Source organism: Stegodyphus dumicola, chromosome 6, assembly GCF_044657685.1.
Source record: "Stegodyphus dumicola isolate Sdum_Otavi_A_Nest chromosome 6, ASM4465768v1".
Taxonomy (NCBI): domain Eukaryota; kingdom Metazoa; phylum Arthropoda; class Arachnida; order Araneae; family Eresidae; genus Stegodyphus; species Stegodyphus dumicola.
Window position 1 is genome coordinate 175,542,266 of NC_140773.1, and position 576,716 is coordinate 176,118,981.

Below are 576,716 nucleotides of genomic sequence, written 5' to 3' on the forward strand. Positions count from 1 at the left end.
CACGCAATTTTCTGTACAAAGTAATTAAAGTATCGTTGTCGCGAGCAACTCAACGATTGTATAAATGTAATTTCTTTAAAGGTTAAATTTTTACGGTTTGGAACCATTGTATCGTTTTTATGTTTTTAGAATAAAGCAAAAATGCACCATGACTTTGCATTAAGGTGGATTGCCTGTTTTATAGTGAATTAATTAAGGTGGATTGCTTGTTTTACAGTGAATTAATTGGGTGGATTGCCCGTATTACTTAATTATAATTTCTCTTTACGTTTCTTTTAATGGAGTACCGACTGAATGAACAAAATTCAGGTAGAGTCTCGTAACATGGTGACCGTATGACGTGATATTAAAGGTACGTTATTTTGAATTACCTATTATTCTGAAAATGGAATTGTTAAAAAAAAGCTCTCTTCTATAAGAGCTAACTTCACAGATTTATCAAAGGCAGATAATGTTAAAGAAAAGAGCATTAGATCTAACTTTGCTAATTTACGTAGAATTTATTATCAGCTAACTGAAATAGATCAGGAAATAAGCTCTTTATTATTAGAAGATACAGACGATAAAAAGTATCAGAACGAGTACGCGATAATAGAAGAATATAATGAAAATTTCGTAAAAGCGGAAGTAAACGTAGAAATGTATTTAAATAGAATTTCTAAAACCGAAAGTTTTGTTGATTCTTCTCCCGTACGAAAACGAAAGTTAAAGTTACCAGAGATCAAACTTTTGAAATTTGACGGGGAAATCAAAGATTGGCTTGCCTTTTTGAGCCAATTCAAAAGGACCAAGGAGGATCAAGGAAGGGTTCTATTACGGGGCACTTAGGCATGTAGCCTTTATCCCCATATCGTCAAAGAATTATCTTTATCTCCAAAAAGAGGGTTCCGCAAAGAGGTAAATTTAGTGCCAAAATGTTAATTTAACAAAAAGAGTTACTGCCTTCCACAGTGGAAAAAAAAAAAAAAAAAAAAAAAAAAAGGTAAAAACACTGAAGGACTTAATTTAGTAATTTTGGTGTCGAATAAGGGCCAGAATCAATTTGAAGGGGTTACATCATGAATTTTGAAAAGCATCTATGTTTCCTTGATCAATGGTCATGTGGTGTTAACAATACGAGAGCAGAAACACTCGCGAAAAGCTTCATGTCGCAAGTGCTTCAGGTCTGGGGGAGGCGAAAAGCGGGAACTCGCTAGGCGAGTTTGAATTAAAGAGACAGGACCAGCAATGCCTCTGAGCAGAAACTTTTATAAATATAATAAGATTGCATTAACTTTAAGTGTTATGATAACTAATGAAAAAGCATTAAGTTCTCTTACAGAGATTAAATTTAAATTAAGTAATCCTTGCACGAGAGCCCTTTTAAGAAGGGAACAAAGATGTGCTTAGCGCCTGATAACAAACCCTTACGGTTGAAAGAAGTAAGATTGCTCGATTACGGGACAAAGACAGAGTGACCCTGAGAGAAGCTGAAAGATCAGCAAATTCACTCAGGCGGGTGGGAGAAGCGAACGAGCGTATTGAAACCTTCGAGGCGCCTCGTCTCCATAGCAACCCCTCTTGGGAAAAAGAAGCGCATTATATGCGATCTCCAGAATAGCTCTGGGTATCTTTTTTGCCGATGCAATTCCCGGATGATAAACAGGGAGGCTGTGGAGTACGGGGTTTCCGATGGAAGAAATCTTTTGGAAAAAGTTAACCGAAAGTCGCTGTATAAAGCGATTTATGGGGAGAATTTTTGCTGCATTACGAATGTCCTCTTTCGTAACAAACCAAGGAGCTCTATAAATTTGCCGTAGCATAATGTTCTGAAAAATTTGGATATGTTTCCTCTTAGTAATTGCTGCTGCGCCCCAAACCGAGCTAGCATATGTCAGAATTGGCCTTATCATTGATTTATAGAGCAAAATCCTGTTTTTCGTGGATTTGTCGCTATTTCTATCGAAAAAAGGCAGTAATTGGGTTTTGACAACCTTCGCATTGGAAATTGTTTTTTGAATGTGAGGTTGCCAAGTTAATTTTGAATCAAGTATCACTCCTAGATAGTTATAGGTAGGAACCCAGGGAATTGGTTCTCCGAAGAACTGCAAGTTAGGTAAATTTGGGAAAGTACTTCGGATAAATAATGTGGCAGCACATTTAGCCACATTAATTTTGATCTTCTACAGTCCGAGCCAGAGCTCTAGGCTTGAAAGATAATTCTGCAGTGCAGAAATTACCGTGGAGATGTTGGAATGTTGGTTCATGATGGCTGTGTCGTCCGCATCTAAAACTAGATCGACATTAGGTGACTTAGGTATATCCTTTACGTAGATGTTGAACATTTGAGGTCCGAGCAAACTTCCTTGTGGGACCCCAGCACAGATCGGGTGAGGAGTTGAGTATTCATGGCGAACTCGCACCTCAAAGGATCTACCCGTCAGGTACGAGTTGATAGTTTTAATGACTTGTGCCGAAAAACAAAGCCGCATGAACTTGTAAATAAGCCCGTCATGCCAAGTCCTGTCAAAGGCCTTGGCAATGTCAAGATAGACAATTAAAGTTTTCTCTCGTTTACGAAAGCCCTCGTGAATGAATTCCACTACACGGAGTAACTGGTGTACCGTGGAGTGTTCAGGCCGGAAGCCAAATAGTTTCGGGATTATTAAATTTCGATCACGGCAGAATTCATTCAGGCGTTTAAGTATAAAAAATTCATATATTTTTGAGAGAGATGATAAGAGGCTAATGGACCTGTAGTTGACGGGGATATTTGAATTTTGACACGGTTTTGGAATAGGAATGACTGCGGCAATTTTCCATCAGTCAGGGAAGTAACACCTTTTAAGCATAAGGTTAATCAAGACCGTTATCCATACAATATACATAATGGGGAAGTTTTTAACCATGCGATTCGAAATTTGATCTATGCCAGGTGCCTTCTTCAGTTTCATTTTATCGATGAACTCCAGCACTTCAATTGGATCAGTCGGCTTGAAATCAGGCGTGATGGGTTGTGTTAAGAAATGTTTAACACGTGAGTGTATGCGTCCCTGTGTAAAGGGACGGTTACAGTAGGCGTCGTTATTTGGACTGAATTGTGTAGCAAGGCTGTCAGCAATAACTTCAGCCTTTTCAGTGCCTGTAAAAGCTATCTGGTTAGCATTGGCCGTTTCAAGGGGCGGAATGTGTTTATATTGTTTGCGTAGTCGGGCGGCAGCACGCCAAACCGACCAGTCGTCAGTCGTTAGGGACTCAATGTAGTGTTTCCATTCCGCTGGTTTTTGCAAGCGGGTTTCAGACCTAATATCGTTCTGTAGTCTGCGAAATTGAGCACGGATACTGGGATCACGTGTTCTCTGCCAAAGTTTTCGCAGGTAGTTGCGCCGCTTAATTTTGGATTTAGTATCCGGCGGGAGCCTAGCGCCATGATGTGTGATAGGTTTCGAAGCCTCGGCTCTCGCTTCTTTCAGTAAAGACTCCATGTTTTTGATACAACTGTCAAAGTCCGCATTGCTGGAAATTTTGATAGGGGGGTAGCTGTACGTTCCCAAATAAACCGAAAATCATCCCAATTTGTTGAGATTGCTCCTCTAATTTTGAGTATCGATTTTGAATATCTAGGGTAATCAAAACAGGGTAGTGATCAGAATCTAACTTTTGAATCACTTTAATTTCATGCCGAAAGTAAACATTATAAAAAGCGGTCAGATCAAGAACTGCGGGGAACCCTCTTACAGGGTAGTAAGTCGGGACAGTAGGAGCTATGATCTGTACCCGAGAGCTCTGAACCCATGAATTTAGACTAATGCCAAACCTGTTCTTATTAGGACAGAACCAATCGGTATGGCGTGAATTTAGATCACCAGCAATAATTAGGTGGTTTGAGATTGCGAGAAGTTTATCAAAATCACTGACAGGAAAAACATACCTCCCACGAGCAGCTAATAAATTCAAAAGAATACATGACGATGAAAGTATTGCGAAAGAAGATAAATTTCAATATTTAATTCAATGTATGACTGAAGGCTTTAGAGGTGGCGATATTGTCGATAGTTACTCACCGACATGTGAAAATTATGATAAAGGTATTGCCTGTTTAAAATCAAGATTCAGCAGGGAGGAATGACTAACTGAATTGTATATACGCGAACTTTTAAATCTTGTTGTAAAAAATGTTACCGAAGAAAAAAGAAAGTTAGACACGTCGAAATTATATGATAAATTAGAATCGCATTTAAAAGCGTTGGAGTCCATAGGCTTAACATCCGATACATATTCAGCTATACTTTTCCCTCTTGTAGAATCGTGTATTCCGGAAGACATTTTTAGAGTTTGGTTAAGAAACCCTATAGTTAACACCAAATTCGATTCTTCTGAAGAAAATGCTTATGGAGAGAAATTAAGAAATTTAGTATTTTTCCTGAAAGCTGAAGTTAAAGGGGAAGAACGTATTCGTTTAGCAAAGGGATTTGTTTTTAAGGAACACAAATTTCAGAAGGAAAAATACTGCGTTCTGTTCCCAGTAATTCACCGACCGCAGCAGATTTGTTTGCGGGAACAACAGAGAATAAAAGAAAAAAATGTTTCTATATTTTGTGATAAATTGCACGAAAGTAAAGATTGCTTTTCTACACGTAACTCAAGTTTCAAGAAAAACAAGAAATTTTAAAAAACAAAAAGGCCTGTTTTGTCTGTTTAAAAATTGGGCATCGTTCTATATTTTGCAAGTCCAACATCAAATGTGTCCTTTGCAATAAACAGCATTCGATTTTGATGTGCCCAGAACTCCGTGTAAATAAGAAGAAAGGTGACGTACAGGAACTTCGACGTTGTCGTCTGATGTTAGTTCGCCTAACTTATGCACTTCTGATGAAATATTACTTCAAACGTTACAAGTGAAACTGAAGACTAAAGGGAAAGAGCTACAAGTACGTGTACTTATTGACACTGGCTCACAACATTCTTACATTCTTAAAGAAACAGCTAAGAAACTAGGTTTGAAACCTAGTTTCTTAGCTGAAACACAAAAAAGAGAATCTTAATTCACTCTCTATTTGGGGAAATTACAACTGAGAATAGGGAGCATTATGTTTATGACGTTAACCTGATATCTTTGAAAGGAGACTTCTCCTGTAACATAAAGGTTCTGGTTCAGCAGATCATTTGTGGCAACATTCCTTGGTTGAGAAGAGACCTTTATACGTCTCTAAACTTTCAGCAGGTTCAGCAGATTCTGGTTCAGCAGAACTTTTCTTAAAATGATAAGAGAAAATAAAATTTGGCTCACTGACTATGGAGAAGCTTGTCCTGATATTGATCTGTTAATAGGTGCAGATTATTGTGGTAATATATTTACAGGAAGAATATTGTTTTAGCCTCCTCGGTGATTGCGGTGATTTGTGCCCAGAGGGCGCACCGCACAAAAAGTTAGTTGCGTTACAGAACGTAAGGGAAGCGGACACGTCAAAATGTCGGGCGTATTACCGCTAATTGAGGTAATTTCATTGTATCTGTCAGGTGGCAGAAAACTAGTATGATGTATCAATTCACATGCCAGGTGGCAGAATATGTCTATCATGTACATGCCAGGAGGCATAACGCTTGCAAACATGCCAGGTGGCATACGACTTGTAAATAAATTGTAAATAAATGTACAGTAAAATATCTTGGTGCAATAGATCAAGTAACAAGCATCAACAACCTTCTGATCATTTGGATACGTAATTTTGTTTTTTTTTTTTTTTTTTTTTTTTTTGGTGACACCGGACTTGATTTGTGGAGATGAAGAATGGACGAAGAAAATTAGTGAGTTCATGACTGAAAAGCCAGGATTTAACGAGAAGAAATTCGAGGTAGGCCCTTTTTCATTTTTCCAGTTTTGAATAGAATTGTTGAATAAAAATCTTGGTGATTATTATAGTTGATAGAATCTAATGGTAAAATGGAGGCTATGAATAAGGCAAAGAAGTTGCGTACGGTGACGCGTAGCTTAACTACTAAGTTGATGAGTAAAATAGATTCTGCATTGTTAGAAGAGGGTGAAACTGCGGATGAGAAATTAAAAGAATTACTCGAAATGTTACTTGAAAAATCGCAGTTGTTGATACAATACGATTCTGAGATTGAAAAACTTATAATTACGGAACAGGAGTTGGAAACAGAAGTAATTTCCGCGCAGGAATATCAGGAAAGAATTATAAGTTTTAAATGTAAAATTCAGGAAAAATTAAGAAAAAACGCGTGTAAAGTTGAATCTAGAAATTCTAGTGAGGAAACTATTTCTCCGAAGTTGAAAACTTGTGAAGTTAATACTTTAAAATTGCCAAAATTAACGATTACAAAATATTACGGTTATCCTTGTTCTTGGCTTGAATTCTGGAATCAGTTTAGTAATTCCATTCACCAAAACGAAAGTCTCAGTTCGGTTGACAAGTTTTGTTATTTAAAATCGCTTTTGGGAGGTTTAGCTTTAAACGCTATTAGTGGATTAACATTTACTAGTGAAAACTATACGGTGGCTGTTGATATACTAAAAAATCGTTTCGGCAGAGATGACCTGCTAATTGATGCGCATATGAATAAATTGTTGAGTTTAGAACCTGTAAAATATTCCGGAAATACGGCTTCTTTGAGGAAGCTTTATGACGATATAGAAATACAAATAAGGAATTTAAATTCTTTAAATGTTACTAGTGGTTCTTATGGACATTTATTATCCCCTATTTTGTTAAAGTTAATACCCGAGAATTTAACTCTAGAATTCACTAGGAAAAGAAGTGATAAACAAAATTTCGATGTTAATGAACTACTAACGTTCTTGAAAACTGAAGTGGAATGTAGGGAAACATCAATGATGTTAGCGCGTTCTAAGAATTTTGATGTAAATGAAACATCAATACGAAACAAAAGTTCCCATCAAGGTTATCAAAATAAATCTTACATGCATTCTAAAAGAAATGATTACAGTACGAATAAGCAAGGTGCTTCAGTATTAACTAGTCAAAGCGAAACTCCCTCTAAATACTTTCAAAAATCACATTTTAATCCAAATCGAAAGTTCTCTACCCCGCCTAAGAATGAGAATCAACATGTCTGCATATTTTGTGTATCTGCTTGTCATATGAATCATGATTGCGCACTTGATTTAAAGGCTCGACGAAAGGCATTAATGGATCGAGGTTTATGTTTTATTTGCTTTTCGAAGCTATTCGAAGCTTTCGAAGCTATTCGAAGCTTTCGAAGCTATTTGCTATTCGTTTTCCAAGGCGTTTCTGTGCTCATAAAGATGAAAAATGCAGACTGTGCAATGTCCAAGGTTTACATAATTCGTTAACATGTGACGCCGCATCGAAAGGTTTAGAGACGGATACTTCCAATCAGACAAAACAAACGCCAATATCTGAAGCTTCTCTTTCGCTCTTATGTAATGAAAATAATAACAAAATTAAACCACCGACTTCCGTTCTTTTACAGACGTTTTCGGCAACAGTTAGGTGTAAAGGGGGAAACGAAAAGGTATTAGGTTGTATGCTAGATTCAGGATCAAAAAAGTCATTCATCTTACGAGAAGTGGTTGATTTACTGGGGTTGAAAATTATTCATAAAGAAGCGCTTATTATTTTCACATTTGGATGCAAAGATGCAAAAGAGCGCTTGTATGATATCGCAGAAATCGTATTGCAAAATGTAAACCATCCCAATAAAAAGATAAAAATTAACGCAATAGTCATTGATTCTATAACACTAGGGCAAGTAAAAGTTCCTTCTCGGTGGATACTAAAGATGGCGTTTGAGAAGGGAATAGAATTAGCAGATGCTGGTACGAGTGACGAAATTCAAGTATTAATAGGTTCGGATTATATTTGGAAAATTTTAGGAGAACGAAACGTGAAGATTTGTAAAAAATTAGTCGCAACAGAAAGCACTTTCGGTTTTGTGATTCAAGGCAAGGACTGTTATATATGTAACTGTAATTGTATCTATTATTATCTTTAACCATAACTGTAATATAGTATGAGTAATGTCTAATAAACGATGTTTGTGTACGTCTTGTAATCATCACTGAGCACGTACCCAACACATATAAAATACAACACATGGCGCAGCCCGTCGTTGATTAAAAAAGAAAATCTTTTTTGAAGAACCATGCAGCCTCGGTAAAGATGTTCTAAACAAAAACATCATGGGAAGTTGTTTACTGTGAAATCGAAACTTATATCGCTGGTAAGTGAGTTGTTTATTTTTATTGGAAGTGGCTAAAAATACGTATATATAAACTATTTAAAGTCCTAAATTAAATATGGATGGATTAAAGCCACCAAGTAATCTAAGTTTCGAAGGAAATTTAAGCGAAAATTGGAAGAAATGGAAACAAAAATTCCAAATTTATATGTTAGCGTCTGGTGGTATTACTAAATCACCTGAAATTAAAATAGCTATTTTATTGCATATAATTGGTGAAGAAGCACTTGAAAAATTTAATACTTTTAATTTAAGTGAAGAAGATAAGAAGGATGTTGACAAAGTAATTGAAGCTTTCGAAAATTTTTGCATACCGAAAGCAAACGAAAGTGTTGATAGACATATATTTTTCTGTCGAACACAACATGTAGGTGAATCGTTTGATGATTTCTTAACCGATTTAAAGAAATTAAGTAGCAACTGTGGATTTGCAGAATTAAAAGATAGTTTAATAAGGGATAGAATAATAAGTGGAATTCTAAATAAAAATCTCAAAGATAGATTATTAAGGGAAGATCAGTTAACATTGGAGAAATGTATTAAAATGTGTAAAACTTCTGAATTAGCAGAATTTCAGCTGAAAACTTTAACTGAAGAAAATAAAATAGAAGCTATCAAACGTAATAAATTTCGACCTTCAGAGGAAAAAAGTCAGCCTTGTAAGAAAGACTTTCATGTAAAACAAAAGCAACAAAGTACTAAATCTTCTTCAAACTATCAAGGAAATAAGTACAATAATCCAAAACCCTGTAGAAAATGTGGAACTTTTCATAAGTTATACAACTGTCCTGCTTATAATAAGATTTGCTTGTACTGTAAAAAGAAAAATCACTTTTCTAAAATGTGCACTTTTAAAAATGTTAATGTTGTACAGAATAATTTAGAGCATGAGTTACATAATAATGGTAATGAATATATTTTAGGGTCAGTAGAAGATATAAATCCATTTTCTAAAAATAAGACCGAATGGTTTGAAAAACTAAAAGTAAACATATCTAAATATTTGTTTGTTAAGTTGGATACTGGAGCTCAGTGTAATGTGCTACCATTGCCTAAATTTAAACAATTAAATTTAAGAGAGAAATGTTTGACTAAATCAAAAGTCACTTTAGATAATTACAATGGTACTACAATTGATGTAGTTGGAAAATGTAAATTATTATGTGAAACATCGAAAGGGAACAAGGATGAAATAGAATTTCAAGTTGTAGCATGTGATAAAACTGTTCCAGCTATTTTAGGTTTACCTACATTGCAAAAATTAAACCTAATACAAAGGATTTGTACAGTAAATCCTGATTCTAATGAAAGGTTACCAGAACTTTTAAAAGGATATCAAGATTTGTTTAAAGGAACTGGGAATTTAACTGGATATGCATATCATATTAAATTAAAACCAGGAGCTATTGGTAAAATAGAACCCTGTAGGAAAATTCCACTTAGCTTATTAAATCCATTAAAAAAGGAATTAGCAAGAATGGAAAAAGATGGTATAAAGAAAGTTAACCAACCAACAGAATTCGTGAATTCATTAGTGGTAGTAAGGAAAAAGGATGGAAATTTAAGAGTGTGTTTAGATCCTCAGCACCTTAACCAAAATATACTGAGAGAACATTATCACATACCAACCTTTGAAGAAATTTCATCTCAAATGACAAATGCAAAGGTCTTTAGTATTTTAGATGCAAACAAAGCATTTTGGCAAATTAAACTGTCAGATTCAAGTTGTGAATTTACTACATTTAACACTCCGTTTGGTAGATATTGTTTTTGAGGTTGCCATATGGACTGAGTTCATCACCAGAAGTTTTCCACAGAAGTTTTCTGAAATTTTTAGTGATTTAGAAGGAGTTCAAATATATATAGATGACTTATTAGTTTGGGGTAAAGATAAAAAAGAACATGATTCAAGATTAAAGAAGTTGTTGGACAGAGCCAGAGAAAAGAATGTTAAATTTAATTTAAATAAATGTAAATTTGGGCTGAATGAAGTGAAATATATGGGACATATATTTTCTAAAGATGGTTTAAAACCAGATGAAGACAAAATTAAGGCTATTCTAGATATAAAACCACCAAAAAATGTGAAAGAATTAGAAACGTCGCGTTTGCTTACTAGAACTTTACTTCCACGAACGCCCTCTGGCGAAAGAGACTAAAAGTAGTCAGTTGAACGGCTGACGCGTCTAACAGATGTATAACGATAGACCGTCTCCGTATAAATTATGTTTGTAATCATTATAACTTGTAAATATTTTGTAGATATCTTTCATACGAATTAAAATTTCTTAAAAAGTTTATAGCTGTGTTTCGAAGTTCATCATAGAGACGGATACCTACAAGAAGGAAAAGCAGGCAGTTCAGGGCAGCCCTATTTAGAAGGTAAGTGAACTTTCACTTATCTATTTAATGATCAAAAAAATTTTAATAGTACAAAGTTGATAAAATTTTTTAACATGGCGCCCGAACAGGGACTGCCAGTAACTGCTGTTTTCCTAACTATTGAAACTGTCTAAATTGATATCAGTTATATAGATAATACATAAGCATAAATAATTAGTGAATTGCTGATACTTGTTGAATTGTTGAATATTAAACAATGACGGAATTCATGGATACATTGAAAAGGAAACGCGGCCACATAAGGGCTGCCGTTACAAAATTAATTGGCCGAATCGAAACTGAATTACCAAAAACAGAAGTGAATGCAGAGGAACTAGAAATTTCCTTAGAACTCTTAAATGAAAAATCGAACGAGTTAAAACAAATAGATGCCGATATAGAAAAATTAACAGACATAAATTATCTTGACCAGGAAGTAAACGGTGTTGACGAATATCGTGAAAGAATAACTACATTTAAATACAAAGCTAACAAAAAATTGAAAGAAATTAATATAGAACAACAAAAATTTAATGTGTTACGAAGCACTGAACAGTTAAGTGAAAGTATTATAGAAAACGTTAAAATCGAAAGTCATAATGTGAAGCTTCCTAAACTTACGATTCCGAAGTTTTATGGCGAAAGCTGCGAATGGCTGACATTTTGGAACACTTTTTCATCAACCATACACCAAAATAAAACGCTTGACGCTATAAGCAAATTTAATTATTTGAAATCCTTTTTGGGAGGCACTGCTTATAACACCATTGACGGTTTCGATTTAACCGAAGAAAATTACGAAACTTCAGTTAAACTCCTCACAGAAAGATTTGGAAATAAAGATGTACTGATCAACGCCCATATAGATAAATTACTAAAAATAAGACCTCTAAAGGATTCTAATGACATTCAAAATTTCCGTAAGTTATTCAATTATATACAGAAACATATTCGATGTCTTGAATCATTAAATAAGACGGTCCAGCCAAAGGCGGCGCCGCAAAAGCATAACAAACTGAGTGAAACCAGACCTATTGCGAAACACACAGCTTCGGAGTTGACGAACGCAAGTTTGCGGGGGGGACAAATATCATGTGTTTTCTGCGACTCTTCTGATCACGAGTCTATAACGTGTAAACAAGCATCTTTATGGTCTACTGAGAAAAAAAGGGAGAAATGCAAAGCGAAATTAATATGTTATCGCTGTTTACACCCACGGCATCTTAGTTTTAATTGCACTTCTAGAATAAGGTGTGAATTATGTAAACAACGACATGCCACTATAATGTGTTTTAAAACCGAAAACGGAGAAATTAAGGAGGAACAAATTGAAAATAAGGCCTTAACGAATAATTCATCCTATGAAAGCGTAATCTTGCAAACTTTAATTGCCAATGTTTACGGAGATGGTGAAAGCAATTTTATACGAATAATTCTGGATACCGGAAGTAGCAGATCATATATCAGCACATTTCTTGCGGAGAAATTAAAACTAAAATCTTTAGGTCAGGAAAGTGTGACTCATGGGCTTTTTGGAGGAATAGTAAAAAGGGAAAATCACAACAAGTATCTGATTAAGTTAAATAATCCAGAAACAGGATTCACATGCGAAATGGAAGTTTTGAGCCAAAAAACCATATGCTCACATATTCCAAAATTGGAGGATAGGGAATGCTTAAAGAAACTAAGAGGTTCCCAGTGATGTAACTAATGAGAATTCTTGTTTATTTGAAAAACACCCTAACGAAATACACGTGCTTGTAGGAGCAGATTATGTCGGAAAACTTTTTACAGGGGAAGTAAAACACGTAACGGAGAGTTTAGTAGCGATGAATACACACCTTGGTTGGACTATATTAAGGAGAACGAAGGTAAAGGGAAAGAATTTTAATGAAATTCTTTTATCACTACACATTAGTGACAGAAAAATTTGTGACTTGTGGTCTCTTGATTCTATCGGAATAACTGAACCAGCTCTTTCGCAAACAAAACAAGAAATAGAAAAGGCTACAGAAAATTATTTTATCCGTACTTTAAAAAGAGATGACGCTGGAAGGTATCAGGTGTCACTGCCATGGCTTCAAATTCATCCTGAGTTGCCAGATAATAGAATCCTTGCAGAAAAGGGTCTGAAGTCTTGCGTGAAAACCCTTCAGACAAAGAATTCCTTAGAAGCCTACGAAACTGTTTTAAAGGATTGGGTAGAAGAGGGAATAATTGAACCTATCGATATTTCGGAGGCAGAAAAGATCAAAGGGCATTATCTGCCACATAGAGCAGTGTTTCGGGAAAATTCGACTACCAAAATTCGACCAGTGTTCGACGCATCTGCAAAGGAGAAAAATTCGGTATCTCTGAACGACTGCCTGGAAAAGGGTCCTAATTATCTTGAATTGATACCTAAAATTTTGACAAAATTTCGAGAGGGGAAGTATGGAGTAATTTCGGATATAAAAAGAGCATTTCTTCAGATAGGTGTGAACCCAGCGGATCGAGATTTTCTCCGGTTCCTATGGTGGGAGAAAGGACAGCCTGAAAAACTGACTATATATCGGCACCGAAGGGTTGTATTCGGCGTAAACGCCAGCCCCTTTTTACTCGCTGCCACGAGTAACTACCATTTGGAAAATGTACCAAAACATCATCAGGAAATAGCTTCAAAGCTAAAGAAAGCCATGTATGTGGATAACTGCGTAGCGAGCGTGGAATCAATTGAAGAATTAAACTCATTTATCAAAGGATCTCGAGAAATAATGGCTACTGCAAAATTTGACCTAAGAGTTTGGAAACATAATAGACTTAAAAATGAAACTTCAATTCTAAACCTTTCTGATAAAGATTATGAAGATGTGTCAGTATTGGGATTGAAATGGGACTTGTTTGACGATACTTTGTCTTGTCACGTAAAATATGAAGAAAACCCTGTATTGAGCAAAAGATCTGTTCTTTCCGAATTGAGTAAAATCTTTGACCCAATTGGGTTTACTAGTCCAGTTACTCTCATGCCTAAATTGATTCTGCAAGAGTGCTGGAAACAGAAAATTAACTGGGATACTAATCTGCCGAACGATCTAGCAAGGAAATTTTTCATATGGTCATCTCAGTTAAAATATTTGAAAGACATCAAAATTCCTAGATTGCTTCCTAAAATAGACGAAAGTACCACTCTGCATGTATTTTCGGACGCAAGCAAGGACGCGTATGCGACCTGCATTTTCCTTAGACACAGCGGTGAGAGTGGAGTCACTTGTCAATTGATACAATCTAAAGCAAGAGTTGCTCCGCTAAAAGCACACACCATACCTCGACTAGAGATACTCGCTTGCACTATTGGAGCCACGCTCTCTCATACAATAAGAGAAGACTTGAAATTAAAAGAGGTTCCAGTTTTTTACTGGACGGATTTGACAAATGCTCTTTTTTGGATAAAACAGAAAGAAAATTGGTCCACTTTTGTAGCCAATCGAGTAAATGAGATTCGAAAATTGAGTAACCCAGATCACTGGCATCACATTCCCGGAAAGTTTAATCCTTCGGATTTGCCATCACGCGGTTGCTCTGCAAAAGAATTGAGGAAATCCGAATGGTGGAAAGGACCAGATTGGATTTATCGACCTCCAGAAGAGTGGCCTATTGTAGATGGAGAACATCCTGACTTCGATATAGTAAATGGAGAGAGAAAACGAACTGTGGTTTCAGCCAGCAATAACACGAATACAGATAAATTTAAACTTTTTGACAATATTTCAAAATTCGAAAAGATCATAAAGGTCGTATCTTGGATCTTTAGATTCGTTAAAAATGCTACAACACCACCATCTGAAAGAACTCATGGCAGAATTTCAGTCGAAGAACTAAAAGGAGCTGAAACAGTGGTTTTCCGACTCATCCAACGAGAATCTTTCGAAGGATTGAAAGATCAAAGAATACGTGCTCTAGAACCTATCATGGACTCCAATGGCCTTATAAAAGTGAAGACACGTATCTTTCAGAGAGACGATGATGCTGACTTTCGTTACCCAGTTTTACTTCCCTCAGAACATCCATTAGTCTTAAAACTGATCAAATCTGAACATGAAAGGCTAAGTCACGCTGGAGTACAATTCGTTATGTGCGCTTTGCGTGAAAAATATTGGATCATAAAGAGTAGGAAGACAGTACGCAAGGTTATCCAAAACTGTGTACGATGTCGAAGGTTCGACTCTGATTCATATAAGATTCCTCAAGCGCCACTACCTGAAGACAGAATAAGAGATGCTTTAATTTTTGAGATTATTGGTGTTGATCTGACGGGTCCCTTATTTTTAAAAGGAGGCCAAAAAACATGGATCGTCATTTTTACTTGCGCAATATATAAAGCAGTTCACTTAGAGCTAGTCTCATCTCTATCAACCGAAAGTTTCCTGCACGCGTTCAGGCGATTCATCGCTCGAAGGGGTAGACCTGTCACTGTATACTCTGACAATGGAGCCAATTTTGTTGGATCAAATAATTTGCTTAAGACCATAGATTGGAATTCTATCTTAGAAAATGCAACAGTTAAGAAAATTGAATGGAAATTTATCCCCCTTCCTCGCCATGGTGGGGAGGGTGGTGGGAAAGATTAATTGGAGTACTAAAGAGAATTCTTCGAAAGGTACTAGGAAAATCTTCTCTGAACTACGAAGAATTGTTGACAATCATTTGTGACTGCGAGAGCATTATGAACAACCGTCCTCTCACGTATTTGTCAGAAGACGTAAAGGATTTAAGAGCTCTCACACCAGCAATGTTTCTAACAGAAATTCCAGAGACTGGAGTTCCTGAATTAGATCTTTTGGATTCTAAATCCATCAATAAAAGATACCTTTACAGAGCCAAATTGAGAAAAGATTTACGAAAAAGATTTCGATCAGAATATTTAGGGCAACTAAAACAAAGCTCAAAATTCATCCGCGAACCATCTTCTGTGAAAGTTGGTGATCTTGTAATTGTGTCCAACAACGAAAAAAGGATAAACTGGCCCTTAGCTAGAATCGTGGAAATTTTTCCATCCCACGACGGACACATTAGATTAGTGAAACTGAAAACTGCACAAGGGGAGATTATAAGACCTACTAAGAACCTCATACCTCTTGAACTCAACTTTACACCTGAGTCGGATATGCAAGTGAGGTACGGAACTCGACGTGTGACGAATACTCAAAAGACTTGAACTACAGGTCAGTTGAGGTCCATGCTCTGTTGATACTGGACCTCAAGGTGGGAGTGTCGCGTTTGCTTACTAGAACTTTACTTCCACGAACGCCCTCTGGCGAAAGAGACTAAAAGTAGTCAGTTGAACGGCTGATGCGTCTAACAGATGTATAACGATAGACCGTCTCCGTATAAATTATGCTTGTAATCATTATAACTTGTAAATATTTTGTAGATATCTTTCATACGAATTAAAATTTCTTAAAAAGTTTATAGCAGTGTTTCGAAGTTCATCATAGAGACGGATACCTACAAGAAGGAAAAGCAGGCAGTTCAGGGCAGCCCTATTTAGAAGGTAAGTGAACTTTCACTTATCTATTTAATGATCAAAAAAATTTTAATAGTACAAAGTTGATAAAATTTTTTAACACTTTCCTAGGAATGATTACATATGTTTTTAGATTTATACCTAATGTATCAGAATTGACATCATGCTTAAGAGATTTGTTGAAAAAACAAGTTATCTGGAACTGGAATGCAACACATGAAAAAGCATTTAGAAGACTAAAAGATGTCTTGGTAAATAAACCAGTTTTACAGTATTATGATATAAACATGCCAGTAGTTTTATCTGTAGATGCATCTCAAGAAGGACTAGGAGCAGTCTTAATGCAGAATAATTTACCAGTGGCATATGCATCTAAGGCATTAACAGATACACAGAAGAATTATGCTCAAATTGAAAAGGAAACTTTAGCTATTGTATTTGCGTGTGAGAAATTTCACCAGTATATATTTGGAAAAAATATTACTGTGGAACGTGATCATAAACCACTGGAATCAATTTTTAAAAAGCCATTAAATAAATGCCCTGTAAGACTACAAAGAATGCGTATAAGATTACAGCCATATCAGTTTGAGATAAAATACAAACCAGGAAAAGAACTTTTTATAGCGGATGCATTATCAAGATCATTCACTGATAAAGGATCTGATTTCTTTGAAGGAGAAATAGAAGCTCATGTTGGATTAGTTGTAGAATGTATACCAATGTCTAATGGTAAAATGGAAGTTTTTCAACTGGAAACAGAAAAAGATGAAGAACTATAAGTTTTAAGAAAATTAATTAAAACTGGATGGCCAGATGAAAAATGTATGGTTCCAGAACTGGCAAAACCATATTTTAACTTCAGAGAAGAACTATCAGAAGCAAATGGATTAATATTTAAAAATTCCTGCGTTGTTGTACCAAGAAGTTTACGAAAAGATATGTTAAGCAGAATTCATTATGGTCATTTAGGAGTAGTAAAATGCAAGATCAAAGCAAGAGAAATATTATATTGGCCAGGAATGTCCAAAGAAATTGAAGATTTGGTACTGAATTATCAAACATGTTTAAGTTTACAAAAAGCTAATACTAAAGAACCAATGATATCTAAAGAAATACCTAATGGTCCATGGGAAGTATTGGGAACAGACCTCTTTTACTTTCAAGGAAGGGATTATCTTTATAGATTATTTTAGCAAATATGTTGAAATTGGACTTTGGAAGATTTGTCAAGTGTAGCAGTGATAAAGCAATTGAAATCAATTTTTGCAAGACATGGTATTCCTAAAATAGTGTATTCGGATAATGGTCCAGAATATAATTGCAGGAAATATAAAGATTTTGCAAGAAGATGGAATTTTGAAACCAGAACTTCAAGTCCAAAATACCCACAGTCTAATGGAATGGTTGAAAGACATATTCAAACTGTCAAGCGAATGTTAGAAAAAGCTGTAGTTGACAACAAGGATCCATATTTAGTTTTACTGGAATATCGTAACTCTCCTATTTCAGATGAAATTAAGTCACCTTCAGAATTGATGTTTGGAAGAAAAGTAAATGGATTGATGCCTATAAAAGAGAATTTTGTCCAAGCTAAACGATATGAAGACCATAAACAACATTTACTGAAGAGACAAACCTTACAAAAAAGTTATTATGATAGGAATGCGAGACCATTAAAACCACTGAAAACAGGAGATCATGTTTACATAAAAGAGAAAGGGAAAAAACTAAATGAAAGAGGGAAAATTATAGAAGAAGCAGAAAGACCACGTTCATATAGGATTATAAGGACAGATGGAAGAACTGTAGAAAGGAATAGAAGAGACCTTCTTAAAGGAACTAATCAGGAAGAGTTTTCAATACAAAACAACTATGAGAATGAAGTTATAGATGAACCCGACATACATGAAAATAGTAGGAGCACTACAAATTTAGATGTGCCTGTAAGTCCTTCAAAATCTAACAGAAGTGTTGTGTCACCAAATAGCAAAAGAGGTATAGTATCATCAAATTTTTCAAATGGACATAACTACATCACTCGATCTGGTAGGACTGTTAAGAAACCTTATTATTTAAAAGAATATGTTTAATTTTACTACTATTATTATTTTTTATAAAAAAAGGGAGATGTTATATATGTAACTGTAACTGTATCTATTATTATCTTTAACCATAACTGTAATATAGTATGAGTAATGTGTAATAAACGATGTTTGTGTACATCTTGTAATCATCACTGAGCACGTACCCAACACATATAAAATACAACACAAGGACGAAGGATCAAAGTGTAAGGACGAAAGAGTTAATCATATAACCGTTGTAAATGAGGAATTAGATTATGAAAGAGTTAAAAAATTATGGGAATTAGAAGCAATTGGGATAAGTTCAGATAAAGAAATATCTCTATCAGATAAAGAAATTTTAGAGTCATTTGAGCGAAATACAACTTACAAGAATAAAAGGTATGAAACTCGATTATTGTGGAAAGAGGCTGTTGAAGGTTTAAATAACAATTATGAAATCGCGAAACAGCGTTTACAATTTTTAAATAATAAGTTTCAGAAAAATAGCGAGCTATATTTAAAATATAATGAGATAATTAATGAACACTTGAGAGATGGTATAGTGAAACGGGTAGATACGTATTTAAATGGTAATTTGGAAACGGGGTATTACATGCCTCATCACGCGGTAGTGCGCGAGCAGAAGGATTCTGCAAAGGTTCGAATAGTTTTTGACGCTTCTTCTAAAAGTAAGGGAAATTTATCACTTAATGATTGTTTGGAAAGCGGACCTAATTTAAATCCTGATTTGCTAAAGATTATCATTAAGTTCAGGGTACATTCAATTGCGTTTTGTGCCGACATTCAGCGTGCATTTTTAGAGGTAGGCTTAGCTAAAGAAGATAGGGATTTTTTAAAGTTTTTGTGGATAAATGGGGAAGGGTCAAATCTCGATCACAGTAATTCCAACTTACAAGTTCTCCAACACAATCGAGTTCCTTTCGGGGTCAAGTGCTCACCTTATTTATTAACAGCTACAGTAAGACTGCATTTAAAAAAGTATGAAGATGCCGACGAAGAGGCATGCAGTATGTTAAAAGAGCTTTACGTAGATGATCTAATTTCTGGGACAGTTAATGTAGCAAAGGCCTTACATTTAAGCAAGGACATGATTTTCATTCTTAACGAGGCCAGTATGAATCTACGTAGATGGGTTTCAAACTCACCTGAGCTGAATGAACTATGGAAACTTAATGGAATCGACTCTCGTGAAACATCTGAAGACTCTTTGGTACCGTTGAAAGTTTTAGGTCTTATCTGGGACAGTGTCAATGATAATTTGAAAATAGATGTATCTCAGTTTAAGAAGTTACAAAATCTCAAAGTAACTAAACGCATCATTTTAGCAGCATGTGGTATGCTCTTTGATCCCTTAGGAATTATGAATCCATTTACTGTTCGAATTAAACTCTTAATGCAAACTATGTGGGAAAAGGATATTCAATGGGACGAAAATGTTCCTTTGCTACAGAATTCATATTTCAGGAATGGTTAAAGGAAGTTGAAAAAATAAAGTTTTTCGAAATTCCCAGACAGTACTTCAGTGATATGTGTTGGAAGTTTATAGAAGTTCACATATTTTCTGATGCCAGTCCCAAGTGTTATGGTGCCGTAGCATATTTTAGATTTAAGAAGAAAAATAAATGTAAAACAAGTTTCATAGTGTCGAAATCCCGTTTGGCTCCATTAAAAAGGGTAACACTCCCTAGGCTTGAACTTTTGGGAACATTAATTTCTGCAAGATTAGGTTCGTATTTGCAATCGATATTTCCGCAGTTGGATAAGGGAAATATATTTTACTGGACTGATTCCCAAATTTGCATTCACTGGATCAAGGGATCTGCCAACGAGTGGAAACAATTTGTTAGAAATCGTGTGGTAGATATCAAGGAGAAAACAATTTTAAACAACTGGTTCTTTTGCAGTGGGAAGACAAACCCTGCTGATAAACTTACGAGGGGGATGGATGCTGAAGCTCTAATTAATGATAGTAATTGGTTTTCTGGGCCACCCTGGCTTCCAGAAGTAGATATTCGACATCACATAAACGAAATGAATACCGAAGCTGACTTGCAAAACGTTAGTGAAGAACGTAAATGTGTTACTTTGAAAACACTTGTGGAATCTACAGAACCGTTACTAAATCTTGAACTGTACGGAAATTTAACCAAAGTACTGGGAATAATGGCTTATGTTCTGCACTTTGTGAACAACTGTAAATCCGCTCGTGAAAAGCAATCTGGTGTGCTTACCGCCTATGAGTTACGGAAGGCTTCAGAATTTATTATAAGAAATGTTCAACTTAAGGAATTTTCAGAAGAAATTAAGGCTTTAAAGAGAGAACAACCGATTAAAACTAAAAGCAAAATCATTTCACTTAATCCATTTCTAGATGAAAACGAAATTTTAAGAGTAGGAGGTAGATTAAGAAACGCAGAAATTACCAGAGAAAGTAAACATCCCATTATATTGCCAAATAATAATCACTTCACAAAATTAATAATACAGCATTATCACGAAAAACATTTACACGGAGGGTTGCATTTAATGTTATCCGCAATAAGACAGACATACTGGAAAATAAGTGCAAAGAATGAAATTAAAAAATGCATAAAATGTTGCAGAGTACGAGCAGTAACATCTATTCAATTAATGGGAGAACTACCTGCAAGTAGAGTGATTCCAAGGAGAACTTTTTCAAAGGTTGGCGTTGATTATGCCGGCCCATTTTCTGTGAAAATGAAAAGGGGAAGAGGTATAAGACCAATTAAATGTTATGTCTGTATTTTCGTTTGTTTAGCTACAAAGGCTATCCATTTAGAGATTGCTAGCGACTTATCAAGTGAAGCATTCCTAGCTGCTCTAAAACGATTTGCTTCGAGGAGAGGAAAACCTCAAGAAACAAGAAGTGATTGTGGAACTAATTTTATAGGTTCAAATAAAATCCTCAAGGAAGCAGTTTCATCTGTCCAGTCAACCTCAGAATTTCAAAGGTGGTTAGCAAATGAAAACATAAGGTGGATATTCAACCCGCCAGCTGCTCCACATCATGGTGGTATATGGGAGGCAGCTGTTAGATCTATGAAGCTGCATCTAAAGAAATGTGTTGGAACTTAAATTTTGACTTATGAAGAGTTTCTAACTCTAATTGCACAAATTGAAGTATGCTTAAATTCGAGGCCAATAACACCGGTCTCCAGTGATCCCAGTGATTTGACAGCTTTGACTCCTGGACACTTTATTATAAGGACTTCTTTAACAGCTGTTCCGGAACAAGATTTAACCGAAGTACGAGTGTCTCCATTGCAAAGATGGCAACTAACACAGCAGATGTTCCAAGGGTTTTGGAAGCGGTGGTCTAAAGAGTACCTGTGCCAGCTACAGCAGCGTAGCAAATGGAGACAGCCTAGCAGAAATATTCGTCTAAATGACTTGGTTCTCATTAAAGAAGATAATATGCCTTCATTACGTTGGAAACTCGGGCGAGTAATAGAAGTGTTTCCTGGAAGAGACAATAATGTCCGAGTGGTTAGACTAAAAACTGTGCACGGGGACATTAAACGTCCTATTACCAAACTGTGTCTTTTACCAGTTGAAGAACATTAACTTAAGTGTTTGTTTCATATTGAATATGTTTTATTATTATTTTCATTTCTTATTGTACTAATAATTTTATTTCTTTGTTCTAGTTTAATCCTCATAGTTAACGTTTCAATATAGTAAGATATAAGATGTTTTGCTAGAAGATTGGTAAGTGTAACATGTAGTTTTATACTTTTTGAAGGTTTTTGTATGTTTTCAGTTTCTATATTTTTCATTTACTTGTTTGCATATATTGAAGATTGTATTAAGATGAATGTAATTCATCGGGGGGAGGACGTTTTGGCCTCCTCGGTGATAGCGGTGATTTGTGCCCAGAGGGCGCACCGCACAAAAAGTTAGTTGCGTTACAGAACGTAAGGGAAGCGGACACGTCAAAATATCGGGCGTATTACCGCTAATTGAGGTAATTGCATCGTATCTGTCAGGTGGCAGAAAACTAGTATGATGTATCAATTCACATGCCAGGTGGCAGAATATGTCTATCATGTACATGCCAGGAGACATAACGCTTGTAAACATGCCAGGTGGCATACGACTTGTAAATAAATTGTAAATAAATGTACAGTAAAATATCTTGGTGCAATAGATCAAGGAACAAGCATCAACAACCTTTTGATCATTTGGATACGTACAAATATGTACATTGAAATCCAATTTGATTGCATGTGTAACTTATTTAAGATGGGTTATCATGGGAAACATGTCCGAAGAAAAGTTTGACGAAACTTCATCCCTCTTAGTGACATCTTTACAGATTAAAAATTCTTCTGTGGCTGATTTGAGGAAATTAGATACTATAGGTATAAAGGATCCTACTGAAATAAGAACTAAAGAAGAAACGGAACAGTCCATTCTTCAGTATTTTCGAAAAACGTCCAGAGAAATGAAAATGGCCGTTACATCGTCAAACTACCTTGGTTAAAGACGTACGAGACGTTAAGTGAAAACAAAGATATAGCTGAAAAAAGATGCATAACTACTACTCAGGAACTTCTTAAAGAAGGAAAATACGATGACTATGAAGCTGTATTTAAGGAATGGTTACAGGAAACTATCATCGAAGAAGTACCAGATAGTGAATCGGGAAATCCTTGTCATTATTTGCCTCATAGAGGTCTTTTTAAAGGAAATTCTACTATGAAGGTACACCCTGTATTTTATGCTTCGTGTAGAAGTAAGAATTCACTTTCGCTCAACGACTGTCTAGAAACAGGACCAAATCTTATCAAAAAAATTCCTCCATTACTTATGAGATTTCGTCAGGAAGAAATTGGTGTAGTTTAGGATATAAAAAAGACCTTTTTACAGATATCTGTGGCCAAAAAAGACCAAGATTTTCTTAGATTCATATGGTGGGAAGATTATAAGGAAAGAAAACAAAAAATTTATCGTCACCGACGAGTAGTGTTTGGACTTACGAGAGCCCTTTTTTGCTAGCTGTTGTTCTAGATTACCCTTTGGGACAAAATGAAAGCTATTTTCTTGAAACGGTAGAAAAGCTGAGGAATGCATTCTATGTGGATAACTGCAAACTTCGGTAACTAGTCAAGATGAACTTAAAAAATTCATTTTTGAAGCAAAACAGATTTTGGCTACGGGTTGTTTCGATTTAAGAGGTTGGGAACATTCCAGTCTAACAGGTGAAGAATGTCAAAAAAAAAAAAAAAAAAAACTTGTCTCTATTCTTGGATTATTATGGGATAAAACTAAAGATGTTCTGTTTTGTGATCTTGAAAAAATTGATTTCAAGCAAAAATCCATTACTAGAAGGTATATTCTTTCGACAGTTCACAGCATCTTCGATCCTATAGGAATTCTGTGTCCAGTCGCGATTCGTTTGAAACTGTTAATACAGAATAGCTGGAACCTGAAGATTGGTTGGGATGAAACCTGTCCAGAAGATATTCGCCTTGAGTTCAATAAATGGCTTGAAGATTTACATCTGTTAATAGAGATCAAAATTCCAAGATATATCCAAAGCAATGACCCGGAAGAAAAATTGAGTTTTCATACTTTTTGTGATGCGAGCAATTCCGCCTATAGCGCAATCGTATTTCTACGAAGCAAATGTAAGAAAGGGGTAAAAGTGCATTTGATTGAAGCTAAAAGTAGAGTGGCTCCTTTAACAAAGATAACGATGCCTCGATTAGAATTGTTAGCATGCTTGATCGGAGCTCGTCTCACTGCAACAGTGAAAGAAGCGATGGATTTAAAGGGAATATCAAGTACCTGTTGAACTTACTCCTCTACCGTTATATTCTGGATCAAGCATGAAGATAACTGGGGAACATTTGTACATAATCGAGTGAAGGAGATAAGAAATTTAACATCAAAGGAACAATGGAAGCATATTCCAGGCAGCGACAATCCGGCTGATCTCCCATCCAGAGGATGTACCGCTGGAGTTCTGCTCAGATCCAGATGGTGGGAGGGTCCACCGTGGCTTAAACAGCCTAAAGAAAATTTGCCCGTCTCTGAAATTAAATTAAATATGGAATACGTTTCTAAAGAAAAAAAGGGAATAACTGCCTTAGCTACCTCAATTGCTCCTAAAGAAAAATGGTACTTGCACCGTTTTTCTAAATATTCGAGAATCATTCAGCTGATAGCTTGGATTCTGCGATTCTTTCATAATTCTAGAAATTCCGATCACAAACTGAAGGAAGAATTATCTGTTCAGGAAGTAGAAGCAGCTGGGAAAAGGCTTTTCTTAATTGTTCAGAAAGAATCTTTCTAAAACGAATCTGCAAAATCAAAGTTGAAAACTCTTTGCATTTTCACTGATAAAGAAGGTTTAATTAGACTGAAGACAAAAATCCTTAGAAGAGATGATACAGATTATTTCGTGTGTCCCATACTTTTACCTTCTGATCATCAAATTGTAGAAAAGTTAATTTTCGAAAGACATACAGTACTTTTACACGCTGGAGTTCAATTTGTTTTGACGGATATTCGTCAACGGTTTTGGATTTTAAGAGAACGCAAAGCAATTCAAAGGGTAATCGCAAAATGCATTCGATGCAAAAGATATAATGCAAAAAAAAAAAAAAAAAAGGAACAGTTCCAGCCCCACTGCCTGAAGATAGGGTCCGAGACGCTCTGGTTTTTGAAGTAACTGGAGTAGACTTATCTGGACCTCTTTATCTAAAGGATGGAAAGAAAAGCTGGATACTTTTCTTCACCTGTGCTGTTAATAGGGCCATACATCTTGAACTGATAAAAGGACTTTCCACTGAAGATTTTTTTGTTGGGCTTCAGGAGGTTCATAGCCAGACGTGGACGACCAAAAACTATGTATAGTGACAATGGTACGAACTTTGTTGGGACTAACAGCCTCTTTCTTTCAAAATTATATCTTTCAAGAATGTTCTATTTTGAAGATTACATGGAAGTTCAATCCCCTCCACAGCTGCGTGGTGGTGGTGGGGGGTGGGTGGGAGCGTATTATTCAGATAGTTAAGAAAATTTTGAGAAGAATATTAGGAAGAGCCTGCTTGAGATATGAGGAGCTGTGTACCATTCTCTGCGATACGGAAGCTGTAATCAACGTAAAGCCGTTAAATTATTTGTCTGAAGATCCTGAAGGTTTAATGTCTTTAACACCCTCTATGTTCACTCAGGATATAAGAACGGTGGGAGTTCCAGACTTAGACCATATAGATGAAGTCAATATCACTAACAGATATAGATATCAACAGAAATTACGACAAGATCTCAGAAAAAGGTTTAGAGACGAATATTTGAGTCTCCTAATTCAGTCAGGAGATAATAAAGCTACTCGAAGACAAATATATTTAGGAGATGTGGTACATGTGGGAAGCGACAACAAAAAAAGATTGGACTGGCCATTGGGTCGAGTTATTGAACTATTCCAGAGTCAAGATAATTGTGTTAGAGTGGCAAAGGTGAAAACAGCTGCAGGTGAATTGAGCCTTCCTGTGCAACGACTGTATCCTTTGGAAATGATGGACGATGAGAACTTGTTTTTACCTAAACAAAACCAATTTAACATTCCTGCTAGTAAAGAAATTAACTTTAAACCTCCTGATAAGATAATTAAAACTAGATGTGGTAGAACTATTGTAAAACCTTCGCGTTTTAATTAGTTTTTCTTTCCTTTTATCATTATACTAAGTATTCTTTAGCCTCGTTATTAAGTATATTGTATTTTGATTTATGTTCCGCCCACCATAAATCAAAAGGTGGGAGGAGATGTCGCGAGGAACTCAACGATTGTATAAATGTAATTTCTTTAAAGGTTAAATTTTTACGGTTTGGAAACATTGTATCGTTTTTATGTTTTTAGAATAAAGCAAAAATGCACCCTGACATTGCATTAAGGTGGATTGCCTGTTTTATAGTGAATTAATTAAGGTGGATTGCCTGTTTTACAGTGAATTAATTGGGTGGATTGCCAGTATTACTTAATTATAATTTCTCTTTACGTTTCTTTTAATGGAGTACCGACTGAATGAACAAAATTCAGGTAGAGTCTCGTAACAATCGTCGATTGCTTCTGAAACTTTTCATTGCAAAGTTAGATCAAATATAGGCAATTTTGAAGATTTCACTACCTGGTTGAAATAAATACAAATACATGTTAGATACTTCGCAAAAATATCAATGTGAAATATTACTTAATAAGTGGTAAATAAGATTAAGGAAGAAATATGTGATAAACATCTGAGCCCAAATGAAATCTTTACATAAAACTATGCGTATGAGAAAACTATTTACACCACTTATACATATTAAATAGAAGTCAGCACTTTTTATTGCAGTCTATATGAAAAAGATGTTCTATAATAATAACCAATGCAGAATTTTATTCCAAGTGACTTTACTAATTTGCATTCGTATACATTTAGTGTTTTAAATTTTACATTTAATAACTGCTGACTCTTAAATGTACTGTCTACACAAAAAATACTCATCAAACAGAGTGAACTTATCTTATTCACAGCGAATATATTCAATTTATTTACATATAACTTTTAATGTTAGCAATGGATATAATCAGATCATATGTATTCTGAATCTTACGACTTAAAAATCCAAAGAATGCTAGCACTAAGGTAAGAAAACACTAGATTCATTGCAACATTCATTGTATTGATTTTAGTCATTCTCAGCTCAATTAAAAAAATGTACACTTGAAATCTCTTAATCCACATAATATGCCGTCAAATTCAATCCAAATATTAATGTGTGATAAAAATCGCAAAAGTTAAATGTCAGCGATTAATTAAACTCAGAAAACAAAAGCACTACAAGATTTCTACTATTATGCCATATATTTATGACTGCGAAACAAATGCAAATTACAACATAAACAACATATGCTCACATGCACGAAGATTTAGTCACAAGAGAAATAGCTGCTCATTGGTCCATTTTCAAAAACTCCCTCTCTCAGTGGCTACGTTGATGTGCACTTGTGAAATATGCTAACGGTGGCTGCCTCTAAGGCATCTCCCTAATAAAAAGCCCACCTCTTCCGGCTTAGTAGTGGCGAAAGCCTAAAAATACAAGCCATAAAAAAAGTTCAAATGAAATACCCCTTTTTACTCTTTTTTTACTTGACCGGCAGACACGTACGTACAGACAGAATAAAAGACTCTTTTTTTTTTCCAAAATGAATTTCAAACGGATTCAAAATGAATTTTTTTCATGACTTCTGTTACCTCACATAACTCAAAAATGATTAGTCGCAGAACGTTGCAATTTTGTAGAGGAGACTGCCATAATATCTGGTTGTGCACTTCTCTTTTGTACTGCAATCGGCAGTACCAAAAGTATTTATATGTAAAAGTATATTTGGTATCGCACCAAATACGAAGTTAACACAAAACAAAAAACGAGACTGTGTTGCTTGAAAACAAAGTGGATTTGGCAATAACTCTTTTGGGGACGTCATGACCCACACTTTCTCTATCCATGCGGCCAGTTTCGATTTAACTAATGCTACTATAAAGGGTAACTAAGGCATCTATAAAGCCTAGTAGCTCTAGACTTAACCGACCAGGCCAGTGAGGAGTACTACATCAGTGAACGAACACATGCAACTGCATTCTGCCGGAAAAATGTCTGATATAAAAATCAAATAGCGAATCAACATTAAGTCTCTAGTGAAACTTTAGAAATCAGCGACGGAGGAAATATTGTCTCATACACGTGTGTTTGAATGGCATAAGCGGTTTTCAGAGGGAAGGGACAGTGTGGAATATGACGAACGTGCTGGGCGCCCAATTCATCATGATTGAATCGGTTCTCAGTGGTCAAACTGTTAATCAATACTACTACATTGAAGTACTAAAAAGACATTAAAAATAAGTGAAAAATTTAGGAAAAAAAAGGCAACAGTTGTGGAGTGATGGATGGCTGTTGCACCAGGACAATGCACCAGCTCACACGGCCCTATCTGTCAAGCAGAGATTCTGACCAGCAAAAACATTACTGTGATGGACCATCCTCCTTATTCAACAGATTTGGCTCCACGCTACTTTTCTAATTCCTAAAGTTAAATCTTACTTAACTCTTTATTTACCCCACGGGATTTTCCCAAGTCCCAGCAATAAAATCACTCATTTGTGTCCCAATGGGAATTTTAAGCCCCAATTAGAAAAAAAAAAGCAATGAAAAACTTGTAACATTTTTGTAAGTTTAATGTGAGCTATATCTCATGTACAAAGGAATATAATAAAAAACTTACAAACTTTTTAAAAAAAATAAGGTAATTTGAGACATAAAGGGTTAAAGGGAACAAATTTTACTTCAGCTGAAGAGGTTCAAGCAAAAATGGAGAATCTCCTGAAGGACCTTCCAAAAGCCTCTTTCCAGAACTTTTACCAGTAATGGCAGCATCGAATGCAGAAGTGTGTGAATGCCGAAGGGAACTGCTTTGAAGGTGATAATGTCACGGAGAACTGCTTGTGTAAGTACAATGATTTATTGGACCAGTCTCGTTTTTTTGTGTCAGATGTTAGTAGTAATCACAGGTACTCAGTAGGCGGAAGTGACGTCACAGAAAAGGGGGCGTGGCCTCCGCCATTTTGAATTCCTCTGGAAGTGACGACACCAGCGCCATCTTGTATCACGTGATGGAATGATGTAATCATGCATAGTTTCGTTTTGATTCTGTGGCAATGATCCTATTTTTCAAAGTTTTTATTTTTTGTGGCAAGGACAATTTCTTTTTGTTTTTGTGACAACGGTATCTTGAACCACGTGTTTGGAATGACATCACTTTTAATTTATTATTTTTAATTATTTACGCTTTTTAATTATTTAACACTTTATTAATATTAATTATTTACTCTTTTTAATAAGTATTTTAATTATTTAGTATGTCATTATTTTAATTACCTTTAATTAATTGTTATTCAATTTAATATTATTTTCCCTGAATTTTAAAAATAACTCCACCAGCGGGATTCGAAGCCGCCATCTCTGAGATGAAAGACCTGAACGTTACCACACAGCTACCCGGTGGTCTTATCAGACTTGTTATTTGAAACCAAGGAGGTTAGAATAGAGGGAGGGAAGGTTCAACTCAAACGGTGAAGCTTGGCGGCCATGTTCCTGTTATCGCTGTGACTTGTGCAGGGAATTCTGTAACTGCAATATTTTTTTTTCTTTTCTTTTTGAAGGATTTGAGCTTGTGTTGTATATGGATGCACAAACAGATTTCGAAAAAGATTCCTGGGATTACTATTCACGCGTAAGTATTGGTTTCCTTTTTTTTTTTTTATGTAATTTGATAACTTAGGTAAAAAATATCACAATGCCATGTTGTTTCTTTCCAGATGTGAAAAAAAAGGAGTTAATAATAATCAAAATATGTTAAATACATTTTAATGTTTCTGTTTATAGCTGGCATCTTTGTTCGTTAACATACAATGATGTATGCTAGGATTGAAACTGTATAATTTGAACGTTTTAGGTAATTCGTTTAATAATTTTCATGAAAAGTAAGACACCAATTGTTACTAATTTTATGAATTATAAGGGTGTTAAACAAAGTAATGCTTTTCTTTATGTATTAATTATTATTTATTTTTAAGTTTTGTGAACTGTTAGGAATATAATTTGTGCATTTGATCAAGATAATCTAACTTTTCTGTTGCTAATTTTTTTTTCATAAATTTGTAAGTAAAATATTTACACAACTGAGCATGTGGAAAGATGTATCCAAAAATATAGGTATAATTGAACTTAATTCAAGGCAATTTCTTTGAGATTCATAAATATGAAACGCGGATAAACTGAAATCACTGAATTCACATAAATTTGTTTAATTTTATTAATATTTATTTTCTTGTTGTTATAAGGTTGTTGGTTGTGAAAAGAATCTATTTAAAAGTTTCATTTAAAAAAAAAATGCAACCTGTGACTATTTTTTTAGATAATTATCTGCTATTAATTTCAGGTTGCTAGTAAAAGCTAAACAAATTCTTGAAATATGCAGAAAAATTATTTTTAAAGGCTTTAATATTATGCACATGCATTTAGATTTCGAACTATTTCTTAATGATTTTCTGTACGTAATAAATTACGGATATCATCTTTATAACTTTAAAACAAAAAACTAACAATAGCGAAGCATTTCATTATAAATTTTACATATTTTTAGTGGAAAATACATGCACGGAACAGCTTAAAAACACGTACGTTTCACCGCTGTAACGCAATGTTTTGAAGTTACAAACATGGACGCCGCTTGTTCGGTAGAGTTTCATTCCCCGATAGTGGAGGAAACTGCGAACCCTCCCTCCTTCTATTCTAACCTCCTTGTTTGAAACCCTCTTTGTCCCTTTGACTTATTTGCACCATTGATGTCATAAGGCTGAAAGTCTGCGCATGCGCTTTGACATGAAAACCGCGTCACACATTTGTTTTTACACGACGGCTAGGATTCTTTTGGCTTTTTAATCATTATTTTATTCATTGCTGTTTTAAATGTAAGATTTTCGCACAGTTTAATTTTTTTTATTATTAAGATATTTTTAATTGTTTTCATTTTTCATCTCATTCTTACTATTTTTTATGTTATTAGTTAATTTATTAATTTTTGATTTAATATGTTTTTCCTTTCCCAAACATAAATTTTATTTTTAACTTTCGCAAATTGACGTTTATTTCTACAAAAGTGAATTTACATTTTCTTTTTACTTTGCTAAAGTGTTTTTTTTTTTTTTCAAATTTATTCCTTTTCGTATTTTTACTTTTTTTTTTTAAATTTAACTTTCTTTTTGGTTTTACAAAAGTAATATTTATTTTTACAAATTGAATTTTTACTTTTCACTTTTTTATTTTGCAAAAGTTCTTTTTTTTTTTCCAAAATTTATTCCTTTTCGTATTTTTACTTTACTTTATTTTAATTTTTTGTTTAAACTTTTTTTTTTTTTTTTTTGGTTTTACAAAAGTAATATTTATTTTTACAAATTTAATTTTTCCTTTCCGCTTTGTATTTTTTTTAAAAAAAGGTGTTACTACATTTTTAACTTTATTTTTTAAACAAGTAATATTTAGTTTCATAATTTTAATTTTTTGGAGATTTTTGTTTACACAAATGCAGTTTTTTTTTGTTTTTTCCCTTACGCATTTTACTTCCAAAAGTAAATTTCATTTTTTTTCCTTTCCTTTAAAATTTTTTGTTACATTTTTATTTTACCCTTAACTTTTTCCCCTTGTTTTAAATACAATATGATGTTACATTTCCATTTGTCCAAAAGTAAACTTACCTACATTTTTCTGTCTTTGAAATTTTAAGCTGGAATTTACATGCATATAACTTCACTAGATAATATTTTCTGTAACTTTAAACCAATATACACAATGCTCATTAATGCTCATTCTATATAGTTTAACTGGAATACTACATTTCTTACTTTTTTAATACTAAGTTGGAGATACTCAGAACTTTTCCTTCTAATGTATTGTACTAACTATTAATGACTGTGTTAACTTTTTGGCCAACTATAAAAAACTTTGTTGATTCCCTTTTACACGTCTTACTTTTATTCAAAGGATTCACCAAACTATGTCTGACAAATGTAATTTTTACACTTCCCATTTACACATTTACCCTATTAACTTATAAAACATATTCATGCTGTATTTCTGATTCCTTTTCCCCATAATAAATACAAACTTACACATATTTCTTTATTGTAATTCCTAACTGACTTTAAACAAATCTTATAAGGAGCAATAAATTTTCATGGTATGAAGCCCACTCAAACCAATGCATGGAGCATTTCTACCCAGTTAAGTTTAGATACGTACCAATAGTACTTCATTTCTTCTTATTTTACTCTACAGACATTTATACATATATATCCAGAACACTCTCTTTTATTCAGTAAGATTCATTTATACTACTAACACAAATTTTGCTAACTCTTTGAAATATTTTACAAAAACATCTTGTATTTTCTTGCACACATCCTACTTAAATCACCGAACATACACTGAACCTTGATTTTTTCTTCACGTGAAAACGTCACTCGGATTCTTAATATGATTCCACCATTTACCGCAGAACTTTATAAAAACTACTCTATTTGAACTTATCACAGCCTTACTCTCTTAACAAGGTACAGAAGATTGAATTATATTTTAACTACAGAGAAGAATATCCACATTGTAACGTATTATTTTAAATTTGAATTATAGTCACATTTTGTGAAGGAGAACTTAAAGTCTATAATACACATGGATATGAAACTTTATCGCCTTTTTCCCAACTTGGAATATAAAAATTTGTTAACTTGGAATATTTTTAACGTATTCATTGTAACTTAAGTGAAAAATACCCATATTTCACATTGTCAATAATTTATTTAGCACTGAACTCTTACAGCCTTTTGAGAACGAAATTTAATTTATCATATCTGACAAATGACTCCTACAAAGTTATGATACATTACACGAAATATTGAGTAGAGTTCCAAATAATGATCTAACATTATAATTAACATAAAAGACCTAACACAAATACTTTTAAGATAGAAATTTCAAACTGACATTGCTTAATAATGAACTTTTACAGCTTTTTTGACATTTAACTTCTCATAGATAGTAAATAAAATTACACACAAATAATTATACAAAATAGGTAATAATGACAGAAAGTCCATATTATGAACTACTATAGCCACCAACTTTAAAAATTTTAACGCATTTTTAATATGTCATAAGAAAGACCACACTTTTTTGAAAAGCATATTTTTAATTAAACAATGGAACCACACAGTCCTGCGCACATGTTTAACATTTTTATTTATCATGAGTATGACACATAATAAGTAAATAAAATTTTCACAAAGTACGAAACACATTTCTCTTTTAACTGAACTGTACTCTTAAGAAAAATGCAGTATGGAATGCTTAGAACACTCAGTGCCACAGTTCCTCATTTCCCCACGCATTGACCAAAATATACATGTACTTTAAAATCAGTTAAACAAATTCAAATGTTAGTATTTAAACAGGAATACTTCACAAATTAGATAAAAGAGAGGTACACTATGAACTTGAGTGATAAATACAGAAAAGCATGTAAGGACCGAGAAAAAGGTGGAGAACTTTTTAAGATAAACTTGCTCTATTTTTGCACATGGGTTACATTTTGCACTTCAGATTAAGGAAACATTTAAGATAATTCCTGTATAACTAAAAATTTTATTCACACTTGTTAGTAATGTAATTTATTAGAACAGTCGCAGATATATAGGACAAGTATGCCATTTCCAAGGAAAACAATTTCGTCAAGCCAGACTTTAACAGTGAAATATAAAATGGAATAAGAAAATCTCATATTTCCAACAAAATTAGTATCTGAGTATGCAAAAACATGAACAAGAAACGAATATTTTTTCTCAAAATGTTCCGAATGCGATAAGTCAGGACTAGTTTCATGAACAGAGCATGAAAAATAGTGATGACTTTTTAATTTCATCTGTCTGTAATACATTTACTTATGCTAAAATCTTTCATTTGGTTGACTGTACTCTACATTTAGGCACAAATTGATAAATCAGAGTGATTTTGTGTTTTAGAGCTTCAAATTCAGAAATACTACAACTCAAAAGCAAAAAGATTAAAACGACAAGATAATATACTGTAGGAAGCAAACGTGATAAATGACTTTTTGTCGCTGATTTCCCTGAATTCATGGATCGGTAGTAAAGTTTTAATGCACTGTATATGAACAAATATATTACGGTCACTATTTTCCATTTACATAGACGTTAAGGAAACATTTCATGTTAATTTACCTTTATTCATGAGATTTATCTACGTATATACTTAATTTTTGCATTTTGTTTACAATTATAATACCGAAAGAACACAAGAAAATATTTTTCCTGAAAATGTCCATATTTTTTTTCCAAACGTTATTTCTTTCATGACTTTGAAGTAACCTATTAAACACATAGTTATCTTGTATTGCCCTGACAGCCGTTGGTCTTGCCAATGTCTGAGGGAAGTCACGAAGCTAAAGAATTTAAGTAATATTTTACCAGTGCGGAGAACTTCTTACGGCGTTTTTGATGAAAATTGACCGAATTTAGTAGTTCATTACTAACCTAGGAGACTTTAACGATTTTTATTCGAAAAAAACACACTCAGAAATTGTCATCAAGATTTTCCATATAGATATATTTTTTCTACTTTTCATTTCCAATGCAATTTGATTCATTGCCAGATAGTTAAATGTTTTTTTTTTTTCGCATATGAATGCATTTCGTATCTCACATATGCTCATTACATATGATTTAAACAAAATTTTAAACGAGTTAGAAGTTAAGTGAATATTTCATGAAATACTGTGCATTTCATATCAAAAAGTTTACATGAGTATCTTCATTTTGAATCCTTTAATGTTTCTTTTCCTGCATCCAAAGTGAATTTGGAGTAAAAAATTTTTAGTTTGGACGAAAGTTATTTACGGATGGCTGTGATGTATTCGTGTTTTCATAAACCGTTTTTTGTGAAGTACCTTATCGATAACCTTTTGAACACTTTGAATATTACGGCCACTGCAAATCATTGAATTTTCAAATATTTTCTTATTTATCTTTTACAAGTCTTGTAAAGATTTGAGAACAAATTTTTATTAAATAGTTATATTGTATGATTTAATAACTTTTTACACGTTTGGAAGATTTAACTTCAACAACACTACCTCACTGAATCAGAAATTAAGAAAAGAAATGGAATTTTTTATCTTAGTATACTACAGGATTAGATTAATTTTCTCAAGCACTGATGTATTTGAATGTAGTAGACAATGGAGACTTTTAACACAGATCATACAGACTTTGAATATTTTCTCTACGTCACAAAAAATTGCATTGTCATAGATTTTTTCTCATAAAGTCTATTTCTTTCTTAAAAGAAGTTTATATACCAATTTCATTAGAAACATATCTAAGACAATATCTCACATTCATAAGAAAATCGGCGCTTGTTTCTTTACCAAATTTGTACTTTCTGACTTCATTCTACTGAAACGAAAACATTTATAACTTATTGCGAAGAAAAATGTTATACTTTTTGATTAATACCACAGTATTATCTCCGAAATTTTTTTTTCCTAGTCCACTGCTAATATATTGCTAATTTTCGTACGTGACAAAAAAAACTCAGTTTAGAAACTTTTTTAGTTAAAACCTTGTATTGCATTGCTGAACCGGCGCCATGCTTTCATTTTTATTACATATCATAAGAATATTTTTAAAAAAGCATATTTTTTCCTTCTGTTAGCACAATTTTAACCAACATTTTACTATTACAGAGACTTCTTTAGTAAAATCTCAAGTGTTAAATCGAACGTTTCATTACTTCATTACTACTGAACATTCATTACTGTACTGAGCCCACCAGCGGCCGAGCGGTAAAGTCGCTGAACACTGGTAGTTCGGTCCGAGGTTCGAATCCCGCGAACGGGCTGGCTGCATGGGTGTTTTCGTGGTTTTCCCCATGTGTAACGTGTATACGAGCCAGTTTCCCTTAGAAAGTCCTCCACGAAGGCATCCCTCCCCTTAGGCAGATAGCCATCGAGGCTTTGCTATAATCACACACACACACACACACATTACTGTACTGAACATATGTGTCTTTTGGAAAAAGCGGAAAGTAAATAATCATTTCGATACTTCACTAGAAATCAAGTGTTATAGTTGAACAACGATTTAAAAATTAACCAAAAGCACAACGAAGTACATACATAAATTATTTTGATAATCGGTTATGAACTTTTAAGTAGGATATATCCAGAATCTTCAAAATTAGTAATGAAAATTCAAAATTAGTAATAAAGGGACACAACTGCGCATGCGTGAAATATCTGTCGCAAAAAAGTGCCAAAGCTCGAAGCTCATGTCGAAGTTCGAACAGGTTCGACGGTCACGTTTATCAAGAGTTTAAATCTGCGTAACTGCATTTCCCCCCCCCTACATATTGACAGATATAAAATCAGACGTCAAACTGCGATCTGGATAATACAAGTTCAACTAGTAAAGCAAAAAAGCACAAAAATTCGAGTTTAAATTATCGCGAAAAGTCAAAGAACGATTCATCTTAACCCGTCTTCCTCAATTTCCTGTACACGTGGCGAAAGTGGAAAATCTTGGCTAGGTACATCCAAAGAATCTTACAGAATTAAAGATTCTTTGATATGCTAACAGGTTCCGTTGCCAAATCCCTTGGCGAATTATCCCTTTTCTTTCTAGCGGCGTAGAAGACAAACTGGTTTACATTACGTCTATGGAGCCTTTCCTTCTTTACATAAACTGTCTTTGGCCAAAAGAATCCTAGCCGTCGTTACTGGATCGTATTTGGAATGTTGTCTAATTTTTGATACAATATTAGTAATTTCAAAAACCACTTTTAAGAATATTTATAATTAATTACTAAGAAACATTTTAATGAAACAAACAGTTAAAAGAAAGCTAAGTACATCCGAATACGACTGTAAAGATAAGATCAGAGAGAGGACAATCGAGGAACTGCAGGCGTCACTGACAAGGACGACCCTGTCCTCGAGGCTCGCGCCTCTGCCAACTCAACACAGCCTAAATATAATAGATCTAGGGGGGGGGTGTTGACCAACCTCATCTGATTTTTCACTGCCGCTCGCTTGTCCTCCCAAAAGGGATTATTGCCCCTTTTATGCAAGCTCACTTCAAAATGTCTTGCCCGATCGTATACCAACTTCGCGGAATTAAATGAAGCCCTCCTCAGTTCCCTAAGGAGGTAAGAAAGCAGGTTATTTCCTACCTCCATGCAATTCTCCTCCGCAACTAACAATAGTCAACTTTTCAGTCCCTCACTTTAATGTACAAAGGGTGACACACAAAGAAGAAACTATGAATTACGAACGAATTACTTATACTCATAATTATATTTTTATAATAAAGAATGATGAGTCAGAACTTGTTTATGCTCCACATGAATTTAAAAATTTTCAAGTTGCAACATTTAGCTGCTATATGTTATTTTTGACAATTATATTTTTTATGACATTTATTATAAGAAATTTGGGACTTAAGTAGTTAAAATCTTGGAAAGCGATAGTTAATGTACTAAAATATTATCTCCCAATTCTTGAAATTAAAAGTGGTCAATTAATGTCAGAAACTAAATAGGAAAAAATTGAAATTAAACTGAGTTATCGTGTTTCTTAAAATTACCATCCATATTTACTGATGTAATTTTAAGAAGTGTAATAACCGAGTTTAATTTGAATTTTCTCCTATTTTGTTTTAACATTACTTGTCCACTTTTAACTTCACTTTGGAGGTAATGTTTAATATATCCGTTTTGAGGCATGTAAACCAGATAAATTAATGAACCTACAATAAATTGATACATATATCTACTATATATATTAAATAAACCTATCAAATATCGGATTTAAGAGAAGATACTACAGTACTAATATTAATTTATATCGCAGTTTAAATTTTTTTTTTGTTTGTTTAGATAAATATTTATGAATTTTCTTATATCTTAAATTTCAAATTCAACATTTTAGATAAATAGTTCTAATCTAATTTTAAAATTCTTTTCATTGAATCCCAAAATTCGGCTTGTTAAACGGTTCTAAATTCATACAAATATTGTTATAATATATGTCATATTAAGCCGTTATTTACTTTTCCAATTTTTAATCACTGAACTTGAAGTTACTTAACTTTCTTACAGACTCCATATTTTAAGAAATATAAGAAATGTTAAAAAATTTATTTTGTTTTCCAATACATCTCTCACCGATATGCAATGAAACACATTTAATTTAATTAAACACATACACGTTTAATTAATCATTATGAACATATAAACATGTTCATAATTATACAAAAAATTTCTAACTTCCTTCTATTCATCGCTTAAAATTTTTAATGTCCTGTTAACCCATTTATTTTTAAACTTGCATTATATATTTCTTTTTGCTATACATTAGAATTTGTATATTGTTGTATTGTATTCATCCAATTTGTATTTAAATGATCATTTTTAGAAAGTTCTGCATCATAACTCTAGTTAACAGAAGATGTTTCTAACGTCTTCGTGTTGATGAATTGTTAGTATGCATCTTATTTTTCAGTTTAGGTTTAGGTTTCAATAAAACTAATTTTAAAGAGAGATGACGCTGAGTTATGCTAATAATATCTCTAACTGTCGCTATTTATAATACAAGTTAACGTGATTAATAGTAGAGCTCATTTACAATTTTTATAAAAATTTCCAGCCATACCGGAAATAATAGCAAATGCTCCTAATATTTTGATTACATTTTCTTCTTCCTTTATATGTTTGTGATGTAATGTTTCATGATTGCATACAGATAAATTTAATTCATTTACCAGATATGTAAATCTATATTCAGCGCACTTTTGCGTTTACTATTATTGTACCTTCTGTGTTCTTTAATATATTGTTCAACACACAGCATCTCACAAGACTAATTTCAAAAGTTGTGCGTTCACCAGCGATCAAGCGGTAAAGTCATTAAACATTGGTATTTTGATCGAAGTTTCAAATTCAAGAGAATGATTTGGCTGCGTGACAGTTTTCGTGGATTTTCCTTATATGTAACGTGAGTACGAGCCAGTTTATCTTGAAAATGTGCTCCTACTAGTGACCGAATTGAAAACCGCTGTACGCTAGGTTCAATCGCAGGCGAACAAGTTGACTAAGGCAGATATCCTTCGGGTACCTTGCCATAACATACAAACCAAGAGCTCTTTCTTTTGTGTGAATATGTAAATATTTATACTGTTATCGGGTTGTGTGAGGACGATAGTAGAGTTCTTGAGTAGTCTACATAAAGCCATTATAGTGAAATGAAATTTTAAATTTCTAGGTTAAAATCATTGTTAATTTCGAGAAATTGGTGTGTTAATTACTGAATCCATTGCATTCGTGATTTGTAACTTGTATATATTTGTTTCAGATATTAATTAGTAATGTGTCATTCCTATTTTTTGTACTATGCTGAACTGCTTTAGTATTTAGGACTGAATCATTTTCCATTAGTTTGGCTAGTTATTGTTGTAAATATTTCAAAACTGCATATTTCAGAGAATTTCTATGTAAATTTGATTATTACAGTGCAAACATAGTGTGAATATGTAAATATTTTGAATATATAAATATATGTTATCGAGCTGGTTTGTTATATTATCGAGCTGTGTGAGGACGATAATAGAGTTCTTGAGTAGTTTACATAAAGGCATTATTGCGAATTTTAACGTGCTAGGTTAAACTTACTGTTAGTGTAGAGAAATTGGTATAAAATTATTCAGTCCATTGCATCAGTGATTTGTAATTTGCTTATATTTGTTTACATGAAATTTTTAATTATTTAATAATGTGTGATTTCCATTTTTGTACTGTGCTGAACTATTTTAGTGTTTTGTATTGAATCGTTTTCTATTAGTATCATTTATTAGTATGAGTAACTATTACTGCAAATATTGAAAAAATGCCTATTTCAGGGAAAATGTAAATTTGATTATTTCATTGCACCGGAGAGACAGCTGCATTAGAAGGGTTCCCGAGGTTTTTATCCGTGTAACTTTTGATATGTATGTCAGGCCTCCGCCCACCAGCGGTCGAGCGTAAAGTCGCTGAACACTGGTAGTTCGGTCCGAGGTTCGAATCCCGCGAACGGGCAGGCTGCAAGGGTGTTTTCGTGGTTTTCCCCATGTGTAACGTGTATACGAGCCAGTTTCCCTTAGAAAGTCCATCACAAAGGCATCCCTCCCCTTAGGCAGATAGCCCTAGTGTGCTTTGCCCTAATTAAATACACCGTATGTCGGGCCTTCAGCGGCTGAGCGGTAAACTCTGAACACTCGTAGTTCGATCAGGGGTTAGAATCCCGGCGAATTTGCTGGTTCCATGGGCGTTTCCGTCGTTTCACTCATGTGTTATTTGCATACAAGCCAATTACTCTTCGAAAGCCCTCAGCGAAGGCATCTCTCTTCTTAGGCAGATAGCCCTCTTACGCTTTGTTGTAAGTAAAGAAACTAAACAATTTATTATGTATATTTCTTTTATAACAAAAATGGCACATAAGGAATTTCTTTCTATAAAATGGATTTTACATTTTATCTCAAACCCTACCTATTTCTGTGTTTATTAAAAGAAAATTGAAATTTGTTAGAGAAACTTAAAGGAAGATAAGTGAGGGCGGCAGTTTTAAGTTTTTGCCCCGCCTAGGAAAAATGCTAAGTTCGGCGCTGAGGGACAAAGAAGGTTTCAAATAACAAGTCTGATAAGACCACCGGGTAGCCGTGTGGTAACGTTCAGGTCTTTCATCTCAGAGATGGCGGCTTCGAATCCCGGTGGTGGAGTTATTTTTAAAATTCAGGGAAAATAATATTAAATTGAATAACAATTAATTAAAGGTAATTAAAATAATTACATACTGAATAATTAAAATACTTATTAAAAAGAGTAAATAATTAATATTAATAAAGTGTTAAATAATTAAAAAGCGTAAATAATTAAAAATAATAAATTAAAAGTGATGTCATTCCAAACATGTGGTTCAAGATACCGTTGCCACAAAAAATAAAAACTTTGAAAAATAGGATCATTGCCACAGAATGAAAACGAAACTATGCATGATTACGTCATTCCATCACGTGATACAAGATGGCGCTGGTGTCGTCCCTTCCGGGAAATTCAGAATGGCCCCTTTTCTGTGACGTCACTTCCGCCTACCGAGTACTTGCGGTTACTTCTGACGCTGTATATATATATATAGAGAGAGAGAGAGAGAGGAGAGAGTGAGATTATATATATATATATAATGTTGTATGATCTTAAATTCATTTAGTGCGAAAACAAGTTACTACTACTTGCGCAATTTTTCAAAGTTAAAAGTTAGTTAATAATAATTTATTTCCTAAACAATATTGATTAATTGATTATATTATCTCCTAAGTTTAATTATAGTAGAATTATTTAAAAAAGTGAATCCAACTGGTAAGTTATATTTTGAAAGATGTTTTGAAGTAACTTGAAAGTAAAATGTTAATAATGTTTTAACGGGGACTGGAATTAAATCATCATGAAGAACAAAATTTCAATTGTAAAAGGAAAAATTAAATTAAAAACATGTAATCATTGTCATTGATCGGAAATTAGTTGACTTTTCAAGGGGAACAAACCAACTCCCGTTCAATGAACAATAATTAATAAAAATACGTAAATACGAAGGTGTTTCGTCTTTACTCGAGTTATAAGGTAAAGCCAAAATTTCCGCGAATAGAAGGGATCACGAACCAATGCTGATACTCAAAGAACTTATTCTTATGAAGCATTTTAGCCAATTCAATTTGGAGTAAAAAGCAATGTCTGTAGAGAAATTCGAAAAAACTCGAGTAACCGTCCCCGACACCCTCATGTTTATGCATTTGAGTTCTATATTATTGGCAAAAATTAAACATTGGAATTGTCATTATGAAATAGAATTCAAAGTAAAGTTGAAATAAACATAGAAGATTACAAAATAAGATAAATAATGCAAACTTTGTAAAGACAAATAAAAAATAATATAAAAATAATATAAAAAATATAATAAGAACAGTGAATGTACATTAAGATATAAAGGCCAGAAAAGGTATTAAGTAACTTACATTCTTTCTAGTGAGGACTTGGCTTTACCTTATAACTAGAGTAAAGACGAAACACCTTCGTATTTACGTATTTTTATTAATTATTGTTCATTGAACGGGAGTTGGTTTGTTGCCCTTGAAAAGTCAACTAATTTTCGATCAATGACAATGATTACATGTTTTTAATTTAATTTTTCCTTTTACATGTTTTTAATTTAATTTTTCCTTTTACAATTGAAATTTTGTTCTTCATGATGATTTAATTCCAGTCCCCGTTAAAACATTATTAACATTTTACTTTCAAGTTACTTCAAAACATCTTTCAAAATATAACTTATCAGGTGGATTCACTCTTTTAAATAATTCTACTATAATTAAACTTAGAAGATATAATCAATTAATCAATATTGTTTAGGAAATAAATAATTATATATATATATATATATATATATATATGTAATGATACTTTTTAAATCAATTGATTAAATTAAATTCTAATAATATTGCTTAATAATGTGTTGGCGATTCTCTACCTAAACTGCATCCCTGTTCCTAAATTTTGGCGAAATCCTTTCTTTAGTATAAAATATATTAACCTGTTGGCGCCCGCCAAATCGCCAAACTCATAAATCTGTCATATTACATAAAGTCCTTAAGAACACTCCTGATGAGAAGATAGCGTCACCTCGTGATTTCAATTAATATCGCTGATTGGATGAGCCTCGTGACGCACACATAGGTATAAATAGGGCTTCTGCTCAAGGTACAAAAGAAACGCTTGTGAGATGGATGCTAAAATAAACCTACCACTTTATATTCCAAAATTTGTCTCATTCCTGTTGCCCCGGCTGCACAAAACAAATAATGTATAAGAAATTACATTTCATATATATATATATATATATATATATACAAGATAAAAAATATGTAAATCAAAATTATAATTTAAACTAACGGTAAAACTTTAATTCTCTTTCTCTGTTTTAAAAATCGTAATAACTTCTCTGGATCGTGTCATTTCTAGATCATTCTATTGCCTGCGCAGCTCTTATGACGTAATAATTGGGAATCAAAACTTTTCTCTTCCCGTGCTTCCATATTGCATCACTACGCACTTTAGTTTCGCTCTTTGCTCTGTTAGGATGTAATTTCGCTATCTCAACAATATCAAAAATGTAAAGTTTTTTGAACAGGAACGACTCGGGTGCCAACTGATTGTAGCCACAAACGTCAACTGAAAAATAAAAATAAAATTAAAACTGCCTCGACTGCCAATATTTTTAGATATTACGAAGTCAACATATTAACATACTACGCAATCAGAATGCTTCTTCTCCAATATGGATTGACGATCTATCTTATCTGGGTATTACGCATCAACACTGTTCCTTCTTTTTGCTGCTACTATGTCATATATATATATATATATGTATGTATATATATATATATATATAAAGACCTTACACGGCCTGTGCTCAAAGGAAATCTTAAAAAAAAAAAAAAAAAAAAGAGAGAGAGGGTAAGAAATCAGAACTATGCAGAAGAGACTACCTGTCAATGGTTGTTCTGAATAGAACCTTAATATATACATAAACTTTAAAAATACTTTGACGCAGTGAGTCTACTATCAGAGTACCTCTTTGCAATACACCATCAAAATTTAAAAGAGAAATATACTTCATCTACCTCGATGGTGCACCTTTTTGACGAATAACATGCTTTTGACGAATAATAAATGAATTTTTGACGAATAGCTTAATTTTCAGATGACGCTATTGAGCACTAGTTTCACATTCATCTGGAATCAAAATATAAATTTCCCAATGGGATACTATCAAAAAACAGAAAAATGAGAACTAATAGAATTTTTATATTAGTTCTATTAGTTCTATATAGAATTTTATATTAGTACTTTGTATACTAATATTATTTATATTAGTATACAAAGGACCGAGGCATAACAAATCTGATGCCATCTTTAAAAAATAAACAAAAGAGCTTCAAGGTAAATCAACAAAGTTCGAAAGTTTAACACCCCACTCCCTTTGGTGTCTTGATTATTCTTCAGCTTTCGAGGAGCTGCTGGTTGCTGGTGGGGCATTAGCAGGATTTTCATCTCATGTACTGATATTTTCTGATAAAATTAACTTCCAATAATTAAATTTTTTGGACTGGACGAACGAGGTGACCAAGGGAAGCTTTCTTTTAAATCTTTGTCAGATGTGCCAGCTTTTGCACGAACTGACCTAAATATTCATTCTGGTACCTCTGTGAAATTTCCGTGCAGCTTCGGTAAAAATGTTCTCTATTTACCAGTTTATTCCGATCTAAATGATCAAGATCAGCCTTTCCAATTTCCTTTAAAACTTGTAAAAATTTGGATGGTGTCAGAGGAATCAACGCATCTGCATCGTTGGGGAGATGTATGTTAGCGGGCGGTTGTTCACAATGGCATCTGCGTCGGAAAGAATTGAGAGCAGTTCCTCGTTGGTAACAGACGACTTCCCCCCCCCCGTAGAGTGTTGCCATTGCTCTCTTTTAAATCGTTGAGTTTGTTACTCAAAAGTTCGTTAAAGTTTTACAATATCTGAAATCGATCATAAAACAAATTCCAAATTTCAAATTTGGTCATCCACATGCCCATATTCGTAGGAAGATTACGTCATTTCAAAATCGATGGCTCTATGTACCGTTGTTTTATCACAGTGCGAGAAATATACATACATTTAGGCAGATTTTTCATTATTTAATTTCTTCAAATATAATGCAGGACCAGTGGCGTAGCGAGGGGGGCAAGGGGATGTATGATGCCCGGGTGCCGGTCGCAGATGAGCGCCAAATGGTCTCCAAATAAGATTTTCATCATATCATAGTGTTTTTACGGGGGGCGCCAGTTATGCTCGTTATTCCACTGTGCAGGATTCTTAACATTTGGTGGCACCTTTACCTTTTCATCAGATAGACGTGTCACATATCTTATTTTTTCATCGTTTAAATGTTGGTTCTGCTATCTTCTTGCATGGTTTAAATATTGGTTCTACTAACTAACAATTAGCAGAGGGAGTATAAATAAATTCTTAGAGGAAGCCATAATTCTGGAACTACACTGACTACCAATAAGTATTTGGACATATATGCAAATGACGATATCTGTAGTCCTAAGTTACGTTCCGGACTCCGCCGGTATATATCGTGTAGGAAACAGCATCGGCTTTAGTAGCATGCAAGATGCCTCGCAGTTCGGAGCTCTCTGATTTCGAGAAAGGTATAATTATCGGGTATCACAAATGTGGCCGATCCTTAAGGGACATATCTAGCAATCTGAAGTACCCAAAATCGACAGTGGCTTATGTGATTAACAAGTGGAAGGTGAGCGGTGATTGTCGGAATGTTCCCCGAGTCGGCAGACCAACGAAACTGGGAGATAGAGACCGACGAGTGCTGTCCAGAGAAATTCGGAAGAACCGCACCCAACCGATGGCCCTTATCCGCGAGGAGTTTCAACAGGCATCCGGGAGTATTGTTTCAATGAATACCATCCGTAAGGAAGCACATCTGCTTGGTTTTCATGGTCGTGCTGCTGCCCATAAGCCTTTGATCAGAAAGTCCAACCGCGCTGCTCGGTTAATGTGGTGCAAAGCACATCGAAATTGGACCGTAGATCAGTGGAAACGAGTTCTTTGGAGTGACGAATCAAGGTTCACCCTTTACCGTTCGGATGGCAGGGTCTGGGTCTGGCGTCTACCTGGAGAACGTATCCTGCCAGAATGCATTGTGCCAACAGTCAAGTTCGGCGGAGGTGGAATTATGGTCTGGGGGTGTTTCTCCTGGTATGAGCTGGGACCCTTGGTCCCCATTCATTGTAAACTCAACTCCGATGCCTACCGCACTATTTTGGATGACAATGTGCTTCCTACGTTGTGGCAGTTTTACGGGTTGGACCCCTGTTACTGAGGACGACAATGCCAGTTGTCATGTTTCGACGTTAACCAAGGCTTGGTATGGTGCCAATGGAGTTCATCGAATGGACTGGTCTGCCCAGAGTCCAGACCTGAACCCTATCGAGAACCTCTGGGAAGAGTTGCATTGCCGAATTCAGGGGTGCACTACCCGTGCAAAATCTATGTCTTCTCCAAGCCAAGTGGAAGAAAATACCACTAGCTGTCATACAAAGACTTGTGGAAAATATGCCTCGAAGGGTCCACGCTATAATTACCTCTCTTGGAGGCTCTACCAACTATTGATTTTGAATAAAGTTAGTTTTTCTTTTCTATCACAGGTGTCCAAATACTTATTGGTAGTCAGTGTATACTTTAAAGATCATTTACTTTAATTGCACATGCATTTTATTACACTTTCAGATATTAAGCTATTTAAGGCTTTAAACTGTATAAAAATAATTACTTCAGTTTGAATTATTTTGTAGGGATACTTAACATTTTAATTTAATTCAAAATACTGAATTTAATATTTAAAATTAAAATATCAAAGTTATAGAACTACTGAAAAATGCACCTTAAAACACATCTGCCTACAGTATATATATAGATATAGATGCACACTTATTTAGTGTCTATTTTTTTACGACTTATTGTTGCATTTTAAATCTAACATATTAAGTTTTTTTTTTTTTTTTTTTTTCCCTTCAAGAAACTAGATTTAGCTGTGCTCTCGGCAGGATTCAAACCACGGATCTTCTAATATTAGTTGGAAGTGATAACGATTTATACCAAGACAGCATGTACAGAGAGATGCAATTATTCTTTACATTCTCCCCATTCAAAGGGTAACTGGGAAGAGATAGGAGACCCAGTCGATCAAACCCAAGTAATTATGAATTGTTGTGATGTCATTTTAGTTCGTAATCCATTGTATAAGACGTTTTTTGAAGCAGGAAAACTATATCAACCTAGCAAATTATCAGTTAGCGTAAGATAACTTGTACGGTTCAACGGTGAACAGCAATAAGGAAAGAAATAAGTTATTGTTCGAAATGGTAATTAAAATGTCGTTCCAATAGCTGCTTCTCCTGTGATTTCCTCCCGTGATAGGCTTTATTGCTAAGCGGAGTTTTATTCCTTGAAAAATGAATGGAAAATTGATTAAATATATATATATATATATATATACCTATGAATAACTGAAATATTTTGGAATACTGCAAAGTAAGAAAATAAAAGGAATGCCATGTTTCTCAAAGGAAGCTAAAATGACCGGAATGTATAAGTTTTTTTGGCAAATGACAAAAATTATATTAGTAAAGCAATCAATAAATCACTTCTGTTAGTAGACAGCAAAGTGTAGCAACATTTGTTAGAAAATTCGAGGCAAACTTATCCCATGTTTCTGTTATCATATAAAGGGGGGGAGGAGGGGAATCATGCCACTAACTGCCATTTTTGTATAAACTTCTAGTTAGTTCAATCATGGTATTTGCCGTTCGGTCAAGAGTTTGTTATCGAATTTTAAAGTTCTTCCTGACAAGCTATCGAGTTTGAATTTTGTATACTCTGTGTTTGTGGATGGCAATACAATGTGGTAAAGCGATTTTTTCAATATTTGTTTTGAATTTTTTAAAATTTAATGTTGAAACAATTTTTCGCACATAGCTTCATTTGAGAAACAATCTAAAAGATAATTTTATTGTATGTACCGTCGGCTAGAGCTGGAAAATCTTTTAAATGAAGCTCTTACGTTACTAAATTTGTTGTAATTATTAATAAAGGCTATCATGGTTGATTACTGTCAATTAATCGTCTACAAGTGCCACTTTCTGGATAAAGACTGCCTGCAGTGCAGGCCTTGTACAGCCCCTTTCGCCCACCCTGATCATGACTACACGAGATAATAAATTTTAACTCCATCTTTTCTGAAAAGAATCTGTCCTGATAATACAGAAATTGTTGCGACTTCACTTGCGGAAAATATTTTCTACAAACCTCGTGCATAAGTGATCTATGAAAAGAAATGCCCAGCTAGGCATATTGATTCATTTTCTTATTAAGTACCTGAAAAAAGTCTCCAATTGGCGTTAATTTTTGGTAGAATGATATCGTAACAAGTTCTCTTTTCTATCTTTTCGCACTGCTATTTTGAACAGCTTCTTTTAAGCACATGATTTATGTTCTGTACCTCTTATTTCTGGAGATGATAAGACTATCATAACTTCCACTTCAACTAAGCATTATTTAACAACAGAAGCTGCAGGTGTAAACTTGGATCAAAATATGAAGATTAGATTGCAATTCGTTTTTTCTTTTCAGTATCAGAATCGATTCCTTCAGCGGGCATAATCTCCCATACCCTCACTTAGAATATCTTTAATACGATTTCTAGCAGTCTAATACATATAGAATTGAAATAATACTACAGTGCTCATTTATGTTTATTTATAAATATGTACATCAGCGTGCGAATCCTATTTAAATTAATATTCTTTTATGAATAGGACTGATCAATTGAAGCCAAGTATTTATATAAAACAAGGCTTCTTACACTTTTTTCAATCGCGACCACTTTTTATCACTGAGTTTTTTTTCCCGATAGCCCCAGATATTAAATATAAAATAAAGATATAAAATTAAATATCCTTCCTTAAATAATTTACTTCTTTGGTAAACAATATACGTATAAAAAGACGTATTTTCGGATTTATTTTAAGCAAACAAAAATTAAAGAAAATTGTAGTGAGACAGATGTGCTCGTTTTCTGCTGTATAACAAATTAAATGTTGGTGCGATATTTGACATTGCTGGACATAAAGCATCTTCAACATGTTTCAACATTGAACGATATTTGGTTTTAATTAGCGTTAAAGCTGAAAAAGTAGGTTTATAAAAATATGTGGTGCTAAATGAGGGAACAACATTTAATGATATTTCAGAAATAGTGAGAAATTTAGTTCTAACTCCAATCCAGAATTCATCAAGGATTTTTATGAAAACTCAAGTTTTAAGTTTGAATCGCTAGATAGTTTTACAAATTCCTTTTGCACTCTATACAACAGGTAATTAATCTCATTAATATCAGTTAATATAATGTCTTTAAAAGTCTAATTTCATTAATCTCAATTAATGTAATTCTTTAAAAGTCTTATGAAATGCAGTTTCTTTAAAATTCAACTATCGAATTCCATTTTCGCGACCCCAAAATTTTGATTTGCGACCCATAATTTAAGAAACTCTGCTGTAAACCTTTAAGCATTGCCCCAAGATGTATTTAAAATAGCCGCTGCTAAATGTGTAAACTTTATTTTCCTTTCAAGACATATTTAATATTTTCCTAAATCTGATTGCTAAAATAGTTGTTCAATCTCGCAAAGAAACGAAACATCGTTGTGCCACGAATTATTATATTTTCGAGTCCACTCGTTTGTTTGTTTCTCTGTTCAATGACATGCGGCAAAGTCCAAAACGGCTATGGGAAGGGAAGCCCGTCGTGAAACACTTTATAAGGAAATCTGACTTAAATTATTCGAAAAGAAAACTACGAAAGCATTCTGCAACCAGTTCGGTCGGAGGTATTCGAAACCACTTCAAACTCTATATTCTATCTCTTCGAACTTCATTTCTAGCAATCTTACGCATTCGGCCACCGGCGGACAAGGCTTCTTTGCACGAGGATAATAATTGCAGTTCTAAAGTGCGGAGAGAAGTGAGAATACAAAATGTGCGGCAAGAAGTCACAATAATAATAATACTTAATATTTAAACCTTTTCTCTCTTAAGCAGAAATCTAAGTTTTTGTTTTATTTTTCTAAAACCGATATTGATCATTTTCGAAAACTGCGTAGTCAGAAGTTGTTTATTATAGCGGATTTGTCTTTTGATTATTTTTTTCTTCAATGCTGCATCCAAAAGTATGTTTGCATCATGTCTTTAAAACTGCTATGAAGTGTGTTTTCAAGCAATTTAAAAGAAAAAAATAGAAATTGCTATTTTGAATATTATTTCTTGCATATTTGTATGCATTTCTGCCTCTGATGAAAAAAACTTTTAAAAACGATAATATGATAAAATAATTTGTAGCCTTTCCATTGCAATTTTTTTAATTCAAAATAAAGTTCACTGTGAGAAAAATGCAGCATATCAAGGAAACTGCTCGTAATTTCTTATTTAGTTAATATTAAAATGCAAAATGCACATTTTTTGCAACAAAGGCGACTCACTTTTACGAGCAAATTGTCAGTTCATGTAAGATACGATTCAGTGGTGAACAGCAGTTAGGAAAGAAGAAGTATCTCGTCGAAATGTAATTAATATGGCGTTCCAAATAGCTGCTGCTCTTAAATATAAAAAGATTAAAGGGTAGTACATGAGCGTGATTACATGATCATAAATATTAAAACAGAGCAGAAATCATTTGTCTTCCCTCTCACACGTTAGGCTTTATTGCTATTGCTAAGCGGAGTTTCATTCCTTGAAAAGAGAAGAAAAAAAAAAAACTTATTAAATATACGCGTATCTATGAATCATGTAATCAATGAATAATTAAGATCTTCTGGAACATCGCAAAGTGAGGAAATAAAAGGAATACCATGTTATTCAAAAGAGATAAAATGATTTGGCTGAATAACGTTTTATGGTAAATGACAAAAATTATTCCCATAAAACAATCAGTAAATCACTTTTGTGAGTAGACAACAAAAGTAACGGAATGTTTGTTGGAAAACAGTATGAAAATTTATTCCACAATTCGTTATTACACAAACAGGGGGGGGGGGGAGAACTAGCTACCATTTTTACAATTTATTTAGTTTCGGTGTTTCACTATGAGTGGAATCTTACTATTGATTTTTAACCTACTTTCTGATAAGCTATGGAATTCAAATATTGTTCACATACTATTTGCGGATGACAATGCGATGCGGTGAAGCGATTTTCTCAAAATTCATCTTAGATTTCTTTTTAAGTTTAATGCACAAACGATTTTTCGCATATATTTTTGTTTTACGAACAAATTAAGTATATCAGAAATTTACTATTTGTACTATTGAATGCGTCGGAAAAAGATCCTTTCAGTGAAATCGGTATGAAATTTTTAACTTAATTTTAAAATTGTTGGCACATTTTTTAAAACTGTTCGATTTTTTAGACTATGTGACGTTTATAATATTAAAATTTCAACATCTAAAAATATATCAAGTACAAAATTTTGAAATTATCACACATAATGAAACTATCTTTTCGTCCTCTTTTAAAACACGAATGATAATTGGGCGATGTTCTACAATTTTTTAAGCGATACAGAAGTGGAAGTGTTGCTTCTTCCTTGGGAATCCACGAAACGTAGTTTCAAGTTTACGTTGTCATTGCATCATACTGTTTTTCTTGCATCTATATACGTTTTTCTAAAATTGATTTTATTTATTTATTAAATCATCGGACAGAGGTAAAGGAAACTTTATATTATATTTCTATGAGATTTTTAACATAATTTCTGATTTTTTGACAAAATCGCTGATTTTTTAGATCATTTGACGTAGCCCAATGCTTCTTAACCTTTTTTGCTTCATGTCCTCTTTTCACCATTTCTATACGATCATCCCTCCTTTCTAAAACTCGAAGAAAAAAGCATATACATTTATTTCAGTTTGGGTTATTTTTATTTGTGTTTTAAAAATTAAATAGTAACTAAAAGTACAGAAAATATTGATAAATACCAAAACTTGTATAAAAGCAGTTTTTATATAAATAAACTAAAATTAAACACATAACAGGGAATTAAAAGGTTGACAAGCTATCGTCGTCTCTCTGAAACTGTTAAACTCCCTTTAGTACCCAGGAGTTGTGAACCCCTGACGTAACAAAACTGTCGAAAGTAAAAGTGATTTTTCATTGTTGAGAAACGACTTTTAATTGAATAGTTTGATTGCTAATGTATCGTTGAGACTAAAAAGATGATTTTATAAAATAAGCTTTTATTTAAAGTTTATAAAGTGATTAATGAACGAAAAGGAGAAAAATAATTTATAATGGAAGCAAGAAATTCAATAATTCTGTTTGCAAAATTAATCTAGAATTTTATATCAAGAATAATAAAATCATAGGTGCCTAAATAACAAAATATATTAATAAAATTTAACTCCATTGTCAGAAGTACAAGCCATTATCTTCATATCTTTATCAAGGTCGTCCCATGCTTTTAGTTTTCGTGATATGATATTGTAGATGGGTTATGTAAAGAGGATTATTTAATCTCTTCTTCCCATTAAATTATAAGATAAATTATTTTTCTCCTTTTAGTTCATTATGAGTTTTAAGTAGAAGCTTATTTTACAAAAATAATTTTTTTAAATCACTTTCTTTTTTTTTCACCCTGAGACGTGCACATTAGGATTACATAATTTTCAAAAGCTCACCCGTCGTCTTCCTTTCTCATTCGCCACTATGGAATTAAAATTTTGAGCAATTTTTCTAATAAGTTTTGAGCTCAGTCTCAATAACTCTCTTTCAGAATGAATTACTTAGCTAATTTAGAATACAGAAAAGATCATTAATCTTTATTACTTGCTGCAGTAAAAAAGAATAAAAAATACTTTATTTGCATAGAAAAATATTTCATACAGAAAAACAGAACAATATTAAAATATATCTGGAATGCATCCGCATAGTTAAAATTCAAATTAAATTAATTTTTTTAAAGAATGTTTCTCTTTTGGATCGGTTCTTGGAAATTAAAAACTTCATCCGAATTAAGTGTATCCGGAACGGCGAGATGAGAATGCAGAGAAAGTGCAGCTGCACGTTGCCCGGCATAGATGCAGTGATTCGGTTCCAAGCCTAATACGATGCTTGCAATCATACCCGCAGCAAAACTGGAATTGAAAAAAGATATAAAAAATAACTGTAATTATTATGGAAATAAGTAATTTAAATAAAGTAGTAACACATTTTTGGGGGGATTATTGGAAATGCATTGATGTTTTTGTGAAAATATGCATTTTATATTACGATATGAAAATACATCTTAAAAAAGTCTTTAACTTATGGGAGGTAGTTTAAACAGTATTTAACTCATGCACTTAATTAATTTCAATTGAAAGTAGTAGATATAAATAATGTAAATAGTCATCGATGAAAAGTTATACATGTATGAATAAGTGTGTACGATGAAGTGAAATATCGTAGTGAAAATCATTCATTTTGCTTATAATCCATGTGGTGTCCAGAAATATTTAGAATAATCGTAACACATTGATGTTCGAGGAAGATTAAAAAACTTAAGTGTTTGTAAAAGAAATTCAAAAGTTCTTATTGTTAACTTTAATGCGGAGTTAAAAGACTTTAATTCACAATGAGAACGGCGGAATTCATTTGTACTACATTAAAGAATTGGAAAGGTGACAAATAGGGCTGTATTAAAATTACTTCTGAAATTCAGATTTCCAAAATGTAAAACGAAGGAGGAAAAAATAGAATAATAGTTGCAAATGGACAGGAACAATTACAGTTATAGGATTTTATTACATTAAGATATTCTAGAAGCATAAACGATTAAGGTTATTTGAATATGTCGAAGCATATGAGGGCTATACGCCTAACGAGGTATGCTTTCGTAGAGGCATCCACATGTATGTGAAAGTAAGGAATGACGCTCTCTTCTCATCCACTGTTTTTGTAGGTAGCATTATCTTCAATAGGCAACACAGTCATGTAAAAAGGTCTGCGCTTATATCAGGTATAATTTCAAAGTATGCCAGAACAATAAAAGTGATGTTTTTGATTAAAGAAGTAAGGAATTATATGTTAGAATTGCAAATGCGAATTTGTGGTTTTGTTTGGAGAAATGTTACAGTGAACATACCTGGGCTGTTATATCTCCCCAAGCTGCAGAAAATTCTCATTTTGCACGCATTTTCTAATTTATTTATTTTTTCGATTTTTCAAAGCTTTTATTTGACCATGGTCAACCGCGGACATTGAATTTGCGCATACAAGGTCATAATTATGTTTTCTATAAACCAAAGCATATATTTACTATAAGAATTCATTCTGTTGACTTAATCCCATTTTCATAACCATATCTGACTGCCGTACCGAAAGGCCCGGGAAAGGCGTTAACGTTTGTAAATGTAGAGTGTATGTGAGGCACAGGGTAGCCTAAATGGGGCCAGCCAAAAGTCCTCTCGAAAGTTTGGTGTTAGAGGAAGAAGGGTGAGAGACCCTCTTACTCGTCCCGCCCCCGAGATGTTTCCATCAACACTAATGGAGGCGGAACTGAGCAAAGTACCTACATAGTGCTTAAGGCTCTTGCCAACGACCGACGCAGTCTTGCACTCCTTGCCGCAATGAATTTCGTGGGCTTGTTCTGATGTTACTGTCAGACAAGTGAGACAACTCACAACAACAACATTACCACAATGTATGTTATGTGTTGTTCTATTGCTATTTTCTGAATTCTCTTGGTAGTTTCGTTCTTCAGGAAACAAATGAACCCCTTATCCACAGTGTGATTGCGTTATTTTGACAACTATCTATAATGTCATTCCCCCAATTAAGATATGCCACTAAGTTGCAAATCTGAGGGATCTATATTGAATAAAAGTATTCATTTTCATAACCATATCCGGAAATTTCTTGCCGTAAGGCACATGTTTAAATAGAAAAAAATCAAAATAATAATAAAAAAATTTTTGGAACGAATTTGATTTTGTTCAATGTCGACCAGTAACTGATAGAGATAAACAGCCGACAGCCGCCAAGTCAGCATATCAAAATATTTTAACAGCTTTCAAAATTTTGCTAATGTTCACCCTTAACGGTTAACTCTTATTTTAAATAGGCGAAGAGCAAACCACACAACGTACTGGAATACAACAAGAATCATGTCAAAAATAAAGGCATAATGACACGGTGAATGAAAATGAGATCGAGAATCTCTTCTTGACGGTTGAAAGAATTTAGAAGCTGCTGTAATCCCTGAATTCATCCATTCAGAATTCTTCATGCTTTGCATCTGGTATTTCAAAAACTAAGTTAAAAACAAACTCTAGAATAAGAAAAATAATAATAAACTTGAATAGAAAAGCAGTCACATACCAGTCTCCAGCCCCTGACACGCTAATCAGATTCTTAGTTCTGGGAGCAGGATAGTATACCGCCCGCGGCTTAGTCTGTAATTAAAATAGTTAAGTTACATTATTGCAAAATATGAATTCAACATTTACATACATTTTAGCAAAATTAAATTAGAAATTTAGGACAAAATATTCTCCTTAAAAAGAGTTTTCCTAACGCTTCAGAGAACAATTATTTTTTCAGGACATGCCAAAAATCGTGTTGGTTAAAATAAACGCCTTATATAGGAAGTTGTTAGCTTCACAAGATCATTCATTTGCCTTGGCAGGTATATAATGTTTTCCAATGTAAAGAAATCAGCCATTTAAAGACGTATACTTCTTACCCTATTTTGGTATAGTTTTAACTCCCAAAAAATTTTTAACAAAGTTCTTTAACTGCGCTCTTTTTCGGCAATTAATATGTTTTTTGTTATTTGCAAAGATTATTATTTTATAAATATTGATATTATTAACATAATTACCAAAAGACGTTTTTAAAACTGTATGCTATGTACACCGTTTAGACACTTTTCCTTTAATTCTCAGTGTACAAAGAATCGGATTAATAAGTGGTTGTGCAGGTGCTTTTTGAGGCATTAGACTTAGTGAGATGCCAAATACAATAGTTGTCAAAAACTTAATGCAAGTAAATGCATAATTAGGTTTCCTTATAATGCATTAATGGGCTCCATCGATAATCTCTGCCTGCGACACAGAAATGTCATCGTAGATAACGATGTCGTAATGCAGACAGTTTTGTCCTTGAGAGTACTTTACTATCTGCATAAAAAATTCAACTTTTCAAAGTTAAATAAAATAATTGTAATCTCATCACGTTCCAAATTACTAGCTTTAGTAACTTGTTAGTAGATAGAAAATGGGGGTTCTGCGACAGGTGGATCAGTGGATCAGGGGGCGTGGTCAATGACATCACAGAGGGCGGGGCCAAAGGCAACGTCATCACACTAGGAGGCGTGGTTTCGAGTGGAGTTGAGTTGTTCGTAGACTACTGATTGAGTTATAGACCTCCTGCTTTTCATTAAAAGTTAGTTTTTTTTAATTTGGCAACGGAGTCATGGCGTCCTCTAGGGACGAAAAAAGAAAATAATGTATTTAGGAATTGCTTATGGCGTCCTCTAGGGATGAAAAAAGAAAATAATCTATTTTAGAAGTTTCATTTTTTTAAATGTTCTATGATTCAAAATATAGGATTGAACCCTGAAACAAAATATCTCACCAGCTGAGTAGTTTGAAGATTTTAACCACTAAGCTGACGGGATACATTCAGATTAATGGTAAAAAAGCCTATATAAGAAAATGGAATTTGAATCAGCTCATCAATTGCAATTATGCCTGCTCCAGGAGAAGCCACCGTTGCGATGTGTTTATACACTGTTTTATGTGTTATTTTATCATCCATCTATATTTTTACAGAATTTCATAAAATTCCTATTGATTTTACGCTACGTCTTAACGACAGTGGGAACTTATCATTATCCATATAAAGAATAATTCAATAGGTTATGAATATGAATTTATCGTATCAGGATCCGGCTCATGTTGCAAGTTTTGGTGGTGTTGAAGCTTTACATCGTGCTGCAGGAGGTAAAGTTTCCAGGAAAGAGATTCAAACATGGTTAGAGGGAATAGATGCGTACACGCTTCACAAGCCAATTAGCCGAAAATTTCCAACGAATAGAGTAATCGTGTATTCTATAGATCAACAATGGCAAGCTGATTTAGTGGATGTTTCACATTTACGTGATCATAATGATGGTTATCGATATATATTAACCTGTATTGACATATTATCCAAATATGCATGGGCTATTCCTCTGAAACAAAAGCGGGGAGAAGATATTGTGAAAGCGTTTCAAAAAATAATGAGTCAACGTAAACCAAAATTCCTTCAAACGGATCAGGGCACCGAATTTAAAAATAAAGTGTTTATAAAATTTTTAAAAAGAAATCAAGTTAAACTTTTCAGTACATTCAATACTACTAAAGCATCCGTGGTGGAAAGGTTTAATCGCACTTTGAAAACAAAAATGTGGAAATACTTTACGACTCGAAATACATATAAATATGTAGATATCTTGGACAAATTAATAGAAAGTTATAATGCTACTTTTCATTCAAGTATAATGCGAGCTCCCATAGAAGTCAATTCAGAAAATGAGAGTGATGTATGGTTTACCTTGTATAAAGATCATCCTTCTAACGTTTCTAAATGTACAGGGTGATTATAATTAAAGTTTAAGTTTCAAAACGCTATAGAAAAAGAACCACTCATGAAAATGACGCCAAATTTGAAAGGAATGTTATTGAAGAAGGCGGAAAGCGTATGGCAGAAGAAAAAAATTAGTTTCAAAAGTTAGCAACAGATGGCGCTGCAAGCGGAAGAAGGCAAATTAAAATGTTAGTTAAATTTCAGTGTTATAAAGCCGCCAGGTACCAGGCTGTTCCTCATTTCGCGTCTCAGACGTTCGCCATGGGTGTTTCACTGCAGGACCGCGGTCTGCTGGTAAAGCTGTATTACAAGAATGATGATTGTGCAAGAGTAGCTCTGCAAAAATTTAGGACACTGAAGGGTATAAAAGAAAGCGTTGGTCCAATGAGTGTCGTAGGTCTAAAGAAAATGATGCAAAAATTCGAAACGACAGGTTCGTTTGATGTGCAATCTGGTAGAGGGAGAAAACGAGTGCATTCGACGGTAGTTGAAGAAGTGGCCACAGCATTACAGGAGGGGTCGGCCGGTGGTGTGCAACCGTGCAGTGCACGAGGAATTGAACGAACATTGGACAGGCCTACGAGCACGGTGCTGAAAATTGTACGAAACATCCTGCAATGCTATCCGTACAAAATTGGCCATGTGCAGGAATTGCTTCCGCCTGACCTGACAGCTAGGGAGACGTTTGCGTTAGAATTCCTGGCTCACATGGAAGTGGATAATGAATGGCCGTGGAAAATTTTGTGGAGAGATGGAGCCCATTTCCATCTGACAGGATACGTGAATACCCAGAATTGTCGAATATGGGCAACAGAAAATCCACTGGCAACGCACCCCGTACCACTTCATCCTGAAAAGGTCACGGTATGGTGTGGCTTTACGGCATCATTTATCCTAAAACCATATTTTTTCGAACAGACGGGTGCTTCCGGTCCTGTTACTGCAACCGTCACTGGTCAGAGGTATGCGTCTCTTTTGCGCAACCACGTGATTCCAGCTCTGCAACAGCGTGGATGTGTGGATGAAATCATTTTATGCAAGATGGCGCTCCTCCGCACATTGCACATCCCGTGAAGCAGCTGCTGAGGCGCCATTTCGGAAATGCTCGAATTATCAGCCGTCATTTCCCTACAGCCTGGCCGTCCCGATCGCCTGATCTTACTCCGTGTGATTTCTGGCTGTGGGGATATCTGAAGGATGTTGTGTTCCGTGCTCCAATTGCAAATTTAGCGGAATTAAAGGCACGCATTTCGCAACACATTCTGAACATCACCCCGGAGACACTGCGATCCGTTGTGGAACATGCTGTTTGTCGCTTTCAACTTGTTGCACACAACACCATATTGAACATGTTTTGTGCCAGTCTCGCGACAGTTCCGAACTTCTTTGATGAATGGTTCTTATGCGGTATGTCAACGCAAAACTCTTGAAACCGATTTGTCCCTTTCGATGTGATATGTATAGTCATGCAAATAAAATTATTCAACAGTTCTAATTTGTCAATGCATTTTAATGTGTAACTTCCACCTTAGCCATTGTTTTACGAATCGCTTCTCGTTTCTCGTCGTGATTTTGCCGCTTACAGCGCCATCTGTTGCTAACTTTTGAAACTAAATTTTTTCTTCTGCCATACGCTTTCCGCCTTCTTCAATAACATTCCTTTCAAATTTCACATCATTTTCATCAGTGTTTCTTTTTTTATAGCGTTTTGAAACTTAAACTTTAATTATAATCACCCTGTATATTCGCTGTAGGAGATGTGGTACGTGTTTCCAAACTAAAGCTTACTTTCGAAAAAGGCTATGAAACCAATTGGACGGAAGAACTATTTGTGGTGACAGAGTGTGTTAAAAGACATCCAGCTGTGTATAGAATTAAAGATTTACTTGGAGACTCAGTAAAAGGAACGTTTTATGCACAAGAGTTGCAGAAAGTGAGACTGAAAGAGGAATATCGCATTGAAAAAATTTTAAAGAAACGTATACATAAAAATCAGACAGAATACTTTGTAAAATATCGCGGTTATCCCGACAAATTCAATCAATGGATTCCAGCTTCTAATTTACTCTCGATATAAAGTGTGAGAAAATACTGTATCCGAATCATTTATGAAAATGAGTTTCTACGTAACACTTCCGAGCGATAGCTCTATGAATTATTTCCCCGAAAATAAAATTTCACATTTTATAACACGTTTACCTGTTCCCATTGAATTAAAAGGTATGTGGGAAGTTGGTTTGGTTGAATTGCTATATCCGCACACATGGCACAATGTGAATGCAGACAATAACTTAATTGGATTTGTTTTAGAGAAAGATGGTGAAATGTTAGGTCGTAGATTACCTCCAGGATGTTATGAAACAGTACCTGATATTTTAAAAGCTATTTATATTAAAGAACATCAAAACAAAATAATATTTAATTATAACCCAGTAACAAAACGAGTGAAAATCAAAGTGAAAAATAACGCTAAAGTGATTTTACATGATGGGTTAGCACAAATGTTAGGTTTTGAACCTATGGAAATTACATCTACAGATGATAGTTCCGAAACTGTTGTAGAAAGTCCTTTTGCAGCCGACCCCTGTGCACATTATCGTGTATTAATGATATATACGGATATTGTAGAACCTCAAATCGTAGGAGATGTTTTAGCTCCTCTTCTTCGAATTGTAAGAGTAACTGGTAGCGATGGAGAAGTGGTGAGTGCACTATTTGATAGACCTCATTATTTACCTGTGAATCGGAAAATGATAGACACTTTGGAAATCGATATAAGAACGCATATGGGAGCATTTACGCCATTTGAACGAGGAAGGTCATACGTGAAACTTCATTTCCGTCAAAAATACTTGTCATAATGTATGTACTTTATCAGTGTTGTCAAAAATCTTTTGAAGATTATTATGTACAACAAACAGGACATGGATTGAATTATTATCAAGGTAATCTTTATCAGAGAGGATACGGATTAGGGGGTCTATTCAGATCCTTCTTTCGCGCTGCCGTACCTCTTATTAAATCAGGAGCCAAAGCAATTGGAAAACAAGTATGGCATAGTGGACTGAATTTGTTAAATGATGTATCACAAGGACAAGATGTAAAAGAGGCTGCTAAGCGTCGACTGAAAGAAGCCGGAAATATATTAACAGATAAAGCTGCTACTAAAGTGAAGAACATGATTGGTTCTGGACGAGTTAATAAAAAGCAGAAACGTAGGAAAAAGCGTACCATTTCTCACCGATCAAAGAAGGTGAAAGCACAGGATATTTTCTCTTAAAAAAAAGTATGACTTCGTATATTCATCGAGACTCTCCCGTTTGCGTCAAATCTGAATTAGATTTATTTTCCATTCCTCCTACCAAACAGCTATAGAAAAAGGACAGTTTGTGGAATATCACCCTCTCGCAAATATACGAGATGGAGGACCTATCGAATTTAATATTTCTGGCAGTGGTGAAGACTATATTGATCTAGCTGCTTCTTATATACACGTGAAAGTTAAAGTAGTTAAGGCAGACGGATCCAATCTAACAGACAAAGAACCGGTTGCCCCTGTAAATTTATTTTTACATTTTCTCTTTTCGCAAGTAGATGTAAGTTTAAATGAAAGAAACATTTCATCAGCGACAAATACCTATCCTTATAGAGCCTTCATCGAAACATTATTGAATTATGGGGAAGATGCAAAGAAAAGTTTACTCACCTGCGAAGGATTTTTCCAAGACACTTCACCTAATAAAATAGATGTCTTAGCTCAAGATGCGGATGCTGGACTAAAAGCTCGCGGTGAACTTATAAAAAACAGTCAAAGTGTGGATTTGATAGGACAATTACATTGTGACATTTTTCAACAAAATCGACTCATGTTAAATTTAGTTGATGTGAAAATTAAAATGGTGCGTAGTAAATCTGCTTTCTGTCTAGTTTCTACTGAGAAAGATGCCGATTATAAAGTGATCTTGGATCATGCTTCTTTGTTTATTAGAAAAGTAAAAGTAAACCCTGGAGTCTCCCTCGGACATGTAAAAGCGTTGGAAAAAAGTTCTGCTAAATACCCTATAGATCGAGTATTATGCAAAACATATTCAGTATCTAAGGGAAGTTGGTCTTTTATGCAAGATAATGTATTTTTAGGATTGATGCCCAAGCGAGTCATTATTACTTGTGTAGAAAATGCTGCAATGAATGGACAATATTCAATGAATCCTTTTCTGTTTGCTCATCATCATGTCAACTTTATATCGATTTATGTAGATGGACAACCCGTTCCATGTAAACCAATGGACCTTGATTTCGAATCTAATCATTATGTGCGTGCTTACCACAGTTTATTTTCTGGATTTAATCGCGACAAAGGCATCTATTTATCTCGAGAAGAATTTGTGAAAGGACATGTGTTATATGCTTTCGATTTAACTCCAGATATGTGTGATGGATCTCATTTTAACTTACAGCATCAAGGCAATTTGCGAGTAGAAATTAAATTTGCTAAAGCTCTCTCTGTGACTCTCTCGGTGCTAGTCTATGCAGAATTTCAAAACGTGATTGAAATAACAAAATCTCGTCATGTACTATGCGATTTTGCTAATTAAGCAATGGACAGCCTTGAAATAAACAGAGCACTCTCTCAGAATGCAAAGACACGAAAAGCATTTCTGGGAGTTTTTGCAAGTGATCGACTCCCTATCGAGATCAAGAAATATCCAAGTTGCTTTATAGCTAATGTAGATTGTGCATCTGAATCCGGTAGTCACTGGTTAGCCTTTTACATTTCATCCCCACAGCATTTAGAATTTTTCGATTCCTATGGACATGACCCATCCTATTTTCCTGGACCGATAGCCAAGTATGCAGAACGATTTCCACAGATGGACTTTAATTCGATGACTCTCCAAACTAATGTAACAGCAGTATGTGGTCAATATTGCATATACTATTTACATTGTAAATGTCGTGGACAATCTCTCAATGATATATTGTTATCTTTCATACCTCAACATATATCTAATGATATTAAAGTATATAATTTTGTAATCAAGAAATTTCATGTAAGATCTTCTTTCTATCAATAAATACATTTAAACTTTATACATTATGTGTCTTGTCTCATTTAATATGGAATTTCCAAAGCTACAACATCCTTTCACAATGGTGATTTCGGGACCCACTGGATGTGGGAAAACCTATTTTGTACGAGAACTGTTAAAGTATAAAGAGGAAATGTTTTCAACGATTCCCAATAAAGTAGTATGGTGTTATGGAATTTACCAACCTCTGTATAATGATATACCGAATGTTACTTTTGTCGAAGGTTTACCAATTAAATATCAAGAATATTTAGGTTCCAACACATTATTCATCATAGACGATTTGATGAGCGAGTGTGGGAATGATAAACGTCTGACTAACTTATTTACAAAAGGAAGTCATCATTTAAATTTAAGCGTTATTTTTATCACACAAAACTTTTTTCACAAGGGAAAAGAAATGCGTGAAGTGACTTTAAATGCACACTATTTGATTTTGTGTAAAAACAGAAGAGATGTCAGTCAAATCGTACATTTAGGAAAACAGCTCTTTCCGCGTCATTTAAAGTTTTTTCAAGAAGTATATGAAGATGCAACCAAGAAACCTTTTTCTTATTTATTCATTGATCTGCGCAGTGAAACTCCGGAAGAATTACGTTTACGCACCCAAATTTTACCTAACCAAGTACAGTATGTTTATCAAATGAAACATTATTAAAAAATAATAAAAACAACAGCTTTATAAAATGCATCATCATTTTATAAAATGACGCTGGTCAAGAAACAGCTAAGACAGTTACAGCTGTTAAACATTTGTCCGTTAAAGTTACGGAAACAGCTATTAAAGAAAATTAATATCAATTGCATAAAAGCTATATGCGAATGTAGTTTAAACATACTCAAAGGAAACGTTCCATTGTCAGAGCAACAAAAGAAGTCTCTCTGTAAGCATAAAACAACTTTACGAAAATTAGGAAATCGTAAGATTTCTCTTGTGAAGAAACGAAAATTAATTTTACAAAAAGGAGGTTTTCTAAACGTTTTGATTCCTGCTGCTCTCAGTGTTCTTACAGGACTAATCAATGGAGTTCACTAAGAAATATGTGTTAGTTCCAGAAGAGATGATGACAAAGCATACCATTTCTGATAAACAGTTAAGTGAATTGGATAAAGCCATGATGCATATTTTAAACAGTTCAGTTGACGATCGTGAGAAATTAGTGCGTTATTATGAACTTTTACAAAAGAAATTGAACTTAAAGGAATACAATTCACCCTTTAAACCTCCTAAAGATGACTCACAAAATTCTTTAGACGATTCAGCTGAGATGAAGAAAGTGAAAGAGGAAGAAGAAGCCCCCTCATCTGTGACAGACGGCGACAAACAGATGACTGTAACTGATTATTCTACTGTTATCTTAGACAGTGTACCTTTACGAATGAGAAGAAAAGTACAAAATGCATTAGCTATTTTAAAGCGGCATCCTGATATTCTTAAGTGGAATGATAAAGGCGAAGTACTTTATCATAACGAAAAAATTAAGCATTCAAATATTATAGACTTATTCAACATCCTTTTTAAAACCAAAAAGAAAAAGATTAATATTCCTGCTAAAAACGAATTTTTAAAAGCCTTGACTGAAATCAACATGCCAATGGACTATATCAAAAATGAAAATTTACAGAATCATGATGTTAATATGAAAAAAAAAGTATTGCATGTTAAATCTGTAAAACATATATGTTCTCCACGAAAATGGGAACCTTATTAAATGAATAAAATTATTATTTTTACATATAGACTCTTTCTTCTCTCTACAATCAATATTTGTTTTACATCGTTTTTAAATGTTATGAAAAACATTCATTTCACCAAGAAGCTTTTACCTTTCAATACATTTATTTTCAAAGAATAAATTTCTGTATTATACATAAAATATACTTGGAATTTTCTTTCATTAGTTAATATCAAATTAACATCAATATCCATTTACTGACATTTGATATACACGTTTGCTTTAAAATTAAAACTAAAATTTCAATATATTTCTATTAAAAACATAAGGAAAAAAATAGTCATAACATCAACCAAACACAGAAATTTAAATAGAATAGCTGTACTTATATTAATGCATTTTTATAATCTTCATAACATTTCGATTCAAAAAACCTATCACAAAATAAATGAACAATTTTTTTTCTGTTTTAAAGAATCTCTTATATTTTTAAAATTAATACATAAAAATATATCTTCACCAATATAATTCATCAACACTTACCGTAATACATTCTTGCCTTGTCTTGTTTGGGAAGGACAGTCTATAAGGCGTCATTATATTATTGCGTTATCATGGTAAGATAGGTTAATGGAAAACTCTGATAATCACTGAAAACTTATTTGAAAGAGTTGTTATTCTTAAGTTTGACATTACTTATACATATATGCATAAGGGTAATCTTAAAAGCATCATCCACTTATCATGATAGAGTAATGGAAAATTTCTAAAACTCTGATAATCATATGTGAAAGAATGTATTATCTTAAGGTTGTTGTTGCTATTCCAAGTTTGACAATACATACAGAAGTGAAGGAAGATCCTTGATAAGCGTTGTAGACTTCACGTTATGATAAGGGTTAATGGAAGTTGAAATCGTATTCGAAAGAAAGGGTTATCATAATGTTGTTGTTGTCCTGGTTCAGATTATACAAATCTGAAATGTTTCGAGAACATTCTTTAATCCCTATAAAAGGTGTTTCAGAAATGGAAAAAGTCAGTTCACTTCTCAACCTTGAAAAGAGCAAGTCTTCCTGATTTGATTCACAGAGTTTAATATTTTTTTTGCGATGGCTTTCGAACAAGATCACCAATCTGTTTCTTCCAATGTAAGTATTAGAACTGTTATATATTATTTTAATTATTATTTTTTTTTCAGACTAGATGAACTTTTTAAAATGAATTATAATCAATCTATTTTTTAATGCATGATTTATATGTTTGCTTCAAGTATGATTTGAATTCAAAGAGCTTTTAATAGCCTGCTTTTTACATAGTTTAGAGTTCAAAAAAAAATTTTTTAAAGCATTTGTAAGAGTCTGAAGGAAATCAGTCGAGTTTGTATATCATTGCATGATATTTTTAATGCATGAATGAACTATTTTTTATGAGAAGATGCTTTTATTTTGAATCTTTATTTTAAAAGTATATTTATTATAAGATAATGAATGAAGTATACTTTTAAACAGCAGTCATCATTTTTGAATATTCTAAAAAAAATATTTTTTATTAACACAGTTTTTTCTCTTTTTTTTTTTTTTTTCTTAGTTTATCGAGTTTGGATTTCAGGAGGAAGAATTCAACTCTCTAACTTCTGAAAGAATGGAACCTCAACCAAGTACAAGAGAGGTAACTTTTTTTTCTTTTTAATAGTCACTTGTATATATATAGTTATTTATTCAATGGTTCTCTTTCCCTTCAGTCGTTGTTGTACAATGTGTGATTATTAGGAAAAAAAGTAGTGAGAGAGAGATTTTTAAACTAAACTAAAATTCTTTAAACGTAAAGAGTTAATACTAAACGATTTCTAAAATGATTTATGTAATTAAATTTTTTTTTTGTGAGGGATAATTAAAAATGAGTAATTTTATAATGAGGAAAGCATGCATATTGAAAGCCGCTTTTCTATCTTTCACAGGTTTGCGACATATGTGGTAAAAGTTTTAGCAATAAAAGTAATTTAGTTCGTCATTCGAAAACACATGAGGGAAAAATCTTTCACTGTGAAGAATGTCAGGCTCAGTTTACGAGAGCAGATAGTTTACGAAGACACATGCAAAATATTCATGTTAAAAAAAATACCTTTTCATGTGAAAAATGCAACGACGTGTTTAGCAGAAAACATGATCTAATGAAACATAACCGTACTCAACATGGTACTGTTCAAAGTATTAAAAGGAAAAGTAATAATCCCCATCCATTAAACAAGCGAATGAAGCGTCGGCCTTAAACGTCTTCAGTTCTTTTACAATTATCGCCACCAAAGAAATTAATCAAGATCTAGAAATATTTTTAAATAATATCAAATTCAATATTATGTCGAAACTCGAGGAAGAAATCAATGAGAAAAAGGCTTTAAAATGGTACATTATAGTAACAGCACAGTTCTCTAGAATAGGACATGATGGGGACGAAGAGGTTATTAAATCACATTTTAGATCTACCTGCCTCACAAATTTAACAATAGAGAATGTTGAAGAACAATTGAATGAGGCCTATAACAAGATAAAAAAATCGTTTGAAGAATTTTTACAAAATGGCTCGGGATGGACATTAGATAAAATTGAAAAATTAGAACTCTGCACAGCTCGATATCATCCCTTAGCCGCTAGTAGTTATATACCTCTTCCCAAAGAACTTGCCATGAAAAAAGCCATTTTAAACATTCAAAATGAGGATCTAAAATGTTTAGTGTGGTGCTTACTTGCACACAAATATGCCTTTTCAAGAGAAAATAAACCAGAACGAGTAAATCGTTATAAACCCTATGAACATGAAATAAAATTAGGAAATATTGAATGCCCTGTTCCTATTACAAAAATATCATCTATTGAAAAACTAAATAATCTTAGAATAAATGTATTTGGATATGAAGAAAAAGAAGTCTTTCCCCTCTACATTTCAAACAGAAAAGAAACTGATTGTATTAATTTACTTTTAATCAGTGATGACACTAAACAACATTATTGCTTAATAAGAAATATGTCCCGGTTATTAGGTGATCTCACAAAACATCGTGCAAGCACATTCTATTGCATGAGATGCTTGCATAGATTCACCCGTGAAAACCTGTTAGAAGAACATACAAAATACTGTCAACATCAAAACATACAGAGAATTAAAATGCCATCAGAAGAAGAAAAAATATTAGAATATACCAATTATCAATATGAAGAGTCTATTCCGTACATTATTTATGCTGATTTTGAAGCTTTAATTGAAAACATAGACACTTGTACACCTGATGTAGCTACTGCGTCTTTTACAGAAAAAATACATCATCATAAAGCTTGTGGATATGCTTACATAATTGTAGGACCTGATGGGAAAAGCGTTAAACCTGTAACAGTATATAGAGGTCCAAATGCAGTAGACCATTTTATACAAAATATTTTACGTGAAGAAGAGGAAATAGCCGAAAAATTATATAGTATTGTACCTCTTTCCATGACATCTCAAGATGAACAAAATTTTAAAAATGCAACTCATTGCTACTTATGCAAAAAAAATTTGAATAATGATCGTGTAAAAGATCACGATCATCTTACGGGAAAGTATAGAGGAGCTCTGCACAATAAGTGCAATTTGAAATTTAAACTTCAAAAGAAAATTCCTGTCGTATTTCATAATTTAAAACACTATGATGCACATTTAATCATGCAAGGCATCGGCAAAATTCAAAACAGGGAGTTTCATGTTATACCTAATAATATGGAAAAATATATTTCTTTCAGTATTAAAAGAAAATGGAATAATCTAAGAATATCTTTAATTTTTATTGATAGTTTACAGTTTATGAACGCGTCTTTGGAAAAACTTGTATCTAACTTGCCTGAAGAAAAATTTAAGATTTTAAAAGAAAATTTTCCCAATGATCAAAACATAAAATTATTATTACGGAAGGGAATATATCCATATGAATACATCAACTCTTTTGATAAATTTAAAGATACTCAGTTACCATCCATAGAGAACTTTCGAAGTACTTTAACTGGTGAAAGTATATCTTCGGATGATTACATTCATGCTCAAACTGTTTGGCAAGCTTTTCATATTCAAAATTTAGGTGAATATCATGATTTATACGTAAAAAGTGATGTTTTACAATTAGCAGATGTGTTTGAAAATTTTAGACAGCTTTGTAAAACTTACTATAGTTTAGATTGTGCGCATTTGATGACTGCACCTGGATTAGCTTGGCAAGCCTGCTTAAAAATGACTGATCAAGCTTTGGAATTATTAACGGATGTTAATATGCATTTATTTATAGAGCAGGGCATTCGTGGAGGTGTGTCCATGATTACCCAGCGTAAGTCTGTAGCAAATAATAAATATCTGAAAAATTTTGATTCAACTAAAGAAAGTAAATATATCTTATACCTTGATGCAAACAATCTCTACGGGTGGGCTATGAGTCAACCCTTACCCTATGGAAGTTTTGAGTGGGTTGAACCTCATAAGAATGTCATAGAAAAGATTTTGACTTTATCAGAAGACAGTTTGGATGGATACATCTTGGAAGTAGACCTGGAATATCCCAAAGAACTTCATAATGCTCATAACGATTATCCCTTAGCTCCAGAAAAAATGAAAATAATAGCTAATCATCTTTCACCTTATGCAGTCAGTGTACTGAAAAATAATAAATTTATCTCGAATACTAAATTAGTTCCTAATTTAAATCCTAAATTTAATTATGTCATCTATCATAAAAATTTACAGTTATATCTCTCTTTAGGTATGAAATTAATGCATGTTCACAAAATTATAAAATTTAAACAAAAAGCTTGGTTACAACCTTATATACAGTTTAATACAGATCAACGTAAAAATGCACAGACAGGATATGAGAAAGACTTTTTTAAACTAATGAACAATAGTGTGTACGGTAAAACTATGGAAAACGTGAGGAAACATGTGATGTCCAATTAGTCAATACAGAAAAAAAAGCGAAAAAATTGGTAGCTGCACCAACCTTTCATAATTTCAGAATTTTTGATAATGATTTGGTTGGAGTACAAAGGTTGAAAAACTGTGTTAGTTTAAACAGGCCCATATATGTAGGATTTGTCATACTAGAACTTAGTAAATATCATATGTACAATTTTCATTACAATCATATCAAAAAACAATATGGAGAAAGAGCCAAGCTACTTTTTACTGACACAGACTCTCTCACGTACGAAATTTTAACAGAAGATGTATATCAAGATATGAGTTTTCATACGCATCTGTACGATATGTCAGATTATCCGAAGACTCATGCTTTATACAATATCAATAATAAAAAGAAAATTGGATGTTTCAAAGATGAAATGAATTCCGAACCAATACTGGAGTTTATAGGACTGAGGGCGAAAATGTACTCTTTACTGTTGGATGAAAGTGAGAAGAAAACCGCGAAAGGAGTTAAACGAAGTGTTATTAAAAGGAAACTTAAACATAAAAATTATAGAGATTGTTTAGAGAAATCTATCTTCACCAGAGAATTACAATATAATATTCAGAGTAGGAACCATCATCTTTTTACCATGGCTATAAATAAAATCGCACTTTCAGCTTTTGATGATAAAAGATATATTTTAAAAGATGGAGTACACTCCTTAGCCTATGGGCATATCAATATAAATAATGTTTAATGGAAAACAAAATGGATTTTTTTAATGTGGTCAATGACTTCACAGTGGAGTTATGGGAAGGGGCTGGCACCTGGGTATTCAAAAAAACCCCATGACTGTGAAACTGTGAAGAGAGACCCTCAGGTGTCAGAAAGCTGAGGCTTTCGATAAAAGCCCATGTGTGTGTGTGTGTGTGAAATTTTAATGAGTATTATGTTATTCTTTCCAATATTTTTAACAGTTATTCCTTTCCAGAAAAGCAGATATTTTGTTTCAGGGTTCAATTTTGAATCATAGAACATTTAAAAAAAAGAACCTTCTAAAATAGATTATTTTCTTTTTTCGTCCCTAGAGGACGCCATAAGCAATTCCTAAATACATTATTTTCTTTTTTCATCCCTAGAGGACGCCATGACTCCGTTGCCAAATTAAAAAAAACTAACTTTTAATGAAAAGCAGGAGGTTTACAACTCAATCAGTAGTCTACGAACAACTCAACTCCACTCGAATCCTGGAAACTTTACCTCCTGCAGCACGATGTAAAGCTTCAACACCACCAAAACTTGCAACATGAGCCGGATCCTGATACGATAAATTCATATTCATAACCTATTGAATTATTCTTTATATGGATAATGATAAGTTCCCACTGTCGTTAAGACGTAGCGTAAAATCAATAGGAATTTTATGAAATTCTGTAAAAATATAGATGGATGATAAAATAACACATAAAACAGTGTATAAACACATCGCAACGGTGGCTTCTCCTGGAGCAGGCATAATTGCAATTGATGAGCTGATTCAAATTCCATTTTCTTATATAGGCTTTTTTACCATTAATCTGAATGTATCCCGTCAGCTTAGTGGTTAAAATCTTCAAACTACTCAGCTGGTGAGATATTTTGTTTCAGGGTTCAATCCTATATTTTGAATCATAGAACATTTAAAAAAAAGAAACTTCTAAAATAGATTATTTTCTTTTTTCATCCCTAGAGGACGCCATAAGCAATTCCTAAATACATTATTTTCTTTTTTCGTCCCTAGAGGACGCCATGACTCCGTTGCCAAATTATAAAAAACTAACTTTTAATGAAAAGCAGGAGGTCTACAACTCAATCAGTAGTCTACGAACAACTCAACTCCACTCGAAACCACGCCTCCTAGTGTGATGACGTTGCCTTTGGCCCCGCCCTCTGTGATGTCATTGACCACGCCCCCGATCCACTGATCCACCTGTCGCAGAACCCCCATTTTCTATCTACTCTTGTTACATTGTCTTCTGACAGTCCGTAGCATGATATTTGAAGGTGCAATTGTGATATAAGTAGACCTGTTGCACTAAAAGTCAAACTTATGAATCACAACGACAGTCAGACTCCAAATTTGATTTGCATATGTGGTATTTCTATCATTTACAAGAGATTTTTTATTATACGAAGAGTGTACGAGTGAATCCCGGTGCAATAAGTAGGAAGGGAGCAAAGCTTCAAAATAGCAGTTCGCATCAGGTTTGAATAACCCAGCTTGTGGTAACCCGCTACTTGGCCTTTCCCCCAGTGAGCAACGCTATTTTGAAGATGGCTTTCGATGGTGCAGCTGTATCATTTATGGAAGTACATGATTGCTGTAGTTTTTATTATTCTTATTATGCTGTAATTCTCATTTATGCGAGTACTTGATGGTGAAAGCTTAATATCTTAATATGATAGCTTAACCTATCATATTTAGTTTGTGAGCGTCGGTGGCACGGAGTGCTGAAGGTCTAAAATGACGTTTGAATAAACTCGGTACATTAGAGTTGTGTAGAAAATCAGTATAGTTTCAAAAGAACAATTTGCATTACGTCACCTCTGAGTTAACTCCGCATATTGAAAGTGATATAAGTTCAGACCCTTGAAATATAAAGTGTGTAGCCCTTCAAAATTTGAATATTTTCTTTCCTCTCAATGAGGCGAAATACATGATAAAGAAACTATATAGAAATTATAGATTCCGAACTGTCAAATCAAAATTTGTTGAAAATCATTCCAACAAAAAATCATGCAAATCACTTTCAGCTTCTTTTTTTTTTTTTTTTTTTTTTCAGCTCTTTTAACGTCAAATAATACTCACTGTTATCGTTTAATAAATAAAACTGAATAATAATACAATTTTGAAGTAAACTGCTATATTCTATACCAGTGGTATTCAAACTGTGCGAACCTCATAAAAATGCAGATGACTCCCAAAAATAATTTCGTGACTCCAGTCAGAGGATAGACCCTCAGTTATATACCATCAATTCGGATTTTATTCATTATGCGGCCCCACTATAAATTTTCGCAATTCCAAATGAGGTCGTCACCCATAGTTTAAATACCACTATTCTATACAGTTTTTTTTTTTTTTACTTTATTGAAACGTAAGGACATGTTTTATTTGTTTATTTTCATTTCTAAATAAATATTTATATGAATATGATTTTCGGTTATCTTGTACTTTTTTAACAAAGACTGACTCTTAAAATTCGAAATGTTTACACTTCGTAATTGGTTTACATAAAATTAGAAGCAAGATAATTCTATTTCATTTTGAAAAAAGTTAGAATTCTTTTTTTCTTCCTTCGATCCCTCAAAGTCTTTTTCCTTTTAAAAATCTGTGTATCATAACTTTTGTAGGAATAACTATTTCTCATTACCAAAACATGCTCACTTTCAGTTTATTTGGCTTTAGGCACATGTTTTACACTCTGAACTCAGAAGACATAATTTTATGTAAACTATGTTAAATTGGAATCTGAAGGAACAAATAGTAAATTTTGTTTTATATACTATTATTTTATTTTCATTTGTTTGTTTATTTATTAGTGTTTTGTTTTTCATGAAATGTTCTTCAAAATTTTAAATGAATCTTCTAGTTAGTTCATTGCTTACTTGTGATCATAGTTTAATTCACATGTGTACTGACCATCTTCATTTTGCTGATAATCTGTAAGTTAGACGTTATCATACTGTCAGTGCACTATCACAGTATTTTAAAAACAACAGAAATGAATAATGAGTACTTTGAAGTGAACAATAAAATATTTTAAAAGTCACTCCTATTATGGACTCGGCTTTTGCTATGCGCTTTTATGCACATTCCTGTTATCTCTTGTGATTACACTTTTATATTTCGCTTTATGTGGTCTCTGCGTTCCACTTCAGGCGAGGCACAGATTATTTTTATTTATTCGATTCTCTAAAAATTCCTCCTAAAACGTAAGAAAGATATAAAGGAGTTTGTGCAGCTAGGAAGAATTGAAAATAAATTGAGTCTTTGCACTGAGTCGAACACGGGATGTGTAAATAACTGGCTTGATATTTTAATTGTTGCACCACAAACATGGCATGAAGTGCGTGAGAGAATATATTTAATTCTTTACAAGTAGACTAAAATTAATACCCTGCTTAAGTTAAGAAAATAGAAATGAAATAATTTGTGACCCAGATTTAAAGAAACAGTTAATTCTTAAAACAGATTAGAAATACGATCACGGCAAATGAGAAAGAATAATGAAAAAGGGGAAAATATCTCTACAGTGTCCATCAAAAAATGCATGCACTTTAACAAAAGAAAATGTTTTACTGTGTGTGTTAGAACTGAACTTACTTATAGGTTAATATAAACATACATAACATCGTTTACGTTAGGTTTAATATAATCTTCCTGCACCTGTTCTCGTTGTTCTGTATATTTATTTAGAGTGCTTAAAATATCAGAGTAGTGGCCATTAATGGCCACATACATAGAACAACGTCCAGCGGTTACTTGAATAAACTTCGTCATTGCGGTGCAGGGATTACTGCACTGTAATTTCTTGAAGAAGAACATCCAGCATAAGTAATTTTCTGCGCTACACGACGGCCATCAGGATCCTAAAATGTCATTCCGATTCATTATCATGCTTCATTATGTAGCATGTTACAGTCATGAGAATACCAAAATGTATTGAACAGATAATTCATTTCCACTTCGGAATCAATACGTAAAACCACCTGTTTAAGAGTGCAAACATTTTTCTGGTGGATCCTGTGTAGTCTAACCGGGACTCTTAGGCTGATAAATTTCAGATTGTAACCAATCCCTTAACATAAACTGTTGGACTAACTGTGACAACAAGGCTGCCCTCTGGTGAGTAGCCAGAGAAGTACTTTAGTAAAAGCCAAGCGTTCCACTTGATAGGTTGTAGCAGACTCTTGTTCTGTAATATTCTTAAAGTTAAATGTAATGTCTGTGTGTAACTTAAACCTGCTAATAAATACTTGCTACACTATACAGGACTCTTCTATGACCCTATCTAAAACGACCCCTTTACAAAGTGGCGCCCAACGTGGGGCTCGAACCCACGTCCCCGAGATTAAAAGTCTCGTGCTCTATCGACTGAGCTAGCCGGGCGTGAATCAATCATGGGAAAGCACCATGATGACCCAATGGCTGGACTTTATGGAGAGGAAGGAACATTCCAACGAATTGCCAGACGCTATTATTGGACTGGTATGAAAAAGTATATATCCGACTATGTGAAAAGCTATCCTGAATGCAACCGCTACAAGGCTACCAACCAAAAGCCAGCTGGACTGCTAAGAACCCCTGTCTATTCTCAACGTTTTGAGATCATATCTATTGATTTGTTTGGGCCACTGCCAAAAACCGACACTGGAAAACAATGCATCTTCATTGTCGAAGACTGTGCTACGCGATGGGTTGAATTATTTTCTCTTGCTCAAGCTACAGCACGCGACTGCGCTATAACCCTCATCGAAGAAGTATTCATGCGGCATGGTATATCACGAAGAATCATCAGCGATAACGGCACCCAGTTTATCAGTGCAGTCATGCAACAAGTTTGCTGCACATGAAATATCAATCAAAACTTGATACCAGTTTACTTTCCTCAATCAAATCCTGTTGGTTAGTTGGTTGGTTTTTTAAATGGCACAAAACCTCGAGGGTTATTATGCGCCAGACAAATGGTGAGTAAAATTCAAGATGCCTAAACAAGTACCAAGTGAATTGATGAAATGAACGTGAAATACTGATGAAGGCATGGAGAAATGACTTTAAAATGTCCAGGCAGAAATGACTGAAAAATGCTCTAACAATAGGTAGAGCAGGATAAAATGTAGTTAAAATCATATGGTATAATCAAATCAAATCCTGTGGAACGGGAAAAATAGAGACTTCAAACCTCGTCTTGCAATCCTAGTAGGAGATGGGCATGACAACTGGCATTTGAAACTAGACAGTTATTCGCTTCGCTATGAATACGGCCGTCTGTGGCACTACAGGCCATACACCAGCATTCCTAATGTTTGGAAAAGAGCTGAGGACTGTCGACGACGTTGTTCACGATTTCAAAGCTGTGATGAAAATGAGAACTTTGTTCCTGAAATCACCCCTTATCTTAAACGATTCGCAACTATTACAAAGGACATACGAAAGCGTATCTAAATAAAGCAAGATCAACGTAAAAAGCAATATGATAAAGGAAGGCGACAAGTGTTTTATTCACCAGGTGATAAGGTATGGGTCAATTTACATCCCGTTAGCAATGCAAAAAACAAAAAGACTTCAAAGTTCATACCAAAGCTTGACGGTCCATACTTGGTAATGACACAGAAATCACCTACCTCCTATGTCCTTTCAAGCCTTCATAAACCATCAGAACCCTTAAGAACTTACCATGCGTCTGCACTAACACCTTTCAAAGTCCAAAGTTTTTAACTCGTCCACTCGTCAAAGTTTCAAAGTTTTTAACTCGTCAAAGTTTCAAAGTTTTTAACTCGTCCATTTCTCCCATTCTTCCGCTCAGGAAAAGAGGTAGACCGTCAAAAGTTACCTTGCATTCCCGAAATAATCAAGAACTTGTGGTTCCGGCGGACAGTGCTTCAAAAAGAGATCATCTTGCCCAGGAAAAAAAAAAAAAAAAAACGTAGACTAGAGACAATGTTATAAGAGCTCCCAAATCCTCAAGTTCTGTATCCTGTCGGCGGAGCCAGAGGGGGAGTTTGTAACCAATCCCGTAACATAAACTGTTGGACTAACTGTGACAACAAGGCTGCCCTCTGATGAGTAGCCAGAGAAGTACTTTAGTAAAAGCCAAGCGTTCCACTTGATAGTTGTATTAGACTCTTGCTCTGTAATATTCTTAAAGTTAAATGTAATGTCCGTGTGTAACTTAAACCTGTTAATAAATACTTGTTACACTATACAGGACTCTTCTATGACTCTATCTAAAACGACCCCTTTACAAGATTGATTTATATTCGGCACATGGATTGTTAAATAGATTAATGCTAGATATCTAGATATCTAATTGATATAATTTTTAATATTCCTTGTTAAAGTGGCCTTGACGGCATCTGAAATTTTTACCGAAAACCGGGCATTGAAATTTACCAATTCTGGCTACTAAACGTAGTGGCTGCTTTAAAAGGAAAGTATCTCATAATTGTTTCCTGAGATCTACAACGTTATTTGGTTAAAAATAAATAAGAAAGAAAAAAGATGAGAAAAATTTAGATGTGATTCATCGGCAGTCACAAGTAAAATTCAAGCTTTAGAGTAAGTAACCTAGGCAAAATAAAACTAAACTTAAAAACGAAAAGTCGTTGAATATCGTCTAAAGTTATCAGGGAAAAAACTGTAGACTGGAGTCAGGACAGTAGCCGCTGAATATTCCTGAAGTATCATATGACCTATTATTTTTGAAAGCAGAGAAATACCAGAATATCCACAATTTGCTTTCTTCAGAGAGAATAGACTGCAATTCAATCTTTAACGAAAATGAAAAAACATTAAAAAAATTAATTTAATATTTAATTAATAAAACTCAAATAATAAAAATAAAAAATCTGAAAGCTTTCAGATTTTACATTACGCCCAAAGGGACTTTTTAACCTTTTGTGTGCTACCTTTATTTATTAAATGTCATGTTCTTTGTACTTAAACCGTAAAATTCAATTCAACAGCAATATCGCAAAATGATTTTAAAATGAGCATATCTTTAGAATTTCCGATACACAGTCTCGCGAGCTGGAGATCTTTTTTTTTTTTTTTTTTTTTTTTTTTTTTTTTTTTTTTTTTCTGTACAATTTTGCCATTGCTCGCTTTGAAATCGTTGAGTTTCTTAATTAAAAATTCGTTGAAATGATACAAAATATGAAATCGATAATAAAACAAATTTCAAAGTACAAATTAAGACTTCCAGATGCCCATATTCGGTGGAAGATTACGTTATTCAAAATTCGATGGGTCTAGAAACGGTTGTTTTATCACAATGCGAGAAACTTACATACATTTATGCAGATTCTTCATCATTTAATTTTTTTAAATATTACACAGGTCGATAATATTTTGTGGCAACAACTTAAAAATTGATTCGCCGTTTACAGTGAATCGACGCAATGCCAAGACAAGATTAACAGCCCTTCTGGGCTATAAAAAATAATTTTGCAATAAAAAATATTTTATTTTAACATAAAGACTTGTTTTATCTATCTGTTTTTTAAGTTGAAACAATCTCAGAAACAGCTCGAACGAAGTCTGCAGGACAATATTAAAATATAATTATGATTGCTAACCTTTTTTTTTTATTGCAAAGGCAATTGATTATCAAGGGTGGTTATAATTAAAGTTCCACTTTTAAATAGTCATAAAAGGAAAACTGCTGGACCAAATGGGTTATGAAACCTGATAATCGTGTAAATGAGGTTATGGGAATTTATTTTCCGAGGGGGGAAGAGAGGGAAAAAACTCACCACCAGGGGGCAAATGGCGCTGTATGCAATATTTTTAAACGAAATAAGGGTCGGAACCTAACTTAACCTTTTGTTAACCGGTTTAACAAGTTGTACATCCTAAGAAGCATTGACCTAAGCAAAATTACCATTTAAAGGCGTTAAAGGTGTTAAAAGTGGAATGCGCCATCCGTGTAACGGAGAAATCCGTTGATGAAAACCGCAAATTGGTGATTAGAAAATGTGAGACCGCAAATCATTCGAAAACGTGTGCGCATTCCGGAAATCGTTTTCTTACAGATCGCTAATTTGTGATTTTTGAAGCCGGAATTCGGTTGTAAGACATGAAGGCTGTTTATGATGATAATCTAAACAATTTGGCGGAATTGAAAGATGCGATACACCGATATGTCCGTAACATTTCTCCTGATATGCTAAGAGCCGCTGTTAAGAATGCAGTAATGCGACTTAACTTGCTTTCGAAAAATGGTGGATGCCACATTGAATATGCTTTGTAACACGTTACAGAAACACATTTTAAACCAAGGTCTCCATGTCTTATTTTGGTTTATTAAATTGCATACAGTGCCATTTCCTCCCGCTGGTTTGTGAGTTTTTGAACGTTTTTCGCGAAATAAATTTCCATGACCCCCTTTACACCATTGCCAAGTTTGATAACCATTTGGTCCAGTAGTTTTCCTTTTATGACTATTTCAAAGTGGAACTTTTCCACTACGTACATCATTGGCCCCAAAACTGCCAACGTAAAAATAATACCAAATTTTCCAAAATAAGTTTTTTAGATAATATGTCATTTAGCGGAATGATTGTAAAAACTTTATCTCATAATTCACCAATATAATCGTATCTGAACATGTAAGTATTTTAAAGATATTTGGTTGATCTTTACAATATGGTAACTGGTAGTTTGGCGACATTTTGGAGGCGATAAAGGTTACTACCTGGGACTTTGGTAATAATGTGAGCAGTACTCAGTTCCGATTACGCATTATTTTGTGTGGGGGAAATGAGAGATCATGGGATATGTCATGTGATATTAATGGACGAATTACGGTTCTTTAATCGGAAAAGGGGGGAATTTGGACAAGTATCTGTGGATGTATATTATTTTGTATTAAGCTTCATTGTGTGTTGTGTGAAGTAGGGTTGAATAATTTTGGGATTGTATGGCGCTGTCTAAAGTGAATTGTAGATGTGATAAAGAGAAATTTTTTTTTATCAAATTCTATCAAATTCGGAAAAAAAATCGTTCAGTAATTTTATTGAATCCATAATAAAAGTGTATCCACCATGTAAGGAAGATTCGGAAGAAGATTAGGTTAGTTAGACTTTGTTAAGAATATGAGTAGTATTCAGTTCTGATTACGCATTATTTTGTGTGAGGGAAATGAGAGATCATGGGATATGTTATGTGATATTAATGGTCGAATTACTGTTCTTTAATCGGGGAAAAATCTGGCAATTTTGTATTTGGCTTTATTCTGTGTTGTGTGAAATAGTGTTTGTGAATTTTTGGATCCCATGGCCGTAACTAAAGTGAATTCGAAATGGGTATTTAGTGGTATTGAAAAGGATAGTAATAAATGTTTTTTAAGGTTGTGCGAGAGAGAAATAAAGATGTTTTATTATGTTATTTATTTTACCTGGTATCTTGCTTTGAAAGATAAGTATGATTTTAAAGATTCTGAAACAGAAGTAAGAAAAGTGTATCCGCCACGTAATCAAGATTCTGAAGAAGATTAGGTAAGTTAGTATTTTTAATTATTTGAGGATATTATTTTTATGCATTGTTGTAAATGTAAGGTGGAAAGGAATTTGGTATTATTGGGAAAATTGTTATTAGCAATGATTTAGTTTAAAGTAATTAGGATTGTAAGGTAATTTTTATTAATTTAATGTATGTGCTCATTTATATTTTAAGTAGTGTTTTTGAATTTAATTATATTTTAATGAAATGATAGTTATTTTGTGATTTTATGTTTGTAGGAATTTGGTATACGTTTAAGTTGAAATAAACGTGCATGGAAATAATTTAAATATTTGATATTAAGTATTTGTAATGCTTGAGGTATGAATTCGTTGGTGACGTGTATAATGTAATAGATGATTTAGAGGTAAAAGTTTTTGGATATTCTATTTATTTTATATGTGGAAATGTTGATATTTGTAAAGGGTAAATACTTTTTCGCGATCATGTAATTTCATATATGTTCTTTTTACCGGGTTTAAAGATTGAGAAAATTGTCATGTATTTTCGTGAAATTTTTCTAATTTATGAGGAAAAAGCAGTGTACATGGATATAGTGAAGAGTGTGCGCAATGCCATTTTTGTGCAATTCTGGGATGTTTTTTTAAGTAAAAATAAGTCGACGTGTACATGGTTTAGTGATATTTTAATGAAATGATAGTTATTTTGTGAATTTTATGCTTGTAGGAATTTGGTATACGTTTAAGTTGAAATAAACGTGCATGGAAATAATTTAAATATTTGATACTAAGTATTTGTAATGCTTGCGGTATGAATTCGTTGGTGACATGTATAATGTAATAGATGATTTAGAGGTAAAAGTTTTTGGATATTTTATTTATTTTATATGTGGAAATGTTCATATTTGTAAAGGGTAAATACTTTTCGCGATCAGGTAATTTCATATATGTTCTTTTTACCGGGTTTAAAGATTGAGAAAATTGTCATGTATTTTCGTGAAATTTTTGTAATTTATGAGGAAAAAGCAGTGTACATGGATATAGTGAAGAGTGTGCGCAATGCCATTTTTGTGCAATTCTGGGATGTTTTTTTAAGTAAAAATAAGTCGGCGTGTACATGGTTTATGTGTATGTGTTATTTTGAAAAATGTGTAAGGAGAATGGTATTGTGCAGTTTTTCCTAATTTTGCAGTGAATATTTGTCATGATTAAGCAGTTTTGTTTGATAAAATTTCTAGCATAAGTGTAATTCGGCTAGTAGATTGTTGGAAGAAGTGTTCAGGAGATAAAAAGAAAAGAAACATGTCTTTACTTCGTGAAGACAAAATGGCGGCGGGGAAAAAAAAATGGAGGGTTGCTGTAGGAGAGTTGGTCGGTAAATTTTCGCCAAAAAGTTGCCAAGTTACCATAATGTAAAGATCAACCAGATATTTAAATGTCTATTAAATATTTTGATTTGTTCAGTTGAATCACAAAAATTCGTTAAAACATAGTGAAGTTTCTAGCATCAACCACCTGTCTATAATGACTGCCTCTGAAAAGACCATTATTTCCAAGACTATAAATAAACATTTGTATTAAATATCACCATTCTCAGGTGACCACTTCCACAAAAGGCCAAAATTATCTTAAGTCGTAAGCAGTCGTCCCACAGCGAGTTCACTGAACTAAAATATTTCTGTCGTTTTTGTAAGATTTCGTGCTTTCTGAGGGGAAAGAGAAACTGTAATTGCTTTACAATATCCCGGCAGTAGTTTTGAATACCCTGTGTAATGTTACAATAAGTGAATAATAAGAACAATTACTTTACTTAGAATTTAATATTTCTTAAGAATATTTATATTATTTTAAGACCTGTTTAACTTGGAATTCATTTCTTTGACTATGAACTACAAAGGATGCAGTATTAAGTTAAATATCACACAGAGCGTTATAGAATTTTTTCATAATTATTCTTTTTGTATGCAATGTAATCCAGTGTCGATGCTGCCACTTCTGCAATACATGCTTGATGATAGTAGCACCAGTCTCATGACAAGCGTAAAGGATTTTTCCAAATGCTACACACCAGTAATCTTTTCTGCTCGAACCAAATCTTTTAAATAACACCAAAGATATTAAAAAACAATAGAGTTATGTCCGAGTTTTGAAAAGACCAATTCACTAAGTTCTAAAAGAATTTAACCAGTGTCATGAACACTGTCTATTAATCTTTCTGATGTTTGACTTAGGAGATACCTCGCAATTTCGCATTAAAGAAGTACCATTTTGTTTTGCTGTCAGACAGAGTTATTATCGACTTACCACTTCCGCTACAGATTCTTTAGTGGGAAAAGGTGATGAAGCGGCTAGAGTTGTGATGAGAAGAACACCATGAGCTCCGAGCGTTACGACAATACTATGCAATTCGTTCGTCAACAAAGGAAGTCCTAGGCATAAACTTTCTTCAATCACGTCATCCAAGCAATCATTGGATCCTAAATTATTGAACATATTTCAGACAGTTTTGCCATTTAGGTGCATTTTAAAGTAATTTTTAGTTGTTTATTTAAATAAGGTTGCAAATATATTTAGCAGAAGGTTTCGGAAAGAATGCATGACGAAATATATTCTGAGTGATTAGCTGTAAGTTCATGGTCCCAAAGTCCCTTACAGCTTTCTAAACCTTAATTTTTGGAAAAAATTATATTCAATTAGCCAAATAAATGTCGAAATATAAGTATACAACAATAAGACCCTTGTCTTATCTGCATAAGAAATAAACTTCTATATTCTCTGACATTAAGGTATAATATATGACAGGAATTTATGCTTCTAATATTTCTTTTTTAAGGAACAGAAGTAGAATACTATAAATCTCACGTTACAAAATTCTGATACTCTAATATACGAGTATAATATATAATACTGCATAAAATTGTGATTTAAACAACTAAATAATATTAAAAATAAAAAATTCTTTTAAATCAAGAATTATTAGCATTAAAAAAGAGTGAGCAAACGTAAACATTGTAGCTATTAACCCTTTCCGCCACGCTACCTTTTAAAGTCGGATTTTGATTAAAAAGAAAAAGGTAGGCAGTGTAATTAGGCCTAGAGGAGTACACAAGTAAAATTTTGTGAAGATAGCACTTATCGTTTATTTCTGTGGCTGTGCTCGAAGAGGGCACACTGATTGAGTAGAGCTTCGAAAAGAGTGCTGAAGCAAGCATTGTTGTCAATGAACTGACCGATGAGATTCGGAGAAACAAAGAATACAAACAAAACTCTCAGTTGTCCTAGATTATCGGTGAGCCCGGTCTGGGTACACCTAGGGTTCACCGTTTGATTTTAGGCCAGATTTCAAAGTAAAAATTTAAAACTAATATATAATAAGGAGATTAGCATATAGCTAAAAAATAACACAGAAATTTCTTTTCAAACAATTCCTTTTATACCCTAAAAAAATCTGGTAGATTTCTTTGAAAAATGAGGGTCTTAAAATAACTAAACATGGCTAAAATATATGGACTGGTTTGTGTTGAGCTGCCATCTACTGTAAATAAAGAAGGTTCAGAGTAACCTATAGTAATCTACACTGGTGTGCAAAAATTAAGGACGAAGTCAAAAAATTAGCATATCAGCTGAACGAAGAGGCAGAGCGGACAGAAAGACCAATCAGGAGATTAAGTAAGATGATGTACGGTAGCACATGCGCAGATATGCAGGTAGACGTAATGAGGGAGTGTCTGAGTAGTATAAAGCATGTTGTCGGTGTAAGATCAGTATTTCTGGCAAAGAGATTGCACGCCGTATAGCAGTTAAAATCACACCGAGTTGCTGCCTCAGCGAGAAATGGCGAATAATCAATCTGTTAAACGACATCTGGATGCTTTTACCCGAGGTCGAATCATTGGGAAGTTGGAGGAAGGCCACAGTGTGACAAGTGTGGCTGCAGAGTTCGGAATTGCTCACAGCATCGTTTCACGACTTTGGAGACAATTTCAAAGTACAGAAACAGCTATCCGGGGGTTTAGTAGTGGTCGTCCACAAGGAACCACACCCGCAGATGACCGGTATATTGCCTTACAGGCCAGAAGAAACAGGCGGCAGACAGCGGGAGAAATCGCTAGACACACGACACAGGCGACTGGACGACCGATATCGCGTATTGGAGAGACAATGAATGGGGACGAGTACTCTTTACAGATGAGAGCAGATTCAGTCTGAGTAGCGATTCTCATCGCATACTCATCTGGAGAAAGAGGGGAAGCCGCAATCATCCCTCGAACATCATTGAAAGGGACAGGTATGGAGGTGACGGTGTTCTCGTTTGGGGAGGTATCATGCTTGGTAGTCGTACAGACCTTCACATCTTCGACGTATGTTCAGTCAACGGGCCCCGTTATTGTAACGAGATTCTTCTTCCATATGTGCTTCTTTTTAGAGGCGCTATGGGTCTGCAGTTCCTTTTCATGGACGACAATGCACCATGTCATCGCACAGTAGCTGCCGAACAACTCTTAGAGAGTGAGGATATTGAACGTATGGATTGGCCGGCACGATCTTCGGATCTCAATCCCATCGAGCATGTATGGGATTTTCTAGGCAGACGCTTGTCAGCTCGTACCTTACCACCAGTAACGATTCCGGAGCTTCGATTGGCGCTGCAAGACGAATGGGCAGCAATGCCTCAACAACTCATTGACACCCTCATTCTCAGCATGGGCAGACGCTGTGAAACCTGCCTAGCAGTCAGGGGAGATCATATCCCCTATTAAAGACCGGATGTTTCTTGCTGGACACCCATCACAGGGATGTTTCGGCCTTCAGTCGCATTGCGCTCCATGCTACTTTTTCAATAAAGCTTCTTTTTATCCCTCTGATTTCTCTCTTAGTAAGTTTTGCTTATATTACTCATGTCCTTACGTATTGGGGATCTTACGGTATTAAATGTGTTGATTTGGAAAGCTTTTGTACAAAGTTATATTGAAAAAACCGTCTCGTCCTTAATTTTTGCACACCAGTGTATAAATCCTTTTTCATTCAATTTTTCTGTGCGTACAGAAGGAAATTTTTAGGTGTGTCCAGACCAGCCACACTGTACTGCAAAGGATTAACAAAAAGCATTGCTCATGATGTAATAATTTTTGTTAATCGAAAGATTCAAGAAAATACTAAATAAAAGAAACCGATGATGATTTTTTGATATTATTAGACATTTAAATTTACTGTATCTTACATTTGTTTTCGGACACATATATTTTCCAGTTTTATCTGGAAATATTAGTTACTAAATGTTAGTGAAATGACTTTATTTTTCTTGCAGATATATACTATTAATTACCTTTTTTCTTAAATGTACTTATTAAAAAAAGTTATTCAATATGTTTTCAGAAAAAAAAGGGGTATTAAAATTTTTAGAAATCAACTCACATAAGTATACGAATAGTCTGAATAAACAGCTTTATATTTAACAAAAACAAGAAACTAACATTAAATATTTCCTTAGCTATCCTTTCGCTAAAATTACACTTTTCATACGCTTTGGTATAGATTCCACAATTTTGTTCGTATAAAAATGTTCTATTTATTCCATTTTCCAGTAAAAATTGTTTTTAACAGAGGTTTCGAAGATTTAGCATGTTTCCTGATTCTTTTCGCCAAATCACTCCAAATATTTGATTGGATTTAAGTCCTGAGAATATGGAGGAATTTTGATAACCTAAGGACACTAAGGATAGTTGTGTAAGGGTGTATGTTTAAGATCGTTATCCTGATAGAATACATATGTGTTTCACATTCCAAGTTTTCATTCAGATAGTATCAAGCTATTATTAAGAATGTTCATATATTTATTCTGATCTATATTATTTTCTATAAAAAGGAAATTTTTCATCCTAGGAGGAGCTAAATTTCCAAACCATTATGCCTTCATCCCCGTGCTAAAAGTAAGCAATAAGATTTTCAGATTTAATTCTTCGTTCGACTTTCACCACATAGTATATTGATCACTGAATCTAGTTATATAAAATTTTTAGTCGTCTGCAAATATAATATTGTTCCAATACGGTAAATCTTTGCTTACCTTGGATTTTGAGAAAGCCGGAGTATTTGCCATGGTTTATTGTCGGAAAATAATATCCTTCTTGCTTAATCGTCCATTGTAGCGTGGTTTTTCCCCATGTGTAACGTGTATACGAGCCAGTTTCCCTTAGAAAGTCCTCCACGAAGGCATCCCTCCTCTTAGGCAGATAGCCCTCGTGTGCTTTAGCCATAATTATTTCCAAACAGAAAACTGTGTGTGTTCACTTTTGTAGGAAGCGAGGTCTCCATCCTGAGCCTGAGTTATATCTGAATGGTACAATTATTCCAGTTACGCCCGAAGTAAAATTTTTAGGAGTGACGTTCGACCGAAAATTGACCTTCCTTTCTCATGTTTTAAACCTCAGAAAGAAGTGTCTAAAAACACTAAATATCTTAAAAGTGTTGGCGAACACCTCCTGGGGTGCAGAGCGTTGCTCCATGCTTCGCATTTACAGAGCGCTCGTCCGCTCTAAACTGGACTATGGCTCAGTTGTTTATGGATCCGCTCGGCCATCAGTATTGTTAAAACTGGATCCTGTTCACCATCAAGCTCTGCGCATTTGTTCATGAGCTTTCAGGACCTCTCCCGTCCAGAGCCTGTACGTTGACTGTAACGAACCGTCACTTTATCTGAGGCGTGAGCAATTGTCCCTCTTGCAATATTTTAATATTCTGTCCCAACCTGAACATCCCTAAAATCTGTGCATACTCGATGATGCGTGTAACGTTTTATTTGAAACGCGTCCATCCTGCGTTCCTACCTTTCCTTTAAGAGTTCGCCCTGTCATTGAGGAACATTCCCTCTCTGATATGCGCCGCCAAGCAGTACAGAATTTCGAAATTCCACCTTGGGAAAATTCACGGATTCAGCTTCTTGATGTTTTCAAACATCACGTGAAGGCGAGCACTAACGAGATAGTTTACAGACAACTCTTTGCTGAGCACAGGCAGAAATATAGCAGTATCCGATATACACAGATGGATCAAAGTCAAATGATCATGTCGGGATGGCTTTTGTATTTGAAGATTACATTGAGGGCAGATGCCTGCACCATGCTTGCCAAGTCATAACATCTGAATTAACTGCAATATATTATGGTCTTTTGTACATCTCGAAGCTCTGCCACAAAAAGTTCATAGTTTATACAGACTCGTATAGTGCTCTGAAATCTTTGGAAGCTTTTCCCAACACTCAGAATCCTGTGGTAGTGGATGTTCTCAAAATTCATATAAACTTAACGATTCGAGGATATGAAATCCTGTACTGCTGGGTTCCTGGACATGCTGGAATAAAGGGAAATGAGCTTGCAGATATCGCAGCCAAATCTACTGTTGAAGTGTCTAGTCGTCTTATCCCTTTTAGAGATATCTGCTGTGTCATCAAAGGAAAGGTCTGAAAAAAATGGCAGCAAACTTGGGATGTTCAGCTTCAAAATAAGTTAAGACAAGTAAAACCTAGAATTGAGCATTGGGAATCTACCAAAAATCGTAAGGAGGAAGTCCTTTTGACTCGCCTCAGAATTGGTCACACTAGAGTGACACATAGCTACCTTTTAAAAGCTGAGAATGACCCTGTTTGTTCAAATTGTAATGTTTGTCTATCTGTCCGTCATATTTTAATTGAGTGTCCATATTTTAATAATCTTCGTCAGAAATGTTTTAATGGCTGTGACTTACCTCTCGACAGTTTAATCGGAAGAGAGGTCAATTGTAATTTATTTTATTATTTAAAAGAGACTGGCTTTTATTACCAAATGTAATTTGTTTTGAAGACTGTGTTTTGAATTTTAATGTGTGCTTTTAACTTGTGTTTATATGACTTCATCCTCTGGATTTGATACATTTGTCTACTTGTTTTTATTTATTGAATTTTAATGTCAGCATTTGTAATCATCTCATCTTATGTTTGGCGCGGTATAATCATTTTTGGTTTTTGCGCCATAATCACTCACTCACTCTTTGCCATAATTAAATACACACACACAGACATACACACGTCCATTGTAGCCACGTGCTTTAAAGATTCTTCCAAGAATTTTGGGATTAACTTTCATTACAAACTTTCTTTTAACCCACTGCAAGTTTTACAGCACTAATTTGTGGATCTTGTTTGAATTTTCATAGGATAAATATTCAATTCTCTGGTGCTAGTTTAGAAAGTAGTCCAAATTGCAGCGTATTTTCAACAATTTTACGCAATTTCAATCAAAGATAGTTGAACGTTTTACATCAAGGATTTTTTGAATATTTTAAATACTTCTGCTATCTTTAAAATGGTGAAGAATTAAATTTCTAACGCAATTTATTGTTAATTTGTAGAGTCTTGCCATGTTCACTTCAGATATTGAACCGTTAATATATTTTGCTAAACAAATAACAATAACCAAATGCAGATGATAATTCCCGGAATGTATTTTCATTTCAAAAAAACAATTATGATAAGAGGCATTGTTTGCAAAATCATATCAACAAATCTTTCGAGTCTCGGATGATAGGCACTGATTAATACTTTTTGAATAAATTATTATATCACTAGGAATATTTTAATGATATTTATTTGCAACAAACAAGGTTTAAAATGGAGAAAAAATAATATGCTAGATTATTTGCAGCAAGCAAAGCTTAAAACGGAGAAAAAATAAAGTATTAGGGAGAAAAAATGAAGTCTATATTGCAATATTTGATGCAAGAGCTATGCAAATAAATTTCAAAAAAGTATCCGAAAACAAATATGAGCCACTATATTTTGTTTGAAATGGGAGACAAGGAAATGGTCCTAAGTAGAGCCATCTGATTACAAACTTTGCACCTGCATAATAATAATACGTTTATGAAGTTTTCCGGTTGATGACCTTTGAATTAATCTCAGAACTCAACTAAAAGGCATATGCTTAACGTATGTCATCGTTACAGATTTATTTTGTAATAACTGAATAGGCTTATATTTCCCCGAATTCGAAATATCATTTTTAACATTATAAATATTAATTTAACTGGAATAAATTTACATGTAAGATTCGTTTACAATTTTTGCCTATTAGATGATAGAAAAACTGCTTATTATTAAACAGATATTTCATACAAAATATATCATTTGAACATAAAACATAACATGGTGAGCTCTGCCGCATGCTATTACTTATGCATAGTCCAAAACGATGTTTCCCGGTTGTTGTTCTGCGGAATTTGAAAGTCTTCGAAACGAAATTAAAGGTTCAAAAACATCCTAAGAATTCAAAAAATTAACTCTTTTGTGTAACTATTTTAAATCTCAAACATTAAGAGTTAAAATTGTTTAAGATATAATTTTATCTAGGGACTGACAAAAATATTTAGATCAGGTACTTTTTTTGCACAGCCTGTGTATGAGACTGCTTTCGTAATTATAATATAGAACTCGTATACATTACATTTTGATTGCATACAAGCACTAAACAATTGGTAACAAAGGGTAAATGGCTGTGAGTGAATAGGTCGTTATTAGGTTGAGTAACATTTATTTATATACATTTTTTAATACAACGCTGTGAAAATAGCGACATTTCGTCAACAAACGCTTGTTAGGGATTAAATAGAAGGCTATACTACTATTTTTATGTTATGGAGGAGTAAAAATAATGATCATAAAATCAGCTAAACATCGTTAAACATATAGCATCGCAATATATTATTAAAACAGATCAATCACAAAATATTATTAAAACAGATCAATAATAAGCATATCCGATTCTGTATCTGCATAACAGTGTGAGAAAAAGAAACAGTAAATAAGAAAAGATAACGCAGTATCAATATACAGCAGATGGTTCCAGACAAGTTTGTAGGATTTGGATCGGTTTTGGATCAAAAAATAAATTATTTTCTAATGTCAAATTAATATCAAAATCTTAAATTAGATCTTTATTTAATTTTATCCACTTGAATGTATTTATGTTTGATACACTTGAAGTAAAGTATATATAAATAAATTATCTTTTATAAAGAAAATATATCATTAAATGTAGTATATAAAAGTTGTAAAAATATATTTATATTTTATATGTTTATTAATTTTCTTATTTTATTCTTAGCCTTTTTTAAACTTCTTTCTGCTATTTCTTTATAAAAGCAGTGGTTTTTGTGAAATTTTTTTTAAATTTTGTAATCTTTTTAAAAAACATTTTTATCACATATTTCCATTCGTCTTCAATTTCATTTTTTTTTGGAATAAAATAAGAGATAATTTTGTTATACAGTTATGCTAACATGGTTTTTATCTTGGAGATTTTAAGAGTTTAACGATACAAACTTTTCCAAAAATTACTTTCAGAAATTTCGACTGTGAATGGCATCATTACTACGAAACTGAATTCTAAAAATTCTTTCAGCAGAAGAATATTTTTAAAAATTAAATTTAGATGAAGATATTTTAAAAAGATACCGTTTGAACTGTGTTAAATTAAAAATAAATCTCATAAAAAGAAATTAGAATTCCTTTTCTTTAATCCGTGTTAAATTATAGTCATGGAATTAAAAAAAATACAATTAGATGTATATAAAATTACATGTGTAACTTGAATGAACATTAATACAATCTTAAAAAATAATCCGACTAGAATTATCCGAAAAAGAAATCTTGCAAGAATAATCCTTAACAGAGATTTTCCGATGTTATAAATATTTTTCTACATGTAAAAATATCGTCCAACCGGTGGTTAGCGACGCTGACTGTCGTAGAAGGGCTCGGGTTCGAATCCTGGAGAAGACATGGATGTTTGTAAATGTATATAGTGTCTGTACGGCATGGGGGAACTCTAAACTTTCGGCGAGCCTTAAGTCCTCTCGAGTGGTTGGTGTTAGAGGAAGAGAGGTGGGAGAATTCTGAATCCTTCCTTTCTCTCCCCGGTGTGCTCTCCTTCAAAACTGGGCTCGGAACTGAGCAAAGGCGTACTCTCACCTGCATGGTGCTCAAGGTTCTTGCTTACGGCAGGTGAAATCTTACATTAAATTTCGTGGGCTTGTTCTGATGTTACTGTTAGACAAGTGAGATAAGTCACAGCAACATGTAAAAATTGCTTTGTTTGAGGGAACTGCTTTTTTTTAATTATTTAATATATTAATAGTATCATCAGCAGTAAAACATTCTAAAGCTTACGAAATGTCATTTAGTATTTATTATTTAGTCATTTATCATTTCATATTTATTATTAGTCATTTAGTAATAAATGTCATTTAGTAATATTTGGTATGATATTCAAGTTAATTGTTACATTCGAACAGAAAAGTGTGACATTTATTATTTTATTATTATTTATGTGTTCCGTCCTAAGGCGCTACACGGAAGGGACGGGTGCCTTTTTGGAAGACATTCTAAGGGAAACTAGCTCGTATTAACACGTTACATATGGGAAAAACCACGAAAACGCTATTGCAGCCCGCCCGTTCGCGGGATTCGAACCTCGGACCGAACTACCAGTGTTTAAGGACTTTACCGCTCAGCCGATGGTGGACTAAGTGAGACATTTGCAGTTGAAAATGCTGTAGCGCCTTCTGGGTTTGTAGACATCTCTTTAATAACTAACTACTCTTCTTAACACGCGGTAAATATCGCAGATAGCAAACTCACTCACAGATCAAAGTCTAAAACTTAGTTTCAGTCTCAAGATTTTGAATTAAATCACTCTGTTAACTGATTGATGCCTCCAAACGCGGAAGTATTTCTGGAAGCTTCGGAAAAATCGCTCTAGTTTGTTATTTTCTTCTGAACTAGCAGAATGTCGCCAAATTCGCGAGAAATCTCCTAATGTCGTTAAGGTCATTAAAAAGCTATCTTTTAATAAAGCTATCAACAAAATTCAAACGTTGATCGATTTAGAATTACGACACCTACAATAAAATACACAAACATACAAACATACACATAAATTCGATTAAGAGAAAATACGCAATCAAATTTTTACATAAAATGCAGCAAATAAATAAATGAAAAACGATACATAATATCTCCAAAATAGACTAAAAAATAAAATAAATCAATTAAACAGAAATATTTACGTAAAGTTTCAACAACACGAAGTTTGAAAATAAAATATCATCTATTTAAAAGGAATAAAAGACAAACTTACTGCTTGGAGATACCACAGACTTTCCCAAAATAGCGTTATGCATAATTCTTAGTTCGTTGAGATTGGGTGAAGCATATGTAAGAACAGAACGCCAAAGAGATGATGCTTGAAACGGTCGATGAGCTTTGGTAATGTCGGTAGGCTCAAACCATACTAAAAATCAGAAAAACAAATATATTTTTGGGCTTTATATATATATATATATATATAATTTATCAAGCAAAGCAGTAATAACAATTTTTGAAAAACCAATTTTGGTCAAGAAAACATCTTGCGCAATATGCTGCAAAATAAGTAAAAAATAAAAATTGTAGAAAGCTCGCCTAAAAGTTACCAAGAGCTGCTGCTCCAAAAGGTTTAAGACGTTTTCAAAAATTAATACACATGAAAAGCAAATCATTAGACATGTAAAACATAAATACAATAAAATTAAAAAACAGAAAAAGTTAAAAAGTAAGCGGAAAATGGTAAATTAGCCCAATTCGACATCCAAACAGGCTTTTCAAGGGAAATTTCATTTATTTGAACGTCGAATCAAGCTAACCCCATTACGCGTTTCGCCGAAACAGACAATTGAAACTTTTTCGTTAAAAATTTTTTTGACAAAGTGTCTTGGAAATTTTAATAGTCTCAATTCTCTGTTCCAATTTCCCGACGCGTCCGCTCAGAATGACACATTAAGGTGTTAAAATATGTTAATCAAAATCAAACTTTCTAAATCTAGTCTAAAATTAAAATCAAAACGAAAATAAATAGCGATGAGCTATTAGTCCTAAAAATACAAATACATTCGGGCTGGGCCTGCAAGCTTAAAGATTAACAATTTTATTTTTAAAAAATAGATTTTATAAAACTGTAAGAAAACCTATAGTTAATAATCAATATAAAATAAAAAAATTGAGAAAAGAACAACTCAGTGGGTCTTGCTAAGACCAAGAAAAAGTTGTAACAAAAGAAACAAAAAACTGACCTTTGGCGATGTAAAGCTGTCCCTCTGAAAACATGCAGAAAAATGGCTGCTAACTTCTAGCGTCTTATTTTGGATGACGTACGTAGGGGGGAGCGAAGTGTTGTGGGCGTTTAGCCAATGCGAAGTGATTTTCGTTATCTGTAACTCGTCTCCTATTATCGGAGGGGGCCGGAAACCTCGGAAACCGTGTGAAGAGCTCAAAAAATGGCGCTTGGCTTGTAGTAGGATGGAAAAATTTTTTCGAAGTGAAAATGGCAAATTCAGCTAAAACTATAAAAACTTGGCCATTAAAGCATGAGAAAAAGGAAAAAACAGTAATTTGTTAAAAAAGTCGTAATTCTTCAAGCTAGCGGGCGATCAAGCTACTATGAAAAATGAAAAAAGCCCGATTTGTTAATAAAAGCAGTAAAATTGGCCACTTAAGAAATTTAAATTTAAAAATATGTACATAATAGTATTTAAGATTAAAGTGCCAAAAATTTTTTGGAGGAAAGAGAATGAATAAACAAGCATTTTCTGTACATTTTTACAATAGATTCTCTGAATTAGTCATCCTTCTTAAACCGTCCGTAGCTTTAGGTATAAAAAATCATTATCTAATTCAAAAAATCTATAATTAGGTAAGGTTAATGCCAGCTTTGGTAAGGGAATTTTTAATTATTTTATGTGGTATTTGGTTACTTTTTAAAATAGTTACGAAGTATAGTATTTCTTCTTGTAAGTGTTCCGCAGTATTGCAAATTCTTTTCATTCTAAGTAGCTGTGAATAAATTGTGTTGATTATTACTCTTTTGGAAATATTTGAATTCCAGTTAGTGAGTTTAAGTGTGGAAAAATTAAATTCTCTTCTTTTATCGTAAACTTTAATAAAACGGTAATCAATAATATGTAAATCAAGGTAGACTACATCATGCTGTTCTGTATTGGTTTTATTAAGTTTTAAGCAAGCAGGGTAGATATTAGCGTTTTCTATTTTGTTGTAGTTATTAAATGCTATGACATCATCAATATATCTATAGATGTGTTGGAAAAAGAGACTTTCTTCCGTTCTGAGTGAACGTACATAGGTTAGTTCTTTAGTGAACAGGAATAATTCACAAACTGAAGTTGAAAAATTCCCGCCCATGGGTATTCCCTGAACTTGTTTATAGATGTAATTGTCAAATTGAATAAAATTATTGAAGAGAACGCTGGTAAGGAATAGCTGCCATTTTTCGTTGCTGAGAATGGTAGAAATTTGTGGAAATAAATCTGGAAGAGCAAGTAAACTTGTAAAAATTTCTTCGAGTGGTAGAGAAGTATAAAGGTTTTCAAAGTCGTAGCATTGGATATGTTCTATTTGAAGTGAATTCAGAGTTTTAAGAACTTGTTCATTACTAGAGATCATCCAGTTGCAATGCAATCATCCGTATTTCAAATTTAGTCATCCGTATTTGCTAGCCAACCATCCTCACAGCTGTATATGCGGAACTTCCTTTCTCATCCGCAAAAAATTAGTAAGTTCGATTTTTTCCCTTCGTATTCCAAATTAATCAGCTGTCATAAAAAGTATGGAAATTTCTACTGCAAGTTTTATATCGGAATTTAGGAATTATTTCAATGGCCCATATTGAATGGGTGTTAAAAGTTTCTACTTAATTATCTACAAGTTTAAAGAGACTCTACTGTTATATGTAATTATACTACAATATAATACATAATTTCTTAAGGGAAAATTAATTTTTGTTTGTTTTGACAATACGCAAAATAATGCAAAAAATATTGTCTAGCTCAGACGTTAAAATGCGGCTTATTTACAGCTATATATGATTCATCAAACACATATGATACACTGTGAACGAAAATTTAAAAAAAAAAAAAAAGTTTTACGGAAACAATTGTCATAAAATACAAAAATTAAAACGTAGCGAATATACATCTGCAGTTTCAATATACAAATGAACCAAAGAAAAATGATAAATAAATAGACATATAGCATCGCGTTTCTGATTCTAAAAGCCCCCGAAAGCTGAAATAAACTTGTATCTTTGCAGTGTGAAATATGCCATCAAAACGTCTGATGTGACGAGCACATGACCTCCCGCCAATTTCACAATTAAATAGCAAGGAGCTTTAAATAAAATATCACTGCAGGTTGATAGATTGTAAACAAAATCTAATATGTGTTCCAATAAATAGAAACGAGTGTAACAAGAAATTTTGGATTATACACTGAAATGTCACTGAATTAGGGATAGCTAGTCAATAACGAGTTGGGCCTCCTCTGGCCTTTATAATGGCTCCCAAACGACGAAGCATAGATTAATAAGTTTCTGTAAGCATTCTACGGGAATGGCTTAAAAAAAATCGGATAGAGCTGTCTATAATTTAGGAAGAAGCGCTAGTGTTGTGCGATAAGGTTTCAAACCTCCAAAACGTCCGAAAAATGCTCAGTAGAGTTTAAGTCAGGGCTTTTAAGTATCCAGTTTATGACAAAGAAGTTAGAAGAACGCTCATCGAACCAAACAGTAACCAACCGGGACCTGTGATAGGTTCAGTTATCTTGCAGGGAATCATATTGAGGAAGGTTGGAACAAGTACCAAAGATCCCAAACACTGTCAAGAGAAAACATTCAAGACCATAATTAAGCCACCAAGGCCTTGTACAGTTCCAATCTGCCATACAGGGTTCATAGATTCATGAATCTGACGCCATATTCTCAGCCTCCCGTCGGTACTAATTAGTCGGAATCGAGACTCATCACTCCTTGCTACTCATTTCAAGTCCACTTGCCACACTACTCTTTTTGCCTGGGCAGGAAAATACAGAGTCTATTCTCTGTATTTTTCTGCCCAGGCAAGAAGTGCAGCTCGATAGCATGCATTCAGTAAAGGTACTCTCGTAGGTCTACGGCTTCCGAAGCCCATATGGTGAAGCGCGCGTTGCACAAACCTTTTATTGACTGTACGACTGTCGCCCTGATTCAGCTGGGTGGTAATATAAGCTAATGTCTGGCTTCGTTGACTGTGTACAATACGGCTGAGCCGTCTCACACCATCTTGTTCTAGGTTAATTCTCCTTTGCAATTTGCCCGATAGGCTAGTTCTTCTTCTCACCGTCCGTGTATTCTCGGTATAATCTTGACACTGTCGACTTTGAAAATGCTAACCCGCTGAGGATTTTGGAAATTGAATGGCCCATGCGTCGAGTGCCTACTATCTGTCCGATATTAAATCAGAAGTCTTAAATCAGAAGTTTTACCCATACTGGCAATTGAAACGACTGATTAACGACAACCATAGTACTAGCTGTATGTGCATTTACCACAACTTCCTCACGTAAGGACAGATGCCGTACAGCGCTATAAAATTTGCATAGCCATGTCTATCCTAATTCAGTGTATTTCATTAGGTATAGTTGGTTATGTGTAAAAACTGGTTTTCCTAAATTTATACCAACATAATCAAATGTTTGTCCTTTATTTTATTTATAAAAATTATATTTTATTGGGCAGTTGAATAACATATATGTTAATTGATTTGTAATTAAAGAAATTTAAGAGTTTATAATATGTTTAATATAAATTCTTTGAAACGAATACCGTAGTTTAATATTCCTCTGTGTCATTCCAATAATATTAACAAATCTAAATTCATTTTGAACTGTACGTACATCTCTGCAATATTTAGGTATCTATGAACAAAGCTCGTTCAATTGCAGCAATATGTTTATGGTTTATATACCTTTTTAATCTATCTAGTATACGCAACCATATGCTAAACTGATTGATGCAAAACTGTCAAATGCTTTCAAAATCTAATCAACTCTTTTTCTGAATGCAGAAAGCTGGAAAAAAAGTTAAAATAGTAAAACCAATTAGAAGTAGTAAAAGTAGTAGAAAACGGTATGCGTTACCTCGGCTTTCTTTCCAAGGTCTTATGATCTGCCCGATAGCATAAGACTCCATTCCATTCATTTAAGTTCCTGTTTGATTTTTAAAATCGATTTCATTATTACTTCAAATTTTGGAGCTTTTATCAATGAGATTAAAACTTGTCAGTCATTGTTAGCAGTCTCATTGATAGCTAAAAAACACAAAAGAACGTTCGAGGGAAAAAAAAAAAAAAAAAAGATCTCGCCAAAATTCTGTAAACTAATGTTAAACTTTCTGAAACGGATTTTAATTGGAAAATTGTTTTCTCGTCTGTCTGATGTCGAAATTCTGCTATGATTAGTTTTATTGCGAAACAAGAGTATATGAGAAAAATTTAACACTTATTGAAAAACATTTATATAAAAAAGTTAATACGCTACTACGGAGTACTGTTTTGACATAATAAATTTCAAGAACATCGTAGCGTTAAAAAAGGATTAAAGTTTAATTTCAGCATCTGATCAAATAAACAAGCTACCGCCGAGCAAACAAACAAACAAAAATAAGTAAATGAATAAAGAAAATAAAGTATAAAGCTGTAATAAGAATAAGGTATTTTCATGCAGTTTAGCTGATAATCATTTGTAAATCTAAAATATCGAATGATAGCATTTTTGTCACATTTCGTTGCTTAGATTTAATCAAACTAGAAGTTTTCCTAATAAATAATATATGTAAAACTAAGTAAATTCTAACTTAACCCAGCAAAAAAAAAAATTCTTTTAAAAAATGTTAATTCTTTTAAACTTTGGAATTATGCTGCTATTGCTACAGGTGGAATTGTTAATACTCATCTTACTAGACGCATTTTACATTCAATACTTATGATTAATGCGAGAAGACTGTTGTGTCTTGGGCCATCGATTTCTTTGGTAAATATATGAGGTATTTTCTTCCTCCTTTTCGCATGCCTTAGTGGTGTAATAGGAAGCGTACTCGACACGTATTCGAGAGGTTCAGGATTCGAGTCAAAATCGAGGGCATTGCACATTTTTCACGTCTCCTACTTTAAAAAAAAAAAAAAAAAAAAAAAAAAAGATTTTACAAACACAAAAACTAAACTGTTTTCTGAATTGAAGATATTTTATTTAATTTCCAATCATTAACTAATTAAACAATTCGATGTAATTTTAATTCGTCAGTGACCAATAAAAATACATTTCTAATAATACCATTTTTATTAGAAATATTAAGGTTTCGTTGTATTATTAGTATTGAGAAAAATAGGCTTTTACTACAAAAACATGTAATGTAAAAATGATCCGCTTTGATTATTCTGCTATGTCATTGGGTCGAACTTGAATCCCGAAGAAGGCATATAACATCTATCTTTGCAGTATGGGAGCACATAAAACGCTTTCGAGATGAAAGTCGATGCTCTCAAGAGGTTGATGATAGGAGAAGAGAACTAGAATATCCTCGGATACTTCATATGTTGACATTCTTCACTAAAATTAGGATAGATTTGAGCATTACTCGTGCAATCATTTATAAGATCTTACGTCTTAGCCAAAACAGACACTACCTTCTCCCTTTCGGATCACGACAAAATTCGTACGTCTGATCTGGAATCAAGTTCAGGAGGATTAGAAATAACAAATAATAAAAATGTGAACGAAGCCAGCAAACTTTTGCCCTACTTCAGCTGTTGTTCAACTTGTTGCACGAAATGTCCTCCCGAAATGTTAAAATAGATTATAAGATCTCTTAATAGTCTCCCCATCTCTTCTCTTCTTTTCTTCTCTGATGAAGTTTCTGGCAAAATTGCATTGGCTTTTTTTCATGTTTATAAAACAAATAGAGATATACTTTTTACTGACACCTTTAACACATCTCAAACATCTGAATATTTCACAGTAGCATGCGGGAGATCATTGACTGCAAAGGACAAAACAGGCGCATTTCAACTTCTTACAGATAGACTTACCAGACGGGGACTGCTTTGATCGACACTGTTCCGGTTTGATATGTGGTCCTTGCGTCCCAGTCAGTTTGTCTCCCTCCAGGTATTTGGTAAAATTTTAAAAGTGCCGATTATATGCCTTTAGTATCAGAACAATTCTACAAGATTATTATCAGATTATCCTATAAAAGATTTAAAGTATTTTACGACAGATATCTTTCTTACATTGAGCTATAGGAAAACAGTTTTGGTCGAACAGCATCTTTTATTTGGATAAACAAAAGCGGATTAACATGGACTGAAACTGAAGTTTCAGGTAAAAAGTTAATGAAACTGTGCAAATAATACAATAAACATGAATAAACGTTTGAATGAAATAGCGGTTGAAAAAGTGTTTTAGTCAGCTAATTCTAAAATTTCGAAAAATTAAAGTTGTGAAAAAAAACGGATACAATTTTTCAGTCAATTCATAGAAAAAAAAAAAGCATTTCATTGCCCAATCTCGTTCAAATAATAGAGTGCATTATCATCATGCCAGGCACATCGGTAACAGTCGAAAGAGTATTCTCAATAACAAAAATCGTATGGTCTGAAGAAAAAAAGCAGAATGGCTGAATGAACCGTAAAATCGTTACTAAGCTGTTGAATTAACAGTGAACTAAATTGCAGCGAAGTTTTCGATGCAATTTAAAATAACACACAAATTTTTGAAAAAGGTTCGCACTAGTAATAAATACTAACTTCGTTCAGTTGCGTTATTAAAAATGTCGTTTAATTCGTTATTGTTTTTTGCTAACTACTTCTTTACTTAAACCTTTTCAATCATAAAAACTTATGCTTGTAGGTTTTATTTTATGCTGTGAATATTTTCTCAGAATTTTCTTCGTTCAATCAAAAATATTAATTAATAATGCATAATTATAGTTATATATTCGAATAAATTCACATTAGTTGGAAAAATACTACATCGAAAATATACATTACATGCTTTTAATCTAACGATTCTCATGGCCAATCCTCATTATTCCCACCTTAAATGGGCTTAAGAAAGCTCAGAAGATTCATATTAGTCTGAAAGTCAATCTGTTATATTCTAAATAGCACCTCATTTAGTTATCAGAATACTTCAATGATAGTATTAAGCAGACCGAATGTATTGGTACATACTGTTAATCTAGGTAGCTGAAAATACGCTAAACCTCAGGATGTTAGGAGTATTATTGAAATTAGATTAATATATAAATGATAGGGATACTGCAGTAACTAGCAAGTGAATTTGCTTCTCTTCTGATAAAGGGTGAGAATAAATGATAGAAGGTATAGCAGCATCGGTATTTATTGAGCATTAATCTTCTGTTCTTATGAAGATACCTAATTTTAGCCGTATCATTTGCATATATGAGCATCTTGTGTCTGATTACCAATCAGCATCTTACGTGTGTATGCTGTATGTATAATACTGTACCCCAGATTGGTAATCTGAATGAGAGAAAAAAATCAAAATTCGACATATGTTTCTATTGAATAAATATCATCCTCTCCATCATTAATGTGAAAATGTTTTGAGCCATTGGATATCGACTGCTACTTATATCAACATTCCTATGATCTAGTAACTGCATTGTAAAAGTTTAGCAGTGAATTAAATACAAAGGAACAATTTAAAAGTATCGCTTATTAAATATGAGTTTATAAAGAAAAGGTACATGTTTATTATTATAGAATAAAAATTAAACTTTTTCAACAGATGAAATTAGATAAAAGAAATCAACGAAAATGGTCGGATTGGCAAGAAAGTAATTTCGGTTGTTCAGTGTGAAATAAAGCTCAGTTTTTGTTCTATACAAAAATGAACTTTAATCAGTCAAATATCCTCCATTCTTGTCGTGGTGGACCACGAGACCTCTGCGAGTTGACTATTTTGGCCTTTTCTCTTTTATTACTTCCTCTAGTTTCATATATTGTTGGCAATAAACAGGTTATATGGAAGCAGCTCAATGTACATAACACCTTTGTAATTCGACCAAATTGACAGCCTGATCTTTATCTGATCCAATTTAGGTTTCCATATGATTTTTCCGACTCATTATGCTTGGACCATGATCTTTCGATTAATGTTATTGTAGACGAACCATTTTTCATCACCAGTGATAATTCGTTTCAAAAAAGGGTCGATTGCATTCCGTTTGAAATGCGTATCGCAAATACTGATTCGTTGCGTTAAGTGAATTTCTTTCAATTCGTGCGGAACCCCAAATATCAAGTTTCTTAAGGAGTCCAAGACATTTTATGTCATTTTCAGTTGCTGTGTATGATACATGTAACTTATTTACAACCGTTCGCACAGCTATATGAAGATTTGATTCAATTATGGCTTTAATTTTATCACCATCAACTTTAGAAGGTTGGCCGAAACGTTGGTCAAGTGAAAATTTCTCCGGAACGAAATTTTTTAAAACAATTTTAACACTTGAGCAACTTAAAAGTGTCAGCTGCCAGATCTCAAAAGAAAAAAAATTATAAGCTTTTAAAACGAATATAACGTTATCTATTTATATCGAAACGAATATAACGCTATCTATTTGTGCAAACCGAAATTACTTTCTTGCCAACCCAATATCTTGGATTCGACTTCGATCGATCATATACTTTTTAAACATTTTCCAAAACTGTGAGATTGATTCAAAAAAGAGATATCACAATTTTTTACATAAATTGAGAACTTAAATTAGATGATTTCCTCTTTTCTTCTTCAGAAAAGAAAATTTCTTAGCAAAAATGTATAATATCTTAGATATAACAATCCTTTTTTTTTTAATCCTCGTTGCTTCCCGAGTGTGTAATACCGCTAAAAGAGGTAGTTCGCCCCGGATTCAAATCTTAGCGAATGGTCTGGCCTCATCGATGTTTTTATGATTTTTCCTTGCTCAACATAATATAATGCAATTTTCCTGAAATATTCTCCGCGAAAACACCCTTTCCTTAAGTAGACTTCTTTTGTGGGCTTCTTTAAACAAATATCTTTCTTAAAAATAATTCTGATCTTGGAAATATAAATTTTACCGGAGTTTTTAAATATCAGTAACAGAAAACAGATATTTAAATTGCATTTCGATATCTGATATCCTAACATACAAGCATCCAGTATTTCGTAAATGATTTTACTTTAATTTCTGGCAGATAGAAAGGTATTTGTAAAACATTTATTTATACATCGTAGGTTTGGTTGGTTTATGTGATTACCATATACCCTTGAGGGCTATCTGCCTAAGGGAAGGGATGCCTCTGTGAAGGTCTTAATGAGAACTGTCTCGTATACACGCTACACACGAGAAAAACCACGAAAACGCCTATGCAGCCAGTTCATTCGCGAGATTCGAGCCTTGGACCGTACCAGTTGTTCAGCGACCGCTCGTCCGCTGGTGGGGTTATGCATTGTAGAAAAGATATATTATATTATATGTAAGTGTCTGATAGCAACAGCTTGAACCTGAATGATGCAGTCTCAAAGGACTATTGGAAAGGAAGCAACTGGTGGTGGTGGTGTGGGGGGGACATTGTATTTGTATCAGAAGTTTTATCTTTTGATAATCAATTATTTTTCCTCTTTAGTTCTTCGCGTAAACAATATTTTTTTATTAGCACCAGAGGGGCTATTAGATTGACGATCCTCGCTTTTGTGTCTGCATCAGTTTTCAAATCAGAAATCGATTTTATATATACGTATAGAATTTGGTCAGACCTGTGCTAATCGCTAACAGAACCTCTATGATTAAAAATTTCTGTAAATAAATCTATATAAATAGTTTCTGCATGAATTTCTTCAAAATTTTATCAATAACGTTGATAACGCATATACCTTTTTTTTAGTCCAAAGGGATTTGAATCCCGAAAGGACTATTAGTTTCGTTTTGGCATTTTGCGTCGGACGGATAAATGTCGGTTCACTTTTCAAACTGTTGCCATAAAATGTTAGAGTCCTGCATTATATTTGAAGAAATTAAATAATGAAAATCTGCGTAAATGTATGTATATTTCTCACATTGTCATAAAATAACGGTACACAGAGTCATCGAATTTTGAATAACGTAATCCTCCAACGAATATGAGCATGTGGAAGACCAAATTTGAAATTTGAAATTTGTTTTATGATCGATTTTCTTTAAAACTTTGACGAATTTTTGATTAACAAACTCAAGGATTTCAAAGCGAGCAATGGCAACGTTGTGCAGAAAAAACATTTTTATCTCCAGCGCGTGAGTCTCTGTATCGGAAATTCTAAAGATATGCTCGTTTTAAAACTATTTTGCGATATTGCTGTTGCACTGGATCTTATGGTTTAAGTGCGAGGAACATGATATTTAATAAAGAAAGGTAACACACAAAATGTTAAAAAACGCCCCTTTGGACGTAATTTAAAATCTGAAACATTTCAGATTTTTTTTTTTTTTTTTTTTTTTTTTTTTTTTTTTTTTTAAGTATATCGCTTCGTTTCTAACTTACCCTCATTTTTTTGCGTCAAATCACTTTTCAAACAACGCTTTAAACTTATCTTCATTTTTGCGGTGTATAACTTCCTTTATACCGCTTATAACTTATTTTTATAACGCTTACAAGAGTCTAGCTCAAAAATTAAGTTTTAGTTTTCGGACTATGATGTATATTGCTTGTAAAGCTTATAAAGCATGTAATGGTTATAATTTATTCTCACTTTTGCGCCGAATCACTTTTCAAATAATGGTTTGGTTTGATTTATTTGACTATGGCAAAGTACTCGAGAGTTATCTGCCTAAGAGCAGTGAAGCCTTCGAGAAGGACTTTCAAAGGGAAATTGGCTCGTTTACACGTTACACATGGGAAAAACCACGAAAACGCCCATGCAACCAGCCCTTTCTCCAAGATTCGAAACCCTGACTGAACTACCAGTGTTCAGAGACTTTACCGCTCGGCCGCTGGGGAAGGCTCCTTTTGAAATACTGCATGAACGCTTAAGATATATATATATATATATATATATATTGTTTAGTAAATAAATTATATATATGGTTTGAAAAGCCTCTGGTGCGACTTTAAAATCTGAATCATTTCAGTTTTTTTTTTTCTTCTTTTTTAACTTTTTTGCTGGTATGAAAAACTGCGTCTTTAAATTGTGGGGCTGCATTACAGATTTGCGTTTAAAGGTAAATAAAAAAATGTTCGCATAATGAGTGAAATTTAGGGTTAAAAACTTCAACCCCAAATTTCTTTACTGGTTTTTCTTCACTTCACGAGTTCTTCATTTCTCTTTTATGCAAAACTGATGTTTTTCAGTTACTTTTGCTTTGTTAAATTTATACGACTGCATTCAGAAAAAATACTTAATGAAGATTCTGTAAAACCTACAGCAATTCAAAAACTGTAACAAAAGCTTCAAGAATTAAGCGCAGAAATAATCGAAAATAATTTCTCTAGCATAATATTATTTAGAAATGAACATGTCTTACGAGAGGGAGCAAGAAACCAGGACTACCGTTTAATCAGCTAAAGTGAGACAGCAAAAGATAGCATTACTTTGCAACTACCCCCTCCCAGTGATAGAGAGATATTTTCTTACTTGTCATTACTTCTAATCACCATAGTAAAACTCGACCTTATAATTGCTAGTATCATCAGCTTGACCTCTTTTTTCGTCACGCAGCCGGCAATCAGTGGAGCAGAAAGAAGAACGAGAAGGGTTTCGCCCTATCTTTGAAAACCTTGTCCTACTATTCACATTCACACATTTATAATCTCATAATAAAATATTACCTAAATGATTCTAAATGAGCTAACTTGGGCTGGACAAGGTGAATGAATATTTCACTTCCTTCGATATTTTTCATTTCACGGTCATTATGCTTCTTTCAAATACGAAAATAATTTTTCTTGGAAAGAGTTCCTACAATCGATCGGTATTCGCGGCACAGGGCAGCTGTGATTAACTAATCTCCACCCTATCTGTATTTGTTGCTAACTTCTTGCGTAGATCTTACCCACAGAGAACAATGAGGTTCTCAGTAAGCGAGCAGAATTCAGTGCCAAGCAATGACAAATACCGAAAGGTCATTAAGGACCACTTCCGGCGTTAAGGTGACTCGACAGAATGAATTGTATTCGTAATTTGCAAACATGAAAGGAAACAGTATTGTTGCAATTGTGAGGGTGTTGACGTAACGGTATTTGGGGGGAGAGACACACACCTTGGCATTTTCGATATCAGACACTGGTGACACAAAGTGGTAGCACACGCTTTTGAATTTGCTCCTCATCATCCGGATCTTGTTTCTATTTCAGGAGACGATGTTTCAAAGAGATTCACCAACATTGTGAGAGATCCAAGGGCTGTAGTTCACCGCTATACTCATAAATGCTTATGCATGTAACTTCGCATTAAATTGCCAATCAAAACAATCTTCAATTTTAAAACAATATTTTTGTGTTTTTCTAAACAGGACTAAATTTTCGAACAGTTAGTATCGTCTGCTGCTTCAAATATAATAATTTGTACGCAGGCTGAGTTGGCCTTGTGAGGCAATTTTGTGATTGAACAAACGTTCTTCTTCTCCAGTAAAGAAAACCTTATAGTTAATCCGTAACGTGTGCCATACTTTTGAAGATAAAATCTTTTGAACTGTGGACTTGTAAATATTTATTTCCCGGAAGTTTTCTTCAAATTAAATTTGAAAATTTGCGACTCCAAATCTTCATTGCTGTGGTAATCCTAGTGGTCTGTTATTTCTACAAATACACAAAACTGGAACACTATAATCATTATAAAAATTTTTCAGAATCGCGTTTTTGAACAATTGGATTTTATCGCATTTGTACAGTCCTGGGAAGACAACACATTGATTTTCCAAAATTTGATTTGCGATTTATGTTGCAAAAGAATTTGATTTTTCAAGATTATCAACAGAATATCTTTTTGAATTATTTTTGAATAATTTAAGTCCATTAAATAACATTTGGAGGAGAAGTGTCTTATTTCAACTGAATCCTAAGTATCGTACCAACTTGACTTCAGATTCATAAATCATGGCTGGTGCCAGGGTAGGGGCCCGCATCTTCTTCTTGGTCTCCCTCATTTTCATCGCCGTTTCTTTTGCTACTCCATATTGGCTCCAGTCGGACGGATTGCTACCTTATCAAAGATTCCATAAAGTAGGGCTATGGGAAGTTTGCTACACTACATACCAAGAATCTGCCTACTTGCGCTACAATAATAACTTTCGCAACTGCAGATGGATTTTTGACAAAGATTACTATTATTTAATAGATCTGTTCGAAAAAGGTAAGTCCATTTCTTGCAAATCGTTATTTCAATTTAAATATTCTTTTTATTATGATTACGAGAAATAAATTAAGTACAATGTATTATAAAATCTTTTTTAAAGTTATATAAATCGATATTCAATCGTCCTAGACATTTAACTTGTCTCTTAAATGTTCAGTTTTAAGTGGAATTCTTCCAGCACAAATTTCTAAATATGCATTTTCAAAATATTTATCTTTTTCTGCATTTTTATATTAAAATATTGTTATGGTTTATATTTTTGCTAAATTAGCTCATCCACGTTATACTAATTACATCGCTTTTAAAATAAATATTGTTCATACTTAAGTTATTTCAGATTCTAATACACCATGTTTTCATGTAAATCTTGAAGACACAAAATACAGTTTTCAGAAGTAAAGTAAGAGTTGCATTGCTAGCAAGATTACTTTTATTCAGAGTATAGCATTAACTCATACATATAATTTTTCATTTTTCTTAGAACTTTAAACTTTTAGTAAATAGTTTAAAATTAAAGGTTAGTTTTAGTCTTAAAACATACTGTTGCTGCCGTACCTTTTGTCCTTGGTGAAGAATTGTCCTTGCTACCGTACCCTTGATGTAGAATCATAATAGGAAGAAAAAGAAATTCTGTTAGAGAAAAAGTACGTGGCGCTAACCTGGGCATTTAAAAGCGAGGGTATGACTTTTTGTTTACCCAACAACATCCCAATTTTGATATTTCCGCCTAAATATAGCACAAATAGAATCAAAGAGTTTTTTTATATTTATACCATCAATAATATGATAGGATTATTCAAACGACAGATTTTATGTGCCCCTATACATTGTGGATATGATAATCACAAACGTTTATACGTTAGTAGGTCTCGAACCGTTCCCCATCAGGTTTGGATCTACCTTTGTTAATCATCACATATCTACTCTAACGTATTGTATGTTATCATACTTATTAAATGTACTGTATCTACTAAGCATGAATTATCTGGAACATCTTGTCTTGAGCTAAAGATGCAGAGATGACCAAGGATGAGATGAATAATTTTAAACTGAAGTCAAAATGAAACAACTGTTGCTTTCTTCATTTGACTACTGGCGTTCCAAAGTAGAAGTTTACTTAAAGCATAGTAATTCCATATACCTATATTGTAATGCAATTTAATTAAGTTTAAAACAAATTTGATGATGTATGCGAACATAACTTTGTTGAATACTTTTGACACACAAAATATAATTTCCGTTTATATATATATCAAAATTGCGAGTTCATTTGTAATTTATTGCAATTTCAAATGAATGATAAAATGAACAACGTATGATTCAAATGAATGATAAAATGAACAATATGAACAAATCTATTTTAGGTGTTCTCCTTTGCGGCTCGAAGGAAGCCCTTGAGTGCTTTCTTGCAAGTAATTAATGGGCTTAGGATTAACTAACTTTTTACCATAACAGGTTTCAGTAATCTACTTTATCACAAGGATTAAAAGATATTTGCATAAATTGCTCACTGACCATTATAGTTATCAGTTTTTATCTTCATTTTTCTTGCATTTTCATGCGCATCAGCAGATGGAATCTTCCAGCACGTAAAATGCAACATTCGTGAAATATCTGATGTTTCATAAATGTTATAATATCGAATACTTTTCTCGAATAACAATATTATGTCCCATCTATAATTGTTAGGCGCAGGTATTGCTTTCATATCCAGGGTACGTTCAGGAGTACATAGATATCTCTAAAAGCTTATAGAAAAGAAGCGCGTCAATCGGAATTTTAAAAATAAACGAAACGACAAATTAGGACATTTTTTTTTTTTTAATTAAGTCTCAAAATTTTAAATTGGGAAGTTTTCAGTGCTTAATACTTCTTAGTAAAAAATGTGTAAAACTTAAATTTTTATATGGGTCTCATGGGAAAAAGTGAAAATAAAAACAAGTGTTTTTCATAGACTAATTAACTGGAATGAAATATTTTCACCATCATACGATCAAAATTACTCGAAACAACATCAACTACATTTTTTTTTGGGGGGGGAACAGTATCAGATATTTGTAAAGCCCAGCTCTGGTACTTCTCAGTTTTCGAGTGAAATTGTTATTTTACCCGCAGTGCTAAATAAGATGAGCTTCGTTATTTTAATTTATGATATATTTATACGTCATTAATTTAATTTATTGATTATCGATTTATCTCTTTGCTTTGAGTCATATAATCTTAAAATTACTTTTGAACTAATTTTGCACATTAAGAGGAAGATATTAAAAAAATAGTAGCGAGATAGGATTTATTAATTGGAACTTTCTTTGGCCCGTATAAAAATTTAAATTTCTAATGAAAATACTAAAACGTATCACGTGGAAAAAAAGATTTATAAACTAGTTTATTGGATTTATTTCTCATATGATAACTACGGATCTGCGACTCATTTAAGAGTAATTTAGCATACCATTTGTGAAAAGCATAGTATACAGCTCTCTCTATATTAGAATTACAAAACTGTAATTATAGGAAAAAAATTGCAACCGCAGTAAGCGTTAAATGGTATTTACATTGCTGAAACCAATAAACCAATATATTAAAAATCTTTTGTTACAGCATTATGTAACTTGAATAAAACATTTTTATCTCCAGGGGGAGAGACTATCTATCGGAAATTCTAAAGATACGCTGTTTTTAAATATTTTAAATCCAAAGAGGCATTAGCCCAAATGCTCTCGAAAGGTTTGTAAGTGAATAAAACGCCCCTTTGGTTGCAATATAAGATCTAGAAGCTTTCAGATTTAGTTACAGTTTATTTAGTTATTTATATTATAACAGTTAGTTATTTATATTAGTTTTATAAAATTTTATATAGTTATTTATATTTTTTTGATATTGAGTTTTATAAAATTTCATATTTATCCTATAAGGTATTTCTCACGCCTTCTTAGCATGCCTTCGTGGTGTAGTGGTCAGCACATTCGGCGCGTATTCGAGAGGTCCGTGGTTCGAGTCCCGACGAGGGCATTGCTCATTTTTCATCTCTCCTGCTTTCAAAAAATACCTAATGTCTCTACTAGCCTACCTGATGCAATCGCTTAAATCATAGTGAACAAGTAAGAATTGCATATATGTAGGTATAACTTGAGTAAAAAGACAAAGCGATAAAGCCATGTGTGCTACGGAAGCGAAAATCCTTGCAATATTTCAGTTCAAACTCTCTTCGGATTTTAGGATTTAGCTTTTTCTTTTTTAATAAAAGAAGCTTTTCACAATTTTTTTCTAAGCAAATTAAAATAATATTTTTTAAGATACACTGTATTGCTATTAATGACAGAAACACCTTTTGAAAGGATAGTAAAATAGCCGATACTTTACTAAAGTATGCCTTTAAAATAACAGTGTATTCTTAATACTGTTAGCGTTAGTTGTATGACAAGAGCTAAATAAGGCTAAAACGTCGGTGCCTAACGATCCAGTCATTCCAACTGGAAAAAGACTTCTGATAAATGCAAGGCACTCTTTGGTGAAGTGGTGGTGAAACAAAAACGTAAGGGAGTTACAGAAACCCACTCTAACTCGGTAAGGCAAAAAATTGACATGTAGGGAAAGTCGATGCTTCTGATGTGTGGTGAAGTCAACTCCACAAGCATCGTTAGAAACCGTGGCTCAAAAAGGAATCATAAAAGAAATTTTTCAGGACAAGTCTGCCTGTTGTAAAGATGAACTGATACAATGTATTTGGGGATGCAGTTTAGGCTATTATATACTTTAAGGGTACACAGATGAGTTTCAGTTAATGGATGGGAGTTCTGACAGTGATGACGAGTTGCACTGAATAAATGTTCATTTCAATAATTTCGCGTAATATTTTTTTATTAAATTGTAATCTAGCAGGCTAATAAAAACCTGGCCCTCAAACAAATAATTCTTTATTTTTTTTTAGTTATTAGTCCAAACGGATTTGTCGCTGAGAGACTATTGTTTTCGTTTTGCGATTTTGCACTCTGAATCTCTCCGAATCTGAATGTCCGTTTCACTTTTCAAACTGTTGCATCAAATATTATCGCCCTGTCGGATCCCCGGGGTCGGGATTTATATCTGACATAAATTCAATAAAGCTATTGGGCAAAAGCCTTTTCTCATTCTGCTGATTACACCAAAAGGCAAATCAATAATATAAATAGTATCTTTTCAAATATTACCTTTTTTGTTTGCAACAACAAACAAGCATGTCTTTGTTTCCATAGCGATAAATTTGTGTCTCTCTTTGCATTTAGAATAGATGAAGTTAAGTAACGTGAGGAAAAGGAATGAATGCTTCGGCTTTTAAATTGATAATTGGATGAAAAATTGAATATGAATATACAAATTTATGGATAAAGTTTGAAACCTGTACTATAGCATTCAAAATATGTTCTTAAATTTTCTTAATTAATTTACAGAAGAATTAAACATGAATAAGTAGAAGATTCATATGCTGAACATATTGATTTATATTAACATTTTACTTAACTTTACAGGAATTTAAACTTATACACTAATGTTCTTAAAAGCCGAACATCTAGAATAAATGTAGCCACAATCTTTATATTTTCAAGCTGTGTAAATTAGGCAGAACAGAACAGTTGATTTTCGTCAAACAAAACATTTCAAAATGCGAGCAAGAGGAAAAGCGATATATATATTACATACAGAGATACATTTAGGATTCTGTATGTCCATCTCTGGCTCGTAGTCCTTATTTTATAGCATTTATTGACAGGCTAAAAAATTAAATTCCTTTTCTTACCTTTACAACAAACAAAACTCTTCGACATTCATGAGCAGCAAATTATCAGCTAATGAGAGTTCTGCCACTAATAGCTACTGAGGTGAACGGTCGATTTAGGTTTTCGCCAGTAAGTACATAGCGAAATAAAGAGAGTTAAAGTCTTTCCGGTCAATAATTGGCAGTGGGGAAGAGAGAATGTGGATTAGTAGGTTTCCGGTACGAAAAGTGTTAAAACTGCTCATTAGTATAAATCATGGAAGAAATTATATTCCCTCTTAAAATAAATAAATACAATGAACCCTCTTTAAGATGAACACCTAGACAGTCACACCTAGTCTTGTGTGAAAGTAGCGGTCTTGGACTGTTAAGTTTTATTATCGATGTTTATTTGTGTTGTTAGAAACACTGTTCACTTTTTAGAAGAAGTCATCTGAAACGATTTCATTGTTGAAATTGTTGAAACAATAGTGTTTCTACTTTTAAGTAGTTTTCCTATTCTTGCAATTATTTTTAAAAGAGCTTTAAGGGTTTTAGCATATATTTAGCATATACACAGGGTGTTTAAAAAGGGTAGTTACAGGACTATTTGTTCAAATGTTATTTTTTAGATATAATATTAAATTATTTAGATACGTTCTTTAAGTGATAAAATTTCTCAGTATAAGGGAACGAACTTTATTAAAATAGTGTCAGCATTGAAGTAAAAGGTTTATCAAGTACAAAAATCTAACTTTCCATATGATCCTTATGGATCAAAATCCTACATTATCAAAGTATTCATAATGCTTTTCCATTCCATACCCATATATTTAATCGATATATTTCATATGCCATATTTTTAGTTGAAAAAACTGAGAAGATTTTCAAAGGAAAAAAAAAATTGGTTTCTTTACGGTAAAGGCTTCTAGGCAAGTAATGGGTTTCTGAGATCATTTGATTGTGATAAAGCCACTAGATCCTCGATCTAATTAAATAATGAACAAGTTAAATGACAAAGAGATAAATCATTAGCAAACAGAAATCATTTTAAGTGCTATAAAAAGGAAAATATGTTAGTGAAAGCTCAGGAAGATAGCAAATGAAGCATTTTCTCATTTGCGAGATGGTGTACAGCTATATGAGTTTCAACATGATATGGAGTCCTGTATCAGCAAGACTTTGGTTTCCTACTAAAGACTGTTGTTAAATGGATAAATTTTGATATATTTATTGCATGTCTATCATAGTGCCTAGTTTGCTATCATGATTTGATACTATGGTAGGAATAGCTACTAAATCATATTGAGAGAAGAGCACTACATCGTGATCATTACCGATCTTGTGTATAATTTTGTAAAAATTTTGTAAAAATGAATAGTTTCATTTCTAAAAAAAAGTCCGCAATTGTCATATAAAATTCATTTTTCACTGACAATCACAATGCGTAGAAGAAATACTTTCGTTATTCCTGTTTGAATCACTCTATGCTGTATCTGACCTCCTGCGATATCCATATACAGAGTTTTTTTTTTTTTTTTTTTTTTTTTTTTTTACGACAACGGGCGAAAGCAACTTGAACAATCAATCAACAGACATTCTGTATGACTCCAGTACAGATTGTCACGGTTTCGATTCATTCGAGTTTTATAATTCGGCGCGATCTGTAGAAAAAGCATAGGCAAGAATCTCGTTTTGCGAATTCGTGGCTCTTGATTGAAAACCTTACGAATCGATGATGAAAGCAACAATATTTTTACTAAAACTCACTAAAATGCAGTAATAATTTTGAATGTAGTCCTTAGAGCATTGCCAACCATGAAAGAAACAAAATCGCAACTATTTCTGTAGTTGATTTTGTGTTAACAGTTTCAATAGCTTTCATATATTCTCTGAAGCTTATAGCAGCTATAATTACATTACACATGTTTATATCAGAAATTTTCATAAATAGCAACGAACAGAATTCGCCCTAACTTTCATTGGCTATATCATTTGCAATCTCATACATACTTTTTTACTTCTTTATACAAAGTAAAGAAAGTACAGTAATAGGGAAAATTTTCGGTTATTATATTTTGAAGGAAATATTCATTCTGACCGTTCTCGAATCCATTTGGACTATTTTTTGCGTGACGCCTGCACGTACTAACTGAAAAAAGTACTCTCTTTCCAAAATGGATCTTATAATGGTTTTAAAAAGGATTTTTCGTGACGTTTGTACGTACTTACGTACCTATATGACTGGTCGAACTTCACTGCCAGTTGAGGCTTAACAGGCCTTAGTGGAGCTATTTAATTAAAGAAACATTAAGATCTAAAACAAGGCCTAAATCAGACCCATTAAGCAGTAGAACTACCACCATACTACTTGAAATAACTTTAAATAGAATAAACAACTAAAGTATGAACTTAAAGTCTAGGAGCTGGTGAGATTTACCAGCTAAACCAACAAAAGCACATTATTGCATACTTTTACATGCATAAAAATATGGTACTTACATATACAAAGAAATAAAATAACAGAATATCATAAACATTCTAGTTTTCCTTAAAACAGACAGGGAAATTTCAAACACAATCAATATATAAATTCATTTAATTTACAGATACATATTTTATGAAATTTGACAATTTCAATTTAGTCACCTATTTTTACTTAGATCCTTTAAAGTATTAAATTTAGGAATATCTGGAATAAATCTTAGAACAATATTTTTTATAGAAGAGCACCTAAACAACAGATGCTCAATATCAACATTACTCATGCCACATGGACAGGCACAATTTTTTATTAAAAACTTATTATAATAAAAGGGAAAGTGTCCATGATTAGTTAAGGCTAGGTTTAGATACTTGTCACTTAGGCATCTTTTCTCACTTATAGTTGAGATTAAATTATATGTGAATCTTCCTTTAGAATCTGGGTCATTCCACTTTGCTTGCCATAAGCTTCGTTCAGACGGGGGCGTAAAGGGCATAAGTGGTTAAAGCGAGCTCCGTTGCCAAGGCAAACAGTCCGTGCTACGTCACAAAATCTGGTTTAGGACTCGTGGCATAGGGTTCAAAGTTTTCAACTTTACGCCGAGTTTGGGATAAGCGTCGACCAATCAGAGCGAAACTAAAACGAAGCGGCGTTCTACAGAAGATTTCGCTGTCACAAAACAAGCAGAGCGAACGCGGGAAATCAATCGAGCAGGAGAACAGCGCGGTAAAGTTGTAGACACATCCACGCATGCGCAACTTTAGCTTTGGCCACGCCTTACACTCCGTTCTCGCGGGTGTGTACGGAACTCCCGTATTTTATGCCCTTATGACTATGCCTCTATGCCCTTTGCGTCGCCGTCTGAACGCAGCCATAGAGTCAAACCTTTTCTTTTCAACAGGGATTTCAAATTGTCAAAGGAAGTCTGCACTTCAAAATCAATAATTTGATTTTCAGTGGCAGCCTTTGCCAATCTATCTGCTAACTCGTTACCAATGGCACCAATATGACTCTTCGTCCAAAAGAGTTTAATATCTAAGCGCTAAGAAAGAGCGCTAAGAAAAATGAGCACGTCTTTTATCTGTTCAATTAGATCGTTACTTGGACAAACAACCGTAATTGAAACAATTGCGCTTCCACAATCCCTATAGATTTTTACAGGATCAATCGCAGAATTAAAAATAATCCAATATAAGGCCTTTTGCAGGGCCACTCTGCCTGATAGGTAGATGCATTGTCAGAAAGTCTATATTTCCTTTGTAAGCTTAGTTTCTCATCTGAGAACACACAAAAGGTTGCCCCCTCATGACCATTTAATATAGATCCATCGGTAAAAAGCCTGTCATCTGTGTAACCTGTCATATTGGGGAGGCCTTTATGCCAATTCAACCGTTTCAACAAGCTTTCTCAAAGTAAAAATCTCTAGTTGAGAAGATCTCACTGAAATAATCGACAACTTTATTATCAGCTTTTAACTTAAAGATAGCATATTCTTTTTCCGCTAAAATATTGTTTGGAGGACATCCAGCCAAAATCTGAAGAGCTACTGCGGCTACAACACTTAGTAATCCCAAATGAAGCGATTCTTTGAATTTGCAAAATGTTGTTACGCATTCGGACCGTTCTAGTCCACCATGCGCCACATCATACAAGATCTTTCTCTCAATAGCTCTTTTATATAAACTCTCAAGAACTTTACCTTGGAGATTCATTTTACTAAGTCTATTAAGAATATGGGTGCATTCGATCTTTATTTGATCTATGTGATATATAAAAGTGAGCATTTCATCGATCGTAATGCCCAAATATTTGATTCTCTTAGAAACTCTAATTGATTGTCCATACGGTTTGCACCTAGGATGTATTGATCTAGTATTAATTTTGACAATACCCAAAAGAAAGCTCTTCTTTGGATCAAATTTGAGTTTAACATAAAAAGACCACTTCTCCAATTCTTGAGTGGCGAAACTTAAAGCTTTACCAATAGTATGGCGACCACTTCACGTGGCCAATAAAACAAAATCGTCAGCATAAGCTTGTATACTAACATTTTGCGTTAAGGTTATGTTTAAAGCTATATTAGCAATAATATTCCACAAAAGTGGACCAGAAATTGAGCCTTGGGGAACAACCCCTTTGGTAATTTCTGGGATGCCGCTTTTTACCATAATATAAGGAAACTTTTCTTTCATTCAGAAAATCACATATTAATAAGGAGATGTTTCTTGGACATTTTATATTTTTTAATTCCTTTAACAAAATTGGCCACCAAACATTGTAGTATGTTTACCATTCCTTCTATTTCGAAGGATGTCAGAAATTAAATTTACTATAGCCTGGGTAGAACTTTTACCGAGCATAAAAACAAACTGATTTTTATTTAAAAGATTATTTGATAATAAAAAATATTGTAACCGTTGTGTCATGAGTTTATCCAGCACCATGCCCTAGGAAGGCAGTAAGCAAATGGGACGAAAAGAGGAAGGAACTTCTTTATCCTTTCTTTCTTTGTTGAACAAAACCAAATCAGTCTCTTTCCAACATTCAGGGAAAATGCCCCTCCGAAGATATTCATTCAGAATAGCTACAAAGAACTTTTTATTACATTCAAAGATTTCTAAAATAATATCCATTGTAAGGCCATCTTTAACAGGAGCTTTACCTTTATTTAACTTTTTAAGAGTAAATTCCACTTTATCCAAAGTAAAATCGTAATAATTTACGGTCTCTGGAGGTAACCTACAATCTGATCTAACTTGATAATGACATGATAGCTCTCCATAAGTAGAATCACAAGGAAAGCGGTGCCTTATAAGAAAATACCTAAGTTAATAAATATTATATATTATTTTGGAAGTGCATTAAAACAACATTATATTGTAAACAATATTTCGTGAAGAAATTGGGAATTCAGTTTGTAAGTACACTTTGTATGATCGTAAATTTCATTCATTAAATAAATGATTACTTTTAAAACCATAGTTCACAGCTTACAAGTAAATAAATCTCTGCTAAGCTTTGTAGACTTAATATTAATTAAGAAAATTATTATGATTGAACTTTACTTCTTCTTTCCATAGTTCTCATCAATATGAACCAATTATTTGTTGCCAAATGTTTTAAAGCTTCTAAGTTTCTAAGTAAATTAAAGTTACTTGTTGGCTAGATCTTTACTTTAACTGTGAAACGACTATTCCCTAAGTTCAAACTGTATCAATAGAAAGACGTACGAAGAGTAAAAAGACGCTTTTATTCAAGAAAGGATTTGGAGGCCCACCAGCGGCCGAGCGGTAAAGTCGCTGAACACTGGTAGTTCGGTCCGAGGTTCGAATCCCGCAAACGGGCTGGCTGCATGGGCGTTTTCGTGGTTTTTGCCCCATGTGTAACGTGCATACGAGCCAGTTTACTTTAGAAAGTCCTCCACGAAGGCATCCATCCCTCCCCTTAGGCAGATAGCCCTAGTGTGCTTTGCCATAATTAAATACACCAACACCAAGAAAGGATTTATAGTCGGCACTTCTTGTGCTTATAAACTAGGCCAATACTTTTGGCTATAACTCAGAATAGAAATGTAAAATTAAAACTAACTTTAATAATCAGTCAAAGCCGCATAGAAAAAAATTAACGTGAACTGGTTGATAGCCCTACCAACGACGTGCAAAACCGGCAATTAATATACACGGTCGTAAAATAGCAAGCTTTAAATATCAGCGAAACAACGTGGCCAAAAGGCAGAACACATTCTGTCTGAAGTAACTCAGACACCAGCTTAAATAGTAGTTTTTTATCCTACTTTGCATGACGCGCGAAACTGAAATATCGTTCTGGAAGGAAACGGAAATGAGAGAAAATAGAAAAAGTAATTTAATTGAACAAAACTGGTTAGTTTAAAACTAAATAATTCATTACAAGCTTCTCCCAGCCTCCCGTTTTAGTTACGAATTACTGCCAGTTCTGCCAAAGTTTTACTCCGTCTTGAGCATCTTGCTAGCTGACGTTTAAAATACACGCTGTTAATTATCTTGAGCCAGCTCAAGTAGTCTGTTGTGGTGTAGTCTCAGATTTGAATTTAGCTTTATGTTAATTTAAACACCCGCAATTAGCGGTACAAAATACACCCGCAAGTAGCAGTCATTTGTAGCAAAAGTTATGCCGTCTGTTTATTTAAGAATTAAATAAAAATAGGTTATTTTAACCTTCTTACATCTTGGTCAGTTGCTTCAGACTAAAGCGATAATACGTTTCCCAGTCTGATAAGATCTGTAGGACATTGAGACAAGCTTATAGACACAGCTGAACCCTATAACTTCGTCAGTATTCTTATAAAAATGGCAGATTCAAGCATATAATAAGCATTAAACGTACACAATTAGAGGTATTGTACTAAAAATGAAATATTACAGCTAATTGAAAACAGCTGGATTAGAACTAAATATTTCGACACACGGTATTTCAATTTCGTACACACTTCTTTTATGAGATTTCGCCTTGTGACTATATCTTTGCTTTTCGTAATGCGATTGTTTCGCTGTATTGTAACAATATATTGTTTATCTGTGCAACAGAGAGAGCGAGAATGTTGCTTAATAACATTTTGATTCATCTCAATGGTAGCTAGACAGCTGATAAAGTACTTACTAATTGAACATTAAAGTTTTTTTGAGGGGGTGTTATGCATGAACATTAGTAATGTAGCTATTTAAATTCCTTACATGGTTTTCTATAAAAATTAAAAAAAGAAACGAAATTATACCTCGAATAATAATGAAGCTGCCATAGCACGGTAGGGAAACTTTGCCCTTATTTTTATAACAATAATTATTTGTTAAAAATTAAGTATATATATCTCAAATACATTTTGAAATTCAAAATTTGAATTTAGGTGTCATATGTTCGTTATGTGATGATATAAGTTATATAATTTATTTATATAATATTTATTTTTATAAATTTATACATGGAAAAATGAATTCCGATATTTTGTAATACCCGATTTCTTCCCCTTTTGTTTAATTCAAAGAATTAAGCATATAAATCGCATATTCATTTTTCTAGATAACGCTTCATCAAACATCTAATAAATTATAAAGATGGGATTTTTTTATTATTATTTGTCTTCATCAGCAGAAACCGTTATGTGAATTAAATAAATATTATTAATAGATTCAAACAAAGGATATTCGAACTTTCACCGTTCGACTTTGGAGCAAGGTGATTAAAGGCCAATACATGCCTGTAAGGGTCAACACGTGACTGCATCTAGCACGCATCAGACAATGAGTGATTCAAGAAATTCCTCTGACGCAAGAGCTCGTCTGGCTAAAATAACTTTTAAAATACGTGTCAAATGAGCGGTGTCTCAAAGCATGAAAAAAAAAAAAAAAAAACATGGCCGAAATTCTTAGACATAAGTTTAAATCAGATATCTTAGATACTTCCCGCTCTCCCCTCCCGCCCAAAAAACTGCAGTAATCAAGTAACCGTAACGGATGGAATATCTGCCATCTTCATATGCACATCTGACATCTTGATAACGTCATGTTTTTCACTCAGTACAAATTAAATTCATAATTACGCCGATGACAGAAAAATACGAACAAAAATTTATTGATGAAATTCCCAAATCAAATGCTTTTTGTATTTCGCTCGTTGTTTCAAACACTTTGATTTTTCAAACCAGTTTTTTAGTAATAAGAAACTTACTAAATTAACATGTAGAGTCATTAGGTACTTGAATCCTCGCTCCCTGTCTTTTCAATATATTTATAAATGACCTCCCAAATCGCTTGGATTCCAAGATTCTGAAATACGCCGACGACACGGTCGTACTTACGGATTCTGTCAGCCCGCCTCTTGCAATGGAAAAACTGCAATTCAAAGTAAATATCGTTACGAAATGGTGCGAGGATTGGAAAATCAATTTAAATTCTAGTAAATGATGTGTTGTGCTTTACAGACTCTACAGGCAGAATGTAATTGTTAATACGGATATCAAAATTAAAAACGATACAGTTCCGATGGCAGCCTCCTATAAGTATTTAGGAGTTATTATAGATAGTACGCTCACCTTTAAATACCATGTTACAGCCGTAGCGGAAAAAGCGAATGCTGCGTTCTGTGCCCTTTACAGCTTGATTGGCAGGAAGTCTAACTTATCGATAAAAATCAAAAGAACACTGTATCTGTCCTTAATCACACCGATTATGTTATACGCAGTGCCAGCATGGGCGACAGCCAACAAGACTGAGCGTGCTAAACTAGACATAATACAAAATAAAATACTTAGAGCGATTGTGAACTCACCGTGGTTTGTGAAGAACTCTCAAATTCAGGAGGATCTGAATGTGAAGGCCATGCATGATCACTTCACATAATTTCTTTGAAAGCCTTAGAACCTCTTCCTACGCTTCTATTAGAAGCCTGGGCAATTATGACCCTACTGTTGAATATGTGGTCAAAAGACCCCGTACCATACATCACAACCCGTCTTGGTAGTTGTATTTATGTAAATAGTTTTCAGCTTTTTTCTATGTTTTATAAATACGACTTTTGTTATTTTTGAATGCAACATTTGCCACCACGACCAGGTATGCCAGTCCCAAGCTCTGAAAGTTTTTTACTCCTCCGGGTGACAATGTACCTAAAGTACCGGGTGATCAAAAAGTCAGTATAAATTTGAAAACTTAATAAATCGCGGAATAATGTAGATAGAGAGGTAAAAATTGACACACATACTTAGAATGACATGGGGTTTTATTAGAACCCCCCCAAAAAATACTGTTACCGGGCCTTTTTTCTTCGAGGAAATGCGTGATTCTGGTTTTGTAACTGCTACCGTGACGGGTCAGAGGTACGCCGATATGTTACAGAATCGCATCGTCCCCAGCCTGGCTGATAAACACCTGCTGGAACGTACGATTTTTATGCAGGATGGCGCTCCATCCCATATTGCTAGACGCGTGAAAGATCTCTTGCGCGCGTCGTTTGGTGATGATCGTGTGCTCAGCAGCCACTTTCGTCATGCTTGGCCTCCTAGGTCCCCAGACCTCAGTCCGTGCGATTATTGGCTTTGGGGTTACCTGAAGTCGCAAGTGTATCGTGATCGACCGACATCTCTGGGGATGCTGAAAGACAACATCCGACCCCAATGCCTCACCATAACTCCGGACATGCTTTACAGTGCTGTTCACAACATTATTCCTCTACTATTGTTGAGGAATGATGGTGAACATATTGAGCATTTCCTGTAAAGAACATCATCTTTGCTTTGTCTTAATTTGTTATGCTAATTATTGCTTTTCTGATCAGATTATTGCTTTTTTAATTATTGCTTTTCTAATAAAACCCCATGTTATTCTAAGTATGTGTGTCAATTTTTACCTCTCTATCTACATTATTCCGTGATTTATTAAGTTTTCAAATTTATACTGACTTTTTGATCACCCTGTACATCTCTTTTATTTTACTACCGTGATTGGCCTTTGGAAACTCTGAACTTTTGGTAATAACTCTGTGTAGTTGAAACCAAGTGCGATCGAAAGCAATTGGAATTGGATTAGGTACTTGAAAATGTGCAATGCTCGAACCTGAACCTCTCGAATACACGCCGAGTGTGAAACCATTACACCACGAAGGCATGCTGGAAGGAGGGAGAAAATACCTTATAAACATGAGAAGCATTTTGCCAAGAATTCTTTTGATCAATTTTTAAATTCATCTGTTCTGATATTTTTTAACAGCGATAACTAAAATTCAGTTTTTATGATCACCAAATGATTTCTATGACTAGGCTATTCGCTAAATAAATGTTTCTAGCTATGTTTTGCTATTTCTTACTTATAGCTATACAAAAATATTTGCAGTACACCCTCATCTTTACTTTGCTAACTTTATTTTGAAAGGAAATAGCTTCTTCATATAACTTTGCTTGTAGGAAGTAGTGATATTCAAGAATAACTTTTTTATATGAAAAAGCTTGTTCTGGGAACAAACAGCTGTACTTCGTAAGAAAGTAAAGTTTAAATTTTAGCAAAATATTACAAAACAGCAGAAATAACAAATTTGAATTTATTTATTAATTTGAGCTTTTGTTTACTAACACTTATACACAAATTTTAAATGGAAGCTATGATTCTAAAAAACAAGTTCTTATAAAAGCAAATTACTCCTCGATAATTCCACGAAATGATCTCAAGTTGCGCACATTCATTGTTATGTTTTATAGACAAACTGTTTCAGATTTTCTGCAAACTCATGTTTGTGCGCTTAATTTCAATGTTACTATATACCAGTGCTCCGCAACCGGTGTGCCGCGGCACACTGGTGTGCCATGAGTAGGATATAGGTGTGCCGCAATCAAATACATGTATTTGACATTTTGCAATTTTTTATCATGTATTTAATACACAATGACAATTTTTTCCCTTAATAATGTCTATTTTAAATGTTTTTATATATTTCACTGTTGTGTGGTTGTGTGTGTGATTGTAAGTGTGTCAGCATTTGAATTTTTTCGGCACTTTCTTGATAACTCGAAACTCAAAAATATATAACTTTTTTTAAGCGCAGGTATCACATTGATAATTATTATGATTGCATATAAATAAATATGTTATGGTTTTATAATTGTATATTTTTCAAATTAAAAACAAAAATTTATTGTAAATTTTGTGTATAAATCAATACATATATACATTAGCTTTTGGCGTGCCACGAAATTCCAGAAAGATTTTTTGTGCGTCGCAGGTGAGAAAAGGTTGCGGAGCACTGCTATATACGAACCGATTTCATATACCTTGTTGAGTTCATGCCACGTTGAGTTGCTGCACTTCGTCGGGCAAAAGGAGAACCGACAAAATATTAGGAGGTATCCCATGACTTTTGTCACTTCAGTATAATCCCTGCAGTAAACACCCATTAGCAGCAAAAGAAGAGCCCGTTAGTTTGAATACTGTAGAAAAAGCTGTGTTTTAAGAATGAAGATGCATCTGTTTACTTTGTAATCAGTTTAAGAGCCACTGCATGAAAATCACTTAAAATACATTTTTTTAGGCAGATGGTTATAAAACTCTCGTTGCAACATTAATACTCATATTTACATTAAGAACTATCGTATAATACAGCACATCCAAATTGCTCAAGAGTCGAAATGATCCAGATTTCTGGATTTTTCAGGTTCTCAGAAACATTTTTTACGATTAAAGAGTAAAAATATATGAAAGGATAAAAAATAAATAATGATAATGTTTTTGCTCCAAAATAATGTAGCATCATTTAATTATTCTGATAAAGACGTATTTGTGTCATTCCTGTTCGCTGAATTTTCTTCAAACAGTTCGCAAAAAGATTAATTGTACACTAGATACTTCCCAAAAAATAGAAGGGGTACAAAAGAATGATATGTGAAATTAAAGACTAAACAATTACTGTTTCAATCTGATAAACTAATGCACATCTCTAAGTATATTTGTGGATGAAGCACTTGTTCCATTCCCAGAAATCTTACCAATTTTTTTTTTCCAAATTTTCATTTTGTTTTAATATGGTTTATTTCCATTTACAATACAAACTCTATATTCTGTGTTAATGGAAGGTCATGAAAAGTTTTATATATTTGTAAGTGATTTTACATATGTATTAATAGACATGTTTTTCTCAAAACAATGAATCATCGTTCGATGATGCTTAAATCATCGCTCAAACAGAGTCCCTCGAAAAATGTCATTCGGCACATCAAACAGAATTCTGTAATATGCGGAAGTCCAACAGACCATATAATCCACAAAAGTTTATTTATTTACTGAATGCCGATGCTCAGGTTACAGAAATTTAGAATTCAGACCTTGCCATATGTGTTACATGTTTTCTCATCGTAATTCAAAATGAAATGCTATTTAATGACTTTTCTGCAGTAATTGATTATTTCATGTTATGGTTAAAAAATGCTTATTCATGTATATCTAAAATGGGTATCTGTACATAACAGTCCACAAGCTTGAAAATAGCCTACATCTTTTAAATAGAAACAATTTTCCCCATTTTTTTTTTTTTTTTTTTTTTTTTTTTTTTTTTTTTTTTTTTTTTTAATTATTTAAATAGCATTTCCCGGTAACAAAACGTTAGTTTGGTCTAATAATAAATTACTGGAATTTGAAAATTTGTCTAAAATAAAAATCTATGTATATTTAAAATTGCGTGAAATGGCTATGTCAGGAAGGTACTAATAAGGAACGAGCAAATTCCGTGGGTGTGTGTGTGTGTGTGTATATGTGGTTTCAACTGAATCTGTTTAGTTAAAACTGAGAGTCAGGTTCTTCCGCAGTATTGGAATAAATTTTAACTTCATTCTAAAATTATTTGTCTTTTTGCTCTAAGTGAGTTTTCTCCAGATTATTAACAAAAAGGAATTGATTGTTTATATTTATATGTGTATGCAAGAATAGTAATTGTAAGAAAGACTATAAAAATAGTTACCTTTCAAAAAAGGAAAGTGATGAGTTTTGTTTATATATATATTTTAGTGACACTGGGAAACATACATATCGTTTCGCCATTTCCTTTAGCTTCAGAAGTTAAAGGCCAAATATTTAAGAGTCAGAAGCAAAAGAACCGCTTGAACTATCATTTATTTTTTTCTGTAGAAGATATTCACAATAAACATTTTTCTAAATTACATCGAAATTATTTTATCAAGAAGGAAACGTTCCGAAAATTCAAAATTGTGAATCGACCATCCTAAAGATACATAAATTTCAGCAGTACTACGTCTCTATAACATGAATTCGATAGGAAAATACGAAATTTTAAATTCGTCGACCATAATGGAGGTACGAGCTGCTTTAGTTAATCAAAGGAAACAAAACATATCGGAATACATTAAGAATTTCTTGCTAAAATGCACAATGTGCAATGATACAACAAAAACTTGACGCTGATATTTTGAAGAGTCAAAAACTTATACTCGAGATAGTATCTTAATTTTCCGATATGTAATAAAATTATCCTCAACTTCGTTAAAAAAATCATTTTTGTTATAGAAAGTATAACATTGTGCATAGCGTATTTTGATTCATGTAGTTTAAAATGGGCGTTATATGCATTCAAATGAACCAGATAATGTAGCATTTTTTTATTCATGACTGCCATTTTGTTTTTTTGACACGTTTTTTTGACACGGCTAAACGTCTGTAGAAATTCACACACACACACAAACCAAAAAATAAATAAATAAATAAATAAATAAAATAAAAATTAAAAAAATAATTCTTTGTTTAAAGTAATCGGAATATTGTAATCTCGAAAAATTTGGGGTATCGTATTTCAACAAAAATATCCATTTGATCACTATCGAATGCATTTAGACGATTTCCTTGCGTGACATCTATTCGTGTCACGCAAAGAAATTATTATTTATTATTATAATTATTATTTATTATTTTAATTATAATTTATTTTTTTCCAAAATGGATTTAAAATGGAGTCAGAAGACTTTTTTCCCAGCGTCTGTACTTACATACATATCTCGCATCATACAATTATAATTATTATTTATCATATGCATTACTCGCACAACTCAAAAACGAATAGCCGTAGAGAGGTTGAAGTTTTGTATATGGGTCTGTTATAACATCCAGCTGCGCACCTCCGTGTTTCGTTGCAATCGTCCTCACCAGACTTATGTAATATATTCCCACTCAGTTACCTGGCTCGGAGAGATCAGTGTTTTTATTCTTATATGTTGGTAACTACTATGTTGTACTTATGTTCCGGTTAACTTTTTATGCATGCAGTAATTGTTGATTTATCAACAATTTAAGAGTTTAAGCGGCGTTAGGCCTAACGAGGCCGCCATTTTTTCCATTTGGAACTCTTAGTAGAATAGCGAATTAAGTCAATTTCTGCATCAACTTCAATGTCTATTTGCCGAGTGGAACCGAAAATTAACTTTCAATTTTGTCATCTTTTTTTTTTCCAAATTTTTATCTTAATAATTTTATTTTTCTTACAAATTTTTGAAATTTTCCATTTTTAATTATAGAGCAGGATTTGAGATGTAGGAAATGTACGAAATATTTGATTCAAGCTGTGTTTTACGTAATTTGGAATTCATTCAAAAATATAAATTTGTTCGATTAAGAATAGGATCACGAACCCAGACACCCTGGTGTCTAATACCGTTCCACCGAGGAACAATTCCAATTTAACTTTAAAAGGTTTAATATAAGCATGCATATCAATGATATGTGTATCCTTTCCTAGCAGCTCTTTATTGAGAATATTTAAATGTCCAATCAAGTCAACAAAAAAGCTAGATCTGTTTATCCATGTATCATTTTATAGCTCGTGGATGGTATTATTTATTTATTTTGTCATGAAAATTTTGATTTAAATTTTTAATCAAAAAGCTGTTTTAATAGAGCTTTCTGACATACTACCTCCCCATGTAATACTAAATAATTTCGTTGCATTCTCTTTTAATTTCATCAAACAATGCAATAGACTCGACAACTATTGCAATAAACTAAAACTCGTCCGAGGATGAAAATTACTATTTCAGTTACTGTGGTCAGTCTGAGTTACTGGCCTATCATATTAAGGTATAGTGGCAAAAGTGAAGCTTCAACTTATTTTTTCTTTATTTATTTCCTTTAAAAGATGTCTCGCACATAGGCTCAGACCGTATCTATGCACATCTAAAACTATAAGCATATAACTTACATAAATTATATTAATATATAATTTGCTAGCATATAATTTACATAAATTAAATTAATATATAATATGCTAGCATATAATTTACATATATTATATTAATATATAATTTACTAGCAGCTACGCTGCCAGTCTTCGTCTGGCTTTTAAATGTACCGGAAAAATGCCTGAAGGGAACAAACACCAAACGTTAATTTAAAAACTGCGCAGAATTTTATTCCGCAGAACAATTTCATAAAAAAGGGGGGGAATTACATATTACAAAACTACAATGAAATAAGCATTGTCCTTTAATACAACTATTAATTATCCTAATAAATAAATTAACCATCTTCCCGTTGCCTTCTCTCAACAAACGCCCAGTATCCAAGAGAAACATTTAATTTAAAAACTGAACAGAATTATCGCCCTCATTTTTCCAAGTAGCAATAGTGCTGATTTTCAACAGTCAGCAGTCCAATATACAATTGAATGAAAAACTGTTGCCCAAACCACATTTCTAAATGAATGCGACATTATTCAAAATGATGAGATAAAATCGAAAAGATAAAATAAAAAAACATCTGATTCGAATTTTGAAAAAAAATCGCTTCGAGGTGTACTGGCTCTTATCTAGATGCATCTATATCGAAATTTCGTAGCCCTGGGTCTATTAGCTTACGCGCAGCACGAACGAAAAGACACACAGACTCTTTCTTTTATATAATTTACTAACATATAATTTACATAAATATTAGCATACAGAATACATTCCTTGTCATGAATATGGTATATAACATATAAATAACTGAAATATTTTTGCGTGCAATGTAAAATTGCTTCGGGGTTCAGATGCGGCCCCGGAGCCGTCACTTTGAGACCACTGATATAAATCACCGTTGCCTTCATTTGAAGCGGATGTGCAACATTCATTAACTTTGCTTCATTTCTATTCCTTTTACTAGAAACCTTAAGTATTTGGTTTCGAACCAGCATCAATTAACTTACATTTGGTTACTATTTTAGACAATATAATGAGAATGACTACAAAGAAACAACACACCTAATGGATGACATTCACAATTACTTCACCGGGGCTCTTTTGACCCTCTTTAACTTTTATTGTTGTTGTTTTGCTATGATTCACGTAATTCTCTGCAGATATTAATCAAACTAATTGTCCTGGATGGTTGGATATTACCGTACAATTTAAAAATGCCTTGGAGGAACAGAAATTAATTTCAAAAAATAGAATTTGTCCTCCAAAAAATGTCTGTATAAGAATTCTAATTAAAGGTCCCAGTTTTCGGTCTGTCTCCTATATTTTCTTGCGATAGTCTTCAAAACTGATATGTCATTTTAATTCAAAAATTTTTAATTTAAAATTGGAAATTTTTATTGTTCTTGAACGATACAAAAGACAACTGTGAGAATTCAAATAATGCCAATTGTGGTATAATTTTAAGAAAATGTATGAAATATTCCGCAGTAGCAGTGAATGTATTGATTAGATAAAAAATTTTAAATATACAGAAATATTCTGGAAGAAAAGAGGCCAGCTTATGAGATGTAGTCACTTCCACTGAAAAGGTAAATTAATGTTGTCCTTTTCAGTGGAGAATACAAATAATGCCAATTGTGGTATAATTTTAAGAAAACGTATGAAATATTCCGCAGTAGCAGTGAATGTATTGATTACATAAAATTTTTAAAATATACAGAAATATTCTGGAAGAAAAGAGGCCATCTTATGAGATGTGGTCACTTCCACTGAAAAGGTAAATTAACTGAATATTTAGAGACATGTAACGGCTATTGGTGGAATCTATTTTTAATATAATAGTAATGGGAATGTTTGATACAAAGCAAGAATCACTAAAATGGGGCTTAAAGATGCAAAGCAACCAAATTTCACTGGTATAAAACAGAGCATACAAAACAAAAAACAAAAAAAAAAAAAAAAAAAAAAAGATTGGCTGAATCTTATCCTATACTCTAGTTTGTTTGTTTTTTTAAATTACAATCTGAAAATTTTCGATTACAGTCTAATACCTCGATATATTTGTCTTTAAAATTTCAAAAAAAAAAAAAAAAAAAAAATGTATTCAAAGAATTTTGAATTCATTTTTTAACATTTATTTTAAAGTGTAAAAATCATAAAATTAAAAAGAAACTGAGATTGTCATACATATGTCAGTTTCACATATGGAACAGTTTTCAGTTAATCAACTGAGATAGGTCTATTAATTAAGAATGGGTCCCTCCCGGATTTAAACACCCCTAGCATAAAATATTCAAAACATGTCATTCAAATGGCAGATGTAAGAAAAAATTCTGTGCTATTTAACCATAAATTAACACTATGTGAAGCTTCGGACACGTATTTAATGAAGAAAAGGTTTACTTACTCACGACATAACAAAGTATTAATTTCACTGGATTCCTCCACCCAAAACTTCCTCCAAAATGGCAATATTTTTTATTCTATCAAAATACGAAATTTGCTTACTGTAAACAATAAGTACGTCTCTGAGATATTTAATTATTAAAAAAACTAGTTGCAATTATTACTGTTCTTTGCTACACTGTCAAGTACACCAACACATCCAAAAAAAGAGGGACAGTTCAAAATCTCTCGTTGTACAGGGCCGATTGACGAAATTTAACTCGCTTTTTTATATCTCGAAAAGGGCAACTTAGGATATATATTAGATTTATATACAGCACTGCTATAACATAAGTATTTCGACACAATATCTGACTTTTTACTGAAATGATATACAGATTTTTTACATATTTTGTTTTTACCACTCAGATTATGTCAAAGAGCTAAGTTTTGTAAAACTCCCACGAGTAGTTTTTAAAGAATTAGACATCAGAATTTTAGCTCCTCAATGTTAATCGAATATGGTATTTTATGTTTCTCATTAAATTACAAAATTTAACAATTAGGCATAATCTGAGTCGTAAAATCGAAATGTGGAAAAAAGTCGCTATGTTATTTCAGAAAAAGATTTTGTGTCAAAATACCCATGTTAGAACAACGCTATTTATGAATCTAATATATATCCGAAGTCGCGTTTTTGAGATATGGAAAACACAAGTTGAATTTTGTCAATCGGTCTAGTACAGGGTTTCTTAAACTTTTTGGTGTGGGGACCCCATAATATTTAGGAAAATTTTGTGGGACCCCATAAGCATTGCGCAAATCCGACACACGCGTGACTTGCCATAATCTCACGTGCTTTGCCATAATCAAAAGAAGTAAAATAATGATTTTCTAATTCGAACGATAATACTTTGTCGGCAGTTTTTAAGACTCTTAAAAACTTTTAAAATGCTTTAGATCTATTGATTATATATTTAAAATAAATGACTAGGACGACGATAGATGAAGTGATGGAGGAGAGAAATGGGTAGGGTGATAAATTTCCGGTCCGGCATAGTAGGGTAAGTATTATGTCCTTGGCCGACTAACCTTCTTCCTGTCAGAGGGACAACAGGAAGTAATACATAATTCTGGCAGTCGAAGCCGAAGCAAATGTTAACGCTACCAATACGAATAGAAAATTATTCGTAAAAGTAGTAAGCAAAGCAGAAATTTTCTTTTTCAGGCTGTGATCGATGCAGACTTCTCGAGCAGAATGACCCATAATCATTACACATACTAATGCTTAAATAATAAGAGGGATAAAATGTTCTCAGGGCACAAATATGCATTCGACTGCAGCACTTGCAACGCTTTCATTTCTAAAATCAGAAATGCCTGAACCCTGCGTATGGCCATTATAAACAGCGAACAAAAGTAAATTAAATGAAAATATAATTAATAATATAAAACTAATAGGAATGAAATTAAACGCAAAAAATAAATAAAAGTATTAATAAGCTAAGGATACATTTTCTAGTAATACTGCAATTTATTTATAGAACAAAATACTGCAGCTCATTTGATCTGAGATTCCGGAAGGACTTAGATCCGCTCAAAAACTGAGAATTACCAGAGACAGTGGTGTCTAGCTGAATTTAAGCACATGATAGATTGATTGGCAGATTAATAATTAATTACTCTTCAGAAAATTACGGAAAAAAAGTTCCTTTCCAGATAGCTCATATGGACTTTGCTAAAAATTCATTATTCTTGTATGTATTTTCACTGCTGACCATTGAAATTGCCACACCAGAAAAGAAAGCAAATGGCAGAATCTTATTACATATACCGGGTGATCAAAAAGTCAGTATAAATTTGAAAACGTAATAAATCACGGAATAATGTAGATAGAGAGGTAAAAATTGACACACATACTTAGAATGACATGGGGTTTTATTAGAATAAAAAAAAAATGGTTCGGTATGGGTTGGATATACCACATCTACTGTTATCGGGCCTTTTTTCTTCGAGGAAATGCGTGATTCTGGTTTTGTAACTGCTACCGTGACGGGTCAGAGGTACGCCGATATGTTACAAAATGGCATCGTCCCCAGCCTGGCTGATAAACACCTGCTGGAACGTACGATTTTTATGCAGGATGGCGCTCCACCCCATATTGCTAGACGCGTGGAAGATCTCTTGCGCGCGTCGTTTGGTGATGATCGTGTGCTCAGCCGCCACTTTCGTCATGCTTGGCCTCCTAGGTCCCCAGACCTCAGTCCGTGCGATTATTGGCTTTGGGGTTACCTGAAGTCGCAAGTGTATCGTGATCGACCGACATCTCTGGGGATGCTGAAAGACAACATCCGACCCCAATGCCTCACCATAACTCCGGACATGCTTTACAGTGCTGTTCACAACATTATTCATCGACTACAGCTATTGTTGAGGAATGATGGTGAACATCTTGAGCATTTCCTGTAAAGAACATCATCTTTGTCTTAATTTGTTATGCTAATTTGCTTTTCTGATCAGATTATTGCTTTTCTAATTATTGCTTTTCTAATAAAACCCCATGTTATTCTAAGTATGTGTGTCAATTTTTACCTCTCTATCTAGATTATTCCGTGATTTATTAAGTTTTCAAATTTATACTGACTTTTTGATCACCCGGTATAATAATGGGAGAAAGACAAGATTAAATTTGTAGGTGGCTTTGGGATACTTAGTGCGCATGATTCACAGTACACATACCTGCCACCTCTGGCAACAACAAACTGCTCTAATTTGGTTGGGCAGTGAGTCGAACTGAGCTTGAATGCCAAATACGGGTACTTCGTTCCACGATTTCAACTCTATGCCAGATTTTATCAATCGTAGTGGCTGTCGGGTGGTGGTGTGCCAGCCAGGACAACAGCCGAATACTCTCTGTATTGAGGAAAATCAGGAGAGCACAGGAAATATCCGGTCGTGCAATTATTTTCTTGAAAGATAATATCACACAGGCCTCGAAAATAAGGCTCAGCCACGTGCGATAACACGTCAGATATATTATCAACTATGTGAACAAGAGGTCACCAGGATGTACGCCCAATGGCATTCGATACCAGCATGCCAAGTGTTGGGCAGATATGACGATGACAGTTGTAAACTGGTGTTCTCCTCAGTGCCTCCAGGAACGGATACATCCATCATGATGCTGTGTACATAGAACGGGGATTCGTCTGAAAAGACAACGTGGCGGCAGTCTTATGTCCAGTATCATCGTTCGTCACACCACTGGTTTAACCGCAACAGTGGTCGCCGTGCTGACAATCCGTGATGATTAGACGTTGTGACACTGTCAGTGCAGACAACCGTCAAGTCATTAGTGTCGTTAGTGACGCAGATTGCCGTACCGATGGGCCCTGGGTTCGAATATGGGAGCAATGATGCCAGAAATTTTTTAGCTATAGCAACAACAGAAGAATCAAAAAGTCGCAGAAAGTAACACATGACATCAGTGTTCACGTGATTTTCGTCCTGTTATAGGTATGTCAGCTCACATAGCCATAAGTCATCAGAAATTCAATCCCTGTATCGGGGATGTATATTAAAAACTGCATGTTATCTGTATGCTGCGGACTGTAATTTGATGCTTGGCCATTTTATTACTTAGTTTTGACAAAAATCTTAAAATCAGATTCCAAATTTTTGGTTGCTTGAGTCTCCATTTTTTCTTTTAATTAGTTCTCAAGTTTAGACTAATATTTTTCGGTTAATTTGTCCATATCCATTGTTAGATGCTTTCTTTAGATTCGGCTGGTTAACTTACTAATTCTTTTGAGTTGGTGGTTTGGTTTTTATTTACGTGTCCTCAGTTCAAGTTTACGTAGCTAATAAGCTTTTGTTTCGCCTATTTTCAGTCTTTCTAACCAGTTCTCTAACATAGGTATTTTAATCCAAGCATTGAAAGGTGGTGCTGAATATTTTCAAATTACTCTAATTCATAATTTGATTAACACAACAGCCATAATTTTACTCTGAAATCTTATTCACAGACACCACAGTATTAAAAAAACAATTAATCAAACACCCAAAACACTAGCGACTAGTGTTTAAAACCGAGTACACATAGACTTAAGGGTTACTTCCAGCACCCAACCAATATTTAAGCCTAAATAAATTATTACATTTTACTGTAAATTAATCTTCAATCTTAATTTCAAAAAAGCATTCTATAATAAAAATTTGTTCAAATTATTTAAAAATTAAAAATACAAATTTTAAAAAAATTGAAAGGGTTAATATTTTAAAGATCGCCCGAAAGGATTTGTTAAGATTTTTTACGCTTTCCTTGAACTCGCAGTCTACCAGTCTGCTATTGCATTCACTTCTGCTAACCCATTTCATTTTGTCTTTTTAGTTTTATTATTAATCATCATTTTCTTCCCACTTCCGCAGTATACAATTCAACAGGAAAATCACAAAAAATTCAAGATTCATTATTAAATGCTGGCATGCATTTTTCTACTTTTTTTAGTCTTTTCTCAGTTTATCGTATCAATATTCAGTTTTCTTAGTAAGATAGTTGCAAAACTTTTTTTGTCTTTTATTATTAAAGTTTTCATTTATTAAATATTCTGTTCTTCGTAGTTCGATCAACATTAAGTTCAATCAACAGCAAAAAAGTGTTTATGTATTTAAAAACAGCATATTTTTAGAATTTCCGATATACAGTTTGCTGTACCGGTGATAAAAATATTCCGTACAGTATTGCGACGGCTTGCTTTCAATCGTTGAGTTTGTTGATCAACGATGATTTGTTGATTATAGTTCATTAAAAGTTTGACAAAATATGAAATATAAAATTCGAAATTCAAAATTCGGGCTTCCAGCTGCACATGTTCGGGTGGAGGACTACGTTATTCAAAATCTGATGGCCCTGGCTACCGTGTTTTTTTTCCACAGTGGAAGAAACATACATATATATAAACCTGCAGATTCTTCATTATTTAATTTCTTTAAAAGTAATCGAGGGCGATAATATTTGATGCGACAATTTGAAAAGCAGTACAACTGTTTATAGTGAATGATGCAAAATTCCGTTTCAAGACTAATAGCCCATTCAGGCTAACGCCCTTTTGGGCTAATGATTTACTTGCTCCACATACGGTTGCAAAGATTTCAAGATTTTAGTTATTTAAAGTCCGAATTTACAGTATTTTCATTACTACTAAATATAGAGTAACAAACCAGAAAATCTATACACTGGGATAATTAATTTCTAGTGTGCTAGTTACCTTATTCAAAGATTTTAAAGATACAGATTTGATTGGCTTTTATTCATACCTTTCAAAAAATAAATAAGCTCAGGTACGAATAATTGCACTGAGAATAATCTCTTTATATAGGAATAGATTTTTACGTGAACAACATTTTTTCAAAGCTGAAAATTAATTTAAAAAAACTCATTTGACCGGGAACATCTGTGATATGAAATGAAGATAATTTCTAGTAATTTTTCTCTAGTGCACGGACATAGTACAATGAATTTTATATTTACATAAAAAATGTATAATTGCTTACGTGCAAACACATGTATTTTAATTTATATGCTGAAAATTTAATAAATATTAGAGACTAGGATAAAAAGAGAGAAATTATTATTCATTCTCACGTTTTGTCCCAATTGAAAACTATTCTCTGAAAACTTAGAAAGTTTTCATAGTTTATTTATTTTTAATTTAAACTAAATTCATTAAGCGTACTAATGATTAATTAAGCGTATTAGAATGATTTGAAACAAATGTCAGTATGAAATATTAATATTTAACCCTCAGTATGTTTGAATTACAAAGTGTAACCAACAAAACTGTCTTGCGTGCACCAGATGGAAAACAAATACAAATTTGAATTTTTTCCCCCTTTGAGCTATTATTATTAATGTTTGTGAATGTTTTCATAAATATTTACGAATTCGAAGTGAAATTTAAAATTAAATTATTTTGTTTTTTATTTTATTGATAAAAATTTTCATTTTTCTAAAAAGAATGTAAAAAAATTCTAGCCGGAAAGCAGTTTTCAGAACGTGCCTTCGGCGCGCATCCAATCTCAGGAGACCACTGTGTTAACAGATAAATAATTATAATTTGAATGCTATGTATTTAAATTTATTTTCATTTTAATAAAAACTGCATTCCATATTTTATGGTACAATTAGTAATTACATATTAACAGTAAAACAGCTTCCGTAAATATATTTAGGAATATTTAGCTTCGTTAATATATTTAGGAATCGACACCTAAGAATAAATGTGATAAGTTTTGTTTATTCTGTAAAGGGAAATTTAAGCTCAAAAAGGAAAAAAATTCGAATTTGTATTTATTTTCCATCTGGTGCACGCAAGACAGTTTTGTTGGTTACACTTTGTAATTCAAACATACTGAGGGTTAAATATTAATATTTCATATTGACATTTGTTTCAAATCATTCTAATACGCTTAATTAATCATTAAATAACTTAAATTTTAAAAAATAAATAAACTATGAAAACTTTCTAAGTTTTCAGAGAATAGTTTTCAATTGGGACAAAACGTGAGAATAAATAATAATTTCTCTCTCTTTTTCTTTTTTCTTTTTTCTTTTTTTTTTTTTAAAGAGCGGAACTTAATTTTTAGCTTCTGTAACTTCAACGTGAAGGACTGAAGGACAAATAAATCTTACGGTTGTTTTCTCATTATTGTAATTACTCAACGTTCGTGAGCTGAAGGGCACAAAATGAACAATAATTCATCCGGAAGTCCAAGACCGTCAGACTTGTATTTAGACAAATCTGTTGTTGTTGAATCGAGGGATGAGTCTGAGGGTCTCTCACCCCTCTTCCCCTATCACCAGCCTCTCATGTGAACTTTCTGCTCGCCGCATATTTAGAGTGCCCCTATGCCGCACAGACACTATACATTTACAAACATCCATGCCTTCTCCGAGATTTGGACCCGGATATTTCGGAACGGCAGTCAGCGTCACTACCCGAGACAAACCTAAGTTAAGTTTAAAATATGCACTAGATGTATCAAAGTGTCAATTCGTCTATCTACTTTTCTTGTGGAATACCCTTGTTAGCATCATACAAAATTTCTCTTTAGTATGACTAATTTATTAATACATTTTTTTTTCAGCTACTGATTTGTTACAGTCATTCAGCTTTTTCACCTAAGGAAACTTTCAGCTAAACGTAGACTAATACTTAGCTTCTTATTAAAAACTGTTTAAACTCTTTTCAAATCCTATTGTAAACAATGAGAGTTTTAAATGCGGTCCATTCCGCTTAGTTCAAACGTAAGCTGTACGTTATATCCTCTTACGTAGGATGAACAAAACTTTGCTCATGGCTATTCAACAGAAAGTAGTATACAACTCTCAGCATTAAATTTTTCGTTACTTATTTACTGAAAGGCTCATGTTTCGTTAAATGAAATTTTGAATTGAACTTATGATAATTTCATGCATGAGAAATGGACAATAGCTTTTGGTATTTTTTGTTAACTAAGCATATTATTATTATATTATTATTATTATTATAAGGGCACAGCCCCGATCCTCCTAACCGGCACAAGTCGATCGTATGATCAAAAAATGGGACTGCCCAGAAACAAAAAAAAAAAAAAAAAAAAAAAAACATATAATGTCCAAAATCTGAGTCTCAATTAAAAATTCTGAAATAAAGTGGCTTTTCTTTAATGAAGTTTATCTTTTTTATAACATCACCAAATATCTTTTGTAGTTCGTTACCAACAGATTTTGACATCAAGACTTCTCTATGAATAAAACAGTGTGTGAAAATAACATTGGCATTTTTTTTTTTCTTTTACAACAATTTTTTTCTTTCTTTTTCTTCAAATATGCAGATAAAATATTAAATATATTTTTTCCTCTGGTTATCTCAAGTAATTCTTTCTAGTAAAGGAAGTTTTTTTGAATTTCTCACTCATTAGCAAATCGTACAAATGTTAGAAATAACATTTGTTGGTTAAATCAATTGACTCGTTAAATCTGTTTAAATCTGTTATTTGTTAGTTAAATCGCTACTTGAATTGAAAAATTGCCATTTTAAATTTATTTTTCATTTTATCACTCAAAACCTTTTTAACATCATGTGAAATATTATTAATTCATCTATTTACTGTATTGTTCGAAAGTGGAAAAATATGTTCAGTTTTCCTTACTTGTACCTTCTCCCACTTTTTTTTCTCACCATAATTTTACGTGCGGACATTATCAAATTCTCACCGACTGTGTGACTTTTCCTTTTCTGTGCAATAAGCTCTGCTACCAAATAACTTGCCTCCAGAACCTTTTTACTAACTGTGAATGAGTTTACAAAAGTTGTACTCTGTTTATTTTGAGATTTCAAGAGAATTTTAAATCAATCAACGATTTTATTTTTCATGTTAGTATGATTTGTCGTGAAATGTCTGTACGATTTTGTTGGAGCCCTTTGTTGTATTCAAAAGTTTTTGATCACAAACGAGACACAATGGAAAATGACATACTCGATCACCGGTCCATATACAATAAAACTCATTGATAAATTACTTTCTTTGTAATGACGAACCTTTTTCCCACCGATGTCCTTAATCAGTCTTTGAAATTTTGCATGAGATTCTAAATCTTCATCACTAGTGTCAGCAGAATTATCTGGATTGTTCGTCTTCAAATATCGCTACATTTGAACCGTTAAAATCTATGGAATTAAAATATAAGAAACCCAACCGAATAAAATACTAAAAAGGTAGTAAAATAAAAAGTACGTGTTAGCACTCTGTTTAAGCAGTCACATGATTCTACACTTCTTGCATCACTAATGCATACACATTCACACTAGATTCTAGTCCGTGACAATTGAAAAGCTGCCTTTGGTTGTTCAGCTATGCTGGGTTAGATTTGTGTTGCACGCATAGTCTTGCTATGCCAATGTGCAGTTTAACGGAAGTTGCTAAAGAATAAAAGAATAAGTTAATCTCACACACACAAATAATAATAATAATAAATAAAAGTAAAAAAAGAAAAACCTTTTTAGTCAAAAAGGGGCTATTAGTCTTGAAAGGGGATTTTGCGTTGGTTTATTATAAACGGTGTATCACTTTTCAAATACTTGTCACCAAATATTATTATCGCTCTGTATTGTTTTTAATGAAATTAAGTAATGAAAAATCCGCATGTATATATGTATGTATGTTCCTCCCATTTTGAAAAAAAAAACGGCGGTTCCTAGACCCATCAAATTTTGGATAACTTTGTCCTCAACCCGATCATGAGACCCAAGAAGCCCCAATTTTGAATTTTAAATTTGTTTTGCTTTTTATTTTATATTTCCTAAAATGTTAAAGAATTTTTGAATAGCAAACTCAAGGATTTGAAAGCGAGCAGTGGCAACGCTGTACAGAACAACACATTTTTATCTCCAGCGCCGGAGACTGTCTATCGGAAATTCGAAAGGTATGCTATTTTAAATATTTTTAGCCCAAGCAACATTGGCCCAGAAGGGCTATTAGTCTCAAAACGGTATTTTACGTCGGTTCGTTATAAATGGATTATTACTTTTTTAATTGTTGCCACCAAATATTATCGCTCTGTATCGAATTTAAAGAAGAGAAATAATGAAAATTCTGCATGAATTAATGTATGTTTCTCGCATTGTGAAAAAACAACGTTAGATAGAGCAATCAAATTTTGAATAACGTAATTCTCCACACGAACATGGGCACCTGGAAGCCCGAATTTGGAATTTCTTTTATTGTCTATTTCATATTTTGGAAAGTTTTAACGAATTTTTGATTAGCAAACTCAATGATTTCAAAGCGAGCAATGGGCAACACTACACGGAAAAAAGATATTTTGGATACGGATATAGACTGTCTTATAAACGGATAAAGACTGTCTGTCGGAAATTCTAAAGATATACTGTTTTTAAATATTTTGTGATATTACTGTTGAATTTTTATGTGGTTTAAGTCCGAAAAACGTGATATTCAATAAATAAAGGTAACATACAAAATGTTTAAAAGACACTTCTTTTGGCGTGATACAAAATCTGAAAGCTTTCAATTTTCCTCCCTGATTTTTTGTAACATTGCTGTTGAATTGAATTTTATGTGGCGTAAGTGCGAAGAACGTGGTATTTAATAAATGAAGTTAACACATAAAAAAAGTTAATAATATTTTTTCACCTAATGGCGGGCACTTGCCTATAACGGCATTGGCCACTCCTAAAGCCAGAAGTGATGGCCATTTTATTGTGGAGGCACCTAATAGGCGGCCACCGTTACCTCCTATGAAGGGACAGACAGTTTTACAACCATGTCTTCTGCGAGATTCCAGCCCGGGCCATTCGGTATTGCAGTCAGGCTCCTTTAACCACAATACCGTCTGAGCAGCTACTTAATAACAAATAGACAAAAACTTTTTTTTTTTTTTTTTTTTTTTTTTGTTAACCATCTTACTAAGAAAACTGAACAGTAATATGATGAACTGAGAAAAAACTGAAAAAGAAATATTAAAATGTGTGCCAACACTTAACACTACATCGGGAATTCTAAACATACGCTTTTATGAAGCTTTCAAAAAGTGTGTGATTTTGTTGTTGAACTGTATGTGGCGTAAGTGCGAAGGAAACTATGCTTAATAATAAACCTTAAAAAAAGGGAGGGGTTCAGCAGAAGTGAGTGCAAGAGCAGACTGGTAGACTGCAAGCTCAGGTAGAGTGTAAAAAACTTTAACAAACCATTTTGAGCGACAGTTAAAATCTAGAACCTTTCAGATTTTTTTAAAAACAATTGAAATGCCTATACAATGCTAATTTCTGATGAATTTAACCGAGCATAGCCGAATAGCCAAAAAAGTAGCTTTTCAGTTGTCATCAGGTGGACCCTTGTCACAGCCACATCTGCCTCCCCCACCGAACTTATGAGAATACAATACCGAATCAAGCTGAAAAAAAATTTCCCCTTTTATGACGCGCCTGTTATTTTCCTATTTGTTGCGGAAACCTTATTTATGTATGGCAGAATCTTGGTTAGGAAACGACGATCTATGTATCCGATGATTTTGGTCTTCTAGAAAGGTGGTCGTCTGAGAGAAATGATCTTGAATAGTAATGTTCATTTTAAAGATACTTGTATCTTTCAGAGGTGGTAGCCAGAAGCGGATTCACATGCTGAAATGTGAAATAATTATTAATATCGATATCATATTGCAAAAAAATCATCTCAGCTGTCTTGAGCTAAATCACTAAAGATTATCAACGAATTTTATTAACATTTGCTTATTTTCACAATTGAATACGGAAAGCGCAGGAAGGCCATGTTGTCTAAGGGTAATGATGACGATATTGATGCACTGAAAAGAAAAAATATGATAAGATATAACGGAAACCGTGGAAAAGCAGTTAATTCGTTCGCCAGTATTGTAACTACAATAATGGTTCAGTTGTCTGATATATTCAGCTATTTACTAGCCAATTCATCATTAACGAATGATAAAAGGCATCTTACACAGGATAATGTAACAAGTATTCTAACTGTCAATATTCAAAAAGGGAAAATTCGTTAAAGAAAAAGGCTTATCAGTTCAAGTTTTTTAAAATCGTAAGCAATGTGCATTTTTGTAGCATTTTGTAAAAAAAAAAAGCTTCTTAGAAGAAGAAATAATCATCACAAAATTTTAACAATGAACTTTGTACTACATGTTCTTCATTCTCTCTATCTCTTCCCATCATTATCTCTACGTGGGTGTAACATGAGTAAGATATTTGTTCAATCGAAGGTCTTTTCTTTAACTAGGATTTTTTTATTTTATTTTTGGGTTTAGAGAATAATATATGTTTATTATTTACATTTACGACAGCAGTTATTTCTTTGATTAAAAATTTCATTTGTCAGAATTTATTTCACTCAGAATGGAAAGCATTCTGATAATCCACATAAAAATTACAAAATCGTAAAAATGAAATCTTATCCATTAATATTAAAAACTATAGCTTCTAATAATAATTTCTCGAAAATGAGTGCATGCTGGCAGAAATTAAGAACTCTGTCGATAATGATGAACTGGCGCCATTGTGACACTTCTTTTGCTTCTGTTGGTCTAACAACACACACAGGAGTAGGCCATGGCCTTCTTTAGAAACTTCTTTTACTTCGCTCTTCTTTTAGGCAGAGGCCCATTAGCTGCCGAACGGTAAAGTCGCTGAACACAGCTAGTTCGAATGCGGTTCAAAAGGAGGCGAAAGGGCTGGCTGCATGGAGTTTTCATCTTGTGTAACGTGGGTACAAGTCAGTTCCCAACTAAATGTACTCCACGAAGGCATCCTCGCTTTAGGCAGATGGTCCTGGTGTGCTTTGTTATAATCTAATAAAATCCATATCCATTTAGGCAAAGTTTACCTCTCTAACTGATAATTTTAATAACGTTACTCAAGTCACTCTCGATAAAGTTCAACCATCGAAGCTTGGGCCTTCTTTTTGCATGTTTTCTGTTGGTTTAATTAGAAATTATAAATATTAAAGAAAAATTTATTTGGAAAATGTAACCAGTAAATTTTATGCAGTGTATGTGATAATATAATTTTCTGTATGCAATTTACATAATTCGTTGTTTCATCTACTTCGTGACAAGCCGTCAATGTTTATAGCATCAAAGATTTTTCTTAGAACTTTCCTTTTAAAAACAGCTATATGAATATCTTGTACCTTAGTCAAGATTCGAATTTCCAAGCCACATGTAAATATACGTCTAGTTATAGCCTTACATAAAAGTAGTTTCGTCCCTCTGGAGATACATTAGGTTAATTCGGAAGCAGGCAAGATGAAAAATTAGCAACAGCCTTTGCCGGAAATCGAACCACGGACTTCTGGAGTACCGGCCCAGCGTGCAGAACCACTACACCACGAAGGCACGCGAAGAAGGTAGGATAAATACCTTATATACCCTCCCCTTTTAAAGGGCGACTGGGGTTTTTGGGAGACCCAATCGCCAAATCCTGGGTGTGGAGAGTCATGATCCATCACCCTTTTAGTTCGGGCGCAACTTGCAAAACCTATCTCAGTTTATTCAAAGCGTGTTTCGCTAGCCAAGCGCACGTTTCGTTGTTATTTCGCGGTCACGCTAGTAAGCCTCTTCGCCTTATCAAATTAGTATCTCGCCAGTTAGATTTCTGTGAGTCCACCTCTTAGGCGTAAACTTAAGTGCGCTCTTGCACTAGTTATTTCAGGTTTGACTTGTATTATATTCTAAATTTTAATTCCCACCGCAAGTGGACGGTGTTTTTGTAATGCACGAAGTCCGTGCCTTTCTGTTAAATTAGTTTGACCCAATAAAGAGTTATTTTCACCCTTCTTCTGCGCTGGTAATTTATTCACGCCTGTGCGAGAATTCGCCAGGTTCATTGTAGAATCTAATTTAGTTTATGTGGAATAACAGAGATAGAATAGTTATCAGCGCTTGACAAAGGTATGCCAATTATTTGTCAATTTCTGTATTAATACTGTTTGGAGAGTTTACTTGAGTCAAAATAAACAAAACTATTCATTTATTCAAATTCATGATTTCCCATGCTAGGATATGATCTTGCCTAACACTATTTTTAAGCTAAATATATTCAGTTAGGTTTCCCTATAGCACAAGCTCTAAAAATTATAAATACTTACAGTTTAATGGTGAAAATGAACTTTTCTCACAACTACTCAAATTAAAACTCTTCTTTTTATCTACCTAATTTTCTTAGATATCATTCTGCTCATTTAGAACTGTAAAACTGTGAATTATATCTGTTATATATTATAAAATGAATTATAAAATATGTTCAGTACTCGTCAAGCTTAGATAATTTAAACTTTATTATGCCATATGATATCTCAGATCATCTTTTATAAATTTTAATTTTATAAATGAAAATTCCTCTTTTTCAAACAAAAATTCGACATTTGTCACTTCTTTTCGATTTATCTAAATCGAAATTTATGGGTTAAGTAATTGTCTAAATACATTACTACAGCAGACCGCGTTTTGCGTTTAAGATAAATATGCACTGAGAAAACACAGTTCATTAATAAATTTTGTACTGATTTAAAAAATTAAAATTTAATTTTTTAAAAATAGTAAGCTATTTTTCAACTAAAACTCATTCAACTCATAATTTAAATGTACATGAATTAGAGCAAAAATCACTCATTCAGAACCTACTTTTCTAGTTGATAAAAACTAGAAATATTGAGAAATTGAAAAAAAAAAAAAAAAAAAAAATCTTTTAAATATAACGTTGCTGAATATTTCTAAAAATTTCATTTTTTCTCATTTAATTTCAGAATTAAAAAATTATGAGTACACTTTATAAATAGAAATATTACTCTACCGCTATGCTTACTTTTCGCAACCTCGCAGTTTTTGCAGAGAGTTTTCTTTAAGATAAAACAAAAAATAATATCCGAGTATTTTTCATATGAAAATATAAAAGTAGGCAGTTTAAAATAAAGCCATCTATCTAAGTGAAAATTGTTCGAAAATTATGAACAGATATAACTGTGATTCCTTCAATGTTAGAGTCAGTTGACGCTTCAATTATAAATCTTTCAGCAACAGAATTCAAAATTTTAATGCAATAGATGGTACTGAAGCAACCACTGCTTGTCATTTTGCGGTATAACGGCCAGGTTTGATATGTGAATGGATCTTGAAAGCATAGTGTGTGTGTGTGTGTGTGTGTGTGATTATGGCAAAGACTCGAGGGCTATCTGCCTAAGGAGAGGGATGCCTTCGTGGAGGACTTTCTAAAGGAAACTGCCTCGTATACACGTTACACATGGCGAAAACCACGAAAACGCCCATGCAGCCAGTCCGTTCGCGGAATTCGAATCTCGAACCGAACTACCAGTGTTCAGCGACTTTACTGCTCGGCCGCTAGTGGGCTCTTGAAAACATAAAAATTAACTGTATTAATGATAATTGAAAGAGAAAACAAGACTGTTGCTTCCAACACTTTGGATGTTTTTGATTTAATTTTAATCTGGCAAATGGCGACCGGTTATAGCCCAGCTGCGCGGATCAAGGGGATACATGATCTATTTGCCCGAGGAATTTGAAGCGAAAAGAAGTTTTTGTCTTCCCTACAGGGTGTTTCACTCTTTCCGAAAAAGACATCTAAAACGATCCCCTTTTTCAGCTACACCACTGACTGCACTGAGGACAGAAAATCAAGGATATCAATAAGAAATAAAATTTTAACAAATTTGTCCTTAGAAGGCGAGAAACATTAAGCTGATGAGCAAAACAACGAGAATTTCATGTTTGATGTTTTTAGAAAAATGCACTGGTATTCTTTATCTGCAAAATAGAACGATGCTTAGAGCAACCGCCAAATTTTCTTGAATGCATCAATCTCGGACAGCTACGCACAAAATAGTTCAGTTTTAACAAGTAGCGTTACCATTATTTTCCTATACTTTCCTTTTGTTGTATTCCAAATTTCATCGGCTCTTATAGATAAATCGTGATGATTTTCATTATAAACTTAGTTTTGAAAAATGTTCTAGTGCGATCTGCCGACAGTGATAGAAACTGGTTAAATATTTGCAGAAATACATATATACAGAAATTAGCTGTAAAACTATTAAAGAAACAATGCTTTTGAATCTAAAGTGATCACCACGAAATTTCCATCGAAACAAAAGTAACGAAAACTCGTATGTAAAAGATTTTTTTGATTATCTTCGAGATAAATACCTAATTATTGTAATATTAAATAGGTAAGCAATAATACGCATGAATGTAATAAATAAATTTTTGCTATTAGAAATCATCATAATTTTTCCTTCTGTAAAATAGCCCACCAGCGGCTGAGCGGTAAAGACGCTGAACACTGGTAGTTCGGTCCGAGGTTCGAATTCCGCGAACGGGCTGGCTGCATGAGAGTTTTCGTGGTTTTCCCCATGTGTAACGTGTATACGAGCCAGTTTTCCTTAGAAAATCCTCCATGAAGGCATTCCTCCTTTTAGGCAGATAGCCCTCGTGTGCTTTGCCATAATTGAATAATCCAATCCAATCCATCTGTAAAAAAATCGCTAAACCTATTGCCCTAATATGTGAATACCAAAAGATCAATATCCTGTTTACATTAAAAATATATCTATGTTTAATTTTAGAATATTAAACATGTTTATAAAATCATGACTTCTAATAATCAACCTTCCTCTAGTGTACTATTCTGTTATTAGGACCGGATTCAGAAATGCATGTGTGTATGCATGGATGTACGTGTTCATTTTTGCATGTATATATGTAAGTACAAATGTATGTGTTTATATACATATGCACATACAACACACGTGCATGCATTTATACATTTCTGAATCCAGTCCCGATAACAGAGCAGTACCTAAATATCTCCATAGCTATGAAAAAAATCTTTGTGTTTATGCGCCGATGTTTGATTAATAAAAATGACGAAACCAAAAGTATGAAAATGTACAAAAATTGCACTAACGATACATTACTGAGATTTAGGATATCCATGGAGAGATGGCGCCACATAACAAGTCAGTTGAGAATCATTCAACCGTTATATACAATTTCGCGTTCCATTTCCCACGAAATTTTAAAACTACTGCAGTTTCTTCACCATGACTTTCTGATAATATTCTAATGCGACACATTATAAAAATTAGGAACTTAATAGGGGAAAAGATGTCTCAGAACAGTCCAGTTTGCCATTTTACCGAGATTATTCTACGTTTATTTTGAAATTATTAATTATCAAACATTTAATAATGAAAAGAAACAGAAATATATGAAATTTTTTTTTAATTCATATAGAAAAAGACGCAAAAAATGTTTCATATAAAGAATATATTTCTGATATAAAGAAAAATTTTTGATATGTAAGCCTTTGATATGTGAGTCGAGGATTTCCTCTCCTTAAAAGTCTCAAGGTTTGTCCCCTTGAGACAGGATTACAGGATTGTATTCAGAAGTTAGAATCGATTTTTAAGGCATATGTTTAATTAAAATAGCATTTTCTCCGGTGCGCTCTGGATAAAATTACGATTTATCTGAAAAACAGAGAAGTACCGGAACCGGGCTCCGGCGCTCTTTAAGCTCTGCCTAGATTTATGGCCCACTAGCGGCCGAGCGGAAATGTCCCTGAACACTGGTAGTTCGGTCCGGGGTTTGAGTTCCGGCAAATGGGTTAGATGCATGCGCATTTTCGTGGTTTTTCCCATGTGTACAATCCAATTCTCTAATAAAGATCGAAGGCATCCCTCCCTTAAGCAGATAGCCCTTGAGTGCTTCGCCGTAATTAAATAAACCAAACCTACAGCTATTCGGATCATATACCTTATCATATGCGCGGATCCGTATACCTGATCAGCTGCAAAGTCGCAAAATTTCTGGTCTTCCAGATCTGGGCAGGGAATCGGGTAAGGGAACTGATAACTACATGTATGATTAAAAATGTTAAAGGATTTTGAGCAGTTTCTCAATCAGTTTGGGTACAATGAGAGAATTTTACTTCCAGTGATTATGCTTGGATCTACTATTAAAAATTTTCACAACTGGGATTTTGCGATTCTAGGAACTAAGGATTCTGTAAGGTTCGGGTTCCGAAGTTTTAGGAACCGCAAGTAAATGCTGCTGAATAAACGTTACATATGTTACAGCTAAAGGATATATAATGCAAGTATTTTAGCATATGATGTTTGTATGGGTTCTCCTGTAACATGAATATTATTATTTTATAAATGTTACAGAGATAAAATGGTAAATAGATGGAGGGGGGAAAACTGGCTTATTTTTTTCCTTTGTATTTCATTAATAAAAATTTATCAATTAATATTAAAAGTCTTTATTTTGATGTTATCCGAATTACGTTATAATCATTTTGTTATAGTCATAGTTGTCATAGTAAATTTGCGCTGTTGCAGATTTCGGCGCCAATTCGCGTTATTTCGCCAAGCTCACCGCGCCGCCCATTCCTTACAGCTGAAGTTCGATTCACACAGGTGCTTGTGCAACCCGGTAGTCATAGTAATGGCGGACGCGTGTGTGTTGTTTACGTTGCGGTTGCAACTTCTTCGGTCACGCCCTGTATGAGACTTTTCGTTGTTTTATTTTCATAAGTGGTATGAATGTGGTATTTTCAATAAAAAACGCAATTCCGTCCAAAAGTATACCGGCGAGAGTGTGAGGTTTTTAAAGAAAAAAATGGCAAGATTTAAGTCCAGTTCTGTAAGAATAGCAGCTAATTGCTTTGCTGGGTTTTGTTTCGTGAGTATTTTCATTGCATTTGTAACACCATATTGGCTAAATTCTGATCGAAGATATTATGGTGCAGTTTTCCTAAGACTTGGTTTATGGGAAACTTGTTTTAGAAGTTTTCATGATCCAAATGATTTGGCCATGCGAAAATATTACGCGGGATGCCGTTGGATACTTACAGATGAGTATCAGAAATTAAGAGGATTTATTGAGCAACGTGAGTATTTATTTACTGTGTTTTCAAAATTCCTTCGTGGAGCTTCGTTTGTTGAAATTTTTATTTCTTTTATTCAACAATAACTACTATCATATTCTTTGATTTAAGGAGCGCTCGTACATAGCAGTTTTAAGGTCTAAGAATGCACTTTTCTAAAAGAAAATTGATACTATTTTTCCATGACTTTGAAATACTGAAATAATAAAGTAATTAATTCTTTAATTTTGAATTTAGCAAAGTAATTAATGCGCGTACCATAATGGAAATATTAACCAGTTTTAGGTATCAGTTAATATTTTGTTAATTTATCTTTTTCTGGTATTATTTTATGAATTTTGCTAACTTTCAATAAAACGCTGAAATTTACATAATTTTAGAATTGCTATTATATACGAAATATAATCAAATAATCAAGCACATATCTTGTACTCTCAAGTTCTTCATGTAGAAAAAAAAAAAATTACACATAAATCTTTTCTTTCCAAAACGATTTTGATTATGCTGTTATAGTCAAATGATTATCATGCATAACCACTTACATCTTTAACTCCAATGTTGTATGGATTCAAAGTGGAATTTTTAAATTTTGTGTAGAAGAAATTGACTAAAGATCTACATTTTTCCTAATTTTAGATTTTGATTTTTAACTAAACAAAATTCTTAAATTCAGATTTATCTATAAAGTTACACATATTTAAAAATCTCCAGACAGTATCTCCACTCATTCATAAAGTTATTTTTCTAAACCAAAGAAATTTTGGGTGTGTCTTTAATCCTCTTGAAAAATTGCTATCAAAACAACATCATTTTGTAATTGTAAGTAAGGTGAAATATTTATTGCTTCCCAGATATGTAATATGATAAATTAGTAAATGGGCCAATGGCAAAAAAATTAAATTAAGTACTATTTCAATAAATAATGTTGTGAGAGATACCTTAGCAAACTGCCATTTTGAAGGACATTTTAAAAGAAACTTATTCATATTTCCCTCATGTTTAGTAAATAATGTAAATACTCATGCAGTCATGCATTTTACTGTATTCACATAATAGCTATCCATTTAAAAAAATGTGATATTAAAATTACCTTTATTAATAATTTCTTTTCTGGATGACTGTTAATTAGTTTTGCCCTGTATGATTTATGTAATTCATAATTGGAAACAAATAGCTGAATTAGGTTTTGGAACTGCTCGTTTATATAGCTTCTATTAGCTAAATTTGTATAATTACTTATATTAGTCTTTATTTTCATAAGTTTCCATTTGATGACATTTACATCATTAAAAAAAGTTAGGTGAAATCCTAGTATACGGTGCAGCCTTGGCGCGACTTTGAAAATTATCGCCAACACCAAAAATGATCCAAAGAACGTCTATATATATATACTATACACTATATACTATGTGTGTATATACATAGCATATATACTATATACATAGTATATACTATGTTTAATTATATATTTTCTTTGAATGACCCGTTAACTACTCATCGCAATGTCCGGTTTTTACTGCTCATCATAAAGTCGTCTAAAGTAGCCAAATCCCGTGTGCACCGGATACTAGGATTAAACCGAAAGTTAAAAATAAAATATTTATATTATAGGCTAATATACGCCACGTAACAAAAAAATCCTGGACAGATTAAAGTTGATGCCATGTAGGAGTTGAAGCGCATTGGAAATTTTAAAGCCTATTATTAAAATTAATAACAGGAAAAGAGTAGGAACTTTCAATAAGCATTCTTAATACATCTTTTAATTTAATAGTAAAAGTTCTTAAAAACAATTTGAACATATTCTTTTTACTCAAATTTCTTCAAAGTTTTTACATTCATAATTTGTTTACAATATTTTAAAAATTATTTCAACCTTTCTTGCATAAATCTTATTGAGAGATATGCACATAATATTTTATGAACAATTTGAGTATAATTTTTTAAAGATTATACCCATATTGTTCATAAAATATTATGTACTTTATGAACAATTTTTCTGCTGCATTATAACTAAGTTCTAGTAGTTTAATCAATTCTTACTTGTAACTATCGGCTTTAAAAATATCAATAATAATATTATCTGATTGTTGTATTTTTATATGCATCGGGTTATATATGCTAATATAATTAAGTAATCCTAAACTTTTCTTTTTAGCATTTTTCATCACTGTGCAAGTATTCTTTACCATTGGTTTCACTGCATTATTAGTGGCTTGTGTTTTGATCCTAGCTGTGCACTTATGCATGAGTCCTGAGCAAGATGTCGTATTTGTAAGAGTCATTGCAACACTAACCTTAGTAGCTGGTAAATATATTTTACACTTTATATAATTTTAAAATTCTTATATTGTGGAAATTAGTGAATATGATATATACTTAAATGTAACGTAAAAATGAAGAATTTATGAACCTTTAAAATTTTCTGAGATTTATTAATAATTGGTTATAGAGATGTCTGTAGTTTAAATTATATCATTTGAAGGAAATATTAGTGTATAAAAATAGAAGCGGTGAAATTTATCTAAAAATATTATCTTTAACCCCTTCGTGCCGACTGTCACGTATACGTGCCAGCAACGAACACACTTATCTACCGGCCGACACGCAGGCGTGCCAGAGCATTGTTGCGTTCTCTACCGACTGTCACGTATTTGTGCCAGTACCTTGGAACGTTTTTCAAACTATAATTTCTGCCACAACATGGCACTGTATGTCCATATGGTTTCAGATACATGTACATTAGACCTTCTACTCAAAATGAGAGAAGCATGACTCACATACACGTGTTTTTGATTATATAAACAAACGGGGAACTAAATGTTTCCGAATGGCGTGATTTATGATGTCTCTTTAAATTGCACTTTATTCGCACGTGTTAGTTGTTTATTGTAAGTAGAAGTTTTATATGCGCTAAAGCGTTGAGTATTTCTGTTTACAGTTCAGTTTTTAAAAAATAATTAGATCTTGTTAGATGTGAATTCTTTCTTTTTTATCGTTTCAATGTCGAAGCGTCGAAAATGTTTAACAGAGCATGAAATAGCAGAAATGATGCAAAATATTTCAGATATTGATTCTGAAATTCTGATATTCTGATATTGATTCTGAAAGATTAACTGAAAGACATTTTCCAAAACTTTGTTCAGAAGAGACTGATAAGAAAATGAGACGACGATGCTTCGTTTGTTCACATTCCCGGAAAATTCCTCCAAAACGGCAAATGAGTTATTACGAGTTCAAGGAATGTAACGTAGGATTGTGTGTAGGTCCCTGTTTTCAAATTTTTCATACGAAAAGAGAATTTTAAGTAATATATTTAGTTTTCAGGTGTATAATGTTAAAAGTCATAAAATGGTGAGTAATTAAAATAAAATGTGTAAAATATGCATTTAAACAAGAAATAAGGTAATTAACGTATATATATATATATAAATATCTATAAAGCATAAGCCGTTTAAATACTCTATAGAGCATTATTAAACAATGCGTTGATACTTTGGAAATTTCATGGATTTAGGCTTAGTAGCAAAAAAGCCCCCGGCCCTGGAGAGACGCTCGCGGAAGACACTGCCGGCTTCCGCGATAAACGTGCGTTTTCGCTACTCGGCTCGAAGGGGTTAATAATAATACACTGTTGGCCACCGTAAATGCAACATCCTGAAGGAAGCATGCAAATAACATGAAATTTACAACATGCATTAGTGGAGGTGAGATATGCAAATGATTATAATTTCAGCGCAGACGCACATTACGTGTGCCGTCACTTCGAAGCGCTATTTAAGGCTTGAAGTGTTTGACGATTTCAAGTTCGGCAATTGTGTTTTTCTTGTGGTTAAAAAAAAAAAAAAAAAAAATTATGCCTCGTAGTAAACAGCGGTTATTGTTTGATCAAGTATCTGAGTTTGATAGAGGAAGGATAGTGGGGTACCGAGAGTATGGATTATCTTTGAGAAAAATCAGTAGTCGTGTTCGACGAAACCAAACAACAGTAATGTGGATATGTGACCGTTGGATGCAGGAGGGTACGATGGACCGACGTGTTCGATCGCATCTACCTCAGTGCATCACTTCGCATGATGACAGTAACATTGTGCAAATGGCATTGACACATCGCTTAGTCACATCAAGAACCATAGCACAGCACATTCAGTCTGTAACGCATCATCCAGTGTCTGAGTGTACCATTCGATGTTTACAGCAGAGTGGTCTGTCCGCAAGACGTCCATTGCTTCGTCTACCCTTGACGCAGACCACAGACGTCTCCGCTGCCAATGGTGCGATAAAAAAAGGATGTGGACGGGAGAATGAAATGAAATTGTCTTTACTGACGAGTCGCGCTTCTGTCTGCAACACCTTGATGGTCGGATTCGAGTCTGGAGACACCATGGAGAGAAGATGCTTAAACAGCTGCGTTATGCACTGGGTATTATGGTATGGGGCGGTATTGGATATCACTCTCGTACTCCTCTAGTAGGCATTGTTGGTACTTTACGCTACATCTGTGAGGTGTTGGAGCCGGTTGACCTTCCTTACCTTCAGGGCTTGCTCACAGCCATATTTCAACAGGATAAATCATGACCACATGTGGCAAGCATTGTCCAAGGGTTCTTCGTTAATCGCCAGATTGAATTGCTTCCCTGGCCGGCTCACTCTCTGGATCTTTCGCTGATAGAAAACATGTGGTCCATGGTTGCTGAATGATTGACCTAGATTATATCCCAAGCTGCCATACCAGGTCAACTTTGGTAACGTGTGGAAGCTGCTTGGTCTGGTGTATCCCAAGAACACACCCAAAATCTCTTTGAATCAATGCCGAGGCATGTGGCAGCGGTGATGTCCAACAATGACGGCAACTCTGGCTACTGATTCTGGAAGAAACCACGCTTCACAGAAGTCTATAAATTCAATCATTTGATACTTGGTCAACATGTTATCTACTAAATAAATTTTTTTGTGATATCTCTCATCTTGCTTGGTGTTGCAGTTTGGAAAGCCAGCAGTGTATTATGAAATGAATGACAAAACCAGTTATGAGACAACAGGAACAGCTGAATTCTCCATCTCTACAGTAAAGGGAGTGTGAAATACTCTTCCATTTCTGAAGAATGGTTGTATAAATTTTGAGAGTTTCATTTAAATTGTTTAAGCAAATAAATAAAATGTAAAATAGAACTATTACACATTTAAAAACCAAATTTGTATAAAGCCTGTTTATTTTTGTTTAAAACAAAGGTCCCTTTTTTATTCATTTTAATAGCAACTTTTTGTAAAATGATTGTTATATATGCATTTAAAAAATGGGGGAGGGGATTTTAGCAGAAACTGACAATTTCTATAAAGGGCTCATGCAGTGTTAAAGATTTGTATTACTGGAGCAAGAAATCTTTTTCTATAATTTGCATATTTTAACATTTTTAAGCCAGATTGAGCTCAGTGACTTGGTTGCATTATATTGATGTCAAGAAGCACATCAGGTTACAACATAGTTTAAAGCATATGCTTTGTCCAACGTCTGTATGAAGACTGTTCATTGGCAGTTGGTGCATCTTAGATATAATAGCTAACAGTCATCTCGAGCTCTAACGCTAACATTAAAACAGTGATAGCTGCAGCTGCAGTTTGTCAGATTGCACTGAAACTGGATGATTTAACCCTGGAAACATATTGTCTGGTCCAGTGAACTGAGATTCTATTTGCTGCATGCAGGGGCGTATCTAGAGGGGGGTAAAGGGGGCATCTGTCCCCGGGCGCAGAATCCAAGGGGCGCCAAACTGATGTTACTACATTTTAGAATTGTTTTCCATCCTTGGCAAGCAGTATGTGGCACAAAATCTTCAGTTGTCCCTGGGCGCTGAAAACCCTAGCTACGACTCTGGCTGCATGTGGATAATAGAGTTTGTGTGTGGCATAAACCATGCAAAAGATTGCATGTCAAGCAAATATCCTGTAGCTCTGTGATGGCAGTATAACTGAATGAGGCACCTTTACATAATCCTCGTTAGGTCTTGTCATCAATATCAGAACACTAACAAACTCAGTCTACATTAAGCTGCTGGTTAATCATCTATATTATCCCTTCATGTGTCCATCAGTTATAGTTGCACAGGAATGATTCAGCAAATATGTAGGAGTGAGATTCAAATACTGTCCTGGCTTCCAAGGCCCCCAGATATGAATCTTCTCAAGCACCTGTGGGATTGCCTGCAATAGTCTATTTACTCCCTGAATGCATCACCATGCTTTGTGACAGGTTTACTGTGAAAACGGCTACATTGGTGATTGATAATACCACTATCTCTCTTTCCACACGTAATCAAATCCCTTCTCAAGTGTATTGGTGCTATAATCTGCCCAAAAGATAAAGCAACATAATTTTGAACAGTGTGTATAATAATTTTTATTTTACAGTGCATATACATATTAAGGCTACAGCCTGTCCCATGTATTTGAAAATTCCATATAATTCAAATATTTTTCATCCATAAGCCAAACATATATTTTATGCAGTGTGGTGAGACAGTTTTATTTTTTATTTATCATTTTTTATTCTAACAATGCATATACTGTTTTATTTATTTAAAACATATTTCTATTAAAAAAGTACACTTTGGCCAAATTAAAGAAAGACTTTATTTGCCTAAGCATATAACTCATTTCTATGTAAAGTAAAACATTGAAATTAATTTTTATGCATTCATGGTGAATGAAATCTTTAATTGGTCCATTTAAGCTAGTTATGCACTTTCTCTTAACAAGTGTTATATCTTTTTAAAATTGTTTTTTCTGTGAGTCAACTGAAACTGTATTTGATTATTCAGCTTGTATAATTTAAAATTAAACTAAACTAATCTTTTTTGTACGATATGAAATAGTTTTACTGGGCTTTAATTATGCTTATTGGTGCATATACAAAAGCAATCCTGAAGGTACCACAAATCTAATTGGAAGAGAAATACATCAGTTAAAAATTTTAAATTAGGCAAAATAGCAACTTTAGATTGACGTTACTGAGAGACTGAAAATAAAACTGTTATTAATTTTCAGACCAATCAGTCATAGGTCCCTTTTCATCATCAGCAAAAGAATTTTTGCCTCTAAAACAATAAGAGTTTTATTTAAAATCTAAATCAATATTAGGTTGCTATTTTGTATAATTTTAAATTCCAAAGGTACTTTATTATAGTGTACTTTTTTTAAAGGCACCATTTGATTTAAGATAATACAGATGGATAAATGTTCTGTGAAAATACTAAAGTATCTGTTATATATACCAATTTGCTTATAAATTATTACTCGGTATTATACTAATTGCTCTTTTATAAAATTGTAGAATTAAAAAAAATATTGTATAATGTAAAATAATAGAATATATGTAGAATTTGCTACTTTTATGTTAACACTTATTAATTTTTACTGAAATTTTTTTTTTTTTTAGCTGTATGTTGCACATTGGCCATTATTGTCTTTGGCATTCATGGAGATGGTCGAGACTGGATGCCTGATCCAGACCATAATTATTTATCATGGTCATTTGCTCTTGGAGTTGTTGGTTCATTTTTCACCTACATCAGCTCAATCTTATTTTTCATTGAAGCCAGTAAAGCGAAGAAAAGGGAAGATGCATTGAACCACCATGTAGCATATCATATGGAACAAACTCATACTAAAGTTTAGGATGTTCATTAAAAAAAAAAAAAACATTATCATTCCTGTCAACTATAATTCAGATGGTACTTTTTTATCATCTAATGTTTAGCATCTGTTTATTTATGAAAGTTGACAAAGATGAAAAATGTCAGAGATGAATTTCTAACACATTCCAGTATTTTGCACATAGTTATATCTATTTTTATAATGATTTTTTTACAAAATAGTTTTCTTGATGAATCTCTTGTATTTTGTTTTAAAGTACAGAATTTATACTTTCAGTGTTGTGTATATATTTTGTTAGATAAAGAGTATTACATTTATTGTTAACGCACTTAGCTGAAATATCTCCGTCCATTTATATTAAATGTATAATTATTTGAAAAGAAATCTCTGTATTTGTTTGTTAGAATGTGTCAAAAAATATTTATCATTTATATTTTCTTTTCTGTAGTGTTTAACTGTTTTATCTGAAGTAATGTAAATTCAGGAATGTAGTAATTTTTTTATAAACAATCTAAGTTATATTAGTGATTTTAATAAACAAGATTTTAGAAATATTAATGGGGAGAACTTAGGTTTTAGTTATGGTTAAAGTTTTATATTGTTTTCATTTTTTTTGTCTGTTTATATTTTATCGTCTTTGCATATTGGGAATCATATAGCAAAAGAATTTTTATTATTTTACTAAATAAAATATTTATTTAAAGCTATGTCTGTGTTGTTTTCTTTGTAATTTCTCTTTAGAAATGACTTTTAAACCATTTTAAGATAAAGTATTTGATATTAATAATTTATGGAGATTAATGGTAATGTCCTTTAATATTTAAAACAACAATGTGGGAATATATAAGCTTAATTAGTATCACATGTGAGTATATGTAATGTATACAAAGTAACGAAGTCTGACAAATTTGCAAAAGTACTTCAAAATTTTAAATGAAACAAAGATAACATAAGGTATGAGATAATATGGAAACAAGCATTATGATGTAAAAAAATTCTAAAGTTAAGAAAATGTTTAACATTTAGTCAATTTCATTAATTGTAAATGTGAAGAAATATTACTATTTTCAATTGAGAATCAGAAGAAAAGTTACACTTTGAAGAGATGTTACTATTTTCAACTAGCAATAAAATCTTGTGAATTACAAATTAAGATAAGAAACATTAAAGGGTATTGTTACCATTTGATAAGTAAGGTCTTTTATTTTCTTATATTTTCTTTATCACTTATCTTGTATTGCTGATCAAGATAGAAGAGTAATTTAAAAAGCTATCTGGACTTCTTAACATTTTGCAATTTATTTTTCTAACCCCTTATAACTGGCTGATTGCAAAATTTCTAACTGTACTTCTTGTGTATTCTGCCATCTATATTCAAAACAAAATCAAATAGTTATAGTTATAGTAATAGCATAGACTCCAACTACTACGAATTCTCCGTAGTTTCTACGGAAATTCATGAAAAACTATGAGCTACGGAAAGTATGGAAAAAACTACGGATTTTACAGAAACAAGAGCAGGAGAACCAGTACGCAAAACGGAACCAACTAATTCATCCGATGATTGGCTGAATACTCGTGTTATCATATATCACGTGTTGAGTGCGTTCCTAGTTTTGAAGAATTAGCCAATCGTAGATCAGTAACTCCAACCGTTAACGACTTATCAATAGTTCCACCCAATTGTCTGTCTCCCAGGTTCCTCGCTGATGCGTGTTTAGGCTGCATTGTGTAGTTTACGGCGAGAGCTTAGCGTGTGTCTTGTGAACTGTGAATCAGGTGAAAGATTTTTAATCATAATGCTGCCTCGAACGAAGAAGCCAAAATTATCAAAGCAGAAGTTTAAAGATTCATATTCTTCAGAATTTCCATGCATTAAAGCGTCCGAAATTTCTGTGAATCACGCACACTGCAGTGTATGCAACAAAGACTTCTCAGTTGCTCATGGCGGAAAAGATGACTGTAAACGGCATGTGTTTTCTCAAAAGCATATAGAACTTGGTGCCGTAAAGTCTAAAGAAATAACAAATTTCTTAATAAAAGATGATGAAACAGATCCTATAAAAGCCGAATGCTATTTTGTTCGTTTTTTAATTGAACATAATCTACCGCTTTCTGTTTCGGATCATTCCAAAGAGCTTTTCAAAGCAATGTTTCCGGATTCTGCCATAGCAAAAAAATTTAGCTGCGGTCATACCAAAACTGCTGCTATTGTGAAAACACTTGCAGAAAATACTGTTGCTGATATTATAAAATCAGTGTGCAGTACATCATTTTCTCTAAGTACTGATGGAAGTAATGATAACAAACTGTACCCATTGGTTATAACATACTACAGTAAAGAAAAGGGAGTGATAATTACTTCATTGATTTCTATTTTAGAATGCACGAATAATACAGGAGAAGGTATTTTTAATTGTATAAATGAAAACTTTAAAAACAAAGGTTTAGAATGGAAAAATTGCTTATCATTTTCTTCAGATAATGCTAGTAATATGATTGGAAAGTTTAAAGGTGTAGCATCATTTATCAAAATGCATCAACCAAGTATAATCACCCAAGGTTGTCCGTGCCACCTCTTGCATATAGCTGCAAAAAAAGCTACTGAAAAATTAATTGGCTCAGAAATTGAAATGTTGATAATAGATATATATTTTTACTTGGAGAAAAGTTCAAAACGGAAGCATAGCTTCAAAGTTGCTCAACAAATTTTGGGACAGAATGCAAAATCTCATAAAATTTTGAAATATTGCAGTACGAGATGGTTGTCTCTTTTAGAATCTATAACAAGGATTTTGGAACAGTGGGATGCTGTGATAATTTTTTTTGGAGATAAACCAGATAACAGTGAGAATGAAGGAAAGAGATTGCAAAACATTAAAAAAATTTTACAGTCACCGACCACCAAATTGTACTTGTTATTTTTGAAAAATACTTTGCCTTTGTTTATAACAGTAAATATTAATTTGCAACAACAACTTTTAATGAATTTATTTGTTAGATTCGTAAAACCATCAGTAATTTCTAAAGAAAATGAAGATGTTACTCTAACGTCTATTCCATTTCAGAAGTATAGTAAACAAAAAGAAAATGAAAATTTAGTGATTGGTGCGGAAACAAGACTATATTTAAAAAATGCCAAGTTGAATGAAAGTGAAGTGAAATCATTTTTCAATTCTGTGCGAGCTTTTTTTGTAACTGCATGTTCATATATAATTGATAAATTTCCACTGAGTGATCTATTTCTAAAACATGCTGAAGTTGCTGACATCAACTTGAGAACTGAAGTCTCATTTTCATCTGTTCTTTACTTGATGAATACTTTTCAATCCATTATTGATGAAAAATGTCTTAATCAAGTAGAAATTGAATTTTCCATGTATCAAGTAGATGATTTGAAAGAAATTGTAGATTTGCGTATTGATATAGCATGGGGAGAAATTGCCAAATTAAAAAATATGAATGGGTGTATCAAATACAAAGTATTGCCTTCTGTAATGCTTGCTGTCTTAATAATACCTCATTCAAATGCAGCTTGCGAAAGAATTTTTTCTATTGTTAAAAAAAATCAGACGGAATTTCGACCAAATTTAGGTCTTAAAACTCTTGAAGCAGTTTTGATTGAAAAAAAAAATATGCAGGCAAATGAAGAACTGTGTTATAAAAAAACATTCTCAAAATCAAAATTTAAGCTTGCTAAGCATGCTACATATAAATCTTTGCATTCATAAATTATGCGTATTTTGTTTAATACTTATATGTATCATTCTTGGTTATTTAAATTTTATTTCCCTGTAGAAATCATATCCAGAATAAAGATATGATTTATAGCTTCTGATTTTTTCTATGATTAGTAGTGATTTGAAGTACTTTTTATTAGTGAATGCTTGAGGAGTTAAAAGAAAATTTCTAATTAAATGTGCATATAATTTACAAGGTATATTTTTAATTATTCAGTTTTATATGTATATGGATTTTAAATGTAATAAAATTGATTACAATTAATTATTAATTTAAAATTAATGAATGGTTAATTACAACATATGCTACGCGCACATTTTCAAAGTTGTAAAAATGTCGTTCGCGCGTTGACTACTGACAAGGTTTGCTGAAGGTTGGAGTCTATGTAATAGTTTTACAGTAGGGTACCCTTAAAGGGTGTTTTCTCAAAACTAGAACTGAGCGAAACAGTAGTGAATCTTAACAGCAAACATGCTAAATGGCAGTTAACCAGCCATTCTATCGTTGATGCAAAAGTAACATATAAACTGCAAGTTTCTAAATACATATATTTTTTAAAATTTTGTTTAAATGGTTATGACCTTTTTTAATTTTTTGATATTTTTCTATTATGCAATTTTACATTAAAAAAAGAAATATAAATAGTAGAGCTTTTAATATGCTTATGTAATTTTATTTAACATAAGATTAACATTAACAAAGATTTGAACATTTATTTAAACAAAGAAAGAACATTTTATTTTACATTAACAAAGATTTATTGCTATGAGCTACTGGTATCAGCTGGTGACATTTTTGTGTAATAGAAGCAAAATTTTTATGTGATTAAAAAAAAAAAAAAAAAAAAAAATATTTCTTAATTGGAGAAAAAAATACAGGAGAACTGTTTTTACTGGGTTAGATTTTCTGAAGCTTTTGTTATACTGAATTGTGTAACTGTTTTAATAAAACAGACCCAACTGCTATGTGTGTGTCAATTGGGCTAAATTTTTAATGAAAGAGACCAATATTTATTAAATCCAACTGACAGGACTTAAGTTATTTAAATATATACATGACATATATCCATTGTGTTTAATTGAATAGACTCAGTTTATAAAGCTTTTTAAAGAAAAACTTAGACCTACAGTATTTTTGTTATTACGTACTATAAACTTTTTATTATCTATAAACAATTAGTTTGTTTTATCTTATAGCCAAAAGCCGATGCAATATCAGTTTCTATTAACATAAAAAAATATTGTTCTCATTAAAAATTTTTAGGTATTACTGCGTACTTAAGAGAGAATACAGGAGAAATAATATTTTATAATTATCTAATTAATTAGTTTGTTTGATTATTGCAAAGCACATGATGGCTATCTTTTCTAAAGGGAAGGGATGCTTTTGGAGGATTTTCTTAGGGAAACTGTCTGGTATCCACGTTACACATTGGGAAAAACCCATGCTAAATGGTTTTTCAATGTAATTCAATGCAGCTCGTCCGCTGGGTTGAATTACGAGCATTTAATGACTTATTACTCAGTGGCTGATGAGCCTTTTTAATTAATTAAAAAGCACATCCACATTATCAAAATTTTTCTGGACTGTTGAAATTACTGAGTCCATGATAAACATATATTATGAACTAAATTGTAGCATTGTCTAATGTTTTTTATCTGCATATTACTGTATGATAATGCTTAATTTTCATTTTAGTTGAATTGGGTCTTTTAGTTGAAGTTGGGTATAACTTTGTAATTTGTTGGAATAGGGTTGTCTTTAAATGCTGCACAATAAAATGAAAATATCATTAACTCTGTAAATGACATTGAAATAAGGAAATGTCTTAAATTAGTATAACTAGTAAAATGAAGTTACATATATAAACAGAGTACTTTATTTCATTCACTGATGTTCAACTTGAAGATGATGTAAATATAATAAGCTCTTTTTAAGACTGTCATGTACTATTTGCAAATGATTTTGACTTTCTGTGAAAATTGTTGCCCTAGAAAACTGACCTACATCACTGTCCAACCTCATTATAAGGTAACACGTCTCATGGACTTCTCCGTATTTTAACATTAGTGTGCATTCATGACTAATTTACTTCATGCTTCTCTTTCTTCTTCTCTATCTTATTTATTCCCATAATTATATCCTTTTTGGTACTTACGTATTAACGCAACCAGGCCAAAATTCGCATAAATTGCCAAATTTGGCGACCCTACTTACGGCAACCCTACGTGTTATACGTAGTTTTTCGTAAAGAAATTATTTTTCTTACTGGTTAGATTGAATGCCTTGAAATACTTTAACTATGGGTATTTGGGATCTGCCTGCGAGTGAAAAAGATGCTGTTGAATTGTTGCAGGGATATGGAAATATACCGAACGAACGTACTTGTAAATGAATGAATTGAATGTACTTGTAAAATGAAACTGTATTTTGGAAAGCAAATCTTCTGGAAATGTAACGTCGAAGAGTGCAATCAACATTTGGGTGTTGAACTGCGGTGCTTAACCACCAGGGTGCCTGGGCGCCATAGCCCTACCCCTCATCGAATAACATGATAAAAGTTTCGAATTATGAGAAATATAACTGAATGTGCTAAATAATTAAATGAGCAAGAGTTTAAATTCATAATTGCTAATAGTTAAATACATATTTTTTCCTTAAGTACCTAATTACTAATCCATACATAATTAACTATTTATTAACAACTATTTCACAGAAGAATACATGTACACACAAGAGAAACAAAATACGAAGTGCGACGCCTTAGTGCCACTAGTAAAAACAAAAAGCAATCAGGAGGAAAAAAGAACAATATACAATACAGAATCTGAGCAACAATTTGCATAACACATATACAAAATTACACATTACTAACATTTAGGATCGCCCTTGGGCGCTTACTGAAATTGAGGTCCCTAGTATCATAACAATAGTTAACAACCACAGGATTGTCCAGAAGTTCCTGTTTATCATAAAATGCCCTAGATAGGCGGCAATAAAAATCACAAAGATCCTCTATTCTTAACTCTTTACGAATTTGGCTATTCCGAATGTACCAGGGGGCATTACATATCATACGCAATACCCCGTTTTGGGCAGCTTGTAACTGCCTTCTCAAACTTTTGCACGAGTATGCCCAGACGGGGCATGCATAACTAAGAACTGGACGCAACATGGTTTTGTAAATGAGCAATTTATTATCAATAGATAGAACACTGTTTCGAGCAATTAAGGGGAAGAGTGAAGCTTTACTAGCTCGAAACTTCCTGAGAATATGTGTAACGTGTGGGTTCCATGTAAGAGATTTACTGAGGATCACCCCAAGATAAGGGACCTGCTTGACCCAGGGAATGTCTACACCATACATTTGCAGGTGAGTCGGGAAATTCTTCTTAGTAGTAAACAGTATGGCATGTGTCTTGTCGACATTCACTTTGACTTTCCATTTGGTCAGCCAAGTCTCTAGCGAGTGGATGTGGTGTTGTAGCTGTTGTATTGCTGAACTAACAAATGCACTTTGCGTAAGGATCGCTGTGTCGTCTTCATACATGGCTAGTGTTGTGTTGTGTGTAGTGGGGATGTCGTTCACGTAAATATTGAATAGGGTAGGGCCCAGAAGGGATCCATGTGGAACACCAGCCCGTATAGGCCGGTTTGTGGATAATGAACCAGAAACATGAACGACAAAGTGTCTACCGGTTAGGTAGGATTTAATTATGTTTGTGATGTAGCCTGGGAGTCCCAGGTTGTGTAATTTGTATATGAGGGCATACAGCCATACTCTATCGAAGGCTTTGGCGACATCTAAGAAAAGTCCACCAGTGACACGATGTTGTTGCATCCCACTGCTTATTAACTCAACAACTCTGTAGAGTTGATGCGTTGTCGAGTGCTTACGCCTAAACCCAAACTGATAGGGTATGAGGATCTTCTGCTCATCCAGGAAGATGTTTAGTCTATGTAGAATAACTGCTTCCACGATTTTGCTAATTGAGCTTAGCAAACTGATTGGTCGGTAACTCTCAGGAGCAGTCGCAGGCTTGTTGGGCTTTAGCAGAGGGACAATCTTGGCAGTTTTCCAACAAGTTGGGAAGTATTGCCATCGTAGTATGATATTCACTAACTTGGTGAAGTAGAGTATTATCTTGACAGGGAAGTGCTTGATCATCTCATTTGTGACACCGTCTACTCCAGGGCTCTTCCTTTTCGCAATTCGCATGATATAGGGACAGACCTCCGATGGCATGGCTGAGATAATGTTGTCTGTGCATGGCTGTGTTGTAAGATTGGAGTGGAAGTCAGCAATAAGCTGTTCAGTGTCTGAGTCTGAAATGTTGTTAATGCAGAACTGAGATTCCAGATGCTGAGCTAAAAGTTCTACTTTCTCAGTTCCGGTGTAATGGATCCGTGAGAACCGGAAATTGGTTTGAAGGTAGCCGAATTTCATTTGTGACAGCGGTGCGCTTCATTTATTGTTGGTGTAAAGAGTTAACCTCAATTAAATTTTGTGCAGAAGAGATGGGAATTGCTGACAAAACTGTTATAGATTGGAATTATATGGCGCCAAGCTCAAGCTGTTAATGGCGAAGACGGTTTTCAATCAGTGCTAAAAGGAATAGCCAAAAGATTTCCGCCGAAAAAATAATTCTGCAACTTATTCAAATTCGAAACCGGAAGGGTTTAATTGCTATTTTGTATTTTAAAACAAAATAATATAAAAAACTGTATTAAAAATTATCTGTAATTAATAAATGTACATTTTTTTCTATTCATACTTTTTTACTCAAACTTACAAATCGCGCCAACCTGGTTGCGATAATACGTAAGTACCATATTTTTTTCCCTATATATACTATATTTCTCTATTATTTTTTCTTCTTTTTTTAAAAAAAAATCGAATTAAATGCTTCGAAATTATTTTTCTCTCAAACAAATTTTGCACCTAAGCTTGATTTTTCTCCCTATGGGCAGAAAGACTAAGCGAGTGCAAAATAAGACATCAGTATATACTGTCTATCTGTCTATATATTACAAATGTAAACATTGGCCGTGTGTAGTTTGTTATTTATTCCGATCGATCGTAGCAAGCAAAAATTAGCCATGAAAATTGTTGTCTGTGAAATTATGTAAAATGAAAATGAGGTCTTGGTCAAGTTTTCGAAACTGCAAAACTTCGCCGTTTGCAATAAGCGCTTTTGTTTTCGCAGCAGTAGCTTGTGCATGTTTAATTATTGCATTAGCGAGCCCTTATTGGCTAGTATCAAAGCAAGATTCAGATTTTGTTCGAATGGGATTATGGCGAATCTGTTTCAAAAACTATCAACATCCTTCATTGCAGTATGATAACGTATTCGATGGTTGTTACTCGATACACGGCCATAAATCTGAAAGTATTAGGAACTGGTTACAACCAGGTATAATGTTTTCTGGTCTTAGTTTCATAGATTCATAAAAGTGCTGAGAATTTGGTAAGAAAATCCAAACTGCTTTACTGCTTGCGGGACTATACATATAAATACATCTATGCTTTTATTTTTCTTCCTGGCATGGTATGAGATCTTAAAATTTTGTGAAATTACTGTCATATGAAAGTTTTTTGTGTTGAAATAATATATGGTTTAAAAAAAACAGGTATTTGAAATTATGAAATTAAAAGTTTTTATTATTTTTGCACTAGTGTTTCCCACAGTCTTATAAAAATGCCAAAATAGTGGTTTGGTTTATGGATTTTTTTGGCTCATAATCTATACACTAAACTCATGGGCTAAAATAGTGTGTCTGATAACTGCTATTTCTGTTTACTAAGGGACACATAGACTTGTTTGTTATTTATTTGCTAATAAAAATTAACGTAAATGTAAAAAATATACATAATTTCATCATATTTACATATTTAGCCATATAATTTTTCTTTAAGCACTATTTATTACTGAAGAAATATTTCATCCACATTTTTACCATGCATTGATGAATGATAAAATGCTTATCATTTGGAAGAATTTTTGAGATGGAAGGCTGTTATTAATTGCAAAGCAGACCAAGAAATATGATTAACAACAGAGTACCAAACGGGTACAGCATAGACCTACAGATCTGCAGATTGTCAGTTCGATATTCAGTGGGTAACGACTTTTGGAAGTACTGGTCTTTTACACTTCTACCATTTTCTCGAACTTAACTACATTATTACGACGTTTTGAAACTAAATCGTGGAAACATGTCAGGTTGCAGGGAAGTACTGCTGTTGCAGTAGAAACCCTGCATAATCATGTTCGTATCAAAGTATCAAATAGTATTAAATGTTTTAACGCAGTGCTTGTCTCATGGAAACAATATAAGACTCCAAAATTATAGTTAGGAAGTTAGGACAGAGTCATCAAAGAAAAACAATTGGTAAGTGGTCACTGTTTGTGAAAACTTGAAGAAGAATTTTAGAAGTTATTTAGCTTTTACAGTTTAAATTTGGAGCATAGAGCCATAACTAGAATTTTTATATTACAGCAGTTTGTGTACAGAAGGTGTGTTAAGAAAAACCTTTATGTTAAAAAGCCAGTGGTTTGTTTTTAACTGACTTGAGAACAAAAGAAAGTATGCTTCAATTGGTACAGGAACTGAAGAGGCTGCAAAAGTTAATTTTCTGTTCTTTTCAGTTACGAGTTAAAACTTATTTTAATGTTTGATTTTAAGCATGTTTACATTTCAAGGAAGCCAGGAACATGAAATATTTCCGTGTGAATCTATTTGTAATAATAAACAGATATAGGGAGTCAAAGTCCAAGATCCAGACTTGTCAGGTCTTTGGCAATTTTTGATTTGCAATTTTTCCAGATATTAGATGATCAGTTTGTGATTAATGAAATAAAGCATTTATGACCCTAAGAAAATCAAAATTTACAAATAAATAAATAAATAAAAGCTTGATATTTGTTTTAAAAATTGGGCTAATCTTTGGAATATGGTAAGAGGTAGTTTGGCAACATTTTGGTAAGGCGATAAAGGTTACTAACTAGGACTTTAGCAGTGTACATGGATAAAGTCCAGAGTGTGCGCAATGCCATTTTTGTACAATTCTGGGATGTTTTTTTAAGTGAAAATAGGTCGACGTGTACATGGATACCGTGTATGTGCAATTCTTAAAAACGCGGCAAGCAGTTTGCGATTCTGCACTTTCTCCCAATTTCGCAGCTAATCTACGTCATGATTAAACACTTTTGTTCCATAAAAGTTCTAGCATAAATGTAATTCGGCTAGCAGATTGGTGGTAAAAAATGTTGAGTAAAAAAAAACACTTTGTTAAAACAAAATGGCGTCCAAACAAAAACTAGCAGGTTGCTGTAGCATGGTTGGTCGCCAAAAAATCGCCAAGTTACCATAATCCAAATATGGCTTTCAGTGCAAGAAGTTTAATTTACTGCATTTTGTATTCTAATACTTTCTCTTTAATTCTGCAGATAGACATAATTTCTTGTTTAGTTACAGAGTTCCACTGTTCGAGTTATGTAGTTGCTGCATTGAGAATTCCCTTTAAATTGTCAATCAAGACTTTTTGGTTGATCTTTGGATTATGGTAACTTGGCGATTTTTTGGCGACCAACTCTGCTACAGCAACCCTCTATTTTTTTTTTCGCCGCCATTTTGTCTTCACGAAGTAAACACATGTTTCTTTTCTGTTTATTTACTGAACACTTTTTCCAACCATCTACTAGCCGAATTACACTTATGCTAGAAATTTTATGTAACAAAACTGCTTAATCATGACAAATACAGTCAAAAGTCGTTAATCCGGACTCGTCGGGACTTCGGCGATTCTGGATTATAGATAATCAGTTTAAATCTGGTAAGATGGCATGCAGAAATTACAAAATTAAAAATATGAAACCGTAATTTATGAAATAAAGAACAATTATGATCAAAATTTACAAAAAGAAAAAGCTTAATATTTATTTCTTTACTTTATTAAACATTTCTTTCAATGTAAGTTAGTTCGTTTCATGTGATACTTTCTCTTTAATTCTATTAAACAGACATAATTTCTTGTTTAGTTACAAAGTTCCGCTGTTCAAGTCCTATAATTGCTGTGTTGAGAATACCGACTAATTTGTCAATCGAAATGTTTTCGTTTTCAATAACCTGTGGGTCACTTTCTTCACTATCGGAAGCGAATTATAATGACGAGGAACTTGATTTAAATCATATCAAAGACGGAGTACATCCAGATGAAATACTACACTTAGTAAGGAATTATAAGCCAAATAAAATAAAAACATCTGCCCTGAAGATAAGGATAGTGCTGACAGATCAACTTCCAATCCGCGGCATGAAATTGATAAACAAATTTCGGATTTCAAAACATACTTTCGGTTTGTAGATACAAATTACATATTAGTAAATATATATCGGAAATTCTATTTGACATAATCGAAAGTTCAAGCTTACTTTTATGAAATTGCTCTAACAGTCCGCAAAAAATAATAAGCCGGATCCAATTCGAAGATTAAGGAACAACGCAATCTGCAACATTAACTGAATTAAATAATTTTTGCTTAGATTATACCGTCCGTTACACATTAAACGCGCATGCGCAAAAACATATTCGCATCCGTAAAGGTCTTACGCGCACTCGTAAACGCCTGTGCGCATGCGTGAATGCGACGCATGCGCAGAAAGTTTGTAGCTTTGAGGTCCGGATTATAGATCATTCCGGATTATGGGTATCCGAATTAAGGACTTTTGACTGTATTAACTGCAAAATTGGGAAAAAGTGCACAATCGCAAACTCCTTGCGCGTTTTTCAGAATAGCACATACACATAAACCATTTACACGACGACTTATTTTTACTTAAAAAAAATCCCAGAATTGCACAAAAATGGCATTGCGCACACTCTTAACTTTATCCATCTACATTGCTATTTTCTCATAAATTACAAAAATTTGCACGAAAATGCAAAAAAAATCTGTGAATCTTTAAACTCAGTAAAAAGCACATATATGAAATTACCTTATCGCGAAAAAGTATATACCCTTTCCAAGGATGAACATTTCCACGTATAAAATAAATAAAATATCCAAAAACTTTTACCTCTAAATTATCTATTATATTATAAACGTCACCACCGAATTCATACCGCAAACATTACAAATGCTTACAAATACTTAGTGTCAAATATTTAAATTATTTCCATACACGTTTACTTCAAATGAAACGTATACCAAATTCCTACAAACATAAAATTCACAAAATAAGTATAATTTAATTAGAATATCACTAAACCATGTACACGTCGACTTATTTTTACTTAAAAAAACATCCCAGAATTGCACAAAAATGGCATTGCGCACACTCTTCACTATATCCATGTACACTGCTTTTTTCTCATAAATTAGAAAAACTTCATGAAAATGCTCAACGTATTCCAAAATACTACAAACATGTAACTCACAAAATCACGATCATTAAATTAAAATATAATTAAATTAAAAAACACTACTTAAAATATAAATAAGCACATACATTAAATTAATAAAAATTAGATTACAATCCTAATTACTTTAAACTAAATCATTGCTGCTAATAATTTTCCAATAATACCATATTAACTTATTTACACCTTACATTTAGAACAATGCATAAAAATAATATCCTCAAATGATTAAAAATACTAACTTACCTAATCTTCAGAATCTTCATTACGTGACACGCACACTTCCACTATTTCACACAACACACAATGAAGCTTAATACAAAATAATATAGTACTACAGTTTTCCAAATTCCCCCCCCCCCTTTTCCGATTAAAGAACTGTAATTCGTCCATTAATGTCACATGACATATCTCATGATCTCTCATTTCCCTCACACAAAATAATGTGTAATCGGAACTAAGGACTTCTCACATTATTGCCAAAGTCCTAGGTAATAACCTTTATCGCCTCCAAAATGTTGCCAAACTACCAGTTACCACATTCCAAAGATCAGCCAACTTTTTTTTTTGGATGTAACTCTGGCTTAACAGTACTTCATGGCAATTCATTTGGAGAGAACCACTGCCTTTTCTGTTTTGGATTATCATAGAGGACCCATTTTTCATCTCTAGTGATCAAGTGATTAAAACAAAAGTTTCTTTATTAAGCCATTGAAGCAATAAGTTGCATGTGATGGATTGGTTAACTTTGTTTACATTGGATGGGATCCAAACACCTGCTGTACTTAACTTTACCAATCTGCTGCAAATGTTCTTTTATGGTCAGCCAGGTTGGTTAAGAATGTCTGACAGTTACTGGATTGTCTGACACAGATTTGCTTCTGCATTTACCCTTAACATGCCATTGTCTAAAGTTGTTGGCCATCCTGATTGATACGAGTCAGAAAGAGGACCAAAAGGATTAAAATTACCAGATCTGAACTTAGAAAACCATCTTGGGCGTTTACAAACATTTAATGCATTTGAATAAACATCACAAATATTTTTAGTTGCTATTACTCCTATGAAACACAAAAAGCATACAACACCTCTTCTGGTATTTGACTGGCCATTTCACCCCCAATTTTTTTTTTGGGGGGGGGAGAAAGGAGATTTAATTTTTTAGAAGGCACTCTATCCTTTGCATTGAATGTGATGATAAATGATAAACAAATACTGGCATGCACAGAAATGATATTATTTTCCAGTCCCCTTTATACAGTTTCATTGTATTAATGTGTTATGATGCTCTGTATTGCTCCACATAACTTCATTCTATTTCATTAAATGGTTTATGAAAAATCTGCATTTTGTGCTTATAAAGATACTTTCGATTATCACTATATCTTCTTGCCAGCAAATGCTGTTTCATTGATAGTCATTTGATCAATAAGCTATGTCTACATTTAAAACTTATTACGCAAACAACACAATGGGTGAAATATATCAATGAAAAACCTAATAAATCTAATGCAAGAAAGCAGAAGATCTCTATACATTTGAACTATACATATTTTTCATTTTGGACTCATTGCAACAAGAATGCAATATACATATGCATATATTGATTGATGTACATTATCAAAATACAGTCTTAAATTTATAAATTAGTGTTAGATTTTAATGTATATAATTTTCTCTATAGATTTGAATTATACATATTTTTCATTTTGGATTCATTGTAATAAGAATGCAATATACATATATTGATTGATATATATTATCAAAATACAGTCTTAAATTTAGAAGTGTGTGTTAGATTTTAATGTATATATAATTTTATCATTCAGAGTTCTGTTAATTAAGCAAAGATGCAAGGATTAACTACCAAGGAAGGGTCACCTTCATGGAAGATTTTCTAAAGGAAACTAGTTCAATTCATGTTACAGATGGGAAAAAAAACTATGAAAATAGTTATTGCAGCTCATCCTTTCTCCAGGATTTGAACCCACAGATATGCTAGATATGGATATGCTGTTGTTAAGTGATTTTATTCACTCAATCTTCAGCTAGTTTGTTTTGAAGAACTTGGAAATTCTTGAAATCAAGCTGTTAGGAAGAACCTCAAATTAGGAACTGAAAATGGTGCAAGCATATGAAGTTTTAAAATCTTTAAAAATGGAACAGAATCTGCATTATGCATTTGCAACCCAGTGCAGTTTGTACAGCTTTTAATTTCTGCTGCCCATTGCCCCCCCTAAATTTAAAAAAAAAAAAAAACTTTGTTACCCTTAAATTCTGCCACCTGATAAATTTGCACTGGCTGTGGTGCCATTCCTGAGATTGAAGAAGTTAATGAGAAATAGCTTTTTTGCTGGATCGATTTTGAAATTATACACTTCGTAAACGTCTGTAAAAGGTATTTAATCGTATTTAGAAACAGAAAGTGAAAATAACTAAATTGAAAAGAAGACTTAAGGAGATGCTACAAATTACAGCCAAAATTGTATCTTGCTCATTTATATGTATATAGATCTTCAGAATGCCGGCACAGCTTTGAAAATTAAATGATTTGACATGTTAAAGGTAAACAACAGAATTTCTGTTGATATCGCATCAGAAAATTATGAAGCTGATATCTTATTCTCAACTGAAGTTATATATACTAAGAAATGTACATACAATAAACCCTTTCTGTGATGGCCATTAATGGTTCCACATGATTATGGTCCTCTGTTAAAGTAGTTGACTTAAGTAATGTTTAATGTTAGTGTTTATGTTCTCAGAAATACTGGTCTCATTCAAAGCACATACTGTTTGGCATTCTTAAGATGGTTCACTGCTTTGCATTGTCCAAATATAAAACAATCCTGCATTTTTAGTAGGATATTCTTAATAGAAAATTTGGATTTAAATTGAGTAATTTTTTTAATTTAATTTTTATTTTAAATCATACTGTTTCTTTCTAGGATGGTTCATTCTGGTCCAGTGTCTAGTAACTTGTGCTACTCTGTTAGCAGTAATTTGCATCTGCCTATTTGTGTATGTAAGCTTGCAAGTGGAAATAGAAATAAAAATTTTTGTCTGTGCATTTATGTTTGTCTTTGAAGCTGTTGCAGGTAAGTTGTTGATACTATTTTGATATGATATAATTTTGTGTTAGTATTAAAAGCTTTCAAATACAAGAATAATTTTAGTTTTCTCATATTACAAGTTGTTGGTAAGAAAAGATGAGTATTAGAGACAAGAAGTACAGAAGATTGAATACTTATGTATTTTCCAGTCAGGCATGAAAGCTGGTACAAGATTTTGCCAAATTTGTGCCAGTCATTGTAAACATGGTGAACCGTTATTGTCCACTCTTACTAACTATGTAAAATCAAATATCCATGCTATCCACAAAACTGAATGTTTATTGAATTACATATACTGGTACAGGTTGAAGCAAGGCCAGCATCTGTATATATCTGTAGGTATTATCTGGTCTTGCTAACTATTAAGAATTTGCTCCAGTTTAGAGGGAGATCTCAAAAGGGCAGTCCAGGGGCCTTCCACCTCTTTTCCTCTAGCACCAATCTCTTTAGGCCCATATCACACGGCGTTTGTTTCACACGAACAACTGTTTCGGACAATTTTTCTGCCTGGTTTACTATTGAAAGAAAGACACGCGACTTTTTCCTTCCTTTCCTAAAAAATTGTAGGTTGTTTGTTTTCAACCAATCAGCTATCAGCTTGTTTGTAGTGGGGAACCAGTTTGCCCTGCGTAAACCCCAAAGCGATCTGTTTTGATTGGCTGTCGAGACAAAGCAGAAAAATTGTTCCAAACAGTTGTTCTTCCGAAACAAACCGACATGTGATAGCAGCCTAAGAGAACTTTTAGCTTGCTGTTTATTTTGTGTGCCCCCCCCCTTTGCTACAGACACTATATACATACAAACATCTATGCTTTCCCTGGGATTCAAACACGGGCTCATTAGGCAGCAAATTACAGATACTACAGCATGGAAACAACTTTAAGAAGGAAATGTAATGCTACTCAAATTCTCATTTTTATTCTCATTTGTTTCTAGCTATAGATTACATGTTCAGTCATAGGAACAATGGAAATGGTATACTTAACGTTACTTTTTTTTCCATTATAGATATAATGGAAATGTTATACTCAAATGATAGATTTCTTCAAGACCAAACTTATGGCTATTCTCAGTTGTTTCTGCCGGTTATTGGGATCTATAAATTATAAAATTATATTGGTGGTTACCCTTAAAATGTTCAAATTCTACAGCTCATTCATTAATTTTTATAGGCCTTCCAAGAATCCTAAAGAGTTGTAATTAAAAAATGAAGTTGGTTGAATATTTCCTTGCTGCTTTATTGAGAATTAATCAGAGTTATCTAAAGCCAAAGCAAAGACTTAATGAATATAAGTTATGACATCAACCATTATTGGCACTAAATTGCACTGCTTGGCGAAAACTTTTATTTCTTAAAAATAGTTTACAACAAAATAAATAAATTCTTGGTTTCTTTCTGATTATTAACACCTTTTGATTCCAATGTATAATACAATTGCCATTTTTTGGCATATTTTTGAGTATACATGCAATAATAGCTAATCCATGCATTCACATTTTTTAATATATGTTGATTTAAATGCTTTATATTTAACCATCATTATACTGAACAGTATCCACCAGTTGTAAATATTGCCCATATAGATTTTTGTTTTTGTCTCATAAAATTTCTCATTTCTTATGAAATGTTTCTTTTTATTATATGTACTTAATGAACAAAACAGTCCCTATCAGGCCTGCGCCGACAATAGATGCAAGGTCGTGCGGTGCATGATGGCGCCGAGTCAAAAGGGCGCCGTCAAGCAGTTTGTCTTGCTGCCTGTTCGAAAAGGAAAATTCTTGTCTTATTTGAAGGCTTCTGTGGGGGTCGACTCAGGTAAGACCTGAGAAGCTACTGATCTACTACTTTAGGATCTACAAGACTACTTTAGGATCACTTTTAGAAACTACTTTAGGATCTGGCAATCTCGGCATGGGCTTAAAATCAGTCTCCACAGGACTGGAGTCGTCACCAGCGATGGCTGTTTCAGGCTCGGCAGAGACCATGTGGTACTGTCTTGTCCCTTCCGTTGATTGAGGTGGAGCTATATAGTCAGATATTCATGGTTGTCTAAGGCGAAACAACCCCGTCGATGGAGTTGGCGAATTCAGCGAGCCTTTAAACTGTTTGAGGTTTGCAGTGCGCCTGGAGCCTCAAAACTGCATATTCATATCCTTCCTTGGTTTCACCCTGGGGACACCTAAAGTCAACATCTGTATACAATGACGTAGTGTTAGCAGGCTGGATTGTTGGCCCGGTCTGTCTGACAGTGTTTAAGTGACTTCGTTCTGCTGTCTGGGGTTGGGGCCCCTGTTGATGGCACATGTTTTTAGCATCCTTCCAGAACAGGAATTACTGAGTATTCCTGTTGTCTCAGCTTAGTCTTAGCTCGTCGGCTGGACCGATAGCTTAGTGGCATCTTGGATTGCCTCTAGGGATTAAGGCGTTTAACTGTGTTAAGGGCAGCCTCGAGCTTGCCAGGTCTGAGTACCCCTTCCTTCTAGCACACTGTCTTATTTGACAAAAAGTTATAACCAGGGCAGGAGTTCGTCTCTGATGTTGTCTTCTTCTTATTTGAACATGAAACTACTTGATGCCGATGCGTATGTAAGGGTGGACACATTCAATAAATTGCTTAATCCTTATTTTGTGTCTACTGTTGCAATCGTAATAATTTGTGCAATATTTATCTTCTTTTTTTGTGATTATTGTCATTGTTTTTCTACATAAAAAAGGTAAGTGCAGTTACATATTATGTTCAACTTAGATTAACTTTTTTAATTTGGAGAAGTAATGATTTGAGCATAATTACTCGAAACCCTTTTACCTCTCATGTTTGAACCATTGTCGTGTTCTTGGCCATGTAAATTACTAATATCTAAACCATTTTCCAATAAAGTCTTTAATAAGAATATTATTTGTCCTTCACCATTCATATCTGTTGTAATACAAAATACTAAAAACTTTTCTTCAATACTCATGCCTGTATTTTCTAAATTAAGATACCTCATACAAATTGATATCTGCTCTTGATGGCTGGCATCAGGAGTACAATCAAGTAAGATAGAAAAATGCTTTGCCTGTTTGACCTTATTTAAAGTAATTTGCTTTATATTATCTCCTAATAAGCTAATTACTTTATTTTGAATTTTATCTCCAAGGTAAAGAAGCATATTTTTTTTAGTTTTAATTTTATTAATATATACAGACATGATAGGGTTAAATATTGTTATAATTTCTATACACTTTAAAAATTATTATTTCTTTCAAATAATATGTTGCTGGAACTACGGAAAAATTTGGGCAAGTTTTGTTTGGCTAAAAACTGAATGGCATAGATAATTCTTTCAATAACATCACGCCAATGCTTAGTCTCTCTCTCTCTCTATTTTTAAAATAAAATTTGAAATTCCGAATTAACAGGTTTATTATTTCATAATCATTCTAAGAAATCGGATTAACTCTTTCATTGTTTGGCAAGATTCAACAAAAATACATCTAAAAAAATTTACTTCCATTTTTGTCTTTTGGGAAACTGGAGCTCGAAACCAGGTTTTGGTAATATCCAGGGCCATTTTCTGTTAAGGCTTGAACTTGGGATGGCAGTAATGGACTTGGGCATAATTCGGAATCACCAGGCAAATGCGTATCTACTGCAGAATTTGTAGATTCCAATAGCATTTCTTCTGTATTTTCGACAGGCTGCACTGAAGTTAAAGGTAATTCCCGCGTGAAAACACTTTCTAAACTCTTTCTGATTGTTAGGTTCTTTTGGTAATTTCAATGGTAGCTGAAACATTGATGGACAACTAGTGCTAGTAACGTCAGCTTGGGTATTCTTTGGGTTTGGAAAAAACTAATTAATTTGAAAGTCCATGCTTATTAAATCAGAACTCGCTTATAAAGTCTGGCTTATTAAGTCTTATGTCTCACCTTCCTTTTTCTTCATTACATTCTGATACTCAAACAATTTTTTCTGTTTTTCTTCCGACATCTCAGGAAAAATGAAAACAGAAAAATGGAAGTAAAGATAAAAGTAGAAAATAACTGTTATAAGAACTATTGTGTAAAACACTTCTTAATACTCAGAAAGTCCCTGTTTGAAATATTTTACCTTACGTCTGAAAAAGTGAGTATATCTTAAACCATTGCTTGGAAAATATATGAATTATTAGATAAATACCAAATAATTCAAGGAGGTGGTGTACTCTTTTGTTTATTTGAGTAAATAAATCAAATTTAAAGTATTTATTTAAGACGTAATGTTATTAATAGATGTAATGTTACTTATGTTATTAATTTTAATCTATCTGTATTATTTTATGAGTTATTAAACATCAAAATGGATCCAGGACTTTATAAACACCCTGTATAATAGTAACATTATTTTCACACAATCAGCGCAAAAAACGACAAATTTGGTGAACCTTTGGCGATGAATAATTTGTAAAAAAATCATCAGAAATAGCATATCATAAAATATTGTTTACTCTGGAATTTCCATGATTATAAATTTAATGAATATATAAACATTTAAAAATGACTTGGACAGTTATACTACAACAAAACAGCAATATATATGCAGCTTTTTCTTCAATGCATATTTCTGTATACATATTTTCTTCAATATGTATTTCTTCAATTAAATCGGCATTTATTTCCACCTCCATGATTTCACAACAAGAGCCATCGCCATATTAAAAATTACCCGTGAACCTTCAGAAGCAGAATTTTTGTCTGATTGGTTGAGCCTACGTGGAACATGACTCCAGACGGAACATTTTCAGAAGTTTCAAAATGTTTGTCATAGCCGGGACATATTGCGCCTAGCTAGAGGCAACATTTTTTGGAAACCTCCCGTTTAAACCAGTGCTACTAGAATCTCGCTTCTTGGAAATGTCCCGCCTAGTCGTACACATTGATAGAGAAATTATAGCCCTTTTACATACGCATCAGCATCTGATATTTTTGTTCACATATATTTACAGGTTTGTCAAAAACTGCAAAAAGTATTAAGTGATAAAAATCAACAGGATATAAATAGTATAGATCTTATGTATGAACTGGGCTTTTTGCAAACTTTTAGAGGAAATGTTGCATCGCCGGTTGAAACTCTTGAGTTATATCGTTGTCAACAGAAAAGAATTTTGGAAATATTTCTAGATAACATCCCTAGAGCATTTTTTGCATTTACATACCTTAGTCATTGCATATTGCATTTGACATTGTGATTTAGCTCAGTTTCATCCCCAATTTTGATGGAGAGCAACCTGCGGGGACAGGTCCGAGCGTCTCCCACACCTGTTCCCTAACCACCAACCTTAGGAGAGTGCTCTCGCTTCACATATTTGGAGTGTCCCCATGCCACACGGACACATTTACAAACATCCATGCCTTCTCTGTGATTCGAACCCGAACCCTTCGGCATGGCAGTCACCAATGCTAACCACTATACTGGTTCAGTGGCATTTTATAACATAAATTTATGTATAATTCTACAATAAGTATGTTTGAGTGCAGTTTTTAAGAAACCACAAAATATTTGCATATTTGGACAAAAGATAAAATGCACGTTTTATTATTTTTCATATTATTATGTTACGAATGCTTCATTTTAATAGCAACGTCCCTTTAATATCGTCACTACAGAAAGGCGCTCGCTAGACATTTGCATGATGGCACCGATTAGGTTTGGTGCGGGCCTGGTCCCTAGGAGTCTAAATGTCCAAGCAAAAATTTTTCAGCAATTCAAAGCTACCAGTAAGTTGATGACTTTTTAGGGGTTGGTGAAAGTAATCACAAAGTGCAGAAGATTGTTACTGAACAATCAAGAAAAGATCAGAGAAAATAAGCAGCAAGGACCAAATCTGAATAAAATTACATTTGCTGTATCCTTTAATAAAATTTAGATATAGTTTGCAAGTTGACAATTAAATATTTGTTAGCAATTAAAATTTTTTTTACCCTTATTTACTTTTTTACATCATGGAATTTTTTACCCTTATTTACTTTTTTTTTATTAGAATGTCTACAATGAGGGGGAAGGGAAGGAGTTTTGATTTCTTAATGTGGTTAAATTTAGGGTACTAGGATTATCTTAAATTGTACCTCAGTGCTAGTTGAATGAATTACTTTACTTTATGGCAGTGGTCTCAAATTCAGATTGCATGTGGGCTGAATCTATGATCTAAAAACAGCTGACAGGCCACTTTCTCCCTTTTTTTCTCACAAACAAATTCATAATTTTTTTTGACCAATGAAAACACTTATTAATAAGATAAAAAATATTTAAAATAAATTTTAAATTTCACTTTCTAAATATTTCTTAAAACATGTATAAATAATAAAATTAATAATGCAATAGAAAAAAATTATGTTTATTTTCTATCTGAAATCTAATGTTTGGTACTTGTAAGACTCTTTTTTTTTGTTGGTTAACTTTAATAGTGAAATATATTGACAGCTAAATATTAAATTCTTAGACTGATATTTCTTTCAAATAATTCTAACACATTTAATTAATCATCAAATAATTTAAACTAAAAATATACATTTGAAAGCTTTTTAAGTTTTCGGAGAAAATTTACCAAGTGGGACAAAATTTGAGAATAAATAATAGCAACCGCTCTATTATTTATTAAATTTTTTTGCCACATAAATAGAAGTACATATGTGTGTATGCAAATAATTATAAACTTTTATCTCTTACTATGGCTTGACATTTGATGGCATTGTTATCTATACATATTTCATCAGTTAATCTGGCTCTTTTCATATAATTTTGAGTTGTGAAAAAAGGCTGTTAGCATACTAATATATTCCCAAACAAAATGATTTTTCTCAATGCAAAAATTCGTTACCAAGCATATTTATATTTGACAAGTATGGAAAAAAAGTTAATAAAATTTGCATCCTCAAATTTTTAAATATGATTTTTACCACACTATAAATTAATTAGTTCTATTTATAGATTTTCTGGTGCATTATTCATATTTTATTTTAATGGAAGTGAAAATAATGTAAACTCAGACTTCAAAAAAATAAATTCTTGAAATCTTTGTAACAACATATTTGCAAAAACTATATAATTGAAATGTTTTCGCGGGCCACATAAAAATGCTTCAGGGGGTTGTCAATTTCAGACCACTGCTATTTGCATTCAGTATATAGGCATCATTCTTCTTTGTAGAATACACTGTCTTTTGTAGTATATAAAAAGACACTTTGAAGATTTCTTTCTTTTCTAAAAAAATGAAAGGTCTTTTTATTTTTATATGAAATAATAAAATATCAGTAATCTGTAAATCTCACTAATATGTTTACACTTTACTCCATGTTTTGAAAACTGTTTTTTGGAAATTTGCATTATTTTCAGTCGAAGAATTCATACAGGCTGTGGTAGGGAAACTACCTTAAAAATGAATAACATAAATAGTATAAGTGATATCAGCTAAATTTTTTCCAAGTTATAGAGAGACACTTAAAGTTTTTTTTTTTTTTTTTTTTTTTTTTTTTTTTTTGTTACGGTTTAAAAATAATATCATTAAGGTGGCCTCCATTCTGGTCAGTGCATTTTTGAAGTTTCTTTCAATTTTTACCAGCATATTAATGGGTATGTTGTTGATAGCAGCTTGAATATTGTTTTTCAGTTGAGCCAGGATCTTTGGACATTGGAGATTTCAGATAGCCCCACAAAAGGAAATTGCACAGGGCTAAATCAGGCAAGCACACTGGCCATTGACAATCGTCTCATAAGGAGATAAGGCGTCTAGGGAAATGTTCTCCAAAAAATCATGGTCTAATGATGCTTATTCTGCACAATGCACACCAAACAGTCACACATTCTGTATGGAGGGGCTGCTCATGAAATTCTCGGGGTTTCATGCCACTCCATTATCGCATGTTTTGCTTAATGCATACTGCAACCGGAAAGATGAAAATGAGCCTCATCGCTAAAGAACACAAGGGCATCATGAGGCGTATTGGCAAGAATGGCTTTGCATGCAATTTTTCGTGAAAGAAAATAGCGTGGATTAAGTTTTTTCACCACTGCCAATTTATATGCATGAAAATGCAATATGTTGAAAGGTATGACTCCACAGAGAACATGCACTCCTCTCTCGTCTCTTTGGCAGGAGGGGGGGGGGAAATAATTCCAATAGAAATTCATATAATGGGCGTTTCACATGTTTGAAGGGAGCAGATTTTGGCCTTTCTCTGTATGAAAGAGTGAAAAGATATTTTTTCATCATTTAATGTTATCACTCAAGGTTTTCATCAGTAACAACCATGAAAGACTATGATCATACTTTAGTGCTTAGTACTTTACTTAAAATTCATTGTATAACTGTAAGAAGAAATATATAATAAATCATTACAGCATTTAAAGTTATGCCAGATTCTGTATTTTGTCTTGTTCTCTTAAAAAATATTCTGTATGAAACATTTTAATCTTTAAAGACACATAAGTGTTGTTTACCATATCATTAATTTTTAAAAATCTTTTTCAGCACTTCTAGCATTCCTTGGAGTTTGTGTTTTTGGACTAATGTGTTTTGAACGATCATGGATCAAATTCCCCAAAAATAATATCTTGTCTTGGGGGTATGGATTCTGTGTCTTATCAACTCTTCTGCTTAGTTTTGCTGCAACTGGTCTGCTATTCCATATATTTAGGCTGCGAAAACAGTTGCATAGGGGCATTGTAACTTACCATGTTCCTCTCTCAAATCGGCAGATGTCGGCATGCTCTGATTCGTATGTTTAGAAATATATTTATTTGTTTAAAATTAATTTATTTGTATTAAAATAATAATGAATGTATTTATTTGTATTAAATAATAATGAATGTATTTATTTGTATTAAAATAATAATGAATGTATTTATTTGTATTAAAATAATAATGAATGTATTTATTTGTTTTAAAATTAAGAGTGTAATAATGTTGTGACAATAAGTTGTAATTATCACATTCTTAATTTTTTATAGTACTTTCTTTTAAAGTTAAAAATGTTTTAAAAAATGAAGCACATTTTTAATGAAAATAGTGTTAGTTTGCAGTTAGTTCACATCAGTTTGGCGAACCTAGCCTCTAAAATATTTTTAGGTCAGTGAGTAAAATTTTGTACTGAATTGTAATATTCATTAGGGCACTTTATAACCACATGGTAACTAATTTTATTATTTATTTAGGCAGCAAAACAGTTCTAAAAATTTTGAATCTCACCAGTATATTGTAGTTTACACATGGTTCAGAAGAGAGTATTTTTTAGAAATATTATTTCATATATAATCATGGGCCATTTAATATTATGATATATAGAAAAATCATATGGCTATTTATTTACAGAAAATATTTTATTAGTGGATAAGTACTTGAAAAGAGATTACTTGCAGAAAGTTCCAAAGTTCTTTTATTGTAATTCATTTTGAGTTAATGGAAAACAAATGTCTAACTTGTGTCATAAACAAGAACTACACGAAATGAATAAAGATTACTTCTCTTCACACAAAACAGATTGCTAAAACATGTATAGGTACTCAAGTATTCATGCAACCAGCTAGGTATAATTGGGTGATTTTTTACAGATGAAAAGGTAAAAGCTACTTATCAGATGCAGGTTAGTGATTTTTTAAAAAGGTTCCCAATCTATCAATATTTATCATAAGTTGGCAAACAGAATATGAAAACAGAATTTAACAATAAGAAAACAGATACTTGAGCATTTTAAAATACAAATTATTAAATAAGAATTACTTAAAACATTAACCCGCGGGAAAGCGCGTGGGGTGTATCATAACCCCAACCCTACATAAAATTGGAATATTCCTAACTTGTGAAACTGAAATTCTGTGCTGCTTTCAGTAGCTGAGTTTCTAGTTGTGGTTGACTTTCTGAACCGCTTTTTCTTTGCCTGTGTGTTTCAGAAAAAGATTTATCGGTATTCTGTTGGAATTGGGGTATGACACACCCAACGCGCCTGTTTGTGTAAGTGTTTTTCTGACTGAATATTTAGTTCAGAAATTTATTTCTAGAGTGTAACAATAAATATTTCTACTCGCAAGTGATTTTAAAGTACTTGAAATTAAATTCTTTAAAATTTCTAACTGCATTATGGTAAAAAGAATGAGTCCCTATGAACTGGAGATGCAACGCCTGTGAGATTTACTACAAATATTTGAAAGTGATGAAGATTGCATTTTGGAAACTGAAGATGAAACTAAGAATATTTTCTACAATGTTTTGGATTTGAAAAAGATAAAACATTAATTCCTGATGTTCCTAAAAAAGGAAAAACTGTTCTTATGCTTTCATCATTATATAACGATCATACTATAGATGATACTATTGGAGAAAATAAAACACCAGAATTATATGTTTTAATAATATGACTAAAGGAGCAGTGGTTATGGGGGATGAAATGTCAGCCAATTATTCAATTGCCAGAATAACAAGGAGGTGGCCAATGGTAATTTTCTTTCCTGCACTGAATGTTGCTGTAATAAATGCTTGAATTATATTACATTCAACTGCTAATCCACCAACCAGAAACAGAAGTCTCTTTTTGAAGGACTTAGCATTACAATTAATGAAACAAAGTATTGAACAAAGATCAGAGATTAATATTTTTCCAAGAAGTTGACTACTGCATGAAAACAAAAGCAGAAGTTTCGACAAAGAATTAAAACGAATACATGAAATTCGAAACAACTAAGTATGAAAGATGTAATAATTTTTTTGCCGTCGCGCCAAGGACAGAAGAACGTGAAAGCAATGTTTAAAATGTGAAAACATTCTGTGCCAAGAACACATGAATGTACAGTCAAAAGTCGTTAATCCGGACTCATCGGGACTTTGGCGATTCCAGATTATCAATTTTTCCGGATTATAGATCATCAGTTTAAATCTCGTAAGATGGCATGCAGAAATTCTAAAATTAAAAATATGAAACCGTAATTTATGAAATAAAGAACAATTATGATCTAACGTGTATCAAAATTTACAAAAAAAAAAAAAAAAAAAAAGCTTAATATTTATTTGTTTACTTCATTAAACATTTCTTTCAATGTAAGTTGTTTAAGTTGCTTCATTTTATGTGATAATACTTTCTCTTTAGTTCTATAAACAGACATAATTTCTTGTTCAGTTACAAAGTTCCGCTGTTCAAGTCCCGTAATTGCTGTGCCGAGAATACCGACTAACTTGTCAATCGAAATTTTTACGTTTTCACTAACCTTTCTGTCACCTTATTCATGTCTTTATCCATTTTTTGCAGCAATTCCACTTTTTGTTTGATGGACATCGAAACATACTTTCATTTTGTAGATCCTTTGGAAGCTCCAGCATCGGAAATTCTATTTGACATAATCGAAAGTTCAAGTTTACTTTTATAAAATTGCTCTTACAGTCTGCAAAAAATAATAAGCCGGATCCAATTCGAAGATTAAGGAACAACGCAATCATCAACATTAACTGAAATAGATAATTAGATAATTTTAGCTTATACCGTTCGTTATACATAAAATGCGCACGCAAAAACGTATTCTGCGCTTGCATACATGCATATGCGCAGTCGTAAAGGTCTTACACGCACGCGTAAACTCCTATGCGCATGTGTCAGCGCGGCGCATGCGCAGAAAGTTTTTAGCTTTGAGGTCCGGATTATAGATAATTCCAGATTATGGGTGTCCGAATTAACGACTTTTGACTGTATTTTGTTCAAAGGGTTAAGAAATAAAATAAGCATGGTGTATCAGAGATGCAATGAAACTTGGAGGCATGATGTTTTTTTTTTCATTTATCTTAATTTTAACTCCAAGATTATTTCGGAAATTAATTTTTTGAAATCCAATTATTATTCACTTAATTTATTTATAATACACAAGAACAAAAAAAAAAAAAAAAAAAAGTTTTAAAACTAAATAATACTATTTTTATTGTATTTTAAATATTGGGGTATGTGATACTCCACACGCCCACTCTAGTAACTTTTCTTGGTGCGACTTCCGCCGGGTTAAAAATAGAACACTTAATTATTTTCCAAATATTTTTGTAATTTTTTTTATTTGCTATTCTTCTGTCCAAGTACACAGTAATGGGAATTTCAGAGACTCTATAACAGCATCTGTCTACCAAATGCATCTCTTCCTAGTTCCCTTTAGAATTTTTTTTGCAAAACGTTCTATTCCTGCAAAAATTTTGGTACTATTCGGTTTTGAGGGCCGTAAAAAATCGCCAAACTATTGTTGATGCCAGTGCTGCCAAAAATAATTGCGGCAACCCTAACGCAAGAAAGGAAGTATAATAGTAAATAACTATCTAAGATTGATTTTTTAATTTAGATGAAAGGTTAATTTCATATAATACTTTTTATTATTATAATTTATATAAAAAAAGACTAAAATTGGTTATTCTTTTAAAATTATTTTGAATATTATATTGCTTTATTTAACATTTTGAAGGTAACTATAAAGTCACTGGTTTATTAACAGTAAATTGCATTAAAAAGTCTCATGCATGACTGACATTATCATATAGGATTCAAACTGTTCTTTGATATCTGCTGCATCTTTACATAATTTACTTTTATATCTACTTTGCTCATTTTCTTTTCACTTTGGAAATTAGCTGACTCTTCATCCACTTCTTGTTCATAATTTTCTTCAACTGTGTGGAACTCATGAATTTGAACTTATGAATTGTGATTTATGTTATGTATAACATTCGTCTTTCAAAACAACATTGCACCTTCAGATGCTTTACTTTATTTTTGTACTTCATCTTTTTCTTTAATTGGCAAATTGTACTTTGCAGAAACATAATCAGTATCTGCTGAAAATATCCCAGCTTCTATGAACAAATTCCATTTCAGAACATTAATTTTAGGAATTATTTCTGTATGATTTCCATATTAACTTTTTTAAATTAAAAAACTAATTAAATGAAATTAATTTTTTTAATTAATTAAATTTTTGAGTTAAAATTGAAATAATGTGTTCTAGAAGCTTTAATTATACACGGATTTATTGGCTCTTATTTGCTCAAATAGTTTGCTGACAGAAACATTATTTTGACGTTTTTCAAATAGTAAACTTGCCCAAAAAATTCTTTTAAAAAACTTTTCAGGAAAAAAAAAATTTTTTTCTATAGAAAGGAGAGGGAGGGACAGTAGCAAAATTGTTAGTAAATATCATGTATTTGATTATGATTTTTAAAACTTTATAGCTTGAGAAGGTGTTAACTTTTGTAAAATGTTATCATTGGATCTAACTTTAGTTTTACATTTGAATTTTTAGACTAATGAAAACATGCATTACATCAGGAGAGGAGTTCTAGTTTTAGAAGTTGTCAAGTTTTTTAATCAAAAATAGAGGATTCAGAGAAATATTTTTCCAAAGATGAATTTTTTCCTATATTTACAAAAAGCTTGTAAAAATAATTATCTTTTTGAATATATTATTAAAAATATCATTATAGTAGCCTTTTTTCTTTTAGTATGCATATCATATTGGTCTTTTGAGAATAGGTCTAACTAAGAATGTAATAATGGCAGGTCACTGGTTCCTCGCTTTCACTGATAAAAATAATGTTTTGATGTGACTGTAGAAAACATTTCAAATTCAGATATTTCAGACATTTTAAGCTTTTATATCAAGTGCATTCAATGCTTATTTGAAGAAGTTGCAATATGTGTTTCATTTAATAGCACTATGTCAAAACTATGTATTCTTGGTTTTGATACAGTGCCATTTATATCAAAATAGATAATACTGTGAATTTTGTTACTGCTTTTAAATGAATATTAATAAAATATTTGCACTTAATAATATAAGAAGAGATTTTATTAAATTTCAAATAAAAATATGTTGTTTAGTGTAGTATGTTAATAATTGATACTTAAATCAGTAATATGTTTTAGTAATTATTATTTAAAAATGTTTATAATCATATGAGGGCCATTCAGTAAAAAAAGGCCAAAAAAGCTGTATTAAAAAATCATATGTATTACTGAAATTATCATTTGTTGGATATATAAGGCAACAATCTTGAGTTACCAATAAATGATTACATCATATTTGTTGCATGGAGAGAGATCTAGTAAACAATTCAATGATTCTAATGTGGAGGATTCTTCTTGTCTAGATTCAGCATTTATAACAGCCAGCAAACACAGCTTTGCAGCCAGCACCGTATTCTGGAAAACTAGATTAGTCATAGTCAAGGTAACTATTGGGTAATAATATTGGATCATCCTGCCCATTCATAATGAACTGAAGTTCTATAAAATGTGCACAAGGGGGTTAAACAAGCAGATGACATCTGAAAGGAAAGCCATATGTTATTGATGCTTCTTAAAAGCTTCAGCATAATGTGAGGTTCATTTCTGCAATTTCATTTTAAGCATTTCTGCAGTTTTATCACTGGAAATGAGAGCTGGGTGTATTTTACAAGATATAACAAAAGCAACAGAGTACGGAGTGATGCTGTTCATCCCCCAAACCAAAAATAGTGAGGCATAAGATTCAGTTAATTTTCTTTCATAATTCAGAAGTTGCTAATCTTAGTGCTCTACACACACAGTCAAAGAAATATATCCAGTAAACGCCATTTACCCAGACCTGCTGAGAGAAATTCTGTCAGTTGTTCTTCAAAAAGCACCGAATGTTATAGTTTAAATGTAATATTATGTGCTACTCGCTGAATCTTGTACCTTAGGATTTTCATGTCTCCTGCCCACTGAAGGTTGCTCTGAGTAAAATAAATTTTTGAGGTATCAATGATGATAGGTCAGCTGTGCATGAATAGCCGCACATTCATCCATATGAATTTTTTTATCATGGTATCTGTGTATTTGTCATGCACTGGTGTAAATGCATTGAACTAGAAGGTGTTGTATTAAACTGTAATAATGTAATTATTTCAGGAGTTTCATTATATCCTTTGTAAAAAGTACTGGTTTTTTATTTAAAGCACCTTATATATAATTTATATTTTCAATGTATTTATGTTTGTATACTTTTTCCTTTCAGTTTATAAAAGTGGTCCAGATGCACTGTCAGAAGATAATCACCATATATGTCTGGAAAATGCCATGTGTTTTATTCAAATTACTGCTGTATTTGTGAAAAATATATATCTATACAAATTTATAAGGAAAACCAGAAAACTATTCAGTCTAAATACCAATTATATATTTATATATACATATATTGTTATGTTTTGATAGTGATTTGTTAATATTTTGAGCTGTTGTGATTAGCTGATATATAAGTCTGTGTTGCTTTATGTATGTCAAGTACTTGTTTATTGTAAAGAGCAGCTATATTTTTGGCATCTCAACAAAACTTGTTTTGTTTCTTTTATTGTGATATATATTCACACATTTGTATATATTTTTCATATAAGATATATATACATATAATAAATGTATCTATATTGCCTGCCTTATATTTTTATATGAAATTTGAGTACATGTCTAAACTAGAAAAAACTTCTTTGCTTTTAAATGGATTTTAAATTAGTAAATGCATTTAGTAAACAAAATTTTAAATTTAGTTAAAAATATCTCTTTCATTAAAATAGGTTTTCATTTTGATTTTAAAAAATGCTGCTTTCATTAGATCACGCATTTAACTCGAATGGAAACCTGTCTTGAGGCATAACTGAAAGAAATGGGACATTTTAGAATGTGTTACAGTAGCCTTTAACAGGGTAATGTTGAGCGAGATAGGTAGTGTTGAATGGTTATACTGCCGGCAACATCTTGCCATTTAGTAATGACAAAGCAGTGGAATGGTGTCCATTGTGCATTTATGGTCAAAGCTTATTACAAGAATGGTTGTGTGAGAGATCATGTGTAGAGAGTTTTGTTGTCATTTCAGTATAGAATGACTATGATCATACACCCCATTACTGGATTGAAATTCATCATTTGCATACTCAGCACTATTAATAAACACAAATATATGATTTTAATGTATTTACTCTCTTCCATTAATCTCCATTCCAAAATTTCTAATTCTTTCAGGTCGCCTTGTATAGTTAGTTTATTAAATAATTAGCAGTAAGTTCCCATTATACTTGTTTTAATGAGAGTTGAGATGTCATTCTTTCTAAACATATATTTATTCTTTCCCTTTTTTTTTATTTTATCATTTGGTCATTTAATTTTTCTGGTCACTGTATGGATGCACTTTGTACAGTGAAACAGTCATGGAGATCAGTTCTGAAAGTGACCAGTATTACTTAAAATATAAATAAATATTAATCTTGAAATATACTTCTCTAAGGCAATCATCCCTATAGAAGTTTGAAAATATCTGGAACTATAGGCCAGGAATCATCTTTGTAATACTTGACTGTATCATTAAGAACACACTACAAACTGGTAAATCACAAATTGATACCACATTTTACCTGGTTACTTTAAATTATTATGACATTTTTTAAAATTAGAAATTATTATGTTATGTTGTTCATTATGGCATGGTAAATAATATGCTATTTAAATTTGCATTAAAGATTCCACATGGTTGGCAACATTCATTAATTTCATGTACTATTGTTTTCTTTCTTATTTTTTTTTTTTTTTTCTATGATGAAAAAAAGTTTAGGAATAATTTTAAGCTAAGTATTTTATATACACAGTTCTATATGAAATAAATTCATTTGTAATTTTATTAATCCTCCAAGGGTTATGGACTTACAATTCATCATGGATAGATGGCTTCCAATTCATGACACACAGAAATTTCTGCCATCTCCTAGTAGATCCGATTTCGCATTGAGAGTATATTGAAAGAAAAGGAATCAAATTACAAAGCCAGAGGGCTCTTTGGGAATTACAATTAAAGTATAATTTATTCATGACATTTTGGAGAACTTTAGGATTTCAGTGTCAAACTTGAATGCTCAAAGAGTTAAACATTTTAAACATTACATTTTGAAATAAATTGTAAAATCTCTGAGAAACCTCCGCACCACCTGATAAACTGTGTATGTTCAGGTTAGAATTTTCTTGATGTATTGTCAAGTATTTTGGAGTAGAATATGTATGGATATAATTTATTATTATGGGCCTAACAGTGGTCAAGTGACTAAGATGCACATTAGTTTGACCATACTTTCATGTGGATTTTCCCACGTAGATATGAACCAATACCCCTTAGAATGGCTTCCATGAAGGCATGTTTTCCCTTAGGCAGATATCCCTATTGTGCTTTGTCGTAATCCAATAAATAAAATAAACATACTTTATTATGTGCCATTATGGTTCTGGGACCATGTGTCAGTATCTCTATTAACATAATGATTAAAATCATATTTTAAAATTGCATTTGTATGAGAGCATTAACAGAACTTTTATACCAATGCATATAAAAATAAATTTTAAAAGTATAAATACTAATAGCTTTATATACAATGATTGGTTTCTGAAGTAGTCTGTCTTATATCTGTTGTTTATATTACTTTCATTGAAGTTTGACACTTATTTACTTGACTTAAGTATCATTTCTTTAAACTTTGATTGAAAATTATTATATAACACTCAAAATATTATTTTCAGAAATTCTGTAACTTTAGCTTATTTAAAAATGAAAAAGAATTACTTACCAGGAACTCTGTACCTTATGCATATTTCAAAGATGTGATCCATAGTCTTTTTTGGTATATTGCCATCAATGATAACTAAAGGTGCACTAGATATGATTTCATTATGCGTATCCACCTATAAGTCGAAGATTTTTTATTTGCATTCACCTTTATAGACAATTTTTTTTAAAAATAATAATTATTTAATTTAATCAAGAATGGTATCATAATGTGCTAAATGAAAAGTGTGCTCCATATTTGTGAAATATAAATTAAGAAATTCAATAATGGAAAATGTGACTTAAACTTTGAACACTTCTATATGTTTTTAAAGACTAACAGTGAAAATTAAGCATTTAGATCAATTGCTAAAAGGATTTGTATCAGAGAAGAGAATATAAAATAAAATGAAATGTATTGATATAAAATATTATAATTAATAATTTGATTATAAACATATTAATATAAAATGTATTGATTATTATTAAAAATATTTATAAAAATATTTTTAATAATAATCAATACATTTTATTTTTTATTCATAAAAGAATAAAAAATAAAATGTATTGATTATAATAATTATAAGGTTCTATTGCACAGTGAATATTTTTGTCTTTATATGCTATTCGGAAACTGTCTTAATGGATATATTTCTAAGATATAATAGCGTACTCATGAATACGTAATAATGAATATGAATTATAATAATTTCTGTGGCTGATTAGCTTATTTGACATATAATTTCACATCTGTATGCTGCAGCATTTTCCCCTGTGCTGGTGAAAGATGATAAGTATTCCATATTTCTGATGTTAATAATTTTATAGGTTGTATTTGCATTAAAGTTGTTTTAGCATTTTATAGCAATTTATTAAGTCTGATTATACTTTTGATATGTGTTTGAAGTCTTTTTTGGGGTTTTTTAATGTTTAGGTTTTGCTATTATTTTACATTTAGATAGTTAAAATTTTTTTCTCATATGTACACTTATTGGCAATATGACTATTAATCCCCCACCTCCAATTTCTTCGTATGTCTTCACAACACAAATATCAATCTAAAATCTTAGAACCCTCACCTAATGTATGTATCTGCATAGAAACTTATATATATATATAAAACATCCTTTAATATAATAAAAATGATGATATATTTGTGTTCCTACTCTAAATATATTGTTTTTCTTAGAATGGAATGTTTTGAAAGTATTTTTTATTTAAATAACTTATTTTTTGAATTTTATATAATAATTCATATATATCAATTGTTACTTGGCATGCTTTTCAAGATAATTTGTTGTATCAAAACAAACAAACAAAAAAAAATTATAGTAAACAAACATTTTTGGGCATTTTCTATTCAATTTTTTGATGCAAACGAAAATGTCAAGTAAATTAAAAATAAAAGTATGGTGGAGATCAGATTTATAAATATACTGTGAAAAATACTTTAATTATATATTTATGGGATTATATGTAGGTATTGTCTTATAGGAACATAAAAAGAATAGAATTTTAGAATAGAATTTTTTTCTAGATAAATAAGGATATTTCTTATTTAACTTATTGGTAACAGAATAATAATATTTGCTCTTTCCCCCCAAATATGACAAGATTTTAAATATAACTTAATACAATAATTAAATGATTAATATTTGAGGCAGTTTAAATATATTTAATACTCTGTTAAAATTTTCAACTCTGCCAAAATTTACTTCTTTTTTAACATAATTCTTGAAATATCAGATCAAGTAATGAGTAATTTTATAATTTTATACTGGACTTTTGATTAGATTAATTGAATTATGGTGAAGCTTAATAGTTCTACTTAAGCTGATGGGTTGCCTTCGTGAACGACCTAAAGGAAACTAGCTCATGCTTAAGACACAATAACACGCCAAATAAATACTAATTCAGAAGTCAAACAACAAAAATCAGCGTTATATTTACAAAATTTTCACAGGACTAGTTTCTATGCTTTTACCGAACCACCATCCTCAGCTGCAAAACCGCAAATGAACAAGATAGGAAATAATGATTAGATAAGATAAGAACGTCTGGACAAGAATAAGCAAGTGGCGCCATCTGTTGGTAAAACCAGAACCAAAACATAATTTCTTTAAAGGCCAAAGGCAAATTTGGATTGGAATTAGGATCATTAACTAGAACAGAAAGATTTTTATGAATGTGAAATGACTCTTGAAAATCCAGTTCTCCAATGGAAGATGTTTTTTGAATAATTTTGGCAGCAGAGAAATTGAAAGTGTGATTTTCGGACCAACAATGTTGAGCAACAGAAGACTTCTGTGTTTCCTTTTTCCTAACATATGCCTCATGTTCCTTGATGCAAAATTTTAAGGCTCTCTTAGTTTGGCCAATGTAAATTAAAGTTGCACATGTTTTGCAGAAATTTAACTTTCGGGTTGTTTATTCTCCCATCAACAAAATTCCGAGTTCCATACTCAAGGACCCCTTTCCGGATAGGAATTCCTGGGGTATTTATAGGATTCCTTGCCAGTGTGGTTTAATTTACTTTGGCCAAACTAAGAGAGCCTTAAAATTTTGCGTCAAGGAACATGAGGCATATGTTAGAAAAAAGGAAACACTTTTTTCTTGCTCAACATTGTTGGTCCGAAAATCACACTTTCAATTTCTCTGCTGCCAAAATTATTCAAAAAACATCTTCCATTGGAGAACTGGATTTTGTAGAGGCATTTCACATTCATAAAAATCTTTCTGTTCTAGTTAACGATCCTAATTCCAATCCAAATTTGCCGTCGGCCTTTAAAGAAATTATATTTTAGTTCTGGTTTCACCAACAGATGGCGCCACTTGCTTATTTTTGTCCAGACGTTCTTATCTTATCTAATCATTATTTCCTATCTTGTTCATTTGCGGTTTTGCAGCTGAGGATGGAGGTTCGGTAAAAGCATAGAAACTAGTCCTGTGAAAATTTTGTAAATATAACGCTGATTTTTGTTGTTTGACTTCTGAATTAGCTCATGCTTATTTTAATTCCTGGCAATTCAATGAGCTGTTTATATTAGTTTCCGCCCATGTCATGTAATTATTGGTCAGTGTTTTAAAAGTGTTATATAAAGGAATCTTTTCCCTTGGCGAATAGCCTTAGTATAGTTTGCTATAGTTAAATAATATAATCAAAATGAGTTTTAGCGCATAAAAACCGGATTTCAATTTTTTCTTATTGGAGAATCAATTACCTACTTAGAAATCTTTTAAAAAAAGCTTAATGATCATTTATGCTCCAGCAATTATCAAACAAATATGCTAAGAGTTCTTTTAATTATATTATTAAATTAAATTTAGAAATGGATACTTTTTGACCAAAAATATTGATTTTGAATCTTCTTTTTATTATCATTGGAGGATTCCTTTTTTGTTTCATGTATCAAGAAATTGCTATTTTCTTACAAAACGTAACTGTTCATCAAAGAAAGTTGGTTATGAAATCTCTCTTTCTGTCTTTTTTTAGAAGATTTCTTGGAATTTTTATAAAAATGTTAAGTTTGGAAGTATATTTAAGCAGTATGAAAACAAAAATTACTTATTTATATTATTATTTATATATAACAAAAATTACTTCAGTGACACTCATATAAACCCTTGTATAATTAAGCAGTTTTCTTCTTCTCCTGACGCTAATATGCCTTTTTTAGCATTTAAAGCTGTTTTATATGTAATTCTGAAATGCATTTAAAGCTGGTTTATATGTAATTTTGAAATAAAGCAAAGCCAGTCAATGCATTAGTGTAGTTTGGAAGTTTTTGAGTTTTAGTACCATAATAAAATCTTCCATTGAGATTAACCCAACAAACAATTTCTGGTTAGGGGGAACAAACCTTTTTAACATCTTCACCCGTAATGGTGTTTCATTCCAAATGACTGGACATTTGAAACTTAATGCATTCATCAAGAATAGTCAAAAGCTATTGGTCATTTAGCTGTCTCAACACCAAGAACATAGTTAAGTTGCACCACATGAGACTACCAAATTATACCTGCAACGAGTGAGAATTTGCAGTATCCGAGAGTCTTCTCCCTACCAACAACCTCTCGAGAGGACTTTTCAGCTGACAATATTTTAGTAGAGAGATATCACGCACTTACAAACAAACACCGATGCTTTCTCTGAGGATTCAAACCCAGGCCCAAGGTTAAGCATCTAGTTTCCTTACCATCATCCCAACAGGGTGATGTCTGTGTAATTTTAGCAATTATTAGTAGAAACTGCTAAAAGTAAAACCACAGCAGCATTATTGAGCAATGAATTTATTGATTTCTTAATATGCTCCACTTTCCATATGGTAATAAGTCAATGAATCTATGTAATAATAATAATAAAAAGAATAGCATCTAGTTGCATGAATTAGCATTTCACAGATGAGGAAAACTTAGGATTTAAGTAATTTAAAGGAGATCATCACTAAATTAAATAGTTCATATTCACATTATCAGCAAATCACATGGGGTTATTAAAATCATTTACAGAACAATTATGGCTATATCTGCTTCTATTTTTTTTTTTTTTTTTTTTTTTTGGTTTATTTATTTGATTAAGGCAAAGCACATGAGGGCTATCTAAGGAAATGAATGCCTTCGTGAAGGGCTTTCTAAGGTAAACTGTTTCGTAGCTATGTTACATATGGTGAAAATAATGAAAACTCGCAAGCAGCCGGCCTGTTCGCCTGGAATCGAACCCCGGTTAAACTACCAGTTTTCAACAACTTAACCGATTGGTTGCAGGTGGGCTGTTTCTGCACTTTTTATGATTTAAAATTTTACCCAGTTAAGATGGTTTCAGATTGTTTGTGAGAGAGTCACTTAAAAATTGGAGTAAAGTTGCGGAGAATTTCAAAGAACATAAAGGAAAGAAAAATAAAAACAAATTAGTTTGATTTAGTGGACAATAAAAGCGATTACCAAAAACTTACGAATAGGAAGGGACTGGCTGCAAATATTAAAAAAGCAAATTAAACTAAGATTTAAAATAAAATTGACTAAGATTTGTATTTTAAGTTTTTATGTGTATAAATTTATTGTAGCAAGACAGTATCAACATGTCCATTGAGGCACATATCCAAGAAAACAACTGTATAAGCATTAAGGCATTTTAGTGTCTTCTTTAAAAAGGCAGTACTTTTTTTTTTAAATTTGTGGTAAATAATAGTTACCTGTTCAAGCGAAAGACGTTCGTGGATATTCATGTCACCAACTACAAAGAGACATTCTCCTTTACTATCAAGAATAATTACACATGTTGCAGTCCTTGCATCTTGTATTATCTTTATTCCGCTTACATCCTTAAAAAGAAATATTATATGATTTACTCTGAAGGTAATTGTCCTTAAATTTAAAACATATATTTTTAATATATAGAGATTTCTTACTCGGATATTTTAGCAAAAGTTGTGATAAATCCAGGAAGGGAGAGAGAGGGTTGAGGTATGTATGACACACTATTTTAGTTATAAATGTAAGAATGTTCAATAAAATAACATAAATGTTAAATAAAAATAAATGCTTCTTTAAAATTAGGTAAATTTCAATCTTAGATTGCCATTAATTTAGAGAAATGCTCTGCCTAATTGGAAGGAGTATGACTCAGATTTTCCTTCATCAAGGAAAGATAATTGTTTTCCATCCTTCTGCCAAATTTCTCCTATTAAGGAAATGAAATAAATGATAGTAAAAAGCAATAGTAACTTCGCTGTATCTGCTGAACCAAATCGAAGAAGCGAATTAAAAACATACAGATAAGTATACTGCTGACCATTATAATTGCTACACCATGAAGGGGAGCAATAATAGAAATCATATTTATTTTGCTAATACATAATAATGGAAGAATGAAATGATTAAAAACTTCATGTAATTTGGAGGTACAGAACATGCAGAAATTAACACTTCAAGCATCCATCCCTGGCAATAACAGCTGTTGTACAGCCGGGCATGGAATCGAGATTTTAAATGGCAGCAATATTGCAGTTCATGCAACTTTAATTTTATGCCACACAAGTTCATCTGTTGCACACGCCAATAAGTACTAACATACAAGTTTCTCTGTAGTAATTTAATAGACGTTTTAAGTTGGTGAGAAATCTGAAAAATACAGCGTCCCTGGCAGGAGTCGAACACTCCGCATGTTAAACATTTAACCTCTTCGTCGTCTGTAACGCATCTAGCGCGTTCAAGTGAAACTTCCGCAGGGCGGTCGTAACGCGCCTCAAGCGTTCTTCTACATTTTAAAACTTTTAAACGTTTAAAACGTTTTCTAAATGTTAACTTGTTTGAGTTTTTGTTTGTTCTAATACCTCCTAGAGGGTAACACTAATCAGGCATTCTATTTCTAATTGAATTTGCCCCGGGTTTTATGAATATTCGCGCCATTTTACATAAGATACAATACAGTGAGAGATGGCTTCAACGTCTACTCAGCAGAAAAAGAAAAAAAATGAGGTTGCGAATTGGAAAGACAAGAAGGATATACGTTTGAAGAGTACAGTCGATGATTGATGTTGGAACACGGAAAAGAAAGAATAAAAAAACCAATAATTATAAAAGATTACAACAACAAAATGGGAGGAGTGGACCGCCTAGATCAGATGTTATCAAATTATCCTGCTGTTAGAAATAAGCAGAGATATTATTATTTTTCCATTATGCTTTATTTCCTTATAATTTTACTTAATATTCATTGACATTCATCCACTACGAAAGTCATGTATGGAAAGTTATGATGTACAGAGAAAACAAGTAAACAGTATATTATAAACTTATAATTGTGCTGCAAAAATTATAGAAATATTTAGTCTTCTAAAATTCATTTCCCTTTACTGTCTCCACATACGGCCTAAGCAAAAGTGAGGTTCCTCAGAAAGACAAGTCATGCCACTGATGCGTCCAAGTGCATCGCTGAACGTCCCACTGTATGTGCTGTTGGGACGCAAAATCTGTTATTTTAAGCACTGGTGAATGGGAATTGCGTACCTCACTTTTTATGGCCCGTCTGAATCTATCAGTTGCAGATTCTTGTAACAGTCATTGGATCTCGAAGAACGTGAGCAATAATTAATTGTACGATTCCAAATAATCCGCACTAGGATTTTCCTGCGATCGAATTCTAAGACATGTTTATAAGAGTTACTTTTTACAGAATGCACAACACGACCTCCAACAACAACAACAAGAAGAAATTAGCACTTTCCGAATCAGAAAGCATTGATTATTTTAAGGAGTGGGAATTTAATTTTTTTATAACTTGAACACCGTATATTTCTGCGTATAGGTCAAGGACTTTTAACGCATTTTTTACAGGTTAAAAAAATTTACAAATAATTTGATCACAAAAGTAATATTATAGATTAAATAATTGAAAACATATTTTTTTTATTTAATCCTAAACATTAATCACATTTTTTAATATCACTACATGACTTTGAATCTTCAAGGAACTCTGCGAAGTCCTTGTTTGAGGCAAATTCGATTGAATGTCATCGTCCTCCACTTCATCACTAACATCGCTCTCACGTATCTCTTAAATAAAATCATCTTTAGTTCAGTCCATGGCATTGCTCATCAAAGTGATAACTTTTAATTTCAAACTAACATAATAGGTAATCTCTTTTTTTTTTTTTTTTCCAACTGACTGAGAAGAAATTATTGCGATTGCTTGAGAACTGAGGAGCAAAGTAAAATTTGCCTTTCTTTTGTCAGAATGCTAAATGATGTGCATGCCTGAAAGTTGGAAAAATTGAGAAAGAGATTTTCGGCTCCAAAAATGCTCTTCCTATCTAGCCGTAATTTTCGAATGGAAGCTGATGGTAAATTGGTGCTTACCTCTAGCTCATCTGATAGTCAAGCTAAATTAGATAGTCAATTATTTGCATTTTTGGCGATTTCTATATAATTGGATTTATAGAAGATTTCAAATTTGGCTTATTCACAGGTTTTCAGTTTTGGCTGAATTTTTTATGCGAAATCTTACTGCTCAGGCAGGTCGAATTATATTCGAAAATATGCAGTATATTGTATTGTTGTTTGTTAGATGGTCTAAATTAGCAGGCAAAAAAAAAAAAAAAAAAAAAAAAACGTCGTTTAAAAACTTCATCCTTTGCTAAGTTTCAAAACAAAACAATTACCATTGGCAAAGAAATTAACAAAAAAATCTTTAACCGAGGAACGAATATGACAAAATTAATCTCTAAACTACAAAATCATCTGCGATCGAAAATTCGAGGTGTCGAAGTTCAAGAAACGCTAATTACAAGCGGATGAGCTAAGGCTGAAATATACTGGGTATCTGAATTCATTTTCTGAACTCAAAACATTGGCTTTTAATAAAGGTACTTTTATTATTCCTTCACGAAACGAAGAAAAAGAGAACCGCAAGACGTATTTTTAGTTTGGTTTGGTTTATTTGATCATGGCAAAGCATGCGACGGCTATCTGTCTAAAGGTAGTGATGCCTCCGTTGAGGACTTTCTACTGGAAACTAGCTCGTATCGAACGTTACACATAGAGGAAACGCACACGCAGCTTAGCTCATTCGCATGTCAAACTACTAGTGTTCAGTGACTTTACTGTTCGGCTGCTGGTGGGCCTAAAATTTTGTGGGAAATCTCTTAGAGCGTTACTGCGCTCATAGGATCTCCTTTCATGAACATTCCTGAATATTTCCAAATTTTGCGGTATTTACTTCACTGAAGCCAATTAGACAAAAATTCTTCACCCAAGCCTAACATATTTTAACACAGGATATCTCAGATTCTACTGGAGCTGTTTAAAAAAAACTTAGCGCTTATTTCCACAAAATTTAACACTCTAATATCTAATAAATTAATTAAACACACAAAAATGCAATAATCAAGGGAAAATAAAGCGAAATACATAAAGTTACCATCAAATTGTTAACAAAAAGTAACACAAAATACACAGTACTAGAAAATGAATAAAAATTAACATAGTACACCCACACATTTTCTTTTTTCTGCATAATTCTGAATAAATTCGATAAATTCACAATAGTACATTACTTAATATCTTTTCTCCTTATTTTTTAAAAGTATTATGCAACCTTAAGATCGGAAGATATTTAATTGGAAAACACTGTCTTTTAAAATAAATATAGTAGTTACGATTATCTCTTATTATAACACGGGAAATGGCTCTTTACTCTATAAGGCCATTAGACTTATTTTAAAAGTGAAGAGCTTACAATGAAAAAATCCGATATTTGCACAGAATTAAGAAAATTATGTCTAGTTATATATTTAATACAGAGAAATCCAGAAACTATTCTTAGGCATGTGATTAAAAAAGTTATGAAATAATAAGCAACAAACAAAATAAAAAAGGACAGAATACAAACAGTGTATAAAAGTAAATGCACACTATGTATGTATGTATGCATATATAAATTAAAATCCCATCATGTATATGTGATTTATTAAGTTATTACAAAAAAATCGAAAATTTCAACCATTATTTTATTTTCACACTTTTGTACAATTAAAGACTGTAGCGTGAAGATCGTATACAGCTTCCGCAAACAGAGGTTCCTTTTCACATTTACAGACGTGTGCAATACGTGTACACATTGCCAGTGCGTGATTTTGAGGCACCATTCTTCATAAGATGAGATTTCATGGATGCTCGAAGAACTATAATTTTATTGCATAGGGGATTATTCCATTGTGGCACTAATTATTCCCGGCCAATTGTTTACTTGTGGTTTAATGCAATGCCTATGTTGTCATCTTTTCTGACTGAGAAAATGGGATATTTTTGTTAAGTCTGACTGATAAACTGATAAACCTCATTATTGCCAGCAACTATATTAGTGAAAAAGAAATAAATAAAGTTTTATCCCCCATTAATAACAATATGAAGAAAATTATAACATAGCTGTATTCTATCGTAATTGTAACTTTTACACTTTTGTCCTGCAAGGAGTTTTTACACTGCAAAGAATGCACCTTCAGAATATTCCATTTTTGTTGCATATCATCCCATAACAGTCTCCGAATTTGCAATCTGGAATATTTCAGACACGTCCTAAGGGAATATGTTTTATGATTTTTAAAAGGAATTGTTTGAAAAGAAATTTCTATATTCTTTTCTTGGCTGTATGCTGATCGCTTTATTCTATATTAGTTTTAAATTTTTACCTTGAAAACTTGCTCCTAAAATTAGAACGATGGACATCTGGTGTGCCAACAGTGGGATCATTGAAACACCAGACCGAAAACTGTATCGCTGTTACACTGCAGAATTTTCTATAGTGAGCACACAACAGAAAGGTGGGTGAGCAACTATGTTTCATTTCCTTTTTTTTTTTTTTTTTTTTTTTTTTAATAGTCCAAAGGGGCTTTGTTTTCGTTTTGCAATTTTGCGTTGAATCACTATAAACGGCGAATCACTTTTCAAACTGTTGCCACCAAATGTTAGAGTCCTGCATTATATTTGAAGAAATTAAATAATGAAAAATCTGCATAACTAAGGATATTTCTCGCATTGTGATAAAACAACGGTACATAGAGCCATCGAATTTTGAATGACGTACTGGACGTAATCCTCCAAAGAATATGGGCATGTGGAAGACGAAATTTGAAATTTGGAATTTGTTTTATTATCGATTTCATATTTTGTAAAACTTTAACGAATTTTTGAGTAACAAAGTCAATGGTTTAAAAGCGAGCAATCGCAACACTCTAAAGGACAAAAAAAAAAAAAAAAAAAAAAAAAAAAAACTTTTTATCTCCAACGCGCGGAACTGTGTATCGGAAATTCTAAAGATAGGCTCATTTTAAAATTATTTTGCGACATTGCCCTTTTGAACTGAATTTTATGGTTGAAATGCAAAGAACATGATATTTAATAAGTAAGAGTAACACAAAACGTTAAAAAAACGCCCCTTTGGATGTAATTTAAAATCTGACACCTTTCAGGTTTTTTTTTTTTTTTTTTTTTTTTTTTTTTTTTTCCCTGGGGGGAAGGTTTGATTATCAACCTTCCCCCCAGGAATTGTTGGGGTATTTTCTTGAAAGTCAGGGATAATTTTATAAGTTAGCTCTTTGATTTTCACTAGAGTAATTATCTTTTTTTCTCTTGCTTTCGCTGAAAGAAGGTTTGTTAGTTCTACGTTTTGATAGTTTTTAGTTGTAGATGTTTATATATATTTTTTATAGTTTAGATTTTCTTAATTGTAGAGGAAATATTAGTTATTTTTTCTGATTGTTAATTAATTTGCAAATGATTTGGAGAGGACTGACTATTTCTGAAGCGCTGAAAATACTAAACGAATTACCATCAGATAGTGAATCTGATACGGAGAGCAGAGAGATACTTTTATGGGGATGTACAGTAGTAGGCTTACTCGTGGTGCACCCTGGTCAATGCTAATTCTGCTACGGTAATCAGAATCTAGTGCTTTTTTTAATCGCACGAAAAATCTTTTACTCTATTACCCGCTTTTCAGCACACACCTACAAAAATAAAACGGTAAGTGCCATCCTTACGAAATTTTACATGTGTTTTCCTCTAGGCTCTATTACATGGCTTACCGTTTCTTTTGTTGAAATTCCACCTTTAAAAGGTAGCGTGCTGAAAAGGGTTAACTATCTTTTCTCGTAATTGAAAAAAAAAAAAAAAAAAAAAAAAAAAAAAAAAAAACTAATCAGCTATTTTCGTAACTAAAAAAGAAGGAGAAATTTTAAAAAGGACAAATTAGAATTTTAAATAGAAAAAAATGAGATTTAAAATGTTTTATTTATAGTATTTTTAATAGTATTCAATATTATACTACATAAAATCAACGTACTAATTTAATTATCTAACTAAATTTTAAAAGCAATATAATTTAGGCCCACCAGCGGCCGAGCGGTAAAGTCGCTGAACATCGGTAGTTCGGTCCGACGTTCGAATACTGCGAACGGGCTGGCTGCATGGGCTTTTTCGTGGTTTTTCCCATGTGTAACCTGTATGCGAGCAAGTTTCCCTTAGAAAGTCCTCCGAAGGCATCTCTCCCCTTAGGCAAATGTTACGTGCCTAAGGGGAGGGATGCCTTCGTGGAGTGCCATCCCTCCCCTTAGTGTTCTTTGCTGTAATTAAATAATCCAAATAATCCAATCCAATATAACTTAATTATCTAACGAAATTTTAAAAGCAATAACGGATATGTAGCCAACAATGTCCTCAGCATTATTTTTCTTTCGTGTATGGGAAAACATTTGACATGTGGCAATAATGCAAAAACACTTTTTGGATCTCCTTATTAGGATACTTGATGAATTACAAAGGTTCTAATGTCCCGCACCTTCGTTTTTAAAACCTCTGTCAGCTTGTTTCCAGAAACTCGGATATTACTTTCACAATGAGCCTGAATCTCAAACTGTCAATAGTACAGAATCACTATAAATGGGCTTCATCATTAATGACTTGAAAGCATTCGTGTCGCAGAGAAACTGGACAAGGGAGCGGCTGAAATGAAAAAAGGCTTTGCCTCTATCGCAGGAATTTTTCTGCGATAGAGTAGGAATATGCAACTTGTTTTGTATGCGAATTCGCTTTCAACTAACATTTGGGCAGTTTCGCTTTTTCACATTTCCTGACGCTGCCTCTCTGAAACTATGCACAAAAAAAAGCTGGAACGAAAGTTAATGTTAAGGGACTGAAACTAACGAAGTTATTTCTTGAAGATCTCTCCTACTTTATGTTATCGGGACTTGAGCTGTAGCTGCTGATAATCTTTGACAAACTTTCCTCCAAATCGAAATTCTAAGGTACTGATTAAGCTGTCAGTATTTGATGTTTTTTACCGGGAAATGTATGAAGAATGTCTGTTGTTTCACCTCATAAAGCAACCCCAAATATAAGACTTTGGAGACGGATTCCCACTGATTCGCCTGCTAAATCATTTCATACTGTGTTTTGTATACATTTCATCACGATTTCCCGTTATATCCGAAAAACTTGATTATGGGACGAGATGAATCTGCCGGAATGTTACTTATTCCAGAAATTTCTTATCTAATCTTCGAATTTTTCACCTTCGGATATATAGTTTACTGCAGAGGTTTTCTTGATTAACCCTCTTTTTCATTTTTTTAACAGTGGCTACTTTCTCATTTATAGCATTCCATAAATTTCAGGAGCAGCGATGCTTTCCTTCATGTTCGATATAGCAATAGAGTAAGGTGACCAGACGTCCCGCTTTTGGCGAGACAGTCCCGATTTTTAACAATTTGTCTCGCGTCTCGCGACGTTTTAAAGAAGTCCCGATTTTTGGAAGCACGACAAAATATATTTTTATGGATATATATACACTGTGCTCGTTAAAAAAGAATCTTCAAAAATTTGGCTAGAGTTTGTACACAATCAAGTAGCTTTTTTTCAAAATGCTATAAAACTTATTGCAGGTGACAAAGTTTCGGTGAAGTAGGAAATGAAGTTAATAATTTAAAATTTCAGTGTCAACAGCAGTTAGAAAATAATTTTCTTCCGTTAACTTTCCGTAATGGTATAAACCAGATAGAAGAACAATGTGCAATAAATTGTGCAGATATCATGAATCACATTAAAAAGTTCTATAGTTACTGCATAGATTATTTAGAAGAGTGGACGGTACATTACAATGAGACTAAACATTTATTTTCACTGGGTTACATTAAATCAAGAAATTAATTGGAATGATGTGCAAAAACCATTCAATCATATTACTCAAAATTTCCCATATAGCAATATTTCCGAAAATGATCTTTTTAATGAGGTACCATTATTAAAAAAATATATTGATAAGGAAAAGGTTAAATCTTGGGCATCAGCAAAAATCACACTGAGAACAAATGGTTAGAAATATTTCATCATTTTGAAGCAAACCATATTCCCTACAATAATGCACTAAAAATTGTGGAATACGCTCTGTCCTTACCAGGAACTAATGGTGCGACTGAAAGCGGTTTTTTTTTTTTTTTCTTTCCTACTGTAAATAAAGTATGGACATCAGAAAAATCACAATTTCGTGTCTACACTTTAAAAGCCATTTTATATGTGAAATATAATTCAACAAATTCTTGTGAAAAGCTTCATGACTTTTTAAACAACGACAGCAATTTAATAAAAAAAATTCACTCAAATGAGAAGTATGCCAAATAATAAAATAATACTATACATAATTTTTAAAGTATTATTTGTAAATTGTACTTTTGTTGAAATTAAAAAAAAATATATATTGCAATACTATTTCTGCGTTTTATGAAAATTTTAGTTGCTGCATGTAGACCAAATTTTTAATCAACAACTACCCCGCCCCGGTCAATGGTGTCCCGCTTTACCAATATTAAAATCTGGTCACCTTACATTAGAGATCATTTCGGCACTGGCTTCGATGAAATCCTTCATCTCGAAAAGAAAAGTGGCGGTGGATTCAGCATTCGCAGCTACCTATTTATTCACCCCAGTGCCATTTGTTTCAATTCTGTTTAAAATCTACGTCCTCATTTCAGTGGCATTCATTGCTGCGTTTTGCAGAATGGCAGCAATAATTTCCATTAAAGCTTCTGGCTGCTGATTCAACCTTCTGATATCTTCTGATTAGGACAGATCCCACCAGTTACTCCAGTTACTGGTGGCGGCGGGTATGTGATCATCATTTTAAATAATCATTTCAGATGAAATGGATAAACAATTTACCCCGATTAGTATTAACACATACTATGTAAACAGCTGTAAATAATTTAAATAGAAAGTAGATATTAGGCAAATTCTGCTTAATAAGTTTTGTTAAACAGCTTATTAAATAATGGTCAGTGGCTAGGTAAAACCACTGTCGCAGCCAGCCATATAAATTAGTACTATAAAAAGAAATATATATATATAATGCTTTTAATAAATCCAACTAGTTTAATTTCACGAGTTAAGTTAGTAATTAATAATAACAGAGATTAAAAAACTGCGTTTATTGTTTTTAAATCGCTTCGTTTGTTAATTAATAACGGATTAAATTTAATTTGTCAGATGATTAATTAAGATTAAATTTAATCAGTAATAGATTAAATTTTGAAAGAAAACTTAAATACCTTACACTTTCCCTAGTGGCAACAAACTAGCGCGCTAAAAATACTTTATGTCGGGCAATGGCAACTCATTTCTTTTAAACAGCTCAGTTTTTTTTAATCAAATTTAAAAGACAAATATCTTACGCTTTGCAGAATGGCAACACACTGCTTTTTAATCAACAAGTTTATTAATAAAGAGTTAATTAATTTAGCTCAAAATATAAAATAAAACAAAACTTGAAATTTAAAATTCCGCCTTCGAGGTGCACGTGTTCGAATAGGACTATGGATGTTCAAAATTTGGTGAATTTAGATGTCACTGTTTATCTGAAATATCAGAACATACATACAGACTCTTCATTGCACTTCTCAAAAACAGTTTTGAAAGAATCTGAGCAAAAAGATGTATTAAACAAATAATGCGTAGAGTTAAAAACATTTAATAATTCTACCCATTAAGTTAACAACTAACCAAATGTGTAGAATTAAATTTAGATGAAATTTAAACTAAAAAAACTTATAATTTAATATTTCAGAAAATGGCGTTATTATTTTATTTAATTTCAGAACGTTAAATTCATTTATAACAGCTAGCAGAAAATTAAAAGCTCTCTATCATTGTAAGATGTGCAGCAAGAACAGAAAAATTAATGAATTTTATTATCAGCATCTTCAAAGCCGTAAAAATGTCACTTAGGCAAAGTCACAGTTGTTTTTAGTAACGAAATGAGAGTAATGACAAGCTAATTTATTACATCATTAAGACGCAACAGATAAAAACCATGGAATATTTAATTTTGAGCTGTCAATTTCACACACACACACACACACACACACACACACCAAAAAAAAAAAAAAAAAAAAAAAAAAAAAAAAAAAATCGCATGATTAACAAGAGCCTGTACATTGTCAGGAACATAAAATAGCACGTGTCTTTAAAAATATTTAAAATTATACCAATAAAAATAAGTTAGTAATTTAGAAAACGATTAATGTAGGACGACTTTTTAAGGCTTTGTTAATTAATATAATGTTCGAGGCATCTTAATTCTCATTTTAGAATTCTTTTTGTCTCTGGATGAAATGAAAGTTAATCCCAAAACTTATGACACCATTAAGCATTTATTACTTAAAAAATAAAAAAATAAAAAATAAAGCAGTTTCGTTTTACTTCAACCGAAGATCATGACAACCCAGCAATTTTTAAAAACTTTAATTCGAAGTGAGGATTTGTCCGTTTTTATGCTGATAGCTGTCTATTATGCACGACAGACGCGTTCTTAGACTGGTATAAGGAGACACAGTTTAAGAATATTATGAGTATTATAGCAAGTAATATACGGAAGCTGATTTTCGATTCGAAATTAAAGCAATATTTTTGCTTTTTAGCTTAAGAAAGAAGTATATAAAGATGTGGCACAAATTTTATATTGCTGGGAAAATTTCTTATTCAGATAATAAATTAAACAGGCTGAAGAAGGATTAGTATGCTTTCTAATAAAAATGCATGTTTTTTTTTTAAGTAGGAGATGTGAAAAATGTGCAATGCCCTCGTTGGGACTCGAACCATAGACCACTCGAATGCGCGTCGAGTATGCTTCCATTTACATTACGAAGGCATGCTGAAAGGAGGGAGAGAATACCTTGCAATTGTTAATAAAACCAGAACTGACAATTTTACCTCTTTCTTTGCCAGTCCTCAAATTTAAATTAACCGTACTTAATAAGAAATGCGTAAAACTAAATTAATTTCATTTTGGAATCGGTACTTTGATTTTAATATAAAATTCCTTAAAGCCTTTTTTGAAGAATAATAGATGATCCAAGGATAGTAAAGCCCACTAAGCTTTACCATGATTCGATAATATGGTGGTTCACTGCCCTAGCACGATAAGAAAAACGCAAAATTTAACGATATTTTATTAAAACGTATGATAACCCGATTCAGCCCCAAAGACGCTGAATTAATGCTGATTTATTACCATCAGCATTCCTTAAAAATGTCAACTATCAATAAGAGTTTTAACTATCAGTAAACAGATACTGAACGGCTTGAAATATCGAATAATTTCATTTAACTGAATGATGAGCATTTTCCAAGTATCAAATTAATGAGAGTTTTTGTTCGATAGTACAAATAATGACATTCCATGAAAATGATATTCACTGTGGAAAGAGAGATATAAATAGTCTCTAAGAAATGCTTTTATTGAAAAAGGTAGCGAAAAATGCTTGTAGTGGCATTTCTATCTAAAATGTAAAAAATCATTACCCAATGATGTTTGAAGTAACTGTTTCACTGAAACATTTACACTTGCTCCAGAGCTTCTGGCATTAGTAGAATATCTGTTTTGGTACCTATAATAGACTGGGCGTCGTTTCGTTCTGAGCCTCATTTGCCGTATTAGTCATAGAATGAGAAATTTGACAAATAAGGTGGTTGAGGCCTGACAGGAATCTCTTTCTGCTAAACAACTCATAGTGCAGCATCGGACCGAAATTCGAAAGACATTTTAGCCAAAGAATATGTATTATTAAGAAGGGAAGCTTTGCAGCAGCAGGAGTGGCTCCCTCCGAACGAAAAGGGACACAACTGCGCATGCGTGAAATATCTGTCGCCAAAAAGCACCAAAGCTCGAAGCTGATGTCGAAGTTCGAACAGGTTCGACGGTCACGTTTATCAAAAGTTTAAAGCTGTGTGACTCCATTTTTTTCCTACATATTGGCAGATATAAAATCAGGCATCAAACTGCGATATGGATAATACAAGTTCAACTAGTAAAGCAAAAAAGCACGAAAATTCGAGTTTAAATTATCGCGAAAAGTCAAAGAACGATTCTTCTTAACCCGTCTTCCTCAATTTCCTGTACACGTGGCGTAGGTGGAAAATTTCGGCCGGGTACATCCAAAGGATGAAATTCTCGCCAACAGGTTCCATCGCCAAATCTCTGGGCGAATTGTCCCTCTTCTTCCTAGCGGCGTAGAAGACAAAACTGCCTTTCCTTCTTTACATAGACTTTCTTTGTTTTAGCTTCGTTTGAGCTGGAACATCAACTGCACTGTCCTAAATGCTATCAGACCATATATTTTTACGACGCAACTACATAACAATGAGCGACGCATTATGCAAATATTTTAATCAGGAAGGTCTAAATTGTTTACGTCAAAAATGTGAGAAATATTTTAACAGAGAAATATACCAACTGCAGCACTTACATTTAACGTTCTTTTCAGATTATAATACGAATTTTAAGTATTATAAGCCTGCATCTACTGTATACAAAATATCTAATATTTTATGAAGTTTGAAGTTTTTGCAATGCATAAGTAACCATTGAAAATTACACGAAGCAGTGCCGTCAAGAGGAATATTTTTTTTAAAAATTTGTGCGGTTAATTATATACAGAGTGCCCAAAAATGTTCTGTTTCCAAAAATATTTAACACAGACATGAACATTCAGTTAAGCAGTTAAATTTCTTAAATTAATGAACTAAATTCTTTTGGGCTCAGCATCGAATAACATCGCTAAACATCAATAATTTGACGCGGATTCAAATTCGGGGAATGAATTGGCCACATGTGAGTTTTTGGCATGTGTAACATGACTACGAGACAGATTTTGTTACAAAGTCCTCCTCGAAGGCATCCCTTGTAGCAAGCAGACGGCTTTAGTGCACTTTGCAACAATCTAATAAATCCAATCTAACAGAAATGAGACAGTTTCAAAACAGTCAGTGGTAGGTTTTGTGAAAATAAAGCCTAAATTTTTATGGTGTCCCCGTAGAAACATTTCAGTTAGTAAAATATTCATCATGCTTCAATTAATTAAAAAAAAAGTTCTGTTTTTTTACTTGCAGAATTCACAGAAATATGTTCCATTAATAGCTTTTAAATGACTAGCTATAAATGTGATAAAGAAATCGTTTTAATCAAATGAAAATTGTTTAATATACAGAAGAGTTTTTAATTTTTTAATTATAGCTGTTGTCGAAAATTTTGAATTATGTTATAAATAATCATGGAAAAGCGACTTATGTCAGTAAATTAATTCTCGAATAAATCTGCAAATTTTGCATGGAAAAGTAAGGAATTTTTTTATTTTTAAGCAATTTTAAAATAATGAATATTTTGATAATTAAAATTTTTGCTATGAATGAATGAATTCCCATCTATCCCCAGCATCGCCAGATACCCTGCTAGTCAAGCAAGCATTCATCGGTAATGGCTGAATTCAGCCGTCTCATCAGCAAGATCGCTACCCAAGGTGACCATAGTATGGTGCGGCTGAATTACAACTCCGAGAAAGGTTGAGTACTGTTCCAGTTTTTTTACAAAAGTGGACAAAAGTTTCACATTTTTCTTTTTGTATCCCCAACTATATGCTTATCGGTAGGGCTTTCGACTCAGTAATATTTTAATACTTTCATGCTGCAACGACACTACAGCCAATTATGTCTTTTCTGGTGTTCGACTCTGGGTTCCAGGACTACTCAGCTCTTCTACCACCATACCGACAGAGCAGCTTAAGGAGAAATAACAAGTTAGATTTCCCTTTAACACGTTACATAACAATTTTTTGTTTTTCGCTGGTGTAATGAGAACACGGGAGCAGGCACCTAGGCTGATGTGTAAGCTTCATCATTGGTTGAATAGGTGAATATAAAATATATCTTTTTTTAATAGCATAGAATAGTTATATTTTCCCCGTTGAGAAAGTTCAAAGTGATGGAGATAGTTGAAGGTAAGTGACAGCAATTATTGGTGAAATATGGCATAGAAGTTGAATAAAGTCGATGAGTGAAGCAGTGCGTGCTGCTGATAATAAGTTAGACCACCACACCGACAGAGCAGCTTAGAGAAAAAATAACAAGTTAGATTTCCCTCCAATCCTGGGGTTGAAATTGTTTTCATAAAATTCTGTATCTCATGTTAAGTATGCAGTTGGAAGTAGACCTGGCTTGGTTTGGTTTATTTAATTATGGCAAAGCACACTAGGGCTATCTGCCTAAGGGAAGGGATGTCTTCGTGGAGGACTTTCTAAGAGAAACTGGCTCGTATACACGTTACACATGGAGAAAACCACAAAAACACCCATGCAGTCAGCCCATTCGCGGGATTCGAACCTCGGACCGAACTACCAGTGTTCAGCGACTTTACCGCTCGGCCGCTGGTGGGCCCAGACCTGTCTTGGAACGATATTAAAGGAAATAAAGACTGCGGTTATTTTTTAAAAATACTCTGCATGCATACAGATATAAAGTAAACAGTATTTCGTTTCTTTTTATTCAGATTGTAAGTATAGCTTTCCAAAGATAAAGAAATAAATAAACTAATTACAGTGGTTAGAATAACCAAAGCACGAGCGCTATCTTTTTAATACCATAAAAACACACATTTATAATGAAAGTGTAAACATTTAATTACTTTACTCAGCACAAAGGCATCATTACGTTTGATCAAGCAGCTTATTTTTGTAAAAAAATATTTGCTTCCATACCTAGTAAATAGACACAAATAAAAAATCTAAATTTTTTCCCCAGTACCTTTTTTTTTTTTCTCTTGAGTGTGTGTCATTAAAAGAGAGTAAACGTGTTCACCCTGAACTCGACGAGGTAATCTATTTTCACTCGTGCGTGTATTTCGAAGAGGGGGAAAAATCCAAGAAATTGAGTTTGCGATCAATATCGAATCCCTTCCAACAACAAAGGCGCATTTCGATTAAGAACACAAACACGAAGCAAGTGAGCCAAGGCATATAAATTCTATAATAAGAATGATATGGTAAATGATAAAGGTAAGTTCTATATTTTGCACTGAGTTCCATTCGATAAAGAAATGTCAATTTGAACATTTGAAGTAAAAATGGTTAGGTGTTGTCGAAACGGAAGGCGCGTTAAATATCACTTGTGCATTTTTATATGAGTTACTTATTTAGATTCATTCTGCAAAAGCCTTACCAGTGCCGTAAAAATTCAACTAATCCAGTTTCCAGAAATCCGAAGCTCTAATGATTCGGCAGCTGTTCTTTTTTTTCTAAGCTAAGTAGAATTAAACAAATTGCTGTTTTTATTTTTTTAACTGTTCTCGCTAATAAGACAAAAAAAGATAATACAGTGTAATTTATGTTTAAAGAAACTATTGTATTAATTTGAATGAATACAAAGCGGAAGGTCTACAAAATCGGCAATTATTTTTTAGCCTATGAAAAATATATACTATATTATACACAGGTTTAACGTTCTTTATTAATTCCACGAATCATTGCTTAGTCATATGAACAGATTCTTTTTTAAAAATAGAGTAAACATATATGGTAATGATATTCCAATTTATTCTCCAAGCAAGAAAATTTATCTTACATTAATGCAGTATAAATGCAATCTTTCACCTTTTTTAGTATTGTGATGTGCACTGAGTTGTTTCTGTGCGTGTCATGTAATCTTTAGGATAAAGAATTAAAACTAATACAATCTTTCCACTTTACAGAAACGACTTGTTTCAAAAAAAAAAAAAAAAAAAAAAAAAACTTTTATTTTTAATAATTTTTAAAAATAAAATATGACAAACAAAAAACAAAAACAAATACCTTAATACCTCAAATACAGTAAGTATACACAGGGTGTCTAGGAACCAGGGTTCTACACTTATAAAAGGGATAAGAGTGCATTCAGACGACTCGAAATAGCATAGTAATGCAAGGTCAAAAACGCTTTTCGGATGTTATTGGCGTTGGTTCAAGCATCCCCACAGGGAAGCTTCATTTCACGCACGAACGTAGAGGAAGTATAGTGATGGGCAACTTCGGTACATTCTTGTACCCGGTACAAGAGTAACGGGTACAGACAAGTACCCGGTACAAAATACCTGTTACTCAAGTAACCGTTACTTTGAAAAGTACCGAAAACCGATTTCAAGTACCGAGTACCCAAGTAACGATTTGGAGTACCGAAGTAACGAAATACCGGAGTAACGGTTTGCTGTACCGTAGTACCCTAGTAACGGTTTGCTGTACCAGAGTACCCTAGTAACGATTTGGAGTACCGAAGTGCCCTAGTAACGATTTGGAGTACCGAAATATGCAGCTAACGATTTTGCACACTGAAGGAACTCTGCCACGTCACCACGTGTTTGATTTTATCTGTACGGAGTAAGAATTTGAATATCAGAAAACATGTCAACTACGGAAGTGTCTGAGGAGCAGACCATTCATGGACACAAGGAGCGCATATCACCATTTCGCAAATACAACCAGATACTACTGTCCTCGTACCAAAACCGAAGTGAGCTGAACCCTCATCGATCCTCCAGTAACGAATACCGAAATACCGAGAAGAGACGCATATTTTCGTTACAAAGTAACGAATACCGAAAAGCACACGTTTCGGTACAGAAGTAACGAATACCGAAAAGTACCCGTTTCGGTACAGAAGTAACGAATACAGAAAAGTATCCGTTTCGGTACAGAAGTAACGAATACCGAAAAGTACCGATTTCGGTACTGAAGTAACGGGTACTTGGATGTACCGATTTTCAGTACCCGTTACAACTAAGTACCCGTTACAAAATACCCGGTTCGGTAGTACCGACTCATCACTAAGGAAGTAGGACTCTTTACATCACAGGATAGCTACATCATGTTCCTTCTAATAAGTTGAATCGTTCTAATAAGTCGGGAATGATTGGCATGGACAAAGACATTCCGCGTCAAGGAATGAATGTTCCTTCTAATAAGTCGGGAATGATTGGCATGGACTCTGGATATCAAGGAGACTGTTTATGTCTGATTGATATCCAGAGTTATACACAGGGCATCTCTAATTCGAGTACCGGAGCTATAGCGTATAACATTTCAGGGTTTCCTGCTACAGCGTCAGGAGAATTAATAGAGAAAACGATATGCAATCGTATTTCGTCCAGAGCATGCAGTCACTTCAACCGGATGAATCTGCTTTTCGGATTGGTTTTACACAGAAATTTCTGCAGCAACTCCAGATCCCCTTTTCTCTGTTTCTGTGTTGTTCACGGATGAGTCCTGTTTTACAGAGGATTGCATCTTCAATTCAGATAATGACCATACATAGGCGGTGGCGAACCCCTGCATAAAGTCATAGAGCACTGAACGTTTTGCGGTAAATGTTTGGGCCAACGTTATGGGGTATGACCCCCTCAGACCTTAGCCGTTGTTTCTCGTTCGAACTGGTAGCAATTACAGACGTATTTACGTTGCATTTTCCCCAAAGTATCTGGATGATGAACAGCTTTCTGCATGGATGCAACTTTTATTGTGGTTTCAGTACGATGGGAATCAGCACGAGATTGGCCCTTTTAAGTCTTCATGATTTAGAACGATTTAGATACTAATTCAAAAGTCAACCAACAAAAATCAGCGTTATATGTTAAAATTTTCACAGGACTAGTTTCGATGGTTTTACCATCCACCATCCTCAGCTGCAAAAGCGCAAATGAACGAGATAGGATATAATGATCAGATAAGATAAGAAAGCCTGGACAGAAAATAAGCTAGCTTAGCTAAATATTTAGTTTCTAAACTTTCAACTCTATTGGACAATAACATTTACACCATAAAAAAATTCATTAGAGTTTGTAAAAAAAGGTTAAAAACATTTCTCATAGAAATTTACTCATTGTTTCTTTTGATGTAAAATCATTATTCACCAATGTTCCAGTGGAGGGTGCATGTCTAGAAACCAGACTTCGCGAATTTCATTTCTCTTGCATCGAAATTGATGAGCTCATTTCTTTCACTCAACTCTGTCTGAAACAAACACATTTTGTTTTCCAAAATAAATATTACAAGCAAACTGAGGGATTAGCCATGGGAAGACCCCCTCAGTCCCATCCTGGCTGATATCTACATGCATTATTATGAGTCAAAATTGTTTGAAACTTTAAACTTCCCGGTATGGTTCCGCTACGTAGACGATACTTTTAGCCTGTTTGAAGGCAATAAAGGCGATTTAAATAAAGTTCTTTCAACAATGAATTCTATTGATCCTGCTATTCAGTTCACTTTTGAACTTGAGACTTGCAATTCTCTTCCGTTTCTCGACATTCTGGTTACACGTAACACATCCAACTTCAGTACTACGGTTTACCGTAAATCTTCATCGGTTTGCCTTCCACTACACTTTAAATCATGTCATCCGACTAAACAAAAGTTAGCTTCATTTTATTCCTATGTTTTCCGTGCTCTTCAAGTTTGCTCCTCCAAACTATCTCTTGATGAAGAAATAAATTATTTAAAAGCAATAGCTATTGACAGAGGCTTTTCATCCAACATTATTAATCAAGCAGTTAAAAAATTCTCATCTCAACACACTAAAAGGCACACTCTTGTTTTAGGAGATTATAAAAATTCTGTTGTCATTCCCTTCTTTCCATCAATTAGCTATAAAGTTGCACATATTTTGCAGAAATTTAACTTTCGGATCGTTTATTCTCCCATCAATAAAACTCCGAGTTCCATACTGAAGGACCCCATTCCAGATATGAATTCCTGGGGTATTTATAGGATTCCTTGTCAGTGTAGTTTAATTTGCATTGGCCAAACTAAGAAAGCCTGAAAGCCTTAAAATTTCGCGTCAAGGAACATGAGGCGTATGTTAGAAAAAAGGAAACTCAGAAGTCTTCTATTGCCCAACATTGTTGGTCCGAAAATTACCCTTTCAATTTTTCTGCTGCCAAAATTATTCAAAAAACATCTTCCGTAGGAGAACTGGATTTTCTAGAGACATTTCACATCCAAAAAAATCTTTCTGTTCTAGTTAACGATCCTAATTCCAATCCATCTTTGCCTTCGGCCTTTAAAGAAATTATGTTTTAGTTCTGGTTTCATCAAAAGATGGCGCCACTAGCTTATTTTCTGTCCAGGCTTTCTTACCTTATCTAATCATTATATCTTATCTCGTTTATTTGCGATTTTGCAGCTGAGGATGGTGGTTCGGTTAAACAATCGAAACTAGTCCTGTGAAAATTTGAAAATATAACGTTGATTCTTGTTGTTTGACTTCTGAATTAGTATTTGTTCGACGTGTTATTGTGTCTTAACGATTTAGATGTTAACTCCCGCTAACAGTTGATCAAGCGTGGTGATATGGTGCATTAGCCTGCTAGACCTATCATGTGTTTGTTACTTCTTCTGGAAACAGGAAAACACTTTCACCATGAAAACATTGGTGTAAAACATTCCTGTTGGCAGTATCAATGAGCTGGTTGCACGCATAGCAATAACTACCGGGGAAGTCTTACACATGCCCGAAATCTTCTAAAATATTCGAAATTTCATTCTTCGGATATGTGAAGGCTGTATTACGGCTCTTGAAGGACATTTCGACCATCTGAAGGAACACGCAGAACATTGTTTGTGATCTAAACGTAGTTAACTAACGATTAAGCAAATATTAAAATAAAATAAAAGTTTCTTACTCTTTAAGAGACAACCCACACTACAAATATGAGAAATACAATTAGAATGTAGCAACATATTTATTATTAGCTGTAAAAAAGGAAAAAAAAATATCGCTGGGTGATACAAATACTGCTTTCCATCTGTGCAGTATAACAAATTATGTGAGAGACAGTTTCTGTAGGATCAAGTCTATGTTCCACTTAAAGATAGGATTTGCAGCTTTACAGCTTCCGTTTCCAGTAGCGACTCTGAAATCCCCAATCCATGAGCAGTGCTATTCTGAACAAGTCTAATTCTTTTCGATAAAAATTCCAGGCTTTGGGAACATGTCTGCATACATTAGTTTGCTGTTGCAGTGGTGTAATTTAACGATCGCTTGGTTTTGTAAATAGCAGGCATAGTGACATTTTACATTGATGTGTTTAGTGTAACAGCTTCCTTTTTCTTATCTGGAAAGACTTATGTAGGAGCTATTGTTCTCGAAAACAAAGTTAGCTTCCCGTTGAATGAAACCTAGGTCTTCCAATAATTATTTGTTCAATTGTAGCTCCTGAAAAATTAAAGCTAGAGTTATGTATTCATCTTATGTTGAATATAAGGCAACACAATTTCGTTTCTTGCTTGTCCATGATTCTATACTGTTTTCTATTAAATATATATTCCGATGTGGATTTTCTGTCAGAAGTATCTCCTCCCCAGTCAGCGTTGCTGTAAATTGCTGCATTGTTGACTGGTTCACCATTTGTTTAGATGTAATTTGTAATTTATTGCAACTCTTAAATATTCTATAACTTTAGTTATATCGTCTCAGTCCGATGTCGATGGATTTTCTTTCCTGCTAATCCCAGCAGAATTTGCTATGTCAGTTCTTGATACTGATGCTAAAGATAAAAATGCTCTCACTACTTTTCCGCATTTTTGGTTATGGGGAAAACTGCTCTCTTTTTCGTTTTCGCTTTTTATAAATTTGCAGTCATGGGTTCAGTTTCTTTTCTGATTCTCTGTCGAATTTCTCGATTGTACGCCTAATCTTATTAGCCTGATGAAATTAAAGGTTCTGTCTTTTTCTCTTTCAGTTTTGATTCATAGATACGTAGCTACTTCTTCCAAATTTCGAATGTCAGAAAATTCTTTGAGAATTCGTTCAACATTTTGAATTGATTTCACGCTTTCGCTGACGACTAATGTGTCATAAACGTATACGATTAAGGTTCTTGTATTTTCCTTGCTTAATGAAGGAACACGGATCAGACTTTCTTTGTTTGTATAACATTTCAGGCGATTCCAGTTTCTGGTTGCCTGTTTTAGTCTATTGATACTTTTGCTTAATTTACAGAACTTGTTTTATTTTCTTGGCGAAACGTAACCTGCTGATTGTTTCATATATATTTATTCTTTTAGGTCTCCGTAGAGAAAAGTTGTTTCACATCGAAATGGTTCACATGCAGATTTTATTGAGCTGCTATTGCCAAGATAGTTCTTACTTTAGTATATTTTAAGACTGGTTCAAATGTTTTATCGTAGTCATGCTCAAATGCTTGGCAATATCCTTTAGCAATTTAGACGAGCTTTATATTTGTTCACAGTTCCTAAAGTTCGGATTTTATTTTGAATGTCCATTTATTTCCAATTGCTTTCTTTCTCTTTCGAAGATCAACGAGTTCCTATATTTTATTTCTCTTTTCCTATATATCATTTCTTCTTTTGTGGATTTCAAAGATAATTCGTTTTCTTTAGTTGGAAGAGTTTGCAATTTTTTCTAATCATTAGGAATTTTGATTTCTTCATTCCTTGCTATACATGAGAATCTGCTTGGCGGGATTCCCTTAATCGTTCTTTGGTATCTTCTCGGCAATTGGGAAGTTTCTTCTGTTTCTATTACACTTTCTCCTTCTTTTGTAGTATGTGGACATGACTCTGTAGATTCAGTTTCCTTAGCAGTCCACTGCATTTCTTCATTTGGACGAGGTACTGCTTCCCTTTTGTTTTCATTATATATCACATTTCTCTGGATAGCACGTTGTTTATAAGTGGCATATAAATTCTATATCCCTTAAGTACGATCACTGTATCCAACAAGAATTCCTTTTTCAGCTCTCTCATCCAGTTTGATACTTTTCTACTTTGTAACTAGGCAATAAGTTAAGGTGCAGGAAAGTCTAGTTGGCTTATTGTTATTCCAGAGCTCGTACGGCATTTTATCCATTGATCTTGATGGCAGTGTGTTTTATATATTGCGGCTGTCATTACAGCTTCGCCCCAAAATTCTCTTTTGAGTCTCGAAATGAGTAGTAGATTATCTTGTTATTTCCACTTTGTTCTGTTCAATCGTTTTGTTGTGATGAATATGCTCTAGAGGTTTGATATTCGATTCCCTTTCTTTTAGATATTCTTCAATTTATTTGTTACGTATTCTCCTTCAGTGTCTGTTCTTAAGACTTTTGGCATCTTTCTAAACGTTTTTTTATGATTACAAATTGCTTTAATTCAGAGATAGCTTGATCTTTTGTAACGAGCAGGTAGACAGCTGAATATCTCGAAGGATCAGTGATGAAAGTTATGAAGTATTTCTGTCCTCTTGTTGATGTCATGCCAATCGATCAGCAAATGTCCAAATGTATCAAATCCAGAATTGATTTTGTTCTGCAGTTGTTTAGCTTGAGATACGGTTTTTAGGACATTTTACTTATGATGTAATATTCGCATTCTTTTTCTTTTTCAATTTCCAGGTCCAATCTTATTCTGGTTGCCAAGTGATCATTCTTCAGCCTCTTGAATGCTTTATAATTTCTGTGTCCTAGTCTTCTACGCTGTTTTCGTTTTTTTTTTTGTAACTGAAATTTTGGCATTTTTTTTTTATTCGATTATCTTATATAAATTTCCTTTTGTTTTAGCAATTCCTACAGTTTTGTTTTCCTTATTCTCCAAGAATCTTCTTCAAATTCAACAATAAACCCTTTGTTTGTGACTTTTAATATGGATATTAATCCTCCTAGCTCAGGAACGTATAAAAGGTCTATTTTATTTCTATTTCAATATCTTCGTCATTTATACAGTAATGTGAACATTCGCTCCTACAACTCAACCGCCTTTTCCTAAATCTGGCAACAGCTACAGCAGCGAGATACTTCTTCAAGCTGCGTGAAGAAAAGAGACTTCCATTCCGATGAGGTTATGACGTGGCGATGGATGGAGCTGAACTATGCCGCTCGAAAATATTGCTTGATGATGTAATTCCGTTTCATGATGAATCAAACTTTTTATCTTACTTCCTTTCACTCTGTACAAACCATAATCATGTTTATTCTTTCATTATTAAATACCCTTAAAATGACACTGCCTTCCTCTATTTGAATCCTAACCTCATCCCACATGGGGCCTCGGCCCCTGGAACTCTTCCACCGTTTGAACTAACCACCATAGACACCACTATATAACTATTAATAATGGAATACTTTGGAAACCTGTGGAATAATATCGCAAGATTCCCGTTGTTGTGATTCGTCAGCACGTAAGTAGAGCTAGTTTTATTTGATGAAGTAGTGCTAATCAGGAAGTAATATTCTTTAAAATTATGAATATTTGATGACGTATTTTTATGAAGTTTATTTGAAGAAGCGAAAGACATTTGATTTTGATGAAAATTCATTTTGTTTTTAAATGATTATTACTTTGAAGAATTAACACTTCCGTTTTCGAATTTGATGTTCATGACAATTAATTAAACAGTGTTGATGAAGTTTAATTGAATAAACTAAAAGTGACTTTGAAAATTTGACTTTGATGAAAATCCATTGCCGACTATTTAAAGAATTGTGATGTATTAAAAAAAGTTACTTTGAAGAATTACTTTCGTTTTCGAATTTAGTGCATAAATTTCTTATTTCTTGTGATGCCTATATTTTCCAAGGACTGTACAATATTATTTAAAGTTATTAATTTTGATATCATATCTTAACGTGAAATTCTATTTTCCATTCTTAACATAGTCTTATATGAAGATTTGTTTGACGATATATTTTACCATTTGTTTGAATCATATGTTCACAATTTCATTTATGATTTTTGAATGTTTTAAGATCATTATTGTGTAAGAAGAATTAATATTATTGTGAAGAATACGAAACATTAAAAATATACTTTGTTATGATAATTTCTAAAAACGAAACTGATAAATAATGGCTATACTTAACGATTATCCCAACATTGCACAGTCATTAAAAACCGCCAGTACCAAGCATTTCAAGCTTTTACATCGTTTACTTTTTGGCTCAGATGGTGATCGGCAGAATCGTGCTAGGTTACGCAATTTTACTGGTTTTTTCCAAACCATTTAACTTTGAAGAAACGAAAGAAAAAATCCTTAAAGAATTTTCTCTTGCGGAATTAATTGCCATATGTAACTTACTGCATTTAGAATTTTCCACCGATATTGAAAACTGTGCTAACAATATTCTTACGAATCTAGCTGATGTCTCATTATTAAAATCAGATTCCGCTGACCACAGCGACCTTGAAGAAGAAGTTTTGGTGCAAAGTTCACCCTCAACGCATAGCGTCGCCCAAACGAACATTAATCACACTCCAGATGAATCTTTATGTAAACAAATGGAGGCAAAAATCTGTCTTGAAAGCGCGCCTGGAACTTTATTGCTTTCACAAACACAGACTGTTCCGTTTCAATGTTTCGGCTTAAAAGACATTGTTGATTTGATCAAACCCTTTTCCTCTCGGGATAATTACAGCGTTGAAACTTTTATTTCTGACATAGAAGATATTTTTAATCTCTATGAGATCACGAATCCTGTACACCAAGTAATTTTTGTTAAAAAATGTCTTACCGGTCCAGCTTTAACATTAATAAGATCAATTCGTGGAATTACTAATTGGGAACAATTAAAACACCATTTATTAGATGGATTTTCGGATAAAATTAATAGCCTTCAATTACATAAAATAATGGAATCTCGTCACATGGGAACATCTGAAACCTTACAAGAATATTTTTTAGCTATGAGAGACCTCGCATACAAAGGTTCTATGGATGATTCTTCTTTGATTGAGTATGTTATAAATGGTATTCCTGATTCATCAAATAACAAAATAATTTTGTACGGTTGTAACTCCATTCCTGAATTTAAAGAAAAACTGAAGATTTATGAAAAACTTTTTAACAATTTAAGACATTCGAAGCAAAATACCCCAAAGAAATTTACAAATTCCTTTCCCAATGTTAAAATTGATGCTAAACGTACATCAGACACTCAACCAGTATGTTATTCTTGTGGTTTGAAAGGCCACAAAAGCAATACTTGTCCTAATAAATCTAATGGCAAATTATGTTATGGCTGCCACAATTATGGTCACGTTCATTCCAACTGTCCTAAACGTTCTGGTACTTCTACCACGGAATCTTCTAATTGTTCTACATCCGATAGTACTGTAAATGCACTTTCTGCTCAAAATATTTCTAAACATCCGATGCATGTTGATATTCAACTTAAAGGAACTCAGTTAACTGCTCTCTATGACACTGGATCACAAACAACGCTAATTAATGAGCAAGCATACCGCAAAATTGGTTCTCCACCATCATTCAAATTCAAAACATTATTTTACCTGCTACAATCCATGTAGTAAAAGACTATATGATTCCTCTTGATGCCATTATTGGAATAGACTTTTTGCAACAAACTCGATTTACATTTGATAAAGATGGTATTCATTTATGCAAGAATAATAATGATCAAATTTTTGTTAATGTTACTGATGATCACACATTTCCACCTTCACACATCTCAAAATCAGAAATTCTCGAAGAAGTTCAACATATCATACTCCTCACAAACCACATGAAGTTAACACTGCTATGGAAGATTTTCAGAAAATAACAGAAAATGAAATTCAGTTGAAGAAAACTGTTAAGGAAAATGATAATGATGATGCACATGACGATTCAGAATTGGATTTAGATGATTACAATTTGGATTTGGATGATTACGATGACACAGATGATGCTGATACCAATCATGGAGCTCATGACGATGATGTTGATGAAGATGGTGGTGACGCAGACGACGACATGGATCAAGATCATGATATTGATGATGACGACAATCATAACGCTAGTGGTGCTGATGATGATGATGGCACTCCTGAAGCTAATGAAGATGGTGATAATGATGTTGATCAAGATGACGTTGCTGTTGTTGATGAAGATCATGTCAATGAAGATGATGTTGATGACAACGAGGATGATGATGACAGTCATGAAGCTAATGATGATGATGGTGTCGATAATGATCCAAACGTGCAGAATACTGAAGAAACTGTGAAATATCAACTGAATCAGTTTGAAAAACGTGTGCTGATCAAGCAAACGAGAAAACACCTGCTAAAAGTGCAGAAACTCCCAAAGAACAGAAAGCCTGAAAGTATAAACGAAGAAAATTTAAACGAACTTCAAAGACAATGAAATTGCTGACACAGCATGATGATGACAAAGCTGCATTATGCATTGAAGCTCAACGGAACATCCTCCGTTTTGCAGCAAGCACATATACGACAGTATAAGAAACGTTGCAAACCTGCCTGCAAATATAAACTTGGACACCAAATGCCAATCCAGCCTGAACTGAAACTTCCACTCGGGCTGAATCTTCGACTTAAACTGAAACTTGGATTTAAACTTCGTCCCAAATTCTTCGGTCCTTATGAGACAGTTCATCCCTCTGATTGCTACGAAGTACGAAAGATACGCCATGAAGGAACCATTATGATATCAACCTGTACTGATAAGATGAACCGGTGGTGCACAAAGCTAACATTCGTCACCTGGACATTGATTTTTTTCACTTTCTCTGATTTTTGTTTTTTTTTTCCTTTCTTTTCAGATCAACCCCCAGGCGAGGATGCCCGGCAAGGCAGAATGGCCGTGTGGTCATTCGCTTTTACAACTCAACCGCCTTTTCCTAAATCTGGCAACAGCTACAGCAGCGAGATACTTCTTCAAGCTGCTTGAGGAAAAGAGACTTCCATTCCGATGAGGTTATGACGTGGCGATGGATGGAGCTGAACTATGCCGCTCGAAAATATTGCTTGATGATGTAATTCCGTTTCATGATGAATCAAACTTTTTATCTTACTTCCTTTCACTCTGTACATACCCTAATCATGTTTTTTCTTTCATTATTAAATACCCTTAAAATGACACTGCCTTCCTCTATTTGAATCCTAATCTCATCCCACAGTAATAAGTATCCTTCTCCGATATCTTCAGATTTCAATTGATTACTATTAGCAATAGTTATTTGCTCTGAATTAATTTCATGAAAAACATTATATTACTGGTCATATGACACTCAGCGTCTTTCTTTGCTAACTTCGAATGTATAATTCTCACTTTTTCCATATTTCTTATTCTTATTCTTATTTTCCTCTTCGTGTGTAGCCTCGTTTACAGCAACTTTCATTTTTGCTTATTTCCTCAATTTCCTTTAGACACTTGCTTTTCGTTCTTAAAAATGGATTACTTTCGTTTTTGTCTTTTCCTTTGTAGTTATTTAAGAATCTGCATTCGTTTTCTAAATGTTTTAATTTTTTGCGATAATCGCATATTTATTGATTGAAATGAACTGGCGATGTTGAAATTTGTTTTGAAAGTAGCTGTTTCTTCTGTTCGCATGCCTTCTATTCTTGGACCATTTTCGTCGACCATTTTCGTTTTTACATTTCCAGCGTCAGTTCTGGGCAAGCTTCTAAAGCTGTAATATGATTTTCGTAGCTATTTGGTAAGCCGCTCAGCAAGATTTGCTGCCATATAACTGTCCTTTATTTCGTCACCGATTCCTCGCAGTTCGTCTACAGTCTCGAGCCTTTGATTAATATCTTCTTCAAGCTTGTATTCGTTTCCTGCTTTTAAGGTATACAGCTTTTTAAGAAGATAAAGTTTACTGTACAGATTTGTTTTGTGTGTTTTTTTTTAAAATTTGTTCCATATCTCTTTAGCTGTTGTTTTATTTCTTACATGCATGATTTGATTGTCTTCTGCGAGTAGACATTTATGGTAGCTTGTGCTTCTTCATTTCATTTTGTACACTCAGCGGTGCTTTCTTTTAGTGTAGTATTCCCAATTAAATACCGTAAGTACTTTTTCAGAATCATTTCTAGTTTGTATTTTAATAGCTGATATTCTTATTGTTTAATTCGGCAACCGAGTGCTTATTTTCGCAGTTAGTAGCAATTTTGCTTGCGTATTTCAAATGCGTAGTACACAGCCATATTAGTCTTGTCTCGCTTATCGAAGGCAGGCGTTTTCAGATTATCCAGTGGTAATTTATGAGAAATTTTCTTTTCTACTTTTAGTTTTATTCCTAATAGCGTATCTTGGTATGTTTTATGTATTCAGATGAAGTAAACGTGCATTCAGTTTCATAGTCGAAAACTGAAGGAAAGAGCAGTTGTTTGTCAACTAAACGCAGTTAACGGAAGATAAGCAATTACTAAAATAGAATCAAAATTTCTTATCTCATTAAGGGATAAACCAAACTGTGAAACAAGAAATACAATTAGAATGTAGAAACATATTTATTATTAGTTATCAGAAAGAAAAAATACTGTGTAGCGATACACGCACCATCAACTCTCTAACTGCGGAGTACAACAAGGTTATGCAGGAGTGAGTTTCTGTAAAGTTATTTTTTCATGGTGAAGAGGGTGAAGTAGCATCGGATAAGCAGCTTTACCGCTTCCGATTCCATTCGCGATTTTACACGATCAGTAAAAAAAACCTCTATTAGTTTCGTGAATGCGTGCTTTTACGTTGGTGCCCTTTCATTCCTGTACCCAGTACCGCACGGACATATAATTTTCGACCCTATATTGCTACGATTCTGAGTCGTCTGGATGCAACCAACCCTTTCTGTAAGTTTGTAACTGTAGTACTCGTACACTCAGTAATTAGTCTACAGAAGGGTGGGATTATAATAGATTTTTCGAATATTCAGTTTTCCGATATTTTTGAATCGGGCTGCGGTCCCAGTTACTCCAGATATTTACTGTAGTTATAAAGTTCTGCTTTGCTTAAACTTTCATTATCTTCCACAAACTGAGAAAGCGTTTAATGGCAAATTTAATTATAGAAGAGATTAAAAAATTAAGTAAAATGTAAATAAAAATTATTTAACATTTTAAAAACTTTTCAAAGGAAGTATAAAATTAAAGTTTACCATTTGATAAAATATAAAAAGTACTTTTGAACTGTATTCTATATATCAGTGGTCTGAAACTGACTTTGCATGCAGGTCGAATGCACAGTCTGAAAACAACAGACGAACCAGAATATATATATATTTTAAAACAAAATTAAAGTTCTTTTATTGAAAATAAAAATATTTTAAACAAGTTTTACATTTCGCTTGCTAACTATTTGTCAAAACATACATAAACAATCGCAAAAAAAGAATTCAAATTTATATTTGTTTTCTATCTGAAGTCAAAATTTAGTAGTGTAAGACATCTTTGTTTATTACAAATTTGTTATTCAAATATATTGATACCTAAATACTAAATTTTCAAACTGAGATTTATTTAAAATAGTTCTGAAATATTTAATTAATCAATCATTAAATAAATTATTTTAATTTAAATTGAAAATGAACAAATTACGAAAACTTTTGAGAGGAAATTTTCCAAGTGTGAGAAAACTTGAAAGTAAATAATGACAATTTAGCTTCTTTCTCTTATTTATTAATTTTTTGCTTCGCCCCATAAATAAAAGTACATGTGTTTATATGGAAATAATTATAAACTTCTATATTTCTTACGACAGCTTGACACTTGACGGTGTTTCGATTCTGATCAAATTTATAGCACTGAAGAGAAATTATTAATTATCTTCACGTGGCTAACAAATAAGGAACAAAGCTAAAACGAAATTCACGAATTTTACAAACAATTTAGTAGAATTTGAATCACTTAATTTTACTAATCATTGATCTAACATAGAAGGAATGTCCGTATTTAATGCCAGATCTTACAGCATGAATTGTTTATATCTTATACAACACACTTCCTCAACTTTATCTAGTTTTTCAATCCCTTCAAAGCATTCTAGCAAAATGATAGTGTTGTAAAGTTTTAAACTTTTCAGTTCTAATGTACTGTTTAGGAACATAGTTATCATTATCACAGATTATCATTATTTGTATAATTAACTAACATTATAATAATATATTTAAACTAGCCTAATATTAAGCTTTAATGCACTAGTTTTTGAACAGATCGTAACAAATATAAATATGAATGCAAATTGGCAGATGAAAAAAATAAATGTTGTCATACATATGTATATTTAATTGCAACCCATTTCAAACGAATGCACAAAATTATTTCAGAAACACTTCAAAGAAAACAATGGATAATAAATAAGTTAATTTCTAATTAAAGGCAGAGCCATTTTTACTGAACTATAAGTCTTCTTTCTAATTTTAACTCATTATGCTTGTTAACGCATACCTTTCTAATCTCAAATCTTTTCGTTAAAATGTACTTTTCTAGACATATCGTAAATGATGTTTGCACAGTTTTTTAGTCAAAAATATTAAGGATTCGCTTTTAAACGCAAATATTTGCTGTCTGTAAGTAATGCAAAATCGCTTTTATTGGTTTTCTGCTGAATAATTTTACAGCCATTATCGATTTTGCGCTTCTTCCAGGAATACATTTCTTTCAGAGCAGTCTAATCTAAAATCAAGAATATTATGCAAAATGATATGGAGGCGCAAGCGTTAATATTAGCATTTCGCAAGAAATATTAATCCAAATTGTTTTTAGTTTTGAGTGAAAGTTTTATAAATAACAGCACAATTCTCTATTCACAGAAAACTAATTAATAAAATATCATAGGAAATGGAATTTCGCTGAATTCTTACTAATATTTTTTCCTTATTTGCAAATCGAAAGAGATCAGTAGTTTTCAGTAAATAAGCCCTTATAGAAAAGTACTGACAGATCCAGCTAGTACGTTCTGCACATTTTAACATTTCATCCAAGTTTTACTTTTCGGTACGCATAATAAGATTAATATTTATGATCTGGCAAAATACGAAGTTGTTCCCATTAGGAAGAAAGATTCCATTTTAAAACTGAACAGATCGAGTTATTTTAAGAATCGACGTATTTTTCATAATAATGCCACGGGCGGTTCCTATTCTTTTCACTTGTTTGAAATTATTTCTATTTATTTATCTGCGAGTTGCATGAGAAATACAAATCACAGCGCTATAAAATCATGTTATATCATGTTCTTACATGCAATTACTATTTTCCTCACATAAAGGTTTGGAAGAAATTCAACAGCAATTAGAAACCAAAGAGAATATTCAAGATTAAGTTACCGACGAATGGCAATCGCAAAAAAATGAAAGAATTCCACGAATATTTTGATATTGTTTGCAACTGACAAAGTTATGAATTGTAGCAGCTTTAGCTGCATATTAAAATTCCTGTTGTGATTATTAAGGGGTATCAGAAACCCCTATACCGACAATGTTAAATTGGCCATTTTCGATGTACCTTTTCTCAAAATCTACTGTAGATACAAGCTTGAAGTTTTTTCTGTAATTAAAGTATACCTACCTGATTATACTCAAATGAGCTTTTGAAGCATTTTGAATTTTAGAGTAAATTACAGAATATTTTGTTACAGAATATTTATATAATTACAGAATATTTTTAAGGCACAGTAAAATTTAACACTTTTCTCACACAAAAAAAATTAAATATTTTTTTTTATTTTACGTTTATTACAAAAAGCTCATTTCAGTAAATATTAGGAAACCTAATAAATAAGCCGTAAAAAGTTTAGATACATGTGAGCAGTAGTTCCTGAGAAAAGGTACATTGAGTATAAAAAAATCACGTTTGGAGAAAAACGCGTTTTTATGTAAAAATCCTCATTGATGAAAGCAGTAGATGACAAATTAAAACTAGATTTTTTTTACAGTTCTAACTTTCATAGAGATTAAAGAATGGTATTTTTAGAAAGATAAAAGTGTGGAGATTTTGAAAATGCAAAAATCCGAAATCACAATTTTTTGAAGATTTTGGGGTTCCAACAACCCTTAAAATTAAAATTACGTAGTTATTTTTGCGATGTTAGAGAATGTAGTATATTAATATCGTATCTGTATTTATGTGAAAAAATATGGTACAAGGCGCAGTTTAGGTAAACAGGATACTTTAAGAGCGTAAATATAAATTGAATCGGAAGGTATAAAAACGAGCCATGTAACAAAAGTTAAATTTTACAGGAGCGGCAAGAAACTAACCCATTCCTCACAAGGATGTCAGAAGTTTCAAAAAGCCTGAATTACATAGATCCTAGTTATTATTGATCTTATCATTTTTTATTGTTGACGTCTGACTTTCTTGTGAGAAATAGGATAGTTTTTATTGTCGCTCCTGAAAATTTTGACTTAAACGATGTAACGTAACCCCTTTTTACATTTTCCGATTCAATTCGTTCTTTGATAAAGAGAGTAATAAAAATGGCTCATATCAGAAAAAAAATCCTTTGAGAAAAACTTATTATATAAAAATAAATACCTTACTAGAATACTCAATGGACATTAAACTTCGCTGGTAATACGATATCTACCCAAGAAGATGGGTGATATAACTAGCAATAAATAATTTAAAACAAAGAACTCAAGTTTAGTAATTTCTTCCAACCAATACTAAACCTATGCAAAATTTTGAAGTATCACAAAGTTTTACTTAATGCTGCCACAAAAGTTTCATTAAATACCAAGTAATATTAAAAAAATGAAAGGGTTCAGAATTTAAAGGTCGCCCAGAAGGGTTTTTAAAATTTTCCTACACTCTCGCTTAGCTAGCAGTCTACCAGTCTGTTGTTGCACTCACTCCTCCTAACCCCTTTTTTTATTTATTATTTTTTTGTCGTTTTAGCTTTATTATTAAGTATCCTTTTCTTCGCACTTACGCTATACGCAATTCAACAGCAAAATTACAAAAATTTTAAAAGCAGCATGTGTTTAGAATCCCCAACAAAGTGTTAAGTGTTGCCATAATATATTTTTCTATTTTTTTCAGTCTTTTTCTTGTTTAACACACATTTCTTAGTAAGATGGCTTGCAAAACCTTTTTTTTTTTTTTTTTGTCTTTTTAAATATTAACGTTTTGCGTGTTAAATTTATTAATTAAATATAATTTCCTTCGCACTTATGCTACATAAAATTTAGTTAAAAAGCAAAATCACAAAATATTTAAAAACAAGAATATCTTTAGAATTTCCGATCGACAGTCTCACGCGCTGGAGATAAAAATGTTTTAACCTGTAGTGTTGCCCCTGCTTGCTTTCAAATCGTCGAGTTTGTTTATGTTATTGTGGAGTTAATTTGTTTGTTGAGTTGTCCCCATATTCGTAGGAGGATTACGTCATTCAAAATTCCAAGGCTCTATGTACCGTTGTTTTTTCACAATGCGAGAAATATGTATACATTTATGCAGATTTTTCATTATTTAATTTCTTCAAATATAATGCAGGACTCTAATATTTGGTGGCATCAGTTTGAAAAGTGAAACGGACATTTATAGTGATTTAACGCAAAATCGCAAAACGAAAACAATAATCCTTCAGGAACAAAGCCCCTTTGGACTAATAAAAATAATTCTAAAAATATCTTTAACAATTTTTTTCCAACCTTTATTAATGGCTTGTAAATTCAAAACTAAAAACGAATACAAGATTCTTATAATCTTGTTGAATTTGCATTTTTGGCATTTTTGATAAGTAGCATGAAAAAGCAGCAAAAATGTCTGGGTTTTGGCTATATAATGTTTATATAGTCACACTGAGATGTTAGTTCCTCTGAAAGAAAACAGACATCTGAAATAGCCTTCTCGCAAAAAAGCAAGCCTCAACCATCATCCAGTGATAGAAGATCGGATTATGTCAAAATTTTCGGAAAGGTTTTAAAAGTTTCGAAATATTTGGCTTCCATTTTTGTGACAATTCTTATACGAATAAAACTGCTCTAGCGTATTTAATGCAGATGGCTTTTCCTTCTTTTTTGTGTCTACGGATGTATCAAAAGGAATGGTACTATGAGTGTAAAACTAAAAGTAGTTATTCGGAATAATTGTTTAACGTTTGTTAATGTTCAGAGAAAGAAAAATTTGTCAAAAAATTAAAACCATCAAACGAATATCAAGCATGCTCTGCCCAGTTCTTAATTAATCTAACTATGTTAAATTACTATTTAGAAAATTTTTCCTATTAATTTGCTAATTACTGAAAAGCTACAAGATGCTACAAATTTTAAGACAATAGCATGAGTCAGGCTGAAAAAATGCATGTGCGGTTTTCTTATATCTTATCTTAAGATAGCTAGTGAACTTTGAAATTTCAAATTCTACAAACATTCTGCTGTTTGAATTTAGGCATCTGTATAAAGATCTTAAGTAGCACACAACGTCCGTTCGCCTTAGCCGTTACCAAAGGCAGGTGCAGTCGCAACCACGGTTTGCAGCAACCACGTTTGCGACTGCAGCAACCACTGTTGGCGACTGCAGCTGCGCAGCAGCAGTCGCAAACCGTAGCAACTGCAGTCGCACTAAAGCGACTGCAGCTGCCACGGTTCTAGCAGGCCTAATACCTCTCCACATTAGGGCAGTCATAGAGTCAGCAATAACAACCGTCACAATGCTTAAAAGACAGGCAACTTACAGAGATCTTCACCTTAATCCAGCCGACTGAGCGCAAGAGGTCGCTGCTTAATGTACATCCAGCGCAACATGGAGCAGGTATTCATGCTCACCCAATGATGTTCAATTGCCAAAATATTTTGGAAAATGCAATTTGCATATATACAGACGGTTCCAAACTCGATGGAGGAGTTGGATGCAGTGCTGTAATAAAATGTAACGATGAAGTTTTACAAACATGCAAAGGGCACTTAGAACCAGGAAATACGGTATTTCAAGCTGAAGTGGCCGCAATTAGGCTTGCCATCGCGGTGACGGAACAATTTGATGGGCACGCATTCCGCATCTTCACAGACAGCCTTTCTGCTATTTATTCAATCCGCAATCCCTACCATTCCTCTACTCAGATAACTGATATCCAGGCTTTGCTTAGAGAGAGCGAGAGTCGAAGGACTATTCATATCTCCTGGATAAAGGCACATGCTGGATACCAGGGGAATGAAGAAGCCGATGAACTCGCCAAAGAAGCAGCAAGAAATATCAATAGCCCATTCTGCTACCTAGATCTCATCTCAAGAGAGAAATCTGGAATAAGGCATTAAAACAATGGCAAGAGGAATGGGATGCAGCTCCTCAAGGTAGAAGAGGTCATGTATTTTATGATAAAGTTTCCACTGATCGGCTTATCTCGGCACCCTTTGTAACAAGATTTGTAACTGGCCACGGCCTCTTTCCAGAGTATTTCTGTAAAAGGGAATTTGTCTCATCTAACCTCTGTGTGTGCGGTGAAGCTGGTACTTCAGACCATTACATAACAGCATGCCCTCTCACAGAGACGTGGCACATGCGGCTACCAGCATGAACCTTATAAGAGATAGACTAACTCAGTGGGCGGAGCGTGTGTCACCCACATGTCCGCAAGAAAGAGTAGGGACGATCTAGCTTACTTTAACACGGAAACCTATGTCGTTTGTATCACATAACTGTTTTAATTATTAAATGAGATACGTTGTATAAATGATGAGATTATGAAAGTCACAGTTTTTGCAAATAAGATTTAATATATCTCATAAAAGCACTTTTTACTGCATTTTGCGCATTTTTTTCAAGCGTAATTCTTGTAAAAATTTCTTTACTTTAGTAAAACGGTAAAAATTCTAAACGCAAAACATATGAACTTATTTTTGTGTACAAATAAAGTAAAATTAAATAATACTGATAGCACATGATGCTTTGAAACAAATAAGGTAAAATTAAACAAGATATGATAATTTTGTTCGATTTTATGTGCATTTTCAGGCAGTAGTTCTTAAAATTACTTTAACATAACAAGATAATCATTTATTTTATTATATGATCATTAATTATTAACATTACAAGATGATTATTTATTTTAGTAATTCATAAAATTCGGAGCATAATTGTTTCGGAGTATAATGAGGAAAAAAAGAAATAAACTCAGATTTAATTTTATATTACGCCCAAAGGAGCGTTTTTTGCAATGTTTTGTGTGTTACCTTCATTTATTAAATATTATGTTCTTCGCAAGTAAACGACATAAAATTCAATTCAAGAGCAATATCACAAAATATTTGAAAATGGCATATCTTTAGAATTTCCGCGCTGGAGATAAAACATATTATTTCCTGTACAGGGTTCCCATTGCTTGCTTTGAACTCGTTGAGTTTGTTAATCAAAAGCAATCTTATTTGTAACTATTTAACTAATCATATTTTGTAACTTTAACAAATCTTTGTTAAAGTTACAAAATATGAAATGGATTAAAAAAATTATAAATTAGGCCATTCGGGTACCCATATTCGAGTGGAGGATTACATAATTCAAAATTTGATGGCTCTAAATTCCGTTTTTTTTTTTTTTTTTTTTTTTTTTTTTTCAGAGTTCGAGAGAAACATACATGCATTCACGCAGATTCTTCATTATTTAATTTCTTTAAATATAACACAGGGCAATAATATTTGGTGGCAACAGTTTGCAAAGTGAAACAGACATTTATAGTGAAACAAAGCAAAATGCCGTTTCGAAACTAATAGCTTTTCTGAACTGCCGCCCCTTTGGGCTAATAAAATGAATTCATAACAAATAAGAACACTCATGCAGAACTAGAAATAAATTAAAAAAATAATCACTATAAAGTACCAGCACAATTAATTATTACAGTTAAATACAATTTTTAACATTAGAATAAATGCATAAAAATTATTAAAGTGTTAAAAGTGTATCACTATGATGTATTATGAAATATTTTTGAAATAAAACTCCCTTGTAGAATATTATGCTATTTAAAAAAGCAGTACAGTTAAGAATTTTAAACAAAAACTTTCAAAAATCCATTTTTTTTTATTTTAGTATTTTAGTATTTTTACTTCCTTGTACGAAGTAAAAAGGAAGTATTGTAATCTCGAAAAGTTTCAGGCAGCATATTTCAACGAAAATATCCATTTTGGTTATCGAATGCAATTTAACGATGTTTTTGCGTGATATCTGTACGTAAGGACAGAATAAAATACTCTTTTCCTTCGAAAAAATTATAAAACTGCTTTAAAATGAATTCTGAAGAGAATTTTTCGTGGCGTCTGTACGAACGTATGTACGTACGTGCGTGCGTACGTACGTATCTCGCATAACTCAAAAACGAGTAGCCTCAGAACGTTGAAATTTTGTATATAGGACTGCTATAACATGTAGATGTGCACCTCGTATTTTGGTTGCAATCGGCCGCACCAAACGTATATAAATATATTTATATATATATCCACTCTATTACCCGGCTCAGTGATCTCAGTTTCTTTACTCTTATATGTTTGTAAATTGTACATTTTTTGCTTTAAAAATGATTGAATTATAAATCTAGTTATAACCACGTGCAGAGCTGATAAGGACCACGTGTTTCTGTGACTCCTTCTCCTTTATTTTCTTCTTTCTAGGTATTTCTTTCTCCTGATGAGGAGGGACCTCTAGCTGCCTTCGAAATCGATTGAGTGTTTCATTATACCTACGCTAAATACAAGGTTGTTTTTACGATTTTGATTGTCACATTAGCGTGTTTCTCTTCTAGTCTAGTTTGTGCTATCAACCGGCATTTTCGAGAATATTTTACTGTTTATTGTTTTACCACGTGCACCATTTTATTTACTTTTTTCGGATTTGGTTTATGCTATCAACCGCCATTTTCGAGGAAGTTCTATTTTTTTTTTTTTTTATCGCTTTACCACGTGCACGATTTTGACTTTCGTTGCTTCTTTCCACGTGGCTATTGGTTTTCAGTATTGGATGTTTCTCTCCTTTTGGAATGTTTTTGTCATATGTTGATGAAAATTGTCTTCATTATTTATTGGTGTTTTTTCATTAAATAATTACTTGTTTGGACATTCGGAATTATATTTCTTTTGTTCACTTGTTTCTTGCTTGTGCCCTTTTCACAATATGTCCACTGACAGGAACCGATTTTGTAAGTTACGCCTTAAGCGTACGAAATTCTTGAATCATCTACAGTTTCTACTTAAATGCAAACATCCAAAATATCATTCCCAAATTTATACATGTGAAATGTAGCCTTAAAGCTTCCGTTCACGTTTCAAAAATTTTGCATAAATTCAAATTGGCACTTCTTCGTCACATTATAAGGGACACACGCAAACGTTTATCTAAAATTGAATTTGAATTATATTACCTCCATTTAAAAATTGCTAATTCCACTGAAAATTTTTCCTCATTTGAACATACATCCTGGTCTAGAACCGATACCGTTTGTGAACGGCATAAAAATGTGCTTATTTCTAAATTCCTTAAACTCACACACCAGTCGGATAGTCTCAACTATCTAGCTGATCTTCCCACTGTAAACGTTAACCCCATCGTTAATATATCCAATAGGAATCTTTCGGAGGATCAGTTAAAAGTATTAAAATATAATTTAAACTTTTCAAAGACATCTAAACCTTCAATTCCTCAAATCATCGCCCCTATAGAGAACGCCTTTAAATTCTCCAAAATTTAGGAAACGCAGAAGGATACAATCCGCCACCTAATTACTCATAACGTTAATTTTAACAACAAATCTTTGGGTTCGAATCTTAGCAAAAAGAAAAATGAGATCTTACGTGAAATTCATTCTGATACTAATATTATTATCTCTAAAGCTGATAAGGGTGGACAGCTCGTTGTTATGGACAAACACACATATATTACTGGAGTCTTTAAACTGATAAATGAAGGCCCATACTGCTCGATCCCTAAAGATCCTTCAACTTCGGACCTCACGAAAGTTAAAAAGTGCCATTAAATCTTCCCACATTCTGCCAACTCAGTTGAAGAAATCACTTATTCCACCTATTACTAATTGCGCTAGACTTTATGCTCTTCCACAAAACCGGTAAAGTCCACAAAACCGGTATTCCTTTTCGACCAACTGTTTCCAACATAGGTACTGCTTCATATCCTTGGCCAAATATTTAGTTTCCAGATTTTCTCCTCTACTTGCTAACAATATTCACACTGTAAAAAATTCTGTTGAAGTCATTGATAAACTTAAAAATATTTCTCCACTTCGTTCCTTTATGGTTTCATTTGATGTCAAATCACCATGAATTCACCATGAAACACCAAAATTCTCCATGAATATATTTTACAGCATCCGGTCGCGCTACATGCCCCACCAGAATACACGCGGCTTCATAATAGAATTAAATTTTCTGATATACTAGACATTGCAGTCACTACAACGACTATCCCCGTTGCAATGGAAGTATTTCATGAATTGTCCTCTGACCACCTCCCCGTAATCGCAACATTAGGAGTGACAAAAACTTCTGAGTTCTCTACTAAGCGAATTACAAATTGGAATCTCTTCACCAATATCATGAAAAATTCACCTCCTCGACTGCAAAATCTCAATATCAAAAAAGGCATAAACACCGTAATTAATGCCTTAAGTGAAAGCATTCAAGGTGCAATTAAGGAAGCCAGTACTGAAATTACTAATCGTGATAAGGCTTTCAGACTGCCACTTAATATACGACAGCTTATGAGAGAGCGAAATAGACTCAGGAAATGTTATCATTTAACGTGGGACACGGCACTTAAACGTGAAATAAATCGTAAAAATAAGCAAATTCAGAAGGCCATTAAAACCTTCAAAGAAGAACTATGGGATGATAAAATGTTAAATCTGGATTCTAGAGAAGGTCCATTCTGGTCTTTAATCAAAAATTTTAAAACTTCCTTCACAAGTAATCGACCCCTCTATGACAGAGGTAATATTGCCATCTCCAATCAGGAAATAGCAGAAATCTTCGCAGCACACCTCCAAGAACAGTTCTCGCCAAATGATTGGCCAAATGACTCTGATTTCAAATTAGAGACCCTCCTACGAGTGAGGGATTGGCTCAACGCCCCTTCAGTCAGACTTCCGATTAAATATGCCACTCCTACTGAAACGATTAATATTATCAAACACCTGAGACAAAAGAAATCTCCAGGAATTGATGAAATCAGCAATACAGCAATTAAAAATTTACCGCCTAACATCATCTGCAGCCTGACAAGTATTTTTAATGCTTGTCTTGCTCTTTCTTACTTTCCAACACCTTGGAAAATTGCTAAAATTATTTTACTACCTAAACCGGCTAAAGATCACACCCGACCAGACGGATATCGTCCTATTAGTCTACTGCCGGGCTTAGGCAAAATTTTTGAGAGAATTATCCTGAATAGACTGAAACCATATTTTCAGCATCTTCCGCCGGAACAATTTGGGTTCCGTGCTCACCTCTCAACAACGAAGCAACTTGTCTGAATAACCGAATTCGCTGGTGCAGCTCTGCACTGCAAACTTAATGTTGCTATACTCATGCTAGACGTGGCGAAAGCATTCGACCGCGTCTGGCATGAGGGCTTAATTGCTAAATTAATTGACCTTCAACTGAACAGAGAACTCATTCTGCTAATCCATTCTTTTATCAGGGATCGGACATTCAGAGTCTCGGTAAAAAATGAATTATCCAGCACTAAAATAATGACTAGCGGTGTTCCACAGGGTTCTGTGACTAGCCCTATACTCTATCTATTCTACGTTTCAGACTTTCCGAGATTGCATTTAAATCATAATTCTATGCTAGCCTGTTATGCAGACGACACTGCCCTGGCAGTGAAGTCTGCTAACATCAATCATGCTATTCGGAAACTCCAAGACACTATTCCCTCCATAGAACAATGGTGTGGATATTGGAAGATACGAATTAACGCTCAAAAATCGCAGCTCCTACTCATAAGGAAAAGGAAGAAAAATGTTCCGATCAGGCAAAGTGTTTATCTTTTTAACGAGGCTGTGCCTATCGTGAAACAAGCCAAATATCTGGGCATCACCATCAACGACAAGCTCACATGGCAGCATTACATTCAACAAATCAGGGATAAAGCGATTAAAGTCATGAAATGTTTATATCCCATGATAGGGAAATATTCAAAACTTTCGTTGGACAAGAAACGACTTATTTATCTAGCCACAATCCGACCCATCATGACGTACGCTTCGCCAGCATGGACTACCGCTACGAAGGGTGAAATCCAAAAATTACAAGTTGTGCAAAACCAGTTTTTAAGAATTATCACAAATGCACACCCGTATGTGAAGAACAAACGTCTCCATGAAGATTTAAAAATGGATACAATAGTGGAATATTTAAGAAGAACTAACACGGCATTTTATGACGCCGCTAAGGAGTGCCAACATATGGATAATTTCAACCTATTTCACTATAAAATTTTACACGAGAACAGGCACCTCCGTCCATATGCCGCTTTTCTACTCAGTGGAAACCAGGATTTTCCAACATAATTTGTGTTTTTAAGTATGTAGTACTCTGAAAAACTTATTTGACTTGTAAATAATGATGTTTAGAAATCTTAGCCGGATGATCATGTGACACACACAGCCACGCCCACAAGATATTACTTATATTTTTCTTGTATATACTATTTTACTTTTTGGAATCGTATTTTATTTTCTGCATTTATGACTGCAACACACACCTTTTATGAACTGATTTAGTACTATTTTATGTATAACTATTGTAAAACTTCAGATTTACAGCGCTACGATGCCTGGATACCTCATCGCCAACCAGATGTCTTATCGCTCATCACGTGACATTGGTCACACCCCCTGCATCTGCTATCCTGTCTCCACGAGAACTACGTTCGGCATTTCCTTACCTGCAGCGCTCCTTGAAGCACCAAAGTTCGATAGCCGAAACACAACCTGCAATTTCGCAGGTTAATCGCGGCAAATAAAGCAAGTTGGAGTTGGAGCTTTCCATTATTTGAAGTTCAGATTTTGAGCGTAAGGTGCATTTGCCCCTCGCTCCCTATTTTAACTTCGCTAATTTTTCATGCTCGATCAGATAGCCTGGCTCAGTAAAAGTAGGCGGCCAGTGCAACTCTGATTAAAAATCTAGTTATAACCACGAGCAGTGCTGATAAGGACCACGTGTTTCTGTGACTCCTTTATTTTCTTCTTTCTAGGTATTTCTTTCTCCTGATGAGGAGGGACCTTTAGCTGCCCTCGAAATCGATTGAGTGTTTCATTAATACCTACGCTAAATACAAGGTTGTTTTTACGATTTTGATTGATTGAATTATGTTGCTTTTATCTTCCGGTTAAGGTTTTTATGCCTTTAGTAAATCTGTGTGCAATATTTTTAGAATTATCAGAAATTTTAAAGTTGTTTAATTGCCACTAAGCCTGTTTTTAATGGCGGTCATTGATGCTTACATTTGAAACAGGAGACTAGTGGATATGTTGCCAATCTAGAGAAACTTAGCTTCGCAACAACAAAGATAACGCATTCATTTATTATTGCCAATTAAATCATGCTTAATTCTTTCTGGAATTTTTTCGAGGAAATAAGCGTTTGAGATTTACTTCGCAATTTTTAATATAGATATTTTGAGTTTTCATGTATTTTTGCCTTCTCGCGAAGTGAGAACTGAATTAATTAAATGAGAAATACTCAATCGTCTGTGAAAAACTGTTTCTTTTTTGTTTTGTTTGCTTAATTTTTTTTATACATAGTTCTAGCTTTATTATAGTATTTGAATAGAACATGTGGCAACGATTAGATAATTCTTTAAATGATATACATTTTGTGCATTCTGAGTTATAATATGAATGAAATATAATACTGTTAAGTAAACCTAGCGCCAGAGTGTCGCTATGGTAAACAAAGTGAATTTTAAAGAATGCATTTATTCTATTGTGGTTTACGCGCTGTCAGCGAAGTAGGTTTAATACAATCTAATAAGTTTAAATAAAATGCAAGAAAAAATGCGCATAATTTAATATTCCGTACAAGGAAGTCATGTGGTGTACACATCAGATTTTTTACTTATTTACACCAATAAAAAGCATAAAATTGTACGAGAAAATTGTTTGAATTTTTCTATTAGTTCAGATTTAAAATATTATTTTTTAAAAGTAGATAAAATTTCCTTAGAGCATAGGAAAAGCTAAAAATATATCCAGGCCTGAAAGCATGCAACAGCTTTATGATAATTTAGATCATTAATTATGCTTGATAAGCATGTTAAATTTTTAAAAATCAATCTCATTTTCAAAAATAAAAATATCTAAAAATTCTAATTTGTGAAATGAGGCGCTATCACCAGCTTTTCTTAAAAATTATACGCGCTGCAATAGCCAACTATTGTTAAGTTTCTGCAAGTCGTCCCTACTCCTCCGGATGTGGTCTAGGTGACAGCCGAGAATACACAAGGGCAAGGGAAAAAACCTATTTGGGTTGGTCTATTTCTTATAAGGTCCATGGCTACCAGTTGATGATGCACCATTCATGCGCTTCTTAAGCATTGTAGAAGTGGCCTGTAACCAAGAGTAAAATGTTTAATTATTAGTGTGGAATGTACGTGCAATAACGTACGCATGAGCAAAACAAATATTATTGTAACAATTTATTCCGAGTGTTTAAACCTAGGTGCACATAAAATGCACCACGTTAATGTTTAATTATTAATGTAAAAAAATTATGTAATAGCTGCAGTGTGTGCATCAGTATACAATTATTGTATTGTAAAATGTTTAAATATCAGTTCAAAATGCGCAAATTTCAATATACGGCACCAACAAAAGTTTCTATTAAGCTCCTGACGCCGGGCTTCTGGGGCTCCAAAGAATTATCGCGCTGTACAGTTGTGGATTCCGGACGATATCCAAATAGTCCTAGTAAGCCGCCCGGATGTCTGGATCCGCTCTCACCTGTCACCTGTTTAAATTTACGCTGAAAAGTAAGCCCATATTATATTCTGTTATTACTTTATATCTCTCTAAAATAATAAATGGAATAAAGTTAAAAAAAGAGAGTTGTCCAGAATCGTAAACAATTACTTCCCTAGTTTTAAATACAAAATTTCAATAAATAAGAAAGTAAATAATTTTACTGAAGATATGTTAATTTTGTGCAAAATATTTTTAATGTATGGTATCAGTCTTTATCACCAAATAAATTTTTTCTAAAGCGTTGCCAGTTATGTTTAATAAAGGCTTGATAATAGAGTACTATCTTTCTTCTATATAAATAAAGAAGAGTGTCTGTAAGTTTGTCTTTCATACAGATCTATCAACAATTTTGTTCCGATCTTGATGAAATTTCACACACTTGACCTTCAAAAAGAGAGTTTCGCTGAATTTTGCTGTTTCTGTTATGCTTGAAGTTAATTTGACAGATGAAACTCTGATTAACCATTACTTTTGTCCTTTTGATATCCGGATTTTACCAAGTGAAGATAAATAGTTATTATGATCCTGATTTGTGTTAGAAACAATTTGATACCCACATTTAAAATCATTACTACTCTCTCCTCTTATTATGGTGCAAGACTTGCACAACTCGATGCTTGGAAGAGGAAAAGACACTTTAAGATCTATTCATGCTGCATCCCTCCAAGTAATTCTAAACTGTATTTTGGCATTTTTTGTCTTTTCCAAATAAAACAATTCTATATAGTGACTTTAATACTGATCGTAAACGATTGAAATACAATGATCTTAATAGCACTGACAAATTAATATCTGTCTCCTGAATTCTGACGAACTGGAGCTTTTATTCAATGACACTGACATTTCAGCATTTTTACATTATAATGGAAATGGCACAAATCCAGACTTTAGCTGTTTCTGATTTTGCTGAAAATATCGGCAGAGAAATTTTCTTCGACCCAAGTTCGGGTCACCGTATTAGAGGAATTAAATTTCGCCTAAACACTAATATTAAGAAAAGTATTAAAAATAGATGGAACTTCAGAAAGGCCAGCTAGGTTGAATTTTCAAGAGAACTCGAGCATACATTGTTTCTTCAAATCAATTCCTTGTCCCAAAGCAAAATACTGATAAAGCGTTTTCTAGATTCGAAAATATTACATTTTTGAATCTAGAGAACGCTAAAATGGGGATCGCTAGAGGAAACAAATCATTATGGTTTTCAAAAGCAATTCCAAAAGCTTGGTTCTCTGAAATCTTATTCCCGCCAAGCCCACATTACCGCAGAATTAACCAAGAAACCAGAAGACATCCAATTCTGGAGAAAGAGTATCGCAATTCTACGTAAAGAAATGTTAGTTGCAAAACACGGTTGTTTTAACGATTTTATTACTAAGATTGTCTACAGAAAGGATGGTAATAAGATCTACAGTTTATGAACAAATTGAAGAAAAAGTCTAATGAGAAAATTAGGGAACCAGTGAGAGTTGGGAGTAAGTCTTTTACTGATGACAAAAAGAGAAAGGCAGAAGTTCATCAGAAGGCTTCAAAAACCTTTTCTTCCAAAGAACCAGAACATGAGATCTTCCATACTGATTTCTGCATACTGAAACTTAAGAAAGCCACTGGAGTGTCCTCCGCATCAATTTTCATCTTACACCGGATGTTTCTACATGTAGCTGCTGCGGCCACGTTTAGACTCTTGACTAGATGCGATTGTCTCCGACCCCATTTATTTTGTTACAATATCGGCTCTTCTGCGTGTATTTTGTGTTCAACTGAACAAAATATAGTCGCTGCTCACATTCACAACTGCTCCACATAATCCCATTTTAATTGTCTTGTAAAAATATTGGACAGCACGCAGCCAAATGATCATGTGACTAAAGGCTGGCATTTGATAAATAAATATATATTTTTTCAGTCTTTCTTCAGTTCATCATATCAATATTCAGTTTTCTTAGTAAAATGGCTAGCAAATGTTTTTATCATTTTATTATTAACTTTTAAGATGTTGAATTTATTTATTAAATATCAAATTCTTCACACTTACGCCACATAAAATTCAATACAACAACAGAATCAGAAATATTTAAAAACAGCATATCTTTAGAATTCCCGATAGAGTGTTAGAGGTTAATACACATATTTTAATATTCGTTATATTATTTCTTTAAAAACCAGTCGGTCGAGTGACCAACCGTCTAAGATAGTTAACCATAAAAAAGAACAAGTATATAATGATTTTAATGAGTGCAGCTAGTGTAATTTCATAAAACTATTGAATAATTTTAATTAGAAATCTCATGATTTTGATACATGTTTATTTAAATCAATCACATTAATAAGTAGAAAAATATTAAGAGCTGTTTTTATGGCTTTAAATTGCTTACTTTATTTCTCAATAGCTTTGTAGATTAAATCTGAAAGTATCTTACTCTTTACTGAATGGCAAAAGGCTGGCGCATGTAAGATAAAAGTATTTTATTTCTAGCACTGCGCTTTATACAGAATTCGTTAAAAATTAAAATTGAAAGATAAATATTTTATGTTTTTCTTAGTGGCAACAGTATAGCGCGCTGGGGATAGAAATGCTTTATGTCGAACAGTTGTGCCACTGCTCGATTTCAGATCGTTGAGTTTGTTAATCAAAAATTTATTGAAAATTTACAGAATATGAAATAAATAATAAAACAAATACGAAATTCAAAGTTCGCGCTTCCAGGTGCACATATTCGAGTGGAAGACTACGTTATTCAAAATTTGATGGCTTTTAGGGACTTCATATTTTCACAATGCGATGAACATACATGCAGATTCTTCATTATTTAATTTCTTTAAAAAATAATACAGCGTGACAACGTTTGATGGTAACAATATGAAAAGTGGTATGCCGTTTATAATGAACGAACGCAACTCTTTTGGGGCTTTATGAAACAAACTGATAGCTTGCTTTTTTAACAATGTTATTGATATAAGGGAAAATAAAGTCTGAAATAATAATGGAATTGTAAGAAGTTGATTAGAATTCATTTATTAACACGCAAACGGGGACTAATCGACAAAAATTTATTTTTTTATGATAACAAAGCAACTACAACTACTATTACCACCCATATTCATGTAAATAATTCTTTTAGGGTTCTCGCGATACAAAACACAAACGTGAACCTTACATTGAATAAGCCGGTGGTGTTAATTTTCTATACCAGCAGTTCTATACAAATGTTACTAACTGACGTAAACTTTTGAATTAACTGAAAAATCTTCCTGAATTAATAAAGAATGTATTAGCCATTGTGATTATGATATATATAATGCTCCTAATGTGAAACTTCTCAGAATGATCCTTAATATAAATTTCACTTATGGGCAGCAATTATTAGTTGTCTTGCTTGCTTTTATTACTTATGTGTACTACCAAAATGTAAACTCTGTGAAACTTCTAAATTTTTGGTCTTAACGAATTACTATAATAGACATCCTTAGGTTGACGTGATTGTGTGTGTGTGGGGGGGGGGGCATTCGAGAGAGATATAACCTCGAGCACAGGCACGATGGTGACTGCCCATTCCACTCCGAAGTTTATAGCTTGTTTTGTTTCATTTTTCGCGTAATAAGAGCTGTTGCCATTCCTCTTAGCGTAAAATATTTAACTTTTAACTATGCGTTGAATAGCATCGTAATAAATGAAGCGTTTAAACACAATAAACATACTTCTTAATAACATTATTAGCACACTAGTTTAGTTAAAAAAGCTATTTCTAGCGCCATATAAGTTGGTTACAGAAATGAATTGTTTGTTTACATAAATAGTGCGTTAATCATTTTTATATTTATAATAAGCTTTTTAAATATAAATATGTACGAGTTTTTAATATGACGTTCTTTCTAGTTGCACTGAGGTTTAGAAATTGTCCTTTTGTAAATCTCTAATTGTAAGCGGTTAGAGACTAGCAGTGCTTAAGGTTGGACGCATTAAATGGTTTATTATGGTAATTATAAGAGTAGGAAATCGTTTGATCACTTGTGACATGACAGCCAATATCATCTCTTGATCTCCAAAATGATTTCCGATAAACTACCAAGCGATATTATTACGAGAAAGGAAGGAATACATACACAATCAAACATAATTCTAGGTTTTAAGGAAAGCAAATGTGAGCCTCAATATTTTTGTTTGTAGCCATTATATAATAATTGAAGCTACTTCAATAGTTATAAGTAACGTAAGGCAGCAAGCATTTCAAAATATTGTGAAAGTCAAATTATTCGTACCATACTATACATTGAGTATTTCATAAAGGTTGAAACAAAAATGCATCAGTTTCAAAATTTTTTAGTAAATTTTGAAATATTTACATACACGAGTAAGATTTCACCTTGCTTTTGTTTCTAGGTCAAGTAATTATATGTTTAGTGTCTAAATAATTAATACCTTTCTTTGACTTTAGTTAAATTGGAAGTGAATTGTATATTTAGAGAATGTTAATTTGAAGAAAAGATTTGCTTTGTATTTTACATAACGGAAACAAAAATCTTTCTTTTAAAAGTTATAATTGTTCTCGAAACAAAACACAACAACCAAGCAAACAATAAATAAATAAAAGAACAGAAATAAAATTTCGAAAAGATCAAAAATTAATATTTTAAAGCATTTCATATTAAGATTAGATTTTAGAATTTGTTAGAATTTGAATAGAGAATTTGTTGTTTTTTGAGGGTAATACATTGGTGTTCAAAAGAATACAAAAAGTAGTTGCTGCGGGAGTATACATAATATGTAACGAAGATAAACGAATGAAGCATAAAAGGAAACATGTTAGATATTGCACGCATATCTTGATTAAACATAAAGTTCTGACTGAAAATCCCAAAATGTTAACTATTCCTGAAAGATATCATTAAATCAGTTTCCCAATGTGGAAATAGTTTCTGAAAGATAGCAAGCGGGCATCGAGAAGAGAAACAAACAGGCAAACGTTTCGTAAATTTGGTTGCCAAAGCAGTTTCGAAACTAACACTTAAAATTCATTTCGTCTTACAAATATTAGAGTCGTGCATGAGGCAAAAATCACACCAAATCATGTTGGTCCAGGATGTATGAAGCTTCATTTTTCTGTTCCAAGCGAACGTTATTTACAAAATATCAGTCTAATATTCCAGAAACATGGGCACAAAACAGTACTTGTAGTGATAACCAGTACATGCAAATAGAATATTATTTCGGAATTATATACAACTACGCGCGATTTTGCAATAATTTGTACATGTTTTGTCATACTGCTTGCTTGTTACTTTGGAAAATCTCTAATCGCTACCATTTTCTTCCCATATGGCACGACTAATTTTTATTAATAATTTGATGCAGTGCAAGTACTATAAATATACAAAAGTTTTATGTGTTTTTAGTCACTGCGTACAGAATATATTCAGAGAACATCTCATGAATTATTGTTGTAAGAGTAGGAAAGTACAGGACAGATTTAAATTGGCGCTGAGGTGCTGGGAACTCTAAAAAAAGGGGGGCGATGAGCCAGAAAGGTTAGGAAACTATTATAAATAACTTAGATGAAGGCCAAAAGTAAAGAGTGAAGGTACTTTTGAAGCGGATCAAACACTATTTGGTCCAGAGAGCTGAATATTCACCAAATGTGATTTCAGTTATATAGACTATATATATTTTAACCATGAGAAATACACTCATGTCCATAAATTAAGGATAACGCAAAATCAGGTAAAGGAAGAGTTAGAAGCAAAACAAATTTGACTTATTTGTAAAGCTTATTTATTAAACAAAAGGTAAAGAGCAAAAAAAGATGCTATATGTTTGATATTATTAAAAAAATTAGCGACTTTTTCTCCCTGGAGCAAATTACAAAAAACACCTGTTTACAAAAAAAAAAAAAAAAAAAAAAAAAAAAAACCAATATTACATGGTTGGTAAGATTGTTAATACATTGTATGTCTCCCAGACGATGCAATACAGTCCGTACAACGCCTAGGCATGCTGAGTATCAAATTATCGATCTGATCTTGGGGGATATTACACCACTCAAAAAGCAATGCTCTCCGAAGTTCCGGTAGACATGTAGAAGGAGGTTGACGGGCTGCAACTCGTCGGCCAAGCATGTCCCACGCGTGCTCTACTGGATTCAAGTCAAGTCAAGCTGGCCAGTCCATACGGGTGATATCCTCCGATTGAAGGCATTCGCTTACGATGTTTGCACGGTGAGGACGGGCGTTGTCATCCATAAACACAAATTGTGCGCCCATGGCGCCCCGAAACATACGTACATGTTGTTCCAGAATGATTCTCGATAGATTTGGCTTGTCATGGTTCCAATTTGAACATGCAGGTCAGTTCTAGAACCCAGAATAATTCCACCCCGAACGAGCACTCCTGCACCACCGTAACGGTGTCGTTCAATGATGTTTTCTTGGTGGTAACGGGTACCTGGAGCTCTCCATATGAAAGCCCGACGAGAATCAGACTGAAAGCTAAACCTGGACTCGTTGGAAAACATCACACAAGCCCACTGTTGCGGTGTCCACAATGCATGCTCTCTACTCCAGGCTAACCGCAGGCGACAATGAGTTGCAGTAAGTGGAACGCATCTGACAGGTCTACGAGCATATAGACCAATCTGCCCTAAGCGTCTGTACACGGTCTGCCTTGAAATTGTCGTACCAGTGGCTGAAGAGAGCTGACGAGACAATTCTGAGGCTGTGCTCCGCCTGTTTCTTTTGGCAGTAACTGCCAAATACCGGTCCTCATTCGGCGTTGTAACTCTGGGGCGACCTGTGCTGTAACGTCTACTCACATTACCATCATCTTGGAATCGTTGCCAAAGCCTGGAGATGACACTCTGGGCAATTCCAAGTTCGTCTGATACTTCCAGTTGGGTACGCCCACATTCCAGACGGCCGATAATTCTACTACGTAAAAAATCATCCAAATGCGTCCTTTGTGTCATAACTATTCGGTTATTGCACTGAAATGCTTATAAAGCGCCTGCGAACAATTTTACTATTTTGCCTGTATTCCTTATATATCACTCTCTTACACTCTCGTCATCGTGACGTACCATCGGTGTCATCTGGTTACTTCCTGAAATTTGCATATGATTCTTGAAGATGTGTGTAGTGATTTTACAGGTGATGTATTTATTTTAGAGTTCGATTTCCGCGTGACTTCGAATTATCCTTAATTTATGGACATGAGTGTAGTTAGTTGGCTTAATGCTTAGTTGTTCGAAGTTAGGTGCAGTATCTGAGGATTGTTATTTTCCATTACGGGTTCACAAATTCGTTATGCAGCTGTTAGAAAATTGACTTTGTAAATCTATATACCTATGGTGTTCTATATACCATTTTCCCGTCTTAGTATCCCAAAATTGCTGAATGGATATTTTTATCCGTTGTTTATACGTTAATGGTTAGCCCTTATTGCGGGTAGGTTAAGTGCACGCTGCTCCTTCATGTATATGGATGCCATCTTCGCTGTTACTTGTTAGCTTCATAATTCTCATCAGGCCGATAAGCCTAAAAGCATTGATAACTCAAGATGGATAGCGTAACTTACGTGCAGTAAAATACTTTGCTACGCTATTCTTGTTTTACCGTCACACTGAGATTACTTTTTAACTCTTCCTCTTATATTCTTAATTAACCTAACAATAAGGAGAATTATCCATTTACAGATAGTCAATAAGTAAAAATAACCCTTATGCAGTTTTTAAATAACGCAAACGCTAACAAAAAAGATTTAATTGCTGGAATCTTTAACGATTAAAACATTAGCAACACAAAGAAAACTATTAATATTTTTCTTCTACGAACAGAATTCCATTTTAAAGTGTTGACGATCATATTTTATGCCATTACGAAACACATTTATTTTTGCTCCAGCTGCAGTGTCTTTATTAGCGAATAAAATGACCATGATTTTATTACTTTTTACGATACACATCACAAGATTTTTACAATCGTATTAGCAAATGCACAGCTATTTGCAACTTTATGGCTTGGAACTGCTCATGAAGAGAAATAGAAATCTTTTATTATCTTGGGAAACTTTAAATTATTATTAGAACTTAATGTTTACTCTATTAATGAGATATAAGACGTGGGGACAAGAAGAAAGAAAGATGTGTTATAAACCGAATTTTTTCATTTCCATATAAGCATCAGTATTCATAGAATATTTAAACCACTATAATCAATTTAGGCTAAAATAACACGCCGAATAATGATTATTGGAGAAGTCGGAACTACAAGAATTAGCGTTATATTTGTAAATTTTGCAGGACTAGTTTCGATTGTTCACACTTTGGCAGTTGAGGAGGATGGTTCTGTAGTTAAACCATCGAAACTAGTCCTGCAAAATTCCCAAATATAACGCTGATTCTTGTTGTTTCACTTCTAGAATGATCATTGTAATCAATATTCAAATAAGTATTATAATAAAAACAAGTATTTATAGCTCTGAAAAATAAAAGAACTTTAAAAACAGGTATTCATAGCTCTGAAAAAAAAAAAAAAAAGAACTTATTCTTATTTTCAGTCATTCATCAATAACTTAACTAAAGCTTTTATAATAGTTTACCGAAAGTAACATTTATGAAATATATTAATGTTTCTATTACAATCTTACAGTCTCATTACAAGCCCATCCCTTATAATCTTCACAGTTGAAACTCCTTTTCAGAAATGAAAATTGTATTCCTTAGTTCGGGAACAATATATTGCGAATATTCTAACTAGTTGCAGTTCTTCACTAGATAATAAAGCTTATATATACATCACAAACGCATAATTCTAACTTATCCTCCATAAACGTTTTCCCTCATTTGTCTTCATTATTATCAAACCTCTAGCAAGCTCACATTTTAAATCCACTCATCTATGGACTCTGTAAAAAATATAGTAATTATTTAAGGACAGAAAAGACTATCTTGTTATTTTCCGATCTAATTGCTCAGAACTTACAAACTTATGATTTATATCTGGTGAGTATTGACTTTCAAAACTTTTGCATGATACAAAATCTATACAATATACTCGCGAAATTCCCGTAAAAGAACTTCTTAACGTGTCTGTTAATACTTTTGAAATTTAAATAAGCTTTTCCAATATCATTTTTATAAATTTACAATAAATACTTATATTATTTATTTGAAAGACTAGTGATATTGAATCCACACTGTAACAGATAAATAGGACAATAACTTAACAGACAACTAGGACTCTACTGGCTTATTGATTATGAAAGTATTCACTGGCTCCTAGAGAGATAGGACTGTAACAATTTACATGAATTAGACTTTTAATATAATATATTTCTATTCTGTATTACAGCCTGACAAATTTAAAGTCTTACATTACTTTTTATTAAATCAGTATTTCACGTATTTTTCGGTAATAATAACAATTAGCAACATAAATTTACGTGAATAGTTTGGATGGGCAAGAAAGCCAATTCAAATATTTTGAGTTATTTAGTCGACTCTGTTTTGGGGCCCTTTTAGAATTTTTATATGAAGATACCTTATTTGCTTTCGAAGGTATTCCTAGCGAAACCAGTAGCAAAACGCAACATCAGGTAAGGAATGGTAGTCATTTTTAAAGAGGCCGATACTGACTTTTTAATGAATGCTGTTTTACTGTGGACTTATAGAACACATATAAGAGAATGGGATGGAATTTATAGCTTCGAACTGAGTCTTGAGACTTTCTATAACAATACGACGCATAAAATAATTTAATAATATAAAGTTTGTAAACAGTACAGTGGTCTTCAAACTTTTTCGATTCATGGAGCGCTTAGGATAGGCTGTTTTTGGGGAACACAACAACACTCTCAGACAATTTTACTTTAAATAATGTTTAAAGTAGATCAATATATAGGTAGTTTATGTAAAGAGAATTAAAGAAAAGTATTTTACTTTTTATTAAAATATTTTAACAAAAAATTAATGTAACTTTCTCATAGCATTAACTTGTGCGGCAGGTATTACTTAATTTTGCACTATATTTAGTGACTAGGGTGAATTTGTTTTTAATAGAAACTTTTGAAGTCTGGCTATATCGATGTCATCTGTAGTCGCATTTCATATCCTGCATTTTAATTTGTTTTTGTAGTCATGTACGTTGGGAAAGATTTCTCACTTAAATACTTTGTTCCAAATGGCATTAAAATGTTTATAACTGTGTGAGAAACTTCTGGGTATTCTGCATGAGTTTGCAACCCAAACATAAGGAGCTGTTCTTGCTTAAATTTAGATTTTTAACGTTTAGTATGTTGATATGTCCATAAGTTGTTCCCTTCTTTATAGGGAAGCCTTCTGATTTATCGTAGCTACTCGAACGGATATTGTTATCCAGTCATACTTAGTTTTCTCTTTTTCTCTTCTGGAAAATATTCTGTCATAGTTTTATTCCATTGCAAAAGGTGGTTCATTATATAATCTTTACCACTGCAGTCTAAATGTAATTCACTTTTAATGCATAACTGTTTAGCCTTACAAAGCACTGCGCATCATTTTCTTTGACATAAGATGTGTACATGTCGAATTTTTATTTTGATTTGGGGAACGCAATTTGAAGATTATTGGTATAAACTATTAATTTTCCCATTTGGACTGCAAAAAATAGCTCACGCACAGACACACACACACACACACACACACACACAAAAAAAAAAAAAAAAAAAAAAAAAAAAAAACTTGTGATAAAATCATATAAATGACAGCAGATGACCCAACCTGCGTTTTTTTGCCTCTGTGAGGATTTCGGGTACCACATTTTCTTTTACCAACTAGCATCAGATATGCAAGACAAAGTTTTTCTGATGAAGTATAAATTTTACGATTACCATGGTGTAACATTCTACATACCATAGATGAGAATATTTCTTGCGTTTCTCCACGGTTATCGATATTATTTGTTATGACAAATGGATTTATGAAACTTTTTCAAACTCATTGTTCTGTATACATAATCCGCAAGCGTGATTAGTTTATCTTCTAGTCAAATAACCCATCAGAGAATATTGAAAAAACTCGTAAAAATATTTGAAATAAAATAACTAATCTTCATTTACGCATTTCTTGCTCACTTCTGAGGATGATAATAATCATTACTGCCGATTACAGATTAATTACAGATATTTTAAATAAAACGTACCTTGTATAATGAAAAAATTCCTCCTGAACAAAACTTATTCGTTTTGATTTCTCAAGCTATTAAGTACGCCGTCTTTATTACTAGTAATTTTTAGCTGTCACGAATTTCTTTTTGTATACGTACAGAAAATTTTTAATGGTTTTCCTTCCACACATTTTAAATTTAATTTCAATTAATTTCAACTAACCAGTTCCTTAATTTTTTGTATTTGGGAAATTATGTGTTAGCATATCAAATTAGATGATTCAAATTTCCGTGAAAGTACGTAGTAACCATTAAACACTTATATTACGTTCTTAATAATTAAGCTACTTTCTTCCTTCTTTCAGCATGCCTTCTAGGTGTAACAGTAGCACACTTGGCGCGTATTCAAGAGGTCCAGGGTTTGAGTTCCGGCGAGGGCACTGCACAATTTTCACGTCTCCCGCATCAAAAAAATCCAAACGAATGTACAGTGGCGCTAAAAGGTGGTGGATAATGATTCTTCACCACCAGGATTTGGCGATTGGGTTCCCTAATCCCCAGTCGCACTTTAAAGAGGGGAGTATAGTATAAGTTATTTTCTCCTCCTTTCTGCATGCATTCGCGGTATCACGGTAGCCCACTCGGCGTATTCGAGAAGTCTAGGTTCGAGTCCGGCAAGGGCATTGCTCATTTTTCATGTACTCCTGCTTCAAAAGTATCTAATGTCTCTACAAAGTTTTGACAATACCTTATTTTTCGGCTTCCCACACACTGATTTATCCAATCACGAATTTACATAAATATCAGTTATGCAACAATAAGATTTAATACTACATTTCTTAACTGCGATTTATGATAAATCAAAGGAAACTGATAATCGCTGGTGAAAGATTTCAATAGCTCCGCGAAGAGCCAACATTATACCAGACTTATTGTATTGTGTGATAATTATAGCAAGAGAAAAGGTTTTGGAAAAAAAGTGGATACAAAAGTTACCTGTAATAAAATACATGATACCGTACGAAAAGGAACGAGCCCTCACAATATGCACGATTTTGTACCTCAAAAATTCCTTTCTTACACGATGTACTCGAGAACCGAACACAATAATACATTCTTAATTAATATTCCTCTGATACTAAATTTTGTACTTCTTAAGGCTTTTAAGATTATAAATATTGTTTCAGCAGACGCTGGCTTTCAGGTATCTACACAACTAAAAATCATTTGTACGTATCAAGGAATATCGAGGATGCCTACCCATGCAGTTCTTATACAGGACTTTTCATCTCATACTGTACTAGTAATACAGCAAGAAATACTTCATTAACTTTTTACTGAGGAGATGCTTGAAATACTTTGTCTCTGAGGCAACGTTTCTTATCTAGTAGCCTCAAAAAACTGTCTAACGCTAAAGAGAAATCTATTTCATAAAACTGTATTACGCTTTGTTCGTGAACGAATCGTAAATCTTATTAAAAATATAAACATATATATAAACTAAAACTGGGAATACGAATTTATAGAATAAGTATATGCATTTTGAAATTTTTCTCACCAAGCCGCGCAGATGGGAAAATGGTTAGTGACTCTGACTGCCGTACCGAAGGGCCCGGGTTCGAATCCCAAAGAAGGCATGGATGTAAATTGTCTGTTCCTTCATAGGAGTCAACACTGCTATATTATATTATAAAGACCGCTTCCGGTCTAAATAGTTGCCAACTCCTATAATGGCTAGTGCTCACCATTGGGGGGAAAATTCTCACCAATTTGAATTAAAAACATTCTGCCAAGAGAATCAAAATTTTCATTTACATTGTAGCACTTTAAGAGTTAAAAGTTCCATTCAAAAGCAATCGTAAAGTTTCAAATGTCATTCCAAATGGATGGTCATGGTTAAAGCATTCAAAAAGAATAATATATCCCTTTTCTTTAGATATCTCTACATATTTATTTTTGTCGAGTATATGACTCGGAGTATTATGTATTTCCTTCAGAAAACGTATCAGCACAAGTAGTTCCAGACAAATCCATAATCGCAGCTAAAGTTTTCAAAACTTTGGATAGATGCCAAGATAAATTCCCCATGAGACTGACCTAACATAAAGGAAACGCAGTATGAGAACGGATTTTCTACGACTTTAAAATTAAAATCTTTGTAAAGCCTCAAGGTTTCGTACATGAAGCTGTTTAAGGACATTTGAGCAAGAAATATTTCCATTGTATCGTTTTTTCTTCGGCTATAGCAGAGTAAAAGAATACGTTAGTTATTTATATTTGTATACTAGAACTGCTGATGTAAGAAAAATAATACCGCAGGATTATTCGAGAATCTATGTTACATTTCCTTTTGAGAGTACAGCAAAATTTTCAATGTCGTATAAAAGCTCTACCTTATGGATTTCATTCATTTGATATGAAAAGACGACAGCAAAAGAAGGAATTAATTTCATAGTTTTAAGATCTTATACCAATGGCAAAAGTAATGATGTAGCATGAAAATGTGCAACGGGCTGCAGGAGATTTTTACTGATCCTTTCTTTCAGCTTTTATAAAATATTTAGGTTAAATCAAAAAAGTTAAATTTCAAAGAAAAAGTAAAAAAGTAAAATTTTCGAATTAATTTTTAATTTAAGAATATTTTCGAAATTCATGCTTTAAAGACACAGTCGCAATGCTTTGCGTGAACAGATTTTTTTTAAAATAGAAACATGGAGGAAAAACTGTACGTCATTTGAGCAAAAGTCCGATTTTGTGCCAAAATACGTTAGAACAAGTCTATATATAAATGCAATACACATCGTAAGTCAAGCTTTCGAGACGTGGATAACACAAATTAAATTTCGTCGATCGGCCAAGTAGGACGGAAGATATAGAATTCTGGTAGTAAAGAATAATGATAAGTTCAATATGTTTAAGTCATAACACATTTACTGTCAAATTTCTTTACCATCATGAACCCTCATTTCGTTTTCGCGATGCTCGAGTTCCGTTTTTGGTACAGTTTATTTTAAAGACTACGTTTATTGTAAGAACTGAACTTGTCATATTAAACCCATAATCTGTCTTGTTTTGCTTTTGTATTAGATAAAAGGCAGGACAAATCTTTTCGTGAATCCGAAAAATCCAGACTCTGAAAATTTCTCGAATCTTCAAAACAACAAGAAGAAAAAATAAAAGAATTTCTATTTAATACTGAAAGTTTGAAATCTATATTTAATGAAAAAGAGATTTAAGAAAGCAGTTTATAAAACTAAACCCGTATTCATTAGAGATACAAATCAAATGTTGTCAATGCCAGTAAACATAATAACGCTCTTGAGTCCTGAGATACATTTCCTTAATTCTTTCGACGAAAGATATTTGTGTCTTAGTTCAAATTTCAATTGCAGTTCAAAATTCAAGAACTATTATTCAAATGGTAGACAAATGAATGCACATGCACTAGAGATGGGTGATCCGCTCGTGAACTGATTCAAAGAACCCATTCACGTCAATGAGAGAACGAATGATGATTCTACGATACGGAGCGGTAGCTCCTTTAGAGTTCAGTCATCGAAAGCTCTTGCTGGAAGCAAACGTGTTAAAAACATTCGATTTCCCTTTCAAGGAGGTACAGAATGTTTCTCCTGCCGTACAAAAAGCGAGTTTAATTTTTATCACTTCACAACTTTTTAAAATGAATTTTTTTATTATTTTATTTATCTTCATAAATTTTACTTATTTTTATTAGAATATTATTTTAATTTTATGAAGAAAGGAGGCTTTAGAGAATCTCAAAATCCCGTTGAAGAAAATCAATTCAAAAAGTGAGCGGTTTGATTAATTTTGAGCCTGCCGAACCCATTCTTCGTTTCATTCTTTCCACTCTTCGCTCCATCCTGGTACAGTGTTGTTGATCCACACTCCGTTCCCGATCCTATTCATCAAGATTATCCGTGAATCGTAAAATGCACAACGTCGCCTTTATTAGCTGCACATGGATCTATAGAAACATCCAAGACTAATTAGCAGAAAGTGTTTTATGTCCCGAATTATCAAGATGATTCAGGAGTTAATTTTAAGAATTTTCGAGAGAGCGCATTGTTCACTGAAAATTTCTCACAGATGTCGCTAAATGGTGTTAGAAGAAATAGTATGAAACTTAACCCCTTTTTGCATACAAATAATCTAGAGAAGTTAAACGAAAATGTTTGTATTTTTTCTACTTAAAATAACCTTAGTAATAACAAAAAATTAATTTTATTCAAATTTCGTTTTAAATAATTGCTACAGTTTATTCACTAGAGTGGACAGCATGCATACAAATCTCTTCCCAACGACTTACGGTCATTGCATTTGAAATCATTTCCTGCTTTGTTTGCAGTGATCATCACCATCTTCTAAATGGTAAATCTACAACTGACATGTACATACAGATCCCCCAAAATACCTTCATTTCGTCGATTGTAATTGTATTCATTTTGATACCATTTTGTAACCTGTACCTATTGGATTCAAATGTCAAATATTCTACAAATTCCTTGCCAAACATAAACATTTCCAGTGTTTTTTTGGCTTGATAAGCAGTACATTTGGGTTTCAATTCACTTTTTTCGGTAGATCTTACCTTTTCCAGGGGGCTGGGACATATATGTCCCGCACTTCTTTAAATGTGTCTCAATAAATTTCAGTAAAGTATGGAGATTTAAAATTTATTCCTTAATATGGATTAGGAAGTGCAAAACCCTGTAGATTTGTTTTTCTGTTCTTTTCATTTAGAATAAAGGACTAAATGGCCCTAATACGTTTGAAATTGGCCCCTACAGCCCACGGGAAAAAGATCCACTCCACAATTTTCTCAAACAGACATTTAAAATAAAATGTCTAAACTTACTAATTACGAATAAAAAATGGCAGTATAAGAAAATGTAAGCAATATTATATAATGTTTACTATGAGAAATTGTACTAACTTGGAACAGAAGTAGCAGCCATTTTCCAAATAGCAATGCTTTACTTAGTCATGCTATACAGCTATCTATGATCGACAGTTGAAAGTTCTAATAATATAGAATGAATAAACACAGGAATGCAATCTGTTAAGGTATTTACAGAAGAATAAACAAATTTAAACTTTTGTCTACTAGAGTGGACATGATGCAACAAAAGGTTAAGCCTGCCACGAGGTGATAACGGTGATTCAGGTAGCACAGACACAAGAAAATCGCGGTCTTTTTAACGAACATATTTACTGAGCACCAATAAAATGAATCTTTTCCAACGACCCAACGTTTAAAGTTTAAAAGTTTTTTAGGTTAGAATTTGAAATATTTTAAAAAAGAAAAAAGCGTAAAGAACCGAGTTTTCGAATCTCAAAACTTTTCCAGGATTCATGAGATTCGAGAATCAAATGTTCTATCCCTAGTACAGATTAACATGCAAAAACTCAATTTATTATGCCAGAGTTAGAGTTTGCTAGACTGCGCTTAAGTGCAGTTTAATGTAAAGGGTACTCGTTAGTGTAAGCTTAATTGTGACATTCAATCACACCTTCACCTCGAACGAGAACTTTTCCATTTCCGGTATAAAACCTTTGAAAGAAGACAATTCCCACGCATGTGATTTGAATTACACAAATCAAAGCAAATTTATTCCTTCTCCCAACAAACTTTTGACAGAATACTTCAAAGAAATAACTAATCATTTCAGTTTTATGGGTGGAACTGCGTAGTTTTCCCGCAAAGAAATGATAAAAGAATCAAGACAATTGGAAGCAAATTTAGTCAATAAATGTTTTAGTGAAGCAATTATAAACTGCTTTATTATAATCCAATGGAAACATTTAAATTTATATATGTTAATTAAATTCTCGCAATTGAAAATTTCCTCTTTATTTACCTAACATACAGTTATATCCACAAGAATATCCATTTCTTTAACGGGAAATTATTTACTAACCTCACGTTAAATGATGAGATTAAAAAATTGTTCAAGGATAAATCATTAAACTCTCCTTTAAATGTCTCCATTAAATCTCCTCTTATATATCCGAAGCGAAGAAGTTACTTTATTTTAATTCAGAAGATAAATATAACTGACGATAAACCTTTTGATACTAACTTTGATTAACGCTTTGGGAATTCAGATCACTTACGCGGGAAATAAAATCGTTTGTTTAGGACATTATACACAGTTTAGCTAGAATATCTTATTTTATAACATTTTCTATAAATTGTTGTGATGTGTAATTAAAGGTTTTCCTTTATATGTATCTAATACTCTATTTATGTTTATTCCGTTTATGGTAATCCGAATTGAGGATTATGGGAAAGATTACACATCCAGGATTTGGTATTCCGAATCTTGCTCAATGTCCTAGCAAACAGTATGATGCTAGAAATCATTTGGAGAAAACATACACGTTAAGACACTTATAAGCAGATACACGATGCTTTCTAATTATAATGCTTTCTAATTTTATAAAAGCAGAAAACTAAATTGTACTGTTAAAACTTGTTTGTCTTCTAGAAGAACATTGAAAATATTAATCATCTAAGAGAAAAAATGCTCAACCAGCAGTATATATCCATACTCTGATGCATTTTCCACTTATCTTGAGACTCAGTTAAAGAAAGTGGAAATGACGATTTTATTTACTGTTACAGTTGTTGCTGTCATTGAGCAATTAATTTAGGTTCAATGCTTCGAACATTTTCTAGGTTCAATGAGGTTTCAGCTTCCTGCATTAAAGATCAGCATAAAAGACCCTTGTTTTTTTGCTTTCAGTATAATATTGAATAACTAGCTAGTGCAAAGAGAGATATTCAAAATTTTAGTTAAATAGTCTTTCTACCAAAGGATTTTGCTCATTAACTGTAGCTTAAAATCTGAACACATTTGTTATGTAATATTGTTTCTTAATTTCAATTTATCAGTTAATTACTGCTTCTTAATTCAGTATTTGAATATTATTATTTGATTTTTTATTTTGTTCTGTTTAAAGTAATTATTGAAAGTTAAATTTGTGTAAGCTGTAATTGTTAACTTTAAATTTAAGTTTGGTAGGGTTAATCATTTTATCCTTTAACGTGAAGTTTGGTTTTCAACTTTTAATTTTTTTTCTTGTCTGAAAACTTAAAATTAGTTATCTGGTTTTATTTGTATTATTTGTTACACTAGTTTGGTGTGTAAATTTTAATTAGTTTTTGTTTAATGTTTACTCCTCCTTCTTGTAAATTTTTTATGAATCCATAGTTTCTGACTCTGGTGGTGATGTCGACAGGTGTTGAAGAAATGTAATTTTTAGAAATGATTACTCAAAGTGTATCCTAAATTTCAGCTACACATCTTATTAGTAATATTAATTAAGGATTTAATAAGCTTGTGTGTTTGATAGTATTTATTTTAATAAGTAAAGTTAATTATAGTTAGTCAAAGTTTTTTTAAACTGCGTGTGATAATTTTGGAAAACTCAAAATAGGTCTCTTGGGATTGATTATGTGTTAAAGAGACTGGTGTTTCAAGTATTTCTAGAGTATTATCTCAATTTAAAAATAGAAATTATGAATTTAACTAATTGAAATTTATATGCTTTTGTACAGAAAATTTGTACTTTTCTGGTGGAATTATACTTTTTTCCTAGCTTAATTGCTTGAGAAGTTAATAGCAATCAAACATATATTTTCAACAGAAATGGCGCAGACTTTCTGAATTCGAAGTTTCTACTTTGAAGCGCAGTTTTTGAGCTTCTAGAGTTGATTTCTGACAGGTGATGCATGTTTTCCCGACCCATTCCTGGAAGGGGAATCCTTCCGCGAAAAGGGTAATTTGCCTCGCTATTTTTTTGGCGTGAAAATTTAAAAGGTTGAATTATTATTGGAAAAAGATAGAAATATTTATATTGTTTTGTTCTTGGCGTGGTTGCAGATTTTTCTCATCTCTTTTGGAGAGTTTTTGAAAATGTGGAAGTTTTCCAATTAAAAAGCGCTTGCACGAATCGGATTTCTTAGAACAAATTCACGAATTTATTTATCGCATCAATGAAAAATTCTTCAACAGAGCGATTAGCTACAGCCCGGCTAATTTTGCCAATATCTTAAGTTACGAAATACTTAATGAAAATAAACTTCTTCGCTCATTCGCCGCTCACTTGTTGCAGTCTGCCTAAACTGACCAATGAGAGCTCAGCTTACACACTCAGTAGTCTGCAAATTCACCATGTTTCGGAATCGACAAACCTACAAACCTGTTCATGTGTTCCAGCCAGCTTTCCCCACCTCCCTGACCTTCTGCAGCTGCCCCAGACATGGCTGCTGATCACTGAAGCTCAGGGCTTCACTTCTTTATTACTTTTACAAGGCGATCTCAGCTGGAGAAGCTTCATTTTTAGACTTTTACATATGTCAGGACTCTAAGGGGATTCATTCAGGCATCTGGAAAGAGCGGGAGTAGTGTATCTCCCACTGTATACCAGAATAAACAACCAAAGTACCAAGAGAGAGGAGATTGTGACTAAAAACTTCTGGATCAGCTGAGTCAAGTAGCGGAAGAAATGCTTAAGAGACTTTGGTTTCGCAGCTACTGTTTCAACTTTAAAAATGCCTGAATTTGGGCATTTTTAAAGTTGAATTTGGGCATTTAGTCAACATGCTAAGTGCCCTTTCCTTCGTACCTTTCTTCTACATGTGCCTGAGGAGGAGTAAACAATAGTCTCCTTTTTCCTGCCGCTACTGAGGAGCAGTATTAGGCCTTGTGGACGCTTAAAGTGCGTGCCGTCTACCACCTAATGTTGCCCCCGTCGGAGTTCCTCCCTTGCACCGAATTCGCATGGGAGGATGCCAGCTTTAACTCGAGGAGCCCGTCGCCGATTTCTGAAGTTCTCTCCATCCAGTATTTTTGAAAAGACATAACACTAAGGAGATGTCTATATATAGGAAAGTAAAATTCTCTAAACTATTTCCACACTTATTTTACCCTAGGAGATGGGATCAATTTGTAGCCAGTGCCGATCCCTTGTTATTAGCCATCGCCAAATGTTTAATTAATTAATTGAGTGAAAATGTTAATTAAAAATAATTATTTTATTTAATGTTAACATGTTTAGCAATTCAGAAAGGAGCTGAATTTTTATCTCTCGCTGGGGAATGGTATTGTCTGATTTCTGTGCTATATTACTATAATGAATAAACTAGCTTTACTTATTATGATTATAATAATTATTATTACTTATTATGGTATTATGATTATGAATTTATATCTAACATATACTTTCTTAATCAGGGTTGTTGTTCATGTAGTCTGAATTTTAGATTTAAAAGCGACATAACGCAATTTTAGTTTTCACAGTTATTTTTGGTTATATTGTTGGTGATAATTTTGAATTAATGGAATTAAACAACAGAATATTCACCATTGAAGAGATGATATTTTTCAAGCAGAGTGGAAATTATTCACCACAACACATTTAATATAGGTTAAGCTGCGACGTGATACTCGATTGGTTAGGTGTATGTTCGACTTATGTGGGTTATCAGACTATAACTCCGTAGTAAATCAGTGGGCATCTATAATTATTATATTCAGAAAGTTTTAAATCCATAGTAATCATATTACTTAGGGGCTTGTCTAATACCACATTAAGCTTTACTTAGTTAAATAGTCCTTAAAGATTTGTTCTTGGCAATTTATAACCCATGCAAATTAGCTAACAGAAATACAATAAGAAATTCAATTATCCGGACTCCAAGTATCCGAACATCCAACTATCTAGACCGCTTATTCTTTCGTCCGGGCCAAATAAATTTCAACGCTTGTTAATTGATCTGCATGTTTTAATTTTTATCACTAATTTAAATACTGTGTTTAATTTTTCATTAAAATAATAATTTTTTTTTACAAACTGCATGTGCTAAAAATTTAATTGATAATTATGTCATATTAATTATGTAATTTTCCTGTTTTACATAAAAAAAATCCATGTCTTGATTTAATCTTAACGGAAGATAAATAGTTAAAAATTTCATTTTATACAAATAAATATAATTTAGTTGCTTTAACACAGTAAGAATAAAAATAAGATACATTTAGTAGTCCTTAAGTAGATAAAAATTATTCCAATTTTTTACTTTTCAAACAGAAATGAATTATATGCTTAAATAAGTAATTTTGATAGGTTTGGTTTGAATTGGATTTTTTTAGTTATCGTAAAGCATTCGCTATCTACGTAAGGAAAAAGGTGTCTTCGTAGAAGATTTTCTAAGATAAACTGTCTCGTATTTAAATTATACATGCAATTTTATTAGAAAAAAAAATGTTTCGTTTCATGGAAACAACAATTTATTTTTAGTTATATATATTCTTTAAGACTAAAATGCAATAAAGCAACTGACGGAAAATTAAAATTATGTCAATCACGTGCATTAGAAAATGCATATTTAACTCTTTAAAGAAGAAACATTTACCTAAAATTTTGCATTTCGGATGTGTTGGAACCCCGTGAATCTAGATACCTGGAGTTTTAGCGTAATATAAAAGCAATTAAAAGTCCAATAGCATATTTATTCGGCTATATACCGAAAAAAATTTAACAATTTAGATATAACTTGTAGGGTTAGAACATAAACTTATTACGCATTTGTTTTTTTCCAAAAGTAAATAAAATTGAAAGCTTTTATTTAAACTCGGTACTTCAATAAACAATATATAAATGCAGGCATGCTGCCATGGGTATTTTTTAAGTCGCTAACTAGGCAAGTGATGTAAAAGTCGTGAGGATTCACACAGAAAGTAATCACTTTGCCATACCACAATACCTCTACACCATTTTCCTTTTAAGAGTTAATTTTCGTATTTCTGGGCAGACTTGTGTTGGTAAAGAAACGGATATCAGAACCGGTTAATTAAATTTAAAAAACTTACAGAGCCTTATTATTTGTATTATATAGAATCAGACAGTATACATAAATATATAAATTAAAATATTTATCCTTATCGAAACAGGCTATTGGATTTACTATAGTAGAATCATAAATCAACTCGCAACCACTGAACGGCAATAAATTTTTAAGGTTTCATGCAATCACCGACACCAGAAAAAAATGTTTTGGAACTGGTTCTTAAAGAAATATCATATAATCATTTCAACCATCACCATCTATTTTATAGAATTTTCATCAAAAGGCGTGAAGACTAAGTATGAAAGATTGAAATGAGATCTGAAAATAAATGCTATGATGACAGAGGAAAATTTTTTGAGATGGAAATATTATGCAAATTTATTCTTCCTGAACCGTTCGAAGGCATTTCCTGCAGCAAGGGTGAAAGCAGTCATATTCTGGAAGATTGGATAGAAGCTCATTCGGAACACAAATTAAGTAACGCAGACTTTCAATGCATCTTTTTTGCCAGTTTGTTTGGTTTTATAAGAATATTTTAGAATTTTTGTATAGTTTTGCTATCAGTGATGAATGGACAATAACTCATATTCCGATCTTGCGCTAATAGCATATGAGCTTAGCGTAAAATATAATTCACTGAAATATACAGCAGGCATTTCGAAGGAGAGATTAAAAGCAACAAACTGATTTTACTTAATTTTTTTCAATATGATAAATTTTGTAATTACCTTGCATAACGCACAATATATTTTTTTTCAACCTACGATATATTTAAATATTAACCATTGGCTGTATAAATCCATTGAATGAAATTCGCAATAATTGTGACGTGAACTCATAAATCGCAGCTTGCATATTCGGCTGTAGACGTCCCAGGCGACCCCTTAAAGATTACTGAACCTCCTTTAGAATTTCACCGACGCCCAGGGAACCAATACCGACACCGGCAAAGACCGCCATCCTTTCTTTAATTTTAAAAAAGTTGTCATGTGGTATATAAAATGTTTGTTCCCTAATTAGTTTTAATAAACAGAGTTTTGTTGCATACGTATTTCTAGTTACACATTTCGTGCACATTACATTATACAGAAAAAAATTATTTTCTTAGTTTTAAAATTAAACACGTAACTCTAAGCACATAGCCAGGAACTGAAAATAATGCAGCTTTAAATAAATGAACTCTTTGAGAGAGGCCATTTTAATGATCAGTATCTGACGAATATACATCGATATTTAGTAACAAATGAATTATGAACTTTACGTTTAATGCGGCTTCTTTGAAAACTCCTTATTTCAAGAATTCACTAAAAGCTATAGTTCACAGAATGCTTGTTTGAAAGAAGCATGATGCCGATTTTTAGCTCCCTGTGAAGACAAGCACTGACATTTCTGATTCCAAGTTCCGGTTTGACTGTAACACATGAAGATGCTAAATTGTGAAAGTAACAGTGCAAGTTGAAAAAATGTAGTGTCAAATCATTAATGCTTCGAAAATGTAAAAATATCATGCTAATATACAAAGAACGTAGACTGATCATGAATGTTTTAAAGTTGCGAAGATATCATACTAAAAATCACAGTGTAGTGATAGATTATAAACGTCACAGTCGTAAATTTAGTGCAAGATTATAAAAAATGTACTGACAGTTTTTCATAGATAACATCAGACTGGTTCTAAAAGGATATGTGCCATATATATCAGTAACTCAAGTCTTCGACTCCGTGATATGGCTGTTCTTTTTATTCGTTGACCGGAAGGAATGTGAAGGAAGCTTTCACATTTTCCTCTGAAACCCCTTGAAACTCTAAGCAGATTTTCGTGAAAAAATATATTCTGATGAAATATAATTTTTAATAAAAAAAAAAAAAGAGAGAGAAACATGATTATATTGGTATAAATTTAGGAGAACTAGCCAAATATAACTGAGAAAATATAATCCATAATTTCGTATTACAAATCCTTGTATTCATTGGAACAATAAATTAGATTTTGTTTACAAACGATCAACTGGAAGTGATAATTTACTTAGCGCTCATTGTTGTTTAATATATGAATTGACGGATAGTCAGGTGTTGCCAGCATCAGATTTTATTTTGCTTTTCTATTACGTTAGAGATGATTTATAACGAGACCCTCGAAATGCAAATGGCAAAAGTTTGCTAAGATGCAAAGACTCCATGATATCGGCACTAAAGTACTGACACAATTATGAAGTTCCACGTCGTGAGGAGAGCAACACTCATCAAAATTGCCAAAAGTCCAAGTGAAGGCTTAATTTTGGCGAACTGTCGCCAACTTTCACAAGGGTGCCGGCACTTTTTTCAAATTGACAATCATCCCCAAGACACAGAAGTGCCTTAATATAAACGCACAAATATGCCGGCATCGTTATGACGTTCGGTATCATGAAGAATGTAATCCTTACCAAGGCTGCCGGGACACCCATGTGAAGATGTTAATATTTTGACATTTGCCTATTTGCATAAAGATTCTAGCATCTTCATAACATTTCATGAAATCATTCAGATAGCAGAACATAAAAATTCCCTGCCTTTATGCAATGGAGTAAAGAATTATATCCAATAATTATGAATTTGCGACGAGCTAACGACGACAGGATTAAAACATTGAGTTTAATACGGTTATTATTAGTTTATCCTTCAATTTTTTAAAAAGGTCTTTTTTTTCTTATTAGTTTATCGATTTTTGTTGCATGAATTCTACATTTATGATTAATGTTTCATCTTTTTTTAAACTATCGGTATCGGGTCACAAAGCGGCAGCACCGGCGCCTAGGAGAATTTCCCGAATTTCGCATATCTCCATCCGCCCTTGAAAAGCCCAACCTTATTTATCTATTAACTTTGGTCTACGCTACAAAAATTCAAAAGACTGAGGACTTCTGTTCCGTGTGCCTTAATTCAAGCTGCTATGTTCTCGATTATACTACTTATTCTACCTCAGAAATTCTCCTATTATAAAAGGACAACGTATGAAAGCTATTAGTTTTGATACTAAATACAATGAATCACTTTTCATTAATAATAACGCAGATTTATTCTTAAATTAATGCACATTCATTTTAATGTAATAAAACATTCAAATAATACACTTAGTTTTCTTATAAACTCCTTGCATAAAATTATGTGCTATGCTTCACTGAAGGTTAAATGTACTTTCCATATAATGCTGAAATTTTGTGTTACAATTTACTTCTCTATTTCGGTTCTAAACGCTATAATAAATTTATACCTGTATGACACTTGCCTAAATTTTTAGCTCAAATGATACATTAGATAAGTCAACATAAATACAGGTCTTTAATATAAAAGAAAAGTTTAGATTGAATTTTTCGTTCAAATAAGTACAGCAAACAATTTGCTAATATGAAGCAATACAGACATTAAAAACAAATTAATTATAACGTTCTATAAACACATTTTATGGCGAGAGAAAGCTTTCATATAGAATATTACCTCATTATTGCTACTGAAATCGCTACTGGGATAGAAAATCTTCACTTTTAATCAGATCAAATTTATCACATTTCGCGGCTAATGTATTCAATTCATATTAAATTAATTAATTATGGCAAAATATTCGAGGATCATCTACTTTAGACATAATAATTTCGCCAATTGTAAACTAAAACTATGCAATTATAAAGACTTATCAAATTATGAGCCTCGCAGTAATAAGAATCTAAAAGATCGCAACCAGCCCTTTGTAACTACTATTGATAGTTCTTCGCAACAATGAGCATCCGTACAGCGCTTTGCGCTTTAAGCTCATTTTCTAACGACCTAAGGGCATATTTCACGGTTCCTAAATTAAGGCTCATTTTGCCATAATTGGATGTACGTATAATTACCTCAGACTCATCTTGGAAAGGCAGATAGCTGTAGGGTGTTCTACCTTTTGTGATAGATTAGGTAATGAGAAAAATAATTATTCACATTATGAAAAAGAACGGCAAGAAAAAATGCTAAGAAGTCGAGGGTGATTCTTTAAGAACAGAAAATTAATAAGCTCATCAATAAATACAATCATCCGTTAGGTCATCCAACTTGCATTTATCAGAAAATTTTGTTTGCGTAGAAGTTGAATCCAGAACAATCACATGTATTTACAAAACTCAAAAATTTAAAACTATTCATCCGAAATGGAGCTTTACCGTAAGATTATTTTTAAACTTCGGAAATAATCAGGGTCTTAGTCAGAAATAAGAAATTTTTTCTTAACAGTAATATATTAACTGCAAATTCTTAAAGTAATGTATAATTATTAAATCAAATTTTATTTTCAATACAGTGTTTCCGTCACAATGGTAATCCACAAGACAATTATTTCTTTCTGAATGGAAAAACATGCACAGTGTTCGACATATTTGAAAAATTAAGTTTTATCTTGAAAAGATAAATTTGTAAAGGCGAGGTTCAAAAAATGAATTCAAAAGATTGATGAATGCAATAAATTCAAAAGATGAATGCAATGAATTCGTAAAACGTAAGTAAACTATGATTTCTAGTATCATATGATTTTTTTGAAATACCGGAGGCCTCGAATCCCTCCAACCTTTAGGTCATTTAATCCAAAAACATGTTTAATTTATACTTACTTGTACGAAGTAAAGGAAGTATATTTATCACGAAAAATGCCGGGTACCATATTTCAAAGAAATATCCATTTTGACCTCTATCAAATGTAATTTAACGATGTTTTTGCGAAACATCTGTACTTAAGGGCAGAATAAAGACTCTTTTTTTCCCCAAAAGAATTATAAAACTGACTTAAAATGTAATCAGAAGGGATTTTTTCGTGGCGTCTGTACGTATGCATGTATCTTGCATAATTTAAAAAACAAGTAGCCTCGAATCGTTGAAATTTTGTATACAGGACTGCTATAACATGCAGTCGTGCACCTCCTATTTTGTTGCAATAGGCCGCAGCAAATATGTATATATATATATACACATTTGGCTAATTGAGCTGAGTAACAGAATGGGTATATATATATATATATATATATATACCCCCTATGTTACTCAGCTCAATGAGCTCTGTTTTTTTTATTCTTATATGTTGGTAAATTATGCATTTTTTGCTTAAAAAATAATTGAATTATGTTATTCTTATCTTCCAGTTAAGGGTTTTATGCTTTTAATTAATCTGAACTTAATAGTTGTAGAATTATCAATAATTAAAAATTTGTTTAAGTGCGGCTAAGCCTAACTTAGCAGCCACATTTGTTTACACTTGAATCTTAGCAGAATAGTGAATCAAGTCAGTTTTCGCACCTTCAGTGTCTTTTTGCAGAGTGGGACAAAAAGGAATCTTTTAGTTTTGTGCACCGAAAAATCGGCCTTCTTTCCTGCTGGCCAAATTGCTTGTTTTTGCATAGAAGCTATGATTTTAATTGTAAAAATTGTTTTTTAATTGTTTTAACTGTATTTGGCGTTTTATGTTTTGCCATGTCTTTCAATTTTTAATGAAGATATTTTGAGTGTCTATGATTTTCTATGATATTTTGAGTTTCTTTCCGCGAAGTGAGAACTGAATTAATTGAATGAGCAATATATCTCTAATGAAATTCAAGAAAATAAGTTTAAATGAAATGCAGAAAAAATGCTTATAATTTAATATTCCGTAGAAGGAAGTCATATGGCATACACATCAGATTTTTATATAATGAGTTATGGCCATGAGATCTGTATCTATGAGTGGATGAGCACAGATAATCTTGGAATGCCACATCTGTAGGTGGCGATCTGTAATTCAGATATACAGTTTATTGAGCCTTAAGTATAAATTTATAAAAAATTAAACTATACATTTTGATAGTGATAAAGTATTGGTAAGATATGAACGCTTGTTCTAAATAACTAAATTTTGCCTTTATTTCTTATAAGTACATTTCGTATATTTTAACGCAAAATATAATAGTTGCATTTCATACATTATATGTGTAGCAGAGTTTTAGATCATGATGAATTATAATATATATCTTAATATATCAAGAAGCGTCTGTTATTTCTTTAAGAATTTTCTTTTGAAGTATGTGAAACTTCCGAAGATTAGATTTTGATCCATATCACCATATATGTGCTGCATGCAATAATGCAAATCGATTTTTCTTCGTCTAATTGTAAAAGATATTTAGCATTAATATGTATTAAAACATCGTAATCAAACGTATATACACAGAAAGAAAGAAAGAGAGATAATTAGCTGAAACATATTTGATTAAAAACTAGTAAAATCGCGTAAAATGCTGCGAAATTTATACAAATAAAATTTAATAAGTGGAAATTAATTTAATGAAAGCGGTAAGCTACCTGAAATGAAGAAAACAAAAATTAAACATCATAAAACATTAATAAATCGAACACCATAAAAACATACTTTAGCTTACTTAAATTTGTTTTCCGTAGCATCAATACATTGTTCCCAAAATTTTGCTAATTGCTGGAAACATATATACAGTTCTGAAGCCTTTGACACAGAATATTAGTCAAGCTTAGACTATTGGAATATAGCAAAGCCCACTAGGGCTATTACAGAAAGAAGGCTTCGCGGAGGACTTCTTAAGGGAAACTGACTCGTATTCACGTTAGACATGGAGATAGCCATGTAAACCCATAGCCATGTAAACCAACCACGCAGCCAAAATATTTGCCCAGGTCAAATTCTCAGCGTTCTCAGCCACTTGGCCATTGATGGGAAGAATATTAGTCAAGAAAAGTAACGTATAATCTTGTATCTCATCATATTATTACGAATTTGGTATTTAAAAAGCTAATGTTAGTTCAATTATAAATTAAATGGTTTTATTTCTCGCGCAGTGCAGCGCGTGACGAATATTAAAAGAAAGCTAAGCCGGAAAAATTAAAAATACAAGAGCGCGTGCGTTAAATAAATAAATATCTCTTTTTGATTTCGAGAAAGTACTGGAAAATTCTAGCGCGTGATTTTAAAATCTTATGAAAGGAGGAAAACATCTCAGTTTGTAGTAGTTGCTTAGTTTGTTGTTGTTTAGAAAACTGCCGTTGTTGATTATAGCGAATTCGCGGATTAGCGTTCTTTAGCTGTTTTGAATTACGTTCTATTGTACATTTAAGTAGTTAAAAGATAACTACTGTGAGATATTGTGATACTGCATGATAATTTGAGAAAATTTAAGCATTTCTGTTGTGATAATAATAAATTTTTGTTCATTTTTCATCGGACTTGTGCATTCATTTCATAACGAACCCGTACGCACGCAACAATTTTTGGTGTCAGGAGTGGGATTTGAATGCCAATAACAAGAGGGATGGAAGAACAATTGAGACAGCTCATTACTGCTTTTGTTGCTTTCCAAGAAAAGATGGAAGCTGGCCAAACATCTTTTAAAGAAGAAATTAAAGAGAAAATGGATGCTGGTCAAAGGTCCGTTAAAGAAGAAATGAAATTGCGCCAGGAATCCCTCAAGGAAGAAATGAAAACGGCACAGGAACAAATGAAGTTGGGCCAGGAATCCGTTAAGGAAGAGATGAAATCTCTTAAAAATGAGATGAAAGCAGGTCAGGACGAAATGAAAAGAGAAATTACCTGCGTAATAGAAAATAAATTTGAGGCTATGGAAGGCAGAATAGACGCGGTTGAAACTAAAGTTGGACAAATAGAAGAAAGAGTTTCTTCGGTAAAAGAACAAGTAGAAGAAAGAATTTCTTCTGTAAAAGAACATATAGAAGAGAGAGTTTCTGCCGTCGAACAACAAATTGATGATAGGGTTTCTGCTGCCGTCGCCAAAGAAGTTGCCTAAAGAAGTGCATAGCGACGGTAGGAAACAATTCTGAAGGTTTCAAATTTTTATCGATGCCTGCTCGTTCCGTTCTGAAACTATCTACATATGATGGGAAGACCTCCTGGCAGGTGTATAGGACACAATTTTCTATCGTTGCGGATGCGAATGGATGGGATTCCCAAGCTAAGGCCTGTCATCTCGCCGCTTCTCTGAGAGCAGACGCAGCGGATATCCTGCAGACGCTTCCCGAAAATCAAAGGCTAGATTTCGAAGCTCTATCCGGCGCTTTGGAGCTGCGCTTCGGCGAGAAATGTTTAAAAGACTACAGCAGGCTCCAATTAAAATCTCGTCAACAGAAGCTCACCGAATCACTTCAGGAGCTCGCCACGGATGTTGAAAGGCTGTCACATCACGCCTTTTCAGAGTGCCCGAGAGAAACGAGGGAAATCCTGTCCCTGCAGTACTTTATCGATGGCATCCGGGATCCCGAAATACAGAAGGCTCTACGAATGGCGGATGTTAAAGACTTGAAAAGCGCTTTAGTGTACGCCATGAAATTCGAGGCAGCCCAGCAAGCCACCCGTCGAGACTGCTACCCAGTCAGAGCTGTGCGAGTCCACGAGCCAGGGGATCAACTGATGGCTCGTTTAGATGAATTAGCCAGACAAGTCGACGATTTGATACGGAGTAGGAGCGAGAACAAAGTGGCTCTAAGGTGTTGGAAATGTGGTAGTGAAGGTCACATACGACGGAATTGCAGAACACCCCGAGGTACGGAAAATAAAACAGATGATTTTACCAGACAAGTCAGTGGCTTGAGACGGAACAGAAGTGAAAAGAAACCAGTTCTAAAGTGCTGGAACTGCGGTGTTGGAGGCCACGTGCGAAGGAACTGCAGAACTCCCCAGAGCACGGAAAATAAGACAGACGAGTTGAACAGACAATTAAATGCTCTCGGACGAAAAAGGAGTGACAAGAAACTAAAATGCTGGAACTGTGGAACTGAAGGCCACGTACGAAAGAATTGCAGAACACCCCAGGGTACGAAAATTGAGACAATTTCTGAGCAACGACGCAGGAAACAAATTAATGACCATATCAAGGAACGGAGGTTGCCAGATAATGAAAAACCTTGTTTTAAAGCGCTTAAAATTTATACAGTGAGTGGCAACAGTAACGGAATGTCCATTAATGGGAATATCGATGGAGTTCCTTGCGATATGATCATTGACACAGGAGCTAATGTTACCATCATTAGGAAAGACTTAGCTGAACAGTTTAAAGATAAACTTATTTGGACGCCATCCTGTGTTACCCTTCAGACTGCGTCTGGTGATAAGATCGACATAACTGGGAAGTTAAACGTAAACATCACGTTTGGAAGTGCCGCCTACCATCACACGGCTTATGTGGCGGATATCACAGATCCATGCATACTCGGATTGGACTTTTTAAGGAAATACAATTTTTCCTTAGACTTCAAAAACAACAAACTGCTTTCAGCATCTGGTGACATGACTATCCATCCTCAGAAGAGATCCTCACTTGGAAATGCCGACGCCTTGTCCGAAAGACCCAGCTCGGGAAGCCGCCGAAATCATGCTAGGGTCGAAAAGAAACGCAAGACTACCAGCTATTCTCCATCTCAGAAGCTCTTCGGTCGAGACCTTCGTCTGCCTTGTGACCGCCTGTTTGATCGCCGTACGGATGCGCCTTCATCGCCTGAGGAACACATCCAAGATGTCCAGGCCCGTTTTGAAGTGATGCCCCGTTTCACACGAAAGCGAGTGAACTTGGCGACGGAGAAAGTGAAGACCAGATACAACACGAGAGCTACTGGACATAGATCCAACAAAGGAGACAAGGTGAGGTTGTGGAACCCGATTCAACGAAAAGGACTCAGTCCTAAATTACAGTCACCTTCGGATGATCCATATACAGTGCTGAACACGAATGACGTCGTGGTTCGGATCCGTGAGTCTTCGAACTCTTACGACAGGTTAGCTTATTACTATGGCCATAGTACATAATGTAAATAATTGTAAATAGTATCAGACAATGGTCCTTTTTGTTTTTAAATGTGTATTTGATTTGATTTGTATTTAGTATTTGATTTGCATTTAGTATTTGATTTGTATTTAGTATTTGTTTTGTATTTAGTATTTGATAGCATTTGATTTGTTTTATTTATTGCATTTATTGTTCATGTTGTTTATTACTGTAATGTAATGCTTATTAATGCATTTATGCCACAGTTGTAAGTTTAGCTTCCTGTCCAGGGATTGTACTGCCCGGGACGTGCAGTCCTTGGGAAGGGGGCAGTGTTACGAATTTGGTATTTAAAAAGCTAATGTTAGTTCAATTATAAATTAAATGGTTTTATTTCTCGCGCAGTGCAGCGCGTGACGAATATTAAAAGAAAGCTAAGCCGGAAAAATTAAAAATACAAGAGCGCGTGCGTTAAATAAATAAATATCTCTTTTTGATTTCGAGAAAGTACTGGAAAATTCTAGCGCGTGATTTTAAAATCTTATAAAAGGAGGAAAACATCTCAGTTTGTAGTAGTTGCTTAGTTTGTTGTTGTTTAGAAAACTGCCGTTGTTGATTATAGCGAATTCGCGGATTAGCGTTCTTTAGCTGTTTTGAATTACGTTCTATTGTACATTTAAGTAGTTAAAAGATAACTACTGTGAGATATTGTGATATTGCATGATAATTTGAGAAAATTTAAGCATTTCTGTTGTGATAATAATAAATTTTTGTTCATGTTTCATCGGACTTGTGCATTCATTTCATAACGAACCCGTACGCACGCAACAATATGAATGAATTGCTTTGTTATCTACTGGACTGCTTTTTGAGAATTATTTTCCCTTGGAAATAAAAAATATCGCATTGCATATGATTTATCTTCACTGATAGCCAATCGTCCTTCCTCAATGTCTCATTTCTCCTGATCAATGGATATCAAATCGTAGAAGTCTATCTGACGTGTTGTCCACTTTTGAATCTGAAAAACTTCTCGACTCTTGTGATTTACTCAAAGCATCTGTTTATGTACGCACTAATGTACACTATTCAAATCACGAATGTCGCTGCCTACGCATCTAACTATCTAACGACGTATCTAAATGCCACATCTAAATTTCTGCAAGCGGTGGTTCAGCTATAATTCTATGATCAAATACTCAATTTAGTTTTAAAAGGATTTATTAAAATACTAAAATTAATCTAATCTAGAATCGAATCTAATGTTACATCTCATGAGCAGCGTTCTAGCTGCGTCATAACAAATTGTCATAACAAAGTCAAATTCTCACTGTTGCCATTCTGAGGCAGATAAAAGTTTGTTTCTAATCAAACCGGAACATCCGCAGAGTGAAAGTCTCTAGTCAAACCGGAACAGCATCATCTTTAAAGATTTGCTGGAACATAACAACGCTGCCGACTGCCCATGAAAACACAAAGAAAAACTTTACATAACAAAAAACAGAATTTCACGCAAATTGTTTGTTCTCTATGGTCGCATATCACAAGAATGGTAGGACGCTGTGATCAGGAACGCCAATCAATTAACTCCGAGGATGAACCGCCTTACTTAGGTAGACGGGTAGACATCCGGCAAACAGGTGTGAAAAATCCTAAATTAACAATCCCAAGTGGCACGATCCGTAATTAAGCAATTCTCGCTTGCAGTGCTATAACTATGGTTATTTTTGGATACCTCTACGTATGTATATATTAATGTTAATGAAATAAGCATTTCTTCGCACAGTAAGTTTATTCAGCCTGCATATATGTGTATATGTATGCACATGCCTAAACGTACTAAACTTACTTGCATGTATTTATATTTGCATGCGTATTGTACGCGTATACTGGCTGTGTTATTTGAGCAAGTTAGGGCAGGTATATTGCAAAGATGGGTAAAGCAGGAATTAGATGCTGTCTGTCCACGAAGCTTGAGATCTATGCATATTTCTCTAACCAATCTCAAGACATTTGTTGAATGTGTTTAGAAATAACAAGGCGTAAAAGATGCCTATTATACGAACCTATTCATCCTATTTCAAAACTATGCTTCCCATTTCTTCATTTATCCTATTTTGCAAATACGTCTACCCGAATCGCTGTTATATGCTCGTGTTTATGGTATTAGATCAATAATGAGAGAGAAGAAACGGTTTGGTTTAGTTTAGTTGATTAGGGCAAAACACACGACGGCTATCTGCCTAAGGGAAGAGATGCCTTCTGGTTTATTTGTATACACTTTACACACGGGAACAACAACGAAAACGCCTATGCAGCCAGTCTATTTGTCGGGATTCGATACCTGGGCCGAGGGCCAAACCACTAGTGTTTAGCCACTTTATCGCTCGGCCGCGTCGAGAAGTAAAGAAGTGATTCTAAAATATAAGCTGTACTTATTTTCCTTTTGTATGAAATTAAGAATGAAGTTTGTATGAATTAAGAATTACTCCAAGTGAATTATTCTTGGCGCAAACTTAAAAAAAAATCCGCCAAGATAAATTTTTAAATTTCTTCGTAAATTTCTCACCAAAAATTACAAAATTTAATATCTATGCATAATTTGAGTCGTAGAATCGAAGTACGGAAAAAAACATTATATGTTATTTCAGAAAACGTCCGATTTTATGTCAAAATACCCATACTAGAACAGTGCTATATTTAAATCTAATACATATCCTAAGTCGCGCTTTCGAGACATGGAAAAAGAATTCGAATTTCGTCAATCAGCCCAGCAGAACAGAACTTTTTTTTTTTTTTTTTTTTTTCGCAGTGAACATTTGAGTAAAGGAAGTGAAAAGAGATCTTCGAAAAATACTGTTGGCAAAAATTCACTAAATCGAATTTCTGACATAATTTGGATGCTTATCTAGCCGAAGCTGCATGGTTTAGACATCTTTGTTTTATAAATATACGTTATCGAAAGTTTCGATTATGCATAACGGCATGCATACCTAATAAAATATAATAAATCTTTCTTTTATTATTTATCAAGATGGTTTATTAATAAAACTCGTTTCGAATTCTTATTTACAAGCATATTGGTGAGAAAGTCCTTTAAGTATCGGCTTAACACAATTTTTACAAATCTTAGCTGTCTCGAAAAGTGTCTTCGCGACCGTAAAAATAACACCGCAGTTAAGAAGCACATTTAAAGGCTGGAATAGTTCTTCGGCAGAAAGCGATATAACAGTTCGTGATTTGTTAAAGGACATGTGAGACATCGTTTCGACCTGCTCAGATACGAGACATTAAACCCCATTGCCAGTGTATTTTGCGGTTTTTATGGCTTTCCATAAAATAAGAAATATATTCCTTTTAGTTCAAAGTACTAGATCGCCTTTCGAAAGTTTGTGCAAAATATCAATTTACAAACAGATGTCAGCTTGTGTTAACAGGCTGTATCGGTACTTTAAGTATTGTATTTTATAATCAGGAGAACGGTTTTTTTTTTTTTTTTTTTTTACGTTTATACGATAGCAGTATGATTCATCACTTTGACAGCGATTTAAAATTATTGCGTTCGAATCCATTTAAGTAACAGACGAGAGAAGCAGCACAGCTCTCGCTGAATAATACCCTTTTATCTTTCGTAAAAAATTCAATATTTTAGATCATAAATAAGAACAATATTTAGAAATCGATGTATATCGTATGAGGGTTATGCCAAAAATAATAAGAATTATTTATTTTTAAATATTTGATCAATGTTTTAGCAATTTACGAGGCTGATGAAAAGTAAACCAGCCATATTTGAAGTTTTGCATGTATTGAACATAATCCCATTAAATAGTCCCCTTCTGAATTTTTATAACAACGCTAATTCGGAGTTATAATTGTATAAGGTTTTTTTCCCGCCTTCATAGCATGCCTTCGTAGTGTAGTGGTCAGCACGCTCGACACGTATTCGAGAAATCCGTAGTTCGAGTCCCGGCGAGGGCATTGCTCATTTTTCATCTCTCTTGCTTTCAAAAATCCTAATGTATTTACAGTGGCCTCCGAATTAAAAGGTGGTGGATGATGATTCTCCGCCACCAGGATATGGCGATTGGATCCCCTAAACTCCAGTCGCCCTTTAAGAGGGGGAGTATATAAGGTATTTCTCCGGCCTTCTTAGCATGTCTTCATAGTGTAGAGCGTGCTGACCGTTTCGAGAAGTCCGTGGTTCGAGTCTCGGCGAGGGTATTGCTCATTTTTCATCTTGCCTGCTTCCAAAAAAAAAAAAAAAAAAAAAAAAAAAAAAAAAAAACCTAATATTTCTACAGCTGAAATCATCTCTTTTCAAAATTAATTTCTGTTGCATATTACATACTACTTTTAGGTTAAGGATTTCTTTTATAAACGCCAAAACTGTAATATGTCTTTAGTCTCTTTCTACATTTTCAGTCGTTACACATGTCATCCTTGCCGCACAGGCATTCTCTACTTCCTTTGAGCCACAGTTCAAAATTAGCTTCCATTCATGCGTTTTAAGTGAAAGCCATTAACAGTTGTTTGAGTGAGAAAAAAACAGTTAGGGAACTTGACCATCTGCCAAAGCTTTCGTTACCATGGTTACGAGGCAAATCGAGTGGGAGAAAATGGCCCTGAAATGCCTATTCTAAAGTTCTTTTAAAGATTTATCAGTGAATATGTGAGAAAATATTCTAACAGTGTCAATCGATTTCAAATAATTAATTCCTGAGAAAGAAAAGATTCTAAGAATAAACCTTGAGAGCGAAATATATAATAAGGGTAAAAAGAAGCCTCATCCCGCCCAGTGACATGATTTTGTCTGGGAAGAAAAGCAAACAGAACAAGATTTATGATGAAAGTAGTATTGGAATTAAGTTCACTGTGGATAATTCGGGTGTTATTTGATTCAACTTCCAAAATGAACCGTGAATAGAATTGGAAACAAATAAAAATCTCTATTAGACGTTCTTTATTTTATTACCGCCAAAACATGCCAAAGTCTCATCAATATACCAAACCCAGAAACGAAATTTTTATTTGTCAGGAATCTTTTGTCTTTGCTTGTCTCATTATGTAAAATCATGTCACCTTGTGATAAAAAAATGAATTTTCGGAAAAATAACAGTAAAAAAAATCAAGTTCGATCTCTGAACAAACAGGATCTTTTTTTCGCTTCGAGAATTCGCTTACAGTATTTTAGTTACGTTCTTATATTTTTTCGGTCCACAAAATTTCTTATTACTTAAATATCTACTTGCTTATTTTGTAAATTCGACATGTCTATTATTTCCCACTAATTTTAATTTACTTATGATTTAATTTATTAATGCATACTAGTAGACTGTTCTCTCAGCTTCCTTTTTGATTCAGTTATCAGTAGCTTTATTTTTTCTTTTTACTTCCTTGTACGAAGTAAAAAGGAAGTATTGTAATCGCGAAAAGTTTCAGGCAGAATATTTCAACGAAAATATCCATTTTGACCGACATCGAATGCAATTTAACGATGTTTTTGCGTGATATCTGTACGTAATGACAGAATAAAATACTCTTTTCCTTCAAAAAAATTATAAAACGACTTTAAAATTAATTCTGAAGAGAATGTTTCGTGGCGTCTGTAAGAACGTATGTACGTACATGCGTACGTACGTACGTATCTCGCATAACTCAAAAACGACTAGCCTCAGAACGTTGAAATTTTGTATATAGGTCTGCTATAACATGTAGATGTGCACCTCGTATTTTGGTTGAAATCGGCAGCACCAAACGTATATAAATATATTTATATATATATATCCACTCTGTTACCCGGCTCAGTGATCTCAGTTTCTTTACTCTTATATGTTTGCAAATTGTACATTTTTTGCTTTAAAAATGATTGAATTATGTTGTTTTTATCTTCCGGTTAAGGATTTTATGCCTTTAGTAAATCTGTGTGCAATATTTTTAGAATTATCAGAAATTTTAAAGTTGTTTAATTGCCGCTAAGCCTGTTTTTAATGGCGGCCATTGATGTTTACATTTGAAAGAGGAGACTAGTGGATTCGTTGCCAATCTAGAGAAACTTAGCTTCGCAACAACAAATATAACGCATTCATTTATTATTTCCAATTAAATCATACTTAATTCTTTCTGGAATTTTTTCGAGGAAATAAGTGTTTGAGATTTACTTCGTAATTTTTAATATAGATATTTTGAGTTTTTATGTATTTTTACCTTCTCGCGAAGTAAGAACTAAATTAATTAAATGAGAAATACTCAATCGTCTGTGAAAAACTGTTTCTTTTTTGTTTTGTTTGCTTAATTTCTTTTATACATCATTCTAGCTTTATTATACTATTTGAATAGAACATGTGGCAACGATTAGATAATTCTATTCTTTAAATAATATAAATTTTGTGCATTATGAGTTTATAATATGAACGAAATATAATACTGTTAAGTGAATCTAGTGCCAGAGTGTCGCTATGGTAAACAAATACTAGAGTGAATTTTAAAGAATACATTTATTCTATTGTGGTTTATGCGCTGTCGGCGAAGTAGATTTAATTCAATGCAATAAGTTTAAATGAAATGCAAGAAAAAATGCGTATAATTTAATATTCCAATACAAGGAAATCATGTGGTGTACACATCAGATTTTTTTTATTGAAGAATACGATGACAAAAGATGGAATAATCATTTGGTAATAATCACGTGTATTTTTTATGGAATAAGAAACGTTTTACGCTTAAATGGGTGTTAGCCCAGAAGGGATGTTTGTCTCGAAACCGAATTTTGAGTCGAATACTATAAACGGCTGTATCACTTTTTAAATTGTTGCCATAAAATATTATCGCCCTGTATTATGTTTAAAGAAACTAAATAATGAAGAATCTACATAAATGTATTTATGTTTCTCACATTGCGAAAAAAACAACGGTACCTAGAGCCATCAAATTTTGAATAACATTGTCCTTCACCCGAACATGAGCACCTGGAAGCCCAAACTTGGAGTTTCGAATTTGTTTTATTGTCTATTCTATATTTTCTAAAACTTTACAGAATCCTATTAAAAAACTCAACAACTTCAAAGCAAGAAGCGATAACGCTGTAAGATATAAAAATTTTTTATCTCCAGCGCCCGAGACTGTCTATCAGAAATTCTAAAGATATGTTGTTTTTAAGTATTTTTAGCCCAACGTGACGTTATTCCAAATGCTCTCGGAACGTGTGTGTGTCTGTAAATGAAAGAAGAAAAAAATACTCCCCTTTCGGCGTAATGCAAAATCTGAAAGCTTTCAGATTTGTTTTTTTGTCTATGCTACAAAACCTAGAAAAACTTAACTGTATAGGACAGTCTAGATGAACTTCACATAACTGAGAAGCATTTCCGCGCAAATTATTAATAATGTGCCATAAATAGACTCTTTTTACATATTAATTTACATACTATCAATATACTTCATTGCATCATTATATCATTATAACTCTTACTCTATTTTTCAGCGAAGTATTAGAATTCCAGCTAAGATATAGTAAACTCCAATATCTTTTCTTCGAAAGCAAGTAATCAAAATAAGTTATGGCAGTCCTTGCACCGCATTAGGTTTTTAACTTTCTCGTATTTTCAGCTAGAAGAACCAAGAAATCCAACAATTTATCTTACTACATTTAACGTATAAGAGATTCATAAGCATTAAAAGTGCATGAGATTCGCAGTCTGCGCACTTTTTTTTTATCTGGCCTTTTTTTCTCTCCTTTCTGCTTTCCCCCTCCTAGGATGGGAGGGGAACGTCAAGACTGTCTCGAGCTCATGTAGGTGTTCCATCTCCTTTGTTTCATATTACGGCGGTATTGTCCTTTAATTCTCAACTTACCGAAAACATTAAAAAATTAAGTTTAGACATACTATATGAAATTCAAATGCAAGTTACAGGAAAGATCGTAACGCGGTAGAAAAAAATTAAAATAGCGAGGTTGTAGCAAAGTGAAAATAGATTTAGGGAAGGGGAAACATTTTGACATCAACTAGAAATTAATATTAGGTTTTCATAAGTGGCAAAACACTGTACAGGAATTTTATTATTTTTAATAGTTGCAATAGGAGTATGTTAATGTGAATTTGAAAACCCAAAATAAATCATTTTAAATTAACAGTTGTTAATTAAAGTCTCACGTACACTTAAGACGCTAATTATGTTTGCCGCTGTGGAACAGTTATTCTAAAAGACAATTAGTTTTAAAGACTTGAATTTTAAGTATTAGAAATACTGCAGCAATTAACTTTTAGAAAAGATGTATAGATTTTATCTGCATATTTATTAGTCCAATTCGGTCTTTATTTTCGCAACCGTTAATCACAGATACATACTTCTAGTTGCAAAAATGTTTTAAATGACGCAAATATTTATGTTTTGGTAGTTATAAGTTTAAAAAAATCAGTTTTTTAAAAACTGCGAAGTCTAGCTTTTTACACAGTCCCTCAATCGCTATAGTTACATTCAGTAAAAGTTTGTTCTCATTATAAAAAACAAAACGCAAAACATTTGATTCCTGCGCGACAAAAAGTAATGAAGTATTTAATATCAAAACTTGAGAAGTGTTTGTATTCTTTTCATTTTTTCTTGAAAGGCAATTAAAAATTAATCCTCTGAGCGGCCAGGGATTTCGCTAAGAAAGCACAAATGTCCCCAAACTACTAAGAGAACAATTTTTTTTGATTTTAATGTAAAAACCTCTCCCGGTATTTCATACCTGGATTTGTTTTCTTTTGATATATTGCCTTAATTTCTTTGACATATTTTAATATGCACGTATATATATGTTCTTACAGATATCACAAAAATATTCTAGGCCGTATATATACGGCCTTGCCGCTAGAGGGTTTTAAATAAGAAATACTCGAGATTTATCTTTACATCTTCAGTGTCATTTTGTGGTCTTTCTTTTAATCACTAATGTCTAACTTTCTCTAATTTATAACATTGTTAAATATGGCATGCGAAAAGAAATTTCAGCAAATAATTCGGAAGTTTTCAAGTGCTAAAAACGCGTTCATAATATTCCCATACAGTTTTATTACTTTGAAATTTACTTTATTACTTTTATTGTAGTATCATTAAATGAAGTCGTAATCAACCAGACAGAAACTCATTAAACTAGAAATATTTTCATTTTCTGATGAGGCAAATAATCTTACGGGTGGGCTACTTGCAAATACTACTTATTCTCAGAGCACGAATTTTGTTAGATTCAATGAATAAGTACTCCTCTTTGAAAAAAGGAAATAACAATAGAAACCCAAAATCTGAATGTGTTCAGATTTTAATGGTCGTCCAAAAGGGTTTGCTAAGGTTACTTTTTTTAATCATCTCGCAGAATACTGCTGTAATTACTGCAACAGCATAACAATTTGATGTTGCACTACTAACCCCCTTGTTTATATCATTTAGCTTTATTAATAATCATTATTTCCTTTGCACTTATTCCAAATACAGTTCAATAACAAAATCGCAAAAATTTTAAAATCAGCATATATGAGTTCCCGGCGCATTGTTATTGGGTTGACATACATTTTTCTGTTTTTTTTTTTTTTTTGTCACTTTTTCTCAGTTCATCGTGTCAATATTCAAAGTTTCCTTAGAAAGATGGCTTGCAAAACACTTTTTTCATCTATTTTTTATTAACATTTTGTGTGTTTATTTATTAAATATCACGTTCATGGCGCTTACGCCATATAAAACTCGATTCAAGAGCAAAAATCACAAAATATTTAAAAGCAGTATATCTTTAGAATTTCCAGCAGACAAACTCGCGCGCTTCAGATAAAAATGTTTTATTCCATACAGTGTTGCCACTACTGGCTTTCAATTCATTGAGTTTGTTAATCAAAAATTCATTAAAGGTTTACAAAATATGAAATATGAAATTCAAAATTCGGGCTTTCAGGTGCACATGTTCGTGTGGAGGACAGCGTTATTCAAAATTAGATGGCTCTAGGAATCGTCGTTTTATCACAATGCGAGGAACATACATACATGATTATTAGCTCGAGATAAAAATGTTTTTTCTGTACAACGTTGCCAATGCTTGCTTTGAAATCCTTGAGTTTGTTAATCAAAAATTCGTTAAAGTTTTACAAAATATGAAATCGATAATAAAACAAATTCCAAATTGGGATTCCAGATACCCATATTCGCAGGAGGATTACGTTATTCAAAACTGGATGGCTCTAGGTACCGTTGTTTATCATAATGTGAGAAATATACATGCATTTATGCAGATTTTTCATTATTTAATTTCTCCAAACATAATACAGGGCGATAATATTTGGTGGCAATAATTCGAAAAATGAAACAACTCTTGTAGTGAATCAACGCAAAATGCCAAAATGAAATTAATAATCCTTCTGGGAAAATTGCCCCTTTGGACTAAAAAGTATGATTTTCACATAGCCTTTCAAAAGGAAACTCTCTGTAGTATTTTTATTACACTTATGAATAAACACATTAAATACTCATATAATGAATAGCTAATTTAGACAACATTAAGTGTTTTTTGGGGGAAAACAGTTCTATGATAAACCACCAGTATGCAGTGGCTTTATTTACTCAACCAGTTTTAGACCGTTATTCTTTATGAAAACAGAATGTTTTAATAAAAATTTGAGTTAACTGCTATTTTAAAAAACAGTCAGAATTTTACAGACTACGATTAATGGGGTTTCAATACAACTTTTACGAAACAAGTATAAAATTTGAATTTTTATGCAGTTTATTTTAACATGTTGCAGTTATTTTATGGCAGAGCACTATGAAAGAATTATTTTTTAAAAGTTTTGGAATATGCAAAAATGTCTCTTAAAATCGTTAAAATTATGAGTTAAAAGATATTTATCAATTGAAAAGAAAGAACGCAAATATTTTCAAGAATTGTATAAAAGTTTTGAATTTTAATTGGCAATTTTCTTTTAAATTTACCATTTTTATGAAAAAATTTCGATCATACTCATTCTTTTCTATAAACATCTATAAATGCCATCTTGTCGTAATTACATAACGCTTAACTATGATTGAAATTATTGCATTGTTTTCATTCACATTTAAAAATATTCAAGGCTTCTTCCTGGATAACGTTAAAATAAATATATGTAGAAATAAATAAAAAGATACGTTTTCCTTACGTGTTATTTTAAAGTTTTTATTTTCGTTCATACACTTAATTGTCTTTACCAATATCTGCATAAGATTCCCCTATCACCCACTGGAAATTTTATCAACAATAATTATGGGTAATTTTAATCGAATGACTATTTTTTTTTGCTTCATTCATTGCACTAGGATAAAGTTTTACATAATGAATGCTTTTTAATTCGCCAACATAAAAACTTAAATTCTGCAATAATTCTTTTGAAACGAGTCCCAAGACTAAACTTTTTCTCGTCTGAAAAGTCTACGCAATTTAATTTCTTATTTAACTGTAACCATAACTTTACAGTACTCAAGATATATATTTAGTCATGCAAATGTTTGGAAACATCCGTTTAATTCTTCATACACGTAATCTATCAAAATAGAATAGAAATTCCATGAAAGCGAATAAAGCTCTTGATTCACTTTTTAAATCAGAATTAATCTATAAGGCTTCAAAACCTTTCGGCATTAATCATTATACAAACATTAAAATATTCTTTTGAAAAATTATAAATATTACATGATGATTCTTAAAATTAATATTTGAAAACATTTTGAGAAGCAATATTTTCGAACAATTGTATTTAGGATTTATCATTTCCGAAAAGTAATGAAATTTAGAAGAATTTCAGGGTAAAATAAATATTGCAAATTCCGTTACGCAGATAAATTATTATGCTCATATGACATAAGAAATTCGAAATTGTTTTAAAGCATGGCACATTCATTGATCTTATTGTTAAAAGACATTTTAAATATTTATTTATTTGAAAAAAAGGCTATTATTAAAGAATGACACGATATATTTTTATAGACTTGTTTCTGTACTAACCGTATATTTATCGCCATTTTATCACATACCCCAGGAACAGATATAGGTACCCCGCACTAACTACCCAGCTCCGCCTAGTTTTGAGTGAGAACAACCCGGAAGACGGCCTGAGGGTGCTCTGTCTCTCTTCTCCTACTACCAACCTCACAACAAGACTTCCGGCTCTTGTATTTTGAGTGCCTTCTTTTCACACAGACGTGGTACATTTATAAACATCATGCCTTCTCCGGGATTCGAACTTGGGTCTATCGGTACGGCAGTTAGCGTCTCAAATGCCAACTTTTCTTTCTTTTATCAACACAATATTGATGTGTACTTTTGTCGTAATTTGAGAAACTATTGCACACTGATTTTCCATGATATATTCTCTGAATTTCATCGGCGGTCGCATTCAGTGACTGCAGTACTGATGTAATGGTATACCGGTAATTCAAACTATTTTACAATTTTGTGAAACCAGTATTTCCTAAGGTAAAATACCGGTATTTTCGGTATTAGGTCTAAATAATAAATATTGTTTTTCAAAGGGTTTAAAATATTTTAAGATATTTGCACAGTGCGAATTTAAAAAAGAAAAGGAAAAGGGGGGAACGGTTTACAAGGTCAAATTTAATTAAGTTCGCAGTAAATTTCCACAAAAATCTTTATAAAAAGCAAAAACAAACCCATCCAGAGAAATTCGTTGAAGATGATGTCTTTGTTAATATAGGAAAAGAAGTTTCACTCGATAAGAAACTACAATTAGCTAAACATGTAATTTATGTATTTATTAAATGCTAATTAGCTAAACATATATTAAATATAAAAATTGCCACAAACTATAGCATAAAAGTAATACAAAATAGATTTATCCAAAACCGTCAGACGAGAGACCAAGTTGTTAGAAGATGAAGGAATTCGAAGCAAATATTTAGAGGCATTATATCGCTTATTATTCATAGTATCACCAACTAGTGTGGATGTAGGAAGAGTATTTTCAACTGAGGGTAAATTTTGTGGCCAGAAATATATTACATCATCTTAATTCAAAAGATGCATTATGGTTTTTATGATCACATTTAAAAAATACAGTTAATACATAAGTTGTTTTATTTATATTACTATATACCTCTACCTATAATAAGAATCTGTGTGTCTTTCTTTTATGCTGAGCGTAAGCTAATAGACCCAGGGCTACGAAATTTGGCATTTGAGGGTGCATCTAGACAAGAGCCAGTGCACTTAGAAGCGATTTTTTCAAAATTCGAATGAGAATTTTTTTATTTTATGTTTTTTGATGAAATCGCATCAAATCGATAATTCTCTCTCATTATTTAAGCAATAATGGCACGCAGCCATTGTTGCTGATATCAGCACTGTTGCCACTTGGAAAAATGAGGGAAATAATTCTGTGCAGTTTTTAAATTTAATGTTTCTCTTGGATACTGGGCGTCTGTCGAGAGAAAGCAACGGGATGTTGGTTAATTTATTTTTATTAAGATAATTAATATTTGTATTAGGGAATATTGCTTATTCCATTGCAAATTTTTTTATATGCAATACATTTTTGTTGAATTTTTTTTATATTCTGCAGAGCAAAATTCTGTGCAGTTTTTAAATTTAATATTCGGTGTTCCATTTAGGCATTTTTACGGTACATTTAAAAGCCAAACGAAGGCTGGCCGCGTAGCGGCTAGTTATAAAATAAAATACACAGAATTTTTATATGATATATACTCTTCCTAATGATAATACTATACTAATAATAATGTTTGTTCCTTTACTGTACTAAAATGCTGTAACGTTTTATTTATTACATAGTTTTCATTTGCAATGTTAAAAACTATTACTGTTACGAATTTTGTAAATATGTAAGGAATTTTAGTGATATTATACATGAAGAGTATTGTTTGTATAATGTAAATGAAATACATGAAAGAGACGATCCTCAGCGGAAAAATATCAGTTAAATGTATTATATAAATAATTACTGGTATAGAATTTAAAATACTTAAACAAAAATAAATTAGATATGCAACTGAAAGTAAGATTCAATAAGAAATGCGTTTATTGCTTTTAAACCACTCAATTTTTTAAAGAACTATAATTATAATTTTAAAGGAAAGTTATAGATCGTATGCTATGTTAAAGATAAAGACAGCACTATGAGATTCGGCTATTTGCTGAGTGAAATGTTATTAAAATTAAATTAAAGGTTTTATTGGAAGGGGAAAGCTTTCAAGACCATGAGGATGAAAAATGCTCTGGTGTAGGTTAATAATGGTGTAGGCATAAAAAGCTTTCTAATATTGAAAAAGATTTCGGTAAGTTTTTAACATCATAAAATTTCTAATAACTATTAAATCGAATAATTTACAAAGCTTAACTGTAAAAATATTACACTTAATAACTTTTTAAAAAGAAAAGTCAAATAAAAACAACTTGCTAAATAGAAGTTTTTAAAGTTTTTATTTTGAACGAAAGTTTTTAGGAGTGAACGAAAGTTCTAGTTTCGTTTCATATGCTAAGAATAGTTAAGTTGGTAAACTCTCCAGCAGTTGAGATAATAGTCACAGAAAGAAAATTTTCAAAGATTCATTCCGCGAAAATTCAATAGAGAAGAGAAAACATTGTAGAGAAATTCGATATGGGACTACCACAGGCACTCGGATTTTACGCTTTGCAGAATCTGAAGACAAATTAATCCGTAAGAGGTTAGGACAAGAGAACTTTTGTTAAAGCAGAAAAAGCTGTTCAGGGTAAGAAAAAGAAAGAGAAATGATGACAGGTGAACAAGGGAAATACATGATTAGATTCTGGAAAACCAAAGAAATTCGAGATTGAAATACGAGGAACCGATAAATGTGAGCATCAGCTAAATATAGAAACACAAAAACAGCGCTAAAACCGATAAAAAGAGCATTTTCACATCAAAGCAAGGCGAATTTCTAACTGAACTCATACGGTTTGAAGAACCATTTACGGAACAGATGATTGCACAGTCATAAAAAATTCATAGGAAAAATGTACTCAGAGGAGAGTATTGAACGCATTCGTGTTCTATTTGAAAAGAATGAAAAAAAAATCAGCGAATATTACAGTTTAAAATATCGGAAACACGCAGTTTCACGCGTACAGACTATACAAACTATATACACATTTACAGACTATACAAAGCGTAGTTTAAAATAATAAATAAATTAAATTAAAATAATAATGATAAAAAAAGATCCTGTACCGAAGTAATTAAAATATGGCGCCAGAAATAGCTTTCACTAAGCACAAAAATACCGCAAAATGTGGCTGAAAATTTTCCACTGGATAATATTACTAGTTAAATATATTTTAGTTACACAATTTAGAGTATTGTTAAAAATCAGATAGTATTAGTTAAAATTTTATAACAACTATGCTCATTACTTCTAATTGCTCGCCCTGTTAAGTAGTTATAATTAGAAAGATAAATTAAAGATGTTATGACACTTCGAATGGTTACACTATGGATAATGATTATTCGGCAGGCTGCGAGGAAGATAAATTAAAATCTTATCTTCTGCTATGACAATATTTTTCACGTCGCTGGATGATAATTGGAATGGTAGCGTGACAGTCCGGGAAGTTCAGAAAGAATGACAGCAATAGAATGATGACAGAATCCCAAATAGCACAACTTGTTAAAAAAAAGGAATTTTTAAGAAGTTCGCCAAGTTTGACGAGGTTCATACTTATTAATGACCTCCTCATCATAATGAGCAGGATTGTGTCAGGAAGAAAATGGTCATTGTAAGGCTACTTGACTGATTTCGAAAGGGAAGTACAAAGAGTAAAAAACTTATATACACATGCATCGAATGATGAACTTCGAAAATTATTTTTTCCATATGAAGTCCATAAATTGTATATGTTAAGGCAGCAAAAAAAGTATGAATTATAAAATATATAATCCCTAAAATCTAAATATATGCAATCTTATGCATTTGCATGTCTAAATTACATTGTGTATAGATATATATATATTGTTACGTGCATACGAGTTCCTAATGAATTGAATGCACACAGAACCGATGAAAGCTTGGCGAAATTAATTTTCCGAAAATATTTCGCAGTTCTGAAGCTTTCCGCACTAAGTACTTGTACAGCTCTTAGCCGAGTATACTCAATAGTTATCATTTCGGAATACTAAGAACATTGAACATATGTTAATGCTAAGAGTCTCAAAAAGCGTAAGCTCGCACGGTGATCTCTCTCAATAATCTGACCTAAACTCTAAACTCTTAATATTCTGAGCTAAACCCTAAACTCTTAAGTACTCTGAGCAAAACCGAAAATTGATGCTATCTCCTTTTTTATATAATTTTCCCCCATACGCGGAGAAATTTCCAATAACTTCGATTTTTTTGAAATTGCGTAAAGAAATGCACAGTTACATAGGTTCGGATACAGCTACAGAAATACAGTGAGTCAAACGCTCGCCAAGTTTGACGAGGTTTGGTGATTTTTAGCTAAATTTGGCCTAAATGTTTAGTCGCCAAAATCGTCGCCAGCTTGGCTCTCTCGCCATTTACCTAAATGTTAAATGGACTTACTCTTGTAACCTTATTTTTATAGCGATTCTTCGGTTGAGGACTAGTTGTTTTTGAGGACTAGTACTGTAGCGCACCTTTACAAGAGATACCACAGTTTACATATAATTTCACTAAAATTATTTAAAATTCGTAACAGAATTCGTAACAGCTCCCTTTCCAAAGACTGCACTTTCCGAGCAGTACAGTCACTGGACATCCCTAAAAATCCCTAAAAATGCATGAATTTACAAATTAATATACACATATGACCATGGTCTTAGTATACTACTTATATACACATGCTTATATAAGTAGTATACGTACATGCTTATATAAGTAGTATACTACTACTTATACACACTATGTGGATTACATACTATGTAAGTATGTATAGTAAGGGGCTATATTTTTTCAAAAACGTTTGATGCTTTAAGTGAGAGAAAACAACCAAAACATTACAATACATAAAAGAAATGAAAAAAAGATGTCAAGATTCGTTGTAATGTAGTAAACGGACCGCAGATGATTTCTCCTAGATGTTGCATCGTGATACTCCATATAAACTCCAAGAAAGACCAAAATAATTAACAGTTATGGTTATTTTCAGATTGAGCATGTCACATATGAGTGGATTCGACATATGCTTCTTACACTGATACAGCGAATTAACATTTTCTTGTTTTGTAAAATATTTTAATGGGATAAATATATAAAATGCGAAACTGTTTTAAAATACTAAGAACATTGAACATATGTTATACTATGTTCAATGTTAAAATACGACTTAATTCCCATAACTCATATACACATGCCTGTTCTACCCTGACTACCAATAAGTATTTGGACACCTGTAATAGAAAAGAAAAACTAACTTTATTCAAAATCAATAGTTGGTAGAGCCTCCACGAGAGGTAATTACAGCGTGGACCCTCCGGAGCATACTTTCAACAAGTCTTTGTATGACAGCTAGTGGTATTTGCTTCCACTCGGCTTGGAGAAGACATAGGAGTTCCTTCACCGACTTTGCACGGGTAGTGCACCCCTGAATTCGGAGATGCAACTCGTCCCAGAGGTTCTCGATAGGGTTCGTCTGGATTCTGGGCAGGCCATCCATTCGATGAACTCTATTGACACCATACCAAGCCTTGGTTAACGTCGAAACATGACAACTGGCATTGTCGTCCTAAAAGTAACAAGGGTCCAACCCGTAAAACTGCCACAACGTAGGGGAAGCACACTGTCATCCAAAATAGTGCAGTAGGCATCGGAGTTGAGCTTACCATGAATGGAGACCAAGGGTCCCAACCCATACCAGGAGAAACACCCCCAGACCATAATTCCAACTCTGCCGAACTTGACTGTTGGCACAATGCATTCTGGCAGGAGACGTTTTCCAGGTAGACGCCAGGCCCAGACTCTGCCATCCGAACGGTAAAGAGTGAACCTTGATTCGTCACTCCAAAGAACCCGATTCCACTGATCTACGGTCCAATTTCGATGTGCTTTGCACCACATTAACCGAGCAGCGCGGTTGGACTTTGTAATCAAAGGCTTATGGGGAGCAGCACGACCTTGAAAACCAAGCAGATGTGCTTCCTTACGGATGGTATTCATTAAAACAATACTCTAGGATGTCTGTTGAAACTCCTCGCGGATGAGGGCCATCGGTTCGGTGCGGTACTTTCGAATTTCTCTGGACAGCACTCGTCGGTCTCTATCTCCCAATTTCTTTGGTCTGCCGACTCGGGGCACATTCCGACAATCACCGCTCACTTTCCACTTCTTAACCACATTGGCCACTGTCGACTTTGGGTACTTCAGATCGCTAGATATGTCCCTTAAGGATCGGCCACATTTGTGATACCCGATAATTATACCTTTCTCGAAATCAGAGAGCTCCGAATTGCGAGGCATCTTGCATGCGACTAAAGCCGATGCTGTTTCCTACACGATATATACTGGCGGAGTCCGTGACGTACCTTAGGACCGCAGATATCGTTATTTGCATAGGTGTCCAAATACTTATTGGTAGTCAGTGTATAATCAGACTACTAAATATGTTCACGTATTTTGGCAAACGATTCACGCACGCATAAAATAAAATATCTTCTGCTTATTTTTGGCTTTTTTTTCCCATAATTCAATTCAATAGTTTACATAAAATCGGAGTTACCCATAATTCAGTTTAGCAGGTTGCATTCCAGCTGAGCAGTATCAATATTGTTACAAATTTTGCATATATGTAAATAATTTTAATGAAACAATATGTGTAATATCTTTTGTATACTGTAACACGAGATTCTTGAGAGAGAGAAGCTCTGTTGAAAAAATAAGATTACAGGGGAATATCTGTTTAACATTCAGATAAATAGCTATCTTGTTAAATTAGCGAGATATCGCCAAGCTGACGACAGTTTTGGCATCTACTTGGTAAACTTTTGGCGGCATTTTTGTCCAGTCCCTCTATAACTGCAAATGAATAACGGTAACTGATCCCTATATGTTACAGCTACATATAGGGATCTGGTTCTTGTATGTAAGTTTAACCGTATGTGGCTTTCAGTAATTTTGAAAAATGTTTACAGTCGTCAAAAACAACGACAAACACACTAAAATAATCAGCAACACAGCCTTCAAGCTATCAGACTATAATGGTGAAAACAGATTCACGTCAAATCACTAAAGTAGAGCTCCCGACTCGGTCGATCGATCTCAGAACTCAAATCACTGCTTCTAAGTCAAGATACTACTACTGAACTCAACTTAGTTCTCTACCAATCAAGATACTCTCCTACTCTGCGTACAGGCAGGGTATATATAGCTTTTGACCTCCTTTTCAGAACATTCTCGGGAAAGCCGGTAAGAATTCGTTCTAGAATGTTCTGGCTCCGTCTATGGCATATCACCAATTTTGTCGCCAAATGGGCGATTTCGGACCCAAATCTGACAACCTTGCCTTTTTTGCCACTTTCTGGCAACCATAACTCCGCTTTGCGGGGAAGCTATCTTACCGCAGTTTGGCATTTCGTAACAATATATTTAAAGTACTAGTTTGACTTTACTTTAGCTTTTGACTAAAATACTTCGGATTTAAATTAAAATTTCACTTATAACTGCCTTCGAAACCCATTAGATAGCAAAACCATGCTGTATAAATGCAACCGTGCTGTCTGGAAAGAAACTATAAGAAAATCCTATTACACGAAGATTGCCCATGTCGCAATTAGGAATCATACATTTCATACTACAACAACAAAGTTTGTATTTCAGAAATTGTTTCAAGCCTATAAAGTATAATTCATTTACTTACACGAGTTTCCATAACTAATGGTTCACTAATTAAGATCTTAAAATTTTCCAATTAATTTTGTTAGATGGTTTCGTCTGCAACATTCTTTCGCATCTTTCCATCTCTTAATGAGAATTACATTGTTATTGCTCCAGATAATTTGTTATGCTCGTAACGGCGTTAGAAAAAGTAATCGCTTACATTCATCAATCTCCGAAATAAGATGTCGAAGGTCACATTTCCCTCCTTGAGCGTTGTTTTCAGAGTTGAAGAAAGGGGCAAAAAAGTGCGCTATAGTATAATGTGGAACTAGAAGAGAACAACTTGGAAGGAAGCCAAAATTTCTCAATCCAAAGAACAAAACGCTCGAGAGGACAGGGAAAGAAGAAGAAAAAGGAAGAGACAGAGGGGGAAAAAAAAAAGAGGTTAAAAGAGGAAAATTTGTTCTTTTTTAAAATCAGTTGTTTAGCTTACTTTATTCACTTTATTATACCTGAAAGAAACAAATGAAAGCTTTGTTTCTTTTCATATAAAATCTTATTTTCTTTTTTTAAATCTTAGTTTTACTGCTAGAGAATTGTTTTATTATACCTATCAAAAGCATCTCACGTAAAGCGTTGTTTAAAATCTCTGGAGTATACTTAAAACGTAGTGGGAAGTTATGTCACAGGACATTATGTTATAAACTTAATTTAAGTAGCTGATAAATCTTCAAAATATTTTTTATAATGAATAAATAATACTTCTTGTATAACTGCCTGCGGATAATATTAATACTTTATTATTAACCTCTTAAGAGCGATATAGCTAATAAACTTTGCTATGCTTAGGTGTTTGGAGGCTGTGAGTAATTTACAAGCCCAACAGAAACAGAAAGAACAGGTAAGAAAACTAAGCTAAAGTTATTTGATTTCTTCCTTGCATAAGGAATGAAATTTGATTGGTACAACGCAAAATAGGAAATGATTAAGCATAATTCAGTTATCCTTTTTTTCTTCATTCAGTAAATAGGTATTAAGCTCTGTTTCAAGATATCTTTCAAATTCAAATGTTACAAATTTAGAATTATTTTAAATTTTATATACCGGATGCCCGAAAATCTGTTAAAATTTGAAAATTCAATATTTCACTGAATAATGTAGGTAGAGATGTAAAAACTAACATATATGCTTAGAAATATCATGGGGTTTTATTGAAAGCAAATAAAAGCGCTTAACACGGCCCAACAGTAAGGCTTCATATGATGACAAAAGCAATAATTAGCATAAATAACAATTGATTTTTAGCAAAGAATGTGTTCATTATAACAAATGTTCCATATGTCGTGCCAAAACCTTTTAATACTCCCCAAGACCTTTTATTTCTTTGCATGAAGTAAAGGAAATATTGTAATCGCGAAAAATTTAAAAATTTCAGGTATCATATTTTAACAGAAATATCCATTTTGACCTCTCCCAAAACCATTTCGACTTTTTTTTTTTTTTTTTTTTTTTGCGTGACGTTTATAGGTACGGACATAATAAAGGACTGTTTTTTCCGAAACGGATTGCAATATGGATTTAAAGTAGATTTAAAAAGGACTTTTTGTGACGTCTGTACACATGTACAGACATATGTACAGACGTTTGTGTTATATGACATGTGTAAGACGTTTGTGTTATATGACATGTATGTCATATAACACAAAAACGATTAGTCGTAGAACGTTGAAATTTTATATATCGGACTGCTATAATATTTTATTATGCATTTCCCTTTTTCACTGCAATCGATAGAACCAAACGTTATATATATATATATATACCCTATATATACCCACTCCCTTATCTGGCATAAAAGTTCTTACCCGGCATTTATTTTCGCGATCTTTGGCCGTAGTCATATATTTCCAACTACAGAAGTGTCCTAAATGACGAAAATATTCATGTTTTGCTAATGTCAAATTAAACATAATTAATGTGGGGAAAGGCAACGACCATAGTTGATAACACACATTTATTACTATTTACAAATATAGATTACATTAGGATTACAATTAATGAAAATGGTATACGAGCGATCGAGCGACGTCTGCTCCGCTCGCCAGCTAAACCTCGTCTTCTTCCGAAAGCGGGAAACACATGCTGATGCAATGCATACGTCACACAGTAGGAGATTAGGGAATATCATGACATAACGTTTCCCACATTCGGCCATCATGACCGGACAGGCGACCTCGCCTGAAGCAACATAGTATATCATCAAATTTAAAAAATTATTATAATATAGTAACATAGGTATGAAAAAAAAATCTGTAGATACAAAGCTGAGGATACTTACACAAATGGAGCAAAAAAATAGATTAAACACACCACAGCAGTTAACTAAAAATAAAAAGAACATTAGTGTGACAAAATGAATTAAAAAGTTGATATGAGGAAAAAAAATTATTAAAGTTCTCAGGTGTCATATGTCCAAGCTCAGGAGGACCTATAATGCTGACAGTTGAATAAAAATCAAGTGATACGTTCAATATTGTTGGACCAGGGTTTCATGTATTCAGCACAAGTAGATGTTTTGGATGGTCCGTCGAAAAATGCACACTTTTCCACATCATATGTGTCATTTTGTTTGAGCCTGGTGACTTTATAAGGTCCGAGAAATTTCTGTTTGAGTTTTAGACCAGGGCCAAACTGAGTTCGTTCGATAGCCACGAGGTCATGAAGTTGAAATTTTTGTGCCTGTTTTCGTCGCAAATGATAAGTACGGCGATTTTCGTCTTGCACTTTAGAGATTTGCTGTTTTGCGTCCTTACGGAGATGGTCACGTTGCTGAATGAATGCAGATTTGATCTCCTCGTCGATTAGAGCAGCGATGTTTATGTCGTTTTGCGATTTCATTTTAGTCCCAAAGAGAAGTTCAAAGGGAGTGGAATTGATGCTACGTTGAAAAGTTGAATTAATAATTTGTTGCACGGTGGGAACATGGCGGTACCATTGCTCAGGGTTGGTTATGGAGAGTTTAGAAAGGACAGCAATAATAATGGAGTTCAAACGCTCAACTTGACCGTTCGATCGTGGGATGCCAGCTGTTATAAGAACGTGCTTTATTCTCTGTGTGTCACAATAGTTTGCAAATGCAGTGGATTTGAATGCAGGGCCTCGATCAGAGATAATCCGTGAAGGATTTCCGAAGACTGATCTTTGAGATTCCAGCCGACTGATAACTTCATCTGCGTCTGTAGACTTTGTCGGATAAAGCCACACGAATTTAGTAAACGAGTCTATAACTGCCAAAATATGTTTGTATTTCTTTGATGTGGTGGCAAGGGGACTTAGGTGATCGATATGGTACGTGTGCAAGGGTGCGTCGTCTTTGTCAATGGGGTGCAGAAGTCCGTCTTGTTTGCCACGCTTTCGATTATTGAGGATGCATGGGATGCAGTTATGGATACACCGCTCAATTTTTTCTTTCAGATTTGGGATAAAATATTCGTTGTTTAAAAGTTCTTGAGTGCGGATTACGGCGAAGTGGCCTCGTTCGTGAGCTGTTTTAATGACATTTGCCTGAATATTCTCAGGCACCACAAGTAAGTCAATGCCATTGATGTTTTTGTACAGGAGATTGTTCTTAACGAAAAAGTTATCATACGAAGGCGTCGTTTGAAGGAGTGCTTTAATAGCCGTAATATGCTCGTCGGTTTCTTGTGCTTTGCGAAATTGGAGAAGGACACTGTCTTGGATAGTCATGCAACATGGACTGCGACTGAGGGCATCCACGTGAGCTATCTTTGAGCCGGTACGGTGCTCAATTTCATAGTCAAAATCTTGGAGATATAAAACCCATCGGGCTATTCTCGAATTGAGTTCCTTTTTATTTAAAGTTTGCACAAAAGCGTTGCAGTCAGTGATAATTTTAAAATGTGCACCAAGGACGTAAATACGGAACTTTTTTAAAGCTTCAACAATTGCAAGGACTTCGAGTTCATAACTGGTGTATTTACGCTCGTTGTCCGATGTTTTCTTTGACATGTAGTAGACAGGGTGAAAGCTGTTATCGTTCATAGATTTTTGTAGTAGGACTGCCCCCAAGCCATCAATGGATGCGTCAGTATGAATTTCGATAAGACTCTTTTGATTAAAAATACTTAAAACTGGTTGTTGAGAAAGCAAATATTTTAATCTGTGAAATGCGGCTTTCTGATCAGCATGAAATTGAAAGGAGGTGTCCTTACGAAGGAGATCACTAAGGGGTTTTGCAATGCTAGAATATGAGGGGATGAATTTCCTAAAATATCCCGTGAGACCGAGAAAGCGTTGGACGTCTTTCGTCCACTGTATTACTGTCTTACTGTATTACTGGCAGGTGGAGTGAAAGTCTCATTTGATGTAGTGGGGCGGCAATACATAGATTTATGTCCAAAACAACAACAAGTTAGACACTTTGGGCCAAGAGAACGATTAGGACAGGACCGTGAGAGGTATCCGACCTCATTGCAGTTAAAACAAGTTTGTGGTTTAGTTTTAGATGGACCAGTATTATTAAATTTCGTGTCGTGTTGTTGGTCTGAATTTTTTCGTCCAGTACCACGTCTGGGGCCATTATTCGTATTTTTAAAATTTGATGGATGAGAGATATTTGTATGTCTAGTCGTAACTACAGATTCATAAGTGCGTAGCTTTTCCTTGAATTCAGAATATGATTTTGCATCGTAGAGAATAATTTTATCGGATGGGGTACCTAGTATTCCTTGAATGTATACTGAATGACAGAAGCCTCGTCGATAACACCATCACCACGATTCGCAATTTCGCGCATTGCAATAAAATATTGCAAAGAGCTTTCATTCGAGCGCATTTTTCTTCTTTCGAGTTGTTTATGAATTTCAATAGAAGTAATTTTATCGGAGAACTCATTAAGTAATACTGTTTTAAACATGTCGTATGAATTGAGATTCCGTTGTGAAAACAAAAAAGTTTTAGCAGTACCCACAACAAGTCGTTTCGCAAAAACTAATTTTTGCTGGCCGGTAAGATTTGGGAATAATTGGAAATTATCCTCTATATCGTTGAAAAAAGCACGGACTGAATAGGAATCATTGCCTGAAAAGTTTCTGCAAGTGTTTGAAAGATCTCTCAAAATAAACCATAAATCATGACTCATCTCGCGAATCTCGGTGTTCGCCGTCATATAAACACCGGAGCAACTCGAATTCAAATTTATTACTTCCGCGTCAGAAGAAACAACGCGATTTGGGCTTGGCGCCGTGGAGGGAGGGGAAGGGGGAACAGAAGAACTTAGACCTACAGGCGTCGGTCCACTGTCGGTGTTTGAAATTGAATGATCGTCATCGGATAAAAAACTAACATCTAGGGAATTGTGAAAATCCGTCAGATTAGTGAGCGCATGAAAAATTTTTTCACATAAAACATCTTTATTAGTGGAAGCTTCCAAATGCAATAAATTCGCCACTGATATAAAATCTGATAAAGAGAAATCTTTTAATAGAAGTTCTTTATGTTTTGCCAAATCGAAACTGTCCGGGAACGCGGCAAAATTTCGCATTCTCTTTCGCGAAGAATGATCAAAATCGGAATATCCGAGCACGGTATTAAATAATTTAATAACTCGTGTTGTGCCATATTTAAGAGAATTCGCTATCAATGGGATATCACCTAATTTTAGGGCCATAGTTCTTTAAACAGTAAAATAGGACAATATGAATATGAAATAGGGTATGTATGAATGAGAATTAAACAGTATAAACACAGCTTAAAATCGTAATACTAATAAATTATGAACGAATTAGGGAAAAATGGGCCTACCTAACTTCGGGGCAGTCCTTATAATCCAATATATATCTTGGCCAATCCAATGTAATCCAAAATCGAATTTCGATTTAACGTCCAAAATCAGAAGAATGGACAAGTAGCATGTAACATCATTCACATATGTCGTCCAGGTTGAAGAATATTAAATCGTCATAAAGGCACGTCTTCATTCACATACGTCGTCTAGCTTGAAGAAGAATATTAAATCGTCATAAAGGAACGTCTTGCCTTTGTTAGCTTTCTGAACGTCTTTAGTGATTGCTGGTGTCTAGGGTTCGATTATAACGCATGCACAAAAGGCACGGTCGAGCCCCCAAAATGTGGGGAAAGGCAACGACCATAGTTGATAACACACATTTATTACTATTTACAAATATAGATTACATTAGGATTACAATTAATGAAAATGGTATACGAGCGATCGAGCGACGTCTGCTTCGCTCGCCAGCTAAACCTCGTCTTCTTCCGAAAGCGGGAAACACATGCTGATGCAATGCATACGTCACACAGTAGGAGATTAGGGAATATAATGACATAACGTTTCCCACATTAATTTTCGGCAAATAACAAAATCTAACTTTTAATGCAAGCTCCCGATTCCTATACTTATATTTGGGAAAGTTATATACTCGTTCTGAAAAAATAAAATTAGGAGAAGTTTAATTCGAGTACAACAAAAATTGACCGGGATATTTAATCCTGACATTTGCAATTTTTGATGTCATTTTCAATTTGCCTTGAGAGATCGGTTAATTAAATTTGAATAATTCGAGATATTTTCTCGAATTAAATGAGAGTTGAAATGTAGCAAAAAACGTATATAATTTAATAGGTTGGACAAGGAAATCACGTGCTGTCCACATCAGATTTTTTCTGTATGCTTCGCAGTTTTCCGCTTGCTTGCTTCCAACTAACACGTAGCAACTCACGTCTCTGTATGGTCCCATTCTCTTAAGATGTAAACTTCCAAAAATGTGTGATTCAGATTGCGCAATAATAATATACAAATCAAAACTCGCGTCTCAAGAGTTACTTTGAAATAATTTGTATTGTATCTACTGCTACGTTTATCTGCAAATTTCATCTTCCTACTACGCAATTACGCATTCTACAGGCCAACATTATCTACAATCATTGGCAAGGCAGCATCTGACACGGCAGCACCATCTACAGTCATCGGCGTGAAGAAAATTATTTGTGTCGTGTCTCACGTAATTCTATATTATTTAGCAACCGTTCAGTAACATTCAAATTAATTCTACGAACAACAACTTACGTTTCTCATAAAATGTAAATAAAACTTTCTGCGAACAACTTTAAAATGAATTCATTAAGAAACGTTTTAGCGATTGTTTAAGACAAGACGAACTGCAAGTAGATTATTCTGCTGTTAATTCATCATATTTGATGACAGTTCATTGATACTACTTTTACGGAAAGACACTGATCATGATCTAAAGACAGAAACTAGAAAGAGGAATAACAAGAGAGGTATAAAGTATATGCCTGTATTAGCACAGATATAGGAAAATAGCAAGAACTTGGTAACCAGAGTAAAAAGTTAAACATAGTGCTTGTTTAGCGTTTTTTACAAGCTGCATTTTTCATACAAGCAATTTTATACATGCAGTTTTTCATACAAGCAGAAATTCATATTCTAGCCCTCTGACCGGCAAGGTCGAATATATACAACCTAGAAGATTTTTATGACATATCTTTGAAAGTACATATACATGCTTCTTGAGGTATGTCCAAGCAATCAAGGCAATGTATTAACAGTACATACATCCAGGTATAAAGAAGCAGGGCATTTTGGCAGTAAAATCAAGACATTACCTTCTCAGACGCACTTTTGGAAATTATGGGCTTTCTTAGCGAAACCCCATGTTAGTCAGACGGCTAGTTAGAAAAAAAAATTTTAGCTTAATACACTATTAGTTTTTTTTCCATAAAATTGCGAAATCTATATAAAACTAGTATCAAAATCGACATATTTTTGAACAAATTCTGTTTGGTTACACCTCGTTTAGGCTTTTCCAGATCATGCTTTAAAATTAATTCACATCCCATTTCAGTTTTTCCCAGATAAGGCTTTTTATTTAATAAATTATTATGTACCAATTCAGTAGCGTGAGCTGTATTTAAAAGATACGTAGTTGTAAGTAAAGATTTATATCCTGCAAAAATATTGTTTGCGTTTTTAGAGCACAACAGAATAACATGAGATTACGTATATCTGAAATTTGTAACTAAGAAATGCTTTTTGGAAGCAATTTGACAAAATTCCAGAACATGAATGAATGCTATTCATAGAAAAAAAAAAAGCTGAAAATCAAGAAAATAATTCGTTAATTTCTTATGGATCTTTTCTCATCTTGAAAGAACAGAAATTTCTATCATTGTAATAAAATCTCTTTCGAAGAAATAAAAATGGAAGGTAAAAACACAGTAATTAAAGCATTAATTAATGAAACTAAACGTTATCCACCTATTTACACTCTTTGAAGACGTCTTCGCTTTTAAATCCAATATCTGGAAATCTAATTAATAATTCATGATACGGATGTCTTATTTAAAGTTAAAAGAAAAGTTTAAATCTATTGTATTACTTTCTGGAATTAAGGATTAATAAATTAATGAGCCCACACACTTTGGAAAAGAAAAAGGAAATTTCAAGAACTTAAAAGATTCTACACGTGAACATCAACGAAGTACACAGATTTTCGTCCTCGTACACAAACGCGATCTACACGGTTGGCTTTTGTATCGATAATTCAATTAAATGATTGCAATATAAAGGAATTCATTTTTACTCCTGATATTTAAGTTTGTTATGCACCTCGAAAGTTTCATAAAAATATTTCATATACATTTCATAAAAATAATGCAACATAAGTTGACTATAAATGCTTAAAAAAGCACATCAGAATAAAAATAATGTTCACAAAAACAAGAAAATTTGCTGTTACATGAATAAAAGCCAATATACACATGTTCATCTTAAACTGCTTCAAAATTTCACAAGACTGCCACCAATTTTTAGAGTATGATTCATGTTTTGGCCACAGATTTAATTAATTATCTATTTATGTATTTATTTATTATTATTTCTGGTCACGTTTAATTCCACTCATTTTCTATTATTAATTAAAATGTTCTTTTAAAAAAATATTTTGTTTTCGGATTTAAAATACCAATTCTTGCCAAATATGTTCTGCAAGATTAAGGTCTGCAGATTGAGGAGATGTAGTTATTACTTCAGAACAATTTACACAGATGGTTGGAGTCGCACATTAAGAGCAATATACTTGTTGTCTTACTAGAATTTTTGACAAATTTGCATGTGTTTTGTACTGACGATATAAATTTCGTTTTAAAATATCAATATATTTGTACTGATTTATGAGAGTATTAACAAACTCAAGATTATTGATTCAAACAGATGATACACACATATATAATCATCAACTTCCGTCACACAATATTTCCACTGCTTACTACAGTGTCTCACATTTGCTATCGGGCATTCTCGTTTTTCAGTTTTATTTGTAATTATTAGTTACAAAATATTAAACTTTATTTTAACAAAGATTCTATTTACATAAATATTGATTTTTATGTAATGTTAAGCGTATTGTGATAGAATATGTATCAGTTACAGAATTTTTATTATAAATTCTGCTAGACTGCTATTCTTTGGTATCACATTAAACATTTTTTGTCTTATTTTTGTAATAGATAGATGCATATATATATAAATACATATAAAAATGCATTAATTTACTTGTAATTAAGATATACGTACTAAAATTATGCAAATTACATATAGAAATATTTAAATTAAACTGAAAGATATTTCGATTCGATCATGCATGTTTTTAGTTTGAATGAAAATATTTGAGAAAAAATGGCAGTGATACACTTTTCAATTTGCAGAAGTAGCCATTCCACTTGTTATAAGCAGCAGCAATATTTTTAAAAAGAGGCTTTTTAATAAATAAATTGGCATATTTTATAGCAAAATCCTTTTAAGGTAATGTTTTCCCAATACTGCTTTTATTATGGCTTACTATAAAACAACTTTCATTGTAGATAAGTTAAAATTTCATTCATGGACTACTAAATCATTTCGCGAACTTCTAATATTGTACCTAACACTATACATTCGTTTTAAGAAACTGGAATGAGATTATTTCATCTATAAAGTTCAGTTCAGATTATTTCATCTATAAAGTTATTCGAGTTTATTAAGTTGAATAGTTTTTCTGTTCGTAATATAAATCTGTAACAGACCTATTTAAGTGTAATTGAACTATTTTATTCACGCCATGAACTCATGAACTGTAACCGAACTATTTTATTTAAACGCCATCTCGTGGCGATATGAAAAAACGTCAGTCGACCTCCAGCCGCCATGATGAAAGCTTACTATGTTATGTTATTCTCAATGTTTGATGTTCCATTTAGTTTATGTTTCATTTTTATATATATTTCTTTTGTTTGTAACCGTTCCTGTGTCCTCTGTTAATAAATCCTTTTAAAGCTAGCCGGCATTTGTGTCTATTGAGGAACGGCTACATCACATTGGCGCCCAACTAAATTTGAATCCAAAATGGAGCAACAAAATGTTTAGAATTTCTGTTTGGCTTTAGCAAGCTCTTACTCCCGAATTTAACTTTTAGTTGCTGAAGATCGGCTCAGTTTCTTTTCAGGTGTGGACTACTGGTCAAATATTCTGGAAACCAATTCTGGAATTAAAATTGTCATACCGTGCTGCTAGCACATCGAATCATCAACTGGACAATTTCAACGGAAAAGATAAGTTTCGTTTACATTATCGTTTAATCTGAGTTTAAAGTTCTTTTAAACTGATTATTTATTATAAGCTGCTTCTTAAAGCAAATGTAAATTCTTTACTGAAATCTCATTTATTGATACTACATTAAGAGTATTAAACGAAAGCAAACAGCTTTCTGTTAACCAAACGTTATTTCTTGAATTGTAATTTGTTATTTTAAAATGTTAATTCGCATAGTAAATTAATTTGTGAATAATATTGTTTCACTGAATACATGTTTTGATGTTAAAGTTTGAATATATTCATGGACGTTGTTCATTAGAATTTATTAGTTTCGCTTCTGCATACAGCAGCAGATGTTTTCCCCCCGCGGAAATGTTTAGACTAGCGATGATTTATGATGTGTTTACGTCAAATCTTTTATTATTTTTATTTCCTTTGAGTGCTGTTGTTCCTTATTAAATGTTTTATTCTACATAAAATAAAATATTGTACTTGTTGATTTATCTTTCGACGAACATTTTGAGAAGATGATTATAGTATAATACTTTAAGAAAATACGATTGTTTTCCTTTAATGAATGCATGTCTTAAAAAATATTTCTTGAAGCGAAAGAAAATAATTATGAATAAAATCGAATGACTATTTAAATAAAGTAAAAGAGTTACTAAGTGTGTGTTGCTTAATGAGCTTAATATTTTGTTAAGATTAAGATTTCGAAAAATTCAGCTTAAATATAAAAGCTTATGGTAAGACATTTATGTATGTTTTGTATGTTTTGCTAACTAGTAAACAATTTTTGAGCAATTTATTATATGTTATTTTCTTGATACAAGTTGAATTTATGAGGGCATTTTATGATATTTTTACGACTTCGAAATAATAAACTTTGTGAGTATTATTGTTTACATTTATAAATACTGTTTAATAGTGGTATATAAATGTACGAGTAACATTGTTTACATTCATACATGCTGTTTAATAGGGGTATATACATTTTACTTAAAGGTATAATTATTAATTCTAAAATACTGTATTGTGAATAAAATCGAAATAACAACAAATTCAACTTCATCTTTTCCCTCCCCCCTGACCTCTCATAATTATGGCTTACCTTGCCAAAGCACGAAAAGAGGATTTAAAAACTCTCGCTGCAGAACTGGGTTTCACTGTAAACGACACTATGCGAGTAATAGATTTTAAAGATCTTATTGTCAATTCTGACACTTATGATGAGGCTTTTACCAGGAATCTTCTGGAAACTTTAATCGAAACTAGACAACAAAAACAACGTGAAAGCAACGATCTGGAGACACGTCAAAGAAAAGAACAAGAACTTTTATTAGAATTGGAACGTTTAAAATTAAACCTGGCAGCTGCTAGCTCAAACCCTAACTATGCCGCCTTTGCTTCAAATGCAGCTGTTGGAACAAATATTCAACTCCTAATCCCTAAATTTACAGGAACTTCTGACATTGCAACCTACCTGCAAATTTTTGAAAGACAATGTGAGAAAGTTAATATAAAACAAATAGATTACATCACTCATCTCCTACCTCTTCTGCCTATAGACATTTCGCAAATTATTTTAAGAGAACCAAAAGACAAATTAGAAGATTATTCTTACACCAAGAAGATTCTGCTACAAAGATTCAAATTAAATGCTGAATCATTTCGAATTAAACTTACTATACACCAAAAACACCCTGGGTCTTTATGGAAAGATTTTACTTACGAATTAAACAATTATCTGGAAGAGTGGCTCCATAGTCTCGATGTTACAGACTTTGAATCACTCAAAGACTTGGTCCTGACGGATCAGCTTAAAAGAAGAGTCAGTAGTGACGTTAAGGAGCATTTTATTGATACTTGGGGAAAAATAAAGAGTTCATCTGAATTAGTACAGAAATTGGATGATTATGAAGCTGTACGTGTTAAAAATACGAACTATAAAACTGAACTTCCTGGCAGGCGGAACTATTCTTACAAATCGACTAATCCATCCAAACACAAAGTGGAAAATCGAACAAGTGACATACAGGGAACTCATAAAACCTTTTCAAATCGTGTTCAGCAACAAACAGAGGAAAAGCGACCTCCTTTAACATGCTATGGGTGCGGAAAAACTGGTTTTATCAAGTCTAAATGTTCAGACTGTAACCCCCCAAAGACTTCAAATTCATCAAATTTTGGCACTATCCAAATCCGATCCTGTTTATCTTCCACTCGGACTGCTGTATTTCCAATTAATATTGGTGGTGTTTCCGGTACAGCTTTCGCCGACACTGGTGCTAGTCACTCAATTGCAAGTGAATCCCTCTATCATATTCTGCAGAAACAAGATGCAGTATTTGAAAAGACAACACTAGAGGTGTCTTTCGCTGATGGTTTGGTATCTGAAAAAGAGGTACTTCGCACCGAACAAATTATTCTTCTCGAAGGCAGAGAGTTCAAAACTCCGCTCCCTGTGTTGCCTGATGCCAAAAATAACCCGACTCTGTTAGGAATTGACTTTCTTCAAAAAGCTAAAATTGTTTTAAATCTTGCTGAAAATAGGTGGAACTTTTCTGATGAACCTCGAAGAAAATATAGCTTCGTGAAACCTCATCAATCCCAAGTACTGGAAGAAACCCCAGTTGTTGTAAACAACTGCCAACTACGAGAAAACGAAGGACAACAATTAACTACAGCCCAACGGCTTGCAACTGATGCATTGCTTAACAAATATCACACTGTCTTCAAAGTAGGGTGAGAAGCCACTCCATTCATTGAACAACATATTAACACAAGAAACAGCCCCCCTGTTTCAGTCCCTCCATATCGGATGAGCCCAAGTAAGAAAGAACTGTTGAAAAAGGAACTTGATTCCCTTCTAAAACAAGGTATCATAAAAGAATGTGAAAGCCCCTATGCCTCTCCTGTGGTTCTGATTCCCAAGGCAAATGGAAAAGTACGGTTATGCATTGATTATCGTAACCTAAATGCTCAAACCGTTCCAGACACTTATCCTTTGCCACGTATAGATGATTTGTTGAGTGAAGCAAAATCGACACCTTATATGTCAACTATTGATTTGAGATCCGGTTATCATCAGGTGAGAATAGCTGAAGAAGATCAAAATAAGACTTCTTTTGTTTGCCCTTTTGGTACATATAAATTTACCCGAATGCCCTTCGGATTGAGAAACGCTCCTGCCACTTTTTCTAGATTGATAGATAGGTTCCGTTCTGGACTTAATAATGTGTTTGCTTTGACATATTTAGATGATATAATCGTGCTGTCATCTAGCTTCGAAAAGCACCTTTCTGACTTAGAACAAGTTTTCCAACGTCTATCGTTATTCAAGCTCAATGCTAATCGTGAGAAGTGCCACTTCTGTTGTGAAAAAGTGAAATATTTAGGGCATTACATTACTAAGCATGGTATAGCTGTTGATCCAAACAAGACTGCTGCCATTGCAGACATGCCATCGCCGAAAACTGTTAAGCAAGTGCAATCGTTCGTACAAACGTGTTCCTGGTATCGTCGGTATATTCCAAATTTTTCTCAAATAGCCAAACCGTTAACAGATTTAACAAAGAAGAAAGCGCTGTGGAAATGGGAAGCGCAACAAGAAAATGCTTTCCAAGAGCTGAAATCCAAATTAATTAGCCCGCCGATTCTTAAGCAAGCTGATGGAACGAAGCCTTTTATCATTCGCACAGATGCTAGCAATGTAGCCATTGGAGTAGTGTTGCTACAAAGGGAGAAAAATGAAGAACACCCTATAGAATATGCCAGCCGCTTGCTGACTGCATCAGAACGAAACTATTCCACCATAGAAAAAGAAGCCTTAGCAGTAGTATGGGCACTCAACAAATTTAGAGGATATGTTGAAAGCCAGTCTATCACAATCACCTCTGACCACCAACCATTGAAATGGCTGATGTCTTTAAAGTCACCAACTGGTAGGCTCGCAAGATGGGCCTTACAAATCCAATCCTACAATCTGACTATCAATTACATTCCTGGACGATTGAACTTTATTGCTGATCTATTGTCTCGTCCTATTTGTGAACACTCAAGTACAGATTCTTGTCAAGTATGTGCTGTCTCTGTCGAAATCCCTACTATTAGCCCTGCAGAATTAAGACAATCACAGCTAGAAGATGATGATCTTCGGAAGATCATCGAAACTTTTGAGAGTCCAGAGAAAGAAGCAGACTGTGCAACTTGGACTGAAAGAGGCTACGTTATGAACAGAGGAGTTTTGTACCGATATTCCCCTGATTCAGAAGAGGAAGAAGCTCAACTAATTATACCTCAAAAAAGAAAAGCAGAAATCTTGAAAGAATATCATGATTCGCCAACGGCCGGTCACTATGGATCTGAAGGAACATTTTATCGAATAGCAAAAAGATACTACTGGGTTGGAATGAGAAAGGATATAGCAGAATATGTCAAAAGCTGTCTCGAATGCTGTCGTTATAAAGCCACTAATCAAAAGCCATCTGGTTTACTTCAAACTCCAGTCTATGCTCAACGTTTTGAGACCTTGTCAATTGATCTTTTCGGTCCCCTTCCTGAAACACCGTCTGGTGAAAAATGGATTTTTATTGTGCAGGACTGTGCAACGAAGTGGACAGAACTATTTACTTTAAAGGAAGCCACGGCCAGAGAATGTGCCACTATTCTTTTGGAGGAAGTCGCTCTTCGATTTGGGTTACCCAGGAAAATAATAAGTGATAATGGTACCCAGTTTACTAGTGCTGTTATGCAACAACTATGCTATATCTTGAACATTGATCAAAGTCTTACTCCTGTCTATCACCCACAATCTAACCCAGTTGAAAGGAAGAATAGAGATCTGAAACCACGTTTAGACTTGTTGAAACTTGTTGGTAACGTCCATCAGTCATGGAAGGATAAACTGCCATTAATAAGGTTTGCTTTGAATACAGCCAAATGTGATTCAACTGGACATTCTGCTTCTTTTCTTCAATTTGCACGAGAGTTACGAACCTTAGATGATGTAAAGCATGATATAAAAGCCGTAATTGAGAACGATAATTTTGTTCCCGAAATTACTCCATATTTGAAACGTTTTGCAAGAAATGTACAACAGGTACGAGAAAGAGTCGAAATGCATCAAGATAAGCAGAAACGATATGCTGACAAAAAACGAAGAGAAACACCGAAATTCGTTCCTGGAGATAAAGTTTGGGTCACCCTCCACCCAATCAGCAAAGGTCCACTGAAGAAAACTGCTAAATTCATGCCCAAGAGAGATGGTCCTTATGTGATAGTGACTACAAGATCTCCAACCACTTATGATATTGCCAATCCTCATGAACCAGACAAAATTCTCGGCAAGTATCATGTTTCAGCCTTGAAACTATATCAAGATCGAAATAAGTTTCAAAACTCAGCTCGTGTAACTCCAGTGGTTCCCTTAAAGAAAAGAAGACGCCCGAATCGTGTAATACCATCCGAATCTGCACCTGTTGCACAAGGTGCTGGTGACGCTAAATTTCCTGCTTGTCAAACTGGAGCCCATTCATCTGATTCTCCGCCCGCTGCACAAAGTAGACAAAGGTCAGTTCCTGACTTCTTGCCGAGACGTCTACGAAGTCAGGGGGAGGATGTTACAGACCTATTTAAGTGTAATTGAACTATTTTATTCACGCCATGAACTCATGAACTGTAACCGAACTATTTTATTTAAACGCCATCTCGTGGCGATATGAAAAAGCGTCAGTCGACCTCCAGCCGCCATGATGATAGCTTACTATGTTATGTTATTCTCAATGTTTGATGTTCCATTTCGTTTATGTTTCATTTTTATATATATTTCTTTTGTTTGTAACCGTTCCTGTGTGCTCTGTTAATAAATCCTTTTAAAGCTAGCCGGCATTTGTGTCTATTGAGGAACGGCTACATCACAAATCAGAGTTAAATGAATGCATTAAAATAAAGCAGTATATTTCCTTCCAACACTTCCAATTCTGCCTACCACTTATCATATACAATTTTCATGTGACCTTAATTCATAAAAGTCTCATTAAAATTATTACATTTTGTAATAAACTCATTTAATTGGCAGTGCGAATTCTCCAGTAAATAGGTTTCTCGAAGTAGGATAGCATAAAAAATTAATTATAACAACTTTCAAACGATAATAATCATAAATATCCGGTATTTCACCCATCAACAAAATACACATAAAAAAAATTACTTAGCTTTTTCCAAAAACAAAAACGTTTATACTAGTCCATTATTGGCTTTAGAATTTACATATTTAATTCTTGTCTTTTGTTTGCTTGTAAGTACGCACAGAAATTCTAATAAGTAATGCTGAATTTTAGTTATTACGATTTCAACAAAAATATATTTATCGTCCATGCTCTTAATCTGGTTTAGCAAATTATATCCAAGGATTAGCTAAAATTCCATAAGCGGGGTAAGTTGGCGCCAAACTATTAAGGCCTTCAAAATTTGACGAATTTTTTAGGCGCATTAAATGAAAGCACTAAAATGTGATTTTTAAACGTTAACAGAATAGTAACTTTTAAGTTTTGCACTAGTGAAACGCCGTTACTTTATGTAAACAGAATAGTAAAATGAGATGATAAAATACTAGATGAGTAAAACAAAGTCCAACAGCTTTGAAAGTAAAAGCATAGTCCTATATATATGTAATTCATCATAATCTAGTAGAATGAACAATTCTTGTAAATAATTATTGAGTAAATAAATGTATACACTTATCAGATCAGAGCACTGCGAAGTCAGTTTTAAACGTAAACAGAAAAGCAAATTATGCGTATTCAGCATCATAACTAAAATGTTCAAGTTACTATCGTCGTGGAATTCAACAACACACTAAACAACTTTCGTTCAAAGCATTAATTATTCCACATTTTCGATTGCCACATGCAAGAAAAAAAACTAAAAAAAAAATTAACTAAATAAAATTAAATAAAAACATTCATAAATTATAAACTTCATGTCATATGAAATCCAACATTCTCCCACCAACAACAGCTTAACCTTCTGCAAATATTTATATAAATATAATATTAAACATATATATAACAGTAATATTAAACAGTAAAACTTTTAAAAACAAACACACAATTTCAAAATTAAATTTAAAAAAAAAATCTGGCTACACTAAATTCGCGCTCTTAGTTACCGAAATAAAGCTCTACGTTTGCCACAAGAAAACATACAGCCGGAAACCACAACCAAATTTAAATCGTGCCAAATAAAAAACTCTCGCCAAGCTTGGCGCTCACCCCTATTATGGAATTTTAACCCAAGGATTAATCATAAAATTTAAATAGCGAGCACAGTTCAGAAAGGACACATACTAGTCGTTAAGTAAAATAAAAAATCTGATGTGTACACCATATGACTTCCTTGTACGGAATATTAAATTATACGCATTTTTCTTGCATTTCATTTAAACTTATTGGATTGAATTAAATCTACTTCGCCGACAGCGCATAAACCACAATAGAATAAATGCATTCTTTAAAAATTCACTCTAGTATTTGTTTACCATAGCGACACTCTGGCACTAGATTCACTTAACAGTATTATATTTCGTTCATATTATAACTCATAATGCACAAAATTTATATTATTTAAAGAATAGAATTATCTAATCGTTGCCACATGTTCTATTCAAATAGTATAATAAAGCTAGAATGATGTATAAAAGAAATTAAGCAAACAAAACAAAAAAGAAACAGTTTTTCACAGACGATTGAGTATTTCTCATTCAATTAATTCAGTTCTCACTTCGCGAGAAGGCAAAAATATATAAAAACTCAAAATGTCTATATTAAAAATTACGAAGTAAATCTTAAACACTTATTTCCTCGAAAAAATTCGAGAAAGGATTAAGCAGGATTTAATTGTAAATAATAAATGAAGGCGTTAACTTTGCTGTTGCGAAGCTAAGTTTATCTAGATTGGCAACAAATCCACTAGTCTGTTGTTGGAAATGTAAACAATCAATTGCCGCCGTCAAAAAGGGAAAAAAAAAAAAAAAAAAAAAAAATGCTTAGCGGCATTTAAACAACTTTAAAATTGTTGATAATTCTAAAAATATTGCACACAGATTTACTAAAGGCATAAAAACCTTAACCGGAAGATAAAAACAATATAATTGAATCATTTTTAAAGCAAAAAATATACAATTTACAAACATATAAGAGTAAAGAAACTGAGATCACTGAGCCGGGTAACAGAATGGATATATATATAAATATATTTATATACGTTTGGTTCGGCCGATTGTAACCAAAATACGAAGTGCACATCTACATGTTATAGCAGTCCTATATACAAAATGTCAACTTTCTGAGGCTATTCGTTTTTGAGTTATGCGAGATACGTACGCAAGTACGTACATACGTTCGTACAGACGCCACGAAAAATTCTCTTCAGAATTCATTTTAAAGCAGTTTTATAATTCTTTTGGTTGGAAGAAACAAATCTTTTATTCCGTCCTTACGTACAGATACCACGCAAAAACATCGTTAAATTGCGTTCAATAGCAATCAAAATAGATATTTTCGTTGAAATATGCTGCCTGAAACTTTTCGCGATTAACAATACTTGCTTTTTACTTCGTACAAGGAAGTAAAAAGGAAGTCAACATGATTTGAGAAAGTTTAAGGAGAAGTAAGAAAACTTTTAAGAATATTAAAAGCTTAGAAAAATTAACAGTGGATATCCTGTCTTACATGTCAGACTCTTCAGAATTAATTTTGTCCCTCCCCCAGAGTGCTAGCTCCTATATTCTTTGAGGATCGTTGACGTCACTAGGGCCTGTTTTAGATACTTACAGCCCTATTTGGCCCTTTGCACTAACCTTTGGACAAGACAATAGCAGCAGTGAATTAACGGGATTCGGTCTCGGGACCTTTCGATTTCGAGTCTAACACACTAAGGAGTGGAGTAGGTGGGTGACAGATTGTAGGTTCCCCTTATTTCAACTACCACTTATTTTAATTTTGGTATCTTTTCTGAATTCTTTTATTTTCCCTTCGCATTTCTTCGCCAGGATGCAGGTTAATTAGGTGAACGAGAATATTTAAATGGGGGAAACGAGAAAATCAGACAGAGTGTGATTTTGCTAGTTCAGCGCAAGTCTGCTATTTTGCCCTCTAGCTGTTAATCTTAGTAATGGTTACACATTCTGACCGTTTAGTTATTCTATCGCCGGCGTAGGTTGCTGAATCAGCCTGTTAGGTTAAATTAAATTGTGCAGTCTAGCACTACCTCTTACCCTTTGAATTTTATTGTTAAATTACCTTTAAGTTCTCATTACAAGTAGTCGGTGCTATTGTATTGTGACTAATAGAATGGGTCTTTTAACATCCTTTCCCTGTTGTGTTCATACACACGCCTAAGTAAGAAATCGCAAGGTTTGACACTTAGATTTAGTCACATTGCATGATAGCTAAAAAGGTTAGGATCTTACAAGATATTTTTGTATTTCGTATTTTATAACATTTTTTTGGGTATTTTATAATTTTTTAAACCCATACAGACCAAAAAAAAAAAAAAGTCAAACGCAAAGCGATTAAGATTAATAGGCTCCTTGGTCACATGGATGTTAACTCACAATATAGGAATGTAAAATGGCAAAATACGAAGAAATATCCTAGACAGAATTTAATTTGCGGTAATTGATGTAACAGTAAAGTGTAACAGATTGATAATAATGCTGGAAAACTTGCATTTTATATGATCACTTTATTATTAAAATAATTTGGAAGGTAAGTTAGGATCATAAAATTTTAACAAGTAAAGATAAACGAGCACCCCGAAGCCCATGGTCAAGAAAGCAGATATCAGGGCACTGCCGGCCATGGCTCTCTGAGGGCTGTTTGTGCGACCGAGTTTAGTTTTAGTTTTTTAATATTTTTATAATGTATACATTTCAAAACTTTATTTATAAATATATGAAATCACGCAGGCTAAAACATATACCTAAAATATCTTTATTGAAGTCAATGTATCAAGTGAAAAATTATTGCCAAATGCGAAAACCTGCGCTCTGTAATGAGGCTCGCTTACAGGATATGTGCTGACAACTACACAATAAATCGAATTAATTAATGAACGTAAATACACATTATATTGTTTTTCACTCATATTTCATGTCATTGGAGAACAGAAATTATTTCAGGGTAAAGAAAGAAATTATTGCCACTTCACTTGTAGGAAATATTTATTGTTAGCCTCGTAAGCAAGCGATCCAGTGGAGAAAAATAAACTGCACAGCTACGTTTTAAATAATGAAGTTTTTTTCTACCCCTAAATAAATGCGTCTCCAAATAGCATCGATTTATATCTAGAATAATATCACAGCAAGCTTGCGTTATCATTTGACATTGATATTATAAACAGGTCGTTTACTTTATGTTATTTACTGCTCTGTATCTTGAATTTCTGAGGAGCCATTCTTAAATTACCTGGTTGTGCAGTAATAATATATCATGTCTAAATGGATGTGATAAAAATAAAATGGATATGATAAAAATAAATGGATATGATAAAATGATGTAAAGAAAAACCATCGCGATTAGTCCCATATACAAAGGAAAAATTAATGTGCTACAGTAATCAGTTTCGGATAGATGCAACTAGTAATGCACTGATCAGAGAATTTTTTACATCGAATCCTGACCATTACCAGTGTTCATTGGTCTTATACGTTCGGGCACCGGAGGGTATAAAATATAATGCTCTTTAAAATGTAAAATAAATAATATGGAATTGGACGCATATTTTATTAAATGTGCTAACATATAAATGTGAATAAAACTTACTGCCGTCCAAAAAATATGAAACTATTTAATCATAAATACACATGTTCTTCAATGCTCGCGTTATTTCACTAACGATAAGCAATGCATTGTTACAATTTGAAAGGAAAATGGAATTTTATGCTGCATTATTCAAAATTTGAGAGGATACGTGCAAGATAAAGGTGAGGTCTGATGCTACATGAAATAGAAATGATTAAGCCACGAAGTTCATTTACGCAAAAAAGCAAATACAGCCGAACAAGCAGTGTGGTAATGTAATGCTGAGGGGGAGAATTTCATTAAAATTCACACATGGACTACTAAATCATATATCCAATTTCTAAGATTACCTAATACTGTTATTGGAAAACAACTTTGTGAATTTACGATCTGTTTCCATTGTTCTATTACGCTTTTCCATGGAAAAATTAAGCTACAAATTATGCTTAATAAGAATTACTTTAAGATTATGTAACTCTTTTTAACGCTGAATTACATTCCTCCATAATGGTCTTATGGAACATAAGTAAAAATTAAGACGCTAGGTGTTCACAAATGCTTATATCTTGGAAATTACAAATATTACAGTCAATCTAAACACATCATTAGATAGATGAAAGAACACATTAGTAGAAACGAAAAAAAAAAATTAAAAAACTGGACAAAACATTTATGCATAGTAACACGTCAATAACAGCGAAAATTTGGTGAAGTTAAAGCACCGTGCGCATGCGCAACCGCGTGTGAGTGGCAAGACCGTCTGGTAGACAGTTGCGTATAGAGGGTCAGTGTGTTCGGGTTATATTTGCTGTATTTTATTTTATTTCGCCAAGCTAGCAATGTAGCGCTTTATTTGTATTGAGTAAATTTGACGAGTGTAGCAGGTTGTGTAAAATAGAATTTACTGTTAAGCAGCATAAGATAATACAATTTTCAGAAGCAGGCGATATTTGTATCGTTGATGTAATTGTTAATGGACAGTGAAGATTAATTTTAGCAACCGTATATATTCATCCAACTGTTAATTCAGGATGTTTGAAGATGTTTTTATTTAGCGCATTGATGAAATATTCTGAGATTATTTTATTGATCGATGAAGAGTTAACGGTAGATACAGATGTTCCTATTATTATGATGGGAGATTTAAATGTAGACGTCAAACAAAATGAAAAGACACTTGATTTTATGAAACATCATTTTAATCTCAATATGGTGCCAAAGAACTATCCAACTACCACTTGGCAATTCATTTATAGGTTTTAATATTTAGTAGAAATACAACTGCGGACATTTTAAATTATGTATCTTATTTCTCATATCATCGACCAATTTGACATAGGATCATTTTGAATGAATAAATGTAATAAATACAAAATAAAATAAGATATATATGCGTGTAAAATCTTTAGATTATTTTATTTCTTCTATAGCATCCTCACACTTCCATTAGCAGTCCTACGCAATAAACACCAGCGATTCTTTAAACTAAGCAAGAAAGCCTACCGTCAATTTTTTTTTTCGTTTAACAGCATAATTCTCTGTTTCACTAATTTTACTGGTATTAGTAAAATGATATTAGTTAATAATCCTAAGTTCTTATAACAGAGTTCCAATCAAAAATTCAAATGCGTTGCTTAGTTTTTTTACCGTTTTTAACTCATTTCACAGTTTGCTTGACAATTTTTCTCCCTCAGTGTCTGTTCTATTATGCTTGGAAACTCGCTTCAGAAAACTCTTACTTACTTTTTTTTAATACTGATTGCTAAGTATTCTGAAAGTTTTCAAAATTTATGAAAATGCGCAAGTTTGTAAAGCTTTTATCCTCGGTTTCTAGGTAATAGACTTAATTGCAGTACTACAAGATGATGCCTAATATAATCAACCCAGAGTTAATGCTACAATTAAGAACTTCTAAACTCTTTAAACATGTAAAGCCTTCACTAAGTAAAATTGAAAAAGATGATCAAAGAAATACTGAAATTAACTTGATTAGTTGAAAATCCTTTTGAAAGAAAACACTTCTCATTTCTTTTTATAGGTAAGACGTTTTCTCTTGTTGAGTCTGTTAATTCGAGTCACAGATGCTAATGAATCTATTAAATGTATCATAATTTGACTACTTATGAAATAAAAAAAATCTGAAAGAGGAATTGTCTAAAAGTACAGAATTATCATCATAATTTAATTCCATTCAGGCATAAGAAAAATTACACGTAATGATTCATTCCTCCTACTACTTCAATTTATTATCGCGAAGAACTAAATGACTCTCACAGTTTATTCAGCTTAAAAGAAAAGTTTTCAGAAAAAACAACCACCTTCTTTAGCTGTAGGGATTAACCTGCAAATGGAACTCACCAACCTCATGAATAAAAAGGAAAGAAAGATCTTTGAGGGGTTCAGTATTTATGATACTCCTTTACAGAAAGGGAGATTACAGCTTTTAATCAGATTAAAATAAAAGTGCTAAGATTAAAATAAAAGGTAATCATATTTTCAAAGAGATACAGATCTTTTATCATCGCTTCCTGCCATGCCGTTAAGGATTTTCTTTTATATTTTTTAACTGTACTGTTTTATAGCTATAATTGTTAAACTGTTTCCTGAAGTACAATGAAATGCTTCATAGAGACCATTTGCCTACAATGACAACTTTTGAAAGTACCTAGTACTTCTGAGAACATAAATCGGAAATGAATGTCTGAGTTGTTGTCCCCATGTACACAGCGATCAGTTTTCGCTTAGAAAATACATCAGTGAGCTTCACAAATTCGGCATCGCATACAACCTCGGCATTATTTGCACATTAAATACTGCGTGTATTAAATTAGATGATATATATATTACCGTTATTACAAGTTCATATCTTCTCTAGAAGCTATAGCCTAGGATTGGAGCTACATAGCTAGATGTTTATGTCTACTTCAACGTTTATGTCTGACCCTTAGTAGCGCCACGGTAACAGAAAACAGTACCTAGACTCATACGCTCATTAATAATTATTTAATACTTAACACGTACTTAAATTTAGTTCTGAAACTGTTAAATTAGTATAAAAGTTTTGACTTTTACTTTAAAGCTAGATTCGAATGATTCGGCTTTACAACTGAACTGAGAAATATCAGCACTTGTAGCTATGCAATTCTATCTGATGTGCCCTTTACGATATACGTATTCACAGCATGTTGGTGAATAACACACATTCATCTACTCTACATACTAGAAGTGCATCTCTACACGAATGAAGAAATAAGCATAAGAAATTAAACCGAAAAATCAGCTGTCTTCAGCTATTTGAAAAGGTAAAAGGAGAAAATATCTTGTGAAAAAAAAAAAAAAAGTAGGAATTCAAATCTAATGTGTAGAAGGTGCAGAAATTTCATCGTTATCATGAAATTTGCTTCACATATTATAATAAAAACAAACAAAACCTTTAATATGTTACTTCAGAATAGGCATTTCAAGGCCATTTCTCTCTCCAAACCACAACAATGGCTACTGCGGAAAAGAAGTCGAATTTTGATTTGAACGGTTGATTTAGCTCTCGAGCAGATCTCTAAAAAGGTCAGGGGGCCACTAGTCAGAGTCACTAAAGTACCTTCCGTAGCCAAACACTGTGACTCAAAAGCCTCTGATCAGAGACCAGAAGGTGATCAAACACATGGAAGATGAATGTTTTATAACAAGTTCACTTCCAATCCACAAGCATTTGGGTTATAACTTTTGTTCTCTAAAACAGCGGTCGTCAACCCGTAGAACTTCACGGACCACTACAGAAATAATTTTATATTTGGCGAACCACTAATATGAATTAAAAAAAGGTAAATATATTTATGCAATAATAATCAGCAAACAACACATATTTTGTTCACATTGAAAAATTACATGAAAAGTACAAAAAAAATCTTACCTTTTTGTACAGAAAGCTTCACATTTCCATATCACTGAAAAGGAACTTCATGAAAAGCAAGAACAAACCGGCAAACGCAAAGCAATATCAATAAACTGACAGTGTTATGCCGCCACTTTTTAATTATTGTAAACATAATAATTATCGCTTACTCAGCAATGACGCCATCTATCCAAAGTTAGACAAAATAAAAACGGAAACTTTCAATGATGCATTTATAAACAAGAATGCAGATGGTTCTCATAAAAATCCATCAAGATGCCTATCGACTCGGAGAAAACTGTATTATTAACGACCACAATACCATATGTTTGTAATTCAAAAGGAAAGAGAATTCCAGTTCGCGCTATTATTGATAACAGCAGCATATGCATGGTAGCCAACTCTCACTTTTAAATGTCGCTAGATACACCTGCAAAAGTAGCTAAAAAGTCACTAAATTAAGAAGGAATTTCGCTAAAAGTACTAGCTAAAATTAAAAAAAAAGTATAATCCATTTTTTAAACTGAATCTTCATAATATAAGTAAATGTCCCAGTTTCTCTGTAGACCATCAAAAAGATTTCACGGACCACCAGTGGTCCGTGGACTACCGGTTGGTGACCGCTGCTCTAAAAATTTGTACCTTTTCAATTAAAAAAAAAAAAAAAAGACCCACTGGTAATAGAATAAAAAGGAGGAAAATCTTATCAGTTTGTATGGATTTATATTTATTTTAACTAACAAGTTAAAGTTTTATTTTAAACTTTCCTATAAGCCCTCATTTCCCTAATTATCAGTGCCAGAATATTTAAATTTTTTAGCGCGCGTGAAAGAATGCAAATTTCTGCTTTGAAAAAAGAATTTAAAAGCCGAGTTTCAGTGAGAAAGAGACGAGAGTTAGACTACAGCCGCCACTTCCGCTGTAGATACGTTTGCTTATTGCTGGTTCATGCGGCTTAACTGCATTTACTTGTTGCCACTAGTTTAAGTAACGGGATCTCGCTGAGCCCTGTAGTTTAGTTCTATCACATGTTAATAATATCTTCAAATTTTAGTTTCGTTACTTGATTTTCAGTTACCGCCCAAGCAGAAGCGAAGTTTGATAGCGTCGAATTGACGCATTGTAAATTTTAAAGAGTTAATAAAGGGTACTTTAACCCTTCACTTGGTGCAATTACTATTATTCCAGTTTTTCACCTAGAAGTACTATATCTACTGGACTTTACAAGTTAATTTCCATTCTGGCTTTTTACTCCAGTAGACGTTTGAGTGGTGAGTCACCTAAAATAGATATTATAAAAGGAAAAATGCATATACAATGATTTAATGAATCTGGCTAATATAATTTTAGGGGTCCAGCTGATAATTTATAATGATTGACTTGAATCTGTATTTATTGCTTTTAAATCACTTAGTCTGTTAATTAATAACAGAAATTTGAAAAAAAAAATAATATCTTATGCTTTGCTTAATGATAACATACTGCCGCTTGGAAGATAAAAATACATCAGTTTGTGCAGTGACAACACATTTCTTTTAAATCGCTGAGTTTTCTGCTTAATTTCGAAAGGCAAATTGCATTTTGCCAAGAGGCAACACATTTCTTCAACACTGTTAGTTTTTGATTAAATTTCAAACACAAATATCTTATGTTTTACAAAATGGCAACACAAAAGTTTTAATTCGCTGAATTTTTAATCACAAATTCATTAAATTCGCACAAAATGGGAAATAGATCAAAAACAAATTCAAAATTGGATCTTCAGTATGCAGATCTTCAGTTCGGGCAAAGGATTACGTGTGTTCAAAATTTGTGTCGCCGTTTCTCCGCATTGCGAAGAACATGAAAAATATATACAGATTCTTCATTATTTAATAGTAGAGATTTACAATTTAACTTGGCGAGGTACTTTCAAAAACAGCATCGTAGATTATTTGTCTTCACATATATTTTTTATCACTCCATACTTAAATTTGAAGGTCATGAAGTATAGAATCATAAAAAGAAGTCCTTCTTAAACGAAACTTTTATTATGGCAATTTCCTTTCAACATCAGTGTAACTTTCGACATAAAATGAACTTAACTACATAAATTTATTGATTTTTTATCGAAATAAATAAACGTATTTTTATAAGTTCTCATATATTTTATGTATGTGATCAAAGTGTTTGGAATTTCTGTTTTTATCTTTAGCGAAAGTGATGCAAAGCAAAGCAAAAGCGTTTCTCGGATATAATAGCTTAATCGATTATCCAGACGTATTATAAAATGTGATGGAAAATCCTCCTCTTGGGTTCAGTTTTAAAAACTGAAAATTCAATAGTTTCTATTATGTAGTTTGCTAATGAAGATGGTTTATTCTCCAGCATGCTGAATTTCCAACAATCTGAATTGTTACAAAATACTTTATTTTATTTTTGGCTCTTTGATTTCTGCTTGCGCCAATCTGCAATACATCGCTTTTATATAAAGTGTTCTAAAAAGGGGCCTGCAGATTTTATTTTCTTAAGTATTGATCATTAGTATTTATTTCCAGTTACAAAGTTTCTCCAAAAATGTACAGAATTTATAAAGACAGCTTGGATGCTAGAAAGGAAGCGGTTTTTAAATACAAAATTTAACATTTTATACGTCCTCAGAAAATACAAATTGTAGGCAACGGCATATTTATTGTGCTTTTATAGATGATTTTCATGATTTATGGCAAAAATAATAAAGCGATAGTTTTAATTAGCAGTTTCATGGGGTCATCTGCAACATTAATAACTGCAGAGAAGTTAGGTAATTTTTGAAAGCAGAAAAGATGAAAAATGAGCAATGCCCTCGCCGGGACTCGAACCATGGACCTCTCGAATATGCGCCGAGTGTGCTGAACACTACACCACGAAGACATGCCGAAAGAAGGGGGGAATACTTTATATAACGAACTCTGTTTTACCTAATATGAATCATTAATGACTAAAATCAGCAACATTTGTTTTATAGTTTCTTTATAATTATGAGTTAAGGATATTCATATTTGCGCAATCATATGCATTAAAATGTTACGTGAATCTGTAAATTTGTTGTCTTACATGTACGCGAATTTTGCGCATATTTTTTAAGTATGGAGCGTTACGCATCTAACTCACGAAAGAATAATGTACATTTTTCTATTTACCCTACATCCGGATATTTCTTAATAGCTTACACAGAACACTAAGGATATTTTGGATATTCTCCTACAAACAGTTCAGAGTGGATGAAAGCATCATTTCTAGTAACGTAACTTTTTCTAAACGCATTTTCTACAAAAATCACATACCGATTCTAACTAACCAAAGATAACCCCGTCAAAGATGATTTTGAAAGTCTGTATGATGGTTTTGGAATTACTGCCGGGTATTTTATTTATTTATTTATTTCGTGATTGAAAGTACAATTTTTATTTTTAAAGTGTATACTAAATAGAAGTATACTATTGCAGGATGCTTTTAATTCACTACAACACACACTTTAAAGTTGTCACGATCATTTAGCAAGATTAAAAGATATATGTGGATAAGATATCCTAAGATAGATTTCGAAAAAATAGATTTGGATAAGATTTAAAAAGATAGATTTGGATAGACACCAGATCATGATACCTTCTCCAGTCTTTAATTATACATCTTCTGCAAGCCACCCTCACTCTTTGACATTTATCAACACGAAAACAGTTTAACATGGCTTATAATTCATGCTTTCTTCTGTACGCTTAAGTTGTTCCATGACCACTGATGCCAAATTTTCCTGTTCTCAGAAATCAGAAGGTTCGCGAATACCCTGCAACTATATAAATGAATTCTGTACAATGCCCTGCCTATAGTTCGGTTTGATAAAATAGCAGAAAAGCCATCATTAAAATTTTATGACAATGTTGACAGAAGAACTCTTTAGTTATTACACACTAAAAGTTCTGTTGCAGTTCACTAGCCATTACAGATGATGTGAATTGCTGTCTTTCAGTACCACTTTTCGGATGGCAATTACGCCACTTACATAGGCAGTTCGAATACATCTCCATGCATTGAAGACCTTGATTCGTTTATCCAAATCGAAACATCTTTCGTCCTTCCCATTAACTTTCCCAATACAGTTCAGTACATCTTTCCCACTAGAGTATGCAACGAAAGTTCTATATCAAAGTCGAATCACTCATAATCCAAAGGACGAGATGCATGGCCTGGAGGGTTTTCCATAAATTTTAATTAAACTTAATATTTACATATATACAATGTAGGCTAAAATGCCTGAATCGAATATTTAATGCTCAAGAGGCAAGAACTGAATAGTTCCAGCTTAAATCTAAATCGAATTCTATTGCGTAGTGCATCGAAATTCTACCTTCAAGAAGAAGAATATTTTTTCAAGTCACGTGTTCAGAAGGGGAAAGGTCAAGTAAGCCAATAGATGGACTCCTAACGCCATCTCTTGGCGATATCAAAGAATATTCCTTAACACACTCCCCACCTGAACTCTGACAAGAGTTCATCTAACTCAGTTATACATACAATCAAGTTCATAAATCACTGTTCTATAAAAATATTAAAAAATACTAATTAGTCAAACACTCCAATTCCAATACAGGTATCACTTCATGTATCAAATAATAAATGTTATAACTAATAAATGAACTAAATTTTAAAATATTTTCCACTTAACTGAACAAACTTAACTAACAATATTCAATTTAATCATTAATAGACAAAAAAAGGAAAAATGCATAACTAAATCGTTAAAGTTCAAAATATCTAAAGTTCAAGAGGATATAGATGTTGAACAGTACGTTTTAAAATCCCATTACCAGTTTTTAATTCGAATGATCGGACTTTACCATCACGTCCAGGAATAATTTTTATGATTCTACCAAGTTTCCATAAGAGTTTGTTTTTATTATCTCCTTCGACTAAAACAACATCTCCTACTTTTAGTTCTGGTTGAAGTTGCGGATTCTTCAAGAAATGGGCAGTTCTAAGATCTAATAAATATTGTTGCTTCCATTTCCACCACAACTGTTTTAACAGCAATTCTTGATAACGCTTTCTTTTTAACAGCGTTTCTCTTGTCGTTTCGCTACCGATGATTCTAGCAAAGGTCAAAGGATACTTCAAATCAGTTTGTCCAATGTTTAAGAAGTGCATTGGAGTCAACGGTTGCGGCTCGTCATTGTCGTTGTAAACGTAACTTAGAGGTCGTGAATTAAGAACTGACTCCACTTCGACAAGTAGTGTAGACATTTCTTCGAAAGTCAACAATGCTTTTCCTACGATTTTTCTTAAACATTCTTTAACAGATCTAACAAGTCTCTCATAAAACCCTCCCCACCATGGGGCTCGTTCGATTATAAATTTCCAATGGATTCTTTCTTTGGCAATGAAATTCTTGAATTTGTCATCTTTTAAAACTTTCGAAAAATTCTCAAGTTCTTTCTTTGCCCTCTTAAAGGTCTTGGCGTTGTCAGAGTAGATGATTACGCAGTTTCCTCTTCTGCTCAAAAATCTGCGAAATGCAAGTAAAAAGGATTCTGTTGACATATCTGATACAAGTTCTAAGTGTACAGCTCGGGTTACTGCACAAACGAACAAAACAATATAGGATTTTCGAGTGTCTTTAGAATTCTTTACGTAAACTGGTCCGGCGAAATCAATTCCACAGACTGCAAATGGAGGCGATTCTTGGATTCTATCCTTTGGTAAGGGTGCTGTCATCTGGTCTGCTGGTTTAGCTAAATATTTTTGGCAAATTATACAACCTTTTAATGCTTTTTTGACTAACTGTCGTCCTTTAGGAATCCAGAAGCGTGATCTGACTTTAGCTAAAGTCGCAGCAATTCCTCCATGCATTATCTTCTCATGTTCTTTGCTTACAATCAGAATCGTTAGTCGAGAATTTTTAGGTAAGATTATTGGATGTTTATTATCTAGTGAGAAGTCAGAAAATTCTAGTCTTCCTCTCAACCTCATGATTTCCTTTTCATCAATGTAAGGAAGAAAATTATACAAAGGAGAATTTTTTCCAACTGAATTACCTTCTTTGAGGGATTTATATTCTTCGGCAAAAAACTTCTTTTGCTCTGATCTTATCCAGAAATTTTCTGCTTCTTGTAACTCTTCAGCTGTGAGAGTTCCTTGAATGTCGCTAGTTTTTCTTAATTTTCTAATGAAACGTGTTGTCCAAGCAGTGACTCTCAACACCTTCTCTAATTTGCTATATTTTGATATGTCGAAAAGATCATCTGCACTTTTTTCGATTGTACATTCAAGTTGATGTATATCACCGGATCTCTTTCGGTATTCTAATTTGTTTTCATCTATTGTTTCTTTAATATCTAATCTTGGCCAAAGTTCGTGCGGGAGTTGAAGCCATTGGGGACCTCGCGTCCAAATGGTCTCATTTATTAACTTGGAAATCTTCGTTCCCCGAGATACGAGATCTGCAGGGTTGTCGACACCTGGGCAATAATGCCAATCTTGAGGTGAACTCAATTTTTGTATTTCTTCGACACGATTCCTGACAAAGGGTTTGAAGGCTTCAGGTTGTTTCTGGATCCAAAAATAAGTAATTGTTGAGTCTGTCCAAAAATAGCACGGAATTCTCAATTTCAGTGCTTTCAGAATATTGCTGACTAACTTAACTGATAACAATGCCCCCATTAATTCTAACCTCGGTAAAGTAATTAATTCTAACCTCGGTAAGGGATTTTAGTGGGGCTACCCTATTTTTAGAAGAGACAAAGGTCGTTTTGATTTCTTTATTTTCTGTCGTGAAACGTAAATATGCGACTGTACCATAGGCTTTGACACTTGCATCTGAAAAGCAATGTAGTTCGAGATTTTCGACATTAATGTTCGAGTGCATGAAAAGGTAACGAGAGATGGAGAATTCAGCCATTTGAGGTAGCTCTTCACACCACCTTCTCCATTCAGAGGACAAATCTTCAGGTAACGGTTCATCCCAATCTATTTGTGACAACCAAATCTTCTGTATTAAGCACTTTATTCTAACAGTGAAAGGTCCTAAAATTCCAATCGGATCGAATATCCGACCCAACACTTGGAGAAGAAATCGTTTTGTTTCTATTGGTTTAGATGTGAAAGACAATAAGTTCCGAACATCAAAATACAGTAAGTCCTTTGAATTATCCCATGCCATACCTAAGACTTTAAATGGGAAATTTTCTTTATTAAAATCTTCAGGATTTTCATCTAGAACGATACCCTTTTTTACCCACAATTCATGTAATTGTCTCGAGTTACTGTGCCATTTGTGAAGCTGCATGCTTGCTTCCTTAAATATTTGGACCGATTCTAGACTCGTAGTTAATGCTTCATTGACCGTTGGTTGGCTTCCAATCACATCATCTACATATACGTTCTCATTCAAAAAGTTAACCGTTGTAGGATAAAGTTTATTATATTTTTTCAGATGATGTTTAATGGTAGCGGCTAATAGAAATGGACTACTATTTATTCCGAATAAAACTCTAGTGAACCTATATATGTCAGGAGAAATGGTTTCATCATTAGGGAAATCGGAAAACAGAAACCTGGTTGCGTCTCGATCTTTTTCATGTATGAGAATCTGTAAAAAGGCTTGTTTTATATCTGCGGTGAAGGCTATTAGATTATACCGAAATCTTAACAATGTTTCGAATATTTCAGGGTATAAATTTGGCCCAACATGTAGACAGTCATTTAAAGAAATGGATCCTGGGGCATGCGATGATGCATCATAAACAATACGTAATTTACTTGTAGCTCGATACTCGCGTATAACTTCCCTATGTGGCAAGTAAAACACGACATCCTCTTCATTTGAAATTTCTGAAACTGGTTCGATAATATTTTGTTTTAACTGATCTCTTAATACGTTCCTGTACTCGGAAAATAGATTAGGATCTTTTTTAAATCGTTTTCTAAGTCGATGAAATCTTTGTTCTGCGAATTCCCTATTATTATTTAGATTTGATGTGTCATGTTTCCAAGGCAATCTAACTTTATAGCGAGAATTTTCATATGTTATATTTGATTCGAAATATTCGACTACTTCATTTTCAGTTGAATCGAAGTTTTCCCTCTTATCAATAAGACCTGAGTTTTCCAAGTCCCAAAATTTTGTTATTTGTTTGGAAATCAAATCTTCCCCTACAACTACATTGAAAGCTAAAGAGACATCATCATCACCTTTTCGTCCATGTAGGCACCAGCCGAAAATAGTTTCCACTGCAACAAGATTTTTGCTTAAGCATTTAACGTGTCCCATTACTATGTTGTAATAATAATCTGCACCAATTAGAATGGCAATGGGTTTTTTACAATCGGGAAAATCTGCGAGCAGCAAATTTTTTAATTGTCTGTTTTGCTTAATTTCTTCTGATTTAGGAGGTGGAATATCTGCACCTGATATATGATCAGTTACTAATAATTCAACTTCTATTCTAGAATCGGGAGAACTTCTATGTTCTAAAGTTAATTTAACTACGTCATAATTTTTTTGGATGGGAGAAGTATTCCCAAAAGTGTAGACAGTCAATTTTTCTTTTCTTATGACTTCGAGGTTTAACCTATCCGCTAACTCGCGAGCACAAAAGCTTTTCATACTTCCACTATCCAAGAGAAGTCTGGCAAACACCTTTTCCTTAGCTGTTTTAACTTTTATCGTGCAAGTCTGTAAAAGAATTGTATTATTTGCATTATGTGAAACGGCCGAAACAATTTCTTCTTTCAGTTCCTTAGTTTGTGTATCATTTTTCGAAATTAATATACTATCCTTTTTATCACTTGGTGTATTTTTAACTATCGAACTGGATTTAAAACATACGGCTTCTGAATGTTTACCTTTGCAAATTTTACAAACTTTAGTTTGGCGTTGCCGGCACTGTGAGATTTTGTGTTTAGGGGCCAGGCAAAGAAGACAACGCGCTTGTTTTTTTAAAATATCTCTCTTCTCATTAACTGTAAGGCATAAACAGGACTCTGAGTCATGGTTTTGAAAACAAAAAATGCAGTTTCGATTTGATGACGCGGCTGCCATAAATTCATGTGTAGTGACAGTTTGTTTATGTTTCGGCGTCGGTGGATATCTGTTAATAACTTTCATTTCCGGGTTTGATTTGCGTGGAAAGGATAACGAATTAATCTTTTCTCGCGATTCTATTTCTAATCGGAGAAAGTCTAGAAATTTGTTTAAATCATAGGTTGAAGGATTTTCAGTATTTGTACGATGAAATTCTAAAGTTATATCGTTCGGGACAATTTTCATCAAAATTGGAATAAACATGTTGGAATATGTTTCTGGTTTCACACCGAATGCTAAAAGGCTTCTGACTTGAACGTTAATTGTATCATAAAGTTTTCGCAATTTTGTCACTTCACTTGAACTTTGAACGGGATTTAAATTTAAGAGATTAGAAATGTGTGTATTGATAATAAGGTCACTTTGGCCGAATCTATTTTTAAGAATGTCTATAGCAGAGTCATAATTAGCCTCTGAGATTGAGAGACCTTCTATGGCTGATGCTGCGTTTCCACATAAATAAGTTCTCAAATAATTAAATTTTTCTGTCTTCGAAAGTGTAACATTGTCATGAATAGTGACCTTGAATGAATTCCAAAAATTCATCCAATCGTTATAATCTCCGGAAAATTTGTGAATTAACAGTTTGGGCAATTTCACATTGCCTTCAATTTGTCTTTTGGTTTCAACTTCTGTAGATGAATTATTTAAATTCGTGTTGATATTTTGAGTATTGTATTTCCTTAAATAGCGGTTGATTTTAGACTTCGTTATTATTATTTTATCGTTATATTCCATAGAAGTGTTAATATCTGAATCTAATTTTGATTCATCTTCAATCAAATTTTGTATTTTTTCATTTAAATCATGTAATTCCGTTTCTTTACTATTTAACCATTCCAAACAATTTTCTAACTCTTCTTGATTTTCTTTTAAATATTCATCTACATTTTTAATAATTTGAGTTACAGAAGCACGTATATGTGCTCGATTCTTAATTAGTGTCTTCTGTTCCATTTTAATAAATTATCAAAGGAGACTTACCGTGAGAAGTCTTCGCTTACAAAGCTAATCCAAAAGGCGAAAAACACAAATTTTCAAATTAATCAGATTCTTTTCTGTGACCGATGCACCATTATGCAACGAAAGTTCTATATCAAAGTCGAATCACTCATAATCCAAAGGACGAGATGCATGGCCTGGAGGGTTTTCCATAAATTTTAATTAAACTTAATATTTACATATATACAATGTAGGCTAAAATGCCTGAATCGAATATTTAATGCTCAAGAGGCAAGAACTGAATAGTTCCAGCTTAAATCTAAATCGAATTCTATTGCGTAGTGCATCGAAATTCTACCTTCAAGAAGAAGAATATTTTTTCAAGTCACGTGTTCAGAAGGGGAAAGGTCAAGTAAGCCAATAGATGGACTCCTAACGCCATCTCTTGGCGATATCAAAGAATATTCCTTAACAAGAGTACAGTGGATTGATTGGAATTATTAGGAAGAGCACTGTGGTTATGCAGCACTTTTGCATTAACCGGCCATGAATGTATCTTATGTTAATTCCAAATAAATATTTCTAATTCAGTGGCTACTAATTATCTGTACCAGCTGTGTTACCTGGCTTTTGTTTTTGGGTAGATATCTATTATATTGCAAGTGAAGGTACAGTGAATATTAGATAACGTTTGATCATGGACAAAGTAATCCCCATTCTGCCAAACACTTTAAAAGAGCTGATAATATAATACGAAAAGTTAAAAGGAAGACACGTAATGTTAAAAACATTTCACAGTTTTTGCCTCTGCTTTTAAAGTTATAAATCGAAGTCTTATTCTTGAAGACTGGTTTCAAGACATTGCAATGCTGTCTCAATTGGAACATTAGTAAATAGTGATTTATCGTAGAAGCAAATACAATTGAGAGCTGAGGAAAGTTTACTGAAAAGAAAAACCTACATGGAAATTTTTACAATCTGAGTATAGTTAAAAAGTAATGGAAAACATCTACAAAATATTTGGATAAAGGATAAATTGCAATTCTTAAGTTACAACAAACTATTGCTGAAGGAGTTCAGATTTTGTGAATTTTTGGAAAGGCATAAAAATTTTAGCACGTTTGCAGTAGGTGCAATAAGAGATTTTTTAGCTAACTTGGGAATATCTTGCATAATAACTCAACAGTGCATTTAACTTTCGTGCAGGATTAACTTCAGGATTTTAGGAATCGAGCAGTACGGTTTTCACATATCAGTTTTGTGACCCCAATGTGTGCGCATTTATTTATAGCAACGATCTGGTCACCTTTATCAGTTTTGGAAATAACAGTGTTAGTTTAGAATTAATTTCATAGGGCCTTATTTTCCTTTTGCTTGTAAATTATTATTTAAATCAACCAACTATTATAATTGGGATTTTTACTATAATTTCTCCTTTGTGTTTCTCTCGCCAAAATGTAAATGAGATAGTATTGAAATTGAGGTTTTTAGATTTTAAGACACAGCGTATTTTTGGCTGCACATACACTCTAAGTTTAAATCTACCAGCTTTAATTAGTTGTAATTATTCGGCTTTGCATTAAATTGTTGGCTACATGCTGATTTTGACGCTCGCGTAGAATTATCGAGCCAGCTTCGAGCAAGATTTAAATCGTGTAGTCTTTGACCTATTTGTGTTAAGTTGCCTCACCACGAATTGTAGCTGATATTGGTAGCACAAGAAAGAGCATTTATATACTAATTCCTATTTAATGAAAAAGGTTATTAAAATTTTATCACAGCTTATATTTTCTTCAAACCTAACGCTCATTCGCTTCATGTCTACTGAGGTTATTAGTTCTATGTGAAGTAAAACCTCATATGCTTTAATTTAGAAATGAGCGACATTTTATTTAAGTTTACAGTATAAGTAATTAAGCAGCTGCGTGTATCTTTCTTAGATTTTGAAAATTTTTTTTCAATTTAAACACTTTTCGACAGAAGCAAGTACCGTATTTTACGGCATATAAGACGCACTTTTTTTCCTAAATTTGGTCTCAAAAAAGTTACCTGCGTCTTATACGTGAAGGACACAGGTTAACTTTCAATAGTGAATGCTATTTTTAGCCCGGATAAAGATCTAGACACACATAACTTTTTCTACATCTACATGTGTGTGGCCTTCTAAATAAGGGTGCTTCTTATATGCCAGTGCGTCTTATATGCCGTCAAATACGGTATTTAGAGAGCATAAATTTTATACATTTGTGAAAAATTGAAGTTATATTGTACAGATATTAGGTTTTTTGATGCAGGAGATATGATTAATGAGCAATGCCTTCGCCGGAACTCGAATCTGGACCTCTCGAATACTCGCCGAGTGTGCCATTGTTACACGAAGGAATGCTAGAAAGAAGGACAGAATACCTCCCTTTTAAAGGGCTATTGGGAATTAGGGAACCCAGTCACCAAATCGTAGTGGTGACGAATTATTGCTCACCAATTTTTACTTCGGACGCCAATGTAGAGTCATTAGGTTATTTTAAAGCAGAGTAGTGAAAAATGTGCAATGCCCTCGCCGGGACTGGAACCTGAACTTCACGAATATGAGCTGAGTGTGCTACCGTTACACCACGAAAGAATGCTGGAAGGAGGAAGAAAGCAACTTATAAATATTTTTAATACATTCATTTGAATTATGTTTACTTGAACTAGTTAATAAACTATTCCGTTGTCTGTAGCTATCCAAATAAAGGTCATTATTTTTATATGATGCGTCTAAAAGAAAATTTCTGAGAAAATTATACTATAACATCCAGGGTAAATTTCCTAAGCAAAAAAATTCTGAGAAACAGAGTAACTGTTTTAAAATTTTTATAGACTAGACTCGCATGCATGCTGAATTTAATTAAGAATACTTTTTCAGGATTATATCTATATTTCTGCGTAAACCCAGAAAATCTACAGTAATTCACAAAGAATCCTGATAAAAGTCTCGAAATATTGCATACGTGACCTCTCTGCCATAATTTTAAGCCTTCCTTAAATTCTGATGCAAATCGATTAACCGAGGACTCATATTTAGACACCAGTAGCTGAAATTTCGCCATTAAAACTAATCTAGTGTCTGAATTTATAACATAAATATAAGTTCAGAGGTAATAAAATGTCAAAATTTTCATCGTGTTTCATCATAAATTGCTGCCGGCTAAAGAATTAAAATAAATTATCTAAGTACAGTTAAATGAATACATTTATGTTAACGAATAAATTCAGAGTCTTCAAGCTCAACATCAGTAGCATTTGCAATAAATAATGTGCATGAAGCATCTAAACTCGGCCACATCTAAGCTTTACAATTGCTTCGAGGTAAATTTTCTCAGTTTACGCTTGGTGAATACAGAATAAATTAATTACCGGCTATCTGGAGGATTTCCTACGCAAAATCGGGTACTAATTTACATTACAAGTGGTTAAAACAATGAAATCCTTTTAGAGCCAACCCGTTCAACTACCAGAAATAAGACCCCCAGCACCCCCTTCTAGCTCTCCATGGTTTCCCTTTCGGTCACTTTGGTAATCTTAATAATCGTAATAGTAATACTCTTAATAGTTGTATACGAATAATATAATCGTTTCTAAATAAAATGATAATATTTAAAATTCTTCACAATACAGAAATGAAAAATATGCATTTAAGTTCGAAGTTTTTTTTCTAAATCTCTTAAAATGGTTGGGTGAAATTTATTATCCTTTAGAAAGCTTTTAACTTGAAATTATTAAGAAGTTATAAATATTATATATATAAGGCTTATAAAGGTTTCAGACGAACTAGCAAGAAAGAAAGCGAAGAAAAGAATATTATACATATATATTGGCAGTTATAAACAGTATAAAATTATTGGAGAAGTTAAGCAACAAGAATCAGCATGTTTGTAAATTTTGCAGGACTAGTTTCGAAAGTTTAACTACAGAACTATCCTCCTCAGCTGTCTAAGTGTAAATGAACGAGATAGAATATGGTAATAAGATAAGAAGGACTGGAAAGAAGTCAAGCTACTGGTGTCATCTATTGATGGAACAAGAAAGCTAAAACAATATTTCTTGGAGGGCTGAAGGTAAAGATGTCTTGGAATTAGTGTCGTTAACTAGAACAGAAAGATTTTTTTTGAATGTGAAACGCCTCTAGAAAATCTAACTCATCAATACAAAATGTTTTTGAATAACTTTGGCTGCAGAAAAATGGAAAGTGTGATTTTTCTGCTGACCAATAGTGCTGGGAAAAAGAGGGTTTCAATGTTTCCTTTCTCGTAATATATGTCTCATGTTTTTTTACGCGAAATTTTAAGGCTCTCTATGTTTGACCAATGTAAATTAAACAACATTGGCAAGGTATCTCGCAAATATCCCAGGAATTCATATTCGGAATGGGATTCTTAAGTATGAAAATGGGAATTTTAATGATAGATTGGAAAACCGACTCGTTAATTTAAATTTCTGTGAAATACGTGCAATTTTATAACTAATCGATGGAAAGAAAGGAATAACAACAGACTTCTTATAGTTTCCCTAAAACGAGAGGGTGCCTTTTGATGTGCTGAGATGAGAATTTTTTAACCGTTTGGTCAATAATGTCAGGTAAAAAGCATGGAGGTAAGCCCCTGTCAATAGCAACTGCTTTTAAGAAATTTAGTTTTGATCAAGAGCCAATTTGGAGGAGCAAACTTAAAGTGCATGAAAAAAAAAAAAAAAAAAAAAAAAAGAATAAAATGAAGCTAACTTCTGTTTAGTCGAATGACATTAAAACAAGTTAATAAGGCAATATAGTTTTTACGTTCTTCTTATCAAATAAAATGATACGTTTTATTCTGTTACAAAAAGATATTTTTTTCTACAGTTTTGCATCTAAACAAATCTAAGTTTTTTTATACTTTTTTATACGGTTTTTAATTCACTCATTTTATCATCGATTTTTAACTTGCTTCGAGTCGCTGTCGAAGCTATCCAGTTTGAATTTTGCATTTTGCACACTCACATTTTATGGACAACAGTTTTGTGGTAACGAAACGATTTTTTCAAAATTCGATTTAGATTTTAAAAATTGAATATTTAATTGATTTTTCCTACTTTTAAAGAACAAACTAAAAATCTCAAAAAATTAATGTTTGTATCATCAGATAAAGCAGGAAAAAAATCTTTTAAATGAAATCTGCACGAAATTTTTAACATTACACCTAATCATTTGGCGAATTTTCCCAAATCGCTCAATTTTTTTCGGCTATTTCCTTCCATTATTTTAAAATTTCAGCACCTAAATTTTTTTTTATTACAAAGTTTTGAACTTTTCACAGATAATAAAACGAACTCTTCGTCTTCTTTTAAAACAAACAAGATAAAAAATATTAATTATTCGGTTTTCTACATTAAAACAAAATCAACAATAGGAACTAGGGTAAAGATCTCCTTTTCCTTCGTCATTGCTTCGTAACGTTATGTCAAGATCAAGATATCACTGCGTTATAATAAAATCTACCGCATCATTTAAAATTTTTTTCATTTCATAAGTTTCTGTACATTTTTCTCAATATTTCATTTTAACAGCTGATTTTCTTAATTTTATTAGTGATGCATAATTTTATATTCTTTTATAGACCTTCAGGACTCTAATATCCAAAAGATTTGAAATTTTCAAGGCTATGAGAGAAATTTTTCATCTCTTCTAAAGGAAGAATGGTAAAAAAATACAAATTAGGAGATTTCTAGAATATTTTTAAAAAAAAACTAGCTGCATTTTTACAAAGTTTTGTTATTTGTCACAATGGTTAAACTTTTGCCATCCATTTTTAAGCAATTCCCTGGTAAGGTATTGAGCTCGCATTTTGCCCACATACTCGTTGTGAACGTCAAACATTAAAAAGAATAAATGTGCTTCAAAATTTGGCTTAGGTTTTCCATTTTAATGTTTAAGCGATTTTTCGCACGTATCTTTGAAAGGGAACAACTAAAACTCCAAAACTTCTAGTAGCTGCATCATCGAACAAAGCGGACAAATCCTTTAAATGAAGTTTATATGAGATATTAACGAAGTTTCCGACTTTTTGGTAAAATCGGAGGATGGTTTTCGATAATTTGACGTAAAAGAATTGTTGGAAGTAAAAGATCCTTCAAAATGATCATAATAATCAATAATCCTCCTAAAATGATTTTCCTTTGAATAATTTGGTTGATAACGTGTCATTGAGGCTAAAAAGATGAAATTAAAAATAAATAAATATGGTCCCCACAAGCAATCTGGGCAGCATTACCTGGATGGCTCTGAAAGCTGCGAGATGAAATTCATCCTTCTTCTTCGCGTGAGAGTTAAGGCGCTACGACGGTTGCGTGGACGATGGAGCTTGAAGTAATTGCCTAGTAACCAGAGACTCTAAAAACCCTTTCAATGTGAGGATTACCACATATGCGATGTCACACCATGCTACGGATTTAAATTTTTATCTTACTTCTTTTAATTTTTCTATGTTTCTTTTATTATCATTAAAATACTAAATCTTAACACTGGCGTCATCTTTATAGTAAAGTAGAATGACACCCTACCATAAATAAATCAAAATCTGGAAGTGTTTAGATTTTAACAGTCATCCAAAAGCTTTTTTTTAAATTTTTTTTTACGCTCTTCTTGAGCTGACATCTACCAGCCTGCTGTCGCACTTACTCTTACTAACCCATTTCTTATTGTCTTTTTAGCTTTATTATTAAGCACACGTTCTCACTTATGCCATATACAGTTCAATAGTAAAATCACAGAAATTTAAAAAGGAGTATACGCTTAACGTTCTCGATGCGGTGTTAAGTGAAGCATATATATTTAAAAATTTTTTTTCAGACTTTTTCTCAGTTCATCACATCAATGTTCAGTTATTTAGGAAGATGGCTTGCTATTTTTTTTGTCTTTGTATTATTAAAGTTTTGTGCGTTAAATTTATTAATTAAATATCATGTTCTTTGCATTTACACCATTCAAATTTCAATTCAAGAGAAGAATCACAAAATATTTAAAAACAGCATAACCCTATAATTTTCAATTGACAGTCTCGCGCGCTGAAGATAAAAAATATTTTATTCCGCACTGTTTTGCCACTGCTCACTTTCGAATCATTGAGTTTCTTACAAAGTATGAAATATAAAATTCGAAATTCAGTATTCGGACTTTCACGTGCACATGTTCGGGTAGAGAACTACGTTATTCGAAATTTGATGACCTTAAGGTACCATCGTTTTTTTCACAATGCGTGGAACATACATACATGCAGATTATGCAATATTTAATTTCTTTGAAAATAATGCAGGGAGATAATGTTTGTGGCAACAATTTGGAAAGTGAAACAGCCGTTTGTGGACGACGTAAAATCCCATTTTGGAGCTAAAAATAGCCCATTTGGGCTAATTCAATTTTGGGGTAGTAAAACGCTTTTATTATACACTCATAATTAAAACTCATAAAATCAGTAATAAAATAAAAGAAGAAAAGCATTTTTCATACAATTTAATGGGAACAACAGATTAAATAATACTCTTTAAAAACATTACCTATAATTTTACATCACAAAAAAAGCATAAAGATAATGGCTTATACTTTTGACAGTGCTAATCGATTATTCGATTTCGCTGTTAACCGCCAAAAGGCTTTTTATTCGTGATACAAAGTTGTAGACGAATTCTGTAAAGAAAATGATTTAATCTACTGATCCCATTAAACTACATGAAACATTACTTTCCTTCTTTCAGGTCATCAATGATTTAATGAATTTTTAAGTAAAAGTTTATTTTATAAAAACTTTTATTTTTTTATTTATTGAAATAACCTCATATTACAACTGCAGCCGGAAATTTGACACCACACATTTTCATTTCTTTGAAAGCCAATCAGATTCAGTAAGAAAACAAAATATCATTGAATCTGGATATTATCAATCCTATGCCGTTTTTTATAAATGAAGGTTGTAGTCAATTCTCCAAGATTTTAATTGGTATTTTTAATTAATTTTAATTTGAAAATATAGCTCATTTTATGCATTCACTATTCTGATAATCAAAGCAATTTGTTGGAACAAGTAATGTAAAAGTTATGATTCTTCTTTTAAACTAAAATATAATTAAAGATCTCAAATGTTAATATACCAACAAAAGAGAACTTCTTTTTTTCATTAAGTGTTATATTTTTTAAAACCATTCGAATATTACCAGATAATTTCTGTAAGACTCATAAAGGCCGCTATCTCTTGAGGGAAATGGCCATCTGAATTCAACTTACTGGTTCAATTCAGACTGCCTTGCCGGTTCTCGAAATTCGAGACGCACTTAAGACGCTTCCAATATCTGAAATTACGCGCACGGCTATTCTAATGCTTAGACGCATCTTCAGGTTTCTTATATATAACGGAGAGTAGCTGCATCATTTGAAGCGCGCTTAGGAAACAAATTCATTCGCTGCCAGCTGTCATTTATCGATTATTCCAACTGAAAGTCTGGCATTGATCTCTTTGAACGCAGTCTATTCTCATTACTAACAAAACAACAATTAAAACTCTCCCTTCAGTTGTATGAATGCATATTTCATGCTTAACATTTAAAACGATATCTGGATTTACGATACGAGAGTTTAAAATGTGTGCGCACATTTGATACACTTTTATGCTTAATTATATTATTCAATATTTTCGTGAATAATCAGCATGGAAAACCTCATCACGTAATCTCTTAACAATAGAAACATTTTTCGAAACAATATTTTGTTTTAGTTACGTATAAATACAAACATTTAGCTCTTCAATTTGTGTACGGTCCCTGAATATGATTTTCGATTTTTAATATCAGATGCAAAGTAAATACAAGGACTAGAGTAACGTCCCGTTCACCTGGAATCGAACCCAGTATTGTTCAGTGACTTTAACGCTCAGCCGCTCTTGGGCCATATTTTAATTGATAATTTAATGGATAAATGCAATAAATATAAAAGAATCGAAAGATTTCATTAACTGCGTATTGGTTACATTTAAAGGATATGTAGTATATCAACATCATATCGTAGGAGGGGGTTACACAAACTCAAAAGAATCGCTCTTCTCTCCCCCCCGAAATAAAATCCTCTACAGAGGGGGGGGGAGGCAATGAGACAAAAAAGGTTAGAAAACTATGTTAGCAAAGCTAACTGTATGAATGCCTGCATATATATAAGCAGCGCTTTCAATATTATAAACTTGATTGCCATATAAAGAGTAATTAATACCTGTAAACTATTTTTCTAAACATGCACTTCTTATTATAAGGGAATATAAAACGTTTGAAAAATGAATCGAATTCTTACAACTTGTAGTTTTGTATTTATTTTGTTATCCATATTGAAAAACATTTATTTTATAATTAGAGATACCCATAAAGGCAGAAATAAGATTGCTTCATTTCCTTGGCATCTTTAGCTACATGCGCTCGGAAAAACGTATTCAAGAGGCATATGAATGTTGTGTATTTTTGGTTCGTTCATAAAGTTCTGGAGAAACACGGAAGAATAAAAAATAATTTTATAATTTTGTTTTCAAGAGTTAAGTCAACAAAATTTATAAAATATTACTTCTATTAATGTTATTTTAATGCTTCAATATTTAAATTAATACTCATTCATGCAAAAAAATTATGGTTTTGTTTTATTGATTACTCTCGAATCAAGAATTTAGTAGATAAATTAACAATATGGTTGCTCTAAACAGAGTATTACTGCCGTATTACTCAATGAGTAAAGTGTGCATGCGATATCTGAACATGCATTTCTGTTTCTAATTATTTTGAACAATTCAGCGTCGGTTCCTGTGAAAGATACGAAACGTCCATAAATTTTCCCAACATGAAATTAATGCGTGTAGAATCTTACCATGTGTGCCATTTTTCCCAAGAGCAACTGCGCATATTCTCCTGCTCCTGCAGTCGATATTAGAAATGGATTAAGTTTCAGCCTTGCCAAGCAGTCAGCCACGTTGCGTGCGACACCACCTGTTGTGCTTTCCACTTTACCATCCAGAGTCCGACCATCCATCTAGAAATTAAGCAAAAAAGATTTCAATCTCGGCAGCTGTTAAGTGGAGATAACATAAAAGATGAGACAGTTAACACAGCGTGGACTATTAGTTCTATAGATGAGATTCGTCCCCCACCTATCCAGATGAATTATAACAGTCGACAATTGCATATCATTCATTTGAGTGTTAAGAACGGCTTGTGACCAGAATATATGTGTCAGATGTAATAATATTGGAATAGTAGGTAAAGAATTGACTTGAAAGCTCGGTTAACGAAAGTTCAACTTTTAAGTTGGACTAAAGCACAACATGTTAATTATTTCTATGAAAGGGAATATAAATTAAGTTTCTGTGTTGGTTCATATATCAAATGCGCATGTTATCGAAGAAAAAGATGAAAACTAGAGCATATTTATGTAGAAGGAAAAATACATCGGAAAGTATGAAATAATATCTCTGAGATAAAATCGAATTTGAAAGATTTAGCATAATATGGCAGAGACACATAACATGCCTACCTGTCATTGAATATGTGGGGAATAATTCATGGTATACGTAATCAACGTTGCTTTTAAAATGTTTCTAAAGAATGATGCACTTCGGTTTCTTTCAAAATGTAATCTTAATACAAAAATGTATACCTTCTAAAAAATATTTGCGATCCTAATTCGATTTTGCTTTGAAAGGTTCAGATGAATGATCTCGACGGAAAGCTGTTGAAATACATACAAAGAAGCAGTTAGACATTAAAAATATGGTTAAAGGCGAAAACATAGCAGCAAAAACATCACGGAAGAAAACATCGCGAAGAAAACAACGCAAGGCGAAAAAGTCGTGGTACAAAACATCGTGGGAAAAAAGAAAGCTAAGAGAAAACATCGCAGTTCTAAATCATCGTGGTATAAAATATCGTCATCGAAAATAAAGCGATTCAGGAACTTCGCAGTTTAAAAACATCGTCGTCTCAAAAGATTATCAAGGACATTTCTATTATTTATTTCTTCCGTAGTTACCTATTCAGAGCAATGCTTTGAGGAAAATTCTGCATTTCGCAAATGTCAATTCTAAGTCTACTAAGTAACTAATTTCCAATATATCACAAATTTATTACAATTATTGAAGACTCAAAGCTGGATTTGAATATGGCTACCTTTTTGATGAAGTAACATTTAGCTCAAAGAAAATTTGTACTCTATTCAAAGTTCTAAAACTTTTACAAGATCCAAAATAATAGGCAGCAAATGGCACATGATTTTTAAAAATAATGATTATAAATGCATGAAAATTTAAAAAATAATTCTTCGGCGTGTTATTTTATCTTAATCTTCGTGTTACTTTATTTTTTGTTGTTTGACTTCTAAATTAATATTCAGATGTCAAACAACAAAAATCAGCGTTTTATTTGTAAATATTTTTCACAGGACTAGTTTCGATGGTTTTACCGAATCAATATCTTCCAGCTACTCAACTTTTATATTTCCTTTCGCAGCTGAGGATGATGGTTCGGTAAAACCATCGAAACTAGTCCTGAGAAAATTTGCCAAATATAACTCTGATTTTTGTTGTTTGACTTCTAAATTAGTTCTTATGTGGTTTAAGTTCCTGTAACCTCAGCATACTATGAAAGAATTTTTAGTGTCATGGCAACTAAATGGAGAAATTAAAAAAACAGAAGTTCGATTGAGCTTATAAAAATTTAATTATTTATAAATTTTAATTTGTAAGAAAACATTCAGAATTCAGAGAAAACAATAAAAGGCTGTATACACATTTTTAAGTCTGCCAAAAAAATAAAAGCAAATACAATTTTAAAAATTAAAAGTTTAATTTACTTTTAAAAATTTCAATTTTAATTAAATTTATTTTAAAGCTTTTTTACATTTTTTTAAATTGAATTCCAGTGATTGTTTTCCTAAGGCAATTTTGTGTTTAATGAGCTAATATATTATGATTGTTTTCGCAATGCATTTTGGTGTTTAATGAGCTGAAACATCTCAATAACAAAGCTTTTTTTATTGTTTTCGAAGTCTTAAATTTTTTATTAACATAGCCATTTAATTTAAAATTGCGTTCCAGTATAGTAATAATAAAAACATATTAAAATAGGTATATTTTATAGCAGCCTTTATTGTGACTCGACAGAGATGACACCCTAGAATAATACGCTTTTATTTATTTATTTAGCACTGATTATTATGTTTTTATTTTTTAGTGTTGCGCTTGATGGTATTCGTTTTGAAAATTTTCATCTCAAATTCAAAACATATTTTGAAACAAATTAACATTTCCATTTTCGTAAGTTTTATTTCCAGCATATTTCAGGAATATTGCATTTCTGCAGCGTATCATGTTTTCAGTACTATTTCTAACCCCTTTTTCTGCTTTCCTTCATTTTTGCAGACCGTTAAGAAAGTTTCTGAATTTGTATACTTTTGTATTTCCTTTAATTAGTTCCGTATCAAAACACGAACAAACAAAACAAAACAAAACATTAAGCTCAAAATAGAAGTTTTATTTTCATAGCCATTTCAGAAATTAGTAATTTGCAGCAATAACATTTTAGAACGGCATAGAAACATATCTATGACATTGAAGACGAGGAAAAAAAAAAGTTTTGCTCAGTTCGTATGCAGTAAAAACGTATACTCTCAGATTGAATTTGATTAATGACGGCAGTTATTCATAGACACAAACAGCAAAAATAGCGTCACTTATATACGATGCATCAAATGTATGTTAAAAGTAATTAAATCTATAATATGGAAATAAAAAATACCAGTAGTTCGTAACAAGAGAAATTTTCATCATTAATATTTTATGTTTCCGCTGTGTACATATATATATATCCACATATATAAGTTTTCATTAAACATGTTGAAATTCAGTTTTAATAAATTAAGACTATTACAATAAATTTCTTACTTTAATTAAGAACATTAAAAAGATTTTTTAAAAATGTTTTTAAATTAAAATTAATTTTATTTCAAAAACATTTTCGATTTTTTACAATCCTTAATGTTTTACAATCCTTAATAATTTGCAACCATTTTTTCACATTACTTTACAGTTAACATTTTTACAATTTATACACATTTTTACAGTACTTCACAGTTAGCAAAAACATTTTTGCAACAATACACACATTTTACATTACTAAAAGTTTACAGAATAGGTTTTTAAAATAGATCTAACAGATAGCAGTGTGCTGTATTGGCCGAAACCGCTACGCAAACCCTGTGTTGGGACACAGGGTTGGAATGAACTTCAAACTCAAGTTTTAACAATAAAATGAATTTTAATAAGATGAAAACCTTAACAGTTGCATATCTTGACAATATGGAACTTGGATATATTTAGCCCCGTAATTTCAGAATTTTGTTACAGGAAAAATGCTCTAACGTATTATATACGAGGAATGATCGTTCTTAGCAGGCCAACATGCCCATAGCTCTAAACAGTAAAGTTGTTCCCTCTTCTCAGGAAACCACCTTATATATCTCCCTGTGTTTACTTGCGCTGAACTCCCAGGGGGAAAGATTCTTTCACTCATACATAATAAAGTGTCCATCTCTTGACCCTGATGAAAAGACTTCTTTTATCTCTTTGTCCACTGAAGTGACCTTCGAGGCTGCAACCGGAATCATAAGGCAAAGTATTTCACCCCTGATTTGAAAACTATTGCACTCTGAAAACTCATCCTAGACAAAGAACCTTTATGCCACCTTATCACATAAACTCTAATTCGGGCAACATTACCTGGCTACTTCAAGAGCGACCTTAACATGATACAGAGGCCTTCCTTAGTTGACTGTGCCGGCGAGGCGCCAACCCACCGAACAACCCGCAGGGACTTCTCATGTTCATCGCCACAATCCATCACACTGAGGGCTGCTCGGGAAGCCGCCACCCCGGCACAGCGCTTAAATCTACATGAGAGCGTCCCCACAGCGAAGGCAACGGACACGACAGTACCAGTACGGTCCCTGCCAAGCCCGCACCTACCATAGGATGGACCTATGGTTCTAGTCCTGTGAAGTCTGATTATATACCTAACAAATCGAAGCTGGCAGAACACAAGTCCAGCCAGTGGTCTGGAAGAACTCCGGGTCTCCTCCCAAAAATGGTCGGTTCCAGAAATTCACACCACTCGATTCCCTGGGATTGGTTGCTCAGGGTCATTAGCCTATACGAGCCAAGGCCTGGACCAAGGCACCGTTTCCAGCGGGACCATGAGCAGGCTGACGCTGAGCTGTGGGAGACGCACGCAGGTGAACCTGAAGCCATTCCCACAGTCCCTGCCCATCGATCAAACGCCGGGTCTCCTGCCTTCCGCCAACACTATGATGGTTCCAACACCGAATACACATGGAAAGGACATCTAAAACCGGAAAACAGCGTCTTTCAGGCGGAAGTTACTGCTCTCACAGCAGCGGTACAGCATATACTCAACAACAATATACAGGTATCTACCATATACACGGACAGCCTTTCAGCAATAAATGAAATAGAAAATCAACACCATGTATCGCCGAGCATCATTAACTTGCAAGACATCCTGCAGCATAATCGTCACACTAAAATTACCATGGTCTGGGTCAAAGCCCATGATGGCAACCAGGGAAATGAAGCAGCTGACCGTTTGGCTAAGGATGCTGCAAGCAATCTCGAAGCACAAGAAATAAATATTCCTGCCCCACCATCCTATCTAAAGCGTCATTTGCAGGGACAAGCAATACGACAATGGCAAGAAGAATGGACTAATGCGGAAACAGGGAGGCGCACCTATGAGCGTATTTCAAAGGTATCAACTGACCGCCTTATCGCCATTGCTCCTTTGGTAAACTACATAACAGGTCACGGGCCGTTCCCGTCTTATTTTCATCGACATGGGATATCAAATACAGACATCTGTGCCTGTGGAGAAGACGGAACGCCAGACCACTACCTATTCAGGTGCCCTCTGACAAATACCATGCATCTTTTCATGCCCACGAGCAACATAACTGCCTACCACCGACTGATAATAAAGCACAAGGGAAGCATTAATGCAATATGTAAAATTATAAAATTTATCGCGGCACTAGGTCAGGATATCTGCCAGCCCATTTAATCAACATAAGGTTTTCCACTGCATTTATCCAGGAAACTACAATTTGCACACGCATACCTTATATCTTATACCTAAACAGAACTTAAACTGGTTTGAGAACTCTTGCACAATAGCAAATATTTAATGAACTTTAACGCTGTCATGTGTCCTTATTAGTTCTATACAAGCACAGTATTATGTGCTTTTGTCAGTATTATAACGACTCTGTAGCATGCCTTCCTATAAGCATCATATCAGCTCTCCGTATCATATGTTTCTATTAGCACTTATTACTCATATACTATCATATGTATCTTTGTCTACCTTAATATTTATTTGCACAATGTGTTTTATTCGTATTATATCTGATTTGCTATTAGTATCATATCAGCTCTGCACCATGTATATTTATTGGCATCATATTTACTTTGTACCAAGTGTATTTACTCGTTCTTCACCTGTACTGCATCTACTCAGCACCATGTCATTTAATTAGCTCTATATTTGTTCTGCATCATGTATATACATTAATATCATATTTGCACTGCATTATGTGTTTCAATCGTATGACAGCCTAAGTTCGTGCACTATGAGTTGTCTAATCATAAGTTTTTTTTTTTTTTTTTTTTTTTACACATATACTATCATATGCATTATATGAAACACCAACTGTTTACCCCAAATATTTATCTGCATTAAATATTTTCATTTGTATTACATCTACTTTACATCATGCGTTCCTATTAGTACAACATATGCTCTGTACCATATGAGCCTATAAGCTATTTATCTGTTCTGCATCATGTATATTCATTAGTATCATATCTGTCCTGCATCAAATGATTTTAATCGTACTATACCTGCTCAGCGGCATGTGGCCCTTTTTTTTTTTTTTTCCTCATATCTGATTTGCATCATACGTGTTCATTAGAACATAAACTGCACTGCATAATGTATTTTCATGTATTTCTATTAGTATCATATCTGCCCTATGTCACGTTTTTAATTAGCTCTAGATTTGCTCTGCATCATGTGTATATACCAGCATCATACCTGCTCTGCATAAAGTACCCTAATATTTATTTGTATCATATGCTCCTATTTGTATTATATCTGCTTTGCATCATGAGTTTCTATTAGTATAACATATGCCCTGTACCATGTGTATCATATTTATGCTTGCATCATGTGTTTCTCATTACTATTATCTCTGTCCTGCATCATGTGCTTTTAAATAGCATCATCTCTGCCCAAAGTCATGTGTTTTTAACAGTATTATAGTTGTCCTGAATCATGTCTTTTATTTAGCTCTATATTTGCTCTGTATAATGTGTATATACTATTAACATATTTGCTCTGCATCATGTACTCCTATCATGTGTTAGCCTAGGTTCATGCACTATGAATTGTCTCCCCATAAGTATTATTACTCATATACCACCATCTGTTTCATATGTAAACCAAAAGTTCATTGCTAATAATTATTTGCAACTTATGTTATTATCTGTCTTAAAACTGCCCTGCATCATGTGTTTTAATTAGTATACGCGCGTGCTTTATATCTGGCAATGTTACACGCGTGCTTTATATCTGGCATGCACCATGTGTTTTCACTAGTATCGCAGCTTTATCTCTGCTCTGCATCCTGTGATCTTACCAGTTTTATTACACGTTTTTATATGTCACATAGTATTACATCTGCCCAGCATTATATGTTCTAACAGCATCACATGAATGCATTATTAGTACTCTACTTAGCAGTCTGTGAGTATGTTCTGTGTATTTTAAGTGTGTTGTTATGTGTATTATGTCTTACATTTTTATGCCACCTCCACCCCCTTTTTTTTTTTTTTTTTTTTTAGATTTCCTGTGACAACCACTGTAATCCTAAAACTTTCAAATGTCATACACATCACTTGTAATGTAGACTATGTCAACCGCCCTTGTATGGCCATGTAACTTTCTCATTAAGATTCAAATATACTCCCGAGGCAGCCTGATGAGGCTCCAGGGAGTTGTCGCCACTAGATAGTGGAGGACGCGGGGCATATGCCTGTTTACCTATGTTAAACATCAGGCGCCCTCGTCCTCCGTCACCTGTCACCTGCCTTCCGCCACCTTATCACAGTAGCTCAACACTCAACTTTACCTTATATTAGCGCCCTCTATTAATAAAGTTAGAAGAAACATAGTACTTAACATCACTTAGTTTGGCATGCTGATCCACTCTCCAAACACAAATACAGTTAGTTGGTAAGTTAAATTAAGACTTACTTTTTACTTGCCTTTTTAGTATTATTTATGTATTTTTTAGAAATAGTATCTAGTTTCTTTTTGATTTATTTGCATAATTCGTGTCGGGGAAGTTTTTTTGTAAGCAAAAGTTTCTCAGTTACTTTAATTTTCTAAAAAATTTGGTTTTGTAGTCTTCACTTGCTAATTTCTCTAAATTCCACTTATTTAAATTTCCTTTTAGTAATTCACAACATTTGGTTTTACTTTTGGTTTTTAATTTTCTTTTTACCCTTGCCTACATGGATGACGAAACACGAATTGAATAATTGAAAAGTTAGGTTTGGTAGCAACTTCCCCTTGACGAGTCTGTCTCTTGCCTGTTCAACAATTATTTACCTATGCACTTTTATAAATTTTTAGGATTAAAAATTTATTGGAATTATATATTATGCATTTATTATATTCATAGATTTTGATACTTGCACTTGATTTACATATGCTCTCAGAATTTAAATGATATTGTAAATTAGTTCGCAGCAATAATTAATCATTTATTTGTATCAATTTCATTTAAAATTTAATTAATTTTAAATTTGCTTTTTACGAATAGAGAATGTTTGTTAAATTCATATATATATATATATACGTATATACGCGTGTACTTGTGTGTGTATTTTATATACACTGCTCAAAACAATTAAAGGATATTGCTGTTTTAGGTGGATCTTGTGGCTGGGAAACTTTTTAGCTGATTGATACCTGGTCGACAGACGTAGTAGGTTATATGAGAATAAATTACACATGCTTGGCAGAAAAAAATGCATTTTATTGCGCATTTGTGTACAAAAGGAAAAAAGCACAATTTGAGCATATGAGAAAAAAAGAATAAAAAATGGTGTTTTCTTCAAAGGAAATCATTTTCAGTAGGGAGTATTGTTTCCACGGACGGCCAGCAACGTTGAACACCTTTGAGGCATGGAGTCAATGAGGCTATTAATCACGAGTTGGGGTATTCTGTCCCACTCTTCCAGAAGAGCTCTTTCCAGTTCTTGGAGAGTTTGTGGGGGTGGTTGGCGGCCAGCAACTCGTCTTCCTAGAGCGTCCCAAACGTGCTCTATTGGATTCATGTCTGGAGAACACGCTGGCCATTCCATTCGTACGATTCGTTCCTCGAAAAGGAAATCCTCCACCAGGTTAGCACGATGTGGCCTGCAGTTATCGTCCATTAAAATGAAGTCATCTCCGATTGCTGCAGCGTAAGGGACTACAATAGGTCTGAGGATCTCATCCCTATATCGGCGACCAGTCAGAGGTCCATCTCGAATGATGTAGAGGTCTATGCACCCGTCAATGGAGATGCCACCATACACCAACACTCCTCCACCGCCAAATCTGACATTTTCGTGCACGAACGCAGGATTATTCCTACTGCCACGGTCCCTCCAGATGAAAATACGCCTATTATCAGGATGAACAGAAAAACGGGACTCGTCAGAAAAAAGAACATTGCTCCATTCATTTCTCCTCCAGTTCACATGCTCTGTTGCCCCTCCCTGCGGTCGCGACGATGCCTTGATGTTAGTCTAACACATACCATCGGTCGGCGAGCATACATACCTACACCATGGAGTCGGTTTCGGAGAGTCTGAGTTGAAACCGTGGTGCCAGTAGCCGAGGGAAGATGTTGTTGGAGAAGAGTAGCATTCATATTTCGGTGTCTCCGAATCGTTAACACTAAATAACGATCTTCATTGGGCGTTGTTGCCCGTCTACGACCTTGCCCTGGTCTTCGGCCTGCACTTCCAGTTTCTAAAAAACGGTTCCAGATCCTGGAAATCACACTTTGTAACACTCCAATGGCTTGCGCTGCTTCGGCTTGAGTTTGGCCCCCTTCTAACCTACCAACAACTCTCCAAGTTTCTAAATCGGTTAAATGACTTCGCTGAGACATCGTACTCATCGAAACAAAGCAGTCACTGAATGCCGGTCATCCTTGTCTTCATTGTCATTTGTTCAGTTGAAAGTCAAATTTCATTCGCTGCCGCTGAAGCGACATTTTTGACGTCGAACTCAAAATTAGCATACTCCACAGTTTGAAAATCAGAAAAATTTGCATTTGTGATTCTCTTCTTCCATTTTCGGCAAAAAAAATTTCGCTTATATCTTTATTTTATATAAAACTTACAATATCCTTTAATTGTTTTGAGCAGTGTATTTGAAATATTACACACGAAATACATATATAATATAAAATGTTAACGCTGTATATCTGATTTTAAAAATCCATGTAACTCAAAAGTTAGCTTTTTGATTTTAAGAATTCAAAGTAAACCAATACCACTGTTCACTTAAATAACCTTGTTAATTTAAATGTCTTATCTTTTACATATCTGCAGTATACTATAAAAATGCAAACTACAGCAAAATTAAGAACTTAAAGTTTTTGTTAAAAAACAAAGTATATGCACATCCTCTGGACTTGTAATTATAGCCGTGACTATCAGGTAGCAAAATACCGGAAAGGGTGTCACAAAATATCAACTATAATATAAATTAAGAGAACAAGAGCTAATGCAGTTTTTCATCACACGAGAATGCTCTCTGGGAGAAAGTTTCATCATTAATAATTCATTTCATCATCATCATTAAATTCATTATTAAGAATTCATTTCATCATCATAACCATCTTAGCAACGGAACAGCAATTTCAGCTTTGCGACCTTTTCTTCAGTTCAAAAATAAAACATAGAATATGTTATATTAGGAAATCTAAGACAATCAGCGCTACATTCACCGAGATTCGAACTCCTGAACTTCTGATCGCCAGCCAGACGTGTTTCCAGTTACGTCACAGAAGCGCGCAATGGAAAAAAAGGAAGAGTGACCTTATTTGTTTAGATTAACATAAGTTACGGGATTTTTTGAGGCTATTTACACTGTATGTTTACATTAGCTATACATAAGACACTTAACCGATGAAGCTATCAGATTGTATCTCATTACCTCTTTGGAAAATTTTAAGCGGAAAGGAAGACCTATGACTATGTTTGTAGTAGCTGAAGAGAGCAACTAGCCTCATCCATAGGAACACAGCTGCATGCTATTGCAGGCTTTTCTCAAGTTAGCATCGTATATAGTATATTGTAAACGTCTTATGTATCGCTATAAAATTCAATATTTTCCCAATTGCTTCAGAATGGGAATTTATTGCTATCATTATAGATAAAATGGCATCTAATTGGTATAATTATATCTAAAAATGCACAATTTTCCGCTTTATACTGATTACATTAATGTACAACCAAAAGACCTCAAATACAACATTAAAATTTTTTAAAAATAAACTTAAATACAAAAACCTAATTTTGGATCTCCCTATATATTTACTTAGGTTTTAACATTCAGAGTAATAGGTTAGGTTATTTTAATTGCGGCAAAGCCTCGAGGGCTTAAGGGGAGGAATGCCTTCGTGGAGGACTTTCTAAGGGAAACTGGCTCGTATACACGTTACACAGGGAAAATCTACGAAAACACCCATGCAGCTAGCCCGTTCGCGGGATTCGAACCTCGGACCCGAACTACCAGTTTCAGCGAGTTTACTGCTACTTCACTGGTGGTCACAGAGTAATAGGTGGCTGTAAAAGTATTTTTACGATTTAGCTGTATGTAACGTAGCAAGGTAATTCTTTCACAAGTACACCCATGAATTCTTCTTGTTCCTAAGCTAGGTTTGTTGGTCATGTTTTGTTTAAGCAAACATATGATTTAGATCATCTTCACTTATTCTTGACATAATGTAATAACCCGACAGCTCACGATGAATTTAATGCCTTACATATACAAAATGATTACCTTTCCATGCAATTACTTTTAGGTGTTTCATTTTCTAACTTTTCACATTCAATATACTAGTATAACTTTTCGTTTTTTTCAGTATTAGCAGCATATTTGGATAACATAATCTCTATTGATCTAAACATTCAGAGTGACTTTGAAATTCGCCCGCATCATCAATCTCATGTTTCAAGCAAATGGCTACTTAATAAACCTTTTTACATATCCTTGTCCTTTCTCGTTTCATAATATTTTTTTCAAAATTTTATTTTATGCCATATTTTAGCCAGTTTTTATTAGATCTTTTATGTGATTCTCCAGAAAATATAACATCCCAAAACTGTGACATATATAATGTTAAATAAATAAAAAAATAATACTTTAAAATTATCAGAAGCACAGAAGCAAACTGCAAGAAAATGGAGAGGAGAATCAGGCGAAAAACAAAAATGAAATAAGAAATTTACTTCTTTCGCTGCATCGTCATCAGGGGGTTGGTACAATGAAAGAAGTAAATAAATCAGCATGTTTCTGAACCAATAAAGAGACAAATAAAAGTTAAAAACTTAAAATAATCTCAGAAAAACAATCAGAGAAATCCTTTATCAGACCAGTTCCTGAGGTTGAAGCAAGCAGTGCAACTAGTTGCAAAATTATAGCATCAGAAAGCATAAACAAATTAAGAAAAGCAAAAATATTATTTTGAGCAGATCGAGTCCCAGGAATAAAAACCTGCAAATCAAGCAATTAAGATATCCAAAAACAGGACTCAGCGTTAGCAGTGACATCAGCATAATTCAGAAAGGCGAAGAGAACAAAACGCCAAAGGAAAAAAGAAAGGCGAAGAGAAATAAATTTTATGAATAGCTGCAGCTTTATGAATAGCATATTTTAAAAATAATAATTTCATACTTTCTTATTTAATAAAAAGTAACATTCAGAAAAAGAAATTAAATAACATATTTTATTTTAAAAGTTTTAGTTCTTTTTTTCGGTTGTTGTTGTTGCCATTTTGAACTACTGCAAAATTATTGCAACCCCAACAGCAATTATATCACAAACATAGAAAAATTTTGTTAAAAGATTTGAATACGCGAGTAAGAAAATGAAAGTAAATTGACATTTATGTTTGAAAATCACTACAGACACACTCAGTTGATCAATGTTTACGTTTACAATTTATATTTTCGTAAATGAGAGGCATCAAAATCAGTTTGAGAAAGATCGTTGAGCAATCAAAAAATTGAGTCCTCTTTGTGGTGCTCGAAGAGTTCATATCAATAATGAACAGTCGAAAAAGTTTAATTCTCACCGTTAGCTGGGCGAGTTAACATCAGTACTAATACATTAAAAAAAAACTTCGAAACAGACTATTAAGGATTGAAAACAAGGAATGTTGTACAGAATATATGTACATTGGTTGAATATTTTACTTAAAAAAGCTTTATTCGATGCGTTACAGAATTTAGGGCTTACTGGTTTTATTAAAATTTTCGGTGCTTACGTATTATCAGGCAGACATTTTTATTAAGAGAAACATTCAAGACAATTTTTTGTCATAAACAGCATTAACTAGCTAATAAAAATAAATCACGAAACCATTTTCTAGGAAAAACATATCTGAAAGATTTCCGATTTTATATTACGACCAAAGAGGCGTTTTTTTCATTTAAATTTTAATCATTCTAAAATATTTAAAAACAACAAATCTTTAGAATTTCTGATAGACAGTCTCGAGCGCTGATGATTAAATTTTTTTATTCCGTACGCTGTTACCAATGCTCGCTTTGAAATCATTGAGTTTTTTAATCACAAATTCGTTAAAACTTTCCAAAATATGAAATAGATTATTCGAAATCCAAACTTCGGATTTCCAGATGCCCATATTCGGACGGAGGACTACGTTATTCAAAATTTGGTAGCTGTAGGTATCGTTGTTTTTTCGCAATGCGAGAAACATACATACACGGATGCAGATTCTTAATTACTTAATTTTTTTAAATATAATACAGGGCGATCATATTTGGCAATTTGATAAAGATTCAACGTTCTTAGTGGTTCGACGCAAAATGCTGTTTCGTGACTTATAAGTTTCGTGACTTATAAGACTCTGGGCTAATAAATAAAAATAAATTTATTTCTCTCTTCTTTCTATGAAATCATTTTATATTATCATAATGATGGTACTTTCAATTTTTAGTTTAATTATATAAAGATATTTTAACATTCGCATGCTGTTTCAGGAGTCTTACCTTATACAGTTTTAAAATCAAATGCCAGAACTCATGAAATTTATATGTAATCTGTCCTTGACAAAACATTTACATAAAGCATTCTATTGCGGATTCTGAATATATCCGCAGAGATCATTAGAGGAACCCACGCACTTTTCAGTAACGAAACATATAAAAGAAAGCACTTCTCTTTTAAAGAAGTCAACAACAGCTAATATGCTCGTATTGGCCGGTTCACTACTTTCCGCTGCATGAGATAGATTTCAAAAAGGAAAACCTAGATATTTATAGAAAATAAGTGTCTTCAATTTGGAAAACAGAATTATAGGTCTTTCCATCAGAAGGATTAGGCAATTATTGTTAGAACACGAGCCCATTTCAATGGTAGCGGTACCTACAATGCAAAACTTTCAAAACTCCGCCGGAGAACATTGAATTGCGGAGTTACAACGAAATAAATAGATTTCCTTTCAACGCAAGCTGCGCGTAACTTTTATTTCAATACACTGTACTTCGGATATACATAAACTGGAAGGTATTTCAATAAAGAACGAACGATACGTCAGAAACAGGATACAGAATAAGATGGGTAGCCAGGGAATGGAGAAAAGGATCACTTTCTTTACGTTTTACTTTTGTTAGAAAGTAACCCTGTTCTTTAAAGCACTTAAGACCCGATTTAAATAAATTGATGCAAAAGGTGATTCAAAATAAAAGGCAAGAAAAATTCAATGTTTGGAATTAATTTAAATAAAAAAATTTAATACATTTTTAGAGAAAAACAAGAAGTCTCCCTTTTTTATTAACAAATTCATACGCGCTGAAGATTCATTCATCTGCTTATATATGACAAAAAAAATTAGAGACATATACTTAATAACGACGTATAAAATCCCACTGTCTAGATTGCACTTTTTAATTGGATATCGGTTATAGATTCTGGGTGCTGCATCGTTGGGCTCGAATTCTAATCCAGAAGAAGTAATGAATAGTTTGAAGTGTACCCCTGTCTGTTCAGCACGAGGGTATTTAAAAACACTGGCGAGCCGTAAGTATTCTCAAGAGGCTTAGTGGCAGGAGAGGAAAGTTGAGAATATACTTGTAAAATCTTGGGTGAAATTTTGATGGCCTGTCCATTTATTTCCTGTCATCTGTAATATGTTAATAATAGGATTGTTATTGTTATCGTGATGTTCTTATTCACTCTTCTCACCAGAAGTATTCTTTGACAATCATCCTCAACTCAACCATCGTTTAAAGAAAGATGAAGAAAAATGGGTTTATGATTCTTCGCTGTTGGTGTTGTCTTGCCCATGTATTTCATGGAAGAATGGTTGCCAGAGCCTCTTGGAGTTTAGACTTCCACCCCAGGGGATGATCAGAGGGTCTCCCACTCCTTTCCTCTACCACCAAACCACGCGAGAGGACATTCGACTCGCCATATAGAGTGGCTTCCATGCCGCAAAGAAACTTTACATTTACAAACATCCATGCCTTTTCCGCGATCTGAACTCGGGTCTTTCGGTACCATAGTAGGCTTCCCTAACTACTATACCGTCTAGGCGGCTGACTCTTCATTCTCCAATTTGGATAACAAAGCAACAGTACAGAATATTTATATTAGCCTGTTTGACATATGATCCTTTTTTGAAAATGAAATTTTAGTTTTTCTTTTTTTCTTATTAGTTGGTTGCATTATACAGTGCTTATTACAGCAGGAGTTCTTTAAAAAGATCGCAAAAAATGGGGGTGTGTATTTCAAACCCAGAGGAGTGATTGTCTTTTATTTTGTCTACAAAAAGAGTATATAAGTAGTGGATTTATCAATTAAAAGAATATTTTCATTACAATTTCAGATCATTGATTCTAACGTCTTTTTACAAAAGGATGTATAAAGATGCAAAAATGTGTTCCATATTTAGACACTGATTTCATATCGGATAAAAAATAACTCAATATTCCCTCTAATGCTTAGTTGGGAATAAATTGTCAAAGTTTAATTGGGAACGAGCTCAATAAGTACTAATAAGGAAGGTCTCCCTGTAGAGTCATTAGGTATCTTTTCGAAAGCAGGAGAGAGAAAAAATGAGCAATGCCCTCGCCGGGACTCGAAACACGGACCTCTCGAATAGCACCAAACGTGCTGACCATTACACCACGAAGGCATGCTAAGAAGGTGGGAGAAATAACTTATATTCCAACCCTGAAAAAACTGATTTCTTGAAAAAAAGATATTTATGAATCTACTCGTTTTGAAGTACATAATAGTGAAAAAAATAGTTGATAATATTCTGTAGATAAGCAGCTAGAAATTTTAAAAAATAACGAGATTTGGCGCTAGCTAGCGAGTTTTACGTTTTTCAGAATGCGGGTTTGAAAAAAAAATCATTGCTAATACTCTGCAGATAAGCAGCTAAAAAATTGCCAAAAGCAACGAGATTTGACTATACATCGCTGTTACCGAATTTCAAGATTTTCAAAACGCAGGTCCGAAAAAAAAAGGTTGCTAATACTCTACAGATAAGCAGCTAAAATCTGCAAATAATAAGATTTGGTTACACAGCCCTATTTAGCAAGTTTTAAGATTTTCAATATGTCATTTGACATCTGGAATGTCAGCGAACTGACCCACTCAAAACGAAAACATAAAATAAAATAATGAACGAAGGGATAAAAATCGTATGAAACTTAGTTTGGCTGTCAATACACAGTAACTTATGTATAGGGTTAATAAAACTAATGGAAATGTATTCCATGAAGAATTGATAGAATACAAAAAATGCTGAAATCATTTTAATATAGAAAGATGCCTCATATTTTGGTCATTTTAGCGCTATGAATACATATTACGTGATCATGATTACGCTGATTACGAATTGAAAATGTAGCACATATGAGTGCTGTAAAAATGATAATAGCAGTAATCTCTTTAATTCCATTTAAAATTAACGAACTGAATTAAATCGCCAAAATTTCAAAAATGTAAGGCCACCGGAAACCGAACGGTAAAACCTCTGAACACAAACAATTAGTTCGATATGGACATCATGATGAACAGATTGGTTGCATGGGAAATTTCCCCCATGAATTATGTGTAAACGAGCTATTTTCCTTAAAATACTCTTTCGTTAAAATAAAATGCTATAAATTTTTCATCCGCTTAATTTTATTTTGAATAGATTGCAAGTTACATTTCGATTTAGTTTAATCGTCTCTTAAATTACTCCAGAATTTTACCGCCTTTTCCCTTATAATCTCATGACAAACGATAGAGCCTTCGAGGTTTTTTAACCACGCAGATTTGTTATTTGACTAAAAACTATGAATTCACTTTCAAATGTGACATTCAATTCACTTTTACAACTTCTGTTTTCAGTTGATGAGGGGAACATTTTTCTGCTTCTTCATCAATCGTTATTTTCTCTCGAACTTTCATATTCTCTTAAAATCTCAGAAATCAGATTTTTGAGTCGAATATCCTTTAGGGAGATTTGTTAATTTCAAATTTGTGCCGTATGATTTTGCAACAATACCGAGGTCACATTGTAAGCATTTGTAAAACCAAATATAAAATGAAATTGAAAGTCTGATCCAGTGTCTTCTAATTTCAGACTTCGGCAGTCAGCTTGACTGCAAGTTAAACTAACGTTATTTATAACTTGGAAAAACATACATATTATAAAACTACCGACATTTGTACCTTTCATTCAATATGCTTCGACAAAATCGCCAAAATATGGCGATTAAATAAAATTCTCTTAGCTTGAACACAAGTGTATTACTATGTTACATAATTGTAATCTGACTGACACAATTTGCTCAAAGGATAGAAGTTAAAAACATTTAAAGCAAGAATGCCACTTTTTCGGTACATGAGGAATACAGCGCTTTCTTCTAAATGTATAAATAAAAAATTATACTGTTAGAACAAGGAGGAAGAAAATTAAATAAGAAGCGGAGAAACGTTGAATTTAAAATAAAATATACAGATTCGTACAGTGGGAAATAAGTTTGGATACGTGCAGTTTTTTGGTATAAAAATAAATATTTATATGACCTGAATATGTATAAATGTTTATATTCGGTACTTAAAAGAGAATACTTATTCTCTTTGTAAAAATTATGACATACCTCCTGTGCGTATCCTTGCGATGTAATGGTAAATGCGTTCATCTAAATTTCAGATTCGTAATTCGATTTCCGATGAGAATACAGCTCGTTTTTTATGTTTCCTCCACTAGAAAAATTAACATTCTATATAACCTCACTTCTTAAATGTATTCATGCCCTTCCCTTTCTTTCTTTTGCTCAACAGAAGGCAATATATACTCTATCTTATTAGTTAACTTTAAGAAATGCATATAATAATCTGCTTCAGAAAACGATAGTTCGTTTATTTGACGAAGCGAATTGTTTTTTTGGAAATGAACGACCCAAACAAACGTCGATTTTGCCAATTATTAGTTTAATTTGTTTATTCTGTAAAGGTACAGACACATTAAAATAATGTTCAAACATAATGCATTTCGGCGCTGTGTTCAGTAATATTACTGTCCAAAAATAGTTAACTGCAGTTATTATGTGTAATTTGAGCCCATTTAAAGCTTCAACTAATGGAGGTGAAAAAGTACAAATATAAAAATAACTAATTTTCTTTTATACGTTTCGGATAAGTTCGGGTACATAGAAATGGGAGAATATTACACCATTATTAGTAAGGCAAGAAATTGCCATTAAAGAAATTAGTAAATACAGATGAATAAAAGTAATAAATTCAAATCAAAGTACCTTTAAAAATACTCAATATAAACTATTCTTTCCTTTATAAACACATAATTATACTTATTTACTTACTATATTAAGTGTATTTATTTTTTTCTCTTATACAGCATCCGAGTAATGCATAATTCCATCCTGAAACCAGATTAGTTACAAAGAAGCAATTACTTCAAATGTGCTTTTCTGCAAAATCTACAAGAATGGCTCCCTTCTTTCCCCATTTGGAGCAGCTTTTGCTTGCCAACAAAAATTTCATTACAGTAATTCTAAACAGGAAACACGCTAGTAGCTGTGCAAGTTTATATGGATTAAAAAGCAATCCTTACCCTAGACACATATAAACGCACATCTGGAAGTTCTGGAAATTTTACACGTAGGTTGGCAACAGTTCATTTACTACGTAGGCCATTAAACATCTGGCTTTTAATCTCTTCTTGAGGGATACCATAAAAATATTTCAAACTCACACAAACAAGATTATCAGAAGTATCTTTGTTTAACAATGACACAAAATACAGCATAAATTTGAAGAAATTTATTGCTGAGTGAGGCTAATGGAAAAGAAGAATAACAATAGTAATATTTAGATCATATGTTATAAAACATTTTCTCCCTCCTATAAGCATACCTTCGTAGTGTAACAGTAGCATACTCGGCGCGTATTACGGAGGTTCAGGTTCGAGTCCCGGCGAAGGCACTGCTAATTTTTCATGTACTCCTCCTTCAAAAAAGTCTAACAACGCTACAGTGGCGCCCGACCTAAAAGGTAGTGGATGATGATTCTTCAACACCAGGATTTGGCGATTGGGTCCACTAATCTTCAATTGACCATTAAAAGGGGGTACATAAAGTATTTCCTCCCTCCTCCTAGCATGCTTTCGTGGTGTAACGGTAGCACACTCGGCGCGTATTTGAGAGGTCCAGGTTGGAGTCCCGGCAAGGGCATTGCTCATTTTTCACGTCTCTTGGATCAAAACACCTAATAACTTTACAATATCTTTAGAGAAAAAAATATAAAATATATATTTGACAACAATGCTAAACTAAAACATTTTTATGAAATTATTTCATCATCAATTAATGTACAGATATAATTATGACTTGTGTATTTAACAAAAAAAGGTTAGTTGATTAATTATTCAAGATAGATGTAACAAGTTTCTATTTTGCCAGGTCATTGAATATGCAAGTAAACAATACTAAAACCTTGAATATGTTTTCTTTCTAGTGTTAAAACAGAAAATGCACATTTAATTATGCTGTAATTTCTATATTAACAAATACGGAACTTAATCATTGATGGTTACAGATCTATACATACAGAACGTCCTCTCAGTGCGCAAGGGCTCTTTTTATCGAAGAGAATTTTTGTGATAAGTCCAATTCACAAAAGTTAGAAACAAAAGCCATGAAAATCATAGTAATGCAACTGAAGGAACTTCATAATTTTCAATATAATAATTTCTATACAGCGAAAACTAAAATGATTTAAATATTGCATTCAATATACCCAGATTTTTATTGATCAAAAAGCACTCAGTTACTATATAAAAGTTGATGCACACAACATCTTCACACCAGATATTGACAGAGAAAAAGTACAAAATAATCCACCCTCAGAGAGGGAGGTCACAAAAGTAAAACAGTATATTTCTAACAGAAAAATTTATATTATTATAGCTGTTGAGTATTCAGTCATAGAAGTTTTACAAATACACTCTATAACAAAAACGTCGACCCACCAAGATGGATTTTCCCGATGAAAACAAAAATTCGTGGATAGAAAGATTATGCACAGAATAGAAAATGAATACATTTTCAGAACAATTGAATAATTTATTTCAGAGTTACATAGTTACAAAGTAACGAATTCAATAAGGTGTTGACCCACCTTTAGCCTGGATGCAAGCTGCCACACGACGTGGCATAGACTGATAAAGTTCCCAAATGGCCTCCTGGGGTATATCTTGCCAAATTTGCTCCAATTGTCGGGCCAGGTCATCAACATTCCCTGGTAGACGCAGTCGCTTTCCCATTATATCCCAGACATGCTCGATGTGAGACAGATCTGGCAATCTGACTGGCAAAGGAAGTGTTTGACAAGCTGTGAGACAGTTCATAGCAACACGTGCAGTATGTGGTCTGGCATTATCTTGCTGAAAAATAAGAGCAGGGTCCTGCAAAAGGAACGATAGCAAAGCAGATCTCAGGAAGTAGTCGACGTGCTGCTGTACTGTAAGTGTGCCTCCAATTACGACCAAATGGGTCCGGCCATCAAGGGAAATGGCACCTCTGACCATAACTCAGGTTGAGGGCCTGTGTGGCGTGCAAAAGTGAAAGCAAGATCGGCACGCTGCTCTGGGCGTCTGCAGACACGTCTTCGATGATCGTTACGACGCAGTTGTAAGCGAGATTCGTCGTTAAAGTCTATACGTCCCCAGTCACTATCATTCCAATATGATCGAGCCAAGTGTCACTGTAACCTAGCTCGACAGTGTACAGGTGTGAGTGGCAGGTGGCGTAACGGTCGGTACGAGCGTAGATTTCGTTCTGTTAGTCGTCTGTGAATAATCATGATCGATACACGTGTGCAGGTCGCACGTTTGATGGTTGATAGCGATGAATCAGGTGCTGTGACAGCTGATCTGACAATTATTCTGGCCTCCCTATCTGTTGTGGCCCTAGGTCGAGCGCTACCATCACGACGCTGAAATCTGCCATTGTCCAACAATTCTTGCCAACATCTTCTAATCGCCGCATCGCTTCGACTCATATGATGAACGGTTCTCCGATTTGCCGAGCCTGCCTCTTTCAATCCTATGATACGACCTCTTTCAAACTCTGACAGTTGCTCGTAATGAATTCGAATCCTGCGGCGAGGCATTTTTTCAGTCATTGAAAGGTATTCTAAATCGCAGTGCAACAGAAATTTTTAACAACAGCTCCTTATATAAATCTGTTGGATGAGCTGGAGATCGCACTATTCATTCATTGGACACCAAATTTTAATGATTTGCATATCTGGTTTATGCATGCGGAATTTTCAAGGCAATCGGATGATTCCTTCTTGATGCGTCGATTTTTTTGCTATAGAATGTAATAATTATGGCAGATTACTAGCCCTTGTGAAGCATCTGAATTTAGCCCTTATTTAAATTTAGTTAGTTTGTAGTTCTTATTTTTACGTCCAGACCACAACTAATGGTCTCTGTATCCCGAAAGTGCTGGAGCGGCTGTAAACTGTGAAGAATAAAGGGTAATTAAACCATTCCCTTCTTTGTCATCTCTTCTACAATTTCAAAGGACATAGTTTAAAGTAAACTCACTGTTCTACTCAGGACTTCCACATGTTCGCCAAACAGATTAGAATGAACAGTAGTCCTGATAGCCTCACCATACGAGTATTTTCCCCTAGGTATGAATTTTCGATAAAGTATGCCGAGTACATTTTCAAGCATTCATCTCGTTGTATAGTACATTATTTTATATATATATATATATGCTATATCTATGATGATAATTTTTTTATATCTATTGATTAATCATCTACTAAGAATATATATATATATATATATATGCTATATCTATGATGATATTTTTTTTATATTTATTGATTAATCATCTACTAAGAATATATATATATATATATATTCTTAGTAGATGATTAATCAATAGATATAACTTATATATATATATATATATATACAGGGTAATTCTAAATTACTTTTACAAATTAAGAGGGGTGATAGTACTCATCCATATGAGCAATAATTACCATAGAACATAGAGTCGCATTCCACTCTGAGAGGCAGAAAAGAATATTACAATTCCAATCTAATAATGCAGCGGACGGTGGAGTTAGTTGATAATATTCAACCCTTGATTACATAATTAACTTGGTACAATCGTTTGCGAGGTTGAGACCTTGCCAACCAAAGATGTGCATTTGAGTGTTTGCCATCAAAGTCTGAGCTCGAATTAACACTCGAACGCCAAGTTTTCGGTTTTATCCGTTTTGTGCACTCTCTGTGAGTTTGTCACTAAACTGATTGTGCATCATTTGGTCTCGTTCATTCGCTCTCCCAACACTGTTGTAAGTTCAGATTGGAATTTTAATATTCTTCTTTTCTGCCACTCAGAGTGGAATGCGACCCTATCTTCTACGGTAATTATTGCTCATCTGGATGAGTACTATCACACACCTCTTAATTTGTAAACGTAATTTAGAATTACCCTGTATATACGGTAACTTACCATAGATATATCACAGGTATACAGTGCAGATATTACCATAGATATCTATCTAACTGATTACCATAGATGTTAGATATAAGTGTGTATATATAATAATATATGATAAGTCCATTAAATTTTTAATATCATTAAACTTAGAGGTTATCACCTTAGGATAGTTTTAGTATTTTCTTGAAGAAAATATATTCCTTTATACTTCCTCATTAAAGTTTAATATCTTGCGATTTTTTACATAATTTTCTTCCTACGCAACTTTTTTAAGGATATTTGCTTAAAAATATATTAATCTTTGTTTCTTTTTTTTACAAGAATGAGGTTTTTGTTTTAAAGAACGATATACGCCAATACTTTTATCTTACACATAATTCAACACACGCTGAAAACAGTTCCATACAAAATTAAATGCATATAATTGCCTTGAGTTAAAATTAGGGGCAATTAAGTTTAGTATGCGCTCCACGCGTGGCAGAATACAGAAGCAGACTTTCTTTCTCCTTTCATTATACTCTAATTTTAGCATAATCAACGAAACAAGATAAAGAAAGAGGATATAAAAATTTGCCAGTTTATGCTGACACGCAGCAGCTAAATTAGCCATCTGATATTAAAGCTCTTTTTCTAACTTCATGTCTGTTTATGGAAGAAGGAAAATTTAATCTACATTCCACAAAGTGTTTTAAGTTACTAAAAAATTGTTTGAAATTTCCTTAATTAAATAAAAGTAATTCGGCTATTTTTGGATAAAGCTTAATATAAATTTAATGTTTTAAGTAAGGACTTTGCAGTTATTTTAGTTAGTTAACATTTCAAATAAATCTTCAATTTAATTTCAAACGAATATAGAAAATGTAAGAAGTCAAGCTAATTTGATTTACTTCACTGTATTCAAACAGGAACACCAACACTAATATTTAGAGAAACTAATCGTAACATAAACAACAGCCAATAAATCAGACAAATTAACAAAAGATGATGTTAAAAGTCATTTTCAGATCCAACTTCCAGTTTTCCGTAATTATGCCACTATTGCAATATAACTGTATACAGATCTAAAACCAAAATTCCTGTAGCAGGAACTAGTAACAAACTGTTAAAAAATATCTGATGTTGAGTACTGACATTTTATGAGTTTACACAACAGAACAACGAACTTTTGTGCTTTTAAAATTAAAAGTAACTAAATTTTAATTATTAAGTCATGACTTAAGTCATACATTCGTACAGTGATATTCTATATTGTGCAATAGATTAGAAAAAGAGACAGATGAATAATAATTTAAGAGTACTGTGTATTTTGTTTGAATGGGATTTTCTCAAAGCAGCATCTTCTAGAATTTACTATACACCGTATTCACGAAAGTACTTACCCAGCCTTTATTTTTGCAACTTCTGGTCACAGACTTATACTTCCAACACAAAATTGTTTTAAATGTCACAAACATTCATGTTTGGGCATTTCTAAGTTTAAAGAAGTAAATTATGTAAAATTTTCGAAATCTAACTTATTAATCGCTTCCCGTCTTAAGTACTCGTTATAAAAAATAAAACATGAAAAAAGGTCTACCTCTCTTACAATAAATATAAACCGAGATAATTAAACTAAATTCAGTGGCGCAAGAGCCCTAGTGGGACACGGCCTGCAGTGCCCCGAAATCTGCTTTCTTGATCTTGGGCCTCGGGCTGCATTAGCATATGCCCTGGGCAGGTGGTCAGCTTGTTGCAGGACCTCCGGTGTTCAGTCCCCAAGCGAATTTGTTACTCATTTTATCGACTCACTCAAGGGATGAAAGGCTGAGTTAATCTTACCCAGCACGGGGATCGAAGCCCGGATCTGTGGTGCAGCTGCGGGACGCGCTAGCCACTAACCGAGATAATTAGTAATTTCAAAATCTGCGATTTTTGACGTAATTTGCAGTTGAGAAGTCGATTAGGAAGTATCAAAAATATAGAGATTGATTTTTTCTCCTTTAAATGACGCTTTTCTCCGATTTGTTAGTGTTTTTAATTTATAATTTTGTTATATTTGGTACGCCGAAAGAAATTTTGCAATAATTTATAAGTTGCAAATTTTATAATAGTTATTATTTATAATAATTACTATAATTTTATAATAGTTTATAAGTTAAATAATTTATAAGTGTAAAAATTCAGTTTCTAAGGAAGTTTTATTACTTTAGAATATTTATCTTACAAAAATTCATTAAATATCAAATATTTTTCATTTTAATGAACTTCAATAATATTACGAGCTGGCTTCGTGCCAATACTGAAGCTTGCTGTTGTTTCTACAACACCATTTCTATACGATTCTGTGAATAAGATTTCGATTGTGAAAAAAAGTATACCGATCAATAATTTTTAAAATAAAGTGCACAGAAATGCTCGTCACTTGATCTCTTAACACAAGAAACCTTCTTCTAAAGCGAGAGTTTATTTTTAGTTTAATGCATAGACTAACATTTCGCTCTTCAGTTTTTTCAGGCCCCAAAATATGATCCACGAATTAAATGCCAAATATCTTAAATAATTTTTCTCGCCAGGGGGATCAAATGTTTTGTGGGGTCTTTTTAGCACTTATGTATTAACGCAACCACTTTAGTAGAAGTCCTGAAATTTTCAAATGTGCTAAGTGCTGGCAAACATGCGCATAACCATTCTTACAACAACCATGCTCGTAACAATCCTTCAGTCAAGCAACGCCGTCCATTTCGTATGCTTTTTTGTTGTACGAATATTCCAAGGTTTCAGCCTTTTTTATAAACAAATCATGGTATTTTTTTTGCTTCAAACTTAGTTTCAAAATATGGACTTGTGAAAATTCCCAGCAATGGAATAAACTGCGGTAAAACTTATGCAAGAATATAGAATTTTGCTGGAAAATTCCTACAGGAAACAACGAAGAAATGCGTTCGAGGCCGAGTCTCTGTATACTCTGATGCTTTTAAGCGAAAATAGATCGCTGAGTACTTCGAAGAAGAAAAGCGCAAAAAAGATTACAGAAAATTTAAGAAGAAGGTAAGTGTTTTATTTTTTGATTGTATCACTTTATCCTTATTTAATAATTCAAATTTGGGCTAATCTTTGGAATATGGTAACAGGTAGTTTGGCGACATTTTGGTAAGGTGATAAAGGTTACTAGCTAGGACTTTAGCAGTGTACATGGATAAAGTCAAGAGTGTGCGCAAGGTCATTTTTGTGCAATTCTGGGATTTTTTTTAAGTGAAAATAGGTCGACGTGTACATGGATACTGTGTATGTGCAATTCTTAAAAAAGCAGCAAGCATCTCCCAATTTTGCACCTAATCTTCGTCATGATTAAGACTTTTGTTCCATAAAAGTTCTAGCATAAGTGTAATTCGGCTAGCAGATTGTTGGAAAAAAATGTTGAGAGAAAAAAAAAAAAAAAAAACATGCCTTTACTTCGTGAAAACAAAATGGCGTCCAAAAAAAAAAAAAAAAAAAAAAAAAAAACTAGCAGGTTGCTGTAGAAAGGTTGGTCGCCAAATTTTCGCCAAAAAATCGTTAAGTTACCCTAATTCGAAGATTAACCCAATATTACTTCCTAATACTCTTATATATTCAAACTCTTATAGGGAAACCGAAACCTTTTACTCAAGAATTCTTCCTTTCAAGCTTATTACTTTATCCAATATCACAATGTAAGCTCAACTAAAGCTCATCTCATCAAAGGTACTTAACTGGATAAGGAAGTGACAAGTAACTAAAGCTAACGTAAAAAGGAGAGAAATAACATTACTCTCAAAAGTATAATTCTTCTTAGAACAACAACAAACGTATATATAAAATTTATTCAGGCAATGGAGAATAAACCGTCATCTGTTACTTTATAAATTTATACATTTTAAATGCATATGAATGCAGTTAGATCTACACATTAAAATAATGCGTAATGATTAGTTGGTAGGTTATTGAAATTCTTTTACTACTTAATGTTAACTGCGTGAACTAAAATCGGTATTTAGAAATCTAAAATTAATTTGTTTAACAATTTGTTTAACATTATCAAACAAATTTTAGGCTCCAAAGGAGCAACTGTGCCTCTGAATTTTAAAGGTAAATAAAAATTTCTGGAAATTTAGAAATCTAAAATTAATTTGTTTAAACGCTAACATTATCAAACAAATTTTAGGCTCCAAAGGAGCAACTGTGCCTCTGAATTTTAAAGGTAAATAAAAATTTCTGGAAATAAAAGAAGTAAACAATACAGTAGTTTTTATTATAACACTGCCAGATTTACTGAAATTTCGTCTATTATATAGGAGTTACCTAAAATCCGCAACACTGGGAATTTGCTTTTTTTTTGTTGTTTCTATCTGTACATTTTAGGTGTTATCTTCATATCTTTAACAGTATGTGAAAGTGGTAATTACGTATTCTATGAGATGAAGAATTACTGTCGAGGAATTATAATCTCCCCCCTTCAAAATTATGTAAGAGGTTGCACAGTTCTTTATCTTCTGTTCTACTGGGCTGACTGATTAAATATAACTTGCGTTTTTCATGTCTCGAAAGCGCAATTTAGGATATATATTAAATTTGTACATAGCATTGTTCTAACATAGGTATTTTAAGACAAAATCGGACTTCTTCCAAAACGACATACCGATTTTTTCCATATTTTGATTCTACGATTCAGAATTATGTCTGAACATTAAATTTTGTAAAATTTGGTGAGAAACATACCGAGAAATTTAAAATTTTATCTTGATGCACTTTTTTTTCAATTTGCGCCAAGAATAATTCACTTAGCGAAATTTTACTTTTATGTAGAATACTAATTATGTTAATCTACTTTTTTTCCCTCTTCATTGTACACCAGCAGAAAAAAAATGCATCTTTCATTCTTTCAAAATTATTTTCTTTATATTACCTATTACTGTCCTACCTAGCGGAAGTACCCGATGCCAGTTAGGTTAGCTTGAGAGTAATGCATCTAACAACAGAGAAAACGATACCGCGGTAATCCTTCTCTAATAACGATGCAAAGAATACGATTCACAGTCATACATTTTTCAGTCTGATGCGATCTAAAACCCATAGAAAAATAAATAGAAATAGAAAAATAGATAGAAAATTAAACTAATTCTCTTTCGTTATATCAGCGACAATGGCATGCAGTTTTTAATGATTTTTGACTTTCTAATCAAATGGTCGTAAAAGCTCAAGTTCCATCCAATATTTCCCTTATACTCAATTTTAGTCGATTAAATGTGGCACAAAATTGATCATAAATAAATAACGCGAACAAACAGACGTTCAGACTTTATGTGTACCGATTGGAACTACTCTGATATGCGCCCTCACGTCGCCAAACATTTTTGGCGAGAAACTTCACGCTGCCATATAACTATCTAAATTTTTTGTCTATATTTCGAAATTAAGCCTAAAATGTCTCCAAAAACGCGGTTTTCGCACTTGCAAAAACTACGTTTTGAACACACGATTTAAGCTAAAAATCCGAAACAAAAACAAAAAATTTAGATAGCAAAAACGTAAAGTTTCTAACCAAAAATATTTGACAAGAATCCATGTACACAGCGACATGTTTTAACTTAAAAAAAATCTACGAATTGCACAATTTAGGTAACGAACAAATCTACGAACTACGCACACCTCGCTTTAATAAATTAACATAACAACAATTAATTTCAAAGAATACCATGTACACAGCATCCTGCTTAAACTTAAAAAAAAAAAAAAAACATCTACGAATTGCACAATTTAGGCAAGGAACGAATCTACGATCTACGCACACCTCGCTTTAATAAAATAACATAATAACATTAAATTTCAAATAATACCATGTACACAGCGTTCTGTTTCAAAAACAACAATAACGACAGAAATTCATACTAAATAACCAATGAACATAACATTCTACAAAATAAGAACAAGAATAAAATAAAATGCACTTACCATGAATTAATGATTTTTCGAGCAGCAGAAATAGCAATTTCATACCGCCTTTAACATGCCGCCACGTAATCACTATCGTATTTATATGACAGCCAGACACACTCCAGAAAATTCATACTATGGTTCACAAATAAATAAAATCACAAATCCCTACTTCTATCATGCACAGCCATTAAAAATAATCTCCCAGACCGTCTTTCCACACCTTCAAATACCCACTACCCCTCAACAGGATGGCCACAATGATATTTCCTTTTGTCGAACTTCAATTCAACAACTTCTACGATTTTATCTTTCCCTCCCATCTTCTCAGACACAGACGCGAATCAACGAGCTCCAGCGAAAGATTGTTCAACGTCAACAGGGTTGCCATAGAACACGCAATCGCGCCAAAAACCAGCGCAGAACACATATCGCCACATTTGGTGAAATTAGGGCCCATATCAGAGTTGTACCTACCGATTTTGTAAACCTTAGAAATTTTTGATTAACAAACTCTACGATTTGAAAGCGAGCAGTAGCAACAATTTCCGAAATAAAGCATTTTTATCTCCAACGCGCAAAACTGTTACCAATTTTGAAAAATGAGTGCGAAAACCAGTCTTTTCAGAGTTTTTAATTAATATCGCGGCTGATTAAAGTCATAGGAAGATGGGAATACCCGAAATGGCTTCACACGAAATTTTGGAATCGGGAATATTGTATTTAATGTTTGGCAATACTATTTTTAATTCATCGTAAAAATTAAAAGTTTTTTATTAACAAACTCTAGGACTTCAAAGCGAGCAGTGGCAACAACTTTCGAAATAAAGCCGATTTTTATCTCCAGCGTGCGAGACTGTTGTCACTCGGAAAAATGAGGGCAAAAATTAGCGTTTTCAGAGTTTTTAATTAATATCTCTGGTTTTAAATGCTTTTTCTTTTTTTTGGAAAAACGTAGACGTCGACCTTTCCAAGAACCCAGAAAAGAACTGTAGAAAGTTTGGTGACGATAGCTATAGTAGTGACACGGAAAATGAACGTATATCTAAGGACAAAAGCTCCTTTGAAACTAGTTCAGATAAAAGTGAAGCTCTAGAAAGACATTCCGATACTTTGAGGTGAAATACTCATTCTTTTATGTAGTGCTCGTAACTGAACGTTAAAACAAATAAACTTCAAACATCCTGCATTAAAATATTGCTACGAATTTTGTATACATGTAAATAATTTTAGTGAAATTATATGTGAAATTCTAATATTTTTTGCATAATGTAACATGAAACGTTTGAAGGAGACGAAGCTCTGCCAGAAAAATAAGAATACAGGAGCAAGTCTATTATTTAACGTTGAGTAAATGGCAATGGTTTTGGTAACTAATTTTTGTCTCCAAGAATCTCCATAAGTCGTCAAACTTGCTGATCCTTTGGCAACTGTCCCTGCATAACTATAATTGGTACTGTAATTGATTACTGTGTGTAAGTGTTATCGTCCGGTCCTTATATCTAACTTTAACCGAATATGCCTTTCAGTAATTTCGAGGAATGGAAAGTACCAACATTTTTTCGGAGACGATGAGGACTTTATTAGACCGCAGAGAGCATCAGCTCTCAGTTGTATATAGATGGATTAAGGCGCCTAGTGCTATGAATCTGGCCATTCCTCATGAAGTAAATAAAATCATCAGATCTCTTAAACCCAAAAATGCTCCAGGTAGCGATGGCAGTCAACAGTCAGATGCTCAAGAATATACCGTTCAAAACTCTCTGCAAACTCACGTGTATTTTTAATGCCTGTTTCTACAATCAGTACTTTCCATAGGCGGGGAAACACGCAAACATCTTTCTCATTCGAAAACCAGGAAAAGAGCATGAAAATCCGGCAAACTATAGGCCGATTAGCTTGTTGTCATCTATCAGCAAAATTTTCGAAAGACTCATATATAATAGATTGATCAACAATCTTCAATGTTTAGCGGATCATCAGCAAGGATTCAGGAAAAAAATCTCTACTTCGACGCAGCTCATTCGTCTCAGTGAATTCATAGGCTCGGCGATCCACAATAAAATGAGTGTTGCAATCCTTATACTAGACGTGGCAAAAGCTTTTGACCTCGTCTGGCATCCAGGTCTGCTCTACAAACTTATCAGACTCGACCTGCCTCGTGAATTTGCTTTGCTCATAAACTCTTTTCTCGAACAGCGCGCTTTCACTATTAAACATGGGAAGGCGGTTTCTACTGTAAAGGATATCCTAGCTGGTAGTCCGCAAGGTAGCATCCTTGGGCCTTTATTTTACATAATTTACGTTAACGATTTTCCCAGCTTTCCAGCCGACGTTAACATTCTCCTAACCAGCTACATCGATGACACGGCAATTGTTTCCAAATCATGTCGACCGGACCATGCTCTGGCCTGGCTGCAAGAGAAAATTCCAGCCATAGAAAAATGGGTGCTTTTTCGAAAACCAAAAATCCAAAATTCTTCTTATCAGGAAGTATCGTAGACTCGACAAATTAAAACTCAAGTCACCCTTTTTGGCTCCCCAGTTCCAAGGGTCAACAAAACAAGCTACCTCGGAGTTATCTTCAATAGCAATTTAGCAATTTCTCATGGAACGATTACGTGACCGCAAAAGACACAAAACTTCAAGTCCTCCAAAACTTCAGCCTTTCGTGGAGGACTTTCTAAGGGAAACTGGCTCGTATACACGTTACACATGGGGAAAACCACGAAAACACCCATGCAGCCAGCCGTTCGCGGGATTCGAACCTCGGACCGAACTACCAGTGTTCAGTGACTTTACCGCTCGTCCGCTGGTGGGCTTCTTGGTTCAGAGTCGACTGCAAAGTACTGAGATATCTCCATGTGAGATTCGCTCTTTAGATGTACTTGGCATTGCGTTGTGTTTAATAGTTTGAAAGTTCAACTACTGATTGTGCTCTGTGATACTGAGAGGAGCAGTACGAGTATTTCTGTATAACGTTCCAAAATTGTAAAATGGTGTTTTTTGGGGGGTGTAAAATAAATTTTATCAAGCTATCATCGGTTCTGTGTGCATTAAATCTATTACGGAGCCATCCGCAAGCAACAATACTTGGTCGATGCTGAATACTGAAATGCGAAAACCAAAGTACTGATTTTTCATAATTTCAGTAATTCCAACTACTGAGTTTTTATAAACTTACTCAAAAAAGTTATGATGATGTTGATAGAGAATATGACCTCTTGTGGATTGTAGAAGACAAAAAGTAAATAATTCTTATTTTCAGGAAAAAGATTTTAAAATAAGGAATGTTTTCGAATATAATAATAACAGTTAAACTTTACTGTGTGCCAATCATTAATCAGGTAACTAAAGAAATATTTTCAGCGACATCACTAAAATAAGAAATCAGTTATAAAGTTAATTGAAGAATAATTTTTTTGACAATAAATAAATAAATAAATAAACGTTCACCAGTGACAGATTTTAAAACCTTTGAAGCGTTAATTTATGCATCAAAAATTACTTACCATTATATTCTTAACGTACTCAACAGTACATGACAAGGAACGAACTAAATCAAATAAATCAAAACTCAGCAAACGAAAGATTCTAGAGAGTGTTGTTGGAACATATAAGAAGTAAAGAAAAACCCGAAATTAAGGGCTTTCAGATTGGCTGTAGAATCAGAAAAGCCTTATCGGAAATGAGCTAATCTGGAAACAATAAGAATTAAAAGTTATATCAGTGGATGTGTTGATAGGAACAAACTCTTCGTGAACAAAATCAGTCGTTTGAGAAGACCTAAATTTTATAAATCATAAAAATAAAAACTTTTCATTTTGAAGGACAGTTTTATTTACACGCGGATACAAATTTAATAATTTTTATTCGGATGAGCAAACATATGTTTAGAGAAAACCAAATGAAGAGTGTAAAGGGAAAAATATTAAAAACCTTCTCTTAAATTTAGTGATGGATCGATAGTAATATTGGGATCAACGGCAGCCGCTGAATCAAGTAACTTTCATATCATTGACAGAATAATGGATGAAACAAAATATTCATAAATTCTGAAAAGAAAATGCTAAACAGAATGTTTAAAATTGTGTACAGACGATTGTTTTCATTTTTATCCAACGATCCGAAGACTGAAGCCATTTACGTTAGACTGTAGTCGCTTTATAATTTGAAAATATACAGGCACATTTGGGAGAACAGTTTAAAAAAGTTATACCAAATTCAGTTCAAAAGCATTAAAAAAAGCATGATAAAAATTTCTTTGAATAATTGCGAGTAATTAGTCCATTCAGTACAGATCGAATTAAGAGAAATACAGGCTTGCCACCAAATACTAAATTTCATTAAAATAATTGAAATTAATTACAATAGTAATTTTATATTCGAATTTGATTTTGAGATTACTTTTCCTTGTTTGTTACACTTTAGATTTTTCTAACTTAATGCGAAAAGAATTTGCGTTATTGTTTTTTTTTTTAACTTGTATGTGCTTGAAAAGAGTTAATAAAAGTAATTTATAATTTTGTTTAAATTATTTTCTTTTTATTATAGTAAATCACTTTACAAAATGTAGAAAGTACGTGTCTGAGTTTTACTTTGATCCACTGTATTTAGCAAAAATAGCAATTGTTTGGTTTGGTTTAGTTGATTACGGCAAAGCACACTAAGGCTATCTGCCTAGGGTGAGGGATGCCTTCATGGAGTACTTTCAAAGGGAAGTTGGCCTGTATACACTTTATGCTTAGGGGACATCACGAAAACGCCCATGCAGGCTGTCCTCTCACCTGTAATTGAATCCAGGTCGGAATTATAAAAATTTCAGCGGTTTTACTGCTCGGCCGCTGGAGGGCCCAACTGGAAAATAAAGCAAAAAAGCAATATTTTTAAAGTTTAGAAAATTTTTAAGCTATCGTTAGTCATTCAAGATTAAATAATACAAAAGAGAATAAAATATTTCGCATTCTTTTAAAGGAACTGCAGGTATTTAGATCTCTATTACAGTTAAAACTAGTTAAGAAGTTTGAAAACGAAAAGAACAACTGAAATCTTTTCAACAGAAGCAATTTTTTTTCATTCGTCTGAGAGTTCAAATTGCCAAAAACTACCTACGCTTCTATTTTGATGAGTTTAAAAGAGAAAAGGAAGTTCTAGTAGTAAGTAAACACAGGTTTCAAAGATTCATCTTCGCAAAGCTAACGTACACCAACTGACTCAAAAAAAAAAAAAAAAAAAAAAAAAAAAAAAGACTTGAATTCAGAAGCTATGTTTTAAGCGTTCGGTAAGAACTAGCAATTTAACTTTCAACACCTTCCATTAGTGACGTACAAATCACATATTACGCTTGGCGAAAGTATCTGCCCAACAGAAAAGAAAACAGGTACAGGAAAAGCATGCTAAGTACCACTTCTAACCACTTCTAAAAGTGTTCGTCAGGATGTGATGACTCAGTTTTCCTATGTGAAAAGTGTTGACAACATTTTGTTTCCACATTTCCATTACTAAATGTAGACTATTTGCAATCTAATGCCTTTGGAGATAGCCTTCAGATTTTAAACAGTCAGCTGCGGATTGAAGTTTTTTAAAAGAACGATTTTTACTAAAACTGAGTGCACACATCCAAAAGATTACTGCATACAAATTTATGCTATATAACAAATTAATTAAAAGAAAAATAAATACATACACAAGGTTTAGAAGCTTGGAATTAAATCAGTGTAGAATTTTTATAAATATAAAATGCTTGTATTTTTTCTTTTTTGTTATGGGACAACAAGCGTCAAATAATTTTCTCTAGAAAGATGCATACTTTAACTAGATACATACAGCTCCAAAACATACTGCCATCAGCTGATTTTGATTGCGGTAAATTGTTTCTAAATATAAGAAATACAACTCTTAGATTATTTGTTTCAATAAACAAAGAACGAAATAGAATACACAAATTAAAAACCTTTTACTGACAACAGCTACTTTCAACAAGAAAACTGTTATAAGAAATAATAACGATGCATGTCAATTTAACAGTGCTCTACTGGCAGCGTTGAGAGATGTATCGTTCCGGAGAAATGCTTAGGCGGGTGTTCTTCAGGAACGGAAACCATTCAATTTGTTTTAGCACGAGAGGTGCTCGACCCTCCCTTTTGGGTCCGAATCATTTTCAAATAAAAGGAAGTTGCTACCAAATGTTATAATGTATTGTTTCTTTTAAAAAAAATATAGGAATATAAAATATATATGACAACGTTTAACACTGTTTTTAAATATTTTGTTGTCGAATTTTACGTTGCGTAAGTGCGAAGAAAGCGATGTTTAATAAGAAAGTTAAAATGACAAAAGAAGTTGTGTTAGCAGGAGTGAGTGCAAGAGCAGATGCCTAACCTGAGAGCTCAGCAACTTATACAAACTTAACAAAGAGCGGGCGCCGTTAAAATCTGAACCCTTTTCAATTTTTTTTTCGGTTTCTTAAAGCTTCATACAAAATTCATAATTTTAATTATACAGAATCTGAGGTTTCAATTTATCTGATGATAAGCTTTATCAGGTATTTCTTTCTCTAGCACTGAGTTGCCACGGACGGTCTAGTACAGGTATGTGAAACTCGCGGCCTACTGACTTCCGCATGAGGCCCTCGAATGATTTTTTTTTTCAGCTAGGGAAAATATATAATTATGATACATTAATAATCATTGAAGTCTGCCGATTCTGGAAGTGTAGATATAACCTCTAGTGCTAAAAAGTAATTTCGAGACGGTGTCTTTACAAAAATAATTTTTCAGCTAACATTGAGAAAGTGACAACCTGTTTACGGATGGAATTACTATCCTTATAATTCCAAAAGGCTTGGCTGTTTGTGTTATCTCCCCCACTCTCGCAGATGTAATGTCGGTCACCCTCTGTGGTACACGTAGGATAGCGACCTCAGTGATGAGATGATTATATGATGAATGGTTTCAGCCATTCCCAACTATTGCATGAAGTTGTAAAATGGGATAAAAAGGAACAAGCATTTGTATTGTAAAAACCAAAATTCAGATATTCTGGTACAACAAAGTTTCAAATATCATTTTAAGAAAAGTTCTTATATAGAAGAAGACCTGCGTATGAGTATATAACTTGATACACTTTTGGCGTTGTTTCCCCGAATCTCCTATCACTGCTCTAGCATTTAAAATCTTAAACAATTGCACAAAACTATATTACTACAAGCGATTCTCATAACTTACCTGCACATTTTAATGCAATTTAGCTGTTACTTATAAGTGTTCATTAAAGATTAATAATATATATTTAAATCTGAATTAAATAAATTTAAAACGCTTATGTTTTCAAAATCGATATTTTGCGAGATAATACAACTTGTTTATATCTGCTTTCTCTCTCTGTGAAAAAGATTTGTCTGAAAATCTTCCCCAAACCCTTCATTTTGCTGAAAGTAACGAACTTTTACAATATGAAAGATTCATTTCAAATTTTATGCCAAAGGAAGGAGGACACGGCGCAAAAAATTAACATTTACCAGGCTGCATTACTGATTAAATGTAAATGGTTATCCGGCTGGATACATAATAGCATAATTTAATCAACAAAAGTTCTGTTAACAGCACATTTTTCAATACCCGGACAATCTAGCACAAACGATTCTTAACCTTTTTCATCTCAAGCACCCTTTCCCCATGACTAGACCATCTGTACATTTATTTAAATTTAGAATATTTTTTAATGTGTTTTATAAATTAAACAAGATAAAGTATAGAAAATGTTAATAAATACCAAAAATTGAATGAAAGTGCCTTTTATAGTGATAAACTAAAGCTAAATACCTAATAGGTGCATAAAATGCTGACTTCATCCTCCCGCGAAAATATGAAATTCACAGGCACTAAAGCATCGAACAGGACTCGGAAGCGTTTAGAAAACTTCGCTTACGGCCGCTGTTACATGAATAGTAAAGCTTCAGGACGTCAATTTTCAGCGCCGCGGCAAAGAGGAAATGTAAATTTCTAATATTTTTAATAATATATCTAATTGATAAAAGTTATTAATATATTAAATTTAATAATATATCCAAATGACTATTTTAAGAATATTTGTAGCATTATTTCGATTAATAAAAGGTACAGCAAACACCATATGTTCCACAGTTCGGTATTGAATCGTTTGGAGTTTTCAATAGTGCAATGATTAAAAATATTTGTTTCTTATGAGAGGTGTTCACTTCGTCAGCTTAAATGCGCACGATATTACATTTTTTCTTTATAGTTAACATATTGTCACGGATTTTGTATATATATAAACAACTTTCAGGAAATTATATGTGAAACTGTAGTATTTGTAGTATAATGTGTTAGCAATTAATTAGTTCCTTTATTAAAAACACATTCCGTCAACATTAATTGTTAAATACTTGCTTTATTCAGAAACATTACCGTCAACATTACTGCTCAAAAACATTACAGTTCAAAAAATTATCCTTCTAAAAAAACTGTTGTTGCCAATCAGGAAAATAGATTTTAAATAAAATTAATACGTTGCGTTTACATTCGGGCATCCTGACTTAGTTACGACCTCGGAACATTAAGAACTTATACTTAAAAAATTAAATCTGTAATATTAATGTTTATAGTTCGAAAGTCTTTAATTGTCATATAGATTCACGGTCGTTTTCTATTCTTTTTTCCGTGTCCTAGTTTTAGTAATATGCGGCGTGTTGTTATCGTTATCCCCAGTAACACTAATGTCATCACCATCATCATCGTCTTCTTCTGATTCAGCTTGACACTGCCATGATTTGGCTCACATGAGCTGTCGTACTAAAGAAATGTGTCTTTCACCTCTCTTCTAATTGAGTCACTCTATAGGTATCACTTGGTAAAACTTCTTTAACTACCAAAGGTCCTTGATACTTTTGTTGTGTTTTGGTTGATTCTCCAATTGATTTAGATACTCTTCTCATAACTGCTATTTCTCCTTGTTCGAATGTTAAAGAATTGCTTTTCTTCTTGTCATTTTCATTTTCATCTGCATATCTTCAATTCTCTTTCTAGCTTCATTCTGTAAGATTACTGGATTCTCCCATTCATTTGCGTCTTTATCTGTAATCATCCTCATCAATCCGTCGTTAAATTATGGTGAATAACCGTGAAGCATTTCGAAAGGAGTTTTATTTGTAGTCTTATTTATCGTATTGTTTAGATTCCTTTCGCATTCCTTAATCTTTTTGTCCCAGTCTCTCTGATTCGGATTTTCCATACTCGTTTTAATCGTAGCCAAAATTGTTCGATTTGCTCTTTCCACCATTCCATTACCACTTGGATGTTGAGTTGAATTGAGTGTATGACTGATTCCATTATTTTAACAGTACTCTCGAAATTGCTTCGCTGTGAAACATGTTCCTCTATCGCTGATAATTTTTTCTGGTAACTCAAAATCATCTACAAAACTCTTCAATGCAACTAACACATACTTGGTTGCAGTACTTTTCATAGGATATAAGCGTGTAAATCTTGTAAAATTATCAATTATTACAAATAATTCTGTATTTCCTTTTGAACTTTTTACGAATGGTCCTAAATGATCTATATGTATGATTGCAAAAGGTCTTCTACCAGATCTAATTAGATGCAGTACTCCTTGTTTCTTACCACTAGGCACTTTATTTACTAGGCATTAGAAACACATCGAAATGTGACGCATAACAAATCGTTTCATTCCTTTAAACCAGTATGATTCCTTGATTTTGGCAACAGTTCTGTCTGTTGAAAAATGTCCCAAAAGATCGTGAAATTTTACTACAATACCTTTTCTCATCGATTTAGGTATGACATATAACAATTCCTCCTTTTCCTGATCTTTTACTTTACGAAACAATCGATTATTATTCAAGACGTAATTTTCAGTTACATATTTATCTGCATTCGTTCTATCATTTATCTTTTTCTTTAAAATGTCTATTAATTTGCGTAATTCTGGATATGGATGTTGAATCATTAGAATTTGTTCATCTATCGTTAGCGTTAAACAAACTTCCAAGTTGTTTTCATTTATAGAGTCTAAAGTTTCTTCTGGCTGATCAACTGGCGATCGGCTCAATGCATCTATGTGACTCATTTTTTTACCTTGTCGGTGCTTTATTTCAAGATTGTATTCCTGGATCAGATTACTCCACCTTTCTATCTGAGGATTTGAAGTTTTCTTCGCGTTTAAATAAACTAAAGCTTGGCAGTCTGTAATTACCGTAAATCGGATTCCAATTAAAAATTGTCGAAGTCGTGTCAAAGTCTAAACTATAGCCATTAATTCTAATTTGCTTGAATGATAATTCTTTTTTGTTTCTGTTGTTCCTTTACTTACACAATAAACTAAATGCCACTTTCTATTTTCACCTTTTTGCAACAGCATTCCTGCCAGCCCTTTGTTGCTCGCGTCTGTGTGCACCTCAGTCTCTGCTTCGAGATTATATAACGCTAGTATTGTTTCATTAGTTAAATGATCCTTTAAAGTACTGAATGCTTCTTGCTGATCTTCGTTCCAACGAAATGTTTCATTCTTCCTCGTCAGTCTCGTTAGCGGCTCAGCTTTCTCTGCGTATTTCGGTACAAACCTTCTAAAGAAACTTGTAAGACCTAAAAATTGTTTAACTTCATGTTCATTGATTGGTTTCGGAAAGTTTAATATGGCTCGTACTTTTCTTGGTCCAGGTTGCATACCATTTGACTTTATTAGAAATCCCAAATACTCAATTTCATCTTTTCCAAATTCGCATTTTGTCAGTTTTAATGTCAGCACTGCTTCTCTCAATTTATCAAACAATTTTCTAAGTTTTTCCATCATTTCTTCCCAAGATTTAGCCGGAATTAATATGTCGTCCAAATAGCTCAATACTTCTTTATTAAGCTAAAACTTGATTCATAAGTCTCTGAAATTCTGCAGGAGCATTAGCTAATCCAAAGATCGTACGCTCAAATTGACCAGTATCATCTGGAGTGATGAAAGAAAGCTGTTTTCAGTTTCGCTTCTTCAGTTAAAGGAATCTGTAAATATCCAAGAGCTAAGTCCAATGTAGTGAAAACTTTACGCTCACTAAGACATTCAAGAAGATCATCTATCCTAGGAAGTGGAAATTTATCTTTAACAGTTTGCGAATTCAACTTTCTATAATCTATCACTAATTGTAATTCACCTGTTTTTTTTCCTTACGAGTAAAACTGGACTAGCATACGGAGATCTTGTTTCAGTAACAATTCCATATTTCTTCCATTCACTTATTATCATCTTCATAGAAGCAAGCTCTTCGGCATTGGTTTTATACGACTTCATGCAAATAGGCTTACTCCCTTCAATTTCTTTAATATTCATTTTTGTTAAGTTTGTACATCCTAATTCCTCTATATTTAATGCAAAACAATCTCGATACTCATTTATTAAATACAAAACTTCCTGTTTTCTCTCTGGCATAATAGTGTTATTAACTTTAATTTCTTCTAAAGTAATCGGTCTCTTAAACTTCTTAATTTAATTTATTACCATTATTTCCTTTTGACTTGAATTTTCAGTTTTCTGATCTGAACTTGGTTCAACTAATCCTGCTACTTCCGCTCTACCGATACATTGATTCTCTTTCAAAATTAGTTTTCGATCGCTGTAGTTAGTGACTGGTATCACTGTTTCTCCCTGTATTACTTCCAATAATGAGTCCAACTCATCTTCCAATCCACTTATTAAAACATAACCGTTATTTATTTCATCAGTTTTAATTTTCCCGAAATTAACCGTATTACTTTCGATTTGAATTTCTTGGGAAGCCTTCAGTTTAATTCGAGGAGTGTTGCTATCATTTTGCAACTGTGAAAATGGGCAGTCATTAGCATAGCGTATGTGCAAGGTATTACCTATCTTGGCGTATGCAATATGTGGTAAATCAATCCACGTTCGACCAACTAATAAGTCGCATGGTTGCGTTTCATCTCCTACAATTAGAATTGTAATGTCTTTTCCTTCCACATTATCAATCTCTAAGTTAACAGTTACTTTTCCCAATGTTCTAGCGGCTGGTTTACTCTGGTTCCCAAAGCCAAACAATTCCTCCACATCAGGTTTTATAATAAGATTTAGTTTCTTAGCCGCAGACTGTTTCAATAAACACGAACTAGAACATGTATCTATGACTGCAGTAATTTCTTCTCCATTATTGATGCTAGCATACTTTAAATATACAGCTGGGGAAACACCTGAATTCTGGTCCACGGATAAATTATTTTTAACATTTGTCAAGTCTGAACTCTTAGACCTAAAATTTTTTAAAAGTATGACCCTTTTCATTACATTTCCTGCAAATAATTTCGTTTTTAGGTTGAGGACAATCCGTCGCTATATGTCCATAATCATTACAATTGAAGCACTTCGGCTCCCCCTTTTCATTGCGATGCCAGAATTATATTCCCTTTTCCTTTCGTCTGTTTTATAAAATTTATCTCTCAGATTGTATTTATTATCAAAACTGTTTTTAAAACCCACTTTGAAATTACCATCTGTCTGCATGGAATCGTTAACATTTCTTTGTCTTGAATACTGGTTATAGGATCCTTCATAAAATTTAGAACCAGATTTGGGCTTAGAATTATGCCTAAAAGTTTTATTTTCTACTTTAAGTACTTTTAACCCTGCCCGAATATTTTCATGTTCATCTAGTTTTTCAGCCAACTCTTCAGGATTAATGAATTTAGACCAATCATCAATGAAATGGTCTCGAATAGCAGCGGGGACTCTTTTCTTTAATTGATCCGTAATAATAAGTTGTTTTAAAGAGTCAAAATCTGTTACATTTAATCTAGCAAGCCACTCTTCAAAATAATTTTTTTAATTCAAACAAATTATTCAAAATAATTTTTTTAATTCAAAGTCCTTCCACGTATTACGCAACGTTTTAATATGATCAACGAACTTTTGCCGAAACTGTTCAGGGCTTAACTTAAATTTTCTCAGTAGCAGTTGTTTAACGTGCTTATAGTCGTTAGCTTTTTCTTCTGATTCACGGGCAATTAATTGAGTTATTTCATAAGACAATAGACCCAAAAGCTGAGAAACCCAGTTTTGTTCTTCTAACCCAGTACGTCGTGCTTGTCTCTCAAATAAAACTAAATAAAAACTTATATCCCCTTCATTCAAATCATACTTATGCATTAATTTACTCATATCACAAATATTATTTCTACTACCATTAGAAGGAACAGAATCATTTACATTACTACTTCTGATTTCCGCTTCCATTTTCAATCTTTCAAGTTCAAAAGTTCTTTGCTTATCTCTTTCTATAATTTCCATTTCAAATGCTCTTTGCTTATCTTTTTCTAAAATTTCTAACTTTTCCCTGTCTAAACGATCATTTATAATTCTATCTAGCATTTGTTTAGTAAAGTCTTCAATATAATTCTTACTATTCAAAATCATATCTCTTAAGCCTACAATTTTAATATCAGAAGGAACATCTACATCAAGTTCCAAAGCAAGTTCTTTTAAGTCACATTTCTTGCCTCTTGCCAAATAAGCCATCTTAGACTTCAATTTTCAAATAATAATACAATAATTATACTTAAGTTCTTTCCGTTTAATACTTAGACATAACATAAACAGTTTATAAATTCACGTACCTTTCTACTTTCAGTTTTGGCGAGCTTCCGCATTCAGTTTAGGCTTAACGTACGTTAAGGCAATACGTTGTTAAATCTAGATAATAATTCTAGTTTATCCCACTTCTGAAATGTTAGCAATTAATTAGTTCCTTTATTAAAAACACATTCCGTCAACATTAATTGTTAAATACTTGCTTTATTCAGAAACATTACCGTCAACATTACTGCTCAAAAACATTACAGTTCAAAAAATTATCGTTCTAAAAAAAACTGTTGTTGCTAATCAGGAAAATACATTTTAAATAAAATGAATACGTTGCGTTTACAAATGTGACAGGAAACACTTAAAAGAGTCAATACATTGCCGGAAAAATAAGATTACAGGGGCAAGTATATTTAACATTTAATAAACGGCTATTTCTTTAAATTCGCGAGATAATGCCAAGCTAAGGATGGTTTGTGCGACTACTTTTTGTCATCAAATTTGGCAAGAAATCGCCAAAAGTCGCCAAACTTCGCGCCCATTTGGCGACATCTGTGTCAGGTCCCTGTATAACTGTAATTGTCACTGTGATTTAATAAATATAATTGATCCCTATATGTAACTGTAACTGTATCCGGGCCTCATATGCCTTCCAGTAAGTGCAAAGTACTAGAGATTTCTTTTTGGCAGGAGGAAATCTATGTAAGACAGGAAGAGAACATCAATTTCTCGGTTGTTAATTCAGACAGACTTGAAAGTATTGAGATCTTTGGTATTTAGATGTGCTTTGCTAGATGATGTTAGATGTGTTGTTTAGATATATAGACTAGATTAGATATTAGACTAGATGATGTTAGATGTTAGATGTGTTGTGTGGTTTAGATGTGTTGTGTTAAGTGTAACTATTGATTGCGCTCTGTGATTCTAAGAAGAGCTGTATGAATATTTTTGCGGTAAGTTCCAGGACTGTAAAATGTGTCTTTTGGTAAACATAAATTTTATCAAGCTGTCATCGCTTCTATGTGCATGGAATTCATTACGAACTGATACACAGGCAACAATATTATTATCCAGTTAGTCTTTTTCTTTCGCGAGATCAGTCGTGTGTTATAAAACTTAATAGGCTCGCTGCAATTTATTAGGCATATTGTTAATAACCCTAGTTTTTTCTATATTCATTTACATTCCTCAAATGCCTTCACAAAAAGTGAAAGAAAGAAACAAAATCAAAATTCTGATGACAAAAGCCAGACTGGCTCTCATTTTCCTTAACTGTCTCAAAAAATTAGATGAACTACTCCCCAAGGATCCGAAAAACAGCCTGAAAAAAATCCGGAAATACGACTCATCGCAATTGCACGTTTCGCACCAAGAGTCTAAATTTACCAAGATGGCGGAAATCACGTATTTACAGTTTCCTCTTTTACGCACGTAAAGCTTTAAATTGAAAACATTCCACTTTCTGTCGATTTGGTCTTCAATTTCTCAACCTTCTTTCCCATTAAAAACCCCGCAATCTGGTTTTCCAGAGCTGCGTGACTTCGCAAAAATCCCTCTCATCTCAGCTGAAAAGTCCCTTAAATATTCCCGATTTGAGAGAGTTCAGCATTTGCTTTGAAAATAAAGTAAATAAAATCCCTGTCAGACGCTAAAATAATCTTTTATGCGAGGCGAAATCAGGGTTGCTAGAATCACGTTTTTAAGCCAAGTTTTAGAAATTTGAGATATTTGAAGACATTCATTGCTCTCTTAAGCATTTCTGCAGGTTTTTTCCCCTTAAAGCAATATCAGAATTATTTTCACTGAAACCTTGTGCCTCATTTTTTTTTCAAAACGTTAATTTCCGTTCTGAATCCCTGCAAATTTATTATGACTTTAACATACAAAAATTAGATCGAAATTCAGAGTTAAATTTGTTTTTAACCATCAAAATATTAATGTGGTCAAAACAAGGATCAAAGAAGATTAGGGGTTCGATGCCGATCATGGGTTTTTAAAATTTTCAAATTTTGTACCACAGAAATAAGGATTAAGAATATATGTGCCATCATAAAGGCTTTTTCCGATTATATATAAATGCATCCTAACAGTGTAATGTAAAAATTGTACCACTAAAAATAATGTTATATAACCATTGGTGGTGCAGATAGGTTCAGAAAAAAATTTGTTTTAGACGACTGTATAATGTTACAAATCAATTACTAATGTATGTTTACTTCGTTCATATTTATTTATAAGTTCATCAACATACGATTGAATAAACTGTTGAACATTAGTAGTTTGATTTGTGTTCATATCCCAGCAATGAGATGGCTGCATAGTTATTTATGTGTTTTCATCATGTGCAATGTGAATACGAAAGAAAGTCTCTACAAAGTTGTCATATTAGTTTAATTCAAGAATTATGAAATTTAGGATAGTGCAAATCCAGTTAAAAATATAATATTTAAAAGCCTCGTGAAAATCGCAGCTGACACTTCTATCACAAGTTTAATAAAACTGATTTATTATATTAGGATTTAAAAATCGATGCGTTTCATTTAGTGAATGTACACGTAAACGGATTTTTTACAAACATCTGCCAATCAAACGTATTTCACGGTATTCAAATAAAGGGCATGTTCCCTTTTTTTGCTGCTGAAATTAATGTTTATCATCCACCTTAAAAAGCTCACCGTTCTCGTTTTCTGTGTTTCACGCGAAATTTAATTCAAATTATGATTTTTAATTTTTAATTTCTGCTTTTAACGTAAATAATCAGAGGGTTTTTCTCGCTCCTAAAGACTCAATGAGCAGGAGAGTTCATCTAATGTGAAATCTTAGAAAGCTCTGGTGCAATAAAATTTTATGTTGCGATGTGCTTTGATTTGTTTTCAGTTATTTGTTAAAAACTAAGGAATACTTTCATATTGTGAAAGAAAGATGATGGCATGATTTTGCATTCTCGCATTCAGTTCGCCTGCAGAAGCAAAGAAAAAGCCCGAAGTGACAAATTTCTGTTGCCACTTCCAGAAAGTCTGAAGTCGGAAATGCGGAAATGGGACATCACGGTTCGAAACCTAATGTAGTACGCTGCATCAGACTACAGTTCGCTTCAGTTCGTTTCGGCTCTCCTTCAAGTGGAATTCTTTTATTACCTCATCTATTTGTTATCGAATATTTTCATTGGGTATGACATTATGATGTTTACGTGTATTTCAGATACATTTTATCTGTAGAGGACGGTAATTTTTTTAAATAATTTTTGCATTACAATTTGATATTAAATTTTCTTATTTGAGGAACTCCTCTTTAGATGCAGTATTTTCAATCCATCACAATATTGTGGGGGATAGATATTTTTGCCTATGAACCCAATAACTGTACCTAGATCTTTGTTCCTCAAAATAAGTATCGGGTAAACACCGGAAAAGGCAGGAACGTAATCACGAGCGATTCCCTACGGTGATATAATCGAATCGTAGTCATAATCAAATTCGTATTCTCTATTGTAGTCCTTCCAGCAGCTGAGATCAAGAATTTGAAATCACTGATAACAAAATTTCCTCTTCATGCAAATGAGTTTACACTCGGATTTGATAAAAACATGTGTTACTACTACATTTTCTGAGTTTACGATGTTATTTCTTTCAGAAGTTTATCGCAGGACGTACAATTCTATGTGACTACAGGCCATTTCTATTTGGTAATTTTAGACAACAAATTACAACTACACAAAATCTTCACAGAAGACATCCTCAGCTTCTTCACTTAAGCTTGTTGTTTAATCGCATATGGAAAAATACACAGTTTACTACTTTTGTGCCCGATTAAACAAGCAAATACTCTTTGAACTGCAATTACATTTAATAACATATTTTAACTTAATTCATGTATCTTTATGCTAAAAAGTTTTTGTAAGGAATTTGTCATGTTTAAGGCAGAAGTGTCTAAGGAAAACAATGCTTTGATTAATTAAAATTAGATGGTTTTTTTAAGGAAAACCGACTCGTATTCACGTTTCACGTTTGGAATGCCATGTGATTTCGAAAATGCCCATACAGGTCTCAGGGATTTGAAATAACACCCCAGAGAGAAGGCGGTGCCGTTAGAACCAAAAATGAACAGCGATCTCATCTATTCCATTATTTGTAGTAAGCGTGTTTGAGAATAAAAAGTTGGTGAATGATTATATGAATAACTAGCAGCTTCGCTGCCAGCCTTCGTCTGGCTTTTAAATGTACCAGAAAAATGGCTGAAGTGAATACCAAACGTTAAATTTAAAAACTGCTTAGAATTTTAGAACAACTTCATAAAAATGTTATTATGTATAACAAAATTACAATGAAATAAGCAATATTCCTTAATACAAATATTAATTATCCTAATAAATAAATTAACCAAATTCCCTTTGCAAAATCTTAAGAACTCAAATGGTAAAAAGGAGGTTAAGAAATTAGTTTCCTAAAAAAATCACTGAAAACGTTTCAATATCTTAAAGATAATGAAATGAGCAATAAATAACATAAAAGAATGCAAAAAATTTTGAAAAGCAAAGTATAATTAATGATATTTTATCTTATATTTTCAAGAGAAAAAAATTGCAATGAAATAAGCTAGATCCCTTAATACAAATATTAATTATCCTAATAAAAAATTAACCAACTTTCCGTTGAAGGAAAAAAAATCATGCAAAACGTTTCAATATCTTACAAACAGTGAAATAAGCAAAAAATAACATGAAAGAAACTCAAAAAAGATAAAATTTCGCGCAGAATTTTACTCTGCAGAACAACTTTATCAAAAAAAAAATCAATAAAAATGTATTATATATATATATATATATAAATGACAATGAAATATGCCAATCTCTTAAAAACAGTGACATAAGAAATACGATGAAAAATTGTTGCCAAACCCATATTTCTAAAAGAATGAAACTATTCAAAATGATGCTATTTCATCAAAAATCTATCAACAACAATGAGAAAGGAAAATTGTTGCCAAAACCTCATTTTTAAAGATGTGAGATGTGAGAAGTGTACTCGAAAGCTTCATTTAAAATTTTTTTAAAAAATACAAAATATTATCATTTTTCCAAAATTCTTTTTGTAAAAGCAGTCGCAAGGATGAAAGTTTAACGCGTCCAAAAATCAAAGAAAAATAAACTGTATATTTTTAAAAATAAACTTTTTTAGAAAAAGTCCCGTTGAAAAGGTGTTAAGCTCCCTTTGTTAAATAAATTCGTATTTAATCGATTTATTGAAACACGAAATTTATTTTAAGTTCGTAAAATAGCTAAGTGCCTGCGTTTCATGACGATGTGAAAATGGAGTGTGTAGAGTAAAATCTCGCTTTCCTATAGTCTCAAATTGACGCGATTTTGTCACAAAACATAAAATTTAAAAAAGTCTAATTGGAATTTCGAAAAAATCGCTTCGAGGTGCACTGGCTCTTGTCTAGATGCACCTATGTACCAAATTTCGTAGCCGTGGGTCTATTAGCTTACGCGCAGCGCGAACGAAAGACACACACACTGACACACACAGATTCTTTCTTTTATTATATGTAGAGATTAAATAAAACTGATTAAAACTAAAATTTTAGGCGCCAGTTTATTTATGCTAAATTTTAATTTTGGACTTTTAATTTAATTAGTTTAATATCGTAGTCGGCTTCCCTAACCCTTATACTATCTGGGCGGCAAAACTTCAATAATTAAACAATGGTAACAATCATTGTATGCAGTTAAACATAAAACTACATCTGGTTGTTTATATTTCGGATACCGTAGACTTGTTCGATGAACCCAGATCTGGATGTTTTAATGCGCTAGCAGAATAAAATGTATACCGTATTTCTTCGATTCTAAATGTGCAAATATTTTCCGTATGAACATAGATAAAAATGGAGCGCGTCTTGCAGCTGCAGATTTTTTTCGATTTTCTAATGATTGTGAAGTAATTAATTTTATCGAATTACTAATTTTAATGGAGCTACTAGTATTGTTGAAAAAACTACTAAAAAAGTCGACTACTGATATATATTTGCTGGTAGTTATTTTTAGAATTTTATTAAACTAATTCTAAGAAAATGAAATAGATGATATTTCTTATTCTTAGAATTAGTCTTTTATCTATTAGTTAAAGGTTTTATTTTAGTATGGATGGTAATTTGGAATCGAGGAAATATGGTATTTGACTTTGCTTGGTTTCTTTTCTATGATAGCTTGGCTTTAAATCAGATTTTTAATCCGGCAACCCTAGCTAAAATATTGCGGAAGAGGAAGAGAAGGGAAAAAAAGAAGTCCGAGACAAAGAAAAAGGAATATATGACGCGACAGTCGCATGGTTCAAAATGATTCTCGCTGCTTATTTAATGTTGCAATATTCATTCTAAGCACTTCCAATATTCACCTTCCGAAGGCATCCATTTTCAGATTTATTTGTGTGTTATTTTCTCCCGCCTCCACTTTTCTCGCCAATCTCATGTGCCCAAAATAAAACAAAAAAGTTCAAAAATCTAGTTACTCATCTGCTTAAAGAAATAAATCTTTCCCTTTTTTCCTGTGTAAATGCTGAATATCCAGGTAATCTGTTACGTTAGTCTCTAAAATAATTCAGCGAAGCTATAAAATACAAACAGTTTTGAGGTTGTATGTAAAAAAAAGCTTTGTTTAAACGTGGAAAATGGTTTATATACAGAAGTATTTTTTATTCAATTAAAATTTCTTACAGAAGTTATGATAATAATTCCCTTTTTGTTTTAAGCAAATAAAATTGCATGCTTCGTTGAGATAATGAAAATTTTTACAAAATGAATTGTTAGAGAAATTCTTAAGCTATCTCATGAAATGAGCGAAATCATGTTGACAAGAACAACTTTGTGGTGTCTTGCTGTTTATTGGTTTAAACCGTCAGTTTTCGCGTAAGAAATATTCTCCTTTGAAATTATATTCCCATTTAAAGAAGTCAGTACATTTTATTCCAATTATTTAAAGAAGACTCAGTAGTGATCGTGTGGAAAAAACAACTGAATACTGGTAGTTTGTCCCGATTTCAAATTCTGGCGAAAAGATTAAGAAGGTCTTTTCCTGTTTCCTCCACACGTATAAGATGAATACCAGCTAGTTGGTTTCAAAAACTCATCCATAGATACCTTTTTGCCCTTATACACATAGTTTTTTTTATTGAAAATTTTAAATCCTTGTGCACCACATAGTATTACACAAGGCTTACAGAGGTAAGTAAAAAAAACAAACAAACAAATACAACAACACAACACAAAATAAAATAAACTTACAAATTCACAGATGATACGTAAGAGATAAATTTACAGAAAAAAGAGAAAGCCATTTTATGTTGAACAAAAACATGAAGAGGGGGAGGAAATGTAATATTCACAGAGTTTAACTTAGAAATGAGTTCCTTTCGTCCTTCCTTGAGCTTTGAACATAGAACAACAAATGTTCGACATTTTGCACTGCATGAACACAAGTCTGTACTAGATAATCTAAATCTCTTCAGATATGAATTGAATTTACCATGTCCAGTCTGAAATTGAGTAAATTCAAAATTGCAGAAAATGTGTTTATTATTCAGTCTGTGAGGAATGGAAGGAAAATATAGTTTAGTCAAAGAGGCAGTAGTAGAATTCCTGTATAGTTCATTCCACTCGAGTATTGTATCATCCCTACTTTTGTTCTTGTAAAATGACTTAGGAAGTATCATTGGAGTAATTACTTGAAGATGTGTAGCTTGTTTTGCCAACCAATCAGCCCGTTCATTTCCTAAATTGCCAGTGTGGCCACGTACATGAGAAAAGATAACATCAACACCTTTATTATTAAGGTCTTTAAGAAGAGCATGGGAAGACACAATTAATTTATTATATGAGAAGATATTCCTAAGAGAAAATAAGGATGAAAGAGAATCAGTGCAAATAAGAAATTTAGCACTTAGCGAACAGTTGTTAGATATCCACTTAATTGACTCACTAATGCACAGTAATTCGGCTTGGAAAACACTGCATTCATTGGGAATTCTAAAGAGTTTGTATTCCAGTTCAGAACCATTATGGAAAACGACATAAGCTAATCCAACTCGATTATTAATTTTACTGCCATCTGTATAACACACAACAGGGAAATTATCATCAACAGAATTATCATAAATGATAGTTTGAATTGGCAAACCATTGGCAGGATGAGGAAGATCTTCAAACAACACCTTGGCATCGAACATAAATTTGCTGATGGTATCTTTAAACTTTTTGTCATTCAAAACATGAAGGTCAATCGGAGGAAATCTTGAAATTGCGAAACAGGCTTCATAGCTAATTGTTCTGTAGCCACGCACAACTCTTAGTAAAATTCTTCTTTGAATTCTGCGAAGTATACGGGAATTAATCTTCTTTTCTAAAGCTGTTCCCCACACTCTAGAAGCATAGCAAATAAAGGGAACAATACCCTGCTTATAAATCATATCAATAACATTAAATTTTAAACCAAAAGTATTGCAAGAGACACGATTCTCTAAGTATATTTTCACACTTATTGGATAAATACATAATATGATTTTTCCAACAAAACTTATGATCAAGAATAACGCCTAAATATTTAATTTCATTCACCGTTTCGAGTGTGGTATTATCCAAGTACAGTTGTTGGTTTGTATAGCTGACATGCTTTCTTTTAATTATCATAATTTTAGATTTATTAGGATTGAATTCCAATTTCTGTTCTCTGGACCAATTGGAAATAATATTAAGGGTGTTTTGAGCCGTATTAAAGAGAGTAATGGGACACTTCTCTTGAAAGCAAATTAGTAGATCATCAGCAAAAGCAATTGTTTTACAACTCGGACAATGTGAGAGACTATTGAGTAGATCATTCATAATTAAATTCCACAATAAAGGTCCGGAAAGCGAGCCTTGAGGGCAACCTCTTTCCAAAATGCGGGAGGAAGAAACGTGGCCAAGGGAGAGCAATGCAGATCTATCATGCAGAAAATCTTTAATAAGGTGGTAAATATTACACGGAATACCAGCTTTCCTTAATAAAACAAGTATCCCAGGCCACCAGGCGTGGTCGAAAGCACCTTTGATATCAAGAAACACTAAAACTGTGTGTAAATTTCTCTTCTTACCTTCGTCCACTATGTCTTTTAAGTACAAAAGAGCATCTTCACAACTTTTATGAGGGGTAAAACCAAACTGTGCTTTATTTAGCAGTTTTTTATTATGAAAGAACCAGGTAATTCTATTAACAAACAGCTTTTCTAGGCATTTTCGTAAACTGGGAACAAGACTAATGCATCTCAAGTTATCTAAATGCGAGATACGAGGACCACTATTCTTAGGGATTAAAACGACATTCGCTGTTTTCCAGCAACGAGGAAATGAACCAAGCCTCAGACAAGTATTGGAAGATTTTGGAGAATAAATTTGGAAACATTCTATGAACTTGCTTCAAAATTTCGTTTGAAATAGAATCAAGACCAGGAGCTTTATTGCATTTAAGTTTTTCTATAACACTATTAATTTCTGACATAGTAAATGGAGGATCTGGATTAGCAACATAATTTAACGAAGCTTCAGCCCTAATCATTCTATGAAACGAATTATCCGTGCTAAAATGGTCCGTGGGAAAGCTTCTGTTAAGAACCTCATTAGCAGTTTCTTCAAGCGACTTTGTACAGTTACCAGATGGAAGATAAATTCCACTGCCTTCAATTCATTTCATAAAATTTTTCTTTATACCATTCGTATATATTTTTTTCCAAACATTCCTTTCATTTATACTCATTAGGAATTCTCTCTAAGACTTAAGCTTTGCATCCTGGAGCTTTAAACTGTAACTATGCCTTAAGTGAAGATATTTTTGTTTATATAACTCTCTAAGAGTAGGGTTACGATTTCGTTGAAACCTACGTCTAGCAGCGTTAACCTGTTTTCTCATACAATCGATTTCAGTAGTCCACCAAGGTACCTTATGAACCCGTGACTTTTTTAGAGGCATGGAAGCCTTAGATGCGTTATAGAGAATCGAGACAAAATTTTTTAGTCGAGAGTTTAATGCATGCTTATCCGTACAGCACTCAATAAACTGCGAAAACTCATCAATCGACTGCTTACATGTATTGTAAAAAATATTCCAGTTAGCTTTCTTTACACTGAAGACAATTTTGCTGTTTTTTCTGTCATAGAGAGTGTTATTAGAAGCTACAGAAAGTTCAAACTCAATCGCACAGTGATCAGAAAGGGATTCATAATCTGGTTGACACCAACACAAAATATCTGCAAGAAGATCAGATCCCACAACCGTAATGTCAGTATAGCTTGAACCTTGAGTACTACAGAAAGTAGGACCACAGTCTTCGTTTAGAACGAACAAATTATTCATACTTAAAAATTCACAAAGTTTAACCCCTCGAGAATCTGAAACTGGACTATGCCAAATTTCAGATTTGCTGTTGGCATCCATAGCCCAAATCACTCTATTACAATTTTTTGAAGCTAATGCTACATTAATTTTATGCAGATCCAAGTCGATATTTCTATTAGGTTCAAAATAATAGGAAAAAAAGATAAAATCTTGAGTATTGAGAGTAACATGAATAAAAACCATATTATAATCAAGATTATTAATATCAAGCAGAGTAGACAGCTTTTGATTTCGTACAATAATAGCAGCTTCAATGGTATCACTATTAGCATCAAAGTAAACCCGGTAAGAGGAAGGCAAGTTGGGAAGAGAGCATTTATAAGAGTGAGGCTCCTGAACAAGAGCGATATCAATGTTAGAATTTTCCATATTTAAAACAAGCTGTTGAGTAGCCATTTTCGAACGATGAAGATTAAGTTGAATAATTTTAAGAACAGAAATGGGAAAGTTAGCCATAATTAATTTGAGAAATTATTCTATTCTTCATAAAAATGTGAGGACAATTTTCCGAGAAAGGCTTATGCTTGACATCAACTTTCTTGCCAACATCCTTGATTTTGCTATTACAACGAATGCAATTTACACAAGCTTGGGTTTCTTGAGTTTGGCAGTGCTCACTTTTATGTTCTTTTGCACATTTGAAGCAAGCAACAGAATTTCTGCAGTTAGCTCCTTTGTGATTATAGCCAAGGCATTTAAAGCATCTATTTATTATGATAAACTCCTCTACTTTACAAGCCGACCACTCAAAATGCAAGTACCCCAAAGGTAGGCATTTTCTGTATAGCTCGGGTTTCATTTCGACAACGATATGCTTTGAGTTTTGGAATTTTTTAAGAGTAAAACAGAATTTCATGTCATTAATACATTCATTACTATAAAAATGTCAGGATTTTGATCAAAGAGAACAGTTAATACATCTTTATTATCAATTTCATTTGGCACATTTTTAATAAGTAGAACAGGATTTTTCTGTCTTGGAAGAGAAGAAATTAGTTCAGGTTTGTTGTTGATTTCATCTTTTAGTTTATCACGATCAGTTGAGGAAGCGCATTGCACTAAAATACTGTTATTCGAAATCGTCCTAATATTTTTTATACCTAATTTCTTTTCTGTCGGATTAATTTTTTCCTTCAAAAGTTTTTTAACATCAAGGGATATAAAGTTTTCCAATCCAGCAGCTGCCGAAACAAGCAAATTACAATCATTTGACTGTTTGTTTACATTTTCTTCCCTAGATGGCGATACCACCTCAGCATAAGAAGGTCTCATAACAGAGGTTTTCAAACTTGCCACACAAGCTTCGCGATAATTAGCAGATTGTAATCTTTCAAAATTTTTAATTATAAGAGATTTTAACTCACCCAAAGCCGTCCTAGCATGTTCACGCAGCTCACCGTTCATATTACATTTAGATGCAAGTGCTGTGTTGATAGTATCATAATGTTTTTCAAGAGACGTGTAAAACGCGTCAAGCTCTTTATCCGCCATCTTGAATTTAATTCTATACACATAGTTCTCACGTATTTTGCCATATTCCACTCAACAAAGAAGCATCGAAATTAGTACTAAAAAAAGTTAATTTCTAAAAAACTAAACTTAATTTCTAGAATTAGAAGAGCCCTATGGAAGGACATCAGGAAAGTAAACAAAATTAAATAAACAAAATTTTAATGAAAAAACAAACCTAAAATGGGAAGAAATAAAAAAAAAATGATAAATAATTAAATAATAAATTAAAGTACTCGAACTCATCTTGTCTGGGGCTCCAGCCAACTTTGATTAGTATTTCATTCAGAGATTAACAAGTATTGGATCCGGGTTTCAGTAGGCTCCTGATAAATTTAAACATTGTTTTAAAATAATCTTTTGCCAGAGAATATTTCAGAATTTTTATGATTATCATATCTGGCGGCTAGATGAAAGACACAGGATGAAATTCTAGCTGAATCTATTTTACTAGCAAAATACCCGGCCAAGCCTGGACTTTTTTACGCACAGCGAAGAGGCTTCAAATTAGAGGATGGGGTAGGTTTTCCGAAATACCGTATTTAACGGCATATAAGACGCACCCTTATTTAGAAGGCCACACACATGTAGATGTAGAAAAAGTTATGTGTGTCTAGACCTTTATCCGGGCTAAAAATAGCATTCAGTATTGAAAGTTAACCTGTGTCTTTCACGTATAAGACGCAGGTAACTTTTTTGAGACCAAATTTAGGAAAAAAAGTGCGTCTTATATGCCGTCAAATACGGTAACACGTAGAAAGTGATTTTTCTCTTAAAGGTGAATTGTGCAAACTTTTACCAAGATCGAATAATACTGTAGAACTGACAAGTGAGCATATAATAGTTTTAGTAAACACTGGCACTTGCTTTGCTATCGGTTATGCGTTTTTTCGGAAATGAGCCTTCGAAAAACACCATCTACTTGGCCTGACGTTTTTCAACGATTTGGAAATACTCGAGAAAAACTGATGGACCGCGCATTTAAATGCTACACTCTGTTCTAATGAGTAAACGAATACAGTGACATCTACCTTTTTTTTTGTAAGAACTGATAGCAGGAACGCAACAACGGCGACGTCAAGGCTAAGATGCGTAACGTGATTTCAAATTTAAAATTGTTTAGAAATATGAATATTTATTTTTGTTCAAAAACAATTATAAATTTCTTGCTTAACATGCATGATTTCCATTGACAGCGATCAGTGACGTGAACCTGAAATGCATGACATGAAGGCAACATTGTAATAACCTTTAGTGTGGACGGCATAGGGTGAGTTTTCGAAATCTTATATAGACAGTGACTTCCCTCTTGTTTTGAAGATCATGTATACTTCATCAAGATCGGAGATTAAAAAAAAAATTTTTTTTTCAGTGGCTAAACAAAAAGTTACAAAGAACTAAAATCTTACAAACAAAGGATTACAAACAATAGAACTAAGAACAAAAAGACCGAAGTCATCGCCTAATTAGCGCTCCTGCCTCCCAGAGACTCTTCTGTAATACCTCGAACAGCCCCACATCGAAGCAGGTAGTCCCTGTCCATTTCTTCTCTAGAATCACTAAGTGGACAAATAGGATCGCTTTAAATGCCTATGCGGTGCAGGTGGGCGGCAAGGCAATCATTTCCTGTAGACAGATGGAAAGCCGCAACTTCACTGCGTCTTGGACTATCGGGAATAAGAGAACTTATCATTCTCCAACTTTTAAACGCTGTACGAGTTTGAAGATCTCGTAAGATATTAGATTTCAAAACACTTTTTAAAAACAGTTTAATCCTCCAATAAGAAATGGCAGTATTGGAACGTTGTAGTAAGCTGGCACCTCTTTTTGCAAGCAAGTCCGCTTGTTCATTGTCCCAAAGGCCACAATGGCCAGGCACCCACTGGAGAAAGATTTGTTTCTCCTTTAAAGTGAGAGTTCTTAGGAATTCTTGAGAACTATAAGTCGGGGTAAAACTGTAGATTTGTATGAATTATACACACAAAAATAAACACACGGACATTTTTTATATGTGTGTGTGTGTGTATATATATATATATATATATATATATACACACACATACACACACACATATATATATATCCAGATGATTTTATTGAATATAGTTAATATAATTTCACAAGGTCTAGTTAGTAATTAATAATAAATTGAGATGAACGTGCGTTTATTGGTTATAAATCTCTTAGTTTATAACAGAATAAATTTAGGAGAAAAATTACGTATCTTAAGCTCTGTTGAACTACATCATACTAATGCGAGGAAGACAAATATTTTATTTCGGGCAGTGGCAACACATTTCTTGTAACGCGCTGAATCTGTTGTTTAAACTCGAAAGATATATTGCATTTTGCACAATGATAACATACTTCTTTTATATCACTGAGTTTCCTGATTAAATTTGAAACATAACTATATTACGATTTGCGTAATGGCAACACAAAGCTTTTAAATCGCTGACCGACATCCGATAACACAATGCATCTACCGCATTACATTAAACACCAAGTTCAAGCGTGAGAATACACTTGGTAATTGTTTAAAAATAAGTTTTGCTGTAACTCAGCATCCTACATGAATAACCAGTTTTGAAAATTTCGAAAGTTACCCATACTTTCTTTAAGCGTAATGCAAAATACACGTGATTCAAGCGAAATATATTCATAGTCTGAAAACTTCTAGACATTTTTGAGGAAATCATATATATTATTGCGTGCATACGGGTTAGTAGTGGAATGAATACGCACATAACCGATGACAGTTTGATAAAAATTATTTCACCAAAAGAAACTCTTCACAGTTCTGGAACTTTCCAAAAAATACTCGTACAGATCTTCTCAGTATCACAGTGCACAATCGGTAATTACACTTCAAACTACTAAGAAAGTTAAACACAATGCAATGCAAAGCGCATCTAAAAGGCGGAGCTCTCATGGAGATATGTCAATACTCCGAACTCACGCTGAACTAACCAACTGAGAAACTGATGCTTTTTCCGGTTTTATATAGTTTCTCCTCGGCCGGCAAGAAATCTCTAGTACCGTCCATTTCTCTCAAAATTACAGGAAGGCATATGAGGGCCAGATACGGTTACAGTTATATTTAGGGGTGAAGTACCCTTATTCAGTTAGAATACCAACTATACAGGGAGTGGGCCAAAATCTCGCCAAATTTCGCAACAAGATTTAGTCACCAAAACCATCGCCAGCTTTACAATATCTTGCCAATTTAACGAGCAAGCCATTTATTTAATGTTAATTGGACTTAGCCGTGTATTCTTACTTTTCTAACAGAGCTTCATCTCTTTTAAGCATTTCGTGTTACATTATACAGAAAATTCTACGTTGAAAATTACATAAAATTATTCACATATAAACGAAATTCGAGAGAACATTCCAATTAATCAGCTAGAAATGAACCAATTTCATTATTATAACTTTTTCAGTTCTATAGTCATGTACGGTTTATTAAAACTTTTATTGAAATCTTTTGAAATATGGGATAACTTGAAAAAAATGTAGAACAGAAAGCTTGAAAAATAAGATAATGGTGTCTCTAGGGGATTTGGTTGATATTCGCAGGACGTAAGTTATAACAATTCCTAAATAATTTCAGTTGATCATTAGGTTTCATTAAACATGGATTGCATACTGATACCTTAATTTTGAGTCTATACACATAAATCTGTTTAAGTTTTTTTTTTATTTAGTTGCAGCTGAAAAGGGGGGCAGTGTTTGAATACATGAAAAGTACTTCTTGTGAAATGAAATCTGCTCCAGTTACTATTAGGTTTCTTTAAAACACAGAATCATTGAAGGACTATCATTCAGCAACGTAAACATTGAAAGGTGATCTTACTCGGTAAACTCATTCTAAAATTCGAGGGTGATCCAAAACTAATAAATAAATAAATAAATAAATAAAATATAATAAAATTCAGTAAATCGAAAATTATTGACAATTTACGGTGTAATTTGCTCCTGTTTTAATAAAATAAATTGTGACTAAGGCTAGTGTTTCCACTGACTAAGACTAGTTTAAATTTCATAACTTGTTCAAGCAGAAAATGTCCAGTAAATAAAACTTTAATACTAAGCTATTAATATAAATACATATAGTTGTTTGCGTTTGTCTCCAATCTTCAAATGCTTTCAGCTCCACGAATAATCATGACTAATGCATTCTAACTAAACTTAACTGAACAGTACTATTAACGCGATTGAAATAAACCATTCATTACACTTTTATAAGAAACTGAAATTTCTTCTTTTACCCTTTTCTCAGAAAATATAAATATTAATGGATTCTAAAGAAACGCATCCATACGTAGAAATTTTACAAAGCTCTTCAAATTCCTAATCTATAAATAAACTAAAATAGAGTGAACTTAAGTGCGCTAGAAGGAGTTTAATTGTAAGCCTGTCAAAAGCACCCAGTTTCATCAGTTCCTAGAAAGATTGATTAATCGATTCTTTTGAACTAACTTTAACTCTTGCAAGAGCCGGTAACTTCTTAATTTATAAAGAAATAAATCATTTAGATATTACTAGATTTATTTTAGGACTTAATTAAGATCTGAATAAGAATTTAATTTTTCGTTATAGTTTAGACTTATTTCATCCTTATGTTACCCTCCAAAACTAAATTAATCAATTCGTATAGAGTATTATGTATAATTGACAAATGAAGCCTTAAAACTTATGATTGCAAATACGGTAATTTCATTTCTAATTTAACGACACATGAGAATGTAACCACACCGAGAACAATGCATGTGTCCCTCCCTTTCTCATGATCCATTCTTTCGATAATTTACATTACAATATATTTATAAATCAGTACGGAATTTTTATATTCAGTGTTGCAAAATGGCAACGCAAGGAAATGTAAAAAAGCTTTCGACGAAAATAGAATTCTGTTTCAAAAAACGATAAGTGGCAACAGTGAAAGAACATTATGTAGATGTGTGTAGATTTGATACTAGATTAGATTAATTTTGTTGTTGTTGTATTTAATAAGTCCGTTTTTAAAACTCTGTTCAGTATTTATTGAAACAGATTTACCGATGAGCCATTTTATGTAGAATTGGATGCACTTATTTTTATTTAAATATAAAGTTTTGGGTCGATGTTGTTAACAGCTCATTTTGGCTAAGGCTAATCAGTATAGAACCTCTAGTAGAATGGAAACTTCCGACACATTTATCGCTCCTCCTGATAACCATCTTTTTCGGTCTCTCTCTAACAACATTCGGAGACAGCATTTTCATGATGAAGTTTCTCTTAGCAACTGGGTAACAGATTTTTTATACTCGAAACCAGAACAGTTCTACAGCAGAATCACTGAGCTTCTACCTGAACGCTGGCGGGTGGTCATTGATAAAGATCTTGATTACATCACTGAGTAAATGAGTAAGCGATTATTTATTTATGACGTAGCATATCAGTGCCTTGCTATTATGTATTGTGGGAAGGTTAAGTTATTCAACACTTTATTTTTATTTTGAAGCAACTTTGCCTGTTACTCTCCCTTTCAGCCCACCCTTTCTTGCCAGAACGTAGCTGAATTAACGCGCGCGTATTCAAATAAGGTAGAAAGAAGTTAAATTAAGGAAAGTTTTCGGTAGGTGACTTGAGATTGCGTGCTCTGCCTGTATGACAGCCACGTAGTTATCTTTGATTTACTAGCGGTTAGATTGCTGTAGAGCTGAGCGCTTCTAGCCATATGCATTTACGTCGAATTATACGAGTCAGAGCCTGCCTGCAGTGAGAACTGTGAAGAGTGATTTTTGTGGATTAAATTTCAGTTTTAGGTTCCAAGAATAAAAAAAAAAGAATTTTTTTAATTAATCGTGCAATAATATTTAATCTTGCAGTCTTTTTTAGTGTGTGTGTTTTAAAAAGATTTAATCTTGAAGTCGTTTTTAAACACAGTGTTCTAAAAAGATGACCACAAGATCTTTTTTATATTGATGGTTTTACAAATGCAAAATTTTAAAATAAGGTGAACAAGGTAAAATGTGTACAACGCAATCTCAGCACTTTTAATGAGGTGGATGATGTGAAAAGAAAATTCTAACTTTTTATATAATTTAAAGCAAATTTGAATCAACTGAAAAGAATTCTCCACAGCTTTGGCGGTGGACGCAGAACTAATAAGGACAAGGTTCCGGTACGAACACCAGTCAGTTTTGTGTCAGGCTGGCTTTACTCAAAATCTACTTCCCTATGATGTTATTTAAAGGAAGGCTGGGTGTACTCAGTTAACTGCATTTTTATATCCAACTGAGTATTTTATGCAATACCCATAAAACTCTAAACAAATCGGTTAGAATTTAATATATTTTTACGAATTAAATCCAGTATGTTCTGTTAAAAATAAAAAATACAATATTCAAGAATTAATAGTATGACATAGGTTAGTTACCCATGTTTATTACCAAAGTAATTCACTTTCAGAAACAAAGCACTCCAGGGAGCAGTTGCAGAATGAAGCAGCTCTTGTTCAAAATAGCTCCGCAAATTATAGTTAATAAAATCATAATCACTATTTTACTGATTGGAATGTTTACTGCATATGTATCATATATAAAAAAAATGTTCCATTTGTTAATCCTCTAAAGTTATAATTTGAAAGATAAATCAATGTTTTCTTTCGCATTTAGCTATTTGCCATAGCAAGCGTGGATAATGGATGAAGTGACAGCGTAACGTAACGGCCGAAAAATTTGCAGACTCTGCTATTAAATGCTTCTAATGTCAATAATGTTAGTTATTATAATACCTTAGTAGACATGTTATAGAATGCGACGTTGTTCATTAAATAATAAATGTTTGATAAGTATTTTGTTGTTGAGTTTGACCTTGAGTTCAAAAGAGTTTGACCTCAAGTTCGATAATGAATTCTAAAAGAGCGAAATATTTTCAAACAACCGCTAAAATTCACGGTGGCCAAATGAACACTGGCCTTTCTACCTGGTTTCGAATTCCGATGATTTGGTTCGCTGCAAGGATCTTTTCATGGATTTCCTCATGAGTAGCATAAATATGAACCAGTTTCCAGAAGAAGACATCTCTATTCTTAGGCAGGCAGCCCTATTTGCTTTGTCGTATTTAATTAAACAAATTTACTTGTACCATTATAACAGGAATATTCTAATAATATAAAACTAAAATACTTTTTCTGAAAATGCATTTTTATGAAAGTTATGCGAAATGGTATATGCGAATCATGTTTTTTTAAATAAGTACCGTTTGGAAATAAAAAAAGAAACAATTAGACGGTTCTTACCCTTTATCTTCATACGAAAGCCTGTACCGCAGTTTATTTTTCTGTATAATTTCCGCCAATATTAAGAATCTTATCGTATCGTACAACCAGTTTTTGAATCCTTTCTTCAAAGAAGTCTGCCACGTGATTTGATACCTACTGCAACAAGGTTGTTTTGACCTTATCATCGTGGCTGTGGCGAAAACCGACCAGTTGCCTCTTCAAATGCAGGAACAGGTCGTAGTCGCGGGACGCTAGATTGGGACCGTAAGGAGGGTCATCAAGTTGTTCCCAGCGAAATGATGCGATAAGGTCTTAAGTTCATTTAGTCGCGTGTGGACGGGTATGGTCATGAATAGGAATGAAGATCAAGAAAATGATCCCCTACTTAGCATGCTTTTGTTTAGGATTGCATGGCGTAGTCTCACACTACATCGTAGAATTTATTGTGTCACCACGAGGCAAAAAATCCACAAGCGACACCCCTTTTCTGTCCCAAAACACACTACACGTGATTTTCTGGACTGAAAGCATTATCTAAATGTTTGGTTTTTGTGCACCTCTGTCAACATTTTCGGTACTCAGTGTGAGCAAAATTTTCGATAATTTTTTAAAGCGTTTACAATTTCATACAGAACACTGTGTGAAACCCGAGGAAAGTCGTCAAACAATGACGAAATCATAAAGCGTCTGCTCTGTTTCACTCGTTCGTCGTCAACTTTCTGCACTAAATCTGCAGTAATGGCAAAAGTCGCCTACTTTATTCATCATCATCAACTTGTGAAGCCATTTTTAAAACCTCTAACCCATTTCCGTACCAATCTAATGTTTTCTCCGCACACTTCACTAATCTGACGATGAATTACAATCGGTTTAACGCTTTCAGCACTAAAAAATCGAAAATCAGTAGGAAGAATTTTCAACCGCAGTCATTTTGAAGATTCACAAACAAACGCTTACACGGAAAAAGGTTTCCGTAATGGCGCCTGCAGCTTGCCAACGCATATAGGTAAACAGCGCGCACGCGCAGAATGCCAACCGCAACGCTACCGTGCCGAAATTCCAAAACAGTATTTACTTTACACGCCTCTTGTTTATTAAGAAATTTCACGCAAAGAAATTTTGAAAGAACTTCCTCATGGTTCCAATCGGATCTATTATTACGAAAATGGAAATTTTCAAATACCTTTAAAGCGTAAAAAAATCCAGTTCTGGTGTGAGAAATCATAAATATAAGTAATAAGAATATTAGCCATATGCAGTGCAGCTACACAAAATGCGGTGAATGATTTGTTCAAGTAACATAAATTTTATAACCCTTGCATTTATCAAAAATCAATTTATCAATCCACAGATATTTATAACAATGTAGCACGAGATGTTAGCAATATTCTGCAGGTGTAACATAAAAATATAAAGAATGATTACGTCGCATAAATTTCGACGTATTGTTTAAGCTGTAATAACAATCCTATCCAATTAAGAATAATTAAAAAAAAAGCATTTTCATGACATTATTCAAAAGGAAAAAAAAAAAAAAAAAAAAAAAAAAAAAAAGGACTCTCAAAACAATGTCAGTTAACCGCTGTTTCATTTATTTTTTTTATTATTTCCTTTTTTACTATTCTGTTTTGGACAGGGATGTTTACGAAATCAAGTAGGAGAATATGTCGATTACCCGTCTTTGTTTGCATCTGAACTAGTACTTTACTGTTGAAAGAAGATTCCGCAGTCTGAAAGAACACGCCCTTATTAACTATAATGAGGTATCGCGACAAAAAGACTCGGCTGTTTATCATTATAGCTTCCGGATACACCTAAGGCTTTGAAATAGAAAGTTGGACTACTTTTGTTAAATACATGGATTACCTCATGGTAAAATTGATACTAAAATACATGGTAAAATTGAAAATAAAAAATAAAATTCTTTTGAAAAAGAGAAAATGGTGCTATAATTTGTTAATATTTGTGATTTATAATTAACTTTTTACAAATTTCTGTTATGCTATGTAGTGATTTTATTTGATACTTATTTAGTTAGTGTGCGTTTTATGTAATAACTCTACTGTGTACTTTCATTAAATCGAATTTACGGTTAATTATTGTGTTTGTAAATGTTTATTTCGTATAGAACGTTGTACATTTATAGCTCTGGTAGAATCAGAGGCATAGGCCAAAAATCCTTCCACCAGATCTGGGGCCAGTTTTTCAGTTTTTCGTAATAGTTTCAATTTTTTAAGTAATAGTTCCTGAAATTATTGAAAAACGCATTTTCGAAGCCCCAGACACGATTTTTCTCAAATCTACTAGAAGTGCTTACCCTCTTTCTCGATCACCTGTATGAATAGGGCGCTGTGAGTTCAACTAATTAGTTCAGTTAACGAGTTCGGTTCAGAACTGAGAGACTTGTCTGATAGTTACGAACCATAAAACTATTTTCTTACTGATGTTAGAAAAGTATCTAGGAAAGTTGTTATAAATTCTGAGTCGTTACATCAGATCACGTCATATGAAATTACACTATCAGATATTTATCATCTACGCAGTCTAGTAAGCGTTGCTACTATACGATATAAAATGTTTTTAATCACCTTGGCAAAAAGCCAATTCTCAGAGAGTTATCATTCGACATTTAATCGACATTTAATAGGATAGTTATCTTTCAATTTATAACCACACTTGCCTAATAAACTGAGACACTGAAAAACATGAAACATATTTCTTAATGTTAATTTTCTTGTTTAATAATATTTAATAACTAAACATAATGCATCTAACTTTAAATACTCCGAAATCACAGTTTTAGGAATATTTTCAATGGTTCCATAATGAATAAAATTGATTTTTAATGTTCATATACTAGATACCTTGGAGAAATATTTTTTCCCTAAATGTCAGACTTACGGATTTTAAATTTCGGAAACGATTAAGAATTTGAAATCGATCACATAGGCACATTTACTAATGCATGAAGGAAAATCTTGAATAGAGAATATCTACCAAACCATGAAACAGAAAGTGATAAGCCCGACTTACCTACACATCGGGTTCTTAGGATGTATATTACAATATATTACAATATTCTTTGTTAAACTGAATATGGCAAAATGTAGCAGGCTGTCAGCCGAAGAGAAAGCATGTCTTCGTGAAGGACGTTCTAAGGGAAGCTGGCAAGCACTTGCCATACACATGCGAAAAACAAGGCAACATATAAAAAGTTAAATCGTTCCATTAAATTTTAAGGCTGGTTTGAATAACCAGTGTTCAGTGATCTTATCCAATTTGCCACTGACAAGACGTGTTACTATATTAATCCATTTTAAGTGTGAATTGAGCCTGAGATAAAAGCTTTATTATTGATTAGATAAAAGCTTTATTATTGGAATTGGCAATTTCTAAATTTCCATATCATCTTCGTGAACTGGGTGCTCTTTAAACTAAAGTAAAATTAATTTATAATATTCTTACGAATTTTGTGCATACGTAAATGATTTTAGTTAAATTATATGAAATATTGTAGTATCTTTTGTATAATGTAACATGAAATGCCTCAAGGGACAAAGCTCAGCCGTAAAAATTAGATTACAAGTCTATGTAACATTGAGGTAAATGGCTATCGCGATAATAGGCAAGATATCGCCAAGTTGGCGATGGTTTTGACAACTAATTTTTGTCGCCAAATTCAGAGAGAAATCGCCAAACTCGGCGAACATTTCGCGACATTTGAGTACGGTCCCTGTAACACTGTAATTGATCATAGAGAAATCGCCAAACTTGGCGACCATTTCGCGACATTTGGATCAGGTCTCTGTAAAACTGTAATTCATTATGATATGTAAGTGTAACCGTATCCGGCCCTTAAATGTAACTTTAACCGTACATGCCTTCCAGTAATTTCGGGAAATGGAAGATGCTAAACATTTCTCGTCGGCTGGGCTGGGACTATATAAGATCGAAGGAAGCGTCAGTTTTTCAGAGATTTTTAGTTCAAGGATCTTCGTGCGAGCTTCGCTTTCATACGCACTTTGCATCACGTTGTTTTTAACGTTCTTAGTAGTTTGAAGCGGCAAATACTGACTGTGCTCTGTCGTACTGAGAAAAGCTGTACAAGTACTTTTGTGGAAAGTTTCAGAGCTGTAAAATGTTTCTTGTGGCAAAATAAATTTTATCAAGCTATCATCAGTTCTGTGTGCATTCAATCCAGTACGAACCCGTAAGCACGCAACAATATGAAATGAACTCTTAAAGAGGAATGACGCATATCAGGTAAAATTTAAAAATCTTTGAAGATTTTAACTGAGAACGATTAATTGTAACAATCACTTGAAATGACAGGATAGTAAAGAAATTAAAGAAGAAAAATATTTCTGTAATTTAAAGCACAATAAAGAGCTTAAAAGATTCGGAATTAGAAATCTAGTCTGAAACATAAATGTTATATCGTCAGCGGAGTTAAAAGTTTAATACAACAGGCTGTCAGCGAAAAGCTTAATTTTCACTTTCCAGGAGCTTCTGAACAGCGAAAAGCTTAATTTTGAAGCTCAGTGCTCAATGTCACTCTTAATCATCCCACACCGCCATCATAAAATTGCAGATTGATCATAACACTAGACCCTCAATTATATAGCGTTATGTCACTTGCAAAACGAAGTCCGTTCATACAGTTACGGTCCATTGGTCAAAGGTGAACAAACACATTTACCTAGTGAACATTAACAGAAGATACGATAATTGTCTTTCCAAGTAAAGTTGGAGTAATTAAGAACTAATTAAATGTTTAAATTTGAGCTTGAGCTGCATTTATTACAGATAAAGTATCTCGCTGGAATTGTAACCTTGGAACTGCTCCAAAACCCAGTTATTTAATTCGAAATAGGAAATGAATACAGTGACGACACAAGCTGATTTAGAACGCAAACAGCAAACCACTACGAACATTATGAATTGCTGTCAAGTAGAAATAAGGAACTTATAGAAATCCATATCTACCTAATTTTTCGTAAATAAAGTACTAAAGTATTAATCAGAAACAATCAACAAGTTATCATCCGGAAAATTATACGGAAACTTCATGAAAAACAACAAAATGGAAAAGTACAAACATTCATTGATAAAACTGAGAATAAACATAATTAAAAACATCAATACAGGGTAAGAAACACAGCAGAGATAAAATTTATAGGCGCCATGCAAACATATCATTGCGTGCATAAGGTTTCGTAATAGACTGAATGCACACAGAACCGATGATAGCTTGATAAAATTTATTTTTATCAAAAGAAACACTACACAGTTCTGGAACTTTGCGCAAAAATACTCGTATAGCTCTTCTCAGTATCATAGAGCACAAACAGTAATTACACTTCAAAATACTAAGCACGTTGAACACAACGCAGTGCAAAGCGCATCTAAACAGCGAAGCTCACACGGAGATATACCAGTACTCACAGTCGACTATCAACTGAGAACTGATGATCTCTCCGGTCTTATACAGTTTATCCCCTGCCGCCTAGAAATCTCGAGCACATTCCACTTCTCGAAATTAAGGCGTATGAAGGCGAATACGGTTAAAGTTACTTAAATATAATACGAATTACAGTTACTCAGGGACTGAACCAAAATGTCGCCAAGTTTGGTGACTTTTGGTAATTTCTCGTCAAATCGGACGAAAAAAATTAGTCGCCAAATTCATCGCCAGCTTGGCGATATTTTGCCAATTTAGAGAGATAGACATTTCATGAATGTTAAATGCCTCTGTAATCTTATTTTTCCGGCACAGCTGCTATTCTTTAAGCATTTCATGTTGCATTATAGTCTAGGGTTTTCCTTATTTTGCATAAAAAATTTTATTTCAAGTTTGATTACCTGTTCTCAACTTCCCCTCACATTCTCTAGCCAGGATGTAAATTTAAAGTTAAGTAAAGTGCTATTTAAACGTGTGATTATCTCAGTTTATTCAGAGCGTGTTTCGCTAGCCAAGCGCACGTTTCGTTGTTATTTCGCGGTAACGCTAGTAAGCCTCTTGGCCTTATCAGATTAGTATAATGCCGATTAGATTCCTGTGATTCCACCTCTTAGGCGTAAACTTAAGTGCGCACTTGCACTATTTATTTCGGGTTTGACTTGTATGATATTCTACGTTTTAGTTTCCACCGCAAGTGGACGGTGTTTTTGTAATGTACGAAGTCCGTGCCTTTCTGTTAAATTAGTTTGAATTAATAAAGGGTTATTTTCACCCTTCTTCTGTGCTGGTAATTAATTCACGACTGTGCAAGAAATCGCCAGGTTCATTGTACGATCTAATTTAGTTTATGTGGAATAACAGAGGCAGATCTTACAATACAAAAGATAGTACAGTTCAACACATAACTTCACTAAAATTGATTACATATATACAAAATTAGTGACAATATTATTAAAAATATGAGTTAGAATATATGTTAATTAACTAAAGACAACTTTTTTTGAAAGGATGTATATAAAATTGACACTGCCTGGTATATAAAAATTAATAATGAATTTCTCCTAGTAATACAGAAAGGGAAAATCTGAATATATTTATGAATTCTTTTTTCCTCTAATGCATAAATTAATAAAGAACTTCTGTATGTTCGTTTCTGTAAGTAAAGTTAAATCCAAGTTAGAACGAATTTAGAATCATTATTTTTCTGGGCCTCAAGATATATTGTTTCTGTAGAAATGCTAGAATTATGCAAAAACATGAATTCGGAGAACTGAAAATTCAGCTCCAGCTGCCTTGAATTATTAAAATGAATTTACATTTAATTCTTATTAACAATTACTTGATAACAATGTCAAATTAAATGAATTGTAATGAATTACATTTTAAAAATATAAGTATACTAGTAGCAACATATGCCAAAACTGCTTTCAAAGGGAGCAAGAGTAAAGTGGTCTGCAGAACATTCTAATATATGAAAGTGGTTTCCACTTGAAAAACGTTTAAGAAGCGCTGATTTAAACGCATAAGAGACCTCATATATCTATTAAGCAATGACCATAATAAATTTTCCCAAGATGCTGTAGTCTGTCAGTTAATGGACGTAGTAACTTTTGGCCAACTAAAACTAAGCGACGTTTCTGATTTTAGCGGTAATTCAACAAAAATTAATTGAGAGACATGAATGTCATACTACAGGTACAGAATCTAATACTTTGAAGATGAGGAAAGTATAGTAGCAAAAAACATGAATGGGACGCATACAGTACGGAACAAATAGAAATAGGCTATATTGACAGAATGGCGCTGTCTAGCCAAGAGGTGTGTTTGCGTAATTATGGGAAAGCCTCGAGGGCTATCTGCCTAAGGGAAGGGATGCCTTCGTGGAGGAATTTCTAAGGGAAACTGGCTCGTATACACGTTACACATGGGAAAAACCACGAAAACGCCCATGCAGCCAGCCCGTTCGCGGGATTCGAACCTCGGACCGAACTACCAGTGTTCAGCGACTTTACCGCTAGGCCGCTTGTGGGCCTCTGGCCAAGAGGAAGAACAACAAACCAAAGAGCCTTAGTAAGGGATAATGTTTTTCCTAACTGCAATGGTTGCGTCGCACCGTCTGTCGATACTCAACACGTTCTCTAACAGTTCTTGATATAAGAGTTCCCATTCTTCAAGGGGCATCTGTTTCAGTTGTTGGGTGTTCTCCAAAGGGTACGATCGTCCCTAAAGTATCCCACATATTTTAAATGGGATTTAATTCAGAGAAGCACGCTGTCCAATCCATTCTGTGAATATCTTCACTCTCCAGGAGCTTCTCAACAGCATGAGTCCTATGTGGCCGTGCATTGTCACGCATTAAAATAAAGTCGGGACCAATGGCACCCCAGAAAAATGCACGTGGGTGAAGATACTTCATAATAGCAACGATCCTTGGCAACTGTCGAAAATGTGAGCGTCGTCCGTCCGTTCGTCACAATGTCTCTCTATACAAATGACCACCCCCAACGCTTTCTCTCCCTGATGGTAGTGGGACGAAACATACCTCTCTCCAAATTAATTGGCGCTGAGAATCGTTTGTCAGACTGAAACAACTCTCATTGGTGAAGACTACGTGACGCCATTTATGAGATGTCCAGTCTTTATGTGTCTTTATGTTTACTAAATCACTGCAAACGGCGACGCCAATGGGCTGCTGTCAATGTCAGCGTTAAGGAGGGCGAAGAGGCCACTTTTATGAAGTCTTTGGTCACTATAAACCGGGTGCCATGTTATGTCTGTGCTGAGCTATGTTATGTCACCATGCAATGCTCTCCTGTCGTGTAGGTAATGCAACTCTAGGTATTTTATGTTGTAAACATGTTATGCTCTAGATGGAGCGGGTCCCGGACTATACCCGATTAGTTTTTGAAATCCGTCCGGGTGTCCGGCCCTGCTGCCACCTGTCACCTGTAGTCCGGTTGCAGCGCACAACTGCTGAACAATGTTGCCTGCTCGTTTCAATTTCTTTTCACCTGCAGAGAGCTATATCGGGCATCAGTCAGCGTTGTTTTCCTTAGCCGACCATCACCAACCTTTCACGTAACTGTTGTAACTGTTGTTTGTGTGTCTGTGAAACTGTTGTTTGTGAGGCTTCCATTCACGGAACAATACTTTTATCAGTTCCAAATGGGTGACAAACGTCAACCTACGCCCCTTTTCAAGCTTGCAAATCATTCTACCTCATGTATGGCCGAGCGGTAAAGTCGCTGAACACTGGTAGTTCGGTCCGAGGTTCGAGTCCCGCGAACGGGCTGGCTGCATGGGTGCTTTCGTGGTTTTCCCCATGTGTAACGTGTATACGAGCCAGTTTCCCTTAGAAAGTCCTCCACGAAGGCATCCCTAGCTTAGGCAGATAGCCCTCGAGGCTTTGCCATAATCGTACACACACATTCTACCTCGTGTAAAGGCGTCCTGATATTTTCTTGTAGGCCTATTGCACGTATAATCTCAGTTTTACTTAAGGAAGAATGCCTGGAAATGCGACTCCCTTTCTTAAGTAGCCTTATCCTGAACGCCCTGACTCCTCGCGTTTTGCGTGCTCTGATGTGGTCTTTGACGTCACGGTGCTGATATCTGCATACACGTCACCTTTTTATCGTGTTGGCGTTTCATTGTACCGATCACAAAAAAAGCCCTTTTCAACAATTTTATGGTTGTGTGATGAAAAATGAATGTATAGCTTCAGTTTTGCGCACAAATGTATTTAACGAAAGAAAATTCTGCCTCCACAGAATGTGAAAACTGGATTAATATATTCAAAGTATCGACAAGCATCCAAGATTAATCAGAAGGAAAAGACAAATTTTTGTCTTTAATAAACATAGTGCAATAAAACTTGAATTTAAGAGAAAGTTCGTAAGAACGGATCATCTGTACTTGCAGTGAAACTGTGTAAATGTTGCACTTAAAACAAAAGAAAATCATGCATGAACACCAGAGTTCAACTTCAGTAATATGTGTTTCAAAACAGCAAAAATCTTTAATAAAAGTTCCCAATTTGTGACTGCTGACTGCATGCGGAATTTATAGGCTTTCTTCGTATGGGATACATAGTTTTTCCTTCTTAATCTTCTTCATTCCTTTGTCAGTAAAATGTTTTCCTGACAAACTCAAAACTTTGCTATATCGCTTACAAATTTTAGCAAACTAACGAACTGTGTAAAGTAAAATATCATTTAAAAATTTATGTTTATTATTTTTAAGCAATAAAACAACTTCAGATGCAGAAAGTTGTCTCCCTAAGTTACCTGGATATCGAGTTCGATTTAAATCGAACCTAGAAAAACAATACTTCTTTTTTTTAAATAGCTAGTAACTCAAGTCTCTCATATAACATGTATAGGTTTCATTTCCAACTATGCATCCAATCCATAAGGGCGGTGCTGCGATAAAACCTTTCCCCACACTAATCTAAAGCAGTTCTCAAAGTTTTAGGAAAAAATCCAAATAGGAATGGAAGAAATGAAATTTGAAAGAAATTGCAACCCAGGTTTCTGTAAGACATAGGAGAATTCCTTCTCCAAATCCTCATAGATTTTCGATTTTTTATTTCCCAAAAGACTGTTGCAGTCGTTTTGAAACTCCCGTGTTCCTTTCACCGTTTCATTTAAACTGTGTCTGAGATTCAGATTTTAGAAAATTGTCTAATTTGTGGTTATATAAATAATTTTTTATATTTGACTCATTTTTCTATACGTTTATCTTTTAAATCTTCTTCATCATCCACAGTTTAATAAAGAATTGAATAAAATTTAGCTTAAATTGAAGTTAATATATCTTTACTTCTTACCTTCCTTGGTAAAGCTTCAGCTTTTCTCCCCCCAAATCAGTAACTATATAATATCATAACTTCCCATTCAATACTCGTTTTATGATTCAGTGTTTGTTTCTCAGTTATTTCCTTCACATGAAAAACGACAACTGGGCAAATCTGCTTGCAGTCTATCTGCAAAACCACAGCTTTTACAACAGCGTGCCAAAACCAGACAATCAGTAAGAGCCGCATGTTACAATCTAGGAAAATTGAGGAACAACTTAATATATAATTTAAATGAAAAACAGTTTGTGAATAGAAAGTAATTTTCGTGTAATTTAATGATGATCCCGCATTTAATAATTAAAAAATGTTAAAACAATGTACTGAACACTATTAGATTTGCTTAGTATTGTTTTTTTCTTTCTTTTGTTTCGGATAGAAAATCTTAGCAATAATTTCTGGTTTCTAAAATTCTTTTTCTGATTCTAGCTGTATTTAACAATTAATTTTAAGGGATCAGATTTAAAAAGAAAATTCGTAAGAATTATGTTTATTGCATTTAAACCGCTTAGTTTGTTATTCAGTAATGGACAAATTAAATTTGTCCATTACTGAATATCCTTCCTGATGAACCATTTTAGTCTTTATACGGTATTTGAGTTGTAAATAACAGTTTACTGTTATTAAAAAGAGAACAGATGTCTCCATACAATAATACTAATAGATAAAGCATATTTAATCTTTCATGCATATATTTTTCATTTTTAAAGTGTTTTACATCTGCCAAAAGAGTAGCAAGAGTACAGAAATGTTCTACTTATGCTTTGTATTTTATGTATTTATTAAATACCGTTCTTTCGAATTATTGCCCCTGAGACTAAGAAATTTTATTTTATTTCTTGTTGTTAACAGTTTATGCAATGTCAAGATTTTCTATTCCTTATACACGGTGTCCCATCAACACTACCCAAAATCTTCACAGCACATTCCTTGCTTAGCATGCATATAAAATGCCAAGTGAACTGTACCTGTGCGATCCATAGTTTTCTAGATAAATGCTAAAGAATAGAATGACGTCATAACTAGTGCAAAGAACAAAAACTTTATTGGCATGCATGCCTGGATATGCGCGGTAGTCATTTTGAACATGTAAACACATGCAAATAACCAGTTCATGTTTCAGGTTTTTTTCATTGCACCGGATGGGACATCATACTTTTCTTTCGCAATTTTCTCGAAACCTATGGTTCGTACCAGTACAGTTTTTAGGCATTTTTTATGTATTCCAAACGAGCAGTCTGGTCGTGCAGAGTTTGGACGGTCTTGAATTTGCATGTCTGGCATTTATGAAAGGAAAATAGAATATTTTTTCTAAAGTAAGTACCATGAGTTAATTACAATATTGTTAAGTTAATTATTGGCTAAATTTTACATTGTTCTTCATTCCGGATCTAACATTAAATACTTTACATCTTATTAAAAACAGCCAGTTTAAAAATTTAAAATGGATAGGGCCCACTATTGGGCAAAAATTAAACTTTAAAAGCACATGTGTGCATTTTTTCAAATTAAAAATAGGATTTCGAAGCTTTTTAAATACTTTTTCGTTGATGGTTTTAGCTTTCCGACTGTAGTTGACATTATCGCTGGTAAATAAATTGTACCTCCTTATTAATTAAACGTTTAGCATTAAACGTTTAGAATTTATTTATGAATTAAACTCATAAGTGTTATAATTTATATTTTAATATGTTAAAATTTTGATACTACATTTGATATTTAGAAACACTAAATTTTACAGCTAAAATTCCATTTTGGTACCAGAGACGCTTATAGCTTAGTCTATCCCTTTTTTATAGCCATTTGTACTATGCCATTAAAAAATTTTCCATCCGCGTAACTTCGAAATTTTTGCTATTACACAAGGAGACATAAAATTTTTCATTTATCAACCAAGTGGTCCGTCCAAGTGCCACTTCTCACGGATATTTCCATTCGATGTAATATTACGTCTTTAATTTATATCTTTTTAATCAAAATTGTACATTACTTAACTAAAAATGCGATTTAAAAGTATTGAACATATTTCTTAATAATATATATCTTTGCCTGATTTTTAACAATATCTGTAATTAATGTAATTCACGAAATTTATAACGCATCTAACTGTGGCTTTATAGACATTTACGTCACAATTATAATTAATAAGATATGCTTCTAACATCATAATTTACATGCTTGGTAGAGAATAATCATCCACGAGCTACCCAACAATGAATATTTATTTTTTCCCGGAAAAACTCTGCTCCTATGCTTGTATTAACTCCTCTAAAGAAGATATATTCAATAAAAGAAATTAAAACATACTTGAGGGGAGGAGGCTGGAATCCAGATTCCATTAAACAGCACTTAATAAGGAAGTTACATGAAGAGCTACTTAACCACATACAGGACTTCTCTACAAACGTGCTATTTTCTCAAGGTTTCAAAGCTACCAAGCACGAAAAAATACTTAAATAGCTTTTATAAGACGCGTAAGAGGATTGCAAAACTTCAGATGAATAAAGTAAAAGACTTTTAAAAATAACTCTTTAACGCCTTTTTGTAAATCTCCCAAGCCAAACGCCGGAAGGTAAACATACGATGCATAATTCAGAGAAAGATTATTCACACTTTAAGCCGTCACCTTTTCTTTATAGATATACTGTGAAGTTTGCATTATCTTTTCCTCTTGTATGTATACATGTAGTGATTTCGGCAAAATTCATTTTTTATAGAAAGAGAGATTTCCCGTATTGGTAATGCAAGGATTTAATGCCCTTATATTATTGGAGAATAGAAAATTAATCATGTTCTGATACAAAGAGGCGATCTTTGTAGTTTTAACATTTCTTCAAAAGTCGAGAACGCTATTAAGTTTCATTTATTTTGATGCTCGAAATGTTTATACTTTAATTTTCCATGTAGAATATGATGCAGACAGAAATAGCTAGATTTTAGTCTTTCCATTTTTATCATCGTTACCTTATGTAATGTTACGCTACAATGGCATTTATCACTCATATGATATGATATGATAGAAGTTCTCACTTCACGATGTAGAGGATCTCTCATTTATTGCCCTTTGGCTTGCAAGATTCCGGACTCTATGAAATGCTACTCGGCGTTCCATAAGATCTTAAATTTAACTCTAGAGATAAAATAGCACATTTTTTATAACTCAGTGAACGATTTGAAAGTAATATGCATATTACGTAATAATTTATATTTGATTATATTGTTAGTAACTAGTTAAAGTCTTATTAACTGGAGACGATATCTCAGTTAAATTCAAAATCCGAAGGCAATTAAGAACACAGAAAAGAGGAATAAACTGTATTATAATTAACATAAAATATTATTAATAATTTATTTGTACTTTCAAGACATTTAATATGAAAAATAATTCATTTGGTTACGTAAATTAAACTGGTACTTAAGACATAAAAACAAAATGTAAATAACGAAAGTAGGAAATGAAGAAACTAAATTCAATATAAATACTCAAGATTATATACAATTTAAATTTCGTGGATAAAAATAATTCCCAAATACTATGACATCATCTGCTATCACCTAAGTAAGCCGACCTAATCCTCCCCCATTACGTATTTCCCGTAGACAGTTTTGTTTTTCGTTTGAGTTTTGCAATGATACTTCTTCATTTTTCTGTAATAAATAAATATATATTTTTTTAGTTAGGTCCTGCTTGATCCACTCCTGGATAATCGGAAACTCTGTATTCGATTGGTATAATTTACAGTACATCCAATTGATAATTTTTATGAGTTTTTGCAGTATTATTATAGTTCTGCATGTTAAGACGTATGTTTTATAATAATCTACATGGATGACAAGTTTTATGAATGTTTCTTATATCAACATAACCAAAAAAGGACGTTAATGCGTCACGTTATATACATTATATTACAGAACAATATGTCAGTTTGTAACAATAAGTTTGCTACAAATTGTCGCGCAGCAACGAGTTTGTAACATATTTTTCTAAAAATAATGACAATCTAAGCTTTGATTTTGGATAATTTTAATATTTTAGCGTTTCATTACTCTTATATATTGAAAGCATTTATTAAATTACTGATTATAAAATTCACATTATAATTCATTGCATATTACTCATATTAGTATTATTATTATTGTAGGAAAATTTTATAAACAGATTATTCAATATCTTTGAAATTCCAAGCGAGCTAATTGCATTTCTTTTGTAATGCTAAACTTTTGAGAAGTTCTTCCATATTTTTCCTATAACAAGTGTAACTCGAGTTCTTATGCAAGTCGCGATAAGTATCCCTCGTTAGTGTACCCTAATTTGTATAGAAATCGATGTAACGACTTCCACCACAAAACCAAAAGAGGACAATATTCTTAAGTTCAACGAACTCTTTCCAGAAAAGTAAAAGTTAAAAGAAAAGACGAGATTCTCTGCGTCTACATTCATAGAACTGAATATACGCAGAAATATGGGATGTCACTTTAAAAGCAAGTTGTAAACTGAGATTTACTATTTTTCACAGTGAAGCGTAAATGGAAATAAATCTTGACGCGAAAACTAAGAAGTGGATTTTACAGAGATATATGGAGTTACATGCTTTTTCTTATGGAATGACAGAAACTTTGAACACTGCAGAAAATACAAAGCTAGCCATATATTTAATTTTAATTGGTAAACATTAACAAATTCTGTCAGAAGTTACTTTTGCATTTTTACTGTAAATAAGATTTCGCAGTTTTTTTTTTTTTTAAAATATACATTCTTGTCTTGAAGTGCAAGAAAATTTCAAATACATCACAACATAAATAACGGTTTAAACTAAATTTCACATGAGAGAATAACTTTCAAAAATTATTAAGGCATTAACTAAATTTTTAAATTCAATAATTTTATGACAAAATTAAAAAAAAAAAAAAAAAAAAAAAAAAACTTAATGACTTTGCGAAGTAGGTACGATAATACGTGCTCTGTGTTTATCTAATAAACAGTACTATACCGCCCGCCCATATTCGTGTTTTCCATTTTAGGCAGGAGAGGCGTGCTTACTAACCTCCTAGACAGATTTAATAGGCCACTCTACACCGTCCAACACAGGGTCACCATTCCCGGGGGGGGGCAGATAAAGATTTATCTCTCAGACACACCATGAAGGATGTGGACCTAGTTGAAACCGCCGAAAAAACTGGTTGTTAGACTACCGCTCGGATGCCTGACGCCACTACTGTCCGGGGCAGCATTAGCTGTCCTTTTCGATTGTAGGAACCGCGCTCATGTATTTTATGTTCCCAGAGCCAAGATTGTCAGAGTATGATACTAAGCCAGCATATGCGACCTCAGGGCTACGAAGTATAGGAAATAGATCTTTCAGCCCTATTTTCGGAGGTGCAGATGGTCTTCAGTTCATTTTTATGGACGATAGTGCTCATCCACCATATTTAGTGGGTGATTTTTCGGAAAGCAAGGTTAGTTAGATGTCTAGACCTAGCCTTAGAATATGTGTGGGACGTTCTTGGAAAAGCAACTGCAAACACGTTTTTACGTCTCAGAGCCTTTCAGGACGTGAAAGCATGGTTATTTCAAAAGTAGGACCAACTGTCGCAGTATGAAATCCAGTGAAGGTACCATTGTGAGAGCTATATGACTGTTGGGAGGACCCTAACAGGGTTTTATATACCTTGTTTTCATAACCAGTTAATTTGAGTCATATCTCGAAATTAAATTTGAACCTCCTTCTACCCAGCCAATCAATTTTCTTAAAATGTTTTGCATTTCTCCCCAAACTGGATTAAATTCGTTTTCCCGGTTTAGTGGCTGATTTTTCTTACATATTCTTGTTAACGATTAAATTAATTCACACACAGTTGCAAACTTTGCACCATTGACAACGGATGAAAAGGTATCTCCCAAATGAAATTTCGTTTGAATTTTTCTAACATATTATCGAATACTGAGGGCTTTATAAAATTATTCGCTAGATTCTTTTAAACAAGGTGTTGTTTCTAATAATGATTAGTTTTTATATAAAAAGACTTAATACCTTCATTCTACAGTGATATGATTTTGAATGAAGATGAGACAGGATTTATAATAAAAGGGAAATTCAAATGAACTTAATATAATCTTACATCATCAAACATGTAAGAAGATTTTGGGGTGAAAATGAAAAGATGGTATCACGCATACTTCATTGTTATAATAATATTTCTGTATTCATAAGAAATGATTTTTTTAGTTCATAATTCGTAAAAAATTCGTAAAAGTAAAATGTATAAAAAACTTCAAAATCGCACGGTTTTCGTTAAATGCACTGATCAGAAAACAAAGAAGACTAAAAATAGAAACGTGCACGTTTAAGAATGAACACCCGTATTAGAATACATTGAGATATGAACATAGATTCAATGAACGATGGAAAAGATAGTACAGAAAAATACAATGACATAAAAGGACTCAAAAGAATTAATTCTCTGAATTTGTTTGGATTTCTCTTCGATAATTTTGGTTTAAAATTCGACATTAGTTCCAAGATTTACTTTAACATGCGTGTGAACAATAATAATATCTAAGCTAAAATTATATTTTAATAAAACTACGTTATATAAGATATAATTTTTCATATTTTATTTTTAAAGGATAATTTAAAGTGTGATTGTACTAAAAAAAGCAAATGAAAAATTGCGGAAGGAGTGTGAGTATTAATTCATTGGATACTTCTTTTCCAGACGAAATACATTTAATGAAGTTTCGCGCTCTCAGACTATGAATGAGCTTGGTAAGAGTTGTATGCTCTTACAATGAAGGGGTTGGTTACCTTACATTTAATCCGCTTCAGATGGACGTAAAATACGTCGTAAAAGCCAGATAGCGAAGTTAATCCGCTTACACAACCATTCCCAAAGCTAGAGTCTAGTACAGTTTCCCTGATTGAAATTCATGGTGGTACTGGAAACTTTAAGCATTGCATTCTTCACGGCAGGCATCTAGAGTGCACAAACGGACGCAGACAACTGAAATGGACATTTAAGACTAGATAAGAAAGATAACTCTAATTTCCATCTCTCTGCTTCTTTCATATATCTTTAAGGAAATAAAAATTATTTTAGGAGCCTTTATATGTAACATGAAATATACAAAATACAAAAATTATTTCCTAAGCGCATAAGCGGTGAAATACACAACATCCTTAAAAGCAAATATTGAATGCAGTTTCCTATGAGTTAATTCATTACATTGGCAGAATATAACTTTTTCAAGATGAAATTCAGAATATAACTTTTTCAAGATGATCGTAAATTGATCAATCAAAATCAAAACAGAAGCATTCATATTAAAGTATTTTATGTATAGTAATTTAGCATGCAGTAATAGAAGATGCACCAAGTATTTCTTTAAGAAAATTATTTTCAAGGGAAAAAAAATAATTTTTCGTTTCTCAAGAAACTGTGTATGAAATTTCTCACAAAATCCGAAGTAAAATAAAAAAAACAAATGAATATAAAATTTACAAAAATCAGTTTTAAAAATTTATGAAAATAAGTGTTAAGTATTTTATTTTACAAATAAACACGGCAGCAATACCGCTACAACACAAAAGTGCAGCAAATTCTTTATAAGGTATTTCTCCCACTTCCCTAGCGTGCCTTCGTGTGTAACGGTAGCACGCTGGGCCGGTATTCGAGAGGTCCGTGGTTCGATTCCCGGCGAAGGCGGTTGCATATTTTTCATCTTTTATGCTTCCAATTAACCTAATGACTCTACATCCTTAGCAGGCGAAGCATCAAATAATCATTTTCTACAACCAAACTCTACATCAGTGTTCTCAGACTCAAATTGCATGCATGCACGATCTGAAAACAGCTGATGGAACAGAATTTTTTTTTTAACAAAATGAAAACTTTATTCTGTTAATAAAGTTCTGCTAATAAAAACGTTATAAATAAATTTTAAATTTCTCTGTTTAAATATATATCGAAACATACACAAATAATAATAATAATAATAACGCAGAGAAAAAATTCAGATTAATATACATTTTCTAATCTGAATTCTAAAGTTTAGTACCTATAAAGCATTTCTGTTGGTTACACTTAGTAATTCAAATACACTGACAGCTAAGAATAAGATTAAGAATTTAATTAAAAAATTAATTTCTTAGATATGCATTTCTTTCAAATAATTCTAATATGTTTAATTAAACATTAAATAATTTAAACTTAATTTAAACTAAAAATAAACAAATTGTAAAGCATTTCGAAGTTTAGGACAAAATTTAGGAATGGGACAAAACTTGAAAATAAATAACAGCAATTTAGTCACTTTCTCTTATTTATTTAATTTTTTTCAATGTATAAATAAAAATACATATTATTGTATGTAAATAATCGTAAATTTCTTTATCTCTTACTATAGCCTGACAGTTAATGATGTTTTAATGCTAAAGTTTTTAGCTTTGGAGAGAAATTACTAGAAATCACGGACTTTAGAAACTCATACGTCAATGCGATTTATTTCTTACTGATTTTCAACTGTGAAGGAAAACTGCTCACATATAAATGTATTCCAAACAAACTGATTATTTGTAGTGCATTCGTTAAGAACATTTGTACCTCAGTTTATTTAATTTGTGACAAGAACGAATATAAATTAAGATCTGTGTCTTCAAATGTTCGAATCAGATTTATATCAAACTATAAATTAATTAGTTCTTTTTATGAATTTTCTGGTGAGTTATTCATATTCATGTTTAAGAGAAATAAAAGCAATTTAAACTTAGACTTAAAACAACTAAAATCTTAAAATCTTTCAACACCATTTTTGAAAAAATTACATAATTGAAATAAATGTCTTTTCGGGTCGCATAAAATTGCTTCGAGGGCTCCATGTGGCCTTCCAATTTGAGACCACTGCAAGACATGACTTTAGAAACGCGCTTTATTAGTTATATAATTAGTTTAAATATGCCTAAAATTACGGGTAAATTAAAAAGTAAGTGAAGATGAAAATTATTCAAGAGTACACATGTTATTTTTAAACTTGAAAGATAAAATTAACATCATACAACAAGAATTCTCAGCCATGATGTTTTGCCAGGCTACCTATATGATTGTAATTTCTATTTCGAATTGGAATAAATTTTGACTACAGGCAACAAAACTTTTCCTGGTATGCATTATTTAAGTTTTTTCCTTTATACCATATTTAATTATTTAATTTGTTATGCATATTCATTTACATTATTAAGTTTTTTATGGATTTTATTCTACTAGTTTATTATAATTTAAGATATTAACACTAATTGTTAATTTAAAGTTAATATTTTAATTTATAATAATACTTTTAACTATTACAAAGGAGTAATTTGCCCAGAAGGACTGCTAATTTCCTTTTGACATTTTGTGTTGATTCACTACAAGGGTTGCTTCACTTTTCAGATTGTTGCCACCAAATGTTAATGCCCTGTATTTATATTTAAAGAAATTAAATAATGAAGAATCTGCATAAATGTATGCATGTTTCTCTCATTGTGATAAAATAACGGTACCTAGAACCATCCAATTTTGAATAACGTAATTTTCTATCGAATATGGGCATGTGGAAGACTCAATTTGGAATTTGTTTTATTATCTATTTCATATCTTGTAAAACTTTAGCGAATTTTTGATTAACAAACTCAAGGATTTAAAATCAAGCAATGGCAACACTACGGGAAAAAAACCTTTTTTATCTCCAGCGCGCGGAACTGTGTATCGGAAATTCTAAAGATAGGCTCATTTTAAAATTATTTTGCGATAGTGCTGTTGAACTGAATTTTATGGTTTAAGTGCGAAGAACATATTTACTAAATAAAGGTAACGCACAAAATGTTAAAAAAAAGCTCCTTTAGACGTAATTGAAAATCTGAAACCTTTCAGATTTTTTTTTTACGTTTATTTTCATTTCCTTTTTCAGTTAATAGGAGAATTTGATATCTGATTATTCAAATATACGATACGAAACGGAATTCAATCCTACGTTATATTACCAATAAACGTCCGAGAACTCATTGGAAATTCTAAAAAATAACAAAGTAAAATTTCTCTTTTCGACAAATGAAAAATGTCAAGAAACTTTAAACACCAGAATTTAAATGATTTAATTTAAATAATTATAACAGTAGAAGATGCGCTCGTTCTAAATAAATTTTCAACCAGAACATTGAGCTCTGCAGCCACCTGTGCTTGTGATTGGCCTTCCCCCAATCCAACCACAATTCTCCATCTCATTCCGCTATCCATATGTTCGTGGCTACTCATTTTACCTGCTACCTTATAAAATTTACCCAATAATTGCGAGACACACTGCTAATGAAGGGGAGGACCACGAGCCCACAGATCGCCGAAAGGACTTCCTGCGCTTATATTCCATCTACAATCACAACTCAAGAGACATTACGTGTACGTTTAACACGTTGAGCGCCACGTCAACCATCTGTGGCTGACGCTAGACTTTCCGTTTAGGCCTCGTCAGCCATCTGTGGCTGACACTAGACTTTCCGTTTAGGCCGCGTCAGCCATCTGGGGCCAAGACTCGACTTTCCGTTTAGGCTGCGTCAGCCATCTGTGGCCGACATTCGACTTTCCATTTAGGTCGCGTCGACCGTCGCTGGCTGACAGCGTGTATCATGATATATAACTATAAAATTTACACTGTTTTATGGATTTACAGAAAATTTATTTAAAATTTACTTAATTTTGATTCATTACAGGACTAATGGATTTCATTGAAACACGGTAAATATAAAAACGGTTCTCCATTACTGCTATTACAAAATGTGACAACTCTCTTAGTCTTTTTTCTGGCCATTACTCCTGACCCTACAATACCTCGCTTTTAAGCGGCGCGCGTGGCCTGAACGGGATTGCCTAAGAAATACGTGTGGCGCTCAACGTGCTATGTATTCTATTCGAATATTTGTATAACTCTTCGGTATAAGTAGTACCTTTGGTTCAATATTTTTCGTAAAAATAGACATAATTCACAAATTCTCTTTCACACGACTGTATTTAAAGACTTTGCAACTGACTACTGCATCGGCGAATTACACTCATGTCCATAAATTAAGGATAATGCAAATTCAGGCAAAGGAAGAGTTAGAAGAAAAACAAATTTGATTTATTTGTAAAGCTTATTTATTAAACAAAAGGTAAAGAGCAAAAAAAGATGCTATATGTTTGATATTATTAAAAAAATTACTGATTTTTTCTCCCTGGAGCAAATATACAAAAAAAAAAAAAAAATAAAACCTATTTACAGAAAACCAATATTACATGGTTGGTATGATTGTTAATACATTGTATGTCTCCCAGACGATGCAATACAGTCCATACAACGCCTAGGCATGCTGAGTATCAAATTATCGATCTGATCTTGGGGGATATTACACTCAAAAAGCAATGCTCTCCGAAGTTCCGGTAGACATGTAGGAGGAGGTTGATGAGCTGCAACTCGTCGGCCAAGCATATCCCACACGTGCTCTACTGGATTCAAGTCCGGTGAGAATGCTGGCCGGTCCATACGGGTGATATCCTCCGATTGAAGGCATTCGCTTACGATGTTTGCACGCTGAGGACGAGCGTTGTCATCCGTAAACACAAATTGTGCGCCCATGGCGCCCCGAAACAAACGTACATGTTGTTCCAGAATGACGTCGATAGATTTGGCTTGTCATGGTTTCAATTTGAACATGCAGGTCAGTTCTGGAACCCAGAATAATTCCACCCCAAAAGAGCACTCCTCCAAAAGAGCACTCCTGCACCACCGTAACGGTGTCGTTCAATGATGTTTTCTTGGTGGTAACGGGTACCTGGAGCTCTCCATATGAACGTCCGGCGAGAATCAGACTGCAAGCTAAACCTGGACTCGTCGGAAAACATCACACAAGCCCACTGTTGCGGTGTCCACAATGCATGCTCTCTACTCCAGGCTAACCGCAGGCGACAGTGAGTTGCAGTAAATGGAACGCATCTGACAGGTCTACGAGCATATAGACCAATCTGCCCTAAGCGTCTGTACATAGTCTGCCTTGAAATTGTCGTACCAGTGGCTGAAGAGAGCTGACGAGACAGGTCTGAGGCTGTGCTACGCCTGTTTCTTTTGGCAGTAACTGCCAAATACCGGTCCTCATTCGGCGTTGTAACTCTGGGGCGACCTGTGCTGTAACGTCTACTCACATTACCATCATCTTGGAATCGTTGCCAAAGCCTGGAGATGACACTCTGGGCAATTCCAAGTTCGTCTGATACTTCCAGTTGGTTAAGTCCACATTCCAGACGGCCGATAATTCTACCACGTAAAAAATCATCCAAATGCGTCCTTTGTGTCATAACTATTCGATTATTGCACTGAAATGCTTATAAAGCGCCTGCGAACAATTTTACTTCTTTGCCTCTATTCCTTATAAATCACTCTCTTACACTCTCGTCATTGTGAAGTACCATCGGTGTCATCTGGTTACTTCCTGAAATTATATGATTCTTGAAGATGTGTGTAGTGATTTTAGTGATATATTTATTTTAGAGTTCGATTTCCACGTGACTCCGAATCATCCTTAATTCATGGACATGAGTGTATAACCAAAACTTAAATTTAGGGACATTAGAAAAACAGTACCTTTTTCGCGTATTCACTTAGAGTCTTCTTTCCATATTTAAGCAATAACTGATTTTTTTTTTTTTTGATTTTTTTGCATCAGCTGTATATGCGCAATGGTTTCGTAAGACGCTGACGGTTATTTGAAATAGACATTTTCTGCTACAGTTTTGTTATTTTTGCATTTGAAATTACACGAGTCATTGTATATCCTTGTACAAGCAATGACTCATCCTTTCGGACATTATAATTTATTTGAGTTAAATCGGGATTAGTCATAACATAAAATCATACTTATCAAATTTATATTGAAATACGATTGCTAAGATGTCTGTTACATCCATCATTTTGCTGTAATCACTGTCATGGCTTGGCCGAGCAGCAAGAAATATCAAAGTTGCACATTAAATGTTTGACATTTCAGCTTGTATGTGTAATCCAGCGACAGATGGTATTGTAAGAAAGGCACCGTTAGAGCGGACAAGAAATTTCAGAAACAAGAGAGCGCGAGTGAATATAATGATGTTATACAGGGTGTTTATAAAGTCTCTATACATTTTTGAGAAATACGATGTAATTGAAATATTTTTGGAAGCGATGCAAACGGACATCTAAGGTCTCCCAGAACGATTCAAGCCGTTCTGGGAGACCATCGATAAGGCCACAAGTTGAGGAAACCGTGCAAAAACCGATTACGCGTAGCTCCCATGTATCTACAAGAAGATTCAGCAGGGAACTAGGTATTTCGCATACTACTGTTTGGGAAACTCTACGCTGCCATTTAAACAAGGATGCCTATCACATTGAAACATTGTACGAGTTTGAAGCCGAGGACTAGCTTGGCAAGCCATGTGTTATGATTTCTTGGAAGCTGTAGATAATGAGAACTTAAATGAAGAATGTTCTCTTTAGCGACGAAGCCACATTCCATCTCAGCGGTCATATTAATAGGCATAATTGACGAATGAGGGCTGATGAACATCCAAACGTATTATACGAATCTCAAGAAGACGCACCTAAAGTTAAGCTATGGATTGGAATGGCTAAACTCTGTGGACCTCCGAATTTTTGCAGAAAGGACCATCACTGGAGAAATTGAACTCGATATCTTGCAACAATATCTTGAGCCAAAACTAGTATCAGATGGCATTATTGACACTGCTTTCTACTAGCAGGATGGGGCACCTTCCCATTTTGCCATTATTGTGCATAATTATTCTAATAAGACTTTTCCTGATAGGTAGATTGGTCGTGGCTCTCAACGGCTTTGGGCTCCATAATCACAAGACTTAACTTTCCCCTAATTTTTCGTATAATGTTTTGTCAAGTCCAAAGTGTACCAAGTGAAGACTAACAGCATTGAGCAATTAAAACACAGAATTATGGCCGCAGCAGCTTATATTACACCAATAACTTTACATAAGTGTTCCGGAGTGTAGTGAAATGATGGCACCTAAACACTTAGGGGGGCCACACTGAATCTTACTAATTTAGTGTTCTATTATGTTGCATTTTCATGTAAATAATTTATATTTCAGAATAAAGCCTGTTTAAACAAAAATGTATAGAGACTTTATAAACACCCTGTATTTGAACTATAATTCCCCAATACAACTAAATTTGCATATGTATAATATAGTATATATTTTGTTAATAAACCAAAATAAATTGTCTTGTGTGCCATTTTGATGATTCAAGAAAGAAAGAACATCTCTAATATATGTTCAGTCAAAATAATAAAAGAATTCCATTTATAAAGATTGAAAGAAAACAACTGATTGTTCACTACGTTTGAAAGTATAAAAATTAATACTGAAAAATAATGAATCACATTAAAGAAAACTTAAGGAAACTTAAGGATTAAGGAAACTTAAAAAAGCTAAATAGCATCAAGAACATAAATTATCGCAACTTTCCTTGAAAAAAAAGGAACCCTTTTTTTAACTTTATAACGTTTCGATTAGGAAGTTTAAAAGCAAAGACAAAAGAAAAAGAAACAATAATTAATTGACTTACATTTCCTCAGATGCAATTTTGCTTTTGTACGATATACACTTTTTTTAAACTTGCAGAATCTTCTCATGAAACTAATTAACCAACAGCAATAAACTATCTAAACAAACAAGGAGGTCATAAAAGCAAAGAAATAAACAAGTAAGAAAACGGAACCTAAAAGAAAAACAGCAGAGAGAGAAGTATTTTAATTATTTTGCAGTACCAAGAAAGAAAATTTTCTTAGGTTAAAGGATAAAAATTCTTAGTCAAGTTATACAAAGACTAGTTTTCATTAGTATTGGTACTTTAATTCTGAAGGTTTATACTCTAGGTTTGTACAGCTGTTTAAAATACATGAAACAAATTCTGTTAGTAATTAAACTTAACGTAGGAATTTGCAATTTAAAATTTTTGAACAATGAGATTTCTTAAAAGGAAAATGATTTAAGTCATGCTTTATAACTAATTTGTCTCTGATATTACACTTAACCTTTTAAAAGAACTTTAAAGAGTGTATTAAAGTAAATGCAGGAGACAAAGAAACATAAATGAAAGTGAATTTGTCCATAATCTGACAATTATAAACTCTCTAACCCCCCCCCAAAATTTAAATATAAAGTATAGTCTTTACATACCGTTGCAGTGAAATACCAAACTTAGGATTCCCTAATCTATAACTTTCTCCTGTTGCCCTTTTTAAGTGTATATTTGTACTTAAAGAGTTAAAATGATCTTTAACATCGACCAATGTGCTTCAAATGCCAAATTAATTCACAAAATATTAAGAAAAATGCGTGAAAGCTTCTCAGGTATAAGTATTTTTTTTTAAATGCCGTGTAAATATGAGTTTAATTTAACTGAAATTCTGGATAATTTCTGGCCTCGCGGTTTTACTGAAGCTTAATCATTTCAGTTTCAGCGTGATATTTTAGAGAAAGTTTTAACAATTCCATTTCCTCGTTCACTTTTTGCAGTATGTTTATGAGCTGAATTATTTCTAATAGGAGGATGAAAACCTTTAATAGAAATTAATCATCTGATAGCTGCTGTTGTTTTAAATTGCGGAACACTTGCAACTTGGCACATTTTCCAGGAACGTCAGTGCCCATTGATCATTTAGCCTTCTCATCGCCGAGAATATTATCTAAGGTAGATGTGGAAAAACGTGTTTTTTAGATTAGGACAGATCATATAAGAAGCTTTCGCCCACTGAAATAAATCGATTCTTTTTTAAGGCTCATAAACAATATAACCTTGATAAATAAGATCTGGAAGGGGAGTGACTAAAGAACGATGTGAGACAATCCAGCAACGAACGGAAAGAATGGAATGAACAATGGAATCGAAAGAATCCATTAAATCGAATTGCTAACCACTTCAACTGATTTCCTTCAGGTGTAATTTTGAGATTTCCTAAAGTCTCCTTTCTACTTAAAACTAAATATAAAATTCTGGACTGGAAAAATTAAAAACTTGGGAAATGATAGAAATTAAACTCACTTTTACATGGGAGGAGAAAGGCGCGGCATTTTTCTCTCCTAAAATAGAAATGGAACCTTCCTGGCACTTTGAAACAAGAGTTCTCTGTGGATGAACTCTTAAAAAGTTACCGCTTTAACCACCAACCTCCGGAGAGGATTTTCGTCTCGTGAGTATCTTAAGTGCTACCATGCCGCACAGACACTATATACTTAACATTTATGCTTTCTTCGAGATACGAACCCGGATTTATTCTGATCAATACTAAAGTTTATAGATATAGATACATATTTTTTCACACACATACATTTAGTTATACAAAACCTATTTAGATATATCATAGAAAAACAGTCAATACATGCGTCTGTCAGAAATGCCTGCATGAAACCGTGCCATGTTACATTAATTTTTCATTTGATGCGCTACGGCTTTTAGTAATTTTTTATCTGTTAATAAAGATTAAATAGTTTTCTAATATTTAGAGTATAAAATGCATATTTCGAAATATTAATACGAGTAATAAACCTCATAGCTTTTAGATTTCAATCCACTGTTGTTGAATGAGAAGTATATCACAAATTTTCTACCATTTCAGACAAACATTTTCACGAGTATAATTTTGAACTAAATGCACGTAAGCAGAATGTATGATTACTTTGGTTACCATTCAAAGACCCATCATTCATAGTAATCAGTCTTACGAACCTTATGCACTAATTATACACTTTTATAGAAACATCAGTAACAGAAAGTTTTCTAGCAAATAGACTAAATTACACACGCTGATAGAAACAGAAAGAAGTATATAACATCATCATTAGAGATGGTGAATGCGACCTATTTGAAAACATTCTGAGAGCTAATTACCACAGCAGCTATTTCATACAAGCAATGGAGTTCCATTAACGTATAAACTATTCTAACTATGCATTACGTAATTTCTAAACCTTGCAAATTGGGATCAGAGTTACAAATTTAGAACATTCACGTTAAGTGCTTGAACATGTTTCAAAATGAAAGTTAAAAGAGATTGTCATATTAAAATTTATTGGGAAATTAGCGCACGCGCATGCATTATTTAACACATGATTACAAAGCTTTTGTTAATTCAATCAAAGTATAGTCTTTAATCAAATATCTATTTTTCGTTTTTATAATAGTTTTACTCAAAGAAAACCATGGCATGTTACATTAATTCTGCAGTTTGCTCCCAGTACCCAGTACAACACTTGCTAAATGGGAATTGGGAATGAAAGAGAATTTTGTTTAGCAACTTACTTTGCGCATATTTATTAATAAAACGCAATCGTAATTTGTGCTTGAATTTCTGACTAATGCACTGAATTCATTCTAATATAATGAATTTGTTTTAAACACACTGCAGGAAAGACTTGTCACTTAAGAGAACTTGGTACTTACTTGTTTTCCTGTCCACCTACGTTAATTGTTGCGGCTGTCAAAAATTCCTAGTAGAATATAAAATGACAATAAAATTGTCACTTTCATTCTAAACTCGATTCCACATAAATTCACTTAAATTTAAGGCTGTCACGCTGTTCTCGCGATGTCTTTTATTGCGCCATTTGGCCATTTGACGAAATCCGCAGTCTTCTAACGTTTTTGAGTATTCGCGTTAGTACTATAATCAGGTCAACAACTTTGAAAATTATCCAGTGCATACTGTTCTGTAGAAATCAGGCCCGAAATTTTAATTTTGTTTTTTGAAAATGCAAGAGAAAAACAAAGAACTACCAGTTAACCTATAACTTCATTACAAAAACCTAACTTAACTTCAATCAAGGAGCAAATCAAGGTGACATAAAACAAAGCGAAGTTCTTATGAATACGTTGAGAAATCCCTTTTACCCATTGCTGGTGATAAATTTCACTATTTGGTGGTACTATCGAAAGCGGTCGACGGAAAAATACTTTAGTACCGAAAACTATTTGTTCCAAATCTCGTGCATAGATCATTCGGTGAAATAAATGCACGAAGAGATCTTCAATAATTAAATCATTTATTTATTAGGCCAGTGATCACTAAATTAAAACATGAGTAAATTTCCACGTAGCGATAATTTACAACATCACAGAAAATGTTTTCTATCATTTGTCTGTGCTATTTTAATCAGCTCAATTGAACAATCATAAGATGATTAAAAACATTCACTGGTAGTTCGGTTCACGTTTAAGTCCCGACGAATGTCCCGTGGCTGCATGGGAGTTTTCCCCTTTTCCCCATACATAGCATGAATACGAGACATTTTTCCTTAAGCACTATTCATGAAGGTATTCTTTTCCTTAGGTCTGACAGCCCTCAAATGCTTTGCCATAATTCAGTTCAATCATCTTTCTTGTTTTTTTAATTATTATTATTTTGCAATGTACACGAAATCTCTCTTTCTGCCTCAGTCGAGGACTTTCTAAGGGGATAATGGCTGGTGTTCATGTTACAGTTAGGAAAAACATGATGAGTCCAACAATTTTTCCAACGTTTATTCAGGTCATCGAAGAGTGTCTATAGGCATTGGAACTAACCGTTCTTGAAATAACATTGGATTTAATATCCCAGACGTTTTGAAACGTTTATCCTTTTATGGCCATCAGAAACTTCGGAAACGAGAAAAAAATCAGTTGGTCATAAGCCGGAAGCACATGGTGGGTGATTCATCAGTGCAACTGAATGCTTAGCAAGATATTGTTGTACAGATAATGCTGTATAGAGCTTAAAATTATCATGTAAAATAAACCATTGCCCAGAATAAAAAAGTTTCTTCCTAGTTCACTTTATCCTGTTTTTTATCGGAAAAGCACATCCTTGTAAAAATACTGGTTGACTGAATGATTTTCAGGGACAAATATATGGTGAATAAACCCTTTGTAATAAAAAAAATGCAGTAAGCATTATCTTAGTCTGATTTCGACATCCGTACTTTTCTGTATGGGAGAAGACGGTCCTTTCAACTGTGTGCTTTCTCTTTCTCTTTCTAAGTCGTACTATAGAAATAAGGTCTAATCTCCCGCTTTTGTCATTCTTTAATTAATTACTGTCCTGTCTCGCAGTAGTCAGCAAATTCTCATTGTAAGCTTTTATGTTTTCATTTTTTAGTCCAAAGGGGCTTTGTCCCTGAAGGACTATTGTTTTCGTTTTGCGATTTTGCGTCGGACTCATAAACGTCGGTTCACTTTTCAAACTGTTGCCACAAAATGTTAGAGTCCTGCATTATATTTGAAGAAATTAAATAATGAAAAATCTGCATAAATGATTGTCTATTTCTTGCATTGTGATAAAACAATGGTACATAGAGCCATCGAATTTTGAATGACGAAATCCTACTGCGAATATGGGCATCTGAAATCCAAATTTGGAATTTGTTTTATTATAGATTTTATATTTTGTAAAACTTTAACGAATTTTTGATTTACAAACTCAATGCTTTAAAAGCGAGAAATGGCAACGTTATATAGAAAAAAAAATACTTTTATCTCCAGCTCGCGAGACTGTGTATATCGGAAATTCTAAAGATATGCTTAATTTAACATTATTTTGCGATATTGCTCTTGAACTGAATTTTATGGTTTAAGTGCAAAGAACATGATATTTAATAAATAAAGGTAACACTCAAAACGTTAAAAAAACGCCCCTTTGGACGTAATTTAAAATCTGAAACATTTCAGATTTTTTTTTTTTTTTTTTTGCTATTCTGTCAAATCCGAGGCACAAATTGAGCACAAACGTTCCTCACATTTAGATTTTCAATTAAAATTTAGCTACAGCTTTTGTGCTTATCCCAAGCATGACTGAACGTTTCTGAGTTAGCGTCAACTTTTATCAAAGAACGAATGTTCTCCACATTTACTTCATTCTTTGAAGTTGGAAGGGCCCCCTTCTCTTTGGTTTATCTCTAAGACTTTTGCACTCACAGTGAAAGACATCGTACCATTCATACACTTGTGTTCTTGATAACAATGCATCGCCATAGACTGTTTGAATTATATCTAAAGTTTCGGTAGCAGATTTCCCTAATTTATAACAAAACTGAACGTTATAACGTTGTTCAGTCTCGAAGCAAATTTTTTTTGCGTAGTGTAATCTCAGCAAATAAAAATTACTCCAGAGTTTTGATTTTTTAAAGTTTTTAGCAAGAGATGTCACTTTTTCTAAACATGCATTTACTTTTTCATTTTCATCTTGTATAATTAAGGAATAAAACAGAAATAAGAGTGGAAATAAAATAAGAAAAGAGAAAATTATCTGAAGGTGAGCACAATGGCAACTAATTAACCAATAGAGATTAATCTGTCGTGCTATGAGAACTGATAGCAATCAAATGGATAACCATCTGATTTCAATTACCCCGCCTCTACTCTTAAGCAATGCAGTTATGCGAATCGCCTATTACACAAGTTATAGAAAAAGGAAAGAGATAGGAAAGGAGCGGGTAATTTTCTTATGTTTAAAAATATAGGAAAAAGAAAAGAATGCAAAAGCAAGTAATACGATCCAACAAAATATTTAGTCATTACGTAAACTTTTTTAATCTTTATAATAAATTAATCTACTTCGAAACTCATTCTTTTTCTCTTTGTCTAGACTCGAATAATCCCTTTAATCAACAACACCATCCGAACTAGCAGTCATTCGCTTAATTGTTGTTTTAAATATTTGCGCACCTTCTCGTTAACATTTAAAACTACGATCATTTACAAGCAGAGAGTTAAGCTCATTAAAACCGAAAATTTGCATAATTAAAGACAAGACAGATTTGTAAATAATCAAAGGAGTTAACGCTGAAACGTCGAGTAGGCATATTCATTACGCAAACGTGTTCCAGAGAAAGATAACACTGCTAAGCAGCTGGAAAGCACACTGGAGCATTTTCGATGAGTTTATTCAATTACTTCTTCCCAGAGAGGAAAGGAAGAGAAAGGGTATCCGGTTTCGTCTTGCACATGTTCCTCTCCCGCGGGATGGCCAGAACAACTCGCTCTGGTGAGATCTTTGATCAAGTTCCGAATTTTAAAGCCGGGGAGAATTAAGTGCTGCTCCAAAGATGCCCAAGACGATACTTTTACAATTCTTATTGATGGTCGGAGTGTTTTCCCAGTATGAACTGGAAAAGGACATTCATTATTTATGGAAAACGAAATTTCTTGGCCATCATTTATTTATGGCAGTTTAAGTATTAGAAATATACCTGATTGCTTAAAATAGTCATGAAAAATCCAGTGAAAAATAACTTGCAGTATCGTTAAGATACTTTCCGTTGCTTTGAGAAAGAAGAAGAAAAATGTCTGACAAATATATTTTGCATTATTAGCTTTTTCAATAAATTACACATTGCGTTTAACTTAAAAAGTTCAAGAAAGGATCCAAATGTGCTAAAGAATAGCCTTGATGCCACCAAGAATGACGCTGATAAATTAATAAAGACATTTCAAGGGAAGAAATTGTTTTGATTGTCTCAAAATTTCATCGAGAATAAAATATTTGGCATGTAAGAAAAAATCTTTATAAAATCTTTCTAAGGAAAAAATCTTATAAAGGGAAAAATCTTTATAAGGAAAAAAAAGTCATTTTTACCTCTGCTCTGAAAATGATTTCATCTTACGTTTGGCCGACCAGCGGTGGTCGAAAGACTCTGCATTAAGTTACTGAACATTGGTAGTTCGCTCCGGGATATTCGAATTCCAGCGAACAGGTTGGCTGCATGGGTATTTTCGTGGTTTTCCACATATGTAACGTGTATAGGAGCCAGTTTCTATTAAAACGTCCTCCACGAATGTATCCTTCTCCTTAAGCAGATAGCCCTAGAGTGCTTTACCATAATTAAACAAACCTAAACAAAACCATTCTTACTTTTGCTGGGAAAAAGTTCCTTACATTATTACTAAGTAAACAGTGAAACTTAAGACGGCTATCTAACGGTTCCGAACAATTTTGATCTTTTGTGAAATACGTAGATTTCTAGAAATGGTATTCGGTGCAAATGTTTTTTCATAGTTTCGAAATATTTATCACTTTTACAGGTGGTTGCCATGGTAGGTTTGAGTGCATTTGAAATGGTGTAATTATACTCGAAGTATAAAGATGCCTTTAAAGATATTTAATGCCGCAATGCCAATGACAAGTGGGTAAGACAGCTGAAAACTAGCAATTCAATTCCAATTCAAATATCTGGGAATACACGGACTGCATGAGCGACTTCCTGCTTTTCTTCGTATGTACTATGATGTACAGTTTCATCTAGAAAGTCTTCCACTAAGTGGATGATAGTTCTAGTATACTTTGCCATAATCAAATAATCCAGTCCAACATGCTGTTAGCGAAGGTTGGCTTAGATAATTCTTTAGAAACATAAAATATCAAGTTTGCCTCTGAAATAACCTTTCCTGACCAGTAAGTACACTGAAGTGTTAGTTTTCATTTATCAGAAATAAAATTTTTATACTCGAAATTTTATAAAATTATATTCACAAATTTTTGTTTGATAAATGAAAGGATTGGATTGGATTATTGAATTATGGCAAAGCACACGAGGGCTAGCTGCCTAAAGGAAGATATGCCTTCGTGGAGGACGTTCTAAGGTAAACTGGCTCGTATACACGTTACACATAGGGAAAACCACGAAAACTCCCATGCAGACGGCCCGTTTGCGGGATTCGAACCTCGGACCAAACTACCAGTGTTCAGCGTCTTTACTGCTCGGCCGCTGGTTGGCCCATAAATGTAAAGGAATAGGTTACTAAATTGGAAGATCCATTTACTACACTCTAACAGTGTAATATTTACCCCATCGGATTTTCTATCATAACGTTAAGTGCTTTTTATGAAGTAAACTGCACAGAAATACTATTGTCAAATAATTTACGAAAATAGAGAAAGATGGCTTGCAAGAGGAAGAAATTCTGTTTTTTAATTAAAAATACCAGAGTAAAATTTAGATTTAAGCACTATAGACATGTAACGAATTTGTTTCGGACGGTACTCGAATCTAACCTCATTCCATCTATAAAAATATTCTACCAAATAAGAAATTCTTTTCATCTTCGTTGCCTTTTTATTTCCAGTTACGTGTAGTCTCTTAACATTTTCCCACTAAACTGAGTTCAAAATAAACCTTTACCTTCATAACCTCGATAAAGAAGGTTTTCTATCAAAGTTTATAGTTTTATCGGAACTCCAAAGGAAATCTATGACTGGAACAAGCTTCCAGCCCCAAACTTTTCTATCAGTTAATGGCATTCTGTAGCATACAGCAGATCTTCTGATCATTAATGTAACCCTAAGACATTTTCTTCCTTAGATCTCTTCATCATAAATAAGATATTTGTTCCTACGGCGCAATGAAATATTTCTAAAACAACTCTTGTATGTAAAGTAGGTTTTGAAAAATCTCTAGCATAATAAATATTGATATCCAGTATACAGAAACATAGATGTATCGAAACTGCCCAGAGGCCTTCATCAACGTTGTTTCAGATAAATATATGCTCAGTAGCATATATTTATCTGAAACAACGTTTTCAATTGTAACGCTTATAAAATCCAAATATTAACGATGAAAAAGGTTAAAGATGATTTGCGTTCGGCATTGTCAAATGTTATAAGATTTCCTTTGTTATGGGTTAAAGAAAAAAAAAAGTACATCCGCCTCTGATTTAAAACGCGATTTATTTCATTCATTTTTGCATACTTGAATAAAATCCTAAAACTACTCCTTTTCATATTGCTTACCGAAAAAATACCGAATTGTAATTTATGGTAAAATAAATGTCTTTTATGTTTTTATTTTATATTTAATATCTGGGGTCGCGAGAAACCTGGATGATAAAAGGGGTCATGAATGTAAAACACAAAGTTTGATTCGGGAATCATATTGAAAGGGCTCTATACAAACTGAAAAGCGAAATATTTTGCATTTGTACGTAATTAAAAGTAAAATATCGTTTAGAAAAAGGTTTCTGATGTTAAGATATTACGTGACGAAAATTTGCATGTAGATTGCGGGGTAAATACTGATTAATATTGTAGTGTTCCTCCCTTTTCTTCTATTAAACTAAGTGTTGAGGAACCTAGTGAACAGCTAAGGGAATAATCCCTTAAATCCAAGAATAGAAACGTAAGCTCAAGAAGGGTTAACTATGATTTATTTGCTCCAATTAAAAATATACAGTCGGCTCCTTTCTCAAGGCATACAACAAAACCTCCACTTAGGCTTAACTTAAAATGTAAGAAATAAGAACTAACTAATTACTAATTAAAGAGATTTAGACGAAGATAACACAGTTTGAACCTTGATGGCCCGTAATATTAAACTAGCCAGCGGAACTATCAAAAGGCACGTAATACGGACGAGCATAGTAACAGTTAGAGAGATGCAAGTATTAGAATAAGCCAAAAAGCAAACGCGCACTATTTAGGAATCTTAACTCTCTCTGTCTGTCGAAGTCATTGGAACTTTGACTTAAATACTTTCTACTTCTCATTTGCATTTAAAGTGATTTTGAAAACTCATTGCGGTAAGGAATTGTACGATGAAGCTAGAAGAGCTAGGAAAGTCTCATAAACTTAAAATAACTTACAATATAAATTTAGGATATAACTTACAATATAAATTTTTATTTAAAAGTTTTATTCACTGGTTCTTATAGAATTCGTTGTCTGGAAAACACCGGCAGGTTTCAGTAGTGAATCCGTAATTTTATTTGCATTAAGATGAAATATATTTGTACTTTAATGAATTTTTTATCATTAATACATTATGATTCTAAAGGAAAAAAACTTCATCAGAACATTAATAGCGTATTTTTAGACTTTTTAAAACTTCTAAATTACTCGTGTAAAAATTCTTTCAGCATAACAAATGGGTTGAAACTATAAATAAAAATATTCGTTAATCGCAAAAGAAAATCATCGATTGATATTTAAGGGGGAATCATCGATCTCGAATTATCCTAATCCATTTCTTAACCGACATGCTAATTCAAAATGAAGCTAAATAGCGAGAAATTTGAAATAAAGTATCTCAATCAACTTCTGTCGGACCGGAGTCAAGCGATTTGTGCGTTATATTTCGTAACAGCAGTGTCCGCGTGGCACAGGGGCACTTAAAATTCTGGACAGCTTGAGGTTTGGTGGTTTGCTGACGAGCTTTGGAAAACCCTCAAATCCGTCGTTCAAAGAAAAGTGGGACAGCACTTCCCCTTTCTCACAAGTCTAATTCTGTCGCCCCCTATGAAGCGCCTTCGGCAATGCTTTCGATGATAAGATGGCTAAATGACTTATTTGTACTGCCTTTTGCTTACGAATGCATTAAGCAGCAGCTATCCGGACCTTTGGAATAGCAATAAAAACTTTAACTAAAGGAAGAAATGAAAAGCAATATAAGAAAGAACGCAGTGCACACAGTTTCAGATTGAGCAAAAGATTTCGTTTGTATTACACCACAGACAGAAAATTACCAGATATGGTGTCAAGAATATCTTCCATAAAATATATAATGGTAAAACTGTTTATAAAAATTGAAGGACTTAATGCAAGAAGAAGGCACTTTGGTAGATTTTGTTTCATGGGTCTTTTTTGTTAAAAAAAAAAACCGTTCTTTGCATTGGAGTAGTGGTAAAAATCATTCTTACTTACACTTTTAACTGGAGCAAACGTATAAAATATAAGTTAAAAATTGAATTTTTAAATTTTTTTAAATTTTCTGAAAATTAAAATGTGTGGATCTGGGCCCTTCTTGCTTCAAGCCCTTTAATTATAAATCAGATATATTGTAAATCGCATACATGTTAGATAAAGTATAAATTTCATTAGCTAGAAATATTATTAAAAACAATATAAAAATGTAAATTATCAAGAAGTATGCATTTTACTTTTCAGTAGCTTAGCTAAATAATGCACTGTTTAGATTTGAAAGATAAATTAAAGATCTTACAGAATTTCGAATAGCAATACCTCTAAGAGCTAGTTATTTGGACAATGCACTATGGTTAATAAATGGAAGATCCTAAACCTCATATAATGGCAGCACATCCCCAGACAGACGGAAATACAGATTCTCGTACGATAACATAACGTAAAAGTGAAGAAAAATGGAAACATTAAGTAGACTTTTCAAACTATTGAACTTTTCAAAGAATTAAACTTTTGAGAATGAACAGACTCAGGGGGGGGGCCTACCTACAAAAAGATATGCTACATAGACAACGTTCTGAAGGAAACTGACTAATATTGATAAAACAATAAAAATGGCCTTGATATTTAATATTTTCGTGTATAGAGGACGCAAAAAATTAATTTAACTTTTAAGTTTAGTGTTTCCGACGACTAACGCTGTACTACGAAAGACAATCTTCTAGTTCTGAAATATACAAATAAATTTTTTTATTATACAAACCATTTTTTTTGTTTTGTTCTACTACAAATAATTTTTTCATCACAGAAGTGTTAGTCCTTGGCAAAAAAAAAAAAAGAACTATGGAAATAAAAATAAAAATTTACTTTATTTGATCAATAAATAATACAGATTTAAAAGAAGACATTCTCTGGGAGTCCAATATGGGCATTGAGTTTAGAGGCAAATAGACTAACTATTAATGATCAGCGGCCATTGACCTAATTATTAGCGATCAGCAACGAGCCTCTAATACAGACAGACCGAAATAATACATACAGACCGGTAGGTGACCTTCTAGAAATGTAATAGATGAAGAAATTCAGAAACAATTTAAGGTTGTTGGACAAATTTAAAATTCATTTATATAAACAATCAACTAATATCGATTGATTCTTTTAGATGCTACTACTAAAATAATGATCAAGATTTAGGACAAACCACAGGTGTACCCATTTCTTCCAGCCTCGATTATATGAAGTTCCTGGTTTGAAGATGGCACGTAAACAAAATTACATGTTAAGATTTGGTAGTTTGTAGCACTTTATAAGAGTCAGGTTTATAGCTACAGAGCATTCATATATAAAAATGACTGCAGTATGATACGCGAAATCACTGTATACTCTCGAATGACTTGGCTGGCTATTTTCCTCCAGTGCAACGCATAAAATGCCTATACATATCTAACTATTGCGTTTAATATTAGCATATATGTTTATTAGAGAATAAATGTTTGAAAGCCATAACTGAATAATTTCAGTATCGTAAAGAAAATTACTCACATTAGGAAGAAACGGCAGCATTCACTTAAGATAACAATTTTCTCTTTCTTTCTTTTTTAGACGTCAGATGTTGATGAATCCATCTCGAGCAAACACTCCAGTTACGCAGCAGTTACTTCACAAATTTGGCCGATCTGCAAAACTCCTTTTTCTTCGAATTTCTTTTTATATCGCGCTCACATAAGGTAATTACTGCGACTTAATTCTCCTTTCGAAGGACGAGACGAGATTCCCAAACGTGATACCTGACCCGATGGAAGAATACAACTGTCTGTCACGTCTGCTTCTCCTCTGATTCTTCGACTCATTCCTTAATCGGATTTTCTCTCCCTATAAACTCATTTGCCAGAGTTTGTGCGTCTGTCTATCTTCAGTTATTTATACGAATGAAGCAAGTCACGATCGTCTCTCTCAGCAGCTAGGGCTACTTAAACCGATTAAGGAGAACCGAACCTATGAGTTCGAGGAATGAATGAAAGTTGTTGCTTTTGCGACGGAATCATTTACCTCCTGGCGTTATTTTTTTTTTTTTTTACCCAGTTGCAAACACTTAACAATTAGATGAAAAGCTACTTAGTGATTACGTTTGCATCTTACTCAGGAATTCTTTGAATTCCCGTTTTTGTGTTCAAGACTTCATGAAGAAGAAAAAAGTAATACATTCTGTAAATTTATAAAAACATGAAGCGTACAAGCTGAGGCGTACAAGAAGCGTAGAAGCTGAGGCGTACAAGAAGCGTAGAAGCTGAGGTGTACAAGAAGCGTACAAGCAAATACACGAGAAGCCACATAAGTTAAAAACAAGTGAAAGACCGCATAGTTGTAGCTGTATAATAAATAACCTATCTGTAACTTAAGTTGGTCAATGTGATAATACAAAACGTTTAACAAATTATTGCCTCAACAAGAAAATAACACTGAAAATTAAATTTGAATGACAAAAGTTCATTAATTTCACAAATGAAGGCACAGACACAAAATAATACACATATAAAAACTGTATTATTTGCGACATTAAATTAAACGGCAACTGCCTTGGTATAATCTGAAAAGTAAACATCTGGTTGACATGAAAAGATACCTCGAAAGTTTACATCTGCAAATCGGCATATTAGAATCGTACGTTCAGTAGCAAGAATAACTCCCGAACAATTATCATTTAGATGCAGCAGGAGTTGGAACTAAGAACTAATCGCAACTAACGTCGCTTCCATGTAACTTGTAGGACGGAGACGACTGAAGTTTAAGAAAGGTTAACAGGCATATGTCCCGCGTCCTCTCTGGGAGTTTATTTAATAATTAAAAGTGTGGATACATGGCCATACAGGGGCAACTGTTGAACATCTGGCATTTGAGGTACATTTGCATTAACTTGTTAATACAGGCATGTTAAAAAAAGGGGGGAAACACTTAATAGGTTATAACAAAAGAAGAAAATTAAACACCTAAACATATAACATAAAACACGTAATAAATACGAGCACACTTAGGATCACATGACATAAATCCCATAAAAACACATAGGGCACAGTATCATTAAATATGTTTACAATTACGGTACAGATAAGCATGGAGTATAAAACAAAGGAACATAGGGAATTGTACTTACATTACAGATTCATTTCATGACAGTAATGCTTAGAAGATTGATGCTGTTAACTGAAATAAACAAGGTTGAATAAAATCACATATATTGTGCATACTACACTCAAGGATCCAAAACATTATGACCAGCCCTACATTTTGCTATGAACGCGCCTGGATGACGTGGAATGCACGTGATCAGGTGGAAGTGGTATTTAACTGCTGCTGGAGAGTCTAAAGAATCATTCTTTCACTTACTTCTGCGTGTGATGGGAAAGGCTGCGGATCTAAGCGACTTTGATAGAGGGCAGATTGTAATGGATCGAAGGCTCGGAACAAGTATTTCCGAAACTGCACGACTCGTAGGTTGTTCGCGATCTACAGTTGTTAGTACGTATGAAAAGTGGATGAATGACGGTGAAACCAGCAGTAAACGACATGGTGTTGGACGTCCACACGCTATCAAAGAAAAAGGTCGTCGGAGACTGTCTCGCATGGTGAAGCAAAACCGCAGCCAGACAATGGCTCAGCTGACAGCCGAATACAATGCAGGGCCAAGTAGAAAAGTATCGGAGCACACTGTTCAGCGGACACTGTTGGATATGGGGCTACGCAGCAAACGTCCCACTCGTGTGCCTTTGCTGACCAAGCGTCATCGCCAACTGCGCCTGCGCTGGGCCCGGGAACATCGCGACTGGTCCATGGATCAGTGGGAGAGAGTTGCCTGGTCAGATGAATCACGGTTTATCATTCATCGCGCCGATGGCCGTGTCAGGATACGCCGTCTTTGTTGTTGCTCCCTCAATGCTCAGTAGGTCATACACAGGCCGGTGGGGGCGGTATTATGCTCTCGAGGACGTTCTCTTGGGCATCTCTGGAACCCGTGGTTGTGGTAGAGCAGACCATGAATGATACACGGTATCTGAACATCATTGCGGACCAGTTGCACCTTTACATGGCCTCTGTTTTTCCAGCTGGGAATGGAATGTTCCAACAGGACAACGCCCCGTGTCACAAGGCTACAATTGTGTTGGAGTGGTTCCAGGAACATGATGCTGATTTCCAGTTAATGTCCTAGCCGCCTAACTCACCGGATCTCAATCCGATAGAACACATTTGGGATGTCATGGGACGGCAGCTCAGAGGTCAAAGACCATGAATTCTGGTACAATTAAATATTACTGTTGTATGTTACAGTTAAATGAAATTTGCACATGTTGGAGTATGGAAGACACATGTTGAGGTGATAAAATACAGAGTGCATGTTGTAGATTGAGCAGTGGATGGAGTGCTATTACATTACAATTATTACTGTACAGTTAAATTACATTACGGGTGGTACATTCCATTACAGGTAGTACAGTTGGTGCAGTTTCATTACATTACAGTTGGTACAGTTGCCTTACAATTAGATTATAAGTATAGTTACAATTGCAGTTACCATTACAATACGTAGCATTGCTCCCTATGCAGTCAGAGATTAGATGGTAGAGCATTAGATTGCATATGTCAGTGCAAGTAATGCATATAAGCCCTATTACTCTGGTTGACAGAGGTCCTGGTCATATGCTGCAATGGTGGTTATTACTTTGCAGATTTTATTTATGACCGCTCTGTTTTTGCTAGGAACTTGTGAAATGCTGAGATATTGGCTGGTATCGGGAAGTAGAACTGTTCCGTGAGTGGACACTGGAAGATATAATGGTCTGGTGACCCCTCACCCGCGCAAACACAGCGATCCGTGGTTGAGATGGTGCGGCGGTAGAAGTAATCCGGGAAGGGACCATGACCAGTAATGAAGTTGGTAAGGGGAGCAATTGCCATAAGGCGCTCCGTGGTTACTTTTGGCAAGAAGTCATGCGCTCTCCTTCCCGTGTCGCCCTGATCCCATTCTCTTTGCCACCACTGGATAGCGGCCTTTCGCAATTGACTTTTGAGGAAAGATGGTGGTGCTGATACTGATATCGGTCTGGCATTTTGGTTCGAAGCAGCCTCCTTAGCGAGTTCATCCGCTGTCTCATTACCCATGTTACCTGCATGGGCTTTAATCCATACTAGGTCAACATGTGCGTGCCGATTATCTTTTAGGATATGCTACAGTCGTATGATCAGCGGGAAGGCGTGACTATGTTTGTCAAGAGAAAGCAGTGTCGACATACTGTCTGTATAAATCTGCACATGTGTGATGTTGTTGAGCGCCACGTATTCAATGGCATCTGTTATGGCAACTACTTCTGCTTGAAAAATGCTATTATTTGGATTGAGGTGCACTTTCCAATGGTGAACAGCATGGCCTTGCCTCTAGTATATAAAGGCGCTACCTACACCCTCAGCAGTTTTCGAGCCATCTGTGTAGAACGTGTGCATATTAGGGTTTCCTTCTGGTTGAGTCGTGGCGGTTTGATGATAGTGTGAATGCCAATTCCCTTGTGTGCTGGGTGGGTGTGGAGAGGAGTACATGGATGTTCGTAATTTGCAGGGCTATGTAAGGTGCCTGCAAAGGTTGCGTCTTTCTGCAGATATATTATTTTATTATATGTGGCCTCTAGCTCCGCTTGGATATGAAGTGGCACGATGCCTGCCAAGGTGAGTGCTGCATTAGTTGCAGTGATGCGGAAAGCTCTGCATAAACCTAGGGCCAATGGGCGCTGTAGTGATAGGAGTTGCTTAACCTTGCGTGCGGTCATAGGTTGTGCCCAATATAGCTGCCGCATACAGTGCCACCTTCTCAGCTACAGTTTTGTAAAGTACCTTTTGAATGTGGGGATTCCATCCCCAGTTCCGGCCTTGGAATTGTCGTGTTCTCCTGGCAATTGCAGATGTTTTAATCTTTTGCGCCTGGATATGCGGAAGTCAAGTCAGACCTGGGTCCCATATTACCCCCAAGATATATTAAAGTTTTTACTACATTAATATTCCGGCCTTGTATTTTGATACAAGGCCGACGTGTTGGATTAGTAGCCTTTCTTGGAAAGATGATAGCAGTGGACTTTGTGGTGGATATTTGGAGTTTTAGCTCTTCGCAGAGGTTGGCCAAGATAGTGCACGACTCATTGTAATGGGCTTCAAGCTCATCGCGTGTGCGACCAGTAATGCCGCGTCGTCCGTGTATGCAACTATCACAGCATGTTGTGGCCACCTTGCCTCTAAGACTTTATTAAAGTTGAGGTTCCATAGCAGGGGCCCTGCACAGGAACCCTGTGGACATCCTCTCGCTTGCGTTATTGAAACAATACTACTATTGTTAGAGATCATCAGTTGCTGGTTTGCCAGATAGTTGTCCAGGACTTGATAGATATTTCTTGGGCATTTTGCCTCTCTGAGGGTATCGAACGCACTTTGCAAATCTATCGATATAAAAGCTGTCTGGTAGCCCTGTGATTTGTTCTGAATTATGACTTCATGGATTCGCTGCAGGGCATGAGTGGTAGAACTGCCTGATTTGAAACCAAATTGTCTTGGGCTGATGCTTTGATATTGATATAGATGAAATTTTAGCCTGTTGACGATGAGCTTCTCGTAGATCTTTCCCATCGCCGACAGAAGGCAGATTGGCCTAAAGGAACTCGATACTAGGGGATCTTTATCCTTTTTTTAAAAATAATACCACATTGTCTTTTTTGAAGGCTGTGGGGAATATTTTATAATGCAGAAGCTAGTTGTAGTATTTATGGAAGTAGGATGATCGTGCCTGATATGCAACTTTGCGTAATCGAGTCCGTCTGGACCGTGGGGCCTTTTTTAGTGGCAGATACCGGAAGATATTACGTATCTCCTGTGTAGAAAACTGTATATCGTTCGGTGTGTATGGCGAGCTTGCATCTTCTCTAAGCTGCCTCTGTTCTGAAGTATCTGCTTGTGTATCATCTGTGGGAAATATAGCATTTAAAAGTTCCTTGACGGTGGAGGCCGCTACGTCCATAGTATGTGGTGCTGTTAGTTGAACTGGTACTTGCCCTGGTTGGAAGATCTTCTGCGTTGCCAGTTTGTATAAAATTCCATATGGATTACTGTTACTGGTGTAGAAAGATCTCCAGCTGTTAATTTTAGCTTCCAGAATTGCTTTTTGTAGGCGGCACTTTCTTGCCGAAAGGCCATTCCATTCCACTGACGGAAGACGCGAGCACTGTACCTTTACCATAGGGTGAATCAGTTCAGCATCGCTCCTCCCAAGATCTAGAGCAGCCAAAGAGGCCACATGAGAGCCGCGCACAGAGAGACCAAGCCCTACGCCGGATCCACCCAGGGCAGTTCAACGAACCAAAGGCCCATAGGGGACCCACACCCCGTCGCCCAGGCGTCAGATTTATAAAATAAATATTTACATGGCCAAACAAGGGCATAGACAGATACAATTAAGTACATTAATAATATATCAAGGATTGTACAAATTTAACAATAAGAGGTAAAGATTACAAGATTACAAGATAAAGCAAGTTACAGGAAAATGAGTACAGAACACAGAAGGCGTGTTATAAGTTAAGGGCATCACGATAAGACAGAATAGGCCTATTACTGGTTAATGACATCACAATAATACTAAATCTGAATCAAAATTAAATATATTAAATAGGCCAGAGTACATTAGGGAGGATAAAGTAATGGCATGGGTACATAACAAATACAAATCAAAGATATGAGTGCATGTGAGTAATAGAAATATGAGTAAGTATAAGGGCAGTACACTATAAATGCGTTACCAATTCAGTATAGAACAATTCAGTATATGAGAATGCAGTTAATAATATTCAGCACATAACCGATACAATACAAAAAATAAATAAATAAATAATAATGTAAAAAGTCAGCATAAATCAGGTAATACAAAGTCAATGCGTAATAAATAGAATCAGAATGGATCAGCCCTTAACCAATATGAATAATATAAATATAAATAGTACACTACAAATGACAATATGCAATAGATAACCGGTAAATCAAATTCAATGCTGTAGAAATGCAATCAAGATAAAACCGCACAGAACAAATACGAATAAAATAAATACAAATGCATTATAAATTCAGTATAGAACAAGTAATACAAATATAATAAGTGATACAAATTCAGTGCATAATTAATCTAATCAAGATGAACTCATATAAATGCAAAATATAACAGGTAATGTAAATTCAGCGCAGATGCGATACAAATTTAGTATATGAGAGGTAATACAATTCCGTATGTAATAAATGCAACCAAGATGAATCAGCACATATCTAGTATGAATAATATAAATAGAAAGATAAGGGTAATACACTACAAATGCAGTACAAATACAGTATATAACAATGTGATCAATAGAATTCAGCACATAACAAATACTGTGAATAGAAATATATACAGATTCAGTATATAATAGACAATACAAAATCAGTGCATAATATATGCAATCAGGATGAATCAGCACATTATAAATATGAAGAATATAATATGAGGATAAGGGCAGGACACGACAAATGCATTACTAATTCAGTATGTAACAATGCAATCTATATAAATCAGCACATAAGAAATACAAATACTATTAAATATGAATGCAACACAAATTCAGTACAGAACAGATGCATATATTATGAACCATTACTTAACTAATACAGATGATATAAATATTAGTACAAATGCAATATTTGAATATGAGTGCAATATAATTCTATATGCTATTATAATATGCTATTAAATATAAATGCAACACTAATTATTGAAGATATATGCAACACAAATTATTAAAGATAAATGCAACACAAATATGAATGCAACACAAAAATTATAATATGCTGTTAAATATGAATGCAACACAAATTCAGTACAGAACAGATGCATTTATGATGAACCAGTACTTAACTAATACAAATGATATAAATATGAGTACAAATGCAATACAGAAGAAACTGCAAATTAAGTATGCAGTAAATAATGTAAGTAATAGAAATCACAGATAAATTGTGTTACATAGTGCAGCATAATTCGTATTACTAACAGTATTGAAACAACACTAGACAATAAATGACAACATACTAATTCAAAATGCAAAGGATATGGCAACAATACAGCTAAATTAATTGATAAATGCAGTAAATGAAACAATTTGACATATAATATAGAAGGTGTAGGAACAGCAAGTAATTAGACAGGTTGACATAAGTCGGTACCAAGATGCATAAGTTTTGACATGATGGCAGTCAGTTTCCGAACAAGATGTCACTGTTTGATTAAAAACTTACTAAAAGCCTGCTGATGTTGAGCAGGAAAAGGGATATGCAGTTCTCGTGTAAGTTCACAGGAGGATACATAATGCTCAGGCGTACCCGCCTGGCCACAAACACATTGATCAGTTGATGTGATGTTAAAGCGGGCAAAATATACGGAAAAAGGCCCGTGACCTGTGACATATCTTACCAATTGTGAATTGGAAAGAAGACGAGTCTCATCAACATAGCCCAGGTGATAATGCGCTCTGCGGCCAGTATCCTCTGCATCCCAGAGGACCTGCCATTGCATAACTGACTGTAGGTGCAGTTTCCGAAGAAAATGTGATATGGGCCAAGCTAAAGGAGAATTAATAGCATCATCGTTCATGGCCGCTTGCTTAGCTAATTCATCAGCAAGTTCATTTCCAATTGTGCCCATATGAGCACGTGTCCAAAACATTTGAATATTAAGGTGAGCACAACTTAAAGTCCAGTTCTTAACACACACTAAAAAAAGTATCACATAGCTTTTTACATATTTTTGAAAAGAGCGCACAGTAACTATAAAAACTAATTACAAGACAGCAATTAGTGTTTCGCAATTCATCATTGAATTTAGGTGTTGGAAGATATAATAATTATGATAATACGGTGACAAATATTTATCTCCTAATCTCCGTTTTTACAGTACGCTTGTGCGAGATACACAATATTATTTGAATTTTATCAATTCGATATTTGTCAATGAAGAAATCTAGAAAATTGTAATTAAAGACTTGAATAGTTTTTAAAGAGATGAGTTTTATAAAAGAATCAATTAATTGACTAAATATGTCAGACAAGGAGTTAATATTAAACACTATAAGGAGTGTATATTGAGGACTATTAGGAGTGCATATTAAAGACTATAAAAATGTCCTTTGATCCACCAACAAATTTTATACGAACTTTGTTTTAAGACTTTACAGATGTACTGCTGAATATTTTAACTCCTAGAGGAGCTATTTAGATGAAACATTTCTAGTTATAAAGCAATACAGTTACCTTATCCGTATAAATTTACCGATTTATTTGATTTTTTTACCGATATATCAAAGATAGAATGCCTGGAATATATTAGCGACTAGGAAACAAACAACTCTGCGATGTTAACATGTAATATTTTAATTCGTTTAAATCGCAAATTAAAATCATATTTATATCCCGAATTTCCAGTATTTTTTTATTCCACAGAAAGAAAAAAAATCTTAATAAAAAGTTTTAAACTCTTTTCTTCAAAGAACGAATATTGGTTTGATACTTAAAATCTAGAAACTAAATTTATTTTCATGGATCTCGAAATGAAATTTAATTTCAAGCGTTAATAGAATTTCATTTTTTTCACGATTTCTTTTCATCTCTTAGAAACAAATTAAATCTGGGAGACAATTTCGAAAGCAGCTTCACAAATGTGAAATCGTTTCACTTTGTATAGAACGCGGAGGGAATACTTTATTTTCGTTAACTCCAATCACAGACATGAAATAGAAAGAAAATATCATGCATTATTCAGATTCCCAAGCAAAAGATACCTTAGCCTGCTTCTCTGAATTCAATTACACTAATCCTTCTTAGATTTCGTTAAATTTAAATGTAATTAAATTTTATTCCATTACCTGCGAGTATCTTCAGAAGATATTAAATTCAAAGTCCTCCGCTCGCATTCTCAGAATAATGAAATATGCTTGCTATATAAAAATACAAATAATTACCTGCCATGACTAATGACAGAAAAGAAACGATCTCTGATTCTAAGTGAAATGAAGAATTTCTCATCTCAAAATAGCTTCTTTTATAAAACAAATTTTAAAACCTGTTAACAATTCTCAGAAATTGAATTGAATGGAATGTTATAAGGAAATGTTCAAAATACTTTGAGATTTTTGAAAAGGTCTTTCGATGTAACGAGTAAAACTTGATTGCACTTACCACATCAGACAAAGAAAAGAAAAAATTAACAAAATCTTGAGAAGGGACTTTTACAATAGCTTACATAACATAAATTACATATTAAATATGAGTAGTAAAAACTTATTATGATTTATATTAAATACGAGTAACAGGAATTTTTTAAAAATTTAAATGTAGATAGAGTAGAATAGATTATTGCGTAAAGAACTGAATTTTATTATTATTTTATATGCTTGTGACGTGACCGTTATGTTGATAGCTGGATGGGAGATTCCTCATGGCCAAGTCATATAGTTCTTTATTTAAGGCACAGGAATGAAGGCATATAAAAGACAATTTTCGCACTCTTCGTAATTTCTACCATGGACTTAGGAAGGAAAGACGTTTTTCACGAATCAGAAGTTGCATTTTATGTACAGAACTGAGAATGAGAATCTGATGGAACTCCAAAGATCATTTGGGAACTCTTCTTTCCTATAAAACAAGTGAAAGATCTTCTTAAGGCATCACAAGTATTTGTGTGATACGAGCTTGTTTGTCTTGCGTCCGAGAAATGTGAAAACAAGAATTGTTACAGAGAAATTCTGCGCAGGATTTATCGCGAATGTAGCACTAGAAAAATTTCCCATTTGCCTCAACTGACAGCACGCTATGAGACGGACGATTACGTCTTTACAGAGGTTGTAAGTGCGACATCCACATGCTATCAACCTTGATCGATTTCGCCCACTGATTTCATCAGCAGGCAGCTATCACAGCAAACTGGTACAGTACAGCAAGCGAAGAATTTTTAATTACAGTAACTCTCATGAGTGGTCAATCAGTAATCTACATAGCTCTGAAATTTCCAAATCTCACATTAATTTCTTCCGCAAACCGTTGACGTAGTTTTATATTTTCACAAAAATAATGCCATGTTTACTGTAAATAATTATGTATCTTTGATAATTATATGAAAAGAATGTACAACAGTATGGACTTTTTCTTTACGATAGTAATAGAAGATTCTTCTTTTTAAATTATCTTACACTATATCATTAAAAACATGCATGGAAAGTAAATTTGTACATCAACTATCATTAAAAGATTGAGATATGAAGTCACACATGTATAATATTTTATTTTTAAATAATCACTATTAAACTATTAGGTTATTGTAGACTTAGCGTTGTAGTTTTTTAAACAAAAGCTAAATTGTTAGAAAGAGCATTATATTTAAAAATATCTGTAGAAATGAATAATATCTGTTTGAAAACTAAAATAAATCTGAGCGATATAACAAAACATAAAATTATATCTGGATACTTGTACTTGAAATTCAGACAACCAGGTTTGCATATTTAAATCGCATAAAAGAAGAAAATGTATTATTTTGAACCGTAGAAGTGTATAATGCGAATAATGACTCAGGTATTAAGTTCTGTCAAAAATCACACTTGTTAAAGAACTTTTGAACCTTAATGACATTTACAATACAGCAATTAATTCAAGAAAAGGGAATATTATAATATTAAAGTAGCAAACTGTTTTAACATTATGCAGTGTGACCAATAAATGTTCTGCACCAGGCGCTTTATTTGAAATTCTTAAACAAAACTTAATAAACTAAATTAATAAACTTAATAAAATAATATCACAATGAAAATAATAATTAAAAAACTGAAAGCTTTGAGATTTTATAGTACGCCCAAAGAGACTTTTTAACGTTTTGTGTGTTGCCTTTATTTATTAAATACCCTGTTTTTCGAACTTAAACCGTAAAATTAAATTCAATAGCAATTTCATAAAATATTTAAAAAAGCTTACCTTTAGAATTTCCTATACACAGCATCGCGCGCTTGAGATAAAAATGTTTTTTTTTTTGTACAGTGTTGCCATTTCTTGCTTTAAAATCGTCGAGTTTCTTTACCAAAAATTCGTAAATGCTTTACAAAATATGAAATAGATAATAAAAAAATTCCAAATTTGGGTTTCCAGATGCCCATATTCGAGTGGAGACATGTGTTATTCAAAATGTGATGACTCTAGGTAGCGTTGTTTTATCACAATACGGGAGACATACATACATTTATGCAGATTCTTCATTATTTAATTTCTTTAAATATAGTACAGGGCTCTAATATTCAGTGGCAGCAATTTAAAAGTAATTCGCCATTTATAGTGAATCAATGCAAAATACAAAACGAAATTAATAGCTCTTCTGGCCAAATTGCCCCTTTGGCTAATAATTTTATTTATAGTAAAGGTCAGTAAGCCAAAGTGCTATTACAAATGGAGAAATTTTCCATATACAGATACAGTATAAAATGTTTTGTTACTTTCAAAAGTTTCTTGCATTCAATTTGGATAATCTATAAGCATAAAGTAATTAGTTCACAATAGAAAAACCAAAGGAGGTGAATGAACATAGGTGGTGGTTGTGGCAACCAACGAACCATTGCCAAACCCCATGTCATCTTGAGTACTTCTTTCAATTTGTAATAATATACCGTAACAAGCCTTACATGCTACTACTACAATATCGCCCAATACTGCTTAAGTTTAAGAAAATGAATTTTTTTTATAGTTTAGATGCTACCGAAGGAATATTTCATGTGATTTTGATAACTGCTTATGTTTTTGGAAATTTAATCAACCATTAAGCCATAAAAAGGAATGCGAAATTTAGAAATTTATAGCGAAAGATATTTTTGGGAAATACTACAGCATCTTGCAGGGAATCGCAATCCGTGCGGAGACTTAATGTGAAATTAAACGTAATAAAGTACATAAAAGAATATCCGCCTATTTTTTTTTTAATTCAGAGATTGCGAAATCTAGACTTTTAGATCACGAAAGTTATATAAAAGCTGATCTCATTTTCCTTTCAGTAAACAAAGTCATTATTATGGGAAGGAAACTTAATTTGAAAGGCAATGATGAGCGTGTAAATAGAACTCGTAAATTTTCTTCTTATCAGGAACCTATGTATGACCGTTTTTTCAGAATTTTATGGTTAGAAACAAAGGAGTTTGCTCTAAGCTAGCAGATAAAATTATGATGATTTTGAAATTAAACGAGTAGTTAAATTTTAGGGAAGTTAGAATGATGACTTTTGAAGTCAGAGACTCCTATAACAAGCAAGTTCGAAAATAAATAAATAAATAAAAAGCATACGGGCCTATAATGAGCTTTTAAAGTAAAGTAAAAATAAAAGTTGCTGGGCAAGATTTCAGCGTAACATTTCTTATGGTGTCCAAAGACAATGTCAATGTAACATATTCATCTAAATTGAAAATTTAAATGCAAATAATATGTTTGTGAGTATTAGTAATTTTTTTATTCGCTAACATTTAATGTAAATTTTAGTTCCATTTGTTTTAGAACTTTCTTTAATAAAAATTTAATATAGCCTTTACGTTTTATTTATTTATTTATTTTGTTTAAAATTTTTTTCTTCTAGTACTTTTCGATTTTAACACTGCATATATCAAGAATTTTCAGCTTCATGTTCACACACATGCACACAAAAACGAAAAACGTCAGCTGAAAGCTTTCAGATTTCCTATTACGGCCAAGCGGGCTTTTGTTTTTATTACACACACATTTACACGATTCGCGAGCATTTAAATATTTTTAGTCCAAAGTGCTAATGCCACTTTGGGCTAAAAATATTTAAAAACAGCATAGCTTTAGAATTTCGGATAGACAATCTCGCATGCTGGAAATAAAAATGTTTTATTCCCTAAGGTGTTGCCACTGCTCGCTTTGAAACTGTTGAGTTTTTTCTCAAAAATTCGTTAAAGTTTTAAAAATATGAAACAAACAATAAAACAATTTGCAAATTTCAAATCCGGGCTTCCAGGTGCTCATGTTCGGGTGAAGGACTACATTATTCAAAATTTAATGAATCTAGGTACCGTTAATTTTTTACTATGCAAAAAACACATACCTTCATGCAGATTCTTCATTATTTAGTTTCTTTAAATATAATACAGGCGATAATATTTGGTGGCAGGAATTTGAGAAGTGATACATCGCATTTAAGTGATTCAACGCAAAAAGCCGTTTCGAGACTAATAGCGCTTCCGGGTTAATGCCCCTTTGAACTAAAAAGAAAGAAATATCAGAAGGTCTTTGTGTCCCAAGCCAAAAAAATAATACACTAGCTAATTTTTTCCCTTAATGCAAATTATATCATTGAACTTTAAAAATGATTGGAGGATTTATACTGGCATTTAAGGGGGCACAGGAGCTTTAAATCTTCAAAAAAATCGCTTTTCAGATTTTTACATTTTATGAATATATAAACATTCTGAACAAAATGCAAAAAACCGCGTTGTAAAATTCGCATTATTTCTTGAGTTATGAAAGTTTATATCGTATAGTAAATCAGCGACGCTCGTTTAAAGGGACAAATATGGTAATTGTTTACATTTTGGTTACCCTGTATGCGAGCTCATATTTTTATTATTATGCAAAGAAATATTTAATACTGTTTTTTTAAATTTCCTTTTCGTGTAGGGGAAGAAGGATGGCAACTACTCAACTTCACTGCTGGTAGTTTGTTTACATGATAATTCTTATTACCACGTTGCTAAATCTAACGTCGTTTGAGTGTTTCCATTTCGATCTTTCATATCAATTTTTTTTTGGCTGAGTAAACGTTTATGTAAAGATATTTGTTTTGAAATTTAAAATTGAATAATAATATCAAAAGAGCTTCAGGTCAAAGACCGAAGAAAAGGAAAAGGAATAATTTTTAATTAATCAAATCAGTACACAAGAATTAATGATAAAGATGCAAATGTATCTGCATCAGCAAAAAAACTTCTAGATCATTTAGTAGTATCAGGTGACGGCGAATTTGAAGGGTATGCAATCATTGATAAAAGTTTATTATTTTCTGGATTTGAAGAATACTTATGCTGTCAAATAGTATGAAGATAGCAGCTGACGAAGAAATAAAAATGACTGGTTCTTCAGATTTGACCGTCAGCGGAGATGGCATATGGAAAACCAGAAGACATTCTTCACGTTTCGGTGTAACTTCCATTATTGGTGGTGAAACGGGTAAAGTTACTGATCGTTATGTTTCAAGTTCCTACTGGAAAGGTTGTGAGACTGGAAAAAATATATCCTCAAAGGACAGCTATTTGAAATGGAAAATGGAACATAACAAAGTATGCAGTAAGAATCATTTAGGTTCATCTGGACAAATAAAAGTGAATGGTATGTTAAATATGTTTTCGCGATCCGAAAAAAAGTATAATGTTCGTTACGTTAATTATATAGCTGATGGAGATTGTAAAACTTTCTTATGTTCAGATTTCGAAGATAGAATGTGTAGGCCACATTCAAAAACGAATGGGTGCCCGTTTGAGGAAATTAAAACAGGAATTCTGTGGCAAGAAAGTGTATGACAAGAAACCGCTTAGCGGTAAAGATCGACTTACGGATGTGCTGATAGATCAAATTACATCATAATATGGTAATGCCATTAAGAAGCATCCTGACAATTACCATTATATGCAAAAAGGGATATGAGCTATTTGGTACCATAAACGTTCAAATGATAATGAAAAAACTCATTACTTTTGCCCCGACGGTGTGGATTCTTGGTGCGCATACAAACGAGCAGTTGTAAATGGCACAAATGAAAACACAAAAATTCAGTTCCTATAGCAGTTATGGATGCTATAAAACCTGTATTTAAAGATTTGTCCCACCCAGACTTGCTAAAGAGATATATTGGTAATCGAACGCAAAATGTGAACGAGTCACTAAATTCATTGATCTGGACGTTTTGTCCGAAAACAACAAAGAATAGTAGGAAAATTGTAGAAATTTCTGCAAATTTACCAGTAGCCAACTTTAATGATGGAAAACAGGCAGCGCTGTTCGTCATGAAAGAACTAGAATGTATACCTGGAGCTAACTGTGTAGCATTTGCGGTAGAAGCAAATAGAATTCGTATTAAATTCGCACAGAAACGAGCCCAGGGCAATACTTTAGAGGCTCAAATTACCAGAAGAAGGGAAAAAAAGGAAGCTGATGAGCTTTATAAACAAAATGAAGGCGTAGTTTATGCTTCTGGTGCATTTTAAATGTGTTTTGAAAAACATACATTAGAGAAAAGTGATATTGTATCTTTAAATTCGATTTTCTCAAATTAATAATTTTCAAGTTTGAGCTCAGTCTTATTATCAAACCATATATGCTACGCCTATAAAAATTTAAGTGTATATGCTACTGTTGTTACTTTGCATGCTAAAACAAAAAAATTTACATATGTCAATATATATACATATATTAACCTTCAAAAATTGATAAAAAATTACATGTTTTTAAATTAAAAAAAATTTTTCTTAATTTTTCAAATTTAAGATTTGATTTTTTTATATATTTTGGTTTCACATTAGAGATTAATGTATTTCGAATACATTTTTACCAAAAATTGTTTTCTATATGCAATATTTTCAAATTTATGATGCGCGCAACATTTGACAATTTTTATTTACATGTCTCTTTTGTATTATTTATTTTTTTACAATTTTTTCACAAATTATTTATTTATTTACAATGTTCATTTCATTTATTTATTTCTTTTCCAAATCTATTTAAGGTATAAAGTAAAAAAAAGTATAAATTTTTAATTATATAATATGAATTTTTCTGTTTTCGGGTTTGAGTATTTTTATGATCGATTCGACGAAGGTCCTGTGCCCCCTTAAATCAACAAGATATTTTTGCAGATAATGTTTTACCAGTCAAATTACATTATTTGTACAGCTTATGGTGATGTTTCTTGAATACGAAATTATTTAATTGCTTTATGAGTTTACTTTTAATAACACAATATTTTTATGATAATCCTTTTCTATAACTTTTAGTTCTTCCATCAGCCTTCAACAGTATGCAAAGTGATGGAAATCAAGGTTGAGTTTAGACAGCAAACAAATTTGTAGGTTAGATAAACACCTTGGGAACCGCATGAGGAAGCAGGTTATTTCCCTAGACGTTCATACGTATGCCGATTTGGTTTTGGCAAGTGATTTTTTGAATTTGTTAGCGCTTGTTACGACCAAGTCGCAAATAGCTGGAGACAGATTGACTAACTACTGAAGCTTTTACTACGCTTTATCTGTTTAAATATTCGCATTTCGAAGACCCCGTAAATGGTGACGAATAAGGTTTTGTTAAATTTTAGTTGTATTTACAACATGTAGTTATAGTATATCGTTTTAGGTATGTTTGCAGAGCGATTAGGTATTTATTGGAGCAAGAAATACGAAAACGCAGTTGTGCTCTCTCCAGGATTCGAACTCCAGATCTTCCGATTGCTAAACGGATGTGCTAGCAATTAAACCCCGAAAATACGCGGTATGGAAGGAAAATTCCTTATATTCTCCTCTCAGTCCAAGTGGTGACGAATTGCCACTCACTATATTTTAGTTCGGCGCCACTATATGCCGATTTAGAGTTTTTGGAAGCCAAAAAGCTTTAGAAATCAGCTGTGTCCTCGCCGACATTCCCATTCAGGATCTTCTGATAATTAGCCAGCCGTGCAATCATTTTACTTTCGATAGCACGCAATAAGAAAGGAGAATATTTCTTATAAGTTTTACCCTTTGTCTGTGTTCTTACAGTTGGTTTCTAATTAAATGTGAGGACGAGAAAATGTTGAAACACAGAAAGGTTAAAATGTTGTAGTTTGATAGTTAATTAGGTTTAAGCCTTCCAAGTGTTCCAGAAAGAACTGCTATTATACTTTCTCAGCGTATTATAAGAGCTAACTTTCGCTACTTGATAGACTTCTGGACAAATATAGAAATGATATAATTATGTATGACTTCTAGATTCTGCTAAAATAATTATTCAGTAATAGTAATAATAATAGTAATGAACAGGTTACTTTGCTTCGTTTATAGAATTACGTACTATATTAAATTAAAGCCCATTATACTGCAACTAGGAGTTAAAATATAACTTGTTTTACGAACTTCAAAATCTTCCTCTTTTCAGACCAACCTTCCTAAACTACGGTTAAAAAAGTTGCGATTTTTTAGCGTCTCTGTATGACTGTAATGGTTAAGGAAGCTATTAAAGCTCTGACTTAAATTCCGATAGACTGAAATATAACTATCACCAATAGAAATTTCTTACACGATGGAAGATGTTACGCCGCAATCGATACATGACGCCTAAAAGCATATTTTTAGAATAGAGATTTGGGATTCAGGTTATTTACTGCCGCCCGATAGGCTGTTCCGCATCTTTTACAGTCCAGACAGCAAAGCAAATACTATGAGGGGGTTTACTTCCTAGCCAGAGGCTTCAATTTTCTTCCCGCCTGCGGTGAACGGCGTGGGGGAATAAGCTTTCGCTCACATAAGGATCATTTCTGGCGAGGAAAATAGTGTACCTTGCAAAAAAAAATGTGTGGTTCCGATTTATGGGTAAGACCACCTTAGAGTATCGAAAAGTAAGCTTTATAAATATCAAACAGAATTTATATATTTCTTGTAATGAGGGGGAAACTAATCATAAGTAAAGTAGATTTATTAAAGACATGGAATTGTAAGCCTTTTATTTTATTTACATGTTCACACTAAACGCGAACTGGATTGAAATGTTTAATTAAAAAAAGCGTAAAATAATACTAATACTGAACAATGCTGTGAAAGATATTATTAAATATAATGTCGATTTGCTTTTTTTTACCCTCTAACATAAATAAATTACAATCTCTGACACTTTAAAATATTAAATGATTTAAAATTCAATATCAGCTTCGTACAGCAATTACTGTACTTGCAGTTTGTACTGATTTACATCAATAGAAGATTAGTTAAGAAATATTATTGACAAATATAATTGCATACGTAAGAGACTCATAGTGCAATTGAATGGTTTGATTTTTCAGTTATGGACACAGGGGCTAACTGCCTAAGGGAAAGGATGCCTCCATGGAGGAATTTCTAAGTTAAACTAACTCGTAATCCCATTTTACGTGGAAACCAACGGAAATCAACCATGAAGCTAACCCATAATCGAAGCCAGGTCAAACTCCAGTATTCAGCAGTCCATTCAACCACAAGTGGGACGGTACAATTTGATGAGAATATTATAAAAGTGTTTTAAGAAAAGCGTTGTTCGTTTTGGTTTGTCCTAAGACAGAGACAAAATAAAGTAATATCACTTAAGACACAAAATGGTTTATATTTATTTTATTAGATTATCGCAAAGCACACTAGAGCTATTTATTTACAGAGAGGAATACCTTCGTTAAGGACTTTCTAAGGAAAACTGGATAATATTTATAATGCGCAAGGGAAAGTCACGAAAACACCCATGAAAATTGCCAGTATGGCGAGATTTGAGCCCGAGTGGAACTATTAGTTTTCGGCGGTCTTATCCGATCGGCCGCTAGTGAGCCCGGCAGAGAAAAAAGATGAAAAAGTAGATAAGAAGTTAAGCATTTATTTGTACAGATACGAATTTCGAATGAAAATTTTCAAGTTGAATATAACTGGAAGGTTAGGTTAGGTTAGCTTATTTAATTACGGCAAAGCCTCAAGGGCTATCTGCCTAAGAGGAGGGATGCCTTCGTGGAGGACTTTCTAAGGGAAACTGGCTCGTATACACGTTACACATGAATATAACTGGAAGAAAACTTTTCTTGAAACACACGATAATGTACGCCTTTAAAGAAACGGAAGAAATTCTACAAGGAAAAAGGAAAAGGAATCCTGGCTATTTCCATGCACAAAGTTCTATATTCTGTAAACAAGTTAAAAAACTAGATCGATGTTTGATTTACTCAGAAGGTTCTAACTAGTTTAAAAAAGAAAATGATAAAATTACTGAACAAAATTTTAAATTACTAAAGAAATTTATAATATAAGGTTTTTGTAGTGTTTTCTTACTTTATACATAGGATTTGTCTTTCGTATTTTAAAATATCATTACCTAACATTATTTCATAAAATTAAGTGTAACAAATTAAAAAAATTACTATTATTCGTTACTCATTACTGCAATTAATTCTAATTTTATTACTATAATGGTATTTGTAAACATTATAAAAAGATAATCATATTCCTCCTATACTAAACTTTCTTTTGCTTTTGCTAATTCAGTAATCCTCTTCTGCCACCCTGCTCTCCCAACCTTTCTTTTGAAGGGGATATGTAAGATACAACAAAATACGATACTTTTTCTAAAAAAATAATTGGCGAGCTCAAAATTAATATTCTAAATTTTGTGCTCTTCCCCTAATTTCATCTGTTCTCCCAAATTCAAGATTTTTCTACGTTATGTAACGCTACTAACTAACCAATCATAGATTAGCTGCACTTGTACAGAAAATTTGGTATAAATACCTATGGCAGTTAATTACCTCATTCTGTTCCTAGCTTTCGGTACTGCTAAAATATCCCCGCTGCTCTCATTCTTTGTCTAAAATGCGTTATAAATTTAAGAACCAATGTACATAGCAGTCTTTCATATTTCATTTTGTTTGAATCATAGAAATGTCTCGGATTTCATTATGATTGGATAAATATCTACTCAAATGATTTTATATGCGTGGAGATAAAGACTGGAAATTCGTCAAGTTCATGTTTTGGTATCTTAATCTGTAAGCCTTCACCCTCAGCCACGACAACTGCAAGCTTATTCCTCTTCTGTGCTTCCGGAATTATGACATATATAAATAAATACATATACTTATATTAATGTTCGTGATGTATAAGTGTTACGGTACTCATTTGTCTTAGCAGTGTTAATAACAATATTTCATATGCCTGCAGATATTTATTGTATGCGCATGGGCATTTATTTACACGCTACCATTAGATATTCGCTGTATCTGCATCATTGTATTAAAGGCGTTTGTATGAACATATTTACTTTCCATCATTTTTGGATGGAAACATTTCACTCGAAAAAAAAAAAAAACTGAAATGTTTCAGATTTAAAATTACGTCCAAAGGGGCGTTTTTTAACATTTTGTGTGTTACCTTTCTTTATTAAATATCATGTTCCTTGCACTTAAACCATAAGATCCAGTGCAACAGCAATATCGCAAAATAGTTTTAAAACGAGCATATCTTTAGAATTTCCGATACAGAGACTCACGCGCTGGAGATAAAAATCTTTTTTCTGCACAACGTTGCCATTGCTGGCTTTGAAATCCTTGAGTTTGTTAATCAAAAATTCGTCAAAGTTTTAAAAAATAGGAAATCGATCATAAAACAAATTTCAAATTTCAAATTTGGTCTTCCACATGCTCATATTCGTTGGAGGATTACGTTATTCAAAATTCGATGACTCTATGTACCGTTGTTTTATCACAATACGAGAAATATACATACATTTATGCAGATTTTTCATTATTTAATTTCTTCAAATATAATGCAGGACTCTAACATTTTGTGGCAACAGTTTGAAAAGTGAACCGACATTTATGAGTCCGACGCAAAATGCCAAAACGAAACTAATAGTCCTTCGGGATTCAAATCCCTTTGAACTAACAAACTTTCCAGGCACGAGTTTTGATTTAATTAAATCAGTATTTTCAACTGTTATTAATTTGATATGTTTTTGCAAAAGCATTTCACTTAAATAGCAGTATAGCCACAGCAAAATACTCTGCGTCCTATATGCACGATATGCGTAAATACTAGGCTACAGAAACCGTATATTTAAGAATTTAAGTGAATAAAGCTGGACAATGAATGATATGAAAAAGATCACAACAAGAAAATTGTAGCGATTAGAATATAATAATTATTACTAAATATTACGAAACACTTAGAAGAAAAGAAATATTGACACTTAGCATTCTACAGTTAAGCTTACAAATACACTGATCAAATTCTTTGACATAAGCGTGAACAGGGAGAAAGTTTTAGATTTGGAAATAACCATCATAATTTTGAAGCATTTCACATTTTAGGCTTCTCAGATTGTAAAAAAGGTGATTGCTACAAAAAAAAAAAAAAAAAAAATATTTTTCCTAAAAACGAAAAGATCCAAAATTGACTCTTATTTATCAGCTATGCCATGAATAATGCAAATGAATAAAGATTGTTCATTTTATACTGCTGCGTACTATGAGTAAACACATTAAAATGTCAACGCAATTAATAGGAAACCACTTTATATGTCGGATTAATTGCCCACTTTCAGTTGAGAGTCCAAACGCTGGTGGCTAACTATGCAATCGATATTATTTTGAAGAGCCCTTTTGTTCTCCAGATATGACTGATATATGCTTTATGATTCCTTTGCGATGCTGTTGCCTGGTTTAAAATATCTGATGGCAAGATAAATACTGCGCGACAGATCCTTTGATCGGATGACATCGATTCAAAGCTAGTTGTTGGAGCGGAAACATTTAGTTTAACAAAGCAGCCTCGTTGGAGAGATCAAAGAGCAAAGGCAGTGAGGCCTCATTTTTTTTTTTTTTTGTTTCCTTCCGGAACTCGTTAGAGGATCTTCCGTTATTTTGAAATAAACGGCCTATCGATCGATAGAAAATGAGATACTAGAGCTGGGTATTTCCGCTGCGAAAAACTTGCCGATCATTTTGAAGCAAGAACTTTTGAAGGGAAAGAAAACGGGAACTGAGACTGGTGCGCTTGATTAGTTCTCTTTCCTAAGAAACATATTTTGCCTAGCGGTACTCCAAAGGACATGCGGGTAAAATAAATACTTAAAAAATGGAAAGAGCACTGTGTGAATTTACTGGATCTGAAATAATGCGTTTACTGGGAATCAGGTTTGCCATATACGATGTATTTTAAAAGAAGTCTGAAATGGAGTCTTAAAAATGATGATGTCTTAAAATGATGTCTTATTTTAGAAATGTATATCGTTTGCAATTAATAAATGATATTACTATTTTTTCTGAGATAGACGATGCGTTCTTCAAACAAAATGCAATAATATCTGTATCTGAAAATAGTTCCCATCATTAAAAATTCTAATTATATATATACATAAGATCAGTACTTTTCCAACTGGAAATAGCTACAATTCACTCATGTAATGAAGTTAATGATGCTTATTAAGCTAACTGATAATACTGTTTGTTCCAAACGAGAATGAAAAATACTTCGCATTAACTACAGGTAAAAACGTTTAAAGCGGTTATTGGTGGCTAAATTAAATCATAAACAACAAGAACATTTGCAATTTATCTAACAGCTAGTCTAATTCTGGAAATACATTATTCGTCAATACAAATTCTCAAGTTTTACTAATAGTTAGATTTGACTTAAACCTTCTTCTGTCCTTCTTGGTTCATGACATAATACTCGCTGAGACTATAAAATTACCCAAATGTAATAAATAGACTGTAGAGTTATTAGGTTATTTTGAAGCAACAGACGCGAAAAACGTTTACAGTGTTAACGAAGCTTTTACATTGTTAGTAAGGGATATACACAGATGATGAAATTGTAAGGATTTTAAGTTTTACTAACGTTTATTTCATTTTAAAACTTTACTATCCTTTCTTATTTTCCACTTGCGGCCAGAATAAACGCGATTAATAGGTTATGCAAATTGACCTTGCAGACTGTTAAGTATTCAAATTGTGGCTTTTAGCCAAGGAGAGAGAAACTTCTCCCTACTTTATCTCGCGCGTGCTTTTCAGTCAGTTTTTATCTGCCTTTGAGGCCAGAACTTAGTTCTCTTTGATACCTGGCAGACGTATTGTAGCTTCCCGCATTCTGCTTACTACGTACGTAAAGTTTAAAAGGCCAATCCTCGCGTTACTAGACTTTGTAGAGTATTTGAGTTCTTATTTAATTTAGTTAGTTTGTGATCTTTATATTTTACGTTTCAGACCATAAATACTGGTCTTTTTATCCAGAAGCGCGGGAACAGCTGTAAACTGTGAAGAATAAAGGGTAATTAAACCCTTCCCATTTGTATCGTATGTTCTATACTTCCACGAGCATAGTATAAAATAAGCTCTCTGTTCTTACTCAGGACTTCAGCATGTTTGCCAAAGCAATTAGAAGAAATAGTAGTCCTGATAAAATAATACAAATATATCTGAAAAAGCGAAAAAAATTTGTGAAAAACAGCTGAATGAAAATTGGTCAACTATGGCCTATAAGTTTTGATGTAAACACCTTTCGAGAATGAAATGTCCTAGTGCTTTTAATTTCACCTCGGGGAAACGATAATAATTATATTAATGAGTTACTGGAAAACCATCAGGCAAAGCATATTTCAAACGACTGGCTTCATTTGATATGACGGAATGTATATACAGAAGACCATGAAATTGCTAATTAACTAAATTTATCTGCGATCAGTGAAACGAAAAACATAAATTATGAGAAATTTCTACCATAGCCTTTGAAGTATGAGTTTGCTGGTGTTAAAAGTTAATCCCACACTTTAATTCAGTGCGCTTTTAGAACAAAAATAAATTACATTATCAGTGATAAATATCAGTGCTTTTATTGTGGAAGTGGAATAATTTATATATCTTTTGTTACAAAGATCTTTTATTCTTATACATAAATTTTTGAATGTTTGCCTTTCATTTTATTTATATAAGCATGAAAAATCTACTAGATTTATCACAAAAATTTACTACGTTTTCAGGGATAGAAATAAATAATAAATTCATTATGAAAACACCGTACATAAAGCTAAATATCACATGCATAATGCAATTTACTTTTATAAGGTTAAATAAACCAAATATTGTTTTTCCTCTGGAGAGAAAAAATCGTAGAGAAGATGTCACCGATTCAGAGTTACTAAATTACTTTAATTACATTTCCCTAATAATTAAAGTCATTATATTTATCTAATAATTAAATTTTAGTTATTTAAATTGTTATTTTACTTCGTGCAAAACTGTGTTTGGTTAATAAATCGGAACAAGAAAATATATTAAGATTGAAATTAAATTAACTCATTATTCAGGTACGTATGTGTTTATAAATTAAATATTTTTATAAGCCAATTTATCAGTAGCTTCTCTTTCCCATTTCGGATTGTTATGCCGAAAGGTTTTGAATTATGCGTGACACATAGCAGGTAAGTGATGAAAATACTCATCATATATTCATAGTTTCGGTTTCAATGTGCCCACCACTTAAAAAAGTGTGCCACTTACGTTAAGAAAACACAGAAAGTGATAATTAACTTATATTAACCCCCATTTAAAAGGCAACTGGACAGAGAGGAACGAAACCCAGTCGTCCAAATTTAAGAGATGGCGTATTATAGCTCATCACAATTTAATCGGGCGCCAGTGTAGAGAGATCTGTTTTTCTATGCAGAAAACATGAAAAATCAGCTAAGCCTACGCCTGAATTCGATTGCCAACTGGACGTGGTCCACTTAAGCAAGAAAACATGTCCAAGAAAAATACAATATTTAATAATACTCTGTCCCCATTTTGACGGTGATTGAGGGAGAGGAGTAGACATAGTAGACCAAATCCGGGAGACAAATTTTTGAAAATTATATTTTAGTATGGACATCAATATAGAGATAACAGGTATTTTCAAATCCGAAAAACGTCAGAAATCAGCTACATCCTCGTGGAAATTTGAACCATAAATCTCTCGACTGCTATAGTCTATTACTTTAAAATAGGCACTTCAAGGCCGTTTCTAACCATCTCCCAATTGCAATCGTAAGTTATCATTACCGTACAGAATTTATTTTTTCCACGCCTTTTGAGGCTGTAGTTCAAGTCCGCCTTAATTCAAGTCAGCCTTCATAAAACGAAACAAGATAAACAGAAATGAAGTGGGTAAAAACATCAAGCGACAAATGGAGCCATTGTTTCTATGGCTACGAGCCAAACCGGGAGGCTGATAATAACCTTGAAGTTCCTATTTTATTTAAAGTAACAGGTTATAGCTAGATGCGCTAACAGTTAAACCACAATAGCACGCTCAAGGGGAGGCGATGATTCCATATAAGTTGAAAGTAATTTTACTGAAGCGAAATAACTGATTGTAGATTTCAGATTTGAATTATTTTTGCTATATAGTGTGGGGATGAGAAAATCCCATACATTCTACATGAATCAATCTTTATTTACTTTCATACGGTGTTTCCAGTTCTTAAAGTAATTTTTATGTCCCAGAACAAAGCTGCATTACACTATAGTTTAATGCAGAGAAATATATGTTTTTGTGTCAATACATGTTTTCCTAACTAAAATAATTTTCTCACTAACTTGCATAATCTGATATTTCAACGAACAATCTTCTTTTTTTTTTTTGTTTAATTTTTATTTCACAGAATAATGCTTATAATACCACGAGAGATTACTTAAGTTGGGAGAAAATATCCAACTTCCGTCTTTGAAATTTCCGTTAAAAGATGAAATTTTCGTCCCACACAATGAAATGGGCACCATACGATGACCTTTTAACACATTAGCCATCAAACCTCTTATTAAAAGTCGGAATCAAAGAATGACATTTATTAACGGAAATTCTTGACTAATAATACGTTATTATATAGAGCTCGTATCTTGTGGAAGTTCAATGTCCTCAAAGAATTTGTCGGCTCGTTATTTAAATATTTAGGTTAACCACCAGCCTGGAAAAGCCATTATAGTTCAATTCCAATAATTGCCAGGAAACGGGATGGGAACTTATATCAGACATTAATACTGATATTTCACAATTTGCTCGCTAAAATGAATTTCAAATCACTAATATTAAGCATTTAATGTGCACTCAGGGAAAGATAAAGAAAACGGGAGAATGGTGACATAATCACAAGACTAGCTTTCAAACAATGAATTCTTTATAAGAATAAAATGATGCAGATACTGTCAGTAACACAAAGGGATGTATTTCAGAACAGCATCCAGAATAATAAATGAAGAGAAGAGTTAATGCAGATTGGAAATACGACTGCATTGAAAATTAGATTCTTTAGAATCTGAGACTGTACGTATTATTTAAATCAGACAATGCCTATTTTGTAAAAGGTATATTTTGTTCTGTGTGTCTACTATTGCAGTTATTGAATTTACCTCGTTTTGTATCAAGATTTTATTCTATATTTTTATTCCATTCATGCGTCTGCACTTAACTGTCATGATTTTTATTTATTATTGTATTCAGCAAAATAATGAAGTCTTTGAAGTTAGTTCAACATGCAAATAAATAAAAGGCCAGAATAATTTTATTTAGCCAAAGCACACAAAAGTTCTTTTACTATAAATTCCACATAATGTTGAAAATTTCATTTAGCCAAAGTACACAAAAGTTCTTTTACTTTAAATTCCATACAATTTTAATAATTTCATTCAGACAAAGGACACAAAAGTTCTTTTACTTTAAATTCCACAAAATTTTTATAAAAGAACATATCAAGACTTTAATTCTGAGGGTCTCATACCACCAAACTTTCGAAATAACAAATCATTTGTTGGAATCTACAGATTTTTAACAGTACCCATTTCACAGAAGCAATACAGGCGCGAATTCCGTACATAATACGTGATTTAACAAAATGTATAAGTTGCATGTAAACCTAAAAAGAAAATGCATAAAAACATTTCAGTGTGTATAACATCAGTTCAATCTTTCCAAGCAACAACTAATTCGTAAATAGTTTGTTAACAAAAACTTTTGACACTTTAGGTTAATACGTATAGGTATGAAGTCATGATTTAAATTTAATGCAGTATAACAACTTTTTCTCAATGTCAAGACAAGAATTAACGTGACAATTATACATCTTATCGATTATCCTAACCTGAAACAAAAAAGTTGCCAATAGCAGCTATTTATTTAAAATGCTAACATTAACGAAAGATTTTCGACTATATAATGACGTCACATGCAATCATGTGCTTTCTTCAACGTCAGAATATGACCATATAATAATAATAATAATAATAATAATAAGTTTAATATTTGACAATGCTATTTTTATTTCATATTTTGTAAAACTTACAAATTTTTCTTAACAAACTCTATGATTTGAAAGCGAGCAGTGGTAACGCTTTTCGGAATAAAGGAAGATTTTTACTTCTAGCGAGCGAAACTTGCCACTGGGGAAAATGAGGGGGAAAATTAGCGTTTTCAGAGATCTTAATTAATATGTTGGCTGATTAAAGTCGTACAAAGATGAGAATGGTCAAAATGGCTTTCCACGAATTTTTGGAATTCGGGGGTTCCTCTCTCGAAACTTAATTCTTCGCTGTTCAGGAGGAGATGATGCCCCAAACAAATAAGCAAACAAACAAACGAAAAGATGCGCAGAGATTTTAATAGTGTGGATGGCAAAATCCTAAATTTTGATACAAATGAATTAAGCGCATTCTCGCAATTGCTTTTGTATATGAATAGCGACCCTATACACACGGGCATCTTCTTTTATCTGGTATGTTGGAGACAACGGAAATATCAAGAACCAGAAATTCTGAAATGCAAGCTGAATATTTAACTTTCAGATGTATTTTGGTTGCCAACTGGTTGACTTACTTAAGACGGCAGAACATGTGAGCAAGCTATATCCCAAATCAGGGATGATTTCGAAAAGGAATGTTAAAGGAAATTGGTTCGCATTAATTTCATACAATTGGAAACGCCTGCAACTAGCCCTACCATCGGGAATAGAATTAGAGATGACCATCGCTAGTGTTTAATGGCTTTAGCAACTTAGACATATTTCGGCATTTAAAAAAATCACTAAATATTAGATAATATTGCCTGAAATCATGACCTGAATTAAAGGTGATTTCTATCTGCTTTAAAGTAACCCCTTTATTAATTTATATTTTAAGGCAACACTATTATTAAGTTTTTTCCGGCAACATTATTAAGTTATTAATCGTTTTAAGGCAACATTAATTTGACATCCAAACGTTTCAAAATGGCTGGCAAGTATTTGAAGACGAAGAAACAGCCTTATAATGAAGAGCATCAAATTTCCCAAGATCAAGACAGCTTGAAATATGATTAAAGCTTGATGATTTATTTAGCTATCATAAAGACTCTGCACAGAAACTTCATTACCCATGTACGTGATGAAATAGACGGATTTTTGTTGTTTCACCAGAACTGCATGGTTGTTTCGTTCGATGCTAGATGAAAGACTAAACCAGAGAATTTCGAAGATGTGACAATGTCGGGCGGAAATGAAACTTTCAGTGGTTATTCATTCCCCAACTCACTATCATATTTTTCTTATTTTCCGAGAATAAAATCTAAACTGAAGGTAACTTTTTCTAATTATCTAGAGACAATTAATACTGAATCACAGAAGTGCTAAATATTGTTCAATTAAAACGCTTGCAGGAAAAATTCCAGTCATATTGCAAGCTCTCAGAGTGGCGTAAAAACAACGAAGAAGAGGTGCACATTGAAGATAGATTGGAAAACGATTTATTGCAAGCAAAATTTCAAAATTTGTTTGGTTTTGTTTGGCTTATTTAATCAGCTAAATTCATGACTTCCAGAATAGGCAAAAAGCACTTCATATGTAAAACGATATCAGAAAATTAATGATAAGTCTGATTTAAAGTACACATAATACTGTGAAAAGAGTGAAAAATAACAGAATTTTGAAAATATGAGTTTCATTTATAAAAGGGGAGAGTCCAAAGAGTGAGTAAAAGTGAATGAGTATTATTAAATGATTAATTAAGTTTTTGCATAAGAATTCTAGGTTCTCATAATACCTACCTTCAGTTACTCTTCATTTTGTTGTAATTCTGTGTATGTAACATCGAGTTTTGCACTTTGTCATCGAAACACTCAGAGAATTAGGCGTTTATATCATAATAATACCTTCTAATTACCTGAAGTGGTAATATAGCGCAGAACGAGAGAATTACATTGCAAAACATTTTTACACGATTATTTAACAATAAAAGAAGGAAGTTAATAGAAATATTTAATGACTCGCTTTCGTGATATTAGTACAAATTACGAAAGAAAAGAAAGGTAACATTAAAAAAAACGTTTAAACTCAGCTGCTGATCTCAGACTGCAGTTTCCGATTGCCTTCTTAAAGTAAGATGCAAAATTTTATAAAAAGAATATGCATGGATAGAAAGGATTTTACAAAATTTAACTTTTTATATTATTTTTTAGAGCAGATAGCTGAATTAGTGAAACGCTTACCATATTTTTGTAAGTTAAATGCAAAAAGTTTAATTCATTTAATAAGGTATTTCTCCCGCCTTTATAGCGTACCTTCGTGGTGTAGTGGTTCTGCACGCTGGGCCGATATTCCAGAGGTCCGTGGTTCGATTCCCGGCGAAGGCGGTTGCTAATTTTTCATCTCTCTTGGTTCCAAAAAATCCTAATATCTCGACAGTCCCGTCCCCGTTCGGGCGCTGCTGTAGAGACATTAGGATTTTTTGGAAGCAAGAGTGATGAAAAATTAGCAACCGCCTCAGCCGGGAATCGAACCGCGGGCCTCTCAGTTACGCGCTGAGTGTGCTGACCACTACACCACGAAGTCTTGATAAGAAGGCGGGAGAAATACCTTATATACTCCCTCTTTTAAAGGGTGACTGGGGTTTTTAGGGGACCCAATCGCCAAATCCTGGGGGAGGAGAAATCATCATCCACCACCCTTTTAGTTTAGGCACTACTGTAGAGACATTAGGATTTTTTGGAAGAAAGGGATATGAAAAATTAGCAACGCCTTCGCCGGGAATCGAACCACGGACCTCTGGAAAACGTGCAGACCACCACACCACAAAGGCACGCTAGGAAGGCGGGAGAAATACCTAATAATTTATGCGAAGCGCCAAACTCACAATAACATTCGTAAACAGAGTTATCGTATAAAATCTTTGTTAACTTCCTATCGAAAAGCGATTTGGGTTAGATTTTTACCAGACTTAACAAGAAAATACCGAATAAAACTTGCTCGTTTTGACGATGAATTGCTCTGCATTGAAAAAAAAAAAAAAAAAAAAAAAAAAAAAAAAATTACTTGCTTATTCTTTATTCACCTTGCAGAGTCTTATGAAATTATTTATTATCAACGCTTTCATAGATTTTGAGCATAAATGTATGAAGCATTTTGTATTTAACGTATTCAAATATAATAAATATTTTACTAGATATATCTTTTGTTCTATGGAAACCATATGAAAAGTTAAACTTAGACTTTACAGAACCCATTTTTGGAACTAGTTTCATTAAATACTCTGTGGAGAAGCACTATAGTTGATACTACACATCTGTTTATAAGTCACAAAAGTGTCGGCATAAACATATGAAGCTACGTAAGGACTACGTATGTACACTCTACAAATGTCTAACCTTGGAAGAAATATCCCGCTATAAAATTTCTTACTGAGTAAATAAAAATACGTCACATTTATTGGTGTTTTTAGTTTGATTCAATTTGCTAGAAAGCATAATGTTCTCTCCCTCACCCCCTCCGAAAAGAAAAACAGAAAATTATTTCCTTTGGCTTCAAAATGGATTACCCTACGCTAGAATGCACTGGAAGTAATGGAGGTTAAAATGGCAGTACGATGCATCATTGACCACACAATTCCTCTGGGGTCATTTAAGTAGACATCTATTTTCTCATGAAAGGAATAAAATAGAAGTAAAAAAGTCTGTAAGACTTTTAAACGGTTATGAGTGACAGTGTGATAAGGTTAAAATATCTGCTAAAAATCCTCATCTGCTTTGAAATTAATTATTATAATAATTATCTTAAATAATAATGATAATATTTCATTTTAATATTCAAATTAATCAATCATTACAAAATAACATGAAAAAAAACATGATTTGCAAGCGTGTCTTCAAATACAGTTTACGTGTTCAGCAATACCTCTAAGCATGCCTAAGTATTCTTCTATACGTTTCCTGTTTTGAAAAAGAAACAATTTTTCTTCGGATGGTATGAAAGTATTGTATGGGCCATATGACTGCTCATTCTCCGTGCCATATTTTAATCACTTAATAGTTAGGAATTCAGCGTATAATACAACGAATTCGATGTTTCTGGAACTTACTTTGTAATAATAAATGTGGCGTTATAATTACACAATGAAGCAGACGTAAGATTTGCAATTTCGTTAGTGATCGAATATTTGTAATCAACAAAATGTGAGAAAATATTTAGAGACTTGTAGTAATTTGAAAAATTTAGCAGAAAATCTACGTAGTTGACAAATTTTCTTAAAACAACTTGAAGGTTGTCTCTTAAAACAAACTTGAAAAGTTACATGTGATACGAGGTGTATAAAATCCAAGTAGGCATTAATTTATTTTTTTCATTTATTCGAAAAAATATGCAAAGTTCTCTTATTAAAAGTTAAAATTTGCAGATATATAGGGCTGGCTATAAATTTTTCAAAGGGGCTATATTCTGTTTTTCCCAAAAACCGTTTGAGAGAGAGAGATGCGCGGACAACGCTTGTTGACACGTCAGTACTAGGAATTTTTAGTCATCATGGCATGCTTCATAGGTGATAGCGCGTTTCTGTGTAAAATATTTTTATAAAAATAACAATTCTTATGTAGCTGTACTGCGCTGTATGGGTTACAGTGCGATCTGCATGAAATTAATTTGTGTCCCATTATTAATTTAGTTAAATAATGCGTTAAGAAATTGGAACAAACCAGTTCCATCATAAATATGAAACAAGCAGGAGGAGCACAAAAAATATGCAAGCTGTTAGACATTAAACAAAGTTACTGGAATTTTAAAAGTTAAGTGTTAAGCAAGCAGGAGACCACAGAAAATTTGCAAGCCGTTAGACATTAAAAAATGTTACTGGAATTTGAAGGTTATGGCAAAAGAGTGGTTGGCATAGTGCCCCATGCCATACCTCAAAAGTGTCAAAAGTTAAAGATATGTTTTCCAATAAATTGGTATCTCATAGGCGTGACATCCAATGGCTTCCGAAGGCTCCGAATCTTTCTCCTGTCGACATTTTTTTATTGGGAGAGTACATTCAAAGTTCTATACGCAAAGAAAATCGATAGCAATAACCCAACTGAGACAAAACATCGTGATTTAACTACAAGCTCGTTTATGGAATTCCAAAAATATGTGAGCATTTCGAAAATATTATTTTTAAAACATAAATTCGCGGATATTTTTTTAATAAACGCTTGACAAGATATGTTATTCACACTTGTTTTATTTGATTTCCAAAACTGAATACAATTATGATTCGCTCTGTATTATCATTCAAATATTCATAGAATTCGCACTGATCACTGGAATGTAAACAAATGTTAAAATAAAATCAGAGAGACTAATGCTATATATGCTGTGTAGTTGAAATATGCCCGCAGCCATCTTCTGTTACTAACAGTGGAATAAGCTAAGGTGTTGGAAGTATTTGCTTAAAATATACTCTATGATGTTTTTGTCTGGAATAATTCACCAGCACTCTAAATTCAGCTTGCAGTAAAGTATGATGTTCCGTAGTTCTTGATTAGTTTCCTCCGTATTTATTGTGGCATTAAATATTTTTATTGCACGGTAAATAATTTCAGAGGGTCTTTTTGACCGAAAATAAAGGTTTTAGATAACACAGGGCCGTCCAAACGGGTTAGAGATTAGTGACTCTGACTACTGTACCGAAGGGCTTGGGTTCGAATCCCGGATGGATATTTGTAAATGTACAACATCTTTGCGGCATGGGTGCACTCTAAATAAACAGAGAGTCGAAAGTCCTCTCGTGTGGTTTGGTGGTAGAGGAAGAAGGCTGGGAAAGTCTTGGACCCATTCCCCTGGATGCTCTCACACAAAATTGAGGTCAAACTTAGCAAAATCGTATTGTTACCTTATAAGGTATTTCTCCCGATTTCTTAGCATGCCTTCGTTGTGTAGTGATCAGCACGCTCGACGCGTATTCGAGAGGTGATTCGAGTCCCGGCGAGGGTATTCCTCATTTTTCATCTCTTCTGCTTCGAAATAACCTAATGTCTCTACAACCTAGTATGGTGCCCAGGGCTCTTACCAACGATAGGGGTAATCTTGTACTCCTTGCCACGGTGAATTTTGTGGAATTGTTCTGATGAGATTAGACAAATGAAATACGTCACAGCAGCAATGAAAAGATACAATTCGACATAAAATGTTTGGCTCAATAAAAAATCGCTGACAGCAGTTACTGCTACTAAGCTTATTTACAACATACTATGCAGTTCACTTAACTGCAGTGTAACTAGATACACGACTATACACTTTATGATATCAAAACTACAAGACTAAATGTATTCTAACTTCACCAGTCGGAATTGGTTAATATCACGGACCTGGAGGTGAGCTATGCATGCTTGACATATAACTTTAAGTATTGAAATTATAACACTAACATAGAAAATACTGAGTGGGAGATTATATCCACAATTTTAAAGCACACAGTAATTATTATATGGACTACTTCTACTTATGTTGGCAATGCTACCAAGAGTTACAGACAAGCATTTCATCTTGGAAAAAGATGATCAATACAATACTATACATGCATATTTTTTTTTTTTTTTTTTTTTTTTTTTTTTTTTTGTGAGCACTTATGATTTTTGTGCATTATTTTGGTGCACTGAAAACGTTATACCGGCATCAGGAGAGGACATTTAGCTGCCCTCGAAATCTATTGAGTGTTTCAATATACTTACGCTAAATACAAGGTTGTTTTTAAGATTTTGATTGTCACATTAGCGTGTTTCTCTTCTATTCTAGTCTAACGTTATACGTGTTAGATTCGAAATTAAATACACTAGTTTTAATTAATTAAGGAAATATCACAAAATTGATGATTACTCAAAAGTTACATGTAGAATTTAATGAAACTGAACCATAGTATACAACTCATCGTAAGGTATAAAATTACCTGAAAAAATTAATTAATGTTAATTAGTGTAAATTAGCATTAATTAATATTGTTAGAATTAATTGGGGTTTTATAAATTAGTAAATGTATAAAATAAATAAATTGGATGTGTCAGTTTGGTATAGGAAAATTACCTTCAATATGGAGTTTGATCCTATCACATGCAGCGATGTGTGATGCTATCAATTGTACTGTCAACCAGTTACGTAGGAGGTGAGAGCCATTCCTCTTACTAAGAATTTGAAAGCATGGAAAGGGTCTGAAGCGGAGAATTGAAAGCAGCTATACGTCTCCTTAAAGCATCCCAAACATGCTCGATAGGAATCAGATCCCGCGATCGAGCTAGCCATTCCATGCTCTGAACTGTTTGCTGCTGAAGATAATCATCTACGATGCGACCCCTGTGCGGTCTAACGTTGTCGTCCAGTAGCAAGATATCATCACCTATTGCCTTGGCATAAGGGCACACATAAGCATCAATGATTCCATCTCTATAGTTCTGAGCATTCCCGGTTCCACGTGAAAAGACATGGAGGTCTGTGCTTTCACCCAAAGGGATAGCAACCCAAATACAGACCCTGCATCATCCGTATGCAACTTTTCACGAAAGTTTGATGGATGATAACGGCTTCCATGTCCTCTCCAAACCAAATAGTGCCTAATATCGCTTTGAAGGCTAAACCTGGGCTCATCCATAAAGAGAACAACCCTCCACTGATCAGCCGTCCAGTGGATATATTGACATGCCCACCTCAAATCTATGACGTGCCGCTCTGGTAGCCTTGCGTACAGACTTCCTTCCTTCGTAGAGACCTCCTTCGTTGACACCAACCTTCTGATGGCTGTATCAAGGAAGGACGAGTTAGACGGAGATGCGGTTCTGTTCCTTCGCGCACATAACGATAAATATCGGTACTCGTCGTAATGGTTGGTTGTTCTTGGGCGAACCTCTTGGATGATGAATCTGTGATTAGAAATTGTTGCCAAAGGTCTATGAACCATAGAAGGACTCCCATTTAGGCATATGGATACTTCTATCTGACTTTGGCCTCCCTGTAGTCTCCTAATAGCTCCCTATCACAGTTCTTCGGGTAAATGATGCCTGAAGGGCATTGTTACGAACTGGCTATCCCAGATTTCTAATGTCAGTTTCATAGCGAAATTTACGGGCTTTCTCTAAAATATGCAATTTTATATTCGTCGCAGATGACGCATTTCGGTTGCAGCGCCATTAATTATCATATCGCAATTTTACTCAAAACTCGTCTTCGATAACATATTCAAATTTTATATGGACTGGCTTATTTTTGGACGAGTTATCGATATTTTTGTGACTGTAACCGCAATAAGAGTGTAGTTATAGAGTTTTGTTTGGGTATTCAAAAATTGTCATAAAGATACATTTATTCTTTTGATATTATTCTGAAAAGTACATAACCTCAGATTATAGACAAGAAATTACTTGGGAGTTCAACATCAAACAGCGTTTAGTGGATTATACTTACCTAAATGCGATTGCATTTTCACAATTGAATAAAATTATATATATTGATTAATTTTCTAACAAATTAAAACTACATATTTCCCTCAGGAACCGCTTTTGATAATGTCCCGCGTAATATTTCATCGCTTAAATTAAATTCTTGTTAGAAATGAAACATCGCTAGTATAGAAACAAGATTATTCTATCGTGCCTAGTGCAAAGTGAGAAATCCAATCCGTTAAGTCTATCCTTTGGCTGTAACCGCAATAAGAGTGGCTTATTTTCCAATTTTTGATTAGCATTCTGGTTTACAGTTACGTGTTATTTTGCAGAAAATAACTTTGAGCTGTAACCGTGTATTTCGTCGCCGTTAGCTCCAAATTCCTCTCCAGTAGGAAAGAAAAATTCCAGTTAATTTATAAGACATGAATTGGGAAGCAAATTTTAATCTACAGAGTTTTGATGAAAATTATTCGAATTATTCAACGGAAATGAGATACTGCATTAATTATTGAGTACATGAAAGATAGTTGTTCCTTTTATATTCTGTAAAATTATGCAAAAATTTACGTTTAATTCGTTGTAACTTGGTATTTTTGGTATGTTTATACTGCTATGTTTTGTGCTTGTATATTTATTTGTTTATTTTGTGAATTTTGCGTAGTGTATTTTGTGGGCATTTTTGATGCTTGTAAGTGTCATACATTACGTTGTAGATTTTGTAACTTTAAATGATATTAAAATTGCAAGCTAGCAGAAGTAGAAACTGCTATTTAGAAAACAAATGTCTTGATGGGGAGTCTTCCGTCGCCATACTAACTACATTTGGAAATTACTCAGCAGTTTGGCGACAATCTATAAATTTTGGGCAAAGGCATTTGGGAAGCCTTACGAACGATTTTCCTCGAAGCTTCCAGAAGTGCTGGGTAACGTTATTTATATATGGCTGCGTTTGGGACATGGGAGTCATTCAGTTCACTGTTTCAGTTCAGAATCTCATGACTGTAACTGAGCTTTAAATTTTATTCGGCGAGTACTCTTGCTAATCTGTCATATTCCTTCTGTTTTAAGGAGAAATTACCTTATACCTTTATTCCTGAGCTATTTATAAATGTTTACTTCTTGTGAGTTATAATTTCTTTTAATTAAAGTGCAAATATTTTTTTCTTTATCTGGCGTAATGTTAAAAACATCTCTCCAAAAACCGTAGTACTCAACAAAGTTATAAGTACTTTCCGTAAATCACTTATAACATTCATCGTGGCAAGAAGTCGCATGCGCTTGCTATATGACTCTTTGCGTACCATATACGTGATAACCGACTTTAGCTCAATGTTCTGTCCCTGAGTTTTACAGAGAGCACCCCGGGGGCGGGTTTGAGGGTCTCTCACCCTCTTCCCTTATTACCAATTTCTAATTTCTCGAGAGGACTTTCGGCTTGTGGCATATTAGAGTGTCCCCATGCCGCACAGACAGTATACATTTAAAAACATCCATATCTTCTTCGGAACTTAAACGCGGCCCTTGGGTACGGTATTTAGACTCACTAACCACTATCCCCGTTGGTAGTCATCTATATATGCGTTCATTACGTTGATAATTATAGAAATACATTAATTAATTTTACAGTAAAATTTAGGCCAGTTAACGTATAAAAGTTATTATAGTTTAGCTATAAATTATTAGTTATGTTAAGCTGCGTTTAAAAGGAGAGTACGGTTTTGAGATAGAAAACCATACAGATATTAAAAGAAAAAATATCAAACAAAAATGTACGGTTAAATTGTCACAAAATAGGCTAAACACATAAAAAAGAATAAAATTTGAAAACTCTCAGATTTTACATTACGTCCAAAGGGGCGCTCTTTTCAATTACACACACACACACACATTTCGAGAGCATTTGGGCTATTTAAAAGCAGCGTATCTTTAAAATTTCGAATAGACAGTCTTACGCGCTGGAGATAAAAATGTCATTTTTTTTTTTGGTGCAGTGTTGCTACCGTTTGCTTTGAAATCGTTGAGTTTGTTAATCAAAAATTCGTTTACGTTTTATAAAATATTAAACAGACATTAAAACAAATTCGAAATTCCAGACTCGGGCTTTTAGGTGCTCATATTCGGGTGGAGAACTATAATTTTTAAAAGTTGATAGTTCTAGGTACGTTGGTTTTTTCATAATACGAGAAACATGCATACATACATGCAGATGCTTCCTTATTTAATTTTATTTTAATATTATAATACAGGGCGATAATATTTGATGGCAAACAATTTGAAAAGTGATACAACGCATTTAGTGGTTGGACGCAAAATGCCGTTTCGAGACTAATAACCCTGGGCTAACGTCCCTTTGGGCTAATAGTTGAAGACCAGAAATGGCTTTTTGAACACTGCATTTTCTCTTTATCTCTTAAAATTACCTCAGCTTTTCAAAGTTACAACAATAAAAACGTGCAGAAACTTAAATAAGATCAATTCACAAATAATATTATTAAATAACTATTCTTTAGATAACATTAAATACCCAAACTTTATTCGCAATTATTCGCAAGTGAGTTTTGATATCAAGCAAATACAACAGTATTTAATATAACTATTACACACAAGTTGCAGAAAAGATCTCAACATAGTGCTTAAAATATTACTTTAAAACAAATTGCAAGCCAGGTTAATTACCATGTTGTGCTCATTACCATTCAAAGAGTTGAGCTCGTTAAAGTTCTCCGACACTAAATTTAAATTCTTTGACCTATCTAAATTAAAAACTAACTATCGCTTGACGACTATCAAATTGCTCCAAAATAAACACAAACGCATGAATCTGCATCTGATTAATTTTACAAATTTACGTGAAATGACTTTTAGAAAGCTTAAAAGAAACAGCTTAAAGTAACAGGATAGCCAGAAAAATCTACTCTAAGTAATGTTTTGAAATATATCCGAGACTTAACAGCTTTTTATTCATTACTAATTCCTGGCAGGTCAGCGATTTTCTTCAACCCTGGGGACTTTCGGACAGCTCTAGAGAGAACATTTCACACTTCGATAGTTCCAAGATTACTTCAGAAGTTTTTTTCCGTTTCCATACCTCTGTAGTTGAATCTTAATGGCTCGTTTACTAGCCTCGCCTCTTTCCCAAATATGAAAGGGAAACCCACGGAGGGGAAAGAAGAAAATATCAGGCGGGTGTTTTCCGCAAACTTAACTCATAATTCTGTGCCTTACGCTGCAGTTGGAAAGGAACTACCGAACTATTGAATAGTTCCGAATATGAACCGATCCGTGTGTAAGCCGAGAGCTATGATTATGCAGCATAAATTCAACCAAACTGATAATCCCCGCAAAGCCGAATTTAAAATCATCCTATAAATCTGGTTATATATATTGCCAAATGAGCGTATCATTGGTTGTGCAGCTTAATTAAACTTAATAAATGAGGTAAAATTGAATGCCGATTCATTTTGATTTTTTTGTAGAAAAACTGAAACGACAGCCATGATGCAAAATGTAGAATGAGATAAGAAAAAAGCAGATGACAAAATGAGAGAGAATAAAAAAGATATTTTTGGCGCAAGTTTTTCTCCCTCAATTCTTCAACTTCTGGGCATGTGCATGCTTTGGCAACTTAGCGGTCACTTGATAAATTTTAATTTGGTTTTAAATTATGGTAAATATTCTCAAATAATCACAAGTTCGTTTTCTTCTTTTAAGTTGAGCTCTCGCTTTTATGCGCAAAATATAGTTCTTCATTTCTAATTTTTTAAATAAGAACTGTCAAGGAAACGAAAAGAGCAACAGTCGTCCAAAAGGTTTGTTCATGTTTTTTACGCTGTCCCCCCATCTGCTGTTGCACTTACGTTTGCTACCCTATTTCTTTTTGTCATTTTAGATTTATTATTAAACAGCATTTTCTTCACACCTCTACCATACACAATTTAACAATAAAATTGCAAAAGTTTTAAAAACAGTCTATGTTTAGAATTCCTGATGAAGTTTTAGTGTTGGCGTACAATTTTCTAGTTTATTCAGTCTGGTTTCAGTTTACCAAATCAATAAAGAGTGTTCTTAGTAAAAGATGGGTTGTAAAACTCTTATTTTGCCTTTTTATTATTAACGTTTTGTGCGTTAAATTTGTTAATTAAATATCACTTTCTTCGTACTTACCCCATAAACAACTGGATTCAACAGTAAAATAATAAAACTACAGAATTTCCGATGGGCAGTATCGTGCGCTGGAAATAAAAGTGTTTTATTTCGTACAGTGTTGTCAATTGTAAATTAAAAAATTATTAAAGTTTTACAAAATCTGAAATGAAATCCGGCTTCCAGGGGCACACGTTCGGATGGAGGACTGCGTTAATCAAAACTGGATGGCTCTAGATGCCGTCTTTTTTCACAGTCTGAGAAACATACATATATTCATTATTTAATTTTTAAAAAAATAATACAGGGGGATATTATTTGTAACGCGCTCGATGTAGGGCGATATAAGAAACGAGCTCGTGGCTATGTTCGAAGTAATAAAACAATATGCAAAGTATCCCAATATAGCCGAGTTTATCGTAGCATATAAGGGTACAACTGCATTATAATCAGAGTGACTGCTCGTCAAACTGTGCCTACAACTTATGTATTTGAGTTTGTACGATTATTATTTAAATTAACTAGTTAGTATGATTTGGACCTTTACTTTAATTTCACCTTTCTGTTTCCTCATCAGAATGTAAATGAGGCTAGATAAAATTTAAACTGAGGTTTCTACAGTTACAACAGAGCGTGTTTCTTTCCTGCATGGGCACTGTCACACCTTGCGTTATCGTTACCCAACATTTGAATTTGATACGCCTGTTAGAACTACTGAGCCAGCTTCGAATACGATTTAAATGTGTAGTCTTTGACTACTAGACTACATTTTAAATGAAATTTGACTGTTACTTCAGTTGCATCACCACGAGCTGTGGTTGCTTTTATTATTAAAAGAACGCGCATTGGTGTTCTACATTTTGTTTAAAAAAATATTTTTATTTAAACATCTGTCGGACTTTGTGGTTACTTTCAGACATAATCAGCTTTACGTCTGTTAAATGGTCTTGGACTATTTAACTTTTACCAGTTCAAGAAAAATCACATAATTTGATACATTTCAACCTCTCAGCACTAGTATTGACCTCTTAATTCTCTCATAATTTTCACCATTGATTAAGATCACTAATAATTAAAGTAATTACTCTCCCCAAGATACATTTAGATATAAACACTAACTTCGGAAGTTTAATCTTCGTTTGATTAATAACAGTGAATGGCACGCACTTACCGATAAAATATCTCAGTAGTTAATATCGATTAAACGATTTCGGATTCTGTTATGTTCCGGCTCTTTTAATTTATGTTTATTTTCATCTTCCAAGTTGCATATTTAGCGATCCATTTTCGGTATGGATAGTGATATTGAAATAGAAATAAAAAATTAAAAAGCATTGCCGAAGAAGAAACATAAATAATTTAATGTTCATTCCAGTAAATTGTAAAAACATTTTTCCTAGTTACTGTATACCCTTTCTAACAAACGGCAGGGGCTTCATTTCTTTTTCTTCACTAAATTTTGCATTATTTTAAATTTAAAGCTCACGTACTTCTTTACCATGTTAAGTGTGTGAAGGAAAAATTCTTATAATCAGAATGCTAACAAAAAGTCCTCTCATGAGAGTTTTGTGATTTCTGAAAGCGTATTTTGTCAACTTTGGAGAAATCTGCATTCCCTACCCCCGCCCTTCCGAATCCACTTAACAATGTACGCCGCTTTTCGGTTGGCTTTGTAAATAAAAGGAAAAAACAGTTTTACAGGAATAGAGTAAGCATGCGCTAAAATTATTCTTTGTTTAAAATGAAGAGGAAAGATTCACGATACAAGATTCAAGAAGGAAGCGCAAAAATTTTCCTCGAGAATATTTTTGTTAGGGAAGTGAATTTAATTTTAACGCGATGAGCAATATAAATTTTTAAGCTGCTCCAATGAAGTGTTACTGTGTCACAACTTTACTCACGAAATTGCCACATCTTAGAGCTGTTGTCATTAGTTGAGCATTTTAATTTATCTTTTATACTGCATTAGTATATTATAGAAAATTCAGCAATTTATAAATTACTATAAAAATTATATGCTATGAATCTGCCATTAATTTTTATTTTTACTTCCTTGTACGAAGTAAAAAGGAATTATTGTAATCACGAAAAATTTCGGGTATCATATTTCAACGGAAATATTCATTTTGACCGCTATCGAATGCAATTTAACGATGCTTTTGCATGATATCTGTACGCCAGGACAGAATAAAGGACTTTTTTCCCCAAAAAAATTATAAACCTGCTTTAAAATAAATTCTGAAGTGACGTTTTCGTGGCATCTCTACGTACGTATGAGTTATGCGTACGTACGTTTGAGTTATGCCGGATACGTGTACGTACGTATCCCGCATAACTCAAAAATGAGTAGTCTCATAACGTTGAAATTTTGTATATAGGACTGCTATAACATGTAGATATGCACCTCCCATTTTGGTTGCAATTCGCCGCTTCAAAAGTATATGAATATATATATATATATATCCACTCTGTTACTCGGCTGAGTGAGATCGGCTTCTTTTTTCTTAAATGCTTGTAAATTGTGCCTTTTTTGCTTTAGAAATGATGGAATTATGTTATTCTGGTTACGATTTTTATGCCTTTAATTAACCAGCATGCAACAATCGTGAAATTATCAACAGTGTAAAAGTTCTTGAAGTGTGGCTAAGCCTAAGTTTTGATTACCATAGCAGCCGTGTTTGTTTACATTTGAAACTTAGCAGAATAATGAATTTGCCAATATAGAGAAAGTAAGCTCCACAACAACAGAGTAACGTGTTCTTTTATTATTGCGAATTAAATTATGCTTAATTCATTCCGGAATTATCATTTAAGTTAATAGCTTGTTTTTGGGTAGAAACTGTAATTTTAATTAATTTTTTTTAAATTGTTTTAACTGCCCTTTGTGTCTTATGTTTTTCTATACCTTTCAAATTTTAATGAAAATATTTTGAATTTTTATGTAATTTTGCTTTGCCGCGAAGTGAGAAACTGAAGCAATTAGTAGGGCATGCGCATCAATTAAGTGGCGCGGAATCGTCTGCGAAAAAGTGTTTCTTTTTTATTTGTTTAATTTCTTTTATACATCGTTTTAGATTTATTATAGTATTTGAATAGAACTTGTGGTAATTCTTCAGAAGATAAAATTTTTGTGAACTTTGAGTTATAAAATCAATGAGATGTAATGCTGTTAACTGGACCTAGCGCCGAAGTATATGTCGCTATGGTAAATAAATATAATGAACTTTAAAGAGTGCATTTATTTTATTGTGGTTTACGCGCTATCGACGAAGTAGATTTAATTCAAAATTCTTTAACTGTTAATTCAATATGTTAAATGAAATGCAGGAAAATTGCGTATAATTAAATATTCCATACAAGAAAGTCATGTGGTGTACACATCAGATTGTTTAAATTATAACACTAAAATTTTTAAAAATCTTAAAATATAATTAAAGGCAGTATGTTTCTTAATAACACATTTATATAAAAATCAAAACTTATATATCAATATAAATATATAATGACTTATAATATATCTTGTATCTTGTTTAAAATGGCTTATAATTTATCTTGTAGAACTGATAATATCTATAAACATTACACCAGTACAGTAAATAATTGAAAATGTTTCAAAAGCCACGCGCCATGCACGTCGGTAGTAAAACAATAATATTAGCTAGTTAAACTGTTCAGGCACAACGTAATTAGACACTGGAGTGAACCTGACAGAGCATGAAAAAAGTATAAATGTCTATATTAGAAATAAATACGGTTCTATATACGACACATACATGTATTCATAAATGTATATAAACACGCTCGTGGAACTTATCCCACAAAACAAAATTTAAACAAATCTTTTCAGTATCGATCTGCAATGAGAATGTAACATATTTTCAAAAGGAATTCAACGAAGTCAACAACAGGTTATGTGGAGGCCATTTTATTGCGATTATGATAATGTTGAGTGAAAAGCAGATGTTTTGGTGATCAAATTACTATCTTCTGTGCATAGTATGTTCACAGAAGAATATAATTTGATAACTGATGCCTGAATTTTCTGCGCATTTTTGAAGCCATTAATCTTGTACTATAGATCTGAAAGCTATATCACACATATATATGGTGAATTTTCTCTAAGGCGATCACTGACAGACGCTGATGGTTTTTGTTATTATGTAGAATTTATCACCCTAGAGGACATAACTGCAGGTGATAGGTAGTCAATATTATAATTTAATTACCTATGTTCTCAAAAATACTTAGTTATATTTTCGATGATCGCATCAGGAAGGTGCTAGCCATGCGAGTTTTCATCGCATTTCTAAAATTTATTTCTTATTCTTAAAAAATTCAAAATATCTACACAGATATTAAACATTTGTTTATGCTATCCTTTACCATAAATCTATCCATATTTATTTCAAAATAATTCTACATTAAATTGCATTTAAGAATTATTTAATAACGAAGAATCCACAAAACAATGCAAGAACTAAGACCTGAATAACAGTCAAAGTTGAATTAAAACATTGTGTTAATCAGTAGTAAAATGCGTTAATTTTACTAGATTAAAGATATAATAAATGGGAAACATTTTAGGCATTAGAAACCGTTTAGAAATGTTTTAGTTTGATTATGCAGACATAAAACTGAAATTTTGAAATGGAATCTAAAATTAGATAGACAAGTTGTTTGGAAACAGTTGCTGGATACTTTATTTTCTTAAAAACTGATTTTTAACATTTAACTACAGCTACAAAGTTTTTCAGAATGAGACACAGAAATTTACAAAAATACAACAAGCAATGGAGAAAGGAAATGCTTTTTAAATGCAAATCTAACGTCTTAGATAAGGAGCAAATATCCATACAGCATACAGCAAAACAGCCCATTAACGTAATACTTTTGTTTTCATTTTACTCTGCAAATAGGTGAAAATTCTAGACCTCAGAATAAGCATCGATAAATGAAACATAGAAAAATTGATGTAAGATATCAATATAATAATACTATAATCAACTGATATAAAAGCAGTATAGATGTTTTATGTTATGATTTTGATTTCTACCATAACTTCACTTTTTCGTTAGCTCTCACCATGATGGAAATGAGATTAAAGAAGAAAAAAAAGGCGAGGCTTATGAATGGTTTAGATAAAGAGCTTTTAGCAGCGACGCTTTCAGCTTTACTTCCTATTGCCCAGTTCTTCCTGTTAATATTTCAGCATTAATTATTTGCTAGTCAATACTAAAACCTAATTAAGTGAAGCGATTACTTCTCTCTTGGGAATCTTTGTGCGGTTTCACCCACTATGTGCATTTTACCCTTAGAACAAGATTGCAAATGCAACCACTAATAACTAAACTTTGGCGCTAAACAAAGGAGAGGGAAAAGGTGCATTTAAGTGAAAGAGTCACTTCAAAAGTTAGTCAATTTAGTCACTTCAAAAGAATTATTGGCATATCATTTAACAATTCCCAAAATAAATGATACATGCATTAACGTGATCGAGGAAAGCATCAGGTAGAAAATGGACACAGGCCTTAGGGCGACCTGCCGATGTCTGAATGTACGCGCGTTTTGGCGGACTCACATTTAAAGTTAAATAAGAAACGGTTTATTTAAAACCTTCATAAGATCTTGCTGTATATTTTCAGACGCAGCGTTACTCAGTTACTCAGCAGTCTTATAAAGTTGAGTTGATAAAAATTCCTTAATGTTTCATAATACAGGTGAATGGACAATTATATACAAATTCAGTAGGAACTCAGACGATAAATATGAGTTTTCTCACATCGGTGAAGAATCCAATCCAGGAAAACTGAAAGACAGGAGGAACTTATCTGAAGCAACCAAAATGGTTTATGTAAATATAAACACCAGGTGTGTTCGATACTGACTTCAGAATTTTGGAATTAACGCCAGAAAGCAAATGGAAAAGTCCTTTTTGTCTCTCAAATAAAGGTCAAAACATTTAAAATGGGTTAAAAAGCAAATTAATTGGTTACCTTATATCGCAAAGTATACATCAGAGATGTGTAAAGGTCAAAATTAAGACCGTTGGTACAGTGAGGTTTCACATTACAAGATGTCTCTACATATATGTACTACTATCAAGTATAAAAAGTGCCATAAAAATGAGATTGGATTACTGGAAGAAAAAGCAGAATAAAGTACAACTAAAAGAAGCAATTATAGTAGTTTCATGTACCATATTATAATGCTACATTAGCTAAACCATTGGTTCACTCCATGTGACGCCCTTGTCAGTCTCTATGTGCAGCCAAATTCGTCCCAATAAAATACTGATGGAAACTATAAGATTTAGAATTAATTTTATAAAGTTTAGCAGACAAAACTCTTATAAAATGCTTAATTATTTCCAAACGCGCATTGTATTATTTTCTAAATTCAATTGCTATTGTTATTATGCTTGTTTTTTAGTACGCTAAAAATATTAAAGCTGCTAAACTTCAAAAATACAGATTTTCTCAAAGGTTTCGTAATTTTAGCTTCTATAAATTTTACGAAAATGTCATCATATAAATAAATTCAATCAGAAGTATGGCTCTTTGGTCTTCTCGCTCTAAGTACTAATAGATTCGAAACATTAATCACCAAAATCAGATCGGCATATAGACGGACAAATTAGGAAACACCCTTTATCAGTTTAAGAAATTATTTTCTCAACATTGTTTCTTTAAACTACAGTCTTTTTCAATATTTAAACTCAATGTAATTTACATTCTCATGAAGGTATAAGGAAGAAATAGAACTAGCAAAAAATAAATAGCATAAGAATCGTTTCAACTAAAATAAACTTTACAAGAGGATTATGTTACAATTTTTATCAATAAAGACATCAATACCAATCTACTTCATCAGGCATTTCTCCTAATAGTGGTTTCAGTTGCCAGAGAATTTTTTATTATGATACAAACAGTACTGAATTCTCATTGCATTTTAAGACAAAATAAATTCACTCCAATCTGAGATATTAGCATCGCTTTATTTCGAAAAATAAGAAAGGTACGTTTCAGGTTGAAATCCACAAAACGGAGTTGCAAATATTATGTGGTTGAAATCCACAAAACGGAGTTGCAAATATTATGTTTATTTATTATATTAGAGTATCTCAATTTGTCTCAGAGTATCTCAATATTAGAGTATCTCAATCTGTTTTAAAACGAGCTCGTTAAAGTATTTAAAACAATTATTGCAACTAGTTCTCCACTTGTACTTGTTGCATATAATAAGTGGCTGCAACTAGTTCTCCACTTGTACGCATGATTTAGAATTTCCAGCCACATAAATCAGTAAATTTGTGAACGAAATATGTCAAGACTTTCAAACTGCAAAGTATACACCATTCATATACTTAACAAATGGTCTTCTAATTAATCTTCTAGCGCTAGGAGGGTATTTAAAGCAATGCCAAACACAATAACCACTATATGCGATGGAACTATCCTGTTCAAGATAGCATATTTGTATTAAACACAATGGCATACATAAATGTACCCAAATTTGATTGCAGTCAAAGTAATCAAATTAGTATCAGCACAATGAAATGTTCAATGTGCTGCTGCGTACGTACGGGTTCGTAATGAATTTAATGCACATAGAACCGATAATAGCTAGATAAAATTTATTTTCCATAAAGAAATACTTTACGATTCGAGAACTTTCCACAAAGTACTTGTACAGTTCTTCTCAGCACAGAACACAATCAGTAGTACTACTTCAAACTACTAAAAACATTAAACACAATGCATTGCAAAGCGCATCTAAAGAGCCAAGCTCTCACTACTAGAAGCCATACGGTTAAAAATACATTTAAGAGCCTGACCCGGCTACAGTTACATATAGGGATCAATTACAGTAAGAATTACAATTATAAAAGGAGCAGGGCCAAAATGTCGTCAAATAGTCTCAAAATGTGACTACGTTTGGTCATTTCTCGCCAATTTGGTGATAAAAATTAATCGCCAAAATCATCGCTAGCTTGGTAGTAACCTCGCCAGTTTAGCGAGATAGCCACTCACTTCAATGCCACTGTAATCTTATTTTTGCGGCAGAGTTTAAATCACTTCGGATTTTTTCATGCTACATTATGCAAAATTCCTAACAGTATTGTAATTTTACAGCATGATAATTTAACTCATTTGAAATGATATTATATTTAAAATGTTCATAAAAGAAGTATACCATTCCTTGCTGCATTCAAAAGAAAACGATAGCCAAGCAACTTTGAAAATGATCTATGAAGAAAGTACGCTACCTAGTAATTTAGAGAACGAATTCGCTGCAGGTTAATGCTAATGACTGAGCATTTCGCAAAGCAGTTAGCAGTTTTGACGCACCAGATACATTTCATAGAATTAAGATATTGGTGAACATCAAAGCTATTTTCAAAGTTTGCGAACTATTAGCGTTTAAAAATTTCAAGGACAATGCTTATAAGATAACTTTGCTTATAAGTAAAAACATATTACATTAGCAACTTCAGAGTAATATCCATCGGCACACATACTCTTAATTTGTTAAGGTATTCAGTAATAGCTACTTAAGGAGAATGCATCTCTCGATATCTGTCACAAAATGGCCATCTCACTGTTTTGAAATCTTGAATTCTAAAGAAATACTGAGTCGGTAGAATCTTGTCGAGAAGAAAACGCAACAGGTTCAGAGAATTAAGAATCTCGCAAATAAGGTAATTGTGTAATAAAATAAAACCCAAGCTTCCAAGGTCAAACGCCTGTGCTCAAAATGCGACATTCACGCTGGCAGTCGAAAGAAAGTTTAACTCCATTTGCTGTTCAGCACGAATAACGCTGTCCCGGATGATGTTAGTTCATACATTTTTTCTACAGGGAAAAAATGTTATATTCTATATTTTCTACACACATTTATAATGTCTTTTAATTGTTAAATTTAAATGCTACAAGTTTGATGCACTTCACGTAATTTTCCCGCGAAATTTAGAAGAGAATGCGATAGATAAAATGTAACATCTTTTCCCAAATAGATATGCTAAATAAGAACTTTTTTGCAATTCTGTCCTATACAGTATATTGAGAAAGTTATTACTTCAGGAGAAGCTGGTTAAGGGATACATTTTTCGCTGATTTTTTCCCTTGGAGTTTTATTAAAGAATGTCTTACGAATTCAAAGAGCACGTGACTGAATATTCCTCTGTTTAACGTTTGACATTCTGCAGAGTAAAGATGTATTTAGATTATTTGTGTATTTTCTGAGCTAGCAACATTGCGCACTGGGATACCTACTGATTGACAGGTTGTTTTTACTTCTTTGTACGAAGTAAAAAGGAAGTATTGTAATTGCGTAAAGTTTCAAGCATCATATTTCAACACAAATATCCATTTTCACCGCTATCGAATGCAATTTAACGATGTTTTTGCGTGACAACTGTATGTAAGGACAGGACAAAGGACTTTTTCCCCTCCAAAACGTATCTCGCATAACTCAAAAACAAGTAGCCTCAGAACGTTGAAATTTTGTATATAGGACTCCTGTAACATGTGCACCTCGTATTTTGGTTGCAATCGGCCGCAGCAAAAGTATTCAAATATATATATGTATATATATATACACTTTGTTACTCGGTTCAGTGATCTCAGTTTCTTTTTTCTTATATGTTTGAAAATTGTGCATTTTTTGCTTTAAAAATGATTGAATTATGTTGTTCTTATCTTCCGGTTAAGGTTTTTATGCCTTTAGTAAATCTGTATGCAATATGTTTAGAATTACCAAAAATTTAAAAGTTGTTTAAGTGCCGCTAAGTCTAATAATTATTTTCATACCGGCCAATGCTAGTTTATATTTAAAACAGCAGAATAGTAGATTTGTTGCCAATTTAGAGAAAGTAAGTTTCGTAATAACAAAGATAACGCTTTCTTTTATTATTGCGAATTCAACCATTCTTAATCCATTCCGAAATTTATTCGAGGAAATAAGTGTTTAAGATTTACTTCATAATTTTCAATACACACATCTTGAGTTTTAACGTATTTTTCCCTTGTCGCGAAGTGAGAACTGAATTAATTGAATGAGAAATATTGAATCGTCCGTGAAAAACTGTTTCTTTGTTGTTGTTGTTCTTTGCTTAATTTCTTTTATACATCGTTTTAGATTTATTATAGTATTTGAACAGAACATGTGGCAACGATTAGATAATTCTTAAGATGATATAAATTTCGTGCATTCTGAGTTAAAAAATGAATGAAATGTAACGCTGTTAAGTGAACCTAGGGCCAGATTGTCGCTACGGTAAACAAATACAGTGAATTTTAAAGAGTGTATTTATTATATTGTGGTTTATGCGATATCGACGAAGTAGATTTAATTCAATCCAATAAGTTTAAATGAAATGCAAGAAAAAATGCGTATAATTTAATATTTCGTACAAGGAAGTCATGTGGTGCCCACATCAGATTTTTTACTTTCAAAATACAGCTGCCATGTCTTTAAAAAATAAAAGTTAATTCCTATGTCTGCAAAAATTAAACGTCAGTTTTTATACTAACAACTTTCTTGCTAGTGCAGCGTTAAAAATGCATCTTTTTCTACGGGCAAATAATGACTTAAACTTCATAGTATTAATAATAAATGAACTGAGTGCACTCGTTGCTTTTACTAATAAAATGAACTCAGAAATTTATTTCCACGAGAAAATCTTCAGCGCAAAACTGTAAAATATTACTACGATATTTTATGGCTTAAAAGCTTTACTATTCCGAGCAAATAAAAGCTGAAAAGTAGAAACAATTTTTAAAATCATAATTAAATCTACTCAACCAAACTGAACAGAAGGTTAAAGGAAAAGTAAGAAATAAACTGCGAAAAATAACATTAATTGCTTCTTTACTTCATCACGTACATCGAGAATAAATACATTGGCTTTATTCACAATCGGTCAATTTCAAAATCACCTTCAGCTAATGCTTGCAGAGACCCTTAGCGAATTTATAAATTTATGGAATTGGACGGTCTAATTAGATTGCTCGGCTCCGCTCGGCGGATGATAACTACTTTAGATCAGATAATAAATGTTCGGTTGTCCAAAAGCCCCATTACAGATCCAGACACATTGCCCCAATATAAATCCAAATTCATATTTATTAGGTAATTTTCAAGGCGAAGCCGTAGAGGTGCTACTAATGTGAAACTGAAAATTTAATGGTTATATCTTTTACAAGTGATCAGAGAGGAAGTATTAGCGATTAGCTCATTGTATTTAAATAGTTTCACGCCATTTTTACTCAATATAGTTTAAGACAGAATATTGCACTAGGAGTAATGCTAAAAGTCGGATCGATTACCGAGCGAAGAAAAATCCTTCATTTGTGATACGCAGATAAATGAAGAGAACGAGAAAATAATCGGAGCCCATCTGTCAGACTTATGACAGGTTCAGCACCGGTAATTATTGAGTCAGAGGGCTTGGTAATTATAGAATACAATAAGAATTTATTCCCCTGACAAGAGGCAAGCATTTAAGCAAGGGAAGATAAGAACGATAATCAGCCAATGATTGGTTCTTTAATTATCATTCTGTTTTTCATTTGCAGTATAACTGCACTGTTATAAAGACACATTAATTTTGGTTTTAGAAGCGTTTATAAGTCTTTCTGCTTCATATCACATTGGTTTATGCTACATCATGCTTCTAGATCTGCAGACACTTACTTAATAATCAACTCGGTGTAATTTGCTGATTTTACACCTACAATGTGTTATCGTTCTATATGTCCTGCTAAGCTGACAATTATACTGTAGGGTCTTTTAGAAATTTTCGATGTTAGGAAACTGAAATAAGCCTCAATGCCCTCGCAGGGATTCGAACTCCGAACTTCCCGATTACGCGTCAAACGTGCTCTCCGGTTACACCAAGAAGTCATGCGGAATGAAGGGATAAAATACCTTATAATGCAAGCATATTTCCTCTCCAGAGCATGGGAATTTTATCTCTAAATGTATAATACTTCCTCCTTGCTCGTAAACTAAAAACTAGTTAACTAAAAACGATACACCTATTTCCTCATTATTTAATATTTTTTTAAAAATTATCATCAAAAGGTTAAATCACGAAACACTGCTAGTGACATCAGATATATTGTATTTAAAGGGGGCTTGCTACATAAGGTTCTAAAGTCTATAAGGCAAATCACATAAGAAACAGACTGTCCCTTAGCCAGGATTCGAATTATATATATATATATATACCATTATGTTCCAATAGACATGTTAACGTGATGGACCTAAATCTGGAAATTTTGACATCCTCCGGTGAACGGCAGTATTTACAAAGTCGCTTGTGTATGTCCGAAATCTTTGCTAAATATACTTATTTCTCACTTATACTGACAAATATCGACAGTCACCATGCACTGACTATGAATGTTGAATAAAAGTATTTTTGTTACGTTTATAAATCATACTTTATCACATATTATCGTATATCTCAAAGCAGGAGAAAGCAAAAGCAACAGCACATGTAAAAAAATTGTTGAACTTAAAACGAACAGTACATTCTAAATGAGAAAGGAAATAACACCAATAATAAACTTACTTAATTATGTGACTGGCGTTACATAATTTTATTTATTGTAACAACTTAAATTGTTATGACACTTTGAATTGCATAAGAGGTCCTTGCTTTTACAATGCTTCCCTGTTTATCTTCTCGACTTCTTTTTTCGACCTCACTATATCTGTGCATCAACATACACCGGTGATGGTCCGAATGTATAAGAATATAACCATATATTCGATCGTTCACTGACGTATTTGGTATGTGTTGACATTCCCCGTAAAACGTCGACATTCTCCAGTTTCGGTGTTTCACGGTAACAGATATACCAAAAGGTGGAAGGGTCATTTTTCATTCATTTTGAACAATCCTTTAAATTTTCTGCGTAAAAAGAAATATTATGTAAAATAATGTAACATTACCGGTTGTAACATTATTTGAGAAACCTTGGTATAATTAGTAAAAAATAATTTCAGTGCCATCCTTTAAACAGATCTGGTATAGAAAGCTAATTAAGATGGAATTAAGTTAAGAAAAGTACTGTCTCTACACTGCAATCTCTTAGTATGCAATATAGATTGCAAAACATAACATACTCCTCAGATTGTTGCTACTTTTGAAATGCTACATGACAATAAATGTTACAACTTAAGCGAAAAATCAAATTTAACAAGTTAGAATTTGATGATCGATTACTTGTTGCGGTATAAAGTATATTATAAGATATTAAAAACAAAAATCAAATAATTACACCAAAAACTTTAGATTTTACTTTTATCTGAATCAACAACATATCCGATTAAATTATAGAAGTAAGAAATGGTCGAAAATAAACTGTGCTCTTCACTAAATTCGAACATGAGATTTTCTATACGATAGACAATTTTAATAACCACTGTGCCATAAATGCATAAGATTGTGTTCTGGAAAATATAAACATATGAATGTATATATATATATATTCACATAGGAAAATTTACTGTGTTACTCTCAATAGCAACAATATATTTTTTTTCAATTTAATTTTAAACTATGAGATTCAAGGTTCTCGTTACATTTTATTCACAAAACAGTCTATCCTGACAATTTGCAGTAAAGAAGCAAAGATTTACAAAGCAATTTTCCTTTTTGTAATATTTCACAGTTTATTTTGATCAAATAAATTGATTACAAAGTAATAACGTTTTCGACTATTTGAAATACGTCATGATTTGTTCGGATCGAGAAAGTCAAATTAAAAGAACTTTTTCAATCTCATTATTTGTTTGCATTATTAAAATCACAGAAATAATTTTAAATATTTATTTTGAAAGAAATGTTACGGAATATACTTTCGAAAAGCATAATTATAGAAAAAACTTTCATTTTCGTATACGGAAAATAATTGAATAAAATATTTTTGACAAAAATTACTTGTATCTTAATTGCAAAGAAAAGTGCATTATTGCAGAGATAAAAATGTATACTTAAAAGACAACATTAAATTCGATTAGTTCATATATAATATTTTGAGCCTTTTCAATTATTTATCCTTGTAATAAATGAAAACAGCACAAAAATCCATTTATATACAGTTCGTGCACAAATCCATACGAATGGTCGCTTTATATTTATCTCTTTATATAGAAAGTCGGATACGAAATGTTCAAAGCAGAAAACTGATTAGAATTTATTTATGAACGAAAAATAAGCTTTCAGACTATTGCAAAATCAGAAATACATAAAGCAGAAAAAGCGAACTACATGTATTGGAATATCATTCGTAGTTAAGAAATGCATTTTTAATACTTTTGAAGTTTTTCTCCTGCATAACTCTAAATAAATAAATGCTTCTTCTTATTACGTCGCATGGGATAAATGCCGATGATTATTTATGAAAATAATTTTCAAACATACGATTAAAACAAAAACTGTAACGATGATATGAACTAAAAACAGTAATGATGGAAGAATGGAGGACATTGATGTAAATATTCCCAAAACAAAATGGGCGAACTCTATGCCCAGACGTCCGAAAGCTGTCATAAATACTGCAGATGTACTAAAAAATACTAACTGACACAAATACTGCAATATTTTCTAATATGTGCAGTTTTTTTTAAAAGCGTACGAAGACTTCTGCAACGTAAGTTTTCTGTTACTTAATGATTTTCAAAAAAAAAAAAAAGTTTTTATATGTTTATAAAATATTTAATGTAGTTTTGCTAAGAGAAATTCATAGATATTATTAACACATTTTCAATTTTCATTCTAAAATATTCATTTTTATTAATGAATAAAGCAATATTTAATTGAAACTAGTAAGTGTACGAACAGAGAGCCACTGTATATGATATTTTTTAAGGAATCATAAAGCATTTAATATATATGATGTAAACATAAAGAATGCTTTAAAAATATTATACAAATCAATATTTCTTATAAAACTGGTATAGGCCCACGAAAGAATGTGAGGATTGATTTTCAGATTGCAAACATTTTTGATGGGAGATGCTTTTGTTAAAAACACGAAACGAAATTTTATAAAAGCAATAAAAATACTTTTTTATAGAACAATTAGTTAAAATACATCATCATGTGTTTAAAATAAACTGAAACATCATTAAGTAAAATTTACTTGAAAGAAATAGATTTTAAAACAGCTAGGTATGTAAATTTTCAAATAGAATTTTCTGAATTTTTGATAGGACAAAGAATGAAATTAATCTCAACTTGGATAAAAGATGGCAGACATTAAAATTTGAATTGTGCACATTTTTACGCTAATTAAATCATAGTCTGAAAGTTCACCTTGTTTATTTCAATTTCTAAATTGAAATCTCACGTCAATGACCAAAGGACCAAAGACCGAGGAGACCTTCTAATCCGTGTAATCGTTTCGAAGCAGCTTATAAATTTTGCACGTAATTTTAGGCGTACGCTATAACGAGTACACTATGCGTATTATTCTATATAAAAGGAATTTAACTAAAACTTTTCGAACAGTTTCAGAGGAAGATAAAATATGTATGCATATTTTTCAATGGTCACGATAGGAAAAACCTGTATAAAACAACACACACACACACACACAAAAAAAAAAAAAAAAAAAAAAAAAACTGATCTACAAAAGATAAAATCTGTAGGTAAGTAACATTTACGAAAAAAATAAACTATAATAAGGAAAAAATCTGAAATATTTCAGATTTAACGATCAGAAAAAATCTGATGTGTACACCACATGACTTCCTTGTACGGAATATTAAATTATACGCATTTTTCTTGCATTTCATTTAAACTTATTGGATTGAATTAAATCAACTTCGCCGATAGCGCATAAACTAGAATAGAATAAATGCATTCTTTAAAATTCACTCTATTTGTTTACTACAGCGACACTCTGGCGCTAGATTCACTTAAGAGTATTATATTTCGTTCATATTATAACTCAGAATGCACAAAATTTATATGATTTGAAGAATTATCTAATCGTTGCCACATGCTCTATTCAAGTACTATGATAAATCTAAAACCATATATAAAAGAAATTAAGCAAACAAAACAAAAAAGAAACAGTTTTTCACAGACGATTGAGTATTTCTCATACAATTAATTCAGTTCTCACTTCGCGACAAGGCAAAAATACATAAAACTCAAAATATCTCTATTAAAAATTACTAATTATTAAAAATTAAATTAATAAAAATCAAGTAAATCTTAAACACTTATTTCCTCGAAAAAATTCCAGAAAGGATTAAGCATGATTTAATTCGCCAAAGTAAATGAAGGCGTTATCTTTGTTGTTGCGAAGCTAAGTTTCTCTAGATTGGCAACAAATCCACTATCCTGCTGTTTCAAATGTAAACAAGCAATGGCCGCCATGAAAAAAATTATTAGGCTTAGCAGCACTTACACAACTTTAAAATTGTTGATAATTCTAAAAATATTGCATACAGATTTACTAAAGGCATAAAAACCTTAACCGGAAGATAAGAACAACATAATTGAATCACTTTTAAAGTAAAAAATGTACAATTTACAAACATATAAGAGTAAAAAAACTGAGTTCACTGAGCCGGGTAACAGAGTGGATATATATGTAAATATATTTATATACGTTTGGTGCGGCCGATTGCAACCAAAATACGAGTGCACATCTACATGTTATAGCAGTCCTGTATACAAAATTTCAACGTTCTGAGGCTACTCGTGTTTGAGTTGTGCGAGATACGTACGTACGCACGTACAGACGCCACGAAAAATTCTCTTCAGAATTCATTTTAAAGCAGTTTTATCATTTTTTTGGAGTAAAAGAGTGTTTTATTCTGTCCTTACGTACAGATATCACGCAAAAACATCATTAAATTGCATTCTATAGCGGTCAAAATGGATATTTTCGTTGAAATATGCGGCCTGAAACTTTTCGCGATTACAATACTTCCTTTTTACTTCGTACAAGGAAATAAAAAGGAATTGTTAAAGCTTTTTATGCTTTCGCTGAGCGCAGTTTAGCAGTCTGCTGTTGCACTCACTCTCCATAACTTATTTCCTTTTGTCTTTTTAGCTTTATTAAGCAACGTTTTCTTCGCACTTATGCCATACACATTTCAACAGTAAAATTACAGCATATGCTTAGAATTCCCGAAGCAGTCAGTGTTAAATGTTGGCATACATTTTACTATTTTTTTTTCAAGTTTTTCAAGTTCATCATATCAACGCTCAGTTTTTTTAGTAAGACGGTTTACAAACTTTTTTTTGTCTTTTTATTATTAACATTTTGTATGTAAACTTTATTATTAAATATCACGCTCTTCGCACTTATGCCGCATAAAATTCAGTTCATCAGCAAAGCCACAAGTTAAACAGCTTTAGAATTTCCGATAAACAGTCTCGCGTTCTGGACATCAAAAATATTTTCTTCCGTACAGTGTTGAAAATGCCTGTTTTCAAATCATTGAATTTGTTAATCAAAAATTTTATTAAGTTCTATAAAATATGAAATATAAAATTCGGGCTTCCGGATGCACATGTTCGGGTGGGAGACTACGTTATTGAAAATTGGATGGCCCTAATTACTGCTGTTTTTCACAGTGCGAGGAACATACGTAATACATGCAGAATCTTCATTATTTTATTTCTATAAAAATAACACAGGACGATAATTTTTGTTGACGAGAATTTGAAAAGTGATACGTCTATTGTAGAGAACCAACGCAAAATTCCATTTCGAGACTAATAGATGGTTTTGGGGTTTATTTTTTACGTTTGGTTACGTTTACTTACGTTTGGTTTGGTTTTATATGTGATTACGGCAAAGCCTCGAAGGCTATCTGCCTAAGGAGCAATGTTTTCGTGTAAGACTTACTAAGGAAAACTGGCTCGTATACACATGAGGAAAATCCCGAAAATGCCCATGGAGCCATGCCGTCCGCGGAATTCGAATCTCAGCCCGAACTACCAGTTTTTAGCGACTTTACCGCTCGGCCACTGGTGGGCATTTTTGGTTACGTTGGGCAAATGATGAGAAATTCATACTCAGATTATCAAAACTTTTGAAACTCCCTGTAATAGAACTACGAATTACTTCTCAAAATTTCTCTGTGATGTAAATTATCGAATAATACCGATTTTATTTTTTTCTAAAGAAGTTGATTTGAAATGAATCCTTCTTGAGTCACATATTATGTCATTCTGTACTATTAGACAAAGTAGACTTTTGAAATTTCAATTGTGTGGCTATAAATATATATATATATATATAAGAGTATTAAAGAGGAATAAAAATTTGAAGCTAGCAACATAAATAGAAGTCTGTCCTTTTAACAAAACAAACGAAGGAAATTTAAATATGTTAAAATATTTAAATTTTGAGATTTTAGTCGAAATACAGGTTTACTTTATATCATAATACCATTTGACCTTTTCAGTGATATCTGCATGTACGTTTCCAATAACAGAAATATCATGAATAGTGGATGAGTTTTAAAGTCAGAAATTTAAAAATGTTTGAAGAAAAAAGAATTCAATCCATAATTCAAATATTCAGCTCAGGTAACTGTCATTTTAAAAGTGTAAAGCTTTGATGCTCATGGTTAAATACTTAAGCAATGTTGTTTGATTTAAATATCTTTTTTATTATTAACAGAATGCAGTACAAAACTTATTGCATAATTTTTTTATATTTTAGAATTAAATATTTTATTTCAATACAAAAAAAATTTGTTAAAAAGATATTGCACTATTAAATACCAAATAAATAATAGAACTTATTTTCACGAATTTCATTAGAGATATATTTTTCCTTCAATGAATTCAGTTCTCGTTTTGAGCAACATTAAAAATACATAAAAACGTAAAACATCTTCATTAAAAATTGTAAAATACAGAAAAATATAAAGCCTCAAATACAGTTAGAAAGATTTAGAAAAACAATTTAACTTAAGAGTTCCCCCGCAAAAACACGCAATTTGGCCAGCGGGCAAGAAGGCAGAATTTTAAGTGCACAAAGACCAGAACATAAAAACCACATAACTCAGTTACTTTTAAAATAAAAAATGCACAATATACCAACACATAAGAATAAAAAAACTGAGCTCATCGGGCCGAGTAACAGAGTGGGAATATATATATATATAGATAGATAGATAGATAATTGAAATGAAAAGGACATTTAAAATTAGCTAAAGCTTTAAAGTACATTTGATGCAGCTAATTCCAAAGTTTACAAGTAATACCAAGTAAAAACAATTATACTAAACGAAAGCAGTTAAATTTTACGCGAATAAACCTACTGAAAATACTACAAAATTAAAACAAAAACCCTTTATTAAAAACAACAAAATAAAAATTGGTACTTTGAAAATATTAAAAATGTTTTTTTAAATAACCTACATATATATATGATTGTTGAAGTAGATTGAAATTAAAAAGGGAGGTGCAAAATTGTATGTTATAGCAACTCCATATGCAAAATTTCAACGTTTTCTACGGCTACTCGTTCTGGAGTTATACGAGATACATACATACGTTCGTACGTAGGTACAGACGTTAAGAAAAAAAATCTCTCCTGAATCCATTTTAAATCAATTTTACAATCCTTTTTGGCAAAAACAGCCTTTATTCTGCCTGTACGTATATATATTACGCAAAAACCTCGAATTTCGAGAGCAGTTGAAATGGACATTTTCGCTGAAATATGATACCGAAAAATTTTCTGGATTACACTAATTCGTAAAAAAAAAAAAAAAAAAAAAAAAAAAAAAAAAAAAAAAGCATTTCAGTTGATTAACTAAATACACTTATAATCATTTTGAGTAAATTTAACACAGAAAAATAAATCAGACGAATATCAGAAAAAGGAAAACTGACTTTGTTACATGCCAACTGTGTTATGCAGCTATGTCTGGCTAATTTTCATAATACTAGTAAAAGTAATGTTGCAGCCAGATAGTCTGCTTCGGTTTCACTTGCTTGCTATAGAAGTAAAGTGCCCTTATGTATAATGTTTGCCATGGATATAGAAAAATTACAAACGTTTTCGTAATGCGAAGTATAAGTAGTTGTTAAGATTAAAAGTGTTTTTTTTTTTTTTTTCTTTTTTTCTTTTTTTTTTTTTTAAAGCAGTGGTTTCTTTGTTCCGACGTTTTACACGCGTTGAATTTCGAATATGAAAACAACTGAAATTTTTATTTCGGAAAGCTATTATTATTGAATTATGAAGCTCTTAAAATTAAAATTTAATGGAAGCAAAAACTTAAAGAATTATTAAATCAGTTAATGGAATCATTTTCATTTACGTATTTTTAATTATTTGTATCTATTGTCATATTTAAAAACAGCATTTAAGTGGCTCCATCTAAGAAATAATTAACTGATTAAAAGTGGCAGATAGTTTGCTACATAATTTACAGTAGTTTTTTTTTTTTTTTTTTTTTTTTGTTAGGTTTTTCCTGAATAAGATTTGTTAAACTTACGCTATGCTCTAACTGGGAATCGGAATCGAGATCTTTCAGCTGTTGGCTGAAATTCGAGACAACAATAACACAAGAACGCTTTTAATATAGACAACAATAACACAAGAACGCTTTTTTTAGAGAAATGCTTTTAATATTTTAGAAACTGTTCCAGAATTTAAGGCAAAAAAACACCTACGCTGTAATAATACAAACAGTAACATTCTAAAGCACTCTAAACGCTATCATATTTAAGCAATCTTACTACCTGAAACGGCATCAAAATAGCCTTAAAATTAATAACAAGTATTATGATGTCTTGTATGCTAATTTAAAGAATTGTTTTTGTTTCCAGACACCGAGGACTTCATATCACACGATTTCGCAGTGCTATTACAGGTGTTTTATGTGAGACTTAAACCGTGGTAAATATGAAAAGAAACGACATTTATCGCATATTTTAGTGTCGCGACTGTTTTATATAATTAGCTTATTAAAGGTTCACTAATTTTTTTCCTAAATGGGCTAAAGCTCAAATGGGTCCAGAAGGGCTATTAGTCTCAAAACGGCATTTTGCGTCGAATCACTAAATGTTCGAACTACTTTTCAAATAGTTGCCACCAAATATTATCACCCTGTATTAGAAACTGAATAAAGAAGAATCCGCATGAATGTATGTATGTTTCTCGCATTGTGAAAAAGCAACAGTACCTAGAGTCATCAAATTTTGAATAGCATATTCCTCCACCCGAACATAAGCACCTAGAAGTCCAAATTTGGAATTTGTTTTATTGTATATTTCATATTTTGTAAAATTTTAATGAATTTTAAATTAAAATACTCACCAATTTCAAAGCAAGCGGTTGCAACACTATAGGGAATAAAGCATTTTTAACTCCAGCGCGCGAGTCTGTCTATCGTAAATTCTAAAGCTATGCTGCTTTTAAATATTTTTAGCCTGATATGGCATTAGCCCAAATGCTCCCGAAAAGCCTATGTGCCTGTAAATGACAAAAAAGGTCAATTTGGGCGTAATATAAAATCTGAAAACATTCAATATGTTTAATATTTTAATATTTCATTCAATATGTTTAATATTTATAAGCGATCTCGGAAATTCTAAAGCTATGCTGCTTTTAAATATTTTTAGCCTGATATGGCATTAGCCCAAATGCTCCCGAAACGTCTATGTGCCTGTAAATGACAAAAAAGGTCCATTTGGGCGTAATATAAAATCTGAAAACATTCACTATATTTAATATTTCTCTCTGTTCCGCTTGTCGGTACTTCCTCTACAACAGAACTAACACGTAGTAGGATTAGAGGTCTGAGCTTTAATCAAAGCTATGCTTTAACTAAATGCAAAATTACAATTCGATCCGTCATCACTCAAATAATTTTATGTTAAAATTAAACATTTTTCCTTATAAGCGATGTCCTTAGTAAGCTTCTGAGAGATCATTTAATATACCGAAACATGTTGATTGCAACTGGCAGTAAGTCTAGCGTGTAGAAATTCTCCCAGAAGAAAAGAAAATGGCGATATTATAACTTTTCATAGAAAAGCTATTTAATTTGAATGTCATCTTTCTTCGTCACAAATCCATCACAAACAAAAAAAACCTAAATTCCATGTGTGCTTAGACAGTAAATGCGTTGATCGATATAATGAAAGCTTCTAAGGGACCTGATGATTCACAGTTGTAGTAATGGTCTTATAAAATTCAGCAATCCATTAATACACGTATACTTAAGGAATGACATTCGAGAAAAAAATGAATTCCTGACAAAGGTTTTACATTAACTTTCCCCCTGTTTCCAGCCCACCAGCGGCCGAGCGGTAAAGTCGCTGAACACTGGTAGTTCGGTCCGAGGTTCGAATCCCGCGAACGGGCTGGCTGCATGGGTGTTTTCGTGGTTTTCCCCATGTGTAACGTGTATACGAGCCAGTTTCCCTTAGAAAGTCCTCCACGAAAGGCATCCCTCCTCTTAGGCAGATAGCCCTAGTGTGCTTTGCCATAAATAAATACACCACACCACACCCCCTGTTTCCATTAGGTTGCAAAAGGAATCGATAAATATTACATTTTGTATCATTTGATGAATTTTATTTAGTGTAACCCAATACTATGCCTTTAAAAAACACAAGTTCCTAAGGTTATTCCTTTTATTTGTTACATAATAGAAAAAAGGGACATCCTTCTTAAAAATGTGCTAAGTAAACAAGAAAATAAAACACAGGTTATCCTCGATTAAAACACTTGACTTAGCCACAGTAAGCACATCGTTAACTGAAACAATCGCTAAGTCAGAAACGCTGTTAATGCACATATCTAACAAAACCGCGCAGGCTAGTTTGACTTAAATGTGTTAAAAATAGTAACATTAGCTTGGGCAAAATCATTTAAAGAAAATTATATTTAATAATAAAATATTCAGAAAAAATCTGAAAAATTTCAGATTTTATATTACCCCCAAAGGGACATTTGTTAATATTTTGTCTGTTACCTTTATTTATTAAATATCATTTCTTAGCACTTAAACCATCAAATTAAATTCATCAGCAGTATCACGAAGTATTTAAAAGAGGACATCTTTAGAATTTCCGATACATAGTCTCGCGCGCTGGGAAAAAAAAAAAATTCCGTACAATGTTGCCATTGCTCGCTTTGAAATCGTTGAGTTTCTTAATCAAAAACTCATACATGCTTTACAAAATATGAAATCTATAATAAAACTCCAAATTTGGGTTTCCAGATGCTCATATTCACGTGAGGACATACGTCATTCAAAATTGGATGGCTCTAGGTACCGTTGTTTTATCACAATGCGAGGAAAATAGATACATTTATGCAGGTTCTTCATAATTTGATTTCTTTAAATATAATACAGGGCAATAATTTTTGGTGGCAACAGTTTGAAAAGTGATTCAGACTTTTAAAGTTTTGGGCGCAAAATGCCAAAACGAAATTAATAGCCCTTCTCTGTTAACGCCCTTTGGGCTAATTATTCAATTTATTCCATTTAATGCTGCGTTGAGCACGAAAGATAGAGCATTAGTTACAGTCAAAGAGCACAGTTTGAATACACATTGCACTTTATGTGCATAGACCAATTTTAGTTAGACCAATTAATGTTTCTCAGAGCAAGAAACCACTCATAATTTCTAATATTTTGTCTTTTAAGAAAAGACACTGGTAGAGAAATTGTAGTCAGTCACATTCCGACAGAGACGTTTTAACGTCTATGACATTTTTAGTTTAGGCGCCAATGTAGAGATGGAAAGAAGAAGACAAACGACACACAGATGTGTTTAGAACAAGATGCGTAAAAACTCAAGCGCGTCTTCCCTAGACTTTGAACCGCGATCTTTTACTAATTGGAATTTCATACAATAATGGTTAAATAATTGAACCTAATACAGCCCTGTCGTCTACGACAGGACTGATACTCTATAGTAGAGATGGTCATAGAGCGGCTCGCAAGCTAGTGGTTTGGCTTTTATGCAAAGAAATATATGTATGAAACATGGTGAACTAAAACTACTTAACATCATAAAGAAAGCAATTAATTTGTTTCATTTCCCTTTTACAATAAATATTAAACTTAAAGCGATCAACGTCCAATCGTTATGATTTTATTTCACTTCTTGTTAATTAAAAAATTTAATAATGTAATTCTAAAATATAAAAAAATTAATAAAATTACTATACTGATTTTGTCAAATAATTTTGTAAAGAAAATCTTTAAAAGTTAGGTTTTCTCGTAGATGGTTTAAAGTTGGATGGATGGGTGCTTATGGATGTTTTATAGGAAGGGTCTTCCGAAATTCTGAATTACTCATCACGGTAGAAACTGATTGGTTTGGGGTTTGTTTTATTAATTATGGTAAAGCATTTAAGAGCTATCTGCGTAAGGGAAGAGCTGTCTTCATGGAGGCACTTTCTAACGGAAACTGGCTCGTTTACACGGTTCATATGGAGAAAACTACGGAAATGCCCATGCAGCCAGCGCCCTTCGCCTTGAATCGAACCCAGGGGGAACTTCCAGTGTTCAGCGCTGGAAATGCTATGTTCGGCGTACTTCCAGTGTTCAGCGCAGTTTCTATAGTGCCCACCAGCGGCGAAGCGCTGGTAAGCACTATAGACGATTTTAACCTCATAAAATTCCGAAAATATACTGCTTGCTTCCATGGAATGGGAATGAAGGAGAAATACGAGATAATTTTCAAGTAGCACGAAAACTATTTGAGTCACGGTTGCGCAGACTTAGGAAGAATTCGAAGTTTCATGAGTATTACAAAGCTGTGATAGACCAACATTTATAAGAAGGCAACTGCGAAAGAAAGGACTATTTAGGAAGTGAAAAAGAGTACTTTTTACCACATCAAGGTGTAATTAGAGAAAACAAAAACACCACAAAACTTTGCATTGTCTTCTATGCACATTACATGCTGCATTGCAAACCGTAATTGCACATTGCAAACCGTCATTCAATAATTGTATCTTAATAGAATATTTATTTCCATTCAAAACCTGTGTCAGTACCTTCAAAATAATATAAATAGGGACTTGTGGATTTTAGAAAATCTAGCTACGGCTTTTGAATTTTTCTAAATCCCAACACGCGTCTCTTACTCATAAGAGGCTCACCAGCGGCCGAGCGGTAAAGTCGCTGAACACTGGTAGTTCGGTCTGAGGTTCGAATCCCGCGAACGGGCTGGCTGCATGGAAGTTTTCGTGGTTTTCCCTATGTGTAAGTGTATACGAGCCAGTTTCCCTTAGAAAGTCCTCCACGAAGGCATCCCTCCCCTTAGGCAGATAGCCCTCGAGGCTTTGCCATAATCACACACACCACACCACCTTACTCATAAGATGTTTGGCGATCCCTGTTATATAACGTATTTACTGAAAATAAGGATGGATCTAAAGTATGACCTCTTTACATTTTAGGACAAATTTTAAGATATAAAAATGTAGGTGAACATTTGATGAGAACATGATTCTTTTCAGAATTCTTTTGAAAAGACAAGTTACTTAAGTGAACACAATGTTTTACTATGAAATAAATGTTTTACTATTTTTATTATAGAAAAAAACTAGAAAAAATTAATGATACATTAATAACAACTTTGTTTTCGGAAATACCTGTTACCAGTATAGTGGAGATCTAAAATGAAATTGCTGAATTTGACGGCATTGTTCTAATTAGCTTTAGTCATGCAGTTTATATATACTGTAACGTCCGAACACCCGTGTTGGGTGAAAAGAAAGAACAGTTGTCATTTAAAATTTATTTTGAAAACTTAATAAGATTTTCTTGATTACTAATAAATAACATAATTAACCATCACAGCCATAGTTCACACAATGGCCGCTGGATGCAGCCGCGACGCTCGTTGCGTCTTTCAAATCTTTCACTACATAAAAAGCTCACACAAAAAACCCTCTCTTTCGTTTTGTTAAAAGTCTTATCGAAAATACCTGGAATGGGGTAACTACTAAGTTCCTTATGTCCGGAAACCGTACCAGGGAATTTCCGCAACACCTTTCCTCAAAGATCTAACTGACAATTTGTCTCTGGAAAAAACAGAAAGTTCTTCTCATTAAGCACCTGTGTGTCAGAGATGTGCATATGTTACAATATCTATAATTAAGCATTCATTTATTTAGCATTTAATCAGTGTAAATATTCTATATAGTATGATAATCAAATTATTTCTCTCATTCTGCGACTGCAATTATTAAAGTTCCTACCTAATTTTAGAACGAAAATGGAGGGGGGGGAAGTCTTATTTTCGAATACATACAGAAAGAAGACATTAAATATGGTAATTTATTGCAAGTGTAGCAAGTATTACGTGTTTAGAGAAATATCAAGCTTTTAATTATAAATTTTTAATAAAACGTCTTATGATCAAATTCTTAACAATCATGTCTGTATTCTGCATACTAGGCCCATCAGCGGCCGAGCGGTAAGTCGGTGAACATTGGTAGTTCGGCCCGGGGTTCGAATCACAGAGAACGGGCTGACTGTATCGGCGATTTCGTTGTTTTCTCCATGCGTAATGTGTTTCCCAAAGAACGTCTTTCACAAAGGTACGCATTCTCTTAGGCAGATAGACCTCGATTGCTCAGCCTTGCTCAAATAACCTAATCTAACTTATAGTATACTCACTGGGTATTGTTAGTGAGTGTTTTACATTTGTATTTCATATTATTAGATAAGACTGTAACGATTGCGGGACCGAAATTCAAAATTGAAAGCAGAGTTTGTGATATGAGTACTCATCGCTTTCGCACCATCAGTGAAGAGCAAACATTCAAATCAAAACAAAATAAAATGTCCTACCGTTATACATGAAGCAATATCTGTTGTAAATATGCAAAAGCATGGTGGGAAAACTAAGCAGCACAAGGTCCCGAATAGAAAGGCTTCATGTAACGTATATGCATTAGGAATCAAAATATCATCTTAACCAAGCACAGAAAGTACTACTTTTTAACCTTTGAAAATTCTAAAAAGGAAAATATCAGTAATATATCAAGAATTAAAAAAATTATGTACGCATAAAAACAGAATTCTCAAAAGGATATAATGCATGAAATTTCGACTCTTCGTACCAGAAATAAATGCTCGATTTCTTCAGGTAGCCAAATTTGCAATAATACTTTGCATTATTTATTCTTGGAAGCAAAGCTTGCTTCGCTTGGAAACTAAAGTGGTTCTTCAAATGACTGCAATATTTTACTTAGGAAGCGTACTTATTTCTTCACTAGATCATAAGGGTATTCCAATACAATTACAAACACGTTGTTGTTCGAAATAGCTACTTTAATCAAATATATACTGAAAAGCTCTTTCAATCTATCCTCCTCCTCAGCATTGTTCTTACCCTAATCTAAAAAAGCAAGATAAAAGAGGTCATAGGGGAAAATGAGGACAATAGGAAATTGTTTTTCCGCTCACTTGCTGAAACGGTTTTCTTATTGATCCTCAGCCCATTATACGGTAGTAATATAATCAGAAAGCGAAACATTTGCCAGCAGAATAAACAGGAGATATTTAAAAGCTGTTATTAGCTAATTCGGGTTGATTGATACTATGATAATGGGAGAATATTTACGATACCCGCCCTTTTATACATTCATTAAATACAGACCAAAATGACTCAACTGGTTAAACTGTGGATTACGGTACGTTATCAATAATCCTCACTGCATCGCCAAGTAAATAGCAAATCAGGAATCCTGCGTGCTTTTAATACCTTTAAAAGCAAGCGGATATTTGCTTTTAACGATAAAGATCGTCGACAAATGAGGACATTGTTACTTCAAGATGCACAAAATGCTTGATCTGGCTTCGAAATTGGGAAAGCATGTGCGAGAAAGTCGATCATTTAAAAATTCATTTTATGCATAATTCTTAAAACCTTTTGCAATAAGGGCTGTTTTATAGGATGAAATATGAATAAAATCAATTTACATGCCCTATAAAGAGTCGACCGCAAATTTTGTCATGATCGTAACAACTGCTAGAACTCACATCTTTTAATAATTTATATATATATATATATGTTATCGTGAAAGACCGAAATTGGAGAATGTCGACTTTCACCGGAGAATATCAACATTCACTAAATACGTCGGTGAAAGACCGAATATTTCACTACATTCTTGTATATTCGGACTTTCACCGGTGTATGTCGACGATCACAGATATGCTCTGGTGAAAGTCGAAAAGAGAGGTCATAAAGTGCCATAATATTTTAAGTTGTTGCAATAAATAAGATTTGAATCACATATTTAAGTAAGTTTTTTTTATGACTGTTATTTTATTTTCTCATTTAGAACGTACTGTAGAATTAAGTAGGTTTTAAACTTCTATTATTTTCCTTTCTCATTTTGAATGTATTGTGTTTTTTAGGTTCTCATGTTCTTAAGTTCTTATTTCAAGTTTCAAGTGCGTTTATTCGCGACTGAATTACGGAGAAGAAAGTATAATATTGTTATATGTTCAACATTCACCATTAGTACATGGTGAATGTCGACATTGACCGATGCAAGTCAGAAATAAGAGTATTTGGAAAATATTTTGGACATACACCAAGAGACTATGTGAATGTTGACATTCACCGGTGAAAGTCGACATTCTCCAGATTTCGGTGTTTCACCGTAACATATATATATATATATATAAGCTTTCTCTCTCTCTCTCTCTATATATATATATATGTAAGAAAAATAAAGAATATGTAAAAGATTAAATTAATTAATTAAATTAACAGCAAGGAAAATTATTTCTCTTCTTTATACTAAAAATAGTAACATCTATTTGCACTGCGTCATTTACAGAAAAATATAATTTTGATGATGTAAACGGAACTGAAACTCAAAATTTAACTAATCACAGGTTAGTTGTACTTTGTGCACATATCTTGTATAAATAATTAATAACTGCGTAGTCTCTCTCTTCCCATGCGTTGCTGGGCCCACCAGCGGCCGAGCGGTAAAGTCGCTGAACACTGGTAGTTGGGTCCGAGGTTCGAATCCAGCGAACGGGCTGGCTGCATGGGCGTTTTCGTGGTTTTCCCCATGTGTAACGTGTATACGAGTCAGTTTCCCTTAGAAAGTCCTCCACGAAGGCATCCCTCTCCTTAGGCAGATAGCCCTCGAGACTTTGCCATAATCACACACACACTCATGCGTTGCTTTCAAAACATCGAAGCAAAGGGCTTCTTCTTGCATCACCTCTTCAATTCTACCTCGTATGCTGAACTCTCATCTTCGGACTTCATCATATGTCAGGCCCAGTCGAGATTCGATGAGGATTATTGGCAAGAGCAGAAACGAATTATCCTTCTGAAGGCCAGGGAAAACCCCAAAGTATAAAGTATAAAGTCTCTCTGTCTTTCGTCTCTTTGCCTGCGTGCTGACAGCTTGTCGCTCGACCTCTGATGGCTATTCGCCATTATTTAAAATCTAATTCCTTATCCAGAATTATGGGGCGCGTTTAGCAGCTCTAGTCTTCTAGAGTTATGTATTAAGAAATTCGTCATTCAGGAATAAATAATGTTTAACTATCAAGCTGGTCGTGCTTCTAAAATTTCATCCGATTATCCATTACGCCATAATGTCCCGTCATCTAAGCAGCAATTTTCCGGCCATGACTAAACGTGAGATGTAGTGCTTTCATCTTCCGCCAAAAGTACAATTATTACAGAAGACAATTATTATCAGATATATATATATATACATACATACATATATATATACTATATCTTTGACACATGAACACTGCAGTTTAAATTTTTTAAATGGTTTGGTTTGGTTTATGTGATTATGACAAAGCCTCGAGAGCTATCGGCTTAAGAGGAGGCATGCCTTCATGGAGGACTCTCTAAGGAAAACATTTTGTAAAGGGAAAGTAATAAAGCTGTTCCCTTCTTTCTTATGCAAATGTATGTAATAAAAATGACGCTAAGAATGTCTTTTGGTGATTAAAATTTAATATTATTAAAAAGTCCATTTGGCTATAAGCAATGGATTATAATTTTAAAAATTGCAATAAATGGTAGAAATCCAATTTGAGAAGACTACTTGATAAACAAATGCACAGCTATCTGCACATTCGTTTATTTAATACCTGCTTAATGCAACATAAAACAACGCCGAGAAGTGGAAAAACTGATTCTAAAAATTTCTAAAATTAAAAACATTTATACAAAATAAAACATATATTAAATATTGAATTATATAAAAAAATATGTTCCTATAACCTAACCTACCCCAAACCCTTACGTTGCATTTTCAGACGTTTCAGAGAAATTTTTTTCTTTGTTTTCCTTGATCAAATTAACCTTTAATCCTACTAATTTAATTTAAAATCTCTTTCTGACACTAAATTACAAATACTTTTCAGGATAGGTGGTCCCTGTAGTCCGCAATGTTTTGTGATTTCTGTAGGAAATATTTCCGAGGAAAAACCCGAAATTCAATTGGTATTTTGGTATTATCGCAACCACATTGGCGCAATTTGACGATTTTTTGAAGAATAAGAAGAATGGTAATTTCAAATTATAGAAAGCTACTTATTACATAGCATACATGTTATTGGGTAATGGTTTAATTTTAGTTCGATATTTATCTCGGAAAAACAACTTACAAAATTACTTACAAATAGGTTTGTGTTTCTTCTTTGTTCTGCATATCTACCGCATGTAACTATTCTAGTCTACGACAGCCTTACCGACCACTTCTAACTTTTTCAAGCAAAATTTAACACTCACTAATTCTTCACTCCAGCAGTATATAAATCTGACTCATGTAGTAAATGGAAGACGAATATTCTTGAGCTAGTTACCGTTTCGGATGCCAACATGTTCATTAAACTTTGTCACTGTGCATTTCCAAAAAGGCTCTTTTCCATTAGAGTTAGGGCCCGCCAGCGGCCGAGCGGTAACGTCGCTGAACACTGGTAGTTCGGTCCGAGGTTCGAATCCCGCGAACGGGCTGGCTGTATGGGCATTTTCGTGGTTTTCCCCATGTGTAACGTGTATACGAGTTCGTTTCCTTTAGAAAGGCCCACCAGCGGCCGCGCGGTAAAGTCGCTGAACACTGGTAGTTCGGTCCGAGGTTCGAATCCCGCGAACGGGCTGGCTGCATGGGTGTTTTCGTGGTTTTCCCCATGTATAACGTGTATACGAGCCAGTTTCCCTTAGAAAGCCCTCCACGAAGGCATCCCTTCCCATAGGCAGATAGCCCTAGTGCGCTTTGCCGTAATTAAATACACAAACACCTTTAGAAAGTCCTCCAGCAAGGCATTCCTCCCCTTAGGCAGATAGCCCTAGTGTGCTTTACCATAATTAAATAAACCAAACCAACCTTTAGAGTTGGGTACAACTAAAACAGCATGTACGAAAAGAGCGTCTTTGCTTATTCAAACTTGCATTTATCGACATAGCTACCTCAAATAATTGTTATGCGCATGATTGCCACAGTTTAGCGGCTTTTACCGAGGCGGTTGCGGTAATACCAAAGTAATTTCGATGTCCTCGATCTAAAAACGAATGCGATAAACATTGAGTTATTGATGTTAACAATATTGTATTCGATCTTTATTAAGATTACATGCAGTTTAAACACAGTAACAGAAACCAATTTGTGGCAATCTAATGTTCGACTGCGTGCGCAGCCAATCCACGTCATGTGGTTCATGTAAAAACTGCTAGCGCCGTGAACTCACTCACTTTGCCCTTAGCTGCAGCATAGGATGTTTTGAATTTTAGTTTAGTGGTTTTGGTATTTCGTCATGTTATTTCAGTTGTGTTTAAAGTTATGGTGTGTGTGAATAAAGGTTAAGGAGTAACATTTAAGTAAATGGAGTCATGTCAATTCAAGGATATACACCAAGCACAAAACCACCATGCCACAATAAATTTTACTGACAGAGAGAGGTTACATTTCTGAAAATTAAGAATGAATTTATTCGTATTAACATACAAACTGAGTTATTCAGTGGCGTAGATGTAATCTGAATTTTAAAAAAATTTAACAGATAACTTGCGCTAAAAGATATATTGCACTTAAAGATGAATATTACTTAATAAAAATGAAATGCGCTGTCAGGAAATAAATTTTGTGTTCGCACAAAAAAAGAGGATACATAATTTTTTTTCGTATTATTTTTTAAAAATTAATAGCTTTACTTCATAATTTCAGCGCTTTTATATAAACTCTTGCGTTCATCACACCTTCTAGATTTTTCATTTTTTTTTTTTTTTTTTTTTTTTTTTTTTGATTTTACGAGTACACTTTTTATCCTTATTTAATTAATATGTCAAAAAGAAAACTACTGCGTGACATTTTCTAGACTAATGATCCGTCTCGTGTGAAGAATTACTAATACTTACGTCGAAGTTAATTAAAAAAAGTAATTTGTTATAAAGCAAAAAGAATTTTTAGAAACAACACCCATGGTAGATAAGTTCACTGCATTCCAGCTATGACCTACTGGAAGCCGTATACAATAAAAATTATTAGTATATAAAACGTTGACAAGTAGAAAAAACATTCGCATTTCGCAAGAGACTTTTTAAAAATAAAGACAACAAAGAAATAGATATTAATTTCAACAACATAAATTAGATTTAAATTAGTTTTAAAAATAATCAAATAGATATTTTATTTTCTCTGTGAAATATCGCTAAGCGAAAGACATTTTTAAAGTCTGGAATGAATTTCAAAATGCATCGTAAATACAGGACTACTAACTTCAAGTCATCTAGTGAAAAAATGCAACGAAAACATTTTAACAGCTGCATTAGAATATAAAGTTTTCAATACATTTCTTCTCTTTCTCTTTTCATTACATGTTATTCTTTATTTCTATAATTTTCTGATTGACTAAAGACGACCCAACAAATTCTTTTTCGATTTTTATTTTACTTTCTTTAAAATCAAAGAAGGTATATTTTGAACTTGACAACAAATATTCGTAAATATAACAAAATTTGGATTCCGTTTGATATATTATAAGCAATTTTCATCAACAGTTTGCATCATATAAAAAATTAGTATAAAATATTTGGAAGAGTTGTTCAACAAGAAAAAGAAAAACATTATTCATGTATGAAAAGTAACTGTTGAGCTAGTGTAATAACCTGACAAATACAAAGTAAATTTCAAAAATGGAAACATCAATTACTACCATTCTAATACCGCAAAACAATTTAGATTCATCACATGAAAGTTATAGTACATAGGCCTAAATTTGTTCGGTTCTGCGTTACTTTAAATGCCACCTTCTAGAACGGGACAGATAACTAGACAACTTACCATCTTGCCTAATCTCCTCACTAAAGAAACCGAAACTCAGATGAAAGTTTAAAATAAACCTGCTCATCAACTTGTAAGCCGGAGGTTATCAAACTGATAATATAACAGAAACTTAATATTCGCTACACGCGAGAAATCTTAGATAGACATTTAAAGTCGAATTATTACGTGAATTACAGAGTAACACGCGCCTAAGTAAATTTTGGTTCGGGCTCTAAATATTCACGAAGCAAATGAGACTTGGCGAAGCTCAGTCATTAATCAGTCATTAAATCGATGAAATAGCGGAAAGGCGTTAACATGCAATAGCTTCGAAAAGCTCACTCTCAAATTCAAGAAATCTACGCTTGTATTCATTAACTAATTTGCATTCTGGAAATAGTTGCCGAAAGAAGTAGTATAGTAAAGGAAAAATAAATTAATAATTGGGTTAAGTAATGTAAAACATTACAAATGTCCTAATAGTAAAATGAAAATAAAATTTACCAAAGTTTTACCTGAAAATAAGATTATTGTTTTATTATTTTGATAAACAATCTACATCTTCAAAATGCGGGTGGTCTCTGAATTCATAATCATTGGTTGACAGATCCTCGCTAATGTTGACTTTGTTGTTGGTACAGATGATATTGTTGCGTGCGTACGGGTTCGTTATGAAATGAATGCACAAGTCCGATGAAAAATGAACAAAAATTTATTATTATCACAACAAAAATGCTTAAATTTTCTCAAATTATCATGCAGTATTACAATATCTCACAGTAGTTTTCTTTTAACTACTCAAATGTCCAATAGAACGTAATTCAAAACAGCTAAAGAACGCTAATCCGCGAATTCGCTACAATCAACAACAGTAGTTTTCTAAACAACAACAAACTAAGCAACTACTAGAAACTGAGATGTTTTCCTCCTTTTATAAGATTTTAAAATCACGCGCTAGAATTTTCCAGTACTTTCTCGAAATCAAAAAGAGATATTTATTTATTTAATGCACGCGCTCTTGTATTTTCAATTTTCCGGCTTAGCTTTCTTTTAATATTCGTCACGCGCTGCACTGCGCGAGAAATAAAACCATTTAATTTATAATTGAACTAACATTAGCTTTTTAAATACCAAATTCGTAACACTGCCCTCTTCCCAAGGACTGCACGTCCCGGGCAGTACAATCCCTGGACAGGAAGCTAAACTTACAACTGTGGCATAAATGCATTAATAAGCATTACATTACAATAATAAACAACATGAACAATAAATGCAATACATAAAACAAATCAAATGCTATCAAATACAAATCAAATACACATTTAAAAACAAAATGGACCATGGTCTTATACTATTTACAATTATTTACATTATGTACTATGGCCATAGTAATGAGCTAACCTGTCGTAATGAACGACTTTAGGTTTAGAGTTCGAAGACTTACGAATCCGAACCACGACGTCATTCAGCCTGTTTAGGACTGTGTACGGCCCATCCCAAGGTGACTGTAATTTCGGACAAAGTCCTTTCCCTCGAGTCGGATTCCACAACCACACCTTGTCTCCTTCGTGGAATTGATGTTCAGTAGCTCTTGTGTCGTATCGGGTCTTCATCTTCTCCGTCGCCAAGTTGACTCGCTCTCGTGCAAAATTGTGCATCACTTCAAATCGGGCCTGGAGATCTTGAATATATTCCTCAGACGATGAAGGAGCATCCGGAGGGCGGCCAAACAATAGATCACAAGGCAGACGAAGGTCACGACCGAAGAGCATCTGTGATGGAGAATAGCCGGTAGTCTCGTGGACAGCACTGCGGTAAGCCAGTAAAAAGAGTGTGTCCCAGTCCTGTTGGTTTCTGGAAACCACTAATGAGAGGTTATTAAGGATGGTTCGATTGAACCTCTCTACCATGCCGTCCGACTGGGGATGCAATGGCGTCGTTTGAGTTTTGTCAATGCCAAGTAGTTTGCATAGTTCTTTGATTACTGCCGAGGCAAAATTCCTTCCCTGATCGGAATGTAACTGAAGAGGCACTCCGAACCTGGAAATCCAGTGCTGTATCATTACCTCAGCTACTGTGACTGCCTCTTGATCAGGAATAGGATAAGCTTCAGGCCACTTGGTGAAGTAATCAATGACAACGAGTATGTATTTGTTGCCATCAGCAGTTCGTCGCAGAGGTTCCAGGATGTCAAAGGCGATACGTTCAAAAGGCGCACCTACGTTGTAACGTTGCAGTCTGCCTCGGCTGCGTTTCCTCGGTCCTTTCCGACCTGCACAGGCATCGCAAGATTGGCACCACTTTTGCACGTCATTCTTTGCATTATTCCAGTAAAAGCGCTCACGAACTCTCTGTAAGGTCTTCATAATTCCAAAGTGACCTCCTGTAGGGCTGTTATGTAGTTCTTTGAGGACATCAGGAATCCGAGATCTTGGAAGTATCAGTTGCCATCGGAACGTCTTCCCATCATCCGACTCGAATTTCCGGTATAAGACGCCGTTTCGAATGTGAAGTGAATCCCAGAGTGCCCAGTATTGTTTTGTTGTAGGACTACAGATAGAAATGTCCTGCCATGTAAGTTTTCTGTTTGATGACTCTATTAAATCAAGTATGGGTTTAATGTCGCGGTCTTCCAGCTGGTCTTTCCTGACTTCATCATCACTCCACGGGTCTCGATCAGCCGATGTTGATGTTGTAATTTGTCTTGCGACCGGAGTCAGCAGCTCGTATTTCGCTTCCACCCTGGAACAATATCGGCATCTTTCTTGGCAAGATCTTCTAGACAGGGCGTCGGCGTTTCTGTGTGATGATCCCTTACGATGACGGATAGTGATGTCATATTCTTGGAGTCTCTGTATCCACCTGGCTATTTGACCCTCAGGATTTTTGAAATTTAAAAGCCAGGCCAATGAGGCATGGTCCGTGCGGAGGAGGAATTTTCTCCCGTATAGATAATGATGGAAATGTTCTACAGCTTTGACTATGGCGAGCAACTCTTTCCTTGTGACACAGTAATTCCTCTCTGGTTTAGACAGGCACTTGCTCCAGTAAGCTACTACACGTTCTTGGCCGTCTATTTCTTGGGACAAAACAGCACCGACACTTTCATTGCTCGCGTCGGTGTCGAGAATAAATGGTCTGTCGAGCTGAGGATACGTCAGGATTGGAGCAGATGTTAAAGCTTCTTTTAAGTTGTTAAATGCATCCTCGCATTCCTTTGTCCACAAGAATCTTTGCTTGCTCTCTGTCAGCTTGTGAAGTGGTCTTGCAATGGAAGAAAAGTTCTTCACGAATCTCTATAGTAGGTGCAAAGCCCTAGGAAGCTTCTCAGCTGATGGACATTTTCGGGACGCGTCCAGGATTTAACCGCTGATACCTTTTCAGGATCCGTGCGCACACCTTCTGTAGAGATGACATGTCCCAGGTAAGTCACTTCCTTTCGAAACAATTTGCATTTAGCGGGAGTCAGCTTCAGATTGGCCTCTTTCAGTTTCTGAAGCACCTTTCTAAGATTTTCTAGATGCTCTTCAAAACTCATTCCGACGATGATGATATCGTCCAGGTATATCAGACAGGCTTCGTAAGAAAGGCCTTTCAAAACAGTCTCCATAAGACGTTCGAATGTTGCCGGCGCATTACACAGTCCAAACGGCATCACTTTGAACTGCCAAAGTCCTTGTCCCGTAGTAAATGCCGTCTTTTCTCGGTCATCAAGATGGATTTCTACCTGCCAATACCCACTCTTTAAATCAAGTGTTGAGAACCACTTGCTTCCAGAAAGAGTGTCTAGAATGTCATCAATTCTAGGAAGAGGGTAACTGTCTTTCTTCGTAACCTCATTCAACCGGCGATAGTCAACGCAAAATCTTGTTGAGCCGTCTTTCTTTCTGACGAGAACGATGGGAGATGCCCATGGACTCGCTGAAGGCTCGATGACATCGCCTTCTTCCATATCTTTTAACAGTGTTCGCACCTCTTCCTGTTTAGCAAACGGTAGACGTCTTGGATGTTGCTTGATCGGGGTATGATCGCCGGTATCTATTCTATGTTGTGTCAAACTAGTTCGACCCACGTCAGAAGACGATCGGGAGAAAACAACTTGAAGATCTTTAATGACGCGATCGGCAGCATTTTTCTCTTTATCGTTTAATTGTGCATTCTGCAATAACTCCGATGTAATGCTCTCTGAGGACACGGATTCTGGGATGTTACTCTTTTTTTCAACGCTGGTTACTGGAGTACATGTTGCAACCACTTCACCTTTCTTAATAACTCTCGACTTTTCAGTTACATTGGCGACTCTCACCGGGATAACCGTTCTGGATAGGTCGACGAGTGTTGAGGCTACTAATACTCCTTTTGGGATATTACAGTTATTGGGATATTCTATGATGCCGTAGCGGAAATTTCTATTTTCGGCTATGGATCCAGGAAGTAAAATTTCTGTTCTTGCCGGTATTGTAATATAGTCTTGTGCTATGATTTTATGGACAGATTTAACTTCTTCATCATTAACGAGAAATAACGCTATGTCCTCAGATGTAGAATGTAATTCGTTATTTTTAAAATCCAAGGAAAAATTGCATTTCCTTAGAAAGTCCAATCCGAGTATGCAAGAATCAGTGATATCTGCTACATATGCCGTGTGATGGTAAGCGGCACTTCCAAACGTGATGTTAACATTTACTTTTCCGTCGATGTCGATCTTCTCACCGGAAACAGTCTGGAGGGTAACGCAGGGCGGCGTCCAGATAAGTTTGTTTCCTAGTTGTTGAGCCAAATCTTTTCGGATGATGGTGACGTTGGCTCCTGTATCTATAGTCATATTGCACGAACTCCATTAATATGTCCTATTATGAAAAGTCCATTACTGCCGCCTCTCACTGCAGAAATCTGAAGCGCTTTAAACGGGGGCTTTTCATTATCTGGCAACCTCCGCCCCGCGAGATGGCCACTAATTAGTTTCCCTGCTGCTTGTTAGAAGCGGTCTTAACATCAGTACCCTGGGGTGTTTTGCAGTTTCGTCGTATGTGTCCTTCAGCACCGCAGTTCCAGCACTTAACGGTCGGTTTCTTCTCACCAATATTCCGTCTCAAGGCGTTCAGTTGTCTAGTTAAATCGTCAAGTCGAGCGGTGACTTGATCCCCTGGCTCCTGGACTTGAGCAGCTCTGACTGGGTGGCGGTCTCGATGAGTGGCTTGCTGGGCTGCCTCAAATTTCATGGCGTACACTAGAGCACTTTTTAAATCTTTTACATCCGCCATTCGTAGAGCTTTCTGTATTTCAGTATCTCGGATGCCGTCGATAAAGTATTGCAAGGACAGGATTTCCCTTGTTTCTGTCGGGCATTCCGAAAAGGCGAAATGGGACAGCCTTTCAACATCCGCGGCGAGCTCCTGAAGTGTTTCGGTACGCTTCTGTTGACGAGATTTTAATTGGAGCCTGCTGTAGTCTTTTAAACACTTCTCCCCAAAGCGCAACTCCAAGGCGCCGGACAGAGCTTCGAAATCTAACCTTTTGTTTTCGGGAAGCGTCTGCAGGATATCCGCTGCGTCTGCTCTCAGAGAAGCGGCGAGATGACAGACCTTAGCTTGGGAATCCCATCCATTCGCATCCGCCACGATAGAAAACTGGGTCTTATACACTTGCCAGGATGTCTTCCCATCATATGTGGATAGCTTCAGAGGTGGACGAGCAGGCATTGGTAAGAATTTAAAATAATCACTCCTGCTCCCTGCCGACGCTACGAATTTCTTTAAAGTATCCATTTCTTTGGCTACTGCAGAAACTCTCTCATCAATTTGTTGTTCGATTTGGTGTTGGACGGCACAAACTCTTCCTTCAATTCGTTCCTCCACAGCAGAAACTCTCCCTTCTATATGTTCTTTTACAGAAGAAACTCTTTCTTCTATTTCTTCTTTCACCGAAGAAACTCTTTCTTTAATATGTCCGACTTTATTTTCAACTGCGTCAATTATGCCTTCCATAGCTTCAAATTTATTTTCTATTATGCAAGTAATTTCTCTTTTCATTTCTTCTTGACCAGCTTGAACGGCTTTCATTTCGTCCTTAACGGATTCCTGGCCCATTTTCATTTCTGCTTTAACGGATCTAATCTCTGCTTTAACAGAGTCTTTCATCTCTTCTTTAAATGATGCTTGGCCAGCTTCCATCTTTTCTTGGAATGCAGCAAAAGCACTAATGAGCTGTCTCAATTGTTCTTCCATCGCTCTTGTTATTGGCATTCAAATCCCACTTCTGACACCAAAAATTGTTGCGTGCGTACGGGTTCGTTATGAAATGAATGCACAAGTCCGATGAAAAATGAACAAAAATTTATTATTATCACAAAAAAAATGCTTAAATTTTCTCAAATTATCATGCAGTATTACAATATCTCACAGTAGTTTTCTTTTAACTACTCAAATGTCCAATAGAACGTAATTCAAAACAGCTAAAGAACGCTAATCCGCGAATTCGCTACAATCAACAACAGTAGTTTTCTAAACAACAACAAACAAAGCAACTACTACAAACTGAGATGTTTTCCTCCTTTTATAAGATTTTAAAATCACGCGCTAGAATTTTCCAGTACTTTCTCGAAATCAAAAAGAGATATTTATTTATTTAATGCACGCGCTCTTGTATTTTCAATTTTCCGGCTTAGCTTTCTTTTAATATTCGTCACGCGCTGCACTGCGCGAGAAATAAAACCATTTAATTTATAATTGAACTATCATTAGCTTTTTAAATACCAAATTCGTAACAATATCTATAAATGTATATTGCTAGCGCCGAATTTCTAACGTCTCATTACCGAAACACACAGAGGCATAAATTTTAAAGACTAAAGGGATTTATGCAAGCGATCAAAAATGCAATAATAAGTTGATTTTACAAAACGAAATGCTTTACATGTTAAAGCAATTTCTTATTCTACGATTTAAAACAAGCTGATATAAACACCACATGAATTCCTTAACCGGTCTAAATTATATGCATTTTTTATGCATTTAATTTGAACTTTCGTCTTCGAATTTCATTGGAGATATATTTCTCATTCAATCAAATCACTTCTCACTCCGCGGAAAGGCAAAAATATATAGCAACTCAAAACATCTTTACAAAAATTATTAAAATAAAGAAAAACCTAAAACACTAAATATAACTGAAAATAGTAAAAAAAAAATTTGTAATTAAAATTAGAATTTCTAGGCAAATACAAGACATTCGAACAACGGGCAGAAGACAAAATTTTCAGTGAACAAAATTTAAAACAAAAAGTCAACTTTCGCCCCCTGTGAGCAAAAAGACAATGAAGTTTATGCACCAACTGACTTAATTCACTATACTGCTAAGAGTTTCAAATGTAAACAATTAGCCGCCACATCAGGCCTAGCGCAATTTATGCTTTTAAATTGCTGATGATTCGACAATTAATGTATGCTGATTAACTAAATGCATAACACCTTAACCTGAACATAAGAATAACCTAATTCAATCATTTTTAAAGCAAAAAATACACAATTTACCAGAAAATAAGAATTAAAGAAAAAAAAAGAGCTCGCCGAGCCGGGTAAGAGAGTGGATACGTATATATCTATCTATATATAGATTTATACATTTAGTGCCACCGATTGCAACAATTTCCGTTCCGTTTACCGCTATTCGCCGCGCTTAGCTAAAAGTCCAGCTTTTGCCGGCTGTCATAAAATGCAATGCAATCTCTATCAGTAGGAGATAGAGAGGAGGTGACGCCAAGTCACCTTAGGTATGGAGATATCCGAATGGTAGTTTAGGAGGAAATTACAGTATCTTAAAGTATAGAGGATGCAGCAAAATATACAAAATAAAACATCATAACATGATTTTTCCCTTACAAAATAGGGGTAACAGTGAAAATATGCACAATAATAATATTTCCTGACTACATAGTAAGAAGGGAGAGCTGTCACGTGAGTGTTCTTCATGGCTGCATCTGATTGGCTTTTGGCCGCAGAGTCCACTTTACAGAGTTACTTGCTCTAAAAAAATAAAATAGTGAAAAAAGCACAGTAATCATATTTTCCCTGCATTGGAAGATGGTATATAATAATAAAAACGAGGAATGGTACAATAAAAAGCAAAATTCGGTCCATATCAGATCAGAAAAGTCCTCACAGTCAGAGTCACGTGGGTTTTGCCCATCGAAGAGTCCGATTGGTTACTGTCTACAGAGTCCGATTAACACAGAAAACATAAGAGTAAAAATTAATAAGTAATAATACAGTTAAAATTCAAATTTTTTAGGATACTAGGATACAAATTCATGCGATAAAATAGAAGAAATGCAAAGTATTTACAGTAAGTTTGTAAAGCGTCAGCGACTAGTCACATAGGGGTCACCATCCCACATCGTGACCAAAACAAATGCTGCTTGGGAGTGCGTAAAACCGCTAAGTTGGGCAATTTTCATTTTCCCATAACGTGAAAGTACTAAAAGGTTGTAAATAGCGGTCCTCATTGAGAATTTCATAGGTGAATACATTAAAATAATTCATAACATTGCAATCTTTCGCAGCCTGGTAAAATTGCCTGTTAAGCTTGCTGAGATGCTTAGTAATAGTGTCAATTTTCACATCATCATGTAGGCATTTATTCCTCACGAAAAAGTGAGCGTTAGTGATGACTCTAAGGTATCCATTCTGTGCCTTCTGTAGTTTATCGAGATCAGATTTAGTAGCAGTAGTCTACGCGATCGCAAAAAAAAAAAAAAAAAAAAAAAGAAGTGTACAATTAGATGTTACAGTAGTTCCACATACAGATTTTCAACCTTCTATGGTTAATGGTTTTTGAGTTATGCGAAATACATACACAGGTACTTGCGTGCATATGCCACGATAATGTTTCTTCTCAATCTATTTTACAATCCGTTTTGGAAAAAAAACCTGATGTGTACACCACATTATTTCCTTGTACGGAATATTGAATTATACGCATTTTTTCTTACATTTCATCTAAACTTATTGGGATTGCATTAAATCCACTTCGTCGATAGCACATAAACCACAACAGAATAATTGCGCTCTTTAACATTCACTATATTTGTTTACCACAGCGACACTCTGGTGCTAAGTTCTTTTAACAGCATTACAGTACATTCGTTTTATAACTCAGAGTGCAGAAAATTTTATATCATTTGAAGGATTATCTAATCATTGCCACATGTTCTATTCAAATACTATAATAAACCTAGAACGATGCATAAAAGAAATTAAGCAAACAAAAAAAAAAAAAAAAAAAAGAAACTTTTTCACAGACGATTTAGTATTTCTCATTCAATTAATAATTCAGTTCTCACTTCGCGACAAGGCTAAAATACATAAAAATTCAAAATATCTGTATTAAAAATTGCGAAGTAAAGTTTAAACACTTATATCCTCGAATAGATTCCAGAATGGATTAAACATGATTTAATTCGCAATAATAAAAGAAGGCGTTATCTTTGTTGTTTCGAAGCTTAGTTTCTATACGACTTTTAAGATACCTCTCTGCTCACGTAAAATATATCAGTGAAAGACCAAGACAACACCAATAAACAAATTCTCTATAAGAAATCGGTTTATTGGAGAACATTTTGTAGTCGTTTCTGGCTATGAATATGTTTGAGACATTGCACGTGGCACCATCCTTGCCGTATTGCTATAACCTTCAAATTCTCGCAACTCTGATTCCAAAGTTGGTGGTCGTTTCTTACGGACTGTGGAACATTTTAAATATTCTCTTCGGTTCGCTAATTGGCAGCCATTTTGATTGTTAAATTTTTGGAGGGAATCTCTGATCAAATTTCCTGACCCATGATTTAATTAAATTAACACTAGAGCTAACACTAACAAATTAAACTAACACTGGTTAGCATTGTATAAATTGTAGTGCAACTAATACAGTTGCCGTACAGAAGAATATGAGAACATATAAGAATCGTTCCGTGGTGAATAACACTCCCAAAACTGGTGCATTGCTAGATATCTTTCTAGTGCTTTTCACTTATACAGCCTTTAGGAAAATAGAATTACCATTTGCAAAATATTTATAGCCTACTTTGCAGAATAGGGATATTGTGCATAATCAATCATTTCATTTACAATTAACTTGCTCCGCAGATTTTTTCTGCTGTTTTTATTTAATCCTTAAACACAGAGGTGGGGTCTGTATGACCGCGCCAATATTTTAGAACTGCGAAACTGTTTAGTTACTTTATAGTTATTCTATTCCCTTTCAGTACTTTCAAGCTGACATAAAATATAACTACTTCTAAATTTTTATTAAACTCTATCCATTAGTTTTTTTTAAAAATAATTTTTAAAATTGGGCCGCGTTCATGTAGACTTAACCTCTGCGTTCACGTTACTTTTCTCTCGCATGAGGGAAGGAATGGCTTTATCACTACCTGACTGTCGAACTTGTAAAAGAACTTAACTCTAGAGGTCTGACGTATGTCGGCACTATGAAAAAAATAAGAGAGAACTACGAAGCGAATTTTTTCCAAATAAAACGAAAAGTGAAGGATCTTCCCTTTGTGCATTCACAGATAGAATGACTCTCGTTTCATATGTGCCTCCAAAATTAAAAAGTGTTATTCTCATTTCTTCAATGCATCATTCGAAATCAGAAGATCTTGAAACTAGGAAATGAGAAATAATAACATTTTACAATTCGATTAAAGGGAGGTGTAGATGCATTGGATGAAAAATGTTCTAAACATTCTACAAATCGAAGAACAAGGCGATGGCCAATGGCCATATTCTTTAGGTTACTTGATGTAAGTGGCATTAATGCACATGTAACACAACAATGAGAAAAATGCTGATTCTTTGATGGAGTTATCATGAGAAGTAGTGAAACCACATATGGAACGGAGGCTTCAGAACCCAACTTTGAACCGAGAAATAAAAATGTACATTCAGAGAGTGCTAGGAGTTTCCAGCGGAATCTATTCTAGCTTAGATGTAACTAATTCCCTTAAAAGAGTCAAATATGCTTTCTTTGTCTCCCTAGACTAAGAAGAAAAATTACCTATCTATGTTTCGGCTGCAAGCATCCAATATGTAATGAATGTGTCAAGAGAAATTTGCTAAACATTGTGCTGAAAATGCTTAAAATTAATATGCTGCAGTACGTTTTAGTATATGAGTTAAAAATTAATTTTAATGCATTAATTTTAGAGTTTTAAAAAGAACTAATTACTTCAATATAACAAGCAAAGTGTATAAATGCTTATATAATAACAATAGTACATTATTTTATAATTTTATATTTTTAAAATGCATAAAATAGAGCGCCCTCCTCTGTATTTACGTAACAGAAGATGAACCTCTGTACTTAAGGGTAAACTCTGTTTGATTTAATACAATAAAAAGTTCAAGGAATTAACTGTAATCATTAAATTCAATTACTGGGATTACCCAAAGCAGTTTAAGAAGGATTTAAACTGCAAAGAACTGACATAAATTACAATAAATATAAATTTAAATAATAATAATAATAAATTGACATAATAATAATAATTGAAATGATAAATATAAATAAAATTTTTAGTTCTTCACGATACTTTAAATATTTTATTTATTTTCCTCTCAAATTTAAGTACTTCTTTATGTTTTTTTGTGAAAATTAAGAAATAGACTCTTGATATAATAATATAAATAAAATACAATATATTGTATAGTATAATATTACCAATATTATATTTATATTAAATTTATTATACAATATATAATATAATATCAATAAAATTTTTGAAAGCTAAAAATTTCATTTCTTGAAAAATGAGAAGTCGAGAAATCTTGAACATTACTCATAATCACGCTTTATTCAAATACAATGAAGTATGTCTTATCAAGCCGAGATGTATAAAGTGGGTTTAGGTCACGGGAGTTCCGAATATCAACTTGCAAAAGATAACAAACTCATTTGTTCCTTTTGCAAAGCTGAGCATCCAGCATCCTGCAGAGATTATGAAACGTACAAGAGATAAGAACAGAAAATGAAGAATCAAGCCAATAAAATCTATTCGGAAAATTGTCACGAGACCAAAAATTGTCGCGAGACGACAAGGCCAAATATTGTCACGAAACCGGTTCAGCGGCAAAGAATTTCAAGAAGCAGGTTTCGAGCTCTCAATCCATGACAGGAAAAAATCACGAACTCAGAAAGAAGAAATTACAACAATTTTTCAAAGGGGGTGGGGTTGGTTTGGTTTATTTAATTATGGCAAACCACACTAGGGCCATCTGTCTAAGGGGAGGGATGCCTTCGTGGAGCACGTTCTAAGGAAAACTGGCTCGTATACACGTTACACATGGGGAAAACCACGAAAACGCCCATGCAGCCAGCCCGTTCGCGGTATTCAAACCTCGTACCGAACTACCAGTGTTCAGCGACTTTAGTGCTTGGCCGCTGGTGGGCTCTAAGGGGGGGGGAATAGAGAGAGCGATGAAGTACCGACTTCTACGTCCCTTTCGGGAAGAAAAGGAATTCCTTTCTCATTTATGAAAATACTTGGCCTGGTTAAAAATCTTGAACCCGAAAATTGAGCAGAAGTTAAATTCCAATTAGCGATTAAAGGAGTTAACGTATTAGAAGAGCTCCCATGTTAAACGAGTAGTTATAAAGCACTTCAAAAGGAGCCGTGTCTTTAAACTCGGGTGGAGGACTACTATAAGTAACAGCAAAACACTAATGTTTTTGCAGTATTATATTTTTCGCTTTATTAGGCAGCGTAAAAATTAATATTTTTATACGAATACCCATTTTAAGCCAACGCCCTAGAGCACTATCTCCGGAAGTGCGCAAAATTTTTTATTAGTTACAAGCCCACCGTTCTTCTTAAAAGCTAAATTGCCCCAAAACATAAAATAGATAAAAACCAAATTCAAAACTTTAAACTGGGACTTCGAAATGCATATACTGATGTGCACGACTATATCTGTTCTAAATTTGGTGTCCTTAGTTGCATCGTCCTTCCACACAGCAATGAAGTCACATAATTGCAGATTTCTCTCTTTTTTTTTTTTTTTTTTTAATTATAGTGAATAATTCAGAAATAAATCGGCTGAAGAGCAAGAACAGTTAAAATGAACAATAAGTATTCAAATACCTAAGAAGAAACTTTCACATTTCCACATTTATTATTAGTATCACTTTACAGAAGAAATTGTATGTATTTACTTTTGTTATTACACTAAACGTAAATAAAAATAAACTAAAAATACAAACGACTTTACTAATTAAATGCATGTTAAGAAAAATAAATAGAATAATTAATATTAAAAGTATTCATATTGATTGATTGGCAAAATTCTTGGAAAACACATTTTTAAAATCGGCAGATTACTTTTCAGAAAAGAATTAAAAGCCATTAGTCTTCATTTTTCTTTCGGAAGTCAAATTACAGTTAAAGGCACCAAGACAAGGGAAAAAAGTTTTTCAAGAATTCCCTCACATCTCAATTCTAAATTTTTAGCTCATTATATCAAATTTTAAAAAAAAACGTTAAACTGAAAGTTTCTTTTTTTTCTCCCGAAAGATAGAATACGGATAAAAGAATCTAATGAAATAATGACAGAGGAAAAAAACACAGAATTTATTCTTTTGCAGAAGTATTATATAAAACAAAAAATCCGTGTTGTTTTTTCAGTAAATGAAGATCTAGTATTAAACTGTACTTGAATATTCTTTAAAATTGCAGTTAAAAGAAACAATAAGTTTTTACTAAATGCAACATGTTCTGTCATTGATAAAAGGCAAACAAAATTTGCTGTAGTTCCACTATCGTATTACTTTTATAAGTTTGTGACTAAATGTAAATCGGTCACCTGAACGTCCATAAGGCTAAAGGCTTATACACTGTAGTTTTGTCGCTATTTCTTTTTTTTAGAAAAACGAATGAAATTGACTAAATGAGCACCTTTGTGATCTTTGTGATTTGTGTGTGCCACAAAAATAGAGAATTTCTTACAGAAAATCCTCAATAACATTGCATCTCCTTTACCATATAATTCTTAATGTCTTTACTATGCTAACCTTAAATAACACTTTGGTATATTAGAGTGGCAAACATTTTCTCGAAGCTCCTGAACACTCGCTTGAAGGAATTGATCGTTAATGGCCGAACTAATCAGTCATTCAGTCGTCTCGTCACCGAGAACTTGCCATCGCGCACCACAGGGTCTAGACGATTATAACATCTAGAGAAAATTGGAAGGACACACACGTACAACTAAAACTCTTTTACAGCGAGGTCGCCCAAAACGGCCGTGCATTCAGACATCTGTAGGTCTCCCGAAAGCCTGCATACCTTTTCTACCTGGCGCTTTCCCCCATCACATTAGTGCATGGCTCATCGATTTCAGGAGCTGTTAAATAGCCTGTTAATCATTCTTTTGAAGCGACTAAATATAGCTCTCTTATTTGAAGGCATCTCCCTTGTCCTTTGTTTAACGTCAACGTTTAGCTATTGATGCTCGCAGTTGTAATCCTGTCCTAAGAGGAAACTGCACATAGTGGGTGAAACTGCGCAAAGATCTCCAAGACAGAAGTAATCGCTTCACTTAAGTGAAAACCCACTTAGCTGTAGCATTCTACTTGGCATGGAGGAAGGAAATCTGTTTTAACAAAAATTTGTATATGCGCTCGGTTTTAGGTATTTGAGAACAGATTTTGGCCTCTACCGATTCAAAAGAATTAACGTGGCAACCCATACACATATGATTTCGAATTCGCAATGAACCTTCGCTAAACCACTACGACTTTGACAAGGGCTTTGAACCAAAATTGAAGTCGCAGTCTCAACATCTGAAAAAAGCGCTTTATTAAATGGGCTAACAGCTAGATTAGTAATAATTGGTACTCTAACAAATGGGCTATTAGAACTATCGGATAGCTAGATAACCCTAAAAACTGGGATATTTCCTTTTTATTTAACTGGAACACCTCGAAGACGTGTTTATTGTTACTCGTGTTTATTGTTTTACACTCATGTCCATAAATTAAGGATAATTCGGAGTCACGCGGAAATCGAACTCTAAAATAAATAAATTACCTGTAAAATCACTACACACAACTCCAAGAATCATATGCAAATTTCAGGATACAGGCAAAGAAGTAAAATTATTCGCAGGCGCTTTATAAGCATTTCAGTGCAATAACCGATTACTTATGACACAAAGGACGCATTTGGATGATTTTTTACGTGGTAGAATTATCGACCGTCTGGAATATGGGCGTACCCAACTGGAAGTATGAGACGAACTTGGAATTGCCCAGAGTGTCATCTTCAGGCTTTGGCAACGATTCCAAGATGATGGTAATGTGAGTAGACGTTACAGCACAGATCGCCCCAGAGTTACAACGCCGAATGACGACCGGTATTTGACAGTTACTGCCAAAAGAAACAGGCGGAGCACAACCTCAGACCTGTCTCGTCAGCTCTCTTCAGCCACTGGTACGACAATTTCAAGGCAGACCGTGTACAGACGCTTAGGGAAGATTGGTCTATATGCTAGTAGACCTGTCAGATGCATTCCACTTACTGCAATTCACTGTCGCCTGCGGTTAGCCTGGAGTAGAGAGCATGCATTGTGGACACCGCTACAGTGGACTTGTGTGATGTTTTCCGACGAGTCTAGGTTTAGCTTGCAGTCTGATTCTCGTCGGACTTTCGTATGGAGAGCTCCAGGTAACCGTTACCACCAAGAAAACACCATTGAACGACATAGTTACGGTAGTGCAGGAGTGCTTGTTTGGGTTGGAATTATTCTGGGTTCCAGAACTGACCTGCATGTTCGAATTGGAACCATGACAAGCCAAATCTATCGTGACGTCATTTTGGAACAATATGTACGTCTGTTTCGGGGCGCCATTGGCGTACAATTTGTGTTTATGGATGACAACGCCCGTCCTCACCGTGCAAACATCGTAAGCGAATGCCTTCAATCGGAGGATATCACCCGTAAGGACTGGCCAGCATTCTCACCGGACTTGAATCCAGTAGAGCACGTGTGGGACATGCTTGGCCGAAGAGTTGCAGCCCGTCAACCTCCTCCTACATGTCTACCGAAACTTCGGAGAGCATTGCTTTTTGAGTGGTGTAATATCCCCCAAGATCAGATCGATAATTTGATACTCAGCATGCCTAGGCGTTGTACGGACTGTATTGCATCGTCTGGGAGACATACAATGTATTAACAATCATACCAACCATGTAATATTGTTTTTTTTTTTTTTTTTTTTGTAAATAGGTTTTTTTTTTGTAATTTGCTCCAGGGAGAAAAAATCGCTAATTTTTTTAATAATATCAAACATATAGCATCTTTTTTTGCTCTTTACCTTTTGTTTAATAAATATGCTTTACAAATAAGTCAAATTTGTTTTGCTTCTAACTCTTCTTTTGCCTGAATTTGCATTATCCTTAATTTATGGACATGAATGTAATAAACTGATTTAATTACATGACAAAATAAAAGTTCTGCCGATTGAGGAAAATATTTGTTGCAAATTTCATTTGCAAGTGAAATAAATGCATAACTATTCGTTGAACAATTAAGAATTTTCTTTAACACATAAAGATACAAGTCACCGCAGCACTTTACAGATCTCCACAGTTGTAATAAAACCACTGTACATTTTTCCTCATCCTTTGGTTTGGTGATTTTGAACTCATATTAATTACAGATTTCATTTCCCGTAACGAGAAACTAATTCTTAAAACTTTCGGTAATGCCTATCGCTAATGCTTAGCTTAAAATTATTTCAGGCTTTAAACTGAAATATGCACAGCAATATCAGACTGAAATTTTATTTAACCTTAACAGCTATATACCTTTAAGTATATTAAACATCTTTTAAAACTTTCTAAACCTTTAACATTCCATGTATTACACTGTAATCTGAAATTTCCAGATAGCACTTTTATTTTTTCTATAAATGAGGCAACTTCATTGCAAATTATCAAGTCTCTCATGTACACAGAATTTGATTTAAGTTAACACTTTAACACCCATACACTAATTTCTTGGCTAATCATAAGTTCTAATAATGGTATTTAGCTTTCAAGATACTTTATACAACAGAAACACTTTCTTCGAAGCAAACTTTTTTTTTTCCGTTCAATGGTATAAATCTGGTCCTATAATAATACTGTTATATCATTATTGCTGTAGTAAGACAAATTCACGAAACGCATTACCTTTTCCACTCTTCTTATTTCATTTAAAAGTATCTCTATGGCAGGATCCTGAGTGAAATAAATTGCATGATTTCTTGTTTATGCCTTTTTTATATTGGCAATAATCAATTCTGAGTTCATGTTTACACAGAGAAATTTCTCTAGAGTTTTTTCCCACTTTAACAACTTATGAACACATGTTTCAGTCAGCGTGAGTTTTTTTTACTTGGAGTCTGACATTTTGACTTACATTCAATTTTTTGAAAGTAGAAAAATGTGACGCAAAGGAAAAAATTGCCCGTGGGCGAACAAAATCCAGCTAAGTAAAAGAATTTTTTATAGCAGAGTTGTTAAAATAGCAAAAAAACTGTGGCAGCACTGCTAACTTCAGACGCCTTCAGCTTTTTTTGTGACAGGGCACTTACTTTCAAATATTTTTATTTCCACTTTAATTATGTTGGTACTTTAACTAGTTTTGTTTTCATCAGGAATAAATTTGGAAAATTCGTCTAAAAAACATAAAAAAATGTTCAAGTAATTAGTCACAGTCAGCACACAGCAATTATTCACAGTAATATCAATTTTCCGAAAAATGATGGTTCTAGTTAAGAAGTGAGTTTGCAGTGCTAAGTTATGTGGTAAACTGCAAAAGTTTCAAAATTATAGCACTACAATATCATTACTTTAAACAACTGAATTTTAATTACCACACTCCAGACTACAGCCAATCGAGAAAAACACTTTTTAAAACTAGTAATAAAATATTTTTTGTCATTGATAGATGAACTACTCTAAATACTTGAGGTAAATAAAAAGAAATGTTACATGCAAAGCTTATTATGAACCCACTAACTGTAAAAAACAAATCACGTGGCAGATATATTCCTCCACAATAATTAATAACATTTGATATTTTTAACTACTTGCTGTGCAGGTAACTCAACATTTCAAAATATTCCAAAATTTTAGGAGTATGCCGTTGATAAATCCACCAAAACTCCCAGATGATTTATAAGGTATTTTCTTCCTCCTTTCTGTATGACTTCGTGGTGTAACGGTAGTACACTCCGCGCGCATTCGAGAGGTTCAGGTTCAAGTCACGGAGAGGCCTTTTTCCCTGTCTTCTGCTTTAAAAAAATCCACCTAATGACTCTACAGTGGCGCCCGAACTACAAAAGTACTGGATGATGATTCTTCACCACCAGGAGTCAGCAATTGTGGCCCCTAATTCCCAGTCGCTCTTTAAAAGGGGAAGTATATAAGGCATTTCTACTTCCTTTCTACATGCTCTTGCCGTGTAACGGTAGCACAATGGGCGCGTATTCGAAAGGTCCAGGGTTCGAGTCCCGGTGATGGCATTGCTGATTTCTTCCGATTTCCTTATTTCGGAAAATTCTAAAATGACTAGTTAGATAGTTTCGGATATCTTTTAAGAAAGGTCACAGGGTTGACGGAACCAAACCTACAAGTCAAAGGGTGGGGTGAGTCATTTTAGAATTTAGTGTCGTCCGAACTAAAAGGTGGCGGATGATGCTTAGTCATCACCAGAACTTAGCGATTGGGTCCCCTAACCCCAGTCGCCCTTTAAAAGGGGAGTATATACGTAAAGTACTAGAATTGGGCGCAGGCCGACCCACGCATGCCTTCGTGGTGTAAGGAGTAGCCCTCGGCGGCACGTATTCGAGAGGTTCAGGTTCGAGACCCGGCAAGGGTATTTTAATTTTTTCGTGTTTCCTACTTCAAAAATCGCAATCACTCTACATATTATTAAAACGATTTATTACTACGACATCTCAGCTTTACGCTTTCTAAAATCTTTGTCCTTAAGAACAGGTGCTCCACCAGTGGGCTTAATTAATTAAGACACCAGTGGGCTTAATTAATTAAGACAGCTGAATACTAGGAATCTGATCCAAGTTCGATCCCAGACGAACAGATTGGCTGCAAGTTTGGTTTTCGTGGTTCTCCCTATGTGTTTGTTGTTTTTGTGGCTTATCCCATCTAATCGACAGTAACATCACATCAGGTCTCTGATATCCGAGCAAGCCCACGAAATTCATTCTTAAATGTGATTAAGACAGCTGAATACTAGGCTAGTGATTAAGACAGCTGAATACTAGGAATCTGAGAGTTCGATTCCAGGCGAACAGGTTGGCTGCATGGTTGGTTTTCGTGGTTCTCCCTATGTGTTGTTTTTGTGGCTTATCCCATCTAATCGACAATAACCTCACTGATATCAGAGCAAGCCCACGAAATTCATTCTTAAATGGGCCAAGACTGCGGTTGCCGTTGTCAAGAGTCTTGAGCACCATATAGGTGACGGTACAACTTTGCTCAGTTCTGCCCCCAGTTTGGAAGGAAAGCACCCCGTGGGGACAGGTGCGAAGGTCTCCTACCCCCTCTTTCCCTACCAAAAACCTCTAGAGAGAACTTTCGGCTCGCCGCATATTTAGAGTGCCCATGCCGCACAGACACTATACATTTGCAAACATTCATCCTCCTACGGAATTCGAACACAAGCTCTTCGGGTACGGCAATGAGCGTTGCTAGCCAATATTCTGGTTAGGCGGCTCTTCCCATGTCTAATGTGAATATGAGGCAGTTGTCTTAGAAAGCCCTTCCAAACTGGGGGCAGAACTGAGCAAAGTTGTACCGTCACCTATATGGTGCTCAAGACTCTTGACAACGGCAACCGCAGTCTTGGCCCATTTAAGAATGAATTTCGTGGGCTTGCTCTGATATCAGTGAGGTTATTGTCGATTAGATGGGATAAGCCACAAAAACAACACATAGGGCGAACCACGAAAACCAACCATGCAGCCAACCTGTTCGCCTGGAATCGAACTCTCAGATTCCTAGTATTCAGCTGTCTTAATCACTAGCCTAGTATTCAGCTGTCGAAAGCATCCTTTCCCTCAAGGAGATAGCCCTCTTGTGCTTTTCCATAGTCAGATTAAAAAAACCACTCTTTGTCGTTTTGGCCACTATCGGTAGAAATATTTTCTGGATTTAAAACCATATAACAAATTTCGCTATCCGTTCGATGATAACTAATTGTGGTATTGTCATCACAATGGAAAACTTCTTTTGTTATGTCATCTTCATTTATTATTACTTCTACCAAATTCTTATCAAACTCCTTTAATTGAAAAACATAGTCTAGCCAAAACATAGTCATGCCAAAATAGGTTTAGTAACTAAATTTTTTAATCTGTAAAGACAATGCTGACTATTGATTTCAAAACAAATATTTTTAATATACGAATTACTTAAATGAAATATGGAGGAAAAGTTTCAGCTTTAAAACAAATCCTTTGACATATTTTACTGCCCCCATAAAATGTCCTTTTCTTCTTATCTTTATAAAAACAGTCTTTCGTTTTCTCGGTGAAATAAACTAAAATCGACTTTCAAATAAAATAATCTGTTTTGTTATAAAACTCTGCACAATAGGAGCTTTTCTTATTTGCAGTAAGAATAAAAATGATAAATTTTTTTTAATATGAATGTATGGAGAAATGACAAACTTTCGTTTGCATAAAAAAATTGAGCGGAGAAATCCTTCTTTGTGATAGTTCAGGATATCCTTTACCCAAGATCACATGGTTGACAAAACTAAACCTACAAGTCGAAGGATGGAGAGAGAAGGATAGTTTCAAGAATTTCATCATCATACTTTTTATTCGAATGCTGTTTATTCAAAAACCTTTCGATATTTTGGGAAAAATTCAATACTTATATAATTTACCCGATTTTTCATAATCTTTAGATCTCTCCTGCTTCTTTTCCACGTTTACCACACTCTTCTAACAAATAACAGTTTTTTTCTCTGTAGATCGTCAAAGTATATATCTACAGGTGGCCAAAAACTCTCTTTATACGCCCAAGTATTTAATTGTAACTTTAAGAAAACTTACAGTTATTTGCCCAGAACGTCCATTATCCTTGCACAGCTTGATGCACATTATCCTTTCGGAAACGTCCATTATCTTTGCACAGCTTGATACCTCTGAATGCCCTTCTGTTATTGTTGTCTTGTCCATATTACATGGAACAATAGTTGCCAGAGCCTACTCCCAAGAGAGGTTGAACTTCTATTTTCCGCCCCCAGTTTTGAGGGAGAGTGCTCCGGGGGGGTGATCCGGGGTCACCAATTTCCTATCAAACTCATCCCTCACCTCACCCACCAATCCACATGAGATGACTTTTGGCTTGCCGCATATTTAGACTGCCGCCATGCTGCTCCGACACTATACAAACATCCATGTCTTACCAGGGATTCGAATCCGGGCGTTTCGGTACTGTAATAGGCTCCCCTAACCACTATATATCGTCTGGGCGACTAAATGCCATTCTACTCACCCGTTTTAGCAGTTGCGGTGCCACATGCTGGAAGGCTTCAAGCAGACTTGCCCGCAGAGCACCACGTACCACGTACCGTTTCTTCGTGACGTATGATTTGATGATCCTCCACATGACGACTCAAAGGTGTTGTAATATCCGGACTTCGAGGCGGACAACGATAAGTAGACTGGTGAATCAAAAATACTTCCTATTCGAAAAGAAATCGTTTCCCACATGATCAAAGTCTGACGACTTGATGGTTTCTTACCGAAACCTTCTTTCTTTTCTGCCGAAACCTTGTGTCATTGTTGTACTCCCTCCCGTTCATAGGCCCATACACTTGCCACTAAACATTTCTCCAAAGTGAAGTCGCTGGTATCTGCCATTATTCTTCACCAAGCAGACTGGACTGGTCAAAGCAAAAATTTTATTCCCCTTCCCTGGCAGACACGTGGCCGTTACGCGGCAATCATGTTGAAATTCATGTGAGGAGCACTGTTGCCATTATCAGTGATTAGGATGGGAGGTTTTAATATTAAATATCTTACTATCCTACACAGCTACACGCATTTAGTTCAAGGGTAAACGAACTTCCTGGCCACGCTGTACAAATTGAGTCATAGCTGTATTTCTCATAACATTGTCTCATATCCTTTGTAAACCAATAAATCAGAGTAAACTCTCCGATTTTCATAGCTGACTAGTACTCCTTAGTCAAAACAAACTCGTATCGCGAAAAATAGTATGTCACGCGATCGAAGCTTATAATTACTCTATTCATTCGTTAGAAGATGATAGTGGAAGAAATCTATTAGGTATCGATAGTAGAGACAATAAAGTTTGTATTATAGTGCTAATGGAATTAAAGCATCCGTTATGACAATTTTTTAAGCAAAAAAGCTTCGGTTTCTTTTTAGATGCAGATACCTGTCATGCTAGAACCATCCGATTTGTTAGACGTCTTGCATTCTGTCCACATTGTTTCAAAGAACATGCTATAAATTATTCGGACTTCCCAAACTGATCCGATGGCCAAACAATGTGATACGAATAGACTCATTCCATTAATGATTTTTTGTGTATAATGGACTAACTTTCGAAGATTAGTAAATTTCTTTTGAAGATTAGTAAATAGTGATATTTTTACTTTTCAAATTGCAATTCTCAACATGAAAGTTTGTAAGTTTGTCGGATTTTTTAAACTTAGAAGTATTTTGCCATGATTATAAAAGAACGTTGTTTTGCCTATGTTAGATCTTTGTCTTCAAATTAATTTCAGCATTACCAATTTTATTGACTGTTTGCTTGAGCGACCAGCCGTATAAAATCGTTATTATGACGGAAAAAGTATAATGATTTAGTGAGCCGGAGCAATACTTTGTGAAATATAAAAATATTTTATTTCGGGGAGGGAAAAACATTCCTTTTAAATCGTCAGTTTATTGATTCAGTTTAAAAGGAAAGTATTCTACGCTTTGTCAAGTGGGAACAACTTTCTTTAAAAATTTTTTTAATTCTGATTTTCTATTTAAATTTAAAGCATAAATATGTTAGGCTTTGCCGAGTGGCGAGTACTGGCCTTAACGAATATTTTATTAATTTCGTACAAAACATAAATTTAATCAAAACCAAATTCGAAATTAAAAATTGGGGCTATGAAGTGGACATGCTCGGGTACAGAGTTATGTATATTCAGATTTGGTGGCTTCTAGGTGCCACCGTTTTTATACAGTGTGAGGAACATACATGCATACATATATGCAGATTCTTCGTTATTTAGATAGGCAATTTTAGGAGAATTATAATTAAAATTGTTGTAGTTTTCTCTGTAATGTACCGGGAGACAAATTTTAAAGAGAAAACTATGCCGAAAAAGTAAGAATACAGAGGCACGTGCATTTAATATTGAGCAAATGGTTATCTCGGTAATTTGTAGTGAAATTGAATAAATGCAATTGACCACTGTTAGCTGTAACCGTAATTCCATCCTCGTATTGCTTTTCAGTAATTTCGAGAAACAGACAGTACTAGAAATATTTGCGGCCAGTTGAAAACCATTTAAGGCCGAAGAGAGAGCATCTGCTCTCAGTTGCTTAGTTATTGTTATTGCGAGTTTAGTTTTGCGTGAACTGAGATATCAGAGTTAGCTTTCTCCTTAGATGCCTTTTGCATTGTGTTGTTGTATCTAACGTTTTTAGCAGTTTGAAGTCTAACTACTGATTAGACTGTGTGATACTGTGAACACTTGTATGAATATTTCTGTTGAAAATTCCAGAATTCTGAAATATTTCTTTTGATAAAAATAAATTATTATTAACCTATTATCGAACTTGTGCATTCAATCTATTACGAACCCGTACGCACGCAACAATATATTACTTAGCGCGTCTAGAAGTTTAGAATTAAAATCTACACTAAAGTCAGTTTTTGAACTTTTTTTTAAACAAATTTCAGCAAATCTGTTAATTGATTATTGACAGCATGCATTACTACGTCATCTCGATTTTTGTTTTTAAATTTCGTTTGTTTATAAAGCGGAAAAATAGAAGGAAGTCTTTTGAAAAGTTGTGTAAAACAAGGGGATAAAACATTTACACGTTCTAATGTTTTCGTGGGTACAGGCGATTTAACGATGCATGCAATGACGATGATGATGAACTGTGATGAACTGTTTACTGTGATGAATCCAGAAGTGGTCGCTCATCAGAGTCTGGAAACTAGGACAGCGTCGAAAAAGTTCTATAATGTGACGATAGCTGATAAAATATCCCTGTCTTTTCGAATGACAGTTCTTCAAATTAATACCAATGATGTCATTGCACACAGAATTTTCGTGAATGGATAAGAACAAATTTCGCATTCTACCTATATGAAGTTTAAAACTATATCAATAGCCTTTTCAATTACTTTATTCGCAATTAGCAATCACTTTTCGTAACTTCATAAAAACTTAATATTGTTCTTGAAGTATTTCAAATTTCAAGAAATCTCTTGGTTACATTATGGTTGGTGACCCTATTTAATCCCAGATGGATCAGTCAGTTAAGATAAAACTCGAGTTAAATTGAAATTATCTGAAACAACTGATGGCTTCGCAGATGCAGCATTTCATCGCTGAAAAAAGTATTGAGTCCCCAGCCGGCGCTCAGATCGTAGTCACACTGATATAGATATTCACTTTCAGTCTCATACAAAGTAGCTAAATTATTTCAGACATTATCTTAAGCAATATTCTGAGCGGTATAAGAAAATAAATGACACCGTATAATGTTAAAAATCGGGTATTATTTTAGCTCCAGCATAATTCAAACTTAAGGTTTTAATATTTTCTAAGTTTGTAAACTAATTTAAGTATTTAATTATATTATACTACTTTAATTAGTTAGAAACAAGAAAATTGCTATTAACTACTGTAATTAAAATTATCAAAGAAGCGCGGTGAAAGATAAATGCATATCCTTGAACTGTATTATTAAGTAGTTATTTTAAGCAATCAATAATTTAATTTAGTACTCTCTCTGACACCAAATATTCAGAAAAGCTTAATATTTCCTTGCTCAGTAACTCTACGTTACAATTACGAACGATACACCCGTCAACCTGAATAATAAATTATAACTGAAGATTATTTCTTTCAGTGGCTGTCAATCAATTATTGTAGGATTATAAAGATTATTCATATATTACGAACAAACTCAAGAGAAAGTCTTAGAAAGCTGTAACATGAGAGAAAGATATTTACTAAGAGATTTAAATAATCCTAAAGGAGCAATGTGTAACGCTAAGATAATTTGTTTACTGTGCATAAATTTCAAATCGATATATATATATATATATATACATACATAGAATTAAGCTAAGAAAAATAAACCCAGCAATTTAATTTCATCTGCTGAATAAGATACTTTTAATATGATTAATTTTGATAAGATTAATATTAAACTGATTAAGATACTTTTGATATGATTTGAATAACAAATTAAAGCGAATTTTATTAGGTTTTAACATTTTCGTGTAAAAAAAGCAGTTTATAAAATATCAGATTGCATTCTACCAATTCGAAAAATTTACGAAAAGTTAAAAAAAATCAGAAATTAAAAATTTTTTAAATTAAAATGAAATTGGCAGTAGGTAGATTTCAGGTTAACTTTTGAAATAATTTGGTGACAAGAAATTTACGACAAGCCTATTTGTTTAGTATTTAGCAATTAAAGATATAAAATATAAAATTTTATTTTTAAAATACGTAGATTATTGGGAATGACAAAGCCAAACGGTAGAAAAAAAGGCTATGATTTTACTTGTAAAATAATGCCATGTAGAAAATAGTATACTTATTTAAAAAATATGTTGTGGACACTACATGACTTCTTTGTACGGCCTATTAAAATTACACACATTTTTTGCTGCATTTCATTTAAACTTGTTTACTCGAATTTCACTAGAGATATATTTCTCATTCAAATAATTCAATTCTCACTTCGCGGCAAGGAAAATATACACAAAACTCAAAACATATTCATTAAAAATTTTAAAAATATAGAAAAACATAAAACATCAAACGCAGTTAAAATAGCTAAAAAAATTACAATTAAAATTGAAGTTTCTATGCAAAAAACAAGCAATTCAACCACCGTGAAAGAAGGCATATTTTTCGGTGCACAAAACTGAAAGCTTTTTGTTGCTCCCAATCGGCAAAAAGACTTTGAAGAAACTGACTTAATTCACTATTCTCCTCAGTTTCAAGTGTAAACAAATGGCTGCTCATTTAGGCTTAGTCGCACTTAAAAGAACTTTTAAACTGTTGAAAATTCTACAACTATTGCAAGCAGATTAACTAAAAACATACAAACCTGAACCGGAACGTAAGAACAACATAATTCAATCCCTTTTAAAACAAAAAATGCACAATTTACTATAAGAATAAAAAAACTGAGCTCATTGAACCGAGTTACAGAGTGGGTGTATATACATATATACTTTTGGTGCGGCCAACTGCAATAAAATAGGAGGTGCACAACTACATGTCAGAGCAGTCCTTTATACAAAATTTCAACGTTTTGAGGCTACTCGTTATTGAGTTATGCGAGATACATACTAACGTGTATATGTACGTGTAGACGTCACGAAACAAATTCTCATCTGAATTCATTTTAAATTCATTTTTCAATCCGTTTTCTGTCCATTCATACATTCATACAGATGTAAAACAGTCCATTCATACAGATGTAAAACAGAAACCTCGTTCAGATGGATTCGAGAGCTGTCAAAATGAATATTTTCGTTGAAATATGGTACCCAAAATTATTTCGGGGTTACAATACTACCTTTACTTCGTACAAGGAAGTAAAAAGTAGAACCCTAATTATTCAAAACGTAGCTGGGAATTTATATTCCTAAATCGTTCGCGCTCGTGTCTTTCAGTAGCAATTTTTTCAAAGCAAATATTTCTCTCGAGTAGCAATTTCTTTTATTCTGTATTAAGACGTCTGCTTATCAAAAGCAATCGGACGACGCGGCATTACTGGTCAGAGGCCGCACACGCGCTGAGCTTGAAGCCCATGGCAGTGAGTCATGCACTATCTTTGCCAACCTCTGCGAAGAGCTAAAACTCAAAAATATCCACCACAAAGTCCACTGCTATCATCTTTCCAAGAAAGGGTACAAATCCAACACGTAGCCCATGTATCAAACTACAAGGCCGGAATATTAAGGTCGTAAAAACTTTAAGATACCTTGGGGTAATATGGGACCCAGGTCTGACTTGGCTTCCGCATATCCAGGCACAAAAGATTAAAACATCTGTAATTGCCGGGAGATCACAACAATTCCAAGGCCGGAACTGGGGACGGAATCCCCACATTCAAAAGGTACTTTATAAAACTGTAGCTGAGAAGGTGGCACTCTATGCGGCAGCTATATGGGCACAACCCATGACCGCACGCAAAGTTAAGCAACCCCTATCACTACAGCGCCCATTCGCCATAGGCTTATGCAGAGCCTACCGCACCACTGCAACTTATGCAGCACTCACCTTGGCAGGCATCATACCACTTCATATCCAAGCGGAGCTAGAGGCCACATATACTAAAATAATACATCTACAGAAAGACGCAACCTTTGCAGGCACCTTACATAGCCCTGCAAATTACAAACATCCACGTACTCCTCTCCGTACGCACCCAGCACACAAGGGACTTGGCATTCACACTATCCTCAAACCGTCACGAAGTCAATCAGAAGGAAACCCTAATATGCACGCGTTCTACACAGATGGCTCGAAAACTGCTGAGGGTGTAGGTGTGTCTTTAAATACTACAGGCAAGGCCATGCTGCACACCATTGGAAAGGGTACCTCAATCCAAATAATAGCATTTTTCAAGCAGAAGTAGTTGCCATAACAGCTGCCATTGAATACGTGGCGCTCAACAACATCACACATGTGCAGATTTATACAGACAGTATGTCGACACTGCTTTCTCTTGACAAACATAGTCACGCCTCCCCGCTGATCATACGACTGTAGCATATCCTAAAAGATAATCGGCACGCACATGTTGACCTAGTATGGATTAAAGCCCATGCAGGTAACATGGGTAATGAGACAGCGGATGAACTCGCTAAAGAGGCTGCTTCGAACCAAAATGCCAGAATGATATCAGTATCAGCACCACCATCTTTCCTCAAAAGTCAGCTATCCAGTGGTGGCAAAGAAATTGGGATCAGAGCGACACGGGAAGGAGAGCGCATAGCTTCTTGCCAAAAGTAACCACGGAGCGCCTTATGGCAATTGCTCCCCTTACCAACTTCATTACTGGTCATGGTCCCTTCCCAGATTACTTCTACCGCCGCACCATCTCAACCACGGATCGCTGTGTTTGCGGGGGTGAGGGGTCACCGGACCATTATATCTTTCAGTGCCCACTCACGGAACAGTTCCACTTCCCGATACCAGCCAATATCTCAGCATTTCACAAGTTCCTAGCCAAAAACAGAGCGGCCATAAATAAAATCTGCAAAATAATAACCACCATTGCAGCATATGGCCAGGACCTCTGTCAACCAGAGTAATAGGGCTTACATGCATTACTTGCACTGACATATGCACTCTAATGCTGTACCATCTAATCTCTGACTGCATAGGGAGCAGAAGAAAATTGAACACCATTTTTAGGTGTTTAATTTTCTTCTTTTGTTATAACCTACTAAGTTTTTTTTTTTTTTTTTTTTTTTTTTTTTTACCGTGCCTGTATGTTAATTCAAATGTACTTCAAATTTCACTGTCATTTACTAAAGTTACAGATTATTTATGAAAAGCTCTGAAGCATTACTTACTTACTGAAGACATATTGCTCTAATGGAAGATACCAGGTTTCAATCATACAACTTCTTGCTTCTCTTCAATGAATATTTCTGTATGTTAATTCAAATGCACTTCAAATGCCATATGTTAAACAGTTGCCCCTGTATGGCCATGTATCCACACTTATAACTATTAAATAAACTCCAGGGGAGGACGCGGGACATATGCCTGTTAACCTCTGTTAAACTTCAGGCGTCCCCGTCCTCCGTCACCTGTCACTTATCAAAAGCAATAAACGTCTGCACAACGCCGCCTTCAATAAAAATTTTGATGTGAGCTTATAATGTCTCTACATAATTGGATATGAATCCGATTTCATATTAAATATAGAACTGAATACAGTGATCATTGTCAGATTTAAGTAAATCATAATTAATGTTACGAGTTTTCCTAATTAAAATTTCATTAGTTACACATAAAATTAATATATTCATATTGTTGAATATTAAACATGTCTTCGCATCTATCGTCACCTATCGTCTGCGTAAATCTGCTTGTATAAGCGAAATCATATGATGTAATATTCTTCGACAAAAAAAGTCATTTTTGCTAATTTCGCCGCAGAAAGTGTTTGTAAACAATCGCACAACAATAGAATACCACGCAAAAGTAATTATAATGTAACGTATGAGTCGCAATCCCAATACTGAAAGCGTATTATAAAGACATTTTTAGCCCAAAAGGGCTATTAGTCTCTAAATTGAATTCTGTGTCGAATCAGTATAAATGCATCGCTTTCCTTTTCATTCGAATCCGTTGCTATTCGACAGAATGTAAGATATTTATGTTTCAAACTGAAACTTTCTGTCGAGGATTAACAAATTAAGCTATCTGAATGCAATAGATGCAGTTCTTAAGAATATGCTTTTCTTACTTTTGAATCGAATAGATTTAAATAATAAAATATGCATTTAATCCATGATCTACCTAATGAAAAAAATTAAATATTTTCACAGATTGGCGTTATATATTTTTTATTAGTTATTTCATATTTCCTAAAACTTTAAGGAATTTTTGAATAACAAACTCAATGATCTGAAAGAGAGCAGTGGCAAAACTGTACGAAATAAAACACTTTTTATCTCCAGCGCGCAACTGCTTATAGGAAATTCTAAAAATAAATAAATAAATAAATAAATAAATAAAATAAAAAATGTTGTTCTAAAATATTTTGAAATTTTCCTTTTGAATTTAATTTTATTGAATGCAGCTTTATGTGCAAAGAATGTGATATTTAATAAATAAAGTTAAAACACAAAACGTTAGTAATAAAACACAAAAATAAAGTTTTCTAATAAAGTGTTACTCAGAAAACTGTACATTTCATGATGAACTCAGAAAAGAATGACAATAATGGAAAATAATGTGTGGCAACACTTAACAGGCCATCGGGAATTCTAAAAACATGTTGCTTTTAAAATTTTTCTGATTTTGCTGTTGAATTGTGTATGGCGTTGTGCAAAGACAATAACGGCTAATAACAAAACTAAAAAGATAATAAAAATGAGTTAGTAGGAGTAACAGCAGACTGGTAAACTGTGAGCTCAGCGAGAGGGTAAAAAAACCTTACAAAGCCTTTTGGACGACAGTTAAAATCTAAAGCCTTTCAGTTATTTTTTTTTAATTTTGTTTTCAGCAGTAAAAATTATTAGTTTGGAATGAACCAGTTTTTCGTACGCCTTAGACATTGTTGTTATTATGTTTATAATTCCATAATTGTTCTTATAAGAGTGCATTTACCATCATGATTGATGAAAAACTGTGATAGTCGTTGTCAAGAATGGGGGAATATACTATAAAATATTTGTACATGTTATTTAATTTAACGGATAAAAACTTCTATGCGGCAATAACTACTGTAAACATACTTCGAAACGAAAAAGTTAAAACATACAGCGTTATTAAAATACGTTTAACTTAAAGATGGCATTCATTTTTAAAAGCAGTAAAGTATGCTTGAACAAATCGGACATGACGAAGTTTATTGACTGTAACCGAAAAAAAAAAAAAAAAAAAAAAACGAAAACGAAGTTTTAAAAAATAAAATAAAGCAGATATATCTATATACAGTTGTCAGATTTCGATGTTTACGACTTTTCAATTTCGTTAAGTCGGGAAAGGCTTCGGCTGACAGAATTTTTAGATTCATTGAACTGAAAAGATATCACAGCTGCAGTGCTTAAGAGATAAGACTTCTTTTTTTTAGTATCGACTTAGCAATAGTGCTTTTCCATCGAAGAAAATTAATTTAAATGCACGCGCAACGAAATTCCTTTCCCCTAAATATATTTTTTCCCTATAGATTATATTAGCTGGATAAGTTATTTTATAAGAAGCTTTTTCAATTAACCACAGCTTTACAACTCTGTTATTAATTGTGGCTAATATTTATTATATAGATATGGTTATTAAAATATTTAATAACTTATCTATTATTATTACCTATTTCCATGTTTAAAGATTTAATATAATTACAGCTTATTTTTGAGGAAAGAAAATCTTGTAGATTATGAAAATATTAGCAAATTAGCGTTTGCGAGGCTAGACGCCTTTAACAGATATTATAAAAAGACGAAATATATATTAATTTCTATAATTTCATTAGTGAGAATTCAAGGTCCAGGTAGTAATTAATAATAATAGAGATGAAAAATTGCGTTTATTGCTTTTAGACTGATTATTAATAATCAATGCAGATTAAATTTGAAAGAAAAATTTGACATCTTACGCTTTGCGGAATGGCAACAGTCTGGCGCGTGGAAGATAAAAATAATTTACTTCGGGCAGTAGTAATACATTGCTATTGACGCGTTCAGTTTTGTGATTGAATTAGAAACATAAGTATGCTATGCTTCGCCAAGTGGCAACACATTTCTTTTAAATCTGAGAGTTTCTAAATAGATTTGAAATATAACTAATTCATTTTAACAAAAATTTATTAAATTCTAACAAAATATGAAATAAACAAAAAATCGAAATTAATATGCAGGACTACGCGTGTTCAATATATGGCGTATTTAACTTCGCATTTTTTTCGTTGCGAAAACATCCGTTCATACTTTCATACATACAGATTCTTTATTATTAAATAATAGAAATAACGTTGTACTTTTGATTAATAATGGCTTGATATTGGATTCTTAAAGTTATGATGATATTACTGAATTTTGAAGGAATCCTATTTTTTATGAGCATATAAAAAATCATACGCGGAAGCAAAACTATAGAATACTAGTAATTTTGATCACTTTCATATCCTCACATAATAAAAGGGATGAAGTCTGAAAAATCCTCCCTTTTTCCCAGAAATTGCTCCAAGGAGACAGCTTAGTCAAAGGGAAAATTCTTGAATCCCTTGAAAACTAGAATATTGAAGAACAATGTATCAAATGTTCGCTGAGTGCTTGTCGTGTAAGTAACAACTCCAAATAAGGCTCTTAAAATACCCTTTTATTCTAATTCAAAATAGATGCACAGATGGCTCCTCTTGGGCGTACAAGACGCCTCCAGTTTTAACTTAGAATAGAAAGTATAAAATTAAACGAATGCTAGATAAAGCTAATCAGCTAAAGCTTCACAGAAGCAGCGGCGTATACTAGCAGGCACATATTAAGTATGGCCATAGGACAGCAAGCTTAAACTAATATCAACAACGAGGCGGAAAGGCAGACCACGTTCTCCTCCTGAAGTAACCCAAACCTCAGATTAAATACTAGTTTCTACCTTATTTTCATAAAGCGTAAGTTATTTCTCCCGCTTTCCTAGCGTGCTTTTGTGGTGTAGTGGTTCGGCACGCTGAACCAGTATTCCACAGGTCCGTGGTTCGATTCCCGGCGAAGGCGATTGCTCATATTTTCAATTCTCCTGCTTCCAAAAGAATTCTGATGTCTCTACAGTGGCGCCCGAACTAAAAACGGGTGTTGGATGATGATTCTCCTCACCCAGGATTTGGCGATTGGGTCCCCTAAAAACCCCAGTCGCTCTTTAAAGAGGGGAGTATATAAGGTATTTCTTCCGCTTTCCTAGCATGCCTTCGTGGTGTAGTGTTTCTGCACACTGAGCCGATATTCCAGATGTCCGTGGTTCAATTCCCGGCGAAGGCTGATCGTTCATATTTTCAATTCTCCTGCTTCTCTCTGCCCCCAAAAAAACTTAATGTCACTACAAGCGTAATGCTGAAAACTCATTCTGGTAGGAAACCGTAGGTGGGAAATTTAGAAGTTAAACGAAAGGCTTGTCCCAAAATAAAAGTAACTGCTAGCAAAATAAAATAAAACCCATACAACACATATCCATAATAAGATTTTAGCACTAAAAGATTTTAACGGATTTCAGCACTAAAGAATTTGTATAAACATCAATAAAAGAAATTAATTCCCACATGCAAGCATAACTTGAATTAAAACATAAGAAATTAAGCGTAATTAGGCTGAGATGGGAATTAACAAAATGCATATTTTCCTCACAATCCTTCCTCTCAAATAAATACTCATGACTGTTTATCATAACGATTTTTAATTATAAAGCACACTGATCAATATTTACAAGCGATTCAATTTTAGAACGGGGAATGACAATGGTTACTTTAAACATCTAACTAGAATGACAAAAGATTTCCAATTAGGAGTTAGGACTAGACTATAATGCAAGATGAAATCTCCTTCCTGTTTAAATAAATAGGAAAACGCGAGCGATATTTCTGAGGAAATGAGTATGTTCTATTAAAATTTCAAAGAGTTCTTCAGTGAAAATATCTCTGCCAAATGTCAAGCACTGTACGAATCTCTCCCAAACGGTGATATGCGAAGGCTGCTCGGTTCCTTATTTTGCAAAGTATTTAAGTTGCACTAATTGTAATAACAACCATATTTAATAAGAGCTTTATAAAGAATTAAAGATGTCCTCACATACCCTTTTGCACAAAAGTCAGTACACATCAGTTAAGTTATCTGAAGACCCGAATCCGATCTCTAGCAAGAGCACAAAAATGCATTGGTAACTTGACAAGGTTTCGAATCCTCTGAACGGTTGTTCTATGAATATTTACGTGGTTTTTTTCATGTAGAACATGAATCCTAATCGATTTATCTTCAAAAATCTTCCACGAAGGCATATCTCCTTTGGCAGATAGCTCTAGCAAGCTTTGCGTAAATTGAACATTAATTTCACTCTTGCATTAAGAATTAAACAGAAACCTCTTATTTGTTTCATAAGAAATTAAAATTACTATTTTCGTAATAAGCATGGGACTTATTATCGTTGATTTTTAAAGCCCTCTTAACATATTAATTTTGTGAAAGAATTCGGATTCAAAGCAAAATTTCGACGGAAGTAATCTTGCTAATTTATGGATTAGTGCGAAAGCAATTTTTATCACTTTTTAAATTTTTTTGTATTTCTAAAATCGATTTCAAGTTAACTCTTTGACGGGCAGGAAAAAGCAATTAACTTTTTCAGCAAACCTCTTATTTTATTTACTATATCAGGTGTTACAATGAAATTATTTGCGGCAATTACACATATTTTGTCCAAGACGCGTGAAAAAAATGGCCACTTCATGTGGTACGTGTCAGTGACGACCGCCCACAGGACACATCCCTACAAATCAGTCTCTACGGTACTCATGGAAACAGTTTTTCTTTTTCAAGCTGCAGCTTTGCATGTTCTGCATTCCCACACTGTTCTTACATGCTTTTTCTTGGTGCTGCAGAGTGTACATCGTCGTGATGTTGTCTTTGATGGCTGATGCTTATTTTCTTGAAGACGAATTGCTTGCATCCGCTAATGGCTTATGTTTCTTGATTGCCATCTGAGCTACAAGGCAACTGCAGAAACGGTCAGTCTTGGAAACCACTCAGACGAGTGAATAAGATGTTCAATAGAAAAGGTGGTTACTGTATGTAACCACCGCCCTTCAATGAGTTAATATAAAGGAAAATATACTTCAAGCAAAGCAACAATTTTTATCAAAGAAAGATAATAAACATCAGATTACAGATTTAAGCCCTTAGAATTGTTTGTTAATGAAAATCGCTTCGCACGTGATACTTGAAAGACAGTCGAGCACAAAGATATACGACAATACGACATACACAAGTTTACTGTTGGAATGAAGCAAAAACATGTTTTCCATACTTAAGACACAATAACACGCCGAATAAATACTAATTCAGAAGTCAAACAACAAAAATCAGCGTTATGTTTTCAAAATTTTCACAGGACTAGTTTTACACAGGATAGTTTTACCGACACCATCCTCAGCTGCAAAACCGCAAATGAAAAAAATGATGAGGATGGTGGTTCGGTAAAACCATCGAAACTAGTCCTGTGAAAATTTTGAAAATATAACGCTGATTTTTGTTGTTTGACTTCTGAATTAATGTTTTCCATAATTTACACCATTGCGATAACATCGATAACGGTTTAAGAGTAATGGTTTAATAATTAGTTTCCCAGGAAATTAAGACTACAGGATGTAAAATCTCATATTTAAAAAGAATTGTTTAAAATGGCAAAACTGCATGGCATAAAATAAGAAATTTGATATTAATCAAATTTATATTACATATTTAATTATATTATTATATAATATACATTAATAAATAATATTTATCATAAAATGATATCAAGAAGAGATTGGTGCATTTTTTTAATAAAAAAGAATTAAATTTCGCAAAATGTAGGTATACATTTTATTTCGCCGCTCGCGCACGAAGCTTGCAATAAGTGTTTCCTTCAAATGGCGATACTTTTAATTCTACCAGGACGCAAAATCTTCTTACTCAAAACAATAAATCCTTCGATTTAAAAACAGAAGTGATGAAAATTCAATTTCATAAATCATAAAAGTTATAATCATTGCTTTTCAAATACGATTATTGAGTTTTTCCTCTATTGGCATTTATAAAACTGTAGGGTGAAAAAACGCATATTACGAACTTTTTAATAGTAAAGATAGTATTGGAAATAATACAATACAATAGCTTATGATAAATGTTACTTTCTAACATATATTAGAATTCTGCATATGGAAAAAAAAATCAGTTCCGAAAGAAAATAAGAAATTTTCGTTTTCGCATTTATTCAAAACTATCCGCGAAGCGTGAGGTCGAAAGGTAAAATCGAGCTACGGAACAAGCTAACACAAAAAATTCTTACTCAGTTGAAGTATTTAACTAATGTAATACTTTCTGTGCCTATAAAAGACAATATATTTAGTTCAACACAATTTGCATACAAGATCTAGGATTCTAAAGGATCTTTTTACTACTAGGTACACAACAGAAAAACTACTAACATACAGCCAAGAAAACAACAACAGTATATTCCTAAAACACTGTTAGAAACCTAACACATAAACCTAGATTTATATAAAATGTGCGTTAGTGGAATTCTGAAAGAACAGAGAGAAGATACAATTTTAAACCGTTTAGAAATGCGTTTGACATGAAGTGTAACATATTTCAGGAAAAGAACTTTCTAAATGCATAGAATTGTTTTAGAACTCAGAAAAGACGGAAAAAATGCAGCCGATGGTTTACACAATTTCTGCATTAAATCGAAATCCAAGAAGTTTCTTAGAGGAGAGGGGAATAATTTTCCCGTTTCCGTCCAGTTCCTGGTATTCTGGGAGTGGGAACACAGGAAGATAAAAGGTACACGTCTGCAAAAGGACTGACACAGCTTTTCTTTCATCACGAGAGGAAAGGAATGGCATGCCGAGTCAAAAGCGAAAACTTCTTTTAGAATTCCTTCTCTCAGCGACTTAGGAAAGCGAAATGTAAGGATTCCATTTTTCATAAACGGGGATTTTGTGAGGCGAACGTAAAAAACCAAAAGGATTTACATACACATGACTCCCTGGGAAGTTAAAAAGCGGAAATGTTGTCAGAAATTTTAGAATCGTTTCCTTCCTTCTTCTTATTGAAAGCTCTCGGCTACTGTTTCACAACAAATTCCGAAATTTACATTGTGCAAACAAAGCGCAAGACAAGTTCTTTTCGGTCGAAAAAATATTAAAATGTATACATTGGGTAATCTCCTACAGTATAATTCTTAAGCAAATGCGGAAGGGTAGGATAAAATGTTTATCTTTCAGTAGCCGAGTTGAAAAGAAAATTATCTTATTATACACGAAAAAAACTTAAATAAGAATGTAAAGATTTATTTCTTATACAGTGCCCCCCTCTCGTAATAGGTATAATCATGGTTCCAACGCAGAGGTTGGGACAGTAATAATATCCGCGTTATTTTGATTATAAAGGTTTCCTAATGAAAAAATCGATATTTAAATTACATAACAGGGAATTATGAATATAAAAAATATATGCATTTTAATAATGGATTTCCAAAAACTATTTATATGTATTTCAATTATGACATTGTGAAAAAAAAGAAAGAAAGAAACGCGAAAATTATAACACATATAGCATAAAAAATAAATATGTAATAAATAATGAATATGTATGGAATACATATGTATAATAAAAAATAAATATGTATGGAAATAAATGTTACAGTAGAGACTCTTTGGCTCCGTTCAGATGGTGGTATAAATGTCATAAAGGCATACTTATAAGGCATAAAATGCGGGAGTTCCACTCTTTCCTGCGAGACAGTCTCTAAGCCTCAGCCAATTAGAAGCTAAATTTGCGCATGCGTAGATTTCTCTAAGATTTTCCCTCTCTGTTTTTCCACTCAATAGGTTTCGAGTGATCTCTCCGATTGGTCGAATCATACACCAAGTCGGCATAAGACTGAAAACTTGGAACTTTATGCCAAAACCTCTAAACTAGTTTTTGTGCCTTAGCAGCGAAGCTCACCTTAAACCAGTTATGACATTTATACCAATGGGTCTGAACGGAGCGTTATAAACACATTTCTTTATTCATACACATTAGATGTGTATGTAAGCTTTATAGACTTATCATATCAAAACCCCGTCATTTTAAATACGCTTTATCTTCATATTTTGCGATCCGCCATTTGCCACTACACGGAAAGGGGGATGCCCCGTGGATGACTTTTAAGAGAAATTGGCTTGAATACAAGTTAAGGCTAGTTTACAGCTTCCCGAGCGATTCGCAGTGAGCCCCTCGCTGCTTTGACAATGTAATCGCTCACTTCGTCCGAATAGAAACGTAGGGGAGATGAGCCAGCGAGTCCGTTTCTACTTTGAAACAGTTCAATATCTATCCGGGCAGTAACTCCGAGCAGTGTTCGCAGAGACGTCGTGTCCTATTTTTTCGTCATATCGAAAATGTCATTATGGAGCGATAATCTAACTGCGGCATTTTTTAATGCATCTTATGAAGTATTATGGAATACTTCACTAGCTGAATATTATGACCATTGTTTACTAATACCTAAATATAACGTGGATATAACTACTGATCAGAATGGGTTTAGGTTTTTGATATTGTAGAAAATATATAGAAGATCAAATTAAGGTATCGGATTCAAAATATTTATTTTAAACATATTTATTTATGAATTTTATTTAATCAGAAAACAATTATTCAACTACTTAATAAAATGCAGTTTTCAATTAAAAAATAAGTGAAAGGGCAAACATTTATTTTATTTTGTTGATATAAATTTTGAAAGACCAGTTTCTATTCATGGCCAATTACATCTGATAAAATATAATCTAAAATTTCGAAATTTTGTTTTATAAACTTTCCTTTTTATTTGAACCACAAATTATATTTTATTTACTAACAATCAGTCGGAACTATTAAAATAAAAATCGATGACAGAAGACGTATAAGGCTATTATTAACATGATAAAATTTGAGGGTGTTGGAGAGTTCAAGCAAAGATTAATAATTTTCGATCAGCCTCATACACAGAAAATGGCCTCAAACATTTCTGGAATAAATATGCTGATTGTGCATTATGGCACTCGAAATAAATATAGCAGAGAATTGTAGGAGTCACCCGTCCCCAGAAACCGAAGCGTTATCTACGTTTTAATTTTGCTGGCAGAGCATCTCGAAGGATTTTTTTTAATACGTGGAATGACCATTTCCAATAAAGTTTGAAATTATCCTTCACCTATTCTGATGAAGGTATTGTAACCTTGGATAAACTCGCCAAGAAGTTCATTTAAAAGTTGATTTAATGCTCCCAGTTCATGACGGCGAGCTACACAGTCACGTTTTGATTCCCTTTTCTTCTTTTTTTTTCCTCCTAGAATAGAAATTAATCTTTTGAACACTGCTTCGAAAACTTCAATTACAGCAACTTGCAAGTCGATATCCATTTTGCAAACAAACGGAGGCGAGTTGTCAGTCCGCTCTGATTGGTGTAAACAATCTATCAGAGTATAGGTCCGTTCGCTAGGTTCGAGACCCTCGGACTACGGGCTCGCCTAAAGTCACTCGGGGCTCACTCGGAGAAGTGTAAATCGGCCTTTACGCATGGAGAAAACCAGAAAAAAGCTCACGCTCATGCAGCCAGCCCGTTCGCCGAGATTATAATCACAGCTCCAGGGTGTTGTTGCTTGTAGCGAGATGAGGACGTGGGACATATAGCTGCTTACCTTTGTTAGCCACAAGATGTTACCGTCCCCCGTCACTTATCTATCACCTGTTGTAAACATATCTAACATTAGCATATCAGATAGTGGCTATCTATGAGAGTAAGCAACAAGTCGTATACCTTAGTTGTACCCACAAGTCGATGTTAATAAATGATGTCGAGGTTATAAATATAATATATGATGTCGAGATTAATACAGTTTTCTGTTAGTTTGTATTTTGAATCTTATCTTGTGTACTAATAGTAACAGTGGCGATAAATCCAGCAGGCATTAACTATTAATTAGTTTTAACTATTAGTTTAGTATAGGAAAAACTAATCAGAGCCATCACTAGTGGAAAAATTGGAACGTGTTCAATTTATGTTTCACTAAAAAATGAAAATGAAGATTTTCTTAAGATTTTATCGGTAAAATTTCCCTTTTCCTTGATACTTTGTAATCAATAATGTTTCTAGAGTTGCATATGGCCTAAATTCAAATAAGCTAAAAAAACTGGCAGCTATCACGGTTTATTGGAATATGCTACGAAAAATCGGAAGTTTCTTGGTTTTAACAGGAAGGGTTGACAATTCTGAGTAAAGGATTTATGTTTGTTACTGGTTTCTAACAAAATGGAAATTAAAAGTTAATATAAATAGGAGAATAGTAAGTTAAAACTCCGCTCTTTGTAATATCAAAATAATACTTTAATTTTCATAATCTGAAGGCATTTGCTCAATTTATTCAAAGAACACAACTCCACACTTTTAGAACTACTTAATGTACGTTCAAATATATTACTGCTTTCTTAAATATCCTATCTATACTACTTTTATAAACGACTAAGATGAGATGAGATTCAAATCTATACCTTTTGTTTATTTCCTTCAAAGTGTTCTGATATTTATGCGTTTTGATTGCGAAATGACACAGTGTTTTTAAAGTAGACCATCTTCGACTGGAACAACAGTCTATGCAAAGTGAAGAAGTAATGCCTCTATCTGTGAAATCAAGATGTGACTGAGAATCCAGAAAAATGACCGTCAGATAGAATTTATGAGGTCTGTAAAACGTCAGTATACCAATATTTAGTTTCAAAATTAAATGCATAAAAATTAACAACTTCGGACTGCCGTTTTATCTTTCACTAAGGTGACCCGTAAACATAGATTTATGAATAATTAACGTCATGAATAATTACGTGCTTTTATGACCACCTGAGGGAAGGTAAGTCCAGCAGGCTTATCTTTTATCTTAAAACATAATCCTGATAAAGTGCCTTTATAATTAGTATATAAATTTATATTGTTCTATCCTGTGCTCCAACTAGGTTTAACTCATGCATCGTTAACGAAATACTACTAGGCAGTAATTCTCGACATATCATGCATTTTTACTTCCCAAAAAGAGATAGCACTGTTTTACCACGCCAAACTCACTTAAATATAATATACGATTTTCCGTTCTCTAAAATTTATGTAGGGGTATGCGTGTAAATAGTATTTCTTTCTCATTAAAAATCTTACTTTAATTTGTTTTGAAGTCCGTTTATCAGGTGTCAAGTTGGAATTTAGAAAGACAGAGATTGAAATTTACAGAAAACTTGATTTTGAGCACTTACTCATCCCAGCATCGACATTGTCTTGATCGATTATGTTATATAGACATTTAAGTTTTTCGGAGAAAGAAATGCCAAAATTTAATTATGCCTACTTCAGCATTCGAATTACGGATCTTTCAGTTGTTGGCTAAATGTATGAGTTGCTTATGCAACACTGCGGAACATGATACTGCCTTATATTCTCCCCTACACAAAAGGCAACTAGGGAGACGGAAGAGATCCAGTCGACCAAATCCACGTCTGCTATAGTTTAATTCAGGCGTTACTGTATATACATTGAAATTTTCAACGCCGGGAAACGTGATAAATCTTTTATATGATAGCCGGATGATTACAAAATGGCAGCAAACATGCGGAGAATGTCTAAGTCCTTATAAATTTAGGTCAGTTTTGTTACATAAGGATACGATACAGTTTCGTAAAACAAGTTGTAAATTATAATGCTGTTTTTCTGTATATTTCCAACTCTCTCTAAGATGACCACTCATCGTTCCAGATAATTTTAAATTCTTACAGAGGGGTCATCTCAAAGAATTGTTTAATTCCGATGTTTTGCTATACACATAAAATACTGATTATTGTTTGGAAAGTGGTTGCTACAAGAGAATTTATTATATTTTGCTCAAATAAAAATTTTCCCTTTCAGTCTTTTTATTTTAATTTAAATCTTATAAAAAGATTCGAATCAGTATTTATAAAAGTGTTAAGCTTTACATTTTGTTTCAACTGCAGCTTTAAGTTACTAAATTCATATCTCATGAATAAAGCTGAGAAAAATAAGATGAATCTAGAACTAGAATGCTTAAAATGCACGGAAATCCGAAAAAAGGAAAGAAAACAGAGAAGGAAGCAAAAAAGGAAACGAAAAGAAAGAAAGTAAAAGGAAAACAAGAGCTATTTACAAAAAGCACAAAACTAAAATAGCAGAATATATAGATATTAAACCTATACCGCTTCCTCGTATGCTCTCAAAGTTTACTGATGTTTCATCTATGAATTTGTAGAGTCATTAATTTTTTTTTTAAGCTAGATACTCAAAAAATGTGCAGTGCCCTCGCCGAACTCGAAATTGGACCTCTCGATACGAGCTGAGTATGCCACCGTTAGACCAAAAAGGCATGATGGAACGAGGCAGAAAGTACCTTATAAACTAATGTCTTCTTGAGCGGCTAAAAGGAGAGTTCCCGAAACTTATATTTAAAACCTTAGATGCAAGAGGAAAGCTAACTTTATACGACTCGTAATTATACTGATAAACTATTCATGCAAAAATGCCAATCTAAAGCTATTTCCCGCAGGGTGTCCGCCGAAAACATCGCGGACGAAAACGTCGCGGAGAAAACAACGCAAGGCGAAAACGTCGTGGAACAAAACATCGTCGTAGGAAAAAAGCAAAGAGGAAATGTCTCAATTCTAAAACATCGTGGTACAAAATATCGTCGTGGAAAATAAAGCGGTTAAAAAATTTCGTAGTTTAAAAACATTGTCGTCGAAAATATCGTGGTAAAAAATAAAGTACTTGCAAATCGTCGCATGACGATAACATCGCAGACATGTGTTTTTCAAGCTTTAATAATTGTAAAAGGATACTTGCATAATGATTTGTGAGCGCAAGATGGAAAGAAGGATAATTTTTACTTTCTATTTTTTTATTAAGTAATAAATATTTGTTGAAAATGTAAAATGGAAACTTAAGCATAGAAAATTAATGCAACTTATAGCACTTAATAGAATTTTAAACTGACATAGTTAATTAACAAAGGTCATTATTAAATTAATTTTTACAAAGTTTTACTGGTGATTTTTCAGGAAAAGTATAATCTAAAAAAGAATAGAAAAAGGAAGATAAATATCTTCATAACTTTGTCTATAAAAATTGCTAAGTTAATTATGAGATTATTTTCTTGACTTAATCTGATATTCTTATAGTGAAAATTATTTCTTATTTTGTTTAAATTTCCTGTTCTGTTTTTTAAAATTTATTAGTTAATAAAAATATGAAAGTAAAAATTACGCTTCTTTCTATCTTGCACTCACAAATCATAATGCGAATATCCATTTACAATTATTGAAGCGATGATTTGTAGGTACTTTATTTTTCATACATGATATTTACTTTATTTTCCATACATGATATTGGTACATGATATTTTCGACGGCGATATTTTTATACTGCGAAATTTTTGAACCGCTTTTTTTCGACGACGATATTTTGTACCACCATGTTTTAGAACTGCGATGTTTCCTTTTTGCTTTATTTTCTCCCAAGATATTTTGTACCACGACATTCTCGCCTTACGTTGTTTTCTCCGCGACATTTTCGTCCGCTATGTTTTTCGGCGGTAGCCTTCACGCAGAGTTATTTCTTTGCTGTTGGAGACTTTTCGCGCTAACTAAACTCAATTTACACACACAGATAGATTAAAACACAAAAACATTTTATTTGTCCACTTTTGGTGAGCTAGAACTAAACCTAGAATGTTCAGCACAAAATGGGTCGAATGTTTGAACATAACGCTAATAAAATTAAGCGGTCTTGTTATAGTTCAACAAGAAAAATCTTTCGCTTACCAATCATTCCTTGTACCAACTAATCTTTATAATCACTTATAATATTCACATAGCAACGGGAATTCTGTGGTCTCCGTCAAAACAAACTGGCACTGAATTTCCCTGTGCAAAATTGAAGCAGGCGTTTATTCCAATAAGCATGAACTGCTGCTAAGCTAACTAATTTTTAAACTCTCTTTCACATGCTGTTAATTTGCATAGATGTATGCGTATATATGTGACGCTGAACCAAACTGAAGGCAAGACAGTGTTTAATGTAACCTGAACTGTCGTAACGTAAGCTGTTTAACGTAAACTGAAGTAACTTAAGCTGAAAAGCTTAAAAGTAATTGCCATAATTTTAAAAACTCTCCTTTTATTCAAGTCAAGACGTAGATGGATAATCCAGAGAAGAGATCAGAAGAAAGAATATTTGTAAAATGAGTAGTTCCATTTAAAGCATTAAACATAATCCTTAAACTCTATAATAAACATGTAAAACAGCCTCTATGTAATCGATGTCTTTCAACAGTCTAGCCAAAAAGAAGCACTAGTTCCAGAAACGTACCTAGTAAATCACCCAACGAGCAATCGACGCACGAACTCATATTAAGAACTGCTGCATCTAATAATAGAAAAAATTCTATTAGCTGCGTAATATATTAAAAGTAACACGACAGTTGACAGCGACCGTTTCATTGATGATGGATGCTATCCGTACCAAAAGCGAAGCAAAAATCTATAAAACTTAATGCAATAATTTTTGCTATAGAATACGTAAAAGAAAAACAATTTGACCCAGATACTAATTTTAGTAGGTAACAGTATTTTTAAAATGCACTTACAGCAACAAGTGTTTCAAAATCTGGTAAAACATTTATAAATCAGTTTCACTTTTGGTGGCAGAACAATTTTGTAAACAGAGAATTAAGATTTTCATATAATCCGCGTAGAGCATATGATCGAACTAGGTTCGTTACGCTTTAATATGTAAGAAACAGATGATTCCGTATCTTCGCACATGCAAAATTTGAGAAGGCAATCCGAAAGGAAATTATTGACAAAGATTACTCTTTATTACCTATTACGGATGAGTTTTCAGACAATTTCAATTAAGTTCAGATAGCATATACAAATGTAAAGTTATTTCTGGCATTAGTTCCGCTTTGGAAAAAATATTCAAATTTATTAATACTGTTGGTGCCATAAAATTATTTATTAGTAATATAATCGCAAATTCTTTACACAAATGCACTGAAATTTGGTATTTTACTTGTGCAAACTTTAAGTTATTTTAATAAGGAGACGTGAAAATGTGCACTGCCCTCGCCGGGACTAGAATCCTGGACCTCTCGAATACGCGTCGAGTATGCTTCCAATTACACCATGAAAGCATGCCGAAAGGTGGGAGAAAACACCTTATATACTTTTCCTTTTGAAGAACGACTGGAGATTAGCAGATCTAATCGCCAAAACCACGTGGTGACGAATTTATTGTTCACCATCTTTTTAGTTCGGGCACCATTTTGAGTCATTAGATTATTTTGAAGCAGGAGACATGAAAAATGAGCAATGCTCTTACCGAAACCCGAACCTGGATCTCTTGAATACGCGCCGAGCGTGCTACCGTTACATCAAGAAAGTATGCTGGAAGAGGGCATAAAATACCTTATACATTTATTAAGACTTAATGAACCACGCAGACCATAGTCTCTGTTAATTTGAGATCATGAAGAAATTCGCATTCACAGATCTCTGTTATTTCACGTGCTGAAACAGCTTTCATAATGTCTTTTATCTTAATCCTGAAACGCTTGTAAAAGTGTAGGACAACACTTAAGGAAGCAAATCTTATAGTTACCTTTTAAATTAGCCTTTTTACTAAGTTCTTATTTGTTTCAGTACCTTTATATATCTTAATGCTTATGGCACTTAATTATACAACAATGATAGACTATAAATAACACATTTCGTTCTACTTTAGTTACATATTCTTAAAGGAGAGGAATTTTTTGATAGATATTTACACATTTTTTTAATGCTCAGAATTTACCCATTTTCTTAAATGCCTGCATTGGTCAAGAGCATGAGAGATGATAAGTATCACATATAATTTAAAACACACTTAATAAAAAATATTGATAAAATTGACTATCAAAAGCTAAGAAGAAGAAATATATTCCTGTTATACCAGATATAAGAAGTTAGCGTTAAGTGGAACTTTTTCGGCTTATCCTACAGCAGTTGGAAAGGAACTTTGCATCGTCCAAAAGTACGCTTTCAATAAGCTTCTCGGTAATAATTTAACTTAATTTAATTTAAGAACCAATTAATTAAAAAAATCAAATCATTTGACTGCTGAATTCTCAGAAATAATCAAAGTAATTATTAAACTATACCTGTTTAACATTCCTGCGCTTTATACGAATTTTCTTCTTTGCACTTAATGGTAGAATTTTAATTTACAAAAACTCAAAAAAGAGGTAAAATTTAAATAGAAGTTATATTAAGAAATAAATCTTATAGTTCAACTAAGAATTCATAAAAACTAGTCTACTTAAGGAGTCTGAGAAATTTAAAGATTTAAACGAAGTTACTTTTGATATTTAACTGACTCGGCTTCCGTTAATGTGGATTCTAGGCTACGTGCTAGTTTTCTAGTGGACTGCCACTGCCCTCTGTGTGAAGTAAAAATGCGTTTGCTATTTAAATTCCACTTAATCTGCATTTTGGTAAAGGCCGATTAAAGAAGGAGAATCTAAAGAAAAGAATTAGCATAAAAATAACGTGTTACCTAAATTAAACCTTTACACGATGGCCATAAAAGCTTCCTTTCAAATTCACACCTGCACGTTTCTTCACGAGGATATGAATACATATTAAGACAGGAGAAAATGCTGATTTTACAATAGCATATGAAATAAAAATTACCATGCTCTTAAGAATTTTAATATGATAACGGATTATTTCTAGAGGCTTTACTTAAAAGAAAAGGTAACAAAATAATAAAATAGGTCTAGGTCTCAGACTAAAAGCTATTTCTTTGAATAACAAGCAAAGAATAACATATAAATGGTTTCTTAAAATACATTAAGAACTGTTTACGTTTTACATTACATTACTGTTTCCGTTTTGCGATTTTGGGTCGAATCACTCTGAATGTCAGTTTCCCTTTTCGAACTGTTTTCACCAAATATTATCGCCCTGTATTATATTTGAAGAAATTAAATACTGAAGAATACGCATAAATGTACGTCTGTTTCTCGCATTGTGATAAAACAACGGTACCTAGAGCTATCCAATTTTGAATGACGTAATCCTACTGCGAATATGGGCATCCGGAATAAAACAAACTCCAAATTTGAAATTTGGAGTTTGTTTTATTATAGATTTCATATTTTGTAAAACTTTAACGAATTTTTGATTAACAAACTCAAGGATTTTAAATCGAGCAATGGCAATGTTGTACAGAAAAAAAAACATTTTATCTCCAGCGCGTGAGATCAGAAATTCTAAAGATATGCTCAATTTAAAATTATTTTGCGATATTGCTCTTGAACTGAATTTTATGGTTTAAGTGCGAAGAGCACGATATTTTATAAATAAAGGTAACGCGCAGATTCGAATGAATATAAAGCAGGGAAAAAATCTTAAATGTGATAAAGTAGAAAAAAAAAATAAAGCTGTAAACGGTTTATCAATTCACCCAATTTTTTTCAATTCTTTCACGGCCTTTATTAAAAATCTGAGTTCTGCATAGTAAACGACCAATGCTGCATATCAGTTCCTAAATTTTTTGGGGGTTTAGTAACCAAAGCGACTTCTAAACCAAAAATTTTATTAATTAAAAAAACGCTAATGCTCCGAGATTTAAATGATTGAAGAGAAATAGCAGTAAGCACACATGGACGAATTCTTACAGATAATAACGATAAGTAAAAAGAGCAACTTTTAAGGGAAAACCTTTTTGAAGTTTTTACTTATTTTCCAATATCGCGAGGAATTAACATATTAACATCTAATTTGCAGTTTTTTTAGGTTTGCTTTTACTTTTATGTTAAACGATTAATTAAAGACGTCGGATGTATTAAAAAGTTAATCCTGAAGACTGAAGATAAAAATACAGTCAAGTTTGAGGAAGAGGGTTGTGAGGAAATGTAGGTCACAGGAAGTAGGGTGGATCGCTAAGTTTGATTGATTTAGCTTTGAATAAATTCTGAAATTCGAATTCTCCTAAGTTAGCGAGTCATAAGATAATTTATGAAAAAATAAACTGGTCGTTAAATGCATCTTAAAATGTTGGTGCTCCGTGAAGCGTTTGACAAAAACCAAAAATGCAGCTGAATTAAATAAATCGTTTAGATACAATAAAAGACAGTACTTTTTTAGATGGAAATAAAATTTAAAAATTGAAGCTAGCAGGCAAAATAACTGAAAAGACTCGTTTAAAAATAAATACGCATTTGACGATGAACATAAAATGCAAAATTGTTGAATTAAATTAGTTTATTTCACCAAACATGAAACTAAAATTTACAACTATTCATTAGCACATATGTAAGATTTCAAATAGTTAAAATATTTAGCTTTTCATTATATCATTCATGCATCCTTTTGAAGTAAAAGGTATTAAGAAATATGTAAATATAGAGCCTATTTAAAAAAGATGCAGTGGGCGTTAAGTTAAAATTGTATTGTGAATCGTATATATAATGTAAGTTATCTAGGGTTTATCATTAACCAAAAGCTCACATGGGCCATGCCAAATTCAGCACGTCATAAAAAAATCCCGTGGCATAACCAACCAAGTTTCTTTACTCCTTGGAAATTACTCTGGACTGTCTCTCAATAAAAAGAGAATGATCTATCTATGCATAATAAGGCCAATTTATGCTACGCATCTGCAGCTTGAACGTCAGCCTCAAAGACAAACTTGCATCAACTTCAGATAGTAGAGAGTAAGATTTTGAGAAGAATTCTAAATGCTTACTTAATTAGAAACAAACTGATCTACGAGGACTTGGAAATTGATCCTATAGTGAACTACATAACTTAATGAGACAATCTGCTACTCTCATGCTTAGACATCATAACTTCGTAACCCAGCTTTGACTGCCAACGTTTACTTGTTTTCTTCCGCTGTATGTCGCTCGTCGGTTTCCATTAGAGTGGCACACATGCAATACAGGAAAAACAATCGTCTACTCACTTTTACCTCACTTCCCTTGATCGTTCTTGAGTTTCACTTACTAGCTCCTCAAAGTCATGTGCCCTTAATTGCTTAATTTTCTGATCTAACTTATAAAGTTCCCTTCTGGGGCCGCATAAGCAACTTCATAATCCGAATCCATAAAATAAAATTGAAGATCAAGTTGCAGTAAGTATCTCAAAAGTTAGGTTAGTTCACCAGCTAGCAAGATCTTCAGCTAGCAAATCATACTGTTAGTGTTTTCATATGTGTATTACACAATAACAGTAGCAGTATTAGCGTGTCTACATGTATTAGTGTACGGAACTTGCTAATTTAGAATAGCAATTTATATCTTATTATTCCTACAAGGAACACATGTTCTCATACGTATGTCTGTGTTGATTCAGTCTCACAATACTTACAGTGCTATTATCAGAATATATTTTTCCAGCTTGTACACACTTAATGCATTCACATCGATTTTTTATATGATGCATGTATATATCGCAATATCGTTTAACTATACTAGCGGTTTCTAAGCGATTTAAAAGCGTACCTGCATATTTGTATTAGAAATGTTTGTACCAATATATTTATTCGAACCAGTTAATGTATTTAATAGTGACTGTATATTTGCATGTAATTGTTTGTAATATCTGTAACAGTATTCGGTATTTGTACATTTGCATTAGTGATACCCGCATCAGCATATTTAAACGTATACACATGTTTTTATGTTCAAATTTAATAGTGTCTGTGACAGAAATTCGGCAATATGAAGAATTCCTTATTTCAACGATTGATCGGTTTGCACACAGCAATAATGCTTCACAGCCAACGCACAGTTCCCATTCCCCCTCCAAAATGTTATTCCCTTTAGATTTAATCTTTCCATTTTTTAAAAAATTGCAGATTTTGGGGAGCTTGCTAGGGCGCTAAAATAATTATAGTCGTCGACAGGATTTAGACTGGTTGACAAGTACCTTTCCTAAGGGGACTGGCTGTCCCACCCAACGACTTCATATAACAGGTTTCTCGTATATATCTCGTTGGTCCCACCGGCGTAGAAAAGAAAAAAGTAAATATATTGGTGATATACGATCTAATAAGTAGAGGAAACATTTGTAAAATTCCAAATAAAATGCATTTTAAAACTATGGTAAGATTGGTAACATTTTAACTTAACGATTTACTTATGTCGCATTTTTAAATAGAATCATATACATATAAATGCTAAATTCAATTAGAAGATGAAATGATTCTATTTACTAACGTTATTATATATACCTCACATAGCTGTAAGTGTTTGTAAAGAACATATATACAGTTTTAAATCAGGTAAAACAGTAATCTTATTTTTGTGCAGATTTTGAATATAAATGCGCCTATCTAAGCCAAAATAAGGTTAAGTATAAATCTAATTCAGCTTGCTGTTTTGACTACTGTAAATTCTACTGGCATATTTTTTATCCACTTAATATACATAATTCTTTTTAAGTATAAGATACACTCAATTTTCACGAACTTAATTAACATTATCTTGAATAATTAGATAAGCAGATAATAATGATAAAAAAGCATGCTTATATTCTATAATTCGTTTTTAGATTAACTATATAAGAGTATTCAGCAAATGCATATCATCTATCAAAGCTATGAATTATGCAGAATTTGAAGCTTAGCCGTCTCGGCGTAATTGCCTTCGTATCATAAAGCAAGTTGAAATCGGTTTGGCCTAACAGATTTCAAGATGTTAAAATCAATAAACAGTGAGGAGGAAATTCAGTTATCCTTTTCAAAGGGAAATAAATATGCAAGCAGAACTCGTAACTTAGCAATGCCAATTTACATTTATCAGGCTACTTTGAGCAAACTTTGGATAAAATACAGAATAAATTAAAGCTTACGTTCAAGCTCGAAACTATTTTATTCTTGCGAAAGATATTTCACTATTTATTAAGCACTTAAAAGGATAGATATTAATGCATATGAAACATTTCCCTTCGATAGCTCCTCGTTTGAAGACACACGAATCCATAGCCAAATATTAGATTTATAAACCTTAAAAATTTTCGACATTTCCCATTTTCTGGAAAGGGATGAGCTTTGGTAATCAATCTTAAAAGCAAAGATTTCAGGTTCCTTGAGTGAAATTTAATGGGATTTTACTAGACATACAAGAAATTTGACTATTTAGAATTATATATAAAATATTTCGGTACACGAATATTGTTCGAAACTTTACGCAAAATATAAAATAGCAGTATTCGAACTAAATTCTTACTGGTATTTTAAAACATTAAATACAATCAAATCTTGATATAACGAATCTCGGGAAGGGAAGATAAAATTTATTAAATCGAGAATCACTAAAATATGATAGAGATATGTATTAGTAATTAAAAGGTACTTACATTTTAATGTGAAGATTTCAGTAAAAGGAAATAAATGGGAATAAATGGGAGATATCTTATATAAGAAATATCGAGATGAAATTTTGAAAATTTTTTTTTTACGTAATTAGAAATGTAACTGATTTCTTTAAAATGTTCCTTTAAGCAAATTTCTTTACAATATTTGTGGAATAAATTGCATGCTCTGTTTTCTGTTTCCCATATGTTCAATTTTAGGCTTTCTCAGATGAGGATTTTTTAATCTCCTATTTCAGACCTTTTAGTTCAGGGTTAGCGTTGAATTTGAAAAAAATGTGATCTGAGGTCACGTGACTATAAAGTATGTATGGAGTAAAGTCGCAATGACGCTCCGTTCTTTCAATTTTGTGCTTCGACATATATGAAAATACAGCATTAACGTCACTGATGGCGACGTCTCACGCCGTATATACATGTAAATTTCATTTGATAACAATTCAGTGTACTGAGATATAGCTACATCCATTTCTAGAGAATAATCGCAGCTAAACTATTTTGAAAATTCCACACCTTAAACGAAAACGAAAAATGAGTTTTCCACATTGAGCTAATATTAAATCTGACTTAACAGTACAGTGTTCCATCGTGAAAAATGTATATGATGCTGCTATCATAGTTTTTAACAAAATATAGTCATCATTTCATTCCAGTTCATAAGGTTCCAACCTTGAATTTACAGCTATGTGTGTGGAACCATGAGAACTAACTAGTAAGCGAATAATCGCTTTAGCTCAGGAAACAGAAACGTAAACTCAAGAAGGGTTAATTACCCTTTACTGCTCAAAATAAAGTTTAATAGATGGCTTTTTCTCAGGACGTACAGAAAAGCCTCCACTTGGGCTTGAACTCAAGAATACTAAGAAATAAAAACTTAACTAATGCTTAACTAAAAAATATAGCCGAAGCTATCAAAATTCTACAAAATGTTACTAAACGCCGAAGCTATCAAGGGCCTGAAATACGGAGGAGTGTAGTAATAGCTTAGAGAGAATGTAACCAAAAGGGGAACGCGAGCTAGTCAGAATCTCTGGCTCTCTAACGAAGTCAGTGGAACTTTTTCTTAAGTATTGCTCTTCCTTCATTTGCATTTAACCGCGATTCTAAAAACAGATTCTGGCAGGAAATGGAAGCTGGAATTAGAAGGGATAGGAAAGTAGATTTAACTAAACTGTTAAAAACTTCAGATAAACCTTACAAGCTCCTAAAAAAAGGCGGTCCAGACGGGAAAGTGGTTAGTGACTGTGACTGCCGTACCGAAGGGCCCAGGCTCGTATCCCGGAGACAGCATGAATATAAATTGTCTGTTCTTTCATAACAGGCAACGATGATCGACCTATTAGGTGCCTCCATAATAAAGTAACCGCTTCAGGCCTTAGTAGTGGACGATGCTTATAATGGCTAGTAACCGCCATTTGGGGGGGATTGTGCGTTTCATCCGTTGACGAGAATATTGAGCCACATATAGGGAAACGAAAATTTTTACGAACAGCTGTCAAACAGAGTTAATAATACAGTATTTAAATTGAGGATACGTCCCGCTTCTCCAGTTCAAATATATGTCCTCCGTTCCTTTTAAAAAGCCCCCCTTTTTTTCTTGGTTTACCTTGTTTCAAGCACAGGTTATTTTGCATTATTTAAAATTTGTGAATTTTATTTCTAAATTTATGAATCTAAAGCAAACAATGAGAGGGTTTCCTTTCAAATAAACTTTGGATGGCAAAAAGCGGAGCAGATTGAATGTGAACTGAATGCAGTCAGTCTGAGAGGGGATAAGCACACAGTGCAATTTTAAGCTATGATCTCTTTTTATGGGAGGGGGGTAATTATTTGTTCGGGGGAAAAAGTTTCCATGATGTGAAAGAAAGACTCAAATAGCACGATACTTTCGAAAAGGTCAAGTTTAAAAACCTGAATGGGAAATCATATCTTATTACCTACCTCATTAACAATTTTCTGCAACCTCTTAAACAAAAACAGCATCCAAAAACATGCATTCTTTGCATTTTCTCCTAAATGTGAAACACATTACTTGCTTTATTACATTCCAATTACATAAAGAAAAAGAACTAAAGTCAGCCTTTCTACTCAATTATTTTGAACAAGGATTATTTCGCCTCTGTGAATTAAACCGGTAAGTAATATAAGGATAACTACTAAATTACAGTACATTAAGAAAATATTTGAAAAAGTAAACAACAAAAAAACTTGGCGCCGCTTGTTTGTAATAGCTTGATAAATTGGAATAAATTATTCGTTAAATCGTGATTATTTGCTTATGTTTTATTGGACAAAAGAGACATATTCTTTACATCGAAAATGATCGTTATATTCAGATTTCTTAAACAGGAATTCAGTCAATTGATAAATTATAAAAAAGAACTTAAATATGTAATTAAAAAAACTAAATTCTATAGTAAATTTACTATTTGACATATTAATTAGTGTTAATTAATTAGTACTAAATTAATTTAAAACTATTAAAATTAACTAAAAAAAATTAAAATAAAATTAGCAAATTAATAAAATTAAAATTAAAATTAATAAAATTAAAATTGCCTCTTCATTTTCTAAAACTTTAAAATATTTTTGCCGTTAGCAGATTAAGAAATTCCGTTTTTTAACAAGTTCTAATATAAACTGAGTAACCAGCCGTATGCCTCATGTTCATATCTTTTCAACAATATATTTCTATGAAATATTACCTTTGGTAATGTAATTGCAACGTCATTAGAACTTACTAATGCCCATTAAGAAGCTATATCATTAATAACTTGTTCTTAAAACATTTGAAACTAACCAAATGCAGCATTAATTACATAAAGTGTCATTAATAACTCTTAAGGATTTAAGAGTAATTTCATAACTCTGTATCTTAACGAAGGGAAGAAAATACCAACTTCTTTCTCAAAGGTAAAAGAAAATCCGGAATTAATTTATAGACCACTATTCATTGCAGGAAAAATTAGCTTACTTTTTTACCTTCACAAATCTAGCAACATAATCAGGTTAAATTAATGAATAACTTCTGCTTTCAACCGAAATAAAAATCATTTATTTTTTAGCTTTGGAATACATCATCCCATATGTCATTTATCATGCAGAAATTTCGAAAACCATTTTTAACCTGAATGCAGACTTTACAACTTTGCTCTCAGTCTCTCAGCGTTCATGTTTCAGTACCATATTTTGTAAAATATTGTATGATACACCATAAGAAAATAAGCTTTCTCTTGTTTTGGAACATGAAAGTAAAAAACCATATTTTCAAAATAAATTTGGAAGATTTTCATCATCACTTAGATTTATAGTTATGTCTCTTCATTCGTCTGCCTAGTTCTCATAGTCTTAAATTCTATTTGAGTTCATTAGAAGATTAGGCTAGGTTAATAGATTAAGGCAAAGCAAACCGAGGACTATCTGCCTATGGAGAGAGATACCTTTGCGGAAGACCTTTTAAGGAAACTTAGCTCGTATCCGTGTTACGCATGGAAAAAACCACGAAAACCAACCATGCAGACAATCAGTTCGCCAGGATTCGACCCCAGGTCGAGTTACCGGTGTTCAGCGACGTTACGCGTGGCCTAGTTCATTAGAATACTTAGATACAGTTGCAAGAATTCTGTATTTAAAAATACGCTTCTAAAAAATTGAGGACATGATATCAAACAGCAATTCATTATTTATTACTATTCATCAACCGACCCTGTAATTTAAACTAATAATTTAATCCAATGAAAAAATATTGAATCAGAAAAATGAAGCATAAGTTAAAATTTTGTAAATTTATTTTAGAATAGATATTATTTCTTTAGATGCGAAGTAGCGGTTTACAATTGTAGTTAGTTTTCATAGACAATACAGCAATAAAATTACAAACATGCCAGTTAATTTGTTATAAGGCTAACTCGAATATACACAATGGTTATTACTCAGTGTCCTGTGTTTACACGAAGCACTAAACATCATAAACAACAGTTCAGGTAAGGCGGATTGTGCGCTCCTTTTATAAAGCCGTCATTTAAGAGATCTTCCAAGATACAAGTCGCAGATACTGAAGTTTAACCAAATTTAGCAAATAACTCAGGATATCAGGAAGGATGCTTCGTGGAGAAATGTTTTAAGGTTAACTGGCTACTGTTCACGCTACGTATGAATTTAGCTTAGAAAATGCCCACCCAGCCAATATATTTAGCGTGATTCTAATCCAGTCAAACCATTAGTAGTCAGTAGTCTCCATCTATTCAGCCATTGGTGGGCTATGGATATTAATTCAGGAAACGGGGAATGATGCCTCTAGAAAGCTTGCAAAAACGCTCAATGATTATCGAAGTTACAGCTTGATTCCTGCACTTAATGACTAGCTGGAAGTACTGTTCTATCTTGAATAAAAACAGTAGTCGCCAAGCATTCTCTCTTTTAGAAAGCAGGAAGAACATTCTCTGCAAGAAACTGAATATATACCATGCGCTCGTGACTTATACTGCGAAAAACAAATGCAAAATAATCTGAAAGGTTTCAGATTTTAAATTACGTCCAAAGGGGTGTTTTATTAACGTTTTGTGTGTTACCTTTATTTATTAAATATCATGTTCTACATACTCAAAATATAAAATTCAGTTCGACAACAATATCGCAAATTAATTTTAAAATGAGCAATCTTTAGAATTTCCGATACAGAGTCTCGCGAGCTGGTGATAATTTTTTTTTTCCGTACAGTGTTGCCAATGCTCGCTTTGAAATCGTTTAGTTTTTTAATCAAAAATTTGCTAAAATGTTACAAAATCGGAAATCGATAATAAAACAAATTTCAAATTCAAATTAGGGCTTCCACATGCCCATATTCTATGGAAGATTTTGTTATTCAAATTTTGACGGCTCTAGATACCTTTGTTTTATCACAATGCGAGAAACACACATACATTTATGCAAATTCTTCATTATTTAATTTCTTTGAATATAAGACAGGGTGATAATATATGGTGGCAACGATTTGAAAAGTGATACAGCCGAAATTAATAGTCCTTCAGCGCAAATATCCCCTTTATACTAAAACGGGGACAGATCTATGTCTCCCGTTTTACTAGGCCGATTGATGAAATTCAAACTGTGTTTTCCATGTATCGAAAGCGCAACTTGGGATATATATTAGATTTATATATATCATTGTATTAACATAGGTATTGTGACACAAAGTCGTACTTTTTCTGAAATACCATACCAATTTTTTTTCCATATTTCGATTCAGCGACTCATATTTTGCCTAAATATTAAGTTTTGTAATTTTTGGTGAAAAATGCATGGAGTAATTATAAAATTTACCTTGGCGATTTTTTTTCAGTTTGCGCTAAGAATAATTCACTTGACGAACTTCTTAATTTATAGCAACCTATTTTCCTTTGCCTTTTTTCTTATGCATAAGTGGGTGGAAGGGGAAGTTATCGTTCATACTTTGAAATCATTTTAACAAAGTACGTATACCGCATTTTCTTTATTATCGCTTATAATAAATACGCCAAACTTCAAAACGCGCCCAGATGTAAATTTACGTATATATTAGGAAATTTCGTATAAAAAAATCAAATTTTTTGCAGGTACGCTTAGAAATACATCTACTTTACGAGGATGGCAAAACTTTTATAAATTATTACTCAAAATATTTTTTTAAAAATTTATAAAAATTATTTAAGAGTACAAATTTTAAAAATAAATCATAAAAAATTGGCGAATTTTATTTGGAATGAATCTAAATTTCGAAATATGAAAGGAAGAATCAAGTAAGTTTAAAGAGATATTAATAAATATATATCAAATTAAATTAACATTCAGTAGCTAACATTTTGAGAGCTAATTTTTTCAAAAACTACTCGTGCGAGTTTTACAAAACTGGCAGTTTGGCATAATTTGAGTCGTAGAATCGAAATATGAAAAAAAAAATGTCATGTCATTTCAGAAAAAGTCTGATTTTGTGTCAAAATACCTATAGATATATATAATGCTTCTTATATATAGCATGTCCACAATGCTATATATAAATCTAATGCATATCCTAACTCGCGCTTTCGAGACATGAAATCGCAATTTGAATTTCGTCAATCGGTCCAGTAGAACGGGAGATACAGAACTGCCTCCCTTTTTTTCGTAGTGTACATCTTACTAAATCTTAAGGCGTAAATTCGTCAATTAAAAATTAGCCCAAAAATGATATTATCAGTAAATCCATATCTTATAATTACATAATCGGTATGCACCATACAAGAGTGCGAAAGAGTCAGTTTCTATGCTTTCACCTCTCCAGTTAATTTTCAATATGTCTTCTGTCACATATGATTTAAGACCACATGCTGTCGGTAGGTTTAATACTCACAACACAAAATTCTATGAGCAAACTCAATGTGCTGTTACGATGTTTTACGGTTTCAACAGCGATATACTAAAGAGTTAAAATGAACAACAATAACTTTAGTCCCGTTAACTACAGGAGAGATGCCACTCGTGTTTTGACTAGCTTCATCAGTTGGCTTAAGAATTTCTAGATATACAGTTATGATTATTAAGCCTTCAAATAAATATTCTTTCCTAAAACAGTTGGAAGATTTCTAGCAAGTTCAGTTGCAGTATTTCACTTGTAACGATTTTACTTAGGGCAAAAGTGATCCTTTGGTTTCGGTTAGCAAAAGGATCTTTTAGTCTAGTTTAACATTATCGCTACACATGTTAATTTCTGTATTGAAGAGTCTCAGATTTTTACTTCATAAAACATCGCCTAAAGTCTAGTAGAAACCATAATTTCTCCGATCCACTACCTACTTTGGTACCCTCAAATCAACCTCTCATAAAATCTACACCAAATTAGCTATGCATGTTTCTGAAGTAATAAGCACGCTTAAAGGTAACTAACAGAGCCATGTCTAGAAACAAAAGATATAGCGCAAGAAACTGATAAATTTGTAACAAATGAAATTTATGGTATGCTGAGGAGATTAATAACTTTCATACCGAAATGTAGCGCAATCATTCGTAACATACAGTGGATACAGATATATATATATATAGAGAGAGAGAGAGAGTAAGGCAAATAGTTCAATATTGGGTTGAAATTCAGAATTATTCTAAATTTTCCTTTTATCACCAATATGCATTCGCTATTAAATTTATAGAATTAAATATGTTACTAAGTTAGCCAAAATGGTAAAACAGTAGTACAGGAAGTAAAACAATATTTCCTTTTGGGATTTAATTCTTTTAAAATAGGAATTTTAGTTTAGGTAATATCGTTGAAAAAATTGAAAGATTAAAATTACAGCTCACAGTTTCATTACACGCAGACCTCATTTATATTAATTTTGTTGATGTGGAGGCACGACAAAGAACTAAAACTATTTTCGACACAAATCTTTTTAATGGGGTGCATTGTTTCGCAATACGGCATGGCATCCTTGAATTTGTACTTAATGTTTTAGTATATATCCTTTATCTAAGGTTTTTAAACAAAAAGATTCGTTTACGTTTCTTCAATTGCCTTCATTTATCTCTCTAGAGACAGAGAGAGAGAGAAAGAGGAAAAAAACAAGAGATATCGCTTTTTCGAGAAATCCAATTAAATATACACATTTTCCTGGAATGTTATACAATTCTTAAGGACTTTCATTACACACTTGCATAATATAACGGAAAGTAAGCAAACATTGAATAGCGGAAAGATAAGATTGACAAAAGAATAGGAGGAGAATTATTATTGTGTATTCGATTAGTTATTTTGAAAAGATCCCTCCCTGTTTTCCTCTAAATCAATATCTCTCTATGTAACTTATTTCAATCTAATTTTAAATTTTGCTTATTAAATCTCTGAAACTACCAGTACATGAAGATTAGAGGAATGCGTTCTTGCCTTTGTCATATTAATTTCAATTTTGTAAAAATAATCTGAATAAAATCTGAAAAATCTAGTTCTGTATAGGAAAGTTTAAAAAAAAATACATGGAAAAATGAAACATTAAACAGTAGCTGATTTCACACTAAAATCAGTAGATAAATCATACATTTCGTAATATTTTTGTAAAAATATTTTAGAAATGTTTTGCTGCCGTCTATCCTTTACGAAAGCTGTTTTTAAATTACTATTCAAACAGCCTGATATTAAGAGTAGAAGTGAAAATAAATTTTAATATATAAAAACAATAGAAGTACCCACGCTTTATTTATTCTCGCAACTGATATACCTGTAACTGGCAATGTATGAAAGCCGAGATTCAATAGAATACCTAGGTGTGCAGGCAAGCCTCCACTTTATTTACGCACCGTTTTTGTTAATCAAGACCGTACGAAGACAACGCTTGAAGGGATTCCACAACCGGTTTCTCTCTCTTCTGCGGCTGGAGTTCGGAGGTAAAGCACGGGTCTTCTGGTCTGTTCCTTTCCTGCCGATGATGATGTGCATTTTTTTCTTCTTCGAATGCTGCCTGGAAAGGTCATGCAATTTTTTGAGAAACTAATTCAACTTGCGGGTGAATCGTAAAAAAGGTGATACTCCAAATTCTTATCAGATTGCTGCTGTTATATTTTTTTTATTGTCTAGCAAGATAAACGAAAGATGTCTTCACTGGTGCGTCCTTGTTCATCGACCTCGTGGATCATCGTATAGTTTCAGTGTGCGCGTGTTTTCTCGATTGTTCGAAAAAATAGGTTCGCTAACCGATTATGCTTGTCGACTACACAACACTGCCAACACTACACCACTCATCTGATCAGTGCAAATTTAAGCCCCGCTGTGTTAAGCGTGTGGGGTAGCACAAAACTCAAAATTGCTCTGCAAAGCGACTAGAAAATGTTATGTGTTGCAACTGCCTCCAGTCGGGACATACCGCGAATTATCGTGGATGTCCAAAGTGTACAAAAATTCTAACCAAAAAAAATGTTAATGATGTCAACAGCGCTAAACCTTCTAATGATGCTAATAGCCAGTTTAAATCAACTGTAAAAAATGTTATGAATACAACTAATGTAACACCTGGTTATAAGTTATGCAAATGTAGTTAAAGGCCAACCGGATAAACCCGTTGGCCAGGGTAATTCACTAAATAATGGTAAAAGTTCTGAATTTTCTTTTAATGCATTAACTGACATTTATAAAATGATTAAGGAGGTTTGTGATATATTTAAAGGATTCTTTGTTATGAATATTTCAAAAAGGATTTCTGAAAAAATGCCGAAACTGCAAAGTACAGAGCATGCTATTGATAAGATATTTGTGCTGTTCTCAATGTTCGAAGAAATTTTTAGTTCAACTAGCAATGTGTAATTATGTCTGTTGTAAATACCTGTATCATTACATGGAACGCGAATGGACTGAGCTACGGGATTTCGTAAACGAGTACGCCCCTGAATTTTTGTTCCTACAAGAACACTGCCTGGGCCCATCCACTCCAATTTACGTGGCAAATTATTGTGTGTACAGATCAAATATATCAGCTACTACTCAAAGTACTCGAGCATGAGGAACAGCACTCCTTGTCAAGCGCTGCATTCCTCATTATGAAATAGCAATTCCACAGCTCTTAGCCGTTGAGGCCACAGCTATTTCCATCACAACAAACACTAATACAACATACACTTTTATCTCCACCTATATCCCTCCCAACAGGAACTCCTTAAATGTTGAGAGTGATCTCAACATTCTTCTCTCACTTGGTACACACGTTATTATAGGTGGAGACCTTAACGCAAGACACCGCGCGTGGAACTGCTATAATTCTAATGCACACGGCAAAATCATACTCAACTTGGCTCGTACAGCCCCTTTACGCATAGCGGCTCCTAACACCCCAACATGGTATACTGCTTCCTCCACTGGAATTATAGACTGCTATCTACTCAAAAACACCAGTGTTCCACTGGATGTTACGGTGTTAGATGAGTTATCTTCTGATCATAATCCAGTGAGACTAATTTTGGATATCAGTAGCTATACCACATCAGACAAAAGAGTCTTCAGAATTGACTGGCGTGTTTTCGCCAAAGCTCTAGACAACATTCAGTACACGCTTCCAACAATTCAATCGAGGAATGATATTGTAGAATCGGTACTTACTGTCTAGGAATATGATGTTTGTAAACTTACTTCCGATGTGCTGTCTAGGGGCTTGAAATGACTAATTAGACTTATGAATAACTCGAATATTTAATGAAACATAAATAGTTGCTACAGACTACAAAATGATTACATGTGTACAAAGATGAATTTACATAGATGATATATACAGATGAAGAGAATCGACTGTCTTTTACATGTAAACATCTTTCAGTCGCGTCATCGTCTTAATGGCGGAATCGTCTGACTTCAATCATCGAAAAAGTAAAAGATTATTCTCACAGCTTGTCGCGTCATCGTCTTAATGGCGGAATCGTCTGATTTCCATCATCGAAAAAAGTAAAAGATTATTCTCACAGCTTGTCGCGTCATCCGATTATAATGAACGATGCCATCCCACAACTGCTCGTCCATCCTGATGGAATGCGGCCTCGCATTCTCGTAGCACCACCATCTCATCTAGGGATCTAAAAAATAAAAAAAAATAAAAATAAAAAAAATAAGAAAATTAGTTACTATTGAGGAAAAAGTCGTCTTAAATGGTTTATTTCAGCCATCTTCCCTTATCATCTTAACATCCTCAGAAATAACGGCGTTAGCTCTTCTTAAATGCTCTTTCAGTGTTCGTTCATCTTGAACAGTCTATCTGAATACATGTATTTTACAAACACGTCTTCCTTTGATGTTGTCTGGAACAATTCGTCTGGATTCGTCTTATCTGAATACGTCTTCTGAATGCGTCTTCTTAGATACCGTCTGGATACGTCTTCTGAATGTGTCTTAGATATCTTCGAGATTCGTCATTCGAATGCATCTTCTTTAAGTCGTCTTCCTTCATACATTTCATCCTTAGACATCATCTTCAGTCTTCTTAAATTAGTTCACGTCTTTAAAATAATAGTCCATTAGTCAAATCGGGAGAAATTTGTCAACTTGGGAAAAAGTCTATAATCAGAAATCATCAAAATCGGTATTTCATTGTCAAAGCCTTTCGGGTTTCTTCCTATATCTTCTGAATCTGCATTTTCGCTTCTTTTTTCTCACCTTCTTTAGTTTCTTTTGTTCCGTCTTTGCTTTCCGTATCAGCGTAGTTGTCATCAGGTTTTCTGATAGACTTCTCCTTTTCAATCTTCTCCTCTTCGTTGGTCTCTGTAGATTCTTCGTCTCCAGCGGCTTCTTTTCCTTCTTTATTGTAAGGTATTTCACTGAAATTGTTCTAATGGAATTCGCATTTGATTCATCATCTTTAGCAAGTGACTCCTCTTCGAGAAAATGCTTCTCTTCAGAATCTCCTTCTGCAGTGGCGTTTATCCTAGTTGGTTTCGAATCTGAGTGTATTGTGTCTTCTTGAGCTTCTTCCACTAATTCATGGTTCACAGCGTCACTTTCATTCACCACTCTGTAAAGCACGTCATTATGCAAACAATAATCTTCATATGGCTTAGAGTTCAAAGCTTCTTTTATAACTTTTATATTTTCATTAGTTTCTTGAGCTTGAATTATCTTAAATGTTATACCATCTTGAATTACCATATATACATGATTTCGACTAAGAGCATCCACATGTCCCATACAGGTGCCAGATCTGTGTTCGATTGTGTAACCATTATCTTGTAACATTAATGCCCATCTAGATATTTTAGTACAAATGTCTTTCTTGCTCATAGTTTGTTTGAATGCATTACAATCTGTCACGATTTTAAATGGTATGCCTAATACGTACACCCTGAATTTTTTAAGAGCTTCTACGATTGCTTTAACTTCTAATTTGTAGCTCCAATATTTACTTTCAATGTCTGTCGTTTTCCTACTCATATAATAAACCAGATGCATCTGATTATCAATTAAGGATTTCTGTAACAGAACCGCACCATAACCGTCAGCGCTAGCATCAGTGTGTATTTCGGTTTCTGCTTTCGGATTATAAATACACAAAACAGGTTCAGATGTAAAGATGCGTTTCAATTCGTTAAAAGTATAAAGTTCTTTAGTTTCGAATTTAAATTTAGAATCTTTCTTCAGTAAATCACTAAGCGGTTTTGCAATTAATGAATAATTAGGTATAAATTTTCTGAAGTAACCAGTTAAACCTAAATAACTTTGAACACCTTTTACACATTTAGGTTCTGAAAAGTTAATTACTGCTTTCGTTTTAGAAGAAGAAGGATATAATATCCCATCTTTAATTTTGTGTCCTAAAAATTCGATTTCGCGCTTCAAAAATTGACATTTCTTAATATTTAGTTCTAGTCCATATTCCGATGCAGTCTGTAATACGCGTTTCAACTTTTGAATTCCCTGAGCTTCATTTTCGGAAGGAATAATGATGTCGTCCATATAGATTACAACAATATTGTCCTTTAAAAGATCAGGAAATGTATAGTAGATGTACCTTTAGAAAACACTTTTGCTGTTGGCAAAACCAAACGGGACTTTTAGAAATTCATACTGTCCGTTTTGTGTCACGAAAGATGTGTATTTTCTACTTTCTTCGTCCACTTCAACATGAAAAAAAACCGTTCTTTAAATCTAGTGTTGTAAATACCATTGCTGCTTGTAATTTATGAATAACATCATCAATTAATGGCAGAGGAACGCGATCGCGAATTATTTTTTTATTCAAGCTCCGATAATCTACGCAAAGTTTCCATGAGCCACATTTTTTTCTACTTAGCACGATATTACTTGCGTAATCAGAACAGCTTTGTTTAATGATTTATTTCTCTAACCACTCCGAAATCTGTTTATCAATTTCACGCTGCCATAGCGGGGAGAAAGCGTCGCGGCGAGCAATAAACCGGAAGTTGATCTGTCAGCGCTATTCGCATCTTCAGGCCAGATGTTTTTATTTTATTCGGCTCATAATTCCTTACTAAGTGTAGTATTTCATTTCTATGTACTCCGTCTTTGATATGACTTAAATCAATTTCCTCGTCATTATAAATATCACGAATGCACATCAAATAGTTTTCAGGTTGCAATTTTCTAATTCCTTTTTTTATTTACAGTTAATTCCCCTTGCCTTATAATATCAGTACCAATGATCGCTTGTAAAAACATTTCGTTTTCCAAATATTTGATCGAAATGAAGAACCATCGATTTCGAATTCACCATCAAATTTTCCTATAGGCTTAATTTTCCCATTACCAAACCCCGTTAACTGTAGATCTGCCGACTTAAGTTCAGGAGAACCTATCTTCTTATGTATATCTTCTCGGATTAACGTTACCTGACTACCAGTATCTATTAAAGCATCAATTTGCAAATTACCCAAATTAACAGTTTCATGCATTTCTTTCTGACAAGTCTGAGTTATTGGAGTAACAGCTTTGGCATCTTGAATATTTTTAGATGATGTTTTCGAACAATCTACGGCTTTGTGTCCAAACAAATTGTGTTTAAAACACTTAAATCCTTTACTCTTATTGTTACAGAAATTCGATTTATGGCCTAAACTTCCACAATTATAACACCTTGGCTCTTTAATCTTACTAGGTACAGCGCGTGTTTTATTTTGTGTGTTAGTACTTGAATAACCCTTATTTGTCGTATCTGGAACGCGAATTTTCTCATAAATTTTTAATTTCTCTTTGAATTCAGAAATAGTTTTACACCCATACAAAACAATTTTGTGACTACTCTGATCTGGTATCCCATTGATTACATAATCAAGAATTGATGAATCATCAACATAACCACGACTGGCTACTTCATGCATGGCAATTAAATATTCGGAAAGTGACTCACCAGGTTTTAAGTGTCGTTTCTGTAACAAATTATGAAGTTGTGCACTGTTTATTTTAGAACCAAATTCAGATAAAAGATTTTCTTTTAATTTGTCCCATGACATTATACCCTTCAAAGACCTAATAAATACCTTAGCAGAACCAGTAAGCAATTTTTTAGCAAACACAATTTTCTGTAATTCCGATAACTTAAATAATTTAAAAGATTCTTCTAAATCGCCAATGAAGGATTCAACTGGATACGCATCAGTGCCATTAAATTCAGAAACAGTTTCTAAGATATCACGAAAATGTAGGGAAATATTGCTAGGCATTATAATGTTTTCATCCACTGAGTTATTTATGGGAGGTGATTCTGACCGAACAGAATTAATATCACCATTTTATCAGAATTATAAACACTTTCGTTTTCTGATAACTCATCATCGTCGTCACTTTCGAATTTTAGAAGCTTAAAATCACAAAGATATTAAATCAGTTTTATCAGGATTTGAATCATAATTAAGATGTAACAAATTACACACAGAAATAAAATCATTTGCAGTAAGAGTTTTAAGTAATTTTTGTTTTGTTTCTTCAATATTAAAATCAGATGGAAAACCACAAATTTTACGCAATCTAGCTCTATTTTTTCGATCACCCAAAGTTCCAAACACAATTTGATGTAAAAGTTTAATTGACTTAGTAGGCCTAGTCTTTAAAGAATTTGAAATTCTAAGAATAGAATTTAAGGTAGTCATCTTAATTCACAGTATCGTAGAATACTATTCATAGAAGTAACAATGTGGAAATAATCGAAACAAAATTTACTTCTCTTCTTTTGTAATATTCATCATACTTCTTCCTAGGCTCATAACGCCTGAGCGCCCAATTCTGTAGAATCGGTACTTACTGTCTAGGAATATGATGTTTGTAAACTTACTTCCGATGTGGCTGTCTAGGGCTTGAAATGACTAATTTGACTGATAATCGAATATTTAATGAAACATAAATAGTTGCTACAGACTACAAAATGATTACATGTATAGAAAGATGAATTTACATAGATGATATATACAGATGAAGAGAATCGACTGTCTTTTACATGTAAACATCTTTCAGTCGCGTCATCGTCTTAATGGCGGAATCGTCTGACTTCCATCATCGAAAAAAGTAAAAGATTATTCTCACAGCTTGTCGCGTCATCCGATTATAATGAACGATGCCATCCCACAATATTGACAGCTTGGTCAAGGAATTCACCATAGCAATTCAGAATGCGCACAGCGGTGCTCAAAAAGAAAATAAAAACAAAAGAGTTAAGAGGTCTCAAGAGCTGAGTCAGTTAATTAAGAGGAGGAATGCCGCCAAAAGGCAGTATCAAACAACGAGACACCCAATGGATAAAGCCACGTTCAATAGACTCTGCGATGCAGTCAAGTCCCACACAAATTATTGCGCACAACACCGCTGGACTCAGTACCTTGAGTCACTCTCTACAGATGAAAATTCTCTGTGGAAAACTATTAAAAGGTATACAAAATGCTACAATTCAATTCCGCCTCTTAAAGGTCCTCAACGGATCCACTACACTGAAACTGAGAAGGCAGAACTTTTAGCTCAGCATCTGGAATCTCAGTTTCGCACTAACAACATTCACGACACTGCTACAGAACAGTTAATTAATAACTTTCACGCCAATTACATAGCAAACCCACGCACAGACAACATCATTCCAGTCTTACCGTCTGAAAACTGTAGCTACATCAAAAATCTGAAGAAAAATAAAAGTCCTGGATATGACAAAATTACGAACCAGATGATCAAGAATTTCCCCAAGAAAATTATACTACGTTTCACCAAGATTATCAATATCATCATCAAATGGCAGCATTTTCCTGAATGCTGGAAGGTTGCAATGATCACACCAATTCTTAAGACTCAAAAACCTGCGAACGTTCCGGAATCCTATAGACCTAGTCTGCTGTCTGCACTAAGCAAGATAGTGGAGGCTGTCATCCTTACAAGACTGAAACAGCATATTGAAAGCAACGATATACTCATTCCGTATCAATTTGGATTTCGAAGTCATCACTCAACGACCCATCAACTGTATAGAGTTGTGGAACTAATTAGTGAAGGCTTGCAACGTAAAACGGTCACTGGTGGCCTTTTCCTCGACATAGCTAAGGCTTTCGATCGTGTCTGGCTGGATGCTCTCATTTACAAGTTACACACTCTGGGGCTCCCAGAGTACATTGCACACATAATTAAATCCTAGCTGGCAGGTAGACAAATTGTCGTTCGCGTCGCAGGAACACTTTCTGCACCTAGGCCTATCCTTACGGGCGTTCCGCAGGGAAGTCTTCTAGGACTCTTACTTTTTAATATCTACGTGAACGACATAAACTTCTCTGAAAAACACAACACTCGCAATGTATGCTGATGACACTGCGATCCCTACACAAAGCGCATTTTTGAGTCCAGTTATACAACGGCTAGAAAACCACATCCACGCATACAGACTTGGCTCCTCAGATGGAAAATTAAGGTTAATGTGGAGAAAACTCAGGCTATCCTGTTCACAAAAAAGAAGAAATTCACCAAAAACTTGCAGTTCTATGGAGTGTCAATTTCCTGGTCCTTTATCTTGGGGTGATCCTCAGTAAAACTTTCTCATAGGCCCCACACATTACATCTATTATCAGAAAGTTTCGAGTACGTAAACATACACTATTCCCCTTAATTGCTCGAAACAGCGTTCTTTCTATAGATAACAAGTTACTCATTTACAAGTCCCTTCTACGTCCATTATTGTGTTATGCTTGCCTTGTGTAGGCTTATTCTAGTATATCCTTAAGGAAAAGGCTGCAAACTGCACAGAACGGGGTTTTGAGACAAATTGCCAATGCTCCATGCTATGTTCGAAATCGCAGACTACATACTGAACTGAAAATAGATCATATTAGACCTTTTTACTATCGACTGGGCAAAAAATTTCACGAAGACCTGTAGTCCATTGGTAAACCCGTGATTAAAATTTATGATGTCAATGATCAATGCAACATCAAAAGGCCTATGGCCATTCTTAGTGATGCTGTTGACTAACTTCTGTATGGCATGTTTCGTGTTGTGCATTAATGTTACTTCTTACCTGTACTGTATTTGTAAATTATTCTATGGATGTATTCATGTTTTCTATTAATATTGCACACTGGGTCTTGCACTTACCAATATTTTTGCATTATTTTTTGCTATGTACTGTTGTTTCTGTTCCTGCTAGTGGTTTTCCTGGACGGCATTTTCTCTATGTGATTATATACGCTCTCATTGTTCAGTATTAATCATCCTAACTTCATTATTAAGTCCATATATATATATATATAAAATTCTTATAAAAAATTCTAAAAAAATATGTTAAAATAAAAATTTAAAAAAGAAAAATGAAGAAAAGAAAAACAAATGTGTATTAGAAATCTTGGGCATATTTTTAGTTTGAATTCTGTTCGAACTAGCGTAACTTTCTTGGACGGCATTTTCTCTATGTGATCATGTACGCTCTCACTGTTCATTATTAATCATCATAACTTCATTATTAAGCCCATATATACATAAAAAATTCTTATAAAAATTCTAAAAAAATATGTAAAAATAAAAATTTTTTTAAAAATGTGTATTAGAAATCTTGGGCATATTTTTAGTTTGCATTCTGTTCGAACTAGCGTATTTTCGATTGGGGGTAGGGTCCTTTGACCCAGGCACCCCGGTAGTACATCATCACTCGTTGCGTACTACCCAAATTGTTAATGGTTGCGCTTCTTCAGAACTTCTATTTTGGACAGATGGACAATGATTTACTTGTGCCGATGAGTTCAGCCGTATCATCGTATTATTCGTTATGTCGCGTGTAATATAGATCTAGTGTGAAAACTGTATAACTACCAGCGTGCTCCATTCGTTTGTCCGGCTAATACCATCATTTAAATTTTAATTAATATTTATTCTAAAATAGTGATGCTGAAAAATAAAAATAAATAATTCACTTGTGATTTTTTTGGTTCTCATCATTCTGGTTGAGTCCTTAATTATATGTTTCCTTTCTAGATCTCACATTTAGATGTATATATGGGTTATTGCGGGCATAACGTAATTTTAGTATTAATTGACGATTTGAGAACTTAAATATTTTAAGATTTGGCTGCCATTATACATAATCTTACTACACTAGGCATTTTATAAAATGTCTGATATTTTTAGGCAATGTGTGAAATATTAGAATTATTATATACTTTATTTTATACTGAATGTAATACCTAGGCATTTTATGGAATGACAAATGCTCTTTAGGCAAAGTACGAAAAGAAGCTTATGTTAAGGCTATTGTTTAAAAAATGTTCATTCCTCAAAAATACAAATGTTATTTTGAAAAGTAATGAAAGACTGCCAGTAAAAAACTTTTATTCGAAATACGAAAAACAAAATTATTGAGATAACCTTTGTATAACATAATAAATTCATATTCTTTATCCGGCTGAGACTGGAAATCAATAAGATCTAATTGACAACGGGAATTAATTGGGGAGGGGGAAACATAGGTTTCGCTAAAATGCCCTTTTTAATACTTTTTGTTTTTCCTGCTATGGCTCATAAAGACTGATGTCAGTTCAATATCATTACGTGTAAGGCTTTTGCATTTAGTTGAACGTTCTTTCAACATTATGTCTTGTCCTCCGTGTCCAACAGTCAAATGAGTTTCATGAAGTATGGGGAATAACTCAGTGTCCATGACGTTATACTGTATAGTACTGACGCCTTCTTTAACAAGATAAATAAGTTTACTTTTATTTTCCACAGATATCACATCATAGCGATTCCGCAACCATTGGTCCCGTGATTCCTTCTTAGTAGTCATTTTGGCATTTTTTATATCATTTATTAACTTCTGGTAATTTTGGCTATTCGAAACGAATCGGAGATGTATTTCATACTTTGCCAGTTTATCATTTGACATTATATAAAATGCCTGTGCAATGTGGGAAATGTTTAATCGTTTCCTAGATTGTCGGCCAGTTTTCGGCACTAACGTCTATAAAATGCCTAGGTATTCTACTTAATACGGGATTTTAAACTTTGCCGGCAATATATCAATAAAATATGTGTCATTTTACACGTCACTATCTCATGCAAACCTTTATCATAGAAACGTTCCACCTGGCCATTAAGCT

At 33.4% G+C, this 576,716-nt stretch overlaps 3 protein-coding genes and 1 non-coding gene across 5 annotated transcripts; 2 read left to right on the forward strand and 2 right to left on the reverse strand.

The window, feature by feature from the left end:
• Positions 1-52,435: 52,435 nt before the first annotated feature.
• LOC118198469 (uncharacterized) lies at positions 52,436-334,274 on the reverse strand. The gene is made up of 7 exons (XM_085819191.1): positions 334,089-334,274; positions 192,872-193,000; positions 187,702-187,816; positions 91,290-91,442; positions 81,424-81,596; positions 54,959-55,032; positions 52,436-52,734 (listed from the first exon to the last, which is right to left on the reverse strand). Exons 1-7 carry the CDS (start codon positions 334,248-334,250, stop codon positions 52,557-52,559), a joined length of 984 nt encoding a protein of 327 aa, XP_085675317.1. The 5' UTR covers positions 334,251-334,274; the 3' UTR covers positions 52,436-52,556.
• Positions 73,975-74,047, reverse strand: TRNAK-UUU (transfer RNA lysine (anticodon UUU)). Its single transcript has one exon. It is a non-coding gene; the product is annotated as a tRNA-Lys (tRNA).
• LOC118198454 (uncharacterized) lies at positions 104,282-154,535 on the forward strand. 2 transcript variants are annotated; one of them, XM_035370144.2, is made up of 3 exons: positions 104,282-105,385; positions 148,334-148,483; positions 153,611-154,535. In XM_035370144.2, the coding sequence occupies exons 1-3, from the start codon at positions 105,130-105,132 to the stop codon at positions 153,847-153,849; spliced, it is 645 nt and encodes a 214-aa protein (XP_035226035.1). In that variant the 5' UTR covers positions 104,282-105,129; the 3' UTR covers positions 153,850-154,535. The 2 variants fall into 2 exon arrangements, with proteins under 2 accessions (XP_035226035.1, XP_035226029.1); XM_035370138.2 differs by lacking the exon at positions 104,282-105,385 and adding an exon at positions 145,711-146,178.
• On the forward strand, positions 162,570-186,637 carry LOC118198430 (uncharacterized). The gene is made up of 4 exons (XM_035370107.2): positions 162,570-162,983; positions 169,942-170,091; positions 178,597-178,843; positions 185,118-186,637. The coding sequence occupies exons 1-4, from the start codon at positions 162,701-162,703 to the stop codon at positions 185,122-185,124; spliced, it is 687 nt and encodes a 228-aa protein (XP_035225998.1). The 5' UTR covers positions 162,570-162,700; the 3' UTR covers positions 185,125-186,637.
• Positions 334,275-576,716: the final 242,442 nt, after the last annotated feature.

What these genes read in the sequence shown, in the direction of transcription:
- LOC118198454 (XM_035370138.2), top strand. Translation starts at nt 145,908, where the DNA reads ATGGCAAGATTTAAGTCCAGTTCTGTAAGAATAGCAGCTAATTGCTTT. An exon ending in AAGAGGATTTATTGAGCAAC is followed by an intron (nt 146,179 to 148,333) that starts GTGAGTATTTAT and finishes TTTTCTTTTTAG; the next exon opens with CATTTTTCATCACTGTGCAA. An exon ending in AACACTAACCTTAGTAGCTG is followed by an intron (nt 148,484 to 153,610) that starts GTAAATATATTT and finishes TTTTTTTTTTAG; the next exon opens with CTGTATGTTGCACATTGGCC.
- LOC118198430 (XM_035370107.2), top strand. Translation starts at nt 162,701, where the DNA reads ATGAAAATGAGGTCTTGGTCAAGTTTTCGAAACTGCAAAACTTCGCCG. An exon ending in TAGGAACTGGTTACAACCAG is followed by an intron (nt 162,984 to 169,941) that starts GTATAATGTTTT and finishes GTTTCTTTCTAG; the next exon opens with GATGGTTCATTCTGGTCCAG. An exon ending in TGTCTTTGAAGCTGTTGCAG is followed by an intron (nt 170,092 to 178,596) that starts GTAAGTTGTTGA and finishes AATCTTTTTCAG; the next exon opens with CACTTCTAGCATTCCTTGGA.
- LOC118198469 (XM_085819191.1), bottom strand. Translation starts at nt 334,250, where the DNA reads ATGGATGGTCGGACTCTGGATGGTAAAGTGGAAAGCACAACAGGTGGT. An exon ending in AACGTCTTTCGCTTGAACAG is followed by an intron (nt 187,817 to 192,871) that starts GTAACTATTATT and finishes TTCGACTTATAG; the next exon opens with GTGGATACGCATAATGAAAT. An exon ending in AAGAATCTGTAGCGGAAGTG is followed by an intron (nt 55,033 to 81,423) that starts GTAAGTCGATAA and finishes TTTTAATTACAG; the next exon opens with ACTAAGCCGCGGGCGGTATA.